Genomic DNA, 574193 nt, shown 5'->3' with positions numbered 1-574193 from the left:
AACAAAATAAGGACTTATTTTCTAACACAATGGCTCGTTTATGAGAGACAAAGCACAGAGGCTCATTCATACTAACCTTCTAAAGATATACATTAAATAAACTTGTTGCAACCTATAAGGGTAAATCACAGGGGCTTATTGTTCTATTTCTCATGTCTGCTCTACTGCTTAGAAAACTTTTTGCTGTATTAGCAATGTTCACAAATCTGCTGTCTGAGGCCTGTCTTTTTTACCACTTTCTCAAAACCCTCAAATTTTATGAATCCCAACATTTGGAACATAGATAGCTTAGATAATAGAGGATTGTTTAGCTTAGAGTAGAGTGTTGTTAATTTAGGGAAGCTCTGAGGTATCTTTTAAGTAGAAACGAAAGAATTGTCATAATAAGAATTAAGCTGTGAGAGGAAAAGCTGGGCTGCAGCCCAACTGGAGCCTGCAGGTGCTCCAATCTGTCAGCCTGAACAGGCCACCTGCAGGACAGAAGGATGAAGATGGAGAAGTGGCGAGGGGATACTTTGTTTCAGCCCGGGTGCCAATAAAAGTCTAAAATATCCAGAGTGTTGTAAGACTCCCTTCCTTGCCAGGCTGTAGCTAAGTGGAAAATCCCTTTCAGAGGCCCAAAGAACATAGTGAGGTAAGCAGCTTTGCTTGCCTGAAGTGTGGAATGCCCGTGGGAAGCTGAGAGACTTGCGGGTAATGAACGCCAGGAGATGAGCTCACATTCAGGACAACACTAGGAGGCAGATGTGCAGTCCTTGCTGGGCCTCTTGTCTTGGAGATGTCAGGGTGATCAGCAGCAATCACCATTTGGTTCCCACCCTCCTCTCACTATGTCACCTATGGGATGGAATGGCATTGTCATAGCGGCTTCTGGCCCTTCCTCCCTGATTCTCTTTTCCTCCCTTTTCAACCCAGAGCCCCAGGGCCCATCTGGGCCAGCCTCATCCCCCACGGGTGTGTGCAACCACCAGGGCCTCCTCAGAGCCCCATTCCCACTCTTCTGCTTCCTTGGCCTTTTCCCACATCTGGGCCAGCCTGCTGTTGCCAGCTGTTGGGCACACACACACACAGCATACCACACCTATCAGGGAGCAATTTGATGCAGGAGCCCCTGCTAACCACGGCTCACCAGCCTGGCACTTTTCCCACCCAGCTGTGGCTCCATTTGGACTCCATCTGCTGGGATACCCACTGTGAGGGACTGCTCAGGGCCTGGATGCTCCTTGAATGGTGCCCACAGGCCTGATTTCCACACCTCCCCATTCCTCCTACCCCTAAGGCTGCCTCAGCCTTCTAAACACAATTTTTCTTACTCTAATGGCTTCCTGTGCTTTACCGCATACTGTAAGCAGGAGTACACAGTTTTGATTGTCTTTAATCTAGAATTAATAAAAAGAAGTTGGAAGTGCTACAAGAATTTGTCATTTCAAATTTGAAGCAACTGCAAAAAGTAGAGAAGCTTTCTGTGCAGCTTTTCAGTGAATTTAAAGTCTCCTTCCTCTTCACTTGCTTTCAGCATATCTGTTGATTTTCCTTTGCTGTCATCTCTTAAGCTTCATCACTTGTCTATGGATTTGTAAAAACACCCTGAAAACCCAACCCAAATTTACTATCCTTTGTATTTCTCCTCTTCTGGAAAAGCTGAGGCTCCTGTGATCTTCTCCTGTGATCTAAACTGTGATTCCCATCTTGGCTCTGGCTAAGAGCAGAACAAATGGAATTTGTTACCTGCTAGTAAGATCTGCTAGCAAAGGTCACAGTTAGAGCTAAGCATGATGCTTCTCTCCCTCCGTTGAATACACATCTTTGTGTCTAGGCCTGGGGATTTCCAGGAGCACCTGGAAGCTACTGCCAAGGACAAAAGTCTCACTCTTGCTGGTTTGGACATGGATTTTTTGGTAGGATTTTGATCTACATCTACAGTGGCCTACAGGAACTGGATCTTTGACACAAAGTGCCTTCAAGCAACATTTCAAAGCATAGTGGGCAATGAAGTCCAGATACTAATGAGTTGTGGTTTGTTTGAACTCTGTGTAACATCTGGTACAATATCCCAAAACATGTCATTTTTGAGTGTTTCAGGCATTTAAAATTCAGGCTTATTCTTGTCAACACTTTTCTTTCCTCCCTTCAGAAATCTGCATGCCCAGGTACTAATTTCTTTCTCAGTTTGTTGACAAGTTACCTGTCAGATAATACTTGTTTCTTGACCCAGAGATGGGGCAACTGTCGCCATTAGGCCAGACGTGAAATACACATGTGATCAGGGTACGAGAAGAAAAAAGTTTTTTTTATTTTGCGTGTTCTCTGGCTTATACGCTCTTAACCAAGTGTGATCTTAAGTCCGCCGCTTGCCTTGGCTCGCAGGTGGCCATCAAGCGAGTGTCCCAGGAGCGCATCTCAGAGTGGGTGCGGCTGGTGAGTGAGCGGGGCCAGCGGGAGGAGCCGGCGGGGCGTGCCGGGCGAGGCCTGGCAGGGCGGCAGCGAGGGCAGCAAGCGCAAGCGTGGAGTGAGTGGAGGCCGCGCAGCGCCCCGGGTCAGGCCATGGCGAGCCGTGGCGGGGCCGGGCAAGGGCTGCCCGAGGTGCGGTGTAGCATCGGCCCCGCTGACGGCATTGCGGTCCCCACGCAGTGCAAGGGCGCCCTTGTGCCCCTGGAGCCGGCGCTGCTGTGGAAGGTGTCGTGGCCTGGCTTCTGCGGCGTCATGCAGCTCCTGGACTAGTTCGAGGTGCCCGAGAGCTTCGCGCTGCTCATGGAGCATCCGCAGTGCTGTCAGCACCTCTGGTACTTCCTGCACGAGCGGCGGTTCCTGACGGAGCCCATGGTGCAGGGGCTGCTCCGCCAGGTGCTGGAGGCCGTGTGGTGCAGCAGCAGCCGGGGTGTCCTGCACCGCCACATCAAGGCCGAGAACGTCCTCATCTACCTGGCCACAGGTGAGGCGAAGCTTATCGACTTTGGCTGCAGCACGATCCTCCAGGACACGTTCTACACCCAGATGTCAGGTGAGCCCAAAGCCGGGGGCCCAGCAGGGCAGCAAAGTTCCCCCCTTGGCTGGCAGAGGGGGAAGAGGGAGGGAAGGAAGGAGGGAGGGAAGGAGGGGGAATCTTTCTTCAGCCAGCTGTAGCCAAGTTGCTTTTTGGCAGGGCAGGGGCTGGCTGTTGTGGAACGGGAGCTGGCTGGGAGGGAGGGAGTAGCATGGGCCTGATGAGCTGCGCCTATGTCCCATAGGAACATCAGAGTACAGCCCACTAGAGTGGATCCTCTTTGGCTGCTACCATGGCCAGCCAGCCACCATCTGGTCCCTGGGCATCCTGCTCTATGAGCTGGTCTGCAGGCACCTTCCATTCCACACCAATGAGGACATCGTCCGGGACCAGCTCTTCTTCCCGCCACGGGTGTCTCAAGGTGGGGATGCACCTTCAAGGCATGAGGGGAAGAACGGGATTGGGAGGGGCAGCTGGCGCATAAGCGTCCTACTCTTGCAGCTGGTGAGGAGTGGATCTCCTGGGCTCAGCTGGAGGAGGTGGCACCTGTGCCTCTGTGCTGGTGTCCTCTGCAAGAGAGGATCAATAGGAAGCTTTTGGCTGTAGCTCTGAGCACTCCTGGTGGCCTGGGCATTGTGGAATGTGGGAGAGCATGGACAGGAGCCCCTTCCTGCTGAGCGGCGGTTTCTGGTTTCTCTCCGCAAAGTGCCAGCACCTCATCAGGTGGTGTTTATGCATGGACCCCACAGACGGGCCATCACTGGAGGACCTTTTTGAGCATTCTTGGCTGCAGGAGCCCTGCCTGGCCCAGGAGACAGCAGAGATTCATCCCTGTGCACAGTAGGATCCAGGAGCCAGCATGTAGCAGCGGCACGCGTCTTGTGGCGCTGGAAGAAAACCCCAGAGCATTTCCCTGTGGCCACAGCGCTGAGGAGAGAGCGCAGCCGAGGAGATGCTTCCGCTGGTCCCCGTGAGCTGTGGAGGGAGCGGATCGATGCTGCCCGTCCCATTGGAGAAGTGGTGGCAGTGCGGTGAAGGTGCCACAGACTGGGACAAGGGAAACATCCCCCTGCAGCTCAATGGCATCGTGACGTCCCCACAAGCTGAGGTACAGCTGGCATGTTCTTCTGGAGCACGACGTGGAGCTGGGAACACCATCCTGGAGCCCATTGTCTTTGGCTGTGGCCCCTGCCTGGAGGACACGCTCTGCGCCCCGATGGAATCAAGATGAGTCCCCAGCCGGCACCGGGGCGGGGGGATGCTGGTGCTCCCAGGCACGGCAGGGCTCGGCCTGGCCATGCACCGGAGGTTCCCCGCTCGGCAGCACTGGGGAATATTAATTGTTCCGCCGGCCGCTGAGCTGCTTTTTGGCGGGACACGGGACTGATGTTGTGGAAGGGAAGCCAGATCTTGGCCTTGCTGACAGCTTCTGCCAGCCAGCCTGGCACGGGCTGAGGTGGGGGCACCCAGCCTGACAAAAGCATCCTTCCATGTGGATAGGGGCAGCAGAGGGGGCAAGTTCCGAAGCAGTGCCCCAGCTGGCCCGCTCTGCAGGCCCTTGAGGAAGGAGTGCCTTTATGGGTGGGAAAGGTGGGGAGTGCCTTTATGGGTGGGAAAGGTGGACAGATTTAATTCTCCCATGGAGTGGTCAGACCCTCCTCAGGCCCGTGAAACAGTGACAGGCTTTGTGCTTTTTCTTGTTTCCAGGTCTTGTTTTGAATTGACTTTAATGCAATTGTTCTTTGTTTTCCCCAGGAGGATTACACCTGGTGCCCGGACCGGACAGGGAAGCACCTGCAGCATCCGGGGAGCGCGTCCAGTGCCAGCGCTACCCCAGGGGCCAGGGTCTGCAGAGACAGCCCCTTCCAGAAGGACGAGGACCTGGTGCATGATTGGCTCCTCTCCTGGCAGCAGCTCTCCAGAGGTGGGCACCTGGCTCCACAGCTGGGCTGGCAGAAGGGCTCCGGGCAAGCAGCAGCGGGCACACGGGCATGCCGCTCCTGCAGCTGCTGAGGAGGTTGCTGTGCCCTGATTAAGCAGAGGAGGTGGAATGTTGCCTGCCCCACTGCCCTTCTCTAAAAACAGAGAATGGTTCGGGAGGTTTGGGCTCTGAGCACAGCCAGCAGCCTGGCCTGGGCACAGCCATGGTGGAACAGGGGGACAGGAGCCTGCTGTGACTGACCGTGGCTCTCTGGTTTCTCTCCGCAGGCTGCCACCACCTCATGCCATGGGAACAGCCCCGCTCAGCCTGCCAGGCTGAGAGGGCTGGAGGGTGGCCGGTGTTCATTTGCTGTCAAAAATAAATTGGGATTTTTTTGTCATCGTCATCATTGGAGAATTTCTTTCATCCTTTTCCAAGCTTTTGGCCTCCTGTGATAGATGGATGTGATTAGTTCTAACAAAATTGTAATTATTTCAATATTTTTGGAAAATAATTGGAAAGGTATATGTGATTAATGTTATGAAGAAAATGGGTTTCTTTGTAGATGATACCTGTGGGAAACAGGATACAGGAGATTGGAATGGCCTTGATGAACAAAATTTAGGAAGCCTCCCAAGTCAGAATTGGCATCAAGACAAAGTTAAGACAACTCCCAGGACAGGATCGGCCGTGACATGAATAACGCTGGGACAATTCCAGACAGGGAGTCTAAAATAGTGCTCTTATCTATAAAATAATGAGGCTTAATTGGAGCATAGTGCTTACTTACATAACACAGGACTTGGGGCACAGGCACAACCTGTCAAGTTATTCAGAGGACAGCGAGGAAGACTGTCAGCCTTCATCCAAGGAGAGCACCAAAGAGCCAGAAGCCCCCTTAGCCACAGCGGGAGCATGTGCTGTATGTGTGGTGATGTAGATTTCAGGAATTGGAAATAGGAGGAGATTTACAGGAAAATATTGATGAATATGTATTAGCACACAGTATATAAGCTGTGTTTGGATTCTTTTGCCTTTTGCATGTGAGGCAGGGTGGGAAGCCCTCCCCAAACCCCGATCGATCGGTTTTGCTTATGCTTTATCCAAACCACTGCCAAATTTCTTTTTGTAACTACTGGGTTCTATTTGATTGTATTATTTTATCTCAGTAAAACTGCTGCTAAATTTTAAGTTTGTGGTTTATTAAATTAGACATATGGGACCTCATATATAACATCAGGAATATAACTTAATCGTTTACGAAACCAAAATGAATATTATTCAGCTAAATTAACAAGGACTAGAAAAGCATTCCAGACCTAATCACAAAGGATAAAGTAACAGAAATGATGATACTTGATGAAATGAATACATTTTTGCTTAGTTAATAGCTCAGTCTCCTCTGGCTTTTGATCTCCTCCCCAGAAGGGGTGCAGTTCTTTGATCTCTCCTTCATGAGGGGCACAGTCCTTAGGGTTTGGTCTTGGCTTTGGCATGGGGTGTTGTGTTTTGGATGATGATGACTGCCAAAAACACCCCTAAACCCCCAAATCTCCTCAACTCCTCCGCCCCCAAACCTCCCCCCAACCCCCTCAGGATGAATTTTTGGGTTAATTTCAGGTAATTTTGGGTGATTTTGGCACCTTGTGGATGCTGAAGTGGGCATAGGATTCAAACCCACCCAAAATTCCCCTTAAAATTCCCCTAAAATCCCTACAAGTCTTCCCCAAACCTCCTCAGGATAGATTTGGATGTAATTTTGGGTTAATTTCCGGTAATTTTGGGTCGATTCTGGGTGGATTTTGGGTGGTTTTGGTACCTCCTGGACAACAAATTTGACGTAGGATTCAAACCTGTTGCATTCTTGTTGTAGTCATATTTCTCAGGTCCCACACACTGCACCAAGCTGCTCTTTTCTGCTGTGCAGTTCTTCGTGTGTCTTCTCAGGGGCTCCTCCTGGGCTCTCGACCCACCCCTATTTATTCTAGTTACCCTCAGGAGCCACAGCTGCTGCCCAACTAAGGACTTTGCAGCTGTAGCTCATTTGGAGTAACTAGGACCCACACATAGATCTTAACAGGGACTCTCTCCATAACAATACATACATATGTTCAGGCCCCCACATTTCCCCCCTTTTCTTTTACCAATTACACAATTACAATATACACACAGCCTCCACATTTCTTATTCTAACACATACATATATTCAGGCCTCCACATTTCCCCCCTTTTCTTTTAACAATTATACAATTACAATATACATACAGTCCCAGCTCTCAGGCTGATATTCCAAAGTCCCAGCTCTCAGGCTGCCACAGCTCTCAGCTGTCCTATCTTTTATGATGTCAAGGGGTTCCATACCTTCTCTCGATGTTTGGCTGCGAGTTCTTCATCACGTCGGGGTCACCAGATGTTGCATTCTTGTTGTAGTCATATTTCTCAGGTCCCACAGACTGCACCAAGCTGCTCTTTTCTGCTGTGCAGTTCTTCGTGTGTCTTCTCAGGGGCTCTTCCTGGGCTCTCGACCCACCCCTATTTATTCTAGTTACCCTCAGGAGCCACAGCTGCTGCCCAACTAAGGACTTTGCAGCTGTAGCTCATTTGGAGTAACTAGGACCCACACATAGATCTTAACAGGGACTCTCTCCATAACAATACATACATATGTTCAGGCCCCCACACAAACCCAGCCAAAATCTCCCCAGATTCCCTCAAAACCCTCCTAAAATTCCCCCAGAGCTCCTCAGGATGGGCTCTGAGGTAATTTTGGGTGGATTTGGGATAATTTTGGGTCCTTTTGTGACGTGTGAGGGCCCCAGGTGCAGGGCTTGGAGGGGGCTGAGCAGTGGGGCAGGAAGGGGGGGAGGGAAGGAGGTGTGAAACCCCCCCGAGGATCCCCTGATGGGGACACCCCTAAAAAGTTTTGGGCCAGGACTGAGAAACGAACGGGACTTTTGGGTTTTTTTGTCTTTAGGTTGTTGTTTATTTTTCTATCGTCAACAGTTCAGCACGCTGGCTCCACACCAGACTTAGCGTAAAAAGAGAAGGCACCAAAAGTCACAGGACACAAGGTTCAAGGTGTTTTAAAACGATTTTGTCCAATTAAATCTTAGAATGCATTTTATTTCTACCTTTCAGCCAGTGACTAATTCTTTGTCTGCCACTCAGCATCTGCATTGCCGCTCTTTCCAACCAATCACCCTGTGCTCCCAACACAGGAGAAAATGGAGTAGATGAAGGACAAGGAGATCAGACAATGCCCAAAATCCTCCATCCTGTCTTCTGTTCACCCTCATACTAAAATCCCAAAGCTCTCAGTTTTTCATCCTGTGATAAACTACGCTACTATCTATTTCACACACTCGTAGATTCCAGTTCATCCCAAAGCCTTGGAAGCTTTCTCCATGGACAAAGGTCAAAAGCAGTGCTCTCCAGGGAATCAGGGCTTCTCAGCACAGGCAGGGAGACACACATACTAACTTTTAGTGATTGAAGAATAGTAACATCAATATGGTAATTACAGGAGTTATGATAGGCTATAGGTAAAAGTAAAGGTATAGATTGGTTCTTCTGTGTGAAGATGCTCAGCAAAGAAGAGTCTATAATGCACTGTAACCAAAGCTAAACGGTCTCCAGGCTTGTGTGCAGCTGGAGCTGACAGCTGTAGGCACAGGCACTGCCACCCACGATCCTGGACTGCTGTAACATCTTGGATACAATAAACTGTATTTTGAAGAGCTGCCTGGAGTCCCACATCTCTCATTCAGGTTCTTACGGGAGAGGGACACGGGGTGATGGAGAGACGGCAGCAACTCTGTGCCGTGCTGGCAGTTCCCACTCCTTGCTGCACTCAGGGGAACCAAAGGGTAAGGACAGATATGGGCAATGTTATAGATACATATTATAATATTGGCTTTTCGCAAATATTAAAATGGATTTTATATGCGTGGTGTTAAAGTAACTTTGTTGTAAAGATACAGTTTTTATTTCTGTTGTTAATTAAGCTCAGTGGAATAGCTGCTTGTGTTAAACTGCCTGCTTGGATGGGATCACATCCAATGCACACAGGATGTGGACACCTGTATAGATCTGCCAACTATCAGCACTCCCCGTCTGAAGGCAGAGTGGACCAAGGCCCAAAAACTGGCGGTGATAAAGAGCAGGAGCCAAAACCACAGCCAAGAAACACACATGCTCTGAAAAGGCAGACCCAAGAGGGGCCATGTAAAATCGTTCCTGGAATATGTAAAGTAGTTTATGGATATGCGTGAGGTTCTATGAATATGCAACAGGCTGATGTAAAGGAAAGGTATTTCAGGGGGATCCCCAAAGGTAACAGGGTGCTCCTGGCTGAGTGCCAAGATGCACCTGACCGTAATAACCTTTGCTCCATGGTCCTGGTCTCCCATTATCCATTATTAAACTTTGTATATTTTAACAGGAGAGTGAACGTGTTTTTCCCTGTGAAAAATGCCAATCATTTGTTTTTACAATTTTAAAAGCTTAATAGTAGTAAAATGGTTATAAAAATAGTAACACAATTAGAGTAATAACGATTTGGACAAATTGAATTAGGACAATATGAGGCAATAAAAACAAAGGCTTACGGACGTCTGGGTACCTTTTTCTGGGCATCACGAGCCCAAAAAAGGACACCCGTTAATAAAGCATTAACCCTCAAAAACAATAGCCTGTTGCATATTCATGCACTTCATACATGATGCATAAATTCCATTCAAACACAGGATTCTGTCTGGTCAGTGTCAACTTCTTCCCTCTAATCCTAATAGCGCCTCTGAGGCTGGAAGAAGTTAGTTTCTTCTGATAAGAAGGCAATAAATTCTTTTTCTCTTAAAGATCTAGGTGTCCTGTGGCTGCTATCTTGCTGCAAGTCCTTTCTTTTAAACAATGCATCTTACATAGCATAGTTTCTATTTTAACAATTTTTATAACCTAAAACTATATTTAACACAGTACTTAAGAAAATTAATACAGCATTGCTTTCTAACACAACACGTATAATATTCATTTTAATATTTCCGAAAAGCCAATCATAAAATATATGCATTTTTCACACGGGGGATGACCCAATGAGACATCCCTGGGGGTGGGAGGGATTTTGACATTTTGTGAGCTATCTGAAGGGGGATCCAGGGAGAAGAGGTACTGAAGAATGGGTTAGGGTAGAATCCAGGCCGGTGTGATCAGTACAGACCTGGACAGGGGGTAGAGAAGGAGAGGAGATGGCAGACAGCAGGTGGCTCGTCTGTGCTTTAGAGCAGTTTCTGTCTCTCATCTTAATCTTGGTATCAGTGGGTTCAGGAATGCTGGGGGCAGAGCACAAAATCTGGGTTGAATATTAGAACTTTGAACCCTTGAGAAAACTCTATAAGTCATGTGAAAAATTGGGTAAAATTTTGTGACTCTTACCACTCCCTGAGTTTGCAAAAGAAAGAGTCTTCCCCCTAACTGAGTCCCAAAATGCTCCATGAAGAACTGAATCAACAGAAATGTCTGGGAACTCCTTAAAGAGCCAATGAACAAAAGGCTTCCAACTTCCCTTAGTAAAAGTGTTCCCCTCTGAAAGGAGAACCTCCCTAACTGGAACATATATGTCCCTCTCAGCTTTGGATAATTGGTTACCCATAGCTGCCCCTTATGTAAAGGGTCGCCCACCCACAGGACTAAAATATCACCCAAGGATCCTGCACTGCACTGTCCCGCAACTCACTGCTCTGGCGCTCTGGATGCGGGTGTTTCAAAATGTTCCATGGGCTTCACCAGCTGAGCTGGCCCTCCTGCCCCTTGAGGGTGCCAACGCTGCCTTCAGCAAGCCCTGATAAAACTCAGGTCCCACTCCAGGGCGGAGGCTGACCCGAGGCGTTTTTCTATCCAGTGACAGTGGAACAGCCGGATCATCACTGGAGTCGCTCTCAGGAATTTTCAAAGATGGTCCCTGTTTGGGCACCACTTTTTGCGGCATGTCCACAGCCAGCCTCTGTGAGACACCTGCACTGCCAGAGCTGGGAGCAGGCTCGCTTAAACTGCTGATGAATGAGGCAAGAGAGGGGTCTTTGTGTGGAATTCCAAACACTGTGGATTGTGCTGAAGAGGGTCCAGGGCCAGAGACAAAATGGCGCTGGGAACACAGGGTTTATATGGGGGATAAAAGGGTCTTATATGCAGCAACCCAGGACCAACAGGGGAAAAGACAGGTGAGAACAACTTGGGGGAGTACATATAAAGAAAAAAAGAAGTTCATGATACCAAGAAACCCTGTTGAATCCCCAAAGGCCTGCAAAAGCCTTTGGGCAAGATCATTGCATTTAGAGGAGTGTCTCACTTTAATTCATTATCTTTGCCCTTAGGTACTGCGGTTCCAGTGGTAGGCCCCTGGACCTCCACAAAACTACTACTTCCTGAGACTTCATTGCTGGGTGAGGAGCTCAGTTGTGCTGAAAGCAGAGGCCTGTCCCGGCAGCTGTCACCCGAGTGGGGCCCAGGGGCCAGTGACCACTGCCAGCAGCAGGAATGCGGGCATGGCGAGGATGCCCTGGCTTGGCTTTTGTCTCTTGAGCAAGGCAGGCTCAGGGCAGTGCAGAGCAGGCTGGGAAGCAGAGCCCAGGGCCTTTGGAGGCTGCAAGGCTTAAAGATCAGCCCCTGCAGCAGCCCAGATGCAGGTGCCCCAGTTGCCAAGGCTGTGGTGGCCTTGAGAGCGTGCAGGTGGATTTTGCATGGCTGTGGCCTGCTGCCGGCTCTGGGCCCAGGAGTCCCTGTGGCTGCAGCAGGAAGGGTGGCTGAAGGTTTGCTGCCTGCTTTGGTGGAATGACTGCAGGGACCAGTGCTGTGAGAGCCCCCTGTGTGAGAGCTGGTGAGAGCTGAGCTCTTGGGGACAGCGCTGTGCCCCAGGCCAGGAAGAGCAGCAGTGCCCAGTGGCAGGAGTGGTGTCAGTGGGAGCCCCTGTGCACAGGGACCCCCAGCCCCAGGGTGCCTGTGCCAGCACCCCCAGGGACCTCCAGCCCTGCGAACTCGGATGAAGAGGAACCCACAAGTGTGCAAACGCTGCCTGCGCCCAAAAGAATGGCAAAAAGTAGAGATGTTTTAAAAAGAAACAGTATTTATTTGCTGAAGATCGGCAAAAGCTCGGATTTACAGAACATGTTTCATTATAACAATCCTTATAACAACAACAACAACAATGTACAGAACGTATTTACATGGGATCTGATGGACTAACAATCTTCAAACGTATTTACAGAAAACTTCTAATATACTGAACGTATTTACAAGCAACTTCCAAACTTTGAAACGTATTCACAAAGGCATCCCAACTGTGCCATCGTCTGCATCAGTCCTGGAAGAAAGGAAGCAGCAGAGCTGGACTCAGCTGGCAGCACTGGGCCCAGCAGGGCTGGGAGCTGGGCCCCAGGGGCTGGGCCGGGGCTGGCAGGGCTGGCGTGGCCCCAGGCAAGCGCAGGGCAGGCCGGGGCTGGTGCTTGTGGCAGCACAATCCAGGCCCCCTGCGGGCACCGTGTCCCTGAGCGGGGCCATCCAGCCCAGCCCCAGCCTGGCATCAGGGGACCCAGTGTGTGTGTGGGCAGGGCGTGGGAAGCATCTGCCTGTCTTACCTGTGGGGCTCCATCTTCATCCAAGGACCATGGGCTCCTGCTCATCCTTCTCGTCCACTTCCATTACCTCGATGTCATCCTCCTCATCAACCTCCATCTCTTCTATGTTGTCCCCCTCCTCTACTTCCATGTCCTCAACAGGATCTTTCTCGTCCACCTCCATCATCTCCTCCCTCTCCAGCTCCATGTCCACTTCCATTTCCTCCACGGTGTCTCTGGCACTCTGCATGGGGCAGCACAATCCCCAATTGGGCTTCCTGTCCCACACCATCCATTCCCACATGGCTGCAGCCTGCCCAAGCCGGGTGCCCCCTGCCTGGCATGGCACTGTACCTCCACTGGCACAGCAGTGCACATCCTGCTGCGATTGGCACTCCAGAGTAGGCGGCCGGAAAAGCCCAGTCAGCAGCAACACCTCAGCAGTGAGGGGCAGAGCACACAGCGAGCGGCAATTGACCCTTGGCAGCCAGTGAAGTGTCTGCTCTGCTCGTTTCCAGGTCCTGGACATTCCACCTGGAACCCTCTGGGAGCTGTGATGTCACTGAAATTCCATGCCCACTGCGTAGTGGGAGATGGGGATGGCAGAATGATCAAATCCTTGAATGGTTTGGCTTGGAAGGGACCCTAAAGCTCATCTGGTTCCAAGCTGAGCAGCCTCCCAGCACACCAGGTTGCTGTGGCCCCTGTCCAACCTGGCCTTGGATGTTCCTGGGGATGGGGCATCCACAGCCTCTCTGCACTGGTCCCTGTGTCCGGGACAAGCCCCCTGTGAGTAAAGAACTTCTTCCCATCATCAAATCTCTTCCACCTCTTGCAGTTTGATCCCATTCCCCCTTGTCCTGTCACTACACTTCCTGACAAAGAGTCCTCTCCCTCTTCCCTTTGGGTTAGTGTCATGGTTTGGGCCTGGCACAGAGCCAGTGCCCTCATGAGAATACCCTCTCCCTGGTGTCTGCTGTGAGATGTGACCAGGAATAAGCAAAGCAGGCTCCAGCTTAGAAAAAAAGAAAACTTTATTACCTAAACTACAAGAGAAGAAGGAAGAAAACTATAAGGGAAAAAATTGAAAACCTTACAAAAAGCACTTTCCTCCTCCCCACCACCAATATTTCCCAATCCGATACATTCCCCCAAATCACCAACTGCCCAGTCTGGCACCATCCTTTAGGATATTCAGACTTCAGTCCATGAAGAGGAGAGGAGTCCTTCTTACACCACAGGCTTCCCCTGGAAACACGCTGAAACCTCGTGTGCTTCCATGTCACTCAGCACTGCCCAGAAAGTCCTTTTGCCATTTGTGACATCTTCCTTCCATGCCCAGTGCTCTCACCACTGTGCATGGACCAGAGCTGCTTTTAGGGTTGTCTTTTAAGGATGGCTTGTCTCACTCCAAAAAGGCACAGTCTCTGCTTTGGGACATCTGTCCCCCCCATTTTTATCCAACCCCCTGGGGCCGAGGGGTCCCCACAATGAACCCTCCTGGTTCTGAGGCACTGCCTCCCCCTAAATGCAGTCTCTGTGCCACAAGAATAAAACTGGTTCAGTCTATGGCTACACAAGAAGAGTCCAGCCAAAAGGCCACTCCAATCATCTCTCTCTCCACTCAGCAAGCCTTCTCCATGTCCTTCAGGCCAGATCCTTGTCTCATCTCATCTCTTATCTCCCGTCTTATTCAGCTCCGAGGAGGATCAGTATTTTTTTGCAAGGCCCCAATCATGAAAGAAAAGGGTTAAAAATTTCAGTCTCTGTCTGTCCCAGAACTCCGGCACTCCCACACTTGCTGCTGCTCCGGCCGGGCACCTCCTCCCTCGCTGCATTCCCCCCCTTTTCCCCTCCTGGGCCGGCTGCTATCACATTCGTCGTCGCCAGCTCTCCCTCTCTCTCTCCGGGGGGGAATGGCTGCCCGATGTCTCTTGGGGCTCCTCCACCCTTCCATCCTCCAGGGCCTCCTCACCCCCCATCTCTGTCCAGGCCCAGGCGTACCACATGGCTGCCCCTCCCCTGCCCAGCAGCAGCGGCTGGACGGGGGAAGGGAGATCCGATCTCCGTCCCTCGAAGTCCCAAGAGAGCCTCCCAGGGCCGAAGCTCTGCTTTTAACCCCTGTGTTTTCTCGGAGGTGTGTCCAGATCCCACTGGCCACATCAGGTGCCAATATCAAAATCCGAGCACCCATTGGTTTGACCACAGCATCCCAGAATTCTCGCTTCTTCCTGGTCAAACCACCACACATGCTAAACGGGCTGTGTGTTTGTTTTGATGGTGGAGAGGGTCAGAGATGCAGACACAGACACCAGCTGAAGGAACAGTGTAATTTACTGTAAGGCACAAATGCAAAAAAGAGTCAGGAAAGGATAAGCTAAGCAATGCACCTCAGCATTATTACAAAAGGGTGCCTCTGGTGATTTAGGAAGATCCATCACCAGGTAGCCCAATTGTTTCCCCTTCATCCAGAGCTGCACATCAGCTGGGGGAAGCTGTCCCAGCCCAGCCCTGCAGAGCCACGGCCGGGAACCGGGAAATCCTGCGGTGCCTCCACCTTTGGCGGCCACGAGGCTCCCGAGAGCGCTGTGAGAGTAGCCCGGCTCTGACAGTGCTGGGCGAGCAATGTGCCAGAGCTTCGTCTGGGGGCACAGCTGGTGTCATTCTCCTCTTGGTTTTCTCCCCAGGGCTGGCCAGGGCTCAAGGAGGAACCAAGGCCAGGTGTGGCCTTGTCCATTTTCCTCATGCAGAAAGGTGAAGACGTGTTTCACTAGTGGATGGATGCAACAATCCTTTTGATAATAACACTTGGTTAAGGAGCAGATACATAGAATATTGGGTTGGAAAGGTCACCTAGAGGGCAGCTTTGGCTCAGGTCCTGTAGTTGAGGCTTCAGTCAGGGTCTGTTGTTCAGGCCTTAGTCCTTCAGTATTTTGTGGTGCAAATCACACCTGTGCAGAGCTGCAAACAAACAAGTCTGTCTTTAGCACATTTGAGACAGGGAACAGGATTAGCCCTGCAAGGCCAGGCTGAGGCCAAGAGCAGAAGGCCAGCACCCTGCTTTTGCCCACAGGCAGCCCTGCAGAGCAAGCAGCCCCTCCTGCCCAGGGGCTGAGGTGCCCGAAGCTGCCTCCCCGCTGTGCAGCTCTGCAGAGCCCGCGGGGCGCAGGGTCCTGGGCAGCCAGGGCAGCCCGGCTGCCTTGGGGCACAAGGAGTGGCCCAGAGAGAAGCTGCTGCCCTTTGCTTTGGAACTGCTCCTCAGAGTCTTGTCATTAATCCACAGTGTCTGTCGTGTTTTCCTTTCCTCTCCCAAATTTAACACAGCTTTTTGAGAAAACTGACAGATGTAGCTGCTGCTGCTGGTGGTGCTTTTGTCTGCAGGTGAGGGCAGGTGATTTGGACCAAGGACAGAGTCCATTGTTAACACCCCAGCTTTGCCAAGTCAAGAAAACCATTCAGAATTGGGCTACCACTACTGAGCAGTATTCCTAGGTTTTGGAAAGCTACCACCTTAAGAAACCCAACAGATTTTCCTCCAGGAGGACACCAGCAGTAGCCTGATGCCAATGTTTTCCACCCCTTTTCTGTGTCTTTTAAGAGTTCCGCAGTGCCCAGCAGGAATGAAGCGACATGTGATAATGGGATTTGAGAGCTCTCTGTTGTTCATTGCCACATGAGTGTTCATGACAAGCTGGAAACCCCACTCGTGGCTCTGTTGAGTTAAATTCATCCCAATTCTGTGCAAACAGCAGCCCTGAGGTGCTGAGAAGAGCAAGCACAGTGGGTGGGTGTGCATGCACACACCCGGGGGCTGACTGCTGTGTGTGCAGATGGTTTTGCACTGTTGTAAATCTTCACTATCCCAAGCTGAAAGACTATTTCAAATATACATCTTAAATGAAAATATATATCAAAAAATAAAATTGTCCAAAAATACATGTGCATTAAATTTCATGCATATTATACATTATATATTTTGATTAATATAATAATAACATAACATGATATAATATAACATAATATAATATATACATGAGATCATTTTTGAAGCCATTGCTTGTGGGGGATATTAGATGATCTTCTAGTGTTTGTACATTTTTGCTTTCTGCTACTGCTGATCCTAGCAGCAACTCCCTGTCAGTTCTTCCAGGTCACTTCACACAAAGGGATTCCATCATTTCAGTGCCGGTGAGAGCTTGGCACTGAAATGCCAAGTTGATTCCCGGCTCTCCAGCCTCCCTCTGGATTTTGGGGCATCTCAGCACTTGTGTCCATGGCCCTTCCTTCATCCCCAGCCTGCAGCAGTCACAGTCGCTGCTGCCTCCCCCTTGCTGCAGCTCATTTGCCAAAGTGCTGCCAAAGGCAGCAGAGCTGGCTCAGGATCCCTGCTGGCTTCTGCTCTCCGGGATGAGCTTCAGGGGCACACTTGGAGCACTTTCCTAAAGAGCTGCCTGTGGGATGAGGGATTTGTCCTCCCCGGGTGGCTCCTGCTTGGATTCTGTGCTCATGGAGCCCCAGAGTTTTCTCAGCAGCCTCTGCAGCGAGTTCTGAGCAACGTGGGGCTCTGCTGCCAGCCCAAATCTGCGCTTCCCCTGCCGAGCCTGAGTGCAGGTGGGGCATGTGCTGGGCATGGCCGGAGATTGGCATGGCCAGAATCCTCCAGCATTTACATCTGCCCATGGCTTTGGGTAGCACAAATCTACGCTTACTTCAGTTGAAACATTGCATTTATTGCAGATAGTTACACCCGCGCTACTAATGTACAAATACACAAACATTAACTTATGTTTAAATATGAAATTTATTTTAAATTGCAACACCTGTGTTACCAATATAGAAACACAGAAATATCAATTTATGAATAAAATCTAATTTATTCTGAGAATTGTTCTATGTAAATATATAGAGATATCAACTTCAATGAAAAAAAAAATTACTTTATTGCAACCCTCTGCAACAACTCACTGTACACAAATATTGAAGTTACTGAATTGAAGTTTAACAATTAAATTTATTACATATTACTACAACTGTACAGCCCATATACAAATACAGAAACATCAATATCCCTCTCTAAAGAATCTCAGATCCAGAACTAAATAAATAGAATTTTAGAACTATACAACTCCATACATAATAAATAGAAGTAAATACATATATAGGCATAACAATATAGAGATGCAAACATGCATTGCATATTTCATGACATATAACATGACAATATAATACAAACATAACAAACCTGTCTATAAGTACACAAATATCAATGGACCAATAGAATATTCTATACATCCCCAGCAACAGAAATGCACAGCTACAGAGCTGTACAAGTATGTAAACAGATGAATATACACGCATCAATATAACATTATACACTCATACTATCCCTATGCAAATATCAGTCAGTGTATGTAAATATCCCTATACTTGTAGCTATCCAAATCTAACTACACATTCATAAACAGCGCTAGATCAGGAGGGATTGCAGCCGCTGATGTTCCCAGGCTCTCGTTCAGGCTCCTCCTCCCAAGCAGAGCAGCTCTCCTGGGCAGGGACAGCAGATGGGACATCTGGCAAGCAAAGGGAACACTGAGTGAGTGTGGGGACGTTTCCCTTGGCAGCAGCTGCGCTTCCATCAGGGAAGAGGAAATGTCAGAGCCTCCCCAGGGGGGTCAGAAGGAAAAGCAGCCGAGCGGGCCGGGCGGTGGTGAGCTGTTCACTTCTTTCTGGCATCCCAGTTGCTCTGAGGGACCTCCCTCATGTCACGGTATTGAACCACCTCTGCACTTATCAAGACTGTGGCCCCCAAATCAATCAGCATTTATGTCTCCAGCTGCTTGCACCAATGACAGGGAATGTCCTCCAACAGTGCTGGGGAACAAAGTTACCTTGCACAGGTCATCTGACAGGGCCTTGTTCTTTCTGTGCTTCCTGTGTTTCTCCTTACCTTCCACTTGGAATTTTTACAGCATTTCTTTTTCTTTCCCCTTGATCAGTGCAGAAATGCGTGTTTCTCTTCCAAGTTTCAGTTTGTTCAGTGATCCTCTCAAGCCTTTTCTCAGAAGCTTTTACTATGGAATTGAGTGTTAATTTCAGCCATTTTGGTGATTTTCTGTGAGATTTATGCAAGTGTCCTGTTCACTGGGCACCATTTAGGAAGGTACAAAAGAGAAAAAGGATGTTCTGTATGTCAGTTCACTAGTGGAATATTCATGCATAGAGAGAGTGATTAGCTGAATTTTACATCTACTCCTAACCTGAAAGTGCAACAGGTAATTTGGGGAGAAATTAAAGTCCAATTTCTCCTTCTACCAGCCTGTATTCAAATGTAAAGTAAATAGAGCAGGGTGAGAATGTCAGTGTTCTTAAAGTAATGGAGATAAAATCTGGGTGGGCATTCCTAATTTCCAGACACTCATTGTCAATTTCATTGACTCTGAAAACAGCAGAGATGTGCACATCATACCTTATCAATCCATTTGGGGATGGTTTAGGTTCAGATTCTCTGAGGCTTTAGATTTTTAGATCTCTAGACAATGTTTCCAGGAATCTAAATAGCTTTCAGGAATTCAACATTTTCCTTTTTTCCTCAGTCCTTGTCACTCATGTGCACCAGAGACCTTCAGTGAATGGATTCCACTCTAATCCATCTCCAAGCTGAATCTCCCAGCTGTGTTCACACTGGTGGTTTGTGTGTCTCTTCTGCACAGTGCAATTTTAAAATCTTCGTTCCTTATTATCTCTGTCCTTCTTTTTCTGTTTTAGCTTGCAAATGCATGCAGATGTATCAGAAATGAAACACCTAATTTCTGATGCATCAGTTCCTGTCTAGCAATTTCATTTTATCCTGTTCTGATGTCATGCTAGCCTTATATGTTTTATTCTAAGTGGACTCCTGTTTTCTTGCATGTGGAAGTTTTACAATGCAGTGCTCTCATTCACCTGCTTTCATGAAATCCTTCATTAACATTAGCACAAGTAACTCTGTGATTCCCTTCTGCTTTGCAGATGATTTGGGAAACTCAAGACCTGCTCAGCTACAGAAAAACATACATGGTGTTTGGTAATTCCCCTAAGAGCTTAAGTTAATGGTAAACAACTGTAGCTTATTCATTTCACAGAAATTGGGAGAAAAGACATTGCAAATATTGAGGAATGTAGTGCAATATTGATGGGCATCCCTCAGTTATCCAGACAGACTGATGTCACTGGCAAAATTCCCTCTTTTCCAAAGGTTTTCATTTGCTTTGGCTGTACTTCGTAAGGCTGCAGGTCCCATTTCCCTTGATTTAAGGAAGTATCTTGGCAGGTGTTCTTGGTGATATATCTTGCTAATTCTGCCCTTGGAGGAATTACTCAGGTCTGCAGTCTTTATTACACACCCTGTTCTAAAAGACTTTTATACTATTTTCCCTCTCTCTGTGTTTTCACACTTGTTCAACAAGGTTTTCTTTCTAAGAATATTAATCACAATATCCCAAAGAATTAAAAAATGCTTAGGTATTTTTTTCCTAAGTATTTACTAAGGAAAAATAAGTAATAAAAAAAACCCCCTGTATGCATGCTGGATGTAAAATACAAACAGAAATAAACTTGAGAGTTCTCCCAAAAACCTTAAGAAAAAAACCCCCATGTATTCTATAAAACCCAGAGTATTCATCTACACTATACAAAAATGGGCATGTTCTAGAAGAGAAAATTTGTGCAACGGTTCTGCACAGAAGTCTATGCTTTCAAGCTGTTTGCCCTTCAGGAGCAGTGCCATTCTCTGAACTGTAATGCTCTGAGCATGTTCTGCTCACCATGGCAGCTTTCTGCTCTCCCCTGGTACAGATCATGCTCCCAGCAAAGGGGGAGTGCAGCCACCACAACTCGCAGTACCTTCCCACATAGCAGGAACCTGAAGGGCAGAGATGGCTTTCACCAGCTGCTGCGGGTTCTAACAGTGCCACCTCTCAGCTGCCGAAAGCCTGAATTTCTGTGTTGCACTGTGTTAGTTTATTGAGTCAAATGTTCTGTTATGTAGTGGTATGCTCAAGTGCTCCCAGAGTTATTACAGTTAATTTCTCTCCTTTGTTATGCCCTCCTACCCGAGTGTCCCTCGAGGAATCCCCTCCCTCCTCACCAGATTTTTCCCTGTCTGTCAAGACAACCTGGCCCCTTTGCCCCATCCATCAGCCCAAACCCTACCCTTTGTTCCAGAAAGTTCCCTGTCCCTCACCCTAAGATCCAATCCCTATGCCAACGCTCTCTCCTCCCCTTGTTCTGATTTGTTGTAGCCCTCAAAACCACACCCCAAGAGTCACTTATTGGTTACTATATGGTGTCCACCCCCTGATTTGAAAGATTTTAAAAACCCCTTCACAGGGCGGCTGGGGGTTCTCTGAACGTCTGTTCTTTTTGGGAATTATCTGCTGTGAACCTTCCCCCTGCCTGTCCTGATGAAATTGCTGCATTTTACACCACAGAAGAGCCTCCTCTGCTTCCTTCACTAGGTCCTCCAGGGGTCTCTACTGCTGGCATTTGGCCTAGAGGTTCTGGCTCAGGCAAAACCCCAACCTAGCCAGTTCCCCCCTCTTGCCATTGTCTCTGGAGCATCACAGAGCTAGCCAGGGCTGCGGAGGGCAGTGACAGTGACCCATGGCCTGGCATGTCACAGCCCGCAGAGCCACACCTGCCAGGCCACAAGCCTTAGCCCTGGTCCCCACTGCCGGCCTCAGCGGCTCCTGGGCATCCTCACCCTGAGTGCAAAGGCAGCCTCAGGAGCCCCCAGGGCGCTCTGGATCCAGGCTGCAGACACCCTAAAGCCAGCACTGAAAGGGACATGGATGGGGACTGCAGCTGGATCTTCAGTGCTCACCACTCCTGATTACTCTCTAAGTGAACCCAAACCTCATTGGCAGCACCTTGAGCACTTGACCCTGCTTGCCTGTCCTGGAATGTGGTGTTCTCACATCATACACCAGCCCTTTGCAGGGAGTGACCAGCTCCCAGCTGCTCTGCTACCCTGGCCTTACTTTCTCTTTGCCAGCAATGAACTTAACGGATACACTCCTGAGAAACCTAGCACAACATTTGCTTCTCTTCGGAGCTCTTCGGCAAAAAAACTCCACTAATCCCTAGTTTTTGCACAGAAAAGAAGGTCCTGACAAAGCATAAAGCAGAGGCAGGGCTCTGGCATACGAATTCCTGAGCGGCAGGATTCTACCCATTGTTGTTCCTAGCTGCTTTGCTGATATTTTAGAGCCAGTTCTGGACAGGGGCTGCTGCTGACAGGATAGGAAAATTTGGAGAAGAAAAGGTGCAGGAGGCAACCAAAAAAAAACCAGGGGGCAAAACCCTTAGAAATACAGAGCACAACAGAAGTGCTTGGAGATGGTTCAATAGAAAATGCCACCAGCAATGAGCAGAGCCGGAGGCTGCTCACTGCTACCCCAGGGGCTCCTCAGTCCCCTGCTGGTTTGTGTCTGATGCAGCCCTGCCTGGAAAGGGCTCCAGGCTCTAGTGTTCCCAGCTTGCTCCAGGCTACATTCTTAGCAGCACTGAAAGAAGAGGTGAAACAAAGAGACATTTTCTGTCCTGCCTGCAAACTCTTCTCCTTCAGTGCCACTGCCAGAGATCATCCCTCTGTCAGCTTGGCACTGTGCCTGCTGCATCCTAGTCCCTGTCCCTTGCATCAGCTCCTGCACATCGGCACTCCCTGCCCCACATCATGAACAGAGAGAGCTGTGTCAGAAGAGCAAGGAATGCATTTTCTTGGCTTTTTTAACAGACACAAAAAGCATGAGTCCAAATAACTTTGCTGTTTGTTCCTGCCCTCTTTTTCGATAACTCTTTTCTACTTTAATGCAAAAGTCTCTTTTCCTACATGGATGGAATGATCTGGAATTGGCAGTTCCTTCAGGTTGTCAGGAACCATGGGAGTTTTCTCTTGTCTCTGATGAGGATTTGGTGAATTTTCCATTGGTCACTTGGTGTTGTCACCATGGGCTGAGCTCGGCAGCCGACCCTGCTGTCCCCAGGGGATGCATTGGGACGCAAAGCCCCTCAGGGCTGGAATTCGGGGTTGGGTGGGCTCGGAGCGCCCAGGGCCTGGGCCCGTGAGGAGCTGCTGCTGGCGCTGGCTGTGCTCAGCCCGCTGTGCCGAGCAGCCGCGGCCATGGAGACACAGGCGGGAGCTGTGGCCGAGGCCGGCAGGCGGCCCGGGCCGGTTCGCAGCTGCGAGGACGCCGGCAGCCTGTGCCCTGAGGCCGAGGCCGTGGCGGGCGGTTTGCGGGCAGGGCTTTTCCGAGCCAGCCGTAATGTGCTGCCTCCCGTGTGGGCCCGGCAGAGGCAGGCGGGAGAGCGGCGGGGCCGGCAGCGGCGGGCAGAGGCCGCAGAGAGCAGCAGCCCGGCCCGGCCCGCTGCGGAGCGGGATGGAGCTGCCGGGCAGCCCTCGGCCGTGTCTGTGCGCACAGGGCAGGAGCAGAGCCCGCAGACGAGGCAGGAGCTGCGGCAGGAGCCGGCCATAGCGGCAGCTCGCCGTGCCTGGGGCCACAGCCGCAGCTCTCCCCTGCCGGCCACAGCAGCAGCCGCTCACCTCCGAGGCTCCGGCGCTTCCCGAAGACGAGGGGCCCGGCCCCCAGCACGCCCTGGAGCCCCGGAGCGAGAGGAGCTGCCGGCGCCGCAAAGGGCAGCGCCGAGGGCGCAGGTTGAGGAGGACGTGAGACTCGCTCTGGGGCAGCTCTCAGCCTTTGCCTTGAGCCCTTTGCTTCTTTTCCATGAGCCCTGATCCCCGTCCTTGGCCAAGGGCCCCCGCAGCCCTCTGCAGGGCTGCAGGAAAAGCTGCCTCAGTCACAGAATCACAGAATCCCTGGCTTGGAGGAAACTTTCAAGATGATCGAGTCCAACCTATGGCCTAATACCTCAACTAAAACACAGCACCGAGTGCCACATCCAGTCTTCTTTTAAAGGCTTGCAGGGATGGTGAGTCCACCAGCTCCCTGGAGGGGTCTGTCCCAGGAAGAATCAAGATAACCCTGGGGCCTTCTACCCCCTGGCGCTTGGAGCTCTGGAAGTTTGTCTTTCTGCTTAGGCAAAGGCCATGGAAAAGGACTGGAAAAAGTAATCACAAATCGAGTAGCCTACAGAGCTCTAAATTGATGTGCAAGGAATACAGAAAAGATAGAAAAGTAAAAAAGGCAAAACGCAAATGGCATCAGCAAAGTCTTGGGCATGAACACATAGCTGCAAAGGGTCTTCTCAGCCCTATTTCTTTGTATTTCTGGGAACCAGAGGAATCCTGCTTGAGTCTCTGGGGAGATGGGTTTGGGAGGTAAAAGTTCATGTCTTTTTTCTCCTTGGGGCAGCTCCTGTTGCTAGCATCAGCTGAGCCTCTCTCCAGGCTGATGCCTGTTCTGATTGTTGCAGCAAAACAACTGATGGCAGACAGAAGACACTGACACTTGCAGAGACGTGACTTTTTCCAGTGCCAGCTGGGAGTGGGAGTCAGAAGAAAAACTCGCGAAAGCACAACTCCATTGGAAGATTGCTTTCCTTTTCGTTCCATAAAGAAGCTCTGGATCCACTTGTGAATTGTCAGTTGTTTGTTAAGGATGGGAAGTTCTCTTTCATAATTTTTTTCATGTGGTTTGGAAGTGGATGAGGCTCTCGTTCATTCACAAACTCCAGACCAAAGTGCCTTTGGAAGATGGCCCACGTGGCAGTTTTTGCCCAGCCATGGTACTTGTGGATATAGGAAAGCAAGGGCAAAAGATATTTGCAGCCAAAACCCAGCAAAGCTTGGCTCAGCCAAAACATCCTGGGGAGAGAGAGGCCTCCAGCTGTTCCTAGAAATCAGCAGAGTTCTAGCTAAATGGTTGTGTAGCACTAAGTGCAATCTCTTTGCCTGCATCAGAGCCTTGCTCAGCTGAAGAAGCAGAAGGATCAGCAAGGAGATCCCAAAGGCCCCTCACATCATTTTGATTTTGCTCATCTTGTGTAAGTTTGCAACTAAACGTGTTTGCAGTTGAGCTAATGAGAGAAAAAAAAAAAAATAGAGGCTTTATGGTGGGGCCGTGATATTCCACAAGAGGAATCACTGGTGTGCATTTCATTGGACCTCTCTAAATCCTATAAAAGTATTGTAGCCCTGATTTAAACTAGGCCGATATGAACCAACTTGGAGAGACAGAAACTAAAATGGCATATGGGGTTTTTTTTTAAGAGTGAGAAAAACTACCCAAAAGGTGTTGTTTTGTGACATTTTAGAATATACTACCTGAAAATTACCAACTGCAATAAATCAAGAGTTTAAAACGGTGTGTTTAGGTATATGAATAATTAAAACCACAAAAATGTGCAGATATGAATGCATGTTTTCATAAAAATCATGAAATTATAGACAAAAAAAATACATGCCCTGAACTACAATACAAAGGCAGGTAGAACTGTACTTGAATGATCTCTTTTTAGATTGCTGAAGTTTTTTCCTTGTGAGGAGGAGCTAGGGTATTGCTGAAGAAAAGTGGCACCAGCAGGACGGGGCAGCGTGCCGTGCTCCGTGCAGAGGCTGCCAGGGGCTGCCCGAAGAGCGCCCTGCTGCAGCCAGAGCCCTCCTGGCCTGGGGCCCAGGAGCAAAGGGCCAGGGCAGCCACCTCCTCCTCGTCCTGACCCTGCCACCGCTCCCTGCTGCTGCTGCTGCTGCTGCTGAGGGAAAGAGAAGACTCTCCTAAGGCCCCATGAACAAATGCACTTACACAGCCCTGGGGATGCCAGTGAAGTAAACCATGTTTCACATAATGCATGTGTGACCAGAGTCTCCAAACACCACCTAAACATGGAATTGTTGCACCTCTCTAGGACAGGCAGAAATTTAAAGAATCAACTGGGGACTTGAGGGCAGAAGAGGCCGGAGGAGGAAAACAACTCTGAGGGGAAAAAAACCACCATATCTGGAGGGGAAAACATCTCTGCCTGCTCAGAATTGGTCGAGGGAACATGTCTCTAATCCTCTCCTGAAAGGGATGCTTTAGGTGAGCTCTGCACCTCCAACTGCCTTGGACCAGAGCCCGGAAGATTCAATGATGTAAATGTTACATAGATAGATTGATAGATAAATAGATAGATAGATAGATAGATAGATAGATAGATAGATAAATAGATAGATAGATTTCATTACTGAAATCTCTCTTTACTGTCCTCTCTGTTGCTACACACATTAGAACTTGGTAGCCAGTGCCCTGCTCAACTACAATCCTGAAGTTGCTCTCCTGTTGCTTCAGTAACGCACACTCTTGGGGAATCTGGAGCATGTAGGTCTTTATGGAATGCAATCAGACAGCCGGAGCATTGCACTGGGAACTGCACTCTTTGTGCATGCGTGCTTGAGCAAGTTCTTCTCTTGGACTCAACCACACTGATGGTGCTGAAGTGGCTGGAATCAGAAATGCAGCCCTGCCCCTCCCAGCTCCTGTGATCTCTGAGGAGCAGCTGGAATGCCAGGGCATTTATTTCCTGCTCAATTCCCAACCGCAACACACACTGATTCCCTGGACTGCAAAAAGACACGAGTACTAATAAGCTCAAAGTGATCTCTAAGGCCATACTGGCTGGCCTGGAACCACAACAGCTCCTTCTGTACCAAGGTCCCTGCACAGAATGATGTGTTCTCATGCAAAAATACTGTATTCTCCAGAAGTGACACCTTGGAAATTTAAAGTCTACAGACCCAGTCCCAGTGCTATAAAAGGGCAGAAAATAATGATGAAAAGAGCCTTAGTTGGGAGAAAAAGAAAATGAATAAGCCTCTTCCTCCAAGCAAACAAAAAAGAAAATCAAGGAAAAAAAGGGTGTGAAGTCACTTCCAAAAGTGGCTCAAATATTTGGATGCACTGAGGAGATGCTGAAGGTCCCTCACGAGGCTCCCGTTGTCCAGGTTAAAGCTCCCTCAGCACCTCCTCACTGGCCTTGTGCTGCACCCCCTTGCCCAGTTCCCCTGTCCTTCTGTGCACACGCTGCAGCCCCTCCATGACTTTCTGCTTCCCAGGGCCCACAGCTGCACACAGCACTCCAGCTGTGGCCGCAGCGCTGCCCAGCACAGGCCACGCTCACTGCCCTGCTCCTGCTGCCCCACTGCTGCTGGCACAGCCACCGTGCCCTTGGCCTTCTTGGCCCCCTGGCCCCACACTGCCTCATCTTCAGCTGCTCAAGGCCGCCAGCCCTGCGTCCTTTTGGCCCATGCAGCTCCCCAGCCACAAAGGTGCCCATTTCACTTCAGATCCAGCAGGCACCATTGCAAGGTGGCCTTCCTGTTCCGAGGAACACAAGACAGCAGTCAAGGACTTGCAGCTTCACCCCCACTCTGTGCTCCAATGCATTTGCCAAAGCTGCAGACTTCAGTGCAAAACGGATCATCAGAAACTTGCCCCTTTCTGCTGTTTGCAGCTTCTCAAAAGCCAAAAGGCAGTTGGGTCAATAGTGACTCTACAAGTGAAGAACGACTCAAGAAAACTGCAGAACACTTCCACAAGCCAAAGACACCTTTCCAAAAAGGGAAAACAAACCAGCAAAGCTTTTTGACCCTCCAGCACTACCACATGTGCCCTTGGCCATCACACTGCAGAAGCCCAGAGATGGAACCAAGGAGCCAGAAGCTCAGCCGGAGCCCCTAGCTCTACACTGCCCCAACAGGACAGGTCAAAGGCCAATTTCGAGCTGTCAATGCCTGCAGGAAATGGCTACGTCCTGCAGGGCTCCAGCACTCAGCATCCTCGGCCAGACACAGCAAGTGCTGGCTGCTCAGAAACTTGCACCTCTGCCTTGCACTGAAGACAGCACCCCCCATAATGGGCACTTACTCTCTTGGGATGATGAGCAGGCCGTGGTGTGACCATGGCTGGACAAAGGCAGTGGTCGTCTTTCTCATTTTCCTCCTCTCTGGCTTCTTCTGCAATAGTAGAGAGAGCCAGGGGAAAGACGGCTCTTGCTCTCATCACCTGTGGCAAGAGAGAATCACAGGGGGACAGGCTGTTACCTGGTGCTTACAACCCCATTTCTCCTCACATCTACAGCCATTTCTTCTAAGGAGAGTTCATCAACATTGTCAACAATGGCATTCTATGTCACTCCAATCTCTACCTATGTGCAAAAAGAATCAAATAGTAGATTGAGAAGGAAGCACCATATACAGCAAAAAGTGCAGGAGCAAGATGGTGAATCATTATAGCACTGCTCTGCAAGTTTGCAGGCTGTGTTGCAAAACCAGAAAAAACAAGGCCTTTGTAAGTGTGAAAGTGCCCACCGAAAAAAACCTCAAGCCCGAGGATGCTCCTGCACTGAGCAAGCACTAGGGCTGCTCTGACACTCAGGCCTTCCATGCACCAAGGCAACCTTCTGATGTCACTACATCAATGTGGCAACCATGCCCTGACATCACAAAGCAAACGCTCCATATTGGTCTGTGAATTTATGCACAGCAATAACCAACTTTCCCTACAGCAAACACAAAAGAGCCTGGGAAGTTCTTCTCTGACACAAAGCAGCACAAATTCCCTTCATGGGCCAAACCCCGTTTGTTCAGGGATCCAAGAGGAACTCAAAGAGTTCCCCAGGCACCTACAGCCTGTACCCCAACTGAGCACTCAGATGAGACACAAGCAAAGTAAACCAGACCAAGAAAATGGCCCACAGCATTGCCCACCTGAGAAATGACCCACCCTTTAACATTTTAAACATTTATTAAACCCTTAGAAAGGACTAAATAAGGAAAGATTGCAGCACTGGGAGTCTCCATGACTAGCAGCCATGTGCTCATCTACAAAAGGGATGCTCTGCCTTTTATACCCTTAGCTCCTCCAGAAGTTTTGTCAGTCAACTCTTTCTCTCCTGTCCATTGGTGGAGATTACTTTCTTGCGTCTAGACTGGAGGTCAGGTGTTGTTACATCCTGCCTGTTGGTCACAAGCCAGCCGTCCCCAAATGCCCTGACTACCAAGGCTATTACAAGGGGGATAAGAAAGAGGACTATGGGAGGACATATTAGAGTAACAGCACTTTACATTTGACCATAATATCTATCCACATAATAGCTATCTTTTAATTGTGAGAGCCAGCTATTACATTACTCACCTATAATGCACAGAACCAGGAGAGAAGGCACTGTTGGCATAACAGCTGAAATCATTCCTAAGAAATCTTCCCACATATTTGCACATTTATTATACATGCCCATGGCTCCTGTGGATGTACATCTCTGCCTTTATTTCCCTTTGCAAGTAGTCAAAGTGGCAACTTGTGGGGAAACCAAGGGCTTTGTGGGGGCTGTGTTGCTCTGCACACATCCAGGCCACCTGTGGCACAGAGCTTTGGTGCCTAAAAGGATAAACCATCTGGAAAAGGTTTCATTTTGACCTTTCTTACCTGCTAACAGAAGTTGCCAAAATGAAAGTTTCCAAGCAGGGCCTGATCCTTCCTGCCAGCTCTGGGTTACAAAGGAGGCATTACTTTATCTCAGTGCTGGGTGCATAGGGAATCACTTCCCTAAGCCCTGCACACCCAGGAATCTCACCTACCAGTTTGTATCCATGGAACTAAGACATATTCAATACTTAGCTGAAAGTCATAGGCTAAACATTACCTCAAATTTATTGACATATTTCAATCACTTCTCAGAATTTACTGACATCAGAGTAGGAGTGTCCTGTAGGTCCCTGCTGGTCGTTGACACAGGTTCAGGAGGAGATCCATGCACAAAAGAACCTAAGACACAACTGGACTTGCAAAGCAAATTTATTCCATTAATTGCAGTAGGAAATAATACATACCAACCCCTGGATTCCTAAAAATCCGCTGAGCAGGAGAAGGAGATGGAGCGTGGTGCTCGGCAGCAGGGGCAGGTAGGCAGTGCACTTTCAGGACATCCCCTGGATCAAAACGCTGTGCATCTCATCCTTCTCACCCTTCCAGCTTAGAACCAGGCCTTGTATCTCCTGCTCAGGAGTGGAATTTCCCCAGTTACAGCATCAGCTCACACATGGCTTGCTGTGAGATGATGGCTCAGGATGACTCCATGAGTCCCTGCCACCGAGGGCTCCATTATGCACGTTCCGCTTTCAAAGCTTAACTGCCCACCAATTGACCAATACATTGTTTTTCTTTCAAGGGTCAAGGTCCCACGTGTTAAACAAGACACTTTCCTTCACTGTCTTGTCAACCTGCTCAAACATGGATCAAATACGGCAGGGCTTCGGGCACAACTCTGGTTCCTGACACAGTCATTTGGGAAATATTCCCATTCCTCAAATTCTCCTTTGGTGGTCAAGAGCCTCCTAAAAACACTTTCTTCCCTTTGAATGCATTCCAGCTACCTTCTTAGCAGGAGCACTCTCCTTATTCTCAAGGCCAAGATAGCCACTTGCACACAGTAAGCACTGCAGTGGGAGAATACAGGCTTCAGCACTCCTGTTGAAGCTAAAGGAATTCACAAGACTAAGCCCTGTTTGTTACATGCCTCTCCTTCCTATTCTGGGAATCAAACACAAGCGTTTCATCAATACACCCTGCAGGTGCCCTTGCTGAGTGAAGCCACATTGCTGTGTCAGTAAAGCAGCTGGGACTCAGTTTCTTCATGCAGGAAAAACCAATTCTTTTTTCACATGACTCATTTTTATACTGTTTTCACAGACCTCGTGTTCAACTCCCACTGGCTGGTAGTTTCCTTGCCACACAATTTATTGCTTAGAAGGTGTATTAGTGTGTAATATGCAAAGATTCACTCTTTTTAAGAATCACTCTTACTCAGGTGATTACATTTTTCTTTCGTGGACGCTCATGGGACAGATTTCTTGTTTATTAGAGATGCAAACAGTTTTCTTAGCACAATAGCCTGTTGTGCTAACTGCACTCATCACTATTCCTATGGGAAGTTAGCTGGCTGCGCGTAGAAGAGGTAACAGGCTAGCTGGGAATTTACCATAGCAAGGCCGGATTTTATAAGGCCTTCCTTTCCTAATCCGCCTACCTGTGTGCAACACATTATGACTTTGTTTCAGAAATTAATGAAGAAAACACAGATTCTCTACTGAAACCCTTCTGCCGCCTTCCAAATCAGTTCACTCCTCAAGCACAAGCCTCAGGCACATCCCCGATTCCCTCTCTCCCAGCAGCTCAGAGCTGCATTGCACAGGGCTTGATGTGCGCCAGAGAGCAAAAGCAGGCTGGCCTGGTGGGCCTGAATATTTCTGCCAAACACTCTGCATCTCACACCTTTGCTCTGGCTCAGTGCAGAACTGCAGGATTGCAGGCGCTTCCTCCCAGAGCTGCGTGAGGCGCTGGCTCCTGCAGATGTGCCCTGCCAAGCTGTCCCTGCCTCACGCTGGCCTCGCTTCCCCTGGCACAAGTGCCGGGCCTGAAGGAGGCTGCCCTGTGCTCCAGCCTGCCGAGCAGCCCAGCTCCCTGCCCCGGTGCCCAGAGTGCTGCACACACTGCTAACCTTTGCCAGGAGTTGAAGGGCAGCCGGCAGAAGAGGAGAATCCTCAGCCAGCCCAGAGGCCCTCGGCTGCCCTTGGCCTTTCTCTGCTCCGGGGCACACTCCAGACGGCCAATGCCTCCAGGCCGGGCTGTGCCCAGCACAGCTGCGCTTCCCCTCGGCAGCAGCCAGCTGCCACCTGGGCTCGGAGAGTCGAGGATTCGCCTGCTCCCAGCAAGAGGCACCCAGGGCCTGGCTGCTGCCTCTTGTAGCTCCAAGGGCCTCCTTGCAGCCTGCCTCTGCCGGGGCTCAGGCTGCTCCGGCCTCTGCCGGGGCTCTGCTGGGGCTCCAGCCCGGGCAAGGCCGGGCCCGCTCTCACCTCACAGGCGCTGACAGCTCTGCACCACAGGAGACCTTCCCGAGCACCCTCTCTGATCTTTCTGCTTTCTCACTTGAGCAAGGCTCTCCTCCAGCCAAAGAGATTATTGCATTTATGGATACAATCCAAGTGGCAGGAACCCCAATGCTCTCCAGTCACAGCTGAAGGCCTGCATCTGCACAAGGTGTTTGGGCTGCCTCATTCTTCCTTTGGTTTTTCCTTCAAATGCCATTGCCCTTACTGCCTCAACTAGAAATATCACAGCTGTGCCATAACCAGCCAGTGGGTCATATTCCAAAGGCAGTGTGGTCTGGAGAGGATGAATGAAGAGGAGCCCTCCTCACTTACGAAATCATACAAAAGAAGCCATATGTGTGACTTAGCACCAATAAAAAACAATTGGTAATTCAGAAGGAAATGTTGAATTTTCTGAAGGGGTCAGAAGGAGGAGAATCTTCCAAATGAGTTGATGTTTCAGAAACTTTATTAATTACAACTCTAATCTATAATTCTATGCAACAAATCTGTTCAGCAACCCTACTCTACAATCCTACTCTAAATCGGTAACAGAGATTACATCTTGACATGATTGCTATGTTCTCGTCTCCTAGGGTTAGGGTTAGGCTTAGGCTTAGGTTTACGCTTAGGTTTAGGCTTAGGTTTAGGCTTAGGTTTGGGTTTAGGCTTAGGTTTAGGCTTAGGCTTAGGTTTAGGCCTAGGCTTAGACTTAGGGTTGGGGTTAGGGTAAGGTTAGGGATAGGGTAAGGGTTAGAGATAGGGACAGGGTTAGGGTTTGGGTTTGGGTTAGCATTTAAGGTTAGGGTTAGGGTTTAGGGTTAGGGTTTAGGGTTAGGGTTATTCGTCTTCTTCACTGAGTTGATGAGTTGTGCCAGGATGAATGGTGGCTTGGCTGAAGTTACAAATGGATGCTGTCCACCGGAAAAAAAAAAATACAACAAAGAACAGTGAACCATTACTTTCCAAGCTCATTGCTTCAGGGACTCAATCAGGATACATCAAGTTTCTAGAAAGACCCAGAAAGAGGAGCAATGAGACCATCTGCTCCCCAGTCATCTCCAGTGTGCAAGTCCTTGCCATCACAGGCAAACCTGGCCCAGAATCCCACTCATCTGTTTATTGTGATTTCTTCATCATGCTGGGATTTTTGCCCTGCCAGTGCTCTAGAAATGGCGCTTTCTGTCCCTGGGTTTTCTTGCTTTCAGGAAACTCCAATGACTCACACAGGCCCCTGCCTTTGGAAGACAGGCACTGTGCTGATTGCCACAGACACAGAAAGCAGTGTCTACCTTTCCATGCCCTGCCCCTCGTCTGCTGGATGGCACCTTCCTTCCCAGCAGGGCCAGCCCAGTGGCACTGGGCCCTGCAGTTCCCTCTCTGCCACACAGCCTGGCAGTAACCCTGGTGCAGTTCCCGTCTGCTTGAGCGTGCCAGGCAGCAGATGGGGCTGGGACAAGTCCCTCCCAGCTGTCCCTGTTTGCGTGGCAGAAACCTCTAAGGGTGGGCTGGAGGCACAAACCAGGGCCCCTCAGAGGCTCACAGTGAGCCCCCCACAGCCCCTCCTGCCCACAGCCAAATCTCTGACCCCTAGTCTGGGACTGGCTTCCTTGGGTTCCTCCACCACCATTTCATGTCTCTGTACCCTGCATTGCTCTACTTCAATTCTTTTGCCATTAGATAAAACTGAACACCCTATCAAATTACAAAAGAGGGCAACAGAAACAGTCAGAGGACAGAGCACCTCTCCTCTCAGGAAATGCAGAGGGAGCTGGAGTTATTCAGTTTTGTGAAGAACAGGCCCCTGGGAGACTTGATTGCCACTTTCCAAGACTTCAGAGTGGCTTTGAAGAAAGTGGGGGACATCTTTTTTAACAGGGTCAGTTACAATAGGATATGGACAAATATTTTTAAACACAAAGGGCATCTAATCAGAGTAGGTCTAAGGAAGAACTTGTTTACTCAGAGCATGGTGCAACCCTGGCACAGCGTGCCCCAAGAGCTTGTAGGTGCCCCATCCCTGCAACCATTCCGGCTCTGGTGGCAAAGGGCTCGGAGCAACCTGATCTCTTTAAAGATGTCCCTGCTCATTGCAGGACACTTGCACCAGAGGACATTTACAGGGCCCTGCCAGCCCAGCCCAGTCGAGGATTCCTCACCATTTTCATTTGAAGAGCACCAAGAGTGGAGGTGAGGAGGAAGGGGGCTCATCTGCTGCCTTGGACTTGAGTGGAGGAGGAGCCCATCCCTCAGAGCCTTTTTCACCTGCAGCCCCTTCATATTTTACCTGCAGGAGCTCCTTGGCAGACCAGCGCCGCTCCTCGGCTCTCTGCAGGCAGCAGCTCAGGAAGTCACGCAGCAAAGCTGAGAGGAGCTTGGGCTGCTGCAGCTGTGGAGTCCCTACTGTGGCTATCAGGTGTGTAGCCTGGAGAAAAAGGAGACACCAGGCTCCACCTCCTGCCTTCACATCTCTAAGGCTCTCCCAGATCCCTTTGTTTATCCTCTGTTCTTCAGTGGCAGTTTCTGCCCTGGCAGAGACCCAGAGATGACTTTCCTTTACCAACCAAAAACCCAAGCCCCGATGCAGCCACAGCTTTTCCACCATCCTGCAGATCTTGCCTTGGCAGCTGATTTCATTGCCTGACCTAGTTAGTGGGAACTACATCAGCAAAAGGACATTTGCTTCTCTGAGGATTCATACCAGCTTGAGAGCGTTTTTGGAAGAAGGACTGTGCTATACTAACTAATTTCAAGGGTTAGTACATGAAAGGCATCTCTGCAGTGCTTTTTGGTCCTTTAAGCGCACGTGCCCTAGAACAAAACTCATCAAGCTTTTTGCTTTGTTCTTGAAAAAAATGGGAATTGGAAAAAAAGAAAGGAAATCCATCAGTTAATACCCAGGTAGGAAAACAAACATTTACAATCTCCTCTTCAACACAGACACATTAAGATGCCTGCACAAATGTATTGGGATGAAAATGCCTGCTTGGGCACAGAGGAGCCACCTGCAGCTCTGTCTCTCAGCAGTCTGAAAATTGCAGCTTCCCATTTTTACAGCAAAAGAAAAATTGTCTAGGTCAGAAGAAGGAGAGATGCCATCCCTACGGTCACCCTCTGCTCATTTGGCTTCTCAAGTCAATGCATGAATGGTAGGCCCATTCCAGAAAGTGCCAGGAATCACTGGGAGGTTTTGGCAGGCTCTCCCCATCACCAGGCTCTGGCTTGGTGACGGGCAGCATGTGCCTTGGGCTAGGAGAGAAACACGGTCACTGAGTGTTTCAGCAGCACTGCACAAGAAGCAGAAGAGACTCTGTAGCCTTTACACCCTCATGCCCAGGTTTGAGGCAGGTTTCCCAGTGAGAAGAAACTGCACAGAGGGTTAGGTTCCTCTCCTAAGACCACAGTTTTAGAAACTTTTTTGGGTTTGGGTTTCCGTCTTTCATTTCTGGAAAGATAACAGTTTTAAGATGCTTTTTTCCTGTTATTAAGGCCATCTACACTGACAAAAGAACTGGAACCACTAACCCAAAGGAAAGTTTTGCCTGAGAATGGAGTTTGTTTGGAGTTTTTTTGCATGTGGTAAGGCTTGAGTTCCCCCACTGATGCGCCAAAACTACAGCAGATGCTGATGTGTTGCAGGGATATCTGTAGGAGGGGACCTTGGTGGAAGTAGTTCCAGCAGATGGCAATGGGATTTTGTCCAATGGCACACAGAACTTGGAAAAGGTGAGAAAGACAGTGGGATCAGTGAGTATTTGCTCCTTACCGTGCCAGAACTTTTGCTCAAGTAAGGAGGTTCTTGTTCTATCGTTTCAATTCCCACAATTCCCAAAGACCATATGTCCACTTTGGGGCCATATGGTTGACCTGTCAGCACTTCAGGCGCCATCCACCAAGGAGTCCCGGTTAGCGAGCACCGTTTGCTCTGCTCAGGGGTGAGCTGAGTAGAGAGGCCAAAATCAGCTGAGGAGAAAGCAAAATACTGCTTTTATTTGAATTCTATGCAATTAGGAAAGCAAGCAAAAGAATTCCCCAGTAGAAGTTTGAAAATGTGCTGTTGAATCTCCTGGCATTGGCAACTTTAAAAATCCCCACATTTTTTACACTGCCTCCAGTAGTGGCTTTTGTTCTTTGGAAACTTTACATTTGTAACTCCCTCCCTCTGGAAGGGACACACACAGAGCAAGGCCACTCTTGACTGCTTGTGGCTCCTTATACCTCTGTGCACGTTGCAACTGTGCCCTCAGCTCGCAGCAGGGGTCCCTGCACTGCCACCAGCACCATTTTTGGGGGGCTGGCAGTCACTCCAAGCAGCCCCACACCCACATCCCTAGAATGCTGCACCTGACCAAGAATATACCGACCCAGCTTGACAGAACCGTTGGTTCTGAGAAGGATGTTGTCACTCTTCACGTCTCGGATCACATTGTTTGAATGAAGAAAATCCAGTCCTTGCAGGCACTGAGGGAGAAAACAGAAACAGCAGGGCAAAAATGAGTGATGTGATTTCATCACACAAGAAAGGAAACAAAGAATCTAAAAGATTCCCTCTCCAGGGGAATGGGGAGTAATGACAGAACAGTAATGGCCACTGAGAGGAAGAGCTTGCTGCTCTAACACTTGCAGAGCAGGACATTTCTGAGGAAAGGCACGTCAGCTTTTGAAAGAGCAACAGCACCTGCTGTTGTAGGCTGTCCCCTGCCAACCAGCCAGGATGACTCCTGCATCAGTACATGTGCTCAGAAGCAAAGAGCATTCTGGCTGCACTCCTATCCTTTTCAGCTGAGGACTGAGAGAAACGAGTCTCTCTCTTTTTTCTTTGCTGTTTGTTTCAAATCCTGCCACCAGCACCTTTGCTTTTACAGGAAAGGAATGCAGTGAAGACAGACTCCAGGCAAACATTTAGAGAGGCAAAGTGGAGAACAGCAAATACAAACAAGAGACAGAGCGAGAATACAACAGCAGGAGATAAGAGTACTGGCACTGAGTACAGGGAGTGCAGGGGCACTGGCAGGCCTTTCACTTTAGATGCTTTTACTTGCCCATAGCATACCAGCAACACAGAAACACAGCTTGGCACAGGAAACCTCTTCTGTTCTGAGCCCCTGTTTCCCAGACAATGCTGCCCAAGCCCTTGGAAACACAGCTGGGATTGCTGACCTCCCGACTGATGGCTGCTGTCTCATCTTCAGACAGGCAGGTCTGGCTGATGATATCGCTCAGGACACCTCCATCCATGTACTCTATAACCAGCAAGAGTTCCTCGCCCAGAAGGTAGCTGAAAGAAGGAAACAAGGGCGTGGAGATGAACATGCATGGCTACATTGATTTTTTGCTTCCAGGTTCCTTATTTCCAGATGCCTTTGTGACAAAGACAGAATCAAAGGAATAGATATTCCCTCTGGGCTGTGCATTGTTTGCAATCTGTGCAGTCTCAAAGAGAAAGACACATCTGTGAAAAAGGAGATGTCTTAGATGGGCAGTAAATGAAAAGTGCAGTTTAGAAACAGCCCAGATAAAAAAACATGTCAGGCATGGTGTTTCTGGAAATAAGCACCTAGTCTTCCTGGCATGCATAGCAATGGCAAAGAGGGGCAACAATCGAAGGGAAATCCACTTTAGGATGGTTCATCTGCACTTAAAAAACTTTAAAAAATCAATCCCAAATAAATGTGGAGGCAGTGAACTTTGAGGCTATTGAGTTAGGAAGATACAGCTGATCCAGGTTTTGAATAATTTTGGTGTAATTATCAAACTAGGTATGCCAGGGAAGACTCATGCAGACAAGATGCACTCTCTTCTCATCCATTGGATATGAGTAGAGAAATATGAATAAATCAAAATTAACAGCTTTACTTGCTGCCACTGACCAAAGTGGGTTTTTAACCTCTCATGTTTGCTTTATGTAAACAGACATCCATAGGATAAGACCATAACCTCTCACCTGTCTAAATAATTCACAACATTGGGACTCCTATACCTCTTCATGATCATTATTTCATTAAAGGTTAGCTCCTTCCTCCTCACTCCTTGAAGATTTATTTTTTTTATTGCCACCTAAAATGACATTGAAAATCAGTAACTTGGGAGGTTGGTGGCACGAGACCACAAGGCACGTGGAGGGAGTGATTTTGCAATGACACAGCTGAGCTGTGCCAAACTGCCTTGTGATTAGGCACTGCACTAATTAGGAACTGACATTCCAACAGCCCATTTCTGTGCTCCCTTGTGAGCCAGTTACAGGACACGTGGGGCCACTGACATTTTGCCTTGACCACTTGGTAACAGCAGTGTCTCAGTTATCACCCACAAACCTCTGACCGCACTCTCTGCTGCTTTGTTTGGGACTCAGAAGAAGTAATCCATGCCTTAATACTCTGTGGATACATCTTGTGATATGGGCAGAGCTTAGGGCTTCCAGGGACGTCTTGCAGATCTCTCCCTACGTGCAGTTCCCAAGTGCAGCACTGCAGGTGGCTAAGGAACTACCAGTAACTTTCAGATGCATTTGCTGGCAGCCAGAAATGAGAATCCAGGACTCTGAAGCTGTAGCCCCAAAGAGCAGTGAGGTGCTCGAAGGCACCACCTTTGTTTTAGCAATGGAGAGTGAGTGAGCACGTCCTTCTCTGAAAGGAACCACTGCCTCTGTGCCTTCCTTCTGGCAGCTGAGGAGGACAAAGTCCCAAATGTGTTTTGTGGGCTGGCACCAGTCTGTGCTGCTTGTGCCTTTTCAGCACAGCTCTGCCCAAAGCTCCAGCCACAGCTCACACCAGAGGGGAAAGCCCTCGAGTGCAGCAGAGTCTGCAGGGGCTGTTGACATTTACCTCTCCTCCTGTGGCAGTGTCGAGTGCTCTATTAACATCTCCAAACCCCCTAGAAACAAAACAGAAGCAGAGAAAGGAGAAGCTGTTTAGATCTTGCAGTGAAAGCCAGCCCACACAGGAGATCTCTGCTGAAAGTGTCAAAACCTGCAGGATGCAGGAGGGCTCTGCCAGAAGGGAGATGATGCATTTTCCTCTCAAGTGCATGGGCACTGGGCCTGTTCCTGAAGCACTGGGGTTCAATTTCTAAAGGGAATTTAGTCTTTCCTCTTGGGTTTCACTGCTGAAACGGTGTGGTTCGTATCCTGACCACAGAGTGTTTCCTTCTTCAAACCAGGGGAAAGAATTGTTCCTGGGAACTGTTATCTCACAGCTTTGATAGGGTGTAGGTTGCTCTTTCAGGCAAGCAAGTTTCTTCTCTTTTCATTAGTGTGCCAGTATGATTTTGAGACATACAAAAAATGCTAAAAAAATTAACACAGAGCTGTCTCACACTTGACAGACACGGAGATCTTCCAGGTCCTGTTCCTTGATGGAGGTAAGACCTCGGTAGCAAGGCATCTCTGACAATGCCTTCTGAGCCCACTCACAAATTCTGAGCAGCACTGAGAGATGGGACAATCTAGCCCCAGTGTGTGAACATCTTTGCAGCTGGCCTGACTTCACGCTGGACAGACATTCCACCAGAAAAACACCTGGCCCATGGTTGTACAGGAGTAACTGCTGTTGGACTCACCCTCTGCCAATATAATTCAGATGCGTGTATTTCATCAGGGGATTTTCAGTGGGGTTCACCATTCTCCCTGAGGGAAACAAAATGCAAGATGCTGACTTTAAAGCAGAGATCCCAGCTTCCAGGAGATACAAAAGGTAGCCCCAGTGCCTGGAGCTCTGAGCCCTTTGTGGTCGGCTGGGTAACAACGACCACAACCAGGAAGACAGCTCTGCAGCACAGGTGGCCAGCACAGAGACTGATTTGTACAGTCTTTTGAAGAGTTCTCTTGACAGAAAACAAAGCACAGGGACGTGCAATCCCAGGAGAGGAGGACATCTTCCCCACCTTTCAGCAGTTTGCCAAAAGAAAGCCTTCCCATTTGTAAACCAGAGCAGCTCAAGCTGTAACCGATCCTGACGGGGCTTTGAGCATCAGGACCCTGACCTGTTTATGAGCAGGCTGAGCTCGAAGATGCCCCTCTCCCAGCTAAGGAAGGCTCCAGCCTCTGCAGTCCCTCCAGCCCTCAGGGGCAGGGCAGCGACCACAACAAGGCTGGCAAAGCCCAAGCATGAGCACTGACAGGCACTGATGGGAAGAAGCCAGAGTGAGCTTGGGCCCCGGACAAGCTGTTGCACCCATTCAGGACACAACAGGATGGGCTTTTAGATCAGCCACACCGAGGCACAGATCAGTTCCCTTTTTGTCCCAACAGGTGATGCAGACACAGAATCCACTGGGCTCTGGTCTCAGCCCCACCATGTCTCTTATCTGTGGGCACAGCACTGGCAGCTGTTATGGGCAAGAAGCAGATTCATTGGGTTGTGCTGCAGAATCACAAAGGGCTTGATGTGTTCTCCTAGAGACTGATCTGAGCAGGGCCTGGGCCAATGGGTAGGATTCTAACAGTCATGGGAAAGAGTGGGAATCAGGTATGGAAAAGTGCCATGGATCTGAGGAATATACCATGGCTGGGCTGGAGGCTCTCTCCTATGTAATGCCTGCAGTACACTTTTATCTGATCACGCCACTTGGATGTGTCTCCTGGACACATCTTGATAAGCATAAAACTAGAAGATTAAATAAAGTTTGTTTTCAAAGTCTCTGTTTTTTCTTTGGGGCACGTGGAAAATACCTTGTGCTCTCTATTTGTCCTGTAACCTGATGTTCTTTCAAAGTAGTTCTTATTGGCAAAAAGATAGCATTCTCTTATTGACAAAAATATAGCATTCTCATGAAAATAAACTGCAGATGTAGTAGTGGTAACAGTAACAGTCATAAAAATGACATCAGTAAGACGTGGGGTAGAAGGGCTCTTTCAGGATGGAGAAAACACAACAAAAACCCCCACCAAAAATGAACAACACAAAAGCAATCCCACCCCCCTCCCCCCCCCCCAAAAAAACCCCCAAACAAAAAGACAAAACTCCAAAGCCAGTCCATTTCTGTGAAATTTTTTTGCTCTGATGACTGGTTGGAAGTCAAGAGTCTAAGGAGAATTTAGGAAGCTAAAAATTCTGTTCAGTTCTGCCACTAGCACACAGGACTTGCCTAGATCATTTGCTAGGTCACAGCCTTCTGCTGATCCAAGAACAATCCCTGCTTCAGCCTTTAGCAGAGAGGGAAGCTCAGGCAAACCCAAGCCAGTCCCAGGTACCCTCAGAGGCAGCAGGAACACCCAGAGCTCTCTCGCTGCCTCGGAGCACAGCACTTCCCTGGGGAGTCCTAAATGGCCCTGTGACACCAAGCTCAGGAGGAGCATTTGGTACAGCTCTGCTGACACCTGCACACAACACACTGTCCCTCAGACAAGAAACACCCCAGATGTACCCAGCAGCTCCAGGTACTCCTCCTCAATCTCCTGTTCCCAGGAACTGCCTGAGCTTGAGTTCCCAGGTTTAACAGAAGAGCTTCCTCGAGGTGATGCTGCTGCGGCAGCAGGTTCAGAGCCCATGATGTGCTGGACCTGGAGCATTTCTGGTGGGCACTGTTCCTGTGCCTCACTCCTAACTTAGAGTCCTTCATTGCCACACATTCCCTGCAAGTCTTCGCAGGCTGCCCGGTGAGACATCAACACTTGCACCTCAAGTCAAACAGAACAAAGCAGTCAGACACTACAGCTTGTCCCTGTCAGCCAGGAGTCATCGACTGTGAGGAAAGGCAAAGAACAGATTGACAGGGGATACAACAGCTTGTTTCAATCCTCCATCTGGGTCACCAAGTTCCACTGTAAAAACACCTCAAGAAAAAAGGAGAGCAGGAACAGGCCAGCAGGAATCACTTTGGATGACTGCTGGCCAAAAGGCCAAAGGACAAGTTTCACTGTCCAGGGCAGATGTTGAGATTCAGCACACCAGGAAATGTCCTTCAGAGTGACTGTGATACACACACTACAGCAGCATGGCACTCAGAGGCATCACCCCACTCCCTGCTGCTCTGCACTGGAAAGGCAAGAAGGGCAGAAACCACCAGATTGGTGACTGCAGTGGCTGCATCCCTCTTTCACTCACTTGGTTTTGCAGAGACTGACGGAAACGATTAAGTTTCTCTCTGATGATTTTCATTTCTTCCTCCAGCTGCTTGTGCCTTGCCTTGGTCATACTGTGAGCTATCTGAAGCTCTGCATCCAGCTGTTCCTGGATGGATGGATGGATGGATGGATGGATAGACAGATAGATAGATAGATAGATATAGATAGATAGATAGATAGATAGATAGATAGATAGACAGATCTTATTACTGAAATCTCCCTTTACTGTCCTCTCTGTTGCTACAGACATCAAAATTTGGTAGCCAGTGCCCCCACTCAGCTATAATCCTGAACTTGCTCTCCTGTTGCTTCAGTAACCCACACTCTTGGGGAATCTGGAGCATGTAGGTCCTTATGGAATGCAACCAGACCCAGAGCATTGCACTGGGAATTGCACTCTTTGTGTATCTGTGCTCGGGCAAATTCCTCTCTTGGACTCGACCACACTGATGGCGCTAAAGTGGCTGGAATCAGAAATGCAGCCCAGCCCCTCCCAGCTCCTCTAATCTCTGAGCACCAGCTGGAATGCAAGGGCATTGATTTCCTACTCAGTTCCCAAACACAACACACACTGATTCCCTGGGCAGCCAAAAGACATGGGAGCCGTTACTCTGAAAGTGATGTGTTTCTGCCAGTGCTGGAAAAAGGCCAGGAAAGATTGAGAAAAAGCTCCCTGGAAAAGGAGAAATTACACAAATCTTCTCCTTCTAGCAAACAAACAAACAAATAAACAAAAAAAAAAAAATGAAAGTGTTACCTACTCCAGTGTCTAAAGCACTTGGATGCAGTGAAGGGATGTTTGGCAGGGAAACAGCCCTTGTGCTGAGCATTGGCTCTATGGATCTAAGGCAGGGATCTATGGAAGTCTGCCTGAAGGTCCCTCAGGAGCCCCCATTGTCCAGGCTAAAGCTCCCTCAGCACCTCCTCACTGGCCTTGTGCTGCCCCCCCTTGCCCAGCTCCCCTGTCCTTCTGTGCACACGCTGCAGCCCCTCCATGACTTTCTGCTTCCCAGGGCCCACAGCTGCACACAGCACTCCAGCTGTGGCCGCAGCGCTGCCCAGCACAGGCCACGCTCACTGCCCTGCTCCTGCTGCCCCACTGCTGCTGGCACAGCCACCGTGTCCTTGGCCTTCTTGGCCCCCTGGCCCCACGCTGCCTCATCTTCAGCTGCTCAAGGCCGCCAGCCCTGCGTCCTTTTGGCCCATGCAGCTCCCCAGCCACAAAGGTGCCCATTTCACTGCAGATACAGCAGGCACCATTGCAAGATGGCCTTCCTTTTCTACCACTTCATGTTCCAAGTAGATATCATAAAGTTTGATAGGAATAGGATTCTATGTCCCTCTGTTTAAATTAAAATGATCCAATTCAACTGTACAGGAAATTGCTCTTAATTAAATTTTCCCTATCTGCCTTCAGCAAGCATCGTTCTCTTTTCAAAACTAGGTTTTTAGTTCTTCAAACTCTGAGATGGAAATTTAAAAATATCTATCTCTGCCTTTATTATTTTTGTCTCAGGCATGGAAATGGATTTTCTTTCGGCCTTCCTAGCTGGCCCTGTACAGTCTATTGCTACTGGCCAAGCTCACATCTTCCTCTACAATTCCTAAACACCAGGAACATGAAATGTTCCTTTCTCACTCACCTCAGGATCTTCAGCGCTGCTGAATACACTCTTCAGGTGTCCTGTAGTGGGAAGGGAAAATGAACCAGATGCTGTCAGAAAACTGCCTGGGGCTGCTGAATCCCACAGAACAAGTCAACCCAAACAGAGATGATTTCCTGTTTCACAACATCCCTCCAGGAGACACATCTCATTCACACAGTCAGCAAGAGATCAGGACAATCTTCTTGCTTGTGCCTACACTACAGCCAGTTTAGCCAGTAAATGAATACAAATGTGATCAAGCAAATGCAAAGTGTTTTTCTTTAACACTCAATGCTCCCGTTCTACCAAACACATAAGACAGCTTCTGAAATCCTCTCCTTCAGGTACTCTTTTTTTTTTATCACTCAGTGTCATGCACTCGTTCTGATTAACTTGCAGGAAATAGTTGCCCAGAAAAGCTTCCCCACAATCCCCCTGCAGATGGTGCAGTTCTATTGTGGAAGGGCACAGCAGCGCTTCCTTTCAAAGGGAACAACTATTTTAGCACTCAGTAAAAGGTCAAGTTAGTCAAATCCTTTCATGACAAAATTTAAAAAAAAAGAAGCTTTCTCTGAATTCTGGGAACAACTGCAGAGTTTTTGGAAGGCCTTAAAGAAGGTCTGCCAGTCTACATTTTCAAAGGTGTCTTGCTTTTCCCAGCAAACTGAGGAAATGACAGACTCTGCTGCCACAGACTCTCCTGTGGAGGCAACGGAAGCCCTGCAGGTTCCCCTGCAAATGCTGCCCCTGTGGCTACAGACACCCCCTTTTTAGCTGAACGTCATGACAGGAGCTTTACCAAACCACTCGCATCCTAAAGCTCTTTCTGTTTCAAAATCAGAAACTCAGCCACCAAGAAAGAGCAGGAAGACATACAAAAGTCAGGTTAGGATACACCCTAACCTAAGCAGAAGAGAAGCCTCTACTTACGTGCAAAATACGTAAAATAATAAATGGAATAAGTAATGCCATATGCAGCAAAAGCTGCAGTGGCCAGATGGTTAATTATTGGCATTTCTGCAATTTTTCTAAAAGCTAAAAAACCAAGCCTCTTGTCAGTGGGCAGCTGCCTACTGACAGATGCTTTGACCAGGAAGGTTCTCCTGATCTGAGCAAAGCCTAGGGCTGCTCTAACACTCAGGCCTTCTGTGCGCCAAGGCAACCTTCTGATGCCACTATGACGATGTGGCAACCATGCCCTGACATCAAAAAGGAACAGCACTGTGTTGGTCTGTGAGTTTATGCAAAGCAATAACCAACCTTCCCTACAGCAAACACAAAAAAGCCTGGGAAGTTCTTCTCTGTCATAAAGCAGTAAAAATCCTCCCCCTGTTGTTCAGGGATCCAAGAAGAACTCCAGGAGTGCCCCAAGCACCTACAGCCTGTTCCCCAGCTGAGCACTCAGATGGGAAACAAACACAGGAAACCAGGCCAAGACAATGGCCCACAGCATTGCACATGTGAGAAATGACTCTCACTTTTAAAATTTTAAAGGTTTAGTAAACCTTAACAAAGGACTGAATAAGGAAAAATTGCAGCATTGGGAGTCTCTGTGACTAGCAGCCATATGCTCATCTACAAAAAGGATGCTCTGCCTTTTATACCCTTAGCCCCTCTCAAAGTTTTTTCAGTCAACTCTTTCTCTTCTGTCCAGTGGTGGAGAATACTTTCTTGCATCCTGACTGGAGGTCAGGTGTTGTTACACCCTGCCTGCTGGTCACAAGCCAGCCCTCCCCAAATGCCCTGACTACCAAGGCTATTACAAGGGAGACGGGAAAGAGGACTATGGGAGGATATATTACAATACCATCACTGCACATTTGAACATCCACATAACATCTACTTCTTAATTGTCAGAGCCAACCATTGCATTACTCGTCTAAAACACACAGAACCAGGAGAGAAGCCACTGTTGGCATCACAGCTGAAATGCTTCCTAACAAATCTCCCCACATATTTGCACCTTTATTGGACATGCCCAGGGCTCTGGTGCGTGTACATCTCTGCCTTTCTTCCCCTTTGGCAGCAGTCGAACTGGCAGCATCTGCCCGCCAGCAGCAGCTGCTCCAAGCTGGGAACGCCACTGGCACTGCTGATTTCCAGAGGCTTCTGTGTGCCAGGGGAAGCCAAGGCAGGAGCGGGCTGAATGGTGCTGGCGCTGCTGCTGCTCTGTGCCAGAGAGCCCCGGCTGGGCAGGGCACGGTGCCCACTGCGCTGTGGGCTCCTTCTCCTGCCACAGCTGGGCACACCTGGCAACAAGGCATGACAACCTGTGGGCAAGCCAAGGGGTTTCTGGGGCTGCACTGCTCTGCAAACACCCAGGACACCTGCAGCACAGAATTTTAACCCTCAAACAGGTAAACCAGAGGGAAACAGGTGGAAAAGATTTCATTTCAACCATTCTTTATGCTTCATTAGGAATGACCAAAATGAAAGTTACCAAGCAGGCCCAATCCACACTGCCAGCTCAGTGTGAGAAAAGAGGCATTACTTTATTTCAGTGCTGGGTGTGTGAGGAATTACTTCCCTGAAACATGCGCACCCACGTGTTAGTATCCGTGGAACTAAGACATTACTTTCATTACTTTTATTCATTACTTTGCTGAAATTCACAGGCTAAACATTCTCCCAAAGTTTTTGACATGTTTAAATCACTTCCCTAAAATTACTGACATTTAGAGTACGGGTCTCTTGAGGGTCTCTGGTGGTCATGTGGTGAACATCCCGTTCCTCAAATTCTCCTCCCATGGTTAAGAGCCTTCTTCTCCTTGAATGCATTGCAGCTACCTCCTCAGTAGGCCCACTGTCTTTATTCTCAAGGCTAAGACATCCACTTGCACACATTAACCACTGGTGTGAGGGAAGGTACGACTAAGCACTGCCTGTTAAAGCTTAACAAATTCACCATTTGTTGCAGGTCAACACTTCCCCAACATCTCTCGTTCCTTCTCTGGGAATCAAACACAAGCATTTTGTGGTCACTGAGCTCAAGGCCGCCTCCAGCCCTGCTGTCACCCAGCAGCCCTTCTCTCCTCACAAACAGCAGGGCCAGCAGTGTCTTCCCTCACTGGCTCAGTCACCAGCTGTGTCAGGAGTTCCCTGTCACACACTCCAGGAACATCCTGGACTGGTTGCTCTCCGCTGCACTCTGTTGCCAGCAGACATCCCCACCCTGTTCCATGCCCCTTGCAGAACCCTGCACCTGCTGTCCATGGGCACCTGGAAGGGGAGGCACTCACGGCAGAGATGCACCAGCTGCCCTGGGCAGGAACCAAAACCCTCTGGCGGCACAGCTGCTGGCCTGGGTCTGGCACAGCTCTGCACGCCCCACTCCTCCCGGGCTTTGGGCTGGAAATGCAATTGCACTTTCTGCCTCATGGAGAAATACCAGGGCTGCACAAACAACGGCCAGCAGGCCACATCCCCAAGGCACTGCAGCATGGAGTTGAGAAGGAAGAAGACCATTCCCCAATTCCTAACCATACCAAAACCACCATCATTGGGACTTTTAATCTTCTGAATGGAGAGTTGATTCACAGGGTGACAAGGGAATCTTCCAATGGAGTTGAAGTTTGGTAGAGTTTTTATTCTGAGTCCTACTCAGACTGTTGATTTGAAAATTTATTTCAAAATATTTTTTTAAGGCTGTGCAGGCATATGGTTTGTCTCTAATACCAAGATGGCTAGATGAAATGTACTGGCATTTTAATTACATCCAAACTGATTAGTCTGTAAAAGCTTTCCTGCAGAATAGCCACTAAACAAGAAATGAAAATCTGTGGACTGTTGACTTTGCAAATTTCTACTAAACTTACCAGACAATGAGGCATTTTCAGGTAGATCATAGAGCAAATTAATTCCTATGGATAACTTGATTTGGATAAACCTGTTGATTTCAAATTAAAACTGCCAGGACATACTAAGTGGAAATATAAGCTCTGAATTATTAGATAGTCATTGTTCGCCATATTAACAAAAATTAACATTCTGGATATTTTTTTCACTTACAGTCAGCTCTTCAACACTCTTTGTAACACCAGAAAGAGAGTTTGTAGCAATCTGAACCATGGGTTGGTGGAGCATTGCAGAAGGCTCCTATGTCAGCATTAAATGTTCACATTTATCATGGCATCACTTCTTGCCTTTATTTCCAAGCTACAGCTCAGTTCCTGCAGTATAGATTCACACCTGTAGTCTGTATTTGAAGCTGGTTTTTACTTCCCTGTCCAGAAAAAAATCATGCTTGGATCTCAAATCAAAATAAAATGAGGAGAGAGTCAGGTTCTGGATAGGTACAGCAAGAATGAAGAGATTTTTTTGCAAAAATGTTGAAAAGTTGTTTGTACCTGCTGCAAAAATGGCAGATTAAAGACTTGCACTCTAACTTGCAAGCTGAGGTTTGCCTGTTCTTTCTGGACTGATTTCTTGAGGCCAGACACTGAACCTAATCAGTAAGAAAATCAAAACCACAGGAGTAGTTTGGAGAATACTGTAAATTATTCTGTCATGATGCTTTTTGCCTAAAAGTTCTGGCCATCATCCCATTGGAGTAATTAGAGGAGATCGAAGCCATCATACTGTGCCTGTGCACACAATTCCTTCCCAGGAGTAATCCATGAAGCAACGCTGACAAATCCACACCAGCAGCTGTTGCCACACAGTCATGAAGCAGAGAATATGTATTTCTGCTACACTAGGACAGCTGAAGATACCTCTGCTGAGCTAATTTTAGTGACTGCTCACCACAGATGAGACCTTGTGGTCAGTCTCCAACAAGTCAGGGCAGTTAATATTCTGCCTAAATGAAGTAAGTCTAGCAATACATAGACCATGGAGCCTGAATAAAGCCAGCAGCTGTGGGAGATTTAATTTGTTTCTGTATCTTTCTTTTAATTAATTTATTACAATCAATTATTTAAAGCATGGAAACTTTTGGCATACCATTGGCTGGAAGGTTGGTCAATCTTCCATTCATGACTCCTCTGAAAGCATCACCCCAGTGTTTTTATCAGTAGCTCTTCCATCATCATGGCTCACACAGCATTTCCTGCAGCTCTTGCTGGAGTCAGGGAAAGGCACCAGGAGAAGGGGGAGAAAGCTGTGTGCAGAGACTGTGTCAGCTGAAGAGACATTTGTTTCCTCTGATTTGACTGAATGGCTGCAGGAACCTTGCTAGCACTGCTGGCGGGGTGGCCTTTTGCAGGGCTGGGCAGAGTTTGGGGCCCAGGATCCCTCCTCTCGGTGGGACACCAGGGTGAGCAGCCCCTGTCCCAGGCAGGAGCAGAGGTTCTGTGGCTCTGCCCTGGGCACAGGGACCTGCCACTGCCATGAGCTCCTGCCGCGGCTCCTCTGGGGCAGCTCCTGCTCTGCAGTGATGATGGGCGCAGCTGGGGGTGGCTGCAATGGAGGGTGGCTTCCAGTGGGCTCTGCTGGTCTGCCACACTGGAGCCAGCAGAGCTTCTGGAAGGAGTCTCCTCTAGTGAGCTGCTGGAGCTGGAGCTGGCACTGGCCACAGAGCCGCTGTGTTCATCCCTGACAGGAGCAGAGCACAGCAGCCTCTGGGCCTCCTTGCTGCACGATGGCAGTGAGGAGGCCATGGACCAGAGGTTCAGTATGTATGACTCAGTTTCCTGATAAACTGTGCTGAGAAAACCCTGCATCCCTCCTGCCAGATCTAAGACGCTCCAAGAAATCTGTGGGCACATTGGGAACTCAGAATTGTTTGCATTTTGAACAATTGTCTTAGGAGTGCTTTTGATTGTTTTTGTCATTTTGTGTTGATTCAGTTGATCCTTCAGAGAAGCTTTCCTAATAATATAAAACATGGGGAATTGTGGAGACCCTGGGGGGGGCATTCCCTAGTCTAGGGAGACACAGGAAGCTTCCCTCAAAAAGCTGTTAGACCCCATTTGCTACTTCCCCTGTTCCTGTGTCTGTTCCTGTGCTCCTGAGCCACACCTTCCCTATTCCTGATTGGCCCCCTTATCTTTGTACTGCCCTGAGATCAGGGTCAGCCCCCAGGCCCCGTGGAGACAAAGTGAGACCCTCTGTGTGTGGGTACTAGGACCTGAACATCTCCCTGCACAGCTGAATAAAACATCTGTGGAGATTATGCAAAGGCCCTTTTTGCTTCTTTACCCTGGACTATGGTAGCAGCAATTCAGACTGCTACAGAGGAGAAACTGCAGTACTGGCACCAAGATTTGGGCAACTTGACCATAGGCACAGAGGGCGTGCAGGATGCTGCTCTATGAATTCCTTAACCAGCCATCTCTGGTGCTGGCATATTCCCTCCAGCTTCTGCTGCAGCCAGGGCCACCTTTGGTCCAGTAGATGACATTGTTATTTGAAAAATTCGGCCCACTCCTTGGGCAGGAGGCCATCCACAGGCTCTGGTCCTGCAGCCCCTGCCTAGCTGGGGACAGTGTTCCCTGTGGGGAAGATGGAGCAGCCATCACAGGGTCTGGGGGGCTGTTTTCAGCAAGGTGGCCAGGCTCTCTCCCTGCTGGACTCTAGCAATTGTTTGGGGGAGCTGATGGCACACTGTATGTAGTCCTGTTCACCCTACTCAGAAAACCTGACAGCTTCTATCATTCCTCTGCAGAGTTGGCACGCTGGATTTCTCTTTGCCCACTGCAGGATGCAGCCCAGGCAGAACTGGTGGTGACAGGGCAGAGAAAAATTCACATCCTTCTTAGTGACCTGGCAGATGGGGCAGCTCCATTCTGTCCCCATGGCCATGTCTGTCTGTCCCAGCAGCAGGGAAGAGCTGAGGACCATGAGCTGCTCTCATTTGCCATCTTGCTTGGCCAGAGCCCAAGCTCCAGCCAGAGTGGTCCAGGCTCTGTCAGTGCCCAAATAGAAGCAGAAAGGGATGTTGTATCACAATCCATTCCTTGGTGAAGGAGGTCCATAGCAGCCTCAAGAGGCACCTCAGACACTCAACAGTCAAGGCAGTAACATATGGACAGGACACAGATGGCAGTTCATAGCTGGGAGAGCATTCGTAGACAGATCCAAGGACAAATTTCCCAGGAACTCTTCACAGCTCTGGGATCTGCCCATCAGCTCTGTCAGAAGCTTCAGCAGAACAACCAAAGTCCTAAAAAGCAGCTTCCAGACACTTTTCCTACCATCCTGCCTGAGTAGCTGGGTTGCTTGCTGCAAAACACTCTTTTTCTCCTCTTCCCCAATGCCCTGTGGACACTTGCAGCCAAAATAAAAAAGCTCCTGGCCCTCTGTGTGATGTGATAATATAGTTTTTATATTTCCATGCTGGGATGAAAGAAAGCTGTGCTGTGCGTCAGGAGAGGCCAGGACCCACCTGGCCTTCCTGCAGGCTGAGGTGGTTCCAGCAGACATCCTGCTGCATTTTTGGGGAATGTGTGAGGGGGAGTGGAGGGGGTGACAGAGAGGCCGAGATCATAGATTGGAAACTCAGCTCCAGAGTGGCAGTGCAGACTCTCCCTGCTGAATGCCTGCTGGGGCTGGCAAAGAAGGAAAATGCCCCAATAACAGCCCGGTGGCACTGTGCCTCAGGGACAGGTACAGGGAGGTGACAACAAACAGCAGCATGGCCCAGTCTCACAGCTCCTAGGAAGCAGTGGCAGAGGGGCCTCATGTGCCAGAGATTTCAGAAAGGCTGTCATCTCAAATGGCCACTCTGAAACCCCTCTCTTTGCCTCTTGGGTTTGTGAATGCTTTAGACAGCCACAGCATCCTGGGGCAACGTGTTCCACGATTTCATTAAGCACTCCTTGAAAAGCACCTCCCATTGTTCAACTGAGCTGCCAGCCTGGTTATTTCAGAGGGTGCTGCCTTGGTGGAGAGAAAAATCAATCTTCTGCCTTTCAGGGAGCTGAAGGAGAAGGGACTCTTCACCATCCAACACCTGGCTGGGTCCCATTCAGAGCTCCTGCTTTGCAGACTTGGTGAGGTTTTCTTGGCAGTTACCAGCGAGGTGAGAACATTGTTCTGAATTGTCCCCCATACTTCATACACAGTGTGTAGAGTAGGTGTGTGCTTGTTCATCTCCATGTGAGCTCAGGGTCTGCCTTCATTTCTGGTTTAGACCTGAGATTTCTAATGTCTGTCAGCTATCTGTAGGATCTGTGGGCACATGCAGCTGTATTTATTGGCAGGTCGGGTATCTGACACCCATCTTTGAGTGTGGTGCCTTTATAATGCAATGTGCAAATGCAGAAACTGAGACACTAATGACGTTATTTGCCAGAGTCCCAGTCTCTGCCCAAGCTGTAATGCAACACTGTAAATTATTCTGTAGACCTGAGCCTGTGTTTTCTGTTTCCTGGCTGGGTGCTTCAACTGCTGGTGTTGCTTTTTGGAACAGGAGCACCTGACTCTTTTACCTTTATGACTTTTGCCTTCATGATTTGAAAGCAGCTCTTGTTTTAATTTTCTAGTAAAAGGGACTAAAATCAAAGCTGTGGACATTTTAGAAGGGTTAAGTAGAACACTGAATGAAATTTTTATTTTAGGCCTGCAGTAAGCAGGTCTGAAGCCAGAAATTGGTGCCAGAGTAAGTGCCTTTCTGTGCTTGTGCTCTCCTGCTCTTCCTGTACTTTTATGTTTTTCTGGACACAACAGAGTGGGATGTGTTGTCCTTTCCTGGGACTTCTGTTGAAGGCAACTGGTTTTCTTTCCAAGGTGATTCCTATGTTTCCCCTCATGGCTTCCCCAGGTGACCAACGTCTGTTCCAAGGTGTCCTACTCTGCCATTGTCACTCTGGGAGAGCTCTTTGTGACCTTGAAGAAGGACATGGACTCTGAGGTGGATGAGGTTGCTCGGGTCCTTCTCCAGATGGTGTCCAACTCCCCAGAATTTGTTCAGAAAGCAGCCAGTCAGAGCCTGGGGATCATGGTGGAGAATGTGACTCCTGCACGAGCAATGACTGCTCTCATGGACATGGGAGTCAAGCAGGTTCTTCTTCTTTTAGTGATGTTCTTCACCTTCGTGTGTGTGGGAGGGAGAAGGGATGAGACAGAGAATGAGAATGGTGGGAGGGAAGGGTCCTGTATCCTGCATCTTCTGTGAACTCAGTGACTTGATTCTCCAACCAACCTCACTTCTTTCCTCTTGTCACCTATTTCTGCCCTCCTGCAGCCTATTAGTTCTCAGAATCACAGAATTGTAGAATATGGGGAGTGTGATGGGCCCATCAGGACCATCGAGTCCAGCTCCTGGCCTTGCCCAGAGCAGCCCAAGGGTCACACCAAGTGCCTGAGATTGTTGTCCAAATGCTCCTTCAACCCTGTCAGGCTTGGTGCTGTGACCTCTGCCCTGGGGAGCCTGTTCCAGTGCCCAGCCACCCTCTGGGTGAAAAACCTTTTTTCCTGATATCCAAACTAAAGCTCCTCTGACTCAGCTTCCTGCTGCTTCCTGGAGTTCTCTCAGTCTGTCAGATTTTCCTAGATGTGGTGACTGATGGGGAAGGGAAAGTGCCTGCAAAGGCCAAGGATAGAGCCTTGTGCTTTTGTGGGCAGAGGGACAATTGCAGCTGTGAGCAGTGTTTGGTATTTCACAGCTCTAACCAGAGAGGCCCTGGGAAAACCATGTCTCCTCTTGATGCCATTAACTTGAGAAATGAGGAGGGTCCTTGCTGGGGCGTGGAGCACATGGGGGACAATCTGCTGGGTGTGGCACAGCCTGCACAGCAGCTGCAGCTCCTGCTAAAGGAGCCTTGTATGACTGTCCTGGCCTTAGAGCTCTACTTTCTATTCAAACTGATGTTTCATGTTAGCCTTGACATGATGAATCACTTTAAGGGCACCTCCACAGGCTGACTGCCATGGGACAGTTGAAGCAAATGCTGCCTTAAATGTTGGTTCTGGGCCTGATAGTTCCCAAGAGACGCTCTCTAGAACAGGACAGCCTGGCTAAACTGCCTGCCACCCTTTCCTCAGCTTTGGAATAGGGTGAAACATTCAGATGGATCCATTGCCAAGCCCCAGAGAAGAAACAAGCTGCATTGCTGGATATTCTGCAACTTCACGGCCCACAACGTGTTTTCCCTGCATTTGTTGTTTTCCAAAGTTCTGCAGATTTGGGGATAAATGGCTGGAAAGAGCCTCAATCCTGCTGCAGCTCTGTGTACTGGGTGCCCTCTGATGGATCAGCATCAATTATCCTTAATTTCTAAATTATTCATATGTCATCTATTTCTTTAATCTTTCTCAGAGTAAATACTGTGAAAGTAACTGAGTATCAGACAGTGCAGGGAGACTGAATTCCTCCCTCTTCTGTGCAGGCAGGCCTTGTGTACAATGCTACCTTTGTGTTTCCCTGAGGCCAGAACCTTCTACAGGTGTCTGAAGGTGCAGGCAGAGCCCAGGCCCCTTCACCCAGCAAGGACAGGGAGCAAGCTCTGGCCAAGGCCGGCGCTGCTGCTGCTCCTTGTCCCTGTGCCCAGGGTTTGCTCTCTCCTCCCCAGCAGCCGCCCCGCCCCGGTGCGCGAGTGTGCGGCCCAACTCCTCCTGTCCCTGATGGAGAGAATTGGAGTCACCCAGCTCGCAGGCACAGCCAGGGCTGAGAGGCTGCCACACGTGGCAGGGAAGCTTGCTCAGGACTGTCACAAGGACACAAGGTAATGATCTTCATTTCACCTCCCAAAACGGAAAACCGTTTTGTGTCTGGCTGTGAAGGTGAAACCACAACAGAGTGGAAACTAAAGGGAATATGAAGTTACCTCACAGTGTGAATAAGGGTCATAGAATCATGGAATATGCTGAGTTGGAAGGGACCCATCAGGGTCATCGAGTCCATCTCCTGGCCATGTGCAGGACACCCCAAGAGTCACTCCATGTGCTTGAGAGCATTGTCCAAACTCTTCTTGAGCTCTGTCAGCCTTGGCACTGTGACCACTGCTCTGGGCTGCCTGGGCAAATGTCTGTACTGGGAAACCTGAGGTTGGCCAGCAAAAAGGAACATTGCCAGCTTTTTCCTGTGGCTTGAAGGATTCTTTACTGAGATCAAAAGAGCTCAGATCAGCCAGTCCAACACTTATGTTTGGCCTTAGGTGCACAACACAAAGCCAAAGCGTTGGCTAATGTTCATCACTGAAGGATCCCAAACATCAATTTCTCATTAACTTCAGACTTTCCTAGAAATATTTCAGGGCTCTTTAGCCAACATATTCAGTCTTTCTAAACTTGTTCTGAAGATTTCTAGAATGCTGTTATCTTTGGCTCAGTGAGCTCCACATTTCTTCTTGAAAAAAACCTGTGGTTTCCTAGTGGCAAAATCAACCCAAACTGCCAAAATTCCCTTCTTTTTGTGATGAAATTCCCGTTAATAGCTGCCAAGAACACCAGAGCAACTAGCTGCCCCTCTGCATACACATAGTATAGAATAATCAAGAGGATGCATGAGGTGTTTTGTCTTGGCTTCCCTGCCAGTTAAAGAAAGGCAAATTACTGTGCAATGGCAGCAAGACATGTAATAGGCTCTGACAACAAAGCAGATGTGTTTTGCTTGTTCCCTGGGATCCTTTGATGCCACAGAAGCACACCCCCAGTTTCAGAGTGAAATGGTGTTTTTCTGTTGCCCCACATTCTCCTCTTGCCTCTTGTGTTCAGCTGACAGCACTGTGCAGTGTCCAGTGAGGTAAATCTCCCTCTTTGCTGAGTAGGTCATGCCTTCTCGTGCAAGGCTTGCACGTGATGAGTTTAAGGTATCAGCCTCTTCTGTTAACACTCTTCCTGTGTTTGTTCACCTTTCTTTCACTTCCTTCCTTCCTTCCTTCCTTCCTTCCTTCCTTCCTTCCTTCCTTCCTTCCTTCCTTCCTTCCTTCCCTCCTGCCTGCCTGCCTGCCTGCCTGCCTGCCTGCCTTAGACATTATGGACAGGAGATGGTGAAGATGTTGCTCAATCATCAACAATTTAAAGTGCTTTTGGAACGATCTCTTCCCACCCATGACCTGGAAGATATTTTGACAAGGATTGAGAAGAAAGTAAGTGCTGGCAGGAGAAATGTCTCCTTTGTGCAAGTATTGTCACAGATAATATGAGAGCAAACACACCCAATCTGTCTTCAGCTCATTCCTCTTCTGAATCATTTTGCTCCTGGGAATGAGCTGTTAATCCTCAGCCTGTTCATCTGCAGACCACAAAGGAACTGATATTATTAGGGAAAAAGTGGGGTTTAGAATATTTTCAATATCGGTCACAAAGAGGAAAGGCAAAGAGGAGAAAATGGGTTTACATTTAAGCATAAGCCCCCACCATGCTCTCCCTACTCTGCCCCCTGTAAAGCAATTAAGTGAGAACTGTGCTTCTGAAGATAACAGAGTCTTTGCAAAGGACACTGGAAGTAGTAGTGCCAAGAAAATTTTCCAATTTACAAAAGATGTCCAAGTCAATCCTAGTTACTACAATTACTGTCTGTCTTTTGGGAATACTGCCCTGCTGTCAAGCCCTGTGGAGCTGGAAGAAGTTTGGTGAATTCAGCAGCATCCAGTGGAAAATCCTTTCTTTGTTTGGGGGAGGATTTTATTTTTTTTATCAACATTACAGAAGGGAGCCTGCCTTTGTGCAGGCACAGGGAGAGTGAGTGTTGAACCAAATGGACTTCCAACACAATGGGCCAACCCCCAAAGAGTCCAGTTTTTTCTGCTGCTTCCTTCAAAAACTCTCGTTGCCTGCCAGTTTGCATTATTCCCATTTCTGCTCAAGATTAAGGAATTTGGGATTTTAGACTGCTGCTCAGTGTGGTAGCACCCATAACCTGTATTGGGCTATTGAAAACAAAGAGTTGGCATCACTGAATCTCTGGTCTGTTTCCATCTGTAAGTTAGGAAATGTTTCCCTAAGCCTTGGTAGCAGTGATCCTGGTTCTAACTTGTGTTTTCAACAGGGAATTTCCTGGTTTATATTGTAAAGACTGATGGGATTTCTCTATGTCTTTGTAGGGGATGGAAAACCAGAAGGCTGAAGGCCCATTTGTCAAGGAGCCGGTGAAGGAGAGGAACGATGCCTCAAAGGAGCCCCAGGTCACATTGTCTGCTAGCAAACAGTACTGAGCACTTTTGTCAGATGTGACAAAGCACATGACAAGCTTTACCTGTCTCTTCCTCAGGAAAAACTGTCTGGCAGAGATGAACAATGCCACAGATTGTTTCCTTTCCCTGCTCTAGGATATGCTCTAGGATAAAAAATGTCTACTTCTGCATTGTGCTGAACACAACTTCTCTGGAGGGGTTTCCACAAAAATGGAGAGACAAAAAGACACCCATTGGTTGCAGCTCAGACGATCCAGTGCAGTGGCAAGGGCAGTGTTGTGGAGGCTGGGAGAGGGCCAAGTTTCTGCTGCCTGATTTGGGACAAGTAAATTCAAACAGGGCTTATTTTTCATCTGAGTGGAGACTTTTTTAGATGGGAGTTGCCTTGAGAAATCTCAGTCGGGAAGCAAGATGCTATTCTACAAAGATGCAGTTCTCATCTGTGTGGTTTGGCCTGGCTGAATCAGGGTTTTCTTACTCTCAAACAGTATGAAGTTTGAGTGGTAAGTAGCAAGGCAATTCCTGAAAAACTTCAGTCAACAGGTGTCTCAATGTGGACTTTTTGTCTTGATATTCCTGTCCCTCATGTAATTTGCTTGGTGGACAGCATGTTTGGTTTATTTCCCCCTGTGCTGCAATCAGCATTTAAGACAGGAATTGCTCCTTGCTGTCCCTTCATGGCTGTTGCAGAGCTGCTTGTACCTGTTCTCCTCTGACAGCAGAGGGGATTTATTTAGCTCTGTCCTGCTCAGCAGTGGCAGGAAAGTGACCACATGCCTCAGTAGCACAGCTGGCATCTTCCTGTGCTCATGGAAGAGACAGGTTGATCCAGGAGAATTGTTCCCAGTGGGGTTGTTAAGCTGTGCATCTGGTCTCTAGGGAAGCAAATGAAATGGGAGTGTAGTTCTGGGATGTCTGGCTTTTGTTTTTATCTCTGTTACTGATTTTCTGAATCCTTCAAATATGGCCCTGTTCATCTCTTCAGATGCATCTGAGCTAATTTTCCAGATTGTCATGCCTGGTTGTAGAGACACTTCTCCAGAGTGATGAGTTTCCTTATTCTAAGACACACACATCCCTTATGAGGAGGCATTTAAACTTGGCAGTAGTGTCTCTCTTTCTCCACAAAGCAATGTGACCTGTGTGCCTTGGCAGCCATCTGAAGATAGATCAGATGCATCTCATCCTTGGTTTTCCTGAGTGAGCAGTGGTGAGAATGTCACTTGCAGATTGTCTCCTGTAATGATTGTCATGAGGTCCACATTGTTCTTCAGAGCCTCATGACTTTCCAGCTTGAAATGACATAATTAGGAAAGCTGCTCAAGATGTTTTGCTCACATTTAAATGAAGATATTGTCTGTGGCTGCAGCTCTCTCCATAGAGAGCAGCAGGCACAAATTTCCTAGGCATTGTCCTGAGGAAGGCTGTGAGAAGATCAGAGAAAAAAATTAGAAACAATTCTTATCTTCACTTCTGCACCTGTTGTTGTGAACACGTGGAATGTGTTATGGAGATTTATTTACCAAAGAGTAATTTCTTCATTGGCCACTGGTGATGGTGTTTTGGATTCAATTGACCAGTCTGGTCTGTCTGTATGAGACTGTCTGTAAGGGCAATGAGTTTCAGGATAGGATAGGATAGGATAGGATAGGATAGGATAGGATAGGATCGGATAATAAAGTGATTGATCAGGCCTTCTGGAATCATGGAGTCAATGCTAATTATTTCCACTATAGGGATGCCATGCTACGATAATTATCACCACCAGGTCCTCATTTGGTTTTATTTTCCAGGGTGAAATCTCCCTCTGATGGACACCTCCTACCCAGTGCAAAAGCCCAGGTCACATCACCTCCAGCTGTGGAAGAAACAGAGCTGCTCCAGAAGCTTTACCATCTCCTGGAAGCCAAGGGGTTTCAGACAAGGATGGAAGGAGTGGAACTCCTCCTAGACCTGTGCAAAACCAGCCCCCAGCTCATCTCCACTAACATTGCCCAAGTATGTAGGGTATCTTCACTGCTCCTTTCCTTTAGCTCCTTTCCTTTAGCTCCTTTCCTGAGCCTGTAGCAGCAAAGTTAATTCAGTGTGTCTTGGCACTCCATCCTGTCTGTTTGTCACACGCTGGTCCCTCTTACCCAGACAAATGTAATTCAGGTCCAGGCTTCAGGACAAGTTATTTCAGTCCAGGTGTATTTGTCTGGCAGGTGCCTATTGATGCTGTTCATCAGATGATGGCAGAATTTTCTGCTGGTGTAACTGCTGCTCTCTCCTACTCCCAGTTGGGTGAAGTGAAGGGAATCCAGCCCCTGAAAGCATGGCAATTGTTCCCTAGACCAAAAACGGGTTTGCATAGGGAAGAGAAGTATCAGGCTGGGTTGGTTTAAACCCAGTTGTTTTTTTTAAAGAATACTTCTATAAACTCCATCTTGTCACAGCTCTGGCTACTCGTTTCCATCCTTGTTCCTATTCCTCTTGGTAAAGACAGTGCTCACCCTTCTTGGGGGTCTTTTTCTCTCTTTGGAAAAGGAGGAAAACAGCTAAGGACTCATCTCTGCCTTCTCCTCCCAGTAGCTTCTTTTTCCCTTTTTCCAGGAAAAGGTGCCTGATAATGTGGCTGTCAAGGGACTGAACCTGCTCTAATGAGAGCTGTACAGCACATTACATTTCAGAAGTCCACCTGTTACTTAGAGAAATGGTCTGGATCCTGGAAGAGTTGATCAGAGCCCTGCACTTCTCCAGACACTGGCTCTGAGAAAAACAAGAGAAAACTTAGATCTCTTCCAGCCATAGTTTTGGCAAAATCATAACTGCCCTCAGTACTGGAGGCAACTGTATAGAAAACCGGGCATTGTAAACATCTGCTTCCACTCAAAGCAAAGGTATTCGGAGAGAAATACCATAGGAACTATCCTGTCCCCAGCCAAAACTCCTAAAAACAGAAGAAAATCTTTCAACCAGCATGAGGCTGTGCCACCATTCCAGTGAGTGGCCCACAGGAAAACAGTGAAATTGTGCAAGCGAGTGCTGACCTGACAGAAAGGATCACTTTCATCTTTGACATTGTTGACTGCTACACCCAGTCTTCAAACAAGGACATTTGAGTCCAGCTTTCATGTGGCTTGTTCTCTTCACAGATTTTTGATTATTTTGTCCTGAGAATATCTGACAGCCACAAGGAAGTGAAGCAGAGGGCGCTGGACGTGCTGGCTGAGATCACAGGAGCCCTGAACGATGCCTTGAACCCGGTGACCATTGGTTTGGTGGAAGGAATAACAAAGAACCTGAACTCAAAGGATCCCAGGGTTCGTGGAGCAGCTGTGAAAGCACTGGAAGAATCCATTGCTCATTTGGGTAAGGCTGAGCCCTGGCAGGGACTCTCCTCAGCTTCGTCTCTGTCTCTCCTGCACAAGAGAGCGCTGAGTGCCTTGACAGCTGCTCTTGTCTGTGGAACACTCCAGCTGACACCCACCAGAGGCTGTGCCGGTGCAGTCCTTATGCACCATCCCCAACAGGCTGGAATGGGATCAGCATTTCCCAACAGTCCCAGGAGCCCTTGGCTCTGTGCTGCTTGTCTGAAGAGCAAGTCCTGGGCTACAGCTCTGCTACAGTTCAGAGGCAAAGGGGGTTTGGAGTTTGCTTGGGCCCCGTCTGACTTCCCAAATGAACAGCTTTGCTGTTGACATGAAGGGACACTGACCCATCAGAGCTTCTGCAGGGCAGCCACCTGGAAGGCTCTACATTAGAGGCATTAGCTGCCTATTTTCCACTTTTCTTCTTTGTCTTCTCTGTTCAAAGGGGAACTGATGATTCACCAAGTTCATTTGTTTAGAACAAACCGGTATAAACCCAGCTGTCAGTGATGCCTTGTTCCACATGTTGTTTTGCATGGGGCAAGATGGCCACAGCAATTAACTACATAGGCAAGGGCTGCTGTAAATTCCTTTGCCACACACATTTATGTCAGCTCTGAAAATTCCGTACTGGGGGAATATGCCTGAAAAAAGGAGTGTTGAAGAGGCAGGTCTTCAAGGGGAGTTTCCACTTTCTCCTCCCCAGCTGCTCTGTGAGCTCAGGAACTGTCTGACTCAGTGCCTTTTTGTGACCCAAGTATGGGGCTCTTCCTTTTTGCTCTGGGTTGCCAAACCTTTTCACTGCTTCCATGTGACTGAACTCTTGAGGTCCCTGGTGTGAAATGTTTTAACACAGCTCCTGGTACAGCAGACAAGTTTGGATTTACAAATGTGAAGGGAGAGCTTTTCTTTTGGAATTTAAAACCCTGCCAAGTAGGCTGGAAGAAAAGAAGGAAAGGATTCAAACATCTGCAGAAATGTACTTTATTTTATAAAATGGGTTTGGCACTGCCCTTTCCCTCCCCACTGTCCTTTCTCCTATGACCTGAGAAAAGTGAGCAGAAACGTGTGTTTCCCTTGTAGATAAAGTGTCACTGCTGAAAGAGTTCAGCTACCAATGGAATCATCTGAGTGGTCAAGCCCTGCTGGATGTCACCGAGCGCATCACAGGTATGGCCTCCCCTTCTGAGCCAAGAGCTCTTCCCAGGGAGCATTTACAGGGAATGCCTGTGAGCAGACAGCAGAGCAGCTCCTCCAAACCAGGAGGTGCTGAGCGTGTCCCTGCTGCCCCATAGCCAAGGCAGGTGGGTTTGGCAGGTTTTCCCTGGCTGCTGCAGATCTGGGCAGCATCTGAGATGGGGGCAGCGCTCGGCCTGGGGCTGAGCTCTTACTGGGGCATCTCAGAACCACCTCCAGCAAAGGGAGGGCTAAAAATGCCCCAGCTGGCTCCTCTCTGGGGAGCTCAGGGACATCTGTGATCTTTGAGGGGAAATGGTGGCAAATGCTTTTTCAGGGCATCAGTTTGTTTTGTCCTCACAGAATTCTTGTTTTTCTCTTGGAAAGTTTTGAGGCTGAACCGTGCAGAGCCTGGGGGTCACAGCTTAGGCCAGAACTCAACAGAGGTATCAGAGGCACGGGTTTAGTGCAAGGCACCTCTGGGGCACAGGGACAGAAGCAGAGTGCTGAGGCTCCCTGCCTGTGCTGTCAGAGTGGCCTTGGACTGAGCCTTTCAGGGTGTGCAAACAGTGTCTGCCTGTGTCAGCGCTGTCCAAAATGCTACAAATGCAGCTGATAATTGATTCCTCAGAGGAGCTTGCTGTGTCAGCAATAGCCAAGGAATGGAAAAAGGATAATCTCAATATATAGCAGAGAAGATGATTGATAGCCTTGCTTTAACTGGGGCTAAATCCACTGCTAATTATGCCAACATCTTTGAATGCAAGGTTTAATACACTTTGTGTCTTCATTAGGAATCTCAAAAGGGCATGTTCAGCAATTGGGAATGTCAAAGGCCCTTTAAAGAGCATTTGAATAAAGTACATCTCCAGCATTAGGGAGTTTAGTTTAGCAGTTCTTTTGATCTCTTTTTCAAATAAAGGAATTAACCACAAATTAGGACTTCTTTAGAAAGGGCAGATGTTCTCTCTGAGATTTAGTAGGAACAGACAGCTGTTCCTCACGTCCAGTAGTTACCAATGTCTTTAATTACATTTAAACTCAAATGAATTCCCATTTTAAAATGGGTACCATAACCCTTTCCTGCTTAGCAGAATTGGTTTTTGGTACTTGCAGGAGCTCTTTCAATGCTGATGACTGCTGATGGATTAACAGCATACAGAAAATGAAGTCTCTTCCACCACAGAATATTAAATGGCTGCTAGATAACATTTTGTCTGATCAGAAAATAAGAATGGTCTCCAGAGCATTTCAGGTTTTTTTCTCTCAGCCAAATCTGCCATGCAAGAAGCCTGTTGGTAGTAACTTTTTGTCTGTGTTTGATATAGTTCAGTTCAGAAAATGGGCAGAGAGATTTCAGAGACAATATGAGAAAACACTCGTGTTTTGGTAACATTTCAGTCCCCTGTGTAGCACTTTTCTTTCTCTATGCCCTATTTGAACAGACATTATAAGAAAAAATGCCATTACCATTGGAAGGGGAAATGGCATTAAAATGTGGAGATGCGCAAATCCCACAGCACTGGGATCTGGGTAATTCTCCAAGACACCCTGAGGTTTGAAACAGCTCTTTGTAGGAAGCCCCAAAAGCATTCTGCCAAAGACACCAGCTGGTCACTGATGTTTCTCATCCAGCTGTCAGGCAGCAGCCATCTCTGGTGGGCTGGAGTTTTGAGGTGTGTTCTAATCCTGCCCTTGGCTGTATGCCACTGAGCACAGGGAAGAGCCAGATTAGACATTTGGCACTTGACATCAAAGTTACAAAAATGGAATCATCCCTCTTGATTAGAAATCTCTCAATTTCCTCTCTATGGTGCATTTCCAAATCTTTAGTGTGGGTTTAGACAACTTCTTAATGTAAATCAAAGGCAATTGGACATTTCATTCATTGTTCATGCAGAGATTGTGAAATAATTCAGTAAAGGTAGGAAGTCTGCCCCAGGGCCAAGGCTCTGGTTGGAGCAATTCGTGCTGAGGGGTTGGTGGTTCTGTCTCCAGGATGCTCAGCTGCTTTGCCCGTTTCTGGATCAAGGGGCTCTGGTGCTGTTTTGCTGCCCTTGGCCAGAGAGGCTGGCAAGAAGCAGAAGCAGAGGCGGATCCTTGTTTGCAGTGAGGCTGGTGGGTAAGGAGCTGTGTCTCTGTCCCGGCAGTGCTTGTGCAGGGGGTTCATGCCAGGAGCCCTGAAGTCGTCCAGCGCGATGCCCTGCCCGTGCTCTGGTCCTGCCTGGAGAACAAGGCGCTGCCTGTGCGGAGCGCCAACGTCCGCACCGTGGCCACCAAGCTGGCCTCTGCCCTCTGCAAGGTGATGGGCACCCAGCTGAAGAAATGTGCTGCCAGCAAGCCTCCACATGTGCGGGAAAACCTCTCCAAAATGCTGGGCTGGTGAAGGCGAGATGTTCTCCAGAAAGCTGAGGAAGCGCTGAGTTGGACACCTCTGGATTTGCCTTTTGAGCTGTGCCAAAAATGACGAAATCCTAAGGAAGGGTGTTCATCTGCCCCTGCTCTCTCCATCACATTTCCTAGTCATGGCATGGGGGGCCTGAAGCAGCTCCAGATGAAGGACAAGGTGAAGGCAATCATGGCTCAGCCTCACACAGAGGTGAGGGGGGAGCTGGGCCAATCCCTGCTGGGAGGAAGGGTCTTGTGGCAGCCCAGAGAGGCTGTGCACATTGCCAGGGAACAGCTGTGCCCTGCATGTGCCCCTGCAAGGAGCTGTGCTGCTGCCAGTGCCCCTGGAGCTGTAGGGCTGCTGAGCTGTGGGGCAGCAGAGGAGCAGGAGGGTGCATGTGCAGCTGAGCCATTCCTGGAGAGCACAGGGCTCTGGGCTCCCTGCTGTCCCAGGGCAGCCCGGGGGCCAGGCTGTGCCTGTGCCAGCTCTGGGCAAGTGGCTCAGGGTTGTGCCCCGGCCTGCCTCAGTGTCTGCCAGAAAGGAGCATGTTTCCCTGTGCAGCTGTATAGACATTTCCAGGAAATGTGTCCCATGAAATATGGAGCTTCAGATGCTTTAGGTTTGCATGGTGGCCTCTGTTATACTTCGTGTCTCCACTTTGCAGATCTGACTGGTTACAGTCTTACCGAGAAGTTTTCTCTGGATGTTCCCTCACCTACAAAGTCCTCGCCTTCCACCCAGAAGAGCTCTCTTTCCTCCAAGCTCAGGAAGAAGCTGCCGCCTGTATGGAGAGTGTTTGAAGAATACGATTGATGCGTTAGGCTTCATAGTTACAGCTGTACATATGTTCTGATCTTTAGATGTAGTTTTGAATTAATGTCTTTTGACTCTGTCTTTAAGTTTTTATGACATATTTTTAATTATATATATTTTATTTTGATGATAAAAAAAAAAATAAAATTTAAATAAACCAAGAGGAGAATGTGAGACCAGGACCTGCTAGCCTAGAGATTATGGGAGTGCAGCTCACTCAATGTGCCAGTGTGTCACCACATCCTTTCCTCATTGGGCCTCTCCTCTTCCTCTTTGGCCATGTTTTCTTTGTGTCCTTTGTGCTACTCTTTGTTACTTGGCATTACAACAGGGCCACCATTGACCTGTTTGGGGGACAATGGATCCAAAAGATCCTGTCTAGTCAAAGGTTTTCTACCTAGGTGTGTTCTGTGCTCACCAAAGGCCTGAGCAAAGAAACCAAGAGAAGTGTGCCCAAATCCCAAAGCTTTGCTCCTTTGCAATCTCCCACAGATCTGGCTCACAGGTGTCCTCAATCACAATTCCATAGGTAAGAAGAGGTAATGTATTTCACTGGGAAATGATGCACGGCTTTGGCAAAGTCACCTGTATGTATATTTACCCAGGACAGCAGTGCAGCTGTCTTGTTTGCACCTCGTTTGCAGAAGGATGAGTGCACTGGGAGGCCAATAACAAGTGACAAGGGCTCCTCAAATCTGCACTGCAGCCTGGGTGCCATTCAGCCCAGAGCTAGGGGATCATTTGTTCCCATGGACCAGTGCTTGCCAGTGGAATGAATTCCTGCACAGCTGGAAGAAGCAATTCTGGATTCAGCTCCAGCTCTTGGTGGGCTGCATGATCATTGACAATGCTGCCCTTCCAGAAATTATTCTGCAGTTTCCTTTCATAGTCATTTGAAGCTTTGAAACTTCACATTTCAATTTGCTTTGCCTTAGGGAAAAACACTTCTGGGCCCAGTGCAAACTGTAACCTTCTGACAGCAAAGTCCTCATGGTTGCCAGCTTCTGATGTTACACAATGTCACCTGGCTGCATGTGTTTGCTTAGCTCTGGGTCTAGTCCCGGCCTAGTAAAGCCCAGGCAGGGTGGCACGTTGCAGGGAAAACTGTTCCATGAGCTTATGGGGTTGCCATCAGCAGCAGAGTGAATGTGCCCTTTGGAGATTCCTCTGGAGACAAAATTAGGAACCTACTCCATGCCACAATATTCTCTTAGATCTTTCTAAAATATCCTAGAAAAGGCTGTGAAACTTCACATCTCCTTGCACACCCACTGTTTGAAGATGGGCATTTTTGTCCCTCCTCAAAGTCATTGCTCTTGCACATCAGAAACATGAACATCCACCAACAGGAATGATGCATGGTCCTGCTGCTGCTGCAGAGCACTGGGCAGTGCAGACCTGGGTGTTACCAATATGAGCACATAATTAGCATTTCATGCTCCTTCAAGCTGTCCAGATCCCAGGGCTTTTTGTTTCAAAGCAGCCACTGCACCATCTCTAGGGAAGAACAGGAAATGGGAAACAGTGACTGCCAGCCTTGCAGGGGTGTGGGGGAAAACCTGAAGTGTCTGCATCAAAAGATGAATGGGAAGAGTGTAATTGCTAAAGCAAACACTTCATTAGGACAGCAGGAGCAGTTCTTTACTGCATGCTTGCATGAAGATCATTTGGGATCTCCTTTTTGTATCTCATGCAGAAAAGGAGCTCTTACTAATACCACACTACTTAAACCAGATTGGGATGTAGCTCTGTAGGGGTTCACAATGAAGCAGACTGCCTGCTGTGTCACTGCCAGCCCTGCTGAGCCTGTGAGGGACTGGAGTGTATCCCATGCCTGTTTTACCTCCAAGCAGAGCTTGGTTTTCCTTATTAGTGTGGAGTAAATACAAGAGTAATAAAATGGACAATTAAACTGGCCACTTTGGAGGATATGCTCATGCTTTCACACGTCAGTCCTCTACCTCACGCTCCCAAGGCTTGTTACTCATCATGAAATATTTTAACAAAGAAATCCTCAGCTCTCATGTTACATCTGAATCAAATTGCATCACATCATCAGGAATTCTGCTGTCAGGAACAAGACAAGAGCCTTCCGACACTCACTTGCAGCTGTCCTGGATTGCTCCAGCCCTTTGTGAAAAGCTGCTGCAGACAGAGTGTTTGGAGTTGGTTTGGGCCTTTATGAAAGATCTGTGGAGCAGTGTGCAGGGCTCTCCTGGCAGGAAACTGTTTGTCCAAGCCCAGGGACACAGTGCCGGCAGGAGCGGAGCGGCCCCGCTCCCAGCCCGAGAGTCTGTGAGCTGAGCCACGCCAGGGAGAAAAGGCAGCGAGGGGCTCCAGCCCTGCTGCTTCACTGCCCTGCCCGCTCCATGGAGCTCTGCCATGGGAGAAAGCCAACGTCGGATGAGCCCCCGAGCTTCCATCAGCTGCTGGAACTGCTCCGTGACAGCTCCTGTTCTTCCAAGAGAGAACCCGGCGCCTTCTTGGAATGCATGTCATGGGGGGATTCTGTTTGTTAATAAACTGTTGGCATTTTTCCACTTTCATCTATGAGTAATAATTTCCTATTGCTGGAAAGGGATTGTTGGAACACTTTAGAGAAAACAATTTATTGCACAATATCCTGTTTGAAGTTGTCTCAAACTGTGTGAGACAGATGGCTTCACACAGGAGCATCCCCAAGCTGCTGAGGGGAAGGCACAGAGGAAGACAAACCCAGTATTTCTGAGGGAAACTCCTTGACACAAACCAAACCTGAGCTGTCAAACAGCAGACCTGATATTTTGAGACATGGGCCAAAGGGGAAACCTTTCAGTGTGTTTGGTCCAGGCTGGGTTATGCTCGAGGCAAAGGTGTGTCAGTGTGTTGGATAATACTCTTTTCTTGACCTAGAGATGGGGACACTGAGAGGTGTTTTAAAAACTTTTATTCCATTTCAGTCTCATGAGAAGGGTGATACAATACAGATGTTATAATTCACGCCATCACAATCAGAAGCCAACTACTTCCTAATTATAATACATTATAAGCGTTTCTTGGTCTATCAGCCTTTTCCCATGCCATGTTGTAGATGCCTTAAAGCCAATTATTTAAAACTGCCCCTTGTGGGTCCCACTACAATGCATCTTTCATAGCTCTGTTTTTCCAAAATCTTATTTGCAAGGCCATCTTTTGGAACTTTTTTCTAGCTTCATTTCTCTCTCAACAATATCTGTCCTATTCCATGGCATTCTAAGTTAGCATTTCTTGTCTCAAGGTTTATATACAGATTCATACTCTGTGGGCCTTCTACTAGGCCCTAAAAGCTTTCTACAAATCCTTTTCCCACATCAGTGGACTTGGCTCCTTCTCTCCTCATTGTGCCTGGCAAGCACAGGAGCCCAGAGCTCCTGAAGAACCCATCACAGCACTCAGTGGGAGAAAACTTGTGTCCAGTCCTCACCTGGAGCTGTGGTGCCCAGCATTGGACCACACTGGAATGAGGAACTGTTCCTGCTCTTTCAGAAGGAGCTAAGGAGGTTTGGCCTTCAGATCAATTGTCTGCAGGCTCCTGCAGTGCCTGGTGGTGCTCCCTTCCCAGAGGCACCCCAGGCCAGGGGGGCACATCTGGGCTGCTGTGTCTGGCTCTGGGGCTCCCTGTTCTGGGCAGTGAGGAGGAGCTGCAGAGGCTCTGCAGGACTGACAGGATGGGCTTTGGGGCTGGCAGGAGAAGCTGAGGGACCTGGGCTGCTGGAGCTTCTGAACGGGAGGCCCAGGGCTCCTCCTGCAACTGCTCCAAGGGTGGTTTCAGAGAATCCCAGAATCAGCAAGGGTGGAACAGGTCGTGGAGATCATCAATCCAACCTGTGCCCTGACACCGCCTTGTCTCCCCTGAGCCTCCTCTCCTCCAGGATAAACAACCCCAGTTCCCTCCGCCACTCCTCACAGGACTTGTGCTCCAGACCCCTCCCCAGCCTTGTTGCCCTGCTCTGGACACGCTCCAGCCCCTCCATGTCCTTCCTAAATTGGGGGCCCCAGAACTGCAAACAGCACTTGAGGCGCTGCCCAAGCAGTGCTGAGCACAGGGGAAGAATCCCTGCCCTGCTCCTGCTGGCCACACCATTCCTGAGCCAGGCCAGGAGCCATTGGCCTGCTTGGCCACCTGGCCACACTGCTGCCTCATGTCCAGCCTGCTGTCCATCAGTCCCTGCAGGTCCCTTTCTGCCTGGCTGCTCTCCAGCCACTCTGTCCCCAGCCTGTAGAGCTGCAGGGGTTGTTGTGGCCAGAGTGCAGGACCCGGCACTTGGACTTGTTAAATCTCACCTTGTTGGATTTGAGCCCTGGATCCAGCCTGTCCGGGTCCCTGTGCAGAGCCCTCCTACCCTCCAGCAGATCCACACTCACACTCAGCTTGGTGTCATCTGCAAATTTGCTGATGCTGGACTCAGTGCCCTCATGCAGATCCTCAGTGCAGACATTGAAATCCACACTGGCTGGCTCTGACCCCTCGGCCATCCTGTGGGTGCCCTGTGATGGCACTCAGAGTGATCTGTTCCATAACCTTGCCGGGCACCCAGGTCAGGCTGACAGGCCTGGAGTTCCCCAGATCCTCCTTCCAGCCCTTCTTGAGGATGGGCTCACATTGGCACCTCCAGTGCTCTGGGACCTCCCTGCTGAGCCAACACTGATGGTAAATGATGGAGAGCAGCTTGGGAAGCTCATCCACAGCTCCCTCATCCCCCTGGGATGGATCCCATCCAATCCCATACACCTGTGAGAATCTGAGAGGCTCAGCAGGTCACCAACTGATTCCTCCTGCATTACAGGGGCTGTTCTGCTTCCTGTGCCCCTCTACCAGCTCAGGAGAACAATTGTCCTGAGGACAGCCTGTCCTAATATCAAAAATTGAGAGAAACAAGATGTTAAGTAGCTCTGCCTTCTCCTTATCTTTAGTTACTATTCCCCACTGCATCCAATAAAGAGTAGAGGTTCTCCTTATCCCATATTGTGCTATTAATTTAATTGTGGAAACATTGTCTATTTTTTTTCATGGAAGTGGTCAGGTTAAACTCTAATTGAGCTTTCACCTCTTAACTTTTTTTCTGCGCGACTTTACAACATCCTTAAAAATTTCCTAAGCTGCTTGACCTTCTGTCCAAAGTTGATGCACCTCTTGTTACCCTTGAGTTCCCACAAAATCTCTGTGCCCAGCCAGGCCAGTCATTTTCCTCACTAGCTCATCTTTTGCCACACTGGGACAGGCTGCTCCTTCCCCCTTACGATTACTTTCTTGAAATGTGTCCATCCTTCCTGGACCCCTTTGTTTTTAAGGGCTGTGTCTCTTAAAAAAATCAGGACCCAATTTTGTACTCCCCAAATCAGCATCCTGTATAGGCCAAAGTCTGCCCTTCCTAATTCCAGTGCAGAAGTTTTGTTGCTGCCCCTCCTTCTTTCAGAGAGCATTGAAAACTTGATTATTTCATGGTCACTGTGCCCCAGGCAGCCTCCAGGCCCCACATCTGCCACCAGACCTTCTTTGTTTGTGAACAGCAGGAGACAGAGCTTTCCCTGGCAGTGAGAGTGTTACCAAAAATTCAGTAAAATAGAAAACTCCTTAACACCAATGCAGCATTAGAAACAGCATTATTTATTCAGGGGGATGCACGGGGGACAGCTCCTCCCAAAGCTCTGCAGGCTGAGTAAAGGAAAGTTTCTGTTTATATTCTGTATTTTGCATACATATTCATTAATTGTCCCAGACTAAATATACATCTGATAATCATTTTCCCCAAATCATTAATGTATTTCCCCTCCCCTGTTCTCCTCGGTGTCTCTCTGGTGGTCCTTGGTGGTCGTGGACCCCGATGTTCCAGTGGCCCTGGCTGAGCTGGCAGGACACTGAGGCTGCTGAACTTCCAGTTCCCCTTCTCACACAATGGGCACTGTGTGGTTTCCACAGGCCTGGGGTGGTGGAGAACAAGCTCCAGGTGTCAGCTCAGCTGGTGGAGACAATTGATCATCTGATAACATGAGGTCACAGAGTGGGCTGTGACATCACAGAGCAGACTGTGACATCCCAGAGGGGCTGTGTGACATTAGATAATGGTCTGTGACATCACAGAGAAGGTTGCGACATCACAGGGCAGAGGTCTGACATCACAGTGCAGACAATGACATCACAGACTCTGGTATGACATCAGAGAGCAGCTCTGTGACATCAGAGAGGGGTCGGTGACATCACAGAGTAGGCTGTGACATCCCAGAGGGGCTGTGTGACATCCCAGCAGGGCTCTGTCAGGTCACTGGGTTGGTCACTCCGCCCCAGCTCCCCCTCACAGTTTCTCCCAACAAGTCCAATGCTGTCCATGTCCAGCAGGGTCCCTGTCCCCCAGGGATCCCCCCGGCCCATCTGGAGCCACAGCCTCCACCAAAGGATGTTCCACAGGATCCACCCCAGAGCCTGACAGGGGACAAGGGACCAGGGCTGTGTGACCAGGACTTCAAGGACATGGATTATCCAGGTCACTGTGGCCTGGTTTTGGTTTCCCAGGGCAGGAAAGGTGTCTGGCAGCTGGAGCAGGGTCTGGGAAGGGCCTCCAAGGTGGGGCTGAGCCCTTGGGCTGTGAGCAGAGGCTGAGGGAGCTGGGCTTGTCCAGCCCGGAGCAGGGGAGTGTGAGGGGCTCCTCATCCCAGCCTGGCAGTGCCAGCGAGGATGGGATGGAGAACACAGAGCCAGGCTCTTCACCGGGGGCTGGGGGGAGACAAAAGCCAATGGGTGAAAGGGGAAAGAGAGGAGATCAGCCAGGACAGGAGGAGGTGAAATGAGTCAGGCTGGTTTCAGCATTTCCTCAACATCCAAAGCAGCCTGACCTCCCTTCTTCATCTACCACTGACAGCTTTGCAAATCAGGAATTGTTGGAGCTGTTTTGCACCCACTCCAGGACGAGCATCCTGATACAAGGACTTAATTGTGTTTATATCTATCACAAAACCACGTTTGTCTAAAATTAATTTTAGCACGGAAATCTCCTGTGGATGGTGGACTCATCAGACACTGATGGGACATTGCACATAGCTCAGGGAGCAGTGTGATTGGTATGAAATTGTGTCCTGTTCAACCATGGTCCTTGGGCCATGAAGAGAAACTTTCTGTGCCTCTGAGTCTCACCAGTTCCTGACCCCAAAGGACACAAATCTGATGAATTGTGGTTCTCACACCAGTGGTCACACCTGCACCTCTCTCCATAGCCAGAGCAGAGCTGCCTTGTTCCAAAAATTCCCCGGCAATGCAGGGATAAAGGAAATTGGACAGGCCGTGGGGATCAGGGGCAGGGCACAGCCAGGGATTTGGAGTGGTTGTGAGCCCAGGGCAGGACCTGGCCCTTGGCCTTGGTGAACCTCATCCAATTGTCCTGGGCCCACGGATGGCTCCAGCCTGTCCAGGTCCCTCTGCAGAGCTTCCTGACCTCCAGCACAGCCACACTGCCACCCAGCTTGGGCTCACCTGGGAACTGACTGAGGGTGCCCTCGATGGCCTCATCCAGATCAGCAATAAAGAGATTGAACTGTCCTGGCCCCAAATTTGAGCCCTGGGAACACCCCTGGATTTGACTCTATTCCTCAGCTGCTCTGAGTGCCAGGGGTTGGATGACGGAAATGGTGGTGTGATAAATAAATATGATTCGTGCTAACAATTGTAAACATACTGGAATTTTAGAAAAAAGCAATAGAGGAAAAAGATGTGTAATTAGTGTCACAAAACAGATGTTTTCAGATGTTCATGAAAAAATAGGATACAGGATGTAGTTTGAGATAAGTAAAATCTCAAAACAGAATAGGCATCGAGATAATTAGAGAATCGGCCTTGAAATGGACAAAATTTAAATGATTCCAGGTATTTTTGAAATAATAAGGCTTTTTTTTTTTTAAATGTAATTCTGGCTGATATAATACAAGAATTGTGTTATAGAAGGGGCACATGTGCAACCTGTGGGGTTTTTCAAAGGACAATGACAGTGAGGAGAAGCCTTTGTTGGATGTGATCACCAAAGAGCCAAAGGACCCCTTAGCAACAAGCGGAGCATATGCTGAGAAGTATAGTGATGTAGATTTCAAGAATCAAAAATAGGAGGAGATTTATGGGAAAATATTTATAAATATGTCTAGCATCCTGTATATAAGTTGTGTTTGGATTCCTGTGTTTTTTCTACAGGAGACAAGGTGAGAAAAACCCTCCCATTTCCTCGATCGATCAGTTTTGCACATGCTTTATCTGAACCACTGCCAAATTTTTTGTATCTGCTTGATTATATTTGATATTATTTTATATAAAATTACTACGCAATTTAAATACATGCTAAATTCAATTTTGTTGTTGATTGAATTAAACATATAGAACTTCATTCATAACAGTGGGGAAGGGGTAGAGGCAAAGTGTTATTGATAGTCAGCCATAAGTGTCTTGATTTTCATACCTATTCAGACTGCATGAGAAGGTGATTGTGGTCAATATCAATTGGACATTGCTGATATCACTCTATAAACAGGAAAAGAAAACTTAACAGGAGAAAACAATTCTCTCTTCATTGTTTTAAATACAGTATATTCACTTTGAATGCACTTCTGAAATGTGCCTAATTAACCACAGAATAATGGAAAACCTGAATTATTCCCAGGGGCTTTTCTTGTTACAGTGATTTGAACAAATGTTTATGAGCTTTCCTCACTGAATTCGTGAACTGAAGAGCTCAAGAAAGAAGAGGCCTCTGGAGTAGGAAAATTCATCAGCAACCCCCAAGTGGCTGAGGATCCATCCCCATCAGGGCAGCAATGAACAGAAATGGGCACAGCTTTGTGCCTGTCCCAGCTTTGGGATGGGCCCTGGGCCTGGAGCAGGAGCAGCTCTTGAGGGCCCCAGGGCCGGGGCTCTTGTGCTGCCCTGGGCAGATGGGATGGCAGCAGGGGCTGCAGAGCTCTCAGCACCTCAGCCCGAGGGGAGCAGGGCAGCCAGGGAGCCTCCTTTGGACTTGGCCAAGCACCTTCCCCCATGGTGGGGCTGAGTCCTGTGGCAGCTGCAGCTGCTGCTGTGCCCTTGCCAGGGGCTGAGGCCGTGGGGCAGTGCCCAGAGCAGCCTGGCCTGAGCAGAGCTGTGGGGCCAGAGCCGGCTGGGCTGGGCTGGGGAGAGGCCCTTGGTGCTGCCCAGAGCTCAGGGCAGCTGGCTGAGCTTGCAGGGAGCTGGGCTGGGCTCAGAGAGCCCGGCCCAGAAACCATCAGTGTCCATCTCAGCCTGGCTGAGCGTGCAGGGGCCGGACTCAGGCCAGGCCTTGTGGGGCAGGGCCAGCGCCTGTGCAAGGCATTGCAAACAGGCAAGTGGCCCAGAGAGGAGGCTGCTCTGTGCCCTTGGTGGCATGGACAGAGCAGGGAGGGGGCCCAGGACATTTGTCAGTGCCAGCCTCTGTGCCCAGCCCTTGGCAGCCCTGGCTGCTGAGCCCAGCTTTGGCCTGGGCTGAGTTTGGCTGTGGCCCAGCTCCATCCTCCTGCGGGGCTCAGGGCCTGTTCCCAGCCATGGCCAGCTCTCTGGGCTGCAGGAACACTCCAGAGCCCAAAGAGCCTCCATGACTGTGCTGGAGACCAAGGCTGCCGCAGGAAAATGCAGGGCTGCTGTGGGATGGGGAGGGCATTGAATTCCAGCACACACCTCAGCTCTCTGATGATCCCGGCACCATGCTGGGCCCCGTTTCAGACTGGAGCAGAGCAGATGTTGATAGGACAGGAGCCCTGCGGGGCTGTCAGGGACCTGCAGCTTGCAAGGTGCTCTTCTCTCCCTCAGGTGCTCTCTGGAGAGATTCAATCCCAGCTGGGCACCTCAGGGCACAAGTGGCACTGGCTGTTCATGGGCACACAGCTGATGTCTGCCTGTAATAGGGCACCAGTGTTAATACCTGTTTGTTTCATAATATACAAGCAAATCTTTTTCAGCTAGGTAATTTGAGTACTTTTAAGAAATGTCAATGTTTTCCCACCAGGAACAGGAATTCCCTGGAGGTATACTGATGGCAGAAGGAGAACAAATACTGATCTTCCCATCTTCTTGTGTCACCAATATTCAGTCTATTATTTAATCTCCCTTTTCCACAGGTTTTTCCAGCCCTCCTGTTTAAATGGCCATGTCTAAGGACATCTCTTCACTAGACCATCTGGGTCTATGTACTTCCCATTCATCCCAGATTTCCTCCTCTAGATGCTCTCTGGTCATTCAAGTGCCTCTCAACTGACTATTTTCATGCTTTGAGCTTCAGCTGGTTGCCTAGTTTTCTGAAGTTGAAGTAAATAACACATTAGTCAACATCTTAATTGTGCTTATATCCATTACAGAATTACATTTTCTTTTGTTATTGTCTGTAACTGTTCCTGTCTGGAAATCCCTGGGGGATAGTGGACATGTCAAATGCTGCTGGGACATCCCAGAGAGCTGAGGGAAGAGCTGTGATGGTTATTAAACGGTTCAAATGTTCAAGTTCTATTTGTTGGCAAGAAACCTTTCGGTGCCTCTGAGTGTCACCAGGACCTGAGGCCAAAGGACACAAACCTGATGAGTTTTTGGTTCCCACTGCAGGGGTTGCACTTGGACCTTGGCTCTGCACAAGAGACCTCTTCATCCCCTTTCTCTCTTTTCCTCCCTCTGGGCATGGAGGGAGCTCCTGATTTCAACCTGTGACTCGTGTGTGCAAAGAGCAAATCTGGGCAGAATTGGGGCAGAGAGGGTCTGGGGGCCTTGGGATATGTGCTGGGCACTGAAGGTGTTTTCCATTGCTCTGAGACTGTCTGCTGTGGAAAGTGGATTTAATATCCATCAGAGGGATGACTTTTGCATTTGATGGAGCTGTGCCTTCCCTTGGCTTTGTTGGCTGAAAAGAAATGAACATCCCTCTGTGTCTCAGGCAGCTCCTTCTCCAAGGAAAGCAGGTGGGAGTTGGAGCCAAGGAGCTGAAAGCTGCAGGTGCAGCCTGGGCTGGAGAGAGCTCAGATTTGCACAAGGCTGCTCTGAGTGCCAGGGCTTGGGTGGAGGAAATGGTGGGGTGGGGGTAGGGACAGAGTCTGATTGATTGTCAGCCATGAAGGGTCTTGATTTTCATATCTATTCAAACTGCATGAGGAGGTACTTGGATTCAGTGTCAATTGGAGACTGCACATATCAATTTATGAACAGGGAAAAAACCTCAACAGGACTTAAAAATATGGTTTCTCACTGTCTTTTTAAATAGGATATATTCAGTTTGAATACACTTCTAAAATCTGTCTAATTAACCACAAAAGATTTGAACACTTAAGTCAAATGACTCCCAGAGGCTTGGCTTGTTAAGGTGTTCTGCATGTTAATGAGCCCTGGGACACTGAATTCCTGCACTGAAGAGCTGAAGGCTGAACAAGCCTCTGGAGCAGGAAAATTCAGCAGCAGCCTCCAAGGTGCTGAGGATGTCAGCAGCCCCCACTGAGGCCATCCCTGCCCAGAGACCGTGGGGGAATGGGCAGACAAGGAGAGCATCCCTGGGGCTGGGACAGCACAACTCAGAGGCACCAGCCACTCCAGCTGGGAAATGGAGTGTGGAATATGGCTGGGAAAGCCCTGCCTGGGCTGTGCCAAGCAGGACAGGCAAGCCCTGACTCCCATTCCCCAAACAACTCTCTCAATGGGACATTTACAAGGAATTACAGCTGTTTTTGTCCTCTGAGTTGGATGCACTGGAGAAACAACAGAAGAGTTCCTTAGAAGCTCAAAACATTTAAACAGCCTTTTCTGGAAACTTTAAAAAATCAGAGAAACTTTGGCAAAAGGTTTATTATGGCTTCGTAGTGGTTTTGATTTGTTAATTTAAGTTTTTTCTAATCTTGAGATTTCTTAATTGATGGATTTATGAGTGTGGTGGGTTTTAGTGTCAGTTTATTATTTATTTATTTTTTGTTGTGAGATAGGATTATGAGAAAGGTAAAGTAGGCTAAAACTTTGAAAAGGGCATAAAAGAAAATTTTTACTAAATGTAAATACAAGTACAAAGGCAGTAAGAATTAAAGTAAACGCTTTGGAACACTTTTTCTTTTCTTTGCAACTTTCTTTTTTTACTGACAATGTAAAGAAAGTGAACTTAAAATTTCTAGTTAGTTTATTATTTCTAGAATACTCTCTTTTTAGTTTACTTTGGGAGAGAAGTTTTCTTGTTAAGGTTATGGAAATTTTTTTTACAAAAGAAAAACAGGGTTTTTGGGGTTTTAATTTTGTCATGGATTACAGTTGTCTGGGGAACTTTGTTATTGTGAGGCAGGTTTTATTGCTACAAGGTTTTTGACAGCTCGCTTATGGGCCATGTCGACTTATGGGGTATTGTTTTAAAGATTAATTGTTTAAAAGTAAAAGTTTTTATTATTTACTTTTAAAATTATTTTTATCTCTGGGGATAGAGATCCTCTCTTGGGGATAGTGCATTGCTTTTTTTCTGTTTATAATTTTGAAGAAATTACAGTTATTTTACATTTGTTTAATCTAGCATGGAGGTTTTTACTTTATATTAATTTGTGTATTTTGATTTTTTTTTAGTTTTCTGTGTTATAATGGAAAACAATTTTTTCATTGTAGTTTATAGGAGGATTTTAGTGTTAAGAATAAAGTATTTTTTCTTTTTTTATTTGCAATTTCATTTCTTCTTTAGTGATTTTGATGGGTTTATGTTGTTTTTTTTGTATGCTTGTATTTAGTTTTCTAGTTTTACTTGAGGGAAGATTGAAGAATTGAAAGGGTTAACACCTGACCTGCTAGTAACTTGTGGTTGGATTGTGTTAGGACTGGTTTTATGGTGGGTTTTTGGGGTTTTTAGTGTTTAAATTTTTAGTTGTGGGGTTATTTTGTATAGGTTGTAGGTTGTAGGGGTTTTTAGTTTTAGGTTTTTTTGCGGGGAGGGGACTTAAAGGTAAGATTTTAATAGCTGTGGCTAGCTTTGTTCTGGTCGGGGTTTTGAAGCCTCTTTTGTTTTCCTCTTTGGTAGTTGTTGGGGTTTGGTTTGGTTAGAATGGGGCCGATGGATGAGGGCAGCCTGGGGAGGGGGGAAGGGGCTTGGCCCATGGCAGGGTTGCTTGGTTTGGTTTGATTTGGTTTGGTTTGGTTTGGTTTGGTTTGGTTTGGTTTGGTTTGGTTTGGTTGAGATGGGGGCTGGGGCCAGGGCCTGCTGCTTCTTTGTTGACTGGAAAAGAAAGAGGAGATTCCTGGGTTTTTTCATCTTTAACATTTGTGTTTCACAGATGTGTGTTCAGTATCTTAGTGGTTTAACAGATGGTCAGTTACACAAACAGTTTTGTATTATTTTTAAAATTCTTCTCATGTCAAACTACAACAGACATTCAACCAACAAAAAACACTTCTCAAAGCATTGACTTGGCGCTTTCAACCGCACAAACTCTAAGCCTGTTTAATTTAATGTTAATCAAAATTTGCAGGAAAACAGAAGAAGACACAGAAAGAAAGACAAAAAATATACAGAGAAGCACACACACAGCTACAAACTCCTGGATTCCAGCACTGTTCAGATGGAAATTCCAACAGGAGATAGGATGTGTGCTTGCCTTGTGGTCAGCCTTCAATACCCCTTGGTCTTCCTGGGCCCTTCCCCCAGGTGGGACTTGGACTCAGGAGCTGGGCTGGGGGCTCCAGAGGTGGCTGTGGAGCATTGCCTGTGCTGTGCCAGGGACTGGCAGATACTACTGGGCTGGGATAGAGGCTCTGGGGGGATTGGGGTTCCAGGACAGGGCAGGGCTGGGGTTCCAGGGCAGGGCAAGGCTGGACCTACCCCTTTCTCTCTCACATATGACATGTTTCTGGGCAACAATCTCCTCCAGTCTGTCACAACAGGCAATGTTGGAGGTGAAATCCCAATTGTGGCCATGGGCACCTGGCTGAGAAGGACAGTTCTTCTCCACAGGAAGGAAAGCACAGAGCCCCAGTGTTTGGAAGGCAGGTGAGAGCCGCACTAGTCCAAGGCCAGCCAGACTTGTTAGGAATGGCAGATTTTGTCTGGGAGCAGATATAGGGAATTATGGAGGTGGAAGCCCAATCTCGCCATCGGCACCTGGAGATGCAGGACAGTTCTTTCTCATAGGAAGGAAAGCACAGAGCCTTCCCCAGGGTTTTAGGGAAAGATGAGAGCTGACCCTTGTGAAACCATTGCCAGCCAGACTTGTCCTGGCAATATTCCTATGGGAAAAACCCTGGATATAAGGAAATTTGGAGGTGAAATCCCAATTCTGACCATGACTGCCTGGAGGAGAAGGAGAGTTCTTTTTAATGGCAAGAAGAGCATGGAGTCCCAGTGTTTCAGTAGCAGATGAGAAGAGATGTTTACCATGCCAAGGTCAGTTGGACCAGTCAGGTGACCCCTGGGAGGCCAAACCAGCCAGACCTGTTCTGAGTTCCCTTGGTTTTGTGGGGCCCACAGTGTCACAATGGTGCCTTGATTACAAGAAGACCTGCAGTGTCACACTGGCCCCTTGGTTTGATGGGGTACCACAGTGTCACAGTGGCCCATGGTTCCATACAGCCCTGCAGTGTCACAATGGTCCCAACAATTCCATGAGGCCTTGCAGTGTCACAATGGTCTCTGTTGTTCCCCAGGCCCCACAATGTCACGTGACTCCTCTGTTCCATGAGCCCTGCAATGTCACAATTGACCTTTGGACGGATCCTGGGGGTTTGCAGTGTCACAATGGTCTCCTTTGGCTCCACAGTGTCACAATGGACCATTGATGACTGGAGGCCCCTCTATGTCACAATGGACCTTTGGTTCCATGCAGCCCTGCAGTGTCACAAAGGCCTCTTGGTTTCATGAGGCCCCACAGTATCACAATGGTCCTCTTGGATCTGTAGGGATCCCCAGAGTCACAGTGGTTTCACTGGTTCCATGAGGCTTCACAGTGTTACAATGCTTTGTTTATTCCATGGATCGTCATAGCACCACAATGGTCTCACTGGTTCCATGAGTCCCCTCAGAGTCACAATGGTCTCCTTGGTTCCATGACACCCCAAAGTGTCACAATTGTCTCCATGGTTCCATAAGGCTCAAAAATGTCACAGTGGTCTCCCTGATTCCATGAAACCCCCAGAGTGTCACAATGGTCCCTTGGTCTCACAGGGCCCCACAGTGTCACAATGGTCCCTTGGTCTCACAGGCCCCCACAGTGTCACAATGGTCCCTTGGTTCCATGGGCCCTGTGTTTCTGCATTCCCCCCTCCCCTTCTCAGACCACCCTGCCAGCTGAGATATGCTCCTTGGGGCTCGGCCTTGGCCAACAGGAGATTTGCACAAGGGCTCAGCTCCTCTGCAGCTCATCACAAACACTGTCTGCTCCAGGCACTGCTGCTGCCCAACCAGCTCCTGGTTCCTTTAGCAGCAGCCCTGGGAACTGTTTTTGTCCCCTCAGTGGCACAACATCCCTGTTCTCACACTGCTAAAGAAAGCTGTTGGTGCCAAGTGCAGCCAGGATGAACCATTGCTGGGACTGAAGCCCCTCTCTTGGGGCCCTGCAAACAGCGCTCCAAAAGGAGTCCTTGGAGCTCTCCTGGGCCAGCGACTCCCTCTGAGTGGAGCCTCTCCCAGCTGGGAACTCTCCCGTTTGCTGCACTCGGGGATCCTGAACAACCACAGAGCCTGGGCTGATCCCCCCACTCCTCCAGCCTCAGCCCTTTGCCCTTTGCTGGGAGATGCCAAAGGATCCACAGTGAGCATTGCCTGCTCTCAGGGAAATTTCTCACAGGTGCCTTGCACTGACTCTTTGTGTGTGTGTGCACACAGGAGTGCCTGTGCTGGGGAAATGTGGCAGAAATGCTGCTCTCTGAGGGGTTGGAGTGCCTTGGATAGCTGAGTCAGTCAGGCCTGTAAGTGAAGTTTAAGTCACGAAGGTCTAAGTGAAGTTAAATGCTGCTGAGAGCTGTTATTTTGCTAAATTGTTATGTTTATTATAAGTTATAAGCTAAGTTGAATATAATTAAATGTTATTCCTCTGTTAAATAGCAAAGTCATAGATTATAAGTAAAGTTACATACTGTTAAGTGCTGTTCTTTTGCTAAATTGGGAGGTTTAAGGTATCAGTTAAGGTTAAGGTGTAAGTTCAGTCCTGTTAAGTTTTAGCTCTGTTAAGCTTTTAGGCCACATTACTTTTATCCTTGCCCTCAGTGTCCTTGTGTCACACACAGACAGGGAAAGTTCTGAGTTAATTTCTGGTTTGATAGCCTGGATTCTGTTTGGTTTTGTTGTTGCTTTGTTTCCCTGGTGTGCCTGAAGTGTCCAGTCAGGAGCAGAATGACTCTTGCCAAGGAACTTTGTGCTGCTGTCCCTTAATATTAAATCTGGTTTTTGCTGATCCCTTGCTGGGAATTTTTTCAGTGCTCTCAGCCCCTCATTCGTAACAGGGTGAAGGAGCCCTGGCCCAGGCTCTGGCCCTGGACGACACAGGGACACTGCCGGGGGGTCCCAGTCCCCCTGTGCCACCCCCAGGGCCCCGGCCCCCCGTCCCCGTGTCAGGCTCTGGGGTCGATCTCGTGGAACATCCTCTGGGGGAGGCTGCGGGGCTGGGGGCGGGGGGATCCGGGGGGACAGGGGACCCCGCTGTGCACGAGCAGGGTTGGACTGCTCTGGGGGGAACTGTGAGGGGGGCCGGGGCAGAGTGACCTTCCCAGTGACCTCACACAGCCCCTGTGATGTCACACAGCATCCTGTGATGTCACAGAAACAGGGGATGTCGTAAATCTGCACTGTGATGTCTCAGAAGACTCTGTGATGTCACAAAGTCAGACTTTCATATCACTGTCTGTTCTGTGATGTCACAGCCTGCTCTGTGATGTTACACAGCCACCCAGTGATGTCGCAACCCACTCTCTGATGTCACAGAGACACCCTGTATGATGGCACAATCTGCTCTATGGCCTCACACCCTATTATATGATGTCACAGCCAGCTCTGTGATGTCATTACCCTCTCAGTGATGTCAAACCGTTCTATGATGGCATACTGCCACTCTGTGTTGTCACAGCCCAATCTGTGACCTCACACAGCCCACTCTGTGCTGTCACACAGCCCTTGCTGCCATCACAGCTGCTCTGTGCCTCTGTGACACAGCCCCAGAGGTGCTGCTGTGACACAGCCCCCTCTGGGACATCCCACAGCCCCAGCCAGTGCTGAGCCCCTGTGAGCTCTGTCTGTGCCCTGCTGGTGTCCCTGAGGGGCCCTGGCAGTGCCCCAATCCTGCTGGGCTGTGCACAGGAGCTGCTTCTGGCCAGAGCTGTCTCTCTGCAGCGCTGCCCTTGCCAGGAGCTGCCTCTGGGCCAGGAGCCCGGCCCAGCTCAGCAGCACAGACACAGCACAGGGACTTTAATGACCCTCTGAGGCTTTGGTGCTCTTTGGATCAGACTCAGTCCCTCACCTCTGAGTGTGCTCAAAGAACTTCGCAGGGACTCAAAAAGAGGGTGAAACACTGAAATTGCTCATACTTTAAATAGATCTTTCTGAGGGACAGGACTGAGAAAGTGTCCCCAGGTTCCAGGTAGCGCAGAGCACTGGTGGCAGTGATGACAGGTGAGGACAAACAAGGGAAAGGTGTCTCTGGTGCTGAGCAAACCTGTGCCTCCATCCCTGCAGGCTGTCGGCATCCCCCGGCTGCCCCACCTGGCTGGGACCTTCCTTTGCTGACAGCTCTGCCTCCTGCCTGCCTCTGCCTGCCCACACAAAGCCTTGGGCTGCTCCAGGCTCCTTCTGGGGGATGTGCTGCACCATAGCCCTGCCCCTCCAGGGAAATTCCTTTCTCCTGGTGTTTAGTCTGGACCTTTCTAACTGCACTTGGTGCTATTATGTCTTCTTCAGGCTCATTCCTACTATGAAGAAAAGCTCCAGCCACTCTAAAACCACCCTTCCATCCCTCCATGGCTACTCCTGTTCTGTCCTCAGTCTCCACACCACTGAGCCCAGAGCCATCAGCCTCTACCAGCTGGTTTTGCGATGAGGCCTCCAAACCCCATCTTGGGAGACTTTTGTGTCTTCTCCAAGGTCTGTGAAAATGGAAAAATAGTGGTCAAAGGTATTTTCTCCCAAATGTTTCCTTGACAGAACAAGGGTCAATATCTCTAAACTAAACAAGGGTGGATTTACATTTGTTAGAAGGAGGAAATATTTTACAGCTATGAGAGTGGCACAAAACTGCAGCTCTTTTTCCAGAGAAGTGGATTCCCCATCACAGGAATTGTCCAAGAGCAGGACAATTTGTGCAACCTGACCCAGTGAAACCCTCTCATCCCCAGGGACAGAATTCCTGTTCTCTGTGTTCTCTGATGTGCTGGGTGCCCTCACAGCGCTTCTGGCCAGAATGTCTGCTGAGGGCAGCCAGGCTGCTGCAGGGGCAGTGACCTCACAGCCATCACCATGGCAGCCCTGTCCCCTGGGCCTGGCTCTGCCCTTTCCTCTGCCCCTGCCTTGGCTCTGCTGCCAGGAAGAGTTTTGTCATTCATATCTTGTCCCCAAGATGCTGGGGCCAATGGCTTCCTAGTCCTGGAGCAGAAGTGGCTTTTCAGAGCCCAGCCAGGAATGAGCCCTGAGGCAGCAGCTCTGCAGTGGTGGCCATCAGGCCGGGCTGCCAAGGGAGGCTTCTGGCCATGGCCTGCAAGCAGCTGCTGCTGCCAAGGTGCCTTTGGTGCCTCAGGCTCTCCCTGACACAGCTCCCAGCACGGCACTCTGCCCTTGTGCCCGAGCCCTTCCCTGTGCTGGGGATGGCCTGGGGCTTTTCCTGAAGCGGGACCTGTCCTGCTTATGGCACAGGAAAGGCAGTTCCTGCTGGAGCAGGAGGCTCTGCCTGCAATGGGCTCCAACAACTCCAGCAAGGCCCTGTTTGCAAAGCCCCCATTGGGAAATGAAGGAGGCGGGTTACTCTGCTTTTGGGGTGAATAATGCTGAAACCAACCTGACTCCTCCACCCCACAGTTCAACATTCTCAGAAGGAGCTGAAGATGTGGCAGAGCTGGAAAAATCCCCAAAGAAAGTGTCCTGGGTTGACTATATGATGCTTTTATCCCCAATCGTCTCATTCTGTTTATGTTGAATAATAATAAGTTTTGTACCTTTAAGAGTGTTACAGAGAGTGAAGGGAGGGAGAGAAGAAGCGCGCAGTTTGTTTTCAGACACTGCACTCACTCCTCCACATTCCTGCTCCTGACTGTGTTGTCTGCGGACAGACAGCAGGACAGAGCTCTTCTTTTGTTTTTTACTTAGTGTTAGCTAGCTGAGGCAAAGAAGTTCCCTGGACTTTTTTTTTCCTTGTTCTTTGGACCTCTTGAAACTGCTCTGGACTGAACACCCAGGAGAGCACCGGCAGCTGCAGCTGTGGCCCACTGGGCCTGGCCTGGCCTGGCACAATTCCAGCACCGGAGGGACCGATCAGAGACTGAGTGAGCTGCTGCTTGAACCCGGGGTTTTCTCAGTTTGTCATCTCTTTTAGAGTGGCAAGGGGTCTCATTGTTTTGACACTGTTTTGATCTTATTGTTTAATAAAGAGGTTTTTTTCCACCTTTCTCCAAGGAGGTATTTTTTCCTCCCGGACCAGTTGGGGGGGAGGGGCTGATTGAATCTGCTTTTCCCACCGGAGCTCCTTTGGGGGATTCTTCCCCAAATTTGCTCTAAACCTGAACAAATACATGCATTGGCACCCAACGTGCGGCTGGAAAAGGTGGAAAAAAACCCTATTAATTGTGTGTTTCTTGTTGTTAAAGCAGTTAGTAGCCATGCTGCTTGGACCCCTGATGTCTGTGGTTGTGAATGCCTTATTGTGGCTCTGGGCTCTAGACCTTTTTGAGGTTTCAATACCTTTCTGGTCACTAGGATTATTGTCCTTAACAAGTAATTTTTACGGTAGAGGGGTACGGATTGGAATGGCTGTTGTGCTGGCCTTGGTGATAATGATTTAAAAGCGTTTAGAAAGATACTGGCCTCTGTTTACCAAATGTATGGTTTATGGTTTCTTCATCCTACCCTGCATCCCAATTCCAGTAGTAGGTTTTGGGAATTTATTAGTAACTACACTCAGTCTGTTAGAGGAGGAGCCAAGAATGAGACTTTCCAGCCTTCCCTTTCCTTCTTCTCCTTTGGATTGGTTATGCCACTTTTTGAGAATGTTTAGTTTCCCCTGAATGTTAAAGAGACCATCTTTCTGGTATTTAATCTGGTAAGCTTCCTCTATATGGTCTGCAGCTTCTCTAGAATGCAGGCTGAGATATCCAGAGGAGCTGGTGAGACCCCTGGCCCAGAAGCAGATGCAGGCGTGAAAAATCCTGAGTGGTGCAGACAGTGGGAAAATATAGGCCAAACCCTGAAGGAATTTTCTGATCCTGTAGACTGGGATTTTCCACGGGAACAAATTCAGAAAGCAGCAGAGGTGGGGAAATACCTAAAAGAGAAGTGCCATGACGATTCTAAGGAGAAAAGGCTTATTGCAATAAGCTGGGCCCTGGCCTATGCTTATCGCACTCTGTTAGATAGTGTAGGGCAGCAGACAGAGGCAGGGGGGCAGGGAGATAAATCAGCTATCCCAGTCACTCAAGCTGTAGCCAACAGCCCAGGCTTGAAGCCAGCAGCCAAACCAGATAGTGAGCCTAAGCCAGCATCTAAACCCATGGCTGTTGCTACCAGTACTAGAAGTCGGAAATGCACAGAAAAAACTGATCCACCAGTGGATGATGATGATGATGATGGTGATACAGGAGAAGGAACCTCAATGCCTCCTGACATAAAATCAGGAGTCAAAGCAGCAGGTGCAAGATCAGACGCAAATATTGAGTCTTATTCCCTGAAGGACCTTCGTGGCCTAAGGAAGGATTACACCCGATGACCCAATGAATCCATAATTAGTTGGCTGGTCCGTCTCTGGGATGCTGCAGGCGAGGCTACAATTCTGGATGGCACTGAAGTGAAACATTTGGAATCCCTGTCACAGGATCCTGTCATAGACCAAGGAATGATGAGCAGGGCTAACTCTCACAGCCTCTGGGAATGGGTCCTAAGAAGTGTAGCACAAAGATATCTGTGCGCAGACGATCTCTATATGCAGCAAACCCAGTGGAAAACCATAGAACAAGGGATTCAACGCTTGAGGGAAATGGCAGTAGCTGAGATTGTCTTCTCAGATGATGGAAACTTTGTAAATCCAGACTTGGTACCATGCACATCTATGATGTGGAGAAAACTTGTACGACTTGGGCCATGAGAATATGCTTCTGCTTTAGCAATGATGAAGCAGGATGATGGTGAGGAGACTGTGCTGGATATGGCAAAGAAGCTCCGAGCATATGCAGACACTGTGAATGGCCCAACACATGCCAGAATCGCAGCAGTGGAAACACGTCTGCAAAAATTAGAGGACAAGATAGAGGACGGTCACAAGAAACTGAGGGAGGAGATTAAAGAGGGCTTTCTCCAAATCTCAGCAGTGCAGATCAGAGGTTCTGGTACCCAACGCAGACGTTCCCCAGATGGCGAGAGAAGGTTTACCCCACGAGCTGAGCTGTGGTTCTACCTGCGTGATTGTGGAGAAGACATGGGGAGATGGCATAGAAAACCTACCGCTGCTCTGGCACAACGGGTGAGACAACTGAAGATTCAGAGAGGAAGTTCCAAAAGGGAAGCAGCTCCAGTGGCCAGTAACCGAACTGTCACATATGACGATAATGACAATATTTTTGATCCCTTTGAAGGAACCTCCAAGACATATGCCCAGGGAAAGAAGGATAACCAGGCTTAGAGGGGCCCTGCCTCTAGCCAGGTAGAGGCTGGGGAAAACTGTGTTTTTTGGACTGTGTGGATTCGTTGGCCTGGCACATCTGAACCACAAGAATACAAAGCTTTGGTTGACACTGGTGCACAATGCACATTAATCCCATCGAGACATGTGGGGACAGAGTCTGTTTCTGCTGCTGGTGTGACAGGGGGAATCACAGGATTTCACTTTGGTGGAAGCTGAGGTGAGCCTGACTGGAAATGAGTGGAAGAAACACTCTATTGTGACTGGCCCAGAGGCCCCATGTATTTTGGGCATAGACTACCTTCGAAGTGGGTATTTCAAAGACCCAAAGGGACTCAGATGGGCATTTGGAATAGCTGCTGTAGAGACAGAGGGTGTCAAGCAGTTGAACAGCTTGCCTGGACTGTCAGAAAGCCCATCTGCAGTAGGTCTCCTGAAGGTGGAAGAGCAACGAGTGCCAATTGCCACCTCAACAGTGCACCGCCGACAGTACCGAACGAATCGAGATGCTGTGATCCCCATCCACAAAATGATCCCTGAGCTGGAGAGCCAGGGGGTGGTCAGCAAAACCCACTCACCCTTCAACAGTCCCATTGGGCCTGTGCGAAAATCTGAAGGAGAATGGAGATTGACAGTGGACTATCGTGCATTGAATGAGGTGACCCCACCCCTGAGCGCTGCTGTACCGGACATGCTGGAACTCCAGTACGAGCTGAAGTCCAAGGCAGCAAGGTGGTACGCCACTATAGACATTGCCAATGCATTTTTCTCCATTCCCCTGGCAGCAGAATGCAGGCCTCAGTTTGCTTTCACCTGGAGAGGCGTGCAGTACACCTGGAAGCGACTGCCCCAGGGGTGGAAGCACAGCCCCACCATCTGCCATGGACTGATCCAGGCTGCACTGGAAAAGGGTGAGGCTCCAGAACATCCGCAATATATTGAGGACATCATTGTGTGGGGGAAGACAGCAGCAGAGGTGTTCGAGAAAGGGGAGAAAATCATCCAGATGCTCCTAAAAGCTGGCTTCGCCATCAAGAAGAACAAAGTCAAGGGACCTGCTCAAGAGATCCAGTTTCTGGGAGTGAAGTGGCAAGACGGACGGCGTCAGATTCCCACCGATGTCATCAACAAGATCACAGCAATGTCTCCACCCACCAATAAGAAGGAGACACAGGCTTTCCTAGGCGCCATAGGTTTTTGGAGGATGCGTATTCCCGAATACAGTCAGATTGTGAGCCCTCTCTACCTGGTCACCCATAAGAAGAATGCTTTCCACTGGGGCCCTGAGCAGCAACAAGCCTTTGCACAGATCAAGCAGGAGATTGCTCATGCAGTGGCCCATGGCCCAGTCAGGACTGGACCAGAGGTGAAGAATGTGCTCTACTCTGCAGCCGGGAACCATGGCTTGTCCTGGAGCCTTTGGCAGAAGGTGCCTGGGGAGACTTGAGGCCAACCACTAGGATTTTGGAGTCGTAGCTACAGAGGGTCTGAAGCCAACTATACTCCAACAGAGAAAGAAATCTTGGCTGCCTATGAAGGAGTCCAGGCTGCCTCAGAGGTAATAGGCACTGAAGCACAACTCCTCCTGGTGCCCCGACTATTGGTGCTGGGGGGGATGTTCAAAGCAAAGGTTCCCTCTACGCACCATGCCACCAGTGCTACATGGAGCAAATGGATTGCTGTTATCACACAGCGCACCTGTATTGGAAAACTGAATTGCCCTGGGATTCTGGAGATAATTACAAACTGGCCGGAAGGTGAAAACTTTGGTTTCTCTGATGAAGGGGAACAAGAAGTGACATGGGCTGAAGAAGCTCCACCATACAACCAACTGCCAGCAGAAGATACACGATACGCTCTCTTTACTGCTGGTTCATGCCGCATTGTGGGAATGAACTGGAAGTGGAAAGCAGCCGTATGGAGCCCCACCCGACAGGTGGCAGAGGCCACTGAAGGAGAAGGTGGATCAAGCCAACTTGCTGAACTCAAAGCTGTTCAACTGGCCCTGGACATTGCTGAGAGAGAGAAGTGGCCAAAGCTCTACCTTTATACTGATTCATGGATGGTAGTCAATGCTCTGTGGGGATGGCTGGAGAGGTGGAAAGAGGCTTACTGGCAGCGTAGAGGAAAACCAATTTGGGCTGCTGATGAGTGGAGAGACGTTGCTACCAGGGTAGGGAAACTGCCTGTGAAGGTCCGCCATGTGGATGCCCATGTACCCAAGAGTAGAGCTAATGAGGAGCACCAAAACAATGAGCAAGTAGACCAGGCTGCAAAGATAGGGGTGTCCAAAATAGACCTAGATTGGGAACATAAGGGAGAGTTATTCCTAGCTCGATGGGCCCATGATGCCTCAGGCCATCAGGGCAGAGATGCCACCTATAAGTGGGCACGAGACCGAGAGGTGGATTTAACCATGGACAGTATTTCTCAGGTTATCCATGACTGTGAGACGTGTGCTGCCATCAAGCAGGCCAAACGAGTGAAGCCCCTGTGGTACGGTGGGTGGTGGTCCAAGTACAAGTATGGGGAGGCCTGGCAGATTGACTCCATCACACTGCCCCAGACATGCCAGGGCAAGCGCTACGTGCTGACCATGGTGGAAGCCACCACTGGATGGTTGGAAACCTACCCTGTGTCTCATGCTGCGGCCCGGAACACCATCCTGGGCCTTGAAAAACAAGTTCTGTGGAGACATGGTACCCCTGAGAGGATTGAGTCAGACAACGGGACTCATTTCAAGAACAGCCTTATCAACACCTGGGCTAGGGAACATGGCATTGAATGGGTGTACCATATCCCCTACCATGCACCAGCTGCAGGCAAATTGGAGAGGTACAACGGACTGTTAAAAACCACATTGAAAGCATTAGGTGGGGGATCTTTCAGGAACTGGGAGCAGCATCTGGAAAAAGCCACCTGGTTAGTTAACACCTGAGGCTCTACTAACTGAGTGGGCCCTGCCCAATCTGAGCCTTTGCACAGAGAAGATGGAGTCAAAGTCCCAGTGGTACATGTCAGAGGTTTATTAGGGAAGACAGTTTGGATTAATCCTGCCTCAAATACAGACAAACCCATTTGTGGGGTTGTTTTTGCTCAGGGACCAGGTTGCACATGGTGGATAATGCAAAAAGATGGAAGAACACGATGTGTACCTCAGGGAGATCTGATTGTTGGATGAAACCTGTATAAATATCACTGTTTCCTGAATGTTATTACCATTGTCTGTGTATAGTTGTATAATGGATGTATCATGTATGTACTTGTAGAGTTAGAATTTATATTAGTGTTAGCAGTAAGCAGACAACATGGGTATAAGGGGTGGAATGTCCTGGGTTGACTATATGATGCTTTTATCCCCAGTCGTCTCATTCTGTTTATGTTGAATAATAATAAGTTTTGTACCTTTAAGAGTGTTACAGAGAGTGAAGGGGGGGAGAGAAGAAGCGCGCAGTTTGTTTTCAGACACTGCACTCACTCCTCCACATTCCTGCTCCTGACTGTGTTGTCTGCGGACAGACAGCGGGACAGAGCTCTTCTTTTGTTTTTTACTTAGTGTTAGCTAGCTGAGGCAAAGAAGTTCCCTGGACTTTTTTTTTCCTTTTTCTTTGGACCTCTTGAAACTGCTCTGGACTGAACACCCAGGAGAGCACCGGCAGCTGCAGCTGTGGCCCACTGGGCCGGGCCTGGCCTGGCCTGGCACAATTCCAGCACCGGAGGGACTGATCAGAGACTGAATGAGCTGCTGCTTGAACCCGGGGTTTTCTCAGTTTGTCATCTCTTTTAGAGTGGCAAGGGGTCTCATTGTTTTGACACTGTTTTGATCTTATTGTTTAATAAAGAGGTTTTTTTCCACCTTTCTCCAAGGAAGTATTTTTTCCTCCCGGACCAGTTGGGGGGGAGGGGCTGATTGAATCTGCTTTTCCCACCGGAGCTCCTTTGGGGGATTCTTCCCCAAATTTGCTCTAAACCTGGACAGAAAGGAACAACCAAGTGACACCACTGAGAGCTTCTGCAGAGCGTCTGAGCTGGCCCAGCCTGGGCACATCTGACTGAGAGGGCAGCACCTCAGACTAGAAAAGCCCCGTCGCAAATTTTAATGGCAACATCTCCTGACATTTCCCTTCTTGGGGGGTGTGGAAATTCCTCCCTGCAGTGGGGACACCCCTCAAGGTCACTGCTCCAGCCTGAATTGAAGGGATTTGCCCACAGTCATTGGTCTGCAGGAGTAACATCAATCTCTGCATAATTACAGATTTTGCTTTAATGCAGTTCCTTTGAAATAATTTCTTAGTGCTCTATATAATATATTATACATCTTTTACATCCTGGTTAAATGTTTATGATTTAGGCAATTTTCTCTAATCATTACCATAATATATCATACATATTTATATAAAAATATCTGGTTTGCCATCCCTAATCCTGTGGTACAAATTCTACAAAGATTTAATTGCAACTTTATAATTCTTTACACACAAACTCTGTAAAAATCTGGAACTGGGATTGGAAACCGCTGCTCCAAGGCTACTCTCACAGAAGGCATTGAGAAAGCCTGGAGGTCCTTGGGGGTATCTGTGGGTTTGTGGGGGCTATTGGGGCTCCTTTTTGCACCTTGTGACTCAAGAGGAGCTTCTCCAATAAACATTGCCTGAAGCTCCCACTGTGCCCATGACAGGAACCCCTGTGAGTGTCTGGGACATCCCAGCTCTTTGGCAGCCGGGGGACTCCTGGGATGTCACCGTGGAGCCCCCGTGAGTGCCTGTGACAGATCGGCGCCTTTGCAGCCCAAGGTCCCCTGGGATGTCACCATGGAATGGCTGTGACTGCCTCTGTCCACACGGCTCTTTACCATCCCCAGAAAGCCCTGGGAGGTCTCCATGGAGCCCCTGTCTGTGCCTCTGATATTCCAGCTCTGGAACAGCCTGGAGACCCTTGGAAAGTCCCTATGGAACCGCTCTGAGGGCCTGTGACAAATCTGATCCTTAGTAGGCAACCATAACCAGCATCCTATTGCTATGGTCCGTTTCCATGGCAACCATCACCAGCCCCCTGTTGCTATGGTCCGTTTCCATGGCAACCATCACCAGACCCCTGTTGCTAATGTCAGTTTCCATGCAACCATCACCAGCCCCCTGTTGCTATGCTCAGTCCCTTGGAAGCTCCATGGAGACCCCATGCCAGGGGTGGTTGCCATGGACACCAGCTCAGGCCTGCAGCCACAGCCCGTTGCCATGGCAACCATTGGCAGCCCCCATCCCCAGGCTCATGGGATCCCAGAACCACAGAATTGGTTGAGCTGGGAGGGACCCATCAGGATCCTCCAGTCCAACTGCTGGCCCTGCACGGGACACCCCAACAATGCCAGCCTGGGCCTGGCAGCGCTGTCCAAACGCTGCTGCAACTCAGAGAGCCCTGGAGCTGGGACCCTTCCCTGGGGAGCCTGGGCAGGGCCCCAGCAGCCTCTGGGCAAAAACCTTTTCCTGAGATTCAACCTGAGACTGCCCCGACTCAGCTGCAGCCATACCCTCCGCTCCTGTCCCTGGGCACCAGAAGGAAGAGGTTCCCACAGCCCCAGCCAGGGACCCGCTCCCAAGGCTGTTGCCATGGCCACCAGGGCTGGGACCAGCTGGGATGCTCGGTTTCCATGGGCCGGGGTTCAGGAATGGGATTCCCCAAAATTCTGCTCCTGCTAAAACCGTGCTGCCCTCGCTGAGAATGGAGAGCAGGGAGGAAAAATCCCCATGGCAGAACCTCGTAGAAGAGGCCATTTTGAGCAGCTCCATGGCACAGGAATCCAACAGGGAGGAAAAGCCCTGGAGATCCCACAGGAGGAGAGTCTGCAAACCCAGCCCAAGATGCTCTGAGGAGGAAAGACCCACCCTGAGCCAGGAAGGTGGACAGAGCTTCAGCCAGAGCTCGGGGCTGGTGGCCCATGAGCAGCTTCATGATGGGGAGAAGCCCCACAAGTGCTTGGAGTGTGGGAAGATCTTGAGGCAGGGCAATACCCTGATCAGCCACCAGATGATCCACAATGGGGAACGGCCCTACGAGCGCTTGGAATGCGGGATGAACTTCAGCCACAGGTCCGACCTGGTTGTCCACCAGAGGTTCCACACTGGGGAGAGGCCCTAAGAGTGTCCCAAGTGTCAGAAGAGGTTTCACACCAGCACCCACCTCCTTGTACATGAGCGGATTCACACAGATGAGAGGCCCTTCTGCTGCCCCAACTGTGGGATGGGCTTCAGGCATAACTCCACCCTCGTCACCCACCGGCGTATCCATGCCGGGGAGAGGCCCTACGAGTGTCCCTAGGGTCAGAAGAGCTTCTCAGACCGCTCGTTCTTTACCCGACACCAACGGAGGCACCGGTAAGGGGAGCCCTGTGAATGCCCCAACTGCAGGAGGAGCTTCATGCACTGCTCCAGCTTCATCCCCCATGGGAGGACCCACATTCCCAGTGATCTGCATTGAGCAGATGGCTGGGTATTCTTTTGTTTTGACCCTAATTTTCTTTGGATTCATCTTCATCCCTTTAAAACAGAGAAAATTGGGGCAAAAATCAATAAATTCATCAAAGGCATCTGAATCCTCACTTTTTACTTGTGTTTCAGGGCAATTTGGGATTCAGGGAAATAATTGCCAGAATTTGGGGGTTTTGGGGGTATTTGGTTTAGTTTTCTCCCTCTCTTGGCACTCAAAGAGACAAGAGGGTTTGATCTGTCAGCTCAATAGCACTGAAACTACTCACTCCCACCCCAAAATTCCAGCCTCTTGGTGTGGAATGGGGTTGGAAATGGATTGGGTAAAGTGGGATGCAAATCAGGAGGGGTGAGATGGGCATTGGGTGGGGCATGATGGGTGGGATGGGGTTTGGGAAGTGGGAAATGGGGGAAATACAGCTTGGGTAGGGGGTCATGATGTCCACGAAGGGTGGGATGGGTTGGGGTTGGGACTGGGGAGGTGGATTGGGGTCTGGAATGAGACAGCCAAAGTTTGGGGATGATGAAGAGAGGAGGAGCCCATTACTGAGAGAGTTTTTGAATAATCCACATTCCTGAAGAGATTTTGGGGTATTTCATGTTTCTGAGGCAGTTCTGAGGCACTCTTCAGCTCTTGGGGGTTTCCTGAGAGCAGCTCCATGGAGCCCCATTGCCAGGGGTGGTTGCCTTGGGCATGAGCACAGAGCTATAGCCAGAGTCTGTTGCCTCAGTGCTGGAGAGCAGAGAAATGATGAACGGCCCCCGACATCTCCAGTGTGTGTTTGGGGGCAGGGAGGGTTCTGCACAGGTGGGGTGGTCACTGCCCCATCCCAGACACTGCAGCCTCTGGCCCAGGCCCAAACTTGCTGCCAAGTCCCTGGTACCCCAAAAACCTCACCTGTGAGAGGAACCAGAGCAGGTCAGGCTGTGACACGGGTGTGACACTGTCACATCCGACGGCCTTGGAGCTCACAGCTACTGAGACCCAAGACTGACTGTGGATCTCTCTCTCCCTCTCTCTTCTCCTGACTTCCTCTTCTCGAAATCTGGATAACTTGAAGTTGGACAGTTTAGAGTTTGCGGAGTCAATGCTTTATGAAGTGCTTTACTGTAATTCAATGCTCCTCTCCCCCTGAGGTACCTCATTCTCTGAAGTTTGCACTAGAAGTTTGTTCTCCACCCTCCTGAGAAGTTTTTCTCCCCTTGGCCATCTGTCCTGCCGGCTGTGCCCCCTGGGCGTGCTGCTCCTCTGCCCTGGCCGGCTGCACTCGCCCATCTTGCTGTGCCCCAGCATTTCTCACCCAGCGTTTCTGTGCCCTCCCTGGGCTCCCTGCACCCAGCGCTGCCGGCTCCTGGCACACAGAGCCAGGGCAGGAGCCCACCCTGCCAAGGGGCTCTGGAGCAGGGCGGGGGCTGCGATGGCTTCTGTGCTCAGCAGCTGCTCCTGGCATGGTTCCATGGAGACCAAGCATAGCAACACTGCTGAGCATTGTCCCTGCTGAGGGTCACACACTGCCGGGCACATTCCCTGCCTGCAGGATTCGGGCCTGACCCCAGCACTGCACTGATGGTTCCAGCATTGCTTTCCAACAAAAACAGGGGAAGGCAAACTGTGTGGAGCTCATGGTATTTTAGAGTGTCTAAAACTCACTAAAGCATTGATCATAAAGCGAGATCCATTTGGAACTCATGGCATGGAGAAGAAGTGCAACATGGAAAAGGGGAGCATAGAAATAAACTGAGGAAAACATTTCAGATGATTTCTTTCTATTTTCATTTCACTTCTGGAAAGCTGGTTCAGTTTTCCAGGAACCTTCTCCACAGTCCTGTCTGCTCTTCTCAAAAACCTTTCCTGGACAATGAGGTTGAGCTCCTGTCACAAGATGTGCCACCACCTACAGCTTCTCTTGGCTTTCCACACTGTGCATGCAGCAGGACTCTTGCACCAAAGCAAGACAAAGGTTTGGAGAATTTGACAGCTTGTCCTTTTATTTTCCTGGTGGACTGGGGAGTTGTGCCATTGGTGTGGTTTTCATTGTGACTGTTCCAATCTTGGAAAACAGGAGGTGGTACCAGGACTTGTTGGGGAATGCAACCCTGACTGAATTCAGAGAAAGAATCTCCAAGAGCTGCAGCCAGAAATGGAGAGTTGTGTGATAATCATTCACACATCTCCATAGACACCTGGAAAGTGATCTAGAACATGAAAATCGGTTGTCAGAGGCAGTTTCTTTCTGTTTTCAGTTTAGATGATTCTACATCTCTCATGCTGGTATAAATCAAGAGCACAATCAGTTCATGATAAGCAGCAGAACAAGCTGCACCTCCCAGAGTAGAAGACTGAAAGAATCTGAAAAGGAGAATTGCAGGGAATGACTTGGTGAACCTCGTCTGTAAGAAGGGTAATTTTTCCGAAGAATTTCTAATCAATTTCCTTTTGCTTTTCTCCTTTTTAATATGGCCATTTCCATCCCAGATTCCTCATGAAATGAGAAGCCTGAGCTTGTGGAAGTGCCTGAAACATGCCCTGTTCCTCTGCAGGGACAGTCAGGGTGAAACAGGAAGCAGTTTTGAAATAATGGTGTGATAGATCAGTAAAGCAATGGTTGAGTCACACAATTAAAAGGCAGATAACATGGATATCTTAAGACAAGTTTTATAGATTTATAGTTATGTTTTAGATTTATAGTTATGTTTTATCCCCCTTGTTATCAGAGGGTTACCTGGTAGTTGGGGTATTTGGGAGGGTTGGCTTGTTACTATGGCAACACCTGACCTCCAATCAAGATGTAAGGAAGTGACCTCCACTGCTGGACAGCGAAGAAAGAGTTTTATAACAAGATTTTGAGAGGGGCTAAAGGGTTAAAAGGTGAAACATCCATTGTGTGGACACGGAAATGGTGGGAAAAAATCCTTTGCTCGAGGTGCCATAATATTTTCTGTATTCAGTCCTGTGTTGTATTTTTTATAAGGTTTTAATAATCCTTTTAAATTTTTGGAAGTGATCATCATTTCTCACAAATGGGGACTCATCCAGGAAATACAACTGGTGGCCTTAGGAGTTTTCAAAAGGGGCATCCCCTCCCAAAGATTGGGCGGAGTCTATTGGACTGTCCCAGTTCCACCAGTGGTTGCAGGTTGGAAGCCCAAAGACACCAGGAGACTGGATAAATAAAAGAGGGGAAGACGGGGTGAGTACCACCCACATAACTATTTTTGGCCAGATTGTGACACCATTATTCCGGTGTATGAAAGTGAGCTTCGCATTAGTAATATACTGGATCCATCCTGGTCCCTTGAAGCATCAGGATATTGGACGGTAGAAAGGAAAAAGGAACAGCAGGATGCATGGAGGGGGGAGGAAAGCGGGGATCCCATAGACAAGGACCCCATGGCCGGCGGGGCACGTAGGGTTGAAGGGTTTGTGGGGACTTGGGAGCAGGGTTCACCCATCGGGGAAACCATGTTTGTGCCGGGATGGGGACCCACGGTGGGATTCCCATCCAGTGCACACCAAGGGACCTGGTGAGCTCCACATTGCGCGGCGGCTTACATGGTGCTCAGAGCGGGGGCAGCCTCTGGGGCGCAGTCAGTGCTAAAATTTCCAGGGCCAGGTTGAAACTGGGCTGGAAGCAGGGTGACTGCCAAGGGGTTTGCTGCAGGGGGTCACCCAGGAGCCAGTGGAGTAGTTTCTGTGCTGCCGAGCCAAGGGGGTCAGGGCAGTCTGGCCAAGCCAAGTTGTGTCAGGGCGGAGCTGCCAAAGCGAGGGGGTCAGGCTGGGCTGGCTGCTGAGCTGAGCCAAATCGGGGCAGGCGGAGACACTGAGGCTGAGCCGAGTCAGGCCAGGAACAGGAACTCCTGAAGTGGAGCGGACTGAGCCTCTGAGTTGAATTGGGGTGAGCACAGCCACCGAAGCTGAACCAAGTTGGGTCAGAAGTTGGATGGAAGCCACTGAGTTGAATTGGAGTGGGTGGAGCCACCAAAACTGAGCCAGGCTGGGCCAGGGCTGGGACTGCAGCAGCTGAGGTGAATTGGGCCAGGGGCAGGCCACAGCCGAGCTGAGCCAGGTGAGACAGAGAGTAGAGTGCGACCGTGGGACCAGAGCTTGGAACCGAGGAGGAGAGGAAGGGCAGGGACCAATCCGGTGATATGGAAGCCCCTGGATCATAAGATTTTTTTAATTTTTACTTGTCAAAAGAGAAGTACAGTTTTTTGGTTTTTATCCCCCTCTTCCCTTTCCTTCTCTTTCATCCTTTCCTTGTTTAGTTTTTTCCTGGCCCCCTTTCCTTTTCCCTTCTGAGAAAGGCAGGCTCTGTCCGGAGGGCCTGTGGTTGGAAAGGTGGGATCTGTCGGAGCAGGGCCTGTGATCACCAGTCAGGATGGGACTATGGGCAAATAGAGAATCCCCAAGGGGAGGAGTAGAAATTGAAGAGGTACCAATAGGTATGCCCCCAGATAGCCCACTGGGAAGGAAGCTAGCCCGGTGGAAATATGACCCAAATACCAGAGATAAGGATCAGCTCAAAGTGATTCACTATTGCATGGTAGGATGGACCAGAAGGGAAATTAGGAGTGATTATGTATACTAGTCGAGATATGGGTCAGATGAAGGGTGGATGTGTCAGGCATTAAACATTCATGTAAGAGCTAAGAAAGCAATCAGGAAGAGAGTGACTACGCTGGCTGCTGGGAGGGGGAGAGTTCACCCTCAAAGGTGAACATGTTTAAGGTTTAAGAAAATAAAGAATGGGACCCATTGGAACACTTACCCCTCCACCTCCAATAGCCCCAGATGCACCTCCCCTACCCTCTGATGGGCCTAGTCAAAACACCAGAAACAGGGTGGCACAATGAGCAGAAAGTAGATCAGGGGATGGGAACCAAGCAGCGGGATTATGTCCTGTGAGGGAAGTACCCCTGTGTGGGGTGCAGGGAGGAATTAGATTTGTAACCGTGCCTCTAAGTTCTTTTGATGTGAGAATGTTCAAGAAATAATAGTAAGGATTACTAGAGGACTTCACTGGATGAGTGGAACAGTTTCTGGGGCCCAATATTTATACATGGGAGGAGATGCAATTGATAATGATTTAGTTGTTTACATCAGAGGAAAGACGGCACAAAGATGATCCAAATGGCTGAGATATGGATTTGGGAAAGGGAGCATGTGAAAGGACCTCCTGGGGACCTGAAAATGCCCATAGTGCACCCCACCTGGGACCAAAACAGCACTGGGGGGAAGAAAGACATGGAGGAATACAGAACACTGATTACAAGAGGTATCAAAGAGGCAGCTCCATGTAATCAAAATGCCCGAAAGGCTTTCTATGAGCAGCAAAGGAGGGAAGAAACCCCGACAGAGTGGCTAGAAAGACTGAGAAGGAATATGAGGCAATATTCAGGGGTTGACCCTGATACAGTGGCTGGACAGATCTTACCAAAGATAAATTTCGTCACTCACATTTGGCCAGATACATGTAGAAAGTTAGAAAAGTTAGATGGTTGGCAAGAAAGGAGGTTAGAGGATCTTTTAAGGGAAGCACAGAAAATGTATGCAAAGAGGGACTAAGAGAAGACCAATACAAAAACCAAGGTAATGGTAACTGCCATTAGGAAAGGAAACCAGCATGTAAAGAACAACCTATGTAAGGGAGTGGGACACCAAATGAGAGAAGATAGACTGGCAGGGAGAGGCAGCACCTTGGGACTGGACACAAAAAGGAGTTTAGAAAACATGGAAACCTAGGACCAGTTTGCTTATACTGTAAAGAGAGTGGGCATGTCAGAAATATTTGCCCCCAGAAGGAAAAGGACCTGAGGGTCGATGAGACTGAGCAAAAAGGAGAAGTGGAAGACTAGGAGTGTCAGGGGCTCTACCTCCTGGGGACAGAATACCATCAGGAGCCCTTGAGAACTTTAAAAATAGATCTCCAGGAGGAAGAATTTGAATTCTTAGTAGACACGGGTGTAGCCATGATATTTTCTGAAAAATCCTTTCCTTAGGATTTTTTCTCCTGAGAAGCTGAGAGGCCTCAGGAACAAAATGTAAACAATGGTTATCTGCTGCTGTGGAATGCAAAGGTGGATCTGTGATTGGTCTCATGTGGTTGTTTCTAATTAATGGCCAATCTCAGTCCAGCTGTCTGAACTGTCTCGGTCAATCACAAGCCTTTGTTATCATTCCTTTTCTATTCTTAGCTAACCTGATGACATCCTTTCTTCTATTATTTTAGTATAGTTTTAATATATATCATAAAATAATAAATGAAGCCTTCTGAAACATGGAGTCAGATCCTCATCTCTTCTCTCATCCTAAGACCCCTGTGAACACTACCACACACGAGGGCTGAAAGAACTTGTGTTTGTAGAATCCAAAAGGGTGCAAAAAGGGCCAAGATACCATGCAAGTAGTAAGTGCTAAAGGGGAAGGGTTCAAAGCCTCAGTTATGAAGCAAATAAAGTTTGAATGAACAAATAAAATAGGAATTGGGGATGTTCTAGTAGATCCAGAAGCAGGGTGAAATTTATTAGGACAGGATTTACAGGTTTAGTTTGACATTGGAGTGCTCCCAGAGAAAGGGAAAATGGTAGTTAAGCTTCTCCAATTAAGGGAAGAAAATGAGGAGAAAATTCATGAGATGGTGTGGGCAAAACTGAAAAACTGAGGTAAATTAAACATCAAACCTATAGCAATAAAAATAGTTAATGAGAACCATCCAGTTCAGGTACAACAATATCCACTCTTCCTGGAGGGGAGACAAGGACTACGGCCGCTGATCCAGGACCTACTTGAGGATGGGATCTTAGAACCATGTATGTCCTCCCATACATGGTTCTAATACATCCATATTACCAGTAAAGAAGTCAGATGGGACTTACAGGCTTGTCAAAGATTTGACAGGAGTGAACAAAAGAACTGTGAATTGATACCCAGCAGTGCCTAATCCCAATACACTACTGAGTAATATCCCCCCAGCACACCAGTGGTTTAGTGTCATAGACCTAAAAGATGCTTTTTGTGTGTGTCCACTGGCAGAGGAAAGTGGGATATATTTACCTTTGAATGAGAGGACCCTGATTCTGGGAGGAAGCAACAGCTTTGGTGGACTAGGTTACCCCAAGGGTTTTCCGAATCCCCAAACCTGTTTGGTCAAGCCTAGGAGAAGTACTACAACTCTTCTCCATTAAACCAGAGATAAAGTTCATACAATATGTAAATTATTTGCTTTTCTCAGGACAGGAAGAAAAAGAAGTTTGGGAATCCACCATAGTGTTGTTAAATTTTCTGGGGGACCAAGGACTTCGGGTATCAAAAGGAAAGCTCGAATTTGTAGATTGAGAAGTAAAATACCTACGACGTGTGACAAGGGAGCTGGCAGCTGAACCCTGAGAGAATTATGGGGATAGTCTCACTCCCATGGCCAAAAACTAAGAGGGAAGTCAGAAGGTTTTTAGGCCTGTTGGGATATTGTAGACTATGGATTGAAGGATGCATGCAGGCCATCCAGTTCTTGTATGAAAAGTTAAATGAAGAAATGAAGAAGAGATTAGGTGGGAAAAAGATGATGAACGAAAGTTTGAAGCTTTGAAGCAAAATTTAGTCAGTGCACCAGCATTGAGTCTTCCTGCCTTAGACAAACCCTTCTATTGTTTCTGGATATAGAAAAAAGTCGTAACACATGGAGTATTAGCCCAGGACTGGAGATAATCCAGGAAACCAGTGGCCAATTTATCAAAATTACTAGCTCTTGTCAGCTGCGGGTGGCCAATCTGCATTCAGGCTGTGGCAACGACTGCCTTACTCATATCAGAAAGCAAAAAATTAACCTTTGGGGGAAAATTGAAAGTATACACCCCTCACTTGCTGTAGGAAGGAGACCAGGACACCAGATGGTTCATCACAGGTCCAGTTTATTAAAGAAAGCATCGAACACTTATACAGCAAATAATAAGCTCATGAATATTCTGTAAGCCAAGCAATCTATTGGTTAAACTATACCATTAACTCATCCACATTCCTTTGGGCCTACGCTCTCTACTTCTCACACCTCGCTGTCCATTTCTTTATCATCCTCCACTAGGCCCAAGGACACATTATCTTTGCAGGTGCAAGATTTGGAATTAACCACTGTCTTGTACTTTTCCATTCTTTAGCCTGCTACTTTCTCAACAGACACTCTGCCTGCAAAAAGGCCTCTGCCCTAGTTAGGACATCTCTACCAAATCAATTCGGCTGTGTCCTCTCTCCTCAAGTCACTCTTTGAATAACTCTCCACACTGACCCCACAGGCTGAGCCCTGCTTTTGTAGCATCCATTCATGGGAAATGGAACCATGTTGCTCTAAGGTCCTCCAAGGGGAAAGAACAAAGCTACAGGACAGAAGAAACCCCATGAGCCATCTGAACAAATGAGGGAAATGCTGAAGGAAATGCAGCAGGCAGGACAAGGTGGGTTCATTCCCTCAGCCTTCACCTGGGGCTCAGCAGCCGAGGGCTCTGGCTGCACATCTGGACACGCTGAGCCCGGCACAGCAGGAAGGGATCCATGGCAGCCTCGCTGCCCCGCTGCTGCTTCCACGCCCTGCAGGGCAGTTTCCCAGCCTGGCCTGGCTGCAGCTTCTCCCCAGCCTCTGCAGGAAGGCATTGGGCATCAGCTGACAGGCAGACCAAACCGCACCACAGGCATGAGATTCCCTGCAATTTCCCATCTCCAGGCAAATCAGAAGGGGCACCTATATGGAGAAGGGAGAGCCCTGCCCTACCCAAAAAGTTGAAAGGGATTTCCTGAATCTTAACCATGTCTTTGAGAGGCATACCCTGCTCCAGTGTGTCCTGAGAGGGCTTGGCCATGTGCCCATGTGCTGGGGGATTTGTCCCAGGGGAAAGACGGTTGGAGGGATAGAAGTAGGTAGAAAGGGAGGGAGAAAGGGCAGGAGGGACGGAGGGGGACAGGGGGATAGCTGTGGCACTGCCTGCTGCAGTTTTCCCCAGGGATTTAGCAAGAGTTGCAGCTGTGGAAGTGAGAGCTCCCAGGGCCCTGGGTTGCTTCAGCCGTCCCACCATGGATGTTGCACAGCGCATGGAAAGAGGGTGCAGAGTGACCAGGAGCCTGCCCAGAGCTCCCCCGGCCCCTGTGCAGTTTGACCTTGCCCATTCACACCTGGCTCCCACGGCCTTACCCGACCCCGTTGCAGTGCCCAATTCCCAAAGCAGAAGGAGATCCCAACACACCCTGAAAAATGTTCTCATCTGTGCTCCGTTCTAGATGAGGGTGCTGGAAAGGCTTCCCCATTAGATTGGTTGAAAAAAGTGTTGAAGCCTTTGGAGCCTCCTTCAGGTATGTTCTCACTGTCCTACACAGTAATAATTGTTGACAACTTCACAGCAACCAGGTTACACAAGCTACTGTGGCTGTTGTGTTACAGATGTGTCTGCAGGGAGGACTTTTCCTGCCTCTCTGCTGATTCCTACCGAGAAGCCTGGCTCCCATCGCAGGGGTGAGTAGTGTTGTCCCTGCTGACCCCACAGGCTGAGCCCTGCTTCTGTGGCATCCATTCCTAGGAAATGGAACTACTTTCTGTTAAGGTCCTCTGAGAGGGAAGAACAAAGCCCCAGGACACAAGAAACCACATGAGCCAAACAACATCTTGAAACGAATAGTGACAGAACTGCTGAAAGGGAATGGTGAGAGCATTTCCCTCAGCCTTGTCCTGGGGCTCAGCAGCCGAGGGCTCTGGCTGCACATCTGGACACGCCGTGCCCGGAACAGCGGGAAGGGATCCATGGCGGCCTTGCTGCCCCGCTGCTGCTTCCATGCCCTGCAGGGCTGTTTCCCAGCCTGGCCTGGCTGCAGCTTCTCCCCAGCCTCTGCAGGAAGGCATTGGGCATCAGCTGCCGTGCAGCCCAAACTCAGCAGGGATCCCCTGCATTTTCCCGGTCCCCAGTAACATCCTGAGGTGTGGCTGCTTGGAGGAGGGAGGGCCAGAGCTAGCCCCAAAGGCCAGGGGGTATCAGGATTTTACCGATCCTTATCCATGTTTTGGAGAAGTATTGCCTCCTGAAGAGGCCACTTCCTGGATGTGCAATGATTCCATCTGATCCAGCTGTGCCTCTTCCTTTCTCAAGGGATGGACAGAGGGGCTCTATGGAAGGTGGTATTTCCTGCAGGAAGGGAGGTGATGCCAGGCACAGCCACAGGAGGTAATTGCTGTGCCTCTGGGCCTGAGCCCTGCTGAGGCTTGAGCTGCCCTCTCTGCTGCTTGGCACTGCGGGAACAGCCCGGACAAGACGGGCACAGCCCAGAGGAATTGTCCCGAGCAGGCTCATGGCCCTCGGGTACTGAGCTGTCCTGCTGGGCTCCCTCTGTGGGAGACATGTCCCGAAACCTGGGAGCGGCTGCACGGGGTGCCCATGGTGGGGAAAGGGCAGAGGGGGAGAGCAAGGCTCCAGTGTGTCCTGAGAGGGCCTGGCTATGTGCTCGTGTGCTGTGGGAGCTGTTCCATGGGCAGGTGGGCAAGCAGGAGGGAGGTACGGAGGTTGGGAGTGACAGCTGTGGCACTGCATCTTTCCCCAAGCATTTAGTGAGGGTTTCCTGTGTGGGAGGGAGAGAGCCCCAGGGCCCTGGGCTGCTCCAGCTGCCCCTCCAGGCATGTTGCACAGGACCTGCAAAGAGCGTGGAGAGTGACCAGGAGGCACGGGCTCCCACAGCCTTACCCCACCCCCTTGCATTGCCCAATTCCCCATGGCAGAAGGGGATCCCAGCACACCATGGCAATGGTTCGATAGGATCTGTGCTCCCTTCTCGACTAGCACATGACTTGGATTACTTGGAAATGCTGGTGAATGGTGCTTTAAAGACCTTGCCAGATGTTGAAGACAAGGTCTGAATGTACCTTTCCTGACAGAATAATCTGTGTCAGTGGGGCAAGAGCTCACTCATGAGCCAGTTCCCTTAAGTTTCTCTGAAGGTTGATCAGTTCTGGAAACCTTGCCCTGATCCCTTCTGGAGCCCTGAGGGATCCCACAGGATCACTGTCAGTGGGAAGAAGGAGCATTTATCTGTCCATCCTCCTCCCGTGTGCAATGCCACTGTGGCCTTCTGTGTGCTCTGTACAGCCACAGAGAAGAGCAGAGAGGGAAGTGGCTGGGCCCAGGGCTGTGTCCCGGGGCTGACCCTTTCTCAGCTCATTTCCTGCCCCGAGGGAGCCTGAGCTGCTCCTGCTGCCTCTGCCAAGCCCTGGCCCTGCCTGGGGCTGGGTTTGGAGGTGCTGGCAGCTCCAGAGAGTCCTTTCTGCCCCCGACTGCCCCGCAAGGGGCTCCTTCAATCCCAGTGTGGGGCCACTGCAGGCACGAGGTGCCCCTGGCCCTGCTCCTGAGTGGAAGGCAGAGCCAAGGGAGTGCCTTGGAAGGCACCAATCACCCAGGTGCCCTCACTGCCACTCGGGCCTGAAGGAGAATCTTCAGCAGTGCCACTGGACCTGTTGTGTCCTGCCTTTCTTTGCAGCTGAGCCTGTAGGCAAAGGTGATCTGGCTTCCCAGCCCACATTCAGGATTGAGCCTCTGGGAGATGGTGAGGGTAGGCCAAGGCTTTTCCCCTGGGAGAGCTGCCAGCTCAGATCCCAAAGCTCGGCCAGGGGGCATCGCTGCAGGTGCCAGGACAGAGCCATGGCTGTGTGTGCCCTCGCCCTGCACGATCCACTCACAACTTCTGCTCAGCACTGGCAGCTGTTTGGAGGAGGGTGGGCCCTAGCCCAGCTGAAAAAGACCAGATGATTTGTTGATTTTATCCAATTTTGCATAAGCATGACATCCTGAACATGCCATTAAAGAAATGGAGAATTTCTCCATCTGTTGAAGTGTACTTTTTGTTTCTCAAGCGATGGGCCAAAATTCAGGACAGAAGGAGGTGTTTCCCCAATGAAGCAGAGGCCGATTGGGAGCCGCTCCTGCCAGAAGGAAGGCCAAGCCAAACACAGGCATGGGCACAGGCATAGGCTCAGAAGGTAATTGCTGTGCCAGGTTCAGCAGGGCTGAGAAGGGCTCAGCCCTGTGCAGGGCTGAGTGGCTTCAGCTGTTCCCCCAGGGCCTGCCCTTGCACGGCCCAGCAGCAGCCAAAGCTGGAGGCGCCTCTGGAGTCCTTGAGGCCTCTGGAGCTCGTTCAGAGCCCCGGGGAAAGGGGACTCGTGCACTCGTCCCTCCTGCTGCAGCTGCTCTGGAGCTGGCCCTGAGTGCCCAGAGGCCCAAGGCACAGGAGCAGCCCCGAGCGAGAGCCCTGCCGCGAGCCCAGGGCCAGAGCCAGCCTTGGCTCCCGACTGGGCAGGGGCTGCACTGGGTCCTGACAGGGCCTGACTCTGTGCCCTGGGGCTGGGGGAGCTGTCACGGGGCAGGGAGGGCCAGGGCTGGCAGTGGCTGCTCAGGGATGGTTTTGGCCGGCGTCCCTCCAAGCAGCGACTGCCCAAGAAGCTGCACAGCCCCCAGGCTCTCCTCCCGGCCTGCTGGGCTCTGATGGGTGGCACAGCCTGTGCCAAGGGGCGCCAAGGTGCCTGCAGGCCCCAGCTCTGGAGGAAATCAAGAATGTCCTGCCCTCATCCACCGTGCCGCCAGCTCAGCAGTCCAGCACAGCACGGGCTGACGCTCCCCATTGCTCCCACAGGTGCAGCTGGAACCACAGCACATGTTCCTGATGCCCAGAAGGGCCTTGGAAGGGGTTTCTGTCAGGGAAGAGGCTGCTGGCTAGGGTTACTGGCAGGCCTGCTTGTCTTGGAGCTTATCTTCATCTTATGCTGTGTCTGAATTTGGACTTGCTGGAAGAGAAAAGGGTGAGTGTTTAGTTCACCTTTCCCTCAAACAGCTTCTTTTGAAAGTCTACTGTACATAGGAAACATTCCCAGTGAGGCTGCAGTGTAGGTGTGGCCAGTCCATGATTGTCCAAAGAACTCTGCTGAGGGTTCTGCTGCTGCCCAGAGCTTTCATTGGCCTCCTAATTGCTGGGCCTTGTCCTGGGGGGCCCGCTGGGGCTGCAGCCAGTGCTGGCTCCCACTGAGGCTGCCTGGCCAAGAGCAGCCCCAGGGGCACAGGGCAGAGGCAAAGCACGGTGGGGAGGAGAAAGAGTAGGGACGACATTGCCCTTGAAAGGCAGAGGCGCTCTGGGGCCCACTCCTGGCCAGGGAGCCTGGCCAGAGTCGTGCCCTGCTGGCCGGGGCCTTGAGGGACAGCTGTGCAGCTGGGCCAAGCTGTGCCAGCAGCTCCAGCTGTGCTGGGGAACCTTGCCAGCTCTGGGCCCTGCTGTGCAAGAGGCTCCCTGTGTGCCACTGGCAGCTGGGGCCTCAGCCACCTCCTCTTTCCACAGTTCCACCTCTGGACAGGAGTTGTAAGATGGTGGCTGCACCTCACACCCAAAGAGCAAGAGCAGCTCCTCCAGCAGTTAGAAGAGCCTGGGTAGCCCTGTCAAGAGTTCTGAGAAGAAGACTCCAGAACAGCCATTGTCAAGGAAATCTCCTATTCTCCTGGAGATGCCACTGCCACCTCCTCTCCCCATGTATATCCCCAAGCTACTTCCACCTCTTTTTTGATCCTCCTCTGACCCGTCCCGACTTCTTCTATAGACCCCAGGAGCAGCCCAGCACCCTCCAGCCCCTCCTGAGACCAACATGTCCCTTCCTGTGCCCCTGAACCCCCTGGTCCTGCCCTCTAAACAACACTGAAGTTATCCCCGCTCTCTGCCAGTCTGGGTGATGGCCCTTTCTTTAGTTGCACTACAGGGAAGGTGCCGTCACCCCAGTGTCTGGGTGGCAGCAGCAGCAAAACCCAGCGGGCAGCAGCACTGGCTGAGCTCCATGGCCAGGAGCAGCCGTGGATGCCCACGGTGTGGGCAGGCAGGAGCCAGGCAGGGGCTGCTGTGACCAGCGGCGGGGTCCCCAGGGCTGGGGGAGTGCAGGGGGCAGGCAGCAGCATGGGGCTCCTGAGAAAAAGCAACCCCATTTGCTTAGTTTTTCACTTTTCGATATTAGAAATTTGTAGAAATATTTCAAAATATTTTTTCTGTAGACAGACACCCCCAAATATTTCTTCCCAATTCCTATAGTAGGTAAAGATTTTTCTAAGTAGTTTTAGAATCCAAAAATATGACCTAATTTTGTCTTCACTTTTCATTTTTAAAAATATTTAGAAATATCTCTTGTATAGAGAAATCCCCATATGTTTCATTCCTTTTTCCACAAGACATCTGTATTTTTGAAACTGGTTTTAGAGGTCTGGAAAATATTTTCCCCTTATACAATAAAAAATAAAATTGCATTTCAGTGGTAATCTTTATTTTAGGAAGAAAAAAGACCCCTTCAGCCCGCCAGCCTGCTGCAGAGGCTCTTTTCCCACAGGAGCTTTTTATCTGGTCACAACCAACATACATAAAACCATTTCCCAGATATTTCCTGGGATTTTGGACAAGCTAACGTCTTAGTCTTCTCAGACAAACTTTGAGCACAGTGGGAATGTCTTTAAGTTACCATCTTTGTTTGCTTCTGGTGGAACTCCCTCAGTTCTAGAGCAGGGCCTTCTCTCAGCTTCCTGCTGCACCCGGGCTCTCCTCCCAGCCTGCTGGGCTTTGTTGGGTGGCACAGCCTGTGCCAAGGGGCAGCAAGGTGCCTGCAGGCCCCAGCTCTGGGGGAAACCGAGAATGTCCTGCCCGCATCCACCGTGCTGCCAGCTCAGCAGTGCAGCACAGCACGGGCTGACCCTCCCCATTGCTCCCACAGGTGCAGCTGGAACCACAGCACATGTTCCTGATGCCCAGAAGGGCCTTGGAAGGGGTTTCTGTCAGGGAACAGGCTGCTGGCTGGGGTTCCTGGCAGGCCTGCTTGTTTTGGAGATGATCTTCATCTTACGCTCTGTCCAAATTTGGACTTACTTGAAGACAGTGAGTGTTTAGTTCACCTTTCCCTCAAACAGCTTCTTTTGAAAGTCTACTGTACATAGGAAACATTCCCAGTGAGGCTGCAGTGTAGGTGTGGCCAGTCCATGATTGTCCAAAGAACTCTGCTGAGGGTTCTGCTGCTGCCCAGAGCTTTCATTGGCCTCCTAATTGCTGGGCCTTGTCCTGGGGGGCCCGCTGGGGCTGCAGCCAGTGCTGGCCCCCACTGAGGCTGCCTGGCCAAGAGCAGCCCCAGGGGCACAGGGCAGAGGCAAAGCATGGTGGGGAGGAGAAAGAGCAGGGACGAGATTGCCCTTGAAAGGCAGGGGAAGGGAGAATGTCGCTTATCGGAGGAAGCCCCAAAGAGTGGCTGGAAGGGGTGCCGGCTGATCAAGGACCCCCAAGGAGTGAAGGGAGGGTGTATAGGCTGATGGAGTGTCCCGAGGAGCGGTTGGGGAGTGTAGGGGTGTCCGTTGGTGGGGAGGAGCAGCCGGAGCGCTTGCACGGTCCGGTGATGGGGAGGCCGGCGGGGCCTGTCAGAGTAGGCTCAGCCCGGCCGGTGGGTACGGCTAACGCCACCCACCCACAGGACCATGGCGCAGTTCCTGTTCGAGGCGGACCTGCGCGGGCTGCTGAAGCTGGACACGCTGATCCCGAATGCGCTGCCTGCGCGATGGCAGCGCAAGGCCAAGGACAGTGGCCCCGGGCCCAGCCCCATCGGCGTGTCACCCATGAAGCCGGCCAATTGCTCCCACAGCTCCAGCAAGATGCTGTCCAAGACACCCGGTGAGCGCCGGCCCCCAGCAACAGAGGTTGAGTGCGGGAGCCTCGCCCAGAATGCTTGTCTGTAGCCATGGGGCTCTGGGCTCCCTGCCACGCTGCCCTACTGACTGCTGCTGAGGCAGGAGGAGGTGGTCTGTGCTCCTGACAGCCACCCACCTCCTTGCCAGCATTAGGGGCAGAGCTCTTAGCACTGGGGCTGGCGAGCTGCTGTTTGCCCAGCTGTGCCTTGCTGGCACAGTTGTATGCTAGGATGAGTGTGGGCAGGACTGTTAGCTGACAGCTTTACATCTTGTGAGCGTTTTAGTATCTTCCCCTTATCTGTGGACTCTAGAATTGTTGCACTAGACCCAAGGTGTTGCACCACACTGTCCCTAACCAACTTGGTGGCAGGGAGGAAAATATAAGTTAGTTGTGACTGGGTGGCATGAGACCTCAGAGTCCTACTTGTCTGGTGGGTGTGATGTGGAGGAGTGTTGGGTTTGCTCCCGTGAAAGCTCTAATACAGGCTGTTAAATAGCTGTAAGACAATATTTGCATATGTGAATGCAGGTAAATCTGGATCCAAAATTCAAAGCACCCCCACAAAGGCTGGGGGGGATCGCTACATTCCCAAACGCAGCACTATGCAGATGGAGATGGCAAATTTCCTCCTAACCAAAGAGAATGACCCTGATGAGGATTCCCCTACCAAGAAGGTGAGCATGTTGCTAAGTTACAATTACTTCACAACCGCTACTCCTTCCTTCCCCTTTACTCTATCAAGTGGGCACGTGGGACTGACAAGTCCCAGCCATCACTACTTGCAGCTCTGGGCTTCAGGAGCCTAGGATGAGATTGAAGCTGTAGAGACTGCCATGCACTCTAAGCCTATGCTGCTTCTGGTAGCAAAATTTAGCTTTTGACTAATGAGGCTTTAAAACGTAGCAGGCAACAAAAACACAAAGCTGTGAGCCTATGCAAAGTGAAACTGCTGGTGGTAGCTATTCTAGGACAATGTCTCCACAGGGAACACTTCTGGAATGTTTTACACTGTGTTCTGAAATCTGTTTATGAAGCATTTGGTCGCTTTGTGGCTGTGGCTTTTCCCACTGGCAATGACACTGAGTTTGCCATTGTGTGAAAATGTGAGCAGGACGATGCATGTAAGTCTGAGGGAAAACTGCTTTGACCTGCCTCTGTGTGACTGACCCTTGCAGCACAGTCAAACATCTTCAGATTCTAAGAGAAGGGGACTTAGGTGTCTGTTTAAATTGCAGTGTGGGAATTGTTTTAAATGCATTGCACTGAGGGTGATTTGTCTCTGTAGGAGCAACAGAAAGCCTGGGCAGTGAATCTGAATGGTTTTGATGTAGAAGAGGCAAAGATCCTCCACCTCAGTGGAAAACCACAGAATGCTCCAGAAGGTATGATACAGAGTCGTTGTGAGCTGAATCAGCAGGAGAGATCAGGTTAGGGGAACAGCAACACAGAGGCTCTGTGTGTGGTCACAGGAGAAATCAACTGGTTTCTGAGAGCTGTACAGGCTGGAGTCTCCTTTCTTATGGTTCCTGAGGTCGAGGGAGGGCATAACAGTTACAGTGAATTTATTTAGGAGAGTTGCTATGACTGCCAGTTGGTCACCTGTTACAGGGCTTGCAAGGGTCTTCAGGGTGGAGAGAGAAATGAGAATCTGACCTCATGTTCAGAAGGCTTGATTTATTATTTTATGATATATATTACATTATTACTATACTAAAAGAAATAGAAGGAAAGTTCTCAGAAGCTAGCTAAGCTAAGAATAGAAAAAGAATAAATAAACAAATTTCTGTGTCTCAACAGAGAGTGAGACCCAGCTCTGCTCTGAGTGGTCAGTAAATCCAAACATTCACCCAAGACCAATCACGCATCCACCTGTTGCATTCCACAGCAGCAGATAACCATTGTTTACATTTTGTTGCTGAGGCCACAGCTTCTCAGAAGGGAGAAAAATCCTAAAGAAAGGATTTTTATGAAAAGATGTCGGTGACAGTCACCCGCACTACAGGTTCCAAGCCTTCATGAAGTCTGTAAGAGCATCAAAGTCTCTGCTGTGCATTTTCTAGCTTAAACTGCAACTAAATATAATGGGATTCAAAAACCCAAGTGTTTGTTAAATTTGTTTCCATGAATGAGCAAATTGTAGCTCACCCCTGTTCAGCAGTTCATTCTGCCAGTGATTTTCGTGCACTGCAGGCTTGTGAGTGTTTCTCTTAGGACTTTATTTTCACTCCAAGGGATTCCTAGTTGGGTGAGCAGCACTCAGCTGGGAGGAAACTAACTCAGGTTAACAAACCTGTTCCCCTGCACACAGGCTATCAGAATAACCTGAAAGTGCTCTACAGTCAGAAAATGGCACCTGGATCCAGCAGGAAGAAGAGCAGATATATTCCCTCAAAGCCAGACTGGGTCTTGGATGCACCAGAGATGTTCAATGACTACTGTAAGTAGGCTACAGGGTTGAGTGCTGGGCATCCAGAACATTCTGCATTGGATTGCTGTTCCTAGGACAGTGTGACTGGGCTGTCTGTATTATTTTGTGTACCCAGGCTAGCACAGACCACTTCTGGAGTGTCCCTGTGTGGCCTTACAGGGACAGTGGTCTAGGGCACTGTGTAGGTGCCTTGGAGCAGGGTACCTGGCCCCAGCAGCTGGGCATAGTGACACTCAGAAGGCTGCCCCTCACCTGTACGTGTGTGTGTGCACATGTGCACCCGCGCCTGCTGCATCAGCACGGGTGAAGGGCAGGGCTCTCTAGCCAAGCATGGTGTGACCTGCACTGCTCTTTCAAATTGTAGATCTGAATCTCGTAGACTGGAGCTCCCAGAACTTCCTTGCAGTGGCTCTGGACAACGCTGTTTATCTGTGGAATTACGGTACTAGGGAGATTATCCCCCTGCTGCAGACGGAGCATCCGTATCCTTACATTTCCTCTGTGTCATGGATTAAAGATGGAGACTATCTTGCTGTTGGCACAAGTAGTGCTGAGGTTCAGGTGAATGCAGGACTAAAACTAGAGGTGTTTTCTAGGGATTGACAGAACTGTGGGGCCTTGGCTGGCAGAGGAAGGATGCCATGCACCTGACTTGTCTTCCCTGGTGTGGGGTGGAACTGCCCAGTGTGCAAGGCAGGGTTTGGTTTGGGGGTTTTCTGATAAGTAGCGTTACCTTCTCTGCTATAGTCATGAGATACACATTTTCTCTGTTCCCTTACTGAGTAAGCTGAGAGAGCCTGTGCAGTGAGGTTCCTAGGCATAGAAACAGGATTGGGTTTCTTCTGAAGAACTTTTTGCTTTGCCTCTCCAGCTATGGGACGTTGAGCAACAGAAATGTCTCCGAACCATGACCAGCCATTGTGGCCTTGTGGGAACCCTCAGCTGGAAAGCTGCATCCTCTGCAGGTAAAGCAGTGGGTCAAGGGCAGTTTCCAGTTGTTGCAAACTCCTATCCCTCAATCTACGTGTGGCATGGGTTAGGGATGGCAGAGAGAAGTTTGTCCTGGCTTGGGATTCTTATTTAGCCTTATCTGTTGGGGCTGTGAGGAGAAGGCCTCTTTCCTGTATTGCAGTTTGTGCTGAAGTTGTGAAGAGCTTGTGTGGGTGTTTCACTCACACCAACAGACCTGTGTTGCTGGTAACACTGGTTGAAACCCAGTGGCAGGTATAGCAGTCTTGCAACAACAAAAATGGATTTGGGTGAAAATGTGCAGCCTGACTCTGTAAGCCTTCTCTTCTCTCTGCAGTGGTGCACGGACTGGGCACATCCATCACCACGATGTCCGAGTGGCTGAGCATCACGTGGCCACCCTTGCTGGCCACACAGAGGAGGTGTGCGGACTCAAATGGTCTCTGGATGGCCACTACCTGGCCAGTGGTGGCAGTGACAGTCTGGCGAACGTCTGGCCATGCACCCAAGGTGGGGGTGGAGACTTTGCTCCTGTACAGACCTTCACTCAGCACCAGGGCGCTGTCAAGGTGAGCACAGAGCTGCCACGGGCGGATATGTGTGTGCAAGGCAGGCATGCAGCACTGGCTGGGCGCAGGTTGCCTCTTGTATGTTTTAAAATGAACTCCCCTCGCTCAGGCCTGGCGTGGTGCCCATGCCAGATGAATGTTCTAGCCACTGGAGGTGGCACTAGAGACAGACATATCTGCATCTGGAACGTGTGTTCTGGCGCCTGCCTCAGTGCTGTTGATACCCGTTCCCAGGTGAGATATGAACATCAGCTTGGAGACAAACACCTTCTGGCAGCACACCTACACAGAGCTGCTGGCTCCTCAGGCCCAGAGGCACAGGGAAGGAGGGGGACCATGCTCACCTCCGAGTGGTGAGCATCAGCGCAAGGACCTCGTCTCACCTGTGTTACTGCCTCTGTGCAGGTCTCTTCTATCCTATGGTCAACAAACTACAAGGAGCTCATTTCAGCCCATGGCTTTGCACAGAATGAGCTGATTATATGGAACTATCCAACAATGACCAAGGTTGCAGAGCTGCAAGGTAGGTGGACAGGGCCTGGGTGTGGGGGGGCTGTTAGAAGCTGAAGACAGCTGCACTCCTTGGTTTGAGCCTGCAGCATCACTGATACAGGACAGTATCCGGGGCCATGCTGCTAGGAGTAAAGCATGCCCACGGGGCTGTGCAAGAGATACCACTGATCCAAGTGTGTGCTTGGGGTCTGAAATCACACTGCCACAGCCACTGGGGGGACAGCTATGCAAGCTGGCAGGGCTCATGGGAGCATACAGGAGTAAATGTGCATGTGCTGATCAGCTCAGCCCGGATTGCACATTCCTTCTCCTCCTCAGGTCATACTGATAGAATCTTGAACCTGACCATGAGTCCTGATGGTACAACAGTGGCCTCAGCAGCTGCTAATGAAACAGTGCAGGTCTGGAGCTGTTTTGAGATGGATCCCATAAAGAAGAAGGAGAAAAGAGAAGGCAAACAGTGCCAAAAGTGGGATTCTTCACCAGAGCATCTGCTGAGAGCACGGGATTGTTGTGGGGAGGGGGATATTTGGTTTTACACACTGTACAGTATTTTAAATGTCAATGAACTGCTTAACTTGACTTTTTCTTAATGGAGTCTGATGGAAGAAAAAGCCGTGGCTCCTAAACCCAAGTCCTTCTCCCTGAGGCTGGGGATCTGGGCAAGGAGTGGAGACCTAGGTCTTAAGGGCCAGTTTACAGGCCCCTGAGCTTAGCACAGCCTTGCAGAAGGATGCTGTGCAAGGGCTGTACTTCTGTTTCTGTCCCAGCTAAGACAGATATGTCACCTGCCCCATCTGGATGCTGACTACAAGCATAGCAGCTCCACCACAGGCTCAACTGAAAGCACAGCATGGCTATGGCCTCAGTTTGTGTTGTCCTGGCCTGTCTCACAAGCCCAGAGACACCTTACCATGGCTCTGCAGGCAGATCTCAGTTTGTCTTGTTAGCTACAGGCAGCCATCACTGCCTGCCTATGGTGCTGGAGTAGAATAGCTGTTGGAAAAAAAAGAAGGGAGAGAAATATAGAGCAACAGCTGTAATCACCCCAAAGGCTGGAAAGGGGCTGGCTCTGGCATGAAGCCTGATGCAAAACAAAAGGTTAGCTTACACTGCCACAGCCAGCCTGGATGTCATGCAAGAGCCACGCAAAGCATCACCAACCCTGTGCTCAGCCTTCAGTCACGTATTCTTCCAACAACTCTGATCTCCCTTCCCCTCCTGCTGACAGGAGGCCCTGGTGCCTCACTGAGGCTTCATGCAGGGGAGCCAGCACCAGGGCTCAGCTGACATTTATTGGGGCTTGACTCCCCTACACTTGGAAAAATGCCTTTTTTCCAGGCTGAACTGTGCTGGAGCAAGTTGCAGAAAATATATTTGAGCCCTTACCTGATCAACAACCAGCTCAGCCATGCTGCTTTGCACGGTGGAGCCGCAGTGTCTGAGGTTGTGGGGCTGCACCAGACCCATCAAGCCTGTCCTTCAGCTGCACCAGCATGGCCAGGGGCTGCTGGGGACGCTGCACAGCTGATAAGCACCTTGGCCTGTACAAAGCAGCTCCACCAAGCCTGTGCCTCCCATCAGCCCTCAGTGATTAGCTGAGGGTGGATTATTAACTGTTTTCACCTTTCCCTCAGCACAGTGCCACACTGTGCCTAGCACCAGCTCTGCCTCCTGAGCCTTACAGCAGCTGGAACCTTCCAAGGTTCTGACTTGTGCTCTGCCAAGGCCAGTGAGTGTGTAACCACACCCACCACAGCACCCCCCCACACACACATAAAGCTGATATGGGGGGCACAGTCTCAAAAACAGCCACTGAGCCAGCACCTTCCCAGCAGTGCTGCTGGTGCATCCCCATTTGGCCACCTGGGAAAGATCAGGAGGTCCAAGGATGTGTCTCCCTCAGACACAAATCCTAGGGCCACAGCTGTCTCTAAAGGGGAAGCAGGCAGGAACCCAGATGCAAGGCTGGGCTCTTCCACAGAGCTGTGCTGTTGTTGCAGGAGCCCTGCCCCACACCCCTGCACTTGGTGCTGGGAGTTAGCACAGACTTGCTTTGTGGGGCCACAGCTGATTAGGCCTTCCCTGGTCCCTGACCTGGAAGGAAAGCTTTATATGCCAAAAAGTTCCTGTCATTTTTGCAGTCCCATGTAAGAGCAGCTCAGCTTTCTCACAGACTCTTTCTTTCTCCTTAGCACATGCCCCACACCCCGATGCTGTGCATTACACAGCCCTTAGAAGACCTCTGAGCATTACTAGAGAATAATGATACTGCAGGGTCTTTGACCCCATGCTGGTCTCTTACAGTCCTGGAGTGAGGAGGAGCAGAGGAAGGAAGTGGGCACTGATCCAGCAGGCCCAGTAAACACAGCCCTGTAAGGTGTGAATTCAGTTCACAGCATGACAGCATATTAATTACCAAGTGCCATGGCCAGCCCATAGAAGAGCACACCTAACAGTGTTATGAATCAGAAGCTTGACTAGGCCAATATTCAAGCAGCAATCAATTTATTATTTGATATGGCAAAGTATGAGCAATACAGCGCTGGGTACAGTGGGGGAAGTTTTCCCTCCAACTGCACACTGATAATTGAGGATTACAGATTTATAGGGGTACTCATCAGTTTTTTTCAGCAGTTTCTATTTCCTATCTTTTACTCATCAGCAATTTTTGTTCGAAATTATTACATCACAATTCTATACACTACTGTGATTTTAATTTCTCAGGATGTATCTCAAAGGAGTATCCCCAGATGATGACGGTCCAGTTTCCAAAAGAAGAAAGATGAATCTCATCTGGTGGGGTCCAGCTCCCCAGATGTGTGTCCACCTTTTAATTGCAGAGACTCCAAATCTCATAACAGTGATGTCCAGCTTCCCTTTGGTCGAAACCATAAATCCTTGAGGTGATGTTCATCTTTTTTTCTCAAACTGTTTTTCTCTGCTTCAATAAGGTGTGAGATAGGCATATTTCCTTTATATATATTCCAAAGCTACAGTTTCAAGGATACAAGTAATATTCTAAAATTATACTTCAAAAGGTTATTATTGCAGAACTCTTTATGGATTAAATGCAAGCAAAAAGCAACATCTATAACACTTTAATTCAAATGCTCCTAAATCAACTAGGGTTAATTTGCAAACAAAAGATAGGTTCAAAAGTCTTTTTCCATGCTTTATTTTCCTCAGTTATTATTAGAATTCACAGCTCTCCCATTGTTGGGGTCCACACATTTTGCATTCACAAATACACACATCGCCTGTTTGTGCCTGACACGAAACACAGCTTTGCATCTCACAGCCAAGAAAATGCACTCCTTGCTCTTCTGACACAGCTCTCTCTGTTCATGATGTGGGACAGCGAGTGCTGATGATGTGCAGGAGCTGATGCAAGGGACAGGGATGAGGATGCAGCAGGCACAGTGCCAAGCTGACAGAGGGATGATCTCTGGCAGTGGCACTGAAGGAGAAGAGTTTGCAGGCAGGACAGAAAATGGCTCTTTGTTTCACCTCTTCTTTCAGTGCTGCTAAGAATGTAGCCTGGAGCAAGCTGGGAACACCAGAGCCTGGAGCCCTTTCCAGGCAGGGCTGCATCAGACACAAACCAGCAGGGGACTGAGGAGCCCCTGGGGTGGCAGTGAGCAACCTCGGGCTCTGTTCACTGCTGCTGGCATTTTCTATTGACCCATCTCCAAGGACATCTCTTGAGCTCTGTATTTCTAAGGGTTTCCCCCCTTGTTTTTTTTTGTTGTCTCCTGCACCTTTTTTTCTCCAAATTTTCCTACCCTGTCAGCAGCAGCCCCTGTCCAGAACTGGCTCTAAAATATCAGCAAAGCAGCTAGGAACAACAATGGGTGGAATCCTGCGGCTCAGGAATTCGTATGCCAGAGCCCTGCCTCTGCCTCATGCTTTGTCAGGACCTCCTTCTCTGTGCAAAACAAGGGACTAGTGGAGTCTTTTTGCCAAAGAGCTCCTGAGAAGCAAATGTTGTGCTAGGTTTCTCAGGAGTGTATCCGTTAAGTTCATTGCTGGCAAACAGAAAGTAAGGCCAGGGTAGCAGAGCAGCTGGGAGCTGGTCACTCCCTGCAAAGGGCTGGTGCAGGATGTGGGAACACCACGTTCCAGGAGGGGCGAGCAGGGTCAATGTGCTCAAGGTGCTGCAAATGAGGTTTGGGTTCACTTAGAGAGTAGTCAGGAGCAGTGAGCACTGGAAGATCCAGCTGCAGTCCCCATCCATGTCCCTTTCAGTGCTGGCTTTAGGGTGTCTGCAGCCTGGATCCAGAGCGCCCTGGGGGCTCCTGAGGCTGCCTTTGCACTCAGGGTGAGGATGCCCAGGAGCCCCTGAGGCCGGCAGTGGGCACCAGCGCTGGGGCTTGTAGCCTGGCAGGTGTGGCTCCGGGGGCTGTGACATGCCAGGGCATGGGTCACTGTCACGGCCCTCCGCAGCTCTGGCTAGCTCTGTGATGCTCCAGGGACAATGGCAAGAGTGGGGAACTGGCTAGGATAGGGTTTTGCCTGAGCCAGAACCTCTAGGCCAAATGCCAGCAGTAGAGACCCCTGGAGGACCGAGTGAAGGAAGCAAAGGAGGCTCTTCGGCAGTGTAAAGGGCAGCAATTTCATCAGGAGAAATAGGGGGAAGGTTCACAGCTGAGAATTCCCAAAGGAACAGATGTTGCAAAAACCCCCACCATCCCTGTGACCGGATTTTTAAAATCTTTCAAAACAGGGAGTGGACACCATACAGTAACCAATAAGCGACTCTTGGGGTGTGGTTTTGAGGGCTACAACAAATCAGAACAAGGGGAGGAGAGAGCGTTGGCATAGGGATTGGATCGAAGGGTGAGGGACAGGGAATTTTCTGGAGCAAAGGGTAGGGTTTGGGCTGATGGATGGGGCAAAGGGGCCGGGTTGTCTTGACAGACAGGGAAAAATCTGGTGAGGAGGGAGGGGATTCCTCGAGGGACACTTGGTTAGGAGAGCATAACATAGGGGAGGAGCTAACTGTAATAACTCGGGGAGCACTTGAACGTACCACTATATAACAGAACATTTGGCTCAATAAACTAACACAGTGCAACACAGAAATTCAGGCTTTCGGCAGCTGAGAGGTGGCACTGTTAGAACCCGCAGCAGCTGGTGAAAGCCATCTCTGTCCTTCAGGTTCTTGCTGTGTGGGAAGGTGCTGCGAGTTGTGGTGGCTGCACTCCCCCTTTGCTGGGAGGATGATCTGTACCAGGGCAGAGCAGAAAGCTGCCATGGTGAGCAGAACATGCTCAGAGCATTACAGTTCAGAGAATGGCACTGCCCCTGAAGCGCAAAAAGCTTGAAAGCATAGAATTCTGTGCAGAACTGTTGCACAAATTTTCTCTTCTAGAACATGCCCATTTTTGTATACTGTAGATGAATACTCTGGGTTTTATAGAATACATGGGGTTTTTTCTTAAGTTTTTTGGGAGAACTCTCAAGTTTATTTCTGTTTGTATTTTACATCCAGCATGCATACAGTTTTTTTTTAATTATTATTATTTTTCTTCAGTAAATACTTAGGGAAAAACACCTAAGCATTTTTTAATCCTTTGGGATATTGTGATTAATATTCTTAGAAAGAAAACCTTGTTGAACAAGTGTGAAAACACAGAGAGAGGGAAAACAGTATAAAAGTCTTTTAGAACAGAGCATGCAATAAGGACTGCAGAACTGAGTAATTCCTCCAAGGGCAGAATTAGCAAGATATATCACCAAGAACACCTGCCAAGATACTTCCTTAAACCAAGGGAAATGTGACCTGCAGCCATACAAAGCACAGCCAAAGCGAATGAAAACCTTTGGAAAAGAGGGAATTTTGCCAGTGACATCAGTCTGTCTGCATAACTGAGGGATGCCCATCAATATTGCACTACATTCCTCAATATTTGCAAGGTCTTTTCTCCCAATTTCTGTGAAATGAATAAGCTGCAGTTGTTTACCATTAACTTAAGCTCTTAGGGGAATTACCAAGCACCATGTATGTTTTTCTGTAGCTGAGCAGGTCTTGAGTTTCCCAAATCATCTACAAAGCAGAAGGGAATCACACAGTTACTTGTGCTAATGTTAATGAAGGATTTCATGAAAGCAGGTGAATGAGAGCATTGCATTGTAAAACTTCCACATGCAAGAAAACAGGAGTCCACTTAGAATAAAACATAGAAGGCTAGCATAACATCAGAACAGGATAAAATGAAATTGCTAGACAGGAACTGATGCGTCAGAAATTAGGTGTATCATTTCTGATACATCTGCATGCATTTGCAAGCTAAAACAGAAAAGGAAGGGCAGAGATAATAAGGAACGAAGATTTTAAAATTGCACTGTGCAGAAGAGACACACAAACCACCAGTGTGAACACAGCTGGGAGATTCAGCTTGGAGATGGATTAGAGTGGAATCCATTCACTGAAGGTCTCTGGTGCACATGAGTGCAAAGACTGAGGAAAAAAGGAGAAAAGTTTAATTTCTGAAAGCTATTTAGATTCCTGGAAGCATTGTCTAGAGATCTAAAAATCTAAAGCCTCAGAGAATCTGAACCTAAACCATCCCCAAATGGATTGATCAGGTATGATGTGCACATCTCTGCTGTTTTCAGAGTCAATGAAATTGTCAGTTAGTGTCTGGAAATTAGGAATGCCCACCCAGATTTTATCTCCCTTACTTTAAGAACACCTTAATAAGGCACTTCAGGAACTGAACACTGACATTCTCACCCTGCTCTATTTACTTTACATTTAAATACAGGCTGGTAGAAGGAGAAATCGGGCTTTAATTTCTCCCCAAATTACCTGTTGCACTTTCAGGTTAGGAGTAGATGTAAAATTCAGCTAATCACTCTCTCTATGCATGAATATTCCACTAGTGAACTGACATACAGAACATCCTCTTTCTCTTTTGTACCTTCCTAAATGGTGCCCAGTGAACAGGACTCTTGCATAAATCTCACAGAAAATCACCAAAATTGCTGAAATTAACACTCAATTCCCTGATAAAAGCTTCTGAGAAAAGGCTTGAGCGAATCACTGAACAAACTGAAACTTGGAAGAGAAACACACATTTCAGCACTGATCAAGGGGAAAGAAAAAGAAATGCTGTAAAAATTCCAGGTGGAAGTTAAGGAGAAACACAGGAAGCACAGAAAGAACAAGGCCCTGTCAGATGACCTGTGCAAGGTAACTTTGTGCCCCAGCACTGTTAGAGGTCATTCCCTGTCATTGGTGCAAGCAGCTGGAGACATAAATGCTGATTGATTTGGGGGCCACAGTCTTGGTAAGTGCAGAGGTGGTTCAATAACCTGACATGAGGGAGTTCCCTCAGAGCAACTGGGATGCCAGAAAGAAGTGAACAGCTCACCACAGCCTGGCCCGCTCGGCTGCTTTTCCTTCTGACCCCCCTGGGGAGGCTCTGACATTTCCTCTTCCCTGATGGAAGCGCAGCCGCTGCCAAGGGAAACGTCCCCACACTCACTCAGTGTTCCCTTTGATTGCCAGATGTCCCATCTGCTGTCCCTGCCCAGGAGAGCTGCTCTGCTCGGGAGGAGGAGCCTGAGCGAGAGCCTGGGAACATCAGCGGCTGCAATCCCTCCTGATCTGGTGCTGTTTATGGATGTGTAGTTAGATTTGGATAGCTACAAGTATAGGGATATTTACATACACTGACTGATATTTGTATAGGGATATTATGTGTGTATATTGTTATATTGATGCGTGTATATTCATCTGTTTACATACTTGTACAGCTCTGTAGCTGTGCATTTGTATTGCTGGGGTTGTATGGATTTTTTTATTGGTCCATTGATATTTGTGTATTTATAGATAGGTTTGTTATATTTGTATTATATTGTCATGTTATATGTCATGAAATATGTAATGCATGTTTACATCTCTGTATTGTTATGCCTATATATGTATTTACTTCTATTTATTATGTATGGAGTTGTATAGTTCTAAAATTCTATTTATTTAGTTCTGGATCTGAGATTCTTTGGAAAAGGGATATTGATGTTTCTGTATTTGTATATGGGCTGTATTGTTGTAGTAATATGTAATAAATTTAATTGTTAAACTTCAATTCAGTAACTTCAATATTTGTGTACAGTGAGTTGTTGCAGAGGGTTGCAATAAAGCAATTTTTTTTTCACTGAAGTTGATATTTGTATATATTTACATAGCACAATTCTCAGAAAAAATTAGATTTTAATCATAAATTGATATTTCTGTGTTTCTATATTGGTAGCACAGGTGTTGCAATTTAAAATAAATTTCATATTTAAACATAAGTTAATGTTTGTGTATTTGTACATTAGTAGTGCGGGTGTAACTATCTGCAATAAATGCAATGTTTCAACTGAAGTAAGCGTAGATTTGTGCTACCCAAAGCCATGGGCAGATGTAAATGCTGGAGGATTTTGGCCATGCAAATCTCCGGCCATGCCCAGCACATGCCCCACCTGCACTCAGGCTGGGCAGGGGAAGCGCAGATTTGGGCTGGCAGCAGAGCCCCACGTTGCTCAGAACTCGCTGCAGAGGCTGCTGAGAAAACTCCGGGGCTCCATGAGCACAGAATCCAAGCAGGAGCCACCCAGGAGGACAAATCCCTCATCCCACAGGCAGCTCTTTAGGAAAGTGCTCCAAGTGTCCCCCTGAAGCTCATCCCAGAGAGCAGAAGCCAGCAGGGATCCTGAGCCAGCTCTGCTGCCTTTGGCAGCACTTTGGCAAATGAGCTGCAGCAAGGGGGAGGCAGCAGCGACTGTGACTGCTGCAGGCTGGGGATGAAGGAAGGGCCATGGACACAAGTGCTGAGATGCCCCAAAATCCAGAAGGAGGCTGGAGAGCCGGGAATCAACTTGGCATTTCAGTGCCAAGCTCTCACAGGCACTGAAATGATGGAATCGCTTTGTGTGAAGTGACCTGGAAGAACTGACAGGGAGTTGCTGCTAGGATCAGCAGTAGCAGAAAGCAAAAATGTACAAACACTAGGAGATCATCTAATATCCCCCACAAGCAATGGCTTCAAAAATTATCTCATGTATATATTATATTATGTTATATTATATTATGTTATGTTATTATTATATTAATCAAAATATATAATATATAATATGCATGAAATTTAATGCACATGTATTTTTGGACAGTTTTATTTTTTGATATATATTTTCATTTAAGATATCTATTTGAAATAGCCTTTCAGCTTGGGAGAGTGAAGATTTACAACAGTGCAAAACCATCTGCACACAGAGCAGTCAGCCCCCGGGTGTGTGCATTCACACCCACCCACTGTGCTTGCTCTTCTCAGCACCTCAGGGCTGCTGTTTGCACAGAATTGGGATGAATTTAACTCAACAGAGCCACAAGTGGGGTGTCCAGCTTGTCATGAACACTCATGTGGCAATGAACAACAGAGAGCTCTCAAATCCCATTATCACATGTCGCTTCATTCCTGCTGGGCACTGCAGAACTCTTAAAAGACACAGAAAAGGGGTGGAAAACATTGGCATCATGCTACTGCTGGTGTCCTCCTGGAGGAAAATCTGTCGGGTTTTTTAAGGTGGTAGCTTTCCAAAACCTAAGAATACTGCTCAGTAGTGGTAGCCCAATTCTGAATGGTTTTCTTGACTTGGCAAAGCTGGGGTGTTAACAATGGACTCTGTCCTTGGTCCAAATCACCTGCCCTCACCTGCAGACAAAAGCACCACCACCAGCAGCAGCAGCTACATCTGTCAGTTTTCTCAAAAAGCTGTGTTAAATTTGGGAGAGGAAAGGAAAACACATCAGACACTGTGGATTATTGACAAGACTCTGAGGAACAGTTCCAAAGCAAAGGGCAGCAGCTTCTCTCTGGGCCACTCCTTGTGCCCCAAGGCAGCCGGGCTGCCCTGGCTGCCCAGGACCCTGCGCCCCGCGGGCTCTGCAGAGCTGCACAGCGGGGAGGCAGCTTCGGGCACCTCAGCCCCTGGGCAGGAGGGGCTGCTTGCTCTGCAGGGCTGCCTGTGGGCAAAAGCAGGGTGCTGGCCTTCTGCTCCTGGCCCCAGCCTGGCCTTGCAGGGCTAATCCTGTTCCCTGTCTCAAATGTGCTAAAGACAGACTTGTTTGTTTGCAGCTCTGCACAGGTGTGATTTGCACCACAAAATACTGAAGGACGAAGGCCTGAACAACAGACCCTGACTGAAGCCTCAACAACAGGACCTGAGCCAAAGCTGCCCTCTAGGTGACCTTTCCAACCCAATATTCTATGTATCTGCTCCTTAACCAAGTGTTACCATCAAAAGGATTGTTGCATCCATTCACTGGTGAAACACATCTTCACCTTTCTGCATGAGGAAAATGGACAAGGCCACACCTGGCCTTGGTTCCTCCTTGAGCCCTGGGCAGGCCTGGGGAGAAAACCAAGAGGAGAATGACACCAGCTGTGCCCCCAGCAGAAGCTCTGGCACATTGCTCGTCCAGCACTGTCAGAGCCGGGCTACTCTCACAGCGCTCTCGGGAGCCTCGTGGCTGCCAAAGGTGGAGGCACCGCAGGATTTCCCAGTTCCCGGCCGTGGCTCTGCAGGGCTGGGCTGGGACAGCTTCCCCCAGCTGATGTGCAGCTCTGGATGAAGGGGAAACCATTGGGCTACCTGGTGATGGATCTTCCTGAATCACCAGAGGCACCCTTTTGTAATAATGCTGAGGTGCATTGCTTAGCTTATCCTTTCCTGACTCTTGTTTGCACTTTTGCATTACAGTAAATTACATTGTTCCTTCAGCTGGTGTCTGTGTCTGCATCTCTGACCCTCCCCACCACCAAAACAAACACACAGCCAGTTTAGCATGAGACCTGCCTCTCTGCCAGCCTGTCTCTTGACAAACACCCCTGAGACCTACCTCCACAAATGAAATTCCCACTTTGCAACTTCCTTTTCTGCAGGCAGGTGAGAAATGAGCCACTCCCAGCTCTGGACACCTCCAGAAACCAGCTGCTTTCAGCAGTCACAGCCCTGAAATATCAACCTCCTTCCTTAACCTGCCACTGGCAGCTCCCACCAAGAGGCCTTCTGTCCAAGGATACCCACAGAAGAGCTGGAGAAGGGAGCAGTTTGAAACACAACTGCTTCAGAGTTGAAACCTGCCTTTATCAAATGAGCACATACCAACCTGTCCCAAAGGGAAAGCAGGCAGGAAAGAGAAGCTCCTTTCCCACAACAGCAAACTGTGCTTCCTTCTGTTCCAGCTGGAGAGTGGAGGGCATGGGCTGCAGCTCACTTTGGGAAGGAGCCCTGGGAATTGGACTGATCTGGGAGGGCAGCAAAAGGAATCCCCCAAAAAGTAGGAAAAGATTCTCTTGAAGGAATAGATGATGACAACATTTCTGCAGAAAAGCAAAAAAAGAATAACTGAAGCATTTCAAGAAGCGCCCAGACTGTAATTTGTTTGCCAATATGACAACCCCAAAGTCTCTGTGGCATGTCAGGAAGCTCAGGAATGAACCTGCAAGGCTTGGATAAACATCATTGGTGTACGTCCTCCAGAGCACGAGCAGCTCCCCAACAAGACTTCAAGACTAAGGGACAAAGCTTCCCCCTTCAGCTCTCCACAGCAGCTCTAGGGAGTCTCTCCCCACTGCAAGATCTCCTTTGTCAGTCTACAGTGGCAGAACTTGGCTGCAGGAGGCATTTGCATTGGAGCTCTCCCCAGATAGGGGGAAGAAAAAGAAGAGGTGATTCCTGAGGAAAGAAAAAGGCAAGTCTGTTTGGGAAGACACCAGTATGAATTCACTACAACTCAAGGCCAGAAATCTCTTGAAGAAAGCAACATCCATCCATGGGGCAGCACGTTGGCTTGGATATCAATGCTGACAAAATTGCTGCCCCTTCCTGCTGCTGTAGCTGACTCCGAATCACGAGAAATGTGCCAACACTGCCAAAGACAGGCAGACACAGTGACATAAAACCAGCTAGTCTGCTGAAAAGGAGTCCAAATGAATGTTTTCTAATCACCCTTTTTCATCCTTTCCACAGCCAAGACAGAGCAATGTCCCTCCTCTCTGTCCCCGATGGTGACCCAGGCACGGCATGCAGCGTGTGGATAACCTGCTGTGCTGTGCTGTGCCGTGCCGTGCCGTGCTGTGCCAAGCAGCTCCGGCTCTGCCGCGCGCGTCCCCGCCAAGTCCGGCCCGCGCCGGGGGGCGCTGGGCTCGCGCGGGCCCGAGCGCAGCGCCCCCCTCAGGCCGCGCGCCGCCGGCGCAGCCGCGGCCGTTGCGCTGCGGGCGTTGTGGCCACAGTCGGCAGTCGACGCCATGGCGGAGCTGCCGCTGCCCGCCGGGCTCAGCGCCCGCACCTCCCCCGCCAAGCTCTGGCGCCTGGTGAACAGCCCCCGCGTCCGCTCCGTGCGCTGGGACAGCCGCGCCCAGGGGCTGCTCATCGACCGCTCCCTCTTGGAGCGGGAGCTGCTCAGCTCGGGCCGCGCCCACAGGGGCCGTGGCCATGGGCCGGCCCCGGTGCCGCACACATTCAGGGCCACGCAGTTCCGCAGCTTCGTGCGGCAGCTCTACCGCTACGGCTTCCGCAAGGTGCCGGGCTGGCTCGGCTCGGCTGCGCCGGGCGATGCCGGGGCCTGGCTCCACTACAGCAACCCCTGCTTTCGCCGCGACCGCCCCGACCTCCTGCTCCGCATCAAGCGGCGGAGCGCGGCCAACAGGCAGCGGCCGGCGGCGGCCCGGGATGGCCGCAGGCGCCCGCCCCGCTGCTCCCAGCAGCTCCCCGGGGCGCGGCCGCTGCCGGACGGGCGGCACGGGCGCGCTCGCTTCACGCCGCTGCCCAGGGAGCGGCCGCCGCTGCCGGCCGGGCGCCCGCCCAGCGGCTTCCTCCTGCTGCACAGGGAGCGGCCGCTGCCGGACGGGCGGGAGCTGCGCAGCCCCCGGCCCGGCCGCCTCCAGCAGCCCCCCGGGGAGCGGCCGCTGCTCGCCCGGCGCCCGCCCTGCAGCTTCCACCTGCTGCACAGGGAGGGGGCGCTGCCGGCCCGGCGGGAGGGGCCGAGCCGCTTCCAGGAGCTCTACGGGGAGCGGCCGCTGCCCGCCGAGCGGGAGGTGCTCGGCATCCCGCCCTGCCACTTGCTCGGGCTCCACGGGGAGCGGCCGCTGCCGCTCGGGCGGGAGGGGCCCCGCAGCCGCTTCCAGGAGCTCCACAGGGAGCAGCTGCCTCCGGCCGAGCGGGAGGTGCTCGCCATCCAGCCCTGCAGCTTCCAGCAGCTCCACAGGGAGCAGCAGCCCCCAGCCTACGACGCACAAGGTACGAAAAGAGTTGTAACCTTGTTTTTCCAAAAGGTCCTGAAAAGTGACCGTTTGAAGTAGTTTGCCTCAAGGCTCTGTCATTCTCGGCCAGAAGTTGTCGAGCCTACTAGGAAGGGGCACCTAGGAGGCCAAAAGATTCTTTGCCTGGTTTTGCTGTGTGCTTCCCGTGATGTTTGATCCACAGCAGCACTAGAGCTCTGTGTCCCACAGCCACGTTGTGGAGCCTGACCAATGTGTTTGGATTCTTGCAGCCACCCTGGGCACTTCAGGTCCCAGTGCTCCGCCCAGCAGTGCAGCTTGTGCAGCATGGACGGCCTCCAGCTCAGCACAGAATGCACCTGCGGAGGAGGAATGGCCACCAGCAGATCTGGGCCTTGCTGTAGAGAAAATGATTCGGGAGATCAGGAGGTCCCTGTCTGAAAGATCTCCCTCTGCGCAGGTAATTCCATTGGATGGGGATAAAAGGGGGTGGACTGAGAGCTTTTGAACCTTGTTACATGGTTGACAAGCAAAGGCTTCTTTAATTGAACTTATATCATTATTATTTAGTTATTGAATTATTCTTGGTAAAGAAAGATTTCTAAAAGAGGAGATGAAGAAGAAATGAAGAAGAGGTTTTACTTGCTGGGAAAGAGGACAAGAGTGTTTGGAGAAGTGGCACTGAAGGCCAAGTGTCCCGTGCAGGGAGGGGCATGCCAGAGGTGCCTCTATTGCAGCTGCAGCAGATGTGGGCTGTGCCTCTTTTGGGTGGGAAGGCCAAGGCAAAGCAAGGGCTGGGCTGCAGCTGCTGCTGCTGTGTGAGCCCTGCCGTGCATGTAGGTGCTCCCAGAGCCGTGGCTGTGGCTGGGCTGCAGCTGCAGCTCTCTGTCCTTTGCAGATTATTACACTGTTGGCCAAAGAATGTCTGTCTTTCTGTTGATGTGCTGACCCATTGCCTGCAGTACAGTTGTGATGATGACTCAAGGGGGGGAGTGGGATTTTTTGGATTTACCAATACCTTATTCTCAAGTGATGACTTTTGTCTTCTGTAAAGTCACACATAGCAGTTTAGAGAAGCATTTTATTCCATAATAAAAGGAAACATTGCAGGCTCAGAACCATCTTTAGAATCTTTAGGGTTCTGATGGATGGACTATGGCAGAAGAGATGAATATTCTGAAACTGGTCATAGGGAGAATATCTTTGTGTCCAAAGGTAATTTGCTTCATTGTGGCCATTTGCTTCCTCAGTGGAACAGAAACACTACTTGGTTGTCTGGCTTTTCCTGTCTTTTGGGTTGGTTTTTTTCCCTACCATAACGATATACAGCTTTTTGCCACTGATCACAAATGTGATCCTGGAAATAGCCTGGGTGCATCAATGTTTGCCTGGATGACACACGCGGGGCAGCAGCAGAGGGCTCCGAGAAGCAGCACCTTGTGATGGGTTGTGTGAGCAGTTGGCTGGGGGTGCTGAGACTGCCAGGCAGAAATGTGTGCTTTGCCTGTGGGTTTGTAGCACACAGCCCTGGGCAGGGCTGGCAGCTGTGCTGGCAGCAAGGAGAGCCCCTGGCTTTGTGCTGGCTGATTTCTCACAGCTCTGGGATAAGGCAGGGTCAGAGCGTGGGGGCACGTCCCCTCACGTGGTGTCTTCTGGTTCTCTGTGTTCATGTTTTGTCTCAAAGGTCATTTTGTAAGAGCTTCAGTTTCACCTTGGCCCCCTGAATCCTGAGTTTAAAAGGCTTGTCATGTGAACTATGTGGACAGTGTTCCCTCCTCTGTGCTCCATGTCCTTTGGGAGTGGAGAAGGAGAGTTATTGTATCCCTGATACGATTCCAGCAGAATAGTGAGTGATCTTTGGGTTCCTTTCTTTCTGTTTTTCTGCTCAGGACAATGTTGGTGTTGCCCCTGATTCTTCAGGAGGGGAGCCTGTGGACAGAGCTGCAGCAGAGGAAGCTACATCTGACACCAAGAGCTGCAGGAACAGTTCCCAGGAGCCCGAGGAGCCTGGTAAGGACAGAGCCTACACTGGTTTAGAGAGGGGTGAGATGGCTGCTCTGAGCAGGGTTGGTGCTTCCTGGTGCCTTTAGTTCAAATCCTGCGCTGGCACAACCTCCCTGAGCCCTGCCCTCCACGCTTCTCCAGAGGCTCTGACACTGAGTCCTCTGCTGGGGCAGAGAGCAGGGAATAAACCTGACCTTGTGCGAGTTGTGTCACCATGCCGGGTGTCCCAGTTTTTGCTGAAGTTGGTGGATAAATTTACTGCAAGGTGCCAGGGGAGGCCAGGCTGAGCGACTCTTGAAGGAACAGGGGAAAAAAAGAGCAAAAAGTCAGGGTAGAAGTCCAAATCACTGACTGAATGTAGCACCAGTCTGCTGGTATTGGTCCTGACCCACAAGAAAAACAAGGAGCACAGCATCAGAGGCCAACCAATTGAAAAATCACAGTAACTCCAGTATCAGAAGGAAAAGCTTGAATGACCCCTGATTAGGGAGGCCTAAGAGGAGAGAAGGAGCACTGTGGACCCATTCCTTAGCCAAGCTGGGGCAGCCTGCAGACCTGTTAGGGAGCTCTGTCCCTCCCAGCCCTTCCTGCCAGAGCTGATGGTCGAGTTGGAGCAGCTGCTGCTCACTGCAGAGGGCAGTTTGTAGATGCCAGGTAATGGAGCTGGTTCATGACTCAGCTCCCAGCACCTTCAGCTTCAGCCATTTCAGGGAGGACTGAGGTCTCTCTGTCAGCTCAGAGAAAGAACAAGGCCGGGCTTCCTTGTGGCAGCGGGGACTGTCTGTGTTTCGAGCTCTCCTGGGTGCCCTTTGCACTGTGGGGCTGAGACTTTATCGAGATACTTCAGTGTTTTGAAGCACACTTTTGAACACTTGGAATGGTCCCATTCTTTTAAGGGCACATTGCTTCAAATTGCCAAGTGAGAGTCTGCCTTTCAGGTCATCTTTGACAGCCCCTGGTAGAAGGACAATTGCTGCCCAAGGGAAAGGTGCAGAAGGGCCAATATTGACTGAGCGTTCCCTTTGCTTCCCAGATGCCATCTGACCAACATCTCCAGGAGGGCTGGAAGAGACAGGGGAGAGCCTGTGACCATCAGGCAGGTAGAACTCCTCTGTTTGTAGATATATTTATAGATTTCTATGGTTATTTATTAGTGGTTATAATTCCATTTATAGATGATAGTGTTCTATTTATGTAGACATATATCGATAGATCTGTATAGTTAAATGTGGATATGTATATAGTTATAGATGGGATATAATTATATTTTATTATATATATACATTTATAGATGTATATTTACATCTATAAATGTGTAGACATTTATAGATTTTCAGAGTTAGAATTTTATATGTGTAGAGTAAAATATTTATATTTTTATATATATATATATATATATATATATGAAGTTAGATTTATAAATGTGTATAGTTATATAGTAAGAGGAATAGGAATGTTTAGATGGAGAGATTGATGGAAGGATTGCTGTTTGTGTAGGCCTAGGCTGCATTTGTACCTCTTTTTCCCCTCGGCTGCCTTTTTCACCTCTTGCTTTTCCCCCGGTGCCCCCTGTGTCCCCTGTCCCTGTGCTGGGTCCGAGCTGGCGGCCGGGCTGGGCGGAGCAGCACTTCCAGCCCCGGCTGTCCCTGGAGCGGTGGGAGCTGCCGCTGGCCCCAGGCACTGTCCCTGAGGAGCTGCTGAAGGACGGTGAGACTGAGGGGGCTCAGGGGGCTGAGGGGGCCGTGGCGCTGAAGGGACGGTGACCCTGAGCTGCTGCTGGGGCTGAGGGCTGTGGGGCAGCCGCAGGCCATGGTGGCACCGAGGTGACAGGGAAGTGGCACAGGCTGAGGGCTGGTGGGTCTCAGGGGACGGGATGGCTCAGAAGGGACTGAGGGGCGTGAGAGGACTGTGAGGGGCTGAAGAAACTGAAGGTGGCTGGGGCTTCACCAAGAGCATGATGGGGTTGAGGGGATAGAGGGGGCCAGCAGGGAGCACAGAGGGCTCCGGGGCTGCAGCTCTGTCAGGCCTTGGAAGCAATTCCAGAGGTTCTGCTTTTGCCACAGCTGCCATGAAGACCTTGAGGACAGCCGGAGACTGACGGGAGCCAGCAGGGAGGAGCTGAAGGCCAGCAGCGAGAGCAGTGAACGGGGCCCAGCTGCTGCCAGCCTGGAGAGAGCCCGGCTGAGGCCACAGGCCCGGGGAGACAGGTGGGGCTGAGGCTGCCATGGGCTGTGGCTGTGGGCACTGCCCGGCGGGGCAGGAGCGGGCCCTGCCCGTGCTGGGGCTGCTCAGCGCAGCTGCCCCGCCTGGCACAGGGACTGTCCTTGGGCAAGGCAGCTGTGCCGGCAGGGCCCGGGAGCTGTTCCGGCTCTGCCGGGCTGCGGGACAGTCCCGCCGCGGCTGCGCTCACCACAGCCTGGCTGCTCGGCTGCTTTCTCTTTCTGACCCCCTGGGGAGGCTCTGACATTTCCTCTGCCCTGATGGAAGTGCAGCTACTGCCAAGGGAAACGGTCCCCACACTCACTGAGTGTTCCCTTTGCTTGCCAGATGTCCCATCTGCTGTCCCTGTCCAGGGGAGCTGCTCTGCACGGGAGGAGGAGACCAAGCGAGAGGCTTTGAAGATGGGGCAGCTGGGATCCCTCTGCTTTGAGTTCCGTGTAGACATGTCTAGAATTGCATTATCCATTTGGATAGACATGTCTATCCATCTCTAGACGTGTCTGTTACGTATAAATGTCTAGAGATGGATTATCATTTGGATATGCACATTTGTGGGTTCCCATTTGTATAGGACTATTTCTGTATGTGTGCTGTTTAGGGATGTATACTCTGTGTATATGTACGTGTATATATACGTATTTGTTTGTAATTACATCTATGTGTATATTTCTATCTAAGTATACAAGGATGTTGTTATGTCTGTGTTTAGTTCTGTTTCCTATATATACAGTTGTGTTGCTATTTATTCGTTTGTAGTTATATGTAATAAACTAAGTTGTTAAACGCCTAATTGATCTTTGTGTATAGTGAGTTGTTGTGGAGTTTGGCAATAAATTTAGTTTTGTTAACTGAAGTTAGTATTTGTATATTTTTACACAGACTGGTTGTAATAATCTAATAAATTCCTGGTTTTAACCTAAATTGAGATTCGTATAGTTCTGTATTGTCAGCGTGGGTGTAGCAATTTGTAATAAACAACATTTTTCAGCTGAAATTGATTCTTGCGTATTTGTGGATCAGCAGTGTGGCTGTAGCAATCTGCAAGAAATGCCATTTGTCAGTCGTGATGGGTGTTCTGTGATTTGTGCTAAATTGGTGTAATTTACTGAATAGTAAAAGAGGCAAAGAGAAACAAAGAGAAAAGAAAGGAGGAGAAGGAAGTGTGCATGGGTGGTGGGGGGACAGGGAGAGGGTGGCAGGGGTTATGTGTGACAGCTTTATCACCCATCCAAGGGTCCCACCATGTCTCGCTGCTCTCCTCCATCTGGTCTCCTTGGTGGTAAGGGTCCCACACCACACTGCCACACATCCTGACGAGTGAGGGATTCCCTGGATTAACGCACGCTTTGAGAGGTGGAATGCCCAGGTGCCTCCCTTGTGGGGGGCCAGCTGGACACTGTCCCTTGCTGCCCTGAGGGTCTGTGGCATCGTGCTGCAGTGCTCTGGTGCAGGGTCTGGGCACCCCTTTGGGGGCCCTTTGATGGGGCACATCACCCCCTCTGTTGTGGACAAGCTTTCCCCCTGTGAAGGGCCCCACAGCTGGGCTCTGCCCAGCAGAGGATGGGCGGCCACTGCCTCTCACCAGAGGCTTTCCAGCACTCACCCAAAGCCTCTCTGCCCCCAGCTTTGGTGCCAGGGTCTGTGTGAACCTGGCAGCTGATAGCCCTGGGGCTGTCATCTCCACCCTGAAAGCATTGGCTTGTGCTTCCTGAATGCCCCTGAGCTGTTACTTTATCTCCTCTTCATCAGAGAACCCTGTAGGGCCTCTCAGAGCCCAATTCAGGATGTGGTGGTCATCTCTGCAGCTTTTGTAACAAAGCTCTGCTGTAGTAGGTCAAAGTCTTTCATAAAAATGTTTAAAGCATAAACTATTGTATTTCAGTGTCTGACACCGGGGAGGACAAATCCACCCCCCATCCCACAAGCAGCTCTTTAGGAAGTGCTCCAAGTGTCCCCCTGAAGCTCATCCCAGAGACCAGAAGCCAGCAGGGATCCTGAGCCAGCTCTGCTGCCTTTGGCAGCACTTTGGCAAATGAGCTGCAGCAAGGGGGAAGGCACCAGTGACTGTGACTGCTGCAGGCTGGGGATGAAGGAAGGGCCATGGACACAAGTGCTGAGATGCTCCAAAATCGAGGACAACTGGGAAGCAAGAAGGTCTCACAAGCACTGATATGATGGAAGCCCTTTGTGTGAAGTTCCCTGAAGGAACTGTCAGGGGACTTGCTGCTAGGATCAGCAGTAGCAGAAGGCAGCAGGATCTGCTCCTTTTCCTGGCTCTGTTTCAGGACACAGGCTCTGATGGCCCCTGCTCCCACAAAGCCCTTGCCCATGGAGGCTGTAGGGCAAAAGCAATCCCACTGCAAAGAGAGGCTTTGCAGTTCAAGTCCACTTGTGTTTAGGGAATGGAGTTTAGGGAAGGAATGACTCCCGTGCCAAAGCACTGGCAGGTAACCGGGACTCTGAGAGGCAGAGCCATTAGAGGGAAAGAGAGATCAGGCACTCTCATGCCTGAAACTCCTTCAGCTCTCTTCTTTAAATAAGAAAGCTGAGGAGAGGCAAATGCAGTCCTTCGAAAAAATATTGTGTCAAACAAGTCCTGAGGGAAGAAAACCTAGGTAACAAGTTGGCCTTGTTTTCATAGCCTGTGTCTTCTGCAGAGGAGACTGGGATGTACAGCTTTCAGGAACACAAGGCATTGCATGGAACTGTGCATGTGCTCAGCAACTCAACCCTACCGGTGCACTTGGTAAGGACACAAACAGCAAGTGGATCTATGTATCCACCCATTACAAAAGTGTTGTTAGCAGTAGGATCGAGGTGTCCACTCCCTGGGGAAACCTTTCAGCATTTAGAATCTTGACAAGGCCATGTCTGGCCCTGCCTGGAGGTGCTGGATCTAAGCCAGCTCTCTTGGTTCTTAGGCAGGCTCATGGAGAAAAACCAAGAGGAGAATGACACCAGCTGTGCCCCCAGCAGAAGCTCTGGCACATTGCTCGTCCAGCACTGTCAGAGCCGGGCTACTCTCACAGCGCTCTCGGGAGCCTCATGGCCGCCAAAGGTGGAGGCACCGCAGGATTTCCCGGTTCCCGGCCGTGGCTCTGCAGGGCTTGGCTGGGACAGCTTCCCCCAGCTGATGTGCAGCTCTGGATGAAGGGGAAACCATTGGGCTACCTGGTGATGGATCTTCCTGAATCACCAGAGGCACCCTTTTGTAATAATGCTGAGGTGCATTGCTTAGCTTATCCTTTCCTGACTCTTGTTTGCACTTTTGCATTACAGTAAATTACATTGTTCCTTCAGCTGGTGTCTGTGTCTGCATCTCTGACCCTCCCCACCACCAAAACAAACACACAGCCAGTTTAGCATGAGACCTGCCTCTCTGCCAGCCTGTCTCTTGACAAACACCCCTGAGACCTACCTCCACAAATGAAATTCCCACTTTGCAACTTCCTTTTCTGCAGGCAGGTGAGAAATGAGCCACTCCCAGCTCTGGACACCTCCAGAAACCAGCTGCTTTCAGCAGTCACAGCCCTGAAATATCAACCTCCTTCCTTAACCTGCCACTGGCAGCTCCCACCAAGAGGCCTTCTGTCCAAGGATACCCACAGAAGAGCTGGAGAAGGGAGCAGTTTGAAACACAACTGCTTCAGAGTTAAAACCTGCCTTTACCAAATGAGCACACACCAACCTGTCCCAAAGGGAAAGCAGGCAGGAGAGAGAAGCTCCACTGCCACAACAGCAAACTGTGCTTCCTTCTGTTCCAGCTGGAGAGTGGAGGGCATGGGCTGCAGCTCACTTTGGGAAGGAGCCCTGGGAATTGGACTGATCTGGGAGGGCAGCAAAAGGAATCCCCCAAAAAGTAGGAAAAGATTCTCTTGAAGGAATAGATGATGACAACATTTCTGCAGAAAAGCAAAAAAAGAATAACTGAAGCATTTCAAGAAGCGCCCAGACTGTAATTTGTTTGCCAATATTACAACCCCAAAGTCTCGGTGGTGTGTCAGGAAGCTCAGGAATGAACCTACAAGGCTTGGATAAACATCATAAGTGTCTGTCCCCCTGAGCACGAGCAGCTCCCCAACAAGACTTCAAGACTAAGGGACAAAGCTTCCCCCTTCAGCTCTCCACAGCAGCTCTAGGGAGTCTCTCCCCACTGCAAGATCTCCTTTGTCAGTCTACAGTGGCAGAACTTGGCTGCAGGAGGCATTTGCATTGGAGCTCTCCCCAGATAGGGGGAAGAAAAAGAAGAGGTGATTCCTGAGGAAAGAAAAAGGCAAGTCTGTTTGGGAAGACACCAGTATGAATTCACTACAACTCAAGGCCAGAAATCTCTTGAAGAAAGCAACATCCATCCATGGGGCAGCACTTTGGCTTTGATATCAATGCTGACAAAATTGCTGCCCCTTCCTGCTGCTGTAGCTGACTCTGAATCACGAGAAATGTGCCAATTCTGCCAAAGACAGGGAGACATGGTGAGATGAAACCAGCTAGTCTGCTGAAAAGGAGTCCAAATGAATGTTTTCTAACTCTCCCTTTTCCTCCTTTCTGCAGCCAAGAGCAATGTCCTTCCTCTCTGTCCCCGATGGTGACCCAGGCACGGCATGCAGCGTGGGGACAGAGCCTGTCACTGCTCCCAGTGCCCTGCCCTGCCCTTCCGTGCCTGCCTTGCCCTTCCCTGTCCTGCTGGATCCTGCTGTGCTGTGCCGAGCCGAGCCGAGCCCGGCCAGCAGTCACGCATTTGGGGAATGACCCTCTCCTGTGCCGCCCGCTGGCGTAATGAACGTACCACTTTGTAACTTTGACTAGTTAGAGAGTCTTTGTTCCTGATTTTCAGTTTTAACAATTCAGGGAGCTTTTGTTTTCCCTGACAGAAGTACAGTTGCTGCCAAGGGAAACACACCCAAAGACCAATAGTGACCCAGCCTTCCCTTTGCTTCCCTTTTCCTTCCCTCACTGCTACACAGCGCTCTCATACCAGGACCTCAGTGCTGCCTCACCTGAGGATTCAGAGCTGCCTCCAGGCCCTTCCAGGCTAAGTGCAGGTGCTCAGGACTCTGAGGTTTTCCTGGCTGCTTGGGAGAAGGTGTTTGCTTCATCTGGACTTCTTGGGGTTTCCTCGGAGGAGCCAGGCACAGGCAAATTTCATCTCCACTGTGAGCTCTTCATTCTGCTTGTTCCCATGAAGCTTAAATGCCAACCTGAGCTCATCGGTCCTCTGGTTCCCGTAGACCATCACAGCCCTTCCATGGCCTCTCCAGAGAGGAGCAGCTGCACATCTTCAGAGCAGCAGTTGCCAGCCCACAGTCCATCAGGGAGGGAAAGAGTTTCTACCCTTGCTTTCCAAGCAGGTCCTGATTAATGATCCTTTAAAGTGTTTTCCTGCAGTGCTCTATCATGGGTAGATCTCAAGTGAGAATCAGGTAGAAAGGGTCAAGTCGCCTAGGAAGGGGGCCCTTGAAAACAGAAAGATTCTCTGCCTGCTTTTCCTGTCCTTGCTGCAGATTTGGATGGTGTTCTGGGCATTTTGCAGACAGCCTCTCTGTAGGGGTACAAGGGCAAGGTGGAAGATATTGCCTAACAAGTGGTCAGTGTTAGGTGCACTCTCCTCTTTCTTTGAATGAAGCCATACTAGGACTCTGATAGGATATTGCAGATGTTTAAGACTGCCTGCCCTGCAAATCAAGCCGTGCCATTTGACGCTGGCAGGGGCTATGTAGAAATCACGAATGGGCCGGGACTGCTGTGGAACGCGCCTCGAGCTGTTTGTTTTCCAGCATCAGTCTCATTGCATGGGTATGACCATGGGAAGATGCCAGCAGCTCACATCCCAGGCAGTAGACAAAGAACTTAGCGTTACAACTTACTTCATAAGTTTTTTGACCAATCACACAAAGCAAAAGCACATTGACAGTAGTTCTATCCAATCACTATAAGCACAGGTACCTTTGGTTAAAACAATGCTCGCTTATGTCAAATACAATACCTACTTGGAAGCCTTAAAACACAATGCACTGAGCTCCATTATTAAGCTTCAACCTTCCCAATATCTTGCTAGATAAACTTTTCTGTAGCTTAGAGGGGTCTTCTAGACCAGCATTAATACACAGATCATTGTTCTATTTGTCCTTGCTTTTCTACAGGTTAAATAATTTTTCTGCTGACCTATCTCATGGCTGCTGCTTAGCTGTAAACAGCTCTACTGTATCTGAGACCTGCCTTTTTCAGCTTTCCCAAAACCCTCTAATTTTGTGGATTCCCACAGAGGACTCAGTGCCAGAGCCTCTGGAGAAGCGTGGAGGGCAGGGCTCAGGCAGGTTGTGCCAGTGCAGGATTTGAACTCAAGGCACCAGGAAGCACCAAGCCTGCAGAGAGGAACTCAACCCTTCTCATCTCCCTCACTGCCAGAGGCAGGCTCAGAGCAGCCATCTCACCCCTCTCTAAACCAGTGGGGGCTCTGTCCTTACCAGGCTCCTCAGGCTCCTGGGAATTGTTCCCACAGCTCTCAGTGCCAGGCAAAGCTCCCTCTGCTGCAGCTCAGTCCACAGGCTCCCCTCCTGAGGACTCAGGGGCAACATTAATATTCCCCTTGAAAGAGAAACAGAAAGGAAGAAACCCTTCTCACCACTTACACAAAACACCTGGTCCAACAACTCCATGGCTCACACACTTAATCCCTTGTTCCTAACAAGAACTCTGGGCCCCAAAGCCCTTCAACAGTCAGAAAAATTTGACTTCTCAAACACAGTCCAAAAGCTGTCAAAGCTGACAGTGACAGTGTGGAACATGGGGGTGACACTGACCACATGGAATGGCTGCTAAGGAAATCAATTGCTGCTCTGTTCTGTAAGGCTGCATGTCTGACAGCACTAATATCAGTCATCATGTCACTAATTGCAATGGAAGTCGCACTGTCTTCTTTCTTCAGCCAACACCCCAATCGGTGTAATGGTTTCAATGCCTCGCCCTAGGCAAGTTGATGTAGAAATAAATTCGATGTACCTCATTTTGCAGGGCCCTAGGGTCTGAAATTGCTATTACAGTTTTCTTTATAATGATGGGCACATCTTTTTTCTCTCTGTTTTCTCTTGATGGCTTTTTTAACGATAGGTGCTATCACAGTGAGTTGTCTGATGCTACATGGGCCACCTTTAATTTTTGAGGGAATGTCCTGCCAGGCTCTATCTCCACAAATGAGCCAATATTCTGTTGCTCATTGTCATGGGGACTCACCTAGGTCATCTACTCATCAGCAGTTTCACCCTCAGGGGGCACTGGGGTAGTACAATTGCACCACAAACTTGAGTATCTGTCCTCAGGATGATGGGGAGTAACATTTAACTGTGGACCTCCCTGGTACTGAAACTCAGCACAAATTCCATCACCAATGAACCAGGAATTTGAATTCTTGAGGTTCAGAAGGTGCTTTAAGAAGATCAGGGGCCCAATGATGCCAGCTGGTTATGGGATTGGTCTCGTTGGCAGCCTCACACCAATATTTGTCACCATTGGGTATTGGCTACTCCTTGGCTGGCACAGGCACACCGACCAAACAGGTTGCAAAGGGTTTGTCTGGGCTCAAATTGGTCAAACACATGGTGTCTGAGCCTGCTGACTTGGCTAAAGCAAGGCAAACATTCATTTTTGGTTGATCTACAGGCATGTATGCACAGCAAAAGCAAGCAAGAAAAACACACAAGTGCCAGTATATCATTTGATCAAGCTCCATGTTCCTGTTCAGCTGTTTTTTGGCAGAAGCTTCCCCATCTATTTCAGTTCTCAAGCAAATCTTTTAGCACTTGGTCAGGGACTGGCCAACTATAGGGCACTAAACTGTCCCTCTAACCTTCAATTTTTACAAATTTGGATATCTTAGAATTCTTTTGAACACAATGGACACCACGTTTTTGCTGAAAGAGATCTATGATACAAACCATTTTCACAGTCCAAAAATCAACATCAAACTCAAGATTTGTAGCTTTCACAGGTTGAACAGGGAACGTCTGGCATGAACCATAGCTTCTCCGTGCGGCTCACGTCTGCGTGCTCATTTCCCTGCTGGTGGAATTGTCGGTGTGCTCCTGTGTATGAGATGGTTTCACGTCCTTCGCGGGGACCCACTTAGGTCCAGCACCTGTGCAAATACAAGCCTACCCTTTGCCCCAAGTGATTAGTGCAAATGGTCTTTCAATTTATCCTTACTCAAGGTTTCTGATCAAAACAGAAGGATTTTCTTTCAATTTTTCCTGTGTGCTGTTTGAAAAGTGCCTAAAAATTGGAGGATTAGGTCCTGCAAATGAGCTATTCAAAGCATAAAGACATCTAAAGCTTTGCTCAACCTTATCAGAGGTGTTGCTTGGGCCACTTCCCCTTTTGTTGATCTAGAATGGGTTTTAGAGTGTGGTGCATCCTTTCAACAATTGCCTGACCTGTGTGGGAATAGGGAATTCCAAAAGTGTGGCGAACACCCCAGTCCATCAGAAATGTCGCCAATTTCTGAGCTGTGTATATGGGACCATTTGTCAGTTTTCACCTTGTGGGGGATCAGTTTGGTGAGCTCTGGGCCCAGTGACACTGACAAGGACAAAAGCAAAAGACGAGAGGCGCTCTCTCTTCCCAGGACCAAAGTCCCACAGCTTTAATGGAGAACAGCTCCAGGAGAGAAAAGGAGTGTCCAAGGGAGGAAAGAGGATGTCCAGGGGAGGAAAGAGAGCGTCCACCTCGTGGCAGGAGACTTTAAACCCTCGGGGAAGGGGATGGTAGAAAGGAACTACCATAGTTCAACATAATAAATCACCACACTGTAGTTTTCTGCATAAATTGCTGCACTCGTTGCAAACAAAATCCTAAAATCTCCCCAAACACAACCGTGCAGTCCCAAATGACCACAGTGTGGGAGAAAAACCACTCAACCCCCCTGTATACCCAAGCACCAGGTGTCACAGGGAGTACCAACCCCTGCAATTAGAAAGTCCACACACACAGGCTCACGGGAAAAGGAGTATCTCTTTATGAGGGAACAGAGTGCTCACTTTTCTCAACACAACACACACCATAAATCACAACAGCATCCACTCACATCATCTTCCTCAAACATTGACATACTGAAAACACAACCACAATTACGACACACAGGAAAAAATGCAGCAATAAAACAGGATTTGCTCAATTCACCCCCAGAATTGCTAGCAGGTCCTTATTGACACAGCAAATGCTTTCTGCCAGCAGCCAGACCCAAACCCAGACTGTACAGGCGTACGTTGTGCACAGGACATCTCTGTGTGACTTGTGAACAGCCCTTTTCCTGTGTACGCCTTACGGGTTACTTTATACAGAGTTAAACGTTCCCTTTCTCCACAGTCCCAGCAGTCTTGTCTGTTCCCCACGAGGAACAGCCGAGAGCGGAGATGCCTCCAGGAAAGGAACGTCCTGGCAGCGCCCAGAGACGTCCAGAGCCCGGCTGTTCTCACTGGAGCAGAGAAGCGTTCCTGCTGTGGTCACCAAATGAGGTGTGGAATAGAACTCGCCACAGTTAAAGGTAGAAGGTGGTGTGTTTATTACAGCCAGGCACAGGAGGAGTTGTCTCCTAAAGACATGTGTGAAGAATCACTGGCTCTCTCTCTCATCTCTACTCATCTAAAATATCTTACACATTCATATAATTCCCAAAAAACCTAACACATATTCACTAGATAACACTGCCTACCCTCCTTTGAATTAAAATGTATTATAATTGAGTCCAAAGTTCCTTCACATTACTGCAGTCTTTCACTTCAAATGGGTTGGTGGGTTTTAAAGTGGGGAATGGCCTCCTTCTGATGAAGGCCAAGACGTCTTCCTCAATTTGACCTCTTTCCTTATGACCTGTTGGCAGGCTTTCGCACCCCTTGGCTATAGCTGAAGTTTCGGGGCCCAGGTGCAGGCTACGGTCCTCTTCTTTGTCACAAAGAAATCCGCATCCCATCCTGCTTCTTGTAACAGAGTAAAGACAGGCAAGTGATATATTACCCTAGCCTTAACTACCTTACCTGCAAAAAATTAACTATCCCTTATTATTTCAACTCTTCTTGCTACACTCTTTCCCCATAACTAAATCTTGCTAAAATTTTAACTCTTCCAGTTCTTTTAAATCCTGGATTCATGGCCTCATCTCACATGCCAGCCATGTGTGAGCCGATGCTATAACTGGGAAATTCCACTCCTGAACAGGAGATGTAAGGCCTGGTTCTGAGCTGGAAGGGTGAGAAGAATGAGATGCACAGCGTTTTGATCCAGGGGATGTCCTGAAAGTGCACTGCCTACCTGCCCCTGCTGCCGAGCACCAGGCTCCATCTCCTTCTCCTACTCAGCAGATTTTTAGGAATCCAGTGGTTGCTGTGTATTATTTGCTATTGCAACAAATAGAATGAATTTTCTTTTCAAGTCCCGTTTTGTCCTTGGTTATTTTGTGCATGGGTCTCCTCTTGAACCTGTGACAAAGGCCAGCAGGAACCTGCAGGACACTCCTATACTCATGTCAGTAAATGCTGAGAAGTGCTTTAAGTATCAATAAGTCAAAAGTATCAATGAGTAAATCAAATAATTTGGCGGACTATTTAGTCTGTGAGTTTCAGCAAAGTATTGAATATGTCTTAGATCCAAGGATACAAACTAGTAACTGAGATTGCTGGGTGTGCACGTATTAGGGAAGTGATTCCCTACACACCCAGTGCTGAGATCAAGTATTGCCTCTCTTCTAACCCTGAGCTGGCAGCAGGGATCAGGTCCTCCTTGGTAACATTCATTTTGAAGACTTGTGTTGAGCAGGTAAGAATGGTCAAAATGAAATCTTTTCCAGCTGTTTCCCTTTGGTTTACCTGTTTGTGGCAGGAGAAGGAGCCCACAGCGCAGTGGGCACCGTGCCCTGCCCAGCCGGGGCTCTCTGGCACAGAGCAGCAGCAGCGCCAGCACCGTTCAACCCGCTCCTGCCTTGGCTTCCCCTGGCACACAGAAGCCTCTGGAAATCAGCAGTGCCAGTGGCGTTCCCAGCTTGGAGCAGCTGCTGCTGGCGGGCAGGTGCTGCCAGTTCGACTGCTGCCAAAGGGGAAGAAAGGCAGAGATGTACACACACCGGAGCCCTGGGCATGTCCAATAAAGGTGCAAATATGTGGGGAGATTTGTTAGGAAGCATTTCAGCTGTGATGCCAACAGTGGCTTCTCTCCTGGTTCTGTGTGTTCTGGATGAGTAAGGCAATGGTTGGCTCTGACAATTAAGAAGCAGATGTTATGTGGATGTTCAAATGTGTAGTGATGATACTGTAATATATCCTTCCATAGTCCTCTTTCCCGTCCCCCTTGTAATAGCCTTGGTAGTCAGGGCATTTGGGGAGGGCTGGCTTGCGACCAGCAGGCAGCACACCAACACCTGACCTCCAGTCAAGATGCAAGAAAGTAATCTCCACCAATGGAACAGCAGAGAAAGAGTTGACTGACAAAACTTTTGGAGGAGCTAGGGGTATAAAAGGCAGAGCATCGTTTTTGTAGATGAGCACATGGCTGCTAGTCACAGAGACTCCAAATGCTGCAATTTTTCCTTATTCAGTCGTTTGTTGAGGTTTACTAAACCTTTAAAATTTTAAAAGTGAGAGTCATTTCTCACATGTGCAATGCTGTGGGCCATTTTCTTGGCCTGGTTTCCTTTGCTTGTGTCCCATCTGAGTGCTCAGCTGGGGTACAGGCTGTAGGTCTATGGGACACTCTTGGAGTTCCTCTTGGATCCCCTGAACAACAAGGTTTGGCCCATGAGGGGATTTTGTGCTGCTTTGTGACAGAGAAGAACTTTCCAGACTCTTTTGTGTTTGCTGTAGGGAAGGTTGGTTATTGCTGTGCATAAATTCACAGACCAACATGGAGCGTTTGCTTTGTGATGTCGGTGCATGGTTGCCACCTTGTCGTAGTGACATCAGAAGGTTGCCTTGGTGCACGGAAGGCCTGAGTGTCAGCGCAGCTCTAGTGCTGGCTCACATCAGGAGAATCCTCCTGGTTGGGTAATTTGTCAGTGGGTAGCTGCCCACTGACAAGAGTCTTGTGTCTTTCAGTGTTGTGGTGAACTCCCAAAACACTGCTACCATGTTTCACCATCTGGCCACGGCAGCTTTTGCTGCTTATGGTGTTTGTTTTTCCGCGTATTACGTGACACACTTTGTTTTTAAGTAGAGTTTTCCATTCTGCTTAGGTCTGGTTGCATCCTAACCTGGCTTTTGTATGTCTTCCTGCTCTTTCTTGGTGGCTGAGTTTCTGATTTTGAAACAGAAAGAGCATTAGGATGCCAGTGGTTTGGTAAAGCTCCTGTCAAGAGGTTCAGCTAAAAAGGGGGTGTCTGTAGCCACAGGGGCAGCATTTGCAGGGGAACATGCAGGGCTTCGGTTCCCTCCACGGGAGAGTCTGTGGCAGCAGAGTCTGTCATTTCCTCAGGTTGCTGGGACAAGCAAGACAGCTTTGAAAATGTAGACTGGCAGACGTTCTTTAAGGCCTTCCAAAAACTCTGCAGTTGTTCCCAGAATTCAGAGAAAGCTTCTTTCTTCTTAAATTTTGTCATGAAAGGATTTGACTGTCTAACTTAATAACCTTTTACTGAGTGCTAAAATAGTTATTCCCTTTGAAAGGAAGTGCAAACTCTAAAGCAGTGAGTGTCTACTTCTGAACCCTAGAGGTGCTGCTGTGGTCTTCCAAAATCAAACCGCCGCTGCTCAGGGGAATTTTGGGAAGCTTTTCTGGGCAACCATTTCCTGCAAGTTAATGAGAATTAGTGCATGTAACTGATTGGAAAAAATTAAAAAAAGTACCTGAAGGAGAGGATTTCAGAAGCTGTTTTATGTCTTTGGTAGAACAGGAGCATTGAGTGTTAAAGAACAATTTGCATTTTCTTGATCATATTTGTATTCATTTACTGGCTAAACTGGCTGCAGTGTAGGCACAGCCAAGAATATTGTCCATATCCCTTACTGGCTGTGTGAATGAAATGTGTCTCCGAGAGGGATGTTGTGAAACAGGAAATCATCTCTGTTTGGGTTGACTTGTTCTGTGGGATTCAGCAGCCCAGGCAGTTTCATGAGAGCATTCTGTTCATTTTCCCTTCCCACTACAGGTCACCTGAAGCGTGTATTCAGCAGTGCTGAAGATCCTGAGGTGAGTGAGAAAGGAACATTTCATGTCCCTGGTGTTTAAGAATTGTAGAGGAAGATGTGAGCTTGGTCAGTAGCAGTAGACTGTAGAGGGCCAGCTAGGGAGGCTGAAAGAAAATCCATTTCCACGCCTGAGACAAAAGTAACAAAGGCAGCGATAGATATTTGTAAATCTCCTTCTCAGAGTTTGAAGAACTAAAAACCTACTTTTGAAAAGAGAACGATGCTTGCTGACAGCAGATAGGGAAAATTTAAATAAGAGCAATTTCCTGTACAGTTGAATTAGATCATTTTAATTTAAACAGAGTGACTTAGACTCCTATTCCTATCAAACTTCACGATATCTACTTGGAACATGAGGTGGTGGAAAAGGAAGGCCATCTTGAAACGGCACATGCAGTATCTGAAGAGCATTGGGCACCTTTGTGGCTGGGGAGCTGCGTGGGCCAAAAGGACGCAGGGCTGGCGGCCGTGAGCAGCTGAAGATGAGGCAGCGTGGGGCCAGGGGGCCAAGAAGGCCAAGGGCACGGTGGCTGTGCCGGCAGCAGTGGGGCAGCAGGAGCAGGGCAGTGAGCGTGGCCTGTGCTGGGCAGCGCTGCAGCCACAGCTGGAGTGCTGTGTGCAGCTGTGGGCCCTGGGAAGCAGAAAGTCATGGAGGGGCTGCAGCGAGTGCACAGAAGGACAGGGGAGCTGGGCAAGGGGGTGCAGCACAAGGCCAGGGAGGAGGTGCTGAGGGAGCTTTACCCTGGACAATGGGGGCTCGTGAGGGACCTTCAGGCAGACTTCCATAGATCCCTGCCTTAGATCCATAGAGCCAATGCTCAGCACAAGGGCTGTTTCCCTGCCAAACATCCCTTCACTGCATCCAAGTGCTTAAGACACTGGAGTAGGTAACACTTTCATATTTTGTTTATTTGTTTGTTTGTTTGCTAGAAGGGGAAGCCTTGTGTAATTTCTCCTTCTCCAGGGAGCAAGGGAACTTTTTCGCAATCTTTCCTACCCTTTTCCAGCACTGGCAGAAACACATCACTTTCAGGTTAATGACTCCCGTGTCTTTTGGCTGCCCAGGGAATCGTGTGTATTGTGTTTGGGAATTGAGCAGGAAATCAATGCCCTTGCATTCCAGCTGGTGCTCAGAGATCACAAGAGCTGGGAGGGGCTGGGCTGCATTTCTGATTCCAGCCACTTCAGCACCATCAGTGTGGTCGAGTCCAAGAGAAGAACTTGCCCGAGCACAGATGCACAAAGAGTGCAGTTCCCAGTGCAATGCTCTGGGTGTCTGGTTGCATTCCATAGGGACCCACATGCTCCAGATTCCCCAAGAGTGCGCGTTACTGAAGCAACAGGAGAGCAAGTTCAGGATTGTAGCTGAGTGGGGCACTGGCTACCAAGTTCTGATGTGTGTAGCAACAGAGAGGACAGTAAAGAGAGATTTCAGTAATGAGATCTGTCTGTCTATCTATCTATCAATCTATCTATCTATCTATCTATTTATCTATCTATGTAACATTTACATAATTGAATCTTCCTAGCTCTGGTCCAAGGAAGTTGGAGGTGCAAAGCTCACCTAAAGCATCCCTTTCAGGAGAGGATTAGAGACATGCTCCCTCGACCAATTCTGAGCAGGCAGAGATGTTTTCCCCTCCAGATATTTTTTTCCCCTCAGAGTTTTTTCCTCCTCCGGCCTCTTCTGCCCTCAAGTCCCCAGTTAATTCTATAAATTTCTGCCTCTCCTAGAGAGGTGCAACAATTCCATGTTTAGGTGGTGTTTGGTGAGTCTGGTCACACATGCATTATGTGACACATGGTTTCCTTCACTGGCATCCCCAGGGCTGCGTAAGTGCATTCATTCATGGAGCCTTAGGAGAGTCTTCTCTTTCAAGTACAGTTCTACCTGCCTTTGCATTGTAGTTCAGGGCATGTGTTTTTTTGTCTATAATTTCATGATTTTTATGAAAACATGCATTCATATCTGCACATTTTTGTGGTTTTAATTATTCATATACCTAAACACTCCGTTTTAAACTCTTGATTTATTGCAGTTGGTAATTATGAGGTAGTATATTTTAAAATGTCACAAAACAACACCTTTCGGGTAGTTTTTCTCACTCTTAAAAAAAAAACCCATAAGCCATTTTAGTTTCTGTCTCTCCAAGTTGGTTCATATCGGCCTATTTTAAATCAGGGCTACAATACTTTAATAGGATTGAGAGAGCTCCAATGAAATGCACACCAGTGATTCCTCTTGTGGAACATCATGGCCCTACCATAAAGCCTCTATTTACTTTTTTTTTTTTCCTCTCATTAGCACAACTGCAAACACATGTTTAGTTGCAAACTTACACAAGATGAGCAAAATCAAAATGATGTGATGGGCCTTTGGGATCTCCCTGCTGATCCTTCTGCTTCTTCAGCTGAGCAAGGCTCTGATCCAGGCAAAGAGATTGCACTTAGTGCTACACAACAATTTGGCTGGAACTCTGCTGATTTCTAGGAACAGCTGGAGGCCTCTCTCTCCCCAGGATGTTTTGGCTGAGCCAAGTTTTCCTGGGTTTTGGCTGCAAATACCATTGCCCTTGCTTTCCTATATCCACAAGTACCATGGCTGGGCAAAAACTGCCACGTGGGCCGTCTTCCAAAGGCACTTTGTTCTGGAGTTTGTGAATGAACGAGAGCCTCATCCACTTCCAAACCACATGAAAAAAAATCATGAAAGAAAACTTCCCATCCTTAACAAACAACTGACAATTCACAAGTGGATCTAGAGCTTCTTTACTCAATGAAAAGGAAGGCGATCTTCCAATGGAGTTGTGCTTTCGGGAGTTTTTCTTCTGACTCGGACTCACAGCTGGCACTGGAAAAGCCACATCTCTGCAAGTGTCAGTGTCTTCTGTCTGCCATCAGTATTTTGCTGCAACAATCAGAACAGGCATCAGGCTGGAGAGAGGCTCAGCTGATGCTAGCAACAGGAGCTGCCCCAAGGAGAAAAAAGACATGAACTTTTACCTCCCAAACCCATCTCCCCAGAGGCTCAAGCAGGATTCCTCTGGTTCCCAGAAATACAAAGAAATAGGGCTGAGAAGACCCTTTGCAGCTATGTGTTCATGCCCAAGACTTTCCTGACGGCATTTGAGTTTTGCCTTTTTTCTTTTCTGTCTTTTCTGTATTCCCTGCCCATCAATTTAGAGCTCTGTAGGCTACTCGATTAGTGACTACTTTTCCCAGTCCTTTTCCATGGCCTTTGCCTAAGCAGAAAGACAAACTTCCAGAGCTCCAAGCGCCAGGGGGTAGAAGGCCCCAGTGTTATCTTGGTTCTTCTGGGGACAGACCCCTCCAGGGAGCTGGTGGACTCACCATCCCTGCAAGCCTTTGAAAGAAGACTGGAAGTGGCACTCGGTGCCGTGCTTTAGTTGAGGTATTACGCCACAGATTGGACTGGATCATCTTGAAAGTGTCTGTCTTCCAAGCCAGTGATTCTTTTATTCTGTGACTGTGGCAGCTTTTCCTGCAGCCCTGGAAAGGGCTGCGGGGGCCCTTGGCCAAGGACGGGGATCAGGGCTCATGGAAAAGAAGCAAAGGGCTCAAGGCAAAGGCTGACAGGGCAGAGCTGCCCCAGTGTGGTCCAGAGTGAGCCTCATGTCCTCCTCCTCACCCTGCGCCCTCTGCGCTGCCCTTTGCGGCGCCGGCGGCTCCTCTCGCTGCGGGGCTCCAGGGCGTGCTGGGGGCCGGGCCCCTCGTCTTCGGGAAGCGCCGGAGCCTCGGAGGCGAGCGGCTGCTGCTGTGGCTGGCAGGGGAGAGCTGCGGCTGCGGCCCCGGGCACGGCGAGCTGCTGCGATGGCCGGCTCCTGCCGCGGCTCCTGCCTCTGCTCCAGCCTCTGCTCCTGCCCTGTGCGCACAGACACGGCCGAGGGCTGCCCGGCAGCTCCGTGCCGCTCCGCAGCGGGCCCGGCCGGGCTGCTGCTCTCTGCGGCCTCTGCCCGCTGCTGCCGGCCCCGCCGCGCTCCCGCCTGCTTCTGCCGCAGCCGGGCCCACACGGGAGGCAGCACATTACGGCTGGCTCGGAAAAGCCCTGCCCGCAAACCGCCCGCCACGGCCTCGGCCTCAGGGCACAGGCTGCCGGCGTCCTCGCAGCTGCGAGCCGGCCCGGGCCGCCTGCCGGCCTCGGCCACAGCTCCCGCCTGTGTCTCCATGGCCGTGGCTGCTCGGCACAGCGGGCTGAGCACAGCCAGCGCCAGCAGCAGCTCCTCACGGGCCCAGGCCCTGGGCGTTCCGAGCCCACCCAACCCCGAATTCCAGCCCTGAGGGGCTTTGCGTCCCAATGCATCCCCTGGGGACAGCAGAGTCGGCCACTGAGCTCAACCCATGGTGACACCACCAAGTGACCAATGGAAAATTCACCAAATCCTCATCAGAGACAAGAGAAAACTCCCATGGTGCCTGACAGCCTGAGGCAACTGCCAATTCCAGATCATTCCATCCATGTAGGAAAAGAGACTTTTGCATTAAAGCAGAAAAGAGTTATTGAAAAGGAGGGCAGGAACAAACAACAAAGTTATTTGGACTTATGCTTCTTGTGTCTGTTAGAAAGGCCAAGAAAATGCACTCCTTGCTCTTCTGACACAGCTCTCTCTGTTCATGATGTGGGACAGCGAGTGCTGATGATGTGCAGGAGCTGATGCAAGGGACAGGGATGAGGATGCATCAGGCACAGTGCCAAGCTGACAGAGGGATGATCTCTGGCAGTGGCACTGAAGGAGAAGAGTTTGCAGGCAGGACAGAAAATGGCTCTTTGTTTCACCTCTTCTTTCAGTGCTGCTAAGAATGTAGCCTGGAGCAAGCTGGGAACACCAGAGCCTGGAGCCCTTTCCAGGCAGGGCTGCATCAGACACAAACCAGCAGGGGACTGAGGAGCCCCTGGGGTGGCAGTGAGCAACCTGGGGCTCTGCTCACTGCTGGTGCCATTTTCTATTGAACCATCTCCAAGGACTTCTCTTGTGCTCTGTATTTCTAAGGGTTTTCCCCCTTGGTTTTTTTTTGTTGTCTCCTGCACCTTTTTTTCTCCACGTTTTCCTATCCTGTCAGCAGCAGCCCCTGTCCAGAACTGGCTCTAAAATATCAGCAAAGTAGCTGGGAACAACAGTGGATAGAATCCTGTGGCTCAGGAATTCATATGCCAGAGCCCTGTCTCTGCCTCATGCTTTGTCAGGACCTCCTTCTCTGTGCAAAAACAAGGGATTAGTGGAGTCTTTTTGCCAAAGAGCTCCTGGGAAGCAAATGTTGTGCTAGGTTTCTCAGGAGTGTATCTGTTAAGTTCATTGCTGGCAAACAGAAAGTAAGGCCAGGGTAGCAGAGCAGCTGGGAGCTGGTCACTCCATGCAAAGCGCTGGTGTAGGATGTGGGAACACCAGGTTCCAGGATGGGTGAGCAGGGTCAATGTGCTCAAGGTGCTGCCAATGAGGTTTGGGTTCACTTAGAGAGTAGTCAGGAGCAGTGAGCACTGGAAGATCCAGCTGCAGTCCCCATCCGTGTCCCTTTCAGTGCTGGCTTTAGGGTGTCTGCAGCCTGGATCCAGAGCGCCCTGGGGGGCTCCTGAGGCTGCCTTTGCACTCAGGGTGAGGATGCCCAGGAGCCCCTGAGGCCGGCAGTGGGCACCAGGGCTGGGGCTTGTGGCCTGGCAGGTGTGGCTCTGGGGGCTGTGACATGCCAGGGCATGGGTCACTGTCACTGCCCTCCACAGCCCTGGCTAGCTCTGTGATGCTCCAGAGACAATGGCAAGAGGGGGGAATTGGCTAGGATAGGGTTTTGCCTGAGCCAGTATCTCTAGGCCAAATGCCGAGCAGTAGAGACCCTGGAGGACCAAGTGAAGGAAGCAGAGGAGGCTCTTCTGCAGCATAAAGTGCAGAAAATTCATCAGGAGAGGCGGGGGGAAGGTCGTGCAGGCAAGAATTCCCAAAGGGAACAGATGTTGCAAAAACCCCCACCATCCCTGTGACCGGATTTTTAAAATGTTTCAAAACAGGGAGTGGACACCATACAGTAACCAATAAGTGACTCTTGGGGTGTGGTTTTGAGGGCTACAACAAATCAGAACAAGGGGAGGAGAGAGCGTTGGGATAGGGATTGGATCTTAGGGTGAGGGACAGGGAACTTTCTGGAGCAAAGGGTAGGGTTTGGGCTGATGGATGGGGCAAAGGGACTGGGTTGTCTTGACAGACAGGGAAAAATCTGGTGAGGAGGGAGGGGATTCCTCGAGGGACACTTGGGTAGGAGGGCATAACATAGGGGAGAAGCTAAGTGTAATAACTCGGGGAGCACTTGAACATACCACTATATAACAGAACATTTGACTCAGTAAACTAACACACTGCAACACAGAAATTCAGGCTTTCGGCAGCTGAGAGGTGGCACTGTTAGAACCTGCAGCAGCTGGTGAAAGCCATCTCTGTCCTTCAGGTTCTTGCTGTGTGGGAAGGTGCTGCGAGTTGTGGTGGCTGCACTCCCCCTTTGCTGGGAGGATGATCTGTACCAGGGGAGAGCAGAAAGTTGCCATGGTGAGCAGAACATACTCAGAGCATTGCAGTTCAGAGAATGGCACTGCCCCTGAAGGGCAAACAGCTTGAAAGCATAGAATTCTGTGCAGAACCGTTGCACAAATTTTCTCTTCTAGAACATGCCCATTTTTGTATACTGTAGATGAATGCTCTGGGTTTTATAGAATACATGGGTTTTTTTTCTTAAGGTTTTTGGGAGAACTCTCAAGTTTATTTCTGTTTGTATTTTATATCTAGCATGTATACAGTGTTTTTATTATTAGTTTTCTTTAGTAAATACTTAGGGAAAAAATACCTAAGCATTTTTTAATCCTTTGGGATATTGTGATTAATATTCTTAGAAACAAAACCTTGTTGAACAAGTGTGAAAACGCAGAGAGAGAGAAAATAGCATAAAAGTCTTTTAGAACAGGGTGTGTAATAAAGACTGCAGACCTGAGTAATTCCTCCAAGTGCAGAATTAGCAAGATATATTACTGTGATAAATAGGTATGATTTGTGCTGATAAAGATTGAAACAGTAATCAATAATGATACAGTAATTAATATTTGAGAATAATAAAATAGTTAAAAGTTGTGATGCCAAGGATGAGAGGGAGAGGAGGGGCTCCACCCCCCCAAAATGAGCCTTGCTTGGTCTTATCCTAGGCAAGCTATTACAGCTCCAGAGCTCAGTCTCCAAGGGGACTGGGTGCCAGAAGCCAGCTCGCTCTCAGACCAAGGCCGCGGGACAGCCCTAGCAAGCAGGGAGTATTCAGCTCTTAGTGATTAGGCAGCTCTTGTGATTTCAGCATTGCTTGCTAGGTAGCTTTTCCCTTGGCCTAAGGCTCCAGCAGACGGTAGAGAGAGAAGAAGAGGCCGGCTGTTCCACAAGTATGGCTTTATTGGAGGGTCCATGAAGGGTCTCAGCTCTTCTTCTTCCGAGTTAGTAGGGGTACAGTATGCTACTTTTATACTCTTGGCCCGGATCCAATCCTGACCAATGGCAAAGGAGTTAGAGTGACCATAAGTGACCAATAGTAGGGTTAACAACATATTGCCTTACATGGCTATAGGGATAAGGTACAAGGCGGATGTCCCTGGAGACAGGAAACTTCTTTGCCGCTGTGTCAACTTTCTATTCTCCAAGGGGCCCTGGCTAAAGCTGACGGGTTTACTACCCCCCCCCCCCCCCCTTCCCAGCAGATGTTCTCAAGGACCACAGGAAAGAAGCTGAAGATACAGTTGCTAAAAATTACCAAGAACCTGGTTGGGTACCAGAAAATGCTAATTATAAGGGATTTATTGCCTTGATATGTAGATGCAGTGATACATTAGTCTTGGCTTACATTGTACTGGCTTGATGCGCATGTGTAACCCAAAGGTGAATTAAAAGACAAAGAGGAAGAGGAGAGGTCTTCATCCAAAACGACCCCCAAAGACTTGTGTGAACACCAAACCGAGTGGTGGCGCATGCGTGATAAGGGTGGTAATGAGGGCGGAGATAGAGATATGATGAACCGAAAATGAGAAGAGATGGTATTGACACATGACATATAAGGGGTGATTTTCATTTGGCAAGCTTGTACGTGAGGTGGCAAGAGTCCCAGAACTCTGCCCTCCGTACCCCGCGGTTATCATTTGTTTATGCGCTATTATTGGAACCAAATTATCTCTTATTTTTATCAAATTATATTGTATCAAATTTTACTTTTTTTTTATTTTAACTATTCAATTAAAATTGCTACTACTTTTAATATTATTGGGGTTTTTTATGATGAGATAATTGGACAAACATAACACTTTCCATTTTCATTTCACCTGTGGAAAGCTGTTTCACTTCCCCAGGAATCTTCTCCACACTCCTGTCTGCCCTTTTCAATAACCTTTCCTGGAGAACAAAGTGCAGCTTCTGTCACAAGATGTGCCCCCAACTGCAGCTTCTCTTGGCTTTCCACACCGTGAGCAGCACGACTTCTGCAGCAAAGCAAGACAAATGTTTGGATTCCTTGACAACTTGTCCTTTCTTTTCCTTGTGGGCTGGGCAATTGTGCCATTGCTGAGTTTTCCATTGTGCCTGTTTAGTATGTGATTAGATGGTGAGAGAACAGGGCTAATAGTTTGAGAAAGAGGAAGAGATAGGAGTGGAACAAGTAGATTGCAGAGGGAGAGATAGGAGTGGAACAGGTAGATTAAAAAGGCAGTGTGGCAGAGTAGTAAGTGAGGAAGTTGAGCCACGAGGTGAGTGTGGGAAACTAAGACTGTCCTGGTACCGGGAATTTCTTAGTTTGTTGCTGCCAGAAATGGGTCAGGGCAAAAGTAAGTTCCTTGACCCAGGGGCTGCGACTTGTAGGAAAAATTTGCAGTGGTTTGAGGTATCTGGGAACCGTGAGGGGGGTTCTCGGGGGGGCAGCATTCCTCAGGACAGCCCACTGGGGATGATGATACGGTTTTGGGATGAATGAGAATCCCAAAGGAGAAAAAGTAAACAGAAAATAGTTAAGTATTACATGTTTAAATGGACAAAAGAAATGTTCCGGAAAGATAATTTATATTGGCCCAAGTTCAGATCATTTCAGGATTGGATTTGCCAGGCTCTAAATATGTATGTGAGTTCAAAAGACTCTGTTAATCGGGAAGAGAGTAAGTATGCTGCCTTTTAGAGTCCTGAGGGGCGGCATCAGGCAGAAGCTGGAAAAATTAGAAGACTGGCAGGACAGGGGACTTCAGGAGTTACTGAGAGAAGCACAAAGGGTGTGTGTGAACAGAGATGAGAAAAAGCAGAAAGCAGATGCCAGAATTTTGGTGGTGGCAGTTAGAGAAATGCAGGCAGCTTTGAATACAGAAAAAAAGAAAAAAAAGAAAAAAAAATCCGCAGGGAAAAACAAACTGCAGATGTCAGAATCTATTTTTAAGAACACGGGACCTGTGTGTTTTTTCCCGCCACAAGAAAGGGCACTTACGAAATTCTTGCCCTGCCTTGAAGGGTGCAGGACCCACCTGTTTTTACTATTATAAAAAGGAGCACCTACAAAAAAAGTTGCGGGAAAAAACAGCACGATGAGGAAACTTTTCAGGGAGGTCAGGGGCTCTGTTTAATGAAGGGGACAGAAACGCCACCAGAAGAGCCCTTGATAAGTTATATTTTTAGTAAATATAGGAGTTTCTCAGTCGACAGTGACAAAATTACCCCAGGGATGTGAGATAAGTCGTGAGCGAGTTTCAGTAATCAGAATTACGAGAGAAGCTTTCCCTGTTCCTGTAATAAAAGGAGTGCAAATTAAAACAGATGACAAATTGGGAGTAAATGATTTATTGTTGTTATCAGAGGCCAAGAATAATTTGTTAGGCAGAGATCTAATAATAGCCTTAAATTTACAGATAAAACCCTGTGAAGGAAAACTTAAAATTTATTCTTTAACTGAAGAAGATAATCTAGAAATTAATGACATGGGTTGGCATTCAGGTGAAGTGGGAAAAAGTTGAGGGTAAAGGAGTCTGGTCCCCTTAGTCCCTCCTGGTCAGCACAAGCCTGTGAATTGTATGCATTACTCTGTGCATTATTAATACTAAAATAGCAAGAAGGGACTATTTATACAGACTCCAAATATGCTTTTAGTGTAGTACATACTTTTAGAAAAATTTGGAAAGAAAGGGGACTTATAAGCACTCAAGGGAAAGGGTTAGTACACGGGGAATTGATAATTCAGATACTTGAAGCTTTAAAAGGCTCAAAGAAAATAGCAGTAGTTCATGTAAAGGAACACCAGAGAGGGAGGGATATTAGGGTCAGAGAAATAATTTGGCTGATGAAGAAGCAAAAAGAGTGACCTTAAGAAAAAGAGATACTGAAATAATGATCTTACAAAAAATAGAAATTCAGCAGGAGACATTTTCCCTTCCGCTAGCAGAACTGGCAACTATAAAGAAATTAGGAGCAACATTTAAGGAGGGAAATGGAGTTTTTCTTGATGGCAGGATTATGATGCCAAAACCAGTGGCACATTAGATCTTAGATAACTTGCATAGACAGACACACTGGGGAACAAGAGCCTTTTGTGATCACTTTTTAAAATTTTATGGGTGTATAAGGATATTTGAAATTGGAAAGCAAATTACCCAGGGGTGTCTCACCTGTCAAAAAGTAAAAAAGAAAGTGTAAAAACTCCTCCCTCTGGAGGATGCAAAAGAGCCTACAAGCTATTTGAAAAGATCTAGGTTGATTTTATAGAATTGCCTAAAGTGGGTTGGTGGAAATATTTGTTAGTTATAATAGATGAATTAACTCAATGGGTTAAAGGATTTCCAGCAGCTCGGGCTACAGTTCAAACTGTAGCTAAAATATTGTTGGGACATGAAATTCCAAGAATGTGATAATATGGTGGGATTTAAGTTGATTTATATTAACCCTGATTTATTAAGAATGAACTAGGCATCCTGGAGGGCTGCTAACCGCAATTCCCTTGAGCTCGGAGGCAGAAGAACGCCGGTGGAAAAAGAATAAAAGACTTTCTGAATCAGTGGGAACGGCCTAAAAAGATTGAAGATCTCCTCCAGGGTCATGCACCAGCAACATTATTAGAATTGATTACAGAACTGCAATTCCAGAAACTGCGATTGATAACAGCTGTTGTTGAAAGAGAGCAGAGACAAGTAAAACATTGGGAGTGCAGTAAACATGGTTTAAAGTGTCATCCCTGAATATGTATTGTTTGCACACTTTGCTTTAACCCATGGTGGAAAGTAAGAGAGAAGAAAAGAAGAGACAATTTATTTGTTTGCTTTGCTATGGTTATGTATTTAGCCAGCTAACTATAGAACATATTGTTAATAGTTTTTTTGGGATACCTTTGAGACTGGGAGATGAGACCCTTCCAGCAGCAATTAGATTAATAGAAAACTTAGATCAATTGGTTCTTGCTATATTTGCTATGGCACAAATAAGAGAACGAGCAACTCATAATATTATAGACCAGTGTCTCAAAATTGATAGTTGTGGTGGAGAAGAAGTCTATACACCACATCATAGGCGCATTCCAGGGGCACATTGGCGCCGCGAGTGTGCCTATTGGAGATGGTGACTTAATGCACTCCCCGCCCCTGAAGCACAAAATAATTAGAAAAATCTTCTTGTAGTTGGCACATCCCTGAAATTTTGGAAAATACAGGTTTATGGTATTCCGGCCTAATCTTTTCCCTGTTCTTTTTGTTTTAATTATTGCTTCTTAACCAGCTAGAACTGGGAAATGGCATTTAAAAAGAGACAAGCAAACTCTGTGGGGCTATGGGTACCAAAAATACTAAAAGCACTGGTGACTAGATGCCGGGATATTACCTTTGCTACCAAGAAGACTGGCATCTCAGCCCTGGCTGCAACCCAAGGGGCCTTGAGAAAGGAAAAATGGTAGATTTCCTGAGGATTATTTTCACTGTGATCATTCTGGTACCCTGGGCAGTTGGCCAAAGCCAGAAAGCCACACTGGACAGAGTTTCAGCAATGAAAAAGCAAACAAGGCAAAAACCAAGTCCCAGCAATTTCAACATTTGTGACTATTGTAATCAACCTGTGTGGATTAAGGACAAGGTGGAATCTGTGTTTGTAACACACCCATATGCTAGTTCTGCCTGCTACAATCGCAGCAGTGTTATAGATGTTTGTATTAAGGAAGGAAAGATGTATTGGGTAGAAAAAAAATTGGGATATAATGGACGAGCTCCTTATCCCCCTAGTAATCAGACTGGCCCTCAATATGAAAGGTTTTTTTGTTTTGAAGGAAATCATAATAAAGATGATCCAAGTATAAGAATAGGAGGCCGAGCACTAAAAGAAAAATTGAAAAAGAAAATAAAAGAAAAAAAAAGAAACAAAGGGGAATAGAAGAAAGAACAAGAGAAAAGAGTCAACAGAATTAGCTGAATTATATAAACAGCTAAAACAGTACTACAAAGATTGGAATTTGCCAGCCTTGAATAAGAATCGGTTTGTACGATTGATGCAAAGGATTGCTACAGAATTGGAATTATCCAAATGTGAGATTTGTAGAGGTCTAAAAAATGGCTAAAAGATGGCCGTAGAAAAGTGAGAGCTTAGTTCCAGAGCAATTTTTAAAGTAGAACCACACCCAAATTTCTGGAACATTGAAGAGACCTGAAGGATGGATTTTAAGCCATCAGGTAATTGGAACCTTGAGAAGGAAGGAAATTTAATAAAATATTAGGGCATACTCCTTGTAAATCCACGTTGGTGGTTAATATGGATAATCATTCAAAAATTTGGCGACCTGAAAACCCCATTGGATATTGGGGACCAATAAAAGAAATAAATTGTGAATAAGATGAACAGATTAATGTATGCTGGTACAGAAGTCCTGGAACTAACCCCTACCAGTCCATCAACGGCCTGAGGTCTTATTGGGAACAACCTGAGAAAACTGATAAGAAATGGAAAGCCCCAGATGGGATATATTAAATTTGTGGGCAACGAGCATACAGTGAGTTATCTCAAAAATGGGGAGGAACTTGTACTTTGGGAGTAATACAACCCTCCTTCTTTGTTTTACTGAGGTCTAGGAGCAATGTGCTAGGAACTCCACTGTATGAAACCCTGCAGTGGAATAAAGGAGATTTGAATTTAAATTTTCCAACAGCAGGAGGGAATCAAAACTGGGGGGAGGACAAATAGCCTGCAGAACGAATTATAGCATATTATGACCCAGCAACATGAGCTCAGGATGGGTCATGGAGATATAGGACCCCAGCTTATCTGTTGAATCGATTAATAAGGCTCCAAGCAGTAGTAGAGGTGGTGTCAAATCGCACCTCCGATGCTTTAAAAATGTTGGCCAGGCAATATACATGAATGTGGGTGTTTGTGTACCAAAACAGGATCACCCCAGACTATCTGTTAGCAAAAGAAGGAGGAGTTTCTAGGAGATTTAATGGATCTGAGTGCTATGTAGAAATTAATAATTATGGAGAAGCTATCACAGAACTTGCAAAAAAGATTAAAAGAGTAGCTCATGTGCCGGTACAAAAGTGGAATTCAATCTTGAAAACAGATTGGTGGGGTAACCTCTTTAGAGGTGTTTGGAGGAAAATGTTAGAGTTCATGTTGTTATGCTACATTCTAGGACTTATGTTTCTGCCTTGTATGATTTTGTATTTTATTAGGCTAATTCACTCAGTGATTCAAAAGATGCAAATTTCAACAATGTCTCTAGATTCAGAATCAGCAGAAAAAGTAAAACCAAGATCTATAATGGTATTAAAAGCTAAATCGACCCCTGTTAAAGACAAAAAGGACTTAAAAAGATTGAAATAGACCAGGACATGCTAACTAAACTTGAAAGTGTGAAAGACTAGAAGCAGTAATAGAAATGCTAGAAAAGTTTGAAGCTGAAAAGAGACAACAAGAAAACCAAAATTCTGAAAAATATAAAAGACATCAGGGCACAGCTTTTTAAATGCAGCATGAATCATAATGATCAAAAAGAGAAATGAGAGATTTGTGATAAATAGGTATGATTTGTTCTGATAAAGATTGAAACAGTAATCAATAATGATACAGTAATTAATATTTGAGAATAATAAAATAGTTAAATGCCAAAGAAGAGAGGGAGAGGAGGGGCTCCACTCCCCCCCCCCCCCCCCCCCAGCAGATGTTCTCAAGGACCACAGGAAAGAAGCTGAAGATACAGTTGCTAAAAATTACCAAGAACGTGGTTGGGTACCAGAAAATGCTAATTATAAGGGATTTATTGCCTTGATATGTAGATGCAGTGATACGTTAGTCTTGGCTTACATTGTACTGGCTTGATGCGCATGTGTAACCCAAAGGTGAATTAAAAGACAAAGAGGAAGAGGAGAGGTCTTCATCCAAAATGACCCCCAAAGACTTGTGTGAACACCAAACCGAGTGGTAGCGCATGCGTGATAAGGGTGGTAATGAGGGCGGAGATAGAGATATGATGAACCGAAAATGAGAAGAGATGGTATTGACACATGACATATAAGGGGTGATTTTCATTTGGCAAGCTTGTACGTGAGGTGGCAAGAGTCCCAGAACTCTGCCCTCCGTACCCCGCGGTTATCGTTTGTTTATGCGCTATTATTGGAACCAAATTATCTCTTATTTTTATCAAATTATATTGTATCAAATTTTACTTTTTTTTTATTTTAACTATTCAATTAAAATTGCTACTACTTTTAATATTATTGGGGTTTTTTATGATGAGATAATTGGACAAACATAACACTTTCCATTTTCATTTCACCTGTGGAAAGCTGTTTCACTTCCCCAGGAATCTTCTCCACACTCCTGTCTGCCCTTTTCAATAACCTTTCCTGGAGAACAAGGTGCAGCTTCTGTCACAAGATGTGCCCCCAACTGCAGCTTCTCTTGGCTTTCCACACCGTGAGCAGCACGACTTCTGCAGCAAAGCAAGACAAATGTTTGGATTCCTTGACAACTTGTCCTTTCTTTTCCTTGTGGGCTGGGCAATTGTGCCATTGCTGAGTTTTCCATTGTGCCTGTTCTAACCCAAGAAAACAGGAGGTTTTGTTGGGGACTTGCTGGGGAATGCAAGCCTGATCGAATGCAGAAAGAATCTCCAGGACACTCTGGGAGCTCCCCGGCCTGGGCTCAGGTTCCCGCTGGGACTCTGCAGAGGGCAGGGCTCCAACTGGGATCAGCAGCAGTGCAAAATACCTCTGGGCATCTCCATTTTCTGCTGCTCCGAGGAAGCAATGAAGCCAGCCAACTTCAGTATTTTCGTTCTCCTGGTGGATTTTTTCATTTGATTTGCCACTCCAGAGGCAATTTCTGTGATGGTCTCTGTAGGGTGATTCTATTTCAACAGCACCAGCAGCAGGGCTGTGTTTGAGTGCTGCAAAAGTGGTCTGTGATGCTTTCATTCCCCTCGACTTGGTGCTCAAGGACTTGTGAGCATTTCAGTCTCTGCTAATCATGATGCCTGTGACAAAAACACTGAGTTCACCATCACAAAAGCACAGTGGGCAGCAGTGATTGAAAGAGGCAAGTGCAGTTGTACCGATAAAATTCAGGTGGCAAGCAGAAGAGGGCCAAGAGCAACCGTGATCTCCAATTGCCAAGGCAAAGGCACCAGCAGCCTCCTGCTGTCAGCTCAGGGTGAGTGAAAAGAGCCTTGAAAACAGCGCTGGAGCCCGATCCTTTCTTCCTCTGAGGGCTGGCTCAGGGCAGCACAGGCGGGCCCTGAGCAGTCAGGGCTGTGTGTGGGTGATTGCTGCTCTGCTCCAGAATTGAGCTGTTAAAAGCCCTTGGGAGCCGAGGCAGGAGCAGGCGGGAAGGGGCCGGCGCTGCTGCTGCTCCTGGCCGGGAGCCCCGGCTGGGCCGGGCCGGCGCCCCCTGCGCTGCGGCTGCTGCTGCTGCCAGAGCCGGGCGGGACTCGGGGACAGGGAACGGACACGGGGGGACAGCAAAGGCCTGGCGGCTGCAGGGATGGTGGCGCTGGAGCCAGCGCCAGCACAGAGCTTCAGCCCGCAATTAACCCCGAGGGAAACGCTGGGGAAACGCTCCATTTCAGCTTTCTTTTCTTGTTGCTGTAATGAAGGGACTGAAATGAAAGGGGAACAAGCAGGGCCCGACCCCTCCTCTGGGAGGAGCCCCAGGACTGGGCCTGTGAGGGGCCGTGAGGGGCTGTGAGGGGCCGTGAGGGTGTTATGAATCAGAAGCTTGACTAGTCCAATATTCAAGCAGCAATCAATTTATTATTTAATATGGTAAAGTATGAGCAATACAGCGCCAGGTACAGTGGGGGAAGTTTTCCCTCCAACTGCATACCGATAATTGATGGTTACAGATATTTACAGGGGTACCCATCAGTTTTTTTCAGCAGTTTCTATTTCCAATCTTTTACTCATCAGCAATTTTTATTCCAAATTATTACATCACAATTCTATAAACTATCGTGATTTTAATTTCTCAGGATGTATATCAAAGGAGAATTCCCAGATGGTGACGGTCCAGTTTCCAAAAGAAGAAAGACTAATTTCATCTGGTGGAGTCCAGCTCCCCAGATATGGGTCCACCTTTTAATTGCAGAGACTCCAAATCTCATAACAGTGATGTCCAGCTTCCCTTTGGTCGAAACCATAAACCCTTGAGGTGATGTTCATCTTCCTTTTTCAAGCTGTTTTTCTCTTCTTCAATAATGCGTGAGATAAGCATATTTCCTTTATATATATTCCAAAGCTACAGTTTTAAGGATACAAGTAATATTCTAAAATTATACTTCAAAAGGTTATTATTGCAGAACTCTTCATGGATTAAATGCAAGCAAAAAGCAACATCTATAACACTTTAATTCAAATGCTCCTAAATCAACTAGGGTTAATTTGCAAACAAAAGATAGGTTCAAAAGTCTTTTTCCATGCTTTATTTTCCTCAGTTATTACTAGAATTCACAACTATCCCATTGTCGGTATCCACACATTTCTCATTCACAAGTACACACGTTGCCTGTTTGTACCACGAAACACAGCTTTGCATCTCACAAGGGGTTGTGAGGGGCCATGAGGGGCTGTGAGGGGCCATGTGGGGCTGTGAGGGACCATGAGCAGCTGTGAGGGGCCCTTGCCCCTCTATGGAGACCTGTCATTCCTGTCCAGGAACCCATGGCTGAAATGGAATTCCACCCCAAAACTCCCCATATATCCAAGGGTTGCTTTCAGACAAAAGCTGCAAGGACAGACAGGTCTGGCTTGCCTTGGCCTCTGGGGACTGCTTCTCATGTGCCTTCAAAACCCTGGAGTTCTGTGATTTCCTTCCTATAGGAAAGAACTGTCCCCATTGTCCAGGTGCTCCTGGCCTCAGGCACTTGACCACTATACAGGGATGCAGTTTGACAAGAAAGTCTCACAGATATGTATGCTTGGCTGAAAGATTTTTGAATGTAATGTCTGAAGATGAATATAAATGAAAGCAAGTTTTGATATAAAAGAAAAGAATTGATGAGCCAGTCTTTTTGGATAGCTAAGAAGGCAAAGTGTATGTTAGTTAGAAGGGGTTTTTATGACTTAGAGCAAAGGATAAGCCCACCTCAAACAAGAAGATTTTACCAAGCAGAAAGATAGCACAGGCAAACAAGTCAGCAAATTTTGCAAGTAGAAAAAAGGTCTCAGAATTTTCCACTGCAAGAAAACTGGAAAACAACTTTTAGCTTAAACTGTAATGTACTAACTTTTAGTGATTGGAGAATAGTAACATGAATATGGTAATGATAGTAGTTATGATTGGCTATAGGTAAAAGTTAAGGTATAGATTGGTTCTATTTTGTGAAGATGCTCAGCAAAGAAAAGTATATCATGCATTTGTAACCTAAACTAAGGGTCTCCAGGCCTGCAGCTGGAGCTGAAAGCTGTAGGCACAGGCTCTGTCACCCATGACTCTGGACTGCTGTATCACCTTGGATACAATAAACTGCACTTTGAAGAGCCGCCTGGCGTCCCACATCCCTCATTTCAGCTCTCACAAACTGGTGTTGCCCGGAACTGCCAGTGCCCAGATCCAGAAATTTCCTGGTGCTGGTGCAGCCCAAGTGCAGCAATTTGCAGGCAAAAACCCCCAAAATCTGGCAATTTTCCACTGCTGGCTCTGTTGCTGCCCAGACCTGGAGTTTCCCAGCACTGCCATTGCCCAGATGCAGAAATTTCCCAGTGCTGGCAAAGCCCAAGTGCAGCAATTTGCTGGCACAGAAATCAAAAACCTGGCAAATACCTGGGGCTGGCACCACCCAGATCTGGTGTTTTCCAGCACTGCCAGTGTCCAAACATGGCATGGCAATTTCCTGGTGCTGGCACAGCCCAATTCCAGCAAATTGCTGGCAAAGAAAGCCTAAATCAAGCAAATACCTGGATTTAAAAGGTATTTAAAGCAACCCAATCTCATGTTTGCTGACACCGCCAGTGCCGAGATCCGGAATTTTTCAGATGCCTGCACAGCATAATTCCAGCAATTTGCTGGCAGAGAAGGTTCGCATTTGGCAATTTCCCGCTGCCAGCACATTCCCCACCCAGATCTGGTGTGCACTGGCACTGCCAGTGCCCACATCTGGCAATTTCCTGATGCCAGCAAAACCCAAAGGCAGCAATTTTCTGGCAAAGAAAGCCCAAACTTGGCAGCGCCCAGATCTGCTGTGTTTGGGTTGGTTTAAAAGAAGGAGACCTCGGCTTAAGGCTGTGGGAAAACCCTCTTTAGGGTGAGCAGGAGCTCCCGCCCATAATCCTCTTGTTCAGTTATGCAGATTGTTACTAGAAAGTTCTGAGTTCTCTTTGCTACCATTGGTTACTTTTTGCCGCAAAATTGTAATATTCTTAATCATTCCTTCCTCTTGGATCCTTCCCTCAGATCCCACCTTAACCCCTCCCCATAAATAAATGTATAAATATCCCTGCTAGATCCTGGACCCAGGCTTTTTTCTGCTTCGCTCTCTGTACTGTGCACGCCATGCTGTTTGTTGTGTTTGCCTTCAGTAAAGTTCTGTTTCCACACAACCAGATGAAAGCAGTCTCTGTCTGTAAAGTGGCCAGAGCTGGTTCTCAGGGAAACCACTGGTCAACGGTCCGGACGAGGACCAGAAGGTTTCACTGGTGTTTGCTGGCACTGCCAGTGCCCCGATCTGGAAATTTCCCTGTTCCAGCACCACCCATGTCCAGCAATTTGCTGGCACAGAAAGCTAAAACCTGTGGCAGCTTCCTGCCAGTGCCCCGATCTGGAAATTTCCCTGTTCCAGCACCACCCATGTCCAGCAATTTGCTGGCACAGAAAGCTAAAACCTGTGGCAGCTTCCTGCTACTGGGTCTGGCACCACCCACATCTTGCGTTTGCTGCACCAGTGCCCAGATTTGGAAATTTCCCGGTGCCAGCAGAGCCCAAATCTGGCAGATTTCTGTCACTGGCAATGACACCACCCAGATCTGGTGTTTGCTGGCAGCGCCAGCACCCAGATCTGAAAACTTCCTGGTGCTGGCACAGCCCAAGTCCAGGGATTTGCTGGCACAGAAAGCCAAACTTTGGAAATCTGCAGGTTCTGGCACCAGCATCATCCAGATGCTGGTGTTTGCTGGGACTGCCAGTGCCCAGACTTGGAAATTTCCTGATGCCTTCACAGCCCAGGTCTAGCAATTTGGTTTTAGCTAGCTGGGGCAGAGAAGTTCCTCGGACTGTGACTTTCCTTTTTCTTGGAATTGTTTAAACCCGCTCTGGAGGGAAGTCTTTTCCTCAGCTAGTAGGGGGAGGGGCCGCTGGAACTTGCTTTCTAGACTGACCCCTTTTGGAGGTTTCCTTCCAAAATTTGCCTGAAACCAGCACAAACAGTCACAATGAAAACTTCACCAGTGGCACAACTCCCCAGGAAAAGAACGGACATGTAAAGTTCTCCTAACATTTGTCCTGCTTTGCTGCAAAAGTCCTGCTGCACACACTGTGCACTGTGGAAAGCTAAGAGAAGCTGCAGCTGGTGGCAAATCTTGTGACAGAGGCTCAACCTTGTTCTCCATGAGAGATTCTTGAGAAGAGCAGACAGCAGATGATTCCTGGAAAACTGAAACAGCTTTCCAGAAGGGAAATGAGAATGAAAGAAACAATCCAAGATGTTTTCCTCTATTTATTTCTATGCTTCTCTTTTCCATGTTGCACTGCTTCTCCATCCCATTCATTCCAAATGCATCTCACCTCTAAAATCTGTGACTTGGCAAGTTTTAGACACTCTAAAATCCCATGAGCTACACACAGTTTTCCTTTCCACACAGGAAAGCAACACTGGAGGTGTAAGTGCAGTGCTTGGGTCAGGTAGGAATCCTACCCCAAGGGAAGGTGGCCCGGCAGTGTCTGACCCTCAGCAAGGACAATGCACAGCAGCGAGGAAGGAGATCGCTGTGCCAGTGTGCAGGAGTCAGGGCTCCGCATCTGGGCTCAAGGCTGCAAAGTTCCCGTGTTTGGGCAGACGGAGGGGCTGTCCCCGGGGCGCGCGGGGCTCGAACGTGGGGCTCGTGGGGCGAGCGGGGAACAGACACGGGGACGAACGGCCCCGGTGCTTCAGTTGCAGCAGCGGCAGCGGCGGCAGCAGCAGCAGCGGCGGCAGCAGTAGCGGCAGCAGCAGCAAAACAGATAGTTTTGAATAGTCTTTCTCTCTCTCTCTCTTTCTCTTTCTCTCCCTTTCCCGCTGTCGGGCACCCTTCTCTCGGGGTCCCTTGCCCGGCGTCCCTCTCCTCTCCCCGCCTCCCTCTCCCCTGCCGGGCTGGGCCATGCCCCCGGCCCGCCCCCGGCCCCGGGCGGGGCTGCCCCGTGCCCGGCCCCGGCCGTCCCGCCGCGGTCTCGCCTCCGCCCGGCTCTGGCCGTACTGGCGGTGGCGCTGCTGGGCGGGCATCAGTGCCTGGGGCGGGGGCGGCATCGCCGCCCTTTGCCTCCGCCTGGCCCAAGCCCGGCCCCGGACCCGACGCAGGGTCCAGTCCCGAGCCCGGCCCCGGCCCCGGCCCCGGCCCCGGCCCCGGCCCCCGCTCCTCCCGCGGCCCGCGGAGGACACAGGCGGCGCGGCCGCTCCCGCCGCCTCCGCTGCGGCTTCCCCGGCCCGAGCTCCGCCGCTCGGCAGCGCGGCCGCCAGCCCCGAGCCTCCCGTGCCGCGTTCCGAAGATGGAACGCCTGGGCATGGCCGGCCCGGGGCGGGTGAGGAGCGCTCGGGGGCCGTTGCTGGCCCCGGGCCGAGCGCTGACAGCCGCGTCCCGCCCGCAGGGACGGCGCAGGAGGCCCTGCAGGAGCGGTACAGGCTGGGATCGCTGCTGGGGCGCGGCGGCTTCGGCAGAGTCTTCGCGGCCACGAGGCTCTCGGACGGCACCCCGGTGAGCGGCGGGGCCGGCGGCGGGCTCAGGAGGAGGGGATGGAGGAGGAGGAGGGCGGAGGGCGGAGGATGGGGCTCGCAGTGCGGGCGGCGAGCTCACCCCGCTGCTGCCCTTGGCTTGCAGGTGGCCATCAAAAGGGTGCCACGGAACCGCGTCCGGCACTGGGGCGAGCTGGTGAGTGAGCGGGGCCAGCAGCCGGGGCTGCCGGCCGGGGATGAGCCGGCGCCCGGCACGGTGGGAGCCACCAGGACGCCCCGAGAGAGAGCGGGCGTGGGGCCAGCGCAGGGCGCAGAGCATCCCGGGCTGGCTGAGGGCTTCCCCAGGCCTGGCACTGCAACGGCCCCACTGACGGCATCGTGCTCCTCCCGCAGCCCGACGGCACCAGCGCACCCCTGGAGATCGTGCTGCTGGCCAGGGTGTCCACTGGCTTCCCCGGTGTGGTCCAGCTGCTGGAGTGGCTCGAGCTCCCCAGCTGCATCGTGATGGTGCTGGAGCGGCCAGAGCGGTGTCAGGACCTGCATCGTTTCATTCGGGCACGGCGGTTCCTGCCTGAGGAGGAGGCACGGGAGCTGTTCCGCCAGGTGCTGGAGGCCGTGCGGCACTGCACCAGCTGCGGGGTCCTGCACCGCGACATCAAACCAGAGAACATCCTGGTTGACCTGGACACCGGGCAGGCCAAACTCATTGACTTTGGCTGTGGCACCTACCTGCAGGACACAGTCTACACTCACTTTGCAGGTGAGCCTGCAGAGGGCTGTGCTCCCGCTGCTGACATCTCATGGCCCAACATCTCCCAGCCCAAGCTGGCTGTGGCAGCGGGGATTCTCCCTTTTGCTGCCAGTCAGGGCACTGAATCTTCAGCTGGGTTGCTTTAGAGCAGGGCTGGGTGGGCAGCCATCTTCCAGCCCTGCTGGCAGCCTTTGCCAGCCACTCTGCCCAGGACTAGGGCTGGGCTGGGGCAGCCAGCCCAACCAAAAGCCCCGTGGGTGGGGGTAGCAGAGAGGGAGGGCGGAACCTTTGCCCCAGCCACTTTGGTATGCAGATGACAGGAAGGGCTTGGGCTGCTTCACTCGCCCTGTTTCCCTTGGCTTCATATTATTTTTGGGGAAATGCAGGCAGGGAGGATAAGGGCATGTTTTTTCCCCAGCATGGAGTGGGTTTTTCCTTTGCATGTCATGGTCGGGCCTAGCCAGGGCTGCCCTCTTCCAGCACCAGAGGCTTCTTTTCCAACCCTAACTTTGTGCACAAGTCCCAGATGCTGGCGAGAGGGCAGTGGTCACGCCGTGTGCCCCTGATGCAGCCCCCGCACACGCAGGGATGCTGGGGCCAGGCTCTGGGAGCAGCAGCATCCCCCTGATGAACTCCATCTGTATTCCATAGGAACACTGTCCTACAGCCCCCCGGAATGGAACGACTTTGGCTGGTACCATGGCGAGGCAGCAACAGTCTGGTCCCTGGGCATCCTGCTGCACCAGATGGTCTGCGGGGAGCACCCTTTCAGAAGGGGCCAGAACCTCAGCTGGGGCCAGCTTCCACTGCCACAAGGGCTCTCTCAAGGTGGATCCTCTTCTCTGGGCATGGGGGGAATCCCAGTGCTGGGAGCCAGCAGCGGGCTAGTGGGCATCCCGCTCTGGCAGCTGCTGAGGAGGTGGCACATGTCCTGCTCTCCTCCAAAACAGGGAATTGATGGGAAAGTTTAGGCCCAGCTCTGAGCACATCCAGCATGGCCTGGGCGTGGGAATAGTGGGGCAAAGCAGACAGGAGCCTTCTCTGGCTGACCGGCAGTTTCTGCTTTCTCTTCCCAGAGTGCAAAGACCTGATCAGGTGGTGTTTATCCGTGAACTCCTTGGACAGACCCACACTGGAAGACCTGTTCTGTGATCCTTGGATGTGGGATATTCCTCTGCCATAGAAGAAGGGAGAGAGCCACAGGCACACTTTGATCCATGGCCCTGGTAAGTTTCTGCTCCACATATGCCATGGCAATGAGAAGCAAAGGAACCCAGAGCTTTTTGTGCTGCCTGTGTCACTGCACCGGGGTCATGGGATGGGAACACACAGCCCTTGTGCTGGGGCTGAGCTGCTCTGCCCAGCACTGGTGGCCGCCATCCCAGCTGGTTTTGCTTGTCCTGGTTCCCTGACAGCTGGGGCCCTGGGCAGAGCCCTGGGAGGCTGGTCTGCCCGCAGGGAAGGAGAAGGAGCCCCTGGAGAAGCTGTACCGGGTGGGGATGCTGCTGCTGCTGCTGCTGCTGCTGCTGCTGCTGCTGCTGGAGACAGCGAGGGTGACATCAAGGATGACAAGCTCTTCCTCAGCCTGGCCACTGGAGGCTGAAGGTGGTGCACTTTGATTCTGGCACCTTCTTCAAAGCCAAACTCCACAGGGAATTTGCAGATGAGTCCCACCCGGGAAATTCTGCCAGATCTGGGCATGACCCAGCGTGGCGGGGAACCAAAGGCTCTCCCTTTGCTGGGGCAGATGCAAGTAATTCTTCAGTGACTGTCCAGCTGCTTTTGGCAGGGTGGGGCATTTGCTGGGGTGGGTACGAAATGGGATTGGACTCCTGGCCCTGCCAACAGCCCCCAGCACCCACCGTGCCCCGGGCTGGGGCTGGGGCTGGGGCTGGGGCTGGGGCAGCCAGCCCGACACAAACAAAGCCCCATGGTGGGAGCAGAGGTAGGACTCCAGAACCTGTGCACAGCTGCTTTGCTGTGCAGGCAAGGAAGGGCTTGGGCTGCTCCACTGCCCTTGTTTGCTTTGGGGTCACCGTGATTTTGGGAGGCAGTGCAGGGGGGAAGAGAGAAAGTGTGGGCTTCCCTCAGCCGTGGCTGGGTTTTTCCCTGGCATGCAGGGGTTGGGCCTTCCTCAAGACCCTGACAGAGATAAGACTTTTTACCAATTTTCTTGTTTTCCCATTTTGTCTCTAAACTCTTTTCAATAATGTGTTGTTTGTTATTCCAGAGGAAGCGTTCCAGGTGGTCCAGTGTGGATGGGGAAGTGCTTGGGAGCAGCTGTGGTGTGGATGGGCCGTGCCCTTGGAGAAGGCTGAGGCTGTGGTTTGGGAGCAGCTTTTCTTCCAGCCATGGGTGGCGTGAGGTGGGTCCCTGTGTGCTTGGCAGGGTGGGATCAGAGCTTTTGGGAGCTGGCAGCGAGCACAGGAGCATCCTGCTCCGGGCAGCTGCTGAGGGCTGGATGTGCCGTGGCTGGCTGCAGGCTGGGTACATGTGCTGGCCTCCTGCTCTGTGCCTTTGGCAGCAGGGATGGGCAGCTCTGGGCACAGCTCTGGGCGCAGCCAGCATGGCCTGGTCATCGCAGGCCTTGGCACAAGGGCACAGGAGCCCTCAGCTGACGGGCAGTTTCTGCTTTCTCTCCTTGCAGCTGGGCTCTGTGGGTGCTGAGGCTGCTCTGGGCTCTGCCAGGGCTCTGCTGGGCTCAGCCCTGGGTCCAGCTGGGCTGGCTCTGCCCTCACATTGCTCTGACAGCTCTGCATCAGACCAGCCCGCTGCGAGCACAGCGCCTGAGCTTTCTGCTTTGGCAGGTGAGTGAGACTCTGCTGCAGGCCCAGAGATTGCAGCGGGGGACACGCATCCAATTGGCAAGGACCCAAACTCTCCACAGTCCCAGCTGAACGCCTGGATCTGTACAGGGTGTTTTGTCTGTCCCATTCTTCCTTCTTGATTGGCTGGAATTGTGCAATTGCACTTTCTTCCTCCTCTAGAAGTGCCACGAGTGGGCCAAAGCTGGCGAGTGGGCCGTGTTCCTGAGGTACTGCAGTCTGGAGCTGATGGATGGAGAATTGCCCTTCTGCACTTCCAAACCAGAGCAAAAAGCTGTCAGTGGGACTTCGTGTCTCTAAGAAACTCCTGGCAGTTACAACAGGAATGTGCAGCTCATTTGCAGGGTGAGAAGGAAGATGATCTTCTAAAGGATTTGGGGTTTGACAGAGTTTCCATTCCCAGTCCTGCTTGGAGCTGGAAGGGCACAAAGCAATTTCCTCTTGCTTCGAGCACAATTTCAAATACCACTGTTGGGAACAAAGCCCAAAATCTTTTAAGAGGCTGCTGAGGTCAGTAAGATGGATCCATGCCATCAGCACATTTACAATGTAAAGAACTGAGTTCTCTTTTGAAAAAGATCATTTACCATCCTAATGCAAAGAATGTGTCTTTGCATTTATGTTTTGTTTTTTTCACTAACATTGTGTTATGTTTTTTCACTAACACTTGGATTTTATTCTTATCTTTTACAATTTACCTAGATTTTTCCTTTTTCCTTTTTTTCCTTCTAAATAGAAAACATGTCCTACAGAAGAAATGTCCTTTGCTCCTGGTTCCCGTGTGGAGCAGCTCCCTTCCTGCTGGCACAGCTGCTCAGGCAGAGCCCGGCAGCTCCTGGCCCTGCAGGGCTGAGGCTTTTCCCCGTTGCTGGGCACAGACTGATGGAGCAACACTGCTGAACACGGGCACACAGAGGGACCAGCAGCAGCTGCCTTTGGCCACCTGAGGCTCCAAGGCCCAAACTCTGATCAGCCAGGGCTGGAAGAGACTGGCAGGATCTGATCCCTGACTCTGGGCCAGGGCTGCACAAATGACCCCACGGCAGCAGCAGCAGCAGCAGCAGCAGCAGCAGCAGCAGCAGCAGATGGAGCTGACTTTGAGCACAGCCCCTGCCCCTCTTCCCTCCCGTGTGCAGCGGTGTCACAGCAGCCTGAGGCACCTGGGAGCCCCCAGTGCCAGCAGGGACTGGAGATGGCAGCCCTGGGCTCCTGGAGGCTGTGCAGGGAACAGAGCTGGGCACTCCCTGTCCATGGGGAGCTTCCAGATGGAAAAGGCTGCTGTGCCCAGGCAGCTCCAAGGGCACAGAAAGGAGGCTCTGGAGCACTGGATCTGTGCCAGTGCCACAGTCCTGGGCAGCAGCCAGCGAGCCCTGGGGAAACAGAGGGCACAGCAAGAGGGACAGAACCAGGCAAGGGCAGAGACTGGAGACAGCCAGGCCTGGGAGCAGGAGCAGCTGCTCCATTGCACTCTTGGAGAAAGCTCTTGGCTGGTTCAAAGCGCTGAAAGACGTGAAGGGCAGAGAGGAGGCCACAGCAAACAATGCTCCTGTTGGCACAGCCTCCCCTCTCCATGTCCCAGAAGGAATTGCATGGACTGTGCTCTTCTCTCCGATTGGTCTCATTCAGCATGAGCACCTCAGCACCAGGAGCTGAAGGAGCTGAAGCCTCAGGCCACAGGAGCTGGGCAAGAGGAGACTTTCTGAGCAAAGTAATGCTGCTAAAATAGCCCCAGCTGAATGCAGTGGATATTAGCATGGAGCCACAGAATCCTTTCTGTTGGAAAAGCCCTCTGAGCTCACCCAGTGCAGCCACTCAGCCAGCAGTGCCAAGCCCAGCACTAAAAAACGTCCCTGAAGTGCCAAGGTCTGAACACCAGCCCTGAGTGCGGCCTGAACAGCAGGCCCTGAGCCAAAGATGGCCTCTGGATGAACCTTCCAAGCAAAGGTTATCTTTGTATCTGCTCCCTGATGAAATATGCATGGTCATTAGCACTGAGATAGATGTAGCCACTCATTAGTGAAACATGTATTGACCTTTGTGTATTTAGAAGCCAGACAAGGCCATGAAATCTGACATCTGGCCTTGTTTGGGGCTGTATGGTCAAAGTCACCTCCCTTGGTTCCTCCTTGAGCCCTGGCCAGGCTTTGGGAGGAACCCAAGAGGAGGATGAAAGCAGATGTTGCCACACTAGCAGTGCTGTCAGTTTGTTCATTCAGCACTGTCAGAGCTGGGCCCTCTCCCAGCGGGGTTGGAGCCTCACCTGGGGCTGGAGGCACCTGAAGGAATTCCCAGTGCCCAGGAGTGGCTCTGCAGCCCTTGGCTGTGACAGCTTCCCCAGCTGCTGTGTGGGTCTAGGGGATGGTAAAGGCTGAGGGTAAATGCTGCTGGATCTTTCTTAATCACTGCTGCAATCTTTGGTGGTGATTTCTGGGTGCATTGCTGAGCTGCTCCTGTTGTGATTCTTTGCTGCTCTGAACTGCAGGAAATGACACTGATTTGTTCAGCTGGAGTCTGTGGCTTTGGTGCTGACCCTGCCCACTGGTAAAACAAAACTGGCACAGTCTGTCCAGATCCCAACAAAATGTCACTTGTTCAGTGTAAATGTGAGGAATCAGTCCCATCAGAAATTCCCAGCTGGGAAGCCCTTTCCTGGAGTTCCCTGGCTCTGGAGTGGGCTGAGGTTGGAGCCCCGTGGGAGCAGTGGGGCAGTTGGGTAAAAGAGGCTGCACCCCTGGATGTCTTCAAATGCATCCAAAAATTGCACATGGAAAAGGAAAAGACCGTGTGGGTTTGGGCAGACAAAGATGAATTTGTTGAGAGTACATAGGAAACAGCACCTTCAGAAGGAACAATGATTGTTGGAATGCTCCCACATGGAGCAAGAGAAGAAGGTTTTAATCTTGAACTGATATGCATTTGTGCAAGTGAAATATCTATATACACAATAATTATATATGTATTTATAGTATAATAAGACCTCAATATATCTATTTATACAAATTTATTTATGTCTGTATCTATCTATATTTCTATATCACTATCTATCTATGAAATTATATAATAACGTGAAATAGTGCTGACAATACTAATTTGGTAGCTTTGGCTGCTCAGGGATGTAACACTAAATACCCTACAGAACAGGACTGGCCAGGACCCTCATGTCAGTGGTCAACTTTTTGAGATTGTATACAATGAAAAAGGGAGAAAGGGAGAAAATTGGCTATTTTTGACGGGTTGCTGATACTGTGGTGCAGGGTGCTTTTTCTGTTCCTGTGAAAAATACTGTGATTTTGCCTGCAGGGTTTTTCATGTACCAGATTATGCACAAGGTGCAGGATTGGGTGCACGGGTGAAGGGGTTGTTAAAAGAGCAGTTGGAAAAATAAGGAGATGGGAACCTTTGTCCATGGAGAACCCATCTCCCAGATGTGCTCCATGCCCTTCACAATGGCCCACTGGGGAAATGGAAACCCCCAGGCTGTGCACGGCTGCCCCCAATTTGCAAATCCAACCATGGGCAGTGAGACTTGGGCTGCCTGGGAAATTGTTCTGGCTGTGATGGCCCCTGGCAGGGCCAGCCCAGAGGCTGCAGGGCTGGCCCTTCATGCACTGGAATTAATTAGGAGAAATTCAAAGCTAATGAGAGCTGTCATTTCTGAAACAGGAATTCAGATTCCTCCAGGACACTTTGCTTTGGTTACTGCTCCCTTGGAGCTTGGCCTTGCAAAGTGTTCCTGTCATGGCAGGAGGAAACGATGCAGAATATCAAGGAGAAATTACAGTAATTCTGTAAACAATAGTGCCAGGATTGGATTAGTCAACCCTGTGACAGGGTAGTACAATTATTGATACTGCATTTTTAGGAATGATTGTGAAAAAAGGAGATCCACCTCCAATCACCACTGTTTGTGCAAATAAAGGGTTTGGGTGCAGCAGTCCTAATAATGGAGCCAGAGTGTGGGTCCCGAGGCCAAAAGGCCCTCCCAAGGCAGCTGAAGGAGCAGCTCCTGGGAAAGACAACTCTGAGTCCTGAAACCTGGGCAGGAGCAATGGGAATGTGTCCCTGCATCCAAGGATCCTGTGTGAGAACAAGGAGATCTGACAGGATATGGTTTTACACATCCTGCCAGACCAGATCTCCCTGTATGCCCCAAGGGCCCCTTTGGAAAATGCTCTGATCCACGGGGCTCCATGTGAAGGCTGCTGTGACGCTGAGGGACTTGCACAGGAATTCCATCCAGGAGCCTGGGTGCCCCTCAGGGACTGGGACCCGGCCCCTTCCAGCCAGAGGGGAAAGGGTCCCCCAAGCCTTGTTAGCCACAGACAGCATGGTAAAGCTGAACAGCAAAGGGCCTGGGGGCATTATTCTGGAATTAAAAAGGTGCCAGCTCCATGCACAGCAGAATTCTTGTTCCTAATTGGAATGAGATTGGGAAAAAAGAATGAAGAACGGTGTCACTAAAGTACTGCTGATGTCTGTAAGGTGTACCTTGATAGTCAGCCAGAATCTTTGTCTGCCACAAACACCTCTGGTGTTTCACCAAGGGATTGGTCATCAAAATGTAATGATGGGTTATGATGGATTGCTGAGCTTCTTTTGTAATTCATTGCTAATGATGATGTGCTTTGCTGAGCTTATCCTTTTGTAAATCTTTGCAGCTGTGCATGATATAAATGACACAATTCCTTCAGTTGGTGTCTGTGTCTTTGGTAGTGACCCTGCCCACTGGAGAAACAGGGCCCCCTGTTGCCTAAGTGTTCCCTGGGAAGGCAAAAGCCCTCCCTCCAAAATTCCCCCCTTCCTCCCTGTTCCCCCCTTCATACCCTGAGCATGATGTGCTCTGGTCTGGGCTATGCCCGGGTCAGTTGGGGTCCCCTGTCCTGGCTGTATCCCCTGCCCAGCTCACCCACAGCCCCAGCCCCTCCCCAGCGTGGCTGGACGAGGGGCAGGACAGGCCTTGGCTGTGCTGCAGCTCAGCAAGAACAAAACCATCTCTGCGTGCTCAGCCCTGTGCTCAGCACCCGGCCCAGCAGTGTCTCAGTGCCAGGGGCTGTGCCCTCAGTCCCTGCCAGGGGTTTCCATGGCAACTGCCAGGACAGGTGACCCAGGTGTCCCCCCAGTGCCGGTTGCCATGGAAACAGTGCCCAGCCCTGCCCCTTTCTGTCTGGCTGACCTGGCCTTTGGCCCTGGCAGTGCCGTTGGCTGCTGGTTCCTGGTGCCTGAGCGGCCAGCGCGGCACAGGACAGGTGGCCATGGCACAGCCCCCAGCAAGGGATCCCCTCTGGCTCTGGGCACTGACACCAGCCCTGAGCAAGGGCCCAGGGCAGCTTTCCATGGCCACCAACCATCACAAGGGCTCCGGGCATTGGCTGCCATGGCACCAAACCAAGGAACGGGTCCCCGTGGCCATTGCCATGGCACCTGGTGGCACCAACGAGTGTCACTGCAATTGTACCTGGAACAGCCCTGGCACCGCTTTGTCCCAGGGTTGCCATGGCCACTGAGGACAGCAACAGCTCTGCAGGCAAGTGGCCATGGAACCTGGCTGCAGAAATGGCTCCTTGGGCTGGTTTCCAAGGAAACCTGAACTGATGGGGGTTGCCATGGCACCCAAACCCAGCAGTGGGGTCATTGCAGTGTCCATGGCAACAGTCCCTTGCAATGGCACCACTGCATGTTGGGATGATGATCCACCCTCACAGCTGGCCCAGGGCGGGTCTGGAGTGCTCCTGGTGGCAGCTTGGGCTTGGCACACACTTGAGGAGGATGTCTGTTTGCAATGGGGAAACTCAGGAGTTTTAGATTGCTTCAAAATCAAAGAAGGAAAATCCCTCTTTGGCTGTGTGCAGCCAGCTCTTCAAGCAAAGCAGGTTCCAGGTGAGTGAGGAGAGACACGATGGGCTTGGGGAATGTGGAGCAAGGTTGTCTACACTGGCTCAGAGCTCAAGGCACAGCTTCTCTGAGCAGGCCAGGGCTCCTTAGGAGAGCCCTTGGATCAATATCAGTCACTGAATGCTGCAATCACCTCTTGTGTAATAGGAACAGCAATAAAAGACACCCTTTAAAATAGGACTACATATTTCCTGGAAGCTCTTTGAACTATTTGTCCATAACTGTCAAAGGAAACCGTCCTAATGAACTGCACTGGAGCAGAGGGAAATCAAGGCAGAGCCAGAGTTTGTCAGGACTTGCTTGATCCTCATGAGCCTCACTGTGCATTTGGAGCTGAGCCCTTGAACATCAGGGCCTGGCAGGAGATTGCACAAACCTTGCCAGGAGTCAAAGGCAGAGGAAACACCCCAAGTTTCTCCAGGCATTCATGGCTCCCACTGAGGTCCCTCTCCAACACAGGCTCCTCATGCACTCCTTGCAGGAGAGAATTGGTGACCAGGATGGCACAAAAACCTCTCAGACACTCAGTGTGGAAAGGAAAATCCAAAGCACCTTCAGCACCTTGAGTGTCTCAAAGCATTAATGAGCCCCACTGAGTGTCAGTACAAAGCTCTCCAGGGACTAATTAACGCAGATAATTGGGGCCATGATTGGACAAATATCTCCCAGAGTCTATCCAAAGGGAAACACCAAGTACCTTAAAAGAACTGAAGTACCTTGAAGCATTAATGAGCCCCACTGAGTGGTGTTACTGACAAAGCCTCTCTAAGAACTAACTACAACACATAATTGGAGGCCATGACTGCACAAAGCTCTCAGAGACTCCAAAGAAAAAGCAAAACTCCAAGTCCTTTGAAAAACCTGCAGTCCCTGCAGGGAGCATTCAGGAGCCCCCAGGGCCATTGCTGAGCATAGCTCCCCAGGGACTCCTTCCAGCAGATCCTTGAGGCCACTGGGATGTGGGCTAGGGGGAGATGCTGCGGACAGGACAAGGGGGTGACAGTGCCCAGCCTGGCTGGGGCTGTGCCAGGAGGCCCCAGTGCCTCAGGACAAGGTGTCTCCTCCCAGCCCTTGGTGACACAGACCCTGCTGCTGTGCCCCAGGGCACCAAGACTTGGCTTCTCTTTGTCCGCAGCTGCCATCAGTGCCTGCAGTTCTCTGCTCTGCCTGGGGCCTGGGGACACTTTCCCTGTCGTGTCCCTTACAGGGATCTCTTCAAAGTACAAGAAACTTCAGTGTTTCAATAGAACTGAGTTCTTGAGGGTTCTTGAAGGTTCTGTGACATCCCAGAGCTGGCTGTGACATCACAGAGTAGGGTCTGAGGCCATAGAACACAGTCTGCCATCATAGATGGTGGTGGCTCTGTGGCATCAGAGAGTTGGTTGTGACATCACCTGGTGGCTGTGGAACATCATAGAGCAGGCTGTGACATCACAGAACAGATTGTGACATCAGAGGGTGACTTTGTGACATCAGTCTTCTGTGATGTCACAGCACTGCTGTATGACATCACAAGGTGACATCGAGTTGGCTCTGTGACATCAAAGGGGCAGTGTCACATCACAGAGAAGGCTGTGTGACATAACAGGGGCTCTGTGACATCACAGGGGCAGTGTGACATCACGGGGGCTGTGTGAGGTCACTGGGAAGGTCACTCTGCCCCGGCCCCCCTCACAGCTCCCCCCAGAGCAGTCCAACCCTGCTCGTGCACAGCGGGGTCCCCTGTCCCCCCGGGTCCCCCTGCCCCCGGCCCCACAGCCTCCCCCAGAGGATGTTCCACGACATCGACCCCAGAGCCTGACACAAGGACGGGGGGCTGGGGCCCTGGGGGTGGCACAGGGGGACAGGGACCTCCCGGCAGGGTCCCTGTGTCCCCCAGAGCCAGAGCCTGGGCCAGGGCTCCTTCACCCTGTTACGAACGAGGGCTTGAGAGCGCTGAAAAAATCCCCAGCAAGGGAGCAGCAAAAACCAGATTTAATATTAACCAACAGCAGCACAAAGTTCCTTGGCAAGAGTCGCTCTGCTCCTGACTGGACTCTTCAGGCACACCAGGGAAACAAAGCAACAACAAAACCAAACAGAACCCAGGCAATCAAAGTAGAAATTAACGGAGAACTGTCCCTCTGTGTGTGTGTGTGTGACACAAGGACAGCAAGGGCAAGGATAAAAGGAACACGGCCTGAAAGCTTAACAGAGCTCAAACTTAACCGGACATTACTTATACATTAACCTTAACTGATAGTTTCAACCTCACAATTTAGCAAAAGAGCAGAGCGTAACAGCATGTAACCTAACTTAAACCTATGACTTCGCAATTTAACAGAGGTATAACATTTAACAATATTGAACTTAACATAAAACTTATATTAAAGGTAACCACTTAGCAAAAGAAAAACTCTCAGCAGCATTTAATTTAACTTAGGCCTCGTGATTTAACCTTCCCTACAGGCCTGACTGACTCAGCTATCCAAGGCACAACAACCCCTCAGAGAGCAGCATTTCTGCCACATTTCCCCAGCACAGGCACTCATGTGTGCACACAGACACCAAGAGTCAGTGCAAGGCACCTGTGAGAAATTCCCCTGAGGGCAGGAAATGCTCACTGTGGATCCTTTGGCATCTCCCCAGTGGGCAAAGGGTTGAGCCTGGAGGAGTTGGGGGATCAGCCCAGGCTCTGTCGTTGTTCAGGATCCCCAAGTGCAGCAAACGGGAGAGTTCCCGGCTCGGAGACGCCTCACTCAGAGGGAGTCGCTGGCCCAGGAGAGCTCCAGGGGCTCCTTTTGGAGCACTGTTTGTAGGGCCCCAAGAGAGAGGCTTCAGTCCCAGCAATGGTTCATCCTGGCCGCACTTGGCATCAACAGCTTTCTTTGGCAGTGTGAGAACAGGGATGTTTTGCCACGGAGGGAACAAAAACAGTTCCCAGGGCTGCTCCTACAGAAACCAGGAGCTGGTTGGGCAGCAGCAGTGGCTGGAGCAGTGTTTGTGATGAGCTGCAGAGGAGCTGAGCCCAGGGGCTGTTGGCCAAGGCTGAGGCCCAAGGAGCATTTCTCAGCTGGCAGGGTGGCCTGAGAAGGGGAGGGGGGAATGCAGCAGCACAGGGCCATGGAACCAAGGGACCATTGTGACCCTGTGGAGCCTTGTGAGACCAAGGGACCATTGTGACACTGTGGGGCCCTGTGAGACCAAGGGACCATTGTGACACTGTGAGGCCCTGTGAGACCAAGGGACCATTTTGGCAATGTGAGGCCTCATGGTGTCATGGAGACCACTTTGACATTGCTGGGCCTCATGGAACCAAGGGGACTGTACTGACGCTGTGTGACTCCATGGAATGTAGGGATCATCATGACATTGAGAGGCCGCATCGGACCAAGGGTCCATTGTGACACCACCGGGCCTCATGGAACCATGGAGACCATTATGACACTTTGTGGTGTCATGGAACCAGGCAGCCATTGTGACACTGTGGGACTCCATGGAACCAAAGGTTCACTGTGACATTGCAAGGCCCCGTGGAACCATGAAAAGACAATTAAGACACTTTACAGCCTCATGGAACCAAAGGGCTATTGTGACACTGAGGGGCCCATGGAATCACAGAGACCATTGTGACACTCAGGGGACTCATGGAGACCATTGTGACACTATGAGGCCCAATGGAATAAGCAAAGCATCGTGAGACTGTGAAGCCTCATGGAACCAGTGAGACCATTGTGACCCTGGGAGAAGCATTGTGATATTGTGGGGCTGCGTGAAACCAAGAGGCCTTTGTGACACTGCAGGGCTGCATGGAACCAAAGGTCCATTGTGACACTGCATGGTCTCATGTCATCAGTGGTCCATTGTGACACTGGGCAACCAAAGGAGACCATTGTGACACTGCAGGGCTGCATGGAACCAAAGCTCCAGGGCGACACAGAGTGGCCTCCTGTCATCAATGGTCCATTGTGACACTGTGGAGCCAGAGGAGACCATTTGAAACAGCAAAGCCCCAGGGTCCAAAGGTCCATTGTGACATTCCAGACCTCATGGAACAGAGGAGTCACATGACATTGTGGAGCCTGGGGAACCACGGAGACCATTGTGACACTGCAAGGGCTCATGGAATCCTTGGGACCATTGTGACACTGCAAGGGCTCATGGAATCCTTGGGACCATTGTGACATTGTGGGGCCTTATGACACCTGGGGGCCACTGTGACATTTTGGGACCCCATTGAACCTGGGGGCCAGTGACACTGCAGGTCTTCTTGCAATCAAGGGGCCATTGTGACACTGCTGGAACCCATGGAATCAAGTCACCATTATGACGCTGTGGGGCCCCATGGATCCAAGGAACCATTGTGACAATATGGAGCCCCATAAAACCAAGCGAAAACAGAACAAGTCTGGCTGCTTTGGCTTCCCATGGACTGCCTGACTGGTCCAAGTGACCTTTGCATGTTGAGGGTCACTTCTCATCTGCTGCTGAAACACTGGGGCTCTGTGCTTTCCTTCCCAATGGAAAAGAACTTTCCTTCTGCTCCAGGCACCCATGGCCAGAATTGGGATTTCACCTCCAAAGTTCCTTATATCCAGAGATTGTTCCCATAGGCATATTGCCAGGATAAGTCTGGCTGGCAGTAGTTTCACAAGGGTCAGCTCTCATCCGTCCCCAAAACATTGGGAAAGGCTCCATGCTCTCCTTCCCATGGGAAAGAACTGTCCTGCTTCTCCAGGTGCCCATGGTCGAGACTGGGTTTCCACCTGCAAATTCCCTAAATCCAAACTCTGCAATTACTGACAAGTCTAGCTCGCCTTGGCCTACTGCGGCTCTCACTTGCCTTCCAAATCTTGGGGCTCTGTGCTTTCCTTCCTATGGAAAGAACCATCCTTCTCAGCCAGGTGCCCATGGCCACAATTGGGATTTCACCTCCAACACTGCCTGTTGTGACAGACTGGAGGAGATTGTTGGCTCTAAACATTTTGTATGTGGGGGAGGAAGGGGCAGGTCCAGCCTTGCGCTGCCCTGTAAGCCCAGCCCTGCCCTGCCCTGCGATCCCAATCCCCCCAGGGACCTCCAGTGGGTTTTCGGTTTCTACCTGACCTGCGGCACACTGAATCCCCAGCACTGCCATCCCACCCTGGGCACTGGGGCCCTCTTGGCTCTACTCAGTGCTGCTGCTGTACTCAGGGCACCCTAAACCCCGCTAGGGACCTGTGTCCCCGCACTCCAGGGATTGTGTGCGACTCACACTGCCCCGATCCTCCACGCACCCGATTCTGTTCGGGGTTTGCGTGCCAACTCACCAATTCATCTGCCACCTTTACTGGAGTTTGGTGCACAGGGAAAACACCAGCCAGATATCTGCAAGAGGTCAGGAATTACACAAATTTTTACAGGCAAAGTACAAAAAACCAAGAAACTTTGGAAGAGGATTTCATGCAAAATCCAATTACAAAGAAAACACTTATCATAGCAATAACTTCATTAACTTAGTTCATTTGACGTAGAAATCAATGAACACGTAAGCTGTTGAGGTACCCAAAAATGTTCCATATAAAGAGCATTAGAAGGAGAAGAAAGAGAGAGAGACAGACAGAAGCTCTATAGAAAGACACACATATGACTAACAGCTCCTAGGGTTCCAGCGTGTGTGAGACACAAACCCCAGGAGAAGGCAGAGTCCATACCAGGGGCTGACCTTGCACTCCATGTTTTTAAGCCTCCAGGCCTTTGTGGGCCTCCCCCCAGGTGGGATTTCTGATCACACAGGCAATCAGGGCTGGGTTAGCACTGTACCCACTGTGTGACTGATTGACAGCTCATCCCAGGGTGTCTCAGGACATTGATCTCATCTATCCTCTGATAGTGACTATGGTGACACTGGGGAACCTCATGGAACCATGGGTCAGTTGTGACCAGGTGTGTCCAAGGACACCATGGTGACATCAGGGTATCTCATGGGAACAAGTGGCCATTGTGATGCTGTGGATCCCCATGGAACCAAGGGAACATGGAACAGGCTGATGCCTTCAGTTTTAGCTGTCATATTTCCAGATTCTCTACTGCATTAGTCTGTAACTCTGGACTTCATACACAGTGTTAGCAAGTTCTCTTCACAGTGTAGTCAGACAAAACAATCCTTTTCCAGCCCCAGAACCGGACACTGTTGCAGCTTCAGGCACAAAAAGTGCAAACAACAGCAAATTGAGGAGAGCAAACCGGGAGGATGGGACTGCATAATCTGAGGCTGTAACTGGACAACTAACCCCAATTTTTAAATGGACCAAACCTTATAAAAGTGTGAAAACTCCTGACCAGTCATCCATTTTGAGTGTAGCCTCAACTGGGCTCTTGTCCTGCTCAAGGTGAATCCTTTGAAGGCCTTTTAATAAATCCCAGCAAGAGGAAGAAGCCATGAGAAAGCTGACAACTCTTTGTGAGAACCGAGTTGTGGAGCAGTGAAAAACAACTTGTTTTTCCTGAGAAAGAGCTCTAGGACTGTGGAAAACAACCTACTTTCCCTGAAAAAGAGCTGTAAGTCTGTGATAAACACCAGCCACCCGTATAAACTGTATTTTCCCTCTTAGACAGAAAAATGAAAACTATCTCTCACAAACAACTTTTCCTGCACATACACACCATGGGTTTGAGTGACCGGTCAATACTGGGTAACAACTTGTTGCTGACCAACTGGGGATAGAAAGGGGATGTTCTTAAAAAACCCTACAAAAAGGCCTATAAAAAGACTGTATAAAAATAGCACAGGATCGATCCTTTCTTTTTGCACCATAAAACGTGTCCTGCATCCCTCTATATTGGGCGCTGTTGCAGTGCCCTTTTATTTCATAGCTTTTTGGATGGTCTGTTCCAGTTCACCCCCTGTATGTTGTCTTTCCCCAAACTGGATTATTCCCAGGTTATATCCCTCCTCTTTTACCCTTCAATCATTATAATCCCCACCTTGTATTCCAGTGCCTTCCCTATCCATCCCTGTAAACTCTGCCCCTGTTCTGGACCCTTCCCTGTCAGTCTCCTGTAAACCCCTCCCCTGCAGGTTCCGCCCCTTGGGAATTCCCCTCATGGATGATGCCCCATTGGCCCATGTGACCTGCCCTCTCCACCCCCTTATCCCATTGGTCCCTGAGATGTATTCCCCTCCTTTTGCTCCTCCCTCCCTGATTCCCTATTGGCTCAGCGATCATGCCCACCCACAGTTCTAGTGCTCTATAAAATCCTGAGCACACTGGTGCTTGAAGCTCTTTGGTGCCTGTTCCCTCTGATGAGTAAAGCTTCCTCAGAATCTCACACCAAAGGCCTCCCTCTCCTCTTTAGTCTGCTCCCTGACACTGACACCATTCCAGCTGTGGAGCAGGTGGCTCCAAGGTTCAGCTCTCCCTGTTTCAGGGGAAGCTGTTCCCCACTCATGGCACACGGCACCCCTGAGCCAGCTGTGTAGTCCATCGCGGTGTCAGTCCGGGGGTCCTGCTGGGCTGAGTCTGCCCTCAGGCAGGGCTCAGCTCCCCCACAGCATCTCGGTGTCACCTGTGAGCCCCGAGGAGAAGACACCTTTGTGCCCTCTGCTCAGAATTTCACTGCCAGGACAGCAGGAATGCAACCCAAACCTGCCTTCAATCTGCTGGGGTGGGCAACTCCTGCACCAGCGGCTTTCTGGCCATTCTGCTGCTCATGGCCAAGACATTTTCCCTGCCCCTCTGCCAGGGGAATGCCCTGTGCCAGTTCTGCTGTGAGGCTTCCTTGGGGCGATGCTGGCACCAGTGGTTCCTTCAGTATTGGAACTGGAGTCAGCGAACATGACTGGTGAGCTCTCAGGATGGCCGGGGACAACTGATCCACCTGGCCCACCCTAAAATTCACCCAAGTCCTGCTGAAGCCGATGGACCCAGCGGCCAAGAACAACCCAAGAGCCAGGTAGAACCACTCACCCTTTTCCAGGACACTGCGGTGGCTCTACCCCACCGTGGCCAGGCATTACAGGTGACCGTGTAGGGCCCCTCACCCAGGAAACCCCAGAGCCCCACAGTGCCCCATAGACAGGTAGAACCAGCAGCCCCATCCCGCCAGGAAACCAAATTTCAAGACCAATAAATAATTTCAACATACTTTTGACATAGGAAGATTTTTTTTTGGCATTTAAATTCTTTTGAGTAAATCAAGAATTTTGGGGGTGTAATATTCTATTTGCAGGGTTGCCCAACGAAGGCAGGAATGATGCATTTAACTCCATGTTCTCAGAAGGCTAATTTATTACTTTATAATACTATCTTATAATAAAGTATGCTATACTATACTATACTATACTATACTATACTATACTATACTGAAGAACAGAGAAAGGATTCTTAGTGAATGTTCAAAAGATAATAATGAAAACTCGTGACTCTTTCCAGAGTCTCGACACAGCTTGGCCATAATTGGCCAATGAGTCAAAATAACTCACACCAGAATCCAGTCAAACAATCACCTGTGGGTAACCAATCTCCAAACACTTTCTGCACATGAGCACAACACAGGAAAAGCAAATGAGATAAGAATTGTTTTCCTTTTTCTCTGAGGCTTCTCAGCTTCCCAGGAGAAAAATCCTGGGCAAAGGGATTTTTTCAGAGAATGTGAATGCCACAATGTTAGAGATGAGTAATGAGATGGTTGGCTCTCCCAATTAAAGGGTGAACATGATAAGTATGTTAAGAGAAGTTGTACAGATGTATAGTTATGTTACTGCAATGTGTCCCCCCCACCCAGCATTGTTATCCCGGGCTGATATTGGTAGTCCGAGCATTTGGGGAGGGGCAGATTGTTCCTAAGAGGCACGGCCTAGCAACACCTGCCCTCCAATGCAGTTCCACGAAAGCAGTCTACACCAATGGACAGTGACCAAGAGTCAACAGACAGCCTTTGGAAGGAACTAGGGCTGCCTGTTGCAACAGCAAGGATATAAAAGGGAGAGCAGCCATTGTGTGGATGAGCCAGCCACGTGGTTACCAGCCACCAAGTGGGGGAGGCTCCCAGCGCTGTAACTTTTTCCTTATTTAATCCTTTTGTTGTAAGTTTTATTAAGTTTTTAATAGACCTTTCAAAATATTGAGAAGTAAATGGTGATTTCTCACAGGGAGAAAAAGTTGTAAAAGAAAGTTTCTTTGAAATTACTTCTTTTTCTTTTAAACCCAGGTCATTCCTACCATGCTGACAGTGAACCACTGCCTTTCTCACCACTTGGACATCTGTCGGAGAATGACTTAAAGAAAAGGCCATGAGACATACAATTGAGAGAAAAGTATAAGGGAAAAGTAAAGCAGTTTCTAACAGTTCTCAGCCTTCTGATTTGTATAAACAATTAGACTCTCTCAGGCATCACTTTATAAACAATAGAGTTTTCAGACTGTCTTCCCATAACAAGCAGAACACCGTCTCTGGGAAGGCCTGCCATCCTGAGAACAGATGCAGAAGTTTTGGGAACACTGGTTTCTGTTTTGGTTTCTGGTTTCTGTTTTTGGTTTCTGTTTTTAATAAACAATTGTAGGTATTCTAAAACAAAGGGAGTGGTTAGAAGTTTCTCTGTTAGCCTATCATGAAATTGGATTACAGAATATTCATGGCGTTCGTTAGCACTGTTATTTAAGGTGATTGATTGATCAATAAAGTTGGAGTTCGATGCATTACCAGGATGGTCGTTTCTCCCCTTCACTTCAATATATGGTGACCTCCGACCGTGATAGCGAACACCACGGGGAAGCGAACGCCACGCGAAGTGAAGCCAGGTTCGGGTTCCGAAAGATCGAAACTGCAGCCGGAACGGCAAAGAAGCGCGGAAGACTAAGCGGAGGGTAACCCGCCGGCCCGCGCTGCGCTGCGAGCGACTATACAGATAGGCTCGTCCGATACATGCGGCCGCGACCTTGATTTGAAGAGCTGCAACGTGCGCACATAGGTATGGAAAGGCAAGCCGCATATGAACTTTTTATTACCCTTTTGCAAAAAAGGCAAATTAAGGGAATAGATTTACAGAAAGATTTACCGGGTCTTTTAGCTTATGGCCTAGAAAGGGGGATCTTTATAAATCCTTACACAGTTCACGAATTGTTGGAGTGGCGTAGATTTGGTGATTTATTGTGGCAGGCTAGTTAGATGATGATAAAACTGCTAAGAAGTGGGGTAAATTATGGCGGGTCGTTAACACCGAACTGTTGCGGATTCAAGCTGAAAAAAGGGCTGCTCACCAGGCTACTGCCGCTTACGATCGTAACAAAGAATGCGATCAAGATAGGGAATTTGATAAGAACGCGGGAATTCCTCTTGGCCCCGCGACACGGACAGTTTTATTACCTGCTTCACCGCCTCCCTTGGAAAGCCAGGCTATGAGTCACACTATGAGCCAGGCGCAGACCGCCTCACTACCCGCCGCGCAGTCCCCCTTAACGGCCCAGGCTACAAGCCCGGCTACGAGCCAGCCTACAAGCCAGGCTACGCAGACTGCTTTAGTACCCGCTTCGCAGCCCCCCCTAACGAGCCAAGCTCCGCGGGGTGCCTTGTCTGCTTTGCCGCAGGGTACACAGAGCACTTTTGACTCTCCCATACCTGCTGCGTCTCAGCAGCTGGGGCCAAAAACGCGTACTCCGTTCCCGACAAGCAATCAGCCGGTCCCTGGGTCGGAAAGCGGCTTGGCGGCGGCGATTGCGAGGGAAAGACGGGACACGTGGGCTGCCCTGGCCAAAGATGCAATTGACAAGGGAGATCAAGAGCTGATAAGTTCGGCTCGAGAACTGGCTTGTCCGGTTGTCTTTAACCCCCAGCCTGGAGGAGGTTTTCAAGCCACAATTAGCGCTCTTGACTGGAAGCTGTTATCTCAATTGCGAGCTACTGTTAGTCAGTTTGGCTTTAAAAGTGAACCAGCTAAGCAAATGCTCGATTATATTTTTGACACCAGTATCCTTCTTGTTAATGATTGTCGTGGGATAGTTAAATTAATTTTTACTCAACATCAACAATTGCTGTTTAACGCCAACTGGCAAGCTTTAGCTAATGAATGTGTGGCAGTTCAAAGACAGCCGGGGGATCCCTTGCATGGTATCACTATTAATGAGCTTATGGGGCTGGGGCCTTTTCTACGTACTGATGCACAAGCTTTAATAGGTCTGGAAAAGTGCCAGGAGGCAATGCGGTTAGTCAGACTCGCGATAGATAAGGTAAAGGAACCAGGAGGGATACCAGTGTATATGGGAATTAAGCAAGGCAAAGATGAGACATTTGGCGCTTTTGTTGATAGAGCTGCGGCTGCAATTGAGAGAGCTGGAGTAGCAGAATTTATGCGCGAGGCTCTCCTTAAACAGTGTTGTATTCAAAATTGTAACTCTGCTACTAGAAACATACTTAACACCTTAGGTGCAAATTGGACTATCAAGGAAGCATTAGAGAGGATGGCTCTTATTCCTACCGGGCAGCAGGCTTTTGTGGTAGATGCACTCAAACAGATAGGAATAGGTTTGCAAGAACAGGCAAAGTCCTCTCAGAGTCAGGTGTTAGCCACTTTTGCACCTCTTCAAGCGTCCGCTGCGTTTGCAACATCTAATAAAGAGGGCCGCACGAAATGCTGCCGATGGGAAGGCACAGGCCACTTGCGCCGGGAATGCCAAGCACCTTCAGAAGTCATCGCTGCATCATCGGTACCTTTTCCTGCCTCTAACCCTCCACAGCAGGGAGCCTCTAACCCTCCGCAACAGGGAGCCTTCAACCCGACATCACAGGGAGCCACCGCGGGTGAAGCTGAACTGTCGCGTAGGGAGTGACCCGCAGAGCAAAGCAGAGATGAATTGGCAAAAGGACTTAACAGGACTTTGGGCTTATGACTACGGTAAAGGGATTTTCCATACGGTTTACAGATTAACAGAAATGCGTAAATTCGGTGATTTATGGTAGAATTGCAGTGCTGTGCTACTCCGAACTTGGCATGGGCGCACCGGAGGCAGCGGCGGGAAGATCAAAAGCCGCCGCCGCAGGAGCCGGGCCGCGCCGCCCCGAGAGCCGCACCGGAAGTGAACAAAGAGCGCCGCGGGGGGAGCGACCGGAGCCGCGTCGCCCTCATGTGTGAACTGGGAGCCAGATGTCCACGGGCGGCCAGTTGCTGCTTGGGAACAGTGACTGGACATCAGAGAGCAGGTGATGGAGGAGCAATCATGCTGTGCATTGATAGTTTTCGTCCTGCTGTTTGGATCGACCGACGTCTTTTCTGGGCTCTGATGAGCGTTCAGTGCCATCCATTTTAAGGGCTGGTTGATTCGGCAAGTGAGTGGTCACGCGCTCCTTGGCGGATTCCGACTTCAGAGTGCTTTTTCGAGCGGGAGCGCTTCTCCCTCCGCCCCGTAGCCGGCAGGAGCTACAGTTTAAGATCTAACAGCCGTAATAACTGTGACTCTTGTCAACAAAAGAAAAGATTCCTATTGCAATTAAAAGATTAGTGAAACTAAACAAGCGACACCAAGGACTGTTGCTGTCAGGATGTTTTTCACCTAAGTTAGAGAGATCTTTTGTTCTCCCCAGCACAGACTGTAAAGCAGATCAGCGTAAATGAATGCAGGAGTCAAATTTCAGCCGATTTGGCTCGGCATTGGGTATGCTGTCTTGGAAACATCTGTATTACCAGAGACTTTGAACATCAGAAGCCCGTATGGCTGGGCCGGTGGAACATTAGACTTTAAAGCTGTGTTTTGAAAAGTTTAAAAATGTTGAGATGTGTTGGATTGATTGTGTGAGTGAGATGTTGTGAGTGTGTTTTTGGTATAAATGCTGCAGCAAAAACGTGAGAAAGGTTGTTTTGGTTGAGTGTTTTGGAATCGGGCCCGTGAGTGAGTTATAGTGAATGCCATATATTATTTCTATAGTAAGTTTTATCTGTTATTAAGTAGTTTAAGTTGGGTTATCAATTAAGTGCCATTAAATGTTAAGGTTAAGTTTGTTGAGTTTGTTTTCGGTTGGGTTCGAGGTCTTCTAAGTTTAAATTATATATAGATTTAAGTTGTGTGGGATTTGAAGCCAGTTAAGTTCTGTTGAAATTGGTTTCTGTTTAGTTTGAGTGTTATTAAGTTTGGGTAAAGCTAGATTCTGTTTAGATTATATTGGGTTAAGGTGTGTAGAATTTAAAGTCAGGTAAATTTTGTTATAGATAAGTTTGAATTAGATTTAAGTGATTTTACATGATTTGCAAATAAGTCTGTTAGGTCAAATATTTTAAGTGCCTTAAATGTATACTATCTTTTCACCACTCCAAATTAACAAAGGACTGAGAATCTCCCAGTTGATGCCATTTGAGCCAAATGACTAAAGGATTACAAACTGAAAACTGACTGAACATTTCTGGGAAGCTCATGTAAAAAGGTGGATGTGATAAATTCAAGGACAGAAAGAATAATTTTCAGACTTTTTCACCTTCTCTCCAGGTTGCATGAATGAAAACAGTTAACAGCTTTCTTTTCTTAGTCCAATTACCACCTGTACACGTCGTTGCCGGACGACCAGAGAACGGATTGACATTATTGAATCATTATCATCTTTTCATATAAGAGGACCGGCAAAAGAGAACTGTTTTGAATATCACAGCCTAAATTGTGCTGCTTGGGTTGCACTGTGTTGTGGGGTTGTGATCAGTTGTTACTTTTTCATTTATGGTGCCACACCTGTAATTATAGGCATATCTGGGAACATAATTGGGAGTAGGCACTACGGAATGAGACAAGGCCAAACACTGCTTCAGCTTTAGACCTTTATAAATCTCATGAGCAGTAAATCTTGGCTTATTATCGGCGGGAGGTACAGTGTATTTTGAAAAGGGGTTAAAGCTCAAAGTACATCATATATAGCCTCAATAAGATGTAGAAAACTGGTGCCTTTAACACAACATTCTGTTGTAGGCCCTATAAGAAGAGATCCCAATCAAGCATTAGATAATTGCAGTTACAGCTTTGATTACTCTAATTTTCAAAAGATGAGTCAGCATAAACAGACATGGGCTACTCTGGATTCATCTCTAAACCTGGAAATAGTGTTCAAACAGCTTTATAACCAGTGTAAAGGCTCTACTATTATGACACCTAGGAAATTACCCACAGGGATATTTTTAATTTGTGAAGATAGAGCCTGGAATGGAATACCAGCTCAAGCGCAGGGTGGATCTTGTTATTTAAGCAAGTTATCATTTTTCTACCTCTGAGCACTGGTTCTGATCCTTCTCTACAGGATCACACTTCTGACACTGAGTGTCCTGTTTGTCCTCAGGCCTTTGGTGCAGCTGAGCCCTGACAGAGCGGGGTCTGTACTTTTGGAGTTTGTTATGAGGCCCACATGAAGCTGCTCTGAAGTTTAAAGTGTTGCCAAGCGTAGTGGATGAGTTCCCTTCTTTTTTCTTTGCCCCTGATAGTGAACAGGAGGTAATGTCTCCTCCACAAGAGTTTCTGTGAGGAAAAACTTCACCATTATCTTACCTTATTGCATTCAAAAAATAGTCAGTAAGATAATAGAAAAAACCTGCAAACTAACCTCCTTTCTTAAAAAAGAAAAAACGGGGGAAATGTCGGAGAATGACTTAAAGAAAAGGCCATGAGACATACAATTGAGAGAAAAGTATAAGGGAAAAGTAAAGCAGTTTCTAACAGTTCTCAGCCTTCTGATTTGTATAAACAATTAGACTCTCTCAGGCATCACTTTATAAACAATAGAGTTTTCAGACTGTCTTCCCATAACAAGCAGAACACCGTCTCTGGGAAGGCCTGCCATCCTGAGAACAGATGCAGAAGTTTTGGGAACACTGGTTTCTGTTTTGGTTTCTGGTTTCTGTTTTTGGTTTCTGTTTTTAATAAACAATTGTAGGTATTCTAAAACAAAGGGAGTGGTTAGAAGTTTCTCTGTTAGCCTATCATGAAATTGGATTACAGAATATTCATGGCGTTCGTTAGCACTGTTATTTAAGGTGATTGATTGATCAATAAAGTTGGAGTTCGATGCATTACCAGGATGGTCGTGTCTCCCTTCACTTCAATAGACATTCACCCCCCCCATCAACCCACTCCCCCTGGACTCTGCACAACTCCCAACACACCATTTGTCTGGGGGAAGGCACAGACTGTGTAAAGGCAGCAAAGCCCAGACCTGGCCTGACTTCCCTGGACCACTGGAAAGGAGGAAATCCAGTTCCATGGACACACATGGACACAGAGCAAAGCTTTGCTCAAAGGATTTATTGATTCTTGATGATTGATTCTTTCAGGGGAAATGGCCCAGGGCTCAAAGAGTTCAGGGGTTTCCTCCAGTGATGATCATCTCCTCATGCCACTGGAGAGGAAAAAGTACACTGGTCCTTCACACCCTAAAAGACAAACCCCAGAACGTGACCTCTGGAGCCCACTGGGACATGGATGGGCTTTGTCTCCAGCCCTGTCCCTGCAGGCACGGCTCACCTAGGCATCCAGAGAGGCAGCCAGGCGCTTCTGCCGCAGGAGAGCCCGCAGCTCTTCAGCCACAGGGGGCTGGGGAAAAGGCAGCGTTAGAGACACAATGGGGGCAGCGGGCTGCACTGGGAGGCAGGGGAGAGCAGGGGGGCCTTGGGGAAGGGCCTGTGGCAGCAATGGGGTGCAGGAACTGCTGTGCTGCTGCCCAGAAGCACTGGGCTCCTGGCCAAGAGCCAGAGCTGGGGCAGGGGCTGCGTCCTGGCTCATCCAGAGGGTCCTGGGGTGACAGGGGTGGAATGCAGCAGGGCCCTGGGCAAAGGCTTCCCTGGGGAGGAGCCCTGGGGCAGGGCATTGTCTGGGCTGTCAGGAGGGGTGCACTGGGCTGTGCTGGGACACACTGGGATGGCCTGGGCTGTGGTGGCCATGCAATGGGAGGGTCTGGCACTGGCAGAACTCATGGTACCCACCAGAGGTGTCTCCAGGACCGCGACATTGTCTAAATCCAACTGCAGAGAGACCAGGAGACCTCGCTGGTCACTGAGATGTCCCTGGTGCCAGCAAGGGATGGGGGGACAGCACTGCCCCCCAATTCCCTGAGGGGATGTCCTCCAATGCCAGCATCCCACTCACCTCCCGCAGATCATCTTGGGTTCCTTCCAGGAGTGCCTGGAAAGGAGAACAAAGGCTGGGTCCGGACTGGACCTTGTGGGGCTGGGGTGGGAAATGGGTGCAGGGAGCAGGGTGCAGGCAGAGGGATGGGAATTCAGGGCCTCCAAAAAGATCTGTTTGAGGTGGGGGGAGACCCAAAAACATTGAGAGTCCAGGGGACAGGGCTGGGGGTGTGGAAGGAGCAGCGTGTGAGGTACAGGGGAGGAGAAAGGAATTGAGGTGTAGAGACATGGGAGTGCAAGGGAGGGGCTTGGTGGGGACAGGAGAATGAGGACAGGTGGGGACAAAACCAACAGGACTTGGAGATGGTGTGGGATTGGGGGGTGAGTCAGGGAATTGTACAGGGGGACCCCTCTGCAGTGGCCAGAAAGAAAGGCAAAGGATTGAGGGGGGACATGAAAGGAAAGGCCTCAGGAATGGTCAGTGGGAGGGCAGCTGGGGACCCTGAATGGGACACAGAGGAGGGACCAAAAGGGTGGGATGGGAGGCCAGAAAGGGCAGGATGTGGGGACAGCATTTGGCTGGTGCCTTACCTTGGCCTGTGGATGGAGGAGGATGGAGAAGAGCAGGGCCACGCTGAGCACAGCCACCTTCATCTTCCTCTCGCTCTGGGCAGCGCTGCCTGAGGCTGCAGCAGGTGAGGAGCTCCTTTATCCCTGCCGGGACTCCTCCCCGCACCCTCCCTGCCAGCCCCCAGGCCAAAGCCCGGCTTGGCACAGCCCCCAGCCCTGGCCACAAGCCCAGCCCTGGCACAGAGTCCATCCCACCCCACCTGTGGCACAGATCCAGCCCCCTTGCTCGGCATCCCTCCAGCTTCCTGCACGGGGCAGCTGCCCCTGGAAGGGCCCAGGCACCTGGGGGGCCAAGGAGGGCAGGCAGGGAGCCAAAGGCACCTGGGGACCCTGTGGGGACAACCCCCAGTCCAACACAATCCATCCTCCAACAGCCCCCAGGGCCAGATCCCCCATCTCCTGCTGCCCCTCCCCTCCCAGAGCTTTCCCTGGGGGACACCCCAGAGCTGAGCCCGGCCGCAAACCCAACACGTGGGAGAACAAGGGGAACAAGGGACATGTGATCAGATGGCTGATTGGCATCTCCGGCACTGCAGACACTGGGGAGCACTGGGCAATGCTGATCACCTGCAGACAAGGCTGAGGGCTGGGGAATGGCTCAGCAGTGACAATTCCCACATCCACACAACCCGATACTCCTTTCCCCGCACATGCCAAACCCGACCAAGCTCCGTGCCCAGAGCACTGTCCAGAGGAGAATATGCCCTGCCCTGCCCCTCATGCTGTCACACCCGCAGCCACGGAGCCCTCGCAGAGCACCTGGGTCATGGCCCTGGCTCTGGGCCCAGGCCAGCACTGGCCCCGAGCAGGATGTGCCCATCCCAGGAACATGGGGAAGTGGGCGCCTGTCCCCAGGACGCCACTCGGAGCTAATTGAGGTAACAGAGGTGCCCTGTGAGGAGGAGGGGTGTTGGTGCCCTGCCAGCATCTCTGACAAGCCCTGTTTACCCAGGGCCTGAGGCACCAGGAGGACATTCAGACATCTTGGGCTTCCAGGAAGGAAAATCCACGGTGAAGTGGTTCTGAAGAGCTGTCTATGGCTGTGATTCCTGTTTGACATTCCAGGGCATTAGTGAAGGGTTCTGCAAAACTCTTTCCCCAGGGACAATGTGGATCCATCAGAGAAGTCTTATGACTCAGCTGGGAAAACATTTCAGGCCACTGCCCTGACTGTTTGCTCTGGAACTCACCCAAGGAGGCGCAGGGCCCAAGGGGGAAGATTTTCCATGGGGGTTTTGCTGCTTTGTGCCCTTGGAGAAGACACCATAGTGTCCTTATGGGGGATTCTTGACCAGATGGACAAGAGCTGTGACATCATTGGTGGGTGGGGTCATCTTGGAGAGAAATTGAGGAAGTGTCTGCAGGGTCCTAAATGGTGAATGAATGGATGAAGGAGATTCTCACTGTCCTGACCCACTATCCAGCAAAACCACATCCAAGGGAAGAGGCCTGGTGGAATCAGGGGGGAAGCAGACCTTGTTGAGCCTGGTGCACACTGGGCAGTGTGGGGTGATCCCCTGCTGGTGTCCCAGCTCTCAGTGCAATACCACCGCTCTGATGGACTGGATCCTTAAGAAACAAAAGAAGTGATCAAGCTCAGGGGAGGAGGGGATCTGGTCGCACTTCTCTTGTCTGGGAGTTTCTCTCCGAGGGGGACATTCCATGAGAATTGGGATGCGGTAAAGGACAGGGCTGAGGGCAGCTGCTCCCTCTCTCTCTGGGCTTCGGAGGAGGACGCTGGGAGCTGCTGCTTGGAAAAAGGAATTGGTTTCTGCGGGTGGCCAGAGCAGCTTCCCCAGGCAGGTGCTGTCAGGTGCCTGCAGCACCGAAAGCGTCTCCACTTGGGGCTGCCTTGACAACTCCCCCAGCCCAGCAGACCCTGAGCCCGGATGGTGCAATCAAAGCCTCAGCAGAGGGACGAGAGGACTCCTCGCAGAGCAGATCCAGCTGGGTTTACTAAGGGAAAATCCAAGGGTCCAGGGGAAGTGAGGGTGCAGAGGGAAACAGGAGCAAGCAGGAACACAACATCTGCTGAAGGGAACCAGAGGCGAAGAGCCAGGAGCAGGACTGGGGCCAGGGTATATAACTGGAGGAAGGCAGGAGGGGTCAGGGTACAAATGATGCAATGGAGAAGGGAGCCAGGGCTGGAGATAAGGTGGGGTGACACAGGATGCACCAATAGGGGAGCAGCAATTTTTTGGCAAAAGAAGACAAAACACAGCAATTTCCTGGTGCCAAGTCTGTCACCACCCAGACCTGGTATTTGATGGCACTGCCCATGCCCAGATCTGGACATTTCCCTGTGCCACCACAGCCCAAGTGCAGCAATTTGCTGGCAAAGAAAGACAAACCAGGCAAATACCTGGTGCCTACACCAGCCCAATCTTGTGTTTGCTGACACCACCAGTTCCCAGATCTGGAATTTTTCAGATGCCTGCACAGCATAATTCCAGCAGTTTGCTGGCACAGAAAGTTAACATTTGACAATTTCTCAGTGTCAGCACATTCCCTTCCAAGATCTGGTGTGCGCTGGTGTTGAAGATTGCAATGCAAGATGTTTTCCATTACCATCTGTATGGCAGATTACCTTTGTCAAGTGGGCAGTTTGCTTTATCTCTCTCTTTGAGTGACCACATTCACACCTCCCTCGGGAGGGGACATCTGCTGATAACAGACTATTGAATGTCACTGCATGACTGATAAGAACTATAACATCCCATTGTGAGATGTTCCACCCAGAGGGAGGAGCCAAGCATTGCTACCCAGATATAATCCAGAGGTTTTTGAGACACCAGCACAGCTTTCTCCATGGGATTCCCCAGAGGAACAGCAGCTGTCTCTTCTACCACTGGGTCTTCAGAAGAAGAATACATCCTTCTCTACAGATCCCCCTTTCTCCAACAGAACCACAAATGATACTTCAGGAAGTCTGCAGCCACATTTTCAATTGGACTGTCACCAACACCCTGACCCACAGGGCGTCAGGTTGGGTTCTGACTCTGTCAGTGTTGTTCTGGTGTACTGCATTGTTTTATTTCATCCTTTAATTTTTTTCTTTTCCCCCTTAAAGAACTGTTATTTCCTGCTCCCATATTTTTGCCTGAGAGCCCCTTAATTTGAAATTGATAGCAATTCGGAGGAGTGGGGAGGGTTTACATTCTCCATTTCAGGGGAGGCTCCTGCCTTCCTTAGCAGACTCCTGTCTTTCCAAACCAAGTCACCAATGAACTCCTACCAAATTCGGTGAAACAAATTCCTTGGTAAAGGCCGCCTGGCTTATTGCTTGAAACCTGGCTCCCCAGGTTGCAGACGGGGCAAAGAGCACTGGAGTGGAGTGACCACCCACTCCGTTCTCGCCGTAAATGTGGCCCCAATTCGATGGCTCAAAATCCGGATTTTGTCCTTAGGGGGGCGGGGGGGGGTGGTCTGGGGGCTGCCAGCACGCCTGTCCAGGGTATCGGTGGGCACTCAGACTCAGATCCTAGCCTCCCACGAGACACTGAACCGTTTGTGCTTGGTGAGGGAAGCGGCAAAAAGGTGAGTGAAGGCACACCAGAGGCATTGCCTCCAGTGCCTGGGGAACACGGAGGGCAGTCACCGGATAACATGGTGAAGGTGACTGTTCCTGACAAAAATCCACCTTGTCCCTGTTGTGTGGTACCTGGGTAAACTCTGTGTTAAACCTGATTGAACATCTAAAGGAGTCGCACTGGAAAAGGAGGGTTTGCTTTCGGTGTGCCAAGTGTGTAAAGGAAAATATTAACTATCATAGTGTTATTTGTCATTTTGCAAAATGCAGAGGTCCAGAAACTGAAAGGGTTCCAGCTGGAGAGTGGATCTGTGAAGTATGCGTCAGAGACTTCAGAACCAAAATTGGCCTGGGACAACACAAAAGATTGGCACAGCCATTGATAAGAAACCAAGAAAGGATCATTGCTTCCCAACTGAAAGAAACATCAAATCCAGGAGCCCACAAAAGAGGAGGAAGAACTGCTGATAAGACTGGAGGCACAGTTTGAGGGAAACAAAAACATTAATAAACCTATCGCCGAACACATAACAACAAAAACAGCTAAGCAAATTAGTTACAAAAGAAGATTGCTGCCTAGGAAACCAACAGATGGAGCTGACAGAGGACCTGAGGTGAGTCATCACACCAGGAGAGCAGCTGAGGGCATGGGAATGGAACCTGGGTTGAGTCAGCAATCCCAGGCAAGAACCGTGGACAATGGACCTGGGGAGAACCATCCACCAGGGAGGCCAGCTGCCAGAGAGAAAACAATGGATAAATTAAGACGACACCCTGATAAGGACAACCGCCGCCAGAAACCAGCAGAGGGCGGGGCAGCTGCAGGCTCATTACCAAAAGACAGTCAAGGAACGCTTATCAGCTGGAGCAATTAACCACTTCCCCAGAGCATTCAAGCAATTGATGGACGGCCAGGAGATGCTGACAATGATTAATCAGGCAGTGCAGGACTGCTTTGGATGCCTAGAATCAATAAGCCAGATAAGAACTGCTACACGTGGTAAAATGGGAAGGAGACCCGGGAGAAGCAACCAAGAAAGTCATTTCAGAAGTGGATGAAGGACAGAGCGATCAAAAAAGGTAATTACCTTTGCTTTCAGCATTTATTCCATCTTGACAGGGGGAAACTAGCAAAAATTATTTTGGATGACGTAGAGTGTTTGTCCTGGGATATATCATCCAGTGAAATTTACTCGGTATTTAAAGCCAGATGGGAAACACCTGGTACTTTTGCTGGCATCAGGGACTTTGAAATTAATGGGAAGGCAGACAACAGCACCTTCAGAGGCTTAATCACGGCCAAAGAAATTGAAAGAAATGTGAGGGAAATGAGCAAGGGCTCGACTCCAGGTCCAGATAGGGTTACTCTTGGGGACATCAAAAAGATGGATCCCAGGTATTCCCGGACGGCTGAGCTCTTCAACTTATGGTTAACATCTGGGGAGATCCCAGACATGGTGAGGGGTTGCAGAACTGTTTTGATTCCCAAATCTACAAAACCGGAACATTTAAAGGACATTATTAACTGGAGGCCTATCACAATCAATTCCATCTTGTTGAGACTGTTCTCCAGGATTGTAAAAGCAAGGCTGAGCAAAGCGTGCCCCCTCAACCCAAGGCAAAGAGGCTTTATTAGAGCAGCAGGATGCTCTGAAAACCTGAAACTCCTGCAAACTATACTTCAGACTGCCTAAAGTGAACACAGACCACTGGGTGTTGTATTTGTGGACATCGCCAAGGCTTTTGACGCCATAAGCCACCATCACATCATACATGCTTTGCAGCTATGGGGAGTGGATCCCCACATCATTGGCCTGATGAACAATATGTACAAAGACATCAATATGTATGTCACCACAAAAATGAACACACACACAGACAAAATCCAGATCCGGGTTGGAGTAAAGCAGGGTGACCCGCTGTCACCCCTTTTATTTAACCTGGCAATGGACCCCGTGTTGTGCAAGCTGGAAGAGAGTGGTAAAGGATTCCACCGAGGACAGAGTAGTATAACAGCAGTGGCATTCGCCGACGATCTGGTCTTGTTGAGCGACTCCTGGGAAAACATGAAAACAAATATCAAGATATTAGAGACTTTCTGTGATTTCACCGGTCTCAAAACACAAGGGGAAAAGTGCCACAGCTTCAGCATCAAGCCCAAAAAAGACTCTTACACCTTCAATAACTGCGCTGCATGGACCATCAACAGCGCACCTCTGAACATGATCAACCCCAGGGAATATAAGAAATACCTTGGCCTACACTTTGACCCCTGAACTGGGATAGCAAAAGCCAACCTCCCCACAAAACTAGAATTCTGGCTTGAATGAATTGATCAAGCTCCACTTAAACCTCTGCAAATACTTGATATCCTCAAAACATACACCATCCCTCGACTGACCTACCTGGCTGACCATTCACAAATGAAACAGGGGCCCTTGAAGCCCTTAACCAGAAGATCCGAACAGCGGTCAAGGACTGGCTGCAACTACCTCCGCGCACCTGCAGTGCCATCTTGTACTCGAGCACGAAGGACGGCGGTTTGGGCGACACCAAGTTGGCGGGACTGATCCCCAGTGTACAGGCCCGGAGACTGCACTGGATTGCACAGTCCTCGGATGAAACAATGAAGGAGTTCCTAGAGAAAGATCAAATGGAACAACTGTATAAGAAATTGTGGATTCAAGCTGGAGGGGAAAGCGAGAAGATAACCTCAATTTGGGAAGCACTACCGGAGAATGAACCACCCAACAGTGCAGACACAACCTCGGAGTGGGAAGCACCGACCCTTAAAACTAAATTACCTAAACCTTGTGATTGGCGGAAAAAAGAATTCAAGAAATGGACCAAATTAGTATCCCAAGGCCGTGGAATTAAAAGCTTTGAAGGTGATAAAATTAGTAGTGATTGGCTCCAATACTATAGATGCATTCCTCACAGGAAACTCCTCACTACACTACAACTTAGGGCCAACTTCTACCCCACAAGAGAATTTCTCTCCTGGGGTAGAGAGGAAAATTACATCAAGGCCTGTAGGCACTGTGATGCGGACAACGAAACCTGCACCCTCATCCTCGGCTACTGCCCAGTGATTCAGGACGCTCAAATCAAGAGGCACAATCATATCTGTGAAACGCTTATTGAGGAGGTGAAGAAGAGGGACTGGGTAGTGTTCAAAGAACCACCCATAAGGGAAACCATCAAGAAGCTGTACAAACCAGATCTGATAACTGTTAAGGACGGACGTGCATTCATCGTGAAAGTGACAGTACGATACGAAGCCTCCACAACATCTCTGGAAGAAGTAGCTGCAGAGAAAGTAAACAAGTGCAAACATTTGGAAACCAAGGTGCAAAGCCTCACCAACGCAAAGGACGTTGTTTCTATGGGCTTTCCCCTTGGAGCGCGGGGGAAATGGTACAAGGGGAACTTTGAACTTTTGAGTACACTTGGCCTCTCCAAATCGAGGCAAGCGATGGTTGCAAAGACTTTATCCACAGAAGCACTCCTATCGTCTGTGGAGATTGTGCATATGTTCACCAGTAGGGCCAGAAGATTACACGATTCAGGGTAGTGAATTTTTGCATTTTTTGTACTTTGTAATGTTTTGTAGATTTTTATTGCTGTTTTAATATGTTGATTTTTGTATGCAATTTTTTTTTTTTGTATCACTTTTACATTTTAATAAACTAGAGAGTAGCTAGGTTCGTAAGGAAGCCACAAGCCAGTTAGGTAGCTCATAGTGAGTAGGGACAAAGACTTTAATTCATAACGCATCAATTACCACCCGATTCAGACCAATTTACTGTATTTGAAACAATTTACCGGATTTGTCCAAGGTGGACGGGCCACCTTTATTTAACCCGGAAAAGGAACATATATTATTTATATGTGTTTGAAAAATAGCCAAATGCCTCGTCATCTAATTAGTGACGTGCATGAATGGATGGATTCCCACTGTCCCTACCTACTATCCAGCGAAACCACAGCAAAGGGAACAGGCTTGGCAGAATCAGCGGGGAAAGAAGACCCTGTTGAGCTTGACTCTAGTCTGGCACTGTGAAGAGACATGAGAGGTGTAGAATAAGTGGGAGGCCGGGCATGCGCTCGGCAGTGCGGGGTGACCCGCCCGCTGGCGTCCCAGCCGTTGGTGAAATACCACTACTCTGATTGTGTTTTCACTTACCCGGTGAGGCGGGGGGGCAAACCCTGAGGGGGGCTCTCGCTTCTGGCGCCCACCCCCAGGGTGGCTAACGGCCACTCTATTGGATAGTGAACCCCCATCTCCCAGTCGCTCTATCGACTGATCTGCCTGCAGGCACAGGAATGAGGCTGAGCACTCAGACATCTCTTAGTGGGCAGCAGAGGGCACAGCCGCACAGCAGCCAGTCCTTTCAGGAGTCTTGGCAGCCACGGCAGGGCACGGAGGGGCTGCAGGGTGCTCATTTAACACAGCCAGGCTGCTCCGGGCACCTCCACCACTGACTCCAGGGATGGCACACTCAGCTGATGGCGCCCTCCCGCCGGGGGCAGCGGCACGGCCCCGGGTGACCAGGGGACATCCTGCTGGGAAAACACCTCTGCCAAGGGTGGCAGCACAGTCCTGAGGGCAGCAGGGCACTCCCTGGGCAGGTCACTCTCACCTGGGGAGGCTCCACGGCTCTGCCTGGTGGCCTCCTGGTGGGCTGTGCCTTCTGCACTCATCCTCTTCCCTTGCTCATCCAGCACAGCGTCTGCTCTCCCTGCTGCCTTCCCCAGTGCCCTGCTTTCTCCGTTAGCCTTGGTGGAGAGCCAGTGAATGCCCCATCCTTGGAAATATTCCAGCTCGGATGGGCTCTGAGCAACATAATGGAGTGAAAGATGCCTCTGCCCCCACCCCACAGGAGGCCCTGTGGTGTCAGCTACTGGAGTGGTCAGTGTCTCTTGTAGGATGCAATTCCCCCAGAGAGCAGAGAGAACACAAACACCACAGCTGGCAGGAACACCCTCCATGGAGATAGGAATATTCTGGATCAACAGGCTCAGGCTGCTGACTTTTGCCCCCTTGTAGATGGACACAAGTGTCTGAAGTTACTGAGAGCCAGGAGGCCCCACAGTGTCTCTGAGTCCCCTTGGTTCCCTGCGATCACACAGTGTCCCAGTGTCCCTTTGGTTCCATGAGGCCCCACAATGTCACAAGAATCCCGGGACACAACGAGGTTCTGGGGGATCCCAATGGATTGTTGATTCCAACTGGCCTCACTGAGTCACAAGGGCCTCTGGATTTCTTGAGACTCCACAGTGCTACCATGTCCCTTTGGTTCCACAAGTGACAGCTTCACAATGGTTCCTGAGCATCTTTAGGCACCAGAGTCTCAGAGCATCCCCTCAGTTCCATGAACTCCACAGTGTCACAATGTCCCCTTTGTTCCATTTAGTTCTGCAGTGTCACAAGGATTCCTGGAAAGAATGAGGCCCTGAGGTATCACAATGGATGGTTCCATGAAGTCCCAGAGTTTCACAGTCTCCTCTTGCTTCCATGGATTCTACAAGACCCTGGAGTGTCACAGGGCCCCTACAGTCCCATGAGTCTTCACAGTGTGACAGTGTCCCCAGGAGACACTGCAGTGTGACAATGTCCCCAGGAGGCAGTGCAGTGTCACAGAGGAGCAGCACTGGAGTGGGCACAGCACCAGGGCAGGTTTGGCAGTGCTTCCATGTCTGTGACACAACAGTGGTGGCAACACCAACGTTCCCATCTCTAAGATAACACAGATGTTCAAGACCGAGCATTCCCCTGTCAGTGACACCCCAGTGGTGGCAACCTCAAAGTTCCCCTGTCTGTGACATGACAGCAGTGGCAATACCAATGTGCCCCTGTCTATGACACCAAAGCAATTGCAAGCCCAGTGTTCCCCTCTCTGTGACACCACAGAGGTGGCACCCGCAGCATTCTCCTCTTTATGACAGAACCACAGTGGCAAGCCCAACATTGCCCTCTCAGTGACACTGCAGGGGTGGCAGCCCCAAATGCTCCCCTGTGACACCACAGCAGTGACTCCCCCAACATTCCCCTCTCTGTGATACCACTGAGTTGGCAGTTCCAGCATTGACTTCTGAAGGACACCACAGGGGCAGCAGCCCCAAGATTACCCTGTCTTTGAGCCCACAAGGATGGCAGCCCCAACATTCCTCTCTCTATGATACCACAGCAGTGGGAGCCCCAGAATTCCCCTGTCTGTGGAACCCTAGCAGTGTAAGCCCCAACATTTCCCTCTCTGTGACATCATAGTTGTGGCAGCCCCAAGTCCCCCTCTCTGTGACACCAGAGCAGTGGAAGGCCCAGAGTTCCCTGTCTGTGACACCACAGCTTTGGCAGCCCCAACATTCTCGTCTCTATGACTCCACAGCAGAGGCAGCCCCAATGTTCTCCTCTCTATGACTCCACAGCAGAGGCAGCCCCCAGCCCCCAGCATTCTCATGTGTATGATACCATTGTGGGGGCAGCCACAACGTTCCTCTCTCTGTGACGCCTCAGTGGTGGCAGCCCCAGTTGTCCCTTCTATGACACTACAGCAGCAGCCACCCCAACATTCCCCTCTCCATGACACCTGAGCTGTGGCAGCCTCAGTGTTCCCCTCTCTGTGACACCACAGCTGTGGCAGTCCCGTTGTCCCGGTTTCTGTGACACCACAGCGGTTGCTGCCCGAACGTTCCCCTCTCTGTGACACTGCAGCTGTGGCAGCAGAACTAAAACAGAAGCAGCAGCCGTGGAAGAACAGGGGAGCAGGGGAGGAGCAGAGAAGGAGCAGTGGAACAGTGGTAGATGAGCAGTGTTGGAGCAGCAGTGGAGCAGTGGTGGAGGAGCTGAGGAACCGTGCTGAAACTGCACCACACAGCTTTTGAACAGCAGTGGAGTGAGCATGGAAAAGGAGGAACAGTGGTGGCACAGGAACTACAGCCATGAAATTGTGGTGGCACAGGAGCTACAGCCATGGAACAGTGGTGGCACAGGAACTACAGCCATGGAACAGTGGTTACACAGGAACTACAGCCATGGAACAGTGGTGGCACAGGAACTGCAACCGTGGAACAGCGGTGGCACAGGAGCTACAGCCATGGAACAGTGGTGACACAGCCCCACAGCTGTGGAGCGGTGCCTGAGATGCTGAAGCTGTGGGACACAGAGCGGCTCCAAGCGCTATGTCCTGCAGGAGCCGGTCCCGCACACACCAGAGCAATGCCCCTCTGGCTGAGCCAGAGCTGGGGGCACAGGTAGGAATTGCTGCTGGGCTGTGCAAGGCGTGGATCGAGTGCAATTAATGGTGACCTGGGCATTTGATCCTGCTCATTGTGGCTGCTTTTGTGCAGTCAGGACCATTCCAGTTCATCTGAAGTCATGAGTCATGAATTCAGGAGAAACTTGGGACATAAGGAATCAAAGTGCCTTCTGTCCTGCTGTCTTGGTTTGAAAGACAGGTGCCTGCTAAGGAAGGCAGGAGCCTCCCATGAAATGAAGAATGTGAACCCTCCCCCTCTGAATTGCTATAATTTTAAATTAAGGGGCTCTCAGGCAAAAAATAAAAAGTATAGGAGCCGGAAATAACAGTTATTTAATAGGGAAGAAAATAAAAGGATAAAATCAACAATGCAGTACAGTCAAACAACACTGACAGAGTCAGAACACAACTTGACACCCTGTTGGTCAGGCTGTTGGTAGCAATCCAATTGGAAATGTGGCTGCAGTCCTCCTGGAGTGGCAGGTGTGGTTCTGTTGGTGCAGGGGCTCCCGTAGAAAAGGATGTAGTCTTTCTCTGAGGGTCCAGTGGAGGAAGAGGCAGCTGCTATTCCACTGGGAAATCCAGTGGAGAAGTTGTGCTGCTATTCCAGAATCTCCAGATTCTATCCAGTTAGGAATGCTTGGCTCTTCCCTCTGGGCAGAGAATCTCCCAATGGGATGCTGTAATTCTTATCAGCCATGCAGTGACATTCAATAGGCTGTTATCAGCAGATGCCTTCACCCCTGGAGGGAGGAGTGGTTGTGGAAGAGATAAGGAAAACTGCCACACAGATGGCAAATAAAATCCATTTTGCCTTGCAATCTGGGACACCTGCAGAGGAAGACATCTTGGTAGAAGTTGAATGATTTCTGATTTGGGAACCAAAGTGGGTCAATTATTGGCCTGTGGTTTGTTCTCATCCAGAAAGATGTTCCAAAGTACTGCAATTTGGAAACCAGGAACGTGCTTCTTCATCTGGATATTGCATATGGACTATAGAGCTATTTGTGGTCAATATGATAAGAAAACAACTGGAAATCTTTTCTTGATTTCACTCTTTCTTCCAGTCTCTGGGATTAGGCCTCCAACACTCCCTGCAGGTCTTCTTTCCATAATCTGCTCCTCCGGAGTTGGGATGTGACAAATCAGCAGTGGGAAGAGGGAGGACAATGGACCATTACAACTGCAAACTCCGGTTTTTATAGTCTTTGGATTTCCAGTGCTTAGAAATTGTCATGTTTTCAACTGTCTGAACAAATCCCACATTTGTCACTTTTTCCGTGGCAGAAAACCTTCCTTTGGCCTTATTTAGGAACCGACCCTGGGAAACACCTCAGTGCAGATGCTTTTTTGTTGGTTTTGCTAAGAGATGACAAGAAAATGAGCACACAGGGCACGGATGAAAGAAAGGGAAGAAACAGTTCCTTTCTTTTCTCTTCCTTGTGGAAACTCTCCTCTAGAGGTTGTGCTCCAGCCGGAGACTTCCTGGGCCAAGGGCTGAGGGAAGCAATTCAGCTGAGGCAGTTGAGGCATCTCCTCCCTGGTCTGTAGCCCTAGGGTTGAGAGGGGACAAAGGTGCCCCCCTTGCAGCCCTTGCAGCCCCTGGAATGGGGGATTCCTCCTGCCTCTGCCAGGTGCTCCTGGTCCTGGCGCTAGCCCTGGCCTGGGTGCTCCTGCTCTGAGCTCCCTGCCATGGTCATTGCTGGTGCTGGAGGGCAGGAGGGAGGGATTCAGTGCAAACCTTGGAGGCGCCGGTTGGCTCAGAGATGGCTGGAGGTGACAGTGACAGAGTGACGGGAGGTGCAGATGGACACAGGGGCAAGACAACACCCCAAAGAAAACCTCTTGGAAATTTGGGGGACTTTGAGTGTAAAATACACATGAACACAGACACACAGACAAAGAATACTGCAAAGCATTTCCCAGCTATCTTAGGTTGGACAGTGGGGGTGTATTCTATTCCTATCTGATGGGGCAGTTATCTTATGTTAATTGGGCAGTTTTCTTTATCTCTTTCACAACCCAACCTCCCTCCCAGGAGATATCTTTTGTTAATGGGCCATTGAGTGCCACTGCATGACTGATAAAATTCCATCATCCCATTGTGAGAAGCTCCACCCAGAGGGAGGAGCCAAGCATTCCTACCTGGATATAATCAGAGGGCTGGAAGACCAGAGTCAGCCTTTTCCACTGGATTGCCAGAGAAAGACCAGGCCCAACACCACCACCACTGGATCTTCAGAGGAAAACCCCACTGTTCTGCAGGATCCCTGCCACTGCCACTGTGACCCACAGGGTGTCAGGTCGTATTCTGAATCTGTCAGTGTTTTTTCTTTGTACTATTGTGTTTATATTTTAATTTTCCTGCTAAATAGCTGTTATTCCTATTCCCATATCTGTTTCCTTAGAGCCCCATAATTTCAAAATTATAACTGTTCGGAAGGAGGTTGTTTACCTTTTCCATTTCAAGGGAGGCTCTTGCCTTCCTTAGCAGACACCTGTCTATTCAAACCGAGACAATGCCCCAGGACACCCAGGCGGGTGAGGAGGAAGTCAGTGCCCCTTTCCCCCTTTCTCCTGCTCCATCTCCCAGCCCAGCACAGCCCCCAGCTGCAGGACAACCTCACTGCCAATGCCGTCCTGCCGGGGAAGCACTGGGGAGATCTCCTTCCCCTTCCTTTTGTCACAGAGGCAAATCTCATCCTCTCTTTGTCCTTCCTGCCCCAGACAAGGAGCTGAGGATGGAAACCAGGGCGGACAAATCCCCACAGCAGAACCTCGTGGAAGAGGCTGTTTTGCTCAGCTCCATGGCACAAGAATCCAATGGAGAGGAAAAGCCCTGGAGATCCCACAGGAAGAGGGGCTGCAAACCCAGCCCAGTGTGCTCTGAGGAGGAAAGACCCACCCTGGGCCAGGAAGGTGGACGGAACTTCAGCCAGAGCTCGGAGCTGGTGGTGCATGAGCAGTTTCACAATGGGGAGAATCCCTACAAGTGCTTGGAGTGTGGGAAGAGCTTCAGGCAGAGCAGCACCCTGATCCGCCACCAGGTGATCTACACCGGGCAATGGCCCTACAAGTGTGAGGAATGTATGAAGGGCTTCAGCTGCAGCTCAGAACTCATCAGGAACTAACGCATCCACACTGGGGAGAGGCCCTACGAGTGTTCCCATTGTGGGAAGAGGTTTCGGATCAGCTCTCATCTCCTCCTGCATGAGTGGATTCACACTGAGGAGAGGCCCTTCCACTGCCCTGAGTGCGGGGAGGGATTCCAACACAACTCCCACCTCAGCATCCACCAGCGCACCCACACCGGGGAGAGGCCCTACAAGTGTCCCCAGCATGGGAAGAGCTTCTCAAACAGCTCTACCTTGTCCCGACACCAACGGAAGCACTGGTAAGGGAAGCCCTGCGTGTGCTCCAACTACAGGAGGAGCTTTGTGCACTGGCGCAGCTTCATCCCCCATGGGAGGACCCACATTGGTCAGAACACTGGTGACCCACATTCCCAGTGATCCATGTTGGGAGGAGACCTGGCTGGTTATCCTTTTGGCCCTAATTTTCTTCTGATTTGTCTTTATCACCTAAAAACACCTGAAACAGGACTAAAATGAAAGTAATTGATCAAGGATGTCTGAAGTCCCACCATTTAACAGGTATTTGAGGTGGAATTTATGGTTTGTGAACATTTGTTCTGTAGGATTTTTGGGTTCTTGGGGGATTTCAGCAAGTGTTCTCCATATCTTTGCACTCCAGAATTCCAGATAGATTGGTCTGTCACCTCAAAATGATTCAATCCCATTGAAAACACCTCAATTTTACCCCAAAGTTGACCAATCCTTGTCAAAATGCCTTATTCCCACCTAGGAAAAATTCAGTCCCATGACAAATCTACTTGATTCCACAGTGTCCAGGGTGAGAGGGGGTTGGAAGGAGATTGGGAGAAGTGGCATCCAAATTTGAGGGTGTGGGATTGGAATTGTGTGGGGCTGGGTGTGTGGCCTGTATTTTGATAGTAAATAAAACTTCCAGAATGACTGATTTCTGTCCCATTCATTTTTTGTCAGTTCCAGTTTGTTTTTCAGAGTGCCACCTTCGCAGCTGTTTGTGTTTGTGCCCTTCTTTCTCTCCTGCCTTTCTTTGCCTGCTCTGTTTCTCTCTCAGTGTCTCTCTTGACCCAGGGCAGCTCCCACCAAAGACCCTGCCCTGATTTATTTCCCACTCTCGGAGCTAACACAACCACAGGTGAAGCTGTGAAGGCTGGCAGTGAAATGTCACTGTAAGATCGTGCTCCACTTGGAGCATCTTTTCCTGCCTGGGAATGGGAATTCCAGCCCCTGGCAGTGTGTGCCATGGATCCCAGAGGGGCATTCCCGAGGCTCCCAGGGTGCTGCTCCTGCCGTGCCTCCCAAGGAGCTCTGCAGGGCCAGTGGACAAGGTCCAGCAGCTCTGTTGGTTCTGCAGTGCCACAAGGGCCCCTGGGTCTATGAATGTCCTTACTGCCAACAGCGGTTCCTTGGTTCCCATGATGCCCTGCTGTGTCACTATGGATATTTGGTGCCATGAAGTTCTTCAGTGTCACAATGGCCTCCCTCGCTCCATGAGCTTCCGCAGTGTTACAATGTCTTCCTTGGATGGGCAGTGTTACCATGGGCCATTGGCTCCATGCAGCCCCGCTGGGTCACCATGGACTCTTTGGTTCCACGAGGTTCTGGGGGTGTCTCCATGGTCTCCTTGGATCCACAGTGTCACCATGGACCACTGGATCCACGTGGCCCTGCTGTGTCACCATGGCCCCTTGGTTCCATGGGACCCCAGGGTCATAATTGACTCCTTGCTTCCACGTCACCTCCTCAGTGCCAGAATGGCCCCTTGGTTCCATGAGGAACAAAAAAGTTTCATAGAAACTTTGAAAAATCAATAAACCTGGGAACATCTGTTTGCATTCAAGAGAGAGGTAAAAGGTGAGGATGGCAGGAGCAGCTTCATCTGCAAAAGAGATACAGGGAAACGACAGGGACAGAGAATTCAGGTGCAAGACTCATAGAATTCTGCTCCCAGAGATCATTTCTGCTCACACTGTCCCTTGTAGAAAGGTGACATCATTCCAGGCAGTCTGGACTGAGCAGGTTGTTTCTGAGGTGGGTTTGTTTTTCAGGAAACCCACTCAGGGTTTTCCATTTGTTCTGGTTTGAAAGCAAAACCAGAGAGAGACTCGATGTCAGAAATACAATTTATTAGGAAAAAAAAATCAAAAATCATGCAATAATACATAAGAAAAAACACTGATAAAGTCAGAATATAACCTGTCACTCTCTTGGTCAGGGTGTTGATAGCAGTCCAGTTGGAATGGTGGCTGCAGTCCTCCTGGAGTGGCAGATGTGGTTATGTTGGAGCAGTGATCCTGTAGCAGGGTGTAGCCTACCTCTGAAGTTCCAGTGGAAATGGCAGCTGTTGCTCTGGGGAATCCAGTGGAAAGGCAGCTTGTTTTGTCCCAAAGCCCAGATAATATCCAGGGGGGGATGCTTAGCTCTTCCCCCCTGGGTGGAGCATCTCACAATGGGCTGATATCATTCTATGAGTCATGAGGTGGGTCCATTAAACAGAAATGGCTCCTGGAGGGCATTATCTCTGAGTCATGCAGAAAGGCATTGATAGGCCTATTAACAGGAGATAAGGAATAAAACAATACCCCTCCTGTTTCAACAGCTCTTGAGGATGGGAATAGAGTACATCTTTATATTGTAACCTAGGTCATCTCTCACCAATGGAAGGGTGGGACCGAATAACTTCATATTTGGTGTCATTTTGTGCTCTGCTGGGAGTTTCCCGAGGGCTGGTAGTGCTGTTGGCTTCAGGAACAGTTTGGGTAATGGCTGTAGGACTGAGGGTTGAGTAAAAAACCAGAACAGTATTCTTGTATTTATAGTCTTTTGTTACATGTCCAGTTTTCCTGCAGTTATAACAGTTTCCACTGCCTTTATTACATTCTGTATTGTGGGGAAGCACGTTTGCTGCAACCAGCATTTCAATTGCACCCTGGCTGGTGGCCTTGGCTAGGCTGGAGTCACAGTCTGAGACCGCTTGGAATATGCAAGCATCAACCATCTGAGCAATGGTAGGCTCAGGGTCAAGGGGGAGGCTGTGAAGAACCTTTCTGCAGGCAATACTGGCATTATAGAAAGCTAATTTGCTAATAAGATCATCCTGGACCTTTTGATCATCTACCTGTTTTTCCAGGGCTTTCATAAGGTGCTTTATGAACTTGATATAGTTCTCATCCGGGCCCGGGTGAATGTCAGTGAAGATTCAGGTGGCACCTGTGCAGTATAAGCAGGGGCCAAAACCTAAATGGGAATCTATTCCCTATGGATTCCCAGGGGCCAAAGCCTAAATGGGAATCTATTCCCTATGGATTCCCATTTAGGTTTTGGCCCCTGCTTATACTGCACACCACCTGAATCTTGGATATCACCTCCCAATCCCCCTCCTTTGCAGCTTTTCTCCGCATCCTCTGCCAAGAATCCTTGGGCTCATCCTCACTCTCAGATAAGCTATCACTCTTTTCCTCTGTAGAGGAGGCAGGTCTGCTGGCAGAGGCGCAGGCCTTTCTGCCAACCAGCAATGCCTGGCGTTGAAGGCCTTTGGTAGCCCAAATGGCTTCCTTCCAGTTGGCCCCATGTCCGGTTCCAGTGATGTGGGAACTGGAAGAAGCTGGACTGGAGAAGGGGTCTGGAAGTGGAGAGGTGGAGCCTGCGCCGGGGAGGAGCTTTCTGATGACAGGGGAGGGACCCAATGCAGCGGTGGAATTCAACATTAAGGTGAGACCCGTCACAGAGGAGGCACCTGAAGCAAAGGTGGGAAATGGGGATGAAGGTGGGAGGGAATCTAAAATGGCGGTCTCTCTAACAGGAGTATTGCCATCTTGTGATTTATAGGAAGGAGGATTAGAACTAGGGAATGAAGGAATGTGGGTGAGGGAATATCTCAAGGCAGTATGGCCACTACCACCCTGAGGAGAGGACAGAAAAGGAGGGGAGGTGGCAGACAGCAGATGGCTTGTCTGTGTCAAAGGGCGGGCGCCATCTCCCATCCTGTTCTCAGGGAACCTGGGTTCGGGAACGTGAAGGGCGGGTTGAATAAACCAGGGAAAAGGGTTGGAACCATGAACTCCTTAAATGATCCTATAAATTGAATGAAACAACAGATAAAATTTCCCAACTTTTAAAACCCCTTGTGTTTGTAAAATATAAAACTTTTCCCCGACAGCATCCCAAAACGATAACTGATAGACAGAATCAACAGAGATATCAGGAAGCTCCTCAAATAACCATGAACAATCCCTTTTAAACTCCCTTCAGAAATATAACTCCCCTCTAAATTTAAAACTCTCCAAAACTTAACAAAAACATCCCTTTCAGCTTGGGAATGAGTATTTCCCGTAGCTGCTCCCAATGGAAGAGGGAATGCACACCCACAGGAACAGAAAATCAGACGCCCAAACCCCTGGGAGCTCTCTGCCACTCAGTCACTCACTCTCAGTCTCACAGGCACAATCTCCAGCCAATGTGGGGCTTGTGGGGAGCACCAGAGACAGCTTTCCCTTGCTTGTCCCCACCTGGCACCACTGCCTGCAGGGTTCTGTTCTAGCTGGAAGCTGGGGACACTTTCTCAGTTGTGTCCCTGACAGGGATCTCTTCAAAGTACAAGAAACTTCAGGGTTTCAACAGAACTGAGTTCTTGAGGGTTCTGTGACATCACTGAGGGGATGGTGACATCACAGAGCTGGCTGTAACATCCCAGAGCTGGCTGTGACATCCCAGAGTAGGATGTGAAGCCATAGAGCAGAGTCTGCCATGAGAGAGGGTGGCTCTGTGGCATCAGGGAGTGGGTTGTGACATCACCGGGTAGCTGTGTAACATCACAGAGAAGGCTGTGACATCACAGAACAGATTGTGACATCACAGGGTGACTTTGTGACATCAGACTTCTGTGGCATCACAGCACTGCTGTATGACATCACAAGGGGACATAGAGTTGGTTCTGTGACATCACAGGGTCAGTGTCACATCACAGGGTCAGTGTGACATCACGGGGGCTGTGTGACATCACAGATGGCTGTGTGACATCACAGGGTCAGTGCGACATCACAGGGGCTGTGTGACATCACAGAGGCTGTGTGAGGTCACTGGGAAGGTCACTCTGCCCCAGCCCCCCTCACAGTTCCCCCCAGAGCAGTCCAACCCTGCTCGTGCACAGCGGGGTTCCCTGTCCCCCCGGGTCCCCCTGCGCCCGGCCCCGCAGCCTCCCCCAGAGGATGTTCCACGACATCGACCCCCGAGCCTGACATGGGGACGGGGGGCCGGGGCCCTGGGGGTGGCACAGGGGGACAGGGACCCCCCGGCAGTGTCCCTGTGTCCCCCAGGGCCAGGGCTCCTTCACCCTGTTACGAACGAGGGCTTGAGAGCGCTGAAAAAATCCCCAGCAAGGGATCAGCAAAAACCAGATTTAATATTAACCAACAGCAGCACAAAGTTCCTTGGTAAGAGTCGCTCTGCTCCTGACTGGACACTTCAGGCACACCAGGGAAACAAAGCAACAACAAAACCAAACAGAATCCAGGCAATCAAACCAGAATATAACTGAGAACTGTCCCTGTGTGTGTGTGTGTGTGTGTGACACAAGGACAGTGAGGGCAAGGATCAAAGGAATATGGCCTAAAAGCTTAACAGAGCTCAAATTTAACAGGACTTCACTTATATCTTAACCTTAACTGATACTTTCAACTTCACAATTTAGCAAAAGAGCAGAGCATAACAGCATTCAACCTAAATAAAACCTTTTGACTTTGCAATTTTACAAAGGAATAAAACTTTACAATATTTTGCTTAGTTTATAACTTACACTAAAGGTAGCAACTTAGCAAAAGAACACCTTAGCAAAAGAACAACTCTTAGCAGCAATTAACTTCACTTAGGCCTTGTGATTTAACCTTTCCTACAGGCCTGACTGACTCAGCTATCCAAGGCGCTCAAACTCCTCAGAGAGCAGCATTTCTGCCACATTTCCCCAGCACAGGCACTCCTGTGGGCACACTGACACAAAGAGTCAGTGCAAGGCACCTGTGAGCAATTCCCCTGAGGGCACGGAATGCTCACTGAGGATCCTTTGGCATCTTCCCAGTGGGCAGAGTGCTGAGCCTGGAGGAGTGGGGGGATCGGCCCAGGCTCTGTCGTTGTTCAGGATCCCCGAGTGCAGCAAACGGGAGAGTTCCCGGCTGGGAAAGGCCCCACCCAGAGGGAGTCGCTGGCCCAGGAGAGCTCCAAGGGCTCCTTTTGGAGCGCTGTGTGCAGGGCCCCAAGAGAGGGGCTTCAGTCCCAGCAATGGTTCATCCTGGCCACACTTGAAATCAACAGCTTTCTTTGGCAGTGTGAGAACAGGGATGTTTTGCCACTGAGGGAAAAAAAAACAGTTCCCAGGGCTGCTGCTAAAGGAACCAGGAGCTGGTTGGGCAGCAGTAGTGGCTGGAGCAGTGTTTGTGATGAGCTGCAGAGGAGCTGAGCCCAGGGGCTGTTGGCCAAGGCCGAGGCCCAAGGAGCATTTCTCAGCTGGCAGGGTGGCCTGAGAAGGGGAGGGGGGAATGCAGCAGCACAGGGCCATGGAACCAAGGGACCATTGTGACCCTGTGGAGCCTTGTGACACCAAGGGACCATTGTGACACTGTGGGGCCCTGTGGGACCAAGGGGCCATTGTGATACTGTGGGGCCTCATGGAATCATGGAGAGCACTGTGACATTGCTGGGCCTCATGGATCCAAGGGGACTGTATTGACGCTGTGTGGCTCCATGGAATGTAGGGATCATTGTGACACTGAGAGGCCTCATCAAAACAAGGGGCCATTGTGACAGCGTGGGGCTGCATGGAACCATGGAGACCATTTGGACACTTTGGGGTGTTATGGAACCAAGGGGCCATGGTGACACTGAGGGGCACCATGGAAACACAGAGACCATTGTGACACTCAGGGGACTCATGGAAACATGGAGACCATTGTGACGCTGTGAGGCCTCATGGAATCAGTGAGACCATTGTGATCCTGGGAGGACCATTGTGATATTTTGGAGCCTCATGAAACCAAGAGGCCTTTGTGACACTGCAGGGCTGCATGGGACCAAAGGTCCATTGTGACACTGCAGGGCCTCCTGCCATCAGTGGTCCATTGTGACATTGGGCAACCAAAGGAGACCATTGTGACACTGCAGGGCTGCATGGAACCAAAGCTCCAGGGTGACACAGAGTGGCCTCCTGTCATCAGTGGTCCATAGTGACACTGTGGAGCCAAAGGAGACCATTGTGACACAGCAAAACCCCAGGGTCCAAAGGTCCATTGTGACATTCCAGACCTCATGGAACAGAGGAGTCCTGTGACATTGTGGGGCCTGGGGAGCCACAGAGACCATTGTGACACTGCAAGGGCTCATGGAATCCTTGGGACCATTGTGACACTGCAGGGCCTTATGACACCTAGGGGCCACTGTGACATTGTGGGACCCAATGGAACCTAGGGGCCAGTGTGACACTGCAAGTCTTCTTGCAATCAAGGGGCCATTGTGACACTGCTGGAACCCATGGAATCAAGTCACCATTATGACACTGCAGGGCCCCATGGATCCAAGGAACCATTGTGACAATATGGAGCCCCACAAAACCAAGGGAACACAGAACAAGTCTGGCTGCTTTGGCCTCCCATAGACTGCCTGACTGGTCCAGCTGACCTGTGCATGTTGAGTGTCACTTCTCATCTGCTGCTGAAACACTGAGGCTCTGTGTTTTCCTTCCCAATGGAAAAGAACTGTCCGTCTGCTCCAGGCCCCCATGGCCAGAATTGGGATTTCACCTCCAAAGGTCCTTATATCCAGGTATTCTTCCAATAGGAATATTGCCAGGACAAGTCTGGCAGGCAGTGGTTTCACAAGGGTCACCTCTCATCCGTCCCCAAAACATTGGGAAAGGCTCCATGCTCTCCTTCCTAAGGAAAGAACCGTCCTGCTTCTCCAGGTGCCCATGGCTGAGATTGGGTTTCCAGCTCCAAAATTCCCTAAATCCAAACTCTGCAATTACTGACAAGTCTAGCTGGCCTTGGCCTGCTGAGGCTCTCACTTGCCTTCCAAACCTTGAGGCTCTGTGCTTTCCTCTGTGCTTTCCTTCCCAGGAAAAGAACTGTCCTTCTCAGCCAGGTGCCCATGGGCACAATTGGGATTTCACCTCCAACACTGCCTGTTGTGACAGACTGGAGGAGATCGTCTGCTCTAAACATTTTGTGTGTGTAGGGGGGAGGAAGGGGCAGGTCCAGCCTTGCCCTGCCCTGTAAGCACAGCCCTGCCCTGCCCTGTGACCCCAAGGGGCCTCCAGTGGGTTTATGGTTTCTACCTGAACCGCGGCACACTGAACCCCCAGCACCGCCGTCCCACCCTGGGCACTGGGGCCCTCTTGGCTCTACTCAGTGCTGCTGCTGTACTCGGGGCACCCCAAACCCTGGTAGGGACCCGTGTCCCCGCACTCCAGGGATTGTGCGCGACTCACACTGCCCCGATCCTCCACGCACCCGGAGCTCCGTTTGGGGTTTGCGTGCCAATTCACCAATTCATCTGCCACCTTTACTCGAGTTTGGTGCACAGGAAAAACACCAAGCAGATATTCGTAAGAGGTCAAAATGACACAAAATTCTACTGGCAAAGTGCAAAAAATCAAGAACTTTGGAAGAGGATTTAACGCAACATCAAATTACACATAAAACACTTATCATAGCGGTAACTTCATTAACTTAGCCCATTTATCCTGGAAACATTTAAACATGCAAGCTGTTAGGGTATCCAAAAATGTTCCATATAAAGAACATTAGAAGGAGAAGAAAGAGAGAGAGACAGAAAGACAGAAGCTCTATAGAAAGACACACATATGACTAACAGCTCCTAGGGTTCCAGTGTGGGTGCGACACAAACCCCAGGAGAAGGCAGAGTCCATACCAGGGGCTCACCTTGTGCTCTATGTTTTTAAGCAGCCGGGCCCTTGTGAGCCTCCCCCAGGTGGGATTTCTGATCACACAGGCAATCAGGTCTGGGTTAGCACTGTACCCACTGTGTGACTGATTGACAGCTCATCCCAAGGTGTCTCAGGACATTGATCTCATCCAGCCTCTGACAGTGACCATGGTGACACAGGGGAACCTCATGGAACCATGGGTCAGTTGTGACAATGTGGGTCCAAGGACACCACGGGAGATGTCATAGACAGGTAGAATAATGATAAAAGAAAAGCCTTTTGAAATGAAGCCTTGTTCAGCCATATCAATAGCTGGCCTATCATCTCTTCTGTGTGCAACTAAGCAATTACAAGTTCCCATGTGAAGCTATTTTGAGAATGAGACTTTGTGACCATTCTGTTCTGAGGGTGAAAAACAAATGCACCTGCAATAACAAGTAATTTGTCCCATGAGAATCAGTGAAGAGGTAAACAATACAATAGAGAGATTTGATGCACAAGTAAAATCTATTTTATTAACCAATAATCGACTAACTGATAAGAAATCTTTGAACAAACTAAAGGTGCACACAAGGTCTGTTAAACTGTGTAAAATGAGTTGTATGAATAAAGAATAAAGAGTTTTTCTCCATCTTAGCTTAGTCCTTTGGGATTTCAGTTCCCCCCTTCTTGACGGCTTTGGGTTCTCCCTTCTTCGGAGCTTTGGGTTCCACCTTCTTTGGGTCTTTGTCTTCCTTCTTCTCTGGGATTTTGGTTTCCTTCCTCTCTGATGCTTTGGTGTCCTTCTTCTCTGATGCTTTGATTTTCTTCCCTTCTGATGCTTTGCTTTCCTTCTTCTCTGGGATTTTGATTTCCTTCCTCTCTGGGATTTTGGTTTCCTTTTTTGGGATTTTGGTTTCCTTATTCTCTCGGGTCTTGGTTTTCCCCTTTGCTGGTATTGGAGGTTGCTTGCCAGCAGAGACACTCTTCTTTCCCTTCTTCTGCCTCTCTTCCTCCTTCCTCCTCTCTTCCTCCTCTAAGGCTTTTGCCTCCTCCTGCTCAAGCTTTTGAGCTGGCTCCTTCAGCTCCCTTCTGCAGACAAAACAGAAAACATGGCTGAGAGTCCCACCAGAACCTTGGGCTCCCTAGTCCTGACTGGCCCTGCACTTCATTCCTTGACCCTGAGGCCATTTCCGTGAATTCTCCTCAACCCACAGAGGTTGGGAACATCCCAAGTGAGGGCATGGGTGGAAGGGGACCTCCAGGACCAGCCAAACCTGAGCTTTGCCATCATAAGGTGTTGACTGTGCCAGCTCCCTCTGAAGGCACAGCCAGACCCCTCCAGCCCCTGCCAAAGTCTGATCCAGCAGCTCTCTGCACTGGTGCCTGGAAACGCCCTTTGTCTCTTGGCTTCCCAGTTTAAAGCAGAGCACAGATTGCTGACATCTGCTTAGCTCTCCTACAGTTCTTACTCAGCTCATTCAGCCCCCTTCTCCCTGGGCATAGCTGAAGCGTGATTTTAAAGAGTTCAGATTTCAGCTGAGGGTTAGAAGCAATTCCCATTGATCAGGATGTAGGTTAGATAGGCAGACCATAGGTTAATGATTATGAGATGCTTAAGCTGGAGCTGATTGTGCTATTGTATACCATTCGGAGCTTCTTTCTAGAGGGAAGTGGAGGAAGTGAACTGTTATAAGAACATCTTGAAACCAGTAGAACAATGGTTAGCACCTGGGCTTGATGTCAATCAATCACTAAGCAGGGGACCTTGGATGGTGCCAGAGGGTCACAGAGACCTGATGAAGACATTCCTGACTTCATCCCTTAAGACCACTGACCCAATTCGAGACCACCAACCCAATTCAAGGGAAGAATTGCACAGGAGTGAAGGACCAATGACCTCATTTGAATACAGAGCAGGGATGGGAGGTGCTGGGGTTGTGCAGATGTATTTTATGTAAGATCTTGGGAAATAAAGAGAGGGCAAAGAACCTTGGACAACGCGGGCACACCTTTTAGGGATGGCTCTGGTGCCGCCTGCTGGTGTTAATAAACATCCCACTGTCTAACTTTAATTAGTTAGAGAGTCTCTGTCCGTGATCTTCGGTTTCAACGACTCCTAGCCTCCTCCTTCATGAGAACAATCCTATCAGTCAGAAAGCAAAGGCTGCAGGAACTCCTCTCCTGCAAGACAGGCTCATGTCAGGCAGATTTCCTGCTGCAACCCAGCTGGGACCAAGCAAACCAGTGCTGGCTGCCATGGAAACCATTGGAAGCAGCCTCGTCCGTCTCCTCCCCATGAAACCAACTTCAGCCTGGCCTGAAGAAGTCCTGATGCACAGGCTTGCTTTAAGCACCTCCACTCCCAGCTCCACACTTGGCCTGTGTGTCCTGAGCTGGGCTGCCTTGCTGGAGCTGAGCTTCTCCTGTGCTTGCCTATGGCTGCAGCTGCAGGGGAGCCTAAAGGACAGGAGCTTTTCTGGCTGCTATGCCACCATAAGGAGAACCCTGGCAGATCAGCAGTGCAAGGACTTCATCTGTGGCAGGAGCAGGACCCAAAGTAAGGTTTGCTCTGTGCCCCACGCCTGCCCATACCACAATCCCACTGTTCTGGTGAAGAAGGCAGATGATGAAGAAGATGCAACTCAACACCATGGACTTCAAGACACCTCTAGATGCGGTGCCAAGGCAAGCCCAGAGCCCAGCTCCCCGCAGACAGCAGCTAAGCCAGGAGGGCTCAGCACTCAAATAGAGAAGAAGATGTTCTGTCTCAACAGAAGAAGGTCCTTCCTCTCTTGGCAGCCAGGGAGCTCAGAGTGGCCATCCCTGTGTTGCTGCTGGCCTTTGCTCTGCAGCTCCTCTGAGCTCAGAGGCCTTGGAGCAGGGAAACCCTGCAGGGACAATAACCCATGGCAGAACAGGAACCCACGGAAGGCTGACTCACCTGTCCCTGAGAGGGGCCTGAGAGCCACAGCTGATCTCCTGGGGGCTCAGGGAGGAGCTGACACGTGAGGCCTCCCTGGGCACCAGCACCTCGGAGGTGGAGCCTCCCTCCATGTGGCACAGCTCCGGGACATTGCAGGTGGTGTTGAGGTGGCCAGAGAAGGTGGAGGAGACCTGCTGGCTCTCTCCTGGCTGCAGCACACCTGGCAGTGGCAGGATATTGAAAGCCTGGATGGAAGACAGGAGAGATTGAGGTGTTGCGCATGGAAATGGATCCAATGGAGCATCTTGGAGCAAAGTGCAGCTGTAGCCAGAGGGGCCTATTCCCCAAACACTGCCAGAATCACCCTCACCTCATCCTGCATCCATGCCATTGACCAGTGCAGGGACCATGGGGAAAATCTTCTCCCATACTCACAGCTCAATGCATTAATTAGTACATGACATGAAAGTGAACTAGGATGTCTCCTGGGAGTAGAAATTCTCTCTGATGCACAAATTGCCTTTAAAAGGTTTTAAAACTACCTGCTTTTAGAAAAGGAGGAGACTCAGAGTGAGAGCTCTTGGAGCTGAGGGAAGGAGTCCAGCCCAGCTCATCTGACTCCTGAGGCTCTTCCCCTCTCTCTGTGATTTAAATGCTTCTTTCTCAAGGTGCTACAGCAAAAGCTCCTGCAAAAATTTCCTGTGGAGCACCTGAGGAGTTCCAGGGGGAGCAGTGCCCTCCACAGGTGCTGCACAGTGTCCTTGGGCAGCCCTGCAACGTGTCCTGCACGGCCTCTCCAACAAGCAGCTGCTCCAGCAGCACTTTGTGATGGGCCTGCAGGGATGGGAGGCCCCTCTGTGGCCAATGCTGAGGGCCCCCAGTGGCACTGGCAGCTCCAGCCCTGCTTGCCACACTGACAATGGGCAAGGGAGACAGATTCCCTCTTGCCTTCTCTGCTCCCAGGGCAGTGTGCGCCACGTCCAGGGAGCACCTGAATCCCTCCAAGCCTCGAGGCAGGTGAGGGTGCTCAGGAGTTGGTGCTGGCACCCAAAAAACAAGCCATTTTTTATGCTGGGAAGAAGAGACAGCCCCTCTGCAAAGTCTCCCTTTGTCAGACAGCTCCAGGGCCAGCAGTGCAATAGCAGCTCTGGGTGAAAGCAGAGCCCTGCAAACAGGGAGCCTGGCTGCTTTGGGAAGAGGCTCCATGGAGATCAGGATCATCCCAGCTTGCTCTGGGAGGGAAGCTGGAGGTGTTACCATTATAATGCAGAGAAAAGCCTCATCTTACATTGGGAAGGAAACAAGGCAAAAAATCCCACACTCAGCACAGGCCTGTAGGATCTGAGCCAGCTTCTCCAAGGAAAACTCTCCTATTTCTCCCTCCCCCTCAGCCCATGTCCAGCCACTGGCCCTGCTGCCCAGCCCACTGTCAGGGCACAGCACAGCAGGGCAGCAAAAAGGGAGCTCAGCATGAGCAGGACTTGGTGCTGGCAGGCTGGGGAGGCAAAGCAAGAAGTAGGTGTACAAGAAAATCTACCTCTGCTCCTGAAGAGTGGGTAAAATCCTGCACTTCTTTCAGGGCTCTGGCTGCCTCCTCCTTTCCAGTCCTGAAGTGCCTCCATCGAGTTGCTGCACAATCCAGACTGGTTCTCCTCTCCTTCGGTGGCTGGGGTTTGAATTTAGGTGGGTGGAGCTCATCTCTGGAAAACAAATAACTATGACCAGGGACCTGCAGTGGGAGGGAGGGAGGGAGGGAGGGACACCTGCACGAGCAGCTCCTGACCCGGATGCAGCCCCTGGCTGAGTGCTGGCACGTTGAACTGAGAAATGGTTTGATCCAGCCCTTCTCAATCCAGGCTGGGGCAGGTCTGTTCTAAAGGCAGCCCAGGGATGGCACTGAGGTGCTGCAGCAGCTGTACCTGCTTGCATTGAGCAACTACAGAGGACAGGCATTAACACCTGGTGGGGATGCAAAAAGCACAGTGGGAGAGGAAAAGACAGAGAAGGCAGCAAAAAGGTGAGATTTGAGACACTGAGGGGCAGACCCAGCCAGTGCCCAGCCAGCACAGCCCACCCAGTGCCCAAGGCCAGAAACTCGGCAGCTCCACCTGGGATTTATCAGGAATGTTCCCCTGACACCGCTGGGGGGTTGGTTGACATTTTACAACACTCCCAGGTGACTCAGGTCGCATTCCCCATCCATCCATCCATCCATCCATCCATCCATCCATCCATCCATCCTTCCTTCCTTCCTTCTTCCTTCCTTCCTTCCTTCCTTCCTTCCTTCCTTCCTTCCTTCCTTCCATACATACACAGGCTGTGGTGCTGGGATCCTGCCAAGCTCTGCCAGCCTTGGGCTTGGCGAGATTTCTGCCAGCCATCCTGAGCTCCGTAATTGTGCCCTCTGTTCCAGGAAGCAAGCAAGAAAGATTTTAAAAAACCCAAAACAAACCACAACAGACAAACCTAAAAAACCTTCAACAGCTCAACCCTGCTCAAGTTTTTTCTTTAGGGACAGCTACCACTCTCCAGCTGAAATGCTGGGCTTTTGGGGAAAAAGAAAATTACATGTTCACCTCCAAATTGAAAAGGATTAAGGTAAGAGAACCTTTCAAACTAAAAATTATTGGCCCAAAGCTTTTATTTTTGCAAGAAATCTCTAGGTAAGACCAGCCTGACAGTTAAACAACTGGTTCTTCTGGTGGGGAGAAACCCTCCTCTTTAAGGGAAGCAGCCTGATAGTTGAAAGCAACTGTTTGGTCAACCTTCAGGCTCCCTGGCACAGACTGCATTGCCTTTCCTTCCTGTTCACTGATTTACAGGCAGTGCCACGATGGCCCGGGTTCAGATGTTTGGTGCCATCCAGGGAATTTGGCATTGCCATTTCCATATGTTTTAATCGAAGTTTCAGTCCTTGCTAACACTCTTCAAATGCCAGCTTTCCTTTCTTTTACAGAAAGCTCAAGGTTCCCACAAGTCTTCTGACATCCTCTTTTGCACTCAGAGAGATGACATTTTCAAACAGATGTTTCCAAAGTTAACAGCATTTGAAAGAATAATGAACTCAAATGCCCCTGGATTCCAGCTTAGCCCAACTCCATTCTGTGTCAGACACTGAGATTCCCACCTCTAAGGCAGGAGCTGTTTGTGCCCTCCATCCCTCCTGTCCTTCTCCCCAGCAGCCCGTGCCTGTTTTCCCCGGCACAATCCCTGTCCCTGTGCACCCTGCCAGGAGCAGCTGCACACAGGCTCACATCTCCCCTTGCCCTCACCAGGGGGTTTCTCTCATCCCCGAACACGCCGATGAGAACATTGGTGCGATGAGTGCCCAGGGCCTGCACTGCCACCACAACTGGGATCTCTGCTGTGCTCTGGGGCTGCACAATCCCACAGGGCTTGGGGCTGGAGTAGAGCACAGCAGAGTCCTCCTTGCGTTTCTGGAAGGGACACAATGAAACGCAGATTCAGAGGGACCTCTCAAGAAACTTCAGGCTCCTTAACATCCACCACAACAGCAACTTACACACACCTTTAAAACTCCCCAGGACAAAGGTCAAAGGCACAAACAAGATGCAAGTATTGTAGGTTTAGCACTCCCAGGGCATCCTGCAAGGAGGCTGCCAGCACAGGCACTGGTGTCTGTGGGTGCAGCAGCTTTTCACAACCCTCTAAGATCTCCCACAGGAAAACACCCTGACGACTAGAACATCAACTGTTTTTTCAGGAGCTTAAACTGCCTCCTCAAGTTTACAGTTGGGTAGGATCCTGTTCTCAGCAGATCTTTAAGACTGAATAGAAAGCAGCAAGGTCTTATCCAAACCCTTTGTTCCCCTAATAATCTCCTCAGGAATATTTGACAGGAGGAGGTAGATGTGATGCCAAACCTGGGGAATAAGCCTGTAGCAGCCAGGAAGGTGGCTGGGATTCCTAATGAGGATCTTCCTCTCGTAGGGCACCTTCAGGTGGCACTCATCACACAGCAGCACTGGGGAGGACACTTGGAGCTCAGGAATGAGACATCTGGGCAAAGAGATGACCCCAGGACAATCAGAGATACTGAGAGAATGGAGAATGCCTACCCCCAAAGATTGTGAAATGGAGTAGAACACATTGGTCACTGTCAAACGCACATTGAAGAGCCCTACAGGGATAAATTGCCTTCTACCTCTTCCCACTCCAACATGTCTTGTCAAGGAGGGGCAAACCCTGAGAGGCAGCACCCAGAGGCTGCCAAGTGCCCCAGGCAGAGCACTTTGCCCCACAGCTGCCTCAGCCCCTCCTTTACCCAAGAAGGCTTGCAAGGACTCCTGGAACAGTGCCAGTGACCCACGAGCTCTGGGGGAGCCTTGCCAACAAGGATCAGTGCTCCCTAAGGCTGAAGGAACACACAACTCCAGGGTCTCCGTAAAAATGACTCCCTTCTCTGCCATGGTGCTGTTGCCCTGCCTGAGAACTCAGCTCTTTGCCCCAGCCCTGGAGGGCACGAGACAGCAGCTGCCCCACAGAGGGGCTGATCAGCCCCTGCCAGGCCCTGCAGCTCCCTGGCTCCTTCACTGCACAGCTCCAGGCACTGCCTGGCCCCAGCTCCACCTGCTGTACACAATGGCAGCCCAGGCACTGCCTGGATGGCTCTGCCTGGCACAGGGAACAGCACCAGGGAGCTGCATCCCTCTGGGCATCACACTGACACCCACAGCAGCACAGCAGCATGGAATTCTGCTGCAGCAACAACGACTTTTGCTCTCAACTCTGACGACATTAAAGCTCAAAACGGGAAGCAGAGGGAAGGACAAAAACTGGAGCTGACCTGCCACATCAAGGGCTGCTTTCCCCTTGTCAGACCTTGCCCTCCCCACTCTTGCTGGGAGCCACTTCCCCCCTGCCACGTGCCCCCACGGACAGAGCCAGAGCCTGACTCTCAGCAGCTGCTTGCTGTGGCCCAAAGCAGTGCACGGTGCTCACAACCAGCACAACTCCACCTCTTGCAGCCTGAAGGAGAGGAGGCCCTCAGGAAATTTGTTCCACCTCAAGCACCAAAAACCAGGCCAATCAATGATATCATTCCTGCTGCCTTTAGAAGAGGGCCAGGACCGTGCTGGGCTGTGAGCAAACGTGCTTTTCACCACGGGCTGCTGCCCAAGCACTGCTGTTCTCGTGTCCAGCTGGCACAACATGAGGGCATTCAGCAGCACTTCTCCTTGGCAGCTGCAGCCAGCACAGCCTGGGCAAGGCAGTGCCTGGGGGAGACCAGGCAAGGGCTGGTACCTGGCTGTGATGATCAGGGCTGCCACTCCCTTGCCAATACCCTGCAGGTCCACCAGCAACCTCCGGTAGAACTCCATCACCGTGTTGGAGCACAGGGTCACCTGGTGGAAGAGAAGAACAGTCAATGCTTCCTTACAGAAGCTCATTACCCACGGGTGATAACCTCCAGTTCCTGAGGGAGGATTTGGCCTTCATTCTTCTGCTGCTCCATGTGTAGAGCACAGTCTCAGAGTAACAAAAGCCTTCTGGCAATACCAGATTTGTTAAACACACCTTGCTATCAGGGCACAGGTCAGCTACATTAAAACATTAGACTACAGCTCCATGCACCACTGCATTCAAATGAAGGGGCCAATTTCTCATCTGACTACAAAGACATCCATGCAGAGGAAATCTGACTCGACCACAATGAGTTCAGCTTTACAGCAGGAGGCTTAGGGCAAAGTGTGGCCCAGCAGGTGCTGGGCAGTTCATGGCTGCCCTGGGAGCCCGGGCCCGGGCTGGCTCTGAGAACTGCGGCCCCACGCCAGGAGTGGGGCACTGCCCCAGGGTGGGCATTGACCAGAGGCAGAACCCTCAGAACTGCCCCAGGATGGGCATTGACCAGAGGCAGAACCGTCAGAACTGCCCCAGAGGGGGCATTGACCACAGGCAGAACCCTCAGAACTGCCCCAGGATGGGCATTGACCAGAGGCAGAACCGTCAGAACTGCCCCAGGGTGGGCATTGACCACAGGCAGAACCCTCAGAACTGCCCCAGGGTGAGCATTGACCAAAGGCAGAACCCTCAGAACTGCCCCAGGGTGGGCATTGACCACAGGCAGAACCCTCAGAACTGCCCCAGGGTGGGCATTGACCACAGGCAGAACCCTCAGAGCCTCTTGCTCTATGCCGCAAGAGACAAGCCACCAACGTGACCAGGCAGAGGAGAGAGGAGGAGGATCTCTGTCTTGAAGTTCCACAAGGAAGGGTTTATTCCAAGCAAAAGGATCAAAGCCAAAAGAGCCCTGGACACTCCCCTGCAAGGGCTTTTGTACAGACAAAAATCAGGGGGTGAATACAAACAGCAAGCCAAAAGGGAATCCTCAGGGGAGCACTGAGGGGATTACATCAAGTGTCTGGGGCCACTTTGGGAGGAGGGTGGGGAGGATGGCTCACATGGGCCAATGGGGCCTCCAGGAATAGGGGAATTCCAAAGGGGCATTGCAGACAGGGATTGGCTCCAGGTTAAATTGGCAAAGAAGGTTGGGGAACAAAAGGGGCTGGGTTTGACAGGCAGGGAAAGAGCTGGAACAAGGGGCAGGGAATGGCATGAGGGACAGCTTTGAGGGAGGGTAAAACCCAGGGGTAAACCCACTCGGGGAGAACACGGGGCACCACAGAACAAACCACTTAACAAGGAATCAATACAATAAATTTGAACCGCTACACATGGCTGCAGATTTTTTGGTCTCCATTGGAGCTTCCTGCAGTGAACACAAATCATTCTGCTCCCCAGGAGGGGGGAAATGACACCACGAAGAAAAGCTCACTGCTTGATACAATGACATCTCTCTAACAGCCACCTTCTGCCCTCATCCTTGCTCTGCCCCGTTGCAATCAAATCAATCGCTCTCAAAAACACAAGAATGGCTTCAGGCCTTGACCATAAGGTCTGTGAACTCAGGCATATGATTTTGGAAAGCAAACAGTGCTCTTTGAGGAACATCCCGAGTAAGCCAGCTAGCAGAGGCCCCCAGCAGTGCAGATCTCTCAGTGCCAGGTTGCTCCAAGCTGGCACCAGAGCTAAAGCCCTCCCACCCTGCAGTGCAGCTCCAGCCCTGGTGCTGCAGCGGCTGTGGCTGGGCTCTTGCCGTACCTCGATGTCCTGGTGTCCCTGGGGGAGGATGGTGCCTTGGCTGGGATTCAGGGTGAACTCCCTGGGCTCCACATGGAAATGGATTCCCTTGCTCCAGGCCAGGTCGGTGTCCCTGCGGATCTGATCGACGCTGTCCACAGCCGGCTGCGTGCCATCGTCCGACATGCGGAGCTGGAACGTCAGGGGCACCGCGGAGCTGTTGGTGAGGCGGCAGCGCTGCGTGTAGGGAAAGCCTGGGCAAGGACACAAATATCCATTCAGGCACCCAGCAGGGCATGATCCTGGGGGCAAGATCCTGGCAGGATCAAAGTGGGATCGGAGCTGAGCTCTTTATGATCTGAAATACAGCTCACCCAGAAGCTGCGTGAGGAATTAATCGTCACTTAGTTCCCTTTGACACAGATTCCAGACTGCAGCCTTGAAAATGCCCACTCCTAGCCCTGCTGAACACTGCAAGCTTCTCTCTTTGGGATGGGGACAAGCTCCCTCACCTGCCCCAAACCAACACCAGTTCTCTCTCAGTGATGAGTGTGCACCCAGACCCAGCATTTACTCTGAGAATTCAAGCTGTCCAATTCCCTGCACAGCCTGCCAACACTGCCACCTTTTTCAAGACATATAAAGAGTGAGTTGTCAGTGAGAAGAAGCTACAGCAAAATAAAGGGAGGATGGAATCAGGAACTAGAATGTGAGGCAAAGCACCCTAATGCAGCTTCTCTCTGCAGGATCCTTACGGCATCTCTTGCTTTGGGCCAAACAGACTGAGCACATGACAGCTCAGAGCCCACTCAACTGGGGGCACAGCCAAGCCTTGCTTTGAGATTAGCAATTAGGAACCAGGTCCCACCTCACCTAACAGACAGGGACATCACAGCCATGCTGCTCACTGAGAGTGCTGCCTGCAAGGGTTTACCCCACTTTGGCTCTGACATTTGCCTTCCATCCTGCAAAGCCAGAGATACAGCCACTCATGGTGGGGATGTCCTGCAGAGCGCGCAGAGCAGCCACAGCCTGCTGTGCACTGCACATCTGGCTGGGCTGGCCAGCTCTGTGGGGAGGAGACTTCTCCCCAGGCCTGCTCACCAAGAGCATCTGGGACACAGATGGGGAGAAAAAGCAACTGCAGCTGCAGCCCAGAGCTTCTCTGTGCCCATCCAAGTGGCCACTGCCAGCTCCAGCAGGGACTCCAGCAGGGAGGCAAGAGAGGCACAAAAAGGACAAACCCAGATGTCAAAACCTCCAAGGAGACTGAGGCCACCACATGCAGACAACAGTCAACAGTTACAAAGAAGCAAAGATACAACAGCTGCCTTCAACCAAAGAGCCCTTTAGGAATGAAATTGGATTCAGCAGGATCAATCTCCTGCTTCAGACCCATATTTCCATCTCTTGCCTTTCGTGTTTCATTCCTTCCAAAGGCAACTTGACAAGCGCCTCCGTGGTGATGCAGGCTGGGGAAGAAGCAGCTCCAAAAAGGCAATGAATTTCCTTCAGAAGTTCATGAACTTCATTGTTCTGGGTTTAGGCTTGGCTGTGAATGTTGCCCTTGGTCTGGGAAGGGGGATAGGGGTTCTGGGAGGTTTTGGGGGGTTTTGGCCCTGGGCTGGGCTTTTCCCTTGGGGGTTTTGGGAGTTGTGGCGTGATGCCGTGGGCGGCTGTGCAGTGGGAGCTGAGGCTGGGCAGGGAGCGGAGCTTCCCTTCCCCCCGCTCGGGGATCGCAGCTCGGCCGCTGCTGCTGCGGGAGGTTTGTGCTTGGCCCGGGGCTGCCCTGGCTGCAGCTCAGCGCTGGCACCGACCCTGCCTGCCTGCCCCGCTGCTGCTGCTGCTGCTGCTGGGCACTGCCCACATCCCCCTGCCCTCTGGGGCTTTGCAAAAGCAGCATTTCCTCCTTCCCTTCCCTTTCCGCACCAGCTGGGGGGGGATCCCTGCCCTGCCAGCGCCCACAGCTCCTCCTGCTGTGACCAGACCTCCACCAAAGGAGAAAAACAGGACTTGGCATCTGGGAAATGTCTGTTCTTGTCTTGTCTGTGCTCTCCTGAGATAGTCTAGCAAAGAACTGTTATTCCTTTTCCCACAGTTTTGCCTGGGAGCCCTGTCATTTCAAAGGGATAATCATTTGTAGGGAGGGGCTCAACTTTCCATTGCAGCAAGATTCCCACCTTCCTTGGCAGACATCTGTCCTTTAAAGCAGCACAGAGACACCAGAAAATACTGCCTTTCTATTCCTTGCTTCCATGGGATCTCACAATGGCAAAATGCCCCCTGAGGCAGCAGCAGCAGCAGCCCTGCAGTTCACAGCCTGAAGAGGCTGCTGGAGCAGGGCAGGAGTGAGGGATGCTTTTCTGTTGGAAGGCACAGATCCCTGAGGCTGTGTCCCAGCCCAGGGAACACTCACCAAAGGAGATGTCCCCGAAGTCGAGCTCAGCGAGGTCGAAGTGTAAATTCGTTGCAGTGACGCTGCCCCTGCAGGCCGTGGACAGAGCAGGCAATGGCTCGGTTAAAGGCATTGCAAAGGTGCGGCTGTCGTGGCTCGGGGGCACAAAACCTGGGCTCACGGCACCCTGGGTTTCCAACCAACACAGCCCCGTGTGCTCAGCACAGGGCCCTGGGCACAGGAGGCAGCTCAAGCCAAGGGGCAGCAGCCAACAGCCCCTGATGGGCTCTGGGCACAGGGCAGGCAGGAGAAGCCCCCGGGTTGCTGGGGGTCCCATGAAGGACCCTGAACACACACCCAGACATGGCTCCGTGCCTCAGTTTCCCCATCTGCAATGGCATGGACATCAAGGTGTCCCCACAAACTTCTGTAAGCAGCCCTTCCAGCCACAGCTTCCCTGCTTTGCTCCTTCTGAGCTGCAACTGCTGTTCCCATGGAGGAGCTTTCTCAAGAGAGTTTGACCCACACAATCATTACAGACACTGTTCTGAGACACGAGTCCAGGGCATTCCCAAACATCCTCTGAAAAGAGCAGCAACAGTTCTACCCAGGGCACAGATGAATCCTAGAGGAAAGGACCAGCTTGTCAGCAGTGCACCAGCTGGCACAGCCAAGAGCAAGAGCTTCAACAACCAAACTTGGCTGTCCTGAATCTAGCACAGCACCTCACCTGTCCTTGAACTCAGCAGACACACTCCAAAAGCCACCAACATCCACTGAAATCAGCACTTGAAGCTGCACAACATTCACCAGTTGATTTCATGGTTGATCCAATCAGTGCCCACTCTGCCTTTTGGTTCAAAATCAAGAACCAGTGAACTGTGTCCTCTATTGTATTCACAGGACTGCCCCTGGCTCTGCTCTGCACATCTCAACAAGAGACACCTGCCCTTGCTCAAGGAGCAAGCTGCTTATGCAGAAACACCCCATGGCCACTTTGGGGGAGGGACAGAGGAGAATCAATTATTTGATGGTGAAAGGTTACCTCTTGATTTCCAAATGAAAAAGCAGCACTTTTCCTCCAAAAACAAAGGCAGCATCATTGTTTCTCCACTATGGGCGCACCTGCTCACCACTTTTCTCTTGCTAAGGAATAACTTCCTTGTTCCTCTTCACCATCTCCCTTATCTCATTGGCATCATCCAGTGCAGATTGTTTTCATTTCTTCACTGCCTTGAGCCAGTGCCTCCCAAAAGCAGCAGCCCAGCTCCAAAGCTGCAGAGTAGCCAGCATCAGCTCTCCTGCTTCCACTCCATTATCCTGCAGCACATGGTTTAGGCTGGCAGGGAAAGGCCTCACGCTGCTGTGGTGCTGAGCACTGAGCTCTGCCTCTCCTATGACCCGCCCTTCTCCATTTGGCTGGGCCAGGATTGTCTCTTGCCCACGGGATGGTGCCCCAGTCCTTGGCACAGTTCCTGCTGCACAGTTCCTGACTCCCACATCAGCCCTTTGCTGGCTGTGCAAAGGAGGCACCAGAGCCCTCTGGGCACAGGAGCTGGGAGCACAGCTTGTGCCCCACAGCATGGCCATGAGAGGTGAGCTGAGGCTGCTGCTGCCGCCCATCTGGCATGGATTATTCACACAAGGTTTTACAAACCCTGCTGCTGCTGCAGAATCAGCCAGGCCGGCCCATCTGCAAAGCCCTGGGGGCCTTGCTGGGCGTTCAGGTGGGACATCCCAGAGCAGCTGCTGCCCAAAGCTGATCCATCCCACTTCCTGCCATGGCCCAAGGCACAGGGAGATCCCTGCAGGGAGGAGTCATTCCAGCTCCCAGCTACCACACAGGGCAGCAGGCAGCCTCACACTAAAGCAATGCCAGCAGCAGAGCAGAGATTCACACCTCAGGAAACACCTTTTTCCTCTGCTCCACCCCAAAAGGAGGTAGGTGGGGGATGTCCCCAAGACAGCCACAGATGTGCCCACCCAGCTCCCAGGGTCCTTACTTGATGGTCAGCATGGCAGGCACAGGAGATCCAGCCACACTGAACTGGAACTCCTCCTCAAAGCTCCCCAGCACGGTGGCACTGAAGGAGATCTGCACACTCTGGCTCCCACCTGCTGCAATGATGCCCTCCTCGGGGGCAAACTTGAAACACAAACCCAGGTTGGTGGCTGAAGGGAGACAGGTGAAGGGAGCATCAATAGCTCCTTGGTTCATCAGTTTCACCTGCAGCAGCAAGAAAGCAAAATGGAAATACGTGTGGAATCTTCCCTTCTTGTGAGTAATTGTCTAATGATGCAATGAACACCCAGAAAAGGCAGAAGATGCTTTGTGCTGCTGAATGGCAGAAGTCCAAAGATTCAACAGGACAAGTTCTGCCTTTGGGTTTTCACGCAGAGCAGTGGCAACTCCACAGAACTGCAGTCACCCTGGGCTTATCCCATGGACACAGAGCAGTGCCCCTCTGCTCAGCAGCACCAAGCGCATTGAGAGCTGGCCCTGAGAGCAACGTGGGCTGATTGCAGCTGCGTAGGGAATCACCCCAGAGCTGCTGCTGCCCCAGTGAGCACAGCTCCAACAGCACCATCTGCTCATTCACCTTTTCCAGACCATGAAAACAATACATTGAGAATGAGGCATCAGCATCAAAACGTACAGACAGCACCATCTTTTGGTGAGAAAACTCAGCGTCTTTCCCATCCACAGCCCAAGATTTTGAAAGTGTCGGCCATGATGCAGTGCCTCATGAAGTTTTTGCAAGCTTGACTCTAGTGGGGGGGGGAGGCAAATAGGTAGAAAAACCCTTTGCTTTATTCCCAGGAACACTTTTCTCTTTCTAGAGCCAGAGATGCACCGAGGCTGAAGTGTGGTGAGGGACTGGTCAGCAAGGGAGAGAACTCCCAAGGATTTCCTGTGATTGCAGCAATAAGCAGCAGACACTTGGCTGGGAGCTGTTGGCAGTGGGCTGAAGCTCAAAGGCAGCCAGTTTGTTGCAGCTGCTTCTGCAGAGCCCAGTCTAAAGGTGCCTTGTGTCTGGCACTGCCACAAAAGCCTCTGAACATGCAGCTTTTGGAGCCAGTGATGGTTTCATGTGCCAAGGGGTTGTTTGGCAGGAAGCCTCCCAGCTGATCCCTAAGGAAGGCTGCCCAAAAGCAGGGACTGGGGCTTCAGGAACAACTGACACACCTTTGTGACCCCCCAGATTTCAGCAGTCCATCAAATATTCCCTGCTCACAGCTGCCCAGGTTGGCAGCAATTCCACAGCTGCACCAGGCTTGCTGCTGCCTCAGGAGCCATCAGCATCCATCCCAAGCCCTGCTGCTCACCTCATAGACATGGGGGGTGTTGACGAAAACGTTCCCAAGGCTCAGAGTCAGAGAGCTGAGTTCAACCAAGGGTCCTTGGCCTTCCCCTCTGAGCTGCAGGGGCAGCCTGCTCTCACAGCCTGGGGAGAGATGTCCATTGCAGTACAATCATTCCCTCTGCTCCACTGCATTTTCCAGGCTGCCTCAGTGCTAGTCCCCGGCTCTGAGCTGGATGCAACCAGCTCCTGATGCTGCAGGAGAAGATATGCACCCTTCTCTTCCCTCAGGACATATCCCCTGAGGCTGACTTGCAATTTCTAACCCATTTCCTGGGCTGCTTTCCAATTTGAGCCACCAGTTTGCTGAGTTTAAAACATCTCTGGTGCCTGTAGTGACAGGCCATGGAGTTACGGGTAGAAATGGAGAGAAAGGAGATTTAGGTGAGATATTAGGGAAGAAATTTTCCCTGTGAGGGTGGTGAGGCACTGGAGCAGGTTCCCCAGGGATGTTGTGGAGGTTCCAGCCCTGAAAGTGTTCCAAGCCAGGCTGGATGGGGCTTGGAGCGCCCTGCTCTAGGGGGAGGTGTCCCTGCCCATTGCAGGGGCCTTGGGAATAGATGATCTCTAAGGTCCATTCCATCCTTACCATACTGTGATTCTGTGGTTTCCTTCCCATGCACCTAGAGGAGCTTTGAAATCCATTCAGTGCAGGCACAAAGCTCCTACGGAGTTTGGCAATTCCCAAACTCCCTGGCCCAGGAGCACAGGACTTTGTTGCCCAAGTGCTCCCCTTGTGACACTCAGCACTGTGTTCTATTGCCACAGACTGAGAGCTGCAAGGTGACAACTGCCACACAGGGAGAGAAGCAGCTGCTGGCCAAGGCTGCTCCCTCTACCAACAGCCCGGGCTCAGGGGGGCTCAGCCCCCTCTGCTCTGCTGCTGTCTGGGCACTGGGAGGTGGTCCAGGCTCAGGGAGCCCATTTCTAACTCAGCTCCTGCTTCCTGATGATGGATCCATGGCAAATGGAGCCATCCTGGAGGCCAGGGGCCTGCACGGGCTGAGTGCTTGTTCACTAAAGCTGTTCTGCTCTGGAGCTCTCTGGCCTTTGAGGGAATGCTGGCAAAGCCATGGCATGAAAACCGCTCCCTGCACTGCCTGGGCTGTTCTGGGATCACTCAGGCACACACAGCATTCTGAGCCCTGGCCTGGCACGGGAGACTCCCTGGGAGCTGCAGGGCCAGGGGGGATGTGCCAGCACTGCCCTGCTGACCAGGGACTCTTCCCAGCACTTCCATGGGAGCCCAGCGGGCTCAGGCTGGCACCATGGCTTCACTGAGGGGGAGAGAGGCAGGGCAAAGGAGCTGCACCTGAGATGCTGCAGTAAGCCACACTTCCATACTCCAGTGCTTCCAGGGGTTTGAAGGTCACCTTGATTTCAGCTGAACAATTCGGCCCGATTTCTCCCTCCTACAGGAGAAAGAGACAGCAAAACATTGCTTTGCAAACTTCACATTGCTTGTTTTCACCACCCTCCTGTAAGCCTTTGTTTAGAGCATCAGTGATGAGTGAACAACACAAGGAGCCAAGGAAACACTCCAAACCCAGCCCAACACAGCTCTCAATGCTCAGCTGATCAGCTCCCACTCTCCACAATATTCCTGCTGCTCTGACACAAGCTCTTGGGCACATCATGCTGCTGTCAGCTACAGTGGGATGCAACTGCCACTGTGCCCTGCTGGCTCTTGGCCTTAGATGGGCCATAGCTGTAACCAAGAAGAGAACATGATCCCCGTCCTTGGAAATAAAAATATTAGTTTAACCTGTATTGAAAGACAGCAGAGGCTGGCATTACTCTAGGGTTTACTCCAAGATGAGAAGGGATGTTGCACTGTGCACACACCAGGCATTCATCATCTCTCACAATGCCAGTACTCAGAATCAAGGCTCTGGTTGATGGGAGCATGTGGCAGTTTGCTTGCATCACCAGAAAAGGAAAAGGTTTTCTGTCCCTGTGTGCAGGACAACTCCAAAGGTCCATTTCAACCTTCCACCCTTGTGTCCAGGCTCACAGATGACGCTGGAAGGGACACTCAGAAATAGTGCAAGGCATGGTTACAGGAGGGGATTGGCATTTCTGTCATTAACCTTGGGCTGAATTTGGCCTCCTTTTGCCAGGGAACAATTGCAAGCTCCAGGTCAGTGTGTGAGCTGGCAGTGCTCCAACAGCCTCTGCTGAGCCCCACGTGTGGGGGGAGCCCCTGCCTACAAGAACTGCTCCCTGGGACACTGACAGGACACGCAGGCAGGGCCTTGAGCTCCAGCCTGGCAGCAGAGCTGGGCTTTGTCAGGCTCCCAGCCCTGCCTGGAGCCTGCAGGGCACAAATGCTTTCAGCAGCGAGCCCTGCAGCCTCACCAGAAACTCCATGTCCTCCCTGCCAGCACATGGGGCCAGCTGAGGATCTGCCCAGTGACCGCAGCCAGGGAAGGGGTGGGTGTAGGGAGTAGGGTGGGTGGGAGGACGGGGGGGGAAGGAGGAAGAGAATGTTCTCAGCTATCACTTACCATTGGCTCAATGAAAAAAATGTCATCAGAGAACAGCATGGGGTCTTCTTGCACCTTTGCCATCTTCTCCTGGACCGTGCTGCTCAGGAGGGCACTGTGATCTCCACAAGAGCCCTTGACCTTCTCCATTTCTTTCTCCTCTGGGAAGTTTTCCTGAGACACCTCTTTCGGCAGCCACAGCAAACACTTCCTGCAGCCCCAGGGAGAGACAAGGCCAGCAGATGGTTTCATGAGCCACAGATTTGCAGAGAGAAGTGTGAGCGCAGGAGAGCAAAGCACTTGAGGAGGAGCAGCAGCAGCTCCCCAGCAAAGGCTGAGCCCAAGCCACGAGGGTCCCACAGGGATCAGAGGACAACTTGCTGTTCCCTGGCCCAGCAGGGAGTTTCACTCCACACTTGCAAGCTCAGCAGAGGTTTCCAAAGCCAGCATCCCTCCAGAGAACCTCCTGCCTCAAAGCCTCTGCCACAGCTGAGGGAGAATCTAACAGCCATTTCAAGTGGCTTTTCCTCCCACTCAGCTGCTCGGGAGGGCACAGAAAGATCACAGAGCACCAACTGCAGCATTTCCCTGGCAAGGGGAGACAAAGCTGGCTTGCAGCTACGTGTTACCAGCATCACTCTTTGTTTCTTCCATTTTGGACCTACCCGGTTCCCTACTCTGCCTTTCACAAGAGCATCCCAGAGCACTTCCATAGGAAATTGATGAATTCAGGCACCGAATCCCTTCAGGGACATTCAAGTTTTTATATGCAATATGCATGAAAACAGAGCCTCTGAGAGGGGAAGGAACTTTGTTGTGCATGACGGAGACAGCAAACTCCTGGAGAGACCTTTTCATGAGCCAGAGCTTTTTGGATCCCATCCCAGTGCATGGCACTAGAATGTCCTGAGAGGGAAAGGATCCTGCACTATCTTCTCTCACAAAAAATCCTCTCTGCTCTGAGAGCTCAAAACCTCTCTGACAGCAGCACAGGGACACACAACCAGCCCGCATGGGCAAGGAGCTTTTGAAGGAACTAAGGGGAAAAAAGAGGGTGTATCACCTATGGAAAGAGGGACTGGAAACTCAGGAAATGTTTAAGGATGTTGCCAGGTCATGTAGAAAGAAGAGAAGAGAGACAAGAGCCCAATTAGGACCTGAGGAAATCCAGTCATCACAATCAACATTTCATTTCCAAAATGCCATCCCTGGTTGGAGTATAAATGACCTGGAATGCTGAGTGCTGAGCTCCTGAAGCCCAGGGACACACACCCCAGTGCCAGGCATGGTTTACTTGGCCTAAACCATTCAAAAGCACCAACATCCCCTGAGGCCATGTTAGCTCAGTCTTGGGCCTCTATCTCACTGAAATGCATCTTTCAAACCAACCTCCTCTTCTCTTCATTCTCTTCTTCCTCAGCAGCAAAAGCCTTCCACTGGAAGTGGGCTGTGATGTTACTCCTGTTTTCAATGAACAGGGTTCTGTGGCTTGACATGGTGGTGAAAGTCTTCTCAAACTCCACGGAATTTGTGCTCAGCCCAACATTGACATCTACAGCTTCTCCCTGGAGCTTTGTGTGGATTCTTTCTTCACCTGGAACAAAGCAAAGGGGAGTCTTTGCTCAGCTCACTGGCTGATGGAAGCACAAGGAACAGAGCAAGGCACAGGGCACAGAAGAAAGTGTCCCAGTTTTGCGCTGAAGGAGCAGTTCTGTGGACCACTCCACTGATCACATCCTTCAGCTCTGTGTGTACAGCGTGAGGATGTCCTGGGCACCTCCTCAAACACCTTATTTCTGAGGGTGTTTGTAGAGATTTGGCCCCAAGGTGACAGGATGGACAGGGAGATTGGTCCATGTGCTCCTGTACCCACTCAGATCACCAGGATTTCTGCATCCAAGTCCTTCAGGTGACAGGGCTGAGGAGCCCTGCTCAGTCCTGCCTTGCCCAGGCTCTCCCCGGGCATCCCAGGAGACTCCTGTCTCTCCTGATCCCTTGGATCCCTTCTTGCTGACCAGCAAATATGCCTGGGGGCAGGTGGGCAGCAAAAGGAGGCCCAGAGGAACAAGTGAAGTGACAGCCCACAGCAGGAGGGGACACAGGTGAGGAAACACAACCAGCCAGGCTCTGCAATGTGACAAACCACTACAGAATGAGCACCGTGAAAATCATCTCCCTATCCAAACCCACAGCCACAGCAGTCTTTAAATATTTTATACTGTTCTGATCTGAAAAACCAAGCTGGAGCATTGCAAATCAAATAAGAAAGGGACAAAGGAAAGATCAGTGAGTACCGAGCAGTTTCTACATTAAGACTGAATGGGATCCCTCAGTCTAGAAATCAAATGGGAGATAGATGTGAGAGGTTTGTAACAGCTTGAACAGCCTGGGAAATGGGGACAGGGAAAAATTTGTTTTGATTTGTCACAAAAAAGGAACTTGAGGGCCTGAAAATGTTATTAGGCAGAAACTACATCTATGTGTAAGGGCCACATAGAGAAAGGGTCCTTGGCAAGCCAGTGGAGAAGCAGCATATGGGACAGAGGTGTGCAAGAAACCCATTGCATTGGAGAGAGTCTGATGGAGACCTCACCTACAGCACTGCCCAGGAATCAAATAAAACTTCACCCAGGCATAGCCACATGGGAGTGGAGAATCAGAGTTCCTCCTTCCTCCACTCAGCAAGTCCCAGCAAAACAGCAGTCAAAAATCTTTGCCTTTCTCAAGCCCCTAAACACCAAGGAGTTCTCAGTTTGCTTTGGGGTAAAGGTGAACAGGGCAGGCACCTGTGGAGGGAATGCAGGGGATGGACAGCAGGCAGCCATGTGCAGAACTGTCCTGTGCCCTGCAGGGCCCAGCACTCACCTGAGCTGCAGCACACGGCCAGGGAGCCGCAATGGGCACCGCTGGCCAGCGGGTGAAATGCCACTGTCACCTGCACGGTGTCACCAGCGCCCAGAGCTCCTGTGGCCGGCACCACGGAGAAAGGACTGCAACACAGAGAGAGGGGTCAGGCCTGGGGACACCTGGCCATGAGATTCCTGCTGCACTGCAGCTCCCTGCAGCGCCCTTGGCCAAGCAGGGAGCAAACCAAGCACAGGCAGCACAAGAGACAGAACAGACAGGATCACAAACAGCCACCGAGCCACTGCTGACAAGATCCAGCCCTCACAAGATCCTGGGGGTAAAATGACCTCAGCTCCCCATACTCTGCATCCAGCTCTCTGCAATGAGCCTCAAGGCTCCCACTGCCAGCAATCCCATCAGAGAATGGTTTGTGAAAAGCACAGAGAGGGTTCAGAGCTATTTGCATGCACAACTTGACACTGACTGCCTCAGGAATTTCTCTTTTCCTGCTGCCTATAAAACTCATCTCAAGAGATGAAAATGTTAGGGCACTCCCTGTCCTGGGAGATTACACCCTAGGAATCAGACAAGGAGAAGGAACTTTTCCCTGAAGACCAAGGAATAGTTCCTGTTGCATTTGCAGTGTGCTTCTTTGGTTTATTTTACCTTGAAATCATCGTGATTTAGCCTAAAAGGGGCAACTTTTCTAAGCATTTCAATGAAAGCTGCTCTAAGAAAAGGAGCAATCAAAACTCTGAAAGAGTGCAAATGCAGATTAGAGCAATACAGTGACATGGAAACCCAAAAGGATGATGCCATTTACAGTCTGAAGGGTCCAATCCCAGCTAAATGAAGCATCATGAGCAGGAGCACATCAAGGAGGCAGAACCGGAGGTTTCTGTGTGTTTACCAGCAATGCAGTCTGGGACTCTGGGCTGTCATGCAGGCTGGTAACTGTTTGCTTGGCCCAGCAGAGAAACTCTGTGCAATGTGTTGGAAATAATGATGCAGATGTGTTGGTGCATTTTGGATTTAACAGGAGCAATCAGGATTTAGTCACCAGGTAAACAGCTCTTGCCTGACAAACACAAGACTCTGTGCTTTGATGCTCAGGGACAGCTCAGGGGAAATGTGCTTCTGCCCAGCAGCTGCTGGGCTTTGTGCCCTTCTACAGCCCCAGTGAGGAAACAAAAGTTCCTGGCCTTGGTGCTTTGTTGCTGGTCAATCTGTCACTTCAGATGTGTTCTGGGGACTTTGCTGATGAATGCATCACACACAAAAACAAAGAGAACATCCGCCAAGCTGAACTTTGTTCATGTCAGTAGTAACAGCTGATGAACTCGCTTCAGGTTCTGCTCATTAAGGACCTCTTGCTGTAATTATGGGCTGGCCTGTTCTCATTGCCACTGGTGAGAACATCACTGCTGGCTGATGGAGAAGCCTTGGGCCAGCAATGTTCATGTGCTGGACGTGAGACTTTGGAGGGAGGGGAGGAAAGACAAGGCCCCAGCAGCCCCAGAGCCAGATCAGTGCTCGTGCTCCTGCATCTGCCCCGGGGCTGATGCCAGCACGGCTGAGCTCTGCTGGGGCTGGGGGGATCAGGGCCTGATGGGGGCAAGGCACAGCATTCTGTTCTTAGTCTTTGGCCAGAAATTTCACCGCAATAGAGAAGCTGCCAGTTAGGGGAATCCCTGGCCACGCTTCAGCACTACCTTCCATTCCATTCCCTTCCCACTCCTGCCCCATGTTACATGCTCCTGCCTTTAGGTGGCAGGATGGGAATAACATTCCAGGGATGAATTCAGAGCTTGCCTGAGAAAGAAGGTGTATTCTTCTTTTCAAATTATCAGGAGAAGAGGATCCAGCCAAGTTCAGGACTCAGCTGTCAGGTCTGGAAAACTGAGTGCAAATCAGCCCCCGCATCTCCTCCATCCCTGGGCTGTACCCACCAGACTCCTCTGTTCCTGCTGTAGCACTCATCTCTCACACACACCTGGCTCCCCAAGACCCAAAGACACAAGCTCCACAGCTAAACTTAACTCCTCTGAATTTCAGCCAACACCCTAAACTGTTCCCTGAGCCCACAGCTAGAAGAGCTGTGAAGGAGACATCCCTGACACTGTAAGAACCAAAGGAAAATCACTGCCAAGACATAGGCCTGGAAAGCTAAATTTGGGGCTTTTCTCTGTTAATTGTGAGCTGCTCCTTAAGACACTTCTCATCCTGTTAGATCCATCCTCTCAATGAATCACTGCTGCACCTGACAGGCAGAAAAGATAAGGTATGCAGGGGGTTTTAAAAGGTTGTTTTCTTCTGCTTTTATAACTAGGTCCATTGACATGTTTGTTTCCTTGTATGGCATCTAAAGACAGGTCCATGTCTCCCAATGGCACCTTGCAACCCCCAGACACTGCTCTTGCTTTGAGCAGTGTGTTTGCTCAGATGATTTCCAGAGGTCCCCTCCAGGACCACTGCAAAGCCACGTGCCTGTGGCCTCCCAGAGAATGGCTCTGTTTGGCTGACAGTGCTGAGCAAGCATTTCAGAAGCTGCTTGTACTCAGCAGGGTGCAAGCCAGCTCCCAACATGTTCCAGCAGCCTCCAGGGAATCTGGGACACAGAAAGCTCCAAGGCCACTGAAAGCAAGAGCAGATGCCTTCCATCCTGCTCACTTCCAGCCAGGCTGCAGGCCAGCAGATCCGATGCTTGGTTCCTTCTGTAGCTCTTTCCCAACTCCGCTCTCACCCAAAGCTGTTTGCGCAGGGACAGATGAGCTGCCTCACCTCTGGGTGCTCAGCTGGTACCGAGCTGCCCGGGCACCGACATTGCGCACCAGCAGAGTCTGCTGGGTGCTGACCTTGACCTGACACTTGGAGAAGTCCAGCTGGGCAGGGAAGTCCAGCACAGCTCGGGCACCAATGGCCCGAATTGGCACAACAATCCTTTCCCTTGCAGTGAGGCACACCAGCTCGTGGCAATAATCCTGCAGGAAAAGAAACTGGCTCAGCACAGGACATTTAGTGCCATCCCCATGGCAGAAGAAAAACCATTTCCTAAACCCCTTCAAGGCCATCAATTTACCTATTGCACCCTCAAATTAACACGAAGTTCTACTACTATGTCACATTTTAAAGGCACCAGTGCACTTTGCAAAATCTGTCTCAGTGGCATTCAGCTCTTGTGTCACTTGGGTCATACAGATAACAGCCCTAGGCCACCATCATTTTTACTCTAAACTTTAATGATGTTAAAGAATTCCTAAGCCCCTTCTAAGCAACATGGAGCTGGGGAACACAGGACATTGCTCTTTAGGCTTCTGTATTCCCACTGTCTGAGAATAGGACAAAGTGTTCAACTGACTCTAAGCAGCAAAAGGAAGAGGAGAAAACAGCTGCACCCAAAGACATCCTGCACCTCTGGCTTGGTGCAGAAACATCGGTTGGCTCACAACTCCCCTCTAACTTTGCCTGTCCAACCAAGTCAGGAGAAGAACAGTGCTAAGAGGTAGCAGGATGCTGTTGGAAAAGGCCTCTCTGTTTCCCTGCCAGGCTTCCTCCCTTCCATGCCATGCCCTCAACCCTTCTGTATGAACAAGCCTCCAGATCAGAACATGAACCCTCCAGATCCCAGCACTGAGATCAGACTTGCCAGGGCCTCAGCACTGCTGTTCAAACCTCCCCACAAAAGCAGCTTTGGCACAGAATGGGTGCCAGCTGACAGAGCAAGCACAGCGACAGGCATGAAGACAGAGCCCCAGCAGTGTCACTGCCACGGGCTCTGGGCTCACAGCTCTGCCTGCAGCTTGTACCTGCCCTACACCAGCTCCTGCAGGCAGGTGTCCAAGTCCCCTGCAGCTCAGCAACCTCCTGCTGACCAAGGGCACCCAGAGCCCAGTGTGCCTGTGCCAGGCCGGGCTCACGGGCACAGCACGTCCTCTGCCCTGGCCCTGCAGCTGTGCCATGCTCACTTGTGCTCTGGGACAGCACAGCTGCAAGGCTGCACAACAGAGGGGCTGAAAAAGCACCGGCTTTGCTCCAGCCCAGGGGCACGCAGGGAAGCTGTTGGCAGTCCAGGAAGGAGGAAAGCTCTCTGACCTCTTTGTTCCTCTGGTGTTTTCCATCAGAATGAAACCCCTTCCACTGGACCTAGAGATGGCCCAACATCTATCAACAGCCCTCTGTCATTTTCATCCTGTTTCCTGTGCATCTTCCCTTGGCAATGCTCAGCAATGTGCAGGGAGGGGAAGCAGAGCCTGTCAGGCCTGGCTGCAGTGCCTGCCAGCAGTGCCAAGGTGCGACTGGCTGCAGGCTGCCTGCCCACGCCTGGAGCCCAGCTCACAGCATGCAATGGGCTGGAGCCAGAGTGCAGGGAAAACAATGGCTGTGGAGATCATTGTGTGCTTTGGCTCCTCCAGCCTCACCTGGTTCTTGCTGGGGGTGAAGCGGATGCGCACAGGGGCAGAGGCGCCCGGCGGCACGGCACGGTACGCATCGCTGGAGCTCACCAGCTGGAAGTAAGGTGAGCTCTCCATGGAGACCTTCACCACGTGAAGAAACTGCAGCAAAGACATGAAATTATCATTTTGCCACTTGTGGAAACAGGACGAGAGGAGACCTGCCCATGCCCTGCTAACATCCCTCCCTTGACCCTTTTCCAAAGCACTTTCAGCTGAGCAGGCACAGGCACATCATTCACAAGGCTGAACTTGAATCCCTTCTCTCTGGCTCCAGCATTTGGCCAGGGCCATAGGGCAGTGCCTGCTGGGAAAGAAGGGCTGAGCAGGTCAGCACCAGCAGGATGGAGACACAGCACCTGAACCAAGTCACCTGCATATTCAACAAGGCCAAAAAACCTGCTGGCTTCTGCCTGCACACAGGCATCAAGTTGTCATGTTCCAGAGGGGGAATGTGCTACCTAAAAGCAAACCAGCACATTACTGTGGGGCAAAGAAGAAATTCCCTTCTGGCAGAGCAGGTTTGGGTAGGGACTTTCTGGGGATAGAGTCAGGCAGGCAGAGCAGCAAGACAGGAGACCAAACACTGTGGTCTTACTGGGAATAAAAGCAAACCTGAAAAGCAAAAGAAGGAATGAACACAGCAAGACAATCCCTAAAACAAGGAGATGGCAAAGAGAATTTAAATGGGCAGTAAAGCAGCAAGGAAGAATCATAAAACCATGAGAGCAACCAGCTTGCCAAAAGTGACAGAAACACAGACAGGCGGTGTCTATTGACCATGGGGCTTCAGAGGCATTTTCTGCCTGGAGAAACAGGACCAGCACTGACTGACAGTGTGGTTCCAGTATGCAAAGCCAATCTTGGCTCTCCAGGCCTTCCTGCTGCCTGTACAGGCAAGCTGGGCTGCTGAGCATTCCTGCCTGCAGCCAGCAGGCCAGGTTCTGCCCTCTGGGGCTCACAGACAGAGCACACATGCATTTACTAGCACACTGATATCATCAACCCCTGAGCACCAAAATGCTCTCCAAAAGTCTAAACCAGATGATTTGGACTCCCTCCTGTCTCCTCCCACCAGCCCACTCTTGGCACAAGCCTCACTTGAGAAAATGTTTCCCTGACTGAAATTCAAATGGTCTCAAGTTTTCCTCTTTACAGTGGAACACAACTGACATTTTTCAACTGTTTCCCTCTCAGCTCTCTTGGGAAACTGCAAAACAATCCCAATTTCTTCAGCTGAAGGTGGAAACCTCCAGGAGCACATGGCTGTGGATGTGTTGTGCTTCTGCAAAGGGAAAGCAGCGCACCGTGTTGCTTTTGGAAAAGCTGAGCAGAGCTGGAGGAAGCTGAGCAGGAGCCTCAAGTGGCACCTAAAGGCCTCTCACTGCTTCTGCTCCATCACTCTGATTGCAGGGCTCTTGCAGAACAGGGTTCCTGCAGGGCCAATGCCATTAATGAGAAGTGATTCCAGCATAAAGTGCAGAAGGCTCAGCCCCTGAGCTTTGCCTGTGAGCTGCACAAAGGGAGCCAAACTGGCTGAGAGAGGTAGAGAATCCTACCAGGAGCCAAGATTAACCAAGGACACACAGGGTGTGCCATAGACCCAAGGCCAAGCATGAGAGCAGGTAAGAACTGTACAGCCCTCAACATTCCTGTCAATCCAGAGCTTTCAAGAGAAGGAAACTCCTTTGGGATAGACACCATCAACGCCTGGCCAAAATCTGGGGACAGTTCCCAGCAGGAAGATTTCCACCATCTTGCAGAAGAAGGTGCTGAGACATTTTCTTCTGCATGTGCTGCAGCACATAACTTGCTTTGCTCTACACTGAGGGAATGACAGCACTCTCCTCTTCCAGCACAGTGTTAAAGCTTCGCGTGCCAGCACTTATCTTGTCCTTATTCATGAGAGACAGCACCATTTCAGAGACCTCCCGAGCAACGAAGTTCTGAAATACCAGCTCTGGTGGGGAAACCCCAAACCAGCTCTGTTTCGGGGCAGCTGACGGCAGCTGGAGAGGAGAGAGAGCAGGGAGAGCTTCAGCTGCTGGGAGGAAGGTTCATGCAGGAGAATCTTCCACTGATCCCCAGTGAAGTACAGACTCTGGGGGAGCACGTCTGCCCGGCCCACACTGGGCAAACAGTGGCTCACCCACCTCTGCTCTGAGCTGATCCACAGCTGCTGGGCCACACAGAGCAGGCTCAAGCCAAGCTGCTCTTCTGGCATGGATTTCTCCAGGTTTCTTTCTCCAGAATGCCAGGCAGCATTTTCCTAAAATACAGCCCTGTGCCCATGTTGTCACAGAGCCCTGGGGCACTGACTGAGCACTCATGGAGTAAGTAAAACCCATGAATTTACAGGAGACTCCATGGGAAAGGATTTGGGATGTCTTTTTACTCTGAGACAGGGAAACCGAGGCCCACACAACTGCAAATATCTTTTTTGCTCTACAACTTAGACATCTGTAAGAAGAGCACAGGACCAGAGGAGGTATGAGAGATGAGGTGACACTTGGATGAAGCCAAAAGGTTATTAAGCAAAAGAATGGAATTTGTTGGTTCTGTGTGTTATTTGTGGTTTGCATTTGTTCAGGTTGGTTTGTTGAGTGTCACATTGAGAGGGACAGGGTTGAAGACCTGACCAAAAGGAAGGAGGACGAGAAGGGAGGGGACAGAAAAGTTGGTGCTCAGTAGAGAATGGAAGCTCCTGAGTAGCCATCCAATGGCAAAGGGCACAGGGACCGCCCCAGCCGGGTACAAAGGAGATACAAAGATTGCCATTTTCTCAGAGGGTGTGTGTGTGCGCTTGGCTCTCAGGGAGGGAGACATCCCCAGCTCAGCTGAATCCTTACTAAGAAACACTTTTCTTTTGCTTTGATGATTTTGTTCCTTTTCATTGTATTTAAAAGTTAGTGTGTTCCAAAGAGAGGAAAAGGCAAAAATAAAAAGACAAATGAACTGAAAATAAAAAGACAAGTGAGGTGAATGCTGAATGAGGATAAGGTTCAGTTATTTTCTCAGCAACTTGGGTAAAAGTAGAGTTGGTATCTCCTTTTTCAATGGCCTTTAAATGGGTGCTTTCTTGTCATTACTGCGATCTTATTTCATGCCATTCTAGAGGCACGTCTGGAATGACACAACAACAGCAAATGCTTCTGGAGCAGAGACATTGCTTGGAGAAAACTCTGCCCTGCTTTCTCTGCCTTCTCCAGCCACACTGCTGTCACTGCAGAGATGCAAGCAGCTCTCCTCTGTGACTTCACAGCAGACACATTCTGCTGAAGGGAGTGGCTGCAGCACACTGTCCCTTAGCTGTGCCCTTCCCTGAGGTGTTCCCAAGGCTCCTCTCCAGGACAATCCTTTACCTGGATTGTGTTCTGTGTCTCTTGCTGCCAATTTCCTGCTCAACAGCCCACCTCAGTCACCTACCCGTTTGGACTGTGCTTTATACCGAGCTAGTCCTGCCAGAAAAGCAGCTTTAAACACACCTCTGAGTAGGCACTGATCCAGATAAAGCACATCCATTCCCCTCTGCCCAGGGCCAGTCCCCTGGACATCTGGCAGCCTGCAAAATCTAACACCCCATCAGGGTCCAACACATTGTTCCAGCCCAAAGCAGTAATGCAATTTGTTGTGTTCAATCTGAAGTAATTCCTGCAGATCCTTGGCCTTCAAAGGCCAACGCTGCCACTCTGCAGGGAATCCTGTGACCCCGAGCATTTGATGGTGACCACACCAAAGCAAGAGGTGGCTCCTTCAGCAGGAGAATGGCAAAGGGCAATTTTGTGCCTTTGTGTCCCCAGCCTTCCTCCCATTGTTTTAGCAATGGCAGCTGCACTCCAGCACACCCCAGCAGCTTCAGCAGAGGGTATTTGTGTTGCCTTAGTGCAGATCAGGACTCCCAGTCCACCACTCCCAGCACCTTGCAATGACAGCACGACCTGGACACTGAGGTATTTTGCTGGAGGCAAGCCTGTCACAAACACACACCCTCTTCAAACTTCATGTGAAACAGAAAGGAAAAGAGCAGGAAAAGGCTACCTTTGGGCGAGTCTCACTCCTGTCTAGAAATGGGCCAATTCTGGGCAGGATACCTTCCCCAGTGCTGGCCTCCTTCTTCCTGCTGAGAAACTTCTCCCTCTGGAACTTAGAGGGAAGCAGCTGAAAGGCAATAGTAAACCAGCTAGAGCCTCAGAGTTGTGCTTGTTCAGAAAGGCTTTTCGTGAACAAGTGGCACTGCTGAATAACTTGTGATCACAGCCACTAGGACAGCCCTGGGAGCCCTGGGAGTTTCCTGCTGAAATACTTAGCATCAGTGAATTAATAATACAGAGTGGAACACACATACTCCAGCCATATGGCTCTGTCCCATTGGCTTCTCCATGACTGCATGGGACATGGTTGGGGATTTCTGCTCTTTGGGCATTTGTTTCCTCTTACGTTTCGTTGGATTGAGGCAGTGACCTTTCCAGAGAATGGGGAGGAGCTCTCAGAACTGCCTGAACTCCATCCCTGCACAACGCTCAGAACTCACAGCAAGGAGATATCGCTGCTGGATGAGTCCAAGAGATGCAAGAAGGGAACACTGTACCAAGAGTGAGGTGCACAGGAACATGTCCAGGTTTTAGTTCTCCCTGTTAATTGTTTTCTCTGTTTGGGCTGACAGAGCCCTCCACAGAAGAAAACAGAGGCATCTCCTTGACAGAGCCTCAGCAGTGGGGCATCTTCAGCCAAGTGAGCTGCAGACAGCAAGGGACCTTTGTGGCCCTGGCTCCAGTGCTGCCTGCAGGGCTGCATCTGTGCCCACACAGGAGCTGGGAGAGAACAGCTGCTTTGGAAGCTCTTCCAGCTGGGACCAGCCGTGCCTCTCAAGGCTTTGGGCAGAGTTTGAGCTTCCCCCCCCGACATGCCCAGGTGCCCAAGGGCAGGATGGTCAGAGCAGCACAGGTGAGTGCCCAGCCTGACAGAAGGAATTCCTGTGGCAAAGGGAAAGGGACAGAACACATGCTCAGGCCTTCAGCTGTACATTGGTTTCACTCGGCTCTGCTGGCACAGACAGGCAAGACACAGCTGAAGCATCCCACAGTGTTCCCTATTGCACCAGGACAGCCCCAGCAACAGCAGCACAGCACAAAGGGCTGGGCAGGGGCTCTGCAGCTTCACAGCACTGCTGGACAACAGGGGCAGGGAGAGCAGGGACACCAGGGCAGTGCCAGCCTTAACACAGCCCCAGTGGGTACTCACAGTATTAGGCTTCAGCCCTTCCCTGGACAAAAGACGAGGTGTTGGTGTCTTCTTTGGCAATCCAGACGCCATTTCCAAGGGACGATGTTGCAGGTCAGCGACAATGCCTCAACAAAACTGGAAGGAGCAACAATGGAACTCTGAAAATCCACAACCCAATTCGTGGCAGATTCAAGGCATATTCTGCTGCTAAAAATGTTACATTACTTGAAAGTAGCTAAGTGCTTGTTTGGTGTAAGTAGCTAGTATAGTTAGGCCTCTAGTTGGACTGTATTTGAACTATATGGCTACCTTGTGCAATTCAAAGTTAGATCATACTGAAACCTGGAGCTAAAAATCTGAACATTAATAACAGTTCGAACAGACAAAGCTGTAGCTTAAATATTACTCAAAAATAGCTAGAGTGGGCCTCCTCTTCTTTAGGCTAAAGCACCCTTGCTCTATCAGCTGCTCCTCACAGCTGAGACACTAATGAGAGACTGGAATGTTATGGCTAATGGCTTAAATATCATTATAAAGGACTTTCTGCCCATTGTGACAAAACTGTATAAAGAAGCTGCGACCACCCAAGCCCACCCTTCCCTGAAAATGCCTCCTGACTGGAACTAGGCACTGTGAGTTAAGCTGCCTAAGAGAACTTGAGACAAGATCAAGGGGACACTATTGTCCCATTACCTCAGGTCTGGGGAGAAGTAAACAAGGCTGAGGAGAAAAACCTATCCACAACAAAGCCAAACCCAGCAGCTGTCCTGAAAATCACCTCTGTCTGGGTTCAGGCTGGGGAAGTCATAGCCACAGACTCTTCTGCTGAAGCCAGGTTTGCACACAAACCTCCCAGCAAAGACCTCCACAGTGCCTCCAGACCCATTCCTGAGGCCTGCATCTGACCACTGCAGGGCATGCAAAGTAACACAACAAATCTGAAAATCCAGAACCCAACTCATGGAAGACTCAAAGGATATACGGGTACTAAAGATTTTATATTGTTTGAAAGTAGCAAGAGACAGAGTCCAACTTGCCCCCCCCCCCCCCCGGGAGGTACCTGGGCAAGGTATCATCTTGCCCAAATCTCCATTAATCCATTGGAGTCTTACATTTTGCCAGACCTCACCACAGAGAAGACCACAAGAGGATTTAATGGTAGGCCAATGGGATCCATGGAATGCTGATATTTTCTACTAAATCTCTCTCTGTCACTCTCTTTCTCCTCCCCCCCTTCCCAAACTCCATCCCCCTCCCACTTTTTCTTTTCTTTCTCTCTCTTTCTCCCTCACATTTACTGTTCCATAAAATCCAGACCATTGACTTTGGCATATGGTCTCGTTTGCACCTCAATACAGAGGCATCTCCCTAAAAATTTTAAGACCCAGATGATAAAAACCCACTGAAACTTGAAAAGAACTCATTCACCTTTAAGCAGTTTAAGCAGTTACTATAGGACAAAAATGTATAGACTACTACCTTTAGAAAATGTTGCATTTCTTCAGTAAAAAAAGCACTATCAGTAGTCCATTTATTGGTCATCCTCTCAGGTGTACATGTCACTGAACTACTGCGCCAGAAGACTGACATGATCACATCCTCTATTTCCCTTTGGCATTCTCTTTCAGAGCTGCCTGTGTGCTGCAGGCCTGTGGCCCCAGGAGCTCAGCCGGCCCTCTTCCCTCACCCTCCATAGGCAGCTGCCAGTCCCTTTCACGTGTCTGTCCTGTGACCGCATGCTCAGCGTGCAGGTTCCTGGCCAGTGAGTAGCACCAGTGCATCGGGGGCAGCAGGGCTGGCATGGGGGGGGGGGTGGGTGCCAGCAGTGACCCGTTGTGCTGGGCACAGGGGTGACAGTGTCTGCTTGGGAGGGGCTGATGTGGGGAGCCCCCTGTGCAGCCCTGCCCATCAGCAGGGCCTATAGGGGCTCATCCCAAGGGCTAAAGGCAGCGAGATGCCATGGGCTACAATCCCATGGCCTTGAGTTGCTGCCTCCAACAGGAACAGGTTCGTTGTCCCCTGCCACACACCTGTGACTCCTACCCTCCCCAGGCACCCTGAAAAACTCCCGTATTTGCAGCCGATGCCCCCTAGCAAGGAGCCACCGCCCAGCCAAAGGTAAGGGCTCTGAGGACACGTTCCCCGCGCCTGGGGTGCAGGGTAGCCCTGACACAGCAAGGATGGCTCTGCACCTGGGCTGGGGCAGAGGAGCCTGGGGGGACGGGGCAGGGTAGGGGAGCAGAAGGCAGCTGTGGAGGGCCAGTGCTTGCCCCAGGGCTGGGGGCTTTTGCATTCCTTGCCTTGCACTGCTCTGTCTGGCCCACTTCTCTGTCCCAAGGTTGCTGAAAGCACATCTGATGAGCTGTGTCTGTTTTCAGTCTGAGCTCAGGCTTGGTGGGGAGTTGTGTGCCTCCTGTGAAAGGAGTTCCCAAAACCAATCCCTGCAGCTGGGACAGCGCAGCTCCTGCCAGCTGGTGTCCTGTGCACAGGGACCTGCCATGGCCATGGCCAGCACACCTTGCTGTGGGGACATAGCCAGCAGATCAAGCCTGGTGGGATGGGCTCGGGGCTCCTGCAGCAGGTGGACAGGAGCTGGCAGGGACATGCCCCTGCAAGCAGCACTGCTAGTGCCCTCCCTGGCACAGCAGGGTGATGCCCTGCATGCCACAGGGCTGGGCACTGAGCCTCCTCTGTCCCATCCCACAGGAGGCCGCTGGTCTGTGCCAGTGTCCCCCGTATGCCTCAGATCTCTGGGGACCATCAAAGCAGCAGTTTCACGATGCAGAACATCAAGGCTTCCCCACATACAAGGGCACAGCTGCAGCGTCTCCTGGTACACCACAACAAGGTAGGTGTGATGAAGGTAGAGACACAGAATGGTGACTGAGGCTTTAAGCATTGCTGACTACCCAGGAGGAATCTGTGCCTTCAGTCCCCAGGGAGACCTGGGTTGGGAGGATTATTGGGGGGTGCTGGATTGGGCCCTGCATTGCAGCCAGTTGCCCTCTCCTCCTCAGCCTAGTGTGACCCTGCTGCACGGTGATGGACACATCTCGAGGGGCCGTAATGACCAGCATCGCACGGCGACCAGGACACAGGATGTGTCAGATATGGCCCTGTCAGGGCAAGGGGGTCAGTGACGACAGGGGGCTGATTATCTGCAGGGTGCTAGCTGGGGGATGAGTAGGGCTCTGTGTACAGAGCTGGGTAATGTGGCATGGGTATTTTGCGTCTGGGGTAAGAAGGAAGGGGCAGAATGGAGCAGGAGGACTGGCACATGGGGCAACTGAGCTTGGAGCTGGAGTAACGTGGGAGAATGGCCATGCCCAGTGTGGGACAAGACCTTGAGTCCTGGTGTGCTGGGGCCAGCACCTGTGGCGGCTCACCCTTGTCCTTCACCGCCCAGGCCCTGCTGCCTCAGGACAGCACTAGCCAGGCACAGCTCCTCGACAGGTCTCATGGGCCCCAGGGCTCGAGCAGCCTCTCCAGCCCCACCAGACATCAACAGGCCCCGGCCAGCTGGAAAGGACTCAGTGCCCAATGCTCAACCTGGGACATCTTGTCCGAAGCAAGAAACACCTGTGACAACTGTCATAAGGAACTTGACTTTTTACTTGTATATAATAACTAAGTTGGTTGTATATAGTTATTAGGTTAATAAAAACTGTTAAAATTACGGGCAGAGCCTTGTCTCACAGCCTGCCTCTCCCCAGGCTCCCTGGTGCTCCTTCAGCTCCTTCCCCCCTGCTGTGGTTCTGCCCCCGGGCTGAGCAGTTCGAGCCCCGGGCCAGGCCCTGAGGCCGCTGCTGCTCCCGCGGCGCCTGCGGGGTAGCCCTGAGGCTCCCGGCCGGCTGTGGGAGCAGGAGCCGCACTGCAGAGCCCGCGGCCCTCACGGGCTGCGAAGGCACGGGCAGATGGCCATGGGGCCCGGCTGGCAATGCCAGCGATGCTGCTCTTGGCTGCCGCCTGCAATCCTTACAGGCAGCCCTCATGCCGGCTCAGGAGCCGCTCGGAGCCGTGCCCGAGGGCTGGCCCCGACCCGCGGCCCCCAAGGGCACTTGTCCCTTCATCTCTGCACTGCCACATTCCGAGCTCCCTCCTCCCCTTCCTTTCTGCGGGGCAGCGTTAGGGGCTGGCCCAGCGGCTTTTCTCCCGCACAGCCGGCAGCCCCTTGCCCACAGCTCCCTGGCGGGAGCCAGAGCTGCTTTCCAGCCAGGCAGCCCCGCCGTGTCCCGCAGCCCGGGCCGGCTCCTGCCCGCCGCCGGCGAGGCCCGGCGGCTGGGCCCGGCCATCCCGGGCCAGAGCAGCTACCTGACCGGGGGAACACAGCCAGACGTGGGGGGACACACGGCAACACAAAGGGGACACACGACGGGCACCGTTTCCCGTGTCCCCATTGCCGCAGAGCAGTGCTGTGTGCGGGGCTGGCACAGACCTGGGCACAAAGGAATGTCTGTGCTGTCACCAGAGAAAGGACACAGCAGGGGTGCTGCTCACGGATGAGGGTGCTTGGGGCTGGGGGGGCTCTCCGACCTTCTCACACCTGCGGAGGTCGGGGCAGTCTCTGTCCCTCTCAGCCCTGGTGTGACCCCAGCCAAACATCATCGGGGTCAGAGGGACAGAGACACCCGCAAACCCCCAGAACGGCAGAACCTGGGATTTGATTTGGGGCTGAGGATTTAGGAAGGGGCTGGAATTGGGGCTGAGTTGGAGTTGGGGCTGAGATTTGGATTAGAGCTGGGATTGGGGTTAAGGCTAGACATGGGATTGGCTTTGGGCTGGGGTTGGGTTGTGGTCTGGGGCTAGACAAGTTTGGAATTGGGATGTGATTAAATACAGAACTGTGAGTTTGTCTAAACGTGGAGTGAGATTGAGACCAGGATCAGGGTCAGGTTTGGGACTGAGCTCACGCAGAGCGGGACAGAGGGGATGTCACTGCAGGATGTCCCTGGCATCATCCCAGCCCTCCTCAGGCACCTCCAAACATGAGGGGCAGCTGGGTGCCCCAAGATCCAGGTGCTTGCACACTGCCCCACCATACCAGGCAAGCATTCCCTGAGGGCAGCCCTGACTGTGATCCTTAGGGCTCTGGGATCAGCCCTCACATCCCTGTGGGAGAAGCTGCAGACAGGATGAGAGATTTTTCCCCCCCTCTTCCCTGTGGAAAGATGAAGCCCAGCTGCCCTTTCCTTCTGGTGCCTCCTCTCCTCAGCTGAGGATGTCAAACTTCCCAGGAGCAGGAAAATCCCCATTCCCTGTTTCCTTGTGGCTGCAGCTTGGAACACCCACCCAGAATTAAGGACTTTCTGACCACCCTGCTGAATGACACTAGGAGGAGATTTGTGAGAAAGGGAGGAAATTGTATTTCAATAGTAAATAAAAGGCGCAAAATATTGCTTTCTGTCACATTTGTTTTCAGTCAGTTGCACTTCTGGTCCCAGGCCAGAGAAAAGGGTGGGGCTGGGGGCTGGGGGCTGGGAGAGGCGGGGGGGCCGGGAAAAGGTTGCGTTGGTGTTCGATGAAGAGATGCAGGGGGGTCTGGGTTCTCAGGAATGGGGGTGCCAGGGGGATCTCAGGGTCATGAAAATGAGGGGGGGAGGGCAGGGACGTGGAGAGGTAGAATGGAGTTCCAGGGGGTCCTTGAGCCCAGGAAAGGGGAGTCCAGGGTTTCCCAAAAAGGGGGGACCAGAGTGGGGTCACCTGGGATGTTCGGAAAGGGGGAGCTCAGGGGGTCTCTGGTTTTGCAGAAAGGTGTGCCTGGGAAAGGCAGGAATGGGAGACCAAGGCGTTCCACGTTGTCCCAGAGTCAAGCCCACGCCAAGTCTGGAGGCTGGGAGCCACGGGATGCCCGGGAAAAAGAGAGCAGAGGGTCCTGATGTCCACAACAGGGGAATTCAGGGGGCCCCTCTGCAGGCTAAGGGGAGCAGGGGGGTCCCGGTGCTGGCAGTGGCGGTTCAGGGTCCCGGTGCCGGGGGTCCCACTCCCCCCTGGCCCCCCACGAGCGCCCTCAGCCCCAGCGCTGGAGCCATCGCCCTGCTCCTCCTCACTGCCAGTGTGATCCCAGGATGATCCCAGTAGAACTCAGTCACCCAGGAGCTGCTCCCAGGATGATCCCAGTACAGCCCAGTCACTCCCAGTCCTGGCATCCCCCCAGGCCTCTCTGCGTTCCGACCTGTCCCGGCTCCATCCCCGCCCCTCCCGGGGGCTGCGAGGGCTGCGGGAGCGGAGGAGGAGGAGGAGGGAGGGAGGAAGAGGCGGAGCGGGGGAGGAGAGGGGGAGCCAGGCGGCTCCGGCGCTGCCTGAACTTGCAGCAGCCTCTTGTCCCCTGCTTTCAGGGAGTTGTGCAGAGCCAGAATGTTCCCCCTGAGCCTCCTTTTCTCCAGGCTGAGCCCCCTTCCCTGCTTCCTCAGCCCCTCCTGCTGTTCCAGCCAGGGTCGGATACTAGTGCTGCAAAGAGCAATGTACAGACCTGGCATAGGTGCCTTTGTCACCACATTTTAACCTTTCATTAGTTACAGAAAGACTCTTGGGAAGCCCCAAACTGCAGTCAGTCGCTGCAGTGCCAATCTCCTTTGCAAATCCCTGCGGCCCCGCCCGGCCCCGCACTCGGTGCCGCGGTTGCCCGGTAACCGCGCCCGGGCCCTCAGCGTCTGTGACAGCGGCGCGGCCTCAGTTGCCTGAGAGCGCGGCCCTGGCTGGGTGTGCGCAGCCTGGGCTCCTGCAGGCGGCTGCTCCGGGCCATTCGCCAGGTGAATTGTCGGCGTGGAGAATTGCTAAAGGTGCAGAGCATTGGCCTCTGCGAAAAGCTCCGCAGCCTGCAGAACACTGGTGTCTGCTAGGGAGTCCTGAATTTCATTTGAAGGTAAAGACCGACTAAAGTTGAACTTTTTGGTTTTGTTTCATCTGTGCTCTGAAAGAGAATACCAAAGGGAAATAGAGGATGTGATCATGTCAGTCTTCTGGCGCAGTAGTTCAGTGACATGTACACCTGAGAGGATGACCAATAAATGGTCTACTGATCGTGCTTTTTTTATTGAAGAAATGCAACATTTTCTAAAGATAGTAGTCTATACATTTTTGTCCTATAGTAACTGCTTAAACTGCTTAAAGGTGAATGAGTTCTGTTCAAGTTTCAGTGGGTTTTTATCATCTGGGTTTTAAAATTTTTAGGGAGATGCCTCAGTATTGAGGTGCAAACGAGACCATATGCCAAAGTCAATGGTCTGGATTTTATGGAACAGTAAATGTGAGGGAGAAAGAGAGAGAAAGAAAAGAAAAAGTGGGAGGGGGATGGAGTTTGGGAAGGGGGGGAGGAGAAAGAGAGTGACAGAGAGAGATTTAGTAGAAAATATCAGCATTCCATGGATCCCATTGGCCTACCATTAAATCCTCTTGTGGTCTTCTCTGTGGTGAGGTCTGGCAAAATGTAAGACTCCAATGGATTAATGGAGATTTGGGCAAGATGATACCTTGCCCAGGTGCCTCCCGGGGAGTGGGGCAAGTTGGACTCTGTCTCTTGCTACTTTCAGAAAATACAAAATCTTTAGCACCCGTATATCCTTTGAGTCTGCCATGAGTTGGGTTCTGGATTTTCTGATTTGTTGTGTTGCTTTGCATGCCCTGCAGTCGTCTGGTGCAAGGCCTCAGGAATGGGTCTGGAGGCACTGTGGAGGTCTTTGCTGGGAGGTTTGTGTGCAAACCTGGCCTCAGCAGAAGAGTCTGTGGCTATGACTTCCCCAGCCTGAACCCAGACAGAGGTGATTTTCAGGACAGCTGCTGGGTTTGGCTTTGTTGTGGATAGGCTTTTCTCCTCAGCCTTGTTATTTCTCCCCAGACCTGAGCTAATGGGACAATAGTGTCACCTTGATCTTGTCTCAAGTTCCCTGAGGCGGCTTAACTCACAGTGCCTAGTTCCAGTCAGGAGGCATTTTCAGGGAAGGGTGGGCTTGGTTGGTCGCAGCTTCTTTATACAGTTTTGTCACAATGGGCAGAAGGTCCTTTATAATGATATTTAAGCCATTAGCCATAACATTCCAGTCTCTCATTAGTGTCTCAACTGTGAGGAGCAGCTGAGAGAGCAAGGGTGCTTTAGCCTAAAGAAGAGGAGGCCCACTCTAGCTATTTTTGAGTAATACTTAAGCTACAGCTTTGTCTGTTCAAACTGTTATTAATGTTCAGATTTTAAGCTCCAGGTTTCAGTATGATCTAACTTTGAATTGCACAAGGTAGCCATATAGTTCAAATACAGTCCAACTAGAGGCCTAACTATACTGGCTACTTGTGCCAAACAAGCACTTAGCTACTTTCAAGTAATGTAACATTTTTAGCAGCAGAATATGCCTTGAATCTGCCATGAATTGGGTTGTGGATTTTCAGAGTTCCATTGTTGCTCTTTCCAGTTTTGTTGAGGCATTGTCGCTGACCTGCGACATTGTCCCTTGGAAATGGCGTCTGGATTGCCAAAGAAGGCACCAACACCTCGTCTTTTGTCCAGGGAAGGGCTGAAGCCTAATACTGTGAGTACCCACTGGGGCTGTGTTAAGGCTGGCACTGCCCTGGTGTCCCTGCTCTCCCTGCCCCTGTTGTCCAGCAGTGCTGTGAAGCTGCAGAGCCCCTGCCCAGCCCTTTGTGCTGTGCTGCTGTTGCTGGGGCTGTCCTGGTGCAATAGGGAACACTGTGGGATGCTTCAGCTGTGTCTTGCCTGTCTGTGCCAGCAGAGCCGAGTGAAACCAATGTACAGCTGAAGGCCTGAGCATGTGTTCTGTCCCTTTCCCTTTGCCACAGGAATTCCTTCTGTCAGGCTGGGCACTCACCTGTGCTGCTCTGACCATCCTGCCCTTTGGCACCTGGGCATGTGGCGGGGGGAAGCTCAAACTCTGCCCAAAGCCTTGAGAGCCACGGCTGGTCCCAGCTGGAAGAGCTTCCAAAGCAGCTGTTCTCTCCCAGCTCCTGTGTGGGCACAGATGCAGCCCTGCAGGCAGCGCTGGAGCCAGGGCCACAAAGGTCCCTTGCTGTCTGCAGCTCACTTGGCTGAAGATGCCCCACTGCTGAGGCTCTTTCAAGGAGATGCCTCTGTTTTCTTCTGTGGAAGGCTCTGTCAGCCCAGACAGAGAAAACAATTAACAGGGAGAACTAAAACCTGGGCACATTCCTGTGCACCTCACTCTTGGTACAGTGTTCCTTTCTTGCATCTCTTGGACTCATCCAGCAGCGATATCTCCTTGCTGTGAGTTCTGAGCGTTGTGCAGGGATGGAGTTCAGGCAGTTCTGAGAGCTCCTCCCCATTCTCTGGAAAGGTCACTGCCTCAATCCAACGAAACGTAAGAGGAAACAAATGCCCAAAGAGCAGAAATCCCCAACCATGTCCCATGCAATCATGGAGAAGCCAATGGGACAGAGCCATATGGCTGGAGTATGTGTGTTCCACTCTGTATTATTAATTCACTGATGCTAAGTATTTCAGCAGGAAACTCCCAGGGCTTCCAGGAATGTCCTAGTGGCTGTGATCACAAGTTATTCAGCAGTGCCACTTGTTCACGAAAAGCCTTTCTGAACAAGCACCACTCTGAGGCTCTAGCTGGTTTATTTTGCCTTTCAGCTGCTTCCCTCTAAGTTCCAGAGGGAGAAGTTTCTCAGCAGGAAGAAGGAGGCCAGCACTGGGGAAGGTATCCTGCCCAGAATTGGCCCATTTCTAGACAGGAGTGAGACTCGCCCAAAGGTAGCCTTTTCCTGCTCTTTTCCTTTCTTTTTCACATGAAGTTTGAAGAGGGTGTGTGTTTGTGACAGGCTTGCCTCCAGCAAAATACCTCAGTGTCCAGGTCCTGCTGTCATTGCAAGGTGCTGGGAGTGGTGGACTGGGAGTCCTGATCTGCACTAAGCCAACACAAATACCCTCTGCTGAAGCTGCTGGGGTGTGCTGGAGTGCAGCTGCCATTGCTAAAACAATGGGAGGAAGGCTGGGGACACAGAGGCCCAAAATTGCCCTTTGCCATTCTCCTGCTGAAGGAGCCACCTCTTGCTTTGGTGTGGTCACCATCAAATGCTCGGGGTCACAGGATTCCCTGCAGAGTGGCAGCGTTGGCCTTTGAAGGCCAAGGATGTGCAGGAATTACTTCAGATTGAACAAAACAAATTGCATTACTGCTTTGTGCTGGAACAATGTGTTGGACCCTGATGGGGTGTTAGATTTTGCAGGCTGCCAGATGTACAGGAGACTGGCCCTGGGCAGAGGGGAATGGATGTGCTTTATCTAGATCAGTGCCTACTCAGAGGTGTGTTTAAAGCTGCTTTTCTGGCAGGACTAGCTCGGTATAAAGCACAGTCCAAACGGGTAAGTGACTGAGGTGGGCTGTTGAGCAGGAAATTGGCAGCAAGAGACACAATCCAGGTAAAGGATTGTCCTGGAGAGGAGCCTTGGGAAGACCTCAGGGAAGGGCACAGCTAAGGGACAGTGTGCTGCAGCCACTCCCTTCAGCAGAATGTATCTGCTGTGAAGTCACAGAGGAGAGCTGCTTGCATCTCTGCAGTGACAGCAGTGTGGCTGGAGAAGGCAGAGAAAGCAGGGCAGAGTTTTCTCCAAGCAATGTCTCTGCTCCAGAAGCATTTGCTGTTGTTGTGTCATTCCAGACGTGCCTCTAGAATGGCATGAAATAAGATCGCAGTAATGACAAGAAAGCACCCATTTAAAGGCCATTGAAAAAGGAGATACCAACTCTACTTTTACCCAAGTTGCTGAGAAAATAACTGAACCTTATCCTCATTCAGCATTCACCTCACTTGTCTTTTTATTTTCAGCTCATTTGTCTTTTTATTTTTGCCTTTTCCTCTCTTTGGAACACACTAACTTTTAAATACAATGAAAAGGAACAAAATCATCAAAGCAAAAGAAAAGTGTTTCTTAGTAAGGATTCAGCTGAGCTGGGGATGTCTCCCTCCCTGAGAGCCAAGCGCACACACACACCCTCTTAGAAAATTATTGAAGTGAAGGGAGAACGACCATCCTGGTAATGCATCGAGCTCCAATTTTATTGATCAATCAATCACCTTAAATAACAATGGTAACGAACTTCATGCATATTCTGTAATCCAATTTCATGATAGGCTAACAGAGAAAATTCTAACCACTCCTCTTGTTTTAGAATACCTACAATTGTTTATTAAAAACAGAACCAGAGTTCCCAAAGCTTTCACATCTGTTCCCAGGGTGTCATTTTTTTCCCAGAGACGGTGTTCTGCTTGTTATGGGAAGACAGTCTGAGAACTTTATTGTTTACAAAGAGAGTCTAATTGTTTATAGAAATCAGAAGGCTGAGAACTGCTTTACTTTTCCCTTATACTTTTCTCTCAATTGTATGTCTCATGGCCTTTTCTTTAAGTCATTCTCCGACAGAAAATGGCAATCTTTGTATCCCCTTTCTACCCGGCTGGGGCGGTCCCTGTGCCCTTTGCCATTGGATGGGTACTCAGGAGCTTCCATTCTCTACTGAGCACCAACTTTTCTGTCCCCTCCCTTCTTGTCCTCCTTCCTTTTGGTCAGGTCTTCAACCCTGTCCCTCTCACTGTGACACTCAACAAACCAACCTGAACAAATGCAAACCACAAATAACACACAGAACCAACAAATTCCATTCTTTTGCTTAATAACCTTTTGGCTTCAGCCAAGTGTCACCTCATCTCTCACACCTCCTCTGGTCCTGTGCTCTTCTTACTGATGTCTAAGTTGTAGAGCAAAAAAAATATTTGCAGTTGTGTGGGCATCGGTTTCCCTGTCTCAGAGTAAAAGACATCCCAAATTCTTTCCCATGGAGTCTCCTGTAAATTCATGGGTTTTACTTACTCCTTGAGTGCTCAGTCAGTGCCCCAGAGCTCTGTGACCACATGGGCACAGGGCTGTGTTTTAGGAAAGTGCTGCCTGGCATTCTGGAGAAAGAAACCTGGAGAAATCCATGCCAGAAGAGCAGCTTGGCTTGAGCCTGCTCTGTGTGGCCCAGCAGCTGTGGATCAGCTCAGAGCAGAGGTGGGGGAGCCACTGTTTGCCCAGTGTGGGCCGGGCAGACGTGCTCCCCCAGAGTCTGTACTTCACTGGGGATCAGTGGAAGATTCTCCTGCATGAACCTTCCTCCCAGCAGCTGAAGCTCTCCCTGCTCTCTCTCCTCTCCAGCTGCCGTCAGCTGCCCCGAAACAGAGCTGGTTTGGGGTTTCCCCACCAGAGCTGGTATTTCAGAACTTCGTCGCTCAGGAGGTCTCTGAAATGGCGCTGTCTCTCATGAATAAGGACAAGGTAAGTGCTGGCACGCGAAGCTTTAACACTGTGCTGGAAGAGGAGAGTGCTGTCATTCCCTCAGTGTAGAGCAAAGCAAGTTATGTGCTGCAGCACATGCAGGAGAAAATGTCTCAGCACCTTCTTCTGCAAGATGGTGGAAATCTTCCTGCTGGGAACTGTCCCCAGATATTGGCCAGGTGATGATGGTGTCTCTCCCAAAGGAGTTTCCTTCTCTTGAAAGCTCTGGATTGACAGGAATGTTTAGGGCTGTACAGTTCTTACCTGCTCTCATGCTTTGCCTTGGGTCTATAGCACACCCTGTGTGTCCTTGGTTAATCTTGGCTCCTGGTAGGAATCTCTGCCTCTGTCAGCCAGTTTGGCTCCCTTTGTGCAGCTCACAGGCAAAGCTCAGGGGCTGAGCCTTCTGCACTTTATGCTGGAATCACTTCTCATTAATGGCATTGGCCCTGCAGGAGCCGTGTTCTGCAAGAGCCCTGCAACCAGAGTGATGGAGCAGAAGCAGTGAGAGGCCTTTAGGTGCCACTTGAGGCTCCTGCTCAGCTTCATCCAGCTCTGCTCAGCTTTTCCAAAAGCAACACGGTGCTCTGCTTTCCCTTTGCAGAAGCACAGCACATCCAAAGCCATGTGCTCCTGGAGGTTTCCACCTTCAGCTGAAGAAATTGGGATTGTTTTGCAGTTTCCCAAGAGAGCTGAGAGGGAAACAGTTGAAAAATGTCAGTTGTGTTCCACTGTAAAGAGGAAAACTTGAGACCATTTGAATTTCAGTCAGGGAAACATTTTCTCAAGTGAGGCTAGTGCCAAGAGTGGGCTGGTGGGAGGAGACAGGAGGGAGTCCAAATCATCTGGTTTAGACTTTTGGAGAGCATTTTGGTGCTCAGGGGTTGATGATATCAGTGTGCTAGAAAATGCATGTGTGCTTTGTCTGTGAGCCCCAGAGGGCAGAACCTGGCCTGCTGGGTGCAGGCAGGAATGCCCAGCAGCCCAGCTTGCCTGCACAGGCAGCAGGAAGCCCTGGAGAGCCAAGATTGGCTTTGCATACTGGAACCACACTGTCAGTCAGTGCTGGTCCTGTTTCTCCAGGCAGAAAATGCCTCTGAAGCCCCATGGTCAATAGACACGGCCTGTCTGTGTTTCTGTCACTTTTGGCAAGCTGGTTGCTCTCATGGTTTTATGATTCTTCCATGCTGCTTTACTGCCCATTTAAATTCTCTTTGCCATCTCCTTGTTTTAGGGATTGTCTTGCTGTGTTCATTCCTTCTTTTGCTTTTCAGGTTTGCTTTTATTCCCAGTAAGACCACAGTGTTTGGTCTCCTGTCTTGCTGCTCTGCCTGCCTGACTGTATCCCCAGAAGGTCCCTACCCAAACCTGATCTGCTGGAAGGGAATTTCTTCCTTGCCCCACAGTAATGTGCTGGTTTGCTTTTAGGTAGCACATTCCCCCTCTGGAACATGACAACTTCATGGCTGTGTGCAGCAGAAGCCAGCAGGTTTTTTGGCCTTGTTGAATACGCAGGTGACTTGGTTCAGGTGCTGTGTCTCCATCCTGCTGGTGCTGACCTGCTCAGCCCTTCCTTCCCAGCAGGCACTGCCCTATGGCCCTGGCCAAATGCTGGAGCCAGAGAGAAGGGATTCAAGTTCAGCCTTGTGAATGATGTGCCTGTGCCTGCTCAGCTGAAAGTGCTTTGGAAAAGGGGCAAGGGAGGGATAGTAGCAGGGCATGGACAGGTCTCCTCTCGTCCTGTTTCCACAAGTGGCAAAATGATAATTTCATGTCTTTGCTGCAGTTTCTTCACGTGGTGAAGGTCTCCATGGAGAGCTCACCTTACTTCCAGCTGGTGAGCTCCAGCGATGCGTACCGTGCCGTGCCGCCGGGCGCCTCTGCCCCTGTGCGCATCCGCTTCACCCCCAGCAAGAACCAGGTGAGGCTGGAGGAGCCAAAGCACACAATGATCTCCACAGCCATTGTTTTCCCTGCACTCTGGCTCCAGCCCATTGCATGCTGTGAGCTGGGCTCCAGGCGTGGGCAGGCAGCCTGCAGCCAGTCACACCTGGGCACTGCTGGCAGGCACTGCAGCCAGGCCTGACAGGCTCTGCTTCCCCTACCTGCACATTGCTGAGCATTGCCAAGGGAAGATGCACAGGAAACAGGATGAAAATGACAGAGGGCTGTTGATAGATGTTGGGCCATCTCTAGGTGCAGTGGAAGGGGTATCATTCTGATGGAAAACACCAGAGGAACAAAGAGGTCAGAGAGCTTTCCTCCTTCCTGGACTGCCAACAGCTTCCCTGCCTGCCCCTGGGCTGGAGCAAAGCCGGTGCTTTTTCAGCCCCTCTGTTGTGCAGCCTTGCAGCTGTGCTGTCCCAGAGCACAAGTGAGCATGGCACAGCTGCAGGGCCAGGGCAGAGGACATGCTGTGCCCGTGAGCCCGGCCTGGCACAGGCACACTGGGCTCTGGGTGCCCTTGGTCAGCAGGAGGTTGCTGAGCTGCAGGGGACTTGGACACCTGCCTGAAGGAGCTGGTGTAGGGCAGGTACAAGCTGCAGGCAGAGCTGTGAGCCCAGAGCCCGTGGCAGTGACACTGCTGGGGCTCTGTCTTCATGCCTGTCGCTGTGCTTGCTCTGTCAGCTGGCACCCATTCTGTGCCAAAGCTGCTTTTGTGGGGAGGTTTGAACGGCAGTGCTGAGGCCTTGGCAAGTCTGATCTCAGTGCTGGGGTCTGGAGGGTTCATGTTCTGATCTGGAGGCTTGTTCATACAGAAGGGTTGAGGGCATGGCATGGAAGGGAGGAACCCTGGCAGGGAAACAAAGAGAGGCCCTTTCCAACAGCATCCTGCAACCTCTTAGCACTGTTCTTCTCCTGACTTGGTTGGACAGGCAAAGTTAGAGGGGAGTTGTGAGCCAACCGATATTTCTGCACCAAGCCAGAGGTGCAGGATGTCTTTGGGTGCAGCTGTTTTCTCCTCTTCCTTTTGCTGCTTAGAGTCAGTTGAACACTTTGTCCTATTCTCAGACAGTGGGAATACAGAAGCCTAAAGAGCAATGTCCTGTGTTCCCCAGCTCCATGTTGCTTAGAAGGGGCTTAGGAATTCTTTAACCATCATTAAAGTTTAGAGTAAAAATGATGGTGGCCTAGGGCTGTTATCTGTATGACTCAAGTGACACAAGAGCTGAATGCCACTGAGACAGATTTTGCAAAGTGCACTGGTGCCTTTAAAATGTGACATAGTAGTAGAACTTAGTGTTCATTTGAGGGTGCAATAGGTAAATTGATGGCCTTGAAGGGGTATAGGAAATGTTTTTTCTTCTGCCATGGGGATGGCCCTAAATGTCCTGTTCTGAGCCAGTTTCTTTTCCTGCAGGATTATTGCCACGAGCTGGTGTGCCTCACTGCAAGGGAAAGGATCGTTGTGCCAATTCGGGCCATTGGTGCCCGAGCTGTGCTGGACTTCCCTGCCCAGCTGGACTTCTCCAAGTGTCCGGTCAAGGTCAGAACCCAGCAGACTCTGCTGGTGCGCAATGTCGGTGCCCGGGCAGCTCGGTACCAGCTGAGCACCCAGAGGTGAGGCAGCTCATCTGTCCCTGTGCAAACAGCCTTGGGTGAGAGCGGAGTTGGGAAAGAGCTACAGAAGGAACCAAGCATCGGATCTGCTGCCCTGCAGCCTGGCTGGAAGTGAGCAGGATGGAAGGCATCTGCTCTTGCTTTCAGTGGCCTTGGAGCTTTCTGTGTCCCAGATTTCCTGGAGGCTGCTGGAACATGTTGGGAGCTGGCTTGCACCCTGCTGAGTACAAGCAGCTTGTGAAATGCTTCCTCAGCACTGTCAGCCAAACAGAGCCATTCTCTGGGAGGCCACAGGCACGTGGCTTTGCAGTGGTCCTGGAGGGCACCTCTGGAAATCATCTGAGCAAACACACTGCTCAAAGCAAGAGCAGTGTCTGGGGGTTGCAAGGTGCCATTGGGAGACATGGACCTGTCTTTAGATGCCATACAAGGCATGGACCTAGTTATAAAAGCAGAAGAAAACAACCTTTTAAAACCCCTCCATACCTTATCTTTACTGCCTGTCAAGTGCAGTAGTGATTCATTGAGAGGATGGATCTAACAGGATGAGAAGTGTCTTAAGGAGCAGCTCACAATTAACAGAGAGAAGCCCAAAATTTAGCTTTCCAGGCCTATGTCTTGGCAGTGATTTTCCTTTGGTTCTTACAGTGTCAGGGATGTCTCCTTCACAGCTCTTCTAGCTGTGGGCTCAGGGAACAGTTTAGTGATGTTGGCTGAAATTCAGAGGAGTTAAGTTTAGCTGTGGAGCTTGTGTCTTTGGGTCTTGGGGAGCCAGGTGTATGTGAGAGATGAGTGCTACAGCAGGAACAGAGGAGTCTGGTGGGTACAGCCCAGGGATGGAGGAGATGTGGGGGCTGATTTGCACTCAGTTTTCCAGTCCTGGCAGCTGAGTCCTGAACTTGGCTGGATCCTCTTCTCCTGATAATTTGAAAAGAAGACACCTTCTTTCTCAGGCAAGCCCTTAAGTCATCCCTGGAATGTTATTCCCATCCTGCCACCTGAAGGCAGGAGCATGTAACATGGGGCAGGAGTGGGAAGGGAATGGAATGGAAGGTAGTGCTGAAGCGTGGCCAGGGATTCCCCTAAGTGGCAGCTTCTCTATTGCGGTGAAATTTCTGGCCAAAGACTAAGAACAGAATGCTGTGCCCTGCCCCCAGCAGGCCCTGATCCCCCCAGCCCCAGCAGAGCTGCAGCCGTGCTGGCATCAGCCCCGGGGCAGATGCAGGAGCACGAGCACTGATCTGGCTCTGGGGCTGCTGGGGCCTTGTCTTTCCTCCCCTCCCTCCAAAGTCTCACGTCCAGCACATGAACATTGCTGGCCCAAGGCTTCTCCATCAGCCAGCAGTGATGTTCTCACCAGTGGCAATGGGAACAGGTCAGCCCATAATTACAGCAAGAGGTCCTTAATGAGCAGAACCTGAAGGGAGTTCATCAGCTGTTACTACTGACATGAACAAAGTTCAGCTTGGCAGATGTTCTCTTTGTTTTTGTGTGTGATGCATTCATCAGCAAAGTCCCCAGAACACATTTGAAGTGACAGATTGACCAGCAACAAAGCACCAAGGCCAGGAACTTTTGTTTCCTCACTGGGGCTGTAGAAGGGCACAAAGCCCAGCAGCTGCTGGGCAGAAGCACATTTCCCCTGAGCTGTCCCTGAGCATCAAAGCACAGAGTCTTGTGTTTGTCAGGCAAGAGCTGTTTACCTGGTGACTAAATCCTGATTGCTCGTGGTAAATCCAAAGTGCACCAATACATCTGCATCATTATTTCCAACACATTGCACAGAGTTTCTCTGCTGGGCCAAGCAAACAGTTACCAGCCGGCATGAAAGCCCAGAGTCCCAGACTGCATTGCTGGTAAACACACAGAAACCTCCTGTTCTGCCTCCTTGATGTGCTCCTGCTCATGGTGCTTCATTTAGCTGGGATTGGACCCTTCAGACTGTAAATGGCATCATCCTATTGGGTTTCCGTGTCACTATATTGCTCTAATCTGCATTTGCACTCTTTCAGAGTTTTGATTGCTCCTTTTCTTAGAGCAGCTTTCTTTGAAATGCTTAGAAATGTTGCCCTTTTTAGGCTAAATCACGATGATTTCAAGGTAAAATAAACCAAAGAAGCACACTGCAAATTCAACAGGAACTATTCCTTGCTCTTCAAGGAAAAGTTCCTTATCCCTGTCTGATTCCTAGGGTGTAATCTCCCAGGACAGGGAGTGCCCTAACATTTTCATCTCTTGAGATGAGTTTTATAGGCAGCAGGAAAAGAGAAATTCCTGAGGCAGTCAGTGTCAAGTTGTGCATGCAAATAGCTCTGAACCCCTCTGTGCTTTTCACAAACCATTCTCTGATGGGATTGCTGGCAGTGGGAGCCTTGAGGCTCATTGCAGAGAGCTGGATGCAGAGTATGGGGAGCTGAGGTCATTTTACCCCCAGGATCTTGTGAGGGCTGGATCTTGTCAGCAGAGGCTCAGTGGCTGTTTGTGATCCTGTCTGTTCTGTCTCTTGTGCTGCCTGTGCTTGGTTTGCTCCCTGCTTGGCCAAGGGCGCTGCAGGGAGCTGCAGTGCAGCAGGAATCTCATGGCCAGGTGCCCCCAGGCCTGACCCCTCTCTCTGTGTTGCAGTCCTTTCTCCGTGGTGCCGGCCACAGGAGCTCTGGGCGCTGGTGACACCGTGCAGGTGACAGTGGCATTTCACCCGCTGGCCAGCGGTGCCCATTGCGGCTCCCTGGCCGTGTGCTGCAGCTCAGGTGAGTGCTGGGCCCTGCAGGGCACAGGACAGTTCTGCACATGGCTGCCTGCTGTCCATCCCCTGCATTCCCTCCACAGGTGCCTGCCCTGTTCACCTTTACCCCAAAGCAAACTGAGAACTCCTTGGTGTTTAGGGGCTTGAGAAAGGCAAAGATTTTTGACTGCTGTTTTGCTGGGACTTGCTGAGTGGAGGAAGGAGGAACTCTGATTCTCCACTACCATGTGGCTATGCCTGGGTGAAGTTTTATTTGATTCCTGGGCAGTGCTGTAGGTGAGGTCTCCATCAGACTCTCTCCAACGCAATGCGTTTCTTGCACACCTCTGTCCCATATGCTGCTTCTCTGGCTTGCCACAGACCCTTTTTCTATGTGGCCCTTACACATAGATGTAGTTTCTGCCTAATAACATTTTCAGGCCCTCAAGTTCCTTTTTTGTGTCGAATCAAAACAAATTTTTCCCTGTCCCCATTTCCCAGGCTGTTCAAGCTGTTACAAACCTCTCACATCTATCTCCCATTTGATTTCTAGACTGAGGGGTCCCATTCAGTCTTAATGTAGAAACTGCTCTGTACTCACTGATCTTTTTTTTGTCCCTTTCTTATTTGATTTGCAATGCTCCAACTTTGTTTTTCAGATCAGAACAGTATAAAATATTTAAAGACTGATGTGGCTGTGGGTTTGGACAGGGAGATGACTTTCATGGTGCTCATTCTGTAGTGGTTTGTCACATTGCAGAGCCAGGCTGGTTGTGTTTCCTCACCTGTGTCCCCTCCTGCTGTGGGCTGTCACTTCACTTGTTCCTCTGGGCCTCCTACTGCTGCCCACCTGCCCCCAGGCATATTTGCTGGTCAGCAAGAAGGGATCCAAGGCATCAGGAGAGACAGGAGTCTCCTGGGATGCCTGGCGAGAGCCTGGGCAAGGCAGGACTGAGCAGGGCTCCTCAGCCCTGTCACGTGAAGGACTTGGATGCAGAAATCCTGGTGATCTGAGTGGGTCACCGGAGCACATGGACCAATCTCCCTGTCCATCCTGTCACCTTGGGGCCAAATCTCTACAAACACCCTCAGAAATAAGGTGTTTGAGGAGGTGCCCAGGACATCCTCAGGCTGTACACACAGAGCTGAAGGATGTGATCAATGGAGTGGTCCACAGAACTGCTCCTTCAGCGCAAAACTGGGACACTTTGTTCTGTGCCCTGTGCCTTGCTCTGTTCCTTGTGCTTCCATCAGCCAGTGAGCTGAGCAAAGACTCCCCTTTGCTTTGTTCCAGGTGAAGAAAGAATCCACACAAAGCTCCAGGGAGAAGCTGTAGATGTCAACGTTGGGCTGAGCACAAATTCCGTGGAGCTTGACAAGACTTTCACCACCATGTCAAGCCACAGAACCCTGTTCATTGAAAACAGGAGTAACATCACAGCCCACTTCCAGTGGCAGGCTTTTGCTACTGAGGAAGAAGAGAATGAAGAGAAGAGGAGGTTGGTTTGAAAGATGCATTTCAGTGAGATACAGGCCCAAGACTGAGCTAACATGGCCTCAGGGGATGTTGGTGCTTTTGAATGGTTTAGGCCAAGTAAACCATGCCTGGCACTGGGGTGTGTGTCCCTGGGCTTCAGGAGCTCAGCACTCAGCATTCCAGGTCATTTATACTCCAACCAGGGATGGCATTTTGGGAAGGAAAGGTTGATTGTGATGACTGGATTTCCTCAGGTCCTAATTGGGCTCTTGTCTCTCTTCTCTTCTTTCTACATGACCTGGCAACATCCTTAAACATTTCCTGAGTTGCCAGTCCCTCTTTCCAAAGGTGATACACCCTCTTTTTTCCCCTTAGTTCCTTCAAAAGCTCCTTGCCCATGCGGGCTGGTTGTGTGTCCCTGTGCTGCTGTCAGAGAGGTTTTGAGCTCTCAGAGCAGAGAGGATTTTTTGTGAGAGAAGATAGTGCAGGATCCTTTCCCTCTCAGGACATTCTAGTGCCATGCACTGGGATGGGATCCAAAAAGCTCTGGCTCATGAAAAGGTCTCTCCAGGAGTTTGCTGTCTCCCTCCTGCACAACAAAGTTCCTTCCCCTCTCAGAGCCTCTGTTTTCATGCATATTGCATATAAAAACTTGAATGTCCCTGAAGGGATTCGGTGCCTGAATTCATCAATTTCCTGTGGAAGTGCTCTGGGATGCTCCTGTGAAAGGCAGAGTAGGGAACCGGGTAGGTCCAAAATGGAAGAAACAAAGAGTGATGCTGGTAACATGTAGCTGCCAGCCAGCTTTGTCTCCCCTTGCCAGGGAAATGCTGCAGTGGGTGCTCTGTGATCTTTCTGTGCCCCCCCGAGCAGCTGAGTGGGAGGAAAAGCCACTTGAAATGGCTGGTAGATTCTCCCTCAGCTGTGGCAGAGGCTTTGAGGCAGGAGGTTCTCTGGAGGGATGCTGGCTTTGGAAACCTCTGCTGAGCTTGCAAGTGTGGAGTGAAACTCCCTGCTGGGCCAGGGAACAGCAAGTTGTCCTCTGATCCCTGTGGGACCCTCGTGGCTTGGGCTCAGCCTTTGCTGGGGAGCTGCTGCTGCTCCTCCTCAAGTGCTTTGCTCTCCTGCGCTCACACTTCTCTCGGCAAATCTGTGGCTCATGAAACCATCTGCTGGCCTTGTCTCTCCCTGGGGCTGCAGGCAGTGTTTGCTGTGGCTGCCGAAAGAGGTGTCCCAGGAAAACTTCCCAGAGGAGAAAGAAACAGAGAAGGTGAAGGGCTCTTGTGGAGATCACAGTGCCCTCCTGAGCAGCACGGTCCAGGAGAAGATGGCAAAGGTGCAAGAAGACCCCATGCTGTTCTCTGATGACATTTTTTTCATTGAGCCAATGGTAAGTGATAGCTGAGAACCTTCTCTTCCGCCTCCTCCTCCTCCTCCCACCCACCCTACTGCCTACACCCACCCCTTCTCTGGCTGCGGTCACTGGGCAGATCCTCAGCTGCGCCCATGTGCTGGCAGGGAGGACATGGAGTTTCCGGTGAGGCTGCAGGGCTCGCTGCTGAAAGCATTTGTGCCCTGCAGGCTCCAGGCAGGGCTGGGAGCCTGACAAAGCCCAGCTCTGCTGCCAGGCTGGAGCTCAAGGCACTGCCTGCGTGTCCTGTCAGTGTCCCAGGGAGCAGTTCTTGTAGACAGGGGCTCCCCCCACACGTGGGGCTCAGCAGAGGCTGTTGGAGCACTGCCAGCTCACACACTGACCTGGAGCTTGCAATTGTTCCCTGGCAAAAGGAGGCCAAATTCAGCCCAAGGTTAATGACAGAAATGCTAATCCCCTCCTGTAACCATGCCTTGCACTATTTCTGAGTGTCCCTTCCAGCATCATCTGTGAGCCTGGACACAAGGGTGGAAGGTTGAAATGGACCTTTGGAGTTGTCCTGCACACAGGGACAGAAAACCTTTTCCTTTTCTGGTGATGCAAGCAAACTGCCACATGCTCCCATCAACCAGAGCCTTGATTCTGAGTACTGGCATTGTGAGAGATGATGAATGCCTGGTGTGTGCACAGTGCAACATCCCTTCTCATCTTGGAGTAAACCCTAGAGTAATGCCAGCCTCTGCTGTCTTTCAATACAGGTTAAACTAATATTTTTATTTCCAAGGACGGGGATCATGTTCTCTTCTTGGTTACTCCTATGGCCCATCTAAGGCCAAGAGCCCGCAGGGCACAGTGGCAGTTGCATCCCACTGTAGCTGACAGCAGCATGATGTGCCCAAGAGCTTGTGTCAGAGCAGCAGGAATATTGTGGAGAGTGGGAGCTGATCAGCTGAGCATTGAGAGCTGTGTTGGGCTGGGTTTGGAGTGTTTCCTTGGCTCCTTGGTTTCCTTGTGTTGTTCACTCATCACTGATGCTCTAAACAAAGGCTTACAGGAGGGTGGTGAAAACAAGCAATGTGAAGTTTGCAAAGCAATGTTTTGCTGTCTCTTTCTGCTGTAGGAGGGAGAAATCGGGCCGAATTGTTCAGCTGAAATCAAGGTGACCTTCAAACCCCTGGAAGCACTGGAGTATGGAAGTGTGGCTTACTGCAGCATCTCAGGTGCAGCTCCTTTGCCCTGCCTCTCTCCCCCTCAGTGAAGCCATGGTGCCAGCCTGAGCCCGCTGGGCTCCCATGGAAGTGCTGGGAAGAGTCCCTGGTCAGCAGGGCAGTGCTGGCACATCCCCCCTGGCCCCGCAGCTCCCAGGGAGTCTCCCGTGCCAGGCCAGGGCTCAGAATGCTGTGTGTGCCTGAGTGATCCCAGAACAGCCCAGGCAGTGCAGGGAGAGGTTTTCATGCCATGGCTTTGCCAGCATTCCCTCAAAGGCCAGAGAGCTCCAGAGCAGAACAGCTTTAGTGAACAAGCACTCAGCCCCTGCAGGCCCCTGGCCTCCAGGATGGCTCCATTTGCCATGGATCCATCATCAGGTGGTAGGAGCTGAGTTAGAAATGGGCTCCCTGAGCCTGGATCACCTCCCAGTGCCCAGACAGCAGCAGAGCAGAGGGGGCTGAGCCCCCCTGAGCCCGGGCTGTTGGTAGAGGGAGCAGCCTTGGCCAGCAGCTGCTTCTCTCCCTGTGTGGCAGTTGTCACCTTGCAGCTCTCAGTCTGTGGCAATAGAACACAGTGCTGAGTGTCACAAGGGGAGCACTTGGGCAACAAAGTCCTGTGCTCCTGGGCCAGGGAGTTTGGGAATTGCCAAACTCCGTATGAGCTTTGTGCCTGCACTGAATGGATTTCAAAGCTCCTCTAGGTGCATGGGAAGGAAACCACAGAATCACAGTATGGTAAGGATGGAATGGACCTTAAAGATCATCTAGTCCCAAGGCCCCTGCCATGGGCAGGGACAACTCCCTCTAGAGCAGGGCGCTCCAAGCCCCATCCAGCCTGGCTTGGAACACTTTCAGGGCTGGAACCTCCACAACATCCCTGGGGAACCTCCTCCAGTGCCTCACCACCCTCACAGGGAAAATTTCTTCCCTAATATCTCACCTAAATCTCCTTTCTCTCCATTTCTACCCGTAACTCCATGGCCTGTCACTACAGGCACCAGAGATGTTTTAAACTCAGCAAACTGGTGGCTCAAATTGGAAAGCAGCCCAGGAAATGGGTTAGAAATTGCAAGTCAGCCTCAGGGGATATGTCCTGAGGGAAGAGAAGGGTGCATATCTTCTCCTGCAGCATCAGGAGCTGGTTGCATCCAGCTCAGAGTCGGGGACTAGCACTGAGGCAGCCTGGAAAATGCAGTGGAGCAGAGGGAATGATTGTACTGCAATGGACATCTCTCCCCAGGCTGTGAGAGCAGGCTGCCCCTGCAGCTCAGAGGGGAAGGCCAAGGACCCTTGGTTGAACTCAGCTCTCCTACTCTGAACCTTGGGAACGTTTTCGTCAACACCCCCCATGTCTATGAGGTGTGCAGCAGGGCTTGGGATGGATGCTGATGGCTCCTGAGGCAGCAGCAAGCCTGGTGCAGCTGTGGAATTGCTGCCAACCTGGGCAGCAGTGAGCAGGGAATATTTGATGGACTGCTGAAATCTGGGGGGTCACAAAGGTGTGTCAGTTGTTCCTGAAGCCCCAGTCCCTGCTTTTGGGCAGCCTTCCTTAGGGATCAGCTGGGAGGCTTCCTGCAAAACAACTCCTTGGCACATGAAACCATCACTGGCTTCAAAGCTGCATGTTCAGAGGCTTTTGTGGCAGTGCCAGACACAAGGCACCTTTGGACTGGGCTCTGCAGAAGCAGCTGCAGCAAACGGGCTGCCTTTGAGCTTCAGCCCACTGCCAACAGCTCCCAGCCAAGTGTCTGCTGCTTATTGCTGCAATCACAGGAAATCCTTGGGAGTTCTCTCCCTTGCTGACCAGTCCCTCACCACACTTCAGCCTCGGTGCACCTCTGGCGCTAGAAAGAGAAAAGTGTTCCTGGGAATAAAGCAAAGGGGTTTTCTACCTATTTGCCTCCCCCCCAGTAGAGTCAAGCTTGCAAAAACTTCATGAGGCACTGCATCATGGCAGACTCTTTCAAAATCTTGGCTGTGGATGGGAAAGACACGCTGAGTTTTCTCACCAAAAGATGGTGCTGTCTGTATGTTTTGATGCTGATGCCTCATTCTCAATGTATTGTTTTCATGGTCTGGAAAAGGTGAATGAGCAAATGGTGCTGTTGGAGCTGTGCTCACTGGGGCAGCAGCAGCTCTGGGGTGATTCCCTACGCAGCTGCAATCAGCCCACGTTGCTCTCAGGGCCAGCTCTCAATGCGCTTGGTGCTGCTGAGCAGAGGGGCACTGCTCTGTGTCCATGGGATAAGCCCAGGGTGACTGCAGTTCTGTGGAGTTGCCACTGCTCTGCATGAAAACCCAAAGGCAGAACTTGTCCTGTTGTATCTTTGGACTTCTGCCATTCAGCAGCACAAAGCATCTTCTGCCTTTTCTGGGTGTTCATTGCATCATTAGACAATTACTCACAAGAAGGGAAGATTCCACACGTATTTCCATTTTGCTTTCTTGCTGCTGCAGGTGAAACTGATGAACCAAGGAGCTATTGATGCTCCCTTCACCTGTCTCCCTTCAGCCACAAATGTGGGTTTGTGTTTCTTTTCAAGTTTGCCCCCGAGGAGGGCATCATTGCAGCAGGTGGGAGCCAGGCTGTGCAGATCTCCTTCAGTGCCACCGTGCTGGGGAGCTTTGAGGAGGAGTTCCAGTTCAGTGTGGCTGGATCTCCTGTGCCTGCCATCCTGACCATCAAGTAAGGACCCTGGGAGCTGGGTGGGCACATCTGTGGCTGTCTCGGGGACATCCCCCACCTACCTCCTTTTGGGGTGGAGCAGAGGAAAAAGGTGTTTCCTGAGGTGTGAATCTCTGCTCTGCTGCTGGCATTGCTTTATTGTGAGGCTGCCTGCTGCCCTGTGTGGTAGCTGGGAGCTGGAATGACTCCTCCCTGCAGGGATCTCCCTGTGCCTTGGGGCATGGCAGGCAGTGGGATGGATCAGCTTTGGGCAGCAGCTGCTCTGGGATGTCCCACCTGAACACCCAGCAAGGCCCCCAGGGCTTTGCAGATGGGCCAGCGTGGCTGATTCTGCAGCAGCAGCAGTGTTTGTAAAACCTTGTGTGAATACTCCATGCCAGATGGGCAGCAGCAGCCTCAGCTCGCCTCTCATGGCCATGCTGTGGGGCACAAGCTGTGCTCCCAGCTCCTGTGCCCAGAGGGCTCTGGTGCCTCCTTTGCACAGCCAGCAAAGGGCTGATGTGGGAGTCAGGAACTGTGCAGCAGGAACTGTGCCAAGGACTGGGGCACCATCCCGTGGGCAAGAGACAATCGTGGCCCAGCCAAAGGGAGAAGGGCGGATCATAGGGGAGGCAGAGCTCAGTGCTCAGCACCACAGCGGCAGGAGGCCTTGTCCCTGCCAGCCTGAGCCATGTGCTGCAGGATAATGGAGTGGAAGCAGGAGAGCTGATGCTGGCTGCTCTGCAGCTTTGGAGCTGGGCTGCTGCTCTTGGGCGGCACTGGCTCCAGGCAGTGAAGAAATGAAAGCAATCTGCACTGGATGATACCAATGAGATAATGGAGATGGGTAAAGAAGAAGAGGTAAGGTTTTCCTTAGCAAGAGAAAAGTGGTGAGTAGGTCAACCCATAGTGGAGAAACAATGACACTGCCTTTGTTTTTGGGGGAAAAGTGCTGCTTTTTTCATTTGGAAATCAAGAGTGAACCTTTCACCATCAAATAATTGATCATCCTCTGTCCCTCCCCCAAAGTGGCCATGGGGTGTTTCTGCATAAGCAGCTTTATCCTTGAGCAGGGGCAGGTGTCTCTTGTTGAGATGTGCAGAACAGAGCCAGGGGCAGTCCTGTGAATACAATAGAGGACACAGTTCACTGGTTCTTGATTTTGAACCAAAAGGCAGAGTGGGCACTGATTGGCATCAACCATGAAATCAACTGGTGAATGTTGTGCAGCTTCAAGTGCTGATTTCAGTGGATGTTGGTGGCTTTTGGAGTGTGTCTGCTGAGTTCAAGGACAGGTGAGGTGCTGTGCTAGATTCAGGACAGCCAAGTTTGGTTGTTGAAGCTCTTGCTCTTGGCTGTGCCAGCTGGTGCACTGCTGACAAGCTGATCCTTTCCTTTAGGATTCATCTGTTCCCTGGGTAGAACTGTTGCTGCTCTTTTCAGAGGATGTTTGGGAATGCCCTGGACTCGTGTCTCAGAACAGTGTCTGTAATGATTGTGTGGGTCAAACTCTCTTGAGAAAGCTCCTCCATGGGAACAGCAGTTGCAGCTCAGAAGGAGCAAAGCAGGGAAGCTGTGGCTGGAAGGGCTGCTTACAGAAGTTTGTGGGGACACTTTGATGTCCATGCCATTGCAGATTGGGAAACTGAGGCACGGAGCTATGTCTGGGTGTGTGTTCAGGGTCCTTCATGGGACCCCCAGCAACCCGGGAGCTTCTCCTGCCTGCCCTGTGCCCAGAGCCCATCAGGGACTGTTGGCTGCTGCCCCTTGGCTTGAGCTGCCTCCTGTGCCCAGGGCCCTGTGCTGAGCACACGGGGCTGTGTTGGTTGGAAACCCAGGGTGCCGTGAGCCCAGGTTTTGTGCCCCCGAGCCACGACAGCCGCACCTTTGCAATGCCTTTAACCGAGCCATTGCGTGCTCTGTCCTCGGCCTGCAGGGGCAGCGTCACTGCACCGAGTTTACACTTCGACCTCGCTGAGCTCGACTTCGGGGACATCTCCTTTGGTGAGTGTTCCCTGGGCTGGGACACAGCCTCAGGGATGTGTGCCTTCCAACAGAAAAGCATCCCTCACTCCTGCCCTGCCCCAGCAGCCTCTTCAGGCTCTGAACTGCAGGGCTGCTGCTGCTGCTGCCTCAGGGGGCATTTTGCCATTGTGAGATCCATTGGAAGCAAGGAATAGAAAGGCAGTATTTTCTGGTGTCTCTGTGCTGCTTTAAAAGACAGATGTGTGCCAAGGAAGGTGGGAATATTCCTGCAATGGAAAGATGAGCCCCTCCCTCCAAATGATTATCCCTTTGAAATGAAAGGGCTCCCAGGCAAAACTGTGAGAAAAGGAATAACAGTTCTTTGCTAGACTATCTCAGGAGAGCACAGACAAGAAGGCAAGAACAGACATTTCCCAGATGCCAAGTCCTGTTTTTCTCCTTTGGTGGAGGTCTGGTCACAGCAGGAGGAGCTGTGGGCTCTGGCAGGGCAGGGATCCCCCCCAGCTGGTGCAGGAAGGGAAGGGAAGGAGGAAATGCTCCTTTTGCAAAGCCCCAGAGGGCAGGGGGATGTGGGCAGTGCCCAGCAGCAGCAGCAGCAGCGGGGCAGGCAGGCAGGGTCGGTGCCAGCGCTGAGCTGCAGCCAGGGCAGCCCTGGGCCAAGCACAAACCTCCCGCAGCAGCAGCGGCCGAGCTGCGATCCCCGAGCGGGAGGAAGGGAAGCTCTGCTCCCTGCCCAGCCTCAGCTCCCACTGCACAGCCGCCCATGGCATCATGCCACAACTCCCAAAAACCCCCAAGGGAAAAGCCCAGCCCAGGGCCAAAACCCCCCAAAACCCCCCAGAACCCCTATCCCCCTTTCCAGAACAAGGGCAACATTCACGGCCAAGCGTAAACCTGGAACAATGAAGTTCATGAACTTCTGAAGGAAATTCCTTGCCTTTTTTGAGCTGCTTCTTCCCCAGCCTGCATCACCACGGAGGCGCTTGTAGGGTTGCCTTTGGAAGGTATGAAACACGAAAGGCAAGAGATGGAAATATGTTTCTGAAGCAGGAGACTGATCCTGCTGAATCCAATTTCATTCCTAAGGGCTCTTTGGCTGAAGGCAGCTGTTGTATCTTTGCTTCTTTGTAACTGTGTACTGTTGTCTGCATGTGCTGGCCTCAGTGTCGTTGGAGGTTTTGATATCTGGGTTTGTCTTTTTTGTGCCTCTCTTGCCTCCCTGCTGGAGTCCCTGCTGGAGCTGGCAGTGGTCACTTGGATGGGCACAGAGAAGCTCTGGGCTGCAGCTGCAGTTGTTTTTTCTCCCCATCTGTGTCCCAGATGCTCTTGGTGAGCAGGCCTGGGGAGAAGTCTCCTCCCCACAGAGCTGGCCAGCCCAGCCAGATGTGCAGCACAGAGCAGGCTGTGGCAGCTCTGCGGGCTCTGCAGGACATCCCCACCATGAGTGGCTGTATCTCTGGCTTTGCAGGATGGAAAGCAAATCTCAGAGCCAAGGTGGGGTAAACCCTTGCAGGCAGCACTCTCAGTGAGCAGCATGGCTGTGATGTCCCCATCTGTTGGGTGAGGTGGACTGTAGTAGATAGGGAGAGGCGCTCGGAAAATCTCGCGATGTCACGGAAAGCAGTAGGATCCCTCTCCCCCTAACTTCTAGTGATAAGGGATCACCCAAGAATGTAGTCCCCCCTAACATTAGTAACTTTCGACTCCTTACTAACCAATTACAGTAAAGTAAGACCCCCTGACATAGAGAGAAAACTCCCCCAGTATAAAACCCAACGAGACGGGACAAAAAAAGGTCTTGAACCATCCACCATACTGGTGCTTGCGTGTGTTCTTGGCCCGAGTGACCCTGGAGAGTTTGGGTCGCCGTGCCACTTCCTCAGAACCAGGTCGCCTCGCCTTGCATCAGAAGGCGACTAGTGGTGCCGACACCCGGGATCGAACCTGTGCCCGGGGAACGGGGTTTCACCTGGACAGAGGACGGCAGCTGTAGCGGCGGGTCCGACTGCAGCGGAGGGGACGCCCTCAAATCATGGAAATAATCACATAGGTCATAAGTGAAGTGTGCACACAATGGGGAATAGATTGTGAGCTTAAAGATATGACTCTCGCATTGTCGAGATTGATTAAGCTGGGGGCTATAGAGAGCCCCGTGGGTATTTTACACCCGGAGGTGTGGGATAATTGTACAAAAACCCTGGCCGAGGATACCATGTGTTCAGGCTCGGGGAAAGCCCTAAAATCGTGGGGCAGAGTCATCCGGGCTCTGCAAAAAGCTCGACAAGAGCAAGAAACCTGGAAAACTGCGAGAAGCTACTTAATAGCCACTGCACAGCTTGCGGTGGGGGCAGCGACACAGACCACCCCGGAAAGTGATCAGATTGCAGATGGGGATGTGCGGGGGCTAGGTGCGTCCCACCTCCCCTCGAGCCTGAGCCCAAAACCCCCAGGAGACCCCCCAACCCCCCTGCGAAGCCCGCCAGATCCCAGCCCCCCCGCGGAGCCTCCCGACAAAACCGCGGCTCCTCTACCCATCCCCCCCCCCCGCCGATTGCTGACCCAGCACAGGAGGCAGAGCAACGGGCGCAGTGTTTTTGGGGGGGGCTGGCGGAGGAGGCGCCGGAAGCGGCGGGACGGTCAGAAACCGCCCGGATGGATAAAATCTCTCCACCGCCGTATGGGCTCGAAGATGGCGGCTGACCGCATGGTCAGGGCAGAAGAGAAGAGGGGACAAAGGGCGGAAATGGAGTCAGCCCGCTTAACATCACATGCGCGAGAGAGCGGGGAGGGGGGGCGGTCCCCGCGGTGGGGGGTGAGACCAGTCAGAGAGCTCTATTCAAATTAGGCCCATATAAGGCAAGGACCTCCCCCAGCAGGGGGCGGGGAGACCCCAGGGGGAGGGAACGGTCCACCCCCAGCAGGAGGGGGCGGTATCGGAGCCTGAGAAAAAGGCAGAGCAGCCCGGAAGTGCTTGGCCACTCGGCTTCCGACTCCGACTCAGACTCGAGCCGGGACGAGTCCGAGAGGGAGTCGGGGAGCTCCGGTTCGGATACTAGCCTTAACAGAGGGAGAGCAGCAGCATATAAGGTCTCTAGTCACAGCGCTCCCGCTTGGGTGAAGGGGTCATCAGAGAAAGACCGGACCCTGCTCACAGACTGGCGAAAAATAAAGATAGCCTGCGCCGAATACACCCCTTCAGCCAAGCTAGTGTTCCCTGTCCGTGTGGGGGGGCAGGCGAAAACCAAAGAAGGGACCTATTCTCCAGTGAATCCAAAAGAGGTACAGGCAATTATTAAAGTGATTGCAGACAAGGGAATTAATTCTGCCATGGTTAACACACTCATAGACGGGGTTTTTGGGGGGGATGACATGCTTCCCTTTGACATCAAACAGACGTGTAGGATGATTTTCAATGGTGCGGGGATGATTGTTTTTAAACAAGAGTGGGAGGATCAGTGCACAAAGGAGCTGGCCCAGATAACGGGACCTGACCATCCACTGCACGGCTCCAGTATACAGAGATTGATGGGTAGAGACCCCACTATGATCACCCCCCAGGCCCAGGCTGAGGGGTTAAGGGCCCATGAAGTTATGACAACCACCCGGGCTGCCCGAGAGGCCATTCGTTCTGCTTCCAAAGTAGTGGCTAACCCTGCCCCGTGGTCTACCATAAGACAGAGTGAAAGTGAGAGCTTCACTCAGTTTGTGGACAGGCTTCAGGCAGCATTAGATTCCTCCTCATTACCCTCAGAGGCTAAGGGTCCGGTGCTGGCAGACTGCCTACGCCAGCAATGCAACTCAGCCACCAAGGACATTCTAAGATCACTGCCACCTGGGGCCAACATAGCTGCCATGATCGGACACGTTGCAAAGGAGGAACACCTTGCTCCCATCCAAGCAGCAGTCCACACTGCAATAACCAGTGTGATGGCGTGCCTTGAGTGTGGCCAGGCAGGCCACTTGGCAGTAAACTGCCCCCAGCCAAGGCACCTATCAGCAGCTGCTCCACCAGGAGAAGGAGAACTTAGAGGACCGTGCTGGGCATGTGGGAAAGAGGGACATTTAGCTAAAGAATGCAGATCCAAGCTTCAGGGAAACGGGGGGAGGGAGGGGGTGGCCGGGCCGTGTTCAGCCCCCTCCCACCTGGAATGTGCAGTGGCCCAGCTTCAGCAACCCCCAGTGGGGCAGGGGACCCTCATACCCCATGCCCCCACAGGGAGCAGTCAATTTTGCATCCCCACCTACATCGCAATGCCAGAACTGCACAACACCACCAGTAATGCTTTCACACCCCCCACCACCACAAGCCGGGCCGGTGTCACAGAACCAGCAGGGGACGCCCCAGAGCGGGATCCCTGGGTGGCCTTGGCCATGAAAAGAGGGAGGGAGCCCCTGATGGTGTGGGGGACATGCCGCCTTTACAGCAGTCAGGATCCCCACGTCATAGGGTTTCAGTTCTGGGTGGAACCAAAGCATCCATGGTGTTTCTGTGTGATTTTGCTGTTGGGGCTTGTTGCCAGAGGGCAAGCCAGCCCAGATCACTACCCCCATCGGCCATTCACGTGGGTCATGAAACACCTTAGTAGTGACAAAGTGCTCAAAGAAATCACCACACCGAACACCCCATCCTTCGTGCTCCGCATCATCGACCTGTTTCCAGAATGACCAAAGGTAGACCCCTATTCCCCACACTCCACACACATGTACCTATCCTATTGGTGCCCAGCTTCAAACCCTGGGAAAAGCTACTGCAATCACCCAGGGTGGGGACATTGTGGGCACTGGGGTTGCGAAACCATTGTCACAGATGCCAGACCGTCGGGGCCTGGGTGGGATCCACCAGAGCCCGACAAATTCTTACAGTTCCCCTGGGCACCCATCGGTTGCAAAACACCCATCTTCATACCTGGAAACTTCCATCGATATCGCCATAAAATCCCCAAATCTCAGAAATGCACAGACTACAACATGACAGTTTTGCAGCCAGATCACCCTAGCTGGGCAACAGGCAGAGCGTAGACAGTAGTCCTTCAAGGGTCAAAAGAGAGAGTGAATGTGCGAATTATCAGGCTCCAACCGTCGGCATCCCGAACAGTCGGACCCAACAAAGTGATTAAAAGCGTGCCAAAAGGGAGAAACGCAACCCACCCCAAAGCCTTGCCCACAAGGGTCGCTGATATCCCGACTGGCCATGCAGAAGCCTTTCAGATAGGCCGTTTAGCCGAGTCAGACTCAGACCCAATCCTTTGTATGTTAGAAGCTCCCTTCCTATCCCTGAACGAATCTAACCCTAACCGAACTGAATCCTGCTGGCTTTGTTACGATGTCGAACCTCCTTTTTACGAAAGAGTTGCTCTAAACACTCCCTTCGGTTACTCCGCAGCAGATGCACCCAACCAATGTAGATGGGACACCCTCCGCAAAGGAATCACCCTGAGTCAAGTCACAGGCCAGGGCAGATGCTTTGGCAATGCAACCCTAGCTAGGCAGAAAGGCAACATCTGCACCGATGTTGTCAAACCCAACGGGAAAAACAATAAATGGGCAGTCCCATCCGCATCTGGGATGTGGGTTTGCCAGCGATCTGGAGTGAGTCCCTGTGTGTTCCTTGCCAAATTCGATGACTCTAACGACTTTTGTGTCCAAGTCCTGATTGTTCCTAGGGTCCTGTACCACACAGATGAAGAAGTGTACCACCTTTTCAAGGAATTCAGCCGGCTCCACAAAAGAGAAATAGTAGCAGGTATAACTATCGCAATGCTGCTCGGCCTAGGAGCAGCCGGAACGGCCACAGGAGTCTCAGCCCTGGCGACCCAACACCAAGGACTGTCACAGCTGCAGGCAACAATCGACGAGGACCTGCAGAGGATCGAGAAATCCATCTCCTTTCTAGAGAAGTCAGTCTCCTCACTCTCAGAAGTGGTCTTGCAGAACAGGCGAGGTGTAGACCTCCTGTTCATGCAGCAAGGGGGCCTGTGTGCTGCCTTGAAGGAGGAGTGCTGCTTCTATGCAGACCACATGGGAGTCGTGAGAGACTCCATGGCAGAACTCCGAAACAGACTGGCTCAGAGACAGAAAGACAGGGAAGCCCAACAGGTTTGGTTCAAGTCCTGGTTCAGTCGATCACCATGGCTAACCACCCTAATTTCTACCCTAATAGGTCCATTGGCAATGTTACTTTTAGCTGTCACCTTCGGACCATGCCTGCTGAACAAGCTAGTCTCATTCGTTCAGACCCGCCTAGAACGGGCCAACATCCTGTTCATAGGCCGGCAACAACTGCTGTGAATTTGACCAGGGAACACTGCCAGTCACAAGATCTCCTACTCAAGTTTACCAAACCCCTTTCTTTGTCAACAACCTCATGCCTCATCTCAGTACCTATGTATATGACTATTTCATTCATTTGTGAAAAAGCGGGGGGAGAAGTAGTAGATAGGGAGAGGCGCTCGGAAAATCTCGCGACGTCACGGAAAGCAGTAGGATTCCTCTCCCCCTAACTTCTAGTGATAAGGGATCACCCAAGAATGTAGTCCCCCTTAACATTAGTAACTTTCGACTCCTTACTAACCAATTACAGTAAAGTAAGACCCCCTGACGTAGAGAGAAAACTCCCCCAGTATAAAACCCGACGAGACAGGACAATAAAGATCTTGAACCGTCCACCCTACTGGTGCTTGCATGTGTTCTTGGCCCGAGTGACCCTGGAGAGTTTGGGCCGCCGTGCCATTTCCTCAGAACCAGGTCGCCTCGCCCTGCATCAGAAGGCGACAGTGGACCTGGTTCCTAATTGCTAATCTCAAAGCAAGGTTTGCCTGTGCCCCCAGTTGAGTGGGCTCTGAGCTGTCACGTGCTCAGTCTATTTGGCCCAAAGCAAGAGATGCCTTAAGGATCCTTCAAAGAGAAGCTGCATTAGGGCTCTTTGCCTCACGTTCTAGTTTCTGATTCCATCCTCCCTTTATTTTGCTGTAGCTTCTTCTCACTGACAACTCACTCTTTACATGTCTTGAAAAAGGTGGGAGTGTTGGCAGGCTGAGCAGGGAATTGGACAGCTTGAATTCTCAGAGTAAATGCTGGGTCTGGGTGCACACTCATCACTGAGAGAGAACTGGTGCTGGTTTGGGGCAGGTGAGGGAGCTCGTCCCCATCCCAAAGAGAGAAGCTTGCAGTGTTCAGCAGGGCTAGGAGTGGGCATTTTCAAGGCTGCAGTCTGGAATCTGTGTCAAAGGGAACTAAGTGACGATTAATTCCTCACGCAGCTTCTGGGTGAGCTGTAGTTCAGATCATAAAGAGCTGAACTCCAATCCCACTTTGATCCTGCCAGGATCTTGCCCCCAGGATCATGCCCTGCTGGGTGCCTGAATGGATATTTGTGTCCTTGCCCAGGCTTTCCCTACACGCAGCGCTGCCGCCTCACCAACAGCTCCGCGGTGCCCCTGACGTTCCAGCTCCGCATGTCGGACGATGGCACGCAGCCGGCTGTGGACAGCGTGGATCAGATCCGCAGGACACCGACCCGGCCTGGAGCAAGGGAATCCATTTCCATGTGGAGCCCAGGGAGTTCACCCTGAATCCCAGCCAAGGCACCATCCTCCCCCAGGGACACCAGGACATCGAGGTACGGCAAGAGCCCAGCCACAGCCGCTGCAGCACCAGGGCTGGAGCTGCACTGCAGGGTGGGAGGGCTTTAGCTCTGGTGCCAGCTTGGAGCATCCTGGCACTGAGAGATCTGCACTGCTGGGGGCCTCTGCTCGCTGGCTTACTCGGGATGTTCCTCAGGGAGCACTGTTTGCTTTCCAAAATCATATGCCTGAGTTCACAGACCTTATGGCCAAGGCCTGAAGCCATTCTTGTGTTTTTGAGAGCGATTGATTTGATTGGAACGGGGCAGAGCAAGGATGAGGGCAGAAGGTGGCTGTTAGAGAGATGTCATTGTATCAAGCAGTGAGCTTTTCTTCTTGGTCTCATTTCCCCCCTCCTGGGGAGCAGAATGATTTGTGTTCACTGCAGGAAGCTCCAGTGGAGACAAAAAAATCTGCAGCCATGTGTAGCGGTTCAAATTTATTGTATTGATTCCTTGCTAAGTGGTTTGTTCTGTGGTACCCCGTGTTCTCCCCGAGTTGGTTTACCCCTGGGCTTTACCCTCCCTCAAAGCTGTCCCTCATGCCATTCCCTGCCCCTTGTTCCAGCTCTTTCCCTGCCTGTCACACCCGGCCCCTTTTGTTCCCCAACCTTCTTTGCCAATTTAACCTGGAGCCAATCCCTGTCTGCAATGCCCCTTTGGAATTCCCCTATTCCTGGAGGCCCCATTGGGCCATGTGAGCCATCCTCCCCACCCTCCTACCCAAAGTGGCCCCAGACACTTGATGTAATCCCCTCAGTGCTCCCCTGAGGATTCCCTTTTGGCTTGCTGTTTGTATTCACCCCCTGATTTGTATCTGTACAAAAGCCCTTGCACAGGAGTGTCCAGGGCTCTTTTGGCTCTGATCCTTTTGCTTGGAATAAACCCTTCCTTGTGGAACTTCAAGACAGAGATCCTCCTCTTTTCTCCTCTGCCGTGTCCCATTGGTGGCTTGTCTCTTGCAGCGTAGAGCAAGAGGCCCTGAGAGTTCTGCCTGTAGTCAATGCCCACCCTGGGGCAGTTCTGGTTCTGAGGGTTCTGCCTGTGGTCAATGCCCACCCTGGGGCAGTTCTGGTTCTGAGGGTTCTGCCTCTGGTCAGTGCCCACCCTGGGGCAGTTCTGGTTCTTAGGGTTCTGCCTCTGGTCAATGCCCACCCTGGGGCAGTTCTGAGGGTTCTGCCTGTGGTCAATGCCCACCCTGGGGCAGTTCTGAGGGTTCTGCCTGTGGTCAGTGCTCACCCTGGGGCAGTTCTGAGGGTTCTGCCTGTGGTCAGTGCCCACCCTGGGGCAGTTCTGAGGGTTCTGCCTGTGGTCAATGCCCACCCTGGGGCAGTTCTGGTTCTGAGGGTTCTGCCTCTGGTCAATGCCCAGCCTGGGGCAGTTCTGAGGGTTCTGCCTGAGGTCAATGCCCACCCTGGGGCAGTTCTGAGGGTTCTGCCTGTGGTCAGTGCTCACCCTGGGGCAGTTCTGAGGGTTCTGCCTGTGGTCAATGCCCACCCTGGGGCAGTTCCCCACTCCTGGCGTGGGGCCGCAGTTCTCAGAGCCAGCCCGGGCTCGGGCTCCCAGGGCAGCCATGAACTGCCCAGCACCTGCTGGACCACACTTTGCCCTCAACCTCCTGCTGTAAAGCTGAACTCATTGTGGTCGAGTCAGATTTCCTCTGCATGGATGTCTTTGTAGTCAGATGAGAAATTGGCCCCTTAATTTGAATGCAGTGGTGCATGGAGCTGTAGTCTAATGTTTTAATGTAGCTGACCTGTGCCCTGATAGCAAGGTGTGTTTAACAAATCTGGTATTGCCAGAAGGCTTTTGTTACTCTGAGACTGTGCTCTACACATGGAGCAGCAGAAGAATGAAGGCCAAATCCTCCCTCAGGAACTGGAGGATATCACCCGTGGGTAATGAGCTTTTGTAAGGAAGCATTGACTGTTCTTCTCTTCCACCAGGTGACCCTGTGCTCCAACACGGTGATGGAGTTCTACCGGAGGTTGCTGGTGGACCTGGAGGGTATTGGCAAGGGAGTGGCAGCCCTGATCATCACAGCCAGGTACCAGCCCTTGCCTGGCCTCCCGCAGGCACTGCCTTGCCCAGGCTGTGCTGGCTGCAGCTGCCAAGGAGAAGTGCTGCTGAATGCCCTCATGTTTTGCCAGCTGGACACGAGAACAGCAGTGCTTGGGCAGCAGCCCGTGGTGAAAACCACCCCTGCTCACAGCCCAGCACGGTCCTGGCCCTCTTCTAAAGGCACCAGGAATGATATCATTGATTGGCCTGGTTTTTGGTGCTTGAGGTGGAACAAATTTCCTGAGGGCCTCCTCTCCTTCAGGCTGCAAGAGGTGGAGTTGTGCTGGTTGTGAGCACCGTGCACTGGTTTGGGCCACAGCAAGCAGCTGCTGAGAGTCAGGCTCTGGCTCTGTCCATGAGGGCACATGGCAGGGGGGAAGCGGCTCCCAGCAAGAGTGGGGAGGGCAAGGTCTGACAAGGGGAAAGCAGCCCTTGATGTGGCAGGTCAGCTTCAGTTTTTGTCCTTCCCTCTGCTTCCCATTTTGAGCTTTAATATCGTCAGAGTTGAGAGCAAAAGTCGTTGTTGCTGCAGCAGAATTCCATGCTGCTGTGCTGCTGTGGGTGTCAGTGTGATGCCCAGAGGGATGCAGCTCCCTGGTGCTGTTCCCTGTGCCAGGCAGAGCCATCCAGGCAGTGCCTGGGCTGCCATTGTGTACAGCAGGTGGAGCTGGGGCCAGGCAGTGCCTGGAGCTGTGCAGTGAAGGAGCCAGGGAGCTGCAGGGCCTGGCAGGGGCTGATCAGCCCCTCTGTGGGGCAGCTGCTGTCTCGTGCCCTCCAGGGCTGGGGCAAAGAGCTGAGTTCTCAGGCAGGGCAACAGCACCATGGCAGAGAAGGGAATCATTTTAACGGAGACCCTGGAGTTGTGTGTTCCTTGAGCCTTAGGGAGCACTGATCCTTGTTGGCAAGGCTCCCCCAGAGCTCGTGGGTCACTGGCACTGTTCCAGGAGTCCTTGCAAGCCTTCTTGGGTAAAGCAGGGGCTGAGGCAGCTGTGGGGCAAAGTGCTCTGCCTGGGGCACTTGGCAGCCTCTGGGTGCTGCCTCTCAGGGTTTGCCCCTCCTTGACAAGACATGTTGGAGTGGGAAGAGGTAGAAGGCAATTTATCCCTGTAGGGCTCTTCAATGTGCATTTGACAGTGACCAATGTGTTCTGCTCCATTTCACAATCTTTGGGGGTAGGCATTCTCCATTCTCTCAGTATCTCTGATTGTCCTGGGGTCATCTCTTTGCCCAGATGTCTCGTTCCTGAGCTCCAAGTGTCCTCCCCAGTGCTGCTGTGTGATGAGTGCCACCTGAAGGTGCCCTACGAGAGGAAGATCCTCATTAGGAATCCCAGCCACCTTCCTGGCTGCTACGGGCTTATTCCCCAGGTTTGGCATCACATCCACCTCCTCCTGTCAAATATTCCTGAGGAGATTATTAGGGGAACAAAGGGTTTGGATAAGACCTTGCTGCTTTCTATTCAGTCTTAAAGATCTGCTGAGAACAGGAACCTACCCAACTGCAAACTTGAGGAGGCAGTTTAAGCTCCTGAAAAAACAGTTGATGTTCTAGTCCTCAGGGTTTTTTCCTGTGGGTGATCTTAGAGGGTTGTGTGTAGTTGATAGGGTTAGGCGCTCGGAAAATCTCGCGATGTCACGGAAAGCAGTAGGATCCCTCTCCCCCTAACTTCTAGTGATAAGGGATCACCCAAGAATGTAGTCCCCCCTAACATTAGTAACTTTCGACTCCTTACTAACCAATTACAGTAAAGTAAGACCCCCTGACGTAGAGAGAAAACTCCCCCAGTATAAAACCCGACGAGACGGGACAATAAAGGTCTTGAACCATCCACCATACTGGTGCCTGCGTGTGTTCTTGGCCCGAGTGACCCTGGAGAGTTTGGGTTGCCGTGCCATTTCCTCAGAACCAGGTCGCCTCGCCTTGCATCAGAAGGCGACTAGTGGTGCCGGAAACCCGGGATCGAACCAGTGCCCGGGGAACGGGGATCGCCTGGACAGAGGACGGCGGCTGCACAGCTGGCCTTGTGCAGCGGAGGGGACGCCCTCGAATCATGGAAGCAGTCTCAAAGGTCGTAAGTGAAGTGTGCACACAATGGGGAATAGATTGTAAGCTTAAAGATGTGACTCTCGCATTGTCGAGATTGATTAAGCTGGGGGCTATAGAGAGCCCCGTGGGTATTTTACACCCAGAGGTGTGGGATAATTGTACGAAAACCCTGGCCGAGGATACCATGTGTTCAGGCACGGGGAAAGCCCTAAAATCGTGGGGCAGAGTCATCCGGGCTCTGCAAAAAGCTCGACAAGAGGAAGAAACCTGGAAAGCTGCCAGAAGCTACTTAATAGCCACTCCGCAGCTAGGGGTGGGGGCACCGACACAGACCACCCCGGAAAGCGATCAGATTGCAGATGGGGATGTGCGGGGGCTAGGCGCGTCCCACCTCCCCTCGAGCCCGAGCCCAAAACCCCCAGGAGACCCCCCAACCCCCCCGCGAAGCCCGCCAGATCCCAGCCCCCCGCCGGAGCCTCCCGACAAAACCACGGCTCCTCTACCCATTCCCCCCTGTCGTGGTTTGACCGGAAATGGGACATCTGGGATATTTTGTTTTGCTGTGATTACCAATGGGTAATTGGAATTTAAGATGGGCACTTAGTTTGACCAGTGGGACATTTGGATCCGCCTCTTGAGACTACGACCTCAAGGGGTTAAAAGCAGGGCTCTTGGCCTTCGGAGCGCTCTTGGGATTTCCGGCGTGAAGAAGTCTCTCCCCCGGCCCAGTTTCTGGCTGGGCTGGGGGAGGGGAGAGCCACGTGGCCCATCTACGGTAGGCCCGGGAGGAAGGGTGGCAGACCCTTGAGCGACCAGTTTATTCCCCCCCCCCCCCAGAGAATGCAGCCCGTGCTCGAACTGTATTTCTTGAAACTTGATATCATGTGCCGGCAGGCAGCACGGCTGGGAGGAGAAAGGGGGGGGCAGCGGGCAGTCCAGCCGCCTGGGAGAGCTGTTAACCCTTTGGGGAATGAAGGCTTCGCAGAACATTGCCTTTCCTGGGAAAGGGACAGGAGTGGAAGATGAAGGAAGAAAATCAGGCCAGTAAGGAGGGTCTGGCAAAGGGAGAAGAGAGATGTTGAAGGAATGGAGGAAGATGGAGTGGCAGTTTTTGCTGGACTCTTTTTTGTTGTATTTCCATGGACTGTTTCCTGGTGAGGCAGAGGCTGTATTGCAGGGGGAAGCGGAGGCTCGGCGTCAAGAGAGTTTGGTTTTGAGACCCCTCGGCCCCAGGGGGTATAGAAGACATGGGGGGGGGGGGGACAGAGGTCCCAGGATTGTGACTGTACTCTGCTTGGAACGAGACGAGGCATTCTTAAAAGGCCCTGAAGGCAGGCCCCTGCCCCATCCCATGCCAGGTGGTGAGAGCACCTCGGCATGGAAAGGAGATGTCACGAGATAGCAAGATACCGGGCGGATTGCTGATTGTGACAAGAAGTCCGTGGCACAAGGAAGGACTCCGTCTATCCCTTATGAGCTGAAGATTTGATTTTTTTTTCCAAAGGGTGGTGCCAGACCGAGTGTGGATAATTTTTTGGGAAATGTAAATGTGTTTGGGAATTTGGTGGGAGGAGGATAAGGAAGTGTTTCTGTGTAGTTTTCATTCTCCTTGGTTTTTTCCCTGTGTGTGTGTAGGTTAGTAATTGTGTGTGTAGTTTAGTAATTGTGTGTGTAGTTTAGTTAATAAACTTCTCTTTATGTTTAAGTTGGAGCCTGCTTTGCTTATTTCCTGGCCACATCTCACAGCAGATATCAGGTAAAAGGTATATTTATGGGGGCCTTGGCTTTGCCAGGCCTAAACCATAACACCCCCCCGCCGATTGTCGACCCAGCACAGGAGGCAGAGCAACGGGCGCAGTGTTTTGGGGGGGGCTGACGGAGGAGGCGCGGGAAGCGGCGGGACGGTCAGAAACCGCCCGGATCGATAACATCTCTCCGCCGCCGTATGGGCTCGAAGATGGCGGCCGGCCGCGTGGTCAGGGCGGAAGAGAAGAGGGGACAAAGGGCGGAAGTGGGATCAGCCCGCTTAACATCGCATGCGCGAGAGAGCGGGGAGGGGGGGCGGTCCCCGCGGCGAGGGGTGAGACCAATCAGAGTGCTCTATTCAAATTAAGCCCGTATAAGGCAAGGACCTCCCCCAGCAGGAGGCGGGGAGACCCCAGGGGGAGGGAATGGTCCGCCCCCCGCAGGAGGGGGCGGGGTCGGAGCCCGAGAAAAAGGCAGAGCAGCCCGGAAGTGCTCGGCCATTCCACTTCCGACTCCGACTCAGACTCGAGCCGGGACGAGTCCGAGAGGGAGTCGGGGAGCTCCGGTTCGGATACTAGCCTTAACAGAGGGAGAGCAGCAGCATACAAGATCTCTAGTCACAGTGCTCCCGCTTGGGTGAAGGGGTCATCAGAGAAAGACCGGACCCCTCTTACAGATTGGCGAAAAATAAAGATAGCCTGCGCCGAGTACACCCCTTCAGCCAAGCTAGTGTTTCCTGTCCGTGTGGGGGGGACAGGCGAAAACCAAAGAAGGACCTATTCTCCAGTGAATCCAAAAGAGGTACAGGCAATTATTAAAGCGATTGCAGACAAGGGATTAATTCTGCCATGGTTAACACGCTCATAGATGGGGTTTTTTGAGGGGATGACATGCTTCCCTTTGACATCAAGCAGACGTGCAGAATGATTTTTGATGGGGCAGGAATGATTGTTTTTAAACAAGAGTGGGAGGACCAATGCACAAAGGAGCTAGCCCAGATAACGGGGCCTGACCATCCACTGCACGGCTCCAGTATACAGAGATTGGTGGGTAGAGACCCCACGATGATCACCCCCCAGGCCCAGGCTGAGGGATTAAGGGCCCATGAAGTTATGACAACCACCCGGGCTGCCCGAGAGGCCATTCGTTCTGCCTCCAAAGTAGTGGCTAAACCTGCCCCGTGGTCTACCATAAGACAGAGTGAAAGTGAGAGCTTCACTCAGTTTGTGGACAGACTTCAGGCAGCGTTAGATTCCTCCTCATTGCCCCCAGAGGGGGGTCCCTGGGTGGCCCTGGCCATGAAAATAGGGAAGGAACCCCTGATGGTGTGGGGGACATGCCGCCTTTACGGCAGTCAAGATCCCCACGTCATAGGGTTTCAGTTCTGGGCAGACACGGGATCAGACTGCACGATCATTCCCCAAGCACATTGGCCCGGACGTTGGCAATTCAAAGAAGTCCCTCCAGTGAACGGGGTGGGAGGGCAGTCCCGGGCGTGGAAAAGCACCCAGCTGGTGGCTTTAACACCTCACACAAAAAAGGGACCAGGAGTGCCAACATCAGCAGCAGCCCTGATGCTGGAAGAAGCACCCTCCTCGCAACAGGGCACCGTGTCAGTCATTCACATCAACAGCCACCTCCAGATCGGCAACGACAAAGCGGACGCCGCAGCGAAAGGCGTCTGGACGTTGCAGGAAGCCCTGAAAAAGGCCCAGATCGAGGAGCAGAGAAAGGCAGAGCTGTAGGACGAGAGGGACCGTGGGAGAGACGTGGATGAAGAGCTGCAGCAGGGGAAGCAGAAGCTGCCACAGCGAGCAACAAGGATGAAGCTGGAGGAAGAGGAAGATGTGCGGGAACTGAACGCGCTGTTCCTCAGTGCCAAGTGCAACATGATCTGGGACAAGCAAGTCCTGGAGAAGCAGATGATCCTCGAGGAACTGGCAGAGGAAGAGAAGCGCCTGAACGAGATGATGGAAATGGAGCGGGAGAAGGGCATGGAGGCCCAGGAGGAGCTGGAGCGCCAGAGGAAACAGGGGCTGATGAGAGCCCAGCAGGGCATTGCGAAACAGATGGAGCAGAATGTAGAGGAGCGGGCATTGAGGGCTGAGGAGCTGTACCAGCAGGGCCAGAGGCAGCTGGAGCGACTGGAGCAAATGGAAAAGGGAGGATCAGAAGGCCTGGGAGCAGAAACAGGAGCAGGGGGCCCACAGGTGGTAATTAGAAACGAGCTAGGCGAATGGGAACGGGGCTGGAGGTTGATGCTCACGGGGAGAGGGTACGCAGCTGTCAAAGAGGACGGCAAACTAAGTGGTGTCCACTTGGGTCAATTAAACCGGACCTCCATAACGAGCAGAATGAGACTGATGAGAGTTGCGAGTTTCTGTTTGCAGGACCTGCTCGTGGGACGTCCTCATGACGCGTACATCCCCATTCCAGAGGAAGGCGGCAGACTACCAGGCCGCCGGGCAGCGCCCGAGAGACCCGCGCGGGTGAGACCCAAGCATCAATGGTGTCTCTGTGTGATTTTGCTGTTGGGGTTTGTTGCCAGAGGGCAAGTCAGCCCAGACCACTACCCCCATCGGCCATTCAGGTGGGTCATGCAACACCTTAGTAGTCACAAAGTGCTCAAAGAAATCACCGCACCAAACACCCCATCCTTCGTGCCACATCACCCTAGCTGGGCAACAGGCAGAACGTGGACAGTAGTCCTTCAAGGGTCAAAAGAGAGAGTGAACGTGCAAATTATTAGGCTCCAACCGTCGGCATCCCGAGCGGTCGGACCCAACAAAGTGATTAAAAGTGTGCCGAAAGGGAGAAACGCGACTCGCCCCAAAGCCTTGCCCACAAGGGTCGCTGATATCCCGACCGGCCATGCAGAAGCCTTTCAGATAGGCCGTTCAGCCGAGTCAGACTCAGACCCAATCCTTCGTATGTTAGAAGCTCCCTTCCTATCCCTGAACGAATCTAACCCTAACCTAACCAAATCCTGCTGGCTTTGTTACGATGTCGAACCTCCTTTTTACGAAAGAGTTGCTCTAAACACTCCCTTCGGTTACTCCGCAGCAGATGCACCCAACCAATGTAGATGGGATACCCCCTGCAAAGGAATCACCTCGAGTCAAGTCACAGGCCAGGGCAGATGCTTTGGCAATGCAACCCTAGCTAGGCAGAAAGGCAACGTCTGCACCGATGTTGTCAAACCCAACGGGAAAAACAATAAATGGGCAGTCCCATCCGCATCTGGGATGTGGGTTTGCCAGCGATCTGGAGTGAGTCCCTGTGTGTTCCTTGCCAAATTCGATGACTCTAACGACTTTTGTGTCCAAGTCCTGATTGTTCCTAGGGTCCTGTACCACACAGACGAAGAAGTGTACCACCTTTTCGAGGAACTCAGCCGGCTCCACAAAAGAGAAATAGTAGCAGGTATAACTATCGCAATGCTGCTCGGCCTAGGAGCAGCCGGAACGGCCACAGGAGTCTCAGCCCTGGCGACCCAACACCAAGGACTGTCACAGCTGCAGGCAACAATCGACGAGGACCTGCAGAGGATCGAGAAATCCATCTCCTTTCTAGAGAAGTCAGTCTCCTCACTCTCAGAAGTGGTCTTGCAGAACAGGCGAGGTGTAGACCTCCTGTTCATGCAGCAAGGGGGCCTGTGTGCCGCCTTGAAGGAGGAGTGCTGCTTCTATGCAGACCACATGGGAGTCGTGAGAGACTCCATGGCAGAACTCCGAAACAGACTGGCTCAGAGACAGAAAGACAGGGAAGCCCAACAGGTTTGGTTCAAGTCCTGGTTCAGTCGATCACCATGGCTAACCACCCTAATTTCTACCCTAATAGGTCCATTGGCAATGTTACTTTTAGCTGTCACCTTCGGACCATGCCTGCTGAACAAGCTAGTCTCATTCGTTCAGACCCGCCTAGAACGGGCCAACATCCTGTTCATAGGCCGGCAACAACTGCTGTGAATTTGACCAGGGAACACTGCCAGTCACAAGATCTCCTACTCAAGTTTACCAAACCCCTTTCTTTGTCAACAACCTCATGCCTCATCTCAGTACCTATGTATATGACTACTTTGCTCATTTGTAGAAAAAGGGGGGGAGATGTAGTTGATAGGGTTAGGCGCTCGGAAAATCTCGCGATGTCACGGAAAGCAGTAGGATCCCTCTCCCCCTAACTTCTAGTGATAAGGGATCACCCAAGAATGTAGTCCCCCCTAACATTAGTAACTTTCGACTCCTTACTAACCAATTACAGTAAAGTAAGACCCCCTGACGTAGAGAGAAAACTCCCCCAGTATAAAACCCGATGAGACGGGACAATAAAGGTCTTGAACCGTCCACCATACTGGTGCCTGCGTGTGTTCTTGGCCCGAGTGACCCTGGAGAGTTTGGGTTGCCGTGCCGTTTCCTCAGAACCAGGTCGCCTCGCCTTGCATCAGAAGGCGACAGTTGTGAAAAGCTGCTGCACCCACAGACACCAGTGCCTGTGCTGGCAGCCTCCTTGCAGGATGCCCTGGGAGTGCTAAACCTACAATACTTGCATCTTGTTTGTGCCTTTGACCTTTGTCCTGGGGAGTTTTAAAGGTGTGTGTAAGTTGCTGTTGTGGTGGATGTTAAGGAGCCTGAAGTTTCTTGAGAAGTCCCTCTGAATCTGCATTTCATTGTGTCCCTTCCAGAAACACAAGGAGGACTCTGCTGTGCTCTACTCCAGCCCCAAGCCCTGTGGGATTGTGCAGCCCCAGAGCACAGCAGAGATCCCAGTTGTGGTGGCAGTGCAGGCCCTGGGCACTCATCGCACCAACGTTCTCATCGGCGTGTTCGGGGATGAGAGAAATCCCCTGGTGAGGGCAAGGGGAGATGTGAGCCTGTGTGCAGCTGCTCCTGGCAGGGTGCACAGGGACAGGGATTGTGCCGGGGAAAACAGGCACAGGCTGCTGGGGAGAAGGACAGGAGGGATGGGGGCACAAACAGCTCCTGCCTTAGAGGTGGGAATCTCAGTGTCTGAGACAGAATGGAGTTGGGCTAAGCTGGAATCCAGGGGGATTTGAATTAATTATTCTTTCAAATGCTGTTAACTTTGGAAACATCTGTTTGAAAATGTCATCTCTCTGAGCACAAAAGAGGATGTCAGAAGACTTGTGGGAACCTTGAGCTTTCTGTAAAAGAAAGGAAAGCTGGCATTTGAAGAGTGTTTGCAAGGACTGAAACTTCAACTAAAACATATGGAAATGGCAATGCCAAATTCCCTGGATGGCACCAAACATCTGAACCTGGGCCATCGTGGCACTGCCTGTAAATCAGTGAACAGGAAGGAAAGGCAATGCAGGCTGTGCCAGGGAGCCTGAAGTTTGACCAAACAGTTGCTTTCAACTGTCAGGCTGCTTCCCTTAAAGAGGAGGGTTTCTCCCCACCAGAAGAACCAGTTGTTTAACTGTCTGGCTGGTCTTACCTAGAGATTTCTTGCAAAAATAAAAGCTTTGGGCCAATAAATTTTAGTTTGAAAGGTTCTCTTACCTTAATCCTTTTCAATTTGGAGGTGAACATGTAATTTTCTTTTACCCCAAAAGCCCAGCATTTCAGCTGGAGAGTGGTAGCTGTCCCTAAAGAAAAAACTTGAGCAGGGTTGAGCTGTTGAAGCTTTTTTAGGTTTGTCTGTTGTGGTTTGTTTTGGTTTTTTAAAAATCTTTCTTGCTTTCTTCCTGGAACAGAGAGCACAATTACGGAGCCCAGGACGGCTGGCAGAAATCTCCCCAAGCCCAAGGCTGGCAGAGCTTGGCAGGATCCCAGCACCACAGCCTGTGTATGTATGGAAGGATGGATGGATGGATGGATGGGGAATGCGACCTGAGTCACCTGGGAGTGTTGTAAAATGTCAACCAACCTCCCAGCGTTGTCAGGGGAACATTCCTGATAAATCCCCGGTGGAGCTGCCGAGTTTCTGGCCTTGGGCACTGGGTGGGCTGTGCTGGCTGGGCACTGGCTGGGTCTGCCCCTCGGTGCCTCAAATCTCACCTTTTTGCTGCCTTCTCTGTCTTTTCCTCTCCCACTGTGCTTTTTGCATCCCCAACAGGTGTTAATGCCTGTCCTCTGTAGTTGCTCAATGCAAGCAGTTGCAGCTGCTGCAGCACCTCAGTGCCATCCCTGGGCTGCCTTTAGAACAGACCTGCCCCAGCCTGGATTGGGAAGGGCTGGATCAAACCATTTCTCGGTTCAACGTGCCAGCACCCACCCAGGGGCTGCATCCTGGCCAGGAGCTGCTCGTGCAGGTGTCCCTCCCTCCCACTGCAGGTCCCTGGTCATAGTTATTTATTTTGCAGAGATGAGCTCCACCCACCTAAATTCAAACCTCAGCCACCGAAGGAGAAGAGAACGAGTCTGGATAGTGGAGCAACTCGATGGAGGCACTTCAGGACTGGAAAGGAGGAGGCAGCCAAAGCCCTGAAAGAAGTGCAGGATTTTACCCACTCTTCAGGAGCAGAGGTAGATTTTCTTCTACACCTACTGCTTGCTTTGCCTCCCCAGCCTGCCAGCACCAAGTCCTGCTCATGCTGAGCTCCCTTTTTGCTGCCCTGCTGTGCTGTGCCTGACAGTGGGCTGGGCAGCAGGGCCAGTGGCTGGACATGGGCTGAGGGGGAGGGAGAAATAGGAGAGTTTTCCTTGGAGAAGCTGGCTCAGATCCTACAGGCCTGTGCTGAGTGTGGGATTTTTTGCCTTGTTTCCTTCCCAATGTAAGATGAGGCTTTTCTCTGCATCATCATGGTAACACCTCCAGCTTCCCTCCCAGAGCAAGCTGGGATGATCCTGATCTCCATGGAGTCTCTTCCCAAAGCAGCCAGACTCCCTGTTTGCAGGGCTCTGCTTTCACCCAGAGCTGCTATTGCACTGCTGGCCCTGGAGCTGTCTGACAAAGGGAGACTTTGCAGAGGGGCTGTCTCTTCTTCCCAGCATAAAAAATGGCTTGTTTTTTGGGTGCCAGCACCAACTCCTGAGCACCCTCACCTGCCTCGAGGCTTGGAGGGATTCAGGTGCTCCCTGGACGTGGCGCACACTGCCCTGGGAGCAGAGAAGGCAAGAGGGAATCTGTCTCCCTTGCCCATTGTCAGTGTGGCAAGCAGGGCTGGAGCTGCCAGTGCCACTGGGGGCCCTCAGCATTGGCCACAGAGGGGCCTCCCATCCCTGCAGGCCCATCACAAAGTGCTGCTGGAGCAGCTGCTTGTTGGAGAGGCCGTGCAGGACACGTTGCAGGGCTGTCCAAAGACGCTGTGCAGCACCTGTGGAGGGCACTGCTCCCCCTGGAACTCCTCAGGTGCTCCACAGGAAATTTTTGCAGGAGCTTTTGCTGTAGCACCTTGAGAAAGAAGCATTTAAATCAGAGAGAGAGGGGAAGAGCCTCAGGAGTCAGATGAGCTGGGCTGGACTCCTTCCCTCAGCTCCAAGAGCTCTCACTCTGAGTCTCCTCCTTTTCTAAAAGCAGGTAGTTTTAAAACCTTTTAAAGGCAATTTGTGCATCAGAGAGAATTTCTACTGCCAGGAGACATCCTAGTTCACTTTCATGTAATGTACTAATTAATGCATTGAGCTGTGAGTATGGGAGAAGATTTTCCCCATGGTCCCTGCACTGGTCAATGGCATGGATGCAGGATGAGGTGAGGGTGATTCTGGCAGTGTTTGGGGAATAGGCCCCTCTGGCTACAGCTGCACTTTGCTCCAAGATGCTCCATTGGATCCATTTCCATGCTCAACACCTCAATCTCTCCTGTCTTCCATCCAGGCTTTCAATATCCTGCCACTGGCAGGTGTGCTGCAGCCAGGAGAGAGCCAGCAGGTCTCCTCCACCTTCTCTGGCCACCTCAACACCACCTGCAATGTCCCGGAGCTGTGCCACATGGAGGCAGGCTCCACCTCCGAGGTGCTGGTGCCCAGGGAGGCCTCACGTGTCAGCTCCTCCCTGAGCCCCCAGGAGATCAGCTGTGGCTCTCAGGCCCCTCTCAGGGACAGGTGAGTCAGCCTTCCATGGGTTCCTGCTCTGCCATGGGTTCTTGTCCCTGCAGGGCTTCCCTGCTCCAAGGCCTCTGAGCTCAGAGGAGCTGCAGAGCAAAGGCCAGCAGCAACACAGGGATGGCCACTCTGAGCTCCCTGGCTGCCAAGAGAGGAAGGACCTTCTTCTGTTGAGACAGAACATCTTCTTCTCTATTTGAGTGCCGAGCCCTCCTGGCTTAGCTGCTGTCTGCGGGGAGCTGGGCTCTGGGCTTGCCTTGGCACCGCATCTAGAGGTGTCTTGAAGTCCATGGTGTTGAGTGGCATCTTCTTCATCATCTGCCTTCTTCACCAGAACAGTGGGATTGTGGTATGGGCAGGCGTGGGGCACAGAGCAAACCTTGCTTTGGGTCCTGCTCCTGCCACAGATGAAGTCCTTGCACTGCTGATCTGCCAGGGTTCTCCTTATGGTGGCAGAGCAGTCAGAAAAGCTCCTGTCCTTTAGGCTCCCCTGGAGCTGCAGCCGTAGGCAAGCACAGGAGAAGCTCAGCTCCAGCAAGGCAGCCCAGCTCAGGACACACAGGCCAAGTGTGGAGCTGGGAGTGGAGGTGCTTAAAGCAAGCCTGTGCATCAGGACTTCTTCAGGCCAGGCTGAAGTTGGTTTCATGGGGAGGAGACGGACGAGGCTGCTTCCAATGGTTTCCATGGCAGCCAGCACTGGTTTGCTTGGTCCCAGCCTGGTTCCAGCAGGAAATCTGCCTGACATGAGCCTGTCTTGCAGGAGAGGAGTTCCTGCAGCCTTTGCTTTCTGACTGATAGGATTGTTCTCATGAAGGAGCAGGCTAGGAGTTGTTAAAACCGAAGATCACGGACAGAGACTCTCTAACTAATTAAAGTTAGACAGTGGGATGTTTATTAACACCAGCAGGCGGCACCAGAGCCGTCCCTAAAAGGCGTGCCCGCGTTGTCCAAGGTTCTTTGCCCTCTCTTTATTTCCCAAGATCTTACATACAATACATCTGCACAACCCCAGCACCTCCCATCCCTGCTCTGTATTCAAATGAGGTCATTGGTCCTTCACTCCTGTGCAATTCTTCCCTTGAATTGGGTTGGTGGTCTCGAATTGGGTCAGTGGTCTTAAGGGATGAAGTCAGGAATGTCTTCATCAGGTCTCTGTGACCCTCTGGCACCATCCAAGGTCCCCTGCTTAGTGATTGATTGACATCAAGCCCAGGTGCTAACCATTGTCCTACTGGTTTCAAGATGTTCTTGTAACAGTTCACTTCCTCCACTTCCCTCTAGAAAGAAGCTCCTAATGGTAAACAATAGAACAATCAGCTCCAGCTTAAGCATCTCATAATCATTAACCTATGGTCTGCCTATCTAACCTACATCCTGATCAATGGGAATTGCTTCTAACCCTCAGCTGAAATCTGAACTCTTTAAAATCATGCTTCAGCTATGCCCAGGGAGAAGGGGGCTGAATGAGCTGAGTAAGAACTGTAGGAGAGCTAAGCAGATGTCAGCAATCTGTGCTCTGCTTTAAACTGGGAAGCCAAGAGACAAAGGGCGTTTCCAGGCACCAGTGCAGAGAGCTGCTGGATCAGCCTTTGGCAGGGGCTGGAGGGGTCTGGCTGTGCCTTCAGAGGGAGCTGGCACAGTCAACACCTTATGATGGCAAAGCTCAGGTTTGGCTGGTCCTGGAGGTCCCCTTCCACCCATGCCTTCACTTGGGATGTTCCCAACCTATGTGGGTTGAGGAGAATTCACGGAAATGGCCTCAGGGTCAAGGAATGAAGTGCAGGGCCAGTCAGGACTAGGGAGCCCAAGGTTCTGGTGGGACTCTCAACCATGTTTTCTGTTTTGTCTGCAGAAGGGAGCTGAAGGAGCCAGCTCAAAAGCTTGAGCAGGAGGAGGCAAAAGCCTTAGAGGAGGAAGAGAGGAGGAAGGAGGAAGAGAGGCAGAAGAAGGGAAAGAAGAGTGTCTCTGTTGGCAAGCAAGCTCCAATACCAGCAAAGGGGAAAACCAAGACCCGAGAGAATAAGGAAACCAAAATCCCAAAAAAGGAAACCAAAATCCCAGAGAGGAAGGAAATCAAAATCCCAGAGAAGAAGGAAAGCAAAGCATCAGAAGGGAAGAAAATCAAAGCATCAGAGAAGAAGAACACCAAAGCATCAGAGAGGAAGGAAACCAAAATCTCAGAGAAGAAGGAAGACAAAGACCCAAAGAAGGCGGAACCCAAAGCTCCAAAGAAGGGAGAACCCAAAGCTGTCAAGAAGGGGGGAACTGAAATCCCAAAGGACTAAGCTAAGATGGAGAAGAACTCTTTATTCTTTATTCATACAACTCATTTTACACAGTTTAACAGACCTTGTGTGCACCTTTAGTTCGTTCAAAGATTTCTTATCAGTTAGTTGATTATTGGTTAATAAAATAGATTTTACTTGTGCATCAAATCTCTCTATTGTATTGTTTACCTCTTCACTGATTCTCATGGGACAAATTACTTGTTATTGCAGGTGCATTTGTTTTTCACCCTCAGAATAGAATGGTCACAAAGTCTCATGCTCAAAATAGCTTCACATGGGAACTTGTAATTGCTTAGTTGCACACAGAAGAGATGATAGGCCAGCTATTGATATGGCTGAACAAGGCTTCATTTCAAAAGGCTTTTCTTTTATCATTATTCTACCTGTCTATGACATCTCCCGTGGTGTCCTTGGACCCACATTGTCACAACTGACCCACGGTTCCTTGAGGTTCCCCTGTGTCACCATGGTCACTGTCAGAGGCTGGATGAGATCAATGTCCTGAGACACCCTGGGATGAGCTGTCAATCAGTCACACAGTGGGTACAGTGCTAACCCAGCCCTGATTGCCTGTGTGATCAGAAATCCCACCTGGGGGAGGCTCACAAGGGCCCGGGGGCTTAAAAACAGAGCACAAGGTGAGCCCCTGGTATGGACTCTGCCTTCTCCTGGGGTTTGTGTCGCACCCACACTGGAACCCTAGGAGCTGTTAGTCATATGTGTGTCTTTCTAAAGAGCTTCTGTCTTTCGGTCTCTCTCTCTTTCTTCTCCTTCTAATGCTCTTTATATGGAACATTTTTGGATACCCTAAAAGCTTGCGTGTTTTAATGTTTCCAGGATAAATGGGCTAAGTTAATGAAGTTACTGCTATGATAAGTGTTTTATGTGTAATTTGATGTTGCGTTAAATCCTCTTCCAAAGTTCTTGATTTTTTGCACTTTGCCAGTAGAATTTTGTGTCATTTTGACCTCTTACGAATATCTGCTTGGTGTTTTTCCTGTGCACCAAACTCGAGTAAAGGTGGCAGATGAATTGGTGAATTGGCACGCAAACCCCGAACGGAGCTCCGGGTGCGTGGAGGATCGGGGCAGTGTGAGTCGCACACAATCCCTGGAGTGCGGGGACACGGGTCCCTACCAGGGTTTGGGGTGCCCCGAGTACAGCAGCAGCACTGAGTAGAGCCAAGAGGGCCCCAGTGCCCAGAGTGGAACGGCAGTGCTGGGGGTTCAGTGTGCCACGGTTCAGGTAGAAACCATAAACCCACTGGAGGCCCCTTGGGGTCACAGGGCAGGGAAGGGCTGTGCTTACAGGGCAGGGCAAGGCTGGACCTGCCCCTTCCTCCCCCCCCCCCACACAAAATGTTTAGAGCCGACGATCTCCTCCAGTCTGTCACAACAGGCAGTGTTGGAGGTGAAATCCCAATTGTGGCCATGGGCACCTGGCTGAGAAGGACAGTTCTTTTCCATGGGAAGGAAAGCACAGAGCCTCAAGGTTTGGAAGGCAAGTGAGAGCCTCAGCAGGCCAAGGCCAGCTAGACTTGTCAGTAATTGCAGAGTTTGGATTTAGGGAATTTTGGAGGTGGAAACCCAATCTCAGCCATGGGCACCTGGAGAAGCAGGACAGTTCTTTCCTTAGGAAGGAGAGCATGGAGCCTTTCCCAATGTTTTGGGGACAGATGAGAGGTGACCCTTGTGAAACCACTGCCTGCCAGACTTGTCCTGGCAATATTCCTATTGGAAGAATCCCTGGATATAAGGACCTTTGGAGGTGAAATCCCAATTCTGGCCATGGGCGCCTGGAGCAGAAGGACAGTTCTTTTCCATTGGGAAGGAAAACACAGAGCCTCAGTGTTTCAGCAGCAGATGAGAAGTGACACTCAACATGCAAAGGTCAGTTGGACCAGTCAGGCAGTCTATGGGAGGCCAAAGCAGCCAGACTTGTTCTGTTTTCCCTTGGTTTTGTGGGGCTCCATATTGTCACAATGGTTCCTTGGATCCATGGGGCCCCGCAGTGTCATAATGGTGACTTGATTCCATGGGTTCCAGCAGTGTCACACTGGCCCCTAGGTTCCATTGGGTCCCACAATGTCACAGTGGCCCCTAGGTGTCATAAGATCCTGCAGTGTCACAATGGTCCCAAGGATTCCATGAGCCCTTGCAGTGTCACAATGGTCTCTGTGGCTCCCCAGGCCCCACAATGTCACAGGACTCCTCTGTTCCATGAGGTCCGGAATGTCACCATGGACCTTTGGACCCTGGGGTTTTGCTGTGTCACAATGGTCTCCTTTGGCTCCACAGTGTCACTATGGACCACTGATGACAGGAGGCCACTCTGTGTCACCCTAGAGCTTTGGTTCCATGCAGCCCTGCAGTGTCACAATGGTCTCCTTTGGTTGCCCAGTGTCACAATGGACCACTGATGACATGAGACCATGCAGTGTCACAATGGACCTTTGGTTCCATGCAGCCCTGCAGTGTCACAAAGGCGTCTTGGTTTCACGCGGCCCCACAATATCACAATGCTCCTCCCAGGGTCACAATGGTCTCACTGGTTCCATGAGGCTTCACAGTCTCACAATGCTTTGCTTATTCCATGGGGCCTCATAGTGTCACAATGGTCTCCATGAGTCCCCTGAGTGTCACAATGGTCTCTGTGATTCCATGGGCCCCTCAGTGTCACAATAGCCCTTTGGTTCCATGAGGCTGTAAAGTGTCTTAATTGTCTTTTCATGGTTCCACGAGGCCTTGCAATGTCACAGTGAACCTTTGGTTCCATGGAGTCCCACAGTGTCACAATGGCTGCCTGGTTCCATGACACCACAAAGTGTCATAATGGTCTCCATGGTTCCATGAGGCCCGGTGGTGTCACAATGGACCCTTGGCCCGATGCGGCCTCTCAATGTCATGATGATCCCTACATTCCATGGAGTCACACAGCGTCAGTACAGTCCCCTTGGTTCCATGAGGCCCAGCAATGTCAAAGTGGTCTCCATGACACCATGAGGCCTCACATTGCCAAAATGGTCCCTTGGTCTCACAGGGCCTCACAGTGTCACAATGGTCCCTTGGTCTCACAGGGCCCCACAGTGTCACAATGGTCCCTTGGTGTCACAAGGCTCCACAGTGTCACAATGGTCCCTTGGTTCCATGGCCCTGTGCTGCTGCATTCCCCCCTCCCCTTCTCAGGCCGCCCTGCCAGCTGAGAAATGCTCCTTGGGCCTCGGCCTTGGCCAACAGCCCCTGGGCTCAGCTCCTCTGCAGCTCATCACAAACACTGCTCCAGCCACTGCTGCTGCCCAACCAGCTCCTGGTTTCTGTAGGAGCAGCCCTGGGAACTGTTTTTGTTCCCTCCGTGGCAAAACATCCCTGTTCTCACACTGCCAAAGAAAGCTGTTGATGCCAAGTGCGGCCAGGATGAACCATTGCTGGGACTGAAGCCTCTCTCTTGGGGCCCTGCACACTCCAAAAGGAGCCCTTGGAGCTCTCCTGGGCCAGCGACTCCCTCTGAGTGGGGCCTCTCCCAGCCGGGAACTCTCCCGTTTGCTGCACTCGGGGATCCTGAACAACGACAGAGCCTGGGCTGTTCCCCCAACTCCTCCAGGCTCAACCTTTGCCCACTGGGGAGATGCCAAAGGATCCACAGTGAGCATTTCCTGCCCTCAGGGGAATTGCTCACAGGTGCCTTGCACTGACTCTTTGTGTCAGTGTGCACACAGGAGTGCCTGTGCTGGGGAAATGTGGCAGAAATGCTGCTCTCTGAGGGGTTGTTGTGCCTTGGATAGCTGAGTCAGTCAGGCCTGTAGGGAAGGTTAAATCACAAGGCCTAAGTTAAATTAAATGCTGCTGAGAGTTTTTCTTTTGCTAAGTGGTTACCTTTAATATAAATTTTATGTTAAGTTCAATATTGTTAAATGTTATACCTCTGTTAAATTGCGAAGTCATAGGTTTAAGTTAGGTTACATGCTGTTACGCTCTGCTCTTTTGCTAAATTGTGAAGTTGAAAGTATCAGTTAAGGTTAATGTATAAGTAATGTCCGGTTAAGTTTGAGCTCTGTTAAGCTTTCAGGCCGTGTTCCTTTTATCCTTGCCCTTGCTGTCCTTGTGTCACACACACACACAGAGGGACAGTTCTCAGTTAATTTCTGATTTGATTGCCTGGGTTCTGTTTGGTTTTGTTGTTGCTTTGTTTCCCTGGTGTGCCTGAAGAGTCCAGTCAGGAGCAGAGCGACTCTTGCCAAGGAACTTTGTGCTGCTGTTGGTTAATATTAAATCTGGTTTTTGCTGCTCCCTTGCTGGGGATTTTTTCAGCGCTCTCAAGCCCTCATTCGTAACAGGGTGAAGGAGCTCTGGCCCAGGCTCTGGCTCTGGGGGACACAGGGACCCTGCCGGGAGGTCCCTGTCCCCCTGTGCCACCCCCAGGGCTCCGACCCCCATCCCCGTGTCAGGCTCTGGGGTCGATCTCGTGGAACATCCTCTGGGGGAGGCTGCGGGTCCAGGGGTGGGGGGACCCGGGAGGACAGGGGACCCCGCTGTGCACGAGCAGGGTTGGACTGCTCTGGGGGGAGCTGTGAGGGGAGCCGGGGCAGAGTGACCTTCCCAGTGACCTCACACAGCTCCTGTGATGTCACACAGCCCCTGTGATGTCACACTGCCCCTGTGATGTCACAGAGCCCCTGTTATGTCACACAGCCTTCTCTGTGATGTGACACTCCCCCTTTGATGTCACAGAGCCAACTCGATGTCACCTTGTGATGTCATACAGCAGTGCTGTGACATCACAGAAGACTGATGTCACAAAGTCACCCTCTGATGTCACAATCTGTTCTGTGATGTCACAGCCTGCTCTATGATGTTCCACAGCCACCAGGTGATGTCACAACCAACTCTCTGATGCCACAGAGCCACCCTCTATGATGGCAGACTGTGTTCTATGGCCTCAGACCCTACTCTGTGATGTCACAGCCAGTTCTGGGATGTCACAGAACCTTCAAGAACCCTCAAGAACTCAGTTCTATTGAAACAATGAAGTTTCTTGTACTTTGAAGAGATCCCTATAAGGGACACGACAGGGAAAGTGTCCCCAGGCCCCAGGCAGAGCAGAGAACTGCAGGCACTGATGGCAGCTGCGGACAAAGAGAAGCCAAGTCTTGGTGCCCTGGGGCACAGCAGCAGGGTCTGTGTCACCAAGGGCTGGGAGGAGACACCTTGTCCTGAGGCCCTGGGGCCTCCTGGCACAGCCCCAGCCAGGCTGGGCACTGTCACCCCCTTGTCCTGTCCTCAGCATCTCCCCCTAGCCCACATCCCAGTGGCCTCAAGGATCTGCTGGAAGGAGTCCCTGGGGAGCCTTGCTCAGCAATGGCCCTGGGGGCTCCTGAATGCTCCCTGCAGGGACTTCAGGTTTTTCAAAGGACTTGGAGTTTTGCTTTTGCTTTGGAGTCTCTGAGAGCTTTGTGCAGTCATGGCCTCCAATTATGTGTTGTAGTTAGTTCTTAGAGAGGCTTTGTCAGTAACACCACTCAGTGGGGCTCATTAATGCTTCAAGGTACTTCAGTTCTTTTAAGGTACTTGGTGTTTCCCTTGGGATAGACTCTGGGAGATATTTGTCCAATCATGGCCCCAATTATCTGAGTTAATTAGTCCCCGGAGAGCTTTGTACTGACACTCAGTGGGGCTCATTAATGCTTTGAGACACTCAAGGTGCTGAAGGTGCTTTGGATTTTCCTTTCCACACTGAGTGTCTGAGAGGTTTTTGTGCCATCCTGGCCACCAATTCTCTCCTGCAAGGAGTGCATGAGGAGCCTGTGTTGGAGAGGGACCTCAGCGGGAGCCATGAATGCCTGGAGAAACTTGGGGTGTTTCCTCTGCCTTTGACTCCTGGCAAGGTTTGTGCAATCTCCTGCCAGGCCCTGATGTTCAAGGGCTCAGCTCCAAATGCACAGTGAGGCTCATGAGGATCAAGCAAGTCCTGACAAACCCTGGCTCTGCCTTGATTTCCCTCTGCTCCAGTGCAGTTCATTAGGACGGTTTCCTTTGACAGTTATGGAGAAATAGTTCAAAGAGCTTCCAGGAAATATGTAGTCCTATTTTAAAGGGTGTCTTTTATTGCTGTTCCTATTACACAAGAGGTGATTGCAGCATTCAGTGACTGATATTGATCCAGGGACTCTCCTAAGGAGCCCTGGCCTGCTCAGAGAAGCTGTGCCTTGAGCTCTGAGCCAGTGTAGACAACCTTGCTCCACATTCCCCAAGCCCATTGTGTCTCTCCTCACTCACCTGGAACCTGCTTTGCTTGAAGAACTGGCTGCACACAGCCAAAGAGGGATTTTCCTTCTTTGATTTTTGAAGCAATCTAAAACTCCTGAGTTTCCCCATTGCAAACAGACATCCTCCTCAAGTGTGTGCCAAGCCCAAGCTGCCACCAGGAGCACTCCAGACCTGCCCTGGGCCAGCTGTGAGGGTGGATCACCATCCCAACATGCAGTGGTGCCATTGCAAGGGACTGTTGCCATGGACACTGCAATGACCCCACTGCTGGGTTTCGGTGCCATGGCAACCTCCATCAGTTCAGGTTTCCTTGGAAACCAGCCCAAGGAGCCATTTCTGCAGCCAGGTTCCATGGCCACTTGCCTGCAGAGCTGTTGCTGTCCTCACCAGCCATGGCAACCCTGGGACAAAGCAGTGCCAGGGCTGTTCCAGGTACAATTGCAGTGACACTCGTTGGTGCCACCAGGTGCCATGGCAATGGCCACTGGGACCCATTCCTTGGTTTGGTGTCATGGCAGCCAATGCCCGCAGCCCTTGTGATGGTTGGTGGCCATGGAAAGCTGCCCTGGCCCCTTGCTCAGGGCTGGTGTCAGTGCCCAGAGCCAGAGGGGATCCCTTGCTGGGGGCTGTGCCATGGCCACCTGTCCTGTGCCGCACTGGCCGCTCAGGCACCAGGAACCAGCAGCCAATGGCACTGCCAGGGCCAAAGGCCAGGTCAGCCAGACAGAAAGGGGCAGGGCTGGGCACTGTTTCCATGGCAACCGGCACTGCAGGGACACCTGGGTCACCTGGCCTGGCAGTTGCCATGGAAACCCCTGGCAGGCACTGAGGGCACAGCCCCTGGCACTGAGACACTGCTGGGCCGGGTGCTGAGCACAGGGCTGAGCACGCAGAGATGGTTTTGTTCTTGCTGAGCTGCAGCACAGCCAAGGCCTGTCCTGCCCCTCGTCCAGCCACGCTGGGGAGGGGCTGGGGCTGTGGGGGAGCTGGGCAGGGGACACAGCCAGGACAGGGGACTCCAACTGACCCCGGGCATACCCCAGACCAGAGCACATCATGCTCAGGGGAGAAAGGGAGGAACAGGGAGGAAGGGGGGAATTTTGGAGGGAAGGCTTTTGCCTTCCCAGGGAACACTTAGGCAAGAGGGGGCCCTGTTTCACCAGTGGGCAGGGTCACTACCAAAGACACAGACACCAACTGAAGGAATTGTGTCATTTATATCATGCACAGCTGCAAAGATTTACAAAAGGATAAGCTCAGCAAAGCACATCATCATTAGCAATGAATTACAAAAGAAGCTCAGCAAACCATCATAACCCATCATTACATTTTGATGACCAATCCCTTGGTGAAACACCAGAGGTGTTTGTGGCAGACAAAGATTCTGGCTGACTATCAAGGTACACCTTACAGACATCAGCAGTACTTTAGTAACACCGTTCTTCATTCTTTTTTCTCAATCTCATTCCAATTAGGAACAAGAATTCTGTTGTGCATGGAGCTGGCACCTTTTTAATTCCAGAATAATGCCCCGAGGCCCTTTGCTGTTCAGCTTTACCATGCTGTCTGTGGCTAACAAGGCTTGGGGGGCCCTTTCCCCTCTGGCTGGAAGGGGCCGGGTCCCAGTCCCTGAGGGGCACCCAGGCTCCTGGATGGAATTGCTGTGCAAGTCCCTCAGCGTCACAGCAGCCTTCACATGGAGCCCCGTGGATCAGAGCATTTCCCAAAGGGGCCCTTGGGGCAAACAGGGAGATCTGGTCTGGCAGGATGTGTAAAACCATATCCTGTCAGATCTCCTTGTTCTCACACAGAATCCTTGGATGCAGGGACACATTCCCATTGTTCCTGCCCAGGTTTCAGGACTCAGAGTTGTCTTTCCCAGGAGTTGCTCCTTCAGCTGCCTTGGGAGGGCCTTTTGGCCTTGGGACCCACACTCTGGCTCCATTATTAGAACTGCTGCACCCAAACCCTTTATTTGCACAAACAGTGGTGATTGGAGGTGGATCTCCTTTTTTCACAATCATTCCTAAAAATGCAGTCTCAATAATTGTACTACCCTGTCACAGGGTTGACTAATCCAATCCTGGTCACTATTGTTTACAGAATTACTGTAATTTCTCCTTGATATTCTGCATCATTTCCTCCTGCCGTGACAGGAACACTTTGCAAGGCCAAGCTCCAAGGGAGCAGTTACCAAAGCAAAGTGTCCTGGAGGAATCTGAATTCCTGTTTCAGAATTGACAGCTCTCATTGGCTTTGAATTTCTCCTAATTAATTCCAGTGCATGAAGGCCCAGCCCTGCAGCCTCTGGGCTGACCCTGCCAGGGGCCATCACAGCCAGAACAATTTCCCAGGCAGCCCAAGTCTCACTGCCCATGGTTGGATTTGCAAATTGGGGGCAGCCGTGCACAGCCAGGGGGTTTCCATTTCCCCAGTGGGCCATTGTTAAGGGCATGGAGCACATCTGGGAGATGGGTTCTCCATGGACAAAGGTTCCCATCTCCTTATTTTTCCAACTGCTCTTTTAACAACCCCTTCACCCGTGCACCCAATCCTGCAGCTTGTGCATAATCTGGTACATGAAAAACCCTGCAGGCAAAATCACTGTATTTTTCACAGGAACAGACAAAGCACCCTGCACCACAGTATCAGCAACCCCTGCAAAAATAGCCAATTTTCTCCCTTTCTCCCTTTTTCATTGTATACAATCTCAAAAAGTTGACCACTGACATGAGGGTCCTGGCCAGTCCTGTTCTGTAGGGTATTTAGTGTTACATCCCTGAGCAGCCAAAGTTACCAAATTAGTATTGTCAGCACTATTTCACGTTATTATATAATTTCATAGATGGATAGTGATATAGAAATATAGATAGATACAGACATAAATAAATTTATCTAAATAGATATATTGAGGTCTTATTATACTATAAATACATATATAATTATTATGTACATAGATATTTCACTTGCACAAATGCATATCAGTTCAAGATTAAAACCTTCTTCTCTTGCTCCATGTGGGAGCATTCCAACAATCATTGTTCCTTCTGAAGGTGCTGTTTCCTATGTACTCTCAACAAATTCATCTTTGTCTGCCCAAACCCACACGGTCTTTTCCTTTTCCATGTGCAATTTTTGGATGCATTTGAAGACATCCAGGGGTGCAGCTTCTTTTACCTGACTGCCCCACTGCACCCACGGGGCTCCAACCTCAGCCCACTCCAGAGCCAGGGAACTCCAGGAAAGGGCTTCCCAGCTGGGAATTTCTGATGGGACTGATTCCTCACATTTACCCTGAACAATGACATTTTGTTGGCATCTGGCCAGACTGTGCCAGTTTTGTTTTGCCAGTGGGCAGGGTCAGCACCAAAGCCACAGACTCCAGCTGAAGGAATCAGTGTCATTTCCTGCAGTTCAGAGCAGCAAAGAATCGCAACAGGAGCAGCTCACCAATGCACCCAGCCATCCCCACCAAAGATTGCAGCAGTGATTAAGAAAGATCCAGCAGCATTTACCCTCAGCCTTTACCATCCCCTAGACCCACACAGCAGCTGGGGAAGCTGTCACAGCCAAGGGCTGCAGAGCCACTCCTGGGCACTGGGCATTCCTGCAGGTGCCTCCAGCCCCAGGTGAGGCTCCAACCCCGCTGGGAGAGGGCCCAGCTCTGACAGTGCTGAATGAACAAACTGACAGCACTGCTAGTGTGGCAACATCTGCTTTCATCCTCCTCTTGGGTTCCTCCCAAAGCCTGGCCAGGGCTCAAGGAGGAACCAAGGGAGCTGACTTTGACCATACAGACCCAAACAAGGCCAGATGTCAGATTTCATGGCCTTGTCTGGCTTCTAAATACACAAAGGTCAATCCGTGTTTCCCTAATGAGTGGCTACATCTATCTCAGTGCTAATGACCATGCATATTTCATCAGGGAGCAGATACAAAGATAACCTTTGCTTGGAAGGTTCATCCAGGGGCCATCTTTGGCTCAGGGCCTGCTGTTCAGGCTGCACTCAGGGCTGGTGTCCAGACCTTGGCACTTCAGGGACGTGGTTTAGTGCTGGGCTTGGCACTGCTGGGTGAGCGGCTGCACTGGGTGAGCTCAGAGGGCTTTTCCAACAGAAAGGATTCTGTGGCTCCATGCTAATATCCACTGCATTCAGCTGGGGCTATTTTAGCAGCATTACTTTGCTCAGAAAGTCTCCTCTTGCCCAGCTCTTGTGGCCTGAGGCTTCAGCTCCTTCAGCTCCTGGTGCTGAGGTGCTCATGCTGAATGAGACGAATCGGAGAGAAGAGCACAGTCCATGCAATTCCTTCTGGGACACGGAGAGGGGAGGCTGTGCAAACAGGAGCATTGTTTGCTGTGGCCTCCTCTCTGCCCTTCACGTCTTTCAGCGCTTTGAACCAGCCAAGAGCTTTCTCCAAGACTGCAATGGAGCAGCTGTTCCTGCTCCCAGGCCTGGCTCTCTCCAGTCTCAGCCCTTGCCTGGTTCTGTCCCTCGTGCTGTGCCCTCTGTTTCCCCAGGGCTCGCTGGCTGCTGCCCAGGACTGTGGCACTGGCACAGATCCAGTGCTCCAGAGCCTCCTTTCTGTGCCCTTGGAGCTGCCTGGGCACAGCAGCCTTTTCCATCTGGAAGCTCCCCATGGACAGGGAGTGCCCAGCTCCGTTCCTTGCACAGCCTCCAGGAGCCCAGGGCTGCCATCTCCAGTCCCTGCTGGCACTGGGGGCTCCCAGGTGCCTCAGGCTGCTGTGACACCGCTGCACATGGGAGGGAAGAGGGGCAGGGGCTGTGCTCAAAGTCAGCTCCATGTGCTGCTGCTGCTGCTGCTGCTGCTGCTGCTGCTGCTGTGGGGTCATTTGTGCAGCCCTGGCCCAGAGTCAGGGATTAGATCCTGCCAGTCTCTTCCAGCCCTGGCTGCTCAGAGTTTGGGCCTTGGAGCCTCAGGTGGCCAAAGGCAGCTGCTGCTGGTCCCTCTGTGTGCCCGTGTTCAGCAGTGCTGCTCCATCAGTCTGTGCCCAGCAACAGGGAAAAGCCTCAGCCCTGCAGGGCCAGGAGCTGCCGCGCTCTGCCTGAGCAGCTCAGCCAGCAGAAAGGGAGCTGCTCCACACAGGAACCAGGAGCAAAGGACATTTCTTCTGTAGGACATGTTTTCTATTTAGAAGGAAAAAAAGGAAAAAGGAAAAAACTAGGTAAATTGTAAAAGATAAGAATAAAATCCAAGTGTTAGTGAAAAAAACATAACACAATGTTAGTGAAAAAAACAAAACATAAAGGCAAAGACACCTTCTTTGCATTAAGAGGTAAATGATCTTTTTCAAAAGAGAACTCAGTTCTTTACATTGTAAATGTGCTGATGGCATGGATCCATCTTACTGACCTCAGCAGCCTCTTAAAAGATTTTGGGCTTTGTTCCCAACACTGGTATTTGAAATTGTGGTTGAAGCAAGAGGAAATTGCTTTGTGCCCTTCCAGCTCCAAGCAGGACTGGGAATGGAAACTCTGTCAAACCCCAAATCATTTAGAAGATCACCCTCCTTCTCACCCTGCAAATGAGCTGCACATTCCTGTTGTAACTGCCAGGAGTTTCTTAGAGACACGAACTCCCACTGACAGCTTTTTGCTCTGGTTTGGCAGTGCAGAAGGGCAATTCTCCATCCACCAGCTCCAGACTGCAGTACCTCAGGAACACGGCCCACTCGCCAGCTTTGGCCCACTCGTGGCACTTCTAGAGGAGGAAGAAAGTGCAATTGCACAATTCCAGCCAATCAAGAAGGAAGAATGGGACACACAAAACACCCTGTATAGATCCAGGTGTTCAGCTGGGACTGTGGAGAGTTTGGGTCCTTGCCAATTGGATGTGTGTCCCCAGCTGCAATCTCTGGGCCTGCAGCAGAGTCTCACTCACCTGCCAAAGCAGAAAGCTCAGGCGCTGTGCTCGCAACGGGCTGGTCTGATGCAAAGCTGTCGGAGCAATGTGAGGGCAGAGCCAGCCCAGCTGGGCCCAGGGCTGAGCCCAGCAGAGCCCTGGCAGAGCCCAGAGCAGCCTCAGCACCCGCAGAGCCCGGCTGCAAAGAGAGAAAGCAGAAAGTGCCCATCAGCTGAGGGCTCCTGTGCCCTTGTGCCAAGGCCTGCGGTGCCCAGGCCATGCTGGCTGCACCCAGAGCTGTGCCCACAGCTGCCCATCCCTGCTGCCAAAGGCACAGAGCAGGAGGGCAGCACATGTGCCCAGCCTGCAGCCAGCCACGGCACATACAGCTCTCAGCAGCTGCCCGGAGCAGGATGCTCCTGTGCTTGCTGCCATCTCCGAAAAGCTCTGATACCACCCTGCCAAGCACACAGGGAACCCACCTCACACCACCCATGGCTGGAAGAAAAGCTGCTCCCAAACCATGGCCTCAGCCTTCTCCAGGGGCACGGCCCATCCACACCACAGCTGCTCCCAAGCACTTCCCCATCCACACTGGACCACCTGGAACACTTCCTCTGGAATAACAAACAACACATTATTGAAAAGAGTTTAGAGACAAAATGGGAAAACAAGAAAATTGGTAAAAAGTCTTATCTCTGTCAGGGTCTTGAGGAAGGCCCAACCCCTGCATGCCAGGGAAAAACCCAGCCATGGCTGTGGGAAACCCACACTTTCTCTCCTCCCCTCTGCACTGCCCCCCAAAATCACGGTGACCCCAAAGCAAACAAGGGCAGTGGAGCAGCCCAAGCCCTTCCTTGCCTGCACAGCAAAGCAGCTGTGCACAGGTTCTGGAGTCCCACCTCTGCTCCCACCATGGGGCTTTGTTTGTGTCGGGCTGGCTGCCCCAGCCCCAGCCCCAGCCCGGGGCACAGTGGGTGCTGGGGGCTGTTGGCAGGGCCAGGAGCCCAATCCCATTTCGTACCCACCCCAGCCCATGCCCCACCCTGCCAAAAGCAGCTGGGCAGCCACTGAAGAATTACTTGCATCTGCCCCAGCAAAGGGAGAGCCTTTGGTTCCCCGCCACGCTGGGTTATGCCCAGATCTGGCAGAATTTCCCAGGTGGGACTCATCTGCAAATTCCCTGTGGAGTTTGGCTTTGAAGAAGGTGCCAGAATTAAAGTGCACCACCTTCAGCCTCCAGTGGCCAGGCTGAGGAAGAGCTTGTCATCCTTGATGTCACCCTCGCTGTCTCCAGCAGCAGCAGCAGCAGCAGCAGCAGCAGCAGCAGCAGCAGCAGCAGCATCCCCACCCGGTACAGCTTCTCCAGGGGCTCCTTCTCCTTCCCTGGGGGAAGACCAGCCTCTCAGGGCTCTGCCCAGGGCCCCAGCTGTCAGGGAACCAGGACAAGCAAAACCAGCTGGGATGGCGGCTACCAGTGCTGGGCAGAGCAGCTCAGCCCCAGCACAAGGGCTGCGTGTTCCCATCCCATGACCCCGGTGCAGTGACACAGGCAGCACAAAAAGCTCTGGGTTCCTTTGCTTCTCATTGCCAAGGCATATGTGGAGCAGGAACTTACCAGGGCCCTGGATCAAAGTGTGCCTGTGGCTCTCTCCCTTCTTTTATGGCAGAGGAATATCCCACATCCAAGGATCACAGAACAGGTCTTCCAGTGTGGGTCTGTCCAAGGAGTTCACGGATAAACACCACCTGATCAGGTCTTTGCACTCTGGGAAGAGAAAGCAGAAACTGCCGGTCAGCCAGAGAAGGCTCCTGTCTGCTTTGCCCCCCTATTCCCACGCCCAGGCCATGCTGGATGTGCTCAGAGCTGGGCCTAAACTTTCCCATCAATTCCCTGTTTTGGAGGAGAGCAGGACATGTGCCACCTCCTCAGCAGCTGCCAGAGCGGGATGCCCACTAGCCCGCTGCTGGCTCCCAGCACTGGGATTCCCCCCATGCCCAGAGAAGAGGATCCACCTTGAGAGAGCCCTTGTGGCAGCGGGAGCTGGCCCCAGCTGAGGTTCTGGCCCCTTCTGAAAGGGTGCTCCCCGCAGACCATCTGGTGCAGCAGGATGCCCAGGGACCAGACTGTTGCTGCCTCGCCATGGTACCAGCCAAAGTCGTTCCATTCCGGGGGGCTGTAGGACAGTGTTCCTATGGAATACAGATGGAGTTCATCAGGGGGATGCTGCTGCTCCCAGAGCCTGGCCCCAGCATCCCTGGGTGTGTGGGGGCTGCATCAGGGGCACACAGCATGACCACTGCCCTCTCGCCAGCATCTGGGACTTGTGCACAAAGTTAGGGTTGGAAAAGAAGCCTCTGGTGTTGGAAGAGGGCAGCCCTGGCTAGGCCCGACCATGACATGCAAAGGAAAAACCCACTCCATGCTGGGGAAAAAACATGCCCTTATCCTCCCTGCCTGCATTTCCCCAAAAATAATATGAAGCCAAGGGAAACAGGGCGAGTGAAGCAGCCCAAGCCCTTCCTGTCATCTGCATACAAAAGTGGCTGGGGCAAAGGTTCCGCCCTCCCTCTCTGCTACCCCAACTCACGGGGCTTTTGGTTGGGTTGGCTGCCTCAGCCCAGCCCTAGTCCTGGGCAGAGTGGCTGGCAAAGGCTGCCAGCAGGGCTGGAAGATGGCTGCCCACCCAACCTGAGTTGCTCTAAAGCAACTCAGCTGAAGATTCAGTGCCCTGACTGGCAGCAAAAGGGAGAATCCCTGCTGCCACAGCCAGCTTGGGCTGGGAGATGTTGGGCCATGAGATGTCAGCAGCGGGAGCACAGCCCTCTGCAGGCTCACCTGCAAAGTGAGTGTAGACTGTGTCCTGCAGGTAGGTGCCACAGCCAAAGTCAATGAGTTTGGCCTGCCCGGTGTCCAGGTCAACCAGGATGTTCTCTGGTTTGATGTCGCGGTGCAGGACCCCGCAGCTGGTGCAGTGCCGCACGGCCTCCAGCACCTGGCGGAACAGCTCCCGTGCCACCTCCTCAGGCAGGAACCGCCGTGCCCGAATGAAATGATGCAGGTCCTGACACTGCTCTGGCCGCTCCAGCACCATCATGATGCAGCTGGGGAGCTCGAGCCACTCCAGCAGCTGGACCACACCGGGGAAGCCAGTGGACACCCTGGCCAGCAGCACGATCTCCAGGGGTGCGCTGGTGCCGTCGGGCTGCGGGAGGAGCACGATGCCGTCAGTGGGGCCGGTGCCGTGCCAGGCCTGGGGAAGCCCTCAGCCAGCCCGGGATGCTCTGCGCCCTGCGCTGGCCCCACGCCCGCTCTCTCTCGGGGCGTCCTGGTGGCTCCCACCGTGCCGGGCGCCGGCTCATCCCCGGCCGGCAGCCCCGGCTGCTGGCCCCGCTCACTCACCAGCTCGCCCCAGTGCCGGACGCGGTTCCGTGGCACCCTTTTGATGGCCACCTGCAAGCCAAGGGCAGCAGCGGGGTGAGCTCGCCGCCCGCACTGCGAGCCCCATCCTCCGCCCTCCGCCCTCCTCCTCCTCCATCCCCTCCTCCTGCGCCCGCCGCCGGCCCCGCCGCTCACCGGGGCGCCGTCCGAGAGCCTCGTGGCCGCGAAGACTCTGCCGAAGCCGCCGCGCCCCAGCAGCGATGCCAGCCTGTACCGCTCCTGCAGGGCCTCCTGCGCCGTCCCTGCGGGCGGGACGCGGCTGTCAGCGCTCGGCCCGGGGCCAGCAACGGCCCCCGAGCGCTCCTCACCCGCCCCGGGCCGGCCATGCCCAGGCGTTCCATCTTCGGAACGCGGCACGGGAGGCTCGGGGCTGGCGGCCGCGCTGCCGAGCGGCGGAGCTCGGGCCGGGGAAGCCGCAGCGGAGGCGGCGGGAGCGGCCGCGCCGCCTGTGTCCTCCGCGGGCCGCGGGAGGAGCGGGGGCCGGGGCCGGGGCTGGGGCCGGGGCTGGGGCCGGGGTCGGGGCTGGGGCCGGGGCCGGGCTCGGGACTGGACCCTGCGTCGGGTCCGGGGCCGGCTCGGGCCAGGCGGAGGCAAAGGGCGGCGATGCCGCCCCGGCCCCAGGCACTGATGCCCGCCCGGCAGCGCCACCGCCAGTACGGCCAGAGCCGGGCGGAGGCGAGACCGCGGCGGGACGGCCGGGCCCGGGCACGGGGCAGCCCCGCCCGGGGCCGGGGGCGGGCCGGGGGCATGGCCGAGCCCGGCAGGGGAGAGGGAGGTGGGGAGAGGAGAGGGACGCCGGGCAAGGGACCCCGAGAGTAGGGTGCCCAACAGCGGGAAAGGGAGAGAAAGAGATAGAGAGAGAGAGAGAGAGAGAGAAAGACTATTCAAAATTATCTGTTTTGCTGCTGCTGCCGCTACTGCTGCCGCCGCTGCTGCTGCCGCCGCCGCTGCCGCTGCTGCAACTGAAGCACCGGGGCCGTTCGTCCCCGTGTCCGTTCCCTGCTCGCCCCACGAGCCCCACGTTCGAGCCCCGCGCGCCCCGGGGACAGCCCCTCCGTCTGCCCAAACACGGGAACTTTGCAGCCTTGAGCCCAGATGCAGAGCCCTGACTCCTGCACACTGGCACAGCGATCCCCTTCCTCACTGCTGTGCATTGTCCTTGCTGAGGGTCAGACAGTGCCGGGCCACCTTCCCTTGGGGTAGGATTCCTACCTGACCCAAACACTGCACTTACACCTCCAGTGTTGCTTTCCTGTGTGGAAAGGAAAACTGTGTGTAGCTCATGGTATTTTAGAGTGTCTAAAACTTGCCAAGTCACAGATTTTAGAGGTGAGGTGCATTTGGAATGAATGGGATGGAGAAGCAGTGCAACATGGAAAAGAGGAGCATAGAATAAATAGAGGAAAACATCTTGGATTGTTTCTTTCATTTTCATTTCCCTTCTGGAAAGCTGTTTCAGTTTTCCAGGAATCATCTGCTGTCTGCTCTTCTCTAGAATCTCTCATGGAGAACAAGGTTGAGCCTTTGTCACAAGATTTGCCACCAGCTGCAGCTTCTCTTAGCTTTCCACAGTGCACAGTGTGTGCAGCAGGACTTTTGCAGCAAAGCAGGACAAATGTTAGGAGAACTTTACATGTCCGTTCTTTTCCTGCTGGGCTGGGGAGTTGTGCCACTGGTGAAGTTTTCATTGTGACTGTTTGTGCTGGTTTCAGGCAAATTTTGGGAGGAAACCTCCAAAAGGGGTCAGTCTAGAAAGCAAGTTCCAGTGGCCCCTCCCCCTACTAGCTGAGGAAAAGACTTCCCTCCAGAGCGGGTTTAAACAATTCCAAGAAAAAGGAAAGTCACAGTCCGAGGAACTTCTCTGCCCCAGCTAGCTAAAACCAAATTGCTAGACCTGGGCTGTGAAGGCATCAGGAAATTTCCAAGTCTGGGCACTGGCGGTCCCAGCAAACACCAGATCTGGATGATGCTGGTGCCAGAACCTGGAAATATCCAAAGTTTGGCTTTCTGTGCCAGCAAATCACTGGACTTGGACTGTGCCAGCACCGGGAAGTTTTCAGATCTGGGTGCTGGCGCTGCCAGCAAACACCAGATCTGGGTGGTGTCATTGCCAGTGACAGAAATCTGCCAGATTTGGGCTCTGCTGGCACCGGGAAATTTCCAAATCTGGGCACTGGTGCAGCAAACGCAAGATGTGGGTGGTGCCAGACCCAGTAGCAGGAAGCTGCCACAGGTTTTAGCTTTCTGTGCCAGCAAATTGCTGGACATGGGTGGTGCTGGAACAGGGAAATTTCCAGATCGGGGCACTGGCAGTGCCAGCAAACACCAGTGAAACCTTCTGGTCCTCGTCCGGACCGTTGACCAGTGGTTTCCCTGAGAACCAGCTCTGGCCACTTTACAGACAGAGACTGCTTTCATCTGGTTGTGTGGAAACAGAACTTTACTGAAGGCAAACACAACAAACAGGATGGCGTGCACAGTACAGAGAGAGAAGCAGAAAAAAGCCTGGGTCCAGGATCTAGCAGGGATATTTATACATTTATTTATGGGGAGGGGTTAAGGTGGGATCTGAGGGAAGGATCCAAGAGGAAGGAATGATTAAGAATATTACAATTTTGCGGCAAAAAGTAACCAATGGTAGCAAAGAGAACTCAGAACTTTCTAGTAACAATCTGCATAACTGAACAAGAGGATTATGGGCGGGAGCTCCTGCTCACCCTAAAGAGGGTTTTCCCAAAGCCTTAAGCCGAGGTCTCCTTCTTTTAAACCAACCCAAACACAGCAGATCTGGGTGCTGCCAAGTTTGGGCTTTCTTTGCCAGAAAATTGCTGCCTTTGGGTTTTGCTGGCATCGGGAAATTGCCAGATGTGGGCACTGGCAGTGCCAGTGCACACCAGATCTGGGTGGGGAATGTGCTGGCACCGGGAAATTGCCAAACGCGAACCTTCTCTGCCAGCAAATTGCTGGAATTATGCTGTGCAGGCATCTGAAAAATTCCGGATCTGGGCACTGGCGGTGTCAGCAAACATGAGATTGGGTTGCTTTAAATACCTTTTAAATCCAGGTATTTGCTTGATTTAGGCTTTCTTTGCCAGCAAATTGCTGGAATTGGGCTGTGCCAGCACCAGGAAATTGCCATGTTTGGACACTAGCAGTGCTGGAAAACACCAGATCTGGGTGGTGCTGGCCCCAGGTATTTGCCAGGTTTTGGATTTCTGTGCCAGCAAATTGCTGCACTTGGGCTTTGCGAGCACTGGGAAATTTCTGCATCTGGGCAATGGCAGTTCCGGGCAACACCAGTTTGTGAGAGCTGAAATGAGGGATGTGGGACTCCAGGCAGCTCTTCAAAATGCAGTTTATTGTATCCAAGGTGATACAGCAGTCCAGAGTCATGGGTGACAGAGCCTGTGCCTACAGCTGTCAGCTCCAGCTGCAGGCCTGGAGACCCTTAGTTTAGGTTACAAATGCATTATATACTTTTCTTTGCTGAGCATCTTCACACAATAGAACCAATCTATACATTAATTTTTACCTATAGCCAATCATAACTACTATCATTACCATATTCATGTTACTATTCTCCAATCACTAAAAGTTAGTACATTAAAGTTTAAGCTAAAAGTTGTTTTCCAGTTTTCTTGCAGTGGAAAATTCTGAGACCTTTTTTCTACTTGCAAAATTTGCTGACTTGTTTGCCTGTGCTATCTTTCTGCTTGGTAAAATCTTCTTGTTTGAGGTGGGCTTATCCTTTGCTCTAAGTCATAAAAACCCCTTCTAACTAACATACACTTTGCCTTCTTAGCTATCGCAAAAGACTGGCTCATCAATTCTTTTCTTTTATATCAAAACTTGCTTTCATTTATATTCGTCTTCAGACATTACATTCAAAAATCTTTCAGCCAAGCATACATATCTGTGAGACTTTCTTGTCGAACTGCATCCCTGTATAGTGGTCAAGTGCCTGAGGCCAGGAGCACCTGGACAATGGGGACAGTTCTTTCCTATAGGAAGGAAATCACAGAACTCCAGGGTTTTGAAGGCACATGAGAAGCAGTCACCAGAGGCCAAGGCAAGCCAGACCTGTCTGTCCTTGCAGCTTTTGTCTGAAATCAACCCTTGGATATATGGGGAGTTTTGGGGTGGAATTCCATTTCAGCCATGGGTTCCTGGACAGGAATGACAGTTCTCCATAGAGGGGCAAGGGCCCCTCACAGCTGCTCATGGTCCCTCACAGCCCCACATGGCCCCTCACAGCCCCTCACGGCCCCTCACAACCCCTTGTGAGATGCAAAGCTGTGTTTCGTGTCAGGTACAAACAGGCAATGTGTGTACTTGTGAATGAGAAATGTGTGGATACCGACAATGGGATAGTTGTGAATTCTAGTAATAACTGAGGAAAATAAAGCATGGAAAAAGACTTTTGAACCTATCTTTTGTTTGCAAATTAACCCTAGTTGATTTAGGAGCATTTGAATTAAAGTGTTATAGATGTTGCTTTTTGCTTGCATTTAATCCATAAAGAGTTCTGCAATAATAACCTTTTGAAGTATAATTTTAGAATATTACTTGTATTATTGAAACTGTAGCTTTGGAATATATATAAAGGAAATATGCTTATCTCATGCCTTATTGAAGCAGAGAAAAACAGCTTGAAAAAGGAAGATGAACATCACCTCAAGGGTTTATGGTTTCGACCAAAGGGACGCTGGACATCACTGTTATGAGATTTAGAGTCTCTGCAATTAAAAGGTGGACACACATCTGGGGAGCTGGACTCCACCAGATGGAATTAGTCTTTCTTCTTTTGGAAACTGGACCGTCACCATCTGGGAATTCTCCTTTGAGATACATCCTGAGAAATTAAAATCACAATAGTTTATAGAATTGTGATGTAATAATTTGGAATAAAAATTGCTGATGAGTAAAAGATTGGAAATAGAAACTGCTGAAAAAAACTGATGGGTACCCCTGTAAATACCTGTAACCATCAATTATCGGTATGCAGTTGGAGGGAAAACTTCCCCCACTGTACCTGGCACTGTATTGCTCATACTTTACCATATTAAATAATGAATTGATTGCTGCTTGAATATTGGACTAGTCAAGCTTTTGATTCATAACACCCTCACGGCCCCTCACAGCCCCTCACGGCCCCTTACAGGCCCAGTCCTGGGGCTCCTCCCAGAGGAGGGGTCGGGCCCTGCTTTTTCCCCTTTCATTTCAGTCCCTTCATTACAGCAACAAGAAAAGAAAGCTGAAATGGAGCGTTTCCCCAGCATTTCCCTCGGGGTTACTTGTGGGCTGAAGCTCTGTGCTGGCGCTGGCCCCAGTGCCACCATCCCTGCAGCCGCCAGGCCTTTGCTGTCCCCCCGTGTCCGTTCCCTGTCCCCGAGTCCCGCCCGGCTCTGGCAGCAGCAGCAGCCGCAGCGCAGGGGGCGCCGGCCCGGCCCAGCCGGGGCTCCCGGCCAGGAGCAGCAGCAGCGCCGGCCCCTTCCCGCCTGCTCCTGCCTCGGCTCCCAAGGGCTTTTAACAGCTCAATTCTGGAGCACAGCAGCCAGCACCCACACACAGCCCTGACTGCTCAGGGCCCACCTGTGCTGCCCTGAGCCAGCCCTCAGAGGAAGAAAGGATCGGGCTCCAGCGCTGTTTTCAAGGCTCTTTTACTCACCCTGAGCTGACAGCAGGAGGCTGCTGGTGCCTTTGCCTTGGCAATTGGAGATCACGGTTGCTCTTGGCCCTCTTCTGCTTGCCACCTGAATTTTATCAGTACAACTGCACTTGCCTCTTTCAATCACTGCTGCCCACTGTGCTTTTGTGATGGTGAACTCAGGGTTTTTGTCACAGGCATCATGATTAGCAGAGACTGAAATGCTCACAAGTCCTTGAGCACCAAGTCGAGGGGAATGAAAGCATCACAGACCACTTTTGCAGCACTCAAACACAGCCCTGCTGCTGGTGCTGTTGAAATAGAATCAACCTACAGAGACCATCACAGAAATTGCCTCTGGAGTGGCAAATCAAATGAAAAAATCCACCAGGAGAACGAAAATACTGAAGTTGGCTGGCTTCATTGCTTCCTCGGAGCAGCAGAAAATGGAGATGCCCAGAGGTATTTTGCACTGCTGCTGATCCCAGTTGGAGCCCTGCCCTCTGCAGAGTCCCAGCGGGAACCTGAGCCCAGCCCAGGGAGCTCCCAGAGTGTCCTGGAGATTCTTTCTGCATTCGATCAGGCTTGCATTCCCCAGCAAGTCCCCAACAAAACCTCCTGTTTTCTTGGGTTAGAACAGGCACAATGAAAAACTCAGCAATGGCACAATTGCCCAGCCCACAAGGAAAAGAAAGGACAAGTTGTCAAGGAATCCAAACATTTGTCTGGCTTTGCTGGAGAAGTCATGCTGCTCACGGTGTGGAAAGACAAGACAAGCTGCAGTTGGGGGCACATCTTGTGACAGAAGCTGCACCTCGTTCTCCAGGAAAGGTTCTTGAAAAGGGCAGACAGGAGTGTGGAGAAGATTCCTGGGGAAGTGAAACAGCTTTCCACAGGTGAAATGAAAATGGAAAGTGTTATGTTTGTCCAATTATCTCATCATAAAAAAACCCAATAATATTAAAAGTAATAGCAATTTTAATTGAATAGTTAAAATAAAAAAAAATTAAAATTTGATACAATATAATTTGATAAAAAAAAGAGATAATTTGGTTCCAATAATAGCGCATAAGCAAACGATAACCACGGGGTACGGAGGGCAGAGTTCTGGGACTCTTGCCACCTCACGTACAAGCTTGCCAAGTGAAAATCACCCCTTATATGTCATGTGTCAATACCATCTCTTCTCATTTTCGGTTCATCATATCTCTATCTCCGCCCTCATTACCACCCTTATCACGCATGCGCCACCACTCGGTTTGGTGTTCACACAAGTCTTTGGGGGTCGTTTTGGATGAAGACCTCTCCTCTTCCTCTTTGTCTTTTAATTCACCTTTGGGTTACACATGCGCATCAAGCCAGTACAATGTAAGCCAAGACTAACGTATCACTGCATCTACATATCAAGGCAATAAATCCCTTATAATTAGCATTTTCTGGTACCCAACCAGGTTCTTGGTAATTTTTAGCAACTATATCTTCAGCTCATTTCCTGTGGTCCTTGAGAACATCTGCTGGGGGGGGGGGGAATGGAGCCCCTCCTCTCCCTCTCTTCTTTGGCATTTAACTATTTTATTATTCTCAAATAATAATTACTGTATCATTATTGATTACTGTTTCAATCTTTATCAGCACAAATCATACCTATTTATCACAAATCTCTCATTTCTCTTTTTGATCATTATGATTCGTGCTGCATTTAAAAAGCTGTGCCCTGATGTCTTTTATATTTTTCAGAATTTTGGTTTTCTTGTTGTCTCTTTTCAGCTTCAAACTTTTCTAGCATTTCTATTACTGCTTCTAGTCTTTCACACTTTCAAGTTTAGTTAGCATGTCCTGGTCTATTTCAATCTTTTTAAGTCCTTTTTGTCTTTAACAGGGGTCGATTTAGCTTTTAATACCATTATAGATCTTGGTTTTACTTTTTCTGCTGATTCTGAATCTAGAGACATTGTTGAAATTTGCATCTTTTGAATCACTGAGTGAATTAGCCTAATAAAATACAAAATCATACAAGGCAGAAACATAAGTCCTAGAATTGAGCATAACAACATGAATTCTAACATTTTCCTCCAAACACTTCTAAAGAGGTTACCCCACCAATCTGTTTTCAAGATTGAATTCCACTTTTGTACCGGCACATGAGCTACTCTTTTAATCTTTTTTGCAAGTTCTGTGATAGCTTCTCCATAATTATTAATTTCTACATAGCACTCAGATTCATTAAATCTCCTACAAACTCCTCCTTCTTTTGCTAACAGATAGTCTGGGGTGATCCTGTTTTGGTACACAAACACCCACATTCATGTATATTGCCTGGCCAACATTTTTAAAGCATCAGAGGTGCGATTTGACACCACCTCTACTACTGCTTGGAGCCTTATTAATCGATTCAACAGATAAACTGGGGTCCTATATCTCCATGACCCATCCTGAGCTCATGTTGCTGGGTCATAATATGCTATAATTCGTTCTGCAGGCTATTTGTCCTCCCCCCAGTTTTGATTCCCTCCTGCTGTTGGAAAATTTAAATTCAAATCTCCTTTATTCCACTGCAGGGTTTCATACAGTGGAGTTCCTAGCACATTGCTCCTAGACCTCAGTAAAACAAAGAAGGAGGGTTGTATTACTCCCAAAGTACAAGTTCCTCCCCATTTTTGAGATAACTCACTGTATGCGCGTTGCCCACAAATTTAATATATCCCATCTGGGGCTTTCCATTTCTTATCAGTTTTCTCCGGTTGTTCCCAATAAGACCTCAGGCCGTTGATGGACTGGTAGGGGTTAGCTCCAGGACTTCTGTACCAGCATACATTAATCTGTTCATCTTATTCACAATTTATTTCTTTTATTGGTCCCCAATATCCGATGGGGTTTTCAGGTCGCCAAATTTTTGAATGATTATCCATATTAACCACCAACGTGGATTGACAAGGAGTATGCCCTACTATTTTATTAAATTTCCTTCCTTCTCAAGTTATACAAATGGTTCCAATTACTTGATGGCTTAAAATCCATCCTTCAGGTCTCTTCAATGTTCCAGAAATTTGGGTGTGGTTCTACTTTAAAAATTGCTCTGGAACTAAGCTCTCACTTTTCTACGGCCATCTTTTAGCCATTTTTTAGACCTCTACAAATCTCACATTTGGATAATTCCAATTCTGTAGCAATCCTTTGCATCAATCCTACAAACCGATTCTTATTCAAGGCTGGCAAATTCCAATCTTTGAAGTACTGTTTTAGCTGTTCATACAATTCAGCTAATTCTGTTGACTCTTTTCTCTTGTTCTTTCTTCTATTCCCCTTTGTTTCTTTTTTTTTCTTTTATTTTCTTTTTCAATTTTTCTTTTAGTGCCCGGCCTCCTATTCTTATACTTGGATCATCTTTATTATGATTTCTTTCAAGACAAAAAAACCTTTCATATTGAGGGCCAATCTGATTACTAGGGGGATAAGGAGCTCGTCCATTATATCCCAATTTTTTTTCTACCCAATACATCTTTCCTTCCTTAATACAAACATCTATAACACTGCTGCGATTGTAGCAGGCAGAACTAGCATACGGGTGTGTTACAAACACAGATTCCACCTTGTCCTTAATCCACACAGGTTGATTACAATAGTCACAAATGTTGAAATTGCTGGGACTTGGTTTTTGCCTTGTTTGCTTTTTCATTGCTGAAACTCTGTCCAGTGTGGCTTTCTGGCTTTGGCCAACTGCCCAGGGTACCAGAATGATCACAGTGAAAATAATCCTCAGGAAATCTACCATTTTACCTTTCTCAAGGCCCCTTGGGTTGCAGCCAAGGGCCGAGATGCCAGTCTTCTCGGTAGCAAAGGTAATATCCTGGCATCTAGTCACCGGTGCTTTTAGTATTTTTGGTACCCATAGCCCCACAGAGTTTGCTTGTCTCTTTTTAAATGCCGTTTCCCAGTTCTAGCTGGTTAAGAAGCAATAATTAAAACAAAAAGAACAGGGAAAAGATTAGGCCGGAATACCATAAACCTGTATTTTCCAAAATTTCAGGGATGTGCCAACTACAAGAAGATTTTTCTAATTATTTTGTGCTTCAGGGGCGGGGAATGCATTAAGTCACCATCTCCAATAGGCACACTTGTGGCGCCAATGTGCCCCTGGAATGCGCCTATGATGTGGTGTATAGACTTCTTCTCCACCACAACTATCAATTTTGAGACACTGGTCTATAATATTATGAGTTGCTCGTTCTCTTATTTGTGCTATAGCAAATATAGCAAGAACCAATTGATCTAAGTTTTCTATTAATCTAATTGCTGCTGGAAGGGTCTCATCTCCCAGTCTCAAAGGTATCTCAAAAAAAATTATTAACAATACGTTCTATAGTTAGCGGGCTAAATACATAACCATAGCAAAGCAAGCAAATAAATTGTCTCTTCTTTTCTTCTCTCTTACTTTCCACCATGAGTTAAAGCAAAGTGTGCAAACAATACATATTCAGGGATGACACTTTAAACCATGTTTACTGCATTCCCAATGTTTTACTTGTCTCTGCTCTCTTTCAACAACAGCTGTTATCAATCGCAGTTTCTGGAATTGCAGTTCTGTAATCAATTCTAATAATGTTGCTGGTGCATGACCCTGAAGGAGATCTTCAATCTTTTTAGGCCGTTCCCACTGATTCAGAAAGTCTTTTATTCTTTTTCCACCGGCGTTCTTCTGCCTCCGAGCTCAAGGGAATTGCGGTTAGCAGCCATCCAGGATGCCTAGTTCATTCTTAATAAATCAGGGTTAATATAAATCAACTTAAATTCCACCATATTATCACATTCTTGGAATTTCATGTTCCAACAATATTTTAGCTACAGTTTGAACTGTAGCCCGAGCTGCTGGAAATGCTTTAACCCACTGAGTTAATTCATCTATTATAACTAACAAATATTTCCACCGACCCACTTTAGGCAATTCTATAAAATCAACCTAGATCTTTTCAAATAGCTTGTAGGCTCTTTTGCATCCTCCAGAGGGAGGGGTTTTTAACACTTTCTTTTTTACTTTTTGACAGGTGAGACACCTCTGGGTTATTTGCTTTCCAATTTCAAATATCCTTATACACCCATAAAATTTTAAAAAGTGATCACAAAAGGCTCTTGTTCCCCAGTGTATCCGTCTATGCAAGTTATCTAAGATCTAATGTGCCACTGGTTTTGGCATCATAATCCTGCCATCAGGAAAAACTCACTTTCCCTCCTTAAATGTTGCTCCTAATTTCTTTATAGTTGCCAGTTCTGCTAGTGGAAGGGAAAGTGTCTCCTGCTGAATTTCTATTTTTTGTAAGATCATTATTTCAGTATCTCTTTTTCTTAAGGTCACTCTTTTTGCTTCTTCATCAGCCAAATTATTTCTCTGACCCTAATATCCCTCCCTCTCTGGTGTTCCTTTACATGAACTACTGCTATTTTCTTTGAGCCTTTTAAAGCTTCAAGTATCTGAATTATCAATTCCCCGTGTACTAACCCTTTCCCTTGAGTGTTTATAAGTCCCCTTTCTTTCCAAATTTTTCTAAAAGTATGTACTACGCTAAAAGCATATTTGGAGTCTGTATAAATAGTCTCTTCTTGCCCTTTTAGTATTAATAATGCCCAGAGTAATGCATACAATTCACAGGCTTGTGCTGACCAGGAGGGACTAAGGGGACCAGACTCCTTTACCCTCAACTTTTTCCCACTTCACCTGAATGCCAACCCGTGTCATTAATTTCTAGATTATCTTCTTCAGTTAAAGAATAAATTTTAAGTTTTCCTTCACAGGGTTTTATCTGTAAATTTAAGGCTATTATTAGATCTCTGCCTAACAAATTATTCTCGGCCTCTGATATCAACAATAAATCATTTACTCCAAATTTATCATCTGTTTTAATTTGCACTCCTTTTATTACAGGAACAGGGAAAGCTTCTCTCGTAATTCCGATTACTGAAACTCGCTCACGACTTATCTCACATCCCTGGGGTAAATTTGTCACTGTCGACTGAGAAACTCCTATATTTACTGAAAATATAACTTATCAAGGGCTCTTCTGGTGGCGTTTCTGTCGCCTTCATTAAACAGAGCCCCTGACCTCATGAAAAGTTTCCGCATCATGCTGTTTCTTCCCGCAACTTTTTTTGTAGGTGCTCCTTTTTATAATAGTAAAAACAGGTGGGTCCTGCACCCCTCAAGGCAGGGCAAGAATTTCGTAAGTGCCCTTTCTTGTGGCGGGAAAAAACACACAGGTCCTGTGTTCTTAAAAATAGATCCTGACATCTGCAGTTTGTTTTTCCCTGCAGACTTTTTTCTTTTTTTTCTTTTTTTCTGTATTCAAAGCTGCCTGCATTTCTCTAACTGCCACCACCAAAATTCTGTCATCTGCTTTCTGCTTTTCCTCATCTCTGTTCACACACATCCTTTGTGCTTCTCTCAGTAACTCCTGAAGTCCCCTGTCCTGCCAGTCTTCTAATTTTTCCAGCTTCTTCCTGATGCCACCCCTCAGGACTCCAAAAGGCAGCATACTTACTCTCTTCCTGATTAACAAGGTCTTTTCAACTCACATACATATTTAGAGCCTGGCAAATCCAATCCTCAAATGATCTGAACTTGGGCCAATATAAATTATCTTTCCAGATCATTTCTTTTGTCCATTTAAACATGTAATACTTGACTATTTTCTGTTTACTTTTTCTTCTTTGGGATTCTCATTCATCCCAAAACCGTATCATCATCCCCAGTGGGCTGTCCTGAGGAATGCTGCCCCCCTGAGAACCCCCCTCACAGTTCCCAGATACCTCAAACCACTGCGAATTTTTCCTACAATTCGCAGCCCCTGGGTCAAGGAACTTTTTCCCTGACCCATTTCTGGCAGCAACAAACTAAGAAATTCCCGGTACCAGGAGAGTCTTAGTTTCCCACACTCACCTCATGACTCAACTTCCTCACGTACTACTCTGCCACACTGACTTTTTAATCTACCTGTTCCACTCCTATCTCTCCCTCTGCAATCTACTTGTTCCACTCCTATCTCTTCCTCTTTCTCAATCTATTAGCCCCGTTCTCTCACCATCTAATCACATACTAAATTGCCTGCTACCAACCCATCCAAAGAAATTGAACCTCTTCATTCACTCTCTCAGTCTCCCCACTGAGTCAATCCCTCCTGCCCAAGGACCTTCCCACAGGTGCCTGGACCAGGGATCCCCTCCTTCCCCCTGGGTCAAACCCTCCCGGGGTCCCCACTCATTCACTTTTCTTTCATTTCCCTCCTTTTCCAGCCGGCCTCCTCTCAGACAGCGCGAAAACGCAGTACTGGGAGGTCCCACTCACTTCAGGGGTCCGGGACTGCCCAGCCCCCATCTCAGACACTCCACACACACTCACACATGCATACAGCCGCCCCCCGACCCAAAACCTCATGATATTCACAGCCTCCTTTTCTCACAAGGGTCTTCGTGCACAAAGCAGTTTTCTATGGGTACTCTCTCTCCTACAAGCCGGCACTCTGATGGGAGCCTTTCTTGCGCGCTCTGAAGAACTAATTTGCTTATGCATTATTGTAAAAAAGACTCTCTTTTCCCAAGGGAGAGTGGTCTAGCCTTGGGACCACTTAAAAGTCTGGTGGGGAGCTCCTTCCCAGAAGCTATCCACCTCCCTGGATTTAAAAGAGTCCCGGGTATCGGCACCAAAATTGTTACGTTTGCTCAATTATCTCATCATAAAAAAGCCAAACAGTATTAAAAGTAGTAACAATTTTGATTGAATAGCTAAAATAAAAAAAATTAAAATTTGATACAATAGAATTTGATAAAAATAAGAGATAATTTGGTTCCAATAATAGCGCATAAGCAAACGATAACCGCGGGGTACGGAGGGCAGAGTTCTGGGACTCTTGCCACCTCACGTACAAGCTTGCCAAATGAAAATCACCCCTTATATGTCATGTGTCAATACCATCTCTTCTCATTTTCGGTTCATCATATCTCTATTTCCGCCCTCATTACCACCCTTATCACGCATGCGCCACCACTCGATTTGGTGTTCACACAAGTCTTTGGGGGTCGTTTTGGGTGAAGACCTCTCCTCTTCCTCTTTGTCTTTTAAATCACCTTTGGGTTACACATGCGCATCAAGCCAGTACAATGTAAGCCAAGACTAACGTATCACTGCATCTACATATCAAGGCAATAAATCCCTTATAATTAGCATTTTCTGGTACCCAACCAGGTTCTTGGTAATTTTTAGCAACTGTATCTTCAGCTTCTTTCCTGTGGTCCTTGAGAACATCTGCTGGGAAGGGGGGGTGTAGTAAACCCCTCAGCTTTAGCCAAGGCCCCTTGGAGAATAGAATGCTGACACAGCGGCAAAGAAGTTTCCTGTCTCCAGGGACATCCGCCTTGTACCTTATCCCTATAGCCATGTAAGGCAATATGTTGTTAACCGTACTATTGGTCACTTATGGTCACTCTAACTCCTTTGCCATTGGTCAGGATTGGATCTGGGCCAAGGGTATAAAAGTAGCATACTGTACCCCTACTAACTCGGAAGAAGAAGAGCTGAGACCCTTCACGAACCCCTCCAATAAAGCCATACTTGTGGAACAGCCGGCGTCTTCTTCTCTCTCTACTGTCTGCTGGAGCCTTAGACCAAGGGAAAAGCTACCTAGCAAGCAATGCTGAAATCATAAGATCTGCCTAATCACTAAGAGCTGAATATTCCCTGCTTGCTAGGGCTGTCCTGCGGCCTTGGTCTGAGAGCGAGCTGGCTTCTGGCACCCAGTCCCCTTGGAGACTGAGCTCTGGAGCTGTAATAGCTTGCCTAGGATAAGACCAAGCAAGGCTCATTTTGGGGGGGTGGAGCCCCTCCTCTCCCTCTCCTCCTTGGCATCACAACTTTTAACTATTTTATTATTTTCAAATATTAATTACTGTATCATTATTGATTACTGTTTCAATCTTTATCAGCACAAATCATACCTATTTATCACAGTAATATATCTTGCTAATTCTGCACTTGGAGGAATCACTAAGGTGTGCAGTCTTTATTACACGCCCTGTTCTAAAAGACTTTTATGCTATTTTCCCTCTCTCCGTGTTTTCACGCTTGTTAAACAAGGTTTTCTTTCTAAGAATATTAATCACAATATCCCAAAGGATTAAAAAATGCTTAGGTATTTTTCCCTAAGTATTTACTAAAGAAAACTAATAATAAAAAAACTGTATACATGCTAGATATAAAATACACACAGAAATAAACTTGAGAGTTCTCCCAAAAACCTTAAGAAAAAAACCCCATGTACTCTATAAAACCCAGAGTATTCATCTACAGCATACAAAAATGGGCATGTTCTACAAGAGAAAATTTGTGCAATGGTTCCGCACAGAATTCTATGCTTTCAAGCTTTTTGCCCTTCAGGGGCAGTGCCATTCTCTGAACTGTAATGCTTTGAGCATGTTCTGCTCACCATGGCAGCTTTCTGCTCTCCCCTGATACAGATCATCCTCCCAGCAAAGGGGGAGTGCAGCCACCACTACTCGCAGCACCTTCCCACACAGCAAGAACCTGAAGGACAGAGATGGCTTTCACCAGCTGCTGCGGGTTCTAACAGTGCCATCTCTTAGCTGCCGAAAGCCTGAATTTCTGTGTTGCAGTGTGTTAGTTTATTGAGTCAAATGTTCTGTTATATAGTGGTATGCTCAAGTGCTCCCCGAGTTATTACAGTTAGCTTCTCCCCTATCTTATGCCCTCCTACCCAAGTGTCCCTCGAGGAATCCCCTCCCTCCTCACCAGATTTTTCCCTGTCTGTCAAGACAACCCAGCCCCTTTGCCCCATCCATCAGCCCAAACCCTACACTTTGTTCCAGAAAGTTCCCTGTCCCTCACCCTAAGATCCAATCCCTATGCCAACGCTCTCTCCTCCCCTTGTTCTGATTTGTTGTAGCCGTCAAAACCACACCCCAAGAGTCACTTATTGGTTACTGTATGGTGTCCACTCCCTGTTTTGAAAGATTTTAAAAATTCGGTCACAGAGATGTTGGGGGTTTTTTCAACATCTGTTCCCTTTGGGAATTCTTGCCTGCACGACCTTCCCCCCGCCTCTCCTGATGAATTTGCTGCCATTTACGCCGCAGAAGAGCCTCCTTTGCTTCCTTCACTCGGTCCTCCAGGGTCTCTACTGCTGGGCATTTGGCCTAGAGGTTCTGGCTCAGGCAAAACCCTATCCTAGCCAATTCCCCCCTCTTGCCATTGTCTCTGGAGCATCACAGAGCTAGCCAGGGCTGCGGAGGGCAGTGATAGTGACCCATGCCCTGGCATGTCACAGCCCCCAGAGCCACACCTGCCAGGCCACAAGCCCCAGCCCAGCCCTGGTGCCCACTGCCAGCCTCAGGGGCTCCTGGGCATCCTCACCCTGAGTGCAAAGGCAGCCTCAGGAGCCCCCAGGGCGCTCTGGATCCAGGCTGCAGACACCCTAAAGCCAGCACTGAAAGGGACATGGATGGGGACTGCAGCTGGATCTTCCAGTGCTCACTGCTCCTGACTACTCTCTAAGTGAACCCAAACCTCACTGGCAGCACCTTGAGCACATTGACCCTGCTCGCCCATCCTGGAACGTGGTGTTCCCACATCCTACACCAGCCCTTTGCATGGAGTGACCAGCTCCCAGCTACTCTGCTACTTTGGCCTTACTTTCTGTTTGCCGGCAATGAACTTAACAGATACACTCCTGAGAAACCTAGCACAACATTTGCTTCTCAGGAGCTCTTTGGCAAAAAAACTCCACTAATCCTTAGTTTTTGCACAGAGAAGGAGGTCCTGACAAAGCATGAGGCAGAGGCAGGGCTCTGGCATACAAATTCCTGAGCCGCAGGATTCCACCCATTGTTGTTCCTAGCTACTTTGCTGATATTTTAGAGCCAGTTCTGGACAAGGGCTGCTGCTGACAGGATAGGAAAACGTGGAGAAAAAAAGGTGCAGGAGACAACAAAAAAAAACCAAGGGGGAAAACCCTTAGAAATACAGAGCACAACAGAAGTCCTTGGAGATGGTTCAATAGAAAATGCCAGCAGCAGTGAGCAGAGCCCGAGGTTGCTCACTGCTACCCCAGGGGCTCCTCAGTCCCCTGCTGGTTTGTGTCTGATGCAGCCCTGCCTGGAAAGGGCTCCAGGCTCTGGTGTTCCCAGCTTGCTCCAGGCTACATTCTTGGCAGCACTGAAAGAAGAGGTGAAACAAAGAGGCATTTTCTGTCCTGCCTGCAAACTCTTCTCCTTCAGTTCCACTGCCAGAGATCATCCCTCTGTCAGCTTGGCACTGTGCCTGCTGCATCCTCGTCCCTGTCCCTTGCATCAGCTCCTGCACATCATCAGCACTCGCTGTCCCACATCATGAACAGAGAGAGCTGTGTCAGAAGAGCAAGGAGTGCATTTTCTTGGCCTTTCTAACAGACACAAGAAGCATGAGTCCAAATAACTTTGTTGTTTGTTCCTGCCCTCCTTTTCGATAACTCTTTTCTGCTTTAATGCAAAAGCCTCTTTTCCTACATGGATGGAATGATCTGGAATTGGCAGTTGCCTCAGGCTGTCAGGCACCATGGGAGTTTTGTCTTGTCTCTGATGAGGATTTGGTGAATTTTCCATTGGTCACTTGGTGGTGTCACCATGGGCTGAGCTCAGCGGCCGACTCTGCTGTCCCCAGGGGATGCATTGGGACGCAAAGCCCCTCAGGGCTGGAATTCGGGGGAGGGCGGGCTCGGAGCACCCAGGGCCTGGGCCTGTGAGGAGCTGCTGCTGGCGCTGGCTGTGCTCGGCCCGCTGTGCCGAGCAGCCACGGCCATGGAGACACAGGCGGGAGCTGTGGCCGAGGCCGGCAGGCGGCCCGGGCCGGCTTGCAGCTGCGAGGACGCCAGCAGCCTGTGCCCTGAGGCCGAGGCCGTGGCGGGCGGTTTGCGGGCAGGGCTTTTCCGAGCCAGCCGTAATGTGCTGCCTCCCGTGTGAGCCCGGCTGCAGCAGAGGCAGGCGGGAGCGCGGCGGGGCCGGCAGCGACGGACAGAGGCCGCAAAGAGCAGCAGCCCGGCCGGGCCCGCTGCGGAGCGGGATGGAGCTGCCGGGCCGCCCTCGGCCGTGTCTGTGCGCACAGGGCAGGAGCAGAGCCCGCAGCAGAGGCAGGAGCCGCGGCAGGAGCCGGCCATAGCGGCAGCTCGCCGTGCCCGGGGCCGCAGCCGCAGCTCTCCCCTGCCGGCCACAGCAGCGGCCGCTCACCTCCAAGGCTCCGGCGCTTCCCGAAGACGAGGGGCCCAGCCCCCAGCACGCCCTGGAGCCCCGCAGCCAGAGGAGCTGCCGGCGCCGCAAAGGGCAGCGCAGAGGGCGCAGGTTGAGGAGGAGGACATGAGGCTCGCTCTGCGCCGCGCTGGGGCAGCTCTGCCCTGTCAGCCTTTGCCTTGAGCCCTTTGCTTCTTTTCCATGAGCCCTGATCCCCGTCCTTGGCCAAGGGCCCCCGCAGCCCTTTCCAGGGCTGCAGGAAAAGCTGCCTCAGTCACAGACTCACAGAATCACTGGCTTGGAAGACAGACACTTTCAAGATGATCCAGTCCAATCTGTGGCGTAATACCTCAACTAAAGCACGGCACCGAGTGCCACTTCCAGTCTTCTTTCAAAGGCTTGCAGGGATGGTGAGTCCACCAGCTCCCTGGAGGGGTCTGTCCCAGGAAGAACCAAGATAACACTGGGGCCTTCTACCCCCTGGCCCTTGGAGCTCTGGAAGTTTGTCTTTCTGCTTAGGCAAAGGCCATGGAAAAGGACTGGGAAAAGTAGTCACTAATCGAGTAGCCTACAGAGCTCTAAATTGATGGGCAAGGAATACAGAAAAGACAGAAAAGAAAAAAGGCAAAACTCAAATGCCATCAGCAAAGTCTTGGGCATGAGCACATAGCTGCAAAGGGTCTTCTCAGCCCTATTTCTTTGTATTTCTGGGAACCAGAGGAATCCTGCTTGAGCCTCTGGGGAGATGGGTTTGGGAGGTAAAAGTTCATGTCTTTTTTCTCCTTGGGGCAGCTCCTGTTGCTAGCATCAGCTGAGCCTCTCTCCAGCCTGATGCCTGTTCTGATTGTTGCAGCAAAAAAACTCAAGGCAGACAGAAGACACTGACACTTGCAGAGATGTGGCTTTTCCAGTGCCAGCTGTGAGTGCGAGTCAGAAGAAAAACTCCCGAAAGCACAACTCCATTGGAAGATTGCCTTCCTTTTCACTGCGTAAAGAAGCTCTAGATCCACTTGTGAATTGTCAGTTGTTTGTTAAGGATGGGAAGTTTTCTTTCATGATTTTTTTCATGTGGTTTGGAAGTGGATGAGGCTCTTGTTCATTCACAAACTCCAGACCAAAGTGCCTTTGGAAGATGGCCCACGTGGCAGTTTTTGCCCAGCCATGGTACTTGTGGATATAGAAAAGCAAGGGCAATGGTATTTGCAGCCAAAACCCAGCAAAGCTTGGCTCAGCCAAAACATCCTGGGGAGACAGAGGCCTCCAGCTGTTCCTAGAAATCAGCAGAGTTCCAGCTAAATGGTTGTGTAGCACTAAGTGCAATCTCTTTGCCTGCATCAGAGCCTTGCTCAGCTGAAGAAGCAGAAGGATCAGCAAGGAGATCCCAAAGGCCCATCACATCATTTTGATTTTGCTCATCTTGTGTAAGTTTGCAACTAAACGTGTTTGCAGTTGAGCTAATGAGAGAAAAAAAAAGTAAATAGAGGCTTTACGGTGGGGCCATGATATTCCACGAGAGGAATCACCGGTGTGCATTTCATTGGAGCTCTCTCAATCCTATAAAAGTATTGTAGCCCTGATTTAAAATAGGCCGATATGAACCAATTTGGAGAGACAGAGACTAAAATGGCATATGGGGTTTTTTTTTAAGAGTGAGAAAAACTACCCAAAAGGTGTTGTTTTGTGACATTTTAAAATATACTACCTGAAAATTACCAACTGCAATAAATCAAGAGTTTAAAATGCAGTGTTTAGGTATATGAATAATTAAAACCACAAAAATGTGAAGATATGAATGCATGTTTTCATAAAAATCATGAAATTATAGACCAAAAAATACATCCCCTGAACTACAATGCAAAGGCAGGTAGAACTGTACTTGAATGATCACTTTTTAGATTGCTGGAGTTTTTTCCTTGTGAGGAGGAGCTAGGGTATTGCTGAAGAAAAGTGGCACCAGCAGGACGGGGCAGCGTGCCGTGCTCCCTGCAGAGGCTGCCAGGGGCTGCCCGAAGAGCGGCCTGCTGCAGCCAGAGCCCTCCTGGCCTGGGGCCCGGGAGCAAAGGGCCAGGGCAGCCACCTCCTCCTCGTCCTGACCCTGCCACCGCTCCCTGCTGCTGCTGCTGCTCTTGAGGGAAAGAGACTCTCCTAAGGCCCCATGAACAAATGCACTTACACAGCCCTGGGAATGCCAGTGAAGGAAACCATGTGTCACATAATGCATGTGTGACCAGAGTCACCAAACACCACCTAAACATGGAATTGTTGCACCTCTCTAGGACAGGCAGAAATTTAAAGAATCAACTGGGGACTTGAGGGCAGAAGAGGACGGAGGAGGAAAACAACTCTGAGGGGAAAAAAACCCACCAGATCTGGAGGGGAAAACATCTCCGCCTGCTCAGAATTGGTCGAGGGAGCATGTCTCTAATCGTCTCCTGAAAGGGATGCTTTAGGTGAGCTTTGCACCTCCAACTGCCTTGGACCAGAGCCAGGAAGATTCAATTATGTAAATGTTACGTAGATAGATAGATAGATAGATAGATAGATAGATAGATAGATCTCATGACTGAAATCTCTCTTTACTGTCCTCTCTGTTGCTACACACATCAGAACTTGGTAGCCAGTGCCCCACTCAACTCCAATCCTGAGATTGCTCTCCTGTTGCTTCAAAAAAGCACACTGTTGGGGAATCTGGAGCATGTAGGTCCTTATGGAATGCAACCAGACCCAGAGCATTGCTGGGAACTGCACTCTTTGTGCATCTGTGGTCGGGAAAGTTCTTCTCTTGGACTCGACCACACTGATGGTGCTGAAGTGGCTGGAATCAGAAATTCAGCCCAGCCCCTCCCAGCTCCTGTGATCTCTGAGCACCAGCTGGAATGCAGGGGCATTGATTTCCTGCTCAATTCCCAAACACAACACACACTGATTGCCTGGGCTGCAGAAACTCACTGGCATTGTTAAGCTCTAGATGATCTGTAAGGCCATAGGGGCTGGCCTAGAACCACAAAAGTTCCTTCCGCATCAATGTCCCTGCACCAAATGATGAGTTCTCATGCAAAAATACTGCATTCCCCAGAAGTGACACCTTGGAATAGAAAATTGGAGCAGAACCAGTCCCAGTGCTGTATAAGGGCAGGAAATAATTGCGAAAAGAACCTTAGCTGGGAGAAAAAGAAAATGAATAAGCTTCCTCCTCCAAGTAAAGCAAAAATAACAATAAAAAAAGGAGAGGGAAAGTCAAGTCCAAAAGTGGCTAAATATTTGAATGCACTGAGGAGATTCTCAGGAGACTCCCATTGTCCAGGCTAAAGCTCCCTCAGCACCTCCTCCCTGGCCTTGTGCTGCACCCCCTTGCCCAGCTCCCCTGTCCTTCTGTGCACACGCTGCAGCCCCTCCATGACTTTCTGCTTCCCAGGGCCCACAGCTGCACACAGCACTCCAGCTGTGGCCGCAGCGCTGCCCAGCACAGGGCCACGCTCACTGCCCTGCTCCTGCTGCCCCACTGCTGCCGGCACAGCCACCGTGCCCTTGGCCTTCTTGGCCCCCCGGCCCCACGCTGCCTCATCTTCAGCTGCTCACGGCCGCCAGCCCTGCATCCTTTGGGCCCACGCAGCTCCCCAGCCACAAAGGTGCCCATTTCACTTCAGATCCAGCAGGCACCATGGCAAGATGGCCTTCCTGTTCTATAATCACATCTTCTAAGTAGACATCATAAAGTTTGATAGGAACAGAATTCTAAGGGACTCTGTTTAAATTAAAATGGCCTAATTCAACTGTACAGGAAGTCCCTCCTATGTATATATTCCACCCTATCTGCCATCAGCAAGCAAGGTTCTCTCTGCAAAATTAGGTTTGTAGTTCTTCAAAGCTCTGATATAGAAATCAAAAAATATCCATTTCTGCCTTTGTTATTTTTCTTGCAGGCATGAAAATGGATTTTCTTTTGGCCTTCCTAGCTGGCCCTCTACAGTCTGCTGCTAGTGGCCAAGCTCACATCTTCCTCTACAATTCTTAAGCACCAGGAACATGAAATGTCCCTTTCTCACTCACCTCACGGTTCTTCAGCACTGCTGAATACACGCTTCAGGTGTCCTGTAGTGGGAAGGGAAAATGAACCAGATGCTGTCAGAAAATTGCCTGGGCTGCTGAATCCCACAGAACAAGTCATCCCAAACAGGGATGATTTCCCGTTTCACAACATGCCTCCAGGAGACACATTTCATTCACACAGCCAGCAAGGGATCAGGACAATCTTCTTGCTTGTGCCTACACTTTGGCCTGTTTTGCCAGTAAATGAATACAAATATGACCAAGAAAATGCAAATTCTTCTTTAACACTCAATGCTCCTGTTCTACCAAAGACATAAAACAGCTTCTGAAATCCTCTCCTTCAGGTCCTTTTTTGTTTTTTTCAGTTACATGCACTAATTCTCATTAACTTGCAGGAAACAGTTGCCCAGAAAAGCTTCCCAAAATTCCCCTGAGCAGCGGCAGTTCGATTTTGGAAGAGCACAGCAGCACCTCTAGGGTTCAGGAGCAGACACTCACTGCTTTAGAGTTTGCACTTCCTTTCAAAGGGAATAACTATTTTAGCACTCAGTAAAAGGTTATTAACTTAGACAGTCAAATTCTTTCATGACAAAATTTAAAAAGAAATAAGCTTTCTCTGAATTCTGGGAACAACTGCAGAGTTTTTAGAAGGCCTTCCAAGAAGCTCTGCCAGTCTACATTTTCAAAGGTGTCCTGCTTGACCCAGCAACCTGAGGAAATGACAGACTCTGCTGCCACAGACTCTCCCGTGGAGGGAACGGAGCCCTGCAGGTTCCCCTGCAAATGCTGCCCCTGTGGCTACAGACACCCCCTTTTTAGCTGAACCTCTTGACAGGAGCTTTACCAAACCACTGGCATCCTAATGCTCTTTCTCTTTCAAAATCAGAAACTCAGCCATCAAGAAAGAGCAGGAAGACATACAAAAGTCAGGTTAGGATACACCCTAGCCTAAGTAGAATTGAAACCTGTACTTATGAAAGAAGTGTGTCACATAATACGTGGAAAAACAAACACCATAAGCAGCAAAAGCTGCCGTGGCCAGATGGTGAAACATGGTAGCAGTGTTGTGGGAGTTCGCCACAACAAAGGAAAACACAAGACTCCTGTCAGTGGGCAGCTACCCATTTACAAAGGCGCCAACCAGGAAAGTTCTCCTGATGTGAGCAAGCACTAGGGCTGCTCTGACACTCAGGCCTTCCGTGCACCAAGGCAACCTTCTGATGTCACTACGACAAGGTGGCAACCGTGCCCTGACATCACAAAGGGACAGCTCTCTGTTGGTCTGTGAGTTTATGCAAAGCAATAACCAACATTTCCTACAGCAAACACAAAAGAGCCTGGGAAATTCTTCTCTGTCACAAAGCAGCAAAAATTCCCCTCATGGGCCAAACCCTGTTGTTCAGGGGATCCAAGAGGAACTCCAAGAGTGCCCCAAGCACCTACAGCCTGTACCCCAGCTGAGCACTCAGATGGGACACAAGCAAAGGAAACCAGACCAAGACAATGGCCCACAGCATGGCACATGTGAGAAATGACTCTCACTTTTAAAATTTTAAAGATTTAGTAAACCTCAACAAAGGACTGACTAAGGAAAAATTGCAGCATTGGGAGTCTCTGTGACTAGCAGCCATGTGCTCATCTACAAAAAGGACGCTCTGCCTTTTATACCCTTAGCCCCTCCAAAAGTTTTGTCAATCAACTCTTTCTCTGCTGTCCATTGGTGGAGAGTACTTTCTTGCATCCTGACTGGAGGTCAGGTGTTGTTACACCCTGCCTGCTGGTCACAAGCCAGCCCTCCCCAAATGCCCTGACTACCAAGGCTGTTACAAGGGGGACGGGAAAGAGGACTATGTGAGGATATATTACAATACCATCACTACACATTTGAACATCCACATAACATCTGCTTCTTTAATTGTCAGAACCAACCATTGCATTACTTGTCTAGAACACACAGAACCAGGAGAGAAGCCACTGTTGGCATCACAGCTGAAATGCTTCCTAACAAATCTCCCCACATATTTGCACCTTTATTGGACATGCCCAGGGCTCCGGTGCGGGTACATCTCTGCCTTTCTTCCCCTTTGGCAGCAGTCGAACTGGCAGCATCTGCCCACCAGCAGCAGCTGCTCCAAGCTGGGAACGCCACTGGCGGTGCTGATTTCCAGAGGCTTCTGTGTGCCAGGGGAAGCCAAGGCAGGAGCAGGCTGAACGGCGCTGGCGCTGCTGCTGCTCTGTGCCAGAGAGCCCCGGCTGGGCAGGGCACGGTGCCCACTGCGCTGCGGGCTCCTTCTCCTGCCACAGCTGGGCACACCTGGCAACAAGGCATGACAACTGGTGGGCAAGCCAAGGAGTTTCTGGGGCTGCACTGCTCTGCACACACCCAGGACACCTGCAGCACAGAATTTTAACCCTCAAACAGGTAAATCAAAGGGAAACAGCTGGAAAAGATTTCATTTTGATCATTCTTACCTTCTCAACATAGGTCTTCAAAATGAATGTTACCAAGCAGGGCCCGATCCCTGCTGTCAGCTCAGGGTTAGAAGAGAGGCAATCCTTGATCCCAGCACTGGGTGTGTGGGGAATCACTTCCCTAACACATGCACCCCCAGCAATCTCACTTACTGCTTTGTATCCATGGATCTAAGACATATTCAATACTTTGCTGAAACTCACAGGCTAAATATTCCCCCAAATTATTTGATTTACTCATTGATACTTATTGACTTATTGATACTTAAATCACTTCTCCGAATTTACTCTCATGAAAATAGGAGCGTCCTGTAGGTCCCTGCCGGTCTTTGACACGGGTTCAGGAGGAGACCCATGCACAAAATAACCCAGGACAAAACTGGGATTGCAAAGCAAATTCATTCTATTTGTTGCAGTAGCAAATAATACATACCAAGCCCTGGATTCCTAAAAATTTGCTGAGCAGGAGAAGGAGATGGAGCGTGGTGCTCGGCAGCAGGGGCAGGTAAGCAGTGCACATTCAGGACATCCCCTGGATCAAAACGCTGTGCATCTCATCCTTCTCACCCTTCCAGCTCAGAACCAGGCCTTACATCTCCTGCTCAAGAGTGGAATTTCCCAGTTATGGCATCGGCTCACACATGGCTGACATGTGAGATGAGGCCAATGAATCCAGGATTTAAAAGAACTGGAAGAGTTAGCATTTTAGTAAGATTTAGTTTGGGGGAAAGAGTATAGCAAGAAGAGTAGACATAATAAGGGATGGTTAATTTTTAGCAGATAAGGTAGTTAAGGCTAGGGTAATATATCACTTGCCTGTCTTTACTATGTTTAAAGAAGCGGGATGGGATGCGGATTTCTTTGTGACAAAGAAGAGGACTGTAGCCTGCACCTGGGCCCCGAAACTTCAGCTATAGCCAAGGGGTTCGAAAGCCTGCAAACAGGTCATAAGGAAAGAGGTCAAATTGAGGAAGACATCTTGGCCTTCATCAGAAGGAGACCATTTGCCACTTTAAAAGCCACCAACCCATTTGAAGTGAAAGAATCCGCAAATGTGAAGGAACTTTGGACTCAGTTATAATACATTTGAATACAAAGGGAGCAGGTGGGGTTACCTAATGAATATGTATCAATAATTTTGGGAATTACATTAATATGTAAGACTTTTTTAGATAGTAGAGAGGCAGTGATTCTTCACACATGTCTTTAGGAGACAACTCCTCGTGTGCCTGGCGCTGTAATAAACATACCACCTTCTACCTTTAACTGTGGCGAGTTCTATTCCACACCTCATTTGGTGACCGCAGCAGGAACGCTTCTCTGCTCCAGCGAGAACAACCGGGCTCTGGATGTCTCTGGGTGCTGCCAGGACATTCCTTTCCTGGAGGCACCTCCGCTCTCGGCTGTTCCTTGTGGGGGACAGACAAGACTGCTGGGACTGTGGAGAAAGGGAACGTTTAACTCTGTATAAAGTAACCTGTAAGGCATACACAGGGGAAGGGCTGTTCACAAGTCACACAGAGATGTCCTGTGCACAACGTACACCTGTACCGTTTGGGTTTGGGTCTGGCTGCTGGCAGAAAGCATTTGCTGTGTCAATAAGGACCTGCTAGCAATTCTGGGGGTGAATTGAGCAAATCCTGTTTTATTGCTGCAATTTTTCCTGTGTGTTGTAATTGTGGTTGTGTTTTCAGTGTGTGAATGTTTGAGGAAGATGATGTGGATGGATCTGTTGTGATTTATGGTGTGTGTTGTGTTGAGAAAAGTGAGCACTCTGTCCCCTCATAAAGAGATACTCCTTTTCCCGTGAGCCTGTGTGTGTGGACTTTCTAATTGCAGGGGTTGGTGTTCCCTGTGACACCTGGTGCTTGGGTATACAGGGGGGTTGAGTGGTTTTTCTCCCACACTGTGGTCATTTGGGACTGCACGGTTGTGTTTGGGGAGATTTTAGGATTTTGTTTGCAACAAGTGCAGCAATTTATGCAGAAAACTACAGTGTGGTGATTTCATGTTGAACTATGGCAGTTCCTTTCTACCACCCCCTTCCCCAAGGGTTTAAAGTCTTCTGCCACGAGATGGACGCTCTCTTTCCTCCCCTGGACATCCTCTTTCCTCCCTTGGACACTCCTTTTCTCTCCTGGAGCTGTTCTCCATTAAAGCTGTGGGATTTTGGTCCCGGGAAGAGAGAGCGTCTCTCGTCTTTTGCTTTTGTCCTTGTCAGTGTCACTGGGCCCAGAGCTCGCCAAACTGATCCCCCACGAGATGAAAACTGACAAATGGTCCCACATACACAGCTCAAAAATTGGCCACATTTTTGATGGACTGGGGTGTTCGCCACACTTTTGGAATTCCCTATTCCCATACAGGTCAGGAAATTGTTGAAAGGATGCACCACTCTAAAACCCATTCTAGATCAACAAAAGGGGGAATGGCCGAAGCAATACCCCAGATGAGGTTGAGCAAAGGTTTAGACGTCTTTATGTTTCGAATAGCTCATTTGCAGGACCTAATCCTCCAATTTTTAGGCACTTTTCAAACAGCACACAGGCAAAATTGAAAGAAAATCCTTCAGTTTTGATCAGAAACCTTCAGTTAGGACAAATTGAAGGACCATTTGCACTAATCGCTTGGGGCAAAGGGTATGCTTGTATTTGCACAGGTGCTGGACCTAAGTGGGTCCCCACAAAGGATGTGAAAGAGCACAGCGACAATTCCACCAGCAGGGAAATGAGCACGCAGACGTGAGCCGCACGGAGAAGCTACGGTTCATGCCAGACGTTCCCTGTTCAACCTGTGAAAGCTACAAATCTTGAGTTTGATGTTGATTTTTGGACTGTGGAAATGGTTTGTATCATAGAGCTCTTTCAGCAAAAGCGTGGTGTCCATTGTGTTCCGAAGAATTCTAAGATATCCAAATTTGTAAAAATTGAAGGTTAGTGCCCTATAGTTGGCCAGTCCCTGAACAAGTGCTAAAAGATTTGCTTGAGAACTGAAATAGATGGGGAAGCTTTTGCCAAAAAACAGCTGAACAGGAACACCGAGTTTGATCAAATGATATACTGGTGCTTGTTGGTTTTGCTTGCTTGCTTTTGCTGTGCATACATGCCTGTAGATCAACCAAAAATGAATGTTTGCCTTGCTTTAGCCAAGTCAGCAGGCTCAGACACCATGTGTTTGACCAATTTGAGCCCAGACAAACCCTTTGCAACCTGTTTGGTCGGTGTGCCTGTGCCAGCCAAGGAGTAGCCAATACCCAATGGTGACAAATATTGGTGTGAGGCTGCCAACAAGACCAATCCCATAACCAGATGGCATCACTGAGCCCCTGATCCTCTTAAAGCACCTTCTGAACCTCAAGAATTGGAATTCCTGGTTCATTGGTGATGGAATTTTGTGCTGAGTTTCAGTACCAGGGAGATCCACAGTTAAATGTTACTCCCCATCATCCTGAGGACAGATACTCAAGTTTGTCATGCAATTGTACTACCCCAGTGCCCCATAAGGGTGAAACTGCTGACGAGTAGATGACCTAGATGAGTCCCCATGACAATAAGCAACAGAATATTGGCTCATTTGTGGAGATTGAGCCTGGCAGGACATTCCCTCAGAAATTAAATGTGGCCCATGTAGCCTCAGACAACTCACTGTGATAGCACCTAGTGTTAAGTAAGCCATCAAGAGAAAACACAGAGAAAAAAGATGTGCCCATCATTAAAAAGAAAAGTGTAATAGCAATTTCAGACCCTAGGGCCCTGCAAAATGAGGTACATCAACTTGATTTCTCCGTCAACTTGCCTCGGGCGAGGCATGAAACCACTATACCGATTGGGGTGTTGTCTGAAGAAAGAAGACAGTGCTACTTCCATTGCAATTAGTGACATGATGACTGATGTTAGTGCTGTCAGACATGCAACTTTACAGAACAGAGCAGCAATTGATTTTCTTTTACAGGCACATGGACATGGTTGTGAGGAATTTGAAGGATTGTGTTGCATGAACCTTTCTGATCAATCTGAATCCATCCACAAAAGCATACAAAAGATGAAAGATTTGACAGCTCCAATTAAGGAAGATGGTGGGTCATGGTTAGATGATTTGTTCCAAGGACAGAGCTTTGCACCTTGGCTAAGGGAACTTTGTAGAATAGGTCTCTGTAGCAGAATGAGGCCTCTGTCGGGGATGAGGCATTTGTTGGTAAGGGAAAACTCGGACACTCAATATGAGTGATAAGCAAGTTCCGTTTATTGAAGAGAGCATCAGACACTTATACAGCAAGTAATAAGCTTATGAATATTCTGTAAGCCAAGCAAACTATTGGTTAAACTATACCATCAACTCTTCCTCATTCCTTTGGGCCTACATTCCCTATTTCCCACGTCTCTCTGTCTACTTGTTATCATACCCAGCTAGGCCCAAGGACACGCTATCTTGCAGGTGCAAAACTCAAACTAGCTGTGTTCGGTACTTTCTCAGCTCCTGGTTGGCTAACAAGCAAATGTCTACGTGACCTCGGTCATGTAGCCATTTCTCCAAAATTCCCCTGTTTTCTTGTTGCACAGGCAAGGTTTGATGGGTTAACTGCGTCATACTCTTTGCAATACAAGAATAGGCAATTCTAACAACTATTACATTACAAGCAGTGTTCTCCACTAGCAAGGTTTCTCTCTTACAAGGGATCTAAGCCAGGGAGACAAACCGAAAAGGCTATCACTATTTATAGGATATGCCATAAGACAGATACAAAAAGGATTCTATGCTGCTACAAGGCTCAAACAAAACTCAGGTGTGCCAATACAACCTACAAAAATAAGCTACAGGAGCAACATGTGCGCAGGTTTCATCTGCGTCGATTGTCTGGTAAGTTTGCTTTCCATTCTCAAACAGCAGATATACTTCAAACAGGAGTGGCTCTACTCACAAATGCTTCTGATTGTCTCTTCTAACTAGAGTTTCTCTGATGTTCACGACAACACCTTGCACAAAAGTCATAAAATAAATGCCTAGCATAAAAGCATAAATCTGTATAACATCACTTAAACTTAATAGCACTTAGACTTAAAATACTTAAACTTAAAATATTTAAACTTAACAGAACTTAACATCACTTAAACTTATCTTTACTTAAACTTAACAGAAATTAATCTCAACGAACTTTAACTTACCATGACTAAAGTTTAACAGACCTTAACCTTAACAAAACTTAGCCTTAACAGAACTTAAACTTAACAGATTTTCAAATCAACAGAACTTACATGTAAAATCACTTAAATTTAACAGAACTTAATTTTAACAGAAATCAACTGACTTTAAATTCTACATAACTTAATATAATTTAAATGTAACAGAATCTAACTTCACTTAAACCTAATAACACCTAAATTTAACAGAAACTAAACTGAACAGCACTTAAACCTAACAGGACATAAACTTAACAAAACAACCTTAACAGTATTTAACATTTATTGGCACTAAATAGATAATTTAACTTAAACTATTAGCAACAGATAGAACCTACTATAGAAATAGAATAGAATGTAGAATTTACTATAACTTACTTACAGGCCTGACTCTAAAATACTAAGCTAAAACAACTTCTTTCATGTGTTTGCTACAGCATTTTTACACTTGAATGCACCTAAACATAAGGAGTTTGTCCAAGGTATAGCTGTGGAAAAATTCTTTTGAATTCAGTGCTTGCTTTTACATCTACTACATGCAAGCAAAGCTCAAAGAATACAAAAAGTACACTTATTACATCTTGCTTATACAATTGCTTTAACATGTCTTTAACATTTTTAAATTTTTCAAAATACAATTTCAGAGTTTGATATTCCACCGACTGAGTTATCTGGGCTTCTGATGTTAAGTCTATGTTAATACAGGTGATTTTAAGGCAGCAATAATGGATGCTAAGCCAAATCGGCCGAAATTTGGCCCACGCATTCACTACTCATTCTATTTCACAGTCTCTGACAGGAAGAACAAAACTTAGGTGAGGAACGTCTTGATAGTAATGCTTCTTGGTGTCGCTTATTTATTATCACTGGTTTCTTAATTGCAGTAGGGATCTTTTCTTTTTTTGACAAGAGTCACATTTATTACGGCTGTTAGGTCTAAAACTGAAGCTTTTGCCGGCCGCGGGGCGGAGGTGGGAAAGTAGTCGCGTTTGGAAGGCCCTGGGATTGGGCCGCTGCTGCTCGTGTCACTGTGGTGCAGTGGGTTAACGGAGTTGCTGCTGGACGCAGCGCAGCATTTCGGCGGCGCGAGTCGCAGCCCCACGGCAGTGGGCCCCCCCCACCGCGCTGCGCCCTCTTTGCGCCGTCGCTGCCGTCGCTTCAGGCTGCCAGCAGGGCACGGAGGCCCCCACCACGGGCTGCCCGCCTGCCGCTGAGTTCCGCACACCCAGCCTTGCCGGTGCGTACCGCACCGCACCGCGGGCACGGCACCACCCGCCTCGCTCGGGCTCTGTGGCTGTTCGTATTGCTGCTCGCTGAGCGCCAGCTGGCCGCACCAAGTTTTGCACCCCGGAGACACTGTCCATGGCGGCGCCGGCTGAGCTGCGCAGCTATACTTGGAGTCTGTTAAGGTACAGTTTGTTTAGGTTGCCAAGTCGAAACTAAGGCCCCTGCTGGCTGCGGGGCGGAGGGAGAAGCGCTCGCACTGGAAAAGCGCTCTGGTCTTGCGCCGCTTGTGTCGGAGCGGGTGAACCCCCTGCGCTGGGCTCCTTGTTTCGCGAGACTCGTCAGCAGGCTGACTCACTGCGTGCGCCGCACCCAGCACTGCACCCATGGCGGCGCGGGTCGCTCCCCCAGTGGCGGCTCCGCTCCCCCTGCGGCTGCCGCCGCTACCGCCGCTGCAGCGCAGCATCTCAGGTGAGCTGCCCGCCGTGGCTGCTCCCCACGGCACAGCGCCCATGCTGAGTTCGGAGTGGCACAGCCCTGCAGGTGCCCCGAGCCGTGGCTGCTGCCGCCATCACAGCAGGGTCGCTGACCCACTGTGCATATACTTGCAGTGCCAGCACCATAACGCACGTTTTTGCAAGTGTATATGCAGCAATCTCTGGAATTCTCTTCCCAAGTCAACAGTCTATAGTCCCCGCTTTTCTAAAAAGCAAATCTATACCCTGTAATCCTCGTTTCTCTAAAAAGCATCTAAAAAGGTGATTAGCCTCTTGCCTTTCCCTTACCTTCTAACCTGATAGTCAGCGCTGCTGCAACCCTTTGCAAAACGTTGACGGCATTCAATCAGCTGGACTTTCCTGTGAGGTCGCCAGGCATTCAGTCAGCTGGACTCTCCTGTGAGGTTGCCAGGGCACTGAAGCCCACCCTTTCGCCTTTTTCCAAGACTCCTCTGTATGGTCGCCTAAGGCAGGGCCCGCTTTTTGTGCCTCCCGGGCTGCGTCGGGACTGACACCCAAATACTGTACCGACCGTGGCTCGCAGGCCCAAATCTTCTGTAAAGTCCGTAGGGTCTGTAGGGTCTGTAGAGTCTGTAGGGTCCATAGGGTCGCTGTTCAGGCACCATTTGTTGCAGAATGAGGCCTTTGTCGGGGATGGGCCATTTGTTGGTGAGGGGAGACTCGGACACTCAAATATGAGTGATAAGCAAGTTCCGTTTATTGAAGAGAGCATCAGACACTTATACAGCAAGTAATAAGCTTATGAATATTCTGTAAGCCAAGCGATCTATTGGTTAAACTATACCATCAACTCTTCCTCATTCGTTTGGGCCTACATTCCCTATTTCCCATGTCTCTCTGTCTACTTGTTATCATACCCAGCTAGGCCCAAGGACACGCTATCTTCCAGGTGCAAAAATTTAAACTAGCTGTGTTTGGTACTTTCCCAGCCCCTGGTCAGCTAACAAGCGAATGTCTACATGACCTCTGTCATGTAGCCATTTCTCGACACTTATCAGTGAGCATTTTCAGTTCTGTCACTCATGTTTAGAGCCAGTTTTCTGTGACTCACTGCACCAGGTCGGTCCAAAGAAGAGCATTAGGAAGCATCCAGCTGTATCATTTCTCTTCTTCCTTCTGTGTACATGCTGCTTTTTTGAGCACTCTGGCTTTCTGAGCTCCCTCACATGTCTTGATCCTTTTCTGGATAACCAGAGGGATATCAGGATTAAATCCTGTCTCAGCTCTGAGGTCTGGCTTTTGAAGAGCCCCAGTCATCCTCTCCTACTCATCTCATCCTGGTCTTGGTGGAAATATTATGCCTTCATGGGATTGTTATTCAGCTTTGGGGCATTCTGGCACTGCTGTTCAGTGGAAGATTTTGAGACTTTGAAAGGTTTCCTTGTGTGGCAATGACAATCCTCAATCCTAATGCTTGATGGCGGTTGCAGTTGCCTCAGTTGCGAAACCTCCTGAAAAACATTGTTCTTTCTTTTCTCCTTGACTTTTCCTTGACTTTTTCCATCAACAGATTAGGAGGTTTGGGGATATCTTTTCAAAGGGAATTTCAATTAATCTCCTATCTGACATTTCAAAGGGGAACAGTGGTTTGGTTTTTTTTAACCAGCATCTGCTTACCATCCAATTAGCTAACTGCCTTTAATTAACCATAATACATTCCAGGAGAGCAAAATAACAAGGGAACAAAATCAAGTGGTGACGACTCTGTGACTGAACCTGGGCTTCCCCTTTCTCAGGTGCAGGATTCTGGGTAACCCTTTGCTGGCCACTTTGAGCTCTGCCATGCAGTGCCTTGGGTTTCTGGGGAGGGAAAAGCATCCAGTCCCTCACCTCCAGGTTCACATCTGCAAATCCAGAGGCCAGTGGATATTTCTGTCCATGGGATTTGCACACTGGATGCCCCATAGGAATCTGGTTGTGAGCTTTCCTCAAAAACATGGTGAGATGAGGTGTGCAGGACTCATTTCTTCAGAAGGGCAGGAGAGACCTCTGAAGGCCTCCTCTAAAGGGCCTCCTTACCCAGCAGTCTGACACAGATTTGCTTCTGAAGAGCTTTGTAATTTGTCCTTAATATGTTCTATGTGTGATTTAATGAAAGCCTTTTTCTCTACTGTAATTGAGCTCTTAATCTCATCTGAAAAGCAGAGCACAACCTCTTCAGAGATGGTGTTTGAGTAACAGCCTCTTTGTGTTTCCTCTGCTGTGGTGCTGCTCATGGAGCTGCTCACTCCTGATTTAAGAACAGAAAATAAACAAATTTCTTTGAGTCAAAAATACATCAGTGATGGCACATAGAGTAGGTTTGAATAAAAAACTCTTTTTTTCTATTGGGCAAGAGATCTTCCAAGCAAGATCTTCCCTGGTTCTGCAAAGAATATGAAGGAGTGAGTTTTCCTTAGTGAGCCCCTGAGGCTTCATGCAGGTGATGCTCAGAAAATGGCACATGGGCATGGCAGCTGTCAGCAAAACAATTGGCTCTGGGCAGGTAAAAGTTGGCAGGAGATAAGAGTGGAAAGTCAAAACAACAGGATGCTGAAAAACTTGTAAGAGGAATAACGACTTCAGTGAAAATCCGTCATCTTAAAGCTTCAAAACACATTTTTACAAAAATCCACAAAGGTGTCCTGATTTTGATCAGTCTGATCTTCCTAAATAGCATTTTACAATCAGAATTAGGAGTTGAGAGACACTAAAGGAGGCTAAGCAGAGGATTTTTCATTGTGACCTTCGTATATCTTTTTTACTGTGCTGTAGTTTGGAAGGAGGCCCCAACCTCCAGCTGCAGCCTGGGGAGATCCTGTTGACCTAAACACTCCCCAAAGCTGCTGTGGGGCTGACCCAGAACCAGAATCTGTATGGAACTGGGTAAAATACTTCCCACTAGAAAACACTTGCAGCTTGATGGTGATCCACAGTTCCCAGTTCAGACCACAGGCAGTGCCAGTAGTCACCAGTTTGCTGCCTGCTCTGTGCAGAGCTGGTGGCTGTGAGTGGCAAAGCTGTGGGGTGAACAGGCTGCTGGCTTTTTGGGGCACACCGAGCCTTCCATATCTACTGCTTTGTCCCCATTAGAGAGTGGATTTTCCTAGAGAAATACCTGGAGAGTGGGAAGGATGAAGAGCAAATCATTCCCTGCCAGTGGATGCTGTGCTTGTTGCAAACACAAGTTACATCTGGTAGGAGTCCTTGCTGTCAACCCTCAGGGATTCCAGGCTGAGATCAACTCAGCTCTGTCATTTGCCAGGGGAGTGAGGATCAGACTCCACCACACCTCCAGAGCTGGGGACGAGTGGGTTGAACCACATCCAGAGCCAGGATGAGGAATGGGCTGTGTTTTGTCTTGCCATGCACAGCAGATATCCTAATTTAAAGCTGTGCTGCCTTCCCAGATGCTGCTTCTTCCTCTGAGAAGACCCATCCATTTTGATCCTGTTCCTTTCCACCCATCCCTCTAAAGATCCCCATTACTGGAGTAATTGGCACTATTGGATCAACTTTTGATGTGATGAGCAGTGGATTTTTGTAGTCAACATGCCAATTTAAAGTGCCACAAATAAAAGATCAATTACTTCTTTCCTGGAGAAGAAATTAAGATAAAATCTTTCAATGTAATGGGCTGAGTGTACAAAGCTAAAGAGGTAGAAGATTTAAATGAGACTGTCTCCTGAGAGGATGTGTTTTTAATGTAAAAGTAACAAAGACAACCCAAACAGTGAGAGAGCATCACTTGAGCTGCACCTCTGTCAGTAAGGGGTGGATCCCTCCTGCTCTTTCTCCTGCCTGGGGCACCTGTGTGGGGTTGGTTGTCCCTGTCATTTACCTTTTGATTGCACAACCATTTCTTAGAAAACAGTTGGCTCTTCAGACTCTCCTGGGCATTCAAGTGAGTCCAGGAGATGTGGGGGCGAGCTGATAAGTGGGTTTGGATGGTCCTGGCTGTTAGGTGTTGCTGTGTTTCCTGATGCTGGTCTCCAAAGCAATCCCTGGAACGCTGCTTTTGTGGAAGGCAGAACAGCTCTGTGCTTGAAATTACCTGTTCTGGGGAAATGCAATGAATTTTCTGCTAGGAACTGCATGTAAGCAGAGATGGAGCCTGAATTAGGGATCTGCCCTTGTGGGGATCCCTTACACTGACACAAAGCTCTCTGTGCCTCTCCAGAGGGCTGCCACCCTACAGAAACATGTCACTTCAGGGCAGGGAGGGGGATTTGACATCACAAAACATCGAGGGAAAAACATCGAAGCAAATTCTCCTTTTCTGGTCAGGAAAACCAGGGTGTGTGCCTGCTGTGTTCCACGAGCAGCAAATCAATTGCTGAGGTATTTCTGCTGGGAGATTTGTGCTTTATGAAATTCCTGCCAGTGGCAGAGGGCTGGGGAGCTGGAAACGATAGCACTGTCTTCCTCCCCTCGGCTGCTTTAATTGTTTGTAATGATTTAATAAGCAGCACTATTCTTCCATGCAGCAAACACAGGTGGCATTTTATTACCTTTATTAGGGCCCCTATTTGGAATTTCTTTGCTGTATTTCCTTCCTTTCAGGCTTGGTCCAAAACTTGGAGAGGTCAGTGTAAGAACTGGACTTTGTGCTGTCAATATTCTGAGTGTTGAGCCAGCACCGAATCCATGCAATTTTATGGGAAAGAAATAATAAGGACAAATGACATGATTTAAACAAGGAAATGCTCTTGGCTTTGGCATTTTATGTGCACACCAGGAGTGAAAGAGCAAAGCAGGTACAAGCTCCCAGTACTTGCAGAAGAATAAATGGAAATAACTTCCTCTTTAGGCTGGGAATCAGGAGAAAATTTATACTCATCAGAAGGGTGTTGAAGTGGAGCAGCTGCCTAGTGACAGCAGACAGGTGGAGAAGGGAAACCCCAAATTAAAGACTTTTAATGTGGAGTTTTTTGGATGTTGGGGTCTTCAGAAGCAGATTTTGTGAGTCCCATGGGCAATGGAGGTGACTTCCCAGGGGAGCATCCCTGTCCCGTACCAGGGATCGGCTGCCCTGGTCCCACAGAGTGATTTGGGTTGTACCTGATGGCTCAGCAGAGCTTGGGGAAATGCCTCAGTGTTGGTTGGATTTGAATGGCATTTGGGTCAAATCGAGTTTCTCCTCTGAGGGATAGAGTCTTGACCTCTCACAGGTTTCGCTTGAGTATTTCTTTAATATGTCCCCCGCCCCAAAACCCCCCAGCAGATCCCCTGCTCCTGCCACTCTGTGTCTCCCACAGGTGAGATCCTCAGAGCTTTTCCCTTACACTAAAAGAACTGGAAATCGGCTGAGTTTTGTTGCCTCTTGGCAACAAAATTGTCTCCTATTGTGCAGCTCAGGGAGAAGAAAACCTCTTCCTCCCTTCAGTCTGCTGCAACAGTGTTTTGTTCCTCTTTGTGAAGAACCAGGAAGAAACACTTCTTTTTAAGATGAGGGAGCCCAATTCAATTCCCTTATCATTTTGAGCAAAATAACCCAGTTATTTATGTTGAAAGTCACTCCAAAATTTTGAAGAGATCTTTTTAGAAAATATTTCTCTTGGTGACTGATTAGGAGTGGGTATGGGAAGAATCTCTTTGCATTGAACCACTCAAAGCAGTAATTTCTTCCCAAAGAGTAGATGTAATTACATTTTTTGGGTGCAAAAATAAGTAGTAGTGGACCAAAGGAGCTTCAAGCTGATCTCTGTTTGCTGCCAATGACTGAATTAAATGCACAGGGTTCCTATCAGCTCTGCCAGACAAAACGTTGTATTTGGGTTATTGGGGGTTTTGTCAGAAATCTTTGTAGCATGAATAGTTCATGGACTTATCTCTGCTGGCTTCAGCCATTCCTGCTGTCCATCATATCTTGCTATTATAAGGCAGCTCTTTTCATTATGTTGTCTTAATTCAGATATCTGAGCCTTTTTCTACTTCTAGTCCCACTTTTCAGTAGGACAAACATTTTCACATTATCTGTGAGTGTATTCAGTGGTGGCCACACAAGTGAAGGCAAGGAGCTGGCAGGTGATAATTTATGAAACTTTCTATAATGGGAAAAAACTCAGCATTCAATTTCCATCTCCTTAGAAATCTCTATTTCTTTTCTTGTCTCTTGTGCTCTTTGTGGCTGGTCTGAGTTTAGTGCTTGGAAATGCAATTATATGGATTCCAATTCTTTTGAGAGAGAATAATCTTGTACACAAAGCCAAATAAATTTAACTTTTCAGTATTAAAGCAGTTTGACATCCAGGTTGGGGACCTAGCAGTGGTTAGTGCCTGGCCAGCCTCAGAACACAGAGTTTATCTGATTTAGGTGAAATTTCATTAATTGGAGACAAAGTAAAATTGCCTCTTATTTGCTCAGCACTAAAAATCCATCTGAAGCTGATTGCCAAGTGATGGGATTAACTCCTGCAATGGCACCATGAAATGAGAGACGGAGAGAGGAATATTAAAAAAAGGCATTTCCAACCATGTGCAGGCCCTGATGTCCTGCTGTTGGCTTGGTGCTGTCAAAGGGGCTGATTTTGATGGTTTTAGAGGCACTAACCTGGGCAGTGAAATGCACCTCAGGCAGCAATTGCTTCTCTGGTGTCTGCAAGTGCCTTTATCTCCCTTCGTGCTCCTCAGAACTGAAATCCTGCACAGACCGAGTGAATCTGAGGCTTTGGGAAGGCCCAGTGGTGACAGATTTTGGTGAGATTTGAGTCAGGAGATGGAAGCAGCAGCTGAAGGGGCTGTAATCTTCATCCTTGGGCCCTCCTGCAGGCTGATGCGGTGTGAAGGAGGCAGGGATTCCATAAAGCAGCTTCTGTAGCTCCTGGGGGAAAAAAACCCAAGTGGTAAGTTCTTTAATTTGTTAGAGTTTCAGGCTGTGCTGCACCTCAGGGCCAGGCTCTGCTTCTCTCTGCTCCAGGTGGTGCTTCCCAGCTGTCCTCTGTGGTTTTTATTTATTTGCAGACCACCTCCCTGACCAGCTTCCACTTTGCTTTAAAAAATTCAGCACCACGTTTGTGGCTGAAGAGGTCCCAGAGTTGGAGAGAATGGTTTGAGATGCAATTTGCATCACAGAGTTGTTACAGCAGGGAAATTGTCCCATCCCTCCTGTGCCTGGAGCTGCTAATCTTGTTCTGAACATTGAAAACCTCTTCAGCTTCTCTCATTGTACCTAAATTTGATTACTGCTTTGATTTCACACCTCTTTCATGCAGGCTTTTCCTCTCTCCTTGGCTGGAATTCTCTGAAAAGATAAATTTTATCAAGCCTTGGGACAGTTCCTGTCATCTATCTCTGCTCCTAATGCTGCTTTTAATTATCTTGGGAACCTGAGCATGAGGGAAACTGGGAGGAGTTTAGTGAGAAGAAAAGGAAGGCACAGAGGCCAAAGTGTAAATGCAGAGTCTGGGTCACCAGAGTCTGCAGTGCTGTGGGGATCTGGGCCATGCAAAGTGATGTTTTTCTCTGTGAATGGCTGATTCCTTCTGTATCTCCTCCTGAAATTCCTGTGCACCAGGGCTGGTGCTGGAACTGCAGCCACACAAACTCCCCATGGAGCTGTGTGGGCCGCAGTGGGAATCATTTATTTGCTGTTTTTGGTGAAAGGTTGTGACATGAACCTCAGTGTCAGGGAGGTGACACGTTAATGCTGCTGCTGTCAGACAGTGCCCACACACTGTGTCTGGAGACAGCTCAGGAGAAGATGAAGAAAAACCAGGATTAAATCCCATGTGCCACTGAACTCTATCAGAGATAAACTGCTTGGAGCGAAGTCTGTGAAGTGACTGGGGAGAGCTGGATGAAAGGGACAGCTCTGAGAAGTGTGTGGTACGTCAGTCATGTCCTAACACTCATCTTTGCACAGAGATGAAAAAGTATCAGTTTGCATGGTGTGAATGTCTGGTGTGGAAATTGTGTGTTGCACAAGCTGTGCTGAGCTTATCTGGCTCTGAAATATCATCTCTGCACCTTAGCCAGGAACAGCAGCAGAGTTCTGAACAGATTAATAAAAATCAGTCATAACCCAGAAGCAAACCTTGGCAATACACATCTGTGGCAGGTGAGGAGACCAAAAGCTTTCATTATTGTTCAATAAAAAAATCCTCTGTCTTGGCATTAAAATGCTTTAGTTTCAGCTCTGCCCCAGACTATCAATGTCAAATGTTTCTCTGGCTGTTGGGGGTAGGTTCTCCCCCATAGCTCTCTGCAGGTTGGTGCTAATTAAAGATGTTCTGTCAGGTTCAGATGTTTTGGTGCCTGACCAGGGAGTGCAGAACAGGGATTACAAGTGCTGACATTTACTGTACTAGAAAGTCCAAGGGATAAATTTGTGCCAATTAACACCTTTAACTAGGATGATCAATTCCTGTTGTGCTTGTACCAGAGTCTAAGCACAGACAGGGTTTCCAAGGGAAATCTTGGTCCATGTAGGGCTGGGGCTCCCTCCAGGCTGGTCCAGCCCCTCAGGGTGCTCAGGAACAGGGGTTCCCACAGCCCAGTGCACCCTCCTTAGCCCTGGGGCTCCCAAGGGCAGAGCCATGGCTGAGGCTCTGCAGGAGCAGGCAGGCTCAGCCCTGTTCCAACATGGGATCCCATGGGACAGGGCACGCTGGGATTTGCCCCTGCAGCTACCAGGTGTGTCCAGAGAAACTGCAGGGAGGGGGTGACCTCTGTCAGTGGGACCCCTCTGTGCACAGGTGCCCCCACTCCCAGGGTGGCTGTGCCAGCTCCCCCAGGGACCTCCAGCCCTGAGAACCTGGAGCAAGTGGAAACCACAACTTTGCAAATGCTGCCTGTGCCCAATGCAAATGGTAAGAGAACGGGGTGTGAAAAAAAAATTGTTTATTACAGAAGAACATCAACAACAATACAGAACACTTGAACAATGTAAGAACACTTGTAACAACAACAATCCGTAGAACGTATATACATAAGAACCTATCTAGCTAAAATATATGAAATTCATTTGTAGAAGATAAAAAAATTCTAAAAGTCTTAAGTCTTAAATCCTATGCCTAAAGACAAAATACTGTAGAACATATGTACAAAAGGGTGGCATCTCTGTCCGGAATGTTCATCAGTGCTGGAAGAAAAGCAGGTGCCGTGGTCACTGCAGTCAGGCACAGAGGGCTCTTCCATGTGTCCCCAGGTAGGCACATGTGGGCAAAGCAGGACTCTGCTACCAGAGCTGAGCCTGGCTGGCTGTGGGATGGAGCTTGAGTGGCCCAAAGTGAGCACAGGACAGGCGGTGTGTGGCCACCAGACTCCAGTTCGCGAGGTGCCATGTCTCTGCACAGGGACCAGCCTAGCTCCAGTCTGGCAGCAGGGGACCCACTCTGCCTGTGGGGATCACGTGCCTGTCCTGCTGCTGGCATTGGTCTTCATCCCAAAATCATATCCTCTTCCTCATCTTTTATATCAATGTCCATGTCCTCAATGTATTCTTCCATTTCCACTTCCATCTCCTCCTCTTCCTCATAAACATCCACTTCCATTTCCTCTTCCACATCCACCTCCATCTCTTCTTCCATATCCATATCCACCTCCATCTCTTCCTCTTCAGTCTCTTCTTCCTCCATTTCCACGTCCTCCACTGTAGGAGTCTGGATGTCCACCTCCATCTCTTCCTCTCTGTCCATGACAGCCTGCAGAGGTGGCAAAACCTCAGAGTGGGGTCCCTGTCCCACACCATTCCCACAGAGCTGCAGCCCGCTCGGGCAGCTGGAGGTGTCCACCTCCATGGAATGGCACCGTACCTCCCTCAGTTGACAAATGAGACAAAGGATAAACGTGAGCATCCTGAAGTGATGGATGACAAAATCCAGGCACTAGGGAGCTCTCAGCACTGATGGGATTAGCAGCGGGCAGGTGACAAGAAGGGCGGCAAGAACGGTGACGAGGGTGAGCAGGAGCGGACCGAACGGTGGGCTGACACAAGGGCCAGTGGTTGAGTTGTTCTCTGTGCTGGGTGGTGGCACTTCCAGTTGGAACATGGGATGTGACATCACACAGATCCCAAGATTCCAGGGTCAACAGAAGTGGTCACTGGGGATCCCTGAATGGTTGGGCTTGAAACGGACCCTGAAGATCATCTTGTTCCAAGCTGAGCAATCTCCTCCCAGACCTTGGGGGAGCCCTGTTCCCAAGGATGGGGCATGCACAGCCTCTGTGCCCAGCCTGGGCCAGTGCCTCACTGTCCTCAGTGTAAAACAGCAGCTTCCTTAGATCCAGCTTCAATCAATCGGCAGTTGAAAGCCATGCCCCTTGTCCCCTCACCACAGGCCCTGTTGAACTCTCTGTCCCCTTCTTTCCTGTGGGACCCTCCCAGTCCTGCACAGCCACAGTGGGGCCTCCCAATGTCTCCTCTTTTCAGGCTGAGCATCCCCAGTCCCACTTGGACAGCAGTCAGTCAGATCAGGGGACGTCAAGGCTGAAGGGTAGCAAATAGCATCAGGAACTGAGAGATGGAAGTTTTAGACCCAGATTTGCCTCTAAATGTACAAAATTAATAACAGTGGAGGGAAAGATGGTGGGACACTTGGTCTAACTGGTGAATTTTATTTTTTTTCTTCTTTTCTGTCATGCTGATGGTTTTTCTGTTTGAAAGGAAGCTTGGCATAATGTCCACTCTCTTCTCCATTTGTGAAACACCAAGCAGAGTCTGGGCAGGCTGATGATGCAGAGCAAAACCTGCAAATATACTGGTGATCCTGAGTCTAGGGATGCAGCTAAACCCAGCCAAAAGTAATTTCTGGAAAGTCAAGCCTGGTTTACATTTTCTTGAGTTTGGCTATGCCAACTTAACCAGTCATTTATAAAAAAGCAAATAAAAAGCTCAAACCAAAACAGACAAAAACCCAAATAAACAAACCCATGCAAACCAATCAAAAAAATAAAAAACTCCAAATAAAACCAAAGGGAATGAGGAGTTAGTGTTAGTTGTGAGGATATCACATCAGGCAAATGGCTGCTTCCCACAGGATCACCATAAAAAGCCACATAAAACAGCTGCTCCAAAATATACCCAACAGGAGAAAAATAAAAAGTGATACATGGCAACTTTGGGGGCAGCTCCACATTAAGGTGAAGGATGAGCAGTGGTTCAGACCCAGCATTCCCCACCCTCCAGGCTGCTGTTTGCTCCTGATAAAAGACCCTTGCAGGACTGTGGCCCCTCTCAGTGCAGTGTAAATCATCCCCACAGCTCTCAGCTGAGCCACTGGCATTTCCAGAGCAAGATCCAGGCACAATCCTGAGCATCTGTGGAAGATCCTGAGCATCTTCATGCCTAGAACCACAAAACAGCTCAGGCTCTCCCTGGACTGGGTTTTCAGGGGAGGTTTCCATTTGCCTGTGAGATCTGTTCATCCCTCAACACATCTGACTTTATGTACAATGATGCATTTTTGTTCCTTCCTTGTTCCTGTGTGCCAGTGAGGAAGCATCCATGTGAATGGAGGATGTTGTGCACAGGAACATTTATTCCTGGATTGCCATTCTGCTTCACTGTCACTCAGCTGAACATGGTCCTTTTCTAAGAGGGACTTACAAGAAATGTGTAGGAATTTTGGCTCTGAGAGGAGCAGAAAGCACATTTTCTACACCCCATTCCCAGCAGATGCAGTTTCCCTGGCAGAACAGTGATTGCCATTCATCTTCCTGGGAAGATTGTGAAGACATTCAGAGATCACAGGTTCAGCTGGCCTTTGGCTTTGTGTCCCTCATTTCACATGGCCAGTTTCAAGGGCCATTGAAAGAGGCTCATGTTTGCCTTGCTACCCAGAAGTGCTGTAGTTATTTCCAGGAGAAAACAAAAAATTGATTGTCCTCTGGTGTGGTAGAAATCCCACCACAATTGTGACTCTGTGAGCAAAGACAGCCTGTGCTTTTTGGGGCTGTAACAGCTGAGAGTGTGGCACAGCAGTTTTTATATTATTTTTAGAGTGCTGAAAACATTGTTCCCAAAACAATCTTTCTCTCCTGTCTTCTGTCATAAACTGTGGAACAGAGAAAATGGAAAGGAGCAGAGGTTTGTTTAAATTGACTGGGGTTTTTAAAGTCTTAAAACAGTGTCAGCTTGATGCATGATACTTTAGAAATTGGATTAGTAGCACCTATTTCATCCCACCAGAGAAGTGGGATTGAAGACTTCCAACAACAGAGACACTAGATGTGCAAGAGCTCAGTTTTCCACCCCTCACACAAGTGTTTTGCTGTACTATTTTAAGCAGCTCAGCCAGATATATTAAAACATTGCTCCAAACAACAACAGAATGAAAATGTTCCACCAAATGGGGAAAAATAAGAAAAGTGGGCGGCAGCCCTTTCTGAAGAGCTTGTGTTGATTTTGCAAAGTTGGATGCAAACAAGGTTTGCCATATTTCTTTCCTAGAAAAATGTAGATATTTAATAGAAATCTGTGTCTGAGGCTGCTAAATTTGGTATGATTTTAGATCTGGGTGGAGCAGAACAGGTTCCAGAGAAGCTGTGGTTGTGTCCCCCTTGGAAGTGTTCAAGGCCATGTTGGATGGGGCTTGGAGCAACCTGGTCTAGGGGAAGTGTCCTGAGTATGGTGAGTCCATGGAAAGAAACTTTTGGTTTTCCTGAGATGCTGCCCTTGCAAGGGGAGCTCACAAATACCCCATAGTTTGAAATGCTCTGAGCAGAACCCAGCTGTGCTTTCTCACAGGTGATGAGGGATTTTCACTTGTATTTTATGGGGGATTTTCAGAGGGCAGTGCAAGAGTATCTGAGTGTATTTGACAGGCAGAGAGGGCCAGTGTGGCAGCAGCTTAATGCAATGGAGCTTTTCCTTCTGTGACCCTGTATAACCTGAGGCACTCTGGGGCTCTTGGACCCGGCAGCTGGACAAGTTAATCATTGTAGCAAGTGATAAATTAACCTGCTCCACTCTCCTTAGCATGGCTGTGATGAGCACTAAGTAAACCAGCGAGCCCTTGCCAAGGTGGGAGCTTGTTCTTAGCCAGGGAGCAGGGAGAAAATATTGCTTGGAGTAAATAAAGCAACTCTGCTTCCCCAGGAAGAGGAAAAGAAGTAATTAAATATGTGAGTGCTGCATGGAATAATTTGCACAAGGATACATCTTGTCTGCTATGCAGGAATGTTCCCAATCAACTATGCTTCTCCTGACCTTTATTTTTCTGTATTTCTAAAAAATCATAAAAGAGACTCTTGATTTAAAAAAACCAAAGCACCTTGTGTGGAAGCATTTTTGCCTTTCTTCAGAGTGCCTCTTTCTTTTGGTCCCTCCAGAGCTCTCACTTCATTTCTGCTGTTCCTCGGAGCACAGGCTTACCTCTTTCCTGATCCCCTGGGCTTGTTTTGCCTCTGGGTGTCATGAACACTATTAATTGTGGGTTTTTTCTCTCCATCTTAAATCTGTCTCTTCAAGTGGTTTACCTTCATTTACCTGTTCGAGTGATGGATTTTTCTCACCTTTTATTACTTAGTGCTTTTTCTTCATTCTCTAAACCCAACTTCTCCCTTGCCCTGTGGCTGTTAGATGCCATTATAGGAGCATTCATTCTTTCTCTGCTGCTTGTCTGAGCTTTCACAGGGAGCTGAGAGCTCTTTGGGGTTAAACTTGACTCACTTCAGTGCCTTCCTTGACGCTGCCTGTGTACTTGGACACTTTAAGGGAATAAAGTCTCAGTGTGGAGATTACAGCTGTGAAATAATGGCTCTTTTGAAGAAGACAAGAATGCTGTTGACAATCTTTTCAAGGATAAACTGAGCACCTTCTTTTTGGGGAGAACCAGGCTCAGCTCAGCACAGAGGTGGCTGATGCAGGTACCCAGGTTTGGAGGCAAGGGTGCAGCTCCTGGGGGTGTGTTTGTGGGAGGCTGTAAGGTTTGTGTGGGGTCCTTGGAGCAGTGGGAACACCCCACTGGGAGATGCACATCAGGAAATGGGTGCACAAAGGGCCTGAAGTGTGACCAGCTTTGGTGAAGCTTTCCATAGGAAAAAATATTTTTACTGGGATTTTGGACAATTTGAGGCTCCTTCTCATATCCTTTGCCTGATGAACATTCCCCCTTTGCAAGAGTGTGGGAAATCCTGAGTTCACACTATGAAAAGCCCTGATCATTATATTTTTTTTTTATTTTTCAATGTTGTCATCCCAGCAGGAGTCAGAGAAAGAGAATATGTGTGACCTGCCTGTCTTTGACTTCGTGACAGGAACAATGCCAAGGGGAAGCTGGTCAGAGGAGCATCACTGCTCTGTCCTTAATTTTCCTGCACAACTGAGGATGATTTAAGAACTAAGGCACAGCCAAGACCTTTCCTCCTCCTGTGCTCATCAAGCAATCAGTGCCTCATCACACCTCAGCTTCAAACACCTCGTTTGCATCTGGCTGACCTTGACTGCCCTCCCTGGATGGGAAGATGAAGAGGTGGAAGTGTGAAAGATTGGGATTTTATGGGTGAGTTGTGAAATAGTGTCTGGTGCAGGCTGGTTCTGTGGAAACATCGTGTGCTGTGCCATGGAGGATGAGAGTAAATGGATTAAACAGGAGATAAAAAGGGCAAGGCACCTGGTTAGCTGCTGTTGAAGAAAATGGTGGGGGAAAAAATACATGTAAGAAATATGTCAGAGGTGGTCATTAACTGCACTGCAGGGTCAGAGCTCCTTTAGTAATTGGCCATGTAGTGAATACTAGAAATTATTTAAAAAGTTCCTAAGTGACTGAGGGCTTTTAGTGAATGGTTGGGGGAAACAAAGGAATACTGTTTCTGGCAGAACTTTTATTATAATTTAAGCATCATCCTCTTTTTGAGATAACAGCTGCTTTGAATAAACTGAAATATCTTCTCCATTAGCTCTGGCAGGAACTGGATAAAGCTCTCATTCAGGTAAACTTTAACATATGTCTGTAGAATAATAAATTTAATGAGAGTCATAAAACGTATTGTATGAGTAAGGATTGTGCTTAGGGCAAGAAGAAAGAGTAATTAGGAGTGGGCAAAACATGTATTATAGTGGGGAAATTATAATTTATGGTGGTTTAACTAAGCTAAACTCAGTTTAACTAAGCTGAGATAAAAGTCTACCTTTGTTGCAGGCTAAGCTCTATAACAGAATTCTACTAGAGCAAATTTGGTCTACAGACAGACCTTTGGATACAAGTTTACCTCTGGTTCAAGAAAGCTCAGGGCTTGAGCAGCATTTTATGGCTTCGCTCTTGACCCTTGGGCTATAAATGCTCCTGTAAAATTAATGCCTAAGTTATAGCTTCTACAAATTTCTAAGAGTTCCAATGGAGAAAGGTCCACCTGGACTTTGGGGACAGTTTCTCAGAGCAGAACATTTCAGGTGCCATTAAACTGCATTCAAACGCCCTTTTATTGGGGCATAAATTTCACAGCCTGGTCTATCAGCCTGACACGTTCTTTGAGAAGAGACAAACTTTACAAGCCACTTTAAAAATAATTTCACTGCCAGGTTTGCAGCTCTGAGAACATTAATAAACTGCAATGGCTTTTCACCCTGCAGTAGCCACTAAGTAATTATGATTGTCTGTAGGCAGACTGATGAAACCAGCTGTTAACAACCTAATGAGAATTTTTACCAGCCCTCTGCTCCACAGGCACATCCCTTTTCTGTCCCTGATTTTCCTGCACCCAGTGCTTCCCAGAGAAGTTTGATGTTGCTTGATAGTCAGGTAAAAACTGCTTTATTTTGTAGGAGTGGTGATGCTTCACCTGGGCTGCTGCCATGCTGGGGTCACATCACAAAGTCCAGTTTCTGCAGGAGCTGGGGAGCATGGAGAGCTCTGATAGCACAGCATGGCAAAGCTGGAGTGGAGGATTCTGGTTTAGTGTGCCCCTGGTTTAGTGGCAGACAGCATTAGTGATTGATAAATCTTTAGTTCAAAGATAAGGTGTTGCTGTTTTGGCTCTAATCTTAGGTTGCTTTCAACACAGTTTTCCCTGGCACTTAAGATACTTTTCTCTTGCTGTCAGTACTCTGTCATTCCAGATGACCTTTAAAGGTCCCTTCCAACCCAAACCATTCCATAATTCTTTGGATACATGATGAATAGCAACATATATTTTACCCTTATTATGGGTGATATTACATCATGTCTGGCCTTTTGGGGCTCTTTCTTCTCCAGGTCCTTGTGACTACACTCACTCCTATATGCTCTTAATTTTTTCTGTTGCTTACCTATTGCGGAATGAGGCCTTTGTCGGGGATGAGCCATTTGTCGGTGAGGGGAGACTCGGGCACTCAATGTGAGTGATAAGCAAGTTCCATTTATTGAAGAGAGCATCAGACACTTATACAGCAAGTAATAAGCTTATGAATATTCTGTAAGCCAAGCAATCTATTGGTTAAACTATACCATCAACTCTTCCTCATTCGTTTGGGCCTACATTCCCTATTTCCCACATCTCTCTGTCTACTTGTTATCATACCCAGCTAGGCCCAAGAACACGCTATCTTGCAGGTGCAAAAACTCAAACTAGCTGTGTTTGGTACTTTCCCAGCTCCTGATCGGCTAACATGCGAATGTCTACGTGACCTCTGTCATGTAGCCATTTCTCCACAGAAGCCTGCCTTTATGCAGGCACAGGGAGAGTGAGTGTTGAACCAAATCAACTTCCAACACACTGGGCCAACCTCCAAAGAGTCCAGTTTGTTCTGCTGCTTCCTTCACGAACACTCGTTGCCTGCCAGTTTGCATTTTTCCCATTTCTGCTCAAGACTAGGGAATTTGGGATTTTAGACTGCTGTCAGTCTGGTAGCACCCATAACCTGTATTGGGCTATTGAAAGCAAAGAGTTGGCATCACTGAATCTCTGGTCTGTTTCATCTCTAAGTTAGGAAATGTTTCCCTAAGCCTTGGTAGAAGTGATCTTGGTTCTAACTTGTGTTTTCAACAGGGAATTTCCTGTTTTATATTCCAAAGATTGATGGGGTTTCTCTGTGTCTTTGTAGGGGATGGAAAACCAGAAGGGTGAAGGCCCATCTGTCAAGGAGCCGGTGAAGGAGAGGAACGATGGCTCAGAAGAGCCCCAGGCCACATTGTCTGCTAGCAAACGATACTGAGCACTTTTGTCAGATGTGACAAACCACATGACAAGCTTTACATGCCTCTTCCTCAGGAAAAACTTTCTGGCAGAGATGACCAATGCCACAGATTGTTTCCTTTCCCTACAAATGCTCTAGGATAAAAAATGTCTACTTGTGCATTGTGCTGAACACAACTTCTCTGGAGGGGTTTCCACAAAAATGGAGAGACAAACAGACACCCATTGGTTGCAGCTCAGACGATCCAGTGCAGTGGCAAGGGCAGTGTTGTGGAGGCTGGGAGAGGGCCAAGTTTTTGCTGCCTGATTTGGGACAAGTAAATTCAAACAGGATTTTTTTTCATCTGAGTGGAGTCTTTTTCAGATGGGTGTTTTGATGAGAAATCTCAGTCTGGAAGCAAGATGCCATTCCACAAAGATGCAGTTCTCATCCATGTGGTTTGGCCTGGCTGAATCAGGGTTTTCTTACCCTCAAACAGTACCAAGTTTGAGTAGTAAGGAGCAAGGCAATTCCTGAACAACTTCAGTCAACAGGTGTCTGAATGTGGACTTTTTGTCTTGATATTCCTGTCCTTCATGTAATTTGCTTGATGGACAGCATGTTTGGTTTATTTCCCCCCGTGCTGCAATCAGCATTTAAGACAGGAATTGCTCCTTGCTGTCTCTTCATGGCAGTTGCAGAGCTGCTTGTACCTGTTCTCCTCTGATAGCAGAGGGGATTTATTTAGCTCTGTCCTGCTCAGCAGTGGCAGGAAAGTGACCACATGCCTCAGTAGCACAGCTAGCATCTTCCTGTGCTCATGGAAGAGACAGGTTGATCCAGGAGAATTGTTCCCAGTGGGGTTGTTAAGCTGTGCATCTGGTCTCTAGGGAAGCAAATGAAAGGTGAGTGTAGTTCTGGGATGTCTGGCTTCTGTTTTTATCTCCCTTACTGATTTTCTGAATCCTTCAAATATGGCCCTGTTCATCTGTTCAGATGCATCTGAGCTACTTTTCCAGATTGTCATGCCTGGTTGTAGAGACATTTCTCCAGAGTGATGAGTTTCCTTATTCTAAGACACACACGTCCCTTATGAGGAGGCATTTAAACTTGGCAGTAGTGTCTCTCTTTCTGCACAAAGTAATGTGACCTGTGTGCCCTGGCAGCCATCTGAAGATAGATCAGATGCATCTCATCCTTGGTTTTCCTGAGTGAGCAGTGGTGAGAATGTCACTGGCAGATTGTCTCCCATAATGATTGTCATGAGGTCCATGTTGTTCTTCAGAGCCTCATGATTTTCCAGCTTGAAATCACAAAATTGGGAAAGCTGCTCAAGATGTTTTGCTCACAATTAACTGAAGGTATTGTGTGTGGCTGCAGCTCTCTCCACAGAGAGCAGCAGGCACAACTTTGCCAGGCATTGTCCTGGGGAAGGCTGTGAGAAGATTAGAGAAAAGAATGAGAAACAATTCTTATCTTCACTTGCTGCACCTGTTGTTGTGAACACGTGGAATGTGTTCTGGAGATTTGTTTACCAAAGGGTGATTTCGTAATTGGCCACTGGTGATGGTGTTTTGGATTCAATTGGCCAATCTGGTCTGTCTGTATCAGTGTGTTTGTAAGGGCGATGAGTTTCTGTATAGTACAGTTAAGTATAGCATAGCATAGTATAGTATAGTATGGTATAGTATAGTAAAGTTATTGATCAGCCTTCTGGAATCATGGAGTCAATGCTAATTATTTCCACTATGGGGATGCCATGCTACGATAATTATCACCACCAGGTCCTCATTTGGTTTTATTTTCCAGGGTGGAATCTCCCTCTGATGGACACCTCCTACCCTGTGCAAAAGCCCAGGTCACGTCACCTCCAGCTGTGGAAGAAACATAGCTGCTCCAGAAGCTTTACCATCTCCTGGAAGCCAAGGGGTTTCAGACAAGGATGGAAGGAGTGGAACTCCTCCGAGACCTGTGCAAAAGCAGCCCCCAGCTCATCTCCACTAACATTGCCCAAGTATGTAGGGTATCTTCACTGCTCCTTTCCTTTAGCTCCTTTCCTAAGCCTGTAACAGTAAAGTTAATTCAGTGTGTCTTGGCACTCTGTCCTGGCTGTTTGGGACACGCTGGTCCGTCTTACCCAGACAAATGTAATTCAGGTCCAGGCTTCAGGACAAGTTATTTCAGTCCAGCTGTATTTGTCTGGCAGGTGCCTATTGATGCTGTTCATCAGATGATGGCAGAATTTTCTGCTGGTGTAACTGCTGCTCTCTCCTACTCCCAGTTGGGTTAAGTGAAGGGAATCCAGGCCCTGAAAGCATGGCAATTGTTCCCTAGACCAAAAACGGGTTTGCATAGGGAAGAGAAGTATCAGGCTGGGTTGGTTTAAACCCAGATGTTTTTTTAAAGAATACTTCTATATACTCCATCTTGTCTTACACAGGCACAGCTCTGGCTACTCATTTCCATCCTTGTTCCTTTTCCTCTTGGTAAAGACAGTGCTCACCCTTCTTGGAGGTCTTTTTTTCTCTTTGGAAAAGGAGGAAAACAGCTAAGGACTCATCTCTGCCTTCTCCTCCCAGTAGCTGCTTTTTCCCTTTTTCCAGGAAAAGGTGCCTGATAATGAGGCTGTCAAGGGACTGAACCTGCTCTAATGAGAGCTGTACAGCACCTTACATTTCAGAAGTCCACCTGTTACTTAGAGAAATGGTCTGGATCCTGGAAGAGTTGATCAGAGCCCTGCAATTCTCCAGACACTGGTTCTGAGACAAACAAAAGAACTTAGATCTCCTCCAGCCATAGTTTTGGCAAAATTATAATTGCCCTCAGTACTTGAGGCAACTGTATAGAAAACTGGGCATTGTAAACATCTGCTTGCATTCAAAGCAAAGGTAGTCTTTAGCATTAATAAATGGAATTGATTTAATGATTTATAGATGGAGAGAAATACCATAGGAACTATTCTGTCCCCAGCCAAACCTCTTAAAAACAGAAGAAAAGCTTTCAACCAGCATGAGGCTGTGCCACCATTCCAGTGAGTGGCCCACAGGAAAACAGTGAAATTGTGCAAGCGAGTGCTCACCTGACAGAAAGGATCACTTTCATCTGTGACATTTCTGACTGCTACATCCACTCTTCTAACAAGGACATTTGAATCCAGCTTTCATGTGGCTTGTTCTCTTCACAGATTTTTGATTATTTTGTTCTGAGAATATCTGACAGCCACAAGAAAGTGAAGCAGAGGGCGCTGGACATGCTGGCTGAAATCACAGGAGCCCTGAAAGATGCCCTGAACCCGGTGATCATTGGTTTGGTGGAAGGAATAACAAAGAACCTGAACTCAAAGGATCCCAGGGTTCGTGGAGCAGCTGTGAAAGCACTGGAAGAATCCATTGCTCATTTGGGTAAGGCTGAGCCCTGGCAGGGACTCTCCTCAGCTTCATCTCTGTCTCTCCTGCACAAGAGAGCGCTGAGTGCCTTGACAGCTGCTCTTGTCTGTGGAACACTCCAGCTGACACCCACCAGAGGCTGTGCAGGTGCAGTCCTTATGCACCATCCCCAACAGGCTGGAATGGGATCAGCATTTCCCAACAGTCCCAGGAGCCCTTGGCTCTGTGCTGCTTGTCTGAAGAGCAAGCCCTGGGCTACAGCTCTGCTACAGTTCAGAGGCAAAGGGGGTTTGGAGTTTGCTTGGGCCCCGTCTGACTTCCCAAATGAACAGCTTTGCTGTTGGCATGAAGGGACACTGACCCATCAGAGCTTCTGCAGAGCAGCCACCTGGAAGGCTCTACATCAGAGGCATTAGCTGCCTATTTTCCACTTTTCTTCTTTGTCTTCTCTGTTCAAAGGGGAACTGATGATTCACCAAGTTCATTTCTTTAGAAAAAACAGGTATAAACCCAGCTGTCAGTGATGCCTTGTTCCACCTGTTGTTTTGCATGGGGCAAGATGGCCACAGCAATTAACTACATAGGCAAGGGCTGCTGTAAATTCCTTTGCCACACAGATTTATGTCAGCTCTGAGAATGCTGCACTGGGGAAATATGCCTGAAAAAAGGAGTGTTGAAGAGGCAGGTCTTCAAGGGGAGTTTCCCCTTTCTCCTCCCCAGCTGCTCTGTGAGCTCAGGAACTGTCTGACTCAGTGCCTTTCTGTGACCCAAGTATGGGGCTCTTCCTTTTTGCTCTGGGATGCAAAACCTTTCACTGCTTCCATGTGACTGAACTCCTGAGGTCCCTGATGTGAAATGTTTTAACACAGCTCCTGGTACAGCAGACAAGTTTGGATTTACAAATGTGAAAGGAGAGCTTTTCTTTTGGAATTTAAAACCCTGCCAAGCAGGCTGGAAGGAAAGAAGAAAAGGATTCAAAAATCCGCAGAAATGTACTTTATTTTATGAAATGGGGTTGGCCCTGCCCTTTCTCCTATGACCTGAGAAAAGTGAGCAGAAACGTGTGTTTCCCTTGTAGATAAAGTGTCACTGCTGAAAGAGCTCAGCCACCAATGGAATCACCTGAGTGGCCAAGCCCTGCTGGATGTCACCGAGCGTATCACAGGTATGGCCTCCCCTTCTGAGCCAAGAGCTCTTCCCAGGGCGCATTTACAGGGAATGCCTGTGAGCAGACAGCAGAGCAGCTCCTCCAAACCAGGAGGTGCTGAGCGTGTCCCTGCTGCCCCAGAGCCAAGGCAGGTGGGTTTGGCAGGTTTTCCCTGGCTGCTGCAGAGCTGGGCAGCACCTGAGATGGGGGCAGTGCTCGGCCTGGGGCTGAGCTCTCACTGGGGCATCTCAGAACCACCTCCAGCAAAGGGAGGGCTAAAAATGCCCCAGCTGGCTTCTCTCTGGGAAGCTCAGGGACATCTGTGATCTTTGAGGGGAAATGGTGGCCAATGCTGTTTCAGGGCATCAGTTTGTTTTGTCCTCACAGAATTCTTGTTTTTCTCTTGGAAAGTTTTGAGGCTGAACCGTGCAGAGCCTGGGGGTCACAGCTTAGGCCAAAATTCAACAGAGGTACCAGAGGCACGGGTTTAGTGCAAGGCACCTCTGGGGCACAGGGACAGAAGCAGAGTGCTGAGGCTCCCTGCCTGTGCTGTCAGAGTGGCCTTGGACTGAGCCTTTCAGGGCGTGCAAACAGTGTCTGCCTGTGTCAGCGCTGTCCAAAATGCTACAAATGCAGCTGATAATTGATTCCTCGGAAGAGCTTGCTGTGTCAGCAATAGCCAAGGAATGGAAAAAGGATAATCTCAATATATAGCAGAGAAGATGATTGATAGCCTTGCTTTAACTGAGGCTAAATCCACTGCTAATTATGCCAACATCTTTGAATGCAAGGTTTAATACACTTTGTGTCTTCATTAGGAATCTCAAAAGGCTATGTTCAGCAATTGGGAATGTCAAAGGCCCTTAAAGAGCATTTGAATAAAGTAGATCCCCAGCAATAGGGAATTTAGTTTAGCAGTTCTTTTGATCTCTTTTTCAAATAAAGGAATTAACCATAAATTAGGACTACTTTAGAAAAAACAGCTGTTCCCTCTGAGATTTAGTAGGAACACACAGCTGTTCCTCACGTTCAGTAGTCACCGATGTCTTTAATTACATTTAAACTCAAATGAATTCCCATTTTAAAATGGGTACCATAACCCTTTCCTGTTAGCAGATTAGGTTTTGGGTACTTGCAGGAGCTCTTTCAATGTTGATGACTGCTGATGAATTAACAGCATAGAGAAAATGAAGTCTCTTCCACCACAGAATATTAAATGCCTACTGGATAACATTTTGTCTGATCAGAAAATAAGAATGGTCTCCAGAGCATTTCAGGTTTTTTTCTCTCAGCCAAATCTGCCATGCAAGAAGCCTGTTGGTAGTAAATATTTGTCTGTGTTTGATATAGTTCAGTTCAGAAAATGGGCAGAGAGATTTCAGAGACAGTATGAGAAAACACTCATGTTTTGGTTACATTTCAGTCCTCTGTGTAGCATTTTTCTTTCTCTATGGCCCTATTTCAGTGGACATTATAAGAAAAAATGCCATTACCATTGGGAGGGGAAATGGCATTAAAATGTAGAGATGCTCAAATGCCACAGCAATGGGGTCTGAGTAATTATCTAAGACACCCTGAGGTTTGAAACAGCTCTTTGTTGGAAGCCCCAAAAGCATTCTGCCAAAGACACCAGCTGGTCACTGATGTTTCTCATCCAGCTGTCAGGCAGCAGCCATCTCTGGTGGGCTGGAGTTTTGAGGTGTGTTCTAACCCTGCCCTTTGCTGTGTGCCACTGAGCACAGGGAAGAGCCAGATTAGACATTTGGCACTTGACATAAAAGTTACAAAAATGGAATCATTCCTTTTATTAGAAATCTCTCAATTTCCTCTCTATGGTGCATTTCCAAATCTTCAGTGTGGGTTTAGACAACTTCTTAATGGAAATCAAAGGCAATTGAACATTTCATGCATTGTTCATGCAGAGATTGTGAAATAATTTAGGAAAGGTAGGAAGTCTGCCACAGGACCAAGGCTCTGGTTGGAGCAATTAGTGCTGAGGGGTTGGTGGTTCTGTTTCCAGGATGCTCAGCTGCTTTGCCCGTTTCTGGATCAAGGGGCTCTGGTGCTATTTTGCTGCTCTTGGCCAGAGAGGCTGGCAAGAAGCAGAAGCAGAGGTAGATCCTTGTTTGCAGTGAGGCTGGTGGGTAAGGAGCTGTGTCTCTGTTGCGGCAGTGCTTGTGCAGGGGGTTCATGCCAGGAGCCCTGAAGTCGTCCAGCGCGACGCCCTGCCCGTGCTCTGGTCCTGCCTGGAGAACAAGGCGCTGCCTGTGCAGAGCGCCAACGTCCGCACCGTGGCCACCAAGCTCGCCTCTGCCCTCTGCAAGGTGATGGGCACCCAGCTGAAGAAATGTGCTGCCAGCAAGCCTCCACATGTGCGGGAAACCTCTCCAGAATGCTGGGCTGGTGAAGGTGAGATGTTCTCCAGAAGGCTGAGGAAGTGCTGAGTTGGACACCTCTGGATTTGCCTTTTGAGCTGTGCCAAAAATGACAAAATCCTAAGGAAGGGTGTGCATCTGCCCCCATTCTCTCCATCACATTTCCTAGTCATGGCATGGGGGGCCTGAAGCAGCTCCAGATGGAGGACAGGGTGAAGGCAATCATGGCTCAGCCTCACACAGAGGTGAGGGGGGAGCTGGGCCAATCCCTGCTGGGAGGAAGGGTCTTGTGGCAGCCCAGAGAGGCTGTGCACATTGCCAGGGAACAGCTGTGCCCTGCATGTGCCCCTGCACTGAGCTGTGCTGCTGCCAGTGCCCCTGGAGCTGCAGGGCTGCTGAGCTGTGGGGCAGGCAGAGGAGCAGGAGGGTGCATGTGCAGCTGAGCCATTCCTGGGGAGCACAGGGCTCTGGGCTCCCTGCTGTCCCAGGGCAGCCCAGAGGCCAGGCTGTGCCTGTGCTAGCTCTGGGCAAGTGGTTCAAGGTTTTGCCCTGGCCTGCCTCAAGTGTCTGCCAGCAGGAGCATGTTTCCCTGTGCAGCTGTTTGGACATTTCCAGGAAATCTGTCCCAGGAAATATGGAGCTTCAGATGCTTTAGGTTTGCATGGAGGCCTCTGTTTAACTTTGTGTCTCCACTTTGCAGATCTGGCTGGTTACAGTCTTACTGAGAAGTTTTCTCCAGACTCTTCCAATGTTCCCTCACCCACAAAGTCCTCGCCTCCCATCCAGAAGAGCTCTCTTTCCTCCAAGCTCAGGAAGAAGCTGCCGCCTGTATGGAGAGTGTTTGAAGAACAGGATTGATGTGTTAAGCTCGATAGTTACAGCTGTACATATGTTCTGATCTTTAGATGTAGTTTTGAATTAATGTCTTTTGATTCTGTCTTTAAGTTTTGATGACATATTTTTAATTCTATATATTTTATTTTGATGATGAAAAAAAAATAAATAACATTTAAATAAACCAAGAGGAGAATGTGAGACCAGGATCTGCTAGCCTAGAGATTATGGGAGTGCAGCTCACTCAATGTGCCAGTGTCTCACCACATCCTTTCCTCATTCTGCCCAGCCTCTGCTACTCTCAGCTTCAGTTGCTGCATGTCTTGCTCTGGCAGCTCATGTCCAAACAAAACTGTGTCCCTGCTGAGCACAGCAAGGAGCGGCCACAAAGGGGCAAGTTCCCCAGTGAACATCAAGGCAGAGACGTGGAAGTGCGGAGGATAAGGACAACTCTGGGAGGAGAAGCTGTTCTGTGTCTCTGATGATGGTGCCCACACCCTGAAGCAGCAGCCAAGAGAAGCGCTGGAAGCAGACGGGCGCAGTTTTGGGCGGCACAATAGAAAAAGTTATGAAGCCATTAGCCAGAATGCAAAGGAGGACTGCAAGGATGGAGTGTGGTGTGGAGGGGAAGGCCTAGATGCAGCTGAGGTCACTTTGTTCAGCCTGGAGGAGGGTAAAGGGTGTCATTGTGGTTTTCAACGTCCTCCTGATGGGGAATCAGAGGGGCTGCTGCAGCTCTCGTCACTGTTGGGACCAGTGGCAGGACTGGAGAAAAGGGCAGGGAGCTGGGACAGGGCAAGTTTCATTTCCATAGCAGGAAAAGGTTTTTCACCCAGAGCATGGTCGGGCACTGGGACGGGTTCCCCATTGACGGAGCCCGGGCTGGCTCTTGGGAAAACTGCGGCGCTGCGCCAGGAGTGGGGAACGGCCAAGGCGTGGGTCCTGCCTGCGGCTGACCCTGGTGAGCCACTGCTCAGTGGTTCAGGATCTACTAACTGCGGCATGGAGCAGGCAAAAGAGAAGGAGGAGGCTCCTCGATTGTGAGGTTCCACAGGCCAAGGTTTATTCCAAGGGAAAGATTCAGCACGAAAGAGCCGCCAGCACTTCTGTGCACGGGATTTTATCGGGGTACAACTCAGGGGGTGGATACAAACGATTGAACAAGAAGGAATCTGCAGGGGAGGAGCGAGGGGATTCCATCAGTTGCTTGGCACTAATTAGGACAGATGAGAGGAGAGGGTAGGTCACATGGGCCAGTGGGGGTTCCAGCAATAGAGGAATTCCAAAGGGATCCTCAAAAGAGAGGATCGGTGTCTGCATGCTGAGGGCAGCACTTGTATTGTTGAAATGAGCCCAGTTACCCGTGCACAATCACAGGTGTGTTATGTGGGAAGGGGCTGTGCCTGTGTGAGATCTGCTTGCACAACTATTACAATAGAGTCTTTGAATGAAACTACTAATGTTACTAACTTCTCTATTTGTAATTTCACAACAACCAAAAGTGGATGCGACTTCAGCTGCACCACACTAGAACTTCTCTTGAAACTCTGCAGAATGCACATGATGGGTACCACCAAGTGCCCAAATTCCAAACTGCACCGGACGCTAACATTCTAAAGCAAATGCCGTACCAGCCTAATATAGAATGGCTAGTGGCAGAAGTCAAAAATGCATCTCACAGAGCCTGATGGACACTCAAATCCGGTATCAAAGTTGTTACCAAAATCATCACCAAAGGAGAGAAAGAAAGAGAACATCATGAGTCAGATGTCTTCTTGTGATGGACAAATCTGGAACCACCAACAGCTCCTCAGATTTTTAGCTTCCTCAGCAAACCAGTTCTAATTTTAAAAAATTACCCCTCTCCTCTTAACCATCATAAACCTATGGATGTGGTAGAAAATTAAAACAGCAGCAGAGCAGTACATATGTACTGTGGACTGTCCAGAGGATCTTGCAAAAGAATTTGCATCAGGATAAAGAGAACAGCTGAATGAAACAAGGCCTTTGTTTGACATAAGCACAAGCAATTCACATAAGTAAACAAGTACTTAGCACAGACCTACACAAGCACTTAGCACCAGTTAGCATTAGAAAAACCTGACTGGCCTAACTTGACAGGAGAGGGACTTGACAAAAAGCTTTAGCCACATTCTACCAGAAGAACTAAGGGCAAGTGTAAAATGAGCCCTGTGCAGGGAAGCCATGAGGAAGAAGTGCTGCTTTAGGGCATGGAGGCCGCTCCTGGCCAGTGCCTGGACATCAGCTTCAAGTACAGGAATCTGACAGAATGTATTTCTAACGCCCTGCCTATTGAATCACCTCAGCAGAGACAAGATGGATGGTATTTTGGAGATCCATTTCTGACATCATCCCACTGAAATGTACATGTGGCAGAGAAGCATTTTAGCGGCGTGCAGACCCCTGCCCTCCTGCCAGCTCAATAGAAGGGCTTTTGGCGGACAATGCATTTGTCTGTCGATTTCTTTGAATTAGGGAGACCCTTCAGGAGTGCTGTTGGCCATCCCTTGTGTGTGGCCATCCCCTGTCTGGATCTGCAAAAGCTTCAAATCAGCTGCCTCAGCTTCCAGGGCCTCTCTTGGCCAGCATCCTGGCGTGGGTGCAGGGCTGCTGCCAGGCACTGCTGCGACCCAGCGCGACAGGACCGGCTGTCTCGTGTCCACGGAGCAGCCCTGACACAGCCAGGGCCATCCCAAGAGCAGAGAAACGCTCACGGGTCAGCAGAGAGAAGCAAGGAGCACTGGGCTGCTCTCAGGGTATCTCAGCATGGTGCTCCAGTGGAAAGGGCAGGCAGGCCTCCCACATTCAGGGCATCCCCTGCATCAAAAGGATGGGCATTTTTTCCTTTTCATCCCTCCAACCCAGAATCAGGCCTGACATCTCCTTCTCTGGAGTGGAGTTTTTCCCACTGTACCTGGGACAGGGATTGCAGCTCGCCTGGCCAGGCCACTGCCCTCACTCACCCTGACTGAGATCCTGGAGCTCTTCCTGCTGCTCCTTCATCATGGGAAACCCAGCCATCTCTGAGAACAAAGAGTTCATCTTGGCCCCAGCGGCACAGCTCCCTGCCAGCGGCGCTGCCAGCGCTGTGGCCACATGGGCTGCTGGCCCAGCAGGACTCAGCCCGGGCCCTTGCCGCACGCTGCTGCCCCAGGGCACGGCTGCCAGAGGGTGGCAGCAGCAGTGCTGAGGCCAGGCAGGGCTCCTCGGTGCCGGGCCTGGCTGGCGCTGCCGGGGCAGCAGGCAGGGCCGGGGCCTGTGGGCATCCTGAAAATCAGAGCGTTTTAGGATTGCTACAAAAGGCAGGCCTCAGAGACAGCAGAAGTGCGATTAGAGTTAGGCACTAGCCATAAGATTTGTCAGCAGAAAGTTTTTATAAGAAGTAGAAAACTAAGGAAAAATAGGACAATTGTCTGAGTATTAATGCTTGGCTAGAATTCCTCCCTAAGCTACAGAAAAGTTTATCTACCAAGATATTAGGAAGTTTTAAGCTCAATAATGAAGCCCTGTGGATTGTATGTTAATGCTTACAAGCAGGTATTATATTCAAAATAAGCAAGCATTGTTTGACTGAAGGTACATGTGCTTACAGCGCTTGGATAGAACTCTTGTCAATATGCTTCTGCTTTGTGTGATTGGTCAAAAACTTTTAAAGTAAATTCTAACATGAAGTTCTTTGTCTGCTTCTGGGGATGTGTGTGACTGTGGTCACAGGGGTTTTCAGGTGAAAGGAGAGACAAGAATATTGACTTTATGTTCAGAAGGCTTGATTTTTTTATTTTATTATATATATTTTTTTTACATTAAACCTATACTAAAAGAAAAGAAAGGAAAAGGTTTCCTCAGAAGCTAGCTCAGCTAAGAATAGAATAGAAAAGAATGATAACACAGGCAGCTCTCTCAGACTCTGTCCGAGATAGCTCCATCTTGATTGGCCATTAATTATAATTATCTAAGAGGGGCTAATCACAGGCGAACCTGTTGCATTCTACATCAGCAGATAATCATTGTTTACATCTTGTTGCTGAAACTGCAGCTTCTCAGAAAGGAGAAAAATCCTAAGAAAGGATTTTTCACAAAAGATGTCTGCGACAGATGTGAGCTGCTGGCATTTTCCCATTGTCATAACCATGTAATGAGACTGATGCTGGAAGATAAACAGCTCAAGACGCGTTCCCCAGCAGTCCCGTCCCGTTGGTGATTTGTGCAAAGACCCCCAGGAAATGATAGGACCTAGCTGTGGCAGGGTGGGGCAAGGTGGGGCAGGGCGGGGTTGGGTGGGGCAAGGTGGGGCAGGGCGGGGCCGGGTTGGATGGCGCAGTATAGGGTGGAGCATGGTGAGGTAGGGCCGGGCTGCAGCAGGGTGGGGAGGGGAGAGGCACGGTGTGGCAGGCTGGTGCAAGGTGTGGTAGGGTGGGGCAGAGTAGGGTGGGGCAGGATGGCGCAGGGGTGAGCAGGGTGGGGCAGGGCGGAGTAGGGAGGGCATAGGGGAGGAGAAGGAAAAAGGATGATTGCGCTCAGCCAGCTGCCCAGGCATGCAGTGGGCAAGGGGAAATGGCCAGAAGCCCCTTGGCCTTTGGTGCTTCTGCTGAAGCCTTTGTGCTGGTGACAGAGCGGGTGGGCAGGGGCCGGGGCTGCGGGGATCCCTGTGAGAGCAGTGCCTGGAGATGGCCACAAGCCCTGTGCCAGGCAGAAAGCGCATCTGTGTGCTCCTGCCCGTATGCTGCTGGCTGCCTTGCTGAGGGCTCCCAGGTGCCTCTGAATGGGGCTGCTCTGGAGCTGCTGTGGGGCTGCGGCGCTGCTGCCGGGCAGCTTGGCCAGGCTGGGGCAGCCCCTGAGGGGCTGGGGCGCTGGCAAGCCCTTAGCAATGGGCTGTCAGAGGCCACAAGCAGCCCCCTGGCAGCCGCCTTGTTCCTGCCAGAGTTGACTTGCAAGAGGGACCCTGGGCACTCTGGAACTAACAGCATCAGTGTTGTTGGAAATCCAAATGCAGGGAAATCTCAGACCTTTGGTCTTGGCAGCAAAGCTTAGAATTAAACACAGGATTTGATGGGAGACCTTGGAAAGGGCTCCCAAACTTAGGTGCTAGAAGAGAGAATGCGGATTTCTTGTTTATAGCAGAGACATGGGGAGGAAAGTTGAAGTGGAGGAAAGTTTAGAGTTTTAGAGTTCAAGATCTAGAAAAAATCAAATCAGTTACAGTGGTAAACAAGAAGTTTAGGATGCAGTGCTGTAGGTTTGTGTGTCATAGCATGATTGGCTAAGGAGGCTTACACTGTAGCAGGATGTGGGAACCCAGGAAATTCCTCTGGCTGCCCTGCAGGACTCAAGACCCTGTCAGAGGGCTCAGAGGCCTTGGAACAGAGCCCAAGACCCCTGTGCCTTTGATTTAGCCCTTGGAAAAAACAATTACCAACCTTGTAGGAAGAATGACAAGCCACAAAGGTTTAAGCAGAATGACAGTGAATTTATCACAGAGTGGAGAAATAGATTTTGGGGCGTTTTAGAATGGGGCTTCAGGGGGGAAGATGAGGAATCTGGGCATGTCCAGCCTTTCTCCTTCTTCTTCTTGGCCTCCATCTTCTGCTGTGATGTTGGCACTTTTAGGCTGGTTTAGAGTAGAAGCTCACTGTCTAATGTAGATGATAGGTATGGGAAAGTAATGGCAAATATTGTACACGTAGTTGTTTTTAGTATAAAAAGATAACACCGCTCCACGGGAGGCAGAGTGCCTTAGACTGTCTGGCTGAGCGGACCTTGGAAGAGAGAAGAAAGAATTTTATAGATAAGATACAATAAACAACCTGGGGACCGGGAAATGAAGAGCTCTGACTCCTTCTTTGACGGCCGGGCTGGGAAAAGAGACTTTCAAACTTATCTTGGGGTCACTCTGACCAGCTAGAGACCCCGAGAGCACGAGTCCATAAGACGAGATACTGGAGATTGGGTCCAAAACACAAATATCCTTGTTGGCCGTGTCTTCTTGGCCAAGAAATCCTTCAAAGCTCTTGTAACTACAAGTCTTGCGGCCCTGTGAGCCGTGCGGTGGAGATGTGAGCAAACCTCACCCTTCCTGTCTGTGTAGAAGTGAAGAAAAAGCAATGGCATCATCTAAAAAACTCGGAGCTCTGCTCTCTAGCTCGTTCCAAACTCCCTCAAATCCGCCAAAGTGGCATTTAGCTACAAAGAGGTGACAAGGACTCTTAGTGCTGCCTCTTTGACTCCACAGCAGCTGCTTTAGAATCTTTCACTTAACCCTGTGTAGTCATGTGCCAGAAATGGATCATTTGAAGAAACTTTCCAAGTGACTTGCATGGAGGTTTGTTTGAAGGGTATTTGAGGAGAAAGGCTCCCAGCAGAGGCCTGGGCTTTGGCCTAGCTGTGTCCCCTGCTGATTGTGAAGTGTGCCATCAGCTGCAGGGCCTGCTGGGCTAAAAATATCATCAAGTCACTTGGACTTGCTCTTTTAGGCCTCTAAGAGCTGGACCCAATTTCGGGCACATTTGGAGACCTCATCTGTGAGTGGATGGACCACCTAGGATTTTCCCAGTTGCTGGGAATGGTTCTCCGGGTCCCGGGTGTAAAACAGGGCTCCCCAGCAACTGCGCATCAGCAAAATGATAAACAATTGTCTTGGTTGTAAGAGAGAGGTGCCTGCTAAGGAAGGCAGAAGCCTTCTCTGAAATGGAAAATGTAAATCTCCTCCCTTCAAATGATTCTCATTTAGAAATTCAAATGCTCTCAGGGAAAGATATGGGGATAGGACTGTGCCTGCAGAGCCGGGCAGTGTTTGCTGATGGTCTGAGCCCTTCCCAAAGATCCTGTGCAGGCTGTCTTAGACACCTGGGGGGGCCAGGCATTCCTTCCAGCCTGGGCCACTTTGGCTGGGCTGGGGGCGGCCCCAGGGCAGAAGGCAGTGTGTGCAAGGGCCCTGGGTGGCACGCTGCAGCATGGTCAGGCACTGGGACGGGTTCCCCATGGACACAGCCCAGCGGAGCCCGGGCTGGCTCTTGGGAAAACTGCGGCGCTGCGCCAGGAGTGGGCAACGGCCAAGGCGTGGGTTCTGCCTGCGGCTGAACCTGCTGAGCCACTGCTCAGTGGTTCAGGATCTACTAACTGCAGCACGGAGCAGCCAAAGAGAAGGAGGAGGCTCCTCCATGGTGAGGTTCCACAGGCAAAGGTTTATCCCAAGGGAAGGATTCAGCAGCATAGAGCCGCCAGCACTTCTGTGCATGAGATTTTATCGGGGTACAACTCAGGGGGGCGGATACAAAGGATTGAGCAAGAAGGAATCTGCAGGGGAGGAGCGAGGGAATTCCATCAGTAATTAGGACAGATGAGAGGAGAGGGTAAGTCACATGGGCCAGAGGGGCTTCCAGCAATAGGGAATTCCAAAGGGGTGGTGCAGTCAGGGATTGGTCCAAGGCAAAAGTGACAGGGAAGGTTGAGGAATAAAGAGCTGGATTATCTTGAGAGGCAGGGAAGGAGCTGGAACAAAGAGCGGGGAATGGCATGAGGGACAGCTTTGAGGGAGGGAAAAACCTAGGGGTAAACCAACTTGGGGAAAATACGGGGTACATGAAAAGAAACCATTCTACCATAACTGATAAATAAACACGAACCGGAACACCCCAGGGAAATGGGCACAGCATCAATCCCGTCTGAGTTTGAGAAGTGTTTGAACAACTTGGAGCAGTCACTCAAGCTTTTAGACACTACATCCAAAGTCAAGGGTTGTGACCTCTAGGTTTACATGAGTATATGCTCCTGAGTATGACTTTAGGCAGTGTTTTAAGAAACTCGTTTTATGTCCGATCATACCCCAAATCCTTGTAGATTGTGTGGAATGTGGAATCCTTTTGTTTTCACTGCTTGTTAGGACTATCAAAAAGAATATTCGTGCTGGGTGACTCAGAGACAGCCTGTGTATGTTAAGTGTAGTCTACAGGGGATAAAGAGAAGGAAACAACAAGTACTAATACATCCGGCTAAGTTTGGAAATTTAGCTAGCATGAAGAATGAATAACACAAGAAGTAAAGATGGTATTAATAAGAGTCCACTAGAATGTAATTTAGCAGATGAGAAAGATTTGGGAGGAGGCCCAGAGGGTAATTTTTCATGTAAGGTAATCTGATGAAATACTCTTACCCAATGGTAGGCTTAGTATCAATTAGAAAGTGCTGAAAAGTGACCCCCTAATGGAACGTTATGATCCATTGTTACAGTTGATGTTATTTTTAAGACAAGGAGAAAAATGAGATCCAGTGATATATGCAGACATGGTTTTTACCCTGAAGAATAAACCCAAGTGTCAGAAAGAATGTGGCTTTGATTTGGTCCCACAAGACCTTTAGTCCTAACTTTGGAAACAGATAAGAGGCAGAAAAGAAAGAGATGTCATTTAGCACTCAGCATAAGGCAGAGATGTTTGAAATGGGCTCAAATTCACCAGGAAGATTGTGTTCTAGGTGTCCAAGACTTAGAGCTGAGTTAGCCCAGGCCAGCACGGGTACACTCCACCTCAGGCAACCACTCCGGCACCTGAATGAAAGCCAAATGGCCGTGAGGATGAGATGAATAATCCAGGTGAGGGGACAATTTCAGGGACCCCCAGTGACAACCAACACAAGGAATAAAACCAAGAAAGCTTGGCCTTTAGTCACCCCCTTAAGGCAAGTCTTGAGTCCCCCAGGAGAAGCCATGTGGGTGAACATCTGCTTTTCTACTAGTGACCTCAAGAGTTGGTGGCAAAAAGTTGAAAAGGATAGAGAAAACGCTAGCAAAGCAGCAAAAAGATTGGAGTTCATAGTCAAGAGTCAAGAGCCAGACTGAGGTGATAGTGATTTCATATTGACAGAGATAACAAAACCAGCAAAAGAGTTGGTGATCAAGGTGGCCAGAGCATGTGTGCAGGGACAAATTGCTAGTGGAGCCTTGCAAGGTACAATGGACCAGCTGTGTCCTACTGCAAGCCCTTTGTAGGACGCGAACAATGCAGGCAGCTGTGCAATGTTAACCAGATACCAGGACGTAGTCACATTGGAATTAAAAAATGCCCTTCCAAAAGCAATAACTTGGTCAGTAAGAGATAACGTTACACAGAGACAGCACAAGTCACCCACTGACTTTGTGGACAGGCTCTTAGCAGCTGCATGTAAATGCGCAGCCCTGCATCCCTGGTCGGATATGGGAAAGAAGCAGCAGTGGGTTTCCCTGATGTCAGGGCAATCTAGCCCAGATGTCAGGCAGAAATTTCAGAAGCTGAAAGAGCCTGTCAAGAGAGACTTAAAGGCATGAATGAGAAAAGCATAGAAAGTGAGTGTTTATCAAGAGAGAGAAAATAAAAAAGAGCTCCCTGCAGCCATGCTGGCAGCTCTGGATCGGCACCAGGCAGAGGCCAGACATGGGCGTGGATGAAGCAGAGGCAGGGACGAAAAGAGCAGAGGCAGAGGAGGTTCAAAGCAGCCACAGACCAAGCTGGGGCCAAATCAATGTGCATCTTGTAAGAAATCAGGACACTGGAAATAAGGCCAGTGCCCAGAGTTAGCAGACAAAGTACACAAAACTCTTGCAGCCACTCTAGATGATAAGAAATGACCGAGACTGGCAATTCTTACCCTAGCAGGTTACCGGTTTAAATACAGCTAACGAATAATAAAGAAGTTGAATTTTTAACTAATTGTGGAGACACATTTTCACTCTTGAATCAAGCACTGATACCCAAAAGTGAAAACTATCTTCAAGCACTAGGAGCCACTGGCCAGCCAGAAAATGCATTCTTCCTGAAAACACTTCAATGTAAAATCAAGTAGAAAATGGGAATACATCAGTTTCTTTATTTACCAAACTCACCCAAGTCTGTCCTATGCAGGGATTTGCTTGAAAATTTGGAAGCAACATTTCCGTTTAGAAAAAGAAAACTTCAATGGAAGGTACCTGAACACAAATGAGTGGTTTTAGCAGTAGGACTGACAACTGACACCAGACCAACAAACAAGAAGAACTAGTTAGAGGAAGTATTGAATCAGGTATACCCAAGAGTATGGGATACTGATAGCCCAGGAAAATCAAAACAAGCAGACCCTATGAAAATTGAGCTACAGACAAGAGTTAAGGCAGTAGTCAGAAAGCAATACCCTTGAAGATTAGAAGCTAGGAAAGGAATAGAGCCAACAATCAATGAAATCCCTGACATCAGGACTATTGGAAGAATGGCAGCCAAAATTTAATACTGCTACATCAGCAATAAAGAAACCTAATGGAACTTAGAGACTAGTGCCAGATTTCCAGGCAATTAATGGTTTATACCTTACTAGCTTACTAGCTAAGCTTGGAGATGATTTTATTTGGTGCGGGGAAGGTCCATGGGCAGGTGCTGTCGAGAGCTGTTCCCTCATGGTCTGAGAGACCAGCTCCCCCAGCCCACCCTGCTCTCAGGCCCGGAGGTTGTAATGTGCGCTCGACCGGCAGCCGAAGGAGGGCTCTTGACACAGTGTCTGATGCAACAGGGTTTTTTGAAGGTAGGTCAGAGGGTGCAGGTTGGGTGAGGGTGAGAAGAGAGACAGGAAGAGGCAGGAGCACAAGCACTGTAACACGACACCTAAGGCACCTGCAAGCTGCTGGGGAAGCCTCAAGTCTGCTCAGTGAGCCGCGTGTGCCCTCAGCATTGGGACAGCCACCTTTCCCTCAGTGAGCCTCACATGCCAGGGTCAGCAAATCAAGAGGCACCAGCCATGCTGTAGGTGACTCAGAGCGAGTGCAGAGGGTCATGGTGGCCAGGGGCCAGAAGCAGGCAGAAAGCCATCAGGGCTGGGGAAAAGGCTCTGCTCTGCTTACAGCGTGGGCTGAGGGCTGGGAGAGCTCCATTTCCCCCTTGAGATGTTGGAGATGGGGCCTTTCAGCCTCCTGATAGGGCTGCAGGCAGCCAAAGGAGTACGACGACACAAGGCCGAGAGCAGCAAAGCAAAGAGCCAGCCGTGCGCAGCACAGGGAGGTGGCCCAGTGCAAAGCCAGCATGGCACCCTGAAGGTGCCCGCTGCACTCTCATGTGTCCCTGGCCTGGGAAGGACAGGAATGTCCGTGGTCCAAGAGGGCCTTTCTGTGGCCCCTTTGGGCTCAAAGCTGCTGCTCTCTGGCTCAATGGGGCCTAAAGCCACAGAGCTCGGCCTCCCCCACAGCAACAGGAACAAGACTTGGATATCAGGCAGTGGAGCTCAATGCCTAAGGCTCAGGGGCAGGGGCCTCCAGTCTGGAGCACAGGGAGGGCACACGCCCAGCCCCACAACAGCTGGCCTCACAGCCCTGAAAGGCCAGGACCAGGGTTCCACGCCTGATTCCAGGGGGTCCCTCCCACTAGCCACTGACCTAGAAGCACCAGAGCAGCCAGCTGTCAGGATCAAGGCGGCTGCCAGGGGGCTGCTTATGGCCTCTGACAGCCAATTGCTCAGGGCTTAGCAGTGCCTCAGCCCCTCAGGGTCTCCCCCAGCCTGGCCAAGCTTCCCGGCAGCAGTGCCGCAGTCCCACAGCAGCGCCGGAGCAGCCCCATCCAGAGGCGCCTGGGAGCCCTCAGCAATGCAGCCAGCAGCACGCGGCCAGGAGGACACGGATGGCCCTTCCTGCCCGGCACAGGGCTTGATGCCATCTCCAGGCACCGCTCTGGCAGAGATCCCCGCAGCTCCGGCCCCTGCCCAGTCGCTCTGTGGCGGGCACAAAGGCTTCAGCAGAACCACCAAAGGCCAAGGGGCTTCTGGCTATTTTCCCTGCAACGCCGCACACCTTGGCAGCTGGCTGAGCACAAGCACCCTTTTCCCCCTCTTCTCCTATGCCCTACTGACCCTGTGTAGGAAAAGAAAGATCCTGGGACTCTGTGTATTGTAAGATATTCTATTCTATTCTACTCTAAGATATTCTATACTCAACAAAAAGGAAAATACAAACAGAAAAATCTCGAAGAACAAAAAGAAAATCCCTGCTGGCTCAAATGGCTCCAGCAGACAATCTTGCAGGTCATCTCTCTGCGGAGCTCCAGCAGAACAGCAAAGCAGTGCCGCACAGACGAGGCCGTTTCCTCCATGCACTGCGGAATTGATCTCGCAGCTTACGCCATGGGGAGTAGGAAGCTCTCTGTACGGCCCGGAGAACTAAACAAGATTCAACTGCAGCATCTCTGATTGCAGGACTGCTGTCATAGGCCATTTCTTCAAGGGCTGCAAGAGAGAGGAACAGAGGCAAGGTCAGATCCCGCATGTGCAGGGAGCCGAGGAGATCCCCCTGCCAGGGCCATCCCGGTCGGCTCTTGCCATGGCCAGGAGGGAGCAGGGAGCAAGGGGATCAGCCCGAAGGTGCTGGACATGAATGGCACACGTGGCCCTGAAATCTCTGTGTGCTCTGCCCACGGGTGCAGATCCCTCCGCAGCCGGAGCAGGGCTTGCAGCTGCCCCCTCCAGCCCCCTGGAGCGGTCAGCCCGCTGCCCTCACTCACTCACCAGTGCAGATCAGCTGGAGCTCTTGCTGCTGCCCCCTCAGGCGCCGCCCGGCCATGCCTATGAACACAGAGCCTGTCACGGTCCCAGCGGCACAGCTCCCTGCCAGCGGCGCTGCCGGCACTGTGGCCACACGGGCTGCTGGCCGGGCAGGGCTCAGCCCGGGCCCTTGCCGCACGCTGCCGCCCCAGGGCACGGCTGCCAGAGGGCGGCAGCAGCAACGCCCAGGCCAGGTGGGGCTCCACGGCGCCGAGTCGGGCTGGCGCTGCGGGGGCAGCAGGCGGGGCCAGGGCCGACCTGCGCCGGGCCGGGGAGGAGCCTGGGCTCGGGACTCACCCAGGAACCTGACGGCCGCCTCTCGCAGGGGCTCCTGTGGGCTCTGCAGGTAGCGCAGAGCCCGGCGCAGGTGCTCGGCCGCTCGGCTCCTGTCCTCTGCCAACTGGAGAGAGCGGCAGGAGGGAAGGGTTGGCGTGGGCTCAGCTCCTGGGCTGGGTGCTGCCTGCGCCCAGCGCCGGCCTCCCCTGCCCGCACAGGCCTGAGGCGCGGCCAGCAGCCGCTGGCCAAGGGCTCCCGAGGGGAGGGGGCGGAGGGCCGGCTGCTGCCCGGGGAGCCGCGGTGCCGGCCCGCAGCCCTGCCGGGCTGGGGCTCCAAGGCCACGCGGCTCGGGCCCACGGGAGCCTGGAGCAGAGCCCGCGCGGCCTCGGGCTGCAGCAGCGGGCACAGCTGCCAGCCCCGCACACTGAGCACCGCCCCCAGGGACCTTGGCCATGCTGAGGCTGGGGGTTCTCGGCTGCTCTTACCAGGCACTCGCCAAAGCTCTGATCCAGGTGTAGCATTTGTTCGATGTCCCTCCTCTTCAGGAATCTGGCTGAGGAATGCAGCGTTTCCCAGGAGGCCTGGAGAGCAGCAGAGACGCAGAGATGGCCCCACAGTCCAGGGCACAGGAGCATCCCAGTAGCACAGGTTGGAGGAGGCTGCAGCCCACAAGGTGCCAGGGCAGGAGGCAGCCCAAGCCCCTGCCAGGGGGACAGCAGGTGGCCACAAGTGCTCACCTCAGCAACAATCTGATTCTCATCATGGCAGTGGAAGTAGAGAGGAAGCAGGCTCTGGCGCATGTGAGACTTGAGGGCCTTTCTTCCCTCTTCTGTTAATAAGTCCAGCATCTCTTGAAAGACAGCCATGGAGCTCAGCTGCAGCTGGATATCATCCTGGATGAAAGGAAAGGGCAAAAGACGTAGGCATCAGCTGCTTCAGGCCCCCCAGGGCACAGGCCTGCATCTGCACAGGGCACCAAGGGTCCGGACAGCAGCCAGTGGCCGTGGCTGTGGGCACAGAGCCTTACGCTGTCAAAGAGTGGCAGGAGCGCCTCCGCCAGCTGCAGGGCGATGGGGGTGGCTATGGGGCCACCATTATCCAGGAGCAAATATCTCAGTAAAAGAATGCTCATCCTGATGATGTCGCTGTCATTTTCCTGCAGGAGCTCCACAAGACTTCCAGTCAGGCTCCGCAGTTTTTCGGCCTGTGCGGAACACAACTTTGTGAAAGGCCGCCCTGCTGCCGCAGGGCCCAGAGGCCACAGGCCTGTCCCAAAGCACTGGGGCAGCTGAAGCGGGAGGCAGGAGAGCTGGGAGCAGCTGACCTAGTGGCCGAAGCCCATGCAAGGCCAAGCGACAATGTTGCCCAGCCCCCCGCTGCCTGCACGGCTTCAGCCACTGCCCCCTTCTCACCATCAAGGGATTCTTGCCCAGCACTACGAGGCCTCGGAGTGCTAAGTAACGCCTGGCCATGTGCTCGCTCTGCAGGTTCTGTGCCAGGATCTCCAGAACGCTGTCACTGCATTGGCTCAAGTCCAGGCACTCGAGGACCTGAAAGGCACAGGGCAGTGACAGGGGAGCCGTCCGGCAGGAGCCCGGAGCTGCACAGGGCCGGGCCCAGGCAGCAGCACAGGGCATGGGCTTACACTGTCCTGGCAGCTGTGGCTGTGAGTGGGCAGAGGGCTGGGAGGCAGCTCAGCCAGGCAGCGCTGGCCTTGAGGCTCACCTCCACAAGGAATGCCAGGGCAGGGAAATCCCAGTATGGCATCTCTTCTCTGAGCATGGCGAGCAGGTAGAATGCAACCGCGGAACAAAAGTGGATGGCTAAGCGGCAAATTTCTCTGAAGAGGGGAAAAAGGAAACAAGAGCCTGAGCTAGTGAGGCAAACCTCTCCCAGGCGTGACTCATCCAGTTCTCATCTTTCCCCAGCACCCTTCCAGCAAAGGGGCGTGGGCCATTTGGCAGTTGGTTGCTCATGGGCACCCTCCTCTGCCAGCCTTTTCCAGTCTGCTTGGCCGTTCCTTTAGTGACAAGGCCCTCTGCCCCATGGCCACCACAAACACTTTGTGGGCCATCTGGGCACAGAGCAGCAATGTCAGAGGCAGTGGGGAGAAGGGGGTCTCACCTGGCAAGCAGAGCCATGGCAAAGTGGTGAGTGTCAAGAGAGAGCAGCGTGTCCCAGGCACACCTGCGCTCCATTGCCACCACCACATCCTCGCAGCGGAGAAGGCAGAGCAGGGACTTCAGGGTGCGCACTGCAAACCTGTGTGCACAGCAAAGCCCAGGTCACACTGGCAGCACTGGCTCCTTGGCAGGCCACGTGGCAGGGACAGGAGGAGTGGCATGGAGCACCTGTTGGGGCTGCTGGCAAGGCCGTGCTCTTCCTGGCATGCCTTCCAGAAGGTGTCCACCGCCTCTGGCATATCCAGAGGTCTGAAGAACACTTGGAATAGCAGATGCGCCAATAGGCGGGGGAAATACACCTTCAATATCCGTGGCAGACAGGGCACCTGGAGGATCTTCCACATCACCACGGTTGCCTGCAAAGGACAAAGCCCACCAAGACAGCGCTCAGTGCCGAGGTGTGCGTGTGGCAGGGCCCGAGCATAGCAGGAAGAGGCCCGGAGAGACCTTGGCAGGGGGAGCACGGGGCCTGGTGGGCCTGAAGCTGCCCCTGGGCCAGGTTTCAGGCCAGCGCCTGAGGCAGGGAGATGCAGTGGGGGAAGGAGGATGGAGAGCTGCTGGAGAGGCAGCCTTGGGGCCAGCAAAGGCCAGTTGCAGAAACTCACAGCCAGGGCAAAGACAGCCGTTTCGTCCCCATCGGAGGTGCAGGTGCTGTACTCTGGCCAGCTGCCCAGCACATCCAGGAGGATCAGCTGCGCCAGCTCCACAGTCCTGGCTGAGCCCATTATGGTCTTCCACATGGCCATGGCAGCTCTGCAGGGTTAGAGCTGTGTCTCAGGGGGGTGTCAGACACAGCACCATGGGCAGCTGAACTGGCTGCCATTTCTGCCTGGGCCCACTGCCCCCCTGCCAGCAGCAGCCCGACAGCCCAGGCCTGTGGGGACAGAGCCCTGAGAGGCGGCAAGGGAGCATGGCAGCAGGCTCAGGGGCTGTCGTAGCAGCGCTGGGAAAGGGAGCAGCCAGAGGGCCCTGGAAGTCTCTGTTGCTCAGACACCTGGGCAGGCTGTACAGGGTGATGGGCTGGGGAGGCCTGAGCTCTGTGGGCAGGTGGGCCCCATACCTGTTACAGGACGGGGCCACACGCAGGAGCGTCATGATCGCGTCATTTGGCTGTGCTTCGGTGAGATGCAGCAGGGTCTTGTCCAGCCTGTGCTCAGCAGAATCATTTGCCATGAGCCACTGGTGGATGTAGCTCACCATGGCAGGCACCTGGAGAAGGCACGGGGAGACTTGGAAAGCTGCCAGAGGGAGCAATGTTCCCAGCTTCCCCAGAGAAGTGCTTCCCTTCCCACCCCATTGCCATGTGGCCTGAAAGGCTCACAGCAACCAGCACGCGTGGCTGGGGAGGCCAAGGAATTGCTGGGAGGATCAAAGCCTGGCCACAGGCTGCTTACTTGTTTTGGAGTGTATAAATGTTCCTCTACAAGCATAGAGAGCAAGGCAGCACTGGTCTTGCTTTGGAAGATGGGCGAGTACGGTCTGAGGCCTACGCCCGTGGCGATGGTCTCTTGCTCCTCAATTCTCTTGAGGAAGTTGCAAACGAACTGTAGGAGAAGGGCAAGAAGCCGGGGATGTTGCATGGAGTGCTGCACACACGGTGCTGGGCTGAGCAGGGACAGCAGGCCCAGCCCAGGTGGGGGTGGCTGCAGGTACCTGCGCTGTTCTGCGGAAGCGGCCACGGCTGGACTCCTGCTCCTGTGTGCGCTCCAGGGCTGCATCTGGCAAAGAGCAAGCGCAGCCAGAGATGAGGGGCTGCGGGAGAGGTCGGAGAACACAGCCCAGCCCTGCGATCCCCAGGCAGGGAGAGCCCCGGGATGGCCCAGGGGATGGGGCACGACCACTGCAGGGTGTCTGCCCGGCCCCTCTTCCGTCCTGTCCTTGGGCATGTCCCCAGGGGATGGCATGGCATGGCATGGCACGGCATGGCATGGCATGGGGTCAAGTTGGCTGCAGGCACTAGTCCTGTGGCCTAGCTCTGCCACTCACCCTCCTGTGGTGGCTGGAATGGCTCCAACTGTTTAGTCACCAGTGGTGAAGCAGCTCCAGGGCCTTCTTCCTCCTCTTCCCCCCAGGCCAGATTGGGCACTCCTGGGGTTCTGTGCTTCATGTCAGTGACACTAGCTTCTTGCAGAAGAGATACCTTGGAAATGCTCCAAGGGCACCAAGTCCCACACGCTGCCCTCAAGGGCAGCTGCGAAAGAGAAGCCTCAGGGAGACCACGGGTCAGCAAGTCCTGTGGTCTGGCCTCGAGCTCAGCTAAAAGAACAACGCCTCAGAAAACTTCCAGGTGGGAGACGAACGAGTGCGCTGTGCAGGGGCTCCTCACGGCACCGCTCTGTCCTGTCCTGTCCCATTGCGTTCTCCCAGCACCCGGGCACGCTTCTATTTCTCACGTGTCACAAAGGGACCTTGGACACCGGGTTCCATTCCATGTCACAGTGACCGTGCTGCAGTGTGTCACCAAGGGCCCTTGCACACACTGCCGCCTGCCCTGGGGCTGCCCCCAGCCCAGCCAAAGTGGCCCAGGCTGGAAGGAATGCCTGGCCCCAGGTGTCTAAGGCAGCCTGACAGGATCTTTAGGAAGGGCTCAGAGCATCAGCGAACACTGCCCTGCTCTGCGGGATCAGGGCAGCAGAAGGAGCCCCCATGGCTGCCGACGCAGCCACGCTGGGAAGGGCACAGGGCCTTCCAGGGAAGCTGGCAGGGCCTCCTTGGGACACGTCCCGGCCCGTGGCTATCCTAAACCCACAGGTGTGACACGCACAAGGAACGTGTAGGCCCGGGCACCAATGCTGCTCTGAGCCCTGGGGCCCGGGCAGTGCTGCCATCAGCAGCTGGGGCAGAGTCCCTGGCCAAGCAGAGCTGCCACCCCCCGAGCCCTGGCAGCGCTGGTGCCCATCTGCTGCCCCAGAGACCTGTGCCCCCGGGGGCTTCTGTGCCACAGGGAGCCAAAGCCCACATGCATTAGGGGCTGTGCTCCTTCCTGCAGGGGCTGATGGCAGGAGCACCTGGAGCAACTGCTGGCAATGTTAGCATTCAAAACACATAATCACATAGGGATTATATGCGGTGCTTTTTATTCAAGAGCTCTGGGAATCGGGGTAAATTCAACCCAAATCTGATTCCGACCATACATCCAAAATGATCATGTTTTATACTTTATCTTTATATAAATCCATGTTAATTATTAAACTTATATTGTTCTATTGTATACATATATTTAGCCCCTCTCTGAATTTTCAGCATAGTTTCTCAATATTCTTCTTTTGGTTATATAAGAATTACATTTAATTACTAAACAATCATCACATCTAACAATTATATAATATATCATGCTGCTTACGCAGGTGCAGTTGATCTGGGAAAGCACAAAGCCTAACATTTTAGATTCTATCTTTAACTTTTTCCAGGGCTCCACTATGATTCTCCCCCCTTTGAAAGCATTTTCACTTCACTATAGGTGTAAATGTTTTCACTTGATACAGTCCTTTATTCCTCAGTTCGTACTTGGTTCTTCAAATCCAGGGTTGATGTAAACATTGTCGTGGATGCTGTTACGAACTGGAGAACCAGAAGATGGTGGGCGTGGATCTCGTGTTAGTGCCTTTATTATCCTCTGGTTCCAGGACGTTTTCTTCTGTATCTCTCCCTTTAAGATGCTGTAAACGAACCAAATTGCTAAGAATACAATTAGTAAGATTATCACGCTCTCAATGATAGATTTTAATCCATGAACTCACATTCCACCCTAATCTATTAAAGATTTTTCCTAACCAACTTGTAGCCAAATCCTTTTGCTCTTCTTGTGCTTCATGCTCTATTTGTTTCAACTGATTGATGTCACATTCAACATCTGCAGTTACATTTGGGATATGAACGCAGCAATGATCAACTTGTCCCTTTAAGAATCCACATACTCCATGCTCTTTCAGGAGTAACATATCTAGGGCCAATCGATTTTGTAAAGTAATTTTTGTGATGGCTTGTAATTGTATATTTAATTCTTTAAATCCTTCCCAGGTGACTCTTGCCAGTCTACCTTCCTGACCTGTAAGTTTGTACAGCATCTCTCTGCTCTTATAGTTTGCTATAGGACCAAGCAATGACTCTAGGGCCCATCCAAATTTCACTCCACTAGAGGGTTCTTGCCAAATGTCGTCTGGATTTTCATCGTCTAGAACTTCTCGTCTTGCTCTTATCTGCAGAAGTTCATGTTTTCCATTAAATGGGGACTTTTTCCAAATTGGACATAAGGTTGGGAGGCCTAAAGTATTCTCCTTTACTTTCCCGTCTACAGGCAGATATGTTGTCCAGGTACCATCACTTGCTGCCCATACAAATTGTCCTGGACCTCAGACTGTAACCCTGGTACACCCTATAATTACTCTATAATTCACTCTGCCTTGTTTATGTTTGATCCCTCTGCAAGCACAACCAATTTGTAGGGCTATTGTCAGGGGTGGCATCTGCTTTATCTCTACATCATCTGAAGTGCAGTTTAAAGTTTTATTACATGTCCACCAACTTACTTTGTCTGCCCTCGTTCTGCTACTAGTGTCAGTGTTCGTTATTGCTGGATCTGTTTCATTCTCAGGGCCTTCCCACTTAATACACCAAGGGGTTTTTGCCATATATTGGAATCTTTGAAGAATACTCACACACCACACACTGTCCCAAGGTTCTATCTGATCTTTCCTATCCTTGGCCTCACATTTCCATACAAGAGTGGTTTCTGTAACTTGCCTCGATTCGGGTACCTGTTTACATGTAATTGTTTTGTTCTTTTGTATTTCAGGTAGTTTTGATGTTATGATTCTCCAATTTACTGGGTCTCCTGCTGTCTTTGGCATTGGCAGACAGGCAGTTATTCGACTGGTGTTTTGCATTTTGGCAAAATCTTTGACTAATCCAATCATTACATTCTAAGCCCGAACTGCATTAGAAACCTTTATCACCTGTGTTTCTGTTTGTACCTCTCTCTTCATTCTAGAATGAAGAATGGTTAGTCGATCATTTTGCACTCCATATCCCAAAGATATTAATAACCATAACGTTAGCACAATTACTGATAGCATTCTGAAAGCAATTAAACACATCTTATCTGCAGCCTTTGTTCATTCCAGAGTTTATACAGTCTGTGATCCAGGATGGACTTTCTTCACTCAGGTATAGTGCATCCAGGGGTCCACACCGGCTACTTTGACTGCTGTAAAGGTGGTCAGTAGTACCTGATGGAGTCCACTCCACTTTTCTTTCAGCGGTTCCTCGTTCCAGTTCTTGATGTACACCTCGTCTCCTGGATGTATGTTATGGACTGGGTTCTCGAGAGTCAGTGGTCTATTCCACACGAGGATACTCCAGAGCCGAGCTAAAGTTTTCCCAAGAGACAGAACATAATTATACACTTCCTTCTTTCCTGTGATGTGTACATTAGGGTTCAGGAGATTCATATGGTTTCCCATACAATATCTCATAAGGACTGACTGACATCCCACTCCTAGGCTTTATCCAAATCCTCAACAGTGCTATTGGCAAAGCCTGGGGCCACTGCAATTTGGCTTCTTGGCATATTTTACTGGTTTGCCTTTTTAGTGTCTGATTCATCCTCTCTACCTGTCCACTTGACTGGGGTCTCCACGGTGTGTGTTGATCCCAATTTATCCCCAGCAATCTACTTACCTCTCTTACTACTGTAGCTATGAAATGGGGTCCCCTATGTGATTATACCCCTAGGAGTACCCCGAATCTGGGAATAATCTCCTGTAGTAACCACTTAACTGTTTCCTTTGCTTGGTTTGTGCGACAGGGAAGGGCTTCTGGCCACCCAGAGAATGTGTCAACCCCCACTAACAGGTATTTGTATCCTCGAGTCCTTGGTAGTTCTACAAAATCTACCTGCCAATAGTCTCCTGGCTCTATTCCTACCCGAATTCTTTCTAGCTGTGCTTGTCGCCTGGCCACTGGGTTGTTTTTCAAGCAGATATCACATTTTGTCATTACTGATTTTGCCATTGTTAACATCCGTACTGAAATTAAACTCTGCTTTAGCAATTTTACCAATGCCTCTGCTCCCAGTGACATTCATTATGTTTAATTTATAGAACTTCTCCCATTATCAAGGGGGGTACCACTATTTGTCCTTGTGCAGTCACATACCATCCCTGTGAATTCTTTTGTGCATTTAGCAAATGTGCCAGTCTCTCATCTTCTACTGAATATTTTGGTTTTGGAGGCAAATTGAATTGGGATACATTAAGCTTCAAAGGTATCAATGCCATTGTTGTTTGTACCTCTCGAGCAACCTGTCGGGCTGCCCAGTCTGCCTTTCGATTTCCCTCACAGATTTTGGAGTTTCCTGATTGGTGTGCTTTGCAGTGTATGATTGCCACTTGTTCAGGTTTTTGCACTGCCTTTATCAATTGCAGGACTGCATCCTGATGTTTAATGTGCATACCCCGAGAAGATAACAGTCCTCCTTCTTTCCATAGTGCTCCGTGTACATGCACCACTCCAAAAGCATATTTTGAGTCAGTCCACATACTTACCTTTTTCCCTTCACTTAATTCTAGTGCCCTGGTTAAAGCAACCAGTTCTGCCTTCACGGCAGATGTATTTGGTGGTAATGCCTTTGCCTCCACTGCTGTATTGACTGTTGTTACCGCATATCCAGCGTATCTGGTTCCGTTTTCCACAAAGCTGCTCCCATCTGTAAACAGCTCCCAGTCCGGCTGCTCTAGTGGGACATCTTTCAGGTCTTCTCTTGCTGAATGGGTGTACTCTATTACTTCTACACAGTCGTGTTCTAATGGGCCTTGTTCAGTTGTGGTACCTAGGAACAAAGCTGGATTCAAAAGGTTAGTTGTTTTTAATGTGACATCCTGCTCAGTCAGGACTACATGGAATTTCATCATCCTGCTGGGAGATAGCCAATGGCCCCCCTTTTGTTCTAAGACAATGGTTACCATGTGTGGTACATAGACATCTATGTGCCTTCCCATAGTAAGTTTCCTGGCTTCTTGTATCAGGATCACAGTAGCTGCGACTGCCGGCGGACATGGGGGCCACCCGGCACTTATGTTGTCGAGTTGTTTGGAAAAGTAGCCCACCAGCCTTTTCCAGCTTCCCAGATGTTGGGTCAGGACTCCCAGTGCTAGGTGCAGCCTTTCATGTACAAACAACTGAAAATCTTTAGACAGATCAGGTAACCCTAATGCTGGAGCAGTTGTCAGTGCTTCCTTTAATTTTAGGAAGGCTTCTTTCTGTGGTTGCCCCAGGTGAATGGCTGCATCTTCTGAGCTTCATACAGGGGTTTTGCAATCAGTCCATAGTCCATGATCTACAAGCGACACCATCCTGCCATCCCGAGGAAGACTCGCAGCTCATGTAAATTCTGGGGCTCTGGAATAGCACAAATAGCTTGGATATGGTTAGTACCTAGTTTTTGTTGCCCTTGTGAAATTTAAATCTCAATGGTTACCTTTATACAGGTTACTTTTTCTTCTGTAGCTATTAGTATATCATCAACATACTGCAACAATAAGTATTGGTCTCTTGGTACTAGCCCATTTTCGGTCCAAATCTCCAGTTCCTTTGCCAGTTAGTTTCCAAATAGGGTCGGCGAGTTCTTGTCGTGTCCAGGTGAGCTGAGTCTTTCTTCTGTTCCCTGGGTTTTCCCACTCAAAAACAAACAGTTTCCTACTTTCTTTCTCAAAGGGTATGCAGAGAAAGGCATCTTTTAAATCAATTACAGTAAACCACTTATAAATCCCCTTTACGGATGTTAGCAATTTGTGAGAATTTGTTACCACTGGATAAATGTCCTTTTTATTTATTGCTCTCAAATCCTGCGCTAACCTATATTCAGATATTTGTTTTCTTTACTGGAAATATTGGTGGATTAAATTCTATTCTATATTTGTGGTGAGTTCTTGAACCTGTTCCACAGGTTCAGCTAGTTATATTCTCCTAACACCATGGCTTTGGCAGCGTTTCCCTGCTTGAACTGATTGCCCTGGTCAAACTGGTTATTCAAGCTTGGACAATTTCACTTCCAATGCCCCTCCCGCTTACAATACACACATTGATTCAGGCTTAACCTTTGTGTGACTGGTCTCTTACCGCGGATATTCCTGTTACATCCCCTGAAATTTGGGTCACCTTCTCCTTGTATTACTGCCAATAGATTCTGCTGCTGTCTGTTACTAGCTTCTTTTTCCCGATTGCTATATGCCATCCAAGCAACCTCAAGTAACTTATCCAAATTCCTTAATTCTTCCCCCTCTAATTTTTCCAATTTTCTACGAATGTCATCCTGTGATTGGCCCAAGAATATGAGAGTGAGCTGAACCTTTGCTTGCTCTGTATCCATTTGGAGGTCTGTATATTTCCTTGCTACCTCCTTAAGCCTTTCCAAAAACGCAGTGGGAGATTCCTTCTTTTCCTGTCGAACCTCATATAGTTTGGAGCAATTTATAGTTTTGGGCACAGCGTTCTGAACTCCTATTTGGATCCACTCTTGATATTTACACAATTTCCTCATATCGCACAATAAATTAGGGTCACAATTTGGATACTCAATTGGGAAATTCACATCTAAATTCCCTGTTACTAGCCCATATCTAATATCTTCTCTTGCCCTCTCTTTGGCTGCCTTAAGTACCATTTCTTTTTCAGTAGAATCCATCAGAGTATCTAATATTACTTGTATGTCATCCCAGTCAGCATTTTGAGTTTTCATAACCATTTTTACTACGCGTGCCATTTTATCAGGATTTTCTCTATAAGTTCCGGCTGACTGTTTCCAAATAACTAAGTCTGCAGCGGAAAAAGGCACTTTTACAAATACTGGCCCTTCCATTCCGACACCTTGTTGTAAGGGGGCAATCACAGTCCGTTTTTGTTTGCTTATGCCTTTTCTATGCACAACTGGGGCAAGCTTTGACCGACTTCGGGTTCTGTGGGCAATTGGGGTCACTGATTCATTACCATTGCTATCTTTTTCATTCGCATACCTCTTTCTTCTTTCTATCATAGTTAGGTTTTGCTCATCTTCCGAGGAAGAGGGACCGGGTGATGATGGGAGAGGAGGATAAAGAGGGAAAGGTGTACTAGACGAGACGGGCTCAGGACTAGGTGGGTGAGGAGCAGGTAGTGGGATAGGGACAGGTGAAACAGGTGAAACAGGTGGGATAGGGTTAGGTTCTCTTGTAGCTTTCTTAGCTCCTATTGGAGCTACTTGTAATTCAACATCTGTGTAATTTTCCCTACTCAAGCTTTCTTTCAACGCCAAGTGTTCTAAACAAAGTTCCTCACAAACCCCACACTTTGCAGATGTTTTAACCACTAATAATCCACATTCATCCTGCCATTCTGGCTTTCCCTGTAAATAGAAAACCAGATCAACATATGGGACTTCATCCCATTTTCCTTCTTGTTTACAAAACGACATTAATCGCGAAATAGTGTTATATTGCAGAGTACCGTATTTTAGCCATTTTTCGCCATTCTCCAAGGCATATTCTGGCCACCATGAATTACAGTAATCAATCAACTTAGTTTTACGTAATTCTTCCCCAAAGTTACCCTGTTTCCAATGTGCTAATAAGCACCCCTAAGGAGAATTTTGCGGGATAGGGGTGTTACTGCCCAAAATCCCTTTAAATTTCTCCATTTCAATTACACCACAAATGCTGAACCTGCAATGCTTTTGTGATTGTCTTATGGAACGGCGCCTAGGCTTGTACCACCAGGAATTCCTTTAGCCCAACCAAGCGTAGCTTTTGCTGTGTCTTATTTGGCAGGCATCCAAACCAAACCAAAGTAAAAAAAGCACCTTACCTTTCTCCTGGGGACGTTGTGAGCGGCAGGAGCAGTCGCGGTCAATGGGCTCCCCAAGAATCCCTCGGTGCCGGCTGGAGCGTGATCAAGTCGCGAACTCGCTCAGCAGCACTCACAACGGTTCCATCTGGGTCGCCAAAATGTTAGCGTTCAAAAACACATAATCACGTAGGGATTATATGCGGTGCTTTTTATTCAAGAGTTCTGGGAATCAGGGTATTACCCAAATTTGATTCCAACCATACATCCAAAATGATCATGTTTTTATACTCTATCTTTATATAACTTTCATGTTAATTATTAAACTTATATTGTTCTATTGTATACATAAATTTAGCCCCTCTCTGAATTTCCAACATATTTTCTCATTATTCTTCTTCTGGTTATATAGTAATTATATTTAATTACTAAACAATCATCACATCTAACAATTATGTACTTTATCATACTGCTTACGCAGGTGCAGTTGATCTGGGAAAGCACAAAGCCTAACATTTTAGATTCTATCTTTAACTTTTCCCAGAGCTCCACTATCATGGAGAGAGCTGATGTGGCTAGCAAAGGAGCAGGTGCAGTGTCCTCTTGCATCTTTGTGCTGTAGGTTTTTGAACTGATAGAAAGGAATGGGCCCCCAAAACTGCAGAAGCCCAGGCACCACTCGGCTCTCCTGCACAACTTCCTCCACTGCTGCCTGCAGGCAGACGAGGACAGGCGCTGCTCTGCCCAGGAACTCCTGCAGGTAAGAAAAAGCAAAGGGGCAAAAAGACCTATCAGCTGAGGACACCTGCATGAAGGGATGAGGAGGAGTGTGGGCCACGTGACGCAGACAGCTCCCAGGACAGGAAGGTGCAGGGGGACATGCTGCCCTCGGTGCTCTTGGTGTGTCTTCCTGGTAGCCAGGGAATCCTGCTTGAGCCCGTGAGGATGGATCCTGGAAAGTAAGAGTTCCTTTCTTTGTTCTTTTTCTCCTGGGCAGCATCCCTTTGTGACCTCAGGCCATCCTGCCTCCATCCTGGCTGCTCTGATCATTTCAGCCAAGCAAGTGCAGGAAGACTGGAGAGGAGACACCTGCACCTGAGGAGACCCTTATGCCCCGCCAGCTGAGAGGAGGGAAAAGGGGATGTGTCATCTTGAGGCAGAGCTTCAGCCATCCCCCAAGTATTAAGAGGAGCTGTGCCCTAGATAGGAAATGTGACATTTTTCATATTTGCTCAGTTTAGGTCTTAGGTTAGGTTAGGTTAGGTTAGGTTAGATTACGTGTGTGTTAGGTTAGGTTAGGTTAGGTTAGGTTAGGTTAGGTTAAGTTAGGTTGGGTGTGTTAGGTTCCATTTAAAACTCTGTTGTTTTTTCTTTCTCAAAAAGATGAACGTTTAAAAAATTAGGAAATATAGGGATCAACTTCTAAGGACTATGGTGCTATTGGCACGCTATATACAGCCACAAACGGAATGGGACACTCTGAATCAGTGTCATGAGCTGTTTATTTCAAACATCAGTCTCAGTACATTGTTAGGACAATGGAGACAGGATATGTTTACAGCTCGCTGATTCAAATGGAATGCCAAGGAAACGTCACATTACAGGGTAGCATAAAACCCTCTCAGCCTAAGTTTCAGCCAATCACACATAGAGCAAAACATATTGACAATAATTCTATCCAATCATATGAAACACACGTAACAGTAGTTAACAAAATAAGGACTTATTTTCTAACACAATGGCTCGTTTATGAGAGACAAAGCACAGAGGCTCATTCATACTAACCTTCTAAAGATATACATTAAATAAACTTGTTGCAACCTATAAGGGTAAATCACAGGGGCTTATTGTTCTATTTCTCATGTCTGCTCTACTGTTTAGAAAACTTTTTGCTGTATTAGCAATGTTCACAAATCTGCTGTCTGAGGCCTGTCTTTTTTACCACTTTCTCAAAACCCTCAAATTTTATGAATCCCAACATTTGGAACATAGATAGCTTAGATAATAGAGGATTGTTTAGCTTAGAGTAGAGTGTTGTTAATTTAGGGAAGCTCTGAGATATCTTTTAAGTAGAAACGAAAGAATTGTCATAATAAGAATTAAGCTGTGAGAGGAAAAGCTGGGCTGCAGCCCAACTGGAGCCTGCAGGTGCTCCAATCTGTCAGCCTGAACAGGCCACCTGCAGGACAGAAGGATGAAGATGGAGAAGTGGCGAGGGGATACTTTGTTTCAGCCCGAGTGCCAATAAAAGTCTAAAATATCCAGAGTGTTGTAAGACTCCCTTCCTTGCCAGGCTGTAGCTAAGTGGACAATCCCTTTCAGAGGCCCAAAGAACATAGTGAGGTAAGCAGCTTTGCTTGCCTGAAGTGTGGAATGCCCGTGGGAAGCTGAGAGACTTACGGGTAATGAACGCCAGGAGATGAGCTCACATTCAGGACAACACTAGGAGGCAGATGTGCAGTCCTTGCTGGGCCTCTTGTCTTGGAGATGTCAGGGTGATCAGCAGCAATCACCATTTGGTTCCCACCCTCCTCTCACTATGTCACCTATGGGATGGAATGGCATTGTCATAGCGGCTTCTGGCCCTTCCTCCCTGATTCTCTTTTCCTCCCTTTTCAACCCAGAGCCCCAGGGCCCATCTGGGCCAGCCTCATCCCCCACGGGTGTGTGCAACCACCAGGGCCTCCTCAGAGCCCCATTCCCACTCTTCTGCTTCCTTGGCCTTTTCCCACATCTGGGCCAGCCTGCTGTTGCCAGCTGTTGGGCACACACACACACAGCATACCACACCTATCAGGGAGCAATTTGATGCAGGAGCCCCTGCTAACCACGGCTCACCAGCCCGGCACTTTTCCCACCCAGCTGTGGCTCCATTTGGACTCCATCTGCTGGGATACCCACTGTGAGGGACTGCTCAGGGCCTGGATGCTCCTTGAATGGTGCCCACAGGCCTGATTTCCACACCTCCCCATTCCTCCTACCCCTAAGGCTGCCTCAGCCTTCTAAACACAATTTTTCTTACTCTAATGGCTTCCTGTGCTTTACCGCATACTGTAAGCAGGAGTACACAGTTTTGATTGTCTTTAATCTAGAATTAATAAAAAGAAGTTGGAAGTGCTACAAGAATTTGTCATTTCAAATTTGAAGCAACTGCAAAAAGTAGAGAAGCTTTCTGTGCAGCTTTTCAGTGAATTTAAAGTCTCCTTCCTCTTCACTCACTTTCAGCATATCTGTTGATTTTCCTTTGCTGTCATCTCTTAAGCTTCATCACTTGTCTATGGATTTGTAAAAACACCCTGAAAACCCAACCCAAATTTACTATCCTTTGTATTTCTCCTCTTCTGGAAAAGCTGAGGCTCCTGTGATCTTCTCCTGTGATCTAAACTGTGATTCCCATCTTGGCTCTGGCTAAGAGCAGAACAAATGGAATTTGTTACCTGCTAGTAAGATCTGCGAGCAAAGGTCACAGTTAGAGCTAAGCATGATGCTTCTCTCCCTCCATTGAATACACATCTTTGTGTCTAGGCCTGGGGATTTCCAGGAGCACCTGGAAGCTACTGCCAAGGACAAAAGTCTCACTCTTGCTGGTTTGGACATGGATTTTTTGGTAGGATTTTGATCTACATCTACAGTGGCCTACAGGAACTGGATCTTTGACACAAAGTGCCTTCAAGCAACATTTCAAAGCATAGTGGGCAATGAAGTCCAGATACTAATGAGTTGTGGTTTGTTTGAACTCTGTGTAACATCTGGTACAATATCCCAAAACATGTCATTTTTGAGTGTTTCAGGCATTTAAAATTCAGGCTTATTCTTGTCAACACTTTTCTTTCCTCCCTTCAGAAATCTGCATGCCCAGGTACTAATTTCTTTCTCAGTTTGTTGACAAGTTACCTGTCAGATAATACTTGTTTCTTGACCCAGAGATGGGGCAACTGTCGCCATTAGGCCAGACGTGAAATACACATGTGATCAGGGTACGAGAAGAAAAAAGTTTTTTTTATTTTGCGTGTTCTCCGGCTTATACGCTCTTAACCAAGTGTGATCTTAAGTCCGCCGCTTGCCTTGGCTCGCAGGTGGCCATCAAGCGAGTGTCCCAGGAGCGCATCTCAGAGTGGGTGCGGCTGGTGAGTGAGCGGGGCCAGCGGGAGGAGCCGGCGGGGCGTGCCGGGCGAGGCCTGGCAGGGCGGCAGCGAGGGCAGCAAGCGCAAGCGTGGAGTGAGTGGAGGCCGCGCAGCGCCCCGGGTCAGGCCATGGCGAGCCGTGGCGGGGCCGGGCAGGGGCTGCCCGAGGTGCGGTGCAGCATCGGCCCCGCTGACGGCATTGCGGTCCCCCCGCAGTGCAAGGGCGCCCTTGTGCCCCTGGAGCCGGCGCTGCTGTGGAAGGTGTCGCGGCCTGGCTTCTGCGGCGTCATGCAGCTCCTGGACTAGTTCGAGGTGCCCGAGAGCTTCGCGCTGCTCATGGAGCATCCACAGAGCTGTCAGCACCTCTGGTACTTCCTGCACGAGCGGCGGTTCCTGACGGAGCCCATGGTGCAGGGGCTGCTCCGCCAGGTGCTGGAGGCCGTGTGGTGCAGCAGCAGCCGGGGTGTCCTGCACCGCCACATCAAGGCCGAGAACGTCCTCATCTACCTGGCCACAGGTGAGGCGAAGCTTATCGACTTTGGCTGCAGCACGATCCTCCAGGACACGTTCTACACCCAGATGTCAGGTGAGCCCAAAGCCGGGGGCCCAGCAGGGCAGCAAAGTTCCCCCCTTGGCTGGCAGAGGGGGAAGAGGGAGGGAAGGAAGGAGGGAGGGAAGGAGGGGGAATCTTTCTTCAGCCAGCTGTAGCCAAGTTGCTTTTTGGCAGGGCAGGGGCTGGCTCTTGTGGAACGGGAGCTGGCTGGGAGGGAGGGAGTAGCATGGGCCTGATGAGCTGCGCCTATGTCCCATAGGAACATCAGAGTACAGCCCACTAGAGTGGATCCTCTTTGGCTGCTACCATGGCCAGCCAGCCACCATCTGGTCCCTGGGCATCCTGCTCTATGAGCTGGTCTGCAGGCACCTTCCATTCCACACCAATGAAGACATCGTCCGGGACCAGCTCTTCTTCCCGCCACGGGTGTCTCGAGGTGGGGATGCACCTTCAAGGCATGAGGGGAAGAACGGGATTGGGAGGGGCAGCTGGCGCATAAGCGTCCTACTCTTGCAGCTGGTGAGGAGTGGATCTCCTGGGCTCAGCTGGAGGAGGTGGCACCTGTGCCTCTGTGCTGGTGTCCTCTGCAAGAGAGGATCAATAGGAAGCTTTTGGCTGTAGCTCTGAGCACTCCTGGTGGCCTGGGCATTGTGGAATGTGGGAGAGCATGGACAGGAGCCCCTTCCTGCTGAGCGGCGGTTTCTGGTTTCTCTCCGCAAAGTGCCAGCACCTCATCAGGTGGTGTTTATGCATGGACCCCACAGACGGGCCATCACTGGAGGACCTTTTTGAGCATTCTTGGCTGAAGGAGCCCTGCCTGGCCCAGGAGACAGCAGAGATTCATCCCTGTGCACAGTAGGATCCAGGAGCCAGCATGTAGCAGCGGCACGCGTCTTGTGGCGCTGGAAGAAAACCCCAGAGCATTTCCCTGTGGCCACAGCGCTGAGGAGAGAGCGCAGCCGAGGAGATGCTTCCGCTGGTCCCCGTGAGCTGTGGAGGGAGTGGATCGATGCTGCCCGTCCCATTGGAGAAGTGGTGGCAGTGCGGTGAAGGTGCCACAGACTGGGACAAGGGAAACATCCCCCTGCAGCTCAATGGCATCGTGACGTCCCCACAAGCTGAGGTACAGCTGGCATGTTCTTCTGGAGCACGACGTGGAGCTGGGAACACCATCCTGGAGCCCATTGTCTTTGGCTGTGGCCCCTGCCTGGAGGACACGCTCTGCGCCCCGATGGAATCAAGATGAGTCCCCAGCCGGCACCGGGGCGCAGGGATGCTGGTGCTCCCAGGAACGGCAGGGCTCGGCCTGGCCATGCACCGGAGGTTCCCCGCTCGGCAGCACTGGGGAATATTAATTGTTCCGCCGGCCGCTGAGCTGCTTTTTGGCGGGACACGGGACTGATGTTGTGGAAGGGAAGCCAGATCTTGGCCTTGCTGACAGCTTCTGCCAGCCAGCCTGGCACGGGCTGAGGTGGGGGCACCCAGCCTGACAAAAGCATCCTTCCATGTGGATAGGGGCAGCAGAGGGGGCAAGTTCCGAAGCAGTGCCCCAGCTGGCCCGCTCTGCAGGCCCTTGAGGAAGGAGTGCCTTTATGGGTGGGAAAGGTGGGGAGTGCCTGCTCCTGCAGCTGCTGAGGAGGTTGCTGTGCCCTGATTAAGCAGAGGAGGTGGAATGTTGCCTGCCCCACTGCCCTTCTCTAAAAACAGAGAATGGTTCGGGAGGTTTGGGCTCTGAGCACAGCCAGCAGCCTGGCCTGGGCACAGCCATGGTGGGACAGGGGGACAGGAGCCTGCTGTGACTGACCGTGGCTCTCTGGTTTCTCTCCGCAGGCTGCCACCACCTCATGCCATGGGAACAGCCCCGCTCGGCCTGCCAGGCTGAGAGGGCTGGAGGGTGGCCGGTGTTCATTTGCTGTCAAAAATAAATTGGGATTTTTTTGTCATCGTCATCATTGGAGAATTTCTTTCATCCTTTTCCAAGCTTTTGGCCTCCTGTGATAGATGGATGTGATTAGTTCTAACAAAATTGTAATTATTTCAATATTTTTGGAAAATAATTGGAAAGGTATATGTGATTAATGTTATGAAGAAAATGGGTTTCTTTGTAGATGATACCTGTGGGAAACAGGATACAGGAGATTGGAATGGCCTTGATGAACAAAATTTAGGAAGCCTCCCAAGTCAGAATTGGCATCAAGACAAAGTTAAGACAACTCCCAGGACAGGATCGGCCGTGACATGAATAACGCTGGGACAATTCCAGACAGGGAGTCTAAAATAGTGCTCTTATCTATAAAATAATGAGGCTTAATTGGAGCATAGTGCTTACTTACATAACACAGGACTTGGGGCACAGGCACAACCTGTCAAGTTATTCAGAGGACAGCGAGGAAGACTGTCAGCCTTCATCCAAGGAGAGCACCAAAGAGCCAGAAGCCCCCTTAGCCACAGCGGGAGCATGTGCTGTATGTGTGGTGATGTAGATTTCAGGAATTGGAAATAGGAGGAGATTTACAGGAAAATATTGATGAATATGTATTAGCACACAGTATATAAGCTGTGTTTGGATTCTTTTGCCTTTTGCATGTGAGGCAGGGTGGGAAGCCCTCCCCAAACCCCGATCGATCGGTTTTGCTTATGCTTTATCCAAACCACTGCCAAATTTCTTTTTGTAACTACTGGGTTCTATTTGATTGTATTATTTTATCTCAGTAAAACTGCTGCTAAATTTTAAGTTTGTGGTTTATTAAATTAGACATATGGGACCTCATATATAACATCAGGAATATAACTTAATCGTTTACGAAACCAAAATGAATATTATTCAGCTAAATTAACAAGGACTAGAAAAGCATTCCAGACCTAATCACAAAGGATAAAGTAACAGAAATGATGATACTTGATGAAATGAATACATTTTTGCTTAGTTAATAGCTCAGTCTCCTCTGGCTTTTGATCTCCTCCCCAGAAGGGGTGCAGTTCTTTGATCTCTCCTTCATGAGGGGCACAGTCCTTAGGGTTTGGTCTTGGCTTTGGCATGGGGTGTTGTGTTTTGGATGATGATGACTGCCAAAAACACCCCTAAACCCCCAAATCTCCTCAACTCCTCCGCCCCCAAACCTCCCCCCAACCCCCTCAGGATGAATTTTTGGGTTAATTTCAGGTAATTTTGGGTGATTTTGGCACCTTGTGGATGCCGAAGTGGGCATAGGATTCAAACCCACCCAAAATTCCCCTTAAAATTCCCCTAAAATCCCTACAAGTCTTCCCCAAACCTCCTCAGGATAGATTTGGATGTAATTTTGGGTTAATTTCCGGTAATTTTGGGTCGATTCTGGGTGGATTTTGGGTGGTTTTGGTACCTCCTGGACAACAAATTTGACGTAGGATTCAAACCTGTTGCATTCTTCTTGTAGTCATATTTCTCAGGTCCCACACACTGCACCAAGCTGCTCTTTTCTGCTGTGCAGTTCTTCGTGTGTCTTCTCAGGGGCTCCTCCTGGGCTCTCAACCCACCCCTATTTATTCTAGTTACCCTCAGGAGCCACAGCTGCTGCCCAACTAAGGACTTTGCAGCTGTAGCTCATTTGGAGTAACTAGGACCCACACATAGATCTTAACAGGGACTCTCTCCATAACAATACATACATATGTTCAGGCCCCCACATTTCCCCCCTTTTCTTTTACCAATTACACAATTACAATATACATACAGCCTCCACATTTCTTATTCTAACACATACATATATTCAGGCCTCCACATTTCCCCCCTTTTCTTTTAACAATTATACAATTACAATATACATACAGTCCCAGCTCTCAGGCTGATATTCCAAAGTCCCAGCTCTCAGGCTGCCACAGCTCTCAGCTGTCCTATCTTCTATGATGTCAAAGGGTTCCATACCTTCTCTCGATGTTTGGCTGCAAGTTCTTCATCACGTCGGGGTCACCAGATGTTGCATTCTTGTTGTAGTCATATTTCTCAGGTCCCACACACTGCACCAAGCTGCTCTTTTCTGCTGTGCAGTTCTTCGTGTGTCTTCTCAGGGGCTCCTCCTGGGCTCTCGACCCACCCCTATTTATTCTAGTTACCCTCAGGAGCCACAGCTGCTGCCCAACTAAGGACTTTGCAGTTGTAGCTCATTTGGAGTAACTAGGACCCACACATAGATCTTAACAGGGACTCTCTCCATAACAATACATACATATGTTCAGGCCCCCACACAAACCCAGCCAAAATCTCCCCAGATTCCCTCAAAACCCCCCTAAAATTCCCCCAGAGCTCCTCAGGATGGGCTCTGAGGTAATTTTGGGTGGATTTGGGATAATTTTGGGTCCTTTTGTGATGCGTGAGGGCCCCGGGTGCAGGGCTTGGAGGGGGCTGAGCAGTGGGGCAGGAAGGGGGGGAGGGAAGGAGGTGTGAAACCCCCCCGAGGATCCCCTGATGGGGACACCCCTAAAAAGTTTTGGGCCAGGACTGAGAAACGAACGGGACTTTTGGGTTTTTTTGTCTTTAGGTTGTTGTTTATTTTTCTATCGTCAACAGTTCAGCACGCTGGCTGCACACCAGACTTAGCGTAAAAAGAGAAGGCACCAAAAGTCACAGGACACAAGGTTCAAGGTGTTTTAAAACTATTTTGTCCAATTAAATCTTAGAATGCATTTTATTTCTACCTTTCAGCCAGTGACTAATTCTTTGTCTGCCACTCAGCATCTGCATTGCCGCTCTTTCCAACCAATCACCCTGTGCTCCCAACACAGGAGAAAATGGAGTAGATGAAGGACAAGGAGATCAGACAATGCCCAAAATCCTCCATCCTGTCTTCTGTTCACCCTCATACTAAAATCCCAAAGCTCTCAGTTTTTCATCCTGTGATAAACTACGCTACTATCTATTTCACACACTCGTAGATTCCAGTTCATCCCAAAGCCTTGGAAGCTTTCTCCATGGACAAAGGTCAAAAGCAGTGCTCTCCAGGGAATCAGGGCTTCTCAGCACAGGCAGGGAGACACACATACTAACTTTTAGTGATTGAAGAATAGTAACATCAATATGGTAATTACAGGAGTTATGATAGGCTATAGGTAAAAGTAAAGGTATAGATTGGTTCTTCTGTGTGAAGATGCTCAGCAAAGAAGAGTCTATATTGCACTGTAACCAAAGCTAAACGGTCTCCAGGCTTGTGTGCAGCTGGAGCTGACAGCTGTAGGCACAGGCACTGCCACCCACGATCCTGGACTGCTGTAACATCTTGGATACAATAAACTGTATTTTGAAGAGCTGCCTGGAGTCCCACATCTCTCATTCAGGTTCTTACGGGAGAGGGACACGGGGTGATGGAGAGACGGCAGCAACTCTGTGCCGTGCTGGCAGTTCCCACTCCTTGCTGCACTCAGGGGAACCAAAGGGTAAGGACAGATATGGGCAATGTTATAGATACATATTATAATATTGGCTTTTTGCAAATATTAAAATGGATTTTATATGCGTGGTGTTAAAGTAACTTTGTTGTAAAGATACAGTTTTTATTTCTGTTGTTAATTAAGCTCAGTGGAATAGCTGCTTGTGTTAAACTGCCTGCTTGGATGGGATCACATCCAATGCACACAGGATGTGGACACCTGTATAGATCTGCCAACTATCAGCACTCCCCGTCTGAAGGCAGAGTGGACCAAGGCCCAAAAACTGGCGGTGATAAAGAGCAGGAGCCAAAACCACAGCCAAGAAACACACATGCTCTGAAAAGGCAGACCCAAGAGGGGCCATGTAAAATCGTTCCTGGAATATGTAAAGTAGTTTATGGATATGCGTGAGGTTCTATGAATATGCAACAGGCTGATGTAAAGGAAAGGTATTTCAGGGGGATCCCCAAAGATAACAGGGTGCTCCTGGCTGAGTGCCAAGATGCACCTGACCGTAATAACCTTTGCTCCATGGTCCTGGTCTCCCATTATCCATTATTAAACTTTGTACATTTTAACAGGAGAGTGAACGTGTTTTTCCCTGTGAAAAATGCCAATCATTTGTTTTTACAATTTTAAAAGCTTAATAGTAGTAAAATGGTTATAAAAATAGTAACACAATTAGAGTAATAACGATTTGGACAAATTGAATTAGGACAATATGAGGCAATAAAAACAAAGGCTTACGGACGTCTGGGTACCTTTTTCTGGGCATCACGAGCCCAAAAAAGGACACCCGTTAATAAAGCATTAACCCTCAAAAACAATAGCCTGTTGCATATTCATGCACTTCATACATGATGCATAAATTCCATTCAAACACAGGATTCTGTCTGGTCAGTGTCAACTTCTTCCCTCTAATCCTAATAGCGCCTTTGAGGCTGGAAGAAGTTAGTTTCTTCTGATAAGAAGGCAATAAATTCTTTTTCTCTTAAAGATCTAGGTGTCCTGTGGCTGCTATCTTGCTGCAAGTCCTTTCTTTTAAACAATGCATCTTACATAGCATAGTTTCTATTTTAACAATTTTTATAACCTAAAACTATATTTAACACAGTACTTAAGAAAATTAATACAGCATTGCTTTCTAACACAACACGTATAATATTCATTTTAATATTTCCGAAAAGCCAATCATAAAATATATGCATTTTTCACACGGGGGATGACCCAATGAGACATCCCTGGGGGTGGGAGGGATTTTGACATTTTGTGAGCTATCTGAAGGGGGATCCAGGGAGAAGAGGTACTGAAGAATGGGTTAGGGTAGAATCCAGGCCGGTGTGATCAGTACAGACCTGGACAGGGGGTAGAGAAGGAGAGGAGATGGCAGACAGCAGGTGGCTCGTCTGTGCTTTAGAGCAGTTTCTGTCTCTCATCTTAATCTTGGTATCAGTGGGTTCAGGAATGCTGGGGGCAGAGCACAAAATCTAGGTTGAATATTAGAACTTTGAACCCTTGAGAAAACTCTATAAGTCATGTGAAAAATTGGGTAAAATTTTGTGACTCTTACCACTCCCTGAGTTTGCAAAAGAAAGAGTCTTCCCCCTAACTGAGTCCCAAAATGCTCCATGAAGAACTGAATCAACAGAAATGTCTGGGAACTCCTTAAAGAGCCAATGAACAAAAGGCTTCCAACTTCCCTTAGTAAAAGTGTTCCCCTCTGAAAGGAGAACCTCCCTAACTGGAACATATATGTCCCTCTCAGCTTTGGATAATTGGTTACCCATAGCTGCCCCTTATGTAAAGGGTCGCCCACCCACAGGACTAAAATATCACCCAAGGATCCTGCACTGCACTGTCCCGCAACTCACTGCTCTGGCGCTCTGGATGCGGGTGTTTCAAAATGTTCCATGGGCTTCACCAGCTGAGCTGGCCCTCCTGCCCCTTGAGGGTGCCAACGCTGCCTTCAGCAAGCCCTGATAAAACTCAGGTCCCACTCCAGGGCGGAGGCTGACCCGAGGCGTTTTTCTATCCAGTGACAGTGGAACAGCCGGATCATCACTGGAGTCGCTCTCAGGAATTTTCAAAGATGGTCCCTGTTTGGGCACCACTTTTTGCGGCATGTCCACAGCCAGCCTCTGTGAGACACCTGCACTGCCAGAGCTGGGAGCAGGCTCGCTTAAACTGCTGATGAATGAGGCAAGAGAGGGGTCTTTGTGTGGAATTCCAAACACTGTGGATTGTGCTGAAGAGGGTCCAGGGCCAGAGACAAAATGGCGCTGGGAACACAGGGTTTATATGGGGGATAAAAGGGTCTTATATGCAGCAACCCAGGACCAACAGGGGAAAAGACAGGTGAGAACAACTTGGGGGAGTACATATAAAGAAAAAAAGAAGTTCATGATACCAAGAAACCCTGTTGAATCCCCAAAGGCCTGCAAAAGCCTTTGGGCAAGATTATTGCATTTAGAGGAGTGTCTCACTTTAATTCATTATCTTTGCCCTTAGGTACTGCGGTTCCAGTGGTAGGCCCCTGGACCTCCACAAAACTACTACTTCCTGAGACTTCATTGCTGGGTGAGGAGCTCAGTTGTGCTGAAAGCAGAGGCCTGTCCCGGCAGCTGTCACCCGAATGGGGCCCAGGGGCCAGTGACCACTGCCAGCAGCAGGAATGCGGGCATGGCGAGGATGCCCTGGCTTGGCTTTTGTCTCTTGAGCAAGGCGGGCTCAGGGCAGTGCAGAGCAGGCTGGGAAGCAGAGCCCAGGGCCTTTGGAGGCTGCAAGGCTTAAAGATCAGCCCCTGCAGCAGCCCAGATGCCGGTGCCCCAGTTGCCAAGGCTGTGGTGGCCTTGAGAGCGTGCAGGTGGATTTTGCATGGCTGTGGCCTGCTGCCGGCTCTGGGCCCAGGAGTCCCTGTGGCTGCAGCAGGAAGGGTGGCTGAAGGTTTGCTGGCTGCTTTGGTGGCATGGCTGCAGGGGCCAGTGCTGTGAGAGCCCCCTGTGTGAGAGGTGGTGAGAGCTGAGCTCTTGGGGACAGCGCTGTGCCCCAGGCCAGGAAGAGCAGCAGTGCCCAGTGGCAGGAGTGGTGTCAGTGGGAGCCCCTGTGAACAGGGACCCCCAGCCCCAGGGTGCCTGTGCCAGCACCCCCAGGGACCTCCAGCCCTGCGAACTCGGATGAAGAGGAACCCACAAGTGTGCAAACGCTGCCTGCGCCCAAAAGAATGGCAAAAAGTAGAGATGTTTTAAAAAGAAACAGTATTTATTTGCTGAAGATCGGCAAAAGCTCGGATTTACAGAACATGTTTCATTATAACAATCCTTATAACAACAACAACAACAATGTACAGAACGTATTTACATGGGATCTGATGGACTAACAATCTTCAAACGTATTTACAGAAAACTTCTAATATACTGAACGTATTTACAAGCAACTTCCAAACTTTGAAAAGTATTCACAAAGGCATCCCAACTGTGCCATCGTCTGCATCAGTCCTGGAAGAAAGGAAGCAGCAGAGCTGGACTCAGCTGGCAGCACTGGGCCCAGCAGGGCTGGGAGCTGGGCCCCAGGGGCTGGGCCGGGGCTGGCAGGGCTGGCGTGGCCCCAGGCAAGCGCAGGGCAGGCCGGGACTGGTGCTTGTGGCAGCACAATCCAGACCCCCTTTGTCGCAGACATTTTTACACAGAAATCCTTTCTTTCAGATTTCTGTATCTTCTGGGAAGCAACGGGCCCCAGAAGACAAGGTAAACAATTGTTATCCGCTGCTGTGGAATGCAACAGGGGCCTCTGTCATTGGTCTCATGTGCATGTTTATAATTAAGGGCCAATCATCAGTGCAAGCTAGGGAACTGAGTCCCTGGACACAACTTTGTTTGAGATTCTTTCTTTTCTATTCTTAGCTTAGCAAGCATCTGCAACTTCTCTCTTTATTCTATTTAGTATAGTTATAATGTATTTTATATCATATATCAATAAATCCAGCCTTCTGATCAAGCAACAAGATTCACCGTCTCTCTCTCACCAGCAGCGACCCACTCAGGCGCTGTAACATCTGGTGACCCCTCGTGTCAGAGCAAAAATTAATTTGATAAGACCAGAGGAGCAAAATTGCTGCACTGGGTAAAAATCCTGTATGTGTAGCATTTGATGGTTGCTTTGAAGCGACCACAGAAGTGGACTCAAGCCAGGAGCTGAACTGAAGATCCTGATTTGGACAGAGTTCACAGCCAAGGCTGACCACAAAGAGAACCTTCTTCTGGAAAATCTTCAGGAAAGATGATGGAAAAGAGCAGCAGACCTGTGGAGCTGGCCAGAGCAAGCTGGACTCTTTCAAAAGGTACTGTGGGCTTTTCTATCCCTGATGAACCAGCCCTTCGTAGCTTGTGGCTGTTTGTATGGCAGACACATGCCTTGCCAGAAGAGATTCAATTCTCCCCTTCAGAGGAGAAACTTATAGCCCTCTGGAACCATTGGTCTAGAGAAGATGGTTGCTTTTTGTCAGAAACAGATCTCTATAAATTCTTTAGATGGGCAAAGCTTTTTGGGTTCTTTACTGATGTCCTGTACGCTTTAGATGCTTTTGTCTGGGAGTGCATGGACTCCATTTTCCAGTTCGTCTGGAGCCAGGGACATGTCCTGCCTTCTATCTACCCAGCATTTATAAAGCTTTTTCCAGTGCTGAAACGCAGAGCAGCTACCTTTCAATGGATTTCTAACTGTTATGGGCAGGGTCCCTTTCCACCGTCCCCGGTGGAGGATGACTTTGGGCTTTTCCCCCCGCCCTGCTTCGCGGCGGGGGGGGCTGAAACTTCGCTGGGCGAAGAAGTTTTTTTTACTCTTGCTCCGGAGCATGCTCAGATGGAGTTTTCTCCTTCCCCCCCTTCTCTCTCTCCGGGGGGATGGGAGTGGCCGCTCAAGCCAGCGCCGGCCTCTCAGACTCCGCCTTCAGACATGGGGGCGGCACCGGTCTCTGAGGTTTCTCCGGTCCTGCCAGCTCCGCCTCTCCAGGAGATCCCGTCTCCGCCTCTCCAGGCTGTTCCGCCCGCGGTTTCACCGGCCTCCCCGCCCCCTGAGCTGTTGCTAAGCAGCGACGATGCTCCGCCGCCGCTTCTCCCGGCTCCACTGTTGCCTATGCCGTGCCTGCCGCCGCTTCCTTCGGCCTCCTCACCGCCTCAAGCCAAGACAGTCCTTGTTCAGGACGATGTTGGAGACGGCCCCGAATCCGCGGGACCCTCGGGACCCTCGGGGCGGCCCGCGGCGGATCCCACGCTCAGCGTGATTCCCTCCCCGGTTCCGGCTTCCCCCCCGCTGCTTCCACTGGCTGCTGTAGCAGCTGCCCCGGCGGGGGGTCTCTCCTTCCGTGGAGGAGGCGTGGCTCGGCAGCTGGGTGCGGGCGCAGCCCGGCTGCCGGCTTTCAAGCTCGGTGGTTTGGGGGGTGGTGTTTCGGTTGCTGTCCCATGGAGGCTGCCGCCTCTCCTGCGTCCTAGTGGCATGGGGGGGCAGGTGCATCCCGAGAGCCCTGCCTCTGATCCCCAGCCCGGAGGGGATGGGGATGGTGATGCCACGGGGCGGATGAGAGACAAACCCGATGCATTGCAGGGGAAGATGGCACAGCTGGAGGAGACCATAGCTGGTTTGCTGTGGGAAACAAACATCTCCAGACCCCAGATGGGATTGCTGGGGAAGGCTTCTATTTCCTCACTGCTGGCATGCCTCAGTGGTTTTGGGGAAAGGAAGCATCTCACTACCCGTGCTGCCACTGTGCTGGCAGCAGGGTTCAGGCCTGCGGGAATGCAGAGCCTCTGTCATGGGTTTGGCCTGAGCCATTGGGCTGAGAAAGTTTCTGGGCCAGGGCCAGCATTTGGCCTCCTGATGTTTCTGGGGGTTGTGGTCTATCCAACAGGCCCTGGTCCCCCTTTGTGAGCCAGTTTTGGGGTTCCTGGTCCAGCATGGGCCAGGGCCCCCAGGGCCTTTACTTCTCTGGCACTGCTCTGCTCGGCTGCTGCTCTTTTGCTTCTCGAAAAAAAAAAAAAAAAAAAAAAAAAAAAAAAAAAAAAAAATTTAAATTAAATAAAAAAGATTGAAAATAGCGGGCAGCAGCTCTGAAGCACTGAAGCATTGAAGGGTCAGAAAAGGACGTTCCAAAGTTGTTCAAATTGTTTGAAATTGTTTGAAATTGTTGTAGGACTGTCAATGGGTTTTTTGATAACTATTGATAGGATTCCTTTTGCAGCAAGTTTGTTTTCAGGACCGAAAAGGACTCTCAGATGTCCAAAAGAAACAACTTCAGCTGATGGACTGTTCCTGAAACTCAGCTGCATGGACTTGAATTCTCTTTGCATTGTTTTTTGCATTTTCTTAGATTGTAGGATTGTTTTTAGTGATTTGTTAGTATTGTATATTTTACAGGTGAAGAAATTTCCTGTTCATTCCACATCAGCATTTTTCTTTTATTTTATACAATTTAGAAAGGTGAGATGTCGCAGACATTTTTACACAGAAATCCTTTCTTTCAGATTTCTGTATCTTCTGGGAAGCAACGGGCCCCAGAAGACAAGGTAAACAATTGTTATCCGCTGCTGTGGAATGCAACAGGGGCCTCTGTCATTGGTCTCATGTGCATGTTTATAATTAAGGGCCAATCATCAGTGCAAGCTAGGGAACTGAGTCCCTGGACACAACTTTGTTTGAGATTCTTTCTTTTCTATTCTTAGCTTAGCAAGCATCTGCAACTTCTCTCTTTATTCTATTTAGTATAGTTATAATGTATTTTATATCATATATCAATAAATCCAGCCTTCTGATCAAGCAACAAGATTCACCGTCTCTCTCTCACCAGCAGCGACCCACTCAGGCGCTGTAACACCCCTTTAGGCACCATGTCCCTGAGCGGGGCCATCCAGTCCAGCCCCAGCCTGGCATCAGGGGACCCAGTGTGTGTGTGGGCAGGGCGTGGGAAGCATCTGCCTGTCTTACCTGTGGGGCTCCATCTTCATCCAAGGACCATGGGCTCCTCCTCATCCTTCTCGTCCACTTCCATTACCTCGATGTCATCCTCCTCATCAACCTCCATCTCTTCTATGTTGTCCCCCTCCTCTACTTCCATGTCCTCAACAGGATCTTTCTCGTCCACCTCCATCATCTCCTCCCTCTCCAGCTCCATGTCCACTTCCATTTCCTCCACGGTGTCTCTGGCACTCTGCAAGGGGCAGCACAATCTCCCAGTGGGCTTCCTGTCCCCCACCATCCATTCCCACATGGCTGCAGCCTGCCCAAGCCAGGTGCCCCCTGCCTGGCATGGCACTGTACCTCCACTGGCACAGCAGTGCACATCCTGCTGCGATTGGCACTCCAGAGTAGGCGGCAGGAAAAGCCCAGTCAGCAGCAACACCTCAGCAGTGAGGGGCAGAGCACACAGCGAGCGGCAATTGACCCTTGGCAGCCAGTGAAGTGTCTGCTCTGCTCGTTTCCAGGTCCTGGACATTCCACCTGGAACCCTCTGGGAGCTGTGATGTCACTGAAATTCCATGCCCACTGCGTAGTGGGAGATGGGGATGGCAGAATGATCAAATCCTTGAATGGTTTGGCTTGGAAGGGACCCTAAAGCTCATCTGGTTCCAAGCTGAGCAGCCTCCCAGCACACCAGGTTGCTGTGGCCCCTGTCCAACCTGGCCTTGGATGTTCCTGGGGATGGGGCATCCACAGCCTCTCTGCACTGGTCCCTGTGTCCGGGACAAGCACCCTGTGAGTAAAGAACTTCCCATCATCAAATCTCTTCCACCTCTTGCAGTTTGATCCCATTCCCCCTTGTCCTGTCACTACACTTCCTGACAAAGAGTCCTCTCCCTCTTCCCTTTGGGTTAGTGTCATGGTTTGGGCCTGGCACAGAGCCAGTGCCCCCATGAGAATACCCTCTCCCTGGTGTCTGCTGTGAGATGTGACCAGGAATAAGCAAAGCAGGCTCCAGCTTAGAAAAAAAGAAAACTTTATTACCTAAACTACAAGAGAAGAAGGAAGAAAACTATAAGGGAAAAAATTGAAAACCTTACAAAAAGCACTTTCCTCCTCCCCACCACCAATATTTCCCAATCCGATACATTCCCCCAAATCACCAACTGCCCAGTCTGGCACCACCCTTTAGGATATTCAAACTTCAGTCCATGAAGAGGAGAGGAGTCCTTCTTACACCACAGGCTTCCCCTGGAAACACGCTGAAACCTCGTGTGCTTCCATGTCACTCAGCACTGCCCAGAAAGTCCTTTTGCCATTTGTGACATCTTCCTTCCATGCCCAGTGCTCTCACCACTGTGCATGGACCAGAGCTGCTTTTAGGGTTGTCTTTTAAGGATGGCTTGTCTCACTCCAAAAAGGCACAGTCTCTGCTTTGGGACATCTGTCCCCCCCATTTTTATCCAACCCCCTGGGGCCGAGGGGTCCCCACAATGAACCCTCCTGGTTCTGAGGCACTGCCTCCCCCTAAATGCAGTCTCTGTGCCACAGGAATAAAACTGGTTCAGTCTATGGCTACACAAGAAGAGTCCAGCCAAAAGGCCACTCCAATCATCTCTCTCTCCACTCAGCAAGCCTTCTCCATGTCCTTCGGGCCAGATCCTTGTCTCATCTCATCTCTTATCTCCCGTCTTATTCAGCTCCGAGGAGGATCGGTATTTTTTTGCAAGGCCCCAATCATGAAAGAAAAGGGTTAAAAATTTCAGTCTCTGTCTGTCCCAGAACTCCGGCACTCCCACACTTGCTGCTGCTCCGGCCGGGCACCTCCTCCCTCGCTGCATTCCCCCCCTTTTCCCCTCCTGGGCCGGCTGCTATCACATTCGTTGTCGCCAGCTCTCCCTCTCTCTCTCCGGGGGGGAATGGCTGCCTGACGTCTCTTGGGGCTCCTCCACCCTTCCATCCTCCAGGGCCTCCTCACCCCCCATCTCTGTCCAGGCCCAGGCGTACCACATGGCTGCCCCTCCCCTGCCCAGCAGCAGCGGCTGGACGGGGGAAGGGAGATCCGATCTCCGTCCCTCGAAGTCCCAAGAGAGCCTCCCAGGGCCGAAGCTCTGCTTTTAACCCCTGTGTTTTCTCGGAGGTGTGTCCAGATCCCACTGGCCACATCAGGTGCCAATATCAAAATCCGAGCACCCATTGGTTTGACCACAGCATCCCAGAATTCTCGCTTCTTCCTGGTCAAACCACCACACATGCTAAACGGGCTGTGTGTTTGTTTTGATGGTGGAGAGGGTCAGAGATGCAGACACAGACACCAGCTGAAGGAACAGTGTAATTTACTGTAATGCACAAATGCAAAAAAGAGTCAGGAAAGGATAAGCTAAGCAATGCACCTCAGCATTATTACAAAAGGGTGCCTCTGGTGATTTAGGAAGATCCATCACCAGGTAGCCCAATGGTTTCCCCTTCATCCAGAGCTGCACATCAGCTGGGGGAAGCTGTCCCAGCCCAGCCCTGCAGAGCCACGGCCGGGAACCGGGAAATCCTGCGGTGCCTCCACCTTTGGCGGCCACGAGGCTCCCGAGAGCGCTGTGAGAGTAGCCCGGCTCTGACAGTGCTGGACGAGCAATGTGCCAGAGCTTCTGCTGGGGGCACAGCTGGTGTCATTCTCCTCTTGGTTTTCTCCCCAGGGCTGGCCAGGGCTCAAGGAGGAACCAAGGCCAGGTGTGGCCTTGTCCATTTTCCTCATGCAGAAAGGTGAAGACATGTTTCACCAGTGGATGGATGCAACAATCCTTTTGATAATAACACTTGGTTAAGGAGCAGATACATAGAATATTGGGTTGGAAAGGTCACCTAGAGGGCAGCTTTGGCTCAGGTCCTGTTGTTGAGGCTTCAGTCAGGGTCTGTTGTTCAGGCCTTAGTCCTTCAGTATTTTGTGGTGCAAATCACACCTGTGCAGAGCTGAAAACAAACAAGTCTGTCTTTAGCACATTTGAGACAGGGAACAGGATTAGCCCTGCAAGGCCAGGCTGAGGCCAAGAGCAGAAGGCCAGCACCCTGCTTTTGCCCACAGGCAGCCCTGCAGAGCAAGCAGCCCCTCCTGCCCAGGGGCTGAGGTGCCCGAAGCTGCCTCTCCGCTGTGCAGCTCTGCAGAGCCCGCGGGGCGCAGGGTCCTGGGCAGCCAGGGCAGCCCGGCTGCCTTGGGGCACAAGGAGTGGCCCAGAGAGAAGCTGCTGCCCTTTGCTTTGGAACTGCTCCTCAGAGTCTTGTCATTAATCCACAGTGTCTGTCGTGTTTTCCTTTCCTCTCCCAAATTTAACACAGCTTTTTGAGAAAACTGACAGATGTAGCTGCTGCTGCTGGTGGTGGTGCTTTTGTCTGCAGGTGAGGGCAGGTGATTTGGACCAAGGACAGAGTCCATTGTTAACACCCCAGCTTTGCCAAGTCAAGAAAACCATTCAGAATTGGGCTACCACTACTGAGCAGTATTCCTAGGTTTTGGAAAGCTACCACCTTAAGAAACCCAACAGATTTTCCTCCAGGAGGACACCAGCAGTAGCATGATGCCAATGTTTTCCACCCCTTTTCTGTGTCTTTTAAGAGTTCTGCAGTGCCCAGCAGGAATGAAGCGACATGTGATAATGGGATTTGAGAGCTCTCTGTTGTTCATTGCCACATGAGTGTTCATGACAAGCTGGAAACCCCACTCGTGGCTCTGTTGAGTTAAATTCATCCCAATTCTGTGCAAACAGCAGCCCTGAGGTGCTGAGAAGAGCAAGCACAGTGGGTGGGTGTGCATGCACACACCCGGGGGCTGACTGCTCTGTGGGCAGATGGTTTTGCACTGTTGTAAATCTTCACTATCCCAAGCTGAAAGACTATTTCAAATATACATCTTAAATGAAAATATATATCAAAAAATAAAATTGTCCAAAAATACATGTGCATTAAATTTCATGCATATTATACATTATATATTTTGATTAATATAATAATAACATAACATGATATAATATAACATAATATAATATATAAATGAGATCATTTTTGAAGCCATTGCTTGTGGGGGATATTAGATGATCTTCTAGTGTTTGTACATTTTTGCTTTCTGCTACTGCTGATCCTAGCAGCAACTCCCTGTCAGTTCTTCCAGGTCACTTCACACAAAGGGATTCCATCATTTCAGTGCCGGTGAGAGCTTGGCACTGAAATGCCAAGTTGATTCCCGGCTCTCCAGCCTCCCTCTGGATTTTGGGGCATCTCAGCACTTGTGTCCATGGCCCTTCCTTCATCCCCAGCCTGCAGCAGTCACAGTCGCTGCTGCCTCCCCCTTGCTGCAGCTCATTTGCCAAATGCTGCCAAAGGCAGCAGAGCTGGCTCAGGATCCCTGCTGGCTTCTGCTCTCTGGGATGAGCTTCAGGGGGAGACTTGGAGCACTTTCCTAAAGAGCTGCCTGTGGGATGAGGGATTTGTCCTCCCCGGGTGGCTCCTGCTTGGATTCTGTGCTCATGGAGCCCCGGAGTTTTCTCAACAGCCTCTGCAGCGAGTTCTGAGCCAACGTGGGGCTCTGCTGCCAGCCCAAATCTGCGCTTCCCCTGCCCAGCCTGAGTGCAGGTGGGGCATGTGCCGGGCATGGCCGGAGATTGGCATGGCCAAAATCCTCCAGCATTTACATCTGCCCATGGCTTTGGGTAGCACAAATCTACACTTACTTCAGTTGAAACATTGCATTTATTGCAGATAGTTACACCCGCACTACTAATGTACAAATACACAAACATTAACTTATGTTTAAAAATGAAATTTATTATAAATTACAACACCTGTGTTACCAATATAGAAACAGAGAAATATCAATTTATGATTAAAATCTAATTTATTCTGATAATTGTGCTATGTAAATATATACAAATATCAACTTCAGTGAAAAAAAATTACTTTATTGCAACCCTCTGCAACAACTCACTGTACACAAATATTGAAGTTACTGAATTGAAGTTTAACAATTAAATTTATTACACATTACTACAAAAATACAGCCCATATACAAATACAGAAACATCAATATCCCTTTCCAAAGAATCTCAGATCCAGAACTAAATAAATAGAATTTTAGAACTATACAACTCCATACATAATAAATAGAAGTAAATACATATATAGGCATAACAATACAGAGATGTAAACATGCATTACATATTTCATGACATATAACACAACAATATAATACAAATATAACAAACCTGTCTATAAATACACAAATATCAATGGACCAATAAAAAAATCCATACAACCCCAGCAATAGAAATGCACAGCCACAGAGCTGTACAAGTATGTAAACAGATGAATATACACGCATCAATATAACAATATACACACATACTATCCCTATACAAATATCAGCCCATGTATGTAAATATCCCTATACTTGTAACTATCCAAATCTAACTACACATCCATAAACAGCGCTAGATCAGGAGGGATTGCAGCCACCGATGTTCCCAGGCTCTCGCTCAGGCTCCCCCTCCCGAGCAGAGCAGCTCTCCTGGACGGGGACAGCAGATGGGACATCTGGCAAGCAAAGGGAACACTGAGTGAGTGTGGGGACGTTTCCCTTGGCAGCGGCTGCGCTTCCATCAGGGAAGAGGAAATGTCAGAGCCTCCCCAGGAGGGTCAGAAGGAAAAGCAGCCGAGCGGGCCAGGCTGTGGTGAGCTGTTCACTTCTTTCTGGCATCCCAGTTGCTCTGAGGGAACTCCCTCATGTCACATTATTGAACCACCTCTGCACTTATCAAGACTGTGGCCCCCAAATCAATCAGCATTTATGTCTCCAGCTGCTTGCACCAATGACAGAGAATGTCCTCTAACAGTGCTGGGGCACAAAGTTACTTTGCACAGGTCATCTGACAGGGCCTTGTTCTTTCTGTGCTTCCTGTGTTTCTCCTTAACTTCCACCTGGAATTTTTACAGCATTTCTTTTTCTTTCCCCTTGATCAGTGCTGAAATGTGTGTTTCTCTTCCAAGTTTCAGTTTGTTCAGTGATTCTCTCAAGCCTTTTCTCAGAAGCTTTTATCAGGGAATTGAGTGTTAATTTCAGCAATTTTGGTGATTTTCTGTGAGATTTATGCAAGAGTCCTGTTCATTGGGCACCATTTAGGAAGGTACAAAAGAGAAAAAGGATGTTCTGTAGGTCAGTTCACTAGTGGAATATTCATGGATAGAGAGAGTGATTAGCTGAATTTTACATCTACTCCTAACCTGAAAGTGCAACAGGTAATTTGGGGAGAAATTAAAGCCCGATTTCTCCTTCTACCAGCCTGTATTCAAATGTAAAGTAAATAGAGCAGGGTGAGAATGTCAGTGTTCAGTTCCTGAAGTGCCTTATTAAGGTGTTCTTAAAGTAAGGGAGATAAAATCTGGGTGGGCATTCCTAATTTCCAGACACTAACTGACAATTTCATTGACTCTGAAAACAGCAGAGATGTGCACATCATACCTGATCAATCCATTTGGGGATGGTTTAGGTTCAGATTCTCTGAGGCTTTAGATTTTTAGATCTCTAGACAATGCTTCCAGGAATCTAAATAGCTTTCAGAAATTAAACTTTTCTCCTTTTTTCCTCAGTCTTTGCACTCATGTGCACCAGAGACCTTCAGTGAATGGATTCCACTCTAATCCATCTCCAAGCTGAATCTCCCAGCTGTGTTCACACTGGTGGTTTGTGTGTCTCTTCTGCACAGTGCAATTTTAAAATCTTCGTTCCTTATTATCTCTGCCCTTCCTTTTCTGTTTTAGCTTGAAAATGCATGCAGATGTATCAGAAATGATACACCTAATTTCTGACGCATCAGTTCCTGTCTAGCAATTTCATTTTATCCTGTTCTGATGTTATGCTAGCCTTCTATGTTTTATTCTAAGTGGACTCCTGTTTTCTTGCATGTGGAAGTTTTACAATGCAATGCTCTCATTCACCTGCTTTCATGAAATCCTTCATTAACATTAGCACAAGTAACTGTGTGATTCCCTTCTGCTTTGTAGAAGATTTGGGAAACTCAAGTCCTGCTCAGCTACAGAAAAACATACATGGTGCTTGGTAATTCCCCTAAGAGCTTAAGTTAATGGTAAACAACTGCAGCTTATTCATTTTGCAGAAATTGGGAGAAAAGACATTTCAAATATTGAGGAATGTAGTGCAATATTGATGGGCATCCCTCAGTTATCCAGACAGACTGATGTCACTGGCAAAATTCCCTCTTTTCCAAAGGTTTTCATTTGCTTTGGCTGTGCTTCGTATGGCTGCAGGTCACATTTCCCTTGGTTTAAGGAAGTATCTTGGCAGTTACTCTTGGGGATATATCTTGCTAATTCTGCCCGTGGAGGAATTACTCAGTTCTGCAGTCCTTATTACACACCCTGTTCTAAAAGACTTTTATACTGTTTTCCCTCTCTCTGTGTTTTCACACTTGTTCAACAAGGTTTTCTTTCTAAGAATATTAATCACAATGTCCCAAAGGATTAAAAAATGCTTAGGTATTTTTTCCCTAAGTATTTACTGAAGAAAAATAATAATAAAAAAGTGTATACATGCTGGATGTAAAATACAAGCAGAAATAAAGTTGAGAGTTCTCCCAAAAACCTTAAGAAAAAACTCCATGTACTCTATAAAACCCAGAGCATTCATCTACAGCATACAAAAATGGGCATGTTCTAGAAGAGAAAATTTGTGCAATGGTTCCCCACAGAATTCTATGCTTTCAAGCTTTTTGCCCTTCAGGGGCAGCGCCATTCTCTGAACTGTAATGCTCTGAGCATGTTCTGCTCACCATGGCAGCTTTCTGCTCTCCCCTGGTACAGATCATCCTCCCAGCAAAGGGGGAGTGCAGCCACCACAACTCGCAGCACCTTCCCACACAGCAAGAACCTGAAGGGGAGAGATGGCTTTCACCAGCTGCTGCGGGTTCTAACAGTGCCACCTCTCAGCTGCCGAAAGCCTGAATTTCTGTGTTGCAGTGTGTTAGTTTATTGAGTCAAATGTTCTGTTATATAGTGGTACGTTCAAGTGCTCCCCGAGTTATTACAGTTAGCTTCTCCCCTATGTTATGCCCTCCTACCCAAGTGTCCCCCGAGGAATCCCCTCCCTCCTCACCAGATTTTTCCCTGTCTGTCAAGACAACCCGGCCCCTTTGCCCCATCCATCAGCCCAAACCCTACCCTTTGCTCCACAAAGTTCCCTGTCCCTCACCCTTAGATCCAATCCCTATCCCAACGCTCTCTCCTCCCCTTGTTCTGATTTGTTGTAGCCCTCAAAACCACACCCCAAGAGTCGCTTATTGGTTACTATATGGTGTCCACCCCCTGGCTTGAAAGATTTTAAAAATCCGGTCACAGGGATGTTGGGGGTTTTTGCAATGTCTGTTCCTTTGGGAATCCTCAGTTGTGAGCCTTCCCTCTATTTCTCCTGATGAAATTGCTGCCCTTTACACCGCAGAAGAGCCTCCTTTGCTTCCTTCACTCGGTCCTCCAGGGTCTCTACTGCTGGCATTTGGCCTAGAGGTTCTGGCTCATGCAAAACCCTATCCTAGCCAGTTCCCCCCTCTTGCCATTGTCTCTGGAGCATCACAGAGCTAGCCAGGGCTGCGGAGGGCAGTGACAGTGACCCATGCCCTGGCATGTCACAGCCCCCAGAGGCACACCTGCCAGGCCACAAGCCCCAGCCCTGATCCCCACTGCCGGCCTCAGGGGCCCCTGGGCATCCTCACCCTGAGTGCAAAGGCAGCCTCAGGAGCACCCAGGGCGCTCTGGATCCAGGCTGCAGACACCCTAAAGCCAGCACTGAAAGGGACACGGATGGGGACTGCAGCTGGATCTTGCAGTGCTCACTGCTCCTGACTACTCTCTAAGTGAACCCAGACCTCACTGGCAGCACCTTGAGCACATTGACCCTGCTCGCCCCTCCTGGAACCTGGTGTTCCCACATCCTACACCAGCCCTTTGCAGGGAGTGACCAGCTCCCAGCTGCTCTGCTACCCTGGCCTTACTTTCTGTTTGCCAGCAATGAACTTAACGGATACACTCCTGAGAAACCTAGCACAACATTTGCTTCTCAGGAGCTCTTTGGCAAAAAGACTCCACTAGTCCCTTGTTTTGCACAGAGAAGGAGGTCCTGACAAAGCATGAGGCAGAGGCAGGGCTCTGGCATACAAATTCCTGAGCCGCAGGATTCCACCCATTGTTGTTCCTAGCTACTTTGCTGATATTTTAGAGCCAGTTCTGGACAAGGGCTGCTGCTGACAGGATAGGAAAACGTGGAGAAAAAAAGGTGCAGGAGACAACAAAAAAAAACAAGGAGGGAAACCCTTAGAAATACAGAGCTCAAGAGAAGTCCTTGGAGATGGTTCAATAGAAAATGGCACCAGCAGTGAGCAGAGCCCAAGGTTGCTCACTGCCACCCCAGGGGCTCCTCAGTCCCCTGCTGGTTTGTGTCTGATGCATCCCTGTCTGGAAAGGGCTCCAGGCTCTGGTGTTCCCAGCTTGCTCCAGGCTACATTCATAGCAGCACCGAAAGAAGAGGTGAAACAAAGAGGCATTTTCTGTCCTGCCTGCAAACTCTTCTCCTTCAGTGCCACTGCCAGAGATCATCCCTCTGTCAGCTTGGCACTGTGCCTGCTGCATCCTCGTCCCTGTCCCTCGCATCAGCTCCTGCACATCATCAGCACTCGCTGTCCCACATCATGAACAGAGAGAGCTGTGTCAGAAGAGCAAGGAGTGCATTTTCTTGGCTGTGAGATGCAAAGCTGTGTTTCGTGTCAGGCGCAAACAGGCGATGTGTGTATTTGTGAATGCAAAATGTGTGGACCCCAACAATGGGAGAGCTGTGAATTCTAATAATAACTGAGGAAAATAAAGCATGGAAAAAGACTTTTGAACCTATCTTTTGTTTGCAAATTAACCCTAGTTGATTTAGGAGCATTTGAATTAAAGTGTTATAGATGTTGCTTTTTGCTTGCATTTAATCCATAAAGAGTTCTGCAATAATAACCTTTTGAAGTATAATTTTAGAATATTGCTTGTATCCTTGAAACTGTAGCTTTGGGATATATATAAAGGAAATATGCCTATCTCACACCTTATTGAAGCAGAGAAAAACAGCTTGAGAAAGGAAGATGAACATCACCTCAAGGGTTTATGGTTTCGACCAAAGGGAAGCTGGACATCACTGTTATGAGATTTGGAGTCTCTGCAATTAAAAGGTGGACACACATCTGGGGAGTGGACCCCACCAGATGAGATTCATCTTTCTTCTTTTGGAAACGGGACTGTAACCATCTGGGGATACTCCTTTAAGATCCATCCTGAGAAATTAAAATCACAGTAGTGTATAGAATTGTGATGTAATAATTTCGAACAAAAATTGCTGATGAGTAAAAGATTGGAAATAGAAACTGCTGAAAAAAACTGATGAGTACCCCTATAAATACCTGTAACCCTCAATTATCAGTGTGCAGTTGGAGGGAAAACTTCCCCCACTGTACCCAGCGCTGTATTGCTCATACTTTGCCATATTAAATAATAAATTGATTGCTGCTTGAATATTGGCCTAGTCAAGCTTCTGATTCATAACACTGTTAGCTGTGCTCTTCTATGGGCTGGCCATGGCACTTGGTAATTAATATGCTGTCATGCTGTGAACTGAATTCACACCTTACAGGGCTGTGTTTACTGGGCCTGCTGGATCAGCGACCACTTCCTTCCTCTGCTCCTCCTCACTCCAGGACTGTAAGAGACCAGCATGGGGTCAAAGACCCTGCAGTATCATTATTCTCTAGTAATGCTCAGAGGTCTTCTAAGGGCTGGGTAATGCACAGCATCTGGGTGTGGGGCATGTGCTAAGGAGAAAGAAAGAGTCTGTGAGAAAGCAGCTCAGCTTTCTCACAGAAAAAGGGAAGGCCTAATCACCTGTGGCCCCACAAAGCAAGTCTGTGCTAACTCCCAGCACCAAGTGCAGGGGTGTGGGGCAGGGCTCCTACAACAACAGCACAGCTCTGTGTGAGAGCCCAGCCTTGCATCTGGGTTCCTGCCTGCTTCCCCTTTAGAGACAGCTGTTGCCTGAGGATTTGTGTCTGAGGGAGAGCTCCATCCTTGGACCTCCTGATCTTTCCCAAGTGGCCAAATGGGGATGCACCAGCAGCACTGCTGGGGAGGTGCTGGCTCAGTGGCTGTTTTTTGAGACTGTGCCCCCCATATCAGCTTTATGTGTGTGTGTGGGGGGGGTGCTCTGGTGGGTGTGGTTACACACTCACTGGCCTTGGCAGAGCACAAGTTGGAACCTTGGAAGGTTCCAGCTGCTGTAAGGCTCAGGAGGCAGAGCTGGTGCTAGGCACAGTGTGGCACTGTGCTGAGGGAAAGGTGAAAACAATTAATAATCCACCCTCAGCTAATCACTGAGGGCTGATGGGAGGCACAGGCTTGGTGGAGCTGCTTTGTACAGGCCAAGGTGCTTATCAGCTGTGCAGCGTCCCCAGCAGCCCCTGGCCATGCTGGTGCAGCTGAAGGACAGGCTTGATGGGTCTGGTGCAGCCCCACAACCTCAGACACTGCGGCTCCACCGTGCAAAGCAGCATGGCTGGGCTGGTTGTTGATCAGGTAAGGGCTCAAATATATTTCCTGCAACTTGCTCCAGCACAGTTCAGCCTGGAAAAAAGGCATTTTTCCAAGTGTAGGGGAGTCAAGCTCCAATAAATGTCAGCTGAGCCCTGGTGCCTGCTCCCCTGCATGAAGCCTCAGTGAGGCACCAGGGCCTCCTGTCAGCAGGAGGGGAAGGGAGATCAGAGTTGTTGGAAGAATACGTGACCGAAGGCTGAGTACAGGGTTGGTGATGCTTTGCGTGGCTCTTGCATGACATTCAGGCTGGCTGTGGCAGTGTAAGCCAACCTTTTGTTTTGCATCAGGCTTCATGCCAGAGCCAGCCCCTTTCCAGCCTTTGGGGTGATTACAGCTGTTGCTCTATATTTCTCTCCCTCCTTTTTTTCCAACAGCTATTCTACTCCAGCACCATAGGCAGGCAGTGATGGCTGCCTGTAGCTAACAAGACAAACTGAGATCTGCCTGCAGAGCCATGGTAAGGTGTCCCTGGGCTTGTGAGACAGGCCAGAACAACACAAACTGAGGCCACAGCCATGCTGTGCTTTCAGTTGAGCCTGTGGTAGAGCTGCTGTGCTTGTAGTCAGCATCTAGATGGGGCAGGTGACATATCTATCTTAGCTGGGACAGAAACAGAAGTACAGCCCTTGCACAGCATCCTTCTGCTAGGCTGTGCTAAGCTCAGGGGCCTGCAAACTTGCCCTTAAGACCTAGGTCTCCACTCCTTGCCCAGATCCCCAGCCTCAGGGAGAAGGACTTGGGTTTAAGAGCCACAGCTTTTTCTTCCATCAGACTCCATTAAGAAAAAGTCAAGTTAAGCAGTTCATTGACATTTAAAATACTGTACAGTGTGTAAAACCAAATATCCCCCTCCCCACAACAATCCCGTGCTCTCAGTGGATGCTATGGTGAGGAATACTGCTTTTGGCACTGTTTGCCTTCTGTTTCTCCTTCTTCTTTATGGGATCCATCTCAAAACAGCACCAGACCTGCACTGTTTCATCAGCAGCTGCTGAGGCCACTGCTGTACCATCAGGGCTCATGGTCAGGTTCAAGATTCTATCAGTATGAGCTGAGGAGGAGAAGGAATGTGCAATCAGGGCTGAGCTGATCAGCACATGCACATTTACTCCTGTATGCTCCCATGAGCCCTGCCAGCTTGCATAGCTGTCCCCCCAGTGGCTGTGGCAGTGTGATTTCAGACCCCAAGCACACACTTGGATCAGTGGTATCTCTTCCACAGCCCCGTGGGCATGCTTTACTCCTAGCAGCATGGCCCCGGATACTGTCCTGTATCAGTGATGCTGCAAGCTCAAACCAAGGAGTGCAGCTGTCTTCAGCCTCTAACAGCCCCCCCACACCCAGGCCCTGTCCACCTACCTTGCAGCTCTGCAACCTTGGTCATAGTTGGATAGTTCCATATAATCAGCTCATTCTGCGCAAAGCCATAGGCTGAAATGAGCTCCTTGTAGTTGGTGGACCATAGGATAGAAGAGACCTGCAAAGAGGCAGTAACACAGGTGAGACGAGGTCCTTGTGCTGATGCTCACCACTCGGAGGTGAGCATGGTCCCCCTCCTTCCCTGTGCCTCTGGGCCTGAGGAGCCAGCAGCTCTGTGTAGGTGTGCTGCCAGAAGGTGTTTGTCTCCAAGCTGATGTTCATATCTCACCTGGGAACGGGTATCAACAGCACTGAGGCAGGCGCCAGAACACACGTTCCAGATGCAGATATGTCTGTCTCTAGTGCCACCTCCAGTGGCTAGAACATTCATCTGGCATGGGCACCACGCCACGCCTGAGAGAGGAGAGTTCATTTTAAAACATACAAGAGGCAACCTGCACCCAGCCAGTGCTGCATGCCTGCCTTGCACACACATATCCGCCCGTGGCAGCTCTGTGCTCACCTTGACAGCACCCTGGTGCTGAGTGAAGGTCTGTAGAGGAGCAAAGTCTCCATCCCCACATTGGGTGCATGGCCAGACGTTCGCCAGACTGTCAATGCCACCACTGGCCAGGTAGCGGCCATCCAGAGACCATTTGAGTCCGCACACCTTGTGTGTGTGGCCAGCAAGAGTGGCCACGTGATGCTCAGCCACTTGGACATCGTGGTGATGGATGTGCCCAGTCCGTGCACCACTGCAGAGAGAAGAGAAGGCTTGCAGGGTCAGGCTGCACGTTTTCACCCAAATCCATTTTTGTTGTTGCAAGACTGCTATAGCTGCCACTGGGTTTCAACCAGTGTTACCAGCAACACAGGTCTGTTGGTGTGAGTGAAACACCCACACAAGCTCTTTACAGCTTCAGCACAAATTGCAATACAGGAAAGAGGCCTTCTCCTCACAGCCCCAACAGATAAGGCTGAGTAAGAATCCCAAGCCAAGACAAATTTCTCTCTGCCATCCCTAACCCATGCCACACGTAGATTGAGGGATAGGAGTTTGCAACAACTGGAAACTGCCCTTGACCCACTGCTTTACCTGGAGAGGATGCAGCTTTCCAGCTGAGGGTTCCCACACAGCCACAATAGCTGGTCATGGTTCGGAGACGTTTCTGCTGCTCAATGTCCCATAGCTTATAGGGGCCTTAGTAAATATATGTATTGCAGTAAAAGATCTCTGTATTGTATAAGTGACCCTGCCCTGATTCTAGTTATTGTAACTGGGCTGCAGCTGCAATGTCCTTGATTGGGTAGCAGCTGTAGCCCGTGGAGGTAGCTGGGATAAAAGGGGGTGGGGCATTCAGGAAGAGCTGGAGAGGAGTCCTGACTGAGAAACAACAGCGCCAGTGCTGTGAAGAGCTGCTGTGAGAAAACCACCCAGCAGGTATGAGACCCTAGAAATATGATATACAACAACATAAATGCAACAATAGCTGGAGAGGCAAAGCAAAAAGTTCTTCAGAAGAAACCCAATCCTCTTTCTATGCCCTAGGAACCTCACTGCACAGGCTCTGGCATTCAGCTTTCTCAGTAAGGGAACAGAGAAAATGTGTATCTCATGACTATAGCACAGAAGGTAACGCTGCTTATCAGAAAACCCCCAAACCAAACCCTGTCTTGCACACTGGGCAGTTCCACCCCACACCAGGGAAGACAAGTCAGGTGCATGGCATCCTTCCCCTGCCAGCCAAGGTTTTGTCCCCAGGCCCCACAGTTCTGTCAATCCCTAGAAAACACCTCTAGTTTTAGCCCTGCATTCACCTGAACCTCAGCACTACTTGTGCCAACAGCAAGGTAGTCTCCATCTTTAATCAATGACGCAGAGGAAATGTAAACATCTGGATGCTCCATCTGCAGCAGGGGGATAATCTCCCTAGTAGCGTGATTCCACAGATAAACAGTGTCGTCCAGAGCCACTGCCAGGAAGTTCTGGGAGCTCCAGTCTGTGAGATTCAGATCTACAATTTGAAAGAGCAATGCAGGTCACGCCATGCTTGGCTAGAGAGCCCTGCCCTTCACCTGTGCTGATGCAGCAGGCGTGGGTGCACATGTGCACACACACACGTACAGGTGAGGGGCAGCCTTCTGAGTGTCACTGTGCCCAGCTGCTGGGGCCAGGTACCCTGCTCCAAGGCACCTACACAGTGCCCTAGACCACTGTGCCTGTAAGGCAACACAGGGACACTCCAGAAGTGGTCTGTGCTAGCCTGGGTACACAAAATAATACAGACAGCCCAGTCACACTGTCCTAGGAACACCAATCCAATGCAGAATGTTCTGGATGCCCAGCACTCAACCCTGCAGCCTACTTACAGTAGTCGTTGAACATCTCTGGTGCATCCAAGACCCGTTCTGGCTTTGAGGGAATATATCTGCTCTTCTTCCTGCTGGATCCAGGTGCCATTTTCTGACTGTAGAGCACTTTCAGGTTATTCTGATAGTCTGTGTGCAGGGGAACAGGTTTGTTAACCTGATTTCATTTCCTCCCAGCTGAGTGCTGCTCACCCAACTAGGAATCCCTTGGAGTGAAAATAAAGTCCTAAGAGAAACACTCACAAGCCTGCAGTGCACTAAAATCACTGGGTGCTTCCCCATGACCAGATGACACAGCAGGAGGCCCAGGGACCAGATCGTGGCTGCCTCGCCGTGGTAGCGTTGGTGCTGGATCCACTCTGGTGGGCTGTAGGACAGGGTTCCTGTGGAACACAGACAGAGATCAGCAGGGGGATGCTGCTGCTCCCAGAGCCTGGCCCCAGCATCCCTGGGCATGTGGGGGCTGCCCCAGAGGCACATGGGGTGAGCGCTGCCCTCTCGCCAGCACCTGGGACTTGTGCACAAACTCGGGGCTGGAAAAGAAGCCACTGGTCCTGGAAGAGGGTAGAAGAGACCCTAGGAAGGCCCAACCATGACACACAGAGGAAAAACCCACCCAGTAGTGGAGAAAACCCACTCTCCTCCCCACCTGCATGGCCCCCTAAAATGTTAATAAGCCAAGGCAAACAAGGAGAGCGGAGCAGTCCAGCCCTTCCTCGCCTGCACACCAAACCATCTGGGGCATGGGGTCAGACTCCCATCTCTGCTACCCCCATGGGGGTTTGTGTCGGGCTGGCTGCCCCAGCTCCAGCCCCAGCCCAGGCCACAGTGGGTGCTGAAGGCTGTCAGCAGGGCTGGGAGCTGGCCGCCCTCACATCCCACCCGGAACAACTGGGCTCCAGCATCAATCCCGTCCCGGCTGCAATAGGGGGAAGCCCCAGTGCTGCACCCAGGCTGGGCCACGAGATGCCCAGGAGCATCCCCTGCGAGGGCTCACCTGTAAACTGGGTGTAGGCTGTGTCTTGGAGGAAGGCATCACAGCCAAAGTCAATCAGTTTCAGCTGCCCACTGGCCAGGTCGAGCAGAATGTTCTCGGGCTTGATGTCCCGGTGCAGGACCCCGCAGCTGGTGCAGTGCCGCACGGCCTCCAGCACCTGGCGGAACAGCCCCCGCGCTTCCTCCTCTGGCAGGAACCCCCGCTCCGCCAGGAAACCCGGGAGCTCCTGGCACCGCTCCCGACGCTCCAGCACCAGCAGGAAGCTGTCGGGGAGCTCAAGCCACTCCAGGAGCTGAATGACACCGCCACAGCCACGGGACACCTTGGCCAGCAGCACGATCTCCAGCGGGGCGCTGGTGCCGTCGGGCTGCGGGAGGAGCGCGGTGCCGTCAGTGGGGCCGAGGCCGTGCCGGGGCTCTGGGAGCCCTCAGCCAGCCCGGGATGCTCTGCACACCCCGCTCACCCCACGCCCGCTCTCCCCGCAGGGCTCCCGGCGGCTCCCACCCTGCCGGACCCCGGCTCCTCGCCGCCCGGCACGGCCCGGCTGTTGCTGCTGGCCCCTCTTGAAATAAACAAGGCCAGGAGACTTCTTCTCCTTCTTAATACCTTCATTCAAAGTGATCAGCTCAGGATTGGGCAGCTCGGCGGGGCTGCAGTCTCCCGTTCTCTCTCCCAGGGCGACCCACAAGAGGAGGATATGCGCTGCTTTGTCCACTAGGAGTAGAGCTGGGGATAAGGTCCTCGTGGGAGCGTTTAGGGCATGATGATCCCTTCGTTGTTACTTTTCCCGGCCCCGTCCGCTCAGTCTCCATGCCGGGGACGACTCCAAAGGTCAGGGCGAGAGGGACTCCGAAGGTGTTCCTCTGCAGGCTCAGCACTCGGCTCCCCACGTCCAGACATCACTCCAGTCTCTCAACTCTTAGGTGGCTCGTTGTTTTTGGGGTTCTTCCTGCACGTTTGGAGTAGGGGTCCCACACAGCATGCTGGTCCTTAGAATTATTTTGCATATCTCTCCCCTCCAAAGTCTTTTCTCCTCACTGTTCGGGAGGTACTGCACCCTTTACTGCTGAGAGAAGAGTTATTAACTCGCCCCAGCCAGGGCTTTTACCGATACAAAGACAACTATTAACCACAACAACCCGTAATTACCATAACACAGGCAGCAGCCCAGCAGTAGTGGTAACCTTTTTCTCACAGAAAAAAATCAACTGAATTTTTGTTCATAACACCTCTCACTCACCAGCTCGCCCCAGTGCCGGATGCGATCCCGCGGCACGCGTTTGATGGCCACCTGCGAGCGACGGAGAGCAGCGGGCTGAGCTCGCCACCCGTCCCGCCGCGCCCCGACCTTCTCCTCCTCCTCCCTCCTCCTCCGCCCCCTCCTCCCGCGCCCGCCGCCGGCCCCGCCGCTCACCGGGGCACCGTCCGAGAGCCGCGTGGCCGCGAAGACGCTGCCGAAGCCGCCGCGCCCCAGCAGCGATCCCAGCCGGTGCCGCTCCTGCAGGGCCTCCTGCGCCGTCCCTGCGGGCGGGACGCGGCTGTCAGCGCTCGGCCCGGGGCCAGCAACGGCCCCCGAGCGCCCCTCACCCGCCCCGGGCCCGGCATCCCCACCCGCCCCGGGCCCCGGCGGCTTGGGGCTGGAGGCCGCGCTGCCGAGCGGCAGAGCTCGGGCCGGGGAAGCCGCAGCGGAGGCGGCGGGAGCGGCCGCGCCGCCTGTGTCCTCCGCGGGCCGCGGGAGGAGCCGGGGCCGCAGTCGGGAGTGGAGCCTGCGTCGGGTCCGGGGCCGGGCTCGGGCCAGGCGGAGCCGAAGGGCGGCGATGCCGCCCCGGCCCCAGGCACTGATGCCCGCCCACCAGCGCCACCGCCAGTACGGCCAGAGCCGAGCGGAGGCGAGACCGCGACGGGGCAGCCCCGCCCAGGGCCGGGGGCGGGCCGGGGACATGGCCCAGCCCGGCAGGGGAGAGGGAGGCGGGGAGAGGAGAGGGACGCTGGGAAACGGACACCGAGAGAAGGGTGCCCGACAGCGGGAAAGGGAGAGAGAAGAGTGAGAGTGAGAATGAGAATGAGAATGAGAATGAGAATGAGAATGAGTGTGTGTGGCTTATGGTATTTTAGAGCACCTAAAAATCCCTAAGTCACTGATCTTAGAGGTGAGGTGCATCTGGAATTACTGGGATGCAACATGGAAAAGGGGAGCATAGAAATAAATAGAGGAAAACATCTTGGATTGTTTCTTTCATTTTCATTTCACTTCTGGAAAGCTGTTTCAGTTTTCCAGAAATATTCTCCTGTCTGCTCTTCCCAAAAATCTCTCATGGAGAATAAGGTCAAGCTTCTGTCACAAGATTTGCCACCAGGAAAAATTGTGCCACTGGTGCAATTTTCATTGTGACAGTTTGTGCTGGTTTAGGGCAAATTTTGGGAGGAAATCTCCAAAAGGAATCCATCTAGAAAGCAAGTTCAAGCAGCCCCTACCCCTACTAGTTCAGGAAAAGACTTCCCTCGAGAAAAGTAAAAAAAAAAAACAGTTTATTAAACAAGTAAAGTATTCACAAGCATGTAAAATGAATAATATTAAATAAAACCTCTGACAGTGCTGAAGAGATGGCAAATTCAGAAAGTCCTTTTTGTGGGTTGTAGTTGATTCACTTGGTCTCTCCTGAGTCCCTCTGGTGCTGGAATGCAGCGTCCCAGAGCTCGGTGGGCCACAGGTGTGTGCTGATGGTGTTTGTCTGGGTTTTCAGTCCAGAGCAGGTCTAAACCAGGCCTGGCAGTGGCACAGCAGGCAGTCTGCTTCATTGTGAACCACTACAGAGCTACATGCCAATCTGGTTTAAGTAGTGTGGTATTATTAAGAGCTCCTTTTCTGCATGAGACACAAAAAGGAGATGCCAAATGATCTTCATGCAAGCATGCAGTAAAGAACTGCTCCTGCTATCCTAATGAAGCGTTTGCTTTGGCAATTACACTCTTCCCATTCATCTTTTGATGCAGACACCTCAGGTTTTCCCCCATACCCCTGCAAGGCTGGCAGTCGCTGTTTCCCATTTCCTGTTCTTCCCTAGAGATGGTGCAGTGGCTGCTTTGAAACAAAAAAGCCCTGGGATCTGGACAGCTTGAAGGAGCATGAAATGCTAATTAAGTGCTCATGTTGGTAATACCCAGGTCTGCACTGCCCAGTGCTCTGCAGCAGCAGCAGCAGGACCATGCATCATTCCTGTTGGTGGATGTTCATGTTTCTGGTGTTTAAGAGCAATGACTTTGAGGAGGGACAAAAATGCCCCTCTTCAAACAGTGGCTGCGCAAGGAGATGTGAAGTTTCACTGCCTTTTCTAGGATATTTTAGAAAGATCTAAGAGAATATTGTGGCATGGAGCAGGTCCCTAATTTTGTCTTCAGAGGAATCCCCAAAGGGCACATTCACTCTGCTGCTGATGGCAACACCATAAGCTCATGGACCAGTTTTCCCTGCAACGTGCCACCCTGCCTGGGCTTTACTAGGCTGGGACTAGACCCAGAGCTAAGCAAACACATGCAGCCAGGTGACATTGTGTAACATCAGAAGCTGGCAACCATGAGGACTTTGCTGTCAGAAGGTTACAGCTTGCACTGGGCCCAGAAGTGTTTTTCCCTAAGGCAAAGCAAATTGAAATGTGAAGTTTCAAAGTTTCAAATGACTATGAAAGGAAACTGCAGAATAATTTCTGGAAGGGCAGCACTGTCAATGATCATGCAGCCCACCAAGAGCTGGAGCTGAATCCAGAATTGCTTCTTCCAGCTGTGCAGGAATTCATTCCACTGGCAAGCACTGGTCCATGGGAACAAATGATCCCCTAGCTCTGGGCTGAATGGCGCCCAGGCTGCAGTGCAGATTGGAGGAGACCTTGTCACTTGTTATTGGCCTCGCAGTGCACTCATCCTTCTGCAAACAAGGGGCAAACAACACAGCTGCACTGCTGTCCTGGGTAAATATACATACAGGTGACTTTCCCAAAGCCGTGCATCTTTTCCCAGTGAAATACATGATCTCTTCTTACCTATGGAATTGTGATTGAAGACACCTGTGAGCCAGATCTGTGGGAGATTGCAAAGGAGCAAAGCTTTGGGATTTGGGCACACTTCTCTTGGTTTCTTTGCTCAGGCCTTTGGTGAGCACAGAACACACCTAGGTAGAAAACCTTTGACTAGACAGGATCTTTTGGATCCATTGTCCCCCAAACAGGTCAATGTATGGCCCTGTTCCAATGACAAGTTGAAAACAGCAGCACAAATGACACAAAGAAACCATGGCCAAAGAGGAAGAGGAGAGGCCCAATGAGGAAAGGATGTGGTGAGACACTGGCACATTGACTGAGCTGCGTCCCATAATCTCTAGGCTAGCAGGTCCTGGTCTCACATTCTCCTCTTGGTTTATTTAAATGTTATTTATTTTTTACTTTTTTTTCATCATCAAAATAAAATATATACAATTAAAAGTATGTCATCAAATTTTAAAGATACAATCAAAACACAGTAATTCAATCTACATCTAAAGATCAGAACATATGTACATCTGTAACTATCAAGCCTAATGCATCAATCCTATTCTTCAAACACTCTCCATACAGGCGGCAGCTTCTTCCTGAGCTTGGAGGAAAGAGAGCTCTTCTGGATGGGAGGTGAGGACTTTGTGGGTGAGGGAACATTGGAAGTGTCCAGAGAAAACTTCTCGGTAAGACTGTAACCAGTCAGATCTGCAAAATGGAGACACAAAGTTTAACGGAGGCCACCATGCAAACCTAAAGCATCTGAAGCTCCATATTTCCTGGGACACATTTCCTGGAAATGTCTAAACAGCTGCACAGGGAAACATGCTCCTGCTGGCAGACACTGAGGCAGGCCAGGGCAAAACCCTGAGCCACTTGCCCAGAGCTGGCACAGGCACAGCCTGGCCCCTGGGCTGCCCTGGGACAGCAGGAAGCCCAGAGCCCTGTGCTCTCCAGGAATGGCTCAGCTGCACATGCACCCTCCTGCTCCTCTGCCTGCCCCACAGCTCAGCAGCCCTGCAGCTCCAGGGGCACTGGCAGCAGCACAGCTCAGTGCAGGGGCACATGCAGGGCACAGCTGTTCCCTGGCAATGTGCACAGCCTCTCTGGGCTGCCACAAGACCCTTCCTGCCAGCAGAGATTGGCCCAGCTCCCCCCTCACCTCTGTGTGAGGCTGAGCCATGATTGCCTTCACCCTGTCCTCCATCTGGAGCTGCTCCAGGCCCCCCATGCCATGACTAGGAATGGCAATGGAGAGAGCAGGGGCAGATGAACACCCTTCCTTAGGATTTCGTCATTTTTGGCACAGCTCAAAAGGCAAACCCAGAGGCATCCAACTCAGCGCTTCCTCAGCTTTCTGGAGAACATCTTGCCTTCACCAGCCCAACATTCTGGAGAGGTTTTCCCGCACATGTGGAGGCTTGCTGGCAGCACATTTCTTCAGCTGGGTGCCCATCACCTTGCAGAGGGCAGAGGCGAGCTTGGTGGCCACGGTGAGGACGTTGGCGCTCCGCACAGGCAGCGCCTTGTTCTCCAGGCAGGACCAGAGCACGGGCAGGGCGTCGCGCTGGACGACTTCAGGGCTCCTGGCATGAACCCCCTGCACAAGCACTGCCGGGACAGAGACACAGCTCCTTACCCACCAGCCTCACTGCAAACAAGGATCTACCTCTGCTTCTGCTTCTTGCCAGCCTCTCTGGCCAAGAGCAGCAAAATAGCACCCAGAGCCCCTTGATCCAGAAACGGGCAAAGCAGCTGATCATCCTGGAAACAGAACCACCCACCCCTCAGCACTAATTGCTCCAACCAGAGCCTTGTCCCTGTGGCAGACTTCCTACCTTTACTAAATTATGTCACAATCTCTGTATGAACAATGAATGAAATGTCCAATTGCCTTTGATTTCCATTAAGAAGTTGTCTAAACCCACTCTGAAGATTTGGAAATGTACCATAGAGAGGAAATGGAGAGATTTCTAATAAAAGGGATGATTCCATTTTTGTAACTTTTATGTCAAGTGCCAAATGTCTAATCTGGCTCTTCCCTGTGCTCAGTGGCACACAGCAAAGGGCAGGATTAGAACTCACCTCAAAACTCCAGCCCACCAGAGATGGCTGCGGCCTGACAGCTGGATGAGAAACATCAGTGACCAGCTGGTGTCTTTGGCAGAATGCTTTTGGGGCTTCCAGCAAAGAGCTGTTTCAAACCTCAGGGCATCTCTAGAGAATTACCCAGATCCCATTGCCTTGGCATTTGGGCATCTCCACATTTTAATGCCACTTCCTCTCCCAATGTTAATTGCATTTTTTCTTATATGTCCACTGAAATAGGGGCATAGAGAAAGAAAAATGCTACACAGGGGACTGAAATGTAACCAAAACACGAGTGTTTTCTCACTTTCAGAGATTTCCCCTGAAATCTCTCTGCCCATTTTCTGAACTGAACTGTATCAAACACGGACAAATGTTTACTAGCAACAGGCTCCTTGCAACAGTCAGATTTGGCTAAGAGATGAAAACCTGAAATGCTCTGGAGACCATTCTTATTTTCTGATCAGACAAAATGTTATTTAGCAGCAATTTAATATTCTGTGGCGGAAGAGACTTCATTTTCTCTATGCTGTTAATCCACCAGCAGTCATCAACATTGAAAGAGCTCCTGCAAGTACCCAAAACCAATTCTGCTAAGCAGGAAAGGGTTATGGTACCCATTTTAAAATGGGAATTCATTTGAATTTAAATGCAATTAAAGACATCAGTGACTACTGAATGTGAGGAACAGCTGTCCGGTCCTGCTAAATCTCAGAGAGAACATCTGCTTTTTCTAAAGTAGTCCTAATTTATGGTTAATTCCTTTATTTGAAAAAGAGATCAAAAGAAGTGCTAAACTAAATGCCCTATTGCTGGAGATCTACTTTATTCAAATACTCTTTAAAGGGCCTTTGACATTCCCAATCACTGAACATGCCCTTTTGAGATTCCTAATGAAGACACAAAGTGTATTAAACCTTGCATTCAAAGATGTTGGCATAATTAGCAGTGGATTTAGCCCCAGTTAAAGCAAGGCTATCAATCATCTTCTCTGCTATATATTGAGATTATCCTTTTTCCATTCCGTGGCTATTGCTGACACAGCAAGCTCCTCTGAGGAATCAATTATCAGCTGCATTTGTAGCATTTTGGACAGCGCTGACACAGGCAGACACTGTTTGCACACCCTGAAAGGCTCAGTCCAAGGCCCCTCTGACAGCACAGGCAGGGAGCCTCAGCACTCTGCTTCTGTCCCTGTGCCCCAGAGGCTGCCTTGCACTAAACCCGTGCCTCTGATACCTCTGTTGAGTTCTGGCCTAAGCTGTGACCCCCAGGCCCTGCACAGTTCAGCCTCAAAACTTTCCAAGAGAAAAACAAGAGTTCTGTGAGGACAAAACAAACTGATACCCTGAAACAGCATTGGCCACCATTTCCCCTCAAAGATCACAGATGCCCCTGAGCTCCCCAGAGAGGAGCCAGCTGGGGCATTTTTAGCCCTCCCTTTGCTGGAGGTGGTTCTGAGATGCCCCAGTGAGAGCTCAGCCCCAGGCCGAGCGCTGCCCCCATCTCAGGTGCTGCCCAGCTCTGCAGCAGCCAGGGAAAACCTGCCAAACCCACCTGCCTTGGCTCTGGGGCAGCAGGGACAAGCTCAGCACCTCCTGGTTTGGAGGAGCTGCTCTGCTGTCTGCTCACAGGCATTCCCTGTAAATGCTCCCTGGGAAGAGCTCTTGGCTCAGAAGGGGAGGCCATACCTGTGATACGCTCGGTGACATCCAGCAGGGCTTGGCCACTCAGGTGATTCCATTGGTAGCTGAGCTCTTTCAGCAGTGACACTTTATCTACAAGGGAAACACACGTTTCTGCTCACTTTTCTCAGGTCATAGGAGAAAGGGCAGGGCCAACCCCATTTTATAAAATCAAGCACATTTCTGCAGATGTTTGAATCCTATTCTTCTTTCCTTCCAGCATACTTGGCAGGGTTTTAAATTCCAAAAGATAAGCTCTCCATTCACATTTGTAAATCCAAACTTGTCTGCTGTAGCAGGAGCTGTGTTAAAACATTTCACATCAGGGACCTCGAGAGTTCAGTCACATGGAAGCAGTGAAAAGGTTTTGCACCCCATAGCAAAAAGGAAGAGCCCCATACTTGGGTCACAGAAAGGCACTGAGTCAGGCAGTTCCTGAGATCACAAAGCAGCTGGGGAGGAGAAAGTGGAAACTCCTCTTGAAGACCTGCCTCTTCAACACTCCTTTTTTCAGGCATATTCCACCAGTACGGAATTTTCAGAGCTGACATAAATGTGTGTGGCAAAGGAATTTGGACCAGCCCTTGTCTATGCAGTTAATTGCTGTGGCCACCTTGCCCCATGCAAAACAACATGTGGAACAAGGCATCACTGACAGCTGGGTTTATACCGGTTTGTTCTAAACAAATGAACTTGGTGAATCACAAGTTCCCCTTTGAAAATAGAAGAAAAGAAGAAAAGTGGAAAATAGGCAGCTAATGCCTCTAATGTAGAGCCTTGCAGGTGGCTGCTCTGCAGAAGCTCTGATGGGTCAGTGTCCCTTCATGCCAACAGCAAAGCTGTTCATTTGGGAAGTCAGACGGGGCCCAAGCAAACTCCAAACCCCCTTTGCCTCTGAACTGTAGCAGAGCTGTAGCCCAGGACTTGCTCTTCAGACAAGCAGCACAGAGCCAAGGGCTCCTGGGACTGTTGGGAAATGCTGATCCCATTCCAGCCTGTTGGGGATGGTGCATAAGGACTGCACCTGCACAGCCTCTGGTGGGTGTCAGCTGGAGTGTTCCACAGACAAGAGCAGCTGTCAAGGCACTCAGCACTCTCTTGTGCAGGAGAGACAGAGACGAAGCTGAGGAGAGTCCCTGCCAGGGCTCAGCCTGACCCAAATGAGCAATGGATTCTTCCAGTGCTTTCACAGCTGCCCCACGAACCCTGGGATCCTTTGAGTTCAGGTTCTTTGTTATTCCCTCCACCAAACCAATGATCACCGGGTTCAAGGCATCTTTCAGGGCTCCTGTGATTTCAGCCAGCACATCCAGCGCCCTCTGCTTCACTTCCTTGTGGCTGTCAGATATTCTCAGGACAAAATAGTCAAAAATCTGTGAAGAGAACCAGCAACGTGAAAGCTGGATTCAAATGTCCTTGTTTGAAGAGTGGCTGTAGCAGTCAGCAATGTCAAAGATGAAAGTGATCCTTTCTGTCAGGTCAGTACTCGCTTGCACAATTTCTCTGTTTTCCTGTGGGCAACTCACTGGAATGGTGGCACAACCTCATGCTGGTTGAAAGATTTTCTTCTGTCTTTAAGAGGTTTGGCTGGGGACAGAATAGTTCCTATGGTATTTCTCTCCATCTATAAATCATTAAATTAATTCAATTTATTAATGCTAAAGAGTACCTTTGCTTTGAATGGAAGCAGATGTTTACAATGCCTGGTTTTCTATACAGTTGCCTCAAGTACTGAGGGCAGTTATGATTTTACCATGGCTGGAGGAGATCTAAGTTTTCTTTTGTTTGTCTCAGAGGCAGTGTCTGGAGAAGTGCAGGGCTATGATCAACTCCTCCAGGATCCAGACCATTTCTCTAAGTAACAAGTGGACTTCTGAAATGTAATGTGCTGTACAGCTCTCATTAGAGCAGGTTCAGTCCCTTGACAGCCACATTATCAGGCACCTTTTCCTGGAAAAAGGGAAAAAGCAGCTACTGGGAGGAGAAGGCAGAGATGAGTCCTTAGCTGTTTTCTTCCTTTTCCAAAGAGAAAAAAAGACCCCCAAGAAGGGAGAGCACTGTCTTTACCAAGAGGAATAGGAACAAGGATGGAAATGAGGAGCCAGAGCTGTGCCTGTGTAAGACAAGATGGAGTATATAGAAGTATTCTTAGAAAAAGCAACTGGGTTTAAACCAACCCAGCCTGATACTTCTCTTCCCTATGCAAACCTATTTTTGGTCTAGAGAACAATTGCCATGCTTTCAGGGGCTGGATTCCCTTCACTTCACCCAGCTGGGAGTAGGAGAGAGCAGCAGTTACACCAGCAGAAAATTCTGCCATCATCTGATGAACAGCATCAATAGGCACCCGCCAGACAAATACAGCTGGACTGAAATAACTTGTCCTGAAGCCTGGACCTGAATTAAATTTTTTCTGGGTAAGAGGGACCAGAGTGTCCCAGACAGCCAGGACGGAGTGCCAAGACACACTGAATTAACTTTGCTGCTACAGGCTTAGGAAAGGAGCTAAAGGAAAGGAGCAGTGAAGATACCCTACATACTTGGGCAATGTTAGTGGAGATGAGCTGGGGCTGGTTTTGCACAGGTCTAGGAGGACTTCCACTCCTTCCATCCTTGTCTGAAACCCCTTGGCTTCCAGGAGATGGTAAAGCTTCTGGAGCAGCTCCGTTTCTTCCACAGCTGGAGGTGACGTGACCTGGGCTTTTGCACAGTGTAGGAGGTGTCCATCAGAGGGAGATTACACCCTGGAAAATAAAACCAAATGAGGACCTGGTGGTGATAATTATCGTAGCATGGCATCCCCATCAAGGAAATAATTAGCATTGACTCCGTGATTCCAGAAGGCTGATCAATCACTTTATTATACTATGCTATGCTATGCTATGCTGTGCTGAAACTCATTGCCCTTAGAGATAGTCTGATAGAGACAGACCAGATTGGTCAATTGAATCCAAACACCATCACCAGTGGCCAATTACGAAATTACCCTTTGGTAAACAAATCTCCATACCACATTCCACATGTTCACAACAACGGGTGCAGCAAGTGAAGATAAGAATTGTTTCTCACTCTTTTCTCTGATCTTCTAAAATCCTTCCCCAGGACAACGCCTGGCAAAGTTGTGCCTGCTGCTCTCTATGGAGAGAGCTGCAGCCACAGACAATACCTTCAAATAATTGTGAGCAAAACATCTTGAGCAGCTTTCCTAATCCTGTGATTTCAAGCTGGAAAATCACGAGGCTCTGAAGAACAACGTGGACTTCATGTTAATCGTTATGGCAGACAATCTGCAAGTGACATTCTCCCCAGTGCTCACTCAGGAAAACCAAGGATGAGGTGCATCTGATCTATCTTCAGATGGCTGCCAGGGCACACAGGTCACATTGCTTTGTGGAGAAAGAGAGACACTACTGCCAAGTTTAAATGCCTCCTCATATGGGATGTGTGTTTCTTAGAATAAGGGAACTCATCACTCTGGAGAAGTGTTTCTACAACCAGGCATGACAATCTGCAAAAGTAGCTCAGATGCATCTGAAGAGATGAACAGGGCCATATTTGAAGGATTCAGAAGATCAGTAACAGAGATAAAAACAAAAGCCAGACATCCCAGAACTACGCTCACATTTCATTTGCTTCCCTGGAGACTAGATGCACAGCTTCACTGGGAACAGAGAGACTAGATGCACACCCCACTGGGAACAATTCTCCTGATCAACCTGCCTCTTCCATGAGCACAGGAAGATGGTAGCTATGCTACTGAGGCATGTGGTCACTTTCCTGCCACTGCTGAGCAGGACAGAGCTAAATAAATCCCCTCTGCTGTCAGAGGAGAACAGGTACAAGCAGCTCTGCAACAGCCATGAAGAGACAGCAAGGAGCAAATTCCTGTCTTAAATGCTGATTGCAGCACAGAGGGAAATAAACCAAACATGCTGTCCATCAAGCAAATTACATGAAGGACAGGAATATCAAGGCAAAAAAGTCCACATTCAGACACCTGTTGACTGAAGTTGTTCAGGAATTGTCTTGCTACTTACTACTCAAACTTGGTACTGTTTGAGGGAAAGAAAACCCTGATTCAGCCAGGCCAAACCTCACAGATGAGAACTGCATCTTTATGGAATGGCATCTTGCTTCCAGACTGAGATTTCTCATCAAAACATCCATCTGAAAACAACTCCACTCAGATTAAAAAAAAGCCCTATTTTATAGGAACCTGAGTAAATATATGTATGGCAGTAAAAGATCTCTGTATTGTATAAGTGACCCTGCCCTGATTCTAGTTATTGTAAATGGGCTGCAGCTGTGATGCCCTTAATTGGGCAGCAGCTGTAGCCCGTGGAGGTAGCTGGGATAAAAGGAGGTGAGGCATTCAGGGAGGGCTGCAGAGGAGCCCTGGCTGAGGAGCAACAACAACACTGCTGTGAGAAAACCCCCCAGAAGGTATGAGACTCTGGAAATATGATACACAGCAATATGATTACAACACTGTTTGAATTTACTTGTCCCAAGTCAGGCAGCAGGAACTTGGCCCTCTCCCAGCCTCCACAACACTGCCCTTGCCACTGCACTGGATCGTCTGAGCTGCAGCCAATGAGTGTCTTTTTGTCTCTCCATTTTTGTGGAAACCCCTCCAGAGAAGTTGTGTTCAGCACAATGCACAAGTAGACATTTTTTATCCTAGAGCATTTGTAGGGAAAGGAAACAATCTGTGGCATTGGTCATCTCTGCCAGAAAGTTTTTCCTGAGGAAGAGACATGTAAAGCTTGCCATGTGCTTTGTCACATCTGACAAAAGTGCTCAGTACCATTTGCTAGCAGACAATGTGGCCTGGGGCTCCTTTGAGGCATCGTTCCTCTCCTTCACCGGCTCCTTGACAGATGGGCCTTCAGCCTTCTGGTTTTCCATCCCCGACAAAGACATAGAGAAATCCCATCAATCTTTAGAATATAAAACAGGAAATTCCCTGTTGAAAACACAAGTTAGAACCAGGATCACTGCTACCAAGGCTTAGGGAAACATTTCCTAACTTACAGATGGAAACAGACCAGAGATTCAGTGATGCCAAGTCTTTGTATTCCATAGCCCAAGGCAGGTTATGGGTGCTGCCAGACTGACAGCAGTCTAAAATCCCAAATTTCTTAGTCTTGAGCATAAATGGGAATAATGCAAATAGGTAGGCAACAAGTGTTTGTAAAGGAATCAACGGAAAAAATTGGACTCTTTTGGGGGTTGGCCCATTGTGTTAGAAGTTGATTTGGTTCAACACTCACTCTCCTTGCTCCTGCACAAAGGCAGGCTCCCTTCTGTAATGTCGATAACAAAATATAAAATCCTGCCCCAAACAAACAAAGGATTTTTCACTCGATGCTGCTGAATTCACCAAGCTTCTTCCAGCCCCACAGGGCTGGACAGCAGGGCAGTATTCCCAAAAGACAGACAGTCAGTCATTGTAGTAACTAGGATTGACTTGGACATCTTTTGTAAATTTGGGAATTTTCTTGGCACTACTACTTCCAGTGTCCTTTGCAAAGACTCTTGTATCTTCAGAAGCACAATTCTCACTTAATTGCTTTACAGGGGGCAGAGTAGGGAGAGCATGGTGGGGGCTTACACTTAAATGTAAATCCATTTTCTCCTCTTTCCCTTTCCTCTTTGTGACCAATATTGAAAATATTCAAAACCCCACTTTTCCCTAATAATATCAGTTCCTTTGTGGTCTGCAGATGAACAGGCTGAGGATTAACAGCTCATTCCCAGGAGCAAAATGATTCAGCAGAACAGGAATGAGCTAAAGACAGATTTGGTATCTTTGATTTCATACTAGCAGAGGCAATACTTGCACAAAGGAGACATTTCTCCTGCCAAGCACTTGCTTTCTTCTGAGTTCTTTTCAGAATATCTTCCAGGTCACGGGGGGAAAAGAGATTGTTCCAAAAGCATTTTAAATTGTTGATGATTGAGCAACATCTTCACCATCTCCTGTCCATAATGCCTAAGGAAGGAAGGCAGGAAGGAAGGAAAGAAGCAAAACAAAAGTGAACAAACAAAGGAAGAGTGTTAACAGAAGAGGCTGATGCCTTAAACTCATCAGGTGCAATCCCTGCACGAGAAGGCATGACCTACTCAGCAAAGAGGGAGATTTACCTCACTTGACACTGCACAGTGCTGTCAGCTGAACACAAGAGGCAAAAGGAGAATATGGGGCAACAGAAAAACACCATTTCACTCTGAAACTGGGGCTGTGCTTCTGTGGCATCAAAGGATCCCAGGGAACAAGCAAAACTCATCTGCTTTGTTGTCAGAGACTATTAGCAGTGTCTTGCTGCCATTGCACAATAATTTGCCTTTCTTTAACTGGCAGGGAAGCCAGGACAAAACACCTCATGCATCCTATTGATTATTCTATACTATGGGTATGCACAGGGACAGCTAGTTGTTCTGGTGTTCTTGGCAGCTATTCATGGGAATTGAATCACCAAAGGAAGGGGATTTTGGTGGTTTGGGTTGATTTTGCCACTAGGAAACCACGGTTTTATTCAAGACGAAATGTGGAGTTCACTGAGCCGCAGATAACAGCATTGTAGAAATCTGCAGAACAGGTTTAGAAAGACTGAATATGTTGGTTAAAGAGCCCTGAAATATTTCTAGGATAGTCTGAAGCTAATGAGAAATGGATGTTTGGGATCCTTCAGTGATGAACATTAGCCAACACTTGGGCTTTGTGTTGTGCACCTGAGGCTAAACAAAAGTGTTGGACTGGCTGATCTGAGATCTTTTGATCTCAGTAAAGAATCCTTCAAGGCACAGGAAAAAGTTGGCAATGCTCCTTTTTTCTGGCCAACCTCAGGTTTCCCAGTACAGACATTTGCCCAGGCAGCCCAGAGCAGTGGTCACAGTGCCAAGGCTGACAGAGCTCAAGAAGAGTTTGGACAATGCTCTCAAGCACATGGAGTGACTCTTGGGGTGTCCTGCACATGGCCAGGAGATGGACTCGATGACCCTGATGGGTCCCTTCCAACTCAGCATATTCCATGATTCTATGACCTTTATTCACACGATGAGGTAACTTCATATTCCCTTTAGTTTCCACTCTTGTGTGGTTTCATCTTTACAGCCAGACACAAAGCGGTTTTCCGTTTTGGGAGGTGAAATGAAGATCATTACCTTGTGTCCTTGTGGCAGTCCTGAGCAAGCTTCCCTGCCACGTGTGGCAGCCTCTCAGCCCTGGGTGTGCCTGCGAGCTGGGTGACTCCAATTCTCTCCATCAGGGACAGGAGGAGTTGGGCCGCACACTCGCGCACCGGGGCGGGGCGGCTGCTGGGGAGGAGAGAGCAAACCCTGGGCACAGGGACAAGGAGCAGCAGCAGCGCCGGCCTTGGCCAGAGCTGCTCCCTGCCCTTGCTGGGGGAAGGAGCCTGGGCTGTCCCTGCACCTTCAGACCCCTGCAGAAGGTTCTGTCCTCAGGGAAACACAAAGGTAGCATTGCACACAAGGCCTGCCTGCACGGAAGAGGGAGAATTCAGTCTCCCTGCACTGTCTGATACTCAATTTCTTTCACGGTATTTACTCTGAGAAAGATTAATAAAATAGATGACACATGAATAATTTAGAAATTAAGAACAATTGATGCTGACCCATCAGAGGTCACTCACTACACAGAGCTGCAGCCGGACTGAGGCTCTTTCCAGCCATTTATCCCCAAATCTGCAGAACTTTGGAAAACAACAAACGCAGGGAAAACACGTTGTGGGCCGTGAAGTTGCAGAATATCTAGCAATGCAGCCTGTTTCTTCTGTGAGGCTTGGCAATGGATCCATCTGAATGTTTCACCCTATTCCAAAGCTGAGGAAAGGGTGGCAGGCAGTTTAGCCAGGCTGTCCTGTTCTAGAGAGTGTCTCTTGGGAACTATCAGGCCCAGAACCAACATTTAAGGCAGCATTTGCTTCAACTGTCCCATGGCAGTCAGCCTGTGAAGGTGCCTGTAAAGTGATTCATCATCTCCAGGCTAACATGAAACATCAGTTGGAATAGAAAGTAGAGCTCTAAGGCCAGGACAGTCATACAAGGCTCCTTTGGCAGGAGCTGCACCTGCTGTGCAGGCTGTGCCACACCCAGCAGATTGTCCCCCATGTGCTCCATGCCCCAGCAAGGACCATCTTCATTTCTCAAGTTAATGGCATCATGAGGAGACATGGTTTTCCCAGGGCCTCTCTGGTTAGAGCTGTGAAATACCAAACACTGCTCACAGCTGCAATTGCAATTGTCCCTCTTCCCACAAAAGCACAAGGCTCTATCCTTGGCCTTTGCAGGCACTTTCACTTCCCCACTGATCACCACATCTAGGAAAATCTGACAGACTGGGAGACCTCCAGGAAGCAGCAGGAAGCTGAGTCAGAGGAGCTTTAGTTTGGACATCAGGAAAAAGGGTTTTTCACCCAGAGGGTGGCTGGGCACTGGAACAGGCTCCCCAGGGCAGTGGTCACAGCACCAAGCCTGACAGGGTTGAAGGAGCATTTGGACAACAATCTCAGGCACTTGGTGTGACCCTTGGGCTGCTCTGGGCAAGGCCAGGAGCTGGACTTGATGGTCCTGATGGGCCCCTTCCAACTCCCCATATTCTGCAGTTCTGTGATTCTGAGAACCAATAGGCTGCAGGAGGGCAGAAATAGGTGACAAGAAGAAAGAAGTGAGGTTGGTTGGAGAATCAAGTCACTGAGTTCACAGGAGATGCAGGATACAGGACCCTTCCCTCCCACCATTCCCATTCTCTGTCTCATCCCTTCTCCGTCACACACACACAAAGGTGAAGAACATCACTAAAAGAAAAAGAACCTACTTGACTCCCATGTCCATGAAGGCAGTCATTGCTCGTGCAGGAGTCACATTCTCCACCATGATCCCCAGTGTCTGACTGGCTGCTTTCTGAACAAATTCTGGGGAGTTGGACACCATCTGGAGAAGGACCCGAGCAACCTCATCCACCTCAGAGTCCATGTCCTTCTTCAAGGTCACAAAGAGCTCTCCCAGAGTGACAATGGCAGAGCAGGACACCTTGGAATGGAGGTTGGTCACCTGGGGAAGCCATGAGGGGAAACATAGGAATCACCTTGGAAAGAAAACCAGTTGCCTTCAACAGAAGCCCCAGGAAATGACAACACATCCCACTGTGTCCAGAGGAACATACAAGTACAAGAAGAGCAGGAGAGCACAAGCACAGAAAGGCACTTACTCTGGCACCAATTTCTGGCCTGAGACCTTCTCACTGCAGGCCTAAAATAAAAATTTCATTCAGTGTTCTACTTAACCCTTCTAAAATGTCCACAGCTTTGATTTTAGGCCCTTTTACTAAAAAATTAAAGCAAGGGCTGCTTTCAAATCATAAAGGCACAAGTGATAAAGATAAAAGAGTCAGGTGCTCCTGTTCAAAAAACCAACACCAGCAGCTGAAGCACTCAGCCAGGAAACAGAAAACACAGGCTCAGGTCTACAGAATAATTTGCGGTGTTGAATTACAGCTTGGACAGAGACTGGGACTCTGGCAAATAACATCATTAGTGTCTCAATTTTTCATTTGCACATTGCATTATAAAGGCACCACACTCAAAGATGAGTGTCAGATACCCGACCTGCCAGTAAATACAGCTGCATGTACCCACAGATCCTACAGATAGCTGACAGACATTAGAAATCTCAGGTCTAAAACCAGAAATGAAGGCAGACCCTGAGCACACATGGAGATGAACAAGCACATACCTACTCTACACACCGTGTATGAAGTATGGGGGACAATTCAGAACAATGTTCTCACCTCGCTGGTGTTATGTTTGCCCAATTATCCCATCATTAAAAAGACCTAAACAATATTTAAAGTAGTAACAATTTTAATGAAATAATTAAGATGAAAAATATAAAATTGGATACAATATAATTTGATTAAAATAAGGGATAATTTGGTTCCAATAATAGCGCATAAGCAGGAGATATCGCGGGGTACAGAGTGCAGGTTTCAATGACCCTTGCCACTTCACGTACAAGCTTGCCAAGTGAAAATCACCCCTTATATGCCATGTGTCAATGCCATCTCCTCCCATTTTCGGTTCGTCACTTTTCTTTCTCCGCCTTCATTACCACCTTTACCACGCATGCGCCACCACTCGGTTTGGTGGTCGCACAAGTCTTTGGGGGTCGTCCCTGATGAAGGCCCTGTAGTCTTTTAATTCACCTTTGGGTTACACATGCGCACCAAGCCAATACAATGTAAGCCAAGACTAACGTATCACTACATCTACATATCAAAGCAATAAGTCCCTTATAATTAACATTTTCTTGGACCCAACCAGGTTCTTAGTCAGTTTTAGCAACTGTATCTTCAGTTTCTTTCCTGTGGTCCTTGAGAACATCTGCTGGGAAAAGGGGGGTGGAGCCCCTCCTTTCCCTCTCTTCTTTGGCATTACTATTTTTAACTTATTTTATTATTTCCAGATATTAGTTACTGTATCAATATTGATTGCTGTTTCAATTTTTATCAGCACGAATCATACCTATTTACCACACTGGTAACTGCCAAGCAAACCTCACCAAGTCTACAAAGCAGGACCTCTGAATGGGACCCAGCCAGGTGTTGGATGGTGAAGAGTCCCTTCTCCTTCAGCTCCCTGGAAGGCAGAAGATTGATTTTTCTCTCCACCAAGGCAGCACCCTCTGAAATGACCAGGCTGGCAGCTCAGTTGAACAATGGGAGGTGCTTTTCAAGGAGTGCTTAATGAAATCGTGGAACGCGTTGCCCCAGGATGCTGTGGCTGTCAAAAGCATTCACAAACCCAAGAGGCAAAGAGAGGGGTTTCAGAGTGGCCATTTGAGAAGATAGCCTTTCTGAAATCTCTGGCACATGAGGTCCCTCTGTCACTGCTTCCTAGGAGCTGTGAGACCGGGCCATGCTGCTGTTTGTTGTCACCTCCCTGTACCTGTCCCTGAGACACAGTGCCACTGGCTGTTATTGGGGCCTTTTCCTTCTTTGCCAGCCCCAGCAGGCATTCAGCAGGGAGAGTCTGCACTGGCTCTCTGAGCTGAGTTCCCACTCTATGATCTCGGCCTCTCTGTCACCCCATCCACTCCCCCTCACACATTCCCCAAAAAAGCAGCAGGATGTCTGCTGGGACCCCCTCAGCCTGCAGGAAGGCCAAGTGGGTCCTGGCCTCTCCTGACTCACAGCACAGCTTTCTTTCATCCCAGCATGGAAATATAAAAACTATATTGTCACATCACACAGAGGGCCAGGAGCTTTTTATTTTGGCTGCAAGTGTCCACAGGGCATTGGGGAAGAGGAGAAAAAGAGTGTTTTGCAGCAAGCAACCCGGCTGCTCAGGCAGGATGGTAGGAAAAGTGTCTGGAAGCTGCTTTTTAGGACTTTGGTTGTTCTGCTGAAGCTTCTGACAGAGCTGATGGGCAGATCCCAGAGCTGTGGAGAGTTCCTGGGAAATTTGTCCTTGGATATATCTACGAATGCTCTCCCAGCCATGAACTGCCATCTGTGTCCTGTCCATATGTTACTGCCTTGACTGTTGAGTGTCTGAGGTGCCTCTTGAGGCTGCTATGGACCTCTTTCACCAAGGAATGGGTTGTGACACCACATCCCTTTCTGCCTATGTTTGGGCACTGACAGAGCCTGGACCACTCTGGCTTGAGCTTGGGCTCTGGCCAAGCAAGATTGCAAATGAGAGCAGCTCATGGTCCTCAGCTCTTCCCTGCTGCTGGGACAGACAGACATGGCCATGGGGACAGAATGGAGCTGCCCCATCTGCCAGGTCACTAAGAAGGATGTGAATTTTTCTCTGCCCTGTCACCACCAGTTCTGCCTGGGCTGCATCCTGCAGTGGGCAAAGAGAAATCCAGCATGCCAACTCTGCAGAGGAATGATAGAAGCTGTCATGTTTTCTGAGTAGGATGAACAGGACTACATACAATGTGCCATCGGCTCCCCCAAACAATTGCTAGAGTCCAGCAGGGAGAGAGCCTGGCCCCCTTGCTGAAAGCAGCCCCCCAGACCCTGTGATGGCTGCTCCATCTTCCCCACAGGGAACACTGTCCCCAGCTGAGCAGGGGGCTGCAGGACCAGAGCCTGTGCATGGCCTCCTGCCCAAGGTGTGGGCCGAATTTTTCAAATAACAATGTCATCTACTGGACCCAAGATGGCCCTGGCTGCACCAGAAGCTGGAGGGAATATGCCAGCACCAGAGATGGCTGGTTAAGGAATTCATAGAGCAGCATCCTGCACGCCCTCTGTGCCTATGGTCAAGTTGCCAAAATCTTGGTGCCAGTACTGCAGCTTCTCCTCTGGAGCAGTCTGAATTGCTGCTAGCATAGCCCAGGGTAAAGAAGCAAAAAGGACCTTTGCTTAATCTCCACAGATGTTTTATTCAGCTGTGCAGGGAGATGTTCAGCTCCCAGCACCCACACACAGAGGGTCTCACTTTGTCTCCACGGGGCCTGGGGGCTGACCCTGATCTCGGGGCAGTACAAAGATAAGGGGGCCAATCAGGAATAGGGAAGGTGTGGCTCAGGAACACAGGAACAGACACAGGAACAGGGGAAGTAGCAAATGGGGTCTAACAGCTTTTTGAGGGAAGCTTCTTGTGTCTCCCTAGACTAGGGAATGCCCCCCCCAGGGTCTCCACAATTCCCCATGTTTTATATTATTAGCAAAGCTTCTCTGAAGGATCAACTGAATCAACACAAAATGACAAAAACAATCAAAAGCACTCATAAGACAATTGTTCAAAATGCAAACAATTCTGAGTTCCCAATGTGCCCACAGATTTCTTGGAGTGTCTTAGATCTGGAAGCAGGGATGCAGTGTTTTCTCAGCACAGTTTATCAGGAAACTGAGTCATACATACTGAACCTCTGGTCCATGGCCTCCTCACTGCCATCGTGCAGCAAGGAGGCCCAGAGGCTGCTGTGCTCTGGTCCTGTCAGGGATGAACACAGCGGCTCTGTAGCCAGTGCCAGCTCCAGCTCCAGCAGCTCACAAGAGGAGACTCCTTCCAGAAGCTCTGCTGGCTCCAGTGTGGCAGACCAACAGAGCCCACTGGAAGCCACCCTCCATTGCAGCCACCCCCAGCTGCGCCCATCATCACTGCAGAGCAGGAGCTGCCCCAGAGGAGCCGCGGCAAGAGCTCATGGCAGTAGCAGGTCCCTGTGCCCAGGGCAGAGCCACAGAACCTCTGCTCCTGCCTGGGACAGGGGCTGCTCACCCTGGTGTCCCACCAAGAGGAGGGATCCTGGGCCCCAGACTCTGCCCAGCCCTGCAAAAGGCCACCCCGCCAGCAGTGCCAGCAAGGTTCCTGCAGCCATTCAGTCAAATCAGAGGAAACAAATGTCTCTTCAGCTGACACAGTCTCTGCACACAGCTTTCTCCCCCTTCTCCTGGTGCCTCTCCCTGACTCCAGGAAGAGCTGCAGGAAATGCTGTGTGAGCCATGATGATGGAAGAGCTACTGATAAAAACACTGGGGTGATGCTTTCAGAGGAGTCATGAATGGAAGATTGACCAACCTTCCAGCCAATGGTATGCCAAAAGTTTCCATGCTTTAAATAATTGATTGTAATAAATTAGTTAAAAGAAAGATACAGAAACAAATTAAATCTCCCACAGCTTCTGGCTTTCCTCAGGCTCCATGGTCTATGTATTGCTAGACTTACTTCATTTAGGCAGAATATTAACTGCCCTGACTTGTTGGAGACTGACCACAAGGTCTCATCTGTGGTGAGCAGTCACTAAAATTAGCTCAGCAGAGGCATCTTCAGCTGTCCAAGTGTAGCAGAAATACATATTCTCTGCTTCATGACTGTGTGGCAACAGCTGCTGGTGTGGATGTGTCAGCGTTGCTTCATGGATTACTCCTGAGAAGGAATTGTGTGCACAGGCACAGTATGATGGCTTCGATCTCCTCTAATTACTTCAATGGGATGATGGCCAGAACTTTTAGGCAAAAAGCATCATGACAGAATAATTTTCAATATTCTCCAAACTACTCCTGTGGTTTTGATTTTCTTACTGATTAGGTTCAGTGTCTGGCTTCAAGAAATCAGTCCAGAAAGAACAGGCAAACCTCAGCTTGCAAGTTAGAGTGCAAGTCTTTAATCTGCCATTTTTGCAGCATGTACAAACAACTTTTCAACATATTTGCAAAAAAAATCTCTTAGTTCTTGCTATACCTATCCAGAATCTGACTCTCTCCTCGTTTTATTTTGATTTGAGATCCAAGCATGATTTTTTTCTGGACAGGAAAGTAAGACCCAGCTGCAAATACAGACTACAAGTGTGAATCTATACTGCAGGAACTGAGCTGTAGCTTGCAATTAAAGGCAAGAAGTGATGCCATGGTAAATGTGAACGTTTAGTGCTGACATAGGAGCCTTCTGCAATGCTCCACCAACCCATGGTTCACATTGCTACAAACTCTCTTTCCGGTGTTACAAAGTGTGTTTAAGAGCTGGCTGTAAGAAAAAAAAAAACAGCCAGAAAGTTAATTTTTGTTAATATGGTGAACAATGACTATCTAATAATTCTGAGCTCACAGAAGTGAGTATTCAGATTTCCACTTAGTACGTGCAGGCAGTTTTCATTTGAAATCAACAGGTTTATCCAAATCAAGTTATCCATAGGAATTAATTTGCTCTATGATCTACCTGAAAATGCCTCATTGTCTGGTAAGTTTAGTAGAAATTTGCAAAGTCAACAGTCCACAGATTTTCATTTCTTGTTTAGTGGCTATTCTGCAGGAAAGCTTTTACAGACTAATCAGTTTGGATGTAATTAAAATGCCAGTACATTTCATCTAGCCATCTTGGTATTAGAACAAAACCATATGACTGCACAGCCTTTTAAAATATATTTTCAAATAAATTTTCAAATCAACAGTCTGAGTAGGACTCAGAAAAAAAACTCTACCAAACTTCAACTCCATTGGAAGATTCCCTTGTCACCCTGTGAATCAATTCTACATTCAGAAGAATAAAAGTCCCCATTATGGTGGTTTTGGTATGATTAGGAACTGGGGAAGGGTCTTCTTCCCTCTCAACTCCATGCTGCAGTGCCTTTGGGATGTGGCCTGCTGGCCATTGTTTTTGCAGCCCTGGTGTTTCTCCATGAGGCAGAAAGTGCAATTGCATTTCCAGCCCAAAGCCCATGAGGAGTGGGGCGTGCAGAGCTGTGCCAGACCCAGGCCAGCAGCTGTGCCGCCAGAGGGTTTTGGTTCCTGCCCAGGGCAGCTGGTGCATCTCTGCCGTGAGTGCCTCCCCTTCCAGGTGCCCATGGACAGCAGGTGCAGGGTTCTGCACGGGGCATGGAACAGGGTGGGGATGTCTGCTGGCAACAGAGTGCAGCGGAGAGCAACCAGTCCAGGATGGTCCTGGAGTGTGTGACAGAGAACTCCTGACACAGCTGGTGACTGAGCCAGTGAGGGAAGGCACTGCTGGGCCTGCTGTTTGTGAGGAGAGAAGGGCTGCTGGGTGACAGCAGGGTTGGAGGCGGCCTTGGGCTCAATGATCACAAAATGCTTGTGTTTGATTCCCAGAGAAGGAACGAGAGATGTTGGGGAAGTGTTGACCTGCAACAAATTGTGAATTTGTTAAGCTTTAACAGGCAGCGCTCAGTCGTACCTTCCCTCACACCAGTGGTTAATGTGTGCAAGTGGATGTCTTAGCCTTGAGAATAAAGACAGTGGGCCTGCTGAGGAGGTAGCTGCAATGCATTCAAGGAGAAGGCGGCTCTTAACCATGGGAGGAGAATTTGAGGAACGGGATGTTCACCACATGACCACCAGAGACCCTCAAGAGACCCCTACTTTAAATGTCAGTAATTTTAGGGAAGTGATTTAAACATGTCAAATACTTTGTGAGAATGTTTAGCCTGTGAGTTTGAGCAAAGTAATGAATAAAAGTAATGAAAGTAATGTCTTAGTTCCATGGATACTAACACATGGGTGTGCATGTTTCAGGGAAGTGATTCCTCACACACCCAGCACTGAAATAAAGTAATGCCTCTTTTCTCACACTGAGCTGGCAGTGTGGATCGGCCCTGCTTGGAAACTTTCATTTTTGGTCATTCCTATTGAAGCATAAGGAATGGTTGAAATGAAATCTTTTCCAGCTGTTTCCCTTTGGTTTACCTGTTTGAGGGTTAAAATTCTGTGCTGCAGATGACCTGGGTGTGTGCAGAGCAGTGCAGCCCCAGAAACCCCTTGGCTTGCCCACAAGTTGTCATGCCTTGTTGCCAGGTGTGCCCAGCTGTGGCAGGAGAAGGAGCCCGCAGCGCAGTGGGCACCATGCCCTGCCCAGCCGGGGCTCTCTGGCACAGAGCAGCAGCAGCGCCAGCACCGTTCAGCCTGCTCCTGCCTTGGCTTCCCCTGGCACACAGAAGCCTCTGGAAATCAGCACCGCCAGTGGCGTTCCCAGTTTGGAGCACCTGCTGCTGGCGGGCAGATGCTGCCAGTTCAACTGCTGCCAAAGGGGAAGAAAGGCAGAGATGTACATGCACCAGAGCCCTGGGCATGTCCAATAAAGGTGCAAATATGTGGGGAGATTTGTTAGGAAGCATTTCAGCTGTGATGCCAACAGTGGCTTCTCTCCTGGTTCTGTGTGTTCTAGATGAGTAATGCAATGGTTGATGTCTGTTCTCTCGGCTGTTTTATGGCCTGGAAAGGCTCGGAGATGGCCTTGGGCAGCCCGCGCTTCAAAGGACGAGAAGAGGCTACAGGTCTTTCTCAGACTTCAGTATTTATTGGTTTTTTATCTAAAAGATTTTCGCTCTGCCCGACAGAGGTCCGCCCAGCAAGCCAGCCATGGGCACACTCCTCGCCCCCGAGGCGGTCACTTATCTTTATACTCAAAATTACGTATACAATATTTACCTATTCTTTCCAATACCTTTTACCCTTATTGACCGGTGCACTTTTAGTAATAACCAATCCCAAAGTGCCACCATCACCACAGAAGATGGAGGCCAAGAAGAAGAAGAAGAAGGACAGGACACGCCCCAATTCCTCCATCTTAATTCTCTAGACCCCCCTGTACAGAAATCCTTAACCCTGTGTTTTGCACTCTAACTTATCCCTTCACCATTTACCTCGGTGAAATCTTCCCATCCTCATACAGGTGGCATCTCCCGTGTAGGATCAAAGTCCAGCCACCAGACACTTCTGGCAACATTCCAGGACTCCCGAGCCCCCCAAGGGTGGTCTCGGTCACTCTGCACCTCAGTCCTAAGGTGCTGAAATCCCACAGGTTGGCTCTGACAATTAAGAAGCAGATGTTATGTGGATGTTCAAATGTGTAGTGATGGTATTGTAATATATCCTCACATAGTCCTCTTTCCCGTCCCCCTTGTAACAGCCTTGGTAGTCAGGGCATTTGGGGAGGGCTGGCTTGTGACCAGCAGGCAGCACACCAACACCTGACCTCCAGTCAGGATGCAAGAAAGTAATCTCCACCAATAGACAGCAGAGAAAGAGTTGACTGACAAAACTTTTGGAGGGGCTAAGGGTATAAAAGGCAGAGCATCCTTTTTGTAGATGAGCATATGGCTGCTAGTCACAGAGACTCCCAATGCTGCAATTTTTCCTTATTCAGTCCTTTGTTAAGGTTTACTATACCTTTAAAATTTTAAAAGTGAGAGTCATTTCTCACATGTGCAATGCTGTGGGCCATTGTCTTGGTCTGGTTTCCTTTGCTTGTGTCCCATCTCAGTGATCAGCTGGGGTACAGGCTGTAGGTGCTTGGGGCACTCTTGGAGTTCCTCTTGGATCCCCTGAACAACAAGGTTTGGCCCATGAAGGGAATTTGTGCTGCTTTGTGACAGAGAAGAACTTCCCAGGCTCTTTTGTGTTTGCTGTAGGGAAGGTTGGTTATTGCTTTGCATAAACTCACAGACCAGCACGGAGCGTTTGCTTTGTGAGGTCAGGGCATGGTTGCCACCTTGTCGAAGTGACATCAGAAGGTTGCCTTGGTGCACGAAGGCCTGAGTGTCAGAGCAGCCCTTGTGCTTGCTCAGATCAGGAGAACCCTCCTGGTTGGGGAATTTGTCAGTGGGTAGCTGCCCACTGACAAGAGCCTTGTTTTGTCTATTATTTACAAAACTTTCAAAAATGACAATGTTTCACCATCTGGCCACGGCAGCTTTTGCTGCCTATGGCATTTCTTTTTCTGCATATTACGTGACACACTTTGCACGTAAGTAGAGGTTTCCCTTCTGCTTAGGTTAGGGTGCATCCTAACCTGACTTTTGCATGTCTCCCTTCTCTTTCTTGGTGGCTGACTTTCTGATTTTGAAAGAGAAAGAGCATTAGGATGCCACTGGTTTGGTAAAGCTCCTGTCATGACGTTCAGCTAAAAAGGGGGTGTCTGTAGCCACAGGGGCAGCATTTGCAGGGGAACCTGCAGGGCTTCTGTTCCCTCCATGGGACAGTCTGTGGCAGCAGAGTCTGTCATTTCCTCAGGTTGCTGGGACAAGCAAGACACCTTTGAAAATGTAGACTGGCAGAGCATCTTGGAAGGCCATGTGAAAACTCTGCAGTTGTTCCCAGAATTCAGAGAAAGCTTATTTCTTTTTTAATATTGTCATGAAAGGATTTGACTGTCTAACATGACCTTTTGCCAAGTGCTAAAATAGTTATTCCCTTTGAAAGGAAGTGCAAACTCTAAAGCAGTGAGTGTCTACCACAGCTCAGGGGAATTTTGGGGAAGCTTTTCCGGGCAACTGTTTCCAGCAAGTAAATGAGAATTTGTGCATGCAAGTGATTTAAAAAAAAAAAAAAAAGTCCTCAAGAAGAGGATTTAAAAAGCAGATTTATGTGTTTGGTAGAACAGGAGCATTGAGTGTTAAAGAAGAATTTGCATTTTCTTGGTCCTGTTTGTAGCAATTTACTGGCAAAACAGGCCGAAGTGTAGGCACAAGCAAGAATATTGTCCTGATCCCTTGCTGGCTGTGTGAATGAAATGCGTCTCCTAGAGGGATGTTGTGAAATGGGAAATCATCTCTGTTTGGGTTGACTTGTTCTGTGGGATTCAGCAGCCCAGGCAGTTTTATGAGAGCATCTGGTTCATTTTCCCTTCCCACTACAGAACAACTGAAGCGTGTATTTAGCAGTGCTGAAGATCCTGAGGTGAGTGAGAAAGGAACATTTCATGTTCCTGGTGTTTAAGAATTGTAGAGGAAGATGTGAGCTTGGCCAGTAGCAATAGACTGTACAGGGCCAGCTAGGAAGGCCGAAAGAAAAACCATATTCATGCCTGTAACAAAAATAATAAAGGCAGAGATAGGTATTTTTAAATTTCCTTCTCAGAGTTTGAAGAACTAAAAACCTAATTTTGAAAAGAGAACGATGCTTGCTGACAGCAGATAGGGAAAATTTAATTAAGAGCAATTTCCTGTACAGTTGAATTGGATCATTTTAATTTAAACAGAGGGACTTAGAATCCTATTCCTATCAAAATTGATGATATCTACTTGGAACATGAGGTGGTAGAACATGAAGGCCATCTTGAAACAGCACATGCAGTATCTGAAGTGCAATGGGCACCTTTGTGGCTGGGGAGCTGCGTGGGCCAAAAGGACGCAGGGCTGGCGGCCGTGAGCAGCTGAAGATGAGGCAGCGTGGGGCCAGGGGGCCAAGAAGGCCAAGGGCACGGTGGCTGTGCCGGCAGCAGTGGGGCAGCAGGAGCAGGGCAGTGAGCGTGGCCTGTGCTGGGCAGCGCTGCGGCCACAGCTGGAGTGCTGTGTGCAGCTGTGGGCCCTGGGAAGCAGAAAGTCATGGAGGGGCTGCAGCGTGTGCACAGAAGGACAGGGGAGCTGGGCAAGGGGGTGCAGCACAAGGCCAGTGAGGAGGTGCTGAGGGAGCTTTAGCCTGGACATTGGGAGTCTCCTGAGAATCTCCTCAGTGCATTCAAATATTTAGCCACTTTCGGACTTGACTTTCCCTCTCTTTTTTTAATTGATATTTTTTGCTTTACTTGGAGGAGGAGGCTTATTAATTTTCTTGTTCTCCCAGCTAAGGTTCTTTTCGCAATTATTTCCTGCCCTTATACAGCACTGGGACTGGTTCTGCTCCAAGTTTCTATTTGAAGGTGTCACTTCTGGGGAATGCAGTATTTTTGCATGAGAACTCATCATTTGGTTCAGGGACATTGATGCGGAAGGAGCTTTTGTGGTTCTAGGCCAGCCCCTATGGCCTTACAGATCATCTAGAGCTTAACAATGCCTGTGAGTTTCTGCAGCCCAGGGAACCAGTGTGTGTTGTGTTCGGGAATTGAGCAGGAAATCAGTGCCCTTGCATTCCAGCTGGTGCTCAGAGATCACAAGAGCTGGGAGGGGCTGGGCTGCATTTCTGATTCCAGCCACTTTAGCACCATCAGTGTGGTCGTGTCCAAGAGAAGAACTTGCCGCACAGATGCACAAAGAGTGCAGTTCCCATTGCAATGCTCTGGGTCTGATCCCTTTCCATAAGGACCTACAATCTCCACATTCCCCAAGAGTGTGCTCTTTTGAGGAACAGGAGAGCAATCTCAGGATTGCTGCTGATCGGCACACTGGCTATCATGTTTTGATGTGTGCAGCAACACAGAGGGCAGTAACGGGAGATTATAGTAGTGAGATCTATCTGTCTATCTTCCTACCTATCTATCTATGTAACATTTACATAACTGAATCTTCCTGGCTCTGGTCCAAGGCAGTTGGAGGTACAAAGATCACCAAAACCATCCCTTCTGGAGAGGATTAGAGACATTTTCCCTCGACCAGTTCTGAGCAGGCAGAGATGTTTCCCCCTCCAGATATGATGGTTTTTCCATTCAGAGTTGTTTTCCTCTTCTGGCCTCTTGTGCCCTGATGTCTCCAGTTAATTCTTTCAATTACTGCCTGTCCTAGAGAGGTGGAACAATTCCATGTTTAGGTGGTCTTTGGTGACTCTGGTCATACATGCCATGCATTACATGACACATGGTTTCCTTCACTGGCTTCCTCAGGGCTGTGTAAGTGCATTCGCTAATGGGGCCTTATGAGAGTGTCTGTTTCTGCTGGTCAGAATTCTCAGTTGACAAAAGAGGGAGAAGAAACACTTTGGTCCTCCTCCATATACTGAGATGGCCATAGAGGCTCTGTGACCTCCATCAGAGATCTTTGCATGCATCCTCATCTCCTGAATGACCAGGTTTTCCAACAAGAGAGTGGATGTCAGAAAGGCAGAAATGCTGGTGCAGGCCTGAAGAGAACGTGAACCCCAGAAGTGTCTCTCACAAGGGCTGAGCTCACCCAGGATGCCACCTGCAGAGCCAGGATGGAGCTGTGGGACAGGGTGGGGTGTCAGTCACTACTGAAAGACAAACAGGACATGGCAGAAGCAGAGGGAGGCTCTCACCAGACCCTTGAGAAATGCCACCCCTTCCCTGTCAGCTGCCTGAGAGGCTGTTGGAGCTTCAGTCCCAGATGGCCCCTGACTGTAGGGCCAGGGTCACTTTGGAATCTGTGTCTCCCCTCGGGCAGAGAATGACCCAGGAGAGCAGCAGCACAGTGCTTTGGGAACGTGTGAGCCCAGCAGCCTTTGAGTCTTGGCCCACAAAGGGCATATGGGAAGTTGAAACCCATCTTGTCTTGCTTTCTGTGCAGGTGCTTCTAGAGAAAGAGCAGGAGCACACTGCTTCATCAGAGATGCCATGCCAGACTCAGGGAGAGCTGTTCCAAGCCCGAGAGCAGGAAGAGCAGCTCAGGCAGCAGGTGGAAGAGCCACAGGAGAATGACCAGGTGAGCCTGACTGGCCAGGGGACAGAGGGAAGGGCAGGAAGAGGGGCATAAACCAGAGCTCTTGGGACTGAGGAGGCCAGGAAGTCCCACAGGCACTGGAAGCACAGGGCCTTGGAATTTGCAGAGATCAGCCCTGGGACAGGAGGTTTGCAATGGAAGCAGATGTGGAGAGGGAAGCAGAAAGAAGTGGCTGAATAAATGTGATTTTGAGGCTGCAAGAGGAAAAATCTGAGCTTGATGGCAGCTCCCAGTCACTTGCTCTGCATTTGTGTGCACAGCAGATCAAGGCAGAGCCACAAGCAGAGCTGCCCGAAGCTCAGAATGCCATCATGGATATGAAGAGAAGGAACAAGGAAGACATGGGAAGAATTCAGGAGGAGAATCTCCATCAGCACAGGAGCGGTCAACAAAACCAGGTGAGTGAAAGAGTGGGAGCCACTCCACTCATGAAAGGTCCTCTCCCTTCTCCTTTACAGTCTATCAAGGGACACGTGCAGGCAGAGCTGCAGGACTCTGAGGCTAGCAACAGGGCAAGGGAGAAGAGGCTGAAAGAAGAAATGAAAATTGTCAGAGAGAAACTTAATCACCTCCCTCAGGCTCTAGAATGAGTGAAAGTGGGATGCAGCCACTGCAGCCACCAAACTGGTGGTTTCTGCCCTTCTTGCCTTTCCACTCAGAGCAGCAGGGAGTGGGGCCATGCCTCTGTGTGCCATCCTGCTCTAGTGTGTATCACAGTCACTCTGAAGGACATTTCCTGGTGTGCTGAAACTCCACTGCTTCTCTGTTCTTCTGGCCTATTTCTGCTCTCCTTTTTTCTTAAAGTGTTTCTACAGTGGAACGTAGTGACCCAGATGGAGGGCTGAAACAAGCTGTCTGTATCCCCTGTCAATCTGTTCTTTGCCTTTCCTCACAGTCGATGACTCCTGGCTGACAGGGACAAGCTGTAGTGTCTGACTGCTTTGTTCTGTTTGACTTGAGGTGCAAGTGTTGACATCTCACCGGGCAGCCTGCGAAGACTTGCAGGGAATGTGTGGGAATGAAGGACCCCAAGTTAGAAGTGAGGCACAGGAACAGTGCCCACCAGAAATGCTCCAGGTCCAGCACATCATGGGCTCTGAACCTGCTGCCGCAGCAGCATCACCTCGAGGAAGCTCTTCTGTTAAACCTGGGAACTCAAGCTCAGGCAGTTCCTGGGAACAGGAGATTGAGGAGGAGTACCTGGAGCTGCTGGGTACATCTGGGGTGTTTCTTGTCTGAGGGACAGTGTGTTGTGTGCAGGTGTCAGCAGAGCTGTACCAAATGCTCCTCCTGAGTTTGGCATCACAGGGCCATTTAGGACTCCCCAGAGGAAGTGCTGTGCTCCGAGGCAGCAAGAGAGCGCTTTGGGTGTTCCTGCTGCCTCTGAGGGTACCTGGGACTGGCTTGGGTTTGCCTGAGCTTCCCTCTCTGCCAAAGGCTGAAGCAGGAATTGTTCTTGGATCTGCAGAAGGCTGTGACCTAGCAAATGATCTAGGCAAGTCCTGAGTGCTAGTGGCCAAACTGAACAGAATTTTTAGCTTCCTAAATTCTCCTTAGACTCCTGACTTCCAACTGGTCATCAGAGCAAAAACACTTCACAGAAATGGACTGGCTTTGGAGTTTTGTCTTTTTGGTTGGTTTTTTTTTTTTATTTGGCGGGGGGGGGGATTGCTTTTGTATTGTTTATTTTTGGTGGGGGTTTTTTGTTATGTTTTCTCCATCCTGAAGGAGCCCTTTTACCCCACGTCTTACTGATGTCATTTTTATGACTCTTACTGTTACCACTACTACATCTGCAGTTTATTTTCATGAGAATGCTATATTTTTGTCAATAAGAGAATGCTATCTTTTTGCCAATAAGAACTACTTTGAAAGAACATCAGGTTACAGGACAAATAGAGAGCATGAGGTGTTTTCCATGTGCCCCCAAAGAAAAACCAGATACTTTGATAACAACCTTTATTTCATCTTCTAGTTTTATGCTTGTCAAGATGTGTCCAGGAGACACATCCAAGTGGCGTGATCAGATAAAAGTGTACTTCAGGCATTTCTCAGGAGAGAGCCTCCACCCCAGCCATGGTATATTCCTCAGATCCATGGCACTTTTCCATACCTGATTCCCACTCTTTCCCATAACTGTTAGAATCCTATCCATTGGCCCAGGCCCTGCTCAGATGAGTCTCTAGGAGAACACATCAAGCCCTTTGTGATTCTGCAGCACAACCCAATGAATCTGCTTTTGCCCATAACAGCTGCCAGTGCTGTGCTCCCAGATAAGAGACATGGTGGGGCTGAGATCAGAGCCCAGTGAATTCTGTGTCTGCATCACCTGTTGGGACAAAAAGGGCACTGATCTGTGCCTCAGTGTGGCTGATCTCAAAGCCCATCCTGTTGTGTCCTCAATAGGGACAACAGCTTGTCCAGGGCTCAGGCTCACTCTGGCTTCTTCCCATCAGTGCCTGTCAGTGCTCATGCTTGGGCTTTGCCAGCCTTGTTGTAGTCGCTGCCATGCCCCTGAGGGCTGTAGGGACTGCAGAGGCTGGAGCCTTCCTTAGCTGGGAGAGGGGCATCTTTGAGCTCAGCCTGCTCATAAACAGGTCAGGGTCCTGATGCTGAAAGCCCTGTCAGGATCGCTTACAGCTTGAGCTGCTCTGGTTTACAAATGGGAAGGCTTTCTTTTGGCAAACTGCTGAAAGGTGGGGAAGATGTCCTCCTCTCCTGGGATTGCAGGTCCCTGTGCTTTGTTTCCTGTCAAGAGAACTCTTCAAAAGACTGTACAAAATCAGTCTCTGTGCTGGCCACCTCTTCTGCAGAGCTGTCTTCCTGGTTGTGGTCGTTGTTACCCAGCCGACCACAAAGGGCTCAGAGCTCCAGGCACTGGGGCTACCTTTTGTATCTCCTGGAAGCTGGGATCTCTGCTTTAAAGTCAGCATCTTGCATTTTGTTTCCCTCAGGGAGAATGGTGAACCCCACTGAAAATCCCCTGATGAAATACACGCATCTGAAATATATTGGCAGAGGGTGAGTCCAACTGCAGTTACTTCTGCACAACCATGGGCCAGGTGTTTTTCTGGTGGAATGTCTATCCAGCGTGAAGTCAGGCCAGCTGCAAAGATGTTCACACACTGGGGCTAGATTGTCTCATCTCTCAATGCTGCTCAGAATTTGTGAGTGGGCTCAGAAGGCATTGTCAGAGATGCCTTGCTACCAAGGTCTTGCCTGCATCAAGGAACAGGACCTGGAAGATCTCCTTGTCTCTCAAGTGTGGGACAGCTCTGTGTTAATTTCTTTAGCATTTTTTGTATGTCTCAAAATCATACTGGCACACTAATGAAAAGAGAAGAAACTTGCTTGCCTGAAAGAGCAACCTACGCCCTATCAAAGCTGTGAGATAACAGTTCCCAGGAACAATTCTTTCCCCTGGTTTGAAGAAGGAAACACTCTGTGGTCAGGATACAAACCACACTGTTTAGAAAGTGAAACCCAAGAGGAAAGACTAACCTCCCTTTAGAAGTTGAACCCCAGTGCTTCAGGAACAGGCCCAGTGCCCATGCACTTGAGAGAGAAATGCATCATCTGCCTTCTGGCAGAGCCCTCCTGCATCCTGCAGGTATTGACACTTCCAGCAGAGATCTCCTGTGTGGGCTGGCTTTCACTGCAAGATCTAAATGGCTTCTCCTTTCTCTGCTTCTGTTTTGTTTCTAGGAGTTTTGGAGATGTTAATAGAGCACTCGACACTGCCACAGGAGGAGAGGTAAATGTCAACAGCCCCTGCAGACTCTGCTGCACTCGAGGGCTTTCCCCTCTGGTGTGAGCTGTGGCTGGAGCTTTGGGCAGAGCTGTGCTGAAAAGGCACAAGAAGCACAGACTGGTGCCAGCCCACAGAACACATTTGGGAATTTGTCCTCCTCAGCTGCCGGAAGGAAGGCACGGAGGGTGCCTTTCAGAGAAGGACGCGCTCACTCGCTCTCCATTGCTAAAACAAAGGTGGTGCCTTCGAGAACCTCACTGCTCTTTGGGGCTACAGCTTCAGCGTCCTGAATTCTCATTTCTGGCTGCCAGCAAATCCATCTGAAACTCACTGGTAGTTCCTTAGCCACCTGCCATGCTGCACTTGGGAAGTGCACGTAGGGAGAGATCTGCAAGGTGTCCCTGAAAGCCCTAAGCCCTGCCCATATCACAAGATGTATCCACAGAGTATTAAGGCATGGATTACTTCTTCTGAGTCCCAAACAAAGCAGCAGAGAGTGTGGTCAGAGGTTTGTGGGTGATAACTGAGACACCGCTGTTACCAAGTGGTCAAGGCAAAATGTCAGTGGCCCCATGTGTCCTGTAACTGGCTCCCAAGGGAGCACAGAAAGGGGCTGTTGGAATGTCAGTTCCTAATTACTGCAGTGCCTAATCACAAGGCAGTTTGGCACAGCTCAGCTGTGTCATTGCAAAATCACTCCCTCCAGGTGCCTTGTGGTCTCGTGCCACCAACCTCTCAAGTTACTGATTTTCAATGTCATTTTAGGTGGCAATAAAAAAAATACATCTTCAAGGACTGAGGAGGAAGGAGCTAACCTTTAATGAAATAATGATCATGAAGAGGTATTAGAGTCCCAATGTTGTGAATTATTTAGACAGGTGAGAGGTCATGGTCTTACCCCATGAATGTGTGTTTACATAAAGCAAACATGAGAAGTTAAAAACCCACTTTGGTTAGTGGAGCAAGTAGAGCTGTTAATTTTGATTTATTCATATTTCTCTACTCATATCCAATGGATGAGAAGAGAGTGCATCTTGTCTGCATGAGTCTTCCCTGGCACACCTAGTTTGATAATTATTCCAAAATTATTCAAAACCTGGATCAGCTGTATCTTCCTAACTCAATAGCCTCAAAGTTCACTGCCTCCACATTTATTTGGGATTGATTTTCTAAAGTTTTTTAAGTGCAGATGAACCATCCTAAAGTGGATTTCCCTTGGATTGTTACCCCTCTTTGCCATTGCTATGCATGCCAGGAAGACTAGGTGCTTATTTCCAGAAACACCATGCCTGACATGTTTTTTTATCTGGGCTGTTTCTAAACTGTACTTTTCATTTGCTGCCCATCTAAGACATCTCTTTTTCACAGCTGCGCCTTTCTCCTTGAGACTGCACAGATTGCAAAAAATGCACAGCCAAGAGGGAATATCTATTCCTTTGATTCTGTCTTTGTCACAAAGACATCTGGAAATAAGAAACCTTGAAGCAAAAATCAACATAACCATGCATGTTTATCTCCACGCCCTTGTTTCCTACTTTCAGCTACCTTCTGGGCGAGGAACTCTTGCTGGTTATAGAGTACATGGATGGAGGTGTCCTGAGCGATATCGTCAGCCAGACCTGCCTGTCTGAAGATGAGATGGCAGCCATCAGTCGGGAGGTCAGCAATCCCAGCTGTGTTTCCAAGGGCTTGGGCAGCATTGTCTGGGAAACAGGGGCTCAGAGCTGGAGTGATTTCCCGTGCCAAGCTTGTTTCTGTGTTGCTGGTATGCTATGGGCAAGTAAAAGCATCTCAAGTGAAAGGCCTGCCAGTGCCCCTGCACTCCCTGTACTCAGTGCCAGTACTCTTATCTCCTGCTGTTGTATTCTCGCTCTGTCTCTTGTTTGTATTTGCTGTTCTCCACCTTGCCTCTCTAAATGTTTGCCTGGAGTCTGTCTTCACTGCATTCCTTGCCTGTAAAAGAAAAGGTGCTGGTGGCAGGATTTGAAACAAACTGTGGAGAGTTAGGGACATGCGTGTGGAAGAAATCGGGCTGTACGGTCAGTCAGGACACACCCCCGCCCCCCTGCAGTCAGACCTTTGCTCCGTACCTGGCCGCACCCAGCCAGACGTGAACAGAAGGAAATGACACTGACTGCCCAGGCTATAAAAACCCTTGTGACCCCTCAATAAAGGCCATTTGCTGTCCACCACATTGGTGTCAGGAGCATATGGACCGAGTGACCCTGGGCTTTGGGCCACCGTGCCGGACTGAGAACAAGGTTGCCACGCCTTGAAGGCAACACAAACAGCAAAGAAAAAAGAGAGAGACTCATTTCTCTCAGTCCTCAGCTAAAAAGGATAGGAGTGCAGCCAAAATGCTCTTTGCTTCTGAGCACATGCACTGCAGCAGGAGTCATCCTGGCTGGTTTGCAGGGGACAACCTACAACAGCAGGTGCTGTTGCTCTTTCAAAAGCTGACATGCCTTTCCTTAGAAAGGTCCTGCTCTGCAAGTGTTGGAGCAGCAAGCTCTTCCTCTCAGTGGCCATTACTCTTCTGCCATTACTCCCCATTCTCCTGGAGAGGGAACCTTTTAGATTCTTTATTTCCTTTCTTGTGTGATGAAATCACATCACTCATTTTTGCCCTGCTGTTTCTGTTTTCTCCCTCAGTGCCTGGAAGGACTGGATTTTCTTCATTCAAACAATGTGATCCATCGAGACGTGAAGAGTGACAACATCCTTCTCAGAACCGACGGTTCTGTCAAGCTGGGTCGGTATATTCTTGGTCAGGTGCAGCATTCCAGGGATGTGGGTGTGGGGCTGCTTGGCATGACTGCCAGCTCCCCAAAAATGGTGCTGGTGGCAGTGCAGGGACCCCTGCTGCGAGCTGAAGGCACAGTTGCAACGTGCACAGAGATATAAGGAACCACAAGCAGTCAAGAGTGGCCTTGCTCTGTGTGTGTCCCTTCCAGAGGGAGGGAGTTACAAATCTAAAGTTTCCAAAGAACAAAAGCCACTACTGGAGGCAGTGTAAAAAATGTGGGGATTTTTAAAGTTGCCAATGCCAGGAGATTCAACAGCACATTTTCAAACTTCTACTGGGGAATTCTTTTGCTTGCTTTCCTAATTGCATAGAATTCAAATAAAAGCAGTATTTTGCTTTCTCCTCAGCTGATTTTGGCCTCTCTACTCAGCTCACCCCTGAGCAGAGCAAATGGTGCTCGCGAACTGGGACTCCTTGGTGGATGGCGCCTGAAGTGGTGACAGGTCAACCATATGGCCCCAAAGTGAACATATGGTCTTTGGGAATTGTGGGAATTGAAATGATAGAACCAGAACCTCCTTACTTGAGTGAAGATTCTGGCACGGTAAGGAGCAAATACTCACTGATCCCACTGTCTTTCTCACCTGTCCCATGTTCTGTGTGCCATTGGACAAAATCCCATTGCCATCTGCTGGAACTACTTCCACCAAGGTCCCCTCCTACAAATGTCCCTGCAACACATCAGCATCTGCTGTAGTTTTGGTGCATCAGTGGGGGAACTCAAGCCTTACCACATGCAAAAAAATTCCAAACAAACTCCATTCTCAGGCAACACTTTCCTTTGGGTTAGTGGTTCCAGTTCTTTTGTCAGTGTAGATGGCCTTAATAACAGGAAAAAAGCATCTTAAAACGGTTGTCTTTCCAGAAATGAAGGACGGAAACCCAAACCCAAAAAAGTTTCTAAAACTGTGGTCTTAGGAGAGGGACCTAACCCTCTGTGCAGTTTCTTCTCACTGGGAAACCTGCCTCAAACCTGGGCATGAGGGCGTAAAGGGTCTCAGAGTCTCTTCTGAGAGAGTCTACAGAGTCTCTTCTGCTTCTTGTGCAGTGCTGCTGAAACACTCAGTGACCGTGTTTCTCTCCTAGCCCAAGGCACATGCTGCCCGTCACCATGCCAGAGCCTGGTGATGGGGAGAGCCTGCCAAAACCTCCCAGTGATTCCTGGCACTTTCTGGAATGGGCCTACCATTCATGCATTGACTTGAGAAGCCAAATAAGCAGAGGGTGACCGTAGGGATGGCATCTCTCCTTCTTCTGACCTAGACAATTTTTCTTTTGCTGTAAAAATGGGAAGCTGCAATTTTCAGACTGCTGAGAGACAGAGCTGCAGGTGGCTCCTGTGTGCCCAAGCAGGCATTTTCATCCCAATACATTTGTGCAGGCATCTTAATGTGTCTGTGTTGAAGAGGAGATTGTAAATGTTTGTTTTCCTACCTGGGTACTAACTGATGGATTTCCTTTCTTTTTTTCCAATTCCCATTTTTTTCAAGAACAAAGCAAAACGCTTGATGAGTTTTGTTCTAGGGCACGTGCGCTTAAAGGACCAACAAGGTCCTCACTGCAGAGATGCCTTTCATGTACTAACCCTTGAAATTAGTTAGTATAGCACAGTCCCTCTTCCAAAAACCCTCTCAAGCTGGTATGAATCCTCAGAGAAGCAAATGTCCTTTTGCTGATGTAGTTCCCACTAACTAGGTCTGGCAATGAAGTCAGCTGCCAAGGCAAGATCTGCAGGATGGTGGAAAAGCTGTGGCTGCATCGGGGCTTGGGTTTTTGGTTGGTAAAGGAAAGTCATCTCTGGGTCTCTGCCAGAGCAGAAACTGCCACTGCAGAACAGAGGTTAAACAAAGGGATCTGGGAGAGCCTTAGAGATGTGAAGGCAGGAGATGGAGCCTGGTGTCTCCTTTTTCTCCAGGCTACACACCTGATAGTCACAGTAGGGACTCCACAGCTGCAGCAGCCCAAGCTCCTCTTGGCTTTTCAGCGTGACTTCCTGAGCTGCTGCCTGCAGAGAGCCGAGGAGCGGCGCTGGTCTGCCAAGGAGCTCCTGCAGGTAAAATATGAAGGGGCTGCAGGTGAAAAAGGCTCTGAGGGATGGGCTCCTCCTCCACTCAAGCCCAAGGCAGCAGATGAGCCCACTTCCTCGTCACCTCCACTCTTGGTGCTCTTCAAATGAAAATGGTGAGGAATCCTAGACTGGGCTGGGCTAGCAGGGCCCTGTAAAGGTCCTCTGGTGCAAGTGTCCTGCAATGAGCAGGGACATCTTTAAAGAGATCAGGTTGCTCAGAGCCCTTTGCCACCAGAGCCGGAATGGTTGCAGGGATGGGGCTCCTAGAAGCTCTTGGGGCAAGCTGTGCCAGGGTGGCACCATGCTCCGAGTAAGCAAGTTCTTCCTTAGACCTACTCTGATTAGATGCCCTTTGTGTTTAAAAATATTTGTCCATATCCTATTGTAACTGGTCCTGTTAAAAAAGGTGTCCCCCACTTTCTTCAAAGCCACTGTGAAGTCTTGGAAATTGGCAATAAAGTCTCCTCGGGGCCTGTTCTTCACAAAACTGAATAACTCCACCTCTCTTCGCATTTCCCTAGAGGAGAGGTCCTCTGTCCTCTGACTGTTTCTGTTGCCCTCTTTTGTGATTTGGTGGGGTGTTCGATTTTATCTAATGGCTAAAGAATTGAAGTAGAGCAATGCAGGGTACAGAGACATGAAATGGTGATGGAGGAACCCAAGGAAGCCAGTCCCAGACTAGGGGTCAGAGATTTGGCTGTGGGCAGGAGGGGCTGTGGGGGGCTCACTGTGAGCCTCTGAGGGGCCCTGGTTTGTGCCTCCAGCCCACCCTTAGAGGTTTCTGCCACGCAAACAGGGACAGCTGGGAGGGACTTGTCCCATCCCCATCTGCTGCCTGGCACACTCAAGCAGACGGGAACTGCGCCAGGGTTACTGCCAGGCTGTGTGGCAGAAAGGGAACTGCAGAGCCCAGTGCCTCTGGGCTGGCCCTGCTGGGAAGGAAGGTGCCATCCAGCACACGAGGGGCAGGGCATGGAACGGTAGACACTGCTTTCTGTCCCTGTGGGAATTAGCACAGTGCCTGTCTTTCAGTGGCAGGGGCCTATGTGAGTCATTGGAGTTTCCTGAAAGGAAGAAAACCCAGGGACAGAAAGTGCCATTTCTAGAGCACTGGCAGGGCAAAAATCCCAACAAGATAAAGAAACCTGAATAAATGGATGACTGGGATTCTGGGCCAGGTTTGCCTGTGATGGCAGGGTCCTGCACATGACTGCTGGGTAGCAGATGGTCCCATTACTCCTTTTTCTGGGTCTTTTTAGGACCCAGAGCAATCCTCATTGAGCCTGTGAAGCACTGAGGTTAGAAAGTAATGGTTCACTGTTCCTTGTCTTTTTGTTGTTTGGGGGTTTTTTTTTGTTTTGTTTTTTTTTTGTTTTGTTTTGTTTTGTTTTGTTTTGTTTTGTACTGGTTTTGGTTTTTTGAGTTTTCTTTGTTTTCTTTTTTTTTTTGTTTTGTTTTTGTATCTGTTTTTTGGGTTTTTGTTTTTTTTATGAACAGCATCCATCTGTAACATCAGCTGAGGCTGCATCCAACCTGGCACCACCCATCATCTCAGTGAAGAGGAGGATGGAGAAGCAAACAGTGCTATAATCATATCAGGACCATTTTCTCCATAGCCATCTTAGAGTAGGATTGTAGAGTAGGACTGTAGAGTAGGATTTAGAGTAGGACTATGTGGAGAAAAGACAAAAGACTCTGCACAATTCCATGTGAATCAAGGAGAAGCCATTTATTGTGCTTCTAAACATAGTTTATTATTGGATCCTATCCTAAAGGTTTCTATAGTAATGCATTGTTTGGTTGGTTGCTGCACTTTGTCCACGCATCTCTTGACTGGTAGCTCTATTTTGTCCTGAGGCAAGCATGCATCTTTTTCTAAATCTAATTGGTAGATGCTGTAAGGGTCATTTTATTTGGGTTGCTACCCCTTTGTCTGTCAGCAACTTTTCTGCTTCTTTTTTCTGCTCGCAACATCACCTTTTTATCCACAAAGTTGAATGCAGCTTTATTAAAAACCTGACCTAGTCCTAGAAGGTTAGTTAGTTTAGTTAGCTCCAGAAGGTTAGGTTGGTTCATTTAGTGCGTGTCCATTTTTCTGTAAATACCACCCTACAGGATTATAGAGTAGGATTGTAAATAAATAAAGTTTCTGAAACTTTAACTCATCTGGAAGAATCATTTCTTTCTCACCCTGTGAACAAGCTGAGCATTTCCTTCTGAGTTGTCAGCTGTCTCTTAAAGGTGCAAATGGCTTCTTTGGTGTTGTGAAAAGTACATATTACAGGATAGGCTCTTCACACACATTAAAATAAATATATATATATATATAAATTAATATACTATTGGTGTTATGCTGTCTTAGTTAGTAGTACTGTATTTTTTTAAGTAGTGTGGTATGTTGCGGTGTGATGTCATGGTTTGCTTCAGGTACCCCAAGTTCCTCCCTGATAATTCCCTTCCAGGTGTATCAATCATCCCTCCTTTCCACACCCTGACCCCTGCTGAGCGCTGTCTGCCAATCCTGGCATTCTAGAAGGGCGTTGAGTGATTGGCAGAATTAAGAAGATGCCCTCCCCTCCTGGAAGGACATTGGGCCATCCAGGTGTCCTCTGCCCCTTGAGACTTCCCCGCCCCGTACCTGGTTGGTGGTCCCCCGTGTTCCTTCCCTCCCCCTCTGCCCCGGGTAAAAGGGCGAGCAAACCATGTGGTTGGGAGTTCTCCTAGAGCCATTGCTGGATTCAGAGGCCTGTGGGCCAGGAATAAAGCTCTGGATCGAAACCCTCCACCAGAACTGACTCCTTTCCTTCACCTCGCCTTAAAGCTTCTCCACCAAAGGTAAACCTGAGCTCCTGCATGCCTGGACTTGCCTCCAAGTGCCCAGCTGCAGCATCCAGCTAGCCAACAGTGTCTCTGGGGTAAAATTCCACAGTTGCCACTATTTAGTCAGGCAGCAAAGGCCAGACAAGCTCATGTACGTCCCGTCCGACTATATTGATAATTATTTCAGTAGTAAATATAATTTTAGGTTATAACATTATGTAAAATAGAAACTATGTGATGTAAGATACTTTTTTAACTAGCTCACGAAAGGGATGGGATAATCAAGAAATTCTTTGCCCAGAGATAACAGCAACAGGACACCTAAAGCCCCAAGAGAAGAATTCTTGCATCCTTATTGGAAAAGACCAACTTTCTTGCACCTCCTTCCTGACTTTGAGGAGCCAACAGGATTAAGAGGGAGAACTTGACAATAACCAGAGAACACCCTTTGTTTGAAAAGAATTTATGCATCATGTATGAGATATATGAGTATGCAACAGGCTATTGCTTTTAAGGGCTAATCCTTTGTTAGCCTGTGTGCTTTTGGGGCATAATTGCCCAGGAGGCACCAGGACTGTCCGTATGTCTTTGTTTTTATTGTCTTTTACTGTTCTAAATCTGATTGTCCAAATTCTTATTACTCTAACTTTTATTTTTATCTTAATAACCATTTTATTGCTATTAAACTTTTTAAAATTTTAAAAAAGTGATTGGTGATTGGTGTTTTTCGCAGTGTGCTTTGAAAGTTGGGAAGACCCTTCATTCATCATCTCCAGAGCACACTGCCCTTGGCCAGCACACTGGCCCGTTTTGGTACATCTGTGACACTTCTAGTTGAGGCAGAAAGGGCAATGGCATTTGAAAGCAAAACCAAAGGAAGAATGAGGCAGCCCAAACACCCTGTGCAGATGCAGGCCTTCAGCTGTGACTGGAGAGCACTGGGGTTCCTGCCACTTGGATTTGGAGCCCTAAATTCAATAATCTCTTTAGCTGGAGGAGAGCCTTGCTCAAGTGAGAAAGCAGAAAGATCAGAGAGGGTGCTCGGGAAGGTCTCCTGTGGTGCAGAGCTGTCAGCGCCTGTGAGGTGAGAGCGGGCCCGGCCTTGCCTGGGCTGGAGCCCCAGCAGAGCCCCGGCAGAGGCCAGAGCAGTCTGAGCCCCGGCAGAGGCAGGCTGGAAGAAGGCCCTTGGAGCTGCAAGAGGCAGCAGCCGGGCCCTGGCTGCCTCTTCCTGGGAGCGGGCGAATCCTCTGCTCTCAGAGCCCAGGTGGCAGCTGGCTGCTGCTGAGGAGAAGCGCATCCGTGCTGGGCACAGCCCGGCCTGGAGGCACTGGCTGTCTGGAGTGTGCCCAGGAGCAGAGAAAGGCCAAGGGCAGCCGCGGGCCGCTGGGCTGGTTGAGGATTCCTCTTCTTCCGCTGGCTGCTCTGCAACTCCTGGCAAAGGCCAGCAGTGTGTGCAGCACTCTAGGCACCAGGGCAGGGAGCCAGGCTGCTCAGCAGGCTGGAGCACAGGGCAGCCCCTTCAGGCCCGGCACTTGTGCCAGGGAAGCGAGGCCAGCATGAGGCAGGCACAGCTTGGCAGGGCACATCTGCAGGAGCCAGCGCCTCATGCAGCTCTGGGAGGAAGCACCTGCAATCCTGCAGTTCTGCACTGAGCCTGAGCAAAGGTGTGAGATGCAGAGTGTTTGGCAGAAATATTCAGGCCCACCAGGCCAGCCTGCTTTGTGCTCTCTGGCACACAGCAAGTGCTGTGCAATGCAGCTCTGAGCTGCTGGGAGGGAGGGCATTGGGGATGTGCCTTGTTGGATTTCTGGGCTGTTTAGATGGTCTGGGAAAAAGCCCAAAGATGGCCTTGGGCCCCCGGGTTCGAAAGGACGAGAGGAAGCTTCAGATTTGTTCTCGGTCTCGGTGTTTATTAATTGCTTATCTAAAAGATTTTCTCTTGGCCTGACAGAGTTCTGCTCAGCAGTCAGCCATGGGCACACACTGAAAGCCCCTGGGGCGGTCACCTATCTTTATACCCGGAGTTACGTATACAATATTTATCATTTTTCTCCAATACCCTCTACCCATATTAACCAGTGTTCCCCTAGTAAGGTCCAATCCTGGAGTGCCAACTCCACCACAGAAGATGGAGGCCTAGAGGAAGAAGAAGAAGGAGAAGGGCACGCCCCAATCCCTCCATCTTGCCTCTCTAGACCCCCCTGTACAGGGATCTTAAACCCTGTATCTCACACTCCAATTAACTTGTCCCTTCACCATTCACCCCAGTGAAATCCTCCCGTCCTCATACTGATGTCATCTCCCATGTGGGATCAAAGTCCAGCCACCAGACATTTCTGGCAGCATTCCAGGACTCCCGAGCCCCCCAGGGGGGGTCTTGTTCACCCTGAGATCCCACATCTCCCCCTTCTGTTTGCACCAAAAAGATCTTTTTCGCCATCCGATTCATTGCATGTTTTAAACATGCAAATATGCATGGGACAACAAGTATGAGGACTAGGAGAACTATTAAAACATAAAACCCTATTTTTAAGATTCCTCACCAAATGGGAGAGATGTCAAAGAATTCTGCCAGTTGATCGATCCATGATCCTGTGATCTCGCCAAGCTTATTTATGCTGTCCTTTATATTTTTGATATTTTCATGAATTGACTTTGAATGATCTGAGAGATTCATGCAGCACATCCCTTCGAACTCTTCACACCCATGTCCATGAGCGAGCAATAGATAATCGATTGCTGCTCTATTTTGAAGAGTCGCCTGTCTCACACTACTGACGTCTTTTAACATGTCATCCAATGTGACAGACACAGACCGCGCATGTTTGCTCAACCAACAACCCATGCGGTCGATCTGAGTCAGGGCCACCCCCGATGCTGTCTGAGGTGAGAAGATTGCTGTAGCAATACTCGTTTTCTTGTCCCAAGAAAACATTTCATCATTGCAATCTGCTGCATATTGCTGTATTGATCTTTTTTCTCTGTGCCTTCCCTCTCTTAACATGTTCAAATCAGGCGATAGCATTGAAATTTCCCCAATGCTGCATGGACCTCCCGTGGCATTAGCAGGAATGCCGTGCCAAATTCTGTCCCCGCAAATTAAGAACAGACCCCGCGGCAATTGCACCGGAACTTGGATCGATCCTTTGGTAGTTCTCTTTGTATATTTACACCAAGCTGAGGCATTCTTATAAAATTCATGAGTGGGAGTTAAATCAATAGTTTTCACCTTTGTGACTTTCGGAGCTTCAAACTGCATGCAGAGTCTCATTGTCATGGACCCAAAAATCTCCAATTCCTGAGGTTCTGTAGAAGCCACAGGAAGCAGGTGTGTCCAAGCACACCACTCTTTTATAGGATTTTTAATGACCTGCGAAATGTTAATTGCAGAGTGCCCTGGAACTGGCCATTGGTCCACTGGCAATCCAACCATGCATGCTGAAAACGGTTTACCTGGTCTTGAATGTGTCAGGCAGATACTATCTAAATTCGCTGCCCGAGCTAAAGCCTCCCATACATTTTGCCTTGGTTGACTAACAGGTAAATCTCCCCCACTGCTTACTGCAATGAATGAAAGAACGATGCACATAAGCATCATGAAACCCATTACTTCGCTTTTGTGTGAAAACCCCCCAGAGTCCTTAGGTTCTTTTTATTTCTCTTCTGGGTCGTTTTTCACAGTCTGAGTCTCGACTTCTGTCTGAGTACTCGTCTCTTTGCTTCTTGGATCAGCGTTCTCGTGCTCTCGTGTTCGGAATGGCTTCACATGCCGCACCGACACCCACTTCAGACCTCGATCTGTGGAGATACAAGCGAAACCCTTTCCCCAAGTGATTAGTCTGAAAGGACCCTCTATTTGACCTGTTTCTGGGTTTCTGACCAAAACCAAAGGATCTCCCTTTAGCTTTGCCTGTGTGTTGTTTAGAAAATGTCTCACGATCGGTGGATCAGATGGATAATCCCTTTGTTGTGTTAACATTGTTTTCTTCGAGGTGCTTTTCTTTTTATATATTGTTGGAAAAAATTGCTGCATTGTTGCAGTCTCGCCACGAGATGGCGCTGTGGCTCCGCCGAGCCGACCCGGCATGTCGTACACTTCCGCCCTCCTGCCACTAGGTGGCGCTGTCACCGGCCTCCCTGGCTCGGATGACGGTGCAATCTCGACTTCCCCACTTCCTCTTCCGGCTCGGCGTCTCCCATGAAGGGAAGGGACTGGGACTCCGAGGCTCTGGACCAAAGGCGCCAGATCTGGAGACGGTGTGGAGCCCCGGGACGTAGAATCCCTAACACGGCCCCTCCTCACCCGCGACGTCACAGGGGACCGGGCTTGGGTCCGCGCGCGTCCTACTTTCTGCGCCTGCGTGCTCTCCGAGCTACTTCCGGTGTCCCCCAAGGTGACGTCATCGTCTCCCCCCTGTTTCACCTCCGAGGTTCCAGCCCCTCGGTCTGTCCCAGAATCCGACCCCTCCTCCTCTGATGTTGTGTTCGCCTCTCCCGCCGGCACCCCGGCTCTACCCGCGATTCGAGCTGACCGTCGCACCGGGTTTGACGTCACAACCGCGCGCCTCCTGCGTCTCGGTGCCCCCGCGGCGGCTCGCTGAGGCTGCACATTTTCCCTCAGCCCGCCTTCCGCGTTCGCCGCTTTCGCGCCCGCGTGTGAGTCTACACCCCGGTTTTTGCGAGTTTCGCCCTCCGCGCGCGTCTCCTCATCCTCACCCGTGCTGCTCGCGTCCGCCGCCGCCGCCGCGTGGCCGCTTTCACCGCGAACAGGCCCCCCCCCCGATCCCTTATCTTCCTGCTCCCCCCCTTCTGCTCCTGACTCCTCCACACTCTCTGGAGTTTCAGGACGCCCTTGGGGTTTGTTGCATTTTTTGATCGGGGGTTTTAATATTTTTTCCTGCTCTCTTTTTTCGAGAGCCCTTTCCCCCTGGCCTTTCAAAGCCAGAGCAATTTTTTCCCGGAGCTCTGCCGCTCCGCCCCCTTCTCTGAGGGTACCGCAGCTTCTCGCTGCTTTTCCAGTCTTTTAGACTGCACTGAAATACCTTGTAACATGATTCTTGCCGGCGAGAGTAGCTTTAACGCTGTCTCATCTTTTTTTGTTGCTAAAATATATAAATGCCTATTAATTTCTTGCCAAAACCCCACTTCGAACAGCAGATATGTCTCTGCAAGTGGATAATTGAGCCTTGCCCATAGTAACAGCTGTTTTAATTCTTTCTTTGGGATCCCTTCTGTATATAATTCTGCTACACTTTGTAAGGTGGATAAGATTTCCCGTTGTTCTTGGGAGAGTGTTGCCCCCATGATTTTATTTTGGCCTTCTTACCGAATCTGTCGTCAGAGTGGTCTGGAGGCCCTTGTTCTCCGTCCAGCAGATTACGAGGGATGGATCAGAGGCGCCTTTCTGGTCCCAGTCCAGGCCGCTCTGCTACGAGCTGTCTTCAGCAGAAGCTGAGAGATGGGATTTCTCAGTGACTGCTGATTTTTGCAGCTTCTCCCGGCCGGTTTTTTCTTTTTCTTCTTTCTTTCTTCAGGCTTCTCTCCTCTGGAGTTATCAGTGCTGTTCTCTTGGCTCTTCAGCTCTTCAGGGCTTTTTCCCCCCCCGAAAGGTTTGGTGGGAGATAGCCCGCACAGCGGACGCCAGTTGTTGGATTTCTGGGCTGTTTAGATGGTCTGGGAAAAAGCCCAAAGATGGCCTTGGGCCCCCGGGTTTGAAAGGACGAGAAGAAGCTTCAGATTTGTTCTCGGTCTCGGTGTTTATTAATTGCTTATCTAAAAGATTTTCTCTTGGCCTGACAGAGTTCTGCTCAGCAGTCAGCCATGGGCACACACTGAAAGCCCCTGGGGCGGTCACCTATCTTTATACCCGGAGTTACGTATACAATATTTATCATTTTTCTCCAATACCCTCTACCCATATTAACCAGTGTTCCCCTAGTAAGGTCCAATCCTGGAGTGCCAACTCCACCACAGAAGATGGAGGCCTAGAGGAAGAAGAAGAAGGAGAAGGGCACGCCCCAATCCCTCCATCTTGCCTCTCTAGACCCCCCTGTACAGGGATCTTAAACCCTGTATCTCACACTCCAATTAACTTGTCCCTTCACCATTCACCCCAGTGAAATCCTCCCGTCCTCATACTGATGTCATCTCCCATGTGGGATCAAAGTCCAGCCACCAGACATTTCTGGCAGCATTCCAGGACTCCCGAGCCCCCCAGGGGTGGTCTTGTTCACCCTGCACCCCAGTTCTGAGAGACTGAGATCCCACATGCCTGAGGTGAGCCAAGGGATTAGCTGAAAATGTAATTAGGATAATTGAAAAGTGCAGATGAGTCGAGGGGCCAGCTGGGAATAGAATTGGGATAGTAGAAGATTGCATGTTTTAGTTAAGATTTTCAAATGAGGTGAGAAGCTAAGTTAGTAATTCAGCTAGAAGAAATCACGTCCCTTAGTTAAAGAGTACCAGATATATTAGGAATGTAAAGCTAGGAGTGACAGGGATAGAGGAAGCAATAGTGAAGGAGCAGAGACCATAGAAATAACTTGCTTTAAGAATAATTGAACAGTTAGGAGAGGCTTGGGCCATGAGCAGCAGGTCCAAAGGTCTTGCCAACTGGCCATGGGAGAAGAGTTCACCATGAGGAAGATGGCTTTCTTCCTCCCATACAACCACTCCCTCATTTCAAAATCCCACCAACCCAGTTAAGGGAGTACAATTGCACAGTTGTAATAGATATTCAGCTGATAAAAATGCGAAGCAGGCAGGTAATAATTATGTATTATGGGTCCTTAGAAACCTAATGTAAAACCTTTTCTGTAGAATGTCCTGGGGTGACGTTATGATGCTTGTATCCCCATTCATCTGTTCTGTGCCTTTAAGACTGGCTCTGAAAAGTGGAAGTTTTGTTTGGGTTTCCCTTATCAGGACACAGAGACAAGGCAGTACATAGGGCTGTTTTCACTTCTAGCTCGCAGCTTGCTGCTTTTGCTTGCTTGCTTTTCTGCTCTTGCTTCTGCTCTCGCTTTTGCTTCTGCTTATTAGCTAGTTTAGCTAAACAGTCCAAATTCCTTCCCGGACTGTTTCTCCTCTCCTGTTCCTGTGACCATCTCGAACCTGCTCTGGACTGGGACCCGGGAACACCGAAGGTTTGGCTGCAGCAGCTGGCCCAGCGCCGGAGGGACTGAGAGCAGAGCAACCACCCCGAGAGAGACTTTCTGATTTTGTCATCTTTCTCAGAGTGGTGTCAGCTGGTATTGTTCATTTTGTGTGCGGGGGGTGCTGTGCCAGTCAAATAAACAGGTTCTTTCCACTTCTCTCCGAGGAATTTTTTCCCGAACCGGTTGGGGGGAGGGGCCATGTGGGTTTTGCTTTCTGGAGGGGCCCTCCTTTGCAGATTCTTTAACAAATTTGCCCTAAACCAGGACAAAATATTGGTGCCCAAACGTGAGGCTCGAGAGAGGGTGGAAAAACCCTGTTTTGACTGCATTTTGGTTGCTATTACTCTGTGTTCGTTTAAATCAGCTAATAGCCATGGTTTTTGAATTGATAATGTCTATTGGGGTGAAGTTTTGCATGCATTTCTGGTCCCTAGGGTTTTTTGAGATTTTAATACCTCTCTGGTCCCTAGGTTTATTTTCTTATCCAGAAATAGCTTTAGTATTGCCCCTAATACGTAGTTTTTACATCAGAGGGGCAGTGACCAGAGTAGCTATCCTGCTGGGCTTGGTGGCAATAATGCGCAAGAAGTTTATAAACATGCTAGTGTCTGCTCCAGGTATGAATGGTTCATGGCTATGGTTATGCATCCAGTTTGTTGCAGGAGGAGCAGGAGGGAATGAGGTTTTTCAGCCTCTTCTTTCCTCCTTCTCCTATGAATCAGTTGCATCACTAGTGAAGGATGTTCAGTTTCCCCTCAATGTTAAAGAGACCATCTTCCTGGTATCCAATCGGATAACCTTCCTCTATACAGCCTGCTGCTTCTCTAGAATGAGGGCTGAGATTTCTAGGTGGGCTGATGAGACCCCTGACTCAGGAGTAGACCCCGGTGTGGAAAATCCTAAGTGATGTGGGAAATGGGAGGATATGGGCCAAATCCTGAAGGAATTCTCTGACCCTATAGTCTGGGATTTTCCCCATGAACAAATTCAGAATCCAGCTGAGGTGGGGAAATATCTGAAAGAGAAGTACCAGGATGAGCCTAAGGAGAGGAAGGTCATTGCAGTGAGCTGGGCCCTGGCATATGTTTATCGCACACTGCTAGATACTGTCGGGCAGCAGACAGAGGCAGGGGGGCAGGGAGATAAATCAGCAACTGTCCCGGTGACTCAGGCTGCAGCTAACACTCCAGGCTTGAAGCCAGCAGCTAAACCCATGGCTGTTGCTACCAGCACTAGAAGTGGGAAATGCACGGACAAGACCAATCGACCAGGGGATGATGATGATGATGATGAAGGAGACGGAACCTCAATGCCTTCTGACATAAAATCAGGAGTCAAAGCAGCAGGTGCAAGATCAGATGAGTCCTTTTCCCTGAAAGACCTTCATGGCCTACGGAAGGATTACACTCGAAGGTCTGATGAATCCATAATTAGTTGGCTTGTCCGTCTCTGGGATGCTGCAGGCGAGGCTACAATTCTGGATGGCACTGAAGCCAGGCATTTGGGATCCCTGTCACAGGATACTGTCATAGACCAAGGAATGATGAGGGGGGCTAACCAACCCTCACAGCCTCTGGGAACGGGTCCTAAGAAGCGTAGCAGAAAGATACCTGTGTGCAGAAGATCTCTATATGCAGCAAACTCAGTGGAAGACAATAGAGCAAGGGATCCAACGCTTGAGAGAAATGGCTGTGGCAGAAATTATCTTCTCAGATGATGTAACAACCAGGAACCCAGACTTAGTACCATGCACGTCTGTGATGTGGCGAAAACTCGTACGACTTGGGCCACACGAATATGCTTCTGCCTTAGCCATCATGAAGAGGGATGAGAGGGATGAGACGGTGCTTGACATGGCGAGGAAGCTCCGAGCACATGCAGATGCTGTACATGGCCCGACACATGCCAGAATCGCAGCGGTAGAAACACATCTGCAGAACTTAGAGAATAAGATAGAGGAGAACCATAAGAAGCTTAGAGAGGAGATTAAAGAAGACCTTCTCCAAATTTCAGCAGTACAGATCCGAGGTTCTGGTCTCCAAGGCAGACGTTTCCCAGATGGCGAGAGAAGGTACACCCCATGAGCTGAGCTGTGGTTCTACCTGTGTGATTGTGGGGAGAACATGAGAAGGTGGCATAGGAAACCTACTGCTGTTCTGGCACGATGGGTGCGTGAACTGAAGGAAGCCACCAGGAGGAAAGCAGCTCCAGTAGCCCGTAGCCGACCGACCAGGTATGATGATGATGACATGTCTGATCCTCTCGAAGGAACATCCAAAACATACGCCCAGGGAAAGAAGGATAACCAGGCTTAGAGGGGCCCTGCCTCTAGCCAGGTAGAGGCCAGGGAAAATCGTGTTTTCTGGTCTGTGTGGATTCGTTGGCCTGGCACATCGGAGCCACAAGAGTACAAAGCTTTGGTCGATGCTGGTGCGCAATGCACATTAATCCCATCAAGACATGTGGGGACAGAGTCTGTTTCTATTGCTGGTGTGACAGAGGATCCCAGGATTTCACTTTGGTGGAAGCTGATGTGAGCCTAACGGGAAATGAGTGGAAGAAGCATCCTATTGTGACTGGCCCAGAGGCCCCATGTATTTTGGGCATAGACTACCTTCGGAGTGGGTACTTCAAAGACCCAAAAGGACTCAGATGGGCATTTGGAATAGCTGCTGTAGAGACAGAGGGCATCCAGCAATTGAACACCTTGCCTGGGTTGTCTGAGAATCCATCTGCAGTAGGATGCCTGACGGGAGAAGAGCAACAAGTGCCAATTGCCACTTCCATAGTGCATCGACGGCAGTATAGGACCACTCGAGATGCCGTGATCCCCATCCATAAGATGATCCGAGAGCTGGAGAGCCAAGGGGTGGTCAGCAAGACCCACTCACCCTTCAACAGCCCCATTTGGCCTGTGCGAAAATCTGAAGGAGAATGGAGATTGACTGTGGACTACCATGCATTGAATGAAGTGACTCCACCACTGAGTGCTGCCGTGCCAGACATATTAGAGCTCCAGTATGAGCCAGAGTCCAAGGCAGCAAAGTGGTATGCCACTATAGACATTGCCAATGCATTTTTCTCCATTCCTCTGGCAGCAGAATGCAGGCCTCAGTTTGCCTTCACATGGAGGGGAGTGCAGTACACCTGGAACCGACTGCCCCAGGGGTGGAAGCACAGCCCCACCATCTGCCATGGACTGATCCAGACTGCACTAGAAAGGGGAGAGGCTCCGGAACATCTGCAGTATATTGATGACATCATTGTGTGGGGGAACACAGCTGCGGAAGTGTTCGAGAAAGGGAAGGAAATCATCCAGATCCTCCTGGGAGCTGGTTTCGCCATTAAAAAGAGTAAAGTAAAGGGACCAGCTCGTGAGATTCAATTCCTGGGAGTGAAGTGGCAAGATGGACGGCGTCAGATTCCTACAGATGTCATCAACAAGATCACAGCAATGTCTCCACCCACCAATAAGAAAGAGACACGAGCTTTCTTGGGTGCAATAGGTTTTTGGAGGATGCATATTCCTGAGTACAGTCAGATCGTGAGCCCTCTTTACCTGGTCACCCGCAAGAAGAACAAGTTCCAGTGGGGCCCTGAGCAGCAACAAGCCTTTGTCCAGATCAAGCAGGAGATTGCCCATGCAGTAGCCCTTGGCCCGGTCAGGACAGGACCAGAGGTAAAGAACATGCTCTACTCTGCAGCCGGGAACCATGGCTTGTCCTGGAGCCTTTGGCAGAAGGTGCCTGAGGAGACTCGGGGTCGACCACTGGGATTTTGGAGTCGAAGCTACAGAGGGTCTGAAGCCAACTATACTCCAACAGAGAAAGAAATCCTGGCTGCCTATGAGGGAGTCCAGGCTGCCTCGGAGGTAAAAGGCACTGAAGCACAACTCCTCCTGGCACCCCGACTACCGGTGCTGGGGTGGATGTTCAAAGGCAAAGTTCCTTCCACTCACCATGCCACCAGTGCTACATGGAGCAAGTGGATTGCTCTCATCACTCAGCGCGCCTGTATAGGTAAACTGAATCGCCCTGGGATTTTGGAGGTCATTACAAATTGGCCCGAAGGTGAGAATTTTGGTGTCACAGATGAAGAGGAACAAGAACCAGTGACACATGCTGAAGAGGCCCCTCCCTATAACCAACTGCCACCAGAGGAAACACGCTACGCTCTTTTCACTGACGGTTCCTGTCGCATCGTAGGGATGAACCGGAAGTGGAAAGCAGCCGTATGGAGCCCCACACGACAGGTTGCACAAGCTACCGAAGGAGAAGGTGGATCAAGCCAACTTGCTGAACTCAAAGCTGTTCAACTGGCCCTGGACATTGCTGAGAGAGAGAAGTGGCCAAAGCTCTACCTCTACACTGATTCATGGATGGTAGCCAATGCTCTGTGGGGATGGCTGGAGAGGTGGAAAAAGGCTAACTGGCAACATAGAGGGAAACCAATTTGGGCTGCTGATGAGTGGAAAGATATTGCTACCAGGGTAGGGAGGCTACCTGTGAAAGTCCGCCATGTAGATGCCCATGTACCCAAGAGTAGGGCCAATGAGGAGCACCAGAACAATGAGCAGGTAGACCAAGCTGCAAAGATAGGGGTGTCCAAAATAGACCTAGATTGGGAACATAAGGGAGAGTTATTCCTAGCTAGATGGGCCCATGATGCCTCAGGCCACCAGGGCAGAGATGCCACCTATAAATGGGCACGAGACCAAGGGGTGGATCTAACCATGGACAGTATTTCTCAGGTTATCCATGACTGTGTGACGTGTGCTGCCATCAAGCAGGCCAAGCGAGTGAAGCCCCTCTGGTACGGTGGGCGGTGGTCCAAGTACAAGTATGGGGAGGCCTAGCAGATTGACTCCATCACACTGCCCCAGACACGCCAGGGCAAGCGCTACGTGCTGACCATGGTGGAAGCCACCACTGGATGGTTGGAAACCTACCCTGTGTCTCATGCCACAGCCCGGAACACCATCCTGGGCCTTGAAAAGCAAGTCCTGTGGAGACATGGCACCCCTGAGAGGATCGAGTCAGACAATGGGACTCATTTCAAGAACAGCCTTATCAACACCTAGGCTAGGGAACATGGCATTGAGTGGGTGTACCATATCCCCTACCATGCACCAGCTGCAGGGAAAGTGGAGAGGTACAATGGACTACTAAAAACCCAGTTGAAAGCTTTGGGTGGGGGATCTTTCAAGAATTGGGAGCAGCATTTAGCAAAGGCCACCTGGTTAGTCAACACCCGAGGTTCCACCAACCGAGCAGGTCCTGCCCAGTCTGAGTCCCTGAATGTAATAGAAGGAGACAAAGTCCCAGTGGTACATATCAGAGGTTTGTTAGGGAAGACTGTATGGATCAACTCTGCCTCGAGTAGAGACAAACCCATTCGTGGGGTTGTCTTTGCTCAGGGACCAGGTTGCACGTGGTGGATAATGCAAAGAGATGGAACAAAACGATGTGTACCTCAGGGAGATCTGATTGTGGGATAGAATGATATGCAATATCACTGTTCATTGGATGTTACTGCCATTGTCTGTACATTAAACCATACAGACATGAGATAGAAGGAAATGTGTAAGAGTTGAAGGTCTGGGCAAGTGGAAGATGCAGAAGGAAATGTGAAAGTGTCGACGGTCTGAGCAAGTGATAGATGGAGCTTTAAGTTACTAAAGTGAAAAGGGGGGATCCTGCAGCTCTGTAATATAGGGCCTGGATTCAGTGGTCCAGTGTGGGGATATGATGAAGGCATGATGGGTATTGCTTGTAATTTTGGGGAAACAGATGGAAACTTTGTGTGAATAATGCATGATGTGTTGTAATATGTTGATGATATGGGGATAAGGGGTGGAATGTCCTGGGGTGACGTTATGATGCTTGTATCCCCATTCATCCGTTCTGTGCCTTTAAGACTGGCTCTGAAAAGTGGAAGTTTTGTTTGGGTTTCCCTTATCAGGACACAGAGACAAGGCAGTACATAGGGCTGTTTTCACTTCTAGCTCGCAGCTTGCTGCTTTTGCTTGCTTGCTTTTCTGCTCTTGCTTCTGCTCTCGCTTTTGCTTCTGCTTATTAGCTAGTTTAGCTAAACAGTCCAAATTCCTTCCCAGACTGTTTCTCCTCTCCTGTTCCTGTGACCATCTCGAACCTGCTCCGGACTGGGACCCGGGAACACCGAAGGTTTGGCTGCAGCAGCTGGCCCAGCGCCGGAGGGACTGAGAGCAGAGCAACCACCCCGAAAGAGACTTTCTGATTTTGTCATCTTTCTCAGAGTGGTGTCAGCTGGTATTGTTCATTTTGTGTGCGGGGGGTGCTGTGCCAGTCAAATAAACAGGTTCTTTCCACTTCTCTCCGAGGAATTTTTTCCCGAACCGGTTGGGGGGAGGGGCCATGTGGGTTTTGCTTTCTGGAGGGGCCCTCCTTTGCAGATTCTTTAACAAATTTGTCCTAAACCAGGACAAGAAATAGAGAGCAGGAGTCTGCAACTCCTTTTGTGTGTCTTTGGAAACTAGTTCACATGTTTCCAGCGCTGCAATAAATACCCTTCTTTTCTACTATAATTAGTTGATGAGTCATCTGTCCATGCTTCAAGGGTTAGGCTGGAGTTGTGAACTGATTTGGAAGGGAGCAGAAGACTTTCAGCAGGCAATTTTTGGAAGAGATGGAAGGCTCTTGTGACTGAAGGGAAAGCCATTTGGAATGGAGTAATGATCCCAAAGTCCATACAATTGTATCTTTGTGTCTGAATTTAAATCAGAATGATTACAGATAGTTTCATGCAATTTGTCTACAAATGTATCAAAGTCTTCATTCTTTCTTTGACAAATCTGTGTAAAAGACATAGTGTGTAACTTATCTGGAAGTGCAAGAAATGCATTATATGCTAGTTGTTGGCTCATCTGTAAGACTTGATCAATGCTCCTAGCCTGGGCAGTGGCAGTAGCCCAGGGCCCTTTGCCAAGTATAACTGTTGTGCTGTTAAACCAAACAGAGGATCACCCTGCACTCTAGGCCTTGCTGCTTCTTGAGCACACTTTTCTTCCCAGCTTTTATGACACATCGCCTGCTGATGGGGTGGCATTCTAAGTCTTATTAGGGTATGCACATCAGCTGGAATTATTGTGTTAGATGGAAAAATACACTGCAGAAGTGACTGTGCAAGTTGGGATTTCAACCAAACTGTGAAATTGCAGCTCTCCACTTTTCTAAAATCTTCCAATCGAAAGGTTTTCAAACTCTACTTGCAGCATTAGTTACTACAGGAAAAGCTTCTACATCATTTGAGACAAAAGTCTCTTCTACAATAACTTCTGCAAAGCTTTTTTCTACTTTCTTTTCTCTTTTGTGGATATTAAGCTTGGCCTGCAATTCCTCAGAAAGCATTAGGAGGACCATGCTATTTTGGGAAATTGACTCTGTTTGCCCCTAGCATTCAACAGATGCTTGACATCAGGCACAAATTCCAGCGTCCAAAACATAGTGTGCATCTATTAGGCTCAGACTGCAAGGATAATGTAGAATTGTGGAATTGGCCTTCGGTTAAATTGGCATCACTTTTTACACCAGTATTAGCTTCATCAAAGGCCTTTACATAATTCAAACGATTGGCTTGTTGGACAGGAAAACAAATTAACATTACATCTGCAATACTGAATGAGCTTACCACTGATGTAGGCAGCATACACCACGCTGTGTTACAGGATAGGGCTGCTATAGATTTGTTGTTGCTAGCACAAGGAGATGAGTGTGAAGATTTTGAAGGGATGTGTTGCATGAATCTCTCTGACCACTCTGAATCTATTGACAAGAAACTGTCATTGCTTAAGGAGAATATGAAAAAGTTCACAGTTGTTGAGAATTCTTTTGACGAGTGGCTAAAATCCTGGGGAACAACAGGCTGGCTCAAGGACTTAGTATGCTTTGGTGTTATGATACTCTGTATTCTTTTTTCAATTCTGCTATAGTGCCTTGCTTACTGCGCTTTGAGCAGAAAATAATTGACTGTACTTTTAAATCAGTCTGGCTTGTGCAAAAACAAAAGCAGGGAACTGTTGAGGACATTTTGCAGGTTGAGGAGTTTTTGCTACACAATGGCCATATTTAGCCGATGCACAGTCTAGCCTGCTTGTAATAATGGACAATTGTGGGAACTCAGCACATCACTCCGGATATCCAGAGTTACTGAGAGAACCCATGGGAGGCTCGGAAATCCTGGAATGTTGCCAGCAGCATCTGGTTGCTTGACTTCGATCCCTCTAGCGATGTGCCACCTGTTTGAGGACATGAGAGTCACTTGGGAATGAATGGTGCAAGAATGATGTATTTACAGGGTGAAATATAGATTTTAGGGTTTTGGTACAGGGGGGTTATGAAGATGAGATGGAGGGATCGTGGTGTGTCTTGTCCTTCTTCTTTCTTCTTCTCTTAATCCATTTTCTGTGGTGATGTTAGCACTTTGGGATTGGTCCATGGTGAAGGTGCACTTGCTAATATGGGTGAAAGGTATTGAGAAATAAAGGTAAGGATGATGTATGTCGTTTTTGGTATAAAAGGAGACAACTGCCCAGTGGGAGGTCAGAGTGCCCTTGGCTGCCTTGCTAGTCAGACCTCTGTTGGGCAGAAAGAAAATTCTGTAGATAAGAAATAATAAACAATTTGAAGACTGAAAATCTGAAGAGTCCAGACTAGTCCTTTGAAGTGCGGGCTGCCCCAGAGCCATCCTATGCTTGTCCAGGCAGAGACAAACAGCTGACCAGACACAAACCCACGACAGTCCCAGTCACTCCCAGTATGATCTCAGTATGATGTCAGTAGAAACCCAGTACAGTCCCAGCCACTCCCAGTACGATCCCAGTATGATGTCAGTACAAACCCAGTACAGTTCCAGTCACTCCCAGTACGATCCCAGTCCAGCCCAGTCCCTGGCAGTGCTGCCACTGCTGGGATCCACCAGCCCTGTGTGGGTTCCCCCGTGGCAGATGTGCCGAGAGGAGCCCCAAGGGCTGGCAGCGCCCAGGCAGGGTCCCCAGCAAGGCCCAGTTGGGATGTGCAGCCCCCAGTTTGCCCAGTTTTCCCCTTTTCCCCATGCCGGGTGCTCTGTGCCCGCAGTTGCTGGGAGCAGCCGAGAGCCCCGCGCTGCCCATCCCGACTTGTCCCGGCTCCATCCCCGCTCCTGCTGAGCGCTGCGAGGGCTGCAGGAACAGGGCACCGAGGGTGTGGCTGCTGCTGGGGGAGGAGGAGGAGGGATGGAAGAGGAGGAGTCAGAGGAAGAGGAGGGACAAACGAGGATCAGGGAAAGGAGAAGGAACCATGAGGTTAAGCACTCCTTGAATTCACAGCCCCCACCCATGGGATCAACACCCCCCATCCTGCAGGTGCCCTGGACAGGAGAGCTCAGCCCAGATATCCTGGAAGGTCCCTGGCTTGGGTTTTTTTGGGGGGATGTTTGGAGAATGAAGAAGTCCAAGGCTGAGCGGAAAAGGTCCCTCGGGGGGACATCGGAGGGTGCCGGTGGCGGCTGCCAGCAGAGGCAGCCTGGAGGAGCAGAGCCCTGTGTCCCCCAGGAGCCCAAAGGGGGGAGCCCAGAGAGGGGGGAGTGCCGCCATGGGTGGGAGCCTCAAAAGCCTGGAGAGGGGCAGGGGGGACTCCTTGGAGCCCCTGCACCCCAAAGCACAGAATAAGGGGAGAAGGGATCCCGGGATCCCAAAATCCCCAGCATCCCTAAGTGGGGAGATGGAAAAGGGGAAATCTTTTTGGATTTCTGGGACTCCCAGCAGCCTGGGGAGGGCAGGGACCGGGTAGACGGGGACCCCCACTACAAGTGTGACCCCCAGCACCTGCAACAGGGGGGAATCCCCAAACACCAAACGGAGAGACCAGAGACAGGGAACTCCTAGGAGGCATTTTCAGGGCTGAATCTTGGTGTTTGGGAGTTTTTAATGGTCACCAGATGGCTGGTGACTTCTAGAGATAAACTTGCACAAAGAGACCTTCAAACTCAATGTGCTCATTCCTTGTTTTCCCCCAACCAGGATTTCCCATTCCCAAATCTTGGCCGCATGGAGGAGGAGGAGGTTTTGAGGAAGTGGAAGATGCCCAGGGACACCCAGGCAGGGGAGGAGGAAGTCAGTGCCCCTTTCTCCCTCTCTCCTGCTCCATCTCCCAGCCCAGCATGGTCTCCGGCTGCAGGACAAGCCCGGTGCCAACACCATCCTGCTGGGGATGCACTGGGGGGATCTCCTCCCCCTTCCTTCTGGAATGGAGGCAAATCCCATCGTGTCCTTGTCTTTCCTCCACTAGACAAGAAGCAGAGGATGGAGACTAGAGAGGACAAATCCCCAGGGCAGAACCTCATGGAAGAGGCTGTTTTGAGTGGCTCCATGGTGCAGGAATCCAATGGGGAGGAAAAGCCCTGGATGTCCCACAGGAGGAGGGGCTGCAAACCCAGCCCAGGATGCTCTGAGGGGGAAACACCCACCCTGTACCACTAAGGTGGACAAAGCTTCAGCCAGAGCTCAGAGCTGGTGGTCCGTGAGCAGCTTCATGATGGGGAGAAGCCCCACAAGTGCTTGGAGTGTGGGAAGAGCTTCAGGCAGAGCAGCACCCTGATCCAGCACCAGATGATCCACACTGGGAATGGCCCTATGAGTGTGGGAAATGTGGGAAGGGCTGCAGCTGCAGCTCCACCCTTGTGGCCCACCAACGCATCCACACTGGGGAGAGGCCCTATGAATATCCCCAGTGTCAGAAGAGGTTTCAGACCAGCTCCAATCTCCTCCTGCACCAGCAGATTCACACGGATGAGAGGCCCTTCTGCTGCCCTGACTGTGGGAAGGGCTTCAAGCAGAAATCCCACCTCATCAGGCACCGGCGCATCCGTACCGGGGAGAAGCAGTATGAGTGTGGGGAGTGTGGGATGAGCTTTAGCCAGAGCTCTAACCTGATCTCCCACCAGACGACCCACACCATGGAACAGCCCTATGAGTGTGGGGAATGTGTGAAGGGCTTCACGAAGAAGTCCCACTTGATCCATCACCAGAGGGTCCACACTGGGGAAAGGCCATACAAGTGCAGCGAGTGTCAGAGAGGTTTCATACCAGGTCCCATCTGCTCCACCACCAGCAGAATCACATAGAGGAGAGGCCCTTCCGCTGCCCTGACTGTGGGAAGGGCTTCAAGCACAACTCCACTCTCCTCACCCATCAGCGCATCCACACTGGAGAGAGGCCCTATGAGTGTCCCCAATGTGGGAAGAGCTTCTTCATGAGCTCTCACTTGACCAGACACCAACGGAATCACCGGTAAGGGAAGCCCTACAAATGCCCCAATGTGAGCATTTGCAGGGCTTCCCTTACTGGTGATTCCTAGCTTCATCCCCCATGCGAGGATCGACGCTGGGCAGAGCCTTGCTGACCCACATTCCCAGTGATCTGCTCTGGGAGGACACCTGGCTGGTTATCCTTTTAGTTTGGCCCCAATTTCCTCTTGATTTGTCGTTATCACTTAAAAAAGCATGAAATAGGACTAAAATGAAAGAAATTGATCAAAGATGTCAAAAGTTCCATCACTTAACAGGTACTTGAGCAGGAATTTATGGGTTTGGGACATATTCCAAAAGATTTGTTGGTTCTTGGGGAATTTCAGGAAGTGTTCTCCACATCTTTGTACTCCAAAAGTCATGATGGATTGATCTGTCACCTCAAAATGACTCAGTCCCACTGAAAACACCTCAATCTTACCTTCAAGAGGCTCAATCCCACTTAAAACTGGCTTGTTCCAACATCAAAAAAACTCAGTCCCATGCCAAAATTACTCAATTCCTCAGCCTCCAGGATGAGATGGGGTCAAAAGGAGATTGGGAGAAGTGGGATCCAAATTTGAGGGTGTGGGATCAGGATTGTGTAGGTCTGAGTGTGTGGGATGTATTTTGATAGTAAATAAAACTTTCAGAACTATTGATTTCTGTCCCATTCATTTTCCATCAGTTTCGCTTTGTTTTTCAGAGTGCCACCTTCTCAGCTGATTGTGTTTGTGTCCTCCTTTCTCTCCTGCCTTTCTTTGCCTGCCTTATTTCTCTCTCAGTGTCTCCCTTGATCCAGGGCAGCTCCCACCAAAGACCCTGCCCTGATTTATTTCCCACTCCAGGAGCTACAACAACCATGGGGGAAGTTATGAAGGCTGGCAGTGAAATGTCACTGTAAGATCTTGCTCCACTTGGCCTTTGGCTCTTTCTTGAGAGTTTTGCCTTCAAGGGCAGAAAAATCTTTTCCTGGCTGGGAACTGGAATTCCAGCCCCTGGGAGTATGTGCCATGGATCCCAGAGGGGCATTCCCGAGGCTCCCAGGGTGCTGCTCCTGCCGTGCCTCCCAAGGAGCTGTGCAGGGCCAGGGGACAAGGTCCAGCAGCTCTCTTGGTTCTGCAGTGCCACCAGGGCCCCTGGTTCCATGAGTTTCCCTACTGCCAACAGCGGTTCCTTGGTTCCCATGATGCCTTCCTATGTCACAGACAGCTTCGCAAATCAGGAATTGTTTGAGCTGTTCTGTCCTCAGTCCAGGACAAGAATCCTGAAACAATAACTTAATTGTGTTTATATCTACTGCAGAACCACGTTTTGTCAAAAATTAATTTTATTATGCAAAGCAGTTGTGAATAGTGGACTCATCAGACACTGCTGGGACATTGCACATAGTTCAGGGAAGAGTTTGTAATTGTGTGATTGTTATTTTATTTGTGTAATTTTTATTAAGTTGTATCCTGTTCAACTGTGGTCTGTTGGCTAGGTCCAGTGTGGGTTGGAGGGAGCTCAGATTTGCACAAGGCTGCTCTGAGTGCCAGCCATGGATGGGGGAAATGGTGGGTTGGGGACAGAGTCAAATTGATTGTCAGCCATGAAGGGTCTTGATTTTCATACCCAGTCAAACTGCATGAGGAGGTACTTGGATTCAATGTCAATTGGAGATTGCACATGTCAATGAATTACTAGTAAAAATAAATTACAGGACCTAAGAAAATATTTTGTTGCTGTTTTATTAAATTCAGGGTATTCACATTGAATTGGCTTCTGAAATCTGACTAATCAACCACAAATTATCTCAACACTTTAATCAAATTATTCCCAGAGGCTTGGCTTGTTCAGGTGTTCTCAATGTTAATGAGCCCTGGGACACTGAATTCCTGCACTGAAGAGCTGAACGCTGAACAAGCCTCTGGAGCAGGAAAATTCAGCAGCAGCCTCCAAGTTGCTGAGGATGTCAGCAGCCCCTACTGAGGCCATCCCTGCCCAGAGACTATGGGGGAATGGGCAGACAAGGAGAGCGTCCCTGGGGCTGGGGCAGCACAACTCAGAGGCATCAGCGGCTCCAGGTGGGAAATGGAGTGTGGAATGTGGCTGGGAAAGCCCTGCTTGGGCTGTGCCAAGCAGGACAGACAAGCCCTGAAACCCCATCTCCCAAACAATTCTCTTAATGAGACATTTCAAAGGAATTACAATTGTTTGTGTCCTCTGAATTGGATGCACTGGAGAAATACCAACAAGAGATTCTCAGGAACTCCAAACAACCAAACAGCCTTTACTGGCAACTTTAGATAGTCAGAGAAATTTTAGCAACAGGTTTAATACAACATTCAATCAACACAGAACACTTCTTAAAGCACTGACTTGGCACATTTGACTTCACAAACTCTAAGCTATTTGAATTTTACATTACTCAGATTTGCAAAATGACAGAAATAGAAGGAAATGACAGAAAGAAAGAAAGGCAGAAAAGATACAGAGGGGCACAAACAGAGGTACCAACTCCTGGATTCCAGCACATTTCAGATGGAAATTCCAAGAGGAGGTAGGGTCAAGATGTGTGCTTGTCTTGTAGTCAGCCTTCAATACCCCTTGGTCTCCCTGAGCCCTTCCCCCAGGTGGACTTGGGCTCATTTGGTCCCTCAGGAGCTGGGCTGGGGGCTGCAGAGGTGGCTGTGGAGCATTGCCTGTGCTGTGCCAGGGACTGGCAGCCACTGCTGGGCTGGGATAGAGGCTCTGGGGGGATTGGGGTTATGGGGCAGGGCAGGACCTGCCCCTTCCTCCCCCCCCCCCCCCCCGCCCCTGACAAAATGTTTTGAGGCAACAATCTCCTCCAGTTTCTCACAACAGGGAATGTTGGAGGTGAAATCCCAATCTTGGCCATAGGCCCCTGGCTGAGAAGGACAGTTTTTTCCCATAGGAAGGGAAAGCACAGAGCCTTCTCCAGTGTTTTGGGGACAGATGAAAGGTGACCCTTGTGAAACCATTACCAGCCAGATTTGTCCTGACAATCTTCCTGTTGGAACAATTTCTGGATATATGGAATTTTGGAGGTGAAATCCCAATTCTGGCCATGGGTGCCTGGAGGAGAAGGCCAGTTCTTTTCCATGAGAAGGAAAGCACAGAGCCCCAGTGTTTCAATAGCATATGAGGAGACTCTCAATGTGCCAAGGTTGGCTGGAGCAGTCAGGCAGACCACGGGTGGTGAAGCCAGACCTGTTCTGTGTTCCCCTAGTTTTATGGGGCCCTACAGTGTCACAATCGCCTGTTGATTACAAGAAGACCTGCAGTGTCACAACCGACCCTTGGTTCAATGGGTCCAGCAGTGTCACAGTGGTCCCTATGTTTCATAAGGCGCGGCAGTGTCACAAAGGTCCCAACAAATCCATGAGGCTTTCCAGTGTCACAATGGTCTCCGTAGTTCTCCTGGCCCCACAATATCACGTGACTCCTCTATTTTATGAGCCCTGAAATGTCACAATGGACCATTGGACCTTGGGAGTTTGCAGTGTCACAATGTTCTCCCTTGGTTCAACAGTGTCACAATGGACCACTGATGACACGAGGTCCCACAATGTCACAGTGGACCTTTGGTTCCATGTAGTCCTGCAGTGTCACAAAGGCCTCTTGGTTTCACAAGGCCCCAGAGTATCACAATGGTCCTCTTGGTTCTGTAAGGAACCCCAGGGTCACAATTGTCTCACTGATTCCAAAAGGCTCCACAGATTCACAATGGATCCTTGGTTTGATGGGGCCTCTCAGTGTCACAATGATCCCTACATTCCATGGAGCCACACAGCGTCAGCACAGTCCCCTTGGTTCCATTAGGCCCAGCAATGTCACAGTGCTCTCCATGATTCCATGAGGCCCCACAGAGTCACAGTGGTCCCTTGGTGTCACAGGGCCCCACAGTGTCACAATGGTCCCTTGGTCTCACAGGGCCCCACAGTGTCATACTGGTCCCTTGGTGTCACAGGGCCCCACAGTGTCACAATGGTCCCTTGGTCTCACAGGGCCCCACAGTGTCACAATGGTCCCTTTGGTTCCATGGCCCTGTGCTGCTGCATTCCCCCCTCCCCTTCTCAGGCCGCTCTGCCAGCTGAGAAATGCTCCTTGGGCCTCGGCCTTGGCCAACAGCCCCTGGGCTCAGCTCCCCTGCAGCTCATCACAAACACTGTCTGCTCCAGGCACTGCTGCTGCCCAACCCGCTCCTGCTTTCTGTAGGAGCAGCCCTGGGAACTTTTTTTGTTCCCTCAGTGGAACAACATCCCTGTTCTCACACTGGCAAAGGAAGCTGTTGGTGCCAAGTGCGGCCAGGATGAACCATTGCTGGGACTGAAGCCCCTCTCTTGGGCCCTATAAACAGCACTCCAAAAGGAGCCCTTGGAGCTCTCCTGGGCCAGCGACTCCCTCTGAGTGGGGCCTCTCCCAGCTGGGAACTCTCCTGTTTGCTGCACTCGGGGATCCTGAACAACGACGGAGCCTGGGCCGATTCCCCGACTCCTCCAGGCTCAACCCTTCACCCACTGGGGAGATGCCAAAGTATCCACAGGGAGCATTGCCTGCCCTCAGGGGAATTTCTCACAGGTGCCTTGCACTGACTCTTTGTGTCTGTGTGCACACAGGAGTGCCTGTGCTGGGGAAATGTGGCAGAAATGCTGCTCTCTGAGGGGTTGGAGTGCCTTGGATAGCTGAGTCAGGCAGATATCCAGATATCAGCAAAGAAGGTTAAGTCAGGAGATCTAAGCTAAGTTAAATGCTGCTAAGAGTTGTTCTTTTGCTAAGATGTTAAGTTTAATTTATTAGCTAAGGTAAAAATTGTTAAGTGTTATTCCTCTGTTAAATTACAAAGTCAACTTTTAAGTTACGTTAAATACTGTTAAGTGCTGTTCTTTTGCTAAACTGTGAAGTTGAAAGTATCAGTTAAGGTTAAGATATAAGTTAAGTCCTGTTAAGTTTGAGCTCTGTTAAGCTTTTAGGCCATATTACTTTTATCCTTGCCCTTACTGTCCTTGTGTCACACACACAGACAGGGACTGTTCTCAGTTAATTTCTGGTTTGATTGCCTGGATTCTGTTTGGTTTTGTTGTTGCTTTGTTTCCTTGGTGTGCCTGAAGTGTCCAGTCAGGAGCAGAGTGACTCTTGCCAAGGAACTTTGTGCTGCTGTCCCTTAATATTAAATCTGGTTTTTGCTGCTCCCTTATTGGGGATTTTTTCAGTGCTCTCAAGGCCTCATTGGTAGCAGGGTGAAGGAGCCCTGGCCCAGGCTCTGGCCCTGGAGGACACGGGGATGCTGCCGGAAGGTCCCTATCCCACTGTCCCCCCCCAGGGCCCCGGCCCCTGGTCCCCGTGTCAGGCTCTGGGGTCGATCCTGTGGAACATCCTCTGGGGGAGGCTGCGGGGCTGGGGGGACCCAGGGGGACCCAGGGGGACAGGGGACCCCGCTGTGCATGAGCAGGGTTGGACTGCTCTGGGGGGGAACTGTGAAGGGGTACGGGGCAGAGTGACCTCACACAGCCCCTGTGATGTCACACAGCCCCTGTGATGTCACACAACCACCTGTGATGTCACACAGCACCCTGTGATGTCACACAGCACCCTGTGATGTCCAAAGCCCACTCTGGGATGTCACAAAGCCATCCTGTGTCACAGAGCCAACGCTGGCATATCTCTCTGTGATGTCATACAGCCGTTTTGCGATGTCACAGAAATCACTGTGATGTCACAAGGGAATCCCATGATGTCACTGTCCTGTGATGACACACCCTGTTCTGTGATGTTACTCAGACATCCAGTGATGTCACAACTCACTCTCTCATGTTACAGAGCCACCCTCCATGATGATAGAATCTGCTCTATGGCCTCACACCCTACTCAATGATGTCACTGCCACATCTGTTATTTCACAACCCCCTCAGTGATGTCACAAAACCTTCTCTGTGATGACTCTGTGATGTCATGGCACACATTTGCAACTCACAGCCTGCTCTATGATGTCTTACAGCCATGCCATCATGTCGCAGTCTGCTCTGTGATGTCACACAAACCCCTCTATGATTCTGTAGCTGCTCGATGACCTCACACAACCCACTCTGTGCTGTCACACAGTCCCTTACTGACATCACAGCTGCTCTGTGCCTCTATGACACAGCCCCAGAGGTGCTGCTGTGACACAGCCCCCTCGGGGCCGTCCCACAGGCCCTGCCAGTGCTGAGCCCCTGTGAGCTCTTTCTGTGCCCTGCTGGTGTCCCTGAGGGGCCCTGGCAGTGCCCCAGCCCTGCTGGGCTGTGCACAGGAGCTGCTCCTGGCCAGAGCTGTCTCTCTGCAGCGCTGCCCTTGCCAGGAGCTGCCTCTGGGCCAGGAGCGTGGCCCAGCTCAGCAGCACAGACACAGCACAGGGACATTAATGAGCCTCTGGGGCTTTGCTGCTCTTTGCATCAGACTCAGTCCCCGACAGTGTGCTCAAACAACTTCTAAAAAACTCAAAATCAGATTCAAAGTCCAAAGATTCTTTAACTTTTACTGGGTCCCACTGAAACCCTCTCCTCCCCAGTGACAGAATTCCTGTAGTGTGGGTTCTCTGATGTCCTGGGAGCCCTCACAACGCTTCTGGCCAGAATGTCTGCTGAGGGCAGCCAGGCTGCTGCTGGGGCAGTGACCTCGCAGCCATCACCATGGCAGCCCTGTCCCCTGGGCCTGGCTCTGCCTTTCCTCTGCCCCTGCCTTGGCTCTGCTGGCATGAAGAGTTTTGTCATTAATATCTTGTCCCCAAGGTGCTGGGGCCAATGGCTTCCCAGTCAGGCTCCTGGAGCAGAAGTGGCTTTTCAGAGCCCAGCCAGGAATGAGGCCTGAGGCAGCAGCTCTGCAGTGGTGGCCACCAGGCTGGGCTGCCAAGGGAGGCTTCTGGCCGTGGCCTGCAAGCAGCTGCTGCTGCCAAGGTGCCTTTGGTGCCTCAGGCTCTCCCTGGCACAGCTCCCAGCATGGCACTCTGCCCTTGTGCCCGAGCCCTTCCCTGTGCTGGGGCTGGCCTGGGGCTTTTCCTGCAGTGGGACCTGCCCTGCTCATGGCACAGGCAAGGCAGTTCTTGCTGGAGCAGGAGGCTCTGCCTGCAATGGGCTCCAACAACTCCAGCAAAGCCCTGTTGACTTCAAAACTGCTTCCTAGAGCACTATATTCTAATAATTGTTATAGCTCCTGAACTGTGGACTCAATGAATATGGTTAAGTTCTTTCTTCTAATCATGGTTAAAATCAATTAGAGGAATATTTATGTAAATCTATTGGGTATCCCATCATTAATTCTGTGGGACAAATTGGGTTAAAGGTTCAATTCCACCTCTCCAATCCTTTACACCTTTGACAAAGTCTGGGGCTGGGATTGGATCCAGCCACTCCCAGTCTCCTCTATTTGAAGGAATTTTAGAAGTCTAGGGGCCCTGCAGGGATTTGAGGATCCATGGTGGCTGTTCAGTGTCATTTCTCCACCTCATGATTTAGCAGGAGTTTTTCCAATAAACAAAAAAAGCTTTTGTCTGAAGCTCCCACTGTGCCCATGACAGGAACTCCTGTGAGTGTCTGGGACATCCTGGATCTTTGGCATCCTGGGGACTCCTGGGATGTCACCGTGGAGCCCCCGGGAGTGCCTGTGACAGATCGGTGCCTTTGCAGCCCAAGGTGCCCTGGGATGTCACCATGGAATGGCTGTGACTGCCTCTGACCAAAGAGCTCTTTACCATCCCAGAAAGCCCTGGGAGGTCTCCATGGAGCCCCTGTCTGTGCCTGTGACATTCCAGCTCTGGAACAGCGTGGAGACTCTTGGAAAGTCCCCATGGAATCCCTCTGAGGGTCTGTGACAAATCTGATCCTTAGCAGGCAACCATAACCAGGACCCTGTTGCTATGGTCAGTTTCCATGGCAACCATCACAAACTCCCTGTTGCTATGGTCAGTTTCCATGGCAACCATCCCCAGACCCCTTTTGCTATGGTCAGTCCCTTGGCAGCTCCATGGAGACCCCATGCCGGGCGTGGTTGCCATGGACACCAGCTCAGGCCTGCAGCCAGAGCCCGTTGCCATGGCAACCGTTTGCAGACCCATCCCCAGGCTCATGGGATCCCAGAACCACAGAATTGGCTGAGCTGGGAGGGACCCATCAGGATCCTCCAGTCCAGCTGCTGGCCCTGCACAGGACACCCCAACAATGCCAGCCTGGGCCTGGCAGCGCTGTCCAAACGCTGCTGGAGCTCAGAGAGCCCTGGAGCTGGGACCCTTCCCTGGGGAGCCTGGGCAGGGCCCCAGCAGCCTCTGGGCAAAAACCTTTTCCTGACATCCAACCTGAGCCTGCCCCGACTCAGCTGCAGCCGTTCCCTCCGCTCCTGTCCCTGGGCACCAGAGGGAAGAGGTTCCCAAACCCCCGCCAGGGACCTGCTCCCAAGGCTGTTGCCATGGCCACCAGCGCTGGGACCAGCTGGGATGCTCGGTTTCCATGGGCCGGGGTTCAGGAATGGGATTCCTCAATTTCCTGCTCCTGCTAAAACCACACTGCCCTTGCTGCCCTCCCACCTCTTGTGGAAAGAATAAAAGGCAAAGATCCCAGGCTGGGATAAGAACAATTTATTGGGAACAGCAACGAGATAAGGAACAAACAAGAACAGAAATAATACTGGTCACAGAAGGGATAAAATAAAGGGAAAACTACAATACAACTGACTGTCTCTTCCCAGCCACAATTTTCCATTGCCTGGAAAGGACACCCTTCTTCTTAGGAGTGAGAGAGAGAGAGAGAGAGAGAGAGAGTTTCCTTTTTCTGCCCCTGGCAATGTCCTGAGGTGGGAGGGCAGCAAGGATATAATGACATGGTCATGCCCTGACCCTCATGTGTTTTTTCAGAGCCACATCATGTCCATAGGCAGGGGCAGGAAAAGGTACAGGTGTTTTCCCAGCCTGGATCATGGGAACATGGATCACCAGGGCTCTGCTTAACATGGGTCCTCCATGGGGGTTGAAGCTGGAGCAGTGCACGAAGCTCCTCCTGCACTTGGGGCATTGGTAGAGCTTACTTTACCGGTGCCTCCTTTGGTGACTGGTCAAGTTAGAGCTCCGGGCGAAGCTCTTCCCACACTGGGGACACTTGTAGGGCCTCTCCCCAGTGTGGATGCGCCGGTGCCTGATGAGGTGGGAGCTGCGCTTGAAGCCCTTCCCACAGTCAGAGCAGCAGAAGGGCCTCTCATCCGTGTGAATCTGCTGGTGCAGGAGGAGATTGGAGCTGGTCTGAAACCTCTTCCCACACTCAGGACACTTGTAGGGCCTCTCCCCAGTGTGGATGCGTTGGTGGGTCACAAGGTTGGATCTGTAGCTGAAGCCCTTCCCACATTCTCCACACTCGTAGGGCCATTCCCCAGTATGGATCATCTGGTGGCAGATCAGGGTGCTGCTCTGCCTGAAGCTCTTCCCACACTCCAAGCACTTGTGGGGCTTCTCCCCATCATGAGGCTGCTCCTGGGCCATCAGCTCCAAGAACTGGCTGAAGCTCTGTCCGCCTTCCTGGCTCTGGGTAAGTCTTTCCTCCTCAGAGCACCCTGGGCTGGGTTTGGAGCCCCTCTTCCTGCAGGATCTCTGGGGATTTTCCTCCCCATTAGAATTCGGCACTGTGGAGTCAATCAAAACAGCCTCTTCCATGAGGTTCTGCCAAGGAGATTTTTCCTCCCTGGTCTCCATCATCAGCTTTTTTTCTGGGGAAGGAAGGGCAAGGAGAAGATGGGATTTGCCTCCATTCCAGAAGGAATGGGAAGGAGATCCCCCCAGTGCATCCCCAGCAGGACGGTCTTGGCACCAAGGTTGTCCTGCAGACGGGGGCTGTGCTAGGCTGGAAGATGGAGCAGGAGAGAGGGGGAAAGGGGCACTGATTTCCTCCTCACCTGCCTGGGTATCCCAAGGCTCCTTCGTTTTCCTCTCAGCCTCCTCCTCCATCCAATCTAGGTTTGGGAATGGGAAATCCTGGTTTGGGAAGAAAACAAAGGGTGTGCACATTGTCTTTTGTTCCAGGATCTGTGCTGGGCTTGGAGATGGAGCAGGAGAGAGGGGGAAAGGGGCACTTACTTCCTCCTCACCTGCCTGGGTATCCCAGGGCTCCTTCCTGTTCCTCACAGCCTCCTCCTCCATCCAATCTAGGTTTGGGAATGGGAAATCCTGTTCTGGGAAGAAAACAAAGGGTGTGCACATTGTCTTTTGTTCCAGGATCTGTGCTGGGCTGGGAGATGGAGCAGGAGAGAGGGGGAAATGGGCACTGACTTCCTCCTCACCTGCCTGGGTATCCCAGGGCTCCTTCCTGTTCCTCACAGCCTCCTCCTCCATCCAATCAAGATTTGGGAATGGGAAATCCTGTTCTGGGAAGAAAACAAAGGGTGCGCACATTGTCTTTTGTTCTGGTTTGAAGGCAAACTTGGGGGAGAGTCTAAGTCGGAGTTACAATTTAAGAAGAAAATTTAGATCAGGGCAATGATACAGAAACACTGCCTTAAACTGACAGAGTCAGGATATAACCTGACACCCTGTTGGTCAGGGTGGTGGCTGCAGTCACATTAAATGGTGGCTTCAGTCCTGTTGGAGTGATCAACGTGATTCTGTCAAAGCAGTGATCCTGTAGAAGGGTCTGGTCTTCCTCTGAAGGTCCAGTGGTGGTTATGGAGCTCTTGTCCTCTGGGAATCCAGTAGGCAAGCTGCTCCTGGTGTTGAAAGCCTCAGCTTATATCCAGGTAGGAATGCTTGGATCCTCCCCCTGGGTGGAGCATGCCACAATGGGATGATGGAATTTTATCAGTCCTGCAGTGACACTCAATGGCCCATTCACAGGAGATATCTCCCCTGGAGGGCGTTATCAGGGGTGAGTCATGGAAGAGATGAAGAACAATGCCCCACCTTTTTATAGCAGTTTATGAGGATGGGGATTGGAAACATGCATTTGGTTACATCTTGCATTGCAACCTGAAGCAGTGGGGTAATCCCTGCTCTGGGGGTGAACACCACCCCCCTTACCCAAACAGGCTCAGGTGTAAAACTCCCACCCTGGGAAGGGCTCACACACAGGGGACAATGTCACACTTGGCTCCCTCCAGAGGAGGTCTCTGTCCCTTGCTCTCTCCCCCTTTTCTCTTTCTTTCCATCTCTCTCTCTACCTCACATTTACTGTTCAATAAAATCCATTTTGGATTTGGTCTCGTTAGCACCTTAATTGGGGCAGAGGAATCTCTGTAACCATTTTTTTAACCATATTGCAATATTATTTGGGCACAGTGTGTTCAGGGCGCTGTTCTCTGATTCCAAGTGCCTTTGACAACAGCATGGTTCCCTTCTCTGAGGAGGTTGTGGTTCTTTCTGGAAGAACTCTTGGAAACTTGGAAGGACTTGGAATGAGTCCCTCCTTCCTCCTGGGGAACTTATGGGAGAAATGATGAAGAAAATGGCTGTTCTGACTGACCAGTGAAAAAGAAAATATTTTGTTGTCCTTCCTTGAAAAGGGTGCTCGGGGCAGTCTCTGTCTCTCTCAGCCCAGGGAATGCTTGGGGCTCTCTGTCCCCTCGCCCTGGGGGATACTTAGGGGGTCTCTATCCCTCTGGCCTCCGGGAATGCCTGTGCAGGGCTGGGAAGCAGGGGCTCTGTGTCCCTCTCACCGCTGAGGGTGCTTGGGGCTGGGGGGACTCTCCGACCTTCTCACATCTGGGGAGTCCAGGGGGTCTCTGTCCCTCTCAGCCCTGGTGTGACCCCAGCCAAACATCATCGGGGTCAGAGGGACAGAGACACCTGCAAACCCCCAGAAGGGCTGAACCTGGGATTTGGTTTGGGGCTGAGGATTTAGGAAGGGGCTGGAATTGGGGCTGGGTTGGAGTTGGGGCAGAGATTTGGATTAGAGCTGGGATTGGGGTTAAGGCTACACATGGGATTGGCTTTATGTCTGGGGTTGGGTTGTGGTCTGGGGCTAGACAAGTCTGGCACTGGGATGAGATTAAATACAGAACTGTGAGTGTGTCTAAACATGGCGTGAGATTGAGAGCAGGATCAGGGTCAGGTTTGGGACTGAGCTCACCCAGAGCGGGACAGAGGGGATGTCACTACAGGATGTCCCTGGCATCATCCCAGCCCTCCTCAGGCACCTCCAAACATGAGGGGCAGCTGGGTGCTCCATGATCCAGGTGCTCCCACGCTGCCCCTCAATACCAGGTGAGCATTCCCTGAGGGCAGCCCTGACTATGACCCCTGGGGCTCTGGGATCAGCCCTCACATCCCTGTGGGAGCAGCTGCAGACAGGATGGGAGATTCCCCTGGGCACTGGACAACTTGGCAGAAATCAAACCTGATTCTGCATAAATCACTTTGATGAATACTTGTTTTTCCCACAAGTCATATGTGATGAAAACACAAATAAATTGCAAACATGAATAAACCAAAAATAGAAGCAATTTTGTGGCAATTCCAAGGTTGATCAGTTCCTGAACAGCTCCAGCTCAGCTGCTGGTAGGTTCCAATAAGAGCAAAATAGAAATTCGGCCCAATACAGATTATGAAAAGGAAGGGAAAGCTCTGTGTAGCTGTCACAAAGCTGACAGGGATGAAGAGAAAAATGATTCTCACATTTGGCAAAGCCCCCAAGCCTGTGAATTCAGAAGTTATTCTGGAATTTAGCTACTTGAGCTGGGGTTCTTGTGGGACTTTCCGCAGCCTTGTGTTCCTCATTGTGGGGTGAATGAACCTTGTCAGTCTGGCTGGTAGCATTTGCTCCCTTTCCTCCAGTGATTTTAACAAACTTTTCAAGGAAGGACAACAAAATATTTTCTTTACACTGGCCACCCACAACACCTATTTTCTTCATCAGTTCTCCCATAAGTCGCTCAGAGGAAGCTGCATCCAAGTTTCCAAGAGTTCTTCCAGAAAGAACCACAACCTCCTCAGAGAAGGGAACCATGCTGTTGTCAAAGGCACTTGGAATCAGAGAACAGCGCCCTGAACACACTGTGCCCAAATAATATTGCAATATGGTTAAAAAAATGGTTACAGAGATTCCTCTGCCCCAATTAAGGTGCTAACGAGACCAAATCCAAAATGGATTTTATTGAACAGTAAATGTGAGGTAGAGAGAGAGATGGAAAGAAAGAGAAAAGGGGGAGAGAGCAAGGGACAGAGACCTCCTCTGGAGGGAGCCAAGTGTGACATTGTCCCCTGTGTGTGAGCCCTTCCCAGGGTGGGAGTTTTACACCTGAGCCTGTTTGGGTAAGGGGGGTGGTGTTCACCCCCAGAGCAGGGATTACCCCACTGCTTCAGGTTGCAATGCAAGATGTAACCAAATGCATGTTTCCAATCCCCATCCTCATAAACTGCTATAAAAAGGTGGGGCATTGTTCTTCATCTCTTCCATGACTCACCCCTGATAACGCCCTCCAGGGGAGATATCTCCTGTGAATGGGCCATTGAGTGTCACTGCAGGACTGATAAAATTCCATCATCCCATTGTGGCATGCTCCACCCAGGGGGAGGATCCAAGCATTCCTACCTGGATATAAGCTGAGGCTTTCAACACCAGGAGCAGCTTGCCTACTGGATTCCCAGAGGACAAGAGCTCCATAACCACCACTGGACCTTCAGAGGAAGACCAGACCCTTCTACAGGATCACTGCTTTGACAGAATCACGTTGATCACTCCAACAGGACTGCAGCCACCATTTAATGTGACTGCAGCCACCACCCTGACCAACAGGGTGTCAGGTTATATCCCGACTCTGTCAGTTTAAGGCAGGATTTCTGCATCATTGCCTTGATCCTAATTTTGTTTTTGAATTGGAATTCTGGCTTAGGCTCTCCCCCAGGTTTGCCTTCAATCCTGTGCAAAATTTAGTGTGCTCATTCCTTGTTTTCCTCCCAAAACAGGATTTCCCATTCCTAAAATGTTGCAGTGTGTTGTAAACTTCCTTCCCCAGGTGTGCCTATACCTATACCTCTCTCCCTTCCCCCTTGCCCCCATGCTGAGTGAGTCCTGTCAATCAGGCTTAACATTCCAGCAAGGCGTCATGTGGTTGGTCAAGTTCAAAGGATGCCCCCCTGGCCCAGGTGTCATTGGCCTGTCTGGGTGTCATCTTCCCCTGAGACCCTGCCCCTCTCACCTGGTTGGTGGCTCACCTGTACCTCCCCTCCCCCTGTCCCTGAGCTTAAAAGGTGAATCAGACCATGTGGCCGGGATTCTGTTGGAGCAGTTGCCCATGTTCAGACTGCTGTAACCATGGAATAAACCTCTGGATATAAAACCCTCCAGCAGAATCCATCTCTTTTTCTCTTCACCAACGCCTGAAGCCTTCCCTCCTGAGGTAAACAGAGTTCCTAACAAGCCAGGACTTGTTCAGTGCCCAGCTGCAACCTCCAGCAAGCCAAAGGTATCTCTGGGGCGATTACACCACAGTTGCTGCCTTTGGCCCAGCAGCGAGGGTCAGACTGGCCCAGGCACAATATAACTGGTAATATTGGGATTCATATTCCAATATGTTGGTGCCCAACGTGAGGCAAGCGACTCTGCAGCCCGAGACAAACTCGCAGTACCTCGGAGAAGCTTTTGGCAGCCGTGCATCCAGCTGAAAAGGGCTTTGGTTGCATCGCCCTCAGCTAGAGACTTTGGGAATATTCCCAGAAGTTTCGTGGACTGTTCGGTGCCTCTGGAAAGCCCAGCTCCTTTGTGGTGAGCAGATATTCCAGAGGGAGGACAGGGGAGCCTCTCTCGCCCATAGAGAGGTCCTGTTCCAGTGAGGAGACCTGCCTGGACCCCAGCCAGCTACAGCTTCCATTTCGGGTGAGAATCTCTGCTCTCGATAGAGCAGAAACACAAAAACAGACTCTGCCGTGAGTTCTGTTCCTTTTTTGCCTTTGCATTTTTGGCTGCACAGCCCCGCAGATGGGAATTCATTTCGTTCTAGCTTTTAGTCTCTGCCGCGTGTTTCACTGTCTTTTGGAATTCACGCCGCAGCGGGAGTGCTTTCTGCCCTTCCCCCCGGCTTGGCAGCGCAGCATGCTCGGCTCTCTCCACGTGGTCGGGGGATATCTCTCTCTCTCTCTCTCTCTGTGCGGGGGAGGGGGGGGCTCTCGGCTGTCTCGCGGCGCGGGGGACTCTCTTTCTCAGCTCTCGGCGCAGGGGAGGGGTGTTCTCGATACACACGGCCCGGGGGGCCCCGGTTTTGGCTTGCCACGTGGTGTGGCTGCTCTCTCACCTCCGCGGGGGGGCTGCATTCCACGGCGGGGGAGGCTTTGTTTCCACCTCGGCTCGGCAGGGCGTGCCCTGCTGCGGCTGCCCGGCAATTTTAAAAGCAGTGTATGCAGCTGCATTGTGAAGCTTTTGTCTGTTCGTTATCGCTTTCCTATCTGTGGTTTTTTTAGAAATCGGTAGCTGATTTTAGCTTTGTTTTTGGTCAGGCGGGATTTAGTACTTTGCTTTTTACATCTAACATGGGTTCGAAACTCAGCATTGTACAAAAAGGGATGTATTATAATATTGTTAGCATTTTAGTCAGTGATAATCTGAAGTTCTCAAAAGGAAAATTGAAACAGTTTATAAGATGGCTTTTTCTGCACTTCCCGAATATCTCCCCTGAAGAAATCCACAATATTCAATTCTGGGGTAAAGTTGGGAATGAATTGATAACCTTAGGACGATCTGGCAATGCACCCTCAGCTAAATTTGTGTTCTGGAGTTTACAAATTCGAACAGCATTGCTAAAACAAAGGGAAATGGAGAAAAAGCCAAATGTAAAGCCATGTACCTCTGCTCTCCCTGTTTCTCCCTCTCCTAGCTCTAAAACCCCTAAACCCCTTACCCCAAAACTTGGTATTTTAAAGAGAGCACCCTCATTGGGAAGTCGACTCCCAGAGTCTGTTGAAATGCCTGAGTTGTCCTGTCCACAAGGCCCTGGCCAGGCTGCGTGGAACCTTTCCCAATCCCCTGTGTCCCATCCTCTGAAACCCACAGCACAAGTCAGCTTTCCAGAGAGCAGTGATGCCCAAAATGGCCCCCAGTCCCTAGGGGGTCCGCAAGATGGTGGATGCCACGTGGCATCTTCCCAAACCTGGTCTTCTTCTTCCCAAAATCCTCTTAAGCATCCCAAAATTCCAACCCCATCCCCCTCTCCTCCTGTTCCTCGTGACACCTTTCCCCCTCCCCCTCCCTTTCCTGCAGTACCCTCAGCTCCGCCCCTCTACTCCTCCCAGGGGGCGTCTGCTGACGTGATGTCACCAGGTGTCCCCGCCCTCTGCCAGCCCCTTGACCCTGCCCCTTGTTCCCATGGTTTCCCCGCCCCCTGCTCGCCCCCTGACCCCACCCCGTGTTCCCACATTTTCCCCACCCCTTGCTCGCCCCCTGTCCCCGCCCCCTGTGCCCATTGCGTCCCCACCCCCTCCCCGGGTTCCCACAGTGGGGACACACCCACTGCCTTTCCCCAAACCTGTATCTGTGATCCCAATGCTTCTGTTTCAAGGGATACAGAGCAGGGAACAGCAGAACCAATGCATAGTCCTATGTTGTCACTGGCTCCTGTTACCTTTCAGCCTGCAGCACAAGGGGGGGCAGCCTCGACTGCTATTTGGAATTCTTTTGGACGACAATTGATTAAAGAGATCTGTAAATCTCATAAAGAATATGGTCCACACAGTCCATATTTCCGTGGCCTTTTAAATTCTGAATTGAGTAGGACTGTGGTAATTCCACATGATTTAAAACAGCTTTTTTCTTGTCTCATGACTTCCACGGAATTCAAATTATGGGAAATTGCATGGAAACAGCTGCTAAAAGATGCTCTCCCAGGCTTGCATGCTGATCCAAACACAGCCAAAGACAACAGTGGTAACCCTATCACCATTGAGCACCTCTGTGGTGAGGGCCAATGGTCTTCCCCCTCAATCCAAGCTACTGCAATTCCTGCAGAAACACTCGAGAAAGTAAAAGAAGCAGCTGAAAAAGCATTCTTTTCCCTCCAACTTGAGGAGCCTTTTGAGCCTTATAGTAAAATTAAACAGCTACCATCAGAGCCTTTTGTGAAATTTGTAGAAAGGTTAACTAGAGCTATTGAAATACAAGTTAAAAAAGAGAATGCTAGAGAAGCAATTTTAGAGGAAATGGCATTTACAAATGCAAATGCACAGTGTCAAGCGGCTATCCTGAGCCTTCCTACGGAACTTACTCCTACATTAAAAGACATGCTTCTAGTCTGTAACAGGAAAGTGCCTCTGATGAGTGTAGCTGAAGACTCCAGACCAAGGCTGCTGCCAAGACCACATCAGCGTGTCGCCGTTGCCAGCCCTGCACCTTTCCCCTCAGCACAGCAGTACCCTGGGCAGCAGCGGAGACCAGCAATTGTTGAGCCGACAAAACCATGCCTGCTTTGTAATAACCTAGGGCACTGGAGTAACCAGTGCCCCCTGAAAAGGGAATTTGATGAATTTAGAAATGGCAGGGGAGGACAACTACAAGCCCTCCCTGCGGGTCAACAACAAAAAAACTGAAAAGGGAGTGCCCGCCTGCCAGGCGCGCAGACATAAAAAAAGCAGGCCAAGGGAATATGGGTAGCAAATCAAATCAAGCGCGCGATAATATTAATGTTTGTGTAAGTGAAGCAGGTGCTTCAAAGACCAAGTCTGCTAGTACGCTGTTGAAAGTGAAACAAAATAACCTTTGTTATGATTTAGGTAATCCTGTGTTAACCACGTCTTCTGTCAATGAGCCTTAGAGGTTGCAGCTGACAGAGTCACTTCTCCTGAAGGACAGCAACTGGCATTTTGTCTCTGTAAATCCTGAACAGAAGGGTACTTGGAACCGAATTCGTTGTAAGTACATCGTCATTGGGGACACCAAACACACACCACAAGAGATTGAAATTGCTCCAGGAATGACAACATCAGATCCTGAGCAATTTGTTCTCGGCCTGCACTGTTTCCACCCACCCCTGTTTCTTCCCAAGGGACAAATTGTTGCACAAGCTATCCCTGTGCCATCTTTACCTGAAAATATCGAAAAACAAGGGCCCACAGTTGCCCGGGTCCAAGTTATTGGGAAAGATAAACCCAAATTATGGTGCAATGTCAGTGGGGGTGGGGAGTCTAAACACATTGAGATGCTTGTAGACACAGGTGCAGACTGCACAGTGATTCCAGTACAAGACTGGCCAGCACATTGGCCTTTGCAAAATGTTGCCGGTCACCTTCAAGGTGTGGGAGGTCTGCAATTAGCAAGACAATCCAAAAGTATTATTCAATTTGAGGGACCAAACGGGCAATTGGCAAATAGCCGTCCATTTGTGTTAGATTATTCGGAACCTTTGTTAGGGAGAGATTTAATGGCCCAGTGGGGTGTCACAATTGATATTCCAGACTCTCCACAGCATTTTTGTGCAGCAGTCATTGAACAACAGCGCCCCACCCAAAAACTGAAGTGGAAAACAGACGAACCGGTTCAGGTGAAACAGTGGCCACTCAGTAAACAAAAAATAAAGGTGCTTGAGGAACTAGTGCAAGAGCAACTAAAAAAGGGCCACATTGTGGAGACCATGTCCCCATGGAACTCTCCAGTGTTTGTCATCCAAAAAGCTGACAAAAAGAGATGGCGGCTCCTCTGTGACCTCCGACAAATTAATAATGTAATTGAAGATATGGGTTCTCCCCAACCTGGTATGCCATCCCCAACAATGCTTCCCCAAGATTGGAAATTAGCTGTTATTGATATTAAAGATTGTTTATTCCAAATCCCCTTGCACCCTGACGATGCACCGCGTTTTGCATTCTCGGTCCCTTCCATCAACATGGAAGCCCCTATGAAAAGGTACCATTGGACCATTCTTCCTCAGGGATTAAAGGTATCTCCAGCTATCTGCCAGTGGTATGTCTCTTCCCTGCTTTCCCCAGTACGTGCAGCCGCAGAGAAGGCCATTATTTATCATTACATGGATGATATCCTTGTGTGTGCCCCCAATGATGATTTACTCACACATGCGCTTGACCTAACGATCGATGCATTGATTGTTGCAGGGTTCGAGCTCCAGGAAAAGAAAATTCAAAAGATGCCACCTTGGAAGTATTTGGGCTTAGAAATTGGAAATAGGACCATTGTTCCTCAAAAACTAGAAATCAATCCAAGGATCAAGACCCTTGCGGATGTCCACAAGCTGTGTGGGTCTTTGAATTGGGTAAGACCATGGCTCGGTCTGACTAATGAAGACCCTGCCCCTCTTTTCAATCTATTGAAAGGGGGAGAGGACCCAGGTGCTCCTAGGTCTATTACCCCAGAGGCACGGAAAGCTCTAGAAAAGGTTCAGATTGCAATGTCCACAAGACAGGCCAACCGATGCCGGCCTGACCTGCCATTCAAATTTATCATCCTAGGTAAGTTGCCACACCTCCATGGAATTATTTTCCAGTGGGAGGAAAAGCAAACACCTAAGGCAAAGAACACACAAAAAAAGGACCGGGACCAGAGGGATCCTCTCTTGATCATAGAATGGGTTTTCCTCAGTCACAAAAGGTCCAAGAGACTTACAAAGCCTCAGGAGCTGGTAGCAGAACTGATCCGGAAAGCAAGGACCCGGATCAGGGAGTTAGCAGGATGTGATTTTAAGTGCATTCACATTCCAGTTGAGTTAAAATCAGGTCAAAATACTATGAAAATACTGGAACAATTGTTTCAAGAAAATGAAGTGTTGCAGTTTGCTCTGGATTCCTACTCAGGACAAATTTCGGTAGTGCGGCCTGCTCACAAATTGTTTGAACAAGACGTTCAATTTACTTTAAAATTGAGAAGTGCTCTAAGTAGGAGACCTTTAAAAAGGGCTCTGACTGTCTTTACAGATGCGTCTGGGAGGTCCCACAAGTCTGTTGTGACTTGGAAGGATCCTCAAACCCAGCAGTGGGACACAGACATTGCTGAGGTGGAAGGTTCACCTCAGGTTGCTGAATTGGCTGCGGTTGTTAGGGCTTTTGAAAGGTTCTCAGAACCATTTAATCTGATTACAGACTCTGCATATGTGGCAGGAGTAGTATCCAGAGCAGATCAAGCAATACTGCAAGATGTGTCTAACATCGCACTTTTCGAATTGCTCTCAAAACTGGTAAAGTTAGTCACTCACCGAGAGCAAGCATTTTATGTGATGCATGTCAGGTCACACACTGACTTGCCAGGGTTTATCGCTGAAGGCAACAGAAGGGCAGATGCTCTTGCTGCACCTGCAGTGATGGCCACTCTCCCAAATGTTTTTGAACAGGCAAAAATCAGCCACCAGCTTTTCCACCAAAATGCACCTGGCCTGGTTCGTCAGTTTAACATCACTCGAGAACAGGCCAAAGCGATTGTGGCCACGTGCCCAAATTGCCAACAACATGCACTCCCTGCAGTGAGTACGGGAGCAAACCCAAGGGGACTGAACAGTTGTGAACTGTGGCAAACAGATGTAACACACATACAGTCTTTTGGACGGCAAGAATATGTTCATGTTAGTGTAGATACCTTTTCTGGAGCGGTCTATGCTTCTGCCCACACAGGAGAATCATCTATTGATGCTATTAAGCACCTCTTACAGGCTTTTTCTTTCATGGGCATCCCCAAGGATCTGAAAACTGATAATGGGCCTGCTTATAAATCCAAGGAATTTGGGAGCTTCCTGCAGCAATGGGGAGTAGAGCACAAAACTGGCATCCCCTACTCCCCTACAGGCCAAGCCATTGTAGAAAGAACTCACCGTGATATTAAAAGGGTCCTGGACCAGCAACAACAGGTTCTGAAGGTGGAACCTCCCCATATCCGGTTATCCAGGGCGCTATTCACAATCAATTTTCTGAATTGTTCTTTTGACAGCCTGAACCCACCCATCCTACGCCACTTTGGGGGGAGCAGTCACAGGTTGATGAAAGAAAAGCCTCCGGTTTTAGTAAAAGACCCTGAGACTTGGAAAATGGTGGGACCTTACAAATTGGTTACTTGGGGACGTGGATACGCCTGTGTGTCCACCCCCTCTGGTTTAAGGTGGGTTCCTTCCAAATGGGTAAAGCCCTATGTTCCCAAGGTCTCAGAGAAATCTGCAGAAGCACCCCAGGTTGCTCATGCTGCCTGGAGAAGAAAACGCCGCACGCGTTCTCTGGAGGAAATTCCATTTAAGCCTCCTATCTGGAATAGTTTGTAATATATGTTTGTTTCAAGTTTTTGTACCAGTTTAGATCCCACTGTTCGTGTGTAGCCTCGAGATGCCATGAGACCGAGCCTGCTTCTCGTTCTGCTCGTGATCATCCCACCTGCGATCTCCTGCATAGTGCCGCAGCCCAAACCACATATGGACTACCTTGACAAAGGCTCTCGGACATCAAGAGAGAAACTGACAACGGACTGAATGGACTGTTCAAAGGCTGGGGACTCTCGGGCTGGTTGGGATCTATTCTGAAAACTGTGTTTTTAGTGCTGTTTATTTTAGTTATAGTTATTGTAGTTTTTAGCATTGTTTTTAGACTAATCAAACGCATGGTCCTCAAGTTAATTTCAAGCTCATCTCCCCCTCCTGAGGTCTACCATTTGGAAGCCCTCAGTGCTCCAATGGATGACCTGGAAGCCTCAGTGGAAAACACTGACCCTCCTGTTGAGGAAGAACTGATTTACCAACCATGGTTTGGCAATCACTCTGCACCACAAACACAGCCCTCTTCTTTTTAAACAAAACTAGGGGGAGATGTTGCGGTGTGTCTTGAGCTTCCGGGTCCCTTTCCCAGGTGTGCCTATACCTCTCTCCCTTCCCCCTTGCCCTCATGCTGAGTGAGTCCTGTCAATCAGACTCAACATTCCAGCGAGGTGTCCTGTGGTTGGTCAAGTTCAAAAGATGCCCCTATGCCCAGGGGTCATTGGCCAGTCTGGGTGTCGTCCGCCCCCTGAGACCCAGCCCCCCTCACCTGGTTGCGTGGCTCACCTGTACCTCCCCTCCCCCTGTCCCTGAGCTTAAAAGGTTAATGAGACCATGCGGGTTTTTTTTCTGCTGGAGCAGCTGCTCCCGTCCAGACCTCTGTAACCATGGAATAAACTTCTGGACATTAAACCTTCCAGCGGAATCCTCTCCTTTTTCTCTTCACCATCGCCAGAAGCTCTCTCTCCTGAGGTAAACGGAGTTCCTGACAAGCCTGGACTTGCTCAGTGCCCAGCTGCAATCTCCAGCAGCCAAGGTATCTCTGGGGTGATTTACACCACAGTTGCTGCCTTTGGCCCAGCAGCGAGGGTCAGACTGGCCCAGGCACCATCTAACTGATAATATTGGGATTCTTATTCCAATAATATTTAACTTAAAATTTACAGAACTAACAGAAAGATGTCATACAGCAGACTAGCAAGTAGGACAGAGACACCAGTACAGAGTAGAGGGCAAACATTTGTCATTCTCGTATTTTTAAAACTGATAAACAGAGATCACTAGATAATTAACTTGCACACTTCTGTAAAAGCATGATCTGAGAAACTAAAGCTATTTCTCATAAGGAGCAGGACTCACTGTAGTATCTTTTTTGGAAATAAATAGGACCCCAGCAAACAAAAGATGCTTAGGGTTTTTTCCATTTTTATCTTTTTACTGGTGTGTTCTGTGACACAGACAATCAATACCAATGTAAGACCTATTTTTATCTAATAGAAACACTTGGAGCAAAACTTTAACAAATCTTCCTAACAAATGAGTATGGCTTCCAGCTTTCAGCTCCCAGTAGGAAATAATATTTGATTCATATTCAGAGAATTAATAGCCTTTACAATTGGAGACAGGATGTCACTTGAAGACTCATAACTTTTTTTTAAAAAAGTGTTCTGGAAGATACAGACTTAGAAAGCAGCAATAAATTAATGCTCCAAGAATTTTAGAATATATGAAAGTAATTTACAGGATTAACTGCTTTGAGGAAATTATGCCTAAAATAAATTAGGAATTATTAAAATAAAGTTAATTTCAGTTACTTATTCATCCTCTGGGAAGTCTAACGAGACTAATTATAGCAGACTTATTTGCAAAACATGTAAAATCTCTTAAATCTAATAAAACTTACCAGAATCTAACTTAACTTACTTAATAACACTTAATTTTACTGGCTTCAAATCCTACATAACTTAAACCTATATATAATTTAAGCTTTAGCAGACCTCGAACTTAACCGAGAATAAACTTAACAATCTTAACCTTAATAGTATTTAACATTTAATGGCATTTGATAGACAACTTAATTTAAACTACTTAATAAGAGATAAAACTTACTATAGAAATAATATATAACATTCACTATAACTTACTTACAGGCCTGATTCTAAAATATTAAGCTAAAATAACCTTTCTCATGTTTTTGCTATAGCATTTTTACACTTAAATACACCCAAATATAAGCTTACTCAAGGTATACCTGTGAAAAAATTCTTTTGAATTCAGTGCTTGCTTTTACATCTATCCCATCTAAACAAAGCTTAAAAAATACAAAAAACACAGTCATTACATCTTACTTCTACAATCACTTTAACACATCTTAACATTTTTAACTTTTTCAAAACACAGCTTTAGAGTCTGATATTCCACCGACTGAGCTATCCGGGCTTCTGATGTTTAAAGTCTCTGCTAATACAGATTCCAAGACAGCAGAACCAATGCTGAGCCAAATCGACTGAAATTTGGCTCCCGCATTCACTACGCTGATCTGTCCTTCACAGTCTGTGCCGGGAAGAATAAAAGTCTCTTTAACTTCGCTTGTTTACCATCACTGGTCTCTCAATTTCAGCAGAGATCTTTCCCTTTTGTTGGCAAAAGTTCACCTTTATTACGGCTGTTAGGTCTTAAACTGTAGCTTTTGCCGGCTGTGGGGGGAGGGAGAAACGCTCCCGCTTGAAAAAGTGCTCAGGTCCCGCAGCGCGTGTGTCGGAGCGGGCGAAAACTCCCCCCCCGCGCTGGGCTCTTTGTTTACTCACTGTTTGCCGGCTGACTGCTGCAGGCACCGCTGCACGCGTAACTCCCCCCGCCGTGGCGCGGCTCCTTCGCTCCCCCCGCGGCACTCGGCTCCCACGGCGCCGGCTTCTTCGGTCGCTTCGGTCGCTTCCAGCGGCTCTGATCCCCTCCCGGGGCGGCGCGGCGCGGCTCCCGCGGCGGCGGCTTCTTCGGTCCCGCGCCGGGGCGGCGCGGCTCGGTTCCTGCGGCGGCGGCGCGCCCGTGCCGAGTTCGGAGTTGCACAGCACCGCAAGCGCCATGAGCTGCGGCCGCTGTTTTGCACTCAGAGAGATAGTAACACAGCGCACCGTACATCACTCGCCATGGCCTGCTTAGCTTCTTGACAGTTTTATCACTCTCTAAAGCAGCCTCTGACAATAAATCACCGAATTCACGCCATGCCGTTAAGTCGTAAACCTTACGGAAAATCCCTTTATCATAGCCGTAAGTCCAAAGTCCTTTTAATTCCTTTTGCCAATTCATTCCCTTAATTTGCCTTTTTTGCAAGAAAGTAATAAACAGTTCTATGCGGCTTGCCATTCCATACCTATGTAAATGAGCGCGCTCTGCAGCACCTCCGGCGTCAGGCCACATGTACCAGCCAAGACTCTTCTATAAGGTCGCTTAGGGCACGGCACATCTCGGCGGGCTTCGTCCGCTTTGTTTATGCGAAACCCGCTTGGTTTATTCGTGCTTACTGCCGTTCCGCAGCTGCTCCTCGGAACGTGGACAAGTCCTCACCTCCCCGTGGTTGCCCGCATTCTCTACCATTTGTCGGAGATTGCGGGGAGAAGGACCATCCTTTAATGCATCGAACTCCCCGTGGTGTTCGCAATCCCCGAAAGCGTTCGCTATCACGTCCAGGGGTCAACCATTTGTTGGAGATGAGGGGAGAACGATCATTCTATAATGCATCGAACTCCAATTTTATTGATCAATCAATCACCTTAAATAACAAAGTTAACAAACTTCATGCATATTCTGTAATCCAATTTCATGATAGGCTAACAGAGAAACTTCTAACCACTCCTCTTGTTTTAGAATACCTACAATTGTTTATTAAAAACAGAACCAGTGTTCCCAAAACTTCTTCATCAGTTCTCAGGGTGCCAGCTTTTCCCAGAGACGGTGTTCTTCTTGTTATGGGAAGACAGCCTGAGAACTTTATTGTTTATAAAGAGAGTCTAATTGTTTATACAAATCAGAAGGCTGAGAACTGTTAGAAACTGCTTTACTTTTCTCTTCTACTTTTCTCTCAATTGTATGCCTCATGGCCTCTTTCTTTAAGCCATTCCTGAAAAACTCTCCAACAGTAAGGCTTGAGTTCCCCCACTGATGCACCAAAACTACAGCAGATGCTGATGTGTTGCAGGGACATTTGTAGGAGGGGACCTTGGTGGAAGTAGTTCCAGCAGATGGCAATGGGATTTTGTCCAATGGCACACAGAACATGGGACAGGTGAGAAAGACAGTGGGATCAGTGAGTATTTGCTCCTTACCGTGCCAGAATCTTCACTCAAGTAAGGAGGTTCTGGTTCTATCATTTCAATTCCCACAATTCCCAAAGACCATATGTTCACTTTGGGGCCATGTGGTTGACCTGTCACCACTTCAGGTGCCATCCACCAAGGAGTCCCGGTTCGCGAGCACCATTTGCTCTGCTCAGGGGTGAGCTGAGTAGAGAGGCCAAAATCAGCTGAGGAGAAAGCAAAATACTGCTTTTATTTGAATTCTATGCAATTAGGAAAGCAAGCAAAAGAATTCCCCAGTAGAAGTTTGAAAATGTGCTGTTGAATCTCCTGGCATTGGCAACTTTAAAAATCCCCACATTTTTTACACTGCCTCCAGTAGTGGCTTTTGTTCTTTGGAAACTTTAGATTTGTAACTCCCTCCCTCTGGAAGGGACACACACAGAGCAAGGCCACTCTTGACTGCTTGTGGTTCCTTATACCTCTGTGCACGTTGCAACTGTGCCTTCAGCTCGCAGCAGGGGTCCCTGCACTGCCACCAGCACCATTTTTGGGGAGCTGGCAGTCATGCCAAGCAGCCCCACACCCACATCCCTGGAATGCTGCACCTGACCAAGAATATACCGACCCAGCTTGACAGAACCGTCGGTTCTGAGAAGGATGTTGTCACTCTTCACGTCTCGATGGATCACATTGTTTGAATGAAGAAAATCCAGTCCTTCCAGGCACTGAGGGAGAAAACAGAAACAGGGGGGCAAAAATGAGTGCTGTGATTTCATCACACAAGAAAGGAAACAAAGAATCTAAAAGGTTCCCTCTCCAGGAGAATGGGGAGTAATGGCAGAAGAGTAATGGCCACTGAGAGGAAGAGCTTGCTGCTCCAACACTTGCAGAGCAGGACCTTTCTAAGGAAAGGCATGTCAGCTTTTGAAAGAGCAACAGCACCTGCTGTTGTAGGTTGTCCCCTGCAAACCAGCCAGGATGACTCCTGCTGCAGTGCATGTGCTCAGAAGCAAAGAGCATTTTGGCTGCACTCCTATCCTTTTTAGCTGAGGACTGAGAGAAATGAGTCTCTCTCTTTTTTCTTTGCTGTTTGTGTTGCCTTCAAGGCGTGGCAACCTTGTTCTCAGTCCGGCACGGTGGCCCAAAGCCCAGGGTCACTCGGTCCATATGCTCCTGACACCAATGTGGTGGACAGCAAATGGCCTTTATTGAGGGGTCACAAGGGTTTTTATAGCCTGGGCAGTCAGTGTCATTTCCTTCTGTTCACGTCTGGCTGGGTGCGGCCAGGTACGGAGCAAAGGTCTGACTGCAGGGGGGCGGGGGTGTGTCCTGACTGACCGTACAGCCCGATTTCTTCCACACGCATGTCCCTAACTCTCCACAGTTTGTTTCAAATCCTGCCACCAGCACCTTTTCTTTTACAGGCAAGGAATGCAGTGAAGACAGACTCCAGGCAAACATTTAGAGAGGCAAGGTGGAGAACAGCAAATACAAACAAGAGACAGAGCGAGAATACAACAGCAGGAGATAAGAGTACTGGCACTGAGTACAGGGAGTGCAGGGGCACTGGCAGGCCTTTCACTTGAGATGCTTTTACTTGCCCATAGCATACCAGCAACACAGAAACAAGCTTGGCACGGGAAATCACTCCAGCTCTGAGCCCCTGTTTCCCAGACAATGCTGCCCAAGCCCTTGGAAACACAGCTGGGATTGCTGACCTCCCGACTGATGGCTGCCATCTCATCTTCAGACAGGCAGGTCTGGCTGACGATATCGCTCAGGACACCTCCATCCATGTACTCTATAACCAGCAAGAGTTCCTCGCCCAGAAGGTAGCTGAAAGTAGGAAACAAGGGCGTGGAGATAAACATGCATGATTATGTTGATTTTTTGCTTCCAGGTTTCTTATTTCCAGATGTCTTTGTGACAAAGACAGAATCAAAGGAATAGATATTCCCTCTTGGCTGTGCATTTTTTGCAATCTGTGCAGTCTCAAGGAGAAAGGCGCAGCTGTGAAAAAGAGATGTCTTAGATGGGCAGCAAATGAAAAGTGCAGTTTAGAAACAGCCCAGATAAAAAACATGTCAGGCATGGTGTTTCTGGAAATAAGCACCTAGTCTTCCTGGCATGCATAGCAATGGCAAAGAGGGGCAACAATCCAAGGGAAATCCACTTTAGGATGCTTCATCTGCACTTAAGAAACTATAAAAAATCAATCCCAAATAAATGTGGAGGCAGTGAACTTTGAGGCTATTGAGTTAGGAAGATACAGCTGATCCAGGTTTTGAATAATTTTGGAGTAATTATCAAACTAGGTGTGCCAGGGAAGACTCATGCAGACAAGATGCACTCTCTTCTCATCCATTTGAGATGAGTAGAGAAATATGAATAAATCAAAATTAACAGCTCTACTTGCTCCACTGACCAAAGTGGGTTTTTAACTTCTCATGTTTGCTTTATGTAAACACACATTCATGGGGTAAGACCATGACCTCTCACCTGTCTAAATAATTCACAACATTGGGACTCCTATACCTCTTCATGATCATTATTTCATTAAAGGTTAGCTCCTTCCTCCCCACTCCTTGAAGATGTATTTTTTTTATTGCCACCTAAAATGACATTGAAAATCAGTAACTTGAGAGGTTGGTGGCACGAGACCACAAGGCACCTGGAGGGAGTGATTTTGCAATGACACAGCTGAGCTGTGCCAAACTGCCTTGTGATTAGGCACTGCAGTAATTAGGAACTGACATTCCAACAGCCCATTTCTGTGCTCCCTTGGGAGCCAGTTACAGGACACATGGGGCCACTGACATTTTGCCTTGACCACTTGGTAACAGCGGTGTCTCAGTTATCACCCACAAACCTCTGACCACACTCTCTGCTGCTTTGTTTGGGACTCAGAAGAAGTAATCCATGCCTTAATACTCTGTGGATACATCTTGTGATATGGGCAGGGCTTAGGGCTTTCAGGGACACCTTGCAGATCTCTCCCTACGTGCACTTCCCAAGTGCAGCATGGCAGGTGGCTAAGGAACTACCAGTGAGTTTCAGATGAATTTGCTGGCAGCCAGAAATGAGAATTGAGGACTCTGAAGCTGTAGCCCCAAAGAGCAGTGAGGTTCTCGAAGGCACCACCTTTGTTTTAGCAATGGAGAGCGAGTGAGCGCGTCCTTCTCTGAAAGGCACCCTCCGTGCCTTCCTTCCGGCAGCTGAGGAGGACAAATTCCCAGATGTGTTCTGTGGGCTGGCACCAGTCTGTGCTTCTTGTGCCTTTTCAGCACAGCTCTGCCCAAAGCTCCAGCCACAGCTCACACCAGAGGGGAAAGCCCTCGAGTGCAGCAGAGTCTGCAGGGGCTGTTGACATTTACCTCTCCTCCTGTGGCAGTGTCGAGTGCTCTATTAACATCTCCAAAACTCCTAGAAACAAAACAGAAGCAGAGAAAGGAGAAGCCATTTAGATCTTGCAGTGAAAGCCAGCCCACACAGGAGATCTCTGCTGGAAGTGTCAATACCTGCAGGATGCAGGAGGGCTCTGCCAGAAGGCAGATGATGCATTTCTCTCTCAAGTGCATGGGCACTGGGCCTGTTCCTGAAGCACTGGGGTTCAACTTCTAAAGGGAGGTTAGTCTTTCCTCTTGGGTTTCACTTTCTAAACAGTGTGGTTTGTATCCTGACCACAGAGTGTTTCCTTCTTCAAACCAGGGGAAAGAATTGTTCCTGGGAACTGTTATCTCACAGCTTTGATAGGGCGTAGGTTGCTCTTTCAGGCAAGCAAGTTTCTTCTCTTTTCATTAGTGTGCCAGTATGATTTTGAGACATACAAAAAATGCTAAAGAAATTAACACAGAGCTGTCCCACACTTGAGAGACAAGGAGATCTTCCAGGTCCTGTTCCTTGATGCAGGCAAGACCTTGGTAGCAAGGCATCTCTGACAATGCCTTCTGAGCCCACTCACAAATTCTGAGCAGCATTGAGAGATGAGACAATCTAGCCCCAGTGTGTGAACATCTTTGCAGCTGGCCTGACTTCACGCTGGATAGACATTCCACCAGAAAAACACCTGGCCCATGGTTGTGCAGAAGTAACTGCAGTTGGACTCACCCTCTGCCAATATATTTCAGATGCGTGTATTTCATCAGGGGATTTTCAGTGGGGTTCACCATTCTCCCTGAGGGAAACAAAATGCAAGATGCTGACTTTAAAGCAGAGATCCCAGCTTCCAGGAGATACAAAAGGTAGCCCCAGTGCCTGGAGCTCTGAGCCCTTTGTGGTCGGCTGGGTAACAACGACCACAACCAGGAAGACAGCTCTGCAGAAGAGGTGGCCAGCACAGAGACTGATTTTGTACAGTCTTTTGAAGAGTTCTCTTGACAGGAAACAAAGCACAGGGACCTGCAATCCCAGGAGAGGAGGACATCTTCCCCACCTTTCAGCAGTTTGCCAAAAGAAAGCCTTCCCATTTGTAAACCAGAGCAGCTCAAGCTGTAAGCGATCCTGACAGGGCTTTCAGCATCAGGACCCTGACCTGTTTATGAGCAGGCTGAGCTACAAGATGCCCCTCTCCCAGCTAAGGAAGGCTCCAGCCTCTGCAGTCCCTCCAGCCCTCAGGGGCAGGGCAGCAACCACAACAAGGCTGGCAAAGCCCAAGCATGAGCACTGACAGGCACTGATGGGAAGAAGCCAGAGTGAGCCTGAGCCCTGGAGATCAGCCACACCGAGGCACAGATCAGTGCCCTTTTTGTCCCAACAGGTGATGGCAGACCCAGAATCCACTGGGCTCTGATCTCAGCCCCACCATGTCTCTTATCTGGGAGCACAGCACTGGCAGCTGTTACGGGCAAAAGCAGATTCATTGGGTTGTGCTGCAGAATCACAAAGGGCTTGATGTGTTCTCCTAGAGACTGATCTGAGCAGGGCCTGGGCCAATGGATAGGATTCTAACAGTCATGGGAAAGAGCGGGAATCAGGTATGGAAAAGTGCCATGGATCTGAGGAATATACCATGGCTGGGGTGGAGGCTCTCTCCTGAGAAATGCCTGCAGTACACTTTTATCTGATCACGCCACTTGGATGTGTCTCCTGGACACATCTTGACAAGCATAAAACTAGAAGATGAAATAAAGGTTGTTATCAAAGTATCTGGTTTTTCTTTGGGGGCACATGGAAAATACCTCATGCTCTCTATTTGTCCTGTAACCTGATGTTCTTTCAAAGTAGTTCTTATTGGCAAAAAGATAGCATTCTCTTATTGACAAAAATATAGCATTCTCATGAAAATAAACTGCAGATGTAGTAGTGGTAACAGTAAGAGTCATAAAAATGACATCAGTAAGACGTGGGGTAAAAGGGCTCCTTCAGGATGGAGAAAACATAACAAAAAAACCCCACCAAAAATAAACAATACAAAAGCAATTCCCCCCCCCCCCCCCAAATAAAAAAAAAAAAAACCCAACCAAAAAGACAAAACTCCAAAGCCAGTCCATTTCTGTGAAGTGTTTTTGCTCTGATGACCAGTTGGAAGTCAGGAGTCTAAGGAGAATTTAGGAAGCTAAAAATTCTGTTCAGTTTGGCCACTAGCACTCAGGACTTGCCTAGATCATTTGCTAGGTCACAGCCTTCTGCAGATCCAAGAACAATTCCTGCTTCAGCCTTTGGCAGAGAGGGAAGCTCAGGCAAACCCAAGCCAGTCCCAGGTGCCCTCAGAGGCAGCAGGAACACCCAAAGCGCTCTCTTGCTGCCTCGGAGCACAGCACTTCCTCTGGGGAGTCCTAAATGGCCCTGTGACACCCAACTCAGGAGGAGCATTTGGTACAGCTCTGCTGACACCCGCACACAACACACTGTCCCTCAGACAAGAAACACCCCAGATGTACCCAGCAGCTCCAGGTAATCCTCCTCAATCTCCTGTTCCCAGGAACTGCCTGAGCTTGAGTTCCCAGGTTTAACAGAAGAGCTTCCTCGAGGTGATGCTGCTGCGGCAGCAGGTTCAGAGCCCATGATGTGCTGGACCTGGAGCATTTCTGGTGGGCACTGTTCCTGTGCCTCACTCCTAACTTGGGGTCCTTCATTGCCACACATTCCCTGCAGGTCTTCGCAGGCTGCCCGGTGAGACGTCAACACTTGCACCTCAAGTCAAACAGAACAAAGCAGTCAGACACTACAGCTTGTCCCTGTCAGCCAGGAGTCATCGACTGTGAGGAAAGGCAAAGAACAGATTGACAGGGGATACAGACAGCTTGTTTCAGCCCTCCATCTGGGTCACTACGTTCCACTGTAAAAACACTTTAAGAAAAAAGGAGAGCAGAAATAGGCCAGAAGAACAGAGAAGCAGTGGAGATTCAGCACACCAGGAAATGTCCTTCAGAGTGACTGTGATACACACTAGAGCAGGATGGCACACAGAGGCATGGCCCCACTCCCTGCTGCTCTGAGTGGAAAGGCAAGAAGGGCAGAAACCACCAGTTTGGTGACTGCAGTGGCTGCATCCCACTTTCACTCATTCTAGAGCCTGAGGGAGGTGATTAAGTTTCTCTCTGATAATTTTCATTTCTTCTTTCAGCCTCTTCTCCCTTGCCCTGTTGCTAGCCTCAGAGTCCTGCAGCTCTGCCTGCACGTGTCGCTTGATAGACTGCAAAGGAGAAGGGAGAGGACATTTCATGAGTGGAGTGGCTGCCACTCTTTCACTCACCTGGTTTTGTTGACCGCTCCTGTGCTGATGGAGATTATCCTCCTGAATTCTTCCCATGTCTTCCTTGTTCCTTCTCTTCATATCCATGATGGCATTCTGAGCTTCGGGCAGCTCTGCTTGTGGCTCTGCCTTGATCTGCTGTGCACACAAATGCAGAGCAAGTGACTGGGAGCTGCCATCAAGCTCAGATTTTTCCTCTTGCAGCCTCAAAATCACATTTATTCAGCCACTTCTTTCTGCTTCCCTCCCCACATCTGCTTCCATTGCAAACCTCCTGTCCCAGGGCTGATCTCTGCAAATTCCAAGGCCCTGTGCTTCCAGTGCCTGTGGGACTTCCTGGCCTCCTCAGTCCCAAGAGCTCTGGTTTATGCCCCTCTTCCTGCCCTTCCCTCTGTCCCCTGGCCAGTCAGGCTCACCTGGTCATTCTCCTGTGGCTCTTCCACCTGCTGCCTGAGCTGCTCTTCCTGCTCTCGGGCTTGGAACAGCTCTCCCTGAGTCTGGCATGGCATCTCTGATGAAGCACTGTGCTCCTGCTCTTTCTCTAGAAGCACCTGCACAGAAAGCAAGAGAAGATGGGCTTCAACTTCCCATATGCCCTTTGTGGGCCGAGACTCAAAGACTGCTGGGCTCACACGTTCCCAAAGCACTGTGCTGCTGCTCTCCTGGGTCATTCTCTGCCCGAGGGGAGACACAGATTCCAAAGTGACCCTGGCCTTACAGTCAGGGCCATCTGGGACTGAAGCTCCAACAGCCTCTCAGGCAGCTGACAGGGAAGGGGTGGCATTTCTCAAGGGTCTGGTGAGGGCCTCCCTCTGCTTCTGCCATGTCCTGTTTGTCTTTCAGTGGTGACTGACACCCCACCCTGTCCCACAGCTCCATCCTGGCTCTGCAGGTGGCATCCTGGGTGAGCTCAGCCCTTGTGAGAGACACTTCTGGAGTTCACGTTCTCTTCAGGCCTGCACCAGCATTTCTGCCTTTCTGACATCCACTCTCTTGTTGGAAAACCTGGTCATTCAGGAGATGAGGATGCATGCAAAGATCTCTGATGGAGGTCACAGAGCCTCTATGGCCATCTCAGTATATGGAGGAGGACCAAAGTGTTTCTTCTCCCTCTTTTGTCAACTGAGAATTCTGACCAGCAGAAACAGACACTCTCATAAGGCCCCATTAGCGAATGCACTTACACAGCCCTGAGGAAGACAGTGAAGGAAACCATGTGTCATGTAATGCATGGCATGTATGACCAGAGTCACCAAAGACCACCTAAACATGGAATTGTTCCACCTCTCTAGGACAGGCAGTAATTGAAAGAATTAACTGGAGACATCAGGGCACAAGAGGCCAGAAGAGGAAAACAACTCTGAATGGAAAAACCATCATATCTGGAGGGGGAAACATCTCCGCCTGCTCAGAACTGGTCGAGGGAAAATGTCTCTAATCCTCTCCAGAAGGGATGGTTTTGGTGATCTTTGTACCTCCAACTGCCTTGGACCAGAGCCAGGAAGATTCAGTTATGTAAATGTTACATAGATAGATAGGTAGGAAGATAGACAGATAGATCTCACTACTATAATCTCCCGTTACTGCCCTCTGTGTTGCTGCACACATCAAAACATGATAGCCAGTGTGCCGATCAGCAGCAATCCTGAGATTGCTCTCCTGTTCCTCAAAAGAGCACACTCTTGGGGAATGTGGAGATTGTAGGTCCTTATGGAAAGGGATCAGACCCAGAGCATTGCAATGGGAACTGCACTCTTTCTGCATCTGTGCTCGGGCAAGTTCTTCTCTTGGACACGACCACACTGATGGTGCTAAAGTGGCTGGAATCAGAAATGCAGCCCAGCCCCTCCCAGCTCCTGTGATCTCTGAGCACCAGCTGGAATGCAAGGGCATTGATTTCCTGCTCAATTCCCAAACACAACACACACTGATTCCCTGGGCTGCAGAAACTCACAGGCATTGTTAAGCTCAAAATGATCTGTAAGGCCATAGGGGCTGGCCTAGAACCACAAAAGCTCCTTCCGCATCAATGTCCCTGCACCAAATGATGAGTTCTCATGCAAAATTACTGTATTCGCCAGAACTGACACCTTGGAATAGAAACTTCGAGCAGAACCAGTGCCAGTGCTCTATAAGGGCAGGAAATAATTGCGAAAAGAACCTTAGCTGGGAGAAAAAGAAAATTAATAAGCCTCCTCCTCCAAGTAGAGCAAAAAATAACAATTAAAAAAAGAGAGGGAAAGTCAAGTCCAAAAGTGGCTAAATATTTGAATGCACTGAGGAGATTCTCAGGAGACTCCCAATGTCCAGGCTAAAGCTCCCTCAGCACCTCCTCACTGGCCTTGTGCTGCCCCCCCTTGCCCAGCTCCCCTGTCCTTCTGTGCACACGCTGCAGCCCCTCCATGACTTTCTGCTTCCCAGGGCCCACAGCTGCACACAGCACTCCAGCTGTGGCCGCAGCGCTGCCCAGCACAGGCCACGCTCACTGCCCTGCTCCTGCTGCCCCACTGCTGCTGGCACAGCCACCGTGCCCTTGGCCTTCATGGCAACCTGGCCCCACACTGCCTCATCTTCAGCTGCTCACGGCCGCCAGCCCTGCGTCCTTTTGGCCCACGCAGCTCCCCAGCCACAAAGGTGCCCATTGCACTTCAGATACTGCATGTGCTGTTTCAAGATGGCCTTCATGTTGTACCACCTCATGTTCCAAGTAGATATCATCAATTTTGATAGGAATAGGATTCTAAGTCCCTCTGTTTAAATTAAAATGATCCAATTCAACTGTACAGGAAATTGCTCTTAATTAAATTTTCCCTATCTGCTGTCAGCAAGCATCGTTCTCTTTTCAAAAGTAGGTTTTTAGTTCTTCAAACTCTGAGAAGGAAATTTAAAAATACCTATCTCTGCCTTTATTATTTTTGCTACAGGCATGAATATGGATTTTCTTTTGGCCTTCCTAGCTGGCCCTGTACAGTCTATTGCTACTGGCCAAGCTTACATCTTCCTCTACAATTCTTAAACACCAGGAACATGAAATGTTCCTTTCTCACTCACCTCAGGATCTTCAGCACTGCTAAATACACGCTTCAGGTGTCCTGTAGTGGGAAGGGAAAATGAACCAGATGCTCTCATAAAACTGCCTGGGCTGCTGAATCCCACAGAACAAGTCAACCCAAACAGAGATGATTTCCCATTTCACAACATCCCTCTAGGAGACACATTTCATTCACACAGTCAGCAAGAGATCAGGACAATATTCTTGGCTGTGCCTACACTTCGGCCTGTTTTGCCAGTAAATTGCTTCAAACAGGACCAAGAAAATGCAAATTGTTCTTTAACACTCAATGCTCCTGTTCTACCAAACACATAAATCTGCTTTTTAAATCCTCTTCTTGAGGACTTTTTTTTTTTTTAAAAAATCACTTGCATGCACTAATTCTCATTTACTTGCTGGAAACAGTTGCCAGGAAAAGCTTCCCCAAAATTCCCCTGAGCTGTGGCAGACACTCACTGCTTTAGAGTTTGCATTTCCTTGCAAAGGGAATCACTATTTTAGCACTTGGCAAAAGGTCATGTTAGACAGTCAAATCCTTTCATGACAATATTAAAAAAGAAATAAGCTTTCTCTGAATTCTGGGAACAACTGCAGAGTTTTCACATGGCCTTCCAAGATGCTCTGCCAGTCTACATTTTCAAAGGTGTCTTGCTTGTCCCAGCAACCTGAGGAAATGACAGACTCTGCTGCCACAGACTCTCCCATGGAGGGAACAGAAGCCCTGCAGGTTCCCCTGCAAATGCTGCCCCTGTGGCTACAGACACCCCCTTTTTAGCTGAACGTCATGACAGGAGCTTTACCAAACCAGTGGCATCCTAATGCTCTTTCTCTTTCAAAATCAGAAAGTCAGCCACCAAGAAAGAGAAGGGAGACATGCAAAAGTCAGGTTAGGATGCACCCTAACCTAAGCAGAAGGGAAACCTCTACTTACGTGCAAAGTGTGTCACGTAATATGCAGAAAAAGAAATGCCATAGGCAGCAAAAGCTGCCGTGGCCAGATGGTGAAACATTGTCATTTTTGAAAGTTTTGTAAATAATAGACAAAACAAGGCTCTTGTCAGTGGGCAGCTACCCACTGACAAATTCCCCAGCCAGGAGGGTTCTCCTGATCTGAGCAAGGCCTAGGGCTGCTCTGACACTCAGGCCTTCCGTGCACCAAGGCAACCTTCTGATGTCACTTCGACAAGGTGGCAACCATGCCCTGACCTCACAAAGCAAACGCTCCGTGCTGGTCTGTGAGTTTATGCAAAGCAATAACCACCCTTCCCTACAGCAAACACAAAAGAGCCTGGGAAGTTTTTTTCTGTCACAAAGCAGCACAAATTCCCTTCATGGGCCAAACCTTGTTGTTCAGGGGATCCAAGAGGAACTCCAAGAGTGCCCCAAGCACCTACAGCCTGTACCCCAGCTGAGCACTGAGATGGGACACAAGCAAAGGAAACCAGACCAAGACAATGGCCCACAGCATTGCACATGTGAGAAATGACTCTCACTTTAAAAATTTTAAAGGTATAGTAAACCTTAACAAAGGACTGAATAAGGAAAAATTGCAGCATTGGGAGTCTCTGTGACTAGCAGCCATATGCTCATCTACAAAAAGGATGCTCTGCCTTTTATACCCTTAGCCCCTCCAAAAGTTTTGTCAGTCAACTCTTTCTCTGCTGTCTATTGGTGGAGATTACTTTCTTGCATCCTGACTGGAGGTCAGGTGTTGTTACACCCTGCCTGCTGGTCACAAGCCAGCCCTCCCCAAATGCACTGACTACCAAGGCTATTGCAAGGGGGACGGGAAAGAGGACTATGTGAGGATATATTACAATACCATGGCTACACATTTGAATATCCACATAACATCTGCTTCTTAATTGTCAGAGCCAACCTGTGGGATTTCAGCACCTCAGGACTGAGGTGCAGAGTGACCGAGACCACCCTTGGGGGGCTCGGGAGTCCTGGAATGTTGCCAGAAGTGTCTGGTGGCTGGACTTTGATCCTACACGGGAGACGACACCTGTATGAGGATGGGAGGATTTCACCGGGGTAAATGGTGAAGGGATAAGTTAGAGTGCAAAACACAGGGTTAAGGATTTCTGTACAGGGGGGTCTAGAGAATTAAGATGGAGGAATTGGGGCGTGTCCTGTCCTTCTTCTTCTTCTTCTTGGCCTCCATCTTCTGTGGTGATGGTGGCACTTTGGGATTGGTTATTACTAAAAGTGCACCGGTCAATAAGTGTAAAAGATATTGGAAAGAATAGGTAAATATTGTATACGTAATTTTGAGTATAAAGATAAGTGACCGCCCCGGGGGCGAGGAGTGTGCCCATGGCTTGCTTGCTGGGCGGACCTCTGTCGGGCAGAGCGAAAATCTTTTAGATAAACAACCAATAAATACTGAAGTCCGAGAAAGACCTGTAGCCTCTTCTCGTCCTTTGAAGCGCGGGCTGCCCAAGGCCATCTCCGAGCCTTTCCAGGCCATAAAACAGCCGAGAGAACAGACACCAACCATTGCATTACTCATCTAGAACACACAGAACCAGGAGAGAAGCCACTGTTGGCATCACAGCTGAAATGCTTCCTAACAAATCTCCCCACATATTTGCACCTTTATTGGACATGCCCAGGGCTCTGGTGCATGTACATCTCTGCCTTTCTTCCCCTTTGGCAGCAGTTGAACTGGCAGCATCTGCCCGCCAGCAGCAGCTGCTCCAAGCTGGGAACGCCACTGGCACTGCTGATTTCCAGAGACTTCTGTGTGCCAGGGGAAGCCAAGGCAGGAGCAGGCTGAACGGTGCTGGCGCTGCTGCTGCTCTGTGCCAGAGAGCCCTGGCTGGGCAGGGCATGGTGCCCACTGTGCTGCGGGCTCCTTCTCCTGCCACAGCTGGGCACACCTGGCAACAAGGCATGACAACTTGTGGGCAAGCCAAGGGGTTTCTGGGGCTGCACTGCTCTGCACACCCCCAGGTCATCTGCAGCACAGAATTTTAACCCTCAAACAGGTAAACCAAAGGGAAACAGCTGGAAAGATTTCATTTCAACCATTCCTTATGCTTCAAAAGGAATGACCAAAATGAAAGTTTCCAAGCAGGGCTGATCCACACTGCCAGCTCAGTGTGAGAAAAGAGGCATTACTTTATTTCAGTGCTGGGTGTGTGAGGAATCACTTCCCTGAAACATGTGCACCCACGTGTTAGTATCCATGGAACTAAGACATTACTTTCATTACTTTTATTCATTACTTTGCTCAAATTCACAGGCTAAACATTCTCACAAAGTATTTGACATGTTTAAATCACTTCCCCAAAATTACTGACATTTAGAGTAGGGGTTTCTTGAGGGTCTCTGGTGGTCATGTGGTGAACATCCCGTTCCTCAAATTCTCCTCCCATGGTTAAGAGCCTTCTTCTCCTTGAATGCATTGCAGCTACCTCCTCAGCAGGCCCACTGTCTTTATTCTCAAGGCTAAGCCATCCACTTGCACACATTAACCACTGGTGTGAGGGAAGGTACGACTGAGCACTGCCTGTTAAAGCTTAACAAATTCACCATTTGTTGCCCGTCAACACTTCCCCAACATCTCTCGTTCCTTCTCTGGGAATCAAACACAAGCATTTTGTGATCACTGAGCCCAAGGCCGCCTGCAACCCTCCTGTCACCCAGCAGCCCTTCTCTCCTCACAAACAGCAGGCCCAGCAGTGCCTTCCCTCACTGGCTCAGTCACCAGCTGTGTCAGGAGTTCTCTGTCACACACTCCAGGACCATCCTGGACTGTTTGCTCTCCGCTGCACTCTGTTGCCAGCAGACATCCCCACCCTGTTCCATGCCCCTTGCAGAACCCTGCACCTGCTGTCCGTGGGCACCTGGCAAGGGGAGGCACTCACGGCAGAGATGCACCAGCTGCCCTGGGCAGGAACCAAAACCCTCTGGCGGCACAGCTGCTGGCCTGTGTCTGGCACAGCTCTGCACGCCCCACTCCTCACGGGCTTTGGGCTGGAAATGCAATTGCACTTTCTGCCTCATGGAGAAATACCAGGGCTGCACAAACAATGGCCAGCAGGCCACATCCCAAAGGCACTGCAGCATGGAGTTGAGAGGGAAGAAGACCCTTCCCCAGTTCCTAATCATACCAAAACCACCATAATGGGGACTTTTAATCTTCTGAATGTAGAGTTGATTCACAGGGTGACAAGGGAATCTTCCAATGGAGTTGAAGTTTGGTAGAGTTTTTTTTCTGAGTCCTACTCAGACTGTTGATTTGAAAATTTATTTGAAAATATATTTTAAAAGGCTGTGCAGTCATATGGTTTTGCTCTAATACCAAGATGGCTAGATGAAATGTACTGGCATTTTAATTACATCCAAACTGATTAGTCTGTAAAAGCTTCCCTGCAGAATAACCACTAAACAAGAAATGAAAAATTGTGGACTGTTGACTTTGCAAATTTCTACTAAACTTATCAGACAATGAGGCATTTTTAGGTAGATCATAGAGCAAATTAATTCCTATGGATAACTTGATTTGGATAAACCTGTTGATTTCAAATGAAAACTGCCTGCAGGTACTAAGTGGAAATCTGAATACTCACTTCTGTGAGCTCAGAATTATTAGATAGTCATTGTTCACCATATTAACAAAAATTAACTTTCTGGCTGTTTTTTTTTTTCTTACAGCCAGCTCTTAAACACTCTTTGTAACATCAAAAAGAGAGTTTGTAGCAATGTGAACCATGGGTTGGTGGAGCATTGCAGAAGGCTCCTATGTCAGCACTAAACGTTCACATTTACCATGGCATCACTTCTTGTCTTTAATTGCAAGCTACAGCTCAGTTCCTGCAGTATAGATTCACACTTGTAGTCTGTATTTGCAGCTGGGTCTTACTTTCCTGTCCAGAAAAAAATCATGCTTGGATCTCAAATCAAAATAAAACGAGGAGAGAGTCAGATTCTGGATAGGTATAGCAAGAACTAAGAGATTTTTTTTGCAAATATGTTGAAAAGTTGTTTGTACATGCTGCAAAAACGGCAGATTAAAGACTTGCACTCTAACTTGCAAGCTGAGGTTTGCCTGTTCTTTCTGGACTGATTTCTTGAAGCCAGACACTGAACCAAATCAGTAAGAAAATCAAAACCACAGGAGTAGTTTGGAGAATATTGAAAATTATTCAGTCATGATGCTTTTTGCCTAAAAGTTCTGGCCATCATCCCATTGAAGTAATTAGAGGAGATCGAAGCCATCATACTGTGCCTGTGCACACAATTCCTTCTCAGGAGTAATCCATGAAGCAACGCTGACACATCCACACCAGCAGCTGTTGCCACACAGTCATGAAGCAGAGAATATGTATTTCTGCTACACTAGGACAGCTGAAGATGCCTCTGCTGAGCTAATTTTAGTGACTGCTCACCACAGATGAGACCTTGTGGTCAGTCTCCAACAAGTCAGGACAGTTAATATTCTGCCTAAATGAAGTAAGTCTAGCAATATATAGACCATGGAGCCTGAGGAAAGCCAGAAGCTGTGGGAGATTTAATTTGTTTCTGTATCTTTCTTTTAACTAATTTATTACAATCAATTATTTAAAGCATGGAAACTTTTGGCATACCATTGGCTGGAAGGTTGGTCAATCTTCCATTCATGACTCCTCTGAAAGCATCACCCCAGTGTTTTTATCAGTAGCTCTTCCATCATCATGGCTCACACAGCATTCCCTGCAGCTCTTGCTGGAGTCAGGGAAAGGCACCAGGAGAAGGGGGAGAAAGCTGTGTGCAGAGACTGTGTCAGCTGAAGAGACATTTGTTTCCTCTGATTTGACTGAATGGCTGCAGGAACCTTGCTGGCACTGCTGGCGGGGTGGCCTTTTGCAGGGCTGGGCAGAGTTTGGGGCCCAGGATCCCTCCTCTCGGTGGGACACCAGGGTGAGCAGCCCCTGTCCCAGGCAGGAGCAGAGGTTCTGTGGCTCTGCCCTGGGCACAGGGACCTGCCACTGCCATGAGCTCCTGCCGCGGCTCCTCTGGGGCAGCTCCTGCTCTGCAGTGATGATGGGCGCAGCTGGGGGTGGCTGCAATGGAGGGTGGCTTCCAGTGGGCTCTGTTGGTCTGCCACACTGGAGCCAGCAGAGCTTCTGGAAGGAGTCTCCTCTAGTGAGCTGCTGGAGCTGGAGCTGGCACTGGCCACAGCGCCGCTGTGTTCATCCCTGACAGGACCAGAGCACAGCAGCCTCTGGGCCTCCTTGCTGCACGATGGCAGTGAGGAGGCCATGGACCAGAGGTTCAGTATGGATGACTCAGTTTCCTGATAAACTGTGCTGAGAAAACACTGCATCCCTCCTGCCAGATCTAAGACACTCCAAGAAATCTGTGGGCACATTGGGAACTCAGAATTGTTTGCATTTTGAACAATTGTCTTATGAGTGCTTTTGATTGTTTTTGTCATTTTGTGTTGATTCAGTTGATCCTTCAGAGAAGCTTTGCTAATAATATAAAACATGGGGAATTGTGGAGACCCTGGGGGGGGCATTCCCTAGTCTAGGGAGACACAAGAAGCTTCCCTCAAAAAGCTGTTAGACCCCATTTGCTACTTCCCCTGTTCCTGTGCCTGTTCCTGCGTTCCTGAGCCACACCTTCCCTATTCCCTGATTGGCCCCCTTATCTTTGTACTGCCCCAAGATCAGGGTCAGCCCCCAGGCCCCATGGAGACAAAGTGAGACCCTCTGTGTGTGGGTACTGGGACCTGAACATCTCCCTGCACAGCTGAATAAAACATCTGTGGAGATTATGCAAAGGCCCTTTTTGCTTCTTTACCCTGGGCTATGGTAGCAGCAATTCAGACTGCTACAGAGGAGAAGCTGCATTACTGGCACCAAGATTTTGGCAACTTGACCGAAGGCACAGAGGGCGTGCAGGATGCTGCTCTATGAATTCCTTAACCAGCCATCTCTGGTGCTGGCATATTCCCTCCAGCTTCTGCTGCAGCCAGGGCCACCTTTGGGCCAGTAGATGACATTGTTATTTGAAAAATTTGGCCCACACCTTGGGCAGGAGGCCATCCACAGGCTCTGGTCCTGCAGCCCCTGCCTAGCTGGGGACAGTGTTCCCTGTGGGGAAGATGGAGCAGCCATCACAGGGTCTGGGGGGCTGCTTTCAGCAAGGTGGCCAGGCTCTCTCCCTGCTGGACTCTAGCAATTGTTTGAGGGAGCTGATGGCACATTGTATGTAGTCCTGTTCACCCTACTCAGAAAACCTGACAGCTTCTATCATTCTTCTGCAGAGTGGGCATGCTGGATTTCTCTTTGCCCACTGCAGGATGCAGCCCAGGCAGAACTGGTGGTGACAGGGCAGAGAAAAATTCACATCCTTCTTAGTGACCTGGCAGATGGGGCAGCTCCATTCTGTCCCCATGGCCATGTCTGTCTGTCCCAGCAGCAGGGAAGAGCTGAGGACCATGAGCTGCTCTCATTTGCAATCTTGCTTGGCCAGAGCCCAAGCTCCAGCCAGAGTGGTCCAGGCTCTGTCAGTGCCCAAATAGAAGCAGAAAGGGATGTTGTATCACAATCCATTCCTTGGTGAAGGAGGTCCATAGCAGCCTCAAGAGGCACCTCAGACACTCAACAGTCAAGGCAGTAATATATGGACAGGACACAGATGGCAGTTCATAGCTGGGAGAGCATTCGTAGACATATCCCAGGACAAATTTCCCAGGAACTCTTCACAGCTCTGGGATCTGCCCATCAGCTCTGTCAGAAGCTTCAGCAGAACAACCAAAGTCCTAAAAAGCAGCTTCCAGACACTTTTCCTACCATCCTGCCTGAGTAGTCGGGTTGCTTGCTGCAAAACACTCTTTTTCTCCTCTTCCCCAATGCCCTGTGGACACTTGCAGCCAAAATAAAAAAGCTCCTGGCCCTCTGTGTGATGTGACAATATAGTTTTTATATTTCCATGCTGGGATGAAAGAAAGCTGTGCTGTGGGTCAGGAGAGGCCAGGACCCACTTGGCCTTCCTGCAGGCTGAGGTGGTTCCAGCAGACATCCTGCTGCATTTTTGAGGAATGTGTGAGGGGGAGTGGATGGGGTGACAGAGAGGCTGAGATCATAGAGTGGAAACTCAGCTCCAGAGTGGCAGTGCAGACTCTCCCTGCTGAATGCCTGCTGGGGCTGGCAAAGAAGGAAAATGCCCCAATAACAACCCGGTGGCACTGTGCCTCAGGGACAGGTACAGGGAGGTGACAACAAACAGCAGCATGGCCCGGTCTCACAGCTCCTAGGAAGCAGTGACAGAGGGGCCTCATGTGCCAGAGATTTCAGAAAGGCTGTAATCTCAAATGGCCACTCTGAAACCGCTCTCTTTGCCTCTTGGGTTTGTGAATGCTTTTGACAGCCACAGCATCCTGGGGCAACGCGTTCCACGATTTCATTAAGCACTCCTTGAAAAGCACCTCCCATTGTTCAACTGAGCTGCCAGCCTGGTCATTTCAGAGGGTGCTGCCTTGGTGGAGAGAAAAATCAATCTTCTGCCTTTCAGAGAGCTGAAGGAGAAGGGACTCTTCACCATCCAACACCTGGCTGGGTCCCATTCAGAGCTCCTGCTTTGTAGACTTGGTGAGGTTTGCTTGGCAGTTACCAGCGAGGTGAGAACATTGTTCTGAATTGTCCCCCATACTTCATACACAGTGTGTAGAGTAGGTGTGTGCTTGTTCATCTCCATGTGAGCTCAGGGTCTGCCTTCATTTCTGGTTTAGACCTGAGATTTCTAATGTCTGTCAGCTGTCTGTAGGATCTGTGGGCACATGCAGCTATATTTATTGGCAGGTCGGGTATCTGACACTCATCTTTGAGTGTGGAGCCTTTATAATGCAATGTGCAAATGCAGAAACTGAGACACTAATGACGTTATTTGCCAGAGTCCCAGTCTCTGCCCAAGCTGTAATGCAACACTGTAAATTATTCTGTAGACCAGAGCCTGTGTTTTCCGTTTCCTGGCTGAGTGCTTCAACTGCTGGTGTTGCTTTTTGGAACAGGAGCACCTGACTCTTATACCTTTATGACTTTTGCCTTCATGATTTGAAAGCAGCTCTTGTTTTAATTTTCTAGTAAAAGGGCCTAAAATCAAAGCTGTGGACATTTTAGAAGGGTTAAGTAGAACCCTTAATGAAATTTTTATTTTAGGCCTGCAGTAAGCAGGTCTGAAGCCAGAAAATGGTGCCAGAGTAAGTGCCTTTCTGTGCTTGTGCTCTCCTGCTCTTCCTGTACTTTTATGTTTTTCTGGACACAACAGAGTGGGATGTGTTGTCCTTTCCTGGGACTTCTGTTGAAGGCAACTGGTTTTCTTTCCAAGGTGATTCCTATGTTTCCCCTCATGGCTTCCCCAGGTGACCAACGTCTGTTCCAAGGTGTCCTACTCTGCCATTGTCACTCTGGGAGAGCTCTTTGTGACCTTGAAGAAGGACATGGACTCTGAGGTGGATGAGGTTGCTCGGGTCCTTCTCCAGATGGTGTCCAACTCCCCAGAATTTGTTCAGAAAGCAGCCAGTCAGAGCCTGGGGATCATGGTGGAGAATGCGACTCCTGCACGAGCAATGACTGCTCTCATGGACGTGGGAGTCAAGCAGGTTCTTCTTCTTTTAGTGATGTTCTTCACCTTCGTGTGTGTGGGAGGGAGAAGGGATGAGACAGAGAATGAGAATGGTGGGAGGGAAGGGTCCTGTATCCTGCATCTTCTGTGAACTCAGTGACTTGATTCTCTGACCAACCTCACTTCTTCCCTCTTGTCACCTATTTCTGCCCTCCTGCAGCCTATTAGTTCTCAGAATCACAGAATTGTAGAATATGGGGAGTGTGATGGGCCCATCAGGACCATCGAGTCCAGCTCCTGGCCTTGCCCAGAGCAGCCCAAGGGTCACACCAAGTGCCTGAGATTGTTGTCCAAATGCTCCTTCAACCCTGTCAGGCTTGGTGCTGTGACCACTGCCCTGGGGAGCCTGTTCCAGTGCCCAGCCACCCTCTGGGTGAAAAACCCTTTTTCCTGATATCCAAACTAAAGCTCCTCTGACTCAGCTTCCTGCTGCTTCCTGGAGTTCTCCCAGTCTGTCAGATTTTCCTAGATGTGGTGACTGATGGGGAAGTGAAAGTGCCTGCAAAGGCCAAGGATAGAGCCTTGTGCTTTTGTGGGCAGAGGGACAATTGCAATTGCAGCTGTGCGCAGTTTGGTATTTCACAGCTCTAACCACAGAGGCCCTGGGAAAACCATGTCTCCTCGTGATGCCATTAACTTGAGAAATGAGGAGGCTCCTTGCTGGGGCGTGGAGCACATGGGGGACAATCTGCTGGGTGTGGCACAGCCTGCACAGCAGGTGCAGCTCCTGCTAAAGGAGCCTTGTATGACTGTCCTGGCCTTAGAGCTCTACTTTCTATTCAAACTGATGTTTCATGTTAGCCTTGACATGATGAATCACTTTAAAGGCACCTCCACAGGCTGACTGCCATGGGACAGTTGGAGCAAATGCTGCCTTAAATGTTGGTTCTGGGCCTGATAGTTCCCAAGAGACGCTCTCTAGAACAGGACAGCCTGGCTAAACTGCCTGCCACCCTTTCCTCAGCTTTGGAATAGGGTGAAACATTCAGATGGATCCATTGCCAAGCCCCAGAGAAGAAACAGGCTGCATTGCTGGATATTCTGCAACTTCACGGCCCACAACGTGTTTTCCCTGCATTTGTTGTTTTCCAAAGTTCTGCAAATTTGGGGATAAATGGCTGGAAAGAGCCTCAATCCTGCTGCAGCTCTGTGTACTGGGTGCCCTCTGATGGATCAGCATCAATTATCCTTAATTTCTAAATTATTCATATGTCATCTATTTCTTTAATCTTTCTCAGAGTAAATACTGTGAAAGTAACTGAGTATCAGACAGTGCAGGGAGACTGAATTCCTCCCTCTTCTGTGCAGGCAGGCCTTGTGTGCAATGCTAACTTTGTGCTTCCCTGAGGACAGAACCTTGTGCAGGTGTGTGAGGGTGCAGGGACAGCCCAGGCCCCTTCCCCCAGCAAGGACAGGGAGCAAGCTCTGGCCAAGGCCAGCGCTCCTGCTGCTCCTTGTCCCTGTGCCCAGGGTTTGCTCTCTCCTCCCCAGCAGCCGCCCCGCCCCGGTGCGCGAGTGTGCGGCCCAACTCCTCCTGTCCCTGATGGAGAGAATTGGAGTCACCCAGCTCGCAGGCACACCCAGGGCTGAGAGGCTGCCACACGTGGCAGGGAAGCTTGCTCAGGACTGTCACAAGGACACAAGGTAATGATCTTCATTTCACCTCCCAAAACAGGAAAACCGTTTTGTGTCTGGTTGTGAAGGTGAAACCACAACAGAGTGGAAACTAAAGGGAATATGAAGTTACCTCACAGTGTGAATAAGGGTCATAGAATCATGGAATATGCTGAGTTGGAAGGGACCCATCAGGGTCATCGAGTCCATCTCCTGGCCATGTGCAGGACACCCCAAGAGTCACTCCATGTGCTTTAGAGCATTGTCCAAACTCTTCTTGAGCTCTGTCAGCCTTGGCACTGTGACCACTGCTCTGGGCTGCCTGGGCAAATGTCTGTACTGGGAAACCTGAGGTTGGCCAGCAAAAAGGAACATCGCCAACTTTTTCCTGTGGCTTGAAGGATTCTTTACTGAGATCAAAAGATCTCAGATCAGCCAGTCCAACACTTCTGTTTGGCCTTAGGTGCACAACACAAAGCCAAAGCGTTGGCTAATGTTCATCGCTGAAGGATCCCAAACATCAATTTCTCATTAACTTCAGACTTTCCTAGAAATAGTTCAGGGCTCTTTAGCCAACATATTCAGTCTTTCTAAACTTGTTCTGAAGATTTCTAGAATGCTGTTATCTTTGGCTCAGTGAGCTCCACATTTCTTCTTGAAAAAAACCTGTGGTTTCCTAGTGGCAAAATCAACCCAAACTGCCAAAATTCCCTTCTTTTTGTGATGAAATTCCCGTTAATAGCTGCCAAGAACACCAGAGCAACTAGCTGCCCCTCTGCATACACATAGTATAGAATAATCAAGAGGATGCATGAGGTGTTTTGTCTTGGCTTCCCTGCCAGTTAAAGAAAGGCAAATTACTGTGCAATGGCAGCAAGACATGTAATAGGCTCTGACAACAAAGCAGATGTGTTTTGCTTGTTCCCTGGGATCCTTTGATGCCACAGAAGCACACCCCCTGTTTCAGAGTGAAATGGTGTTTTTCTGTTGCCCCACATTCTCCTCTTGCCTCTTGTGTTCAGCTGACAGCACTGTGCAGTGTCCAGTGAGGTAAATCTCCCTCTTTGCTGAGTAGGTCATGCCTTCTCGTGCAAGGCTTGCACGTGATGAGTTTAAGGTATCAGCCTCTTCTGTTAACACTCTTCCTGTGTTTGTTCACCTTTCTTTCACTTCCTTCCTTCCTTCCTTCCTTCCTTCCTTCCTTCCTTCCTTCCTTCCTTCCTTCCTTCCTTCCCTCCTTCCTGCCTGCCTGCCTGCCTGCCTGCCTTAGGCATTATGGACAGGAGATGGTGAAGATGTTGCTCAATCATCAACAATTTCAAATGCTTTTGGAACGATCTCTTCCCACCCATGACCTGGAAGATATTTTGACAAGAATTAAGAAGAAAGTAAGTGCTGGCAGGAGAAATGTCTCCTTTGTGCAAGTATTGTCACAGCTAATATGAGAGCAAACACACCCAATCTGTCTTCAGCTCATTCCTCTTCTGAATCATTTTGCTCCTGGGAATGAGCTGTTAATCCTCAGCCTGTTCATCTGCAGACCACAAAGGAACTGATATTATTAGGGAAAAAGTGAGGTTTCGAATATTTTCAATATCGGTCACAAAGAGGAAAGGCAAAGAGGAGAAAATGGGTTTACATTTAAGCATAAGCCCCCACCATGCTCTCCCTACTCTGCCCCCTGTAAAGCAATTAAGTGAGAACTGTGCTTCTGAAGATAACAGAGTCTTTGCAAAGGACACTGGAAGTAGTAGCGCCAAGAATATTTTCCAATTTACAAAAGACGTCCAAGTCAATCCTAGTTACTACAATGACTGTCTGTCTTTTGGGAATACTGCTCTGCTGTCAAGCCCTGTGGAGCTGGAAGAAGTTTGGTGAATTCAGCAGCATCCAGTGGAAAATCCTTTCTTTGTTTGGGGGAGGATTTTATTTTTTTTATCAACATTACAGAAGGGAGCCTGCCTTTGTGCAGGCACAGGGAGAGTGAGTGTTGAACCAAATCAACTTCTAACACAATGGGCCAACCCCCAAAGAGTCCAGTTTTTTCTGCTGCTTCCTTCAAAAACTCTCGTTGCCTGCCAGTTTGCATTATTCCCATTTCTGCTCATGACTAAGGAATTTGGGATTTTAGACTGCTGCTCAGTGTGGTAGCACCCATAACCTGTATTGGGCTATTGAAAACAAAGAGTTGGCATCACTGAATCTCTGGTCTGTTTCCATCTGTAAGTTAGGAAATGTTTCCCTAAGCCTTGGTAGCAGTGATCCTGGTTCTAACTTGTGTTTTCAACAGGGAATTTCCTGGTTTATATTGTAAAGACTGATGGGATTTCTCTATGTCTTTGTAGGGGATGGAAAACCAGAAGGCTGAAGGCCCATCTGTCAAGGAGCCGGTGAAGGAGAGGAACGATGGCTCAAAGGAGCCCCAGGCCACATTGTCTGCTAGCAAACGGTACTGAGCACTTTTGTCAGATGTGACAAAGCACATGACAAGCTTTACCTGTCTCTTCCTCAGGAAAAACTGTCTGGCACAGATGACCAATGCCACAGATTGTTTCCTTTCCCTACAAATGCTCTAGGATAAAAAATGTCTACTTGTGCATTGTGCTGAACACAACTTCTCTGGAGGGGTTTCCACAAAAATGGAGAGACAAAAAGATACCCATTGGTTGCAGCTCAGACAATCCAGTGCAGTGGCAAGGGCAGTGTTGTGGAGGCTGGGAGAGGGCCAAGTTTCTGCTGCCTGATTTGGGACAAGTAAATTCAAACAGGGCTTATTTTTCATCTGAGTGGAGACTTTTTTAGATGGGTGTTTTCATGAGAAATCTCAGTCTGGAAGCAAGATGCTATTCCACAAAGATGCAGTTCTCATCCGTGTGGTTTGGCCTGGCTGAATCAGGGTTTTCTTACTCTCAAACAGTACCAAGTTTGAGTAGTAAGTAGCAAGGCAATTCCTGAACAACTTCAGTCAACAGGTGTCTCAATGTGGACTTTTTGTCTTGATATTCCTGTCCTTCATGTAATCTGCTTGGTGGACAGCATGTTTGGTTTATTTCCCCCTGTGCTGCAATCAGCATTTAAGACAGGAATTGCTCCTTGCTGTCCCTTCATGGCAGTTGCAGAGCTGCTTGTACCTGTTCTCCTCTGATAGCAGAGGGGATTTATTTAGCTCTGTCCTGCTCAGCAGTGGCAGGAAAGTGACCACATGCCTCAGTAGCACAGCTGGCATCTTCCTGTGCTCATGGAAGAGACAGGTTGATCCAGGAGAATTGTTCCCAGGGGGGTTGTTAAGCTGTGCATCTGGTCTCTAGGGAAGCAAATGAAATGGGAGTGTAGTTCTGGGATGTCTGGCTTTTGTTTTTATCTCTGTTACTGATTTTCTGAATCCTTCAAATATGGCCCTGTTCATCTCTTCAGATGCATCTGAGCTACTTTTCCAGATTGTCATGCCTGGTTGTAGAGACACTTCTCCAGAGTGATGAGTTTCCTTATTCTAAGACACACGCGTCCCTTATGAGGAGGCATTTAAACTTGGCAGTAGTGTCTCTCTTTCTCCACAAAGCAATGTGACCTGTGTGCCCTGGCAGCCATCTGAAGATAGATCAGATGCACCTCATCCTTGGTTTTCCTGAGTGAGCAGTGGTGAGAATGTCACTTGCAGATTGTCTCCTGTAATGATTGTCATGAGGTCCACGTTGTTCTTCAGAGCCTCATGACTTTCCAGCTTGAAATGACATAATTAGGAAAGCTGCTCAAGATGTTTTGCTCACATTTAAGTGAAGATATTGTCTGTGGCTGCAGCTCTCTCCATAGAGAGCAGCAGGCACAACTTTCCCAGGCATTGTCCTGAGGAAGGCTGTGAGAAGATCAGAGAAAAAAATTAGAAACAATTCTTATCTTCACTTGCTGCACCTGTTGTTGTGAACATGTGGAATGTGTTATGGAGATTTATTTACCAAAGAGTAATTTCTTCATTGGCCACTGGTGATGGTGTTTTGGATTCAATTGACCAGTCTGGTCTGTCTGTATCAGACTGTCTGTAAGGGCAATGAGTTTCAGGATAGGATAGGATAGGATAGGATAGGATAGGATAGGATAGGATAGGATAGGATAATAAAGTGATTGATCAGGCCTTCTGGAATCATGGAGTCAATGCTAAATATTTCCACTATGGGGATGCCATGCTACGATAATTATCACCACCAGGTCCTCATTTGGTTTTATTTTCCAGGGTGAAATCTCCCTCTGATGGACACCTCCTACACTGTGCAAAAGCCCAGGTCACATCACCTCCAGCTGTGGAAGAAACGGAGCTGCTCCAGAAGCTTTACCATCTCCTGGAAGCCAAGGGGTTTCAGACAAGGATGGAAGGAGTGGAACTCCTCCTAGACCTGTGCAAAACCAGCCCCCAGCTCATCTCCACTAACATTGCCCAAGTATGTAGGGTATCTTCGCTGCTCCTTTCCTTTAGCTCCTTTCCTGAGCCTGTAGCAGCAAAGTTAATTCAGTGTGTCTTGGCACTCTGTCCTGGCTGTTTGTCACACGCTGGTCCCTCTTACCCAGACAAATGTAATTCAGGCCCAGGCTTCAGGACAAGTTATTTCAGTCCAGCTGTATTTGTCTGGCAGGTGCCTATTGATGCTGTTCATCAGAGGATGGCAGAATTTTCTGCTGGTGTAACTGCTGCTCTCTCCTACTCCCAGTTGGGTGAAGTGAAGGGAATCCAGCCCCTGAAAGCATGGCAATTGTTCCCTAGACCAAAAACGGGTTTGCATAGGGAAGAGAAGTATCAGGCTGGGTTGGTTTAAACCCAGTTGTTTTTTTAAAAGAATACTTCTATATACTCCATCTTGTCACAGCTCTGGCTACTCGTTTCCATCCTTGTTCCTATTCCTCTTGGTAAAGACAGTGCTCACCCTTCTTGGGGGTCTTTTTTTCTCTTTGGAAAAGGAGGAAAACGGCTAAGGACTCATCTCTGCCTTCTCCTCCCAGTAGCTTCTTTTTCCCTTTTTCCAGGAAAAGGTGCCTGATAATATGTCTGTCAAGGGACTGACCCTGCTCTAATGAGAGCTGTACAGCACATTACATTTCAGAAGTCTACCTGTTACTTAGAGAAATGGTCTGGATCCTGGAAGAGTTGATCAGAGCCCTGCACTTCTCCAGACACTGGCTCTGAGAAAAACAAGAGAAAACTTAGATCTCTTCCAGCCATAGTTTTGGCAAAATCATAACTGCCCTCAGTACTGGAGGCAACTGTATAGAAAACCGGGCATTGTAAACATCTGCTTCCACTCAAAGCAAAGGTACTCTTTAGCATTATAAATGGAATTGATTTAATGATTTCTAGATGGAGAGAAATACCATAGGAACTATCCTGTCCCCAGCCAAAACTCCTAAAAACAGAAGAAAATCTTTCAACCAGCATGAGGCTGTGCCACCATTCCAGTGAGTGGCCCACAGGAAAACAGTGAAATTGTGCAAGCGAGTGCTGACCTGACAGAAAGGATCACTTTCATCTTTGACATTGTTGACTGCTACACCCAGTCTTCAAACAAGGACATTTGAATCCAGCTTTCACATTGCTTGTTCTCTTCACAGATTTTTGATTATTTTGTCCTGAGAATATCTGACAGCCACAAGGAAGTGAAGCAGAGGGCGCTGGATGTGCTGGCTGAGATCACAGGAGCCCTGAAAGTTGCCTTGAACCCGGTGACCATTGGCTTGGTGGAAAGAATAACAAAGAACCTGAACTCAAAGGATCCCAGGGTTCGTGGGGCAGCTGTGAAAGCACTGGAAGAATCCATTGCTCATTTGGGTAAGGCTGAGCCCTGGCAGGGACTCTCCTCAGCTTCATCTCTGTCTCTCCTGCACAAGAGAGCGCTGAGTGCCTTGACAGCTGCTCTTGTCTGTGGAACACTCCAGCTGACACCCACCAGAGGCTGTGCAGGTGCAGTCCTTATGCACCATCCCCAACAGGCTGGAATGGGATCAGCATTTCCCATTAGTCCCAGGAGCCCTTGGCTCTGTGCTGCTTGTCTGAAGAGCAAGTCCTGGGCTACAGCTCTGCTACAGTTCAGAGGCAAAGGGAGTTTGGAGTTTGCTTGGGCCCTGTCTGACTTCCCAAATGAACAGCTTTGCTGTTGGCATGAAGGGACACTGACCCATCAGAGCTTCTGCAGAGCAGCCACCTGGAAGGCTCTACATTAGAGGCATTAGCTGCCTATTTTCCACTTTTCTTCTTTGTCTTCTCTGTTCAAAGGGGAACTGATGATTCACCAAGTTCATTTGTTTAGAACAAACAGGTATAAACCCAGCTGTCAGTGATGCCTTGTTCCACATGTTGTTTTGCATGGGGCAAGATGGCCACAGCAATTACCTACATAGGCAAGGGCTGCTGTAAATTCCTTTGCCACACAGATTTATGTCAGCTCTGAAAATTCCGTACTGGTGGAATATGCCTGAAAAAAGGAGTGTTGAAGAGGCAGGTCTTCAAGGGGAGTTTCCACTTTCTCCTCCCCAGCTGCTCTGTGAACTCAGGAACTGCCTGACTCAGTGCCTTTTTGTGACCCAAGTATGGGGCTCTTCCTTTTTGCTCTGGGTTGCCAAACCTTTTCACTGCTTCCATGTGACTGAACTCTTGAGGTCCCTGGTGTGAAATGTTTTAACACAGCGCCTGCTACAGCAGACAAGTTTGGATTTACAAATGTGAAGGGAGAGCTTTTCTTTTGGAATTTAAAACCCTGCCAAGTAGGCTGGAAGGAAAGAAGGAAAGGATTCATACATCTGCAGAAATGTACTTTATTTTATAAAATGAGGTTGGCCCTGCCCTTTCTCCTATGACCTGAGAAAAGTGAGCAGAAACATGTGTTTCCCTTGTAGATAAAGTGTCACTGCTGAAAGAGCTCAGCTACCAATGGAATCACCTGAGTGGCCAAGCCCTGCTGGATGTCACCGAGCGTATCACAGGTATGGCCTCCCCTTCTGAGCCAAGAGCTCTTCCCAGGGAGTATTTACAGGGAATGCCTGTGAGCAGACAGCAGAGCGGCTCCTCCAAACCAGGAGGTGCTGAGCGTGTCCCTGCTGCCCCATAGCCAAGGCAGGTGGGTTTGGCAGGTTTTCCCTGGCTGCTGCAGAGCTGGGCAGCACCTGAGATGGGGGCAGCGCTCGGCCTGGGGCTGAGCTCTCACTGGGGCATCTCAGAACCACCTCCAGCAAAGGGAGGGCTAAAAAAGCCCCAGCTGGCTCCTCTCTGGGGAGCTCAGGGACAGCTGTGATCTTTGAGGGGAAATGGTGGCAAATGCTTTTTCAGGGCATCAGTTTGTTTTGTCCTCACAGAATTCTTGTTTTTCTCTTGGAAAGTTTTGAGGCTGAACCGTGCAGAGCCTGGGGGTCACAGCTTAGGCCAGAACTCAACAGAGGTATCAGAGGCACGGGTTTAGTGCAAGGCAGCCTCTGGGGCACAGGGACAGAAGCAGAGTGCTGAGGCTCCCTGCCTGTGCTGTCAGAGTGGCCTTGGACTGAGCCTTTCAGGGTGTGCAAACAGTGTCTGCCTGTGTCAGCACTGTGCAAAATGCTACAAATGCAGCTGATAATTGATTCCTCAGAGGAGCTTGCTATGTCAGCAATGGCCAAGGAATGGAAAAAGGATAATCTCAATATATAGCAGAGAAGATGATTGATAGCCTTGCTTTAACTGGGGCTAAATCCACTGCTAATTATGCCAACATCTTTGAATGCAAGGTTTAATACACTTTGTGTCTTCATTAGGAATCTCAAAAGGGCATGTTCACTGATTGGGAATGTCAAAGGTCCTTTAAAGAGCATTTGAATAAAGTATATCTCCAGCAATAGGGCATTTAGTTTAGCAGTTCTTTTGACCTCTTTTTCATAAAAACGATTTAACCATAAATTAGGACTACTTTAGAAAGAGCAGATGCTTGCTCTGCAATTCAGTAGGAACAGACAGGTGCTCCTTACGTTCAGTAGTCACCGATGTCTTTAATTGCATTTAAACTCAAATGAATTCCCATTTTAAAATGGGTACCATCACCCTTTCCTGCTTAGCAGAATTGGCTTTGGGTACTTGCAGGAGCTCTTTCAATGCTGATGACTGCTGGTGGATTAACAGCATAGAGAAAATGTAGTCTTTTCCGCCACAGAATATTAAATGCTGCTAAATAACATTTTGTCTGAACAGAAAATAAGAATGGTCTCCAGAGCATTTCAGGTTTTGATCTCTCAGACAAATCTGCCATGCAAGAAGCCTGTTGGTAGTAACTTTTTGTCTGTGATTGATATAGTTCAGTTCAGAAAATGGGCAGAGGTTTCAGAGACAATATGAGAAAACACTGGTGTTTTGGTTACATTTCAGTCCCCTGTGTAGCCTTTTTCTTTCTCTATGCCCCTATTTGAGTGGACATTACAAGAAAAAATGCCATTAACGTTGGGAAGGGAAGTGGCATTAAAATGTGGAGATGCCCAAATGCCACAGCAATGGGGTCTGAGTAATTACCTAAGGTTTGAAACAGCTCTTTGTTGGAAGCCCCAGAAGCATTCTGCCAAAGACACCAGCTGGTCACTGATGTTTCTCATCCAGCTGTCAGGCAGCAGCCATCTCTGGTGGGCTGGAGTTTTGAGGTGTGTTCTAACCCTGCCCTTTGCTGTGTGCCACTGAGCACAGGGAAGAGCCAGAATAGACGTTTGGCACTTGACATCAAAGTTACAAAAATGGAATCATCCCTTTTATTAGAAATCTCTCCATTTCCTCTCTATGGTGCATTTCCAAATCTTCAGTGTGGGTTTAGACAATTTGTTAATGGAAATCAAAGGCAATTGGACATTTCATTCATTGTTCATGCAGAAAGAGATTGTGGAATAATTTAGTAAAGGTAGGAAGTCTGCCACAGGGACAAGGCTCTGGTTGGAGCAATTAGTGCTGAGGGGTGGGTGGTTCTGTTTCCAGGATGCTCAGCTGCTTTGCCCGTTTCTGGATCAAGGGGCTCTGGTGCTGTTTTGCTGCTCTTGGCCAGAGAGGCTGGCAAGAAGCAGAAGCAGAGGCAGATCCTTGTTTGCAGTGAGGCTGGTGGGTAAGGAGCTGTGTCTCTGTCCTGGCAGGGCTTGTGCAGGGGGTTCATGCCAGGAGCCCTGAAGTCGTCCAGCGCGACGCCCTGCCTGTGCTCTGGTCCTGCCTGGAGAACAAGGCGCTGCCTGTGCGGAGCGCCAGCGTCCTCACCGTGGCCACCAAGCTGGCCTCTGCCCTCTGCAAGGTGATGGGCACCCAGCTGAAGAAATGTGCTGCCAGCAAGCCTCCACATGTACAGGAAAACCTCTCCAAAATGCTGGGCTGGTGAAGGCAAGATGTTCTCCAGAAGGCTGAGGAAGTGCTGAGTTGGACACCTCTGGATTTGCCTTTTGAGCTGTGCCAAAAATGACGAAATCCCAAGGAAGGGTGTTCATCTGCCCCTGCTCTCTCCATTGCCCTTTCTAGTCATGGCATGGGGGCCTGGAGCAGCTCCAGATGGAGGACAAGGTGAAGGCAATCATGGCTCAGCCTCACACAGAGGTGAGGGGGGAGCTGGGCCAATACCTGCTGGGAGGAAGGGTCTTGTGGCAGCCCAGAGAGGCTGTGCACATTGCCAGGAACAGCTGTGCCCTGCATGTGCCCCTGCAATGAGCTGTGCTGCTGCCAGTGCCCGTGGAGCTGTAGGGCTGCTGAGCTGTGGGGCAGGCAGAGGAGCAGGAGGGTGCATGTGCAGCTGAGCCATTCCTGGGGAGCACAGGGCTCTGGGCTCCCTGCTGTCCCAGGGCAGCCCAGAGGCCAGGCTGTGCCTGTGCTAGCTCTGGGCAAGTGGCTCAGGGTTGTGCTCCGGCCTGCCTCAGTGTCTGCCAGAAGGAGCATGTTTCCATGTGCAGCTGTTTAGACATTTCCAGGAAATGTGTCCCAGGAAATATGGAGCTTCAGATGCTTTAGGTTTGTATGGTGGCCTCTGTTAAACTTGGTGTCTCCATTTTGCAGTTCTGGCTGGTTACAGTCTTACCAAGAAGTTTTCTCTGGACACTTCCAATGTTCCCTCACCCACAAAGTCCTCACCTCCCATCCAGAAGAGCTCTCTTTCCTCCAAGCTCAGGAAGAAGCTGCCGCCTGTATGGAGAGTGTTTGAAGAATAGGATTGATGCATTAGGCTTGATAGTTACAGATGTACATATGTTCTGATCCTTAGATGTAGTTTTGAATTAATGTATTTTGATTCTGTCTTTAAGTTTTGATGACATAGTTTTAATTCTACATATTGTATTTTGATGATGAAAAAAAAACTAAATTTAAAAAAAAAATTAAATAAACCAAGAGGAGAATGTGAGACCAGGACCTGCTAGCCTAGAGATTATGGGAGTGCAGCTCACTCAGTGTGCCAGTGTCTCACCACATCCTTTCCTCATTGGGCCTCTCCTCTTCCTCTTTGGCCATGTTTTCTTTGTATCATTTGTGCTGCTCTTTGTTACTTGGAATAACAACGGGGCCACAGATTGACCTCTTTGGGGGACAATGGATCCAAAAGATCCTGTCTAGTCAAAGGTTTTCTACCTAGGTGTGTTCTGTGCTCACCAAAGGCCTGAGCAAAGAAACCAAGAGAAGTGTGCCCAAATCCCAAAGCTTTGCTCCTTTGAAATCTCCCACAGATCTGGCTCACAGGTGTCCTCAATCACAATTCCATAGGTAAGAAGAGGTCATGTATTTCACTGGGAAAAGATGCACTGCTTTGGAAAAGCCACCTGTATGTATATTTACCCAGGACAGCAGTGCATCTGTGTTGTTTGCACCTTGTTTGCAGAAGGATGAGTGCAATGGGAGGCCAATAACAAGTGACAAGGGTTCCTCAAATCTGCACTGCAGCCTGGGTGCCATTCAGCCCAGAGCTAGGGGATCATTTGTTCCCATGGACCAGTGCTTGCCAGTGGAATGAATTCCTGCACAGCTGGAAGAAGCAATTCTGGATTCAGCTCCAGCTGTTGGTGGGCTGCATGATCATTGACAATGCTGCACTTCCAGAAATTATTCTGCAGTTTCCTTTCATAGTCATTTGAAGCTTTGAAACTTCACATTTCAATTTGCTTTGCCTTAGGGAAAAACACTTCTGGGCCCAGTGCAAACTATAACCTTCTGACAGCAAAGTCCTCATGGTTGCAGCCTCTGATGTTACACAATGTCACCTGGCTGCATGTGTTTGCTTAGCTCTGGGTCTAGTCCCAGCCTAGTAAAGCCCAGGCAGGGTGGCACATTGCAGGGAAAACTGGTCCATGAGCTTATGGGATTGCCTTCAGCAGCAGAGTGAATGTGCCCTTTGGGGACTTCTCTGGAGACAAAATTAGGGACCTACTCCATGCCACAATATTCTCTTAGATCTTTCTAAAATATCCTAGAAAAGGCTGTGAAACTTCACATCTCCTTGCACAGCCAGTGTTTGAAGAGGGGCATTTTTGTCCCTCCTCAAAGTCATTGATCTTGCACACCAGAAACATGAACATCCACCAACAGGAATGATGCATGGTCCTGCTGCTGCTGCAGAAGACTGGGCAGTGCACACCTGGGTGTTACCAATATGAGCACTTATTTAGCATTTCATGCTCCTTCAAGCTGTCCAGATCCCAGGGCTTTTTGTTTCAAAGCAGCCACTGCACCATCTCTAGGGAAGAACAGGAAATGGGAAACAGCAACTGCCAACCTTGCAGGGGTGTGGGGGAAAACCTGAAGTGTCTGCATCAAAAGATGAATGGGAAGAATGTAATTGCCAAAGCAAACGCTTCATTAGGATAGCAGGAGCAGTTCTTTACTGCATGCTTGCATGAAGATCATTTGGCATCTCCTTTTTGTGTCTCATGCAGAAAAGGAGCTCTTAATAATAGCACGCTACTTAAACCAGATTGGGATGTAGCTCTGTAGTGGTTCACAATGAAGCAGACTGCCTGCTGTGTCACTGCCAGGCCCTGCTGAGCCTGCGAGGGACCGTAGTGTATCCCATGCCTGTTTTGCCTCCAAGCAGAGCTTGGTTTTCCTTATTAGTGTGGAGTAAATATGAGAGTAATGAAATGGACAATTAAACTGGCCACTTTGGAGGATATGCTCATGCTTTTGCATGTCAGTCCTGTACCTCATGCTCCCAAGGCTTGTTATTAATCATAAAGTATTTTAATAAAAAAGCCTCGGCTCTCATGTTACATCTGAATAAAATTGCACAAGATCATCAAGAATTCTGCTGTCAGGAACAAGACAAGAGCCTTCCGACACTCACTTGCAGCTGTCCTGGATTTCTGCAGCCCTTTGTGAAAAGCTGCTGCAGACAGAGTGTTTGCAGTTGGTTTGGGCCTTTATGAAAGATCTGTGGAGCAGTGTGCAGGGCTCTCCTGGCAGGAAACTGTTTGTCCAAGCCCGGGGACACGGTGCCGGCAGGAGCGGAGCGGCCCCGCTCCCAGCCCGAGAGTCTGTGAGCTGAGCCACGCCGGGGAGAAAAGGCAGCGAGGGGCTCCAGCCCAGCTGCTTCACTGCCCTGCCCGCTCCATGGAGCTCTGCCATGGGAGAAAGCCGACGCCGGACGAGCCCCCGAGCTTCCATCAGCTGCTGGAACTGCTCCGTGACGGCTCCTGTTCTTCCGAGAGAGACCCCAGCGCCTTCTTGTAACGCATGTCATGGGGGGATTCTGTTTGGTAATAAACTGTTGGGGGTTTTCCACTTTCATCTGTGAGTAATAATTTCCTATTGCTGGAAAGGTGTTGTTGGAACACTTTAGAGGAGACGATTTATTGCACAATATCCTGTTTGAAGTTGTCTCAAACTGTGTGAGACAGATGGCTTCACATAGGAGCATCCCCAAGGCTGCTGAGGGGAAGGCACAGAGGAAGACAAACCCAGTATTTCTGAGGCAAACTCCTTGACACCAACCCAACCTGAGTTGTCAAACAGCAGACCTGATATTTCGAGACATGGGCCAAAGGGGAAACGTTTCAGTGTGTTTGGTCCAGGCTGGGTTATGCTCGAGGCAAAGGTGTGTCAGTGTGTTGGATAATACTCTTTTCTTGACCTAGAGATGGGGAAACTGAGAGGTGTTTAATAACTTTTATTCCATTTTCACTCTCATGAGAAGGGTGAGACAATACAGATCTTATAATTCACGCCATCACAATCAGAAGCCAACTATTTCCTAATTATAATACATTATAAGCGTTTCTTGGTCTATCAGCCTTTTGCCATGCCACGTTGTAGATGCCCTAAAGCCAATTATTTAAAACTACCCCTCGTGGGTCCCACTACAATGCATCTTTCATAGCTCTGTTTTTCCAAAATCTTATTTGCAAGGCCATCTTTTGGAAATTTTTTCCAGCTTCATTTCTCTCTCAACAATATCTGTCCTATTCCATGGCATTTTTAAGTTAGCATTTCTTGTCTCAAGGTTTATATACAGATGCATACTCTGTGGGCCTTCTACTAGGCCCTAAAAGCTTTCTACAAATCCATTTCCCACATCAGTGCACTTGGCTCCTTCTCTCCTCATTGTGCCTGGCAAGCACAGGAGCCCAGAGCTCCTGCAGAACCCATCACAGCACTCAGTGGGAGCAAACTTGTGTCCAGTCCTCGCCTGGAGCTGGGGTGCCCGGCATTCCACCACATTGCAATGAAGAACTGTTCCTGCTCTTTCAGAAGGAGCTAAGGAGGTTTGGCCTTCACATCAATTGTCTGCAGGCTCCTGCAGTGCCTGGTGCTGCTCCCTTGCCAGAGGCACCCCAGGCCAGGGGGGCACATCTGGGCTGCTGTGTCTGGCTCTGGGGCTCCCTGTTCTGGGCAGTGAGGAGGAGCTGCAGAGGCTCTGCAGGACTGACAGGATGGGCTTTGGGGCTGGCAGGAGAAGCTGAGGGACCTGGGCTGCTGGAGCTCCTGAAGAGGAGGCCCAGGGCTCCTCCTGCAACTGCTCCAAGGGTGGTTTCAGAGAATCCCAGAATCAGCAAGGGTGGAACAGGCCATGGAGATCATCAAGTCCACCCTGTGCCCTGACACTGCCTTGTCTCCCCTGAGCCTCCTCTTCTCCAGGATAAACAACCCCAGCTCCCTCAGCCACTCCTCACAAGACTTGTGCTCCAGACCCCTCCGCAGCCTTGTCTCCCTTCTCTGGACACGCTCCAGCCCCTCCATGTCCTTCCTAAATTGGGGGGCCCAGAACTGCAAGCAGCACTCGAGGTGCTGCGCAAGGAGTGCTGAGCACAGGAGAAGAATCCCTGCCCTGCTCCTGCTGGCCACACCATTCCTAATCAAGGCCAGGAGCCATTGGCCTCCTTGGCCACCTGGGCACACTGCTGCCTCATGTCCAGCCTGCTGTCCATCAGTCCCTGCAGGTCCCTTTGTGCCTGGCTGCTGTCCAGCCCCTCTGGCACCTTGTTGAGGGAGGGAGGCAGGGAGGGAATGGGTCCAGATCCAATCCTTCCTGAAATGTGGTGTTTGCTGGCACTGCCAGTTCCCACATCTTGGTATTTCCATATTCTGGCACAGCCCAAGTGCAGCAATTTTCTGGCAAAGAAAGCCAAAACCAAGCAAATACCTGGTACCTACAGCAACCCGATCTCGTGTTTGCTGACACTGCCAGTACCCAGATCCGGAATTTTTCAGATGCCTGCACAGCATAATTCCAGCAATTTGCTGGCACAGAAAATTAGCATCAGGAAATTTCTCAGTGCCAGCACATTCCCCACCCAGATCTGGTGTGCGCTGGCACTGTCAGTGCCCACATCTGGCAATTTCCCTCTTCTGGCACCACCCATGTCCAGCAATTTGCTGGCAAAGAAAGCTAAAACCTGGCAATTTCCCCTTGCCAGCACCACCCAATCTGGAGTTTGCTGGCAGCAGGACCCCAGGAAAGAAGGAAGGAAAGAAGGAAAGAAAAGAGGAAGGCATCCAGATCCAGTCCTTCCTGGGGCCTGGAGCCTGAAATGGGCTGTTTGCTGGCACTGCCAGTGCCCAGATCTGGAAAGTTCCCTATTCTGGCACAGCCGAAGTGCAGCAATTTGCTGGCACTGTTGCCTTCTGATACAAGGCAGGCGACCTGGTTCAGACGAACAGCACGGCAGCCCTCTCACTAGGGCCACTCGGGCCAATGACACACGCAGACATCAATGTGATGGACGGTCAAAAGGCTTTTATTATCTCGTCTCTTGGGTTTTTATAGTCTAAGGGGTCTCTACGTCAGCATGGGTCTGTCTTTACCTTCTATGGTTAGTAAGAGGTGGACTGTTACTGGGTAGGGGATGGAAAGTTACTGGAATTTGGTTAGGCGGGTTACATTCCTATGTTAGTTTCTTATCTGTGGGAGGCAGATGGTCTTATCTAAGGGGATCTGAGGGTCCTGGCTTTCCGTGACATCGCGAGATCTTCCGCAGCGCCTTTCCCTGTTACCACATCTCCCCCCCCCTTTTCACAAATGAATGAGGTAGTCATGCACATAGGTACTTAAGTGAGGTATAAGGTTGTAGCTTGACAAGGGAAAAGGGTCTTGGGAGTCCTGAGTTAAGCTTTTGTCAGACAAGTTCGGAGGAGCTTGTGACTGACAGTGTTCCCTGGTTGAATTCTCCGGTTGAATTCACAGCAATTGTCGTCGGCCTAAGAACAGGATGTTGGTCCGTTCCAGGCGGGTCTGAATGAACGAGACCAGCTTGTTCAGCAGGCATGGTCCGAAGGTGACTGTTAGAAACAGCATGGCCAATGGACCTATCAGGACAGAAATCAGAGTGGTTAGCCAAGGTGATTGATTGAACCAGGACTCGTACCAGCCCTGTTGGGCCTCCCTGTCTTTCTGTCTCTGAGCCAGTCGGTTCCGCAGTTCTGCCATGGAGTCCCTCACGACTCCCGTGTGGTCTGCGTAGAAACAGCACTCCTCTTTCAAGGCGGCACACAGGCCCCCTTGCTGCATGAACAGGAGGTCTAGGCCTCGCCTGTTCTGCAAGACCACTTCTGAGAGTGAGGAGACTGACTTCTCTAGAAAGGAGATGGATTTCTCGATCCTTTGCAGGTCCTCATCAATCGTTGCTTGCAGCTGTGACAGTCCTTGGTGCTGGGTCGCTAGGGCTGAGACTCCTGTGGCCGTTCCGGCTGCTCCCAGGCCGAGCAGCATTGCGATAGTTATGCCTGTCAATATTTCTCTTTTGTGGATCCGGCCGGGTCCCTCAAGAAGATGGTACATTTCTTCGTCTGAGTGGTACAGGATCCTAGGAACAATCAGAACTTGGACACAGAAGTCGTTAGAGTCATTGAATTTGGGAAGGAACACACAAGGACTCACTCCGGATCGCTGGCAAACCCACATCCCAGATGCGGCTGGGACTGCCCATTTATTGTTTTTCCTGTTAGGCTTGACGATTTTGGTGCAGACGTTGCCTTTCCGCCTAGCTAGGGTTGCATTGCCAAAGCATCTGCCTCGGCCTGTGACTTGACTCAGAGTGATTCCCTTGCGAGGGGTGTCCCATCTGCACTGGTGAGGGGCGTCGGCTGAGGAATAACTGAAGGGAGTGTTTAAGGCGACTCCTTCGAAAAAGGGGGGTTTGACATCGTAACAAAGCCAGCAGGATTCGGTTAGGTTAGGGTTAGATTCGTTCAGGGATACAAAGGTAGCTTCTAACATGCGAAGGATTGGGTCTGCGTCTGACTCGGTTAAGCGGCTCATCTGAAAGGTTTCCGCTTGACCGGTCGGGACTTTGCTGACCCCTGTGGGTAAGGTTTTGGGGTAGGTTACGTTTCTCCCTTTCGGCACGCTTTTAATCGCTTTGTTGGGTCCGACTGCTCGGGGTGCTGACGGTTGAAGCCTGATAATTCGCACATTCGCCCTCTCTTTTGACCCTTGAAGGACCACTGTCCACGTTCTGCCTGTGGCCCAGCTAGGGTGATCTGGCTGCAAGACCGTCATGTTGTACTCAGTGCATGCCCGAAATCTAGGGACTTTATGTTGGTTTCGATGGAAGTTCCCGTGAAAGAAGAGGGGTATTTTGCAACCGATGGGTGCCCAGGTGAACTGTAGGAATTTGTCTGGCTCTTGTGGATCCCACCCAGGCCCCGATGGCCTGGCATCTGTAACTATGGTTTCGCAGCCCCAGTGCCCACAATATCCCCACCCTGGGTGATTGCAGTAACTTTTCCCAGGGTTTGAAGCTGGGCACCAGTAGGATAGGTATGAGTGTTTGACGTGTGGGGAATAGGGGTGTACCTTTGGCTGTCCTGGAAACAGGTCGGTGATGCGGAGCACGAAGGATGGGGTGTTCGGTGTGGTGATCTGTCTGAGTGCTTTGCCCCTACTAAGGTGTCGCATGACCCACCTGAAGGGCTGATGGGGGTAGTGGTCTGGGCTGGCTTGCCCCCTGGCAACAAGCCCCAACAGCAAAATCACACAGAAACACCCTTGGTGCTTGGGTCTCACCCGTGCGGGTCTCTCGGGTGCTGCTTGGCGGCTTGGTGGTCTGTCGCTTTCGTCTGGAACCGGGAAGTACGCATCACGAGGGTGTCCCACGAGCAGGTCCTGTAAACAGATACTCGCAATTCTCGTCAGTCTCATTCTGCTCGCCCTGAAGGTCCGGTTTAATCGACTTAAGTGGACACCACCTGATTTTGCCGTCCTTTTTGACCGCTGCGTACCCTCGCCCTGTGAGCACCAGCCTCCAACCCCGTTCCCACTCGCCTAGCTCGTTTCTGATTACTACCTGCGGGCCCTCTTCTAGCGTTCGAGTGACCCAGTGTTTTTGAACGGGACTGTTTGTTTCATCTCCCCTAGGGAATTGATTCAGTGCCAGCAAGGCGGTTGCCAGTATACGTGCCTGATCTCCTGGGGGAATGGCGTTGGCAAAGCCCTCTGCTTTTGCCAACACTTCTATCTTGGTTTTCAGGGTCTGGTTTGCTCTCTCTACTATGGCCTGTCCGGTACTGTTATGTGGGATGCCGTGCACTAGCGTGATGCCCCATTTCGAGGCGAATTCCTGTACTTGTTTGGATTTGAAGTTGGAGCCGTTGTCCGTTTTGATCTGCTTGGGGATGCCAAGCCAGGCCATGGCTGTCAGCCAGTGCTGAATTGTGGCTTTGGAGTTGGTTTTGGGGTGCTGTGTAGCTACGATCGCTCCGCTATAAGTGTCTACTGTCACTGCCAGCCATGCTCGGGGCCTCAGTATTTCGCACCAGGTGAAGTCCGACTGCCAGATTTCTGAGGGCTTGAGACCTCTCGGGTTGACTCCGTAGGACCAAAGGGGTGACTTCTGGCAATGAGGGCAAGTGGCTACCACATGTTTGGCGTCCGCCGTCGAGATTCCGCATCTCTTCGCCAGTGCTTTGACTCCGATGTGGAGCGACTCGTGCAGTTGACGAGCTCTTTTCAAGGTCCAAACGCCTTTCGCTGCGGCGTCCGCTTTGTCGTTGCCGATCTGGAAGTAACCTTTGACTGGGTCGTGGCTATTGATGTGGATGACTGACACGGTGCCCTGTCGCGAGGAGAGTGCTTCTTCCAGCATTAGGGCTGCTGCTGATGTTGACACTCCTGGTCCTGCCATGGCTAGGCTGAGCCTTGCCACGAATATGGAGTCCGTTACGATGTTGAGGTGTTCGTCTTGGAAGAGTCCGCACGCCAAAACCACTGCTGCTGCTTCCAGTTGTTGCACTGACAGTGTGGGGTCCCTTGCTTTGACGCAGTGCCATTGCTCTCCTGCCTGCCACACTGCTGCTGCGGTTGATGTCGTGGAGGAAGCGTCTGTGAAGACCGTTGGTCCTGGCTGCGGTCTGTCCTTGACCTTCGGTGGCATGTCCATGTCGACTACGGTCAGCAGCTTAGTCCAGGGTGGCTTGGAAGAGTAGGAGATTTCTCCTCCGAAGCCGGAGAGAGCAAGGGCCAGGTACTCCGATATTGCGGCTGACTCTGTAGTCGGCTGCTTGCGAAACGGAAGGTGGATGCTTGTCGGCTCTGTCCCTAGGTGTTTCAAGGCGAGTCTCCTGCCTTTCATGATGAGGTTGGCAATGCACTCGATTCCTGGGGAAAACGCACGAGCGGGTCTTCCGAGGACCACCCATTGGATCGGTCGGGCCTTTTCTGCAAGTCCTTGGGCGAGTGCTCCCACTCCCCCCTTTGGTGTAAAGTGGACGTACAGGTCCAGTGGCATGGCTGGATTCCACCTGGCAAGCGTGCCAGTGGCCATTTGGTTTTCGATGAAGTCGAGGGAGCTCTTTGCTTGCTGTGTCAGCTCCTTGGGTTCCCAGGGGTGCTTTCCTTTCAGGAGGTCGTACAGAGGGTCCATGATCTCGGGAGGAATCAGGACGATGTTGCGAAGCCACTGCAGCGATCCCACCAGGCGTTGCATGTCGTGGAGCGTCTCGATGTCTCGGTTGATCTTCATCTCGGGGGGTGTCACGTAGGAGCTTGTGATGCCTACTCCCAGGAAGGTCACGCAGGGTCCTCTCTTGATCTTTGCGCTCGCGATCTCGAAGCCGTTGGCTTGAAGGGTTTCCGTGACTGTGGTCACCAGGTGATCCACTTGGCTTGTCGATGGTGCTGCGACCAGGATGTCGTCCATGTACTGGATGATGGTTGCGGTGGGGTAGGAGTATCGGACTGGCGTCAGTGCTTTGTCCACAGTGATTTGGCATATGGTGGGACTGTCGACCAGGCCTTGCGGAAGTACTCTCCATTGGAAGCGAAGGTTGGGCCTCTCGCCGTTCCGAAATGCCACGGAAAAGGCGAATCGTTCTCTGTCCTCAGGGTGCAGGGGTATTGAAAAGAAGCAGTCCTTGATGTCCAGCACTGCACACGGCTGCCCTGTGGGGATGGCTGAGTTCGTGGGAAGCAGTGTCTGGACTGGACCCATGGGTCTGATCGTCTTGTTCACTTCTCTCAGGTCGTGGACGAGACGATAGACTTGTCCGGACCTTTTGGGGACCACGAATACCGGGGTGTTCCATGGGCTGGTAGAGGGTTCTATGTGACCCTTTTGCAGTTCTCGATCGACCAGTTCCAGCAAGGCTGCCATTCGAGGCTCTGTCAGGGGCCACTGCTCAACCCATACAGGGTCTGATGATTTCCAAGTCAATTTGATTGGCAGCGGAGGGTGTACGGCAGTGGCCCTCATGATAAATTTGTGATCCGAAATCCTAGCAAGGAGAGAACATCCCTTCCTAACAGGGGTGGAGAATTCTGCAAAATGTAGGGGTAGATTGCTACTGTCTGTTCTGGTCCCTTTTTCGTGTGAAGTGTTATAGCCACCAGCTGGGTGCTTTTCCATGCCCGGGACTGCCCCCCCACTCCGTTCACTGGGGGGACTTCTTTGAATTGCCAATGTCCGGGCCAATGCGTTTGGGGAATAATCGTGCAGTCTGATCCCATGTCTGCCCAAAACTGAAGCCCTATGACGTGAGGATCTTGGCTGCCGTAAAGGCGGCATGTCCCCCACACCATCAAGGGCTCCTTCCCTATTTTCATGACCAAGGCCACCCAGGGATCCCGCTCTGGGGTGTCCCCTGCTGGCCCTGTGACTCCGGCACGGCTTGTGGCGGTGGGGGGTGCGAAGGTATTGAGGGTGCTGCACAGCTCTGCCATTGAATTGCTGGGGGGGATGCAAAGGTGACTGGTCCCTGTGGGGGCATAGGGTATGAGAGTCCCCTGCCCCACTGGGGGTTGCTGTAGCTGGGCCGCTGCATATTCCAAGTGGGAGGGGGCTGAACACGGCCCGGCCACCCCCTCCCTCTCCCGTTTCCCTGAGGCCTGGATCTGCATTCCTTAGCTAAATGCCCCTTCCTTCCACACCCCCAGCACGGTCCCCTGCCTCCCGCTTGGCGTGGTGGAGCAGCTGCTGATAGGCGGCTTGGCTGGGGGCAGTTTGCTGCCAAGTGGCCTGCCTGGCCGCACTTAAGGCATGCCATCACACTGGTTATTGCAGTTTGAACTGCTGCTTGGATGGGAGCTAGGTGTTCCTCCTTTGCAACGTGTCTGATCATGGCAGCTATATTGGACCCCTGTGGCAGTGATCTTAAAATGTCCTTAGTGGCTGAGTTGCATTGCTGGCGTAAACACTCTGCCAGCACGGGACCCTTTGCCTCTGAGGGTAACGCCGAGGAATCTAATGCAGCCTGGAGCTTATCCACGAATTGAGTGAAGCTCTCACTCTCACCCTGTTTTATGGAAGACCATGGAGAGGGTTTGGCTACCACTTTAGAAGCGTCACGGATGGCTTCTCGGGCAGCTCGGGTCGTTGTCATGACCTCATGGGCTCGCAGGCCCTCAGCCTGTTGCTGGGGGGTGATCATAGTGGGGTCTGTGCCCATAAGCCTCTGTATGCTGGAGCCATGCAGTGGATGGTCTGCCCCTGTTACCAAGGCTAGCTGTTTCATGCCATTATCCTCCCATTCTTGTTTGAACACGATCATCCCTGCACCATCCAATATCATTCTACATGTCTGCTTAATATCGAAGGGAAGCATGTCGTCCCCGCCAAAAAGGCCGTCTATAAGTGTGCAAACCATGGCAGAATTAATTCCCTTATCCGCAATCGCTTTAACAATTGCCTGCACATCTTTCGGATTGACTGGTGAATAAGTCCTTTGGTTTCCGCCTGCCCCCCCCACACGGACCGGGAACACTAAAGTGGCAGACGGAGCCCATTCCGCGCAAGCCATTTTTATTTTCCGCCAATTTGTGAGCGGGGTTTGGTTTTTCTCTGGTAACCCCTTCACCCAAGCGGGAGCACTGTGGCTAGTGACCTTACATGCCGCTTCTCTCTCTCTGTTAAAGCCGTAATCCAGATCGGAATCCTCTGATCCTATCTCGGGCTCGGAGCTCGAGCCCGAGTCCGAGCCGGAAGTTGAATAAGGAGATGCTTCCGGGCTGCTCTGCCTTTTCCCCGGACTCCGACCCCGCCCCCTCCTGCGGGGGTCGGGCCGTTCCCTCTCCCTGGGGTCCCCCCGCCTCCTGCTGGGGGAGGTCCTTGCCCTATAAGGACCTAATGTGAACTGAGGGCTCTGATTGATCTTACGCGTCTCCGCGGGGGCCGCCCCGTCTCCCCGCTCGCCCGCGCATGCGTTGTTAAGCGGGCTGACCGCGCTTCCGCCCCCCACCTCCTCCTTTCCGCCCGGACCACGCAGTTCGGCGCCATTTTCAAACGCATAAGGTGGGGGGGCGTTTTTATCGGTCCCTACGGGGTCCGCCAATTCGGCCGCGTTCCGCGCCTCCTCCGCGAGCCCCCGCCAGAACGTCCGCGGGTGTTCCCCCCCCTCCGATGGTGAATCCGCTCGCTGAGGGGGGTTTGGCGTTCGCGCCTCCGCGCGCCCGCCCGGGTCAGGCCCCTCCGCGGTTTGTGTCGCCGCGCCCACCCCCAACTGCGGCATGGCTAATAAACAAGTTCGCGCGGCTATCCAGGTTTCTTGCTCTTGTCGAGCCTTTTGCAGAGCCTGGACAACCCTGCCCCACGATTTTAGGGCTTTCCCTGAGCCCGAGGACATGGTGTCCTCCGCCAGGGCCTTTGTACAATTATCCCACACGTCCGAATGTAGGACGTCCACGGGGCTTTCAATAGCCCCAAGCTTAATCAGTCTCGGCAATGCGAGAGATAAATCCCTAAGTTTACATTCTATACCCCATTGTGCATGCATCTCTGTTACGACCTTCGCGATGGCTTCCATGGTCCACGCTGGTCCGGAGGCGTCCCTCCCGCTGTGGTCAGACCTGCTGCCAGCAGCCGCTGATCTCTGGCCAGGAGAATACCCGAACCCCGGGGGCTGCAGCAGTCCCGGGTTCGGCACCAATTTGTTGCCTTCTGATACAAGGCAGGCGACCTGGTTCAGACGAACAGCACAGCAGCCCTCTCACTAGGGCCACTCGGGCCAATGACACACGCAGACATCAATGTGATGGACGGTCAAAAGGCTTTTATTATCTCGTCTCTTGGGTTTTTATAGTCTAAGGGGTCTCTACGTCAGCATGGGTCTGTCTTTACCTTCTATGGTTAGTAAGAGGTGGACTGTTACTGGGTAGGGGATGGAAAGTTACTGGAATTTGGTTAGGCGGGTTACATTCCTATGTTAGTTTCTTATCTATGGGAGGCAGATGGTCTTATCTAAGGGGATCTGAGGGTCCTGGCTTTCCGTGACATCGCGAGATCTTCCGCAGCGCCTTTCCCTGTCTACCACATGGCACAGAAATCCAAAACCTGTGGCAGCTTCCTGCTACTGGGTCTGGCACCACCCACATCTTGTGTTTCATGTAACCAGAACCCAGATTTGGAAATTTCCCGGTGCCAGCAGAGCCCAAATCTGGCAGATTTCTGTCACTGGCAATGACACCACCCAGATCTGGTGTTTGCTGGCAGTGCCAGCGCCCAGATCTGAAAACTTCCCGGTGCTGGCCCAGTCCAAGTCCAGTGATTTGCTGGCACAGAAAGCCAAAGTTTGGAAATCTGCAGGTTCTGGCACCAGCACTATCCAGATCTTGTGTTTGCTGGGACCGCCAGTGCCCAGATTTGGAAATTTCCCGATGCCTTCACAGCCCAGGTCTAGCAATTTGGTTTTAGCTAGCTTAGGCAGAGAAGTCTGTGACTTTCCTTTTTCTTGGAACTGTTTAAACCTGCTCTGGACTGAAAACCCAGAAAAACACCAGCAGCTCACACCGGTGGCCCACTGAGTTCTGGGACGCTGCATTCCAGCTCCAGAGGGACTTAGAAGAGACCGAGTGAGCCAACTACAAACCACAAAAAGGACTTTCTGAATTTGCCATCTCTTCAGCACTGTCCAAGGTTTTATTTAATATTATTCATTTTCCATGCTTGTGAATACTTTACTTGTTTAATAAACTGAGGTTTTTTTCACTTTTCTCCAGGGAAGTCTTTTCCTGAACTAGTAGGTGTAGGGGCTGCTTGAACTTGCTTTCTAGATGAACCCCTTTTGGAGGTTTCCTCCCAAAATTTGCCCTAAGCCAGCACTAACAGTCATCATGAAAATTGCACCAGTGGTATAATTTCCTGGTGGCAAATCTTGTGACAGAAGCTTGACCTCGTTCTCCATGAGAGATTCTTGGGAAGAGCAGACAGGAGAAGATTCCTGGAAAACTGAAACAGCTTTCCAGAAGTGAAATGAAAATGAAAGAAACAATCCAAGATATTTCCCTCTATTTGTTTCTATGCTCTCCTTTTCCATGTGGCATCCCAGTAATTCTAGATGCACCTTACCTCTAGGATTGATGACTTAGTGATTTTTAGACACTCTAAAACACCATGAGCCACACACAGTTTTCCTTCCCCTGTTTTTACTGGAAAGCAACACTGGATATGTAAGTGCAGTGCTGGAGTCAGGTAGGAATCCTACCCCAAGGGAAGGTGACCCGACAGTGTTTGACCCTCAGCAAGGACAATGGACAGCAGCGAGAGAGGGGATCGCTGTGCCAGTGTGCAGGAGTCAGGGCTCTGCATCTGGGCTCAGCGCTGCAAAGTTCCCGTGTTTGGACAGACGGAGGGGCTGTCCCCGGGGCGCGCGGGGCTCAAACGTGGGGCTCGTGGGGCGAGCGGGGAATGGACACGGGAACGAACGGCCTCGGTGCTTCAGTTGCAGCGGCGGCAGCGGCGGCAGCAGCAGCGGCGGCGGTAGCAGCGGCAGCGGCAGCGACAAAACAGATAATTTAGAATGCTCTTTCTCTTTTTCTTTTTGTTTTTCTTCCTCTTTCTCTTTTTCTTTTTTTTTCTCTTCCTTTCCCGCTGTCGGGCACCCTTCTCTCAGGGTCCCTTGCCCGGCGTCCCTCTCCTCTCCCCGCCTCCCTCTCCCCTGCCGGCCGGGCCATGCCCCCGGCCCGCCCCCGGCCCCGGGCGGGGCTGTCCCGTGCCCGGCCCCGGCCGTCCCGCCGCGGTCTCGCCTCCGCCCGGCTCTGGCTGTACTGGCGGTGGCGCTGCCGGGCGGGCATCAGTGCCTGGGGCCGGGCCGGCATCGCCGACCTTTGCCTCCGCCTGGCCCGAGCCCGGCCCCGGCCCCGGCCCCGGCCCCGGCCCCGGCTCCTCCCGCGGCCCGCGGAGGACACACGCGGCCCGGCCGCTCCCGCCGCCTCCGCTGCGGCTTCCCCGGCCCGAGCTCCGCCGCTCGGCAGCGCGGCCGCCAGCCCCCAGCCTCCTGTGTCGCGTTCCCGGAAGCGAACGCCTGGGCATGGCCGGCCCGGGGCGGGTGAGGGGCGCTCGGGGGCCGTTGCTGGCCCTGGGCCGAGGGCTGACCACCGCGTCCTGCCCGCAGGGAAGGCGCAGGAGGCCCTCCAGGAGCGGCACCGGCTGGGCTCGTTGCTGGGGCGCACTCCAGGCACAGACATGGAGCAGAGAGCCCCGAGAGTGCCCAAGCTGGCCTGGGTGGAGCAGGAGAAGGAAGAAGGCCCTGGAGCTGCCCCAGCACAGGACATGGAAGAGGTGGTGCTGTTCCAACCACCGCAGGAGGGTGAGTGGCTGAGCTGGGCTGCAGGGCTGGAGGCTGCAACCAGCTTGGCCCCATGCCATGCCATGCCATGCCATGCCATGCCGTGCCATGCCATCCCATGCCATCCCATCCCATCCCATCCCATCCCATCCCATCCCCTGGGGAAATGCCCATGGACAGGATGGAAGAGGGGCCGGGCAGACACCCCGCAGTGGCCGTGCTCCCTCCCCCTGGAGCATCCCGGGGCTCTCCCTGCCTGGGGAGCACAGGGCTGGGCTGTGTTCTCCGGCCTCTCCCGCAGCCCCTCAGCTCTGGCTGCGCTCGCTCTTTTCCAGATGCAGCCCTGGAGCGCACACAAGAGCAGGAGTCCAGCCGTGGCCGCTTCCGAAGAACAGTGCAGGTACCTGCAGCCACCCCCACCTGGGCTAGGCCTGCTGTCCCTGCTCGGTCCAGCCCCGTGTGTGCAGCACTCCATGCAACATCCCCAGCTTCTTGCCCTTCTCCTACAGCTCGTTTGCGACTTCATCAGGAGCATTTGGCAGGAAGAGACCAGCACCATGGGCACTGGGCTCAGAGCACACTCAGAGCTCCTCAATCATGAGACCAGTGCCGCCCTGCTGGATTTGCTGCTGGAGAAGGGTGTTGCCAGGCCAGAACAAGTAAGCAGCTGGGGCCAGGTTTCAATTTCCCCATGAGTCCCGTGGCTTCCCCAACCACGCCTGCTGGTCCCTGGGAGCCTTTGAGGCCGTGGCAGTGCGCTGGCAAGGGAAGGACTTCTCTGAGGACCCTGGGGACATTGCTCCCCCTGGCAGCTTTCCAAGTCTCCCCGTGCCTTCTCCAGGTGCCCGCCATGGTGAGGTACATTCACCGCTGGCTCATGGCCAATGATTCTGCCGAGCACAGGCTGGACAAGGCCCTGCTGGATCTCACCGAAGCACAGCCAAATGACGCAGTCATGACGCTCCTGCGTGTGGCCCCGTCCTGTGACAGGTATGGGGCCCACCTGCCCAGAGGGCTCAGGCCTCCCCAGCCCATCACCCTGTACCACCTGTCCCAGGTGTCTCACCAACAGAGTTCCACGGCCCTCTGGCTGCTGCCTTTCCCAGCCCTGGCACGTCAGGCCCCAAGCCTGCTGCCATGCTCCCTTGCCGCCCCTCAGGGCTCTGTCCCCACAGGCCTGGGCTGCCTGGATGCTGCTGGCCAGGGCCAGTGGGCAGAGGCAGAGCCGGCGGTCAGCCCGGGCCCCTAGGGATGCCCAGGCCACGGTGCCGTGTCTGAGACCCCCCCTGAGACAGAGCTCTAACCCTACAGAGCTGCCATCACCATGTGGAAGACCATCATGGGCTCGCCCAGGACTGCAGAGCCGGCGCTGCTAATACTCCTGGATGTCCTGGGGAGCTGGCCAGAGTGCAGCATGTGCACCTCCGATGGGGACAGAATGGGTGTCTTTGCCCTGGCTGTGAGTTTCTGCAACTGGCCTTTGCTGGCCCCAAGGCCGCCTCTCCAGCAGCTCTCCATCCTCCTTCCCCCACTGCATGTCCCTGCCTCAGGCGCTGGCCTGAAACCTGCCCCAGGGGCAGCTTCAGGCCCACCAGGCCCCGTGCTCCCCCTGCCATGGTCTCTCCTGGCCTCTCCCTGACACACTCAGGCCCTGCTACACGGACACCTCAGCACTGAGCGCTATCTCAGGGGGCTTTGTCCTTTGCAGGCAACCGTGGTGATGTGGAAGATCCTCGAGGAGCCCCCTGTCCTACCTGTAGTAGAGCCATATTTCCCCCACCTCTTTGTGCATCTGCTCTTCCAAGTGCTCTTCAGCACTCTGGATATGCCAGAGAAGCTGGATACCTTCTGGAAGCAATGCCAGGAAGAGCACGGCCTTGCCACCAGCCCCAACAGGTGCTCCATCCCACTCCTTCTGTCCCTGCCACGTCCCTGGGCAGGAGCCAGTGCTCCCAGCATGACCTGGGCTTTGCTGTGCACACAGGTTTGCAGTGCAGACCCTGAAGTCCCTGCTCTGCCGAATGCAGCACGAGGATGTGGTGTTGGCAATGGAACGCAGGTGTAGCTGGGACACGCTGCTGTGTGCTGACACCCACCACTATGCCGTGGGTCTGCTGGCCAGGTGAGACCCCCTTCTCCCCACTGCCTTTTGACATGTGTGCTCTGTGCCCAGGGAGCTCCACACAGTCCCCCGAGGTCGTGGGCCAGAGGGCCTTGTCACTGAGGGATGGCCAAGCAGATTGGAAAAGGCTGGGAGAGGGGGGTACCCACAGGGAGCCACCTCCCAAATAGCCCAGGACCCCTTGCAGGATGCTGGGGAAAGACCAGACCTGTGTGTGTCAGTCCTGGCAGAGGTTGGTCCCCCTGTCCCACAGTCTTGGTTACTTTATCTCCTGCCAGGAGGATGTGCTGTGTCTCCATCCCCTTGTGTTCCCGGATCACTCGCTACCTGCTCCGGCTGCTCAGCACACAGGAGCCACGCTGGGAGCTGCCTGCCCTGGCGTTCCTTGTGGAGGTGAGCGTGATGGCCAGCGCTGCCTGGCTGAGCTGCCTCCCAGCTCTCTGCCCTCTCGTGGCCACAGCTGCCTGGCACGGTGCCCGCGCCCTGTGCTGCTGCCTGGGCCCAGCCCTGTGCGGCTCCAGGCTCCTGCCCGCTGGGTCCCTGTCACTGCCCTGTGCCTTTCAGGTCCTCAAGTGGCTGGACTTGAGTGAATGCGGCGTTAACAGAGTCCTGCAAATCTTGGAAAGGCAGCTGCAGAGTGAATGCAGGGAGAGGCGTCGCCTGGCGCTCAGGGCCCTTCTCAAGCTCACTGATGATCCCTGCATGGTGAGAAGGGGGCAGCAGCTGAGCTGGGGAATGCGGTCACTTGGGCTTGGCAGGGCTTTGGGTGCTGGAGCAGCTGCTCCCAGCTCTCCTGCCTCCCGGTTCAGCTGCCTAAGTGCTTTAGGACAGGCCTTTGGCATCCAGGCCCTGCGGCAGCAGATAGCATTTCATAAACTTGTATTCTGCACAGACCAAAAGCATGCAGAGCCTGACTGAAAGTCTTGTGGAGCTCCTGTGGGATGGAGAGATAGTTCTGATGACAGTCATGCTACTCAACTCTATCATCTTGGACAGTGACAGGCTGCTGCCCAGCCCCATCACACTGCAGCTGCTTGAGGCGCTGCTGCCACTCTTTGACCACGTAAGGCTCACTGTTCCCAGCCACAGCCACTGGGTGCTGCCCAGACACTTTATGCCCTGTGAATTTGCAGGCCTGTGCCAGGCTGAGTCCCATGCAGCTGATGCTGAGGTCTTTTTTTCTTCCTTTCATACAGGACAATAGCCAGGTGCAGCTGATCTCCATACTGCTCTTCCAAACCTTGGTGACTCATCCAGAGAAAACGGCAAAAAAGGACCTGAAGACACCCCTGCGCCAGAGCCTGCTGCCACTCTTCTTCCACTGCCATGATGAGAATCAGCGTGTGGCACAGGTGAGGACTCGTGGGCTGCTGCTTTCCTCCTGGCAGGGGGCTCGGCTGCCTCCTGCCCTGGCGCCTGCCGGACTGCAGCCTCCTCAAGGCCTTAGCACAGGAACGCGGGTCCTGTGCCCTGGGCTGTGGGGCCATCTCCATGTCTCTGCTGCTCTCCAGGCTTCTCAGGAAACGCTGCTTTGTGTGGCTGAGTTCCTGAAGAGGAGGGATCTTGAAAGACTGCTGAAGAAGAAGAAGCTGTGGAAGTTCGCTGAGTTCCTGGTAAGGAGGGCCTGCAAGCCCCAGCCTCAGGTTGGAGAAGGCCCCTGAGGGTGGTGCTCAGTGTGCGAGGCTGGCAGCTGTTCCCCTGCCTGCTGCTGTAGCCAGAGGCCGTACGGGCTCTTCTCCAGGCTCCCGTGGGCCCGAGCCGGGTGCCCATGGAGCCCTGGCCCGGCGCGGCTGCGGTGCGGCACCGCGGCTCCCCGGGCAGCAGCCGGCCCTCTGCCCCCTCCCCTTGGGAGTCCTTGGCCAGCAGCTGCTGGCCGCGTCTCAGGGTTGAGCAGGCAGGAGAGGCTGGGGCTGGGTGCAGGCAGCGCCCGGCCCAGGGGCTGAGCCCGCGCCAACCCTTCCCTCCTGCCACTCTCTCCAGCTGGCAGAGGACAGGAGCAGAGCGGCCGAGCACGTGCGCCAGGCCCTGCGCTACCTGGAGAGCCCACAGGAGCCCCTGCAAGAGGCGGCCGTCAGGTTCATGGGTGTGTCCCGAGTCCGGGCTCCCTCCCAGTCCCGGCCCGCCGCACCTCGGCCCCAGCCCCAGCTTCTGCCCTGGCAGCACCAGCCGGGCCCGGCGCCATGGAGCCCTGCCTGGCCTGGGCATTGCTGCTGCCGCCCTCTGGCAGCCGTGCCCTGGGGCGGCAGCGTGCGGCAAGGGCCGGGCTGAGCCCTGCCGGGCCAGCAGCCCGTGTGGCCACAGCGCCGGCAGCGCCGCTGGCAGGGAGCTGTGCCGCTGGGGCCGTGACAAGCTCTGTGTTCACAGGCATGGCCGGGCGGCGCCTGAGGGGACAGCAGCAAGAGCTGCAGCTGATCTGCACTGGTGAGTGAGTGAGGGCAGCCGGCTGACAGCAGGGGCTGCTGGGGGGAGCTGCAAGCCCTGCCCCGGCTGCGGAGGGCTCTGCTCCCATGGGCAGAGCACACGGAGCTTTCAGGGCCACATGGGCCATTAGTGGCCAGCAGCTTCGGGCTGATCCCCTTGCTCCCTGCTCCCTCCTGGCCATGGAAAGAGCCAGCTGGGATGGCTCTTGCAGGGGGCTCTTCTGGGGTCCTCGCAGGTCCGCCTCTGACCGTGCCTCTGTTCCTCTCTCTTGCAGCCCTGGAACGCCTGACGGAGGACACGAGCAGTGCTGTGTCACAGCTGGCACTTGAAACACTGCATGTCCTCCTGGCAATACAGCGTGAGCGATATTCCACCATCTAGAGGCTGCACGATCAGCTGGGCAGGGCATGGAGGACTCGTCCTCGCCTGTCGGGGCTCGGCTGCTGCACTGCCAGATGACTGAGGAGGAGAGCTGATCTGGGAGGCTGTCTTTGCTGGGGCAACCTGAGCCAGGGGTAATTTTCCTTTTCTTTAAGATTTTTCTTTTCTTCTTTTCCATTTTTTATCTATATTGTAAATAAATAAATTATAGAGTATATAGAATTATATATATTATTATAGATTATAGATTACTATAAATAATTCTAGAATATGCTATGATACACAGACTGCCAGGAGCTTTTCTTTGCTGCCCAAGGTCTGCAGGGCAAGAGGCAGGAAAGGGTGAAAAGGAAGCTTGTGCTCAGCAGCACAGCAGGCTGAGGGGTGATGAGGCCCTGTAGGCACAATTGTTCAGAAGGAGCAATGAAGGGGGAAAAGGGTACTTGTGCTCAGCCAGCTGCCCAGGTGTGCAGTGGGTGAGGGGAAATGGCCAGAAGCCCCTTGGCCTTTGCTGGTGCTGCTGAAGCCTTTGTGCTGCCCACAGAGCGGCTGGGCAGGGGCCGGGGCTGCGGGGATCCCTGCCAGAGCGGTGCCTGGAGATGGCCACATGCCCTGTGCCAGGCAGGAAGCGCCATCCGTGTCCTCCTGCCCGTGTGCTGCTGGCTGCCTTGCTGAGGGCTCCCAGGTGCCTCTGGATGGGGCTGCTCTGGAGCTGCTGTGGGGCTGCGGCGCTGCTGCCGGGCAGCTTGGCCGGGCTGGGGCAGCCCCTGAGGGGCTGGGGCACTGGCAAGCCCTGAGCAATGGGCTGTCAGAGGCCACAAGCAGCCCCCTGGCAGCCGCCTTGATCCTGACAAAGTTGACTTGCAAGACGGATCCTGGGCACTCTGCAACTAAGAGCATTGCTGCTGTGGAAAGCCCAAATGCAGGGAAATCGCAGACCTTTGGTCTTGTCAGCAAAGCTTAGAATTAAACACAGGATTTGATCGGAGACCTTGGAAAGGGCTTCCAAACTTAGGTGCTAGAAGCGAGAATGAAGATTTCTAGTTTCTAGCAGAGACACGGGAAGGAATATTGAAGTGGAGGAAAGTTTAGAGTTTTGGAGTCCAAGATCTAGAAAAAATAAAAGTAGTTACAATGGAAAACAAGAAGCTTAGGATGCAGTGCTGTAGATTTGTGTGTCATAACATGATTGGCTAAGGAAGCTTACACTGTAGCATGAGTCCATAAGATGAAATATTGAAGGGTTGGCTCCAAAACACAAATATCCTTGTTGGCCGTGTCTTCTTGGCCAAGAAATCCTTCAAAGCTCTTGTAACTACAAGTCTTGTGGCCTTGTGAGCCATACGGTGGAGATGTGAGCCAAACTCACCCTTCCTGTCTATGTAGAGGAGAAGAAAAAGCAATGGCATCATGTAAAAAACTCAGAGATCCGCTCTCTAGCTCGTTCCAAACTCCTTCAACTCCCCCAAAGTGGAATTTAGCTACAAATAGATGACAGGGACTCTTAGTGATGGCTCTTTGACTCCAGAGCAGCTGCTTTAGAATCTTTCTCATAACCCTGTGTAGTTATGTGCCTGAAATGGGTCATTGGAAGAAACTTTCCCAAGTGACTTGCATGGAGGTTTGTTTGAAGGGTATTTGAGGATAAAGGCTCCCAGCAGAGGTCTGGGCTTTGGCCTAGCTGTGTCCCCTGGTGATTATGAAGTGTGCCATCAGCAGCAGGGCTTTCTGGGCTGAAAATATCATCAGGACACTTGGACTTGCTCTTTTTGGCCTCTAAAAGCTGGACCCAATTTCGAGGCAATTTTGGAGACCTCATCTATGGGTGGATGGAGCACCTAGGATTTTCCCAATTGTTGGGAATGGTTCTCCAGGTCCCTGGAGTATCCAGGGCCCTGGTAAGTTCCAGCCCCACACATGCCATGGCAATGAGAAGCAAAGGAACCCAGAGCTTTTTGTGCTGCCTGTGTCACTGCACCGGGGTCATGGAATGGGAACACGCAGCCCTTGTGCTGGAGCTGAGCTGCTCTGCCCAGCACTGGTGGCCGCCATCCCAGCTGGTTTTGCTTGTCCCGGTTCCCTGACAGCTGGGGCCCTGGGCAGAGCCCTGAGAGCCTGGTCTTCCCCCAGGGAAGGAGAAGGAGCCCCTGGAGAAGCTGTACCGAGTGGGGATGCTGCTGCTGCTGCTGCTGCTGCTGCTGCTGCTGGAGACAGCGAGGGTGACATCAAGGATGACAACCTCTTTCTCAGCCTGGCCACTGGAGGCTGAAGGTGATGGATTTTGATTCTGGCACCTTTTTTCAAAGCCAAACTCCACAGGGGATTTGCAGATGAGTCCCCAGCCGGGGAAATTCTCCCAGATTTGGGCATGAACCAGCGTGGTGGGGAACCAAAGACTCCCCCTTTGCTGGGGGAGATGCAACTCATTCTTCAGTCGCTGCCCAGCTGCTTTTGGCAGGGCTGGATCCTGGGCTAAGGTGGGTACGAAATGGGAGTGGGCTCCTGCCCCTGCCAACAGCCCCCAGCACCCACCATGCCCCAGGCTGGGGCTGGGGCTGGGGCTGGGGCAGCCAGCCCGACACAAACAAAGCCCCATGGTGGGAGCAGAGGTGGGACTCCAGAACCTGTGCACAGCTGCTTTGCTGTGCAGGCAAGGAAGGGCTTGGGCTGCTCCACTGCCCTTGTTTGCTTTGGGATCATCGTGATTTTGGGGGGCAGTGCAGGGGGGAAGAGAGAAAGTGTGGGCTTCCCTCAGCCGTGGCTGGGTTTTTCTCAGACATGCAGGGGTTCGGCCTTCCTCAAGGCCCTGACAGAGATGAGAGTTTTTACCGTTTTTCTTGTTTTCCCTTTTTGCATCTAATCTCTTTTCAATAATGTGTTGTTTGTTTTAGCAGAGGAAGCGTTCCAGGTGGTCCAGTGTGGATGGGGAAGTTCTTGGGAGCAGCTGTGGTGTGGATGGGCCGTGCCCTTGGAGAAGGCTGAGGACATGGTTTGGGAGCAGCTTTTCTTCCAGCCATGGGTGGCGTGAGGTGGGTCCCTGTGTGCTTGGCAGGGTGGGATCAGAGCTTTTGGGAGCTGGCAGCGAGCACAGGAGCATCCTACTCTGGGCAACTGCTGAGAGCTGGATGTGCGGTGACTGGCTGCAGGCTGGAGACGTGTCCTGCCCTCCTTCTGTGCTGCCAAAGGCAGCAGGGATGGGCAGCTCTAGGCACAGCTCTGGGCACAGCCAGCATGGCCTGGGCACCGCATGCCTTGGCACAAGGGGACAGGAGCCCTCAGCTGACGGGCGGTTTCTGCTTTCTCTCCTTGCAGCCGGGCTCTGCGGGTGCTGAGGCTGCTCTGGGCTCTGCCAGGGCTCTGCTGGGCTCAGCCCTGGGCCCAGCTGGGCTGGCTCTGCCCTCACATTGCTCTGACAGCTTTGCATCAGACCAGCCCCTTGCGAGCACAGCGCCTGAGCTTTCTGCTTTGGCAGGTGAGTGAGACTCTGCTGCAGGCCCAGAGATTGCAGCTGTGGACACACATGCAACTGGCAAGGACCCAAACTCTCCACAGTCCCAGCTGAATGCCTGGATCTGTACAGGGTGTTTTGTGTGTCCCGTTCCTCCTTCTTGATTGGCTGGAATTGTGCAATTGCACTTTCTTCCTCCTCTAGCAGTGCCACGAGTGGGCCAAAGCTGGCGAGCAGGCCGTGCTCCTGAGGCAGTGCAGTCTGGAGCTGGTGGATGGAGAATTGCCCTTCTGCACTGCCAAACCAGAGCAAAAAGCTGTCAGTGGGACTTTGTGTGTCTAAGAAACTCCTGGAAGTTTCAAAGGGAATGTGCAGCTCATTCACATGCTGAGAAGGAAGGTCATCTTCTAAAGGATTTGGGGTTTGACAGAGTTTCCATTCCCAGTCCTGCTTGGAGCTGGAAGGGCACAAAGCAATTTCCTCTTGCTTCAACCACAATTTCAAATACAAATTTCAAATGTTTGGAAACAAAGCCCAAAATCTTTTAAAAGGCTGCTGAAGTCAGTAAGATGGATACATGCCATCAGCACATTTACAATGTAAATAACTGAGTTCTCTTTTTAAAAAGATCATTTACCTCTTAATGCAAAGAATTTAACTTTGCCTTTATGTTTTGTTTTTTCACTAACATTATGTTTTTTCACTAACACCTGGATTTTATTCCTATCTTTTACAATTTATCTAATTTTTTCCTTTTTCCTTTTTTTCCTTTCAATAGAAAGCATGTCCTATAAAAGGAATGTCCTTTGCTCCTGGTTCCCGTGTGGAGCAGCTCCCTTCCTGCTGGTTGAGCTGCTCAGGCAGAGCCCGGCAGCTCCTGGCCCTGCAGAGCTGAGACTTTTCCCCGTTGCTGGGCACAGACTGATGGAGCAGCACTGCTGAACACGGGCACACAGAGGGACCAGCAGCAGCTGCCTTTGGCCGCCTGAGGCTCCAAGGCCCAAACTCTGAGCAGCCAGGGCTGGAAGAGACTGGCAGGATCTGATCCCTGACTCTGGGCCGGGGCTGCACAAATGACCCCACAGCAGCAGCAGCAGCAGCAGCAGCAGCAGCAGCAGATGGAGCTGACTTTGAGCACAGCCCCTGCCCCTCTTCCCTCCCGTGTGCAGCGGTGTCACAGCAGCCTGAGGCACCTGGGAGCCCCCAGTGCCAGCAGGGACTGGAGATGGCAGCCCTGGGCTCCTGGAGGCTGTGCAAGGAACGGAGCTGGGCACTCCCTGTCCATGGGGAACTTCCAAATGGAAAAGGCTGCTGTGCCCAGGCAGCTCCAAGGGCACAGAAAGGAGGCTCTGGAGCACTGGATCTGTGCCAGTGCCACAGTCCTGGGCAGCAGCCACCGAGCCCTGGGGAAACAGACGGCACAGCACGAGGGACAGAACCAGGCAAGGGCTGAGACTGGAGAGAGCCAGGCCTGGGAGCAGGAGCAGCTGCTCCATTGCACTCTTGGAGAAAGCTCTTGGCTGGTTCAAAGCTCTGAAAGGCATGAAGGGCAGAGAGGAGGCCCCACCAAACAATGCTCCTGTTTGTACAGCCTCCCCTCTCCATGTCCCAGAAGGAATTGCATGGACTGTGTTGTTCGCTCCGAGCCATCTCGTTCAGCATGAGCAGCTCAGCACCAGGAGCTGAAGGAGCTGAAGCCTCAGGCCACAGGAGCTGGGCAAGAGGAGACTTTCTGAGCAAAGTAATGCTGCTAAAATAGCCCCAGCTGAATGCAGTGGATATAATCATGGAATCACAGAATCCTTTCTGTTGGAAAAGCCCTCTGAGCTCACCCAGTGCAGCCGCTCACCCAGCAGTGCCAAGCCCAGCACTAAACCACGTCCCTGAAGTGCCAAGGTCTGGACACCAGCCCTGAGTGCGGCCTGAACAGCAGGCCCTGAGCCAAAGATGGCCTCTGGATGAACCTTCCAAGCAAAGGTTATCTTTGTATCTGCTTCCTGATAAAATATGCATGGTCAATGGCACTGTGATAGATGTAGCCACTCCTTAGTGAAACATATATTGACCTTTGTGTATTTAGAAGCCAGACAAGGCCATGAAATCTGACATCTGACCTTGTTTGGGGCTGAAGCTCCCAGCTCCCTTGGTTCCTCCTGGGGCCCTGGCCAGGCTTTGGGAGGGACCCAAGAGGAGGATGAAACCAGATGTTGCCACACTAGCAGTGCTGTCAGTTTGTTCATTCAGCACTGTCAGAGCTGGGCCCTCTCCCAGAAGGGTTGGAGCCTCACCTGGGGCTGGAGGCACCTGCAGGAATGCCCAGTGCCCAGGAGTGGCTCTGCAGCCCTTGTCTGTGACAGGTTCCCCAGCTGCTGTGTGCCTCTGGGGGATGGTAAAGCCTGAGGGTAAATGCTGCTGGATCTTTGTTAATCACTGCAGGCAATCTTTGGTGGGGATGGCTGGGTGCATTGCTGAGCTGCTCCTTTTGTGATTCTTTGCTGCTCTGAACTGCAGGAAATGACACTGATTCCTTCAGTTGGAGTCTATGTCTTTGGTGCTGACTTTGCCCACTGGTGAAACAAAACTGGCACAGTCTGGCCAGATGCCAACAAAATGTCACTTGTTCAGTGTAAATGTGAGGAATCAGTCCCATCAGAAATTCCCAGCTGGGAAGCCCTTTCCTGGAGTTCCCTGGCTCTGGAGTGGGCTGAGTTTGGAGCCCCATGGGAGCAGTGGGGCAGTCGGGTAAAAGAAGCTGCAGCCCTGGATGTCATCAAATGCATCCAAAAATTGCACATGGAAAAGGAAAAGACCCTGTGGGTTAGGGCAGACAGAGATGAATTTATTGAGAGTACATAGGAAACAGCACCTTCAGAAGGAACAATAATTGTTGGAATGCTCCCACATGGAGCAACAGGAGAAGGTTTTAATCTTGAGCTCATATGCACCTGTGCAAGTGAAATATACATATAATAAATAACTATATACATATTTATAGGATAATAAGACCTTCATATTTATATTTATGGATTTATGTAGATATGTCTATATCTATCTCTATCTCTATCTATATTTTCATATCAATATGTACATATAAAATAATAATAATGTGAAATAGTGCTGACATTAATAATTTGGTATCTTTGGCTGCTCAGGGATGTAACACTAAATACCCTACAGAAGAGGATTGGCCAGGACCCTCATGTCAGTGGTCAATTTTGTGAGACTGTATACAATGAAAAAGGGAGGAAGGGAGGAAATTGGCGATTTTTACAGGGTGTGCTGATACTGTGATGCAGAGTGCTTTGTCTGTTCCTGTGAAAAATACAGTGATTTTGCCTGCAGGGTTTTTCATGTACCAGACTATGCACAAACTGCAAGATTGGTTGAAAGGGTGAAGGGGTTGTTGAAAGAGCAGTTGAAAAAAATGAGTAGATAGGAACCTTTGCCCATGGAGAACCCATCTCCCAGATGTGCTCCATGCCCTTACAATGGCCCACTGGGGAAATGGAACCCCCTGGCTGTGCACGGCTGCCCCCAATTTGCAAATCCAACCATGGGCAGTGAGACTTGGGCTGCCTGGGAAATTGTTCTGGCTGTGATGGCCCCTGGCAGGGCCAGCCCAGAGGCTGCAGGGCTGGCCCTTCATGCATTGGAATACATTAGGAGAAATTCAAAGCAAGTGAGAGCTATCAATTCTGAAACAGGAATTCAGATTCCTCCAGGACACTTTGCTTTGGGAACTGTTCCCTTGGAGCTTGGCCTTGTAAAGAGTTCCTGTCATGGCAGGAGGAATTGATGCAGAATATCAAGGAGAAATTACAGTAATTCTGTTAAACTATAATGAACAAGATTGGATTATTCAACCCCATGACAGGGTAGCACAATTATTGATCTTGCAATTTTAAGAACGATTGTGAAAAAGGAGATCCACCTCCAGTCACCACCATTTGTGGAGATAAATGGTTTGGATCCAGCAGCCCTAATAATGGAGCCAGAGTGTGGGTCCCGAGGCCAAAAGGCCCTCCCAAGACAGCTGAAGGAGCAACTCCTGGGAAAGACAACTCTGAGTCCTGAAACCTGGGAAGGAACAATGGAATGTGTCCCTGCATCCAAGGATTCTGTGTGAGAACAAGGAGATCTGACAGGATATGGTTTTACACATCCTGCCAGACCAGATCTCCCTGTATGCCCCAAGGGCCCCTTTGGAAAATGCTCTGATCCACAGGGCTCCATGTGAAGGCTGCTGTGACACTGAGGGACTTGCACAGCAATTCCATCCAGGAGCCTGGGTGCCCCTCAGGGACTGGGACCCAGCCCCTTCCAGCCAGAGGGGAAAGGGCCCCCCCAAGCCTTGTTAGCCACAGACAGCATGGTAAAGCTGAACAGCAAAGGGCCTTGGAGCATTATTCTGGAATTAAAAAGGTGCCAGCTCCATGGACAACAGAATTCTTGTTCCTAACTTGAATGAGATTGAGAAAAAAGGATGAAGAACGGTGTCACTAAAGTACTACTGATGTCTGTAAGGTGTACCTTGATAGTCAGCCAGAATCTTTGTCTGCCACAAACACCTCTGGTGTTTCACCAAGGGGTTAGTCATCAAAATGTAATGATGGGTTATAATGGATTACTGAGCTTTTTTTGTAATTCATTGCTAATGATGATGTGCTTTGCTGAGCTTATCCTTTTGTAAATCTCTGCAGCTGTGCATGATATAAATGACACAATTCCTTCAGTTGGTGTCTGTGTCTTTGGTAGTGACCCTGCACACTGGTGAAACAGGGCCCCCTGTTGCCTAAGTGTTACCTGGGAAGGCAAAAGCCCTCCCTCCAAAATGCCCCCCTTCATACCCTGAGCATGATGTGCTCTGGTCTGGGCTATGCCCGGGGTCAGCTGGGGTCCCCTGTCCTGGCTGTGTCCCCTGCCCAGCTCCTCCGCAACCCCAGCCCCTCCCCAGCGTGGCTGGACGAGGGGCAGGACAGGCCTTGGCTGTGCTGCAGCTCAGCAAGAACAAAACCACAAAACCATCTCTGCGTGCTCAGCCCTGTGCTCAGCACACGGCCCAGCAGTGTCTCAGTGCCAGGGGCTGTGCCCTCAGTCCCTGCCAGGGATTTCCATGGCAACTGCCAGGACAGGTGACCCAGGTGTCCCCTCAGTGCCGGTTGCCATGGAAACAGTGCCCTGCCCTGCCCCTTTCTGTCTGGCTGACCTGGCCTTTGGCCCTGGCAGTGCCGGTGGCTGCTGGTTCCTGGTGCCTGAGCGGCCAGCGCGGCACAGGGCAGGTGGCCATGGCACAGCCCCCAGCAAGGGAACCCCTCTGGCTCGGGGCACTGACACCAGCCCTGAGCAAGGGCCAAGGGCAGCTTTCCATGGCCACCAACCATCACAAGGGCTCCAGGCATTGGTTGCCATGGCACCAAACCAAGGAACGGGTCCCCGTGGCCGTTGCCATGGCACCTGGTGGCACCAAGGAGTGTCACTGCAATTGTACCTGGAACAGCCCTGGCACCGCTTTGTCCTGAGGGTTGCCATGGCAGCTGAGGACAGCAACAGCTGGTGTTCTGCAAGGGCCCTGGGGCAGAGGGGAAGGAGCAGCAGAGCAGGGGCTGATCCATCCCCAGTGCACTGCACAGCCCAGGGCAGCGTCCCAGAGCGTCCTGATGGAGCTGCCAACAACATCTCCCGTCTACAGCCCTGGCCTCTCCCCCAGCTCACACAAGTGCCCCATCCTTGCAGGCACACACACAGCAGCACTGGCTCAGCAGCCCCTGTTTGCATTGCACACAGCAGGGGGAGCACCCTCATGCTGTTGTTGTGGGAACATGAACCTGAGGGAGCACAAATGCCATCAGCCCCTGGGGCCAGCAAGGGCCTGGGGACACCAGGGAAATCACTCACCTTTGTCCTGGCCTCTGCACTCAGCCAGAAAGTTTGTTCCTATCAGCTGGGAGTTTCCTGTCCCACTGCAGACGCTGTTGCTCAGAGCCAGGGCTGCCTGGCAGCCACTCCCAAATTTCCCTGAGCATTTCCTTGGCTTCACCTTTGCTTTCTTTCCTCTTCCCTTGTACATACTAATTCCCATTGCCCACCCCTGTTCCCTCCCCTGCAAACAGCCCATCCCTGTTTGCCCTTTCCTCTCTGGCCCCACTCCCCATTGCCGTTCCTGACTTGGCCCCATGGGTGTTGTTATATTTCTAGAGTCCCATACTGTTGGTATCATATTGCTAAAGTCCCATATGTCCTCAGTTTTTTCTTATGGCTACAGATCTTCACAGCACAGATTCCTTCTACATGTTTTTCCTTCAAGGCTCTCCCTGACTTGCCAAACCACCCCCTTTTATCCCAGGTATCTTCACTAGCCACAGCTGCAGCCCAAGTAAGGACATCGCAGCTGCAGCCCATCAAGAACACCCGGGGCTTACCAGGGCAAGGCCTATATACAGATATTCAAGTACAATACCGATATTTTACTAGGACTGAAAGGCCACCCATAGTAAACATGAGAACGTCCCTTGGACAGCAGGATCATCCTGCAAGTGCTGCAGGAATTGTCTGCAGGCTCCTGCAGTGCCTGGTGCTGCTCCCTTGCCAGAGGCACCCCAGGCCAGGGGGGCACATCTGGGCTACTGTATTTGGCTCTGGGGCTCCCTATTCTGGGCTGTGAGGAGGAGCTGCAGAGGCTCTGCAGGACTGACAGGATGGGCTTTGGGGCTGGCAGGAGAAGCTGAGGGACCTGGGCTGCTGGAGCTTCTGAAGAGGAGGCCCGGGGCTCATCCTGCAACTGCTCCAAGGGTGGTTTCAGAGAATCCCAGATTCAGCAAGGTTGGAAACTACTTTGGAGATCAAGTCCACCCTGACACCGCCTTGTCTCCCCTGAGTCTTCTTTTCTCCAGGATAAACAACCCCAGCTCCCTCAGCCACTCCTCAAAGCTCTTGTGCTCCAGACCCCGCCCCAGCCTTGCTGCCCTTCTCTGGACACGCTCCAGCCCCTCCATGTCATTCCTAAATTGGGGGCCCCAGAACTGGACACAGCACTCGAGGTGCTGCCCAAGCAGTGCTGAGCACAGAGGAACAATCCATTCCCTGCTCCTGCTGGCCACACCATTCCTGATCCAGGCCAGGAGCCATTGGCCTCCTTGGCCACCTGGGCACACTGCTGGCTCATGTCCAGCCTGCTGTCCGTCAGTCCCTGCAGGTCCCTTTCTGCCTGGCTGCTCTCCAGCCACTCTGTCCCCAGCCTGTAGTGCTGCAGGGGCTGTTGTGGCCAAAGTGCAGGACCCGGCACTTGGACTTGTTAAACCTCACCTTGATTGATTTGGGCCCTGGATCCAGTCTGTCCAGGGCCCTCTGCAGAGCCCTCCAACCCTCCAGCAGATCCACACTCCCACACAACTTGGTGTCACCAGGGTTCCATGAGGCTCCAGTGTCCCAATGGTCTCCATGATTCCATGAGGCCTCCCAGTGTCACGATGCCCCTTTGGTTCCATGGGACCCCTTGGTGTCACAAAGTCCCTTGGATCCTTGTGCCCTGCAATGTCACAATGGCACCGTGGTCCCCCAAAGCCCCGCAGTGTCACAATAGATCTTTGGTTCCACAAGGTCTGGCAGTGCAGCAATGCTCTCCTTGGTTCCACCATGTCACAATGGCCTCTTGGTCCCAAGGGCCACCACGGTGTCAAACACGTTTCCTTCATTCCAGGAGTCCCTGAGGATCAGCACTGGCCCCTTGGTTCCATGGAGCCCTTCAGTGTCACAATGGCCCCATCATGACACCAGGTCCTGCTCTGTCACAATGCTCTGCATGGTTCCACAAGGCCCTGCAAGGTCACAGTGGCCTCTTGGTTCCATGAGGCCTCAGAGGGCCACAATGAATTCCTTGGTGCTGCAGTGTCACAATGGAGCCCTGGTGACACAAGATCCTGCAGTGTCACCCGGGACCCTTGGTTCCATGGGGCACCACAGTGTCACAATTGTTTCCTCAGTTCCCAGAGTCCCTGCAATGGAGCAATGGCCCCTTGATTCCATTGTCCTCAGGCTCTCCCAAGGGTCTCCTTGGTTCCACAGTGGCACAATGGCCCGGCCCCTCAGTTCCACAAGGCTCTGCATGTTCACAATGGCCTGTGGTTCCACCAGGACCCAGACTGTCACAATGGACTCCTTGCTTACATTCAGCCCCACAGTGTCACAATGGCCTCTTGACTCTGTGCTGCCATGTCGTACACAGTGTCACCATGGTCCTCTTAGTGCCACCAGGCCCTGCAGTGTCACAATGACCCTTTGCTTCCCCAGAGCCTTGCACTGTCACAATCATCAGAGAATCAACCAGGCGGGAAAAGACCTTGGAGAGCATCAAGGCCAATCTGGGACCCAACACGACCTTGTCACCAAGGCCATGGCATTGAGTGTCACATTCACTCTTTCCTTAAACACTTCCAGGGATGTTGACTCACCCACCTACCTGAGCAGCCCATTCCAATGTCCAGTTGTATGGAGAATATTTCCTAATGTCCAGCCTAAATGTTTCCTGGTGCAGCTGAAGGCTGTGTCCTCTTGTCCTGTCACTGTTTCCTGGGAAAAGAGCCCAAGCCCAACCTGGCTGCACCCTCCTTTCAGGGAGTTGTAGAGAGGGATGAGGTCTCCCCTGAGCCTCCTCTCCTCCAGGATAAACAACCCCAACTCCCTCCGCCACTCCTCACAGGACTTGTGTTCCAGACCCCTCCCCAGCCTTGTTGCCCTTCTCTGGACATGCTCCAGCCCCTCCATGTCCTTCCTAAATTGGGGGCCCGGAACTGCAAACAGCACTCAAAGTGCTGCCCAACCAGTGCTGAGCACAGGGGAAGAATCACTGCCCTGTTCCTGTTGGCCACACCATTCCAGATCCATAGGAGTGCAAGGGGTTGTATGAGGGAAGTGTGGGGGTGGTGGTGGGGATAAAGTGTTATTGATTGTCAGCCATTAAGGGTCTTGATTTTCATGTGTATTCAGACTGCTTTAGAAGAGTCTGGGGGTTAATATCAATTGGACATGTCTGATATCAATCTATAAACAGGAAAAGAAAACCAAACGTGCATTGTTTTCAATATAGAAGATTCACTTTGAATACTCTTCTGAAGTCTGTCTAATTAACCACAGAAGAATTGAAAACATAGATTATTCCCAGTGGTTTTTCCTGTTTGGGTATTTGAACAAATATTTATGAGCTTTGCTCACTGAATTCCTGAACTGAGGAGCTCCAGAAAGAAGAGGCCTCTGGAGAATTAAAATTCATCAGCAACCTCCAAGTGGCTGAGGATCCATCCCCATCAGAGCAGCAATGAACAGAAATGGGCACAGCATTGTGGCTGCCCCAGCTTTGGCATGGGCCCTGGGCCTGGAGCAGGAGCAGCTCTTGAGGGCCCCAAGGCCGGGGCTCTTGTGCTGCCCTGGGCAGATGGGATGGCAGCAGGG

General features: G+C 50.1%; 1 protein-coding gene and 1 pseudogene across 1 annotated transcript; one reads left to right on the top strand and one right to left on the bottom strand.

Moving 5' to 3' along the window:
* The first annotated feature begins 274009 nt into the window (after positions 1-274009).
* LOC128942816 (serine/threonine-protein kinase pim-1-like) lies at positions 274010-397299 on the top strand (annotated as a pseudogene).
* A 9516-nt stretch (positions 397300-406815) lies between these two features.
* Positions 406816-551006, bottom strand: LOC128942815 (NUAK family SNF1-like kinase 2; the record flags this gene model as incomplete). The annotated part of the gene is made up of 6 exons (XM_054285468.1): positions 406816-407055; positions 424294-424376; positions 424991-425357; positions 426231-426281; positions 426405-426485; positions 550503-551006. Coding segments are annotated over 6 exons (1326 nt in total), but the record flags the coding sequence as incomplete, so codon positions are not given.
* Between the last annotated feature and the right edge of the window lie 23187 nt (positions 551007-574193).

Source organism: Melozone crissalis, unplaced genomic scaffold, assembly GCF_028551555.1.
Source record: "Melozone crissalis strain CALT ecotype California unplaced genomic scaffold, PUWL_Pcris_2 ptg000043l_1, whole genome shotgun sequence".
NCBI lineage: Eukaryota > Metazoa > Chordata > Aves > Passeriformes > Passerellidae > Melozone > Melozone crissalis.
This window is presented reverse-complemented; position numbering and strand designations above follow the sequence as displayed.